This window comes from Furipterus horrens, unplaced genomic scaffold, assembly GCF_987537825.1.
Source record: "Furipterus horrens unplaced genomic scaffold, mFurHor1.1.pri manual_scaffold_8, whole genome shotgun sequence".
In the NCBI taxonomy this organism is placed as follows: Eukaryota; Metazoa; Chordata; class Mammalia; order Chiroptera; family Furipteridae; genus Furipterus; species Furipterus horrens.
The window spans coordinates 11,723,919-12,300,634 of record NW_028327178.1 but is presented as its reverse complement, the minus strand read 5'-3'; the positions used below and the strand labels follow the sequence as shown (position 1 = coordinate 12,300,634).

Here is a 576,716-nt window from a genome sequence, read left to right as displayed (position 1 = left end):
CAAACTTTGAAGACAAAATGGAACAGATAAGGAAGGCACTTAGCCCAGAGGCACAAGATAGACATCTAGCCACCCTAACTGAAAACTCAAATTTAGTTTTAAGAAGACCCATTATTCAGCCCAGGACCAGAAGATCTGAGGAGAACCACGCCAGTGATGAATTCAGATTCCTCTTGAATGAGCTCAGTTAGCTCTCAGGTGGGAGGCAGAGGGTGGGTCAGCTTCACAGGGGGGATCCGCCTGGGAGGAGGCGGGGGCAAGCACATCCTGAAAGGGACATGTTTGAGTGGCTGACAGGTTATTAAGCTTATAGTTAGCACTGAGATTCTCATGAGGAATGCCCTATAGGCTCTTTTCAGTCTTAACTAAAACATAGATTTGTTTATGTTCATTTAAAACCTTTTTACCAGGCAAACAACCAAGCTAGTTAATCACACCCTTATACGGCAGGTAAGTTATCTTGCCTGCACAGATAAAATCTATGTCCTGTATACACACCCAAACTGATACTTTCTATAGTATTAACCATCAGCAGATCTTCCAAAGGGGGTTAGATTTAGATATGATAGTCCCCCCTTATCCGTAGGGGATACGTTCCAAGACCCCCCAGTGGAGGCTGAAATGACAGAGTACTGAACACACAATATATATATATATATTTTTCCCTATACTGTATATACATACTTATGATAAACTTTAGTTTATAAATTGGGCACAGTAAGAGATTAATTAACAATGATAGTTGGCAAAATAGGACAATTATAACAATACACTGTAATAAAATGTGTGATGCCAGGGAAGCATCTCTCACATATCTCACGGCATGGTACTCACCCTTCTTGGGATGCTGTGAGCTGATAGACTTAGGCATCGTGGCATAATATCAAGCTACTAGCATCCTCCTGATGTTCGGGACAAGCATTTCATGTCCAAATTACCAGCACCAAAGCTCTTCGGCTTTTCAGTCATTATTAAGTAAAATGAGGGTGACAGGGACACAAGCACAAGCAACAGTCAATCCGATAACCAAGATGGCTTCTTCATGACAAACAGGCAGCAGACGTCTTCAGGGTAAAGGTGCCAGACAAGGGGACGATTCGCGTTCCAGACTGCGCGAGAGTTCATCACACGACTCAGAAGAGCCATGGAATTTAAAACTTTTGAATTGTTTATTTCTGGGATTTTCCATTTAATATTTTTGGATGGCAGTTGACCAGCAGTAACTGAAACCTTGAAAAACAACATTACAGATGAGGACGGACTACTACAGTCCAAGTCACGGTGGGAAATGCCCCTGTGAAAGTCCTTCTTCTCAAGTAAGTTCTCTTTCAAATAGATATGCCCTCATTTCTCTCCCAGTGGTTGTTCTCAACCCCCACAGGCCTTCGGGTACCCTGAGTCCTAGAATGACCCTTACTAAATCACAGGCCAGCCAAGTAGAGGACTCAAGAAGGTTATCAATATAATTTGATGGAACTCTATGTTCATGACTTCTCCTTAGGACTATTAAGTAATAATGAGAGTAATGTAACAGTAGCTTATATATCATACACTGCATGCACACACAAACGATGGGCTCCCGAGTGAGCCTTATTTTAAAGGAAGGGACCCCTAAAGTTGTGATGTCTTAACTCAAAGGGTCAGAGATCCAACAGCAGGAGATACTTTGTCAGCCTAGCAGGGAAGAAAGTGGGGACAAAGAGAGCCTTACATATCCTTCAAATTATAGAAAAAAGGAAGCCACATTCTTTTCCAATTACTATTTCAACCCTTAGCTCTTTAATTTCAAAGTAGCTCCGTAAAGAACTTCAGGTTCTCTGCAATATTGAATATTTACCACTTGCCTCAAAAAATCACCTCATCTGAGTCACCTTCGAGAGAACAGAGGCAGTTGCAAAGTGTATTTATCAAACAAATGGCTCTAAGACAAACAAAAAATGCTAGCCTGCAATAAGTGTCATCACATTAATAGGTAGATAACATTGCTGTGTTCCCAAACCTGTGGCATTTATACTGACCAAACAAATCTCCAAAAATAATCCCAAACACAGCATCGCTGCTGAAAGACTTCCCTCATAAGCTGCTAAACTCCTGGAAAGCTCAAGTCATCGAGATGGAAGAGGCAACTGGTAAGAGACCCCCCTATGCCTGCCATGTCCTGAGTTGTCTGCCTGAAGCAGCGTGAGGGAGTGACATCCATCAAGCCCGAATTGTCCCACAACCTCCATGACAGCGTGATCTTCACACAGCATCTGTTCCTTCCTGTCAGCAAGCATGGATGATGAACTACCAAGGACAATATAACATCTAATTGCTGCATTTAATATCTGGGGTTAGCTTTGAGGATTCCTCAGTTCAAAGTGGGAAAGGACAATTCTAACAGCCAGCCAGGCCTTGGATAAATTGTGAAAAGAGGGCAGATGGCCTGGCCTTCAACCCTCTTTTTGCTGCCATCTCTCCACCTGCTTCCCTGCCCAGGGACCTTGTGACCTCAACATTATTCTTCCCCAAGTAGCTAAAACATATTCGGCATAGATAATGGTTAAAACAGAAGAGAGTGATAGTTAAGAGCAGAGACAGTGGAGCCAGCAAGCCAAGGTTTAAACCCTGCTCCTCTACCCTCTGCCATGTGACCTTGGGCAACTGATTAAAATCCTCAGTGTCCCAGTTGTCCCAGATTAGAAGGGGGATGATGATAGTAATAGTATCCACCTTGCGCTGTTCGACAGATCAAATGAGCTAACCTTTTTAAACATGTATAGTAAGTGCTCTCTAAGAGCTTGCTAAGTAAGTAGCAACGTGTGTTAACAATAAGAAACACTAAGTTAGCACCTACTATGTGCATTATGGGACACATACACCTGGGTGGAGATGTTCAGGCACCATGAATGCATGCCAGTCATGGAGCTACAGAATGAGCATTTCATTTCCTTTATAGATGGTAACTTCCCTTAGTTCTCATCAGTGTCTTGATCATGGGAATTCATGCATATTCTATTCCTCTGCTGTAGCCCTGGGCATTCACCGCTGTTGTTCTCCCAGGGCTAACCTTGGCCAACTCTTCCCCCAAAGCCAACCAAGAGGATATTTAGTCATCTAGGACTCATGTGGTCCAGAGTTTGCCGGAGCAAGGAGAAGCAGGGTCCAGCAAAGCAGACACACACATTCATAGCTAATCTCCTTTCAAATCTGCCCTCCCCCACACCACTGCCTCTCCGATCACCTCTCCTTGCCTTTCCCCAACATTCTTTCAGCAGCAAATCATTTGAATGAACACTGAGCTGTAAGACAAAACGATGGCATGTCAAAACTCCATAAGGAATCTAGTTTCTTTATATGCAGACTTCAAACTGCCGAAGTGTGTGAAGTCTTGTCTTGTGCTTCAGGCCAGGCTAGGCCTGGTGGAGGACACAGAAGAAGCACAAGACATTATGGCCACCAACCATTCTCCAAGGAGCTCAAGAAGATGCAAGACCAGAGAAACCACATGAAATAGCCTTCAGGGGCTTGGAGAATTCAGTGTAGGTACAATCAATGCAACATTCATGGGGGAAATGGGGTTTAAAATGTAATTTGAAATTCATCTTCAAGATCTGGAGCAAGCAGAAGCCATTAAGAGTTGGGGATAGAATCTAAAATACAGCATCAATCATGGCATGTCTGTGGAACAGCCAGACTAGCCCACCCATAGCGGAGGATGAAAGCAGGGAAGTAGTAAGAAGAAAAGATGGATAGAGGTGGTTGCCACCAGTTTATAAATGGCTTTTGAAAGCTCAGCTAGGGAATCTCGATTTGATTAAGTGCTGAATGAACAAAATATTCTTTTCTGCTAGCTCTCTGAGAAGCTGGATAAATATATTCCCCACCAGGACCTCTGGGAAAAACAATTTCTCTTGCAGTTCCTCCCCTCTTTTCTGCTCTCCCTCCGTTGATCCTACCAGGTCTGATGTCTCACCTGAACTGTTGCAAAAAGCTCTCAACCGGCCCCTCACCCACACCCTCTGCTTACTCCAGCCCATCCCACACCAGCTGTCAGGTCCATCTCCCTAAAGCTCAGCTCTCATCAGAAGCCTGTTCAGTGGCTCTGTACTGCCAGTTCAATATCTCAACTCCTTGTTCCTGAATTCAAGGCCAGCCAACTTCCAGCCTCAACTTCCTGTTGCCATCTTTGATCCTACTTCTTCATACCACAGTCAAGACAGATAAGACAGGGGCAATTTCCCACCTCTACCTGCTTGACTGTGTAGAATGCTCTTCCTGGAATCATCTTCCCAGCTGCAAGACTGAGCAGGAAACAGCTTTCTGAGATCATGGAAGTAGGAACTGTCCATGCAGGCAGTGAGGCTAAGGAAGGCTCCAGGAAGTACCAAGGGGGTATGCTAACAGGTGTGTGTGTGTGTTATGTATTTGCACACGCATGTGTGTAGACAGAGGCACTGAAGCCTAGTGGTTATGGACTCTGAAGGCAAGAAAATTGGATTAACAGTCTGGATCCAGAACACCTTAGCTCTGGGACCTTAGATAAGTTGCTTGCCCATTCTGGGCTTCAGTTTCCAATCTAGAAAGTTAGGTCACTAACAGCACCCTCCTCTTAGGGCTATTGTGAGGACTAAATGAAATGACATAGATAAGGACGTAGCTCAGTGCTAGGGAAACAGCAAATGCTGAATAAGCGCTAGCATTGTTTTAGGCAGAGCTCAGTGAAAGAGAGTTGGAACCAAGCAAGCAAGCTCCTATTTCCAGACATCTCCATATTCATCATTCCTCCTCTCTTTCACTTTCCCAAAGGCAAGCCTCTCCAAGTTCTTCTAGAATCTGCTTCTCTTGCACCTCCAGTCTTCAGCTTTCCATTAGATGTTCCTTTTCACCTGCAAACATCTTATTCCCTGACCCGACATAGCCCAGCACCTTGTTTCTAGGAGTGGAATTCTGGGTGATAAGGGAGGCACAACAACATTTTCAGATATTGCCATAAAGTGGTCCAGAGCAGCGATCCATTTTACATGCCCACCTGACAGTATTGACAAATTCTCATCATTCATCTCTCCGTCCTGGCCCCATCTTAATCCAGCTATAACTCCATTTGTAGCAAACAAGTTTATGGCTTTCTTGCTCTGAGATTTTCAGAACTGGGTTTTCTTTCAAACATCATCTCTCTCCTACAAGGAGACTATAAAGATTTTATTTTATTTTATTTTTTTTCTGCTATTTCATTCTACAAAGGCCTTGAGATAGCTTAGGAAGAGACATGCACCTACATGGAAAAATGCAGGAGAGAAATACGAGTACACAGAGCGAAAACCTGACTGACTTATCAAACTCTCGGTTTAGGAAAGTGTTTTAATTTAATACACATCACTTGGGCCACATGCACCCCTTCCTTCGCTAAAGAGCACCGTTCGGTGAGCAGAAAGCAATCATCTGGTAAGATGTCATCACTCACACAAGAGCAGACATCTAGCCCACGGGCTGGAGGAATGAGTAACGAGGCCACTCTCACTCCGCACAGTAAGCCACTCTCACGTGGGCTTTGGCATAAGTGGCCCTTGTGCTGTCATTAGGAGTCTTCCTCCCCCGGGCTGTTCAGAAGTTTCAGATGAAATTTTTCTGGTGTTTCGAATGAAAGATGATATTTGCTTACCCATCCTAGGAACGCTGTCGAACATGTTGTATTCACAACATGACACAAAGTCTAAAAATCACAGAGAGACTAATTACTGGAGGAAAATTACACCAAAAGACCTATTTCCTCGTGATGAAAATGACAGCCTGGTGCCCCGTTACCTGGGCCGATCGGGCAAATAGCCGGCACAACGCTGTTCTAGCGCGTTGCCTTACAAACCGCGGCAGAGGAGAGGGGCGCTCCAGCCTGTGAGCAGCGCAGCGAGAAATCAAGGTGGCTGTCAGTTAAGCGGGGTCTAATTATAAGTTCTCGTTTCCAGTATTCATGGATGTGACAGACAGTAACCGGGACTTCCTGGTATCTATACACGTGGCCGCTTCAGCAAGTCCTTCTTCTCTCTTTATGCCAATGTCTGAATTATCGTCTGGAAGCTTTGACATCGAGTGCTGACAGCAGGGCCTGCCCGCATCCAAACCAGCAGTGAGGACCACCTTCCTTGTCAGCTACCCAGTACCTAAAGGGTCTGCTCCTCCCCCCATCCAAACCAATTTAAAGAGGTAGAAGTCATCCTTTCCTCCTTAATATGGATTTAAATCACTTCAAGTCACTTCTCTTTCCAGTCACAAAATATTACATTATTCCATTTATATGAAATGTCCAAAATAGGCAAATCTATCCAGACAGAAAGTAGATTAGTGACTGCCTGGGGCAGGGAGGGTCAGAGGGAAATAGGGGTGACAGGTAATGGGCATGGGGGTTTCTTCTGGGATGGTGAAAATATTCTAGAACTTATTGTGGTGATGATGCCACATATCTGTGAATATACCAAAAAGCACTGAATTACACTTTAAATGGGTGCATTAATACGTGACTTACACAAGGAAGGAACCAAAAAAACAGAATGTGTTTATTAATAAACTGTGTATTTATTCTTGCATGTTTAAACTTCAGTCACCTTCAAAGTACTCTCTATTTAATGCAATACACCTATCGAGATGGTTTTCCTACCAGTCAAGACAGTTTTTGAACTCGTGAATTTTGATGTCTTTTAGTGCTTCTGCTGTTTTTTGTCTCACCTCTTCCACATCAGCAAATTCATTTCCCTTTGAGGACTTTTTTCATTTGGGGAAATAAAAAAAACAAAAGTGGCTCAGGGAGAGATCAGATGAATAGGAGGGTGGGGGCCTGGGGTCATGCTATTTTTGGTCAAAAACTGCTGAACACTCAGCGCATTGTGGGCAGGTACACTCCTAAATCACCTATCATGAAATGGAAAAACGCATTGAAAGAATCTTCAAAAAAAATTCACTGAAACTGAATGCAGCCTCTCACAACAACACCAACTGGTACACACTCTAGAAAATAATTCTGGTTTTTCTGGGGTCCCTCCTTGTACGAGGTCTGTTCAGACAGTATCCAGCCATGTACTATGAAAAATAGAGCCGTTTAATGAAAGAGATACAAGATACAAGAAACATTGTACACAGGACAATGACACCTCTCTATCCCCTTCAAAGGAGGCACCTTGGGACCGCACACAGTTCTCCCAGTCACCATCAGCTGCTCCATTGTATTTTCCTGAATTTCATCAATGGTCTGAAATCTCTTCTCTTTCAAAGGTGATTTTAGTTTGGGGAAAAGCCAGAAGTCCTAGGGTGCCAATTGTGGACTGTAGCGGGGGGTTGAGTCACCCGGGTGAGTTGATGTTTCACCAAAAAACTCTGCATGAGACATGATTCATGAGCAGGTGTGTTGTCTTGATGAAACTGCCAATCACCAGTTGCCCATAGCTGCGGCCTACTGAATCATCTGAATAGTCTCCACGGAGGAATTTTCAAGCTTAACACTCAGTCATTTTGAATGCTCTCTTTTTCACTTAAAATAACTGCTTGAGTAATTAACATTCTATTTATTTAAATATGCAATAACTACATATAATAGTCTCAGAAATAAAATCCTAGGTAAAAATTGCAAGTCACATTTAAAAGAATTTTATAGTCCATATTTTTAAAAAATAGGGAGGTTATAACCTATTTAAGAGATTTGTGGTCAAGTTATTGAAAGTAGCCTTTTCAACTTACTTATTTAAAACGAGTTTCTTACATGCACCTCCTCTCTGTGTCTAAGTCAGCTCCTTTTCGAAAGTAGAAAGCCAAACTTTATTTTTAAATGTCTTTTTCTCCTTGTAGATTAAGCAATATTGTTCTCACACATATTTAAATGAATGTTTTCCTATTTTTAACATTTGTTGAATTAAAAATGTTTTAATAATGTTTGTCTTTTTAATAATTATTCAAAGTTATAATAATGAAGTTGGACTTCAGAGTGCAGGCTTAGACGAGGCAGGGGTTTTTGCCTGCTGTGGATGCTATTCATTCAAGCTGACAAAGGGCCTGCACAGGATGACGGTGCACTCGCTCTGTAAAGGGAGGGATGGATGAATGAATGGATGCGCTGTGCTCAGTCTGTGGCAGCCTCAGAATCTCTCCTTGGGCCCCTCTTGGACCACCAGCCCTTGGAATGATGCTTAGATGTGAACTCTGGCCATCTGTTCCCTCTCCTTCTGTCCACCTGATCTTTCTGTTTACAATATGTTAACGTATTTGATGATATTATCTACTTTTGACTAAACACTTACAAATAGACACCAAGGATTACAAATAGGAGAAACTATTCAAAATGAAGCACAGAAAGAAAAAAAGACTGATAAAAACTGAACAGTATGGTTGTCCTTTGAGGAACTGTGAAAGGCCCAGCATACCTAGCGCTCCAGGAAAAACACAGGAAAGTGACAAAAATAAAATAAAATAAAAACTTGAAGAGGCAGATATTTCCAGACTTTCTTTACTCATTAAGCTCTTGGTTTTCCCCTTGACTTTCAAAAGTCACGTTTTACTGCTACCAATGATTCTGAACTCAATTTTTTTTTGTTTCTGGTACTGCTTTTCAGTGTTCTCAGGGGCTTAACCCTAAGAGTAATCCATAGCCAGATTAAATTCCAAACTGAAGTCTCCCATGGCAAACCGAAACTCTACAAATGCAGGCTGAGGGTACCTGCGAACCCAAACCCACTTGCTCTTTTATAAAGTCTGGCTGAGTAACGAATCTGCCAGGATCAGAGACGTTCCAACAACCATCAGGGAAATTTCCCTGTACCAGAGGAGATGCCTAATTAACTTCGAAAAAGATGTCTCATTTGGGCTGTCCACAATCCCCACCAGTTTTCTGACACAGGACCTTCCTTCCCAGACACTGACCCACAAGACTTAAAGGACACATGTGGGGAATCAGCCACAGGATTTCTCCATATTCTGGCTCACATTCTGAAATATCCAGAAGCCCTAATTATAGAAAAGGTGTGTTAATAGGCTATAAGACAAGAATTTCAAAGACGTAAATGAGAATGAGTGAATCAGCATTTTAAGTGCAGAACACCAACATTGTTTGGAACATTTTTCAAAGCAGCCTAACACATTTCTGTTAGTTGGTGGTAATAATATTAATTTACTAAATATCATTTCCAACGCTGTGCCTACTCATTTTTTTAGCATGGTAATGCAACCCAAAATGTTCATTTATTCTGGCAAGGTTGTTTGGTTCAGAGGAGTCTTAAAAGACCTCTAGTCAAAGGAGATCACTTTTTGCTGTAGTTGCTAAATATCACCTATTGACATCTGAAGATAATTCCAAGCTATAAATAAAATAAATTTTTTAAAAGGACACTTAAGGCACCTATGTTTTGAAAAACTATCCTCCCATCCTTTCAATTCCTTGCTCAGAGGAAATGTGAACATGGATATTTTAAGGTCTAAAAACATTGGCCACAGAGCCTGTGCATTTGAAGGGGTAGGGCTCTTTTTATTCTCTGCACTAAACACCTTTTATCATTTTCCTATATCAACTGAATAATATCAAATTCTTATAAGCTTCCCTTGAAAGACAAGAGAGTGGATATATCGTAAATTTTTATATTTCATATTTTATATTTATTACATTTTTATGTGGCCTATAATGCTTTTCAGCTAAATGAATATAAGAAGAAAATCACAGGAAGTCATCAAAAAATATGACTGTTGTTTTATTCTAGCATTTCCTTGCCTAAATGGCTGAAAAAAATATGCTTTTTTAATAAAATTCCCACAAAAGGTGAATAATATGGGAGTCTAAATCTACTTTCCAGACCTGCTTCCCCTGTAATATCTATAATAGAACAATCCTGAATTAGCTGCTACTTTCCATAATTCTTGTCAGCAAAATCTATCAGTAGTTCTAACTCTGATTATACACACTGGTAATGTAATTAAATGTGTTTTAAGCCTATCTCTGATGTCACAGTTTCAAATATAGCCACATAAATTTTAGCTGTGAGTATTTCATACATAATTTATATATACAAATGTGTTTGCATGTGTACCTGGATTAAGTATAATAAATGTAAATTATATAATTTATATCTATATATGTTTAACTGTGTTTAGTTTCAATCAGACAATGGTTTGATATATATTTTTAATGAGGGAAAATCCTACTGCCGTATTAAGATTTTGTGTTTTGCAGACTTCATTTCTTGGTATTTTTTTCATTAAAAAGACAAATGCATTTCAATGTTCTTTTCAGTAAATGTTAGGTTTCCTGTTCCAAAACACCCTTAAGTTTATAAATAAGAGTTAATGAATCCATGAGCCATGGTATTCCATGAGCTTGTGAACAAACACTAAAAAACATCAAATTAGACTTCTTTCCAAGTTGGATTTTCACGTGGTACAGTTTACAAACAAGTTTTGGGGGGAGAGAGATTGGTTTTATTTTCTTTTGTTCTTTTGTTGTTTTAATAAACGAAATTGAAATTCTACCTTTCAAATGACTTAAAGATGAACTGAATTTGTAACACATCACAAAAATGAATTGGGGATTCATTGGGGATGAATTGGGGATTCCTCGGGCTATGGAATCCCCATCCTGCACCTGTTTGCTCTCTGAGAGCATCCTAGATGGGCAGGCGCATGAATGGTACTGAGCAGTGCGCAGTGACACGTGATGCTGCCTTCGCTGATGAAGGAGGCAGCCTTTACGGCATCCATTCTTGAGACCCTGATCAGAAATAGTTCCTGAGAGAAGTAACGCTAACCTTGGACTCTCTCGCGCTGTAAATTGTCTCTTTTGTAATTGTGACAGACACTCCCCCAGGTTCTCTCTTCCATACGACTCCCATGATCACTTTATTCTTTCTCTCTCTGCTGCCAAATAGAGTGGAGTTCCCGGAGTTTTGACACCTTGTAAAGACATTCCAGTGGATTCTAGCACACCCAAACAGATGGTGTGAAAGGAATACAGGGGAAGAAAATAGAGACCCCTGCCAGACTCTCATGTATTCTAGGTAACATCGTGTTCCAGGAGGAGAAAAAAATAAAAAGGAACTGATATCATTGTTACTGCCTGCTTCCTGAGCCAAGCCACCATGCTTCTGCCAAAGATAACAACGTCTTTAAGATGGCTACAAAAACTCCTTGCATTCTGTGAGGTAAAACACGAGACCTACGAGGGAGTATAAAACAATAATCTGTATTATTGTTATACTGTGTTACACTGACACTTACATAAAACAGATTTTTTTTTCCTTAAGTAAGGAATGACATCAGCTCAAAATAACATCTCTACTTCTTTTCCTTGTCTAGTGTGCTGGAAATTTCTACTGAGTTTCCTCTATTAAAGTTATGACATGAGAACAAAGTATATGAAATAAACATTAAGGAACAATTAAATGCTTTTTTTCCCCAGAAACAACCAGATGTTTACACAAAGAAGCCCATGAAGAGACATTAACATCTTTAGCCATTAGGGGAATGCAAATTGAATCACAGTAAGATTCCACTCACTACACACCTATTTGAATGTTTAAAATAAAAAATAATGGCAACACCAAATTCTGGGGAGGATATGGCGAAACTAGATCACTCATGCATTACTGGTGGGAATATAAAATGTAGACAGTTTGGAACTTTGAAAAATGATTGGCAGTTTCTTTAAAAACTAAACTAGCAACTACTATGCACCCAGCAATTATACTCGTAGGCATTTAACACAGAGAAATAAAAACTTAAGTGCACACACACACACACACACACACAAAACCTATACACAAATATTTATAGCAGCTTTGTTAATAATCACCCAAACCTGGAAACAACCAGATGTCCAAACTGTGCCAACTGTGGTTAAACAACAGTGGGGATCCCACATTGTGGAAGGGAAGAGGGGTGGCTGCAGAAGGGCAACCAGGGGTGGGGGGTCTGCATGCTGATGCAAATGTTCTGCCTCTTGACTGTATCAATGTCACTATCCTGGCTGTCATCTCCGTCTATGCTTTTGCAAGATGTTAGCATTGGGGGAAGCTGAGTAACGAGTACCTTGGGTCTCTCTATATTATTTCTTATAACTGCACATGAATCAGTAAGTATCTCAAAATAAAAAGTTTCGAAGTATAACTTCTGTTACAAAAACATCGAATCTATGCAAAGACACAAAAGAAAATATGGATCTTTTGAATAGATAAATTAGAAGAGTGTAGTGATCCAAGCCAATTTCTTTTAGGCCTCTACTTATATAATAGATTATGAGATGTGTGTATGTGTATGTGTGTGTGTGTGTGTGTAACAATAGATTACTTAGATTTAATGTAGAAAGAAGCCACTAGTCTCTCCATGTCTTCATCAACAAATTCAAAAGCTCTAGATCAGAGAAAAAATTATGGATACTCTACCAAGGATATAATGGATGGATGATACAAATAACACTAAAGTAGCAATATGCTCTCGAGATGTGCAAAGATAAAATTATTCAAGTGACATTCCCTGGTCATAAATTAGCTTGTCTAGTAGCCATTCACACTCTTTCATCCATGTCCCTTGGGTTCAACGACATGAATTATTGAATGGCTAACCCAACACGAGGTACAGGATTTAGTTTAGAGCTGGCATGGGACGCACACAGATAAAAAACTCATGACCTTGGCCCCATTGCTTTTCCTGCTTGTCAGTTACATACTCGCATTTCATTTTGAGAGACTGAAAGGTCACATTATAAAAGTAAGATAAACCACATTTTTTTTAAGTCCTTTGGGTCTTATCATGCCCGTATCTAATTTGTCATTTTGTCTTTTCTCCAACTCTGGCTCTGCCCAATTTGCTCATTTCTCTTCCTTCTTACGTTTTCTTTTCCCCGACTTCTCCCTCATCTGAAGTCCTCTCCTGCCTCAATCCTGCTCCTCTCTTCCCACTAACATGCCTTGCCTCTGCTCCAGCTCAATGTGCCCGTTCAGCTCATATTTTCCTTTCTCTGTCTTCCATGTGTCTCTCCTTACTCCACAGTTATATAATCCAGAAGTCAGCCACACGTAGTCCTAGCTAGAAAGGAAATTATTCTGTTCTTAAATAGATGCTTTTAACTCTACAAAATGTCATAAATAGAACTGGGTTTTTGGTTTGTTTTTTTTTTTTCTTTTGAATTGCATACGACATTTCCCTCAGTTCTCCAGAACATCTTTCGACTCTGGCACTTTGACCAGAAAAGGTTGATGAGGACACATATCTTTCCAACTGTTTGCCCTACATCTGTCTCCCTTCTTCTTTCTATAAAACCCCCTTCCTCTTTCTGTCTCACTCATACCTCCCTTGTGTAAAACTTCATGGTATTATGTTTCTTACATAAGTATCATACCACACATTTGGTTAGAATTTTATATATATATACACACACACCAACACCACCATCACCAGCAGGAAAGTTATTTTTAGGTGAAGTCACTAAATGATGATCATCTCATGCTACAATTATTCTAAAGTCTACCTCTCTACCCCAACATATATTCTTCTATGTTCTGCACTCTAATAAACCCCTATAACTTGGGGTACAGGGGGGTGGGAGGAAGGGTCATGTAGGAGCTACAGCCACAGAAATCATGTCATTTCCATTAGAAAAAGGTACTCATGTGTGATTTTATTGCTGCCCCTGACCATCGGCATAAGTCATTGGTGAATAAAACCAGGCCAAAGGAGGAAAAGAAAGAGAACAGTCTCTGGTTTTCTGCACAACCTCTTAGGCATTCAAAGTCCACGAAATCAGTGCTTTCATTGTTTTACTTTGTTTTGTTTTTTACTGAACCATTTTATGGTCACTGTGACAACACACTCCAAACAGGATCGTTTAGAAAACCAAATAACCAATAAATCACTAAAATGTTTTCAATGGAAAAGCTAGACCACCCTTACAATGAAGGCATTTGTGTTCTTCATTCCAGGTCACTTTCCCTGGGGGAAAAAAAAATCGCATTATTTATCATCGTGAAGTTGAAAATCACATGGTTAGATCTTTCCAGTCCTAGGCTCGCCTTTTTTAAAAGTCAGACCTCAGAGTAAGGACTCGGACCACAGGTGGTGGTCACTGGTCGACTGGCAATTATGTGCTTTCTGTGTGATTCCGAGAACCCAATGTGGAAGCAATAAATTACATGGTTAAATGAGAAGTAGTTATAAACTAGCTCAACAATTAAAAATAACTTCAGGATTTGACTTGCAGGCGGGAAATCTAAAAAAAAAAAAATGCCCATAATTGCCTGAGAAATAATATTTAAGACATTTGTTGTTATGTCACAAACCTAATGGCTTAAAACAACAATTCATTATTTCTCACAATTCTGCTGGCTGGCTGAGCTCAGTTGGCAGTTCTTGTACTCCGTGGTGCAGAGAATGAGGTGGCTACAGGGGAGCATTCAGCTGGGAACTCAGCAGGACTTGGGTCATCCACGATGGCTCTGCCTCTTCCAGGACCTCCCTCCTGTGACTTACCATTTAGTAGTGGAGATTAAGTTTATGTATCTAGCAGCTAGAGCATACGACAGATTGAAGCCAAGAGGCTGACAGACCTCTTCAGGGTGAGACCCATAAGTGGCCCCGTGTCACTTTTGTCCCAGTCTGTTGGTCAAAGCAAGTCAAGGCCAGATCAGATCAGAAGGGATGGGGTATCTATTCCACAGCATTTTGGGAGGAGGCACATGCATGTTCCTAGGCAGGAGTTCTGGGCCCCCTCTGGAGATGGTTGACCACAGATGAGCAGGAGGGAACACAGACTACGTCTCTTGCAATAAGTACGCCACTTTTTAAAAAGGGGTGATGATTCTGATAACATTCAGAAATCAATAAAAATAAAAATGCTTGTTTCCTTGCAAACAATTGTATCTACTTTTCCTAAGACTGTTAACAAGAACTTCTTACTGGCCTACCAGTGGGCCCCCAAATTCCTAGTGTTAGAGCCATTCCTTTGAGTTCTGTGGTCTCCAGAAGTCCTGCCTAAAAATGCACAGACCTCTTGCATGTATCTCAGGACAACAACTAATGCCTTCGGGTGAATTCGAGATTAGCAGCTAAATCAGTGAGCGGTCTTTGACCCATGGTGGGACTTCGGCCATTGGAAACACCTTGAAATCACTTTCAAAATGTTGTGTTGTTATGGGCATTTTTCATCAAAGAGGGCAGATACCGTGAAGGTATAGACACAGTATTCCAAGGGTACAGTCCCAAATAAGTGTCCCCGGGGAAAGGCAATGCTAACAGGTCTCTTTGGTGAGTAATTCACAATGTTGTGCTTCATTGTCCTTTAAATACTTACTATCCTTTGCCTTTGTCTCCTCCCCGCACACTACATCTCTGTGTGTGGCAGAAAGGCTCTTCATTTTGTACCTATATGCCCCTGAGGAGAGTCTAGGGTCCTCAATGCACTTCTGATCTAGTTCTCAAGTGATACTCCTCAGGACCCTTCCAGAGCTAACTGAGGCCAAGGAGGGACATGACAGGCGTGAGGGCCCAGGGGACGAGAGGGACCCAGACGTGCCCCATTCAAACAGAGCAACTCTACCTTTGACTCTATCTGATGATACTTAATTTCTGTGAAGAATGAGTTGGGAGGCTAAAAGAAGTTTGAGATTTACTAACAAACCCAATGCTTTTATCTTCCAAGTGATAAAAACAAACAACAACAACAACAAAAAAAAAAAAAAAAACGGTATTTAGTGGGTTTAAATATTTTTCTCAAAATCTGGCATCAGAGCTAACCTAGAACGGTGCTTCGTGTTTCCTGACCTTAGTTCTGTGTTTTCCTATCTACAAATTACCTTCCACCAAGGACAGGCCCTCCACCTTGTTGCAGGCCAGAGAGTGTCCTCTCTCACTTCAGTACATGTTTTCCTCTCAGGCCAGATGGGCCTGCAATCAGGAAACAGCCAGCCGATAAGTCAGGAATGTAGGGGAATTCCAGGGGGAAAGCAGCCTTGGCTGGGCACCAGAATAGGACTTGGTGGGGGTGGTGGGGGCAGCTCTGAAGAACCCACGGAAGAAGCTATCTTCATACTGATCTCATTATTAAGCTGTGAACTGGCCCTGATTCTTCCTACAGCCTTCTTTTTCCACCAGAGAATGAATTTGAAGTAGCAACAAAATGCAATCTTACAATTAATGCAAAAACACACTTCCCCTGATCACTTAATTCCTGAGAGCTAGAAAGTGCATTTCAAAGTCACACACCCTATTCCAAGCCTTCCAAAATGCCTGAAGGAGAGAAATGCTAGACAAACCCCAGTAAAGATATGTGGATAGATTTCTACCCTTGCAATGTTAATGAGCCTTGACCAAGACCACTGTGATTTTAATACATTGTATTGTTTTATTCCTACTGTATTTTTAAATAGAACATCTCAAAACAATTAGATTAATTAAATATCCACGGGGATGCAGGAAATGTTTTTCTTATCACACTTGAGGACTTGACCAGCTCAGCTCCTTAGGTTTTTTTTCCGAACCACTTAATGAAGGATTCTCACTCCATCGGAGCCTTGACAACTACCTCAATCTGTCATTAAGAAGAACATTTCAGTACCTGGAAAAAGTTAAGAATTCTGGAGACTTAAATTTTTACCAAATGTAGCTGTTTTGTTTAGGGGAAAGCCATTCTGCCAACCTCCCTAGCTTATTCTCTATGCCTGCAAAGTGGATCGTGGTCTCGGGGAGTAAAATACAGGTTAGGAAGGTTAGAAAAAGTCACTGAGCAATTTTTATTGTCTACATTTCATCAAGATCCTGAAAGTTGAAAATTTCACCCCATGCTAATAACACAGTATTAGTTACACTTGGCTGCTTTGTTGGAGCCAAACCAACCTCACTTCTGTTCTCTCAACCCTAAATTCTGCGAGAGGCCAGCTTTTTAAGAAAACAAAAGCAGCCATAATCTCTAGTAGAAGCTGGTTGTCAAACCACAGGAGTTCTAGCAAAGACCACATATTATCAGGAGCTCCAAACATTAAAGTCTGCGGCATGACAAGCTCTAAGAAGGAAACTCTTAAAAGAGACTCATTTTTCTCCACGATGTCAGCTGCAGGAATAAACTAGCAATGAACAAGAGGTCGAGAGATGGAAACAAAAAGACCACGCAATCCCTGGTTTCATGGCCAACTCATCTGATGACCCTGGGTGAGACATTTCATTCATCTAACTCTCTCTATGCTGAGACATACTGTTCATCCCCTCTCAAGTGTTGAGTTTGCATAGTTGCATGGGAGATTCTTTCTCCTTTTTGTAGAATCTTGGGGCTGTCAGTGTCCAAGAAAGTCTGCCTCCCCTCTGCTGAAGCAATGCAGCACAGTGGCCAAGAGCATGAACAGCCCCAGACAACATGGTTCCTTTCATACCCTGGCTCTCTCCCTTGCAACTCTGTGACATTGGACAAGCTCCTTGAAATTTCTGCATCTTAGTCAATGTCACATTGACTCACCTCCCTGTCTTGCTCACGACCATCATAAATCTGTGCTCCATCACATACTATTCATCACATTATTAGGGTGGGAATAGAAAGGAAGATGAACTGAATTATTGAAATATACCTGAGCCTTACACATAGAGATAGTTGGTTCAATACCAACAGAGAGGGATACTATGTCTAACACAGCATCGCTGTAATTTCTCAATGATAGGGCTTCATACGAATATAGTATGTGTGTAAAGGAAAATGGGGGAAAAGTTTGAAATTTAGTGATTTCCTGACTAGTTCATCTATTCAGGTTTTCTCTGTCTTTCATCATCTTTGGTTAGGCTATTTACCAATTGTGAAGAGAGAAAACTTATAGAAACCTGGTAGTAATGCAACTGATCCCTGGACAGAGAAATGCGAACATCTGTCCAGTAGAGGTTCAGTAGACATCCCTCTGCCACTGTGGAAGAAGCCGGTTTTGCATCTATTTAAACAAACTTATTTTGGCATTCCTAATGGCCTTCAAATGTATCTGGTCTTTGTATTGTACTTTAAACCACTTATTATACTTTCCTGTCTCTCTCGTTAATTAATGAGTTAAACAGTCTTTGATGTGTCGTTATTTTATATTTGTATAAGAGTCATGGTTTTACCTTAAAAAAAAAAACTTTAACATAAGTAGATAAATATATGTAAAGTCTCATTAAATAAGACTTATTTTAAAAGGGGAAAATTTTTTCAGATTAAAGTATGTCCAAAGAAATACAGTTTCAAATACTTCCAAGTTTATACTAAGAGGTATTATCAAATACAGATAAATATTTAATAATTGATTTATAATGCATATATCACTTTTCTAAATAAAGGGATGCTTTGAGAGTATTTAAACACATTTTAAATTGTTTTTAAAACCTTCTAATCTTGCCCTTGCTGGTGTGGCTCAATGAATTGAATGCCAGTCTGTGAACCAAAAAGTTGTCAGTTCAATTCCCAGTCAGGGCACATGCTTGGGTTGTGGGCCAGGTCCCTAGCTGGGGGCATGTGAGAGGCGAGCAATCAATGTATCTCTCACACATCGATGTTTCCCCCACTCTCTTTCTCCTTCCCTTCCACTCTCTCTAAAATAAATAAATAAAATCTTAAAATCTTCCTCTCATCTTATTTACACTCTTATAAAAGAAAAAATATGTGCTATGTAATGAAAGCCTTCAATACAATTATTCAAAATTACAAAGTAGTGAAACCTTACTTTATGAAATTTCATGTATGTGGATTGATAGAACACTCACTGATTCTTAGAATGCTTTCAGTTTGATAAGACTGAAACATAAGACATCAGATAATACAGCACAGGAATCTTTTCTAAATTGATCTTCTGGGGCAATCAGCCAGCCCCTGCTATTTCGTTGTTTATAGCTTCTATGATTTGAAGGTTTTCTTTGAATTAATCAAAACTTCCCTCCTTGAAACATGCATCTATTGGCCCTCGTTGCAGTTTCAATATAAGTGCAGACACATAACCAGTCTTGAGTCTTCCTTTTCCTCTAATACTATCACTTCTCTGTCATTGGGGGTTCTTTTGGGGACAAAAGCGGTGAAGAAGAATGATCATTAACTAGATTTCCTATATCACCTCAAACAAAGTCAAGATTTAACCATTACATACATTAGGCACTTTGGTTGCTGCTATAAACCATCCAAATCAACCCCACATAAACATAAGAGTCTAAGTCCTCACATAAAGGCTGCAATGTTATTCCTTAACTTTTGTGACTATTTCTATAGATATTCTTTTAAACCCTGAAACTTTGATTAAAACTTAAAAGTATTCCACAGTCAAAACACCTGATTTACTTAAACCAAGACAACTAACAATAAATGGTGTTGCCTTATGCTACTCTATTTATCCTACAATTCTAAGACTGTCATAGAATCTCTTTCTGTGTAGGTATTGGAACATTTTCCCAGTTTGTCAGAGAAGAGTAGCCAACCTATTGTTTCATATTACATTATGATACCAAAATGATCCAAAGGATTCTTTTGTAGGACCCCTTGTCTCAAATCAAGGCATATCAAAAATAATTTATAGTTTCAGCATTGACATCTAACAGTTTCCTAAGTGATTTTTGCTTTCTGTCCACTTTTTTCTTTTAGAGGAGAGACTCTTATGACGAGACATAATGCTCGAAATAGATTCTTTAAGGAAGTGGACAAGCTATGGAAGGTAGGATCTCCTGATGCAGTTGTGCGAGGAGATAGTTCCTGCAGCTTTTACAGATTATTTTGCTAGGGAAGAAGGGAAATATTACCATTTTCCCTATGTCAGATGTAAAAATAAAAAGCAGAGACAAGAAGAATGGGGCCGTAAACTTGATACAATGTACTGCGATAGAGTTTCATCAGATAAGCCACAGAGACAGTTTCGATGATGCTCTTGTCAGAAAACACATGGTATGAGACACTGCATACGTGCCAGATAGCTTCTGCACTTTCAGAAATGTCATTGCTAAAAATGTCTATCCATTTGGAAAATAAGTATGCAATAGATCTGTAAATATTTATTATAAAAGCAATAAGAAAACAGTAAAGAATGAATGCAGCTTCTAACAACACCGTGTAAACTGTTAACAGCAGACCTTTGGAGCGATCAATTCTGTTTTTAGATCAGGGACAAGGGTCCAAAAGTTGCCATAACTGGGGCCATATCAATACATTCCATGCCCACCCTTCTGCCCTAGCCGGTCCACCTAATGAAGGTGCCAAAGGATGAGATGTGAAACATACCGATCTTGTATTTCTGAATCCACATGTGTTGTTTGGTCGATAAACCAAAAGAGCTACTCTTCAGAGCTGAGAATTGGTAAGAAGTTGCTGCTGTTCTTTTTTGCTCTAGGTCCCACGGAAAAGGGCTGGGAGACAGGAGAGAATCTCCCATGCCAGAGAGAATATTCGCACTTCTGCAGGACTTGGGTCTCCCTGAGGCTGTCCAATAAAAGCTCACTTACCCTTTGACAATGGCCTTGCTTTTGCTTGGTGGCCCAGTTCTCTTCAACTGACTGAGGACAAGGTTATGAGTGAGGAGGTAATGGAGGCATGAGGTATAAATGACCTCCTCCTTTTATGTAGGAAAACCAAGTTTCATATTGGTTTACCTTTTCTCAACAACAGTCGTCTGGACACCTGAGCTCCACGCTTCTTGACTTAATCCACAGAATTAGAACATCTGCTCTAAATCGAAGATTTACAGAGAGAATTATACCTACTCCATCTAGAGATTATTTGCCTCTGATGTCATTCTTGATTAGATGATTTTGGAATTTTGATTGCTTCACATTAGATCATTATGATTTCAAAATCCAGCCTGTAAATGTATTCTGTTCATTAAGGGATATAAATATAAAACTTCAACTACATGCTTCTCCTATGCTTAGGTTGTCTTAGATGTCCTCAGGTTCATGGGAAACCAAAAGAAATATCTTCAAGAAAAGGTGAGAAGCTCTTGCATTAGAAATAATTTTCTAAACATCTGGTCTCATATTCAGGAGTTTGATAATCATGGGCCGTTTCTGGTTTTAAATTTAAATAACTTCAAGGTAATGAAGGCTGACTCTTTGAAAAAATATGTAAAAAATGTAAGAATTACTTATGCTCTGTTCAGTAAAAAAAAAAAATTATGATTAGGTAATAAAATTTCTCCAGGTTTTTCTACATGGTGTTGGGTTCTATCTCCAGCTTCCTATTCCAAAGGAAACTATCCATTTTCTGTTCACAATTCCTTGCACTTTAGTGAGAGTTGGAGCTAAGAAGGTGAGAGGGGGGTGGGGTGGATAAAAGGATCTATTTATAGAAAAAGAAACTTCCAAGTTCCTAAATTAAGATTACATATAATATATTTTAAAACAAAAATTCACTATTATTTTACTTTAATCAACTAAACATACTCCAAAAATTTAAGATCCCATGCTTCAGTAAGTTTTATGTGAGTTCTACATGAAATCATGAAATCATGTCATGTCTCCTATTTCAGCTTAAGAAGTACAAGAAAAAAGAATAACAAGATGTGGATCAGAGAGCTGGTGGTGATTTTGCAGGGGCAGGAGAAAGAAACAGCATTAATTTCCCCAACACTGCAGTGCAGCATGAAAACCAGCCTATCTGACACGCAATTATGTGGCATGAGTTACAGTGGTAATTAAGTCTCTAGAACAGCAAGCTACCTTGAGAACCCCCCCAGGATTTCAGGTGGCTGGCTCCCAACTCTGAATCATCTAGTATGTACTTCACTGTGGCTCATTCATCTATATCATTCCATTATTTATCACCATTCTAAGTCCAGGGACCACATTTGGCTCTAAAACACTTTTTTTTTCCTTTGCATGCGTACTAGCCTGTCTTTCTACATCCCGAGTACTTTCTTTAAAAAGAAAGCCCATTTATTGGGTAAAACCAAGTGTCTTTGTCCTTTCTTTGGTTTTATTTTTTTCTCTCTCTCTCTTCCAGTGATCCTGTTTGTCTCACCAGGTCAGTGAGCAAGGTCTACCAGGAAGGTCTCCTCAGTAAGGGTCAGTTACATCTACTCCTCTTCAGTCACCCTGGCACATCCTAAGAGTTGACACACATTGGTCATAGTACTTCTCATTCACTCATTCAACAGATATTTATTGATGCACCAAGAATTGGGGCACTCAGACCAGTTACCTGAGAAAGGAGAGAAGAAAGGAAATGAATGGACGAAACGAGATCCATAAATCAAAAGGGGGATGTGCTTTCACACAGCTCCCATAAAGCCAGGCTGTCCTCAAGCTTCTCAGCACCTGTGTGGCCCCTCCTCAAACTTGACAGCACTGCCCACCCCTCTCAGAGGAGTCATATGTAAAGAGTTAAGCGTGGAAGAGGTGTCGTGTCCTGGAATGGATTAATCTTTTAGTACTTGCCCATTGGGAATAGTAAAGAAGAACAAGGGAAGAAACTCTCACACCACATGCAGGAGAGCAGTGTCTCAGTGCATGATAGGAAGCAGCAAATCAACTGGTCCAGGCTGTGGCTGATGTGACTGTTATTGTCACTCTAGGCCCCATTAACTTACACGAGCAGTTTTGGAGAAGTAATTTCTGCTGCCAGATGGCAGCCCAGAAGTAAGTTTCTTGACAAGAAAGGGAAGTCACCCCCACTTCCTGCCCTGTCACCCACAGTGCAGCCCCCTCACCTCACCTCGCAGGCTGGAGACTAGGTGGTGGGCTCCACACAGTGATTGCATATGACTCATCTCCTGAGCATGACTTGTCTGTAAAGGTTACTCACAGCAGAAGCAGCAGCAGCAGGGGGTAGGTGTCAAAAATGAGCCACGATAATAAGGGACCACTGAAGCAATACCTGCAGTTGGAGGAGCAGTGTTACAGTGACTTGAGGTGATACTCTGTTGAATGTCTCTATCTGCACTTTGGAGAAAGCTGACCCTCACAACAGAATCAATTCTTGGTTTACAGCAAGTTAATCAATAGAGACCACAGACTCATATCTACCCATGACTTTGCCAGTTGTAATGACGCCTGCATCGCTGGTCAAGTAGATAGGGCTCTGGTGCTCTAGGTCCCCTTGGTGCTGCAATCATGAAAGCCCCAAACCTCAAAGCCAGATGAACCCAAATTCATTCAGAATTTCAACACTATCAAGAAGAAATAAAGTAAAAATTAGCAGAACTGATTTAAGGAAGGCATATCACAAAGTAAAACAAAAGCAGGCTGTCATAGCCTTTTGTTGTAAAAAAAAAAAAAAGGCGTGGAGTTGTTCAAATAGACATGAAAAGAAGCGGTAGGCAAATGTCACGAGAAATTTCCTATGAAGTTGCTATGAGCAGATGAGTAGCTCTAGAGGATTATGGGGAATAATTTTCCCAGTAAACAATTCAGGAGCTAATAACAGGAGAGAGGAGCTCCTGTTCTTTAAGTGCTGACTTATGTCAGGCAGTAAGTGACTACACTTGATTAAACATCGTCTTAATTCATCCTTAAAACAGACCTTTTTAGTAAATATTATTATTCCCAGTTCATAGGTAGAAAAATTGGGAGCTGGAAAACGCAGGTGTCGCATATAAGGATGGTGAACATTTGGTGAGCACTGGTCTTTTTTTGGCTCCGCAGAAACCAGAGAGAACCTCTCCCCAGTGATCCCCGATGTTTTTATTAACACATCTGTACCAGAGCCTCTTTCTTCTTCTCATAGGCACACAGGACACGGGAACCTGGCAGGTCTATGCAAAGCTCCAGCCCAGGACTTGCCTTCAGAATGTAAGACACAAAGGTGTCAAGACAGCTGGACATTTATTCCCAGTGGCGGTGGCAGAGTGGAAAGTCTAGTACAAGGCCACAATGAGAATCCACAGCAGAAAGATTAACTAACAATGCACAGGGTGGACAATTTAAGTACCAGGAAGGCAGTATGGGTGATCAGTAGCAGGAACCCTGAGATAGACCTCTCCTCTGAGTTGACATGGTCATGGCAGAAGTTGATGGAGGAGCAGCTGGGGCTCCAATCACACCTTGATGTGTGCATAGGATTTGGAGAGAGAAGATCATTCATGATTGCAGAGAGACCCTAAGAAGATGAGCGTAGTGTGCTCCGGGATCTGCCGGATTCAAACAAAAATGGTGCCAGAAAGGCATGTCGGAGGCATCAGTAGCAGGCTGAAGAGCCGAAGGGTGCTACTGGAACGTGTCTGGCCTGGGGGCGCACAAGCAAAGTCGAGTTTCAGAAGATCGGCCTGGCAGTGTCAGGCAAGATTAATTGGAGAAGGAACAGCACAGTGACAAGGCTTTTAAATGTCTCTTGAAAAGCACTCCTGACCCACGCTCCATTTGGAACGGGAGGCCCAGTTCTGGGTCATCAATGACATGGTAAAGACTTGACGAGGAAGCTGCAACAGCAGCAGGGATAGCTTGAGGGAACCGCCATTAGGCCAGAGACCCAGGAAGAGGCCAGGGGAGAGGAACTCTTCCTCCTTATTCCCAGTGCAGCTTACAACCCCGGCCCCAGACTCAGTGATGGCCCTGTTCAACGGCCCCAAGGCTTCCCACATGCCACCACAGCAGGGACCCAAAGCTCGAATCAAGTCTCAGCTCCCAAACCCAAGCACACATTTGGTCCTCACTAAACACGGCAGCCATCTGTTCAACATGGATCATCTGTCTACCCCTGTATTTCCATTTAGAATTGGCTAAGACAGTTCTAATGTCCCCTCCTCTCACTGAGAGTTAGGGCCTTTAGGATCCAGGAAACTAAACTGACGGCACATTGCAGATATGAAACATTTGTCCGTGGCAGATCTGAGGACTGTACTAGGTGGGCTGATAACCTTGGGGTTGGGTGGCATTTAGGATTTTTTTTTAAGGTAGGCACGTATGAGATGCAACCATTGGAGAAACTGGATAAAATATACATGGAACCTCTCTGTGGTCCTTTACAACATTTCATGAATCAATAATCATATCAAAATTTAAAGTTTTTTAAAAAAATAAGTATGCTTAGGTGTTAAAGAAGTGGGGAGGGAGGGAGGGAGGAAGGCTGGCCAAGAAAAAGGCTTAGAGCAGCAACTTTGAGCTGGTGTGCCACAAGAATTTTTAAACCATGCAATACCTGACTATTCAGTTGAGGGCACTGACTTCTTTTCCTTTTGTCAAATTAAAAAAAGAAAAAATGACAATATCCAATACAACAGTAGCTGTCCTGTATGAATCAATCAAAATTATACCTATTTTTTGTCAGATCAGCAAAAAATATATACTTTTTAGTGTGCCGAAGGATTTCGGTGATTAGTTTATGTGTGCCAGGAGATGAAGAAGGTTGAAAATCGCTGGCTTAGAGGAACAGACCTCCAGGTCAGAGGCCCAAACAAATCTTTCTCAAACTCCCCGAGGTGCCCCTTCTGCCCCGCACCCCCAACCTGTCACTCACCCCACTCTGCCCCCGACTCCCTGGAGCCTGCAGGGCTGTCCTCTGCCCTGGGGGCCCCACGCGCAGGTGCGGAAGGGAACAGCGACAGTGTCTGTCTGCCCCTTGCAGACCTCGGTTGCAGTACAGGGCACAGGGATGCCGCTGAGGGTCGCGGCAGCCCCTCCTCCAGGCTCCTGAGCCGATATGACGGACTTGGCCTCTGAGCCTCGCTGGGCCTGGATGTGTGGGCACAAGGAATGACGGAGCACACACGGAAGCAGAGGGAGAGCTGGGGTCTTTTTGAGAGGTCTGCTCAGCAGGGTCCCGCGATTGAATAATTTCATTTCCTCGGGCCTCTGTTTCCCTGCCAGTACAGTGAAGGGGTTTAATTACTTCGCGGGTACGCAAAGGGCTCCGCCCGCCCCCAGAGCCTTGAGTGCTCCGAGTCCAATACAACTAGGTGCTGGCTGTCATGCCCTCCTAACACCAGAGAGCTAGCTAAGGTGAATGCTATAATTCCAAAGAATTACGGGTCACTGGAGGAGCCCGTATGTTCCCCTACAAGTAAGCAATGAGCCAGCCTAGAGTGGAGTCCCCAACTTGACTCCAAGTCCAAGTCCTGGGGCCCTTCGGATTCCCACTCGGTGCACTCCTTCCCTGACACCATCCCTGATCGTCAAAGCCAGGGTGCTTCCCCTGGGCCTCTTGGCACTGGTCAGGCTCTGTCGTGAAGGCCATTTCCACCTGGGCCTTTCTCCCCAGGTCAAACGCAAACTCCCTGAGAACGAGAGTTATTCCTAACGGTGCATGTGTACCCATGTGGCAGCAGTAGCGGCTCACGAACTGGAAGCTGAATGTTTAAAAATGAGTAAATGAGCAACGCCAGAGAACTCGAACCATAGAGAGACAAAGGGTCACTTACCTGGACCTTTATCTGAAAATCCTCATTTTTGTGCAGAAAATAACGCAGTCTTATCAGAGGAAGGCAAATTTCCAGGTATGCAATCACTCAGAGATGCACATCGCCCTCCACATGAGTCATTTTGCAAAATGAAAGATGAAAGCTGTATGAAATTAACAATTATGGCAAGGCCGGGTCTCTGAGCTATGGATGCATCTGAAACGGCATCTGTCCAACCTCACAGATGAGTTCAGGTCAAGCTTAGGATCAGGGCCTCTGCCTTAGGGGCTGAGCTTAGGTTCAGCTGATCCCATTTAGGAATAAGTGCAATATAAAAAGAATCTCAGTTTTCTGTTTTGTAGAGTATTAAAAGATCACAAGAACAGCTTCTCCTTCTACCCAGAAATCTGACCTGCAGGTGTGCTTATGTAAGTTAAATAAAACCAGACCTCCCCCAAAATTGCTACAAGAATACTGCAAAATGCATTAGAATATCCAAAATTATTCCATTCTGTCTGCATTACCCCTCATTGGGGTAGATAATTGAAAGTTGACTGTCTTGCAAAAGGAAAATGAAGTTTTAAGCAGCATTTGTTGCTACTACCTGTCAGTGCTGATGGTTTGTGAAATCTAAAAGGAACTTCCTCCTTTGTCCTTCCTTGTGTCTCTCCCTGGCTTTCTTCCTTACTAAAGAGGCAAGGCAACCAAAAGCAACATGTGACTCTGAGCTGGATCGTCTTATTATGATGGACATTGTTGGGACAACAGGAAGACATTCAACGAGGTCTAAGGGTCAGATGTTAGTAACGAATCAGGTTTAATTCCCTGATTTTGCTGGCGTATTGTGTAATGTGAGAAAACAGGCCCTGGTTTGTAAAAATTATACACAAAGTATTTGAAAGAGACAGAACACCGAGTTGGCAACTTACTCTCAGGTGGCTTACAATTTTAGAAGTTCTTTGTACTGTTTGTGCAACTTTTGTTAAAGATTAAAATTGTATTTTCAAAATATAGAAGAATTTAAAAGTAATAATTGTAGACATAAGCAGGATCTTAGCTGGAGGCCTGACCTTCATGCAAAGCCATGCCACCTCCTTCCAGTGACCCAGGCACATCTCGCTTCTTTCTCCTTCAGCATTTCATCCCTCCACTTTTTACGCACCCAGGGCTCCCACAAACCACCTCAACACATTTCTCATTCTCTCTCCTGGCTTCTCCCCATCATTCTCCTTGACAGATCCTGGGTGCCAGCAAACTGCTTGCTTCCTGCCTTCTAGACAGCCCTTGGGGACTTCCGCCTTCCCCTCTGCTACTCGCTCTTTGCCTCTGAGCATTCCCTGTCCTTCAAGGCCCATTTCAAGGTCTACCTCCTCTGGGAGCCTCCCTTCCCCTCCCCAGCCCTCCTCTGAATTTGATTTGGCTCTACACACATGTGGTCTTCTATTGCAAAGTTATCTTTCGCTCTAAACATCTTGGCTCTTCCATTTGATGAAAGAATTTTTTTTTAATCTTTTTGCCAGCCCTCATAGCCGGTCAGCCTGAGGGTAGATTTTTAGAGACCAGGCATCATGTCTCACATCTCACAACGGCCACTGGCTCACTACGAAGGGGCTGATTCAGAGAGTTTCCCATCAGCATCACCTCCTTCAAATGATGAATACCCACTGTCATCACTTACGACAGGACATGGACAAACACATGCACACACACCTGCACACACACACACATGCACGCTTCAGCCAGAATGGAAATCAACAGGTATGCTCTTCTTCCCCTTCATGTCTCCCACTGAGCCAATTTGATTCCGCTTGCTCTTCCCTATATTAAGGAAGCTAAGCAACACGTTTCATTAATCCTTCTTTCTGATTCAGGAAAAACTGTGAAGCAGAGGTTTGGGACTCTTTCTGCCTTATATCATTACTCTTTTTTCTTAAAGAATACCCATTCCAATCCATTTTCCTTCAGAAGTTCTCCTCCAAAGAATAAGCTGGTCTACCACCATTTTAGCAGCTGGCTAAGGTACTCTTTGGTAAGTTGACTGGATCCCCATGGGTTTTCATGATAAAAAAAAAACCCTCAAAGGATGGAAAATCTGCAAAACCATCAATGGGGACCATCAAACAAAGGATCAAGTGGCTACTTAAGGCAACTATTTATTCCACTACTCCATTCCTATTCACACAGTATACACCAGAGATGGGGGCCAGTTGAGGGCCAACTAACTAACGGAAAGACAAGAGGAAAAGGAAGAAACGTCAGACAACAGCCTAAGAGTAAGCTTAAAGCTGGGGAGAAAACTTTGTGAATGACTTTAACACTAAACCTTTCATGTTGAGAGAGCCGCTAAAGAAAAGAAAGATTTCACACCTGGGGGCAAGGGGTCTATAATGCAGCCAGTCCAAACTTCAGAAGGTGCATTATTGGGAAAACCAGCAAAGGAGGAGGCAAAGATGAACTATTCAAGCCCAGTCCACAGCAGAGGGGGCCCCCAGGTGGAAATAAAAAGCTCATACGGACACAGCTGCCCCGCTTGGCAAAGAGCCGCATTAGCTTATGCCATCTTCAATATCTATGATGCTAATTCAGGACTGCTCAAGGAAAACCACCACGTTCGGGCCCATCTGTGCTTTCCATCCCAACCCCTAGACTCATATTCTTTGCAAATTTATACACAATTTCCAATACACAGATATTTTCAATGCGGCAGATCCATAAAACAGACTCTTAGCGATGCTCTAAATTTATTTGGTAATATTGAATATGTCAATGTCCAAATGGCAAACGTAATGGCCTGGGATATTATCTGGTCAGATTCTAACATGAATCACTCTAGCATTTGGGGCAGAGCATGAACTCTTGAGCCTCCCATTATATTTCAAAATCATTCATAAAACTGGTCATTTGGCACCCACAGAGAGGGTGCACAGCGTTGCAGAAACATTTTCAGAACTCATTCTGCCCATCGGCTTTTCAAGCCTATATGAGCCTATACGAGTGACACTGAGAACGCTCTCCGGGTCCAGCGCATCCACATTTCCCTCTGCTGGTTCTCACCCTGTTTCTCTCCCCCAAGTGAAAGTAACTACCCATCTACTTCAGACCCATCCAGTCAAGAACGAGTCAATGTCAAACTATCTCATGATTCCAACTGGCACAGAGATGAGTCTTCCCGGACTACAAAGTACCTGCTTTTACATGATCTCATCTGAGCCCTGTCATTAATTACTCTCCCAAGGGTAAAATAAATAAATAAATATTTAATGACCCATATGCAAAGCACTGCGCAGGACAAACACACATTTCCATTCACTTGCTACTCACAAGAACCCAAAAAGCAGCTGTTAAAATCCCCCTTAACACAGACAAGAAAACTGAGACCCAGAGAGGTGAGATGGCTGACATGTCCCGTGGTTGGTAATGGTCAAGTCAGGATGCGCAGCTAGGTCATCAGGCTCCAAAGCCCGCACCTGTCACCCTGGGCCATGTGTGGTCTGCAGATCACATCAAATCTCCGCTTTGCTACGGCGCAGTCTTGCTCAGACCCAGTGGGGCTTTCTCTGGGCCTTTGGTAGAGCAAACGGTAGAAGTTTGGTGATGAGTTCAGCAGCTTCGAAGAACTGTTGGCTAAGTGTTAGTTTAATAATACCATGCCAAATGTTGTGAGCAAGGGGAATGGGGTGGGGCTTGTAAGGGAGAGACTCTCAGGGGACTGAGGCTCAAGTTGGCATAGGTTTTTGAGTGCTCCTGTTCTCCAAGTCATTTCGCTGTTCCTAAGGAGTACCTTTATTGTAAGAAAATATTTCAGACTTCCAAGAACATTGTGTACCAATTAAATAATATTTGTACATTTTATAGACTGAAGACTTAGGTAATATTAACATTGGTAAAGAAGACAGTCATCTTCTGCTTTAAAAAATAAGTTTGAAAACATGATTTAGATAAATGGACCCCTCAAAGATACCCCACAAAACACATTTCATACAGTCAGAATTTGGGTACATGTATTTGTTTGCTAGGGCTGCTTTAATAAAGCACCACAGGCTGGATGGCTTAAACAACAAATGTACTTTCTCACAGTTCTGGAGGCTACAAGTCCAAGATTAAGGTTTGGGTTCTTCTGAGGCCCCTCGGTCTGGTTTGTAGATGGCTGTCTTCTTCCTGTGTCTTCACATGGTCCTCCCTTTGTATGTGTCTGTGTTCAAAGTTCCTCTTCTTCATCTTAACTTCAGTATATTTTCAAAGACCTTTTCTCCAAGTGTAGTCACTTTGTGAAGTACTGGGAGGCAAGACTCCAACCTCTGAATTTTGAGGAGACGCAATTCAGCCCATAACAATAAACATCGGGAATCCCTTGGGAATCCCTGAGCTAGTACTTAAGTTCCCTGCACCCACCACTACATAATGAGAGAACATTCTCCCCTGGCCAGGTCTTGCAGTTGGTTAGAGTATTGTCCCAATACACCAAGGTTGCAGTTTGATCCCCAGTAAGGGCACATACAAGAAGCAGCCAATGAATACATCAATAAATAAGTGAAACAGCAAATCTCTCTCTCTCTCCCTCTCTCTCTCTCTCTCTCTCTCTCTATCTCTCTCTCCCTCCTTTCTCTCTTTCTCTCCCCCTTCCTCTCTCTCACTCTCTCTCTCTCTCTCAAAATCAGTAGAAATAAAAAAATAAAAAGAAGGGAAGGGATATTCTCAGTGGCCAACTAAGAGAAATGAGGCCCTAATAGATAGTTGACTGAACTAGACATGGAACAAACTCATAGAAATTGAGGGGCTGACAAGGACATGCCTGAATCCAAAGCTGTCTGGCCCCAGCTTGCACAAAAATGAGGGAGAACCCCAGGTAGAACAAGGTACCTTCACTGTGCAGTTTTCTTCAAGCAGTGTCTATTTCTGTACACTTTTTAAAATAATGATTTAAATAACTTTTTTAAAAATTGAGTCCAGTTGCGTTTTCCAAAGATGGTCACAACATTACTTCCCATCCTATATACACTTTTGATGATGTGATCTTGGCACTTCTTTCATTGAGAGGCAGGGTCTATGTTCCCTTCCCTTGAATCTCATTGGGGAAGTGATGTAATGTGACCTCAGATTAGGTCTTACATGGCCTGATTCTTTTAGGACACGTGTCTTTGGAGTGTTGAGCCTTCATGTAGCAGTATGACTACCCTGAGGCCACTGGTCCACATGGAGTACCCACGTGGAGGGACCCTGAGACTCTATGAAGAAAGAGTGCTACCCCCGCAGCCATTGCTTTGGCTCCAGTGACATCTAATTGCACCAACATGTAAGACCTGGTGCCAAAACCACTCAGCCAGTCACCTCCAAAATTCATGACCCAGAGATTCCATGAGCATAATAAAATTATTGTTGTTATTTTAAACCACAAGTTTTGGGGGTAAATTGTTACACAGTAATAAATAACGAGAACAGAAATATTCTGGTTAAGTCTTTCTGAGGCTAATTTGACCTTGCTTCTTCCAAAAATTAGTACAAATGAGTAAAATGATCATTTCCTCTTGGCATGACTATAGACTTCCTATTCAGCATCTTCTACATCTGCAAATGACAAGGTCAAATGACCTACTCTTTTTTTTTTTTTTTTTTTTTTAAGTATATTTTATTGATTATGTTGTTACAGTAGTTCCAATTTTTTCCCCTTTACTCCCCTCCACCCAGTATCTCCCTCCCCCAGCATCCCCCCCCAAGTCCGTACCCATGGTTCGTAAAAAATAACTATCCCTCCCTCTCAGATATTAAGACCCTTTGTAATCTTGTAAAGGACAATGGGCGAAGGTCTCAAGCTCCTCTAGCTGCTTCAAGCTGGACATGGTCGTTGTCCTACCTACCCTTGGGTCCAGAAATCCCTAATAATAGTGGGGGTGTGGAGGGGAGGGTGGCCTTCCCACATGGGGAAGGATTGTGCAGACTCCAGGTCAGTTGGCTGTCTCCGGACAACGGCGTGCTTGGTTTAGCAGGTTGGCATCCTTGTTGTGTTCTGGGGGGAACAGATTTGGCAAAAAGGGTTAAAAAGCATCATTCAATCCATAACTACTAGGTGACAAAAGGCAGGGATTAATTTTTCAATGTTCCACATTAGGAGAAAAAAAAAAAAGGGGGGGGGGCTTCTTTGGAGGAAGGTGTGCTAGGCACATCTCGCCTGTCCAAAACCCTTTTGCCCATTATATTTAGTTTGGGCTGAGGGAAATAGTTTATGTTTCCCCCTTCTCAGACCTCTGGGCCCTTTCTGTCCAAGCCATTAGGATAGAAAAGAGAATTCAGTTTTAAAGTGAAGCCCACAGACCACCCTATTCTTCATCAACCCAGCCATTTAGTTCAGCCAAACCGTTGAGTCTCAGGAGGCAGCGCTGCAGAGAGGATTAAGTGAGCCTTTTGCGTACAGACAATCACTGAGGTAATGCGGTCATAGGCTTATGCCCTTTGAAAACAGAAAACACATGTTAATTTATGTAACATAGCCAACAAACAAGTCTCTAAATCTGTAAGACTGTCTTATTGGGAAGACATCCAGTTGCAAGGCACTTGACATTCTACTTGCCTGCAACTTGAATCTCTTTGGTGATATCACAGATGTGGTTTAATTTTCAAGTGAAACCATTTTTTAAGTGAGAAGAAACTTTTAAGACGGTTAGCTGCCCTACTTTACAGTCTGCCACTGATCATTGTGATTTTCCTTGAATAATGATTTTTCTCCCTAAGATTACTCTCCTTGTCTTTAAAGGGGCTACATTAAGTCCATTTTTAATTTATCCTGTTCGTTTGCATAAACATAACAAGAGCAGCAAATGATCACTTATGATCTTTAGTTCTGTTTTGCTGGAACTTACCCAAGGAACATTTAGGGTGGCCCTCAGTCTGCTCTTCAGGGCACAGAAGCTGGGCCACATACCTGGCATTCATCCTTGCCTGTACACACCTGTCCTTTCCAAGTCTTTCTGGTTTTCCATTGTGCCTTAAGGTCCCTTCTAGCCATCTTTCAGGAAAACAACCTTCATTCTTTCCCTGGAGAGATTGCTGTGGACCGCACAACCAACCATGGCAGCAGGCCTTTTATTTCGCGGGCTTTTATTACCTTTGAAAGTCATTCCCAGTCATTCCCATGCCCATTTGCTTGAAATACTTTTTTCCATCCCTTTATTTTCAGTCTGTGTAGATCTTTTGTTCTAAGGTGGGTCTCTTGTAGCCAGCATATATGTGGGTCATTCTTTCTAATCCATTCAGCTACCCTATGTCTTTTAATTGGAGCATTTAATGCATTTACATTTAAGGTTATTACCGATAAGTACTTATTCACTGTCATTTTTCCCCTTTGTACTTGTGTTCTTCTCTGTCTCTCTCTGTTTCTTTATCTTCTTAGAGCAGACCCTTTAGCATCTCTTGCATTGCTGGTTTGGTGGAGATGTATTCTTTTAGCCTTCTTTTGTCTTGGAAGCTCCTTATTTCACCCTCCATTTTGAATGAGAGTTTTGCTGGGTATAGTATTCTAGGTTGTAGACCTTTGTTTTTCATTGCTTGGAATATTTTTTGCCATTCCCTTCTGGCTTGTAGTGTTTCTGCTGAGAAATCTGATGATAGCCTTATTGGAGTACCCTTGTATGTTATTAGTTGTTTTTCTCTTGCTGCTTTTAGGATCCTCTCTTTGTCTTTGAATGTTGCCATTTTAATTATGATGTGTCTTGAGGTGGGCCTGTTGGGGTTCATCTTCATTGGGACCCTCTGTGCTTCCTGGACTTGCGTGACTCTTTCTCTCGTCATGTTAGGGAAGTTTTCTGTCATTAGTTTTTCAAAGAGGTTTTCTATCCCTTGCTCTTCTTCTTCTCCTTCTGGAATTCCTATGATACGGATATTATTACGTTTCATGTTGTCCTGCAGCTGTCTTAGAACCTCTTCAGTCTTGTTCAGTCTTTTTTCATTTTGTTGCATTGTCTGGGAGTTTTTGTGTAGGTTGTCCTCCAGCTCGCTGATCCGATCTTCTGCTTCCTCTAGCCTGCTTTTAATTCCTTCTACTGTGTTCTTCAATTCAGAGATCGTATTCTTCATTTCCTCCTGGCTCTTATTGATAGCTTCTATGTCCTTTTTCATGCTCACGTAATTTTCTGTGAGTTCCTTGTAGTTTTTCTGGAGTTCTTTGAAGTTTCCGCTGAGCTCATTCAGCTTCTCCATAATCCATGTTTTGAATTCCATATCTGATAGTTCGCTCCCCTCTATTTCATTTAGCACTCTTTCTGGGGATTCTACCTTTCCTTTTGATGGGAGGTTGTTTCTCTGTCTCCCCATTTTTTTGACTCCTATTGTTTGTTGGTGCTTCCTAGAATGATCTGCACTTCCTGGATCTGCCTCTGGTGGCGTCAGATCATGTACCAGTCTGGCCCTAGGCAGCCTGTTGGAGACTTCCAGGGATCTACTGCTGTTGTCTGTCTTCTTTGATTGTTAATCTGTTCAATCTGTGATTAGCTGTCAGGCTTAAGGACTGTGGGTGTGGCAGCTTAATTCCCGTCGGCAGGGCTTTTGCTTCCCCTCAGGCTGACGCCACTTGGAGGGGAATGGTCTACCCGCAGTACTGGGGATGAGTCAGCACTGGGACCCAGTCGGCTGCTCCTCCAGCTCTTCCCTCAAAGCCACCGTGCCAAACTCTCCCCAAGTGTCTCCAGTCCTCTCTGCCTTCCCTCTGCTTGAGCCCAGGGTAAGTGGTGGCCAAAATATTTTCGTATGTGATCCACTTAAGAGCTCTTTTTCTCCTGCTGTTTCTCTCCGGCTAGCAAGAAACCCTGTGGCTTTTCGCTTTTCACAGCTGATACTGTTTTACTTTCCACTCTGTTGCTGTAGGCTGGGGGTTTAGACCCTGCCCTTCTCAGGGGGAATCCCCGGCTGCTGAGCTGTTTCTCAGTCCCTTCAGCTGCCACCCATGTGAGCCCAGCCAGCCCTTCCGCGTCTCCGCACTCCCTACCGGTCACGTTGTGATGTAGCGGCCTTTTCTGTCTCTCCGTGGTTATAAGACTTCTTTCCAGCTAGTGTTCGTTGGTTGTTCCAGATGATTTCTCCAAAATTAAGTTGTAAACCCAGACTGGTCCTGGGAGGAGGTTAGTGTAGCTTCCATTTACTTCTCCGCCATCTTGGATCTCCAGAAAAATTTCTTCTATGCCTCCAAATGACCTACTCTTAATATCTGTTATGGACTGAGTTTTGTTCTCCAAAATTTATAGATTAAAACCCCAGTGTAACTATTTGGAGATTGGGTCTTTAAGGATGTAATTAAGATTAAAGAAAGTTGTAGAAGCAGGGCCCTAGTTCAATAAGACTGGTGTCCTTGTAAGATGAGGAAGAGATACCCTGAGTGCAGGGACACAGAGAAAAGGCCATGTGAGGACACAGGAAGAAGGTGGCCACTTGCAAGCCAAAAAGAGAGGCCTCATCAAAAGCTGACCATGCTTGTACCTTGATCTTGAACTTTCAAGTTCCAGAACCGTGAAAAAATTGATATCTGTTGTTTAAGTCACCCAGTCTCTGGTACTTTGTTATGGCAGCCTTAGCAGACTAACACAAGATCTTTCCAAACTTCCTAACTCATTATTTTTCAATGATTCTGTTTCAAATGCAAATAAACCATAATCTATCGTGAATAACGTTTTAGGACTCAATCTGTCTAAACTTATTCAGTGGAAGTACTGATTGAGAACAGATTTCACTTGGGTGAAGCAAGCAGGAAGACAGATACAAGAGAGAGCCAGAACGCAGACTAAGCCGAGGAAACCTGCCCAGGTAAGGGGTGGGGGGGTGGGGGGAACAGGTGGAACATCAAAGGCAGTGCAAGGACACCTGTTTTTAATGTACAATTCACTGGTTTTTAAAATAAATTTATAGAGTCGTGCAACCATCATCACAATCCAATTTAAGAACATTTTCAACATCCCTCGAAAGATCCCCAGTGCAGTGCCCACAACTGAAACACTAAGCCACTAAACTCACACCATAACAGGAGACACTATGGAGCGGGAGACACCGGTTAGAAGCAACTGGGGGCTCTTGTAGACTGCTGGCCAGAGTTTAAACTGGTACCACGACTTTCAAGAGCAGTTTGGCCACATAAAGTTGAAAATGCTGATATCCAGTGACCCAAGAATTCCTCCTCTAGCTATATGTCCTAGAGACCCTGTTACATCTGCACAGAGAATTGCGTACAGAAATATTCATGACAGCACCCACTGTAAAGGAGACATTTGGAAACAACCTAAATGTCTACTAACGTAAATAGATAAACAAGCGGCAGTGTATTCATATGACATGATCCATTTAAACTGCCATTGAATTGAATAAACTCTAACTATAAGAATCAATATGAGCAAACCTCCCATGCGAATGCTGAATAAAAAAAGAAGTTGCCAAATAACATATATAGTAAAACATTATTTGTGTCAAAATTTAAAACCATAGACAATGTAGATTTTTGTATTTAAGTTTTATCCCTTTAAAAAAATATTGTGATGCAAATGTGTTATTGTGATCATGCATAATGATAATATGCTATACTTGTAATATTTCAGGATAATACTGTAAAACATGAAAGGAAAGTGTTCCTTGAAATTACGAAGAAATGCACAAGATTCCTGTTCCATTGAGTTCACCAGTTCATTCTTTAAAAATGTTGTTAGGTCATTGTTCTGTACGGAATGCACAATGTTGGGTCCATTCAGGTGCCTTATCTCCCACATCCATGTTAACCCCCAGGCTCCAGGTTCCCAGGGCTTACTTTTACCTGCCCCTGCACCCCCTACTCTCCCCTGCTCTTCCTTCTGTCCTAGTCAACAGCTGAACGCCTACAGAAGGCAGATGATGTCTTTGTGTTGGAGCAACAGAAAACTAGGACTGCTGGGCTCATAAAAAAATAATTAAGTCTTTAACCATCACTGAAGGTGGCAGACGGGGAAAAACCCAGAGCACTTACCCAGCCTTTTCAGAGACCAGTAATTATAGGGAACTTTAGGCCAGACAGGGACGGATTTATCATCTTTACCACTATGGGCTTCTATCAAGATAGAACATTTTCCAGTCTTGGATTTCCACATCAACATATTCCCAAATTTTCTAAAAGGAAATGTCTCTGATGAGGTCCCTTTTACATGACAAACACAAAATACAGAACTCTTTGTACTGAAATTCAAGATCTGTGTTATATGACCCTTTAATGCTCTGCCTCATGCAACCCAAGCTGGGGCCACACTAAAACACTTGTTTTCCATCTTCTCTCCATCCTCTCCCTGTCTCTTCCTGCTCATCTTTCCCCAGCCTCCTCCCACACCTCAGGGTGTGCAATTCTTCCCCAAAACCAGGAGCAGCTCAAATGTAACCTTCTTCCTCAAATTCTTCCCTGCCAGAAGTCATAGTAAGTCCTGATTGCATTTTGCCTGTACATCTCTCTTGAACCAAAACAGATTTTGCCATATATTACTGAAATTCATTTTACAGTTTTTTCTTTCTGGTTGTAGATTAAAAACAAGGGAAACAATGTCTGAGTTATTTTTAAACCATTCAAATTGCCGAACATATAAGAGATGCTTAATTCATGTTTGTTCAGTGACTGTTTCTATCTTAAAACATGTGCATTTCAGGCTGTTTCTTTTTACTTTAGCAGTTGGTCAGTAGGGAATCGAGATAAACCTTTTGCTTTCTGGTGATCCACATAGACCTGCTTATAGAAATCAGAGAAATTATTAACAGATTCTCCCAACCTGTAACAGTTCTCAACTCTAGGTGCACGTCATAATCACTTGGGGAACTTTGACGAAACACCAATATCCAGACCCCTTCTTGAAGGAGCTGATCTGGGATGAGGCCTGGATATCTGGAATTTTACTGTGCAGACAGGGCTGTGGGCCAGCGCCCTGCTTCGCAACGTGAACACCTGGGGCTGAGGTCTGGGCACCCAGCTTTGAAAGGAAGCCTGAACAATGTAGTAAGCAAAGGGAATGTCAACCCTATTTGCTTCAAAGACCACGAACTGCTTAGGCACTACCTTCCCAGCAGTTTTTATTCAAACGATGGATGAGCTCATTCCAAGCACATCTTATCTGTTTGTGAAAGCACTCACAGGATTCTGTTAAATGCATAGGCAACTTCCACTTTTCCACTTCCCCGTGTCCTGTCAGCAGTTACTGCACGCATTTGAAAGTCATAAAACTCCTTTTCTTAAATAAATAAAATTTTAAAGTTCTATAAACTAGGTATGTACTAAAAGAATATGAGTGCTGGACCATGTAGCCCTAAGCAAACGGGGATACAAAATCATATCCACGGAAAAAGGGTAGAATATGAAATAGTACTAAATACAACCGTATACAAAGTAATGCAAATATTGGGCACTTCGAGTTAATGGAATTTTTTTCATCAACCGGGACACACAATAAAGATTCAGAATTATTTTAATAGTGGTAGATAACTCAGGCTTTTGCTCTAAGGGGTGATTTGCCACCTAATTAGGGCATATTATCATCAGTGTTTACACAACATTCTACAATGAAAAGGTATTCTGTGTTTCTGTGGGAAATGAGTTTCTTTCTCTATTGCTCTATCTTGGTGGTCTCCTGACTGTGGGCTCTTTAGAAGATTTTGGTTCTGTGGTGTTTTTTCCTTCCCCTTGAAAGCACCCATTCTCCCTCCAGTTGACATCACATAATTGAACAACTCTGGAATTAATTCTAGCTGATCTGTCAGCCTGGAAGTTAATTCCTTGCAAACTGAGCATTTTTTGTCAACACACCATGGTGCGGTGACATGCTCTTTGCCTTAAAAATAAGTTCTTTCAGCTTGAAAACAATTTATCTCTCTTTTATCTTTGGAGGAAATAAAGTAGCAACCTGCGTTCTTCACATGATGCAGGGCTTCAGCAAAGTAGGCGTGGTCTAGCTGCATTTTAAAATCCTCTAAGCAACTGAGCTAGGAGCCCTATGATTCTCTCATTGATCAGGGAATGGACCCTTTCTAAGTAAATTAGTGTGACAAGTAAAGTTAAGTATTTGATCACATACTATAATTGGCAAAGGTGTTAAAAGGCATTCCCAACCCTGACAGGAGTATATACTGTTGGTGGGAATGTAAAATGGTGAAACCACAATGGAAAACAGCAGAATTACCAGATGACCCAGCAACCCCACCTCCGCATATATATTCAAAAGAACTGAGAGCAAGATCTGAAAGAGATATTTGCACATCCGATGTTCACAGCAGCGTTAATTGTGATCGCCAGAAGGCGGAAGCAACTCTGGTGTCCATTGACAGGGGAATGAGTCAACGTGGTATGTACATAAACTGGGACACTGCTCAGCCTTAAAAGGGAAGTAAATCCTGACACGTGTTACACAGGATGAACCTGAGGACATCATGCTACCTGAACTAAGCCTGTCACAAAAGGACAAATGCTGTATGATTCCATTTATGTGAGGTCCCAATAGTAGTCACATTCATAGAAGGAGAAAGTAGCGTGGAAGGTGTTGAGGGGGCGGCAAACGGGGCAAACGAGGTGGGAGCAAATGAAGAGTTGTTTAATGAATACAGAGTTTTGGTTTTGCAAGATGAAGAAGTTCTAGAGATTAGTTGTACAACAATGCAAATGTGCATAACACTAATGAACTATATACTTAATTAAAATAGTTAATTTAAGATTGGTAAGTTTTATGTTATGTCTTATTTACCACAAAAAATACATTTTTTAATTTTAAAAGGAGTAGGAGTATGACCTGATACGTTTCTGTGAAGAAAAATTGAGTAAATTTTTATTTATAGACATAAAATATAGACTTATAAATATATAATTTTAATATAATGTACATATTTATAAATATGTGATATATAACTTTGTATGTATTTACAATTTTTTGTATTTATAAATATATAATACCAAAAAATTTTTTTCACAAAATTAGGTGCCTAGGAGGATATTCATTGCAACATTGTTTAACACCGCAAAAGACTGGAATCCACTTGAGATGTCATCTGTGGGTCCTTTAAATAATAAATTCAAAGAATTTACTTACATAACATATCTTTGAAATCATTCTATAATAATTTATATAAACTGTGGTACATCCACAGACTGTTGAAGGAAAAAAGCAGCAGCTCTATATGAATTTATACGGAATGATCCCATTTACATTGTTTGAACCATAAGCAAGGGCAGGTCTTTTTAGAATGCTACAATATTTGGGAGAGAAAGAAGACATAGTTGTGTCTCTGCACATGACATCTTTTTCAAGATGCATGAGAAACTGGTGACAGAGTGCCTGCGGTACAGCAATGAGAGAAACATATACTTCTCACTGTGTGTTTTTATGAAGCTCTTTAATTTTTTGTCATGTATTTTGAATCATGTATCATAATCAATCACAGGGCCCCAAATACCCTAATCCTAAGGAAAGTTTTGCTGTCAAAAGGAGTTACTTCCATCTGCCTTCCTGGCCTCCTAACCCCGTCTTTCAGCTGCATCTTTCGCAGACACAGTCTTGATTTGCCAAGTCTCAGCAGTGTGTCCATCCATGTCATTCCTCTCCAGAAAAAGATGTGTCCTTTTCAGTGGCAACTGGCTTAAATTAAGCACCCAGTAAGGAGCGGCCATGCAAAAGGCTATACTTTTGGGTTAACGATATTATGTTATAATACTTTAACTCTGTATAAAAGGGGTAAAAGAATATACACTAAGTTATAAGTGTTTGTGATGAAAAAAAAATCCTGTGTTTTTAAAATATTGCATTTTGGATGCAGGATAAATATATCTTTGAACGCCACACAGTATGAGAGAGGGCGGGGGGGGTACCAGGCTTCATACTGGTGATATGCATAAATATTACATCCTCTGATATACTTCTAATGTCATGGGAGGAGATTGTTAACAGCCAGACAATTTCTCATGAACACAAACTCCTTCCCATTAAATAATCAGTTAATAAATTAATTTATATATGAGTTAAAGAACAATAAATGGAGGATTAAATATAATTTTCAAAATTACAAGGATTGCTAAAAGAATAAAAATTATAATGGAACCATCGAATACTGGGAAGAAGAAATTAGTAAAAATTAGATAAATTCTCAGTTTTCACCAAGGAATGTCAGTAATATTGTCTAAGATTATGAATCAAGACACAGCTTTGCAAACAGGTGACCTAGACCATGGTTGTGGAGGCAACTGAATGAAACTCAAGGTGGAAGCTGGTGATGGGAAGTGAAGTAAGAGCGTTGCTTTCTATCATGAGTTCTTCTTCACTATTTGATGTAGTATATGCATACCTTGCTTTGGTAAATGTTTTGAAAAAGTCAATAACTCCTTATTGACCAAAAAAATAGTTTATTATAAGCCTACAACTAAATCAAGCATAAGAATATCCCTGAACTTGATAAGAAAAATGAATTTAAAATTTTAAAACCTGAGACATGGGCTCTATCCCTGAGGAGCTTGTTTTCAGAAGGACAACAATATTTGAACACAGGTGAACATGCACACATCTATGTACACAGATGTACGTGTGTGTGACCATACAGAAGAACTGAAATGGGGTGTTGTTTATGGGAAGAGGAGACCCAGAGAGTGGAAGTAGTCCAGGGGACTTCAGCGACCTTGGTCCTGCCGACTCTGGATAGAAAGAGGAGGCAGGAAATGCTTATTCAGTGCAGGGAGTGTGGTGCAAAGTCAGGACTGGGCCTTACGAGTTTGTGGGACAGTGAGAACACAAACCTGGCTGGAGCAGAGAATGGGAGGAAGGAACAGGATTACAGAGGCCTAGGAGGTGCAGACAAGGGGATAGAGAAATCAAAACACTCCCCTTTGCTCCATGACCCCAGTAGTCCGTAGACCCCAGATGGCAGCTCAGAGTTCCTTAATTTACAGAGCTAAATTGCAGGAGTTCTGATTCCAGCAAAGGTGATATTCCCCACCCTTCCTAGAGACAGGTGCATCAGTGTCATCCTGGGCAGAACAATATTTGTTTAAAAAAAAAAAAAGTGGGGGAATGGCAAATGGCAAACAGCTGAGGAGGGTGTGATTAGATGGGCCTGGTTCTGGATGTTGGTTACATGCATAAGGAGTACTGGCAGGGCCAGGAGGCACAGGTTCAAACCCCAGCTCTGCCACTGAATCGCATTTATCACACAAATTTCACTTAACCTCTCTGAGTCACGGTGCTCTCACTCACACAATGGCAGGAATAACGACTTCCTCATTGGAAGGATGGAAGGGTCGCTTGAGAAAACGTGAACACAGCAGCAAGTACACGCCACTGTACGAACTGGAGGGTCCCTTCTCTCGTGCCCATTGCTGCCCAGCATCCACTCACTGGTTTGCTCTCAGTCTTTCTGCTTCACTGGATCCAACTCCACCCCCAACTCCAGGGCAGCCAGTGACCCAGGCCTACATCATTCAGCACATCCCATTCTCCTGGCTACCGTGATTGGCTCAGGGATGAGCATGAGACCCAACTCAGGCCAAGGAAAAGTAGAACCAAGGTTGGTTTTTCTTTTTCTCCCAATTTTACCAGCAGACAGTCATCTGGAAGGATAATGGCCCGGAGGTACAGGCAACAATTATAGCAATGTGTGGAGTTCAAGAACAAACTGATCACAGAAAAGAGTGGAACGAAGAGATGAAAAAACTCACATCTATTACCTAGGCCCTGAACACAGCTGCCCCATGGCCAGACTGCCCCTGGACTTCTATAAGGAAGCCTAAAATTCATGTGTTAAATCCTGTTGGTTGTGTTTTTCTGGCAGTTGCCACTCAATGAGTCCTAACTGATATATCTTCTTTCCACCTCCTGCCCCTCAATAACTACAAGTTACCCAATTTGGGAAAAGAAAAAGAGTTTTTCCTTTTTGTCTTCCCTCTTCCCAGCAATAGAGCAACACACAAACAGCTTGCCAATGGCTCCAATTTCCCTTCCCAAATGAACGCCCCGAGGTTACATTAGAATCAAGTCCTTCTAGAGTCAGAAATAACCACCTGCTTTTCTTTTCCTCGTCTTGGAAGGAGTAGCCACATGTCTCATTCTTTCCTCATCACGTTTTCTCATCCAGCCCTCCCCCTCCGCTCTCCCAGTCAATGAGGGTCCCATATGGACACACTGATTTTAACACCGTCCGTGGTGTGCAGTCTTTTTGCACGGCAGTCTATGGCCTCAGTTGCTACTGCCATACGTTTTCCTCTCCTCCTCCATATTTCAGGGCAGGAAAACGCTTGTTAAACATTTGCTCCCAACACCTACCAGGAGATCTTCTTTCATGAAGGAGGGAGCTCTGTGTGGTGGCGAGATGGTTTCAGTCAACCTTGAGTTTATAAATAGCTAACACTCCAATTGGTTGCGAGTCTGGCAGAACGGGGAACATATGCATGCCCCCCATTTGAGTGGGCCCAGCTTATGTTATGTTGAGCAATTTTTTTTTCTAGAAATGAATAAAAATTAAATTACGACAAAATGCCTTAATTCCCCATTATTCAACTGAGATGCTAGTTTTTATTCGTGTGCTCCATAGTTTTCACCAATATCCCCATCATTTGAAGGCCAATAGCAACTCTCTTTCCATAGAAGGAAGCTGCAAAATATACTTGTGTGCCCTATAATTCGTTAGAACATAGTAAGAGTGTAGTTTGGGTTTGCTTTTCCCCTAAAGCTCTGAAAAAAAAAAAAAAGAAAATGACAAAACATCAAGCAAAATGAATCCTCAGGAAGTGAGGATACTTATACAAATTTATTCTCCCTTTACTTTTCTTAAAAATATCATAAATCCTTTGGATAGTCCAGTCAACCTTGTTGTAATCTCTGGTCATTAGGAACAGAAAGCAGCTGAATAAATGAGAGTCACCAACCCACCTCACCTGATCTGCCAGTTTTAACCTCTTCTAGTGCAAAATACCGTAACTCCTGGGAGTAGCCAAATGGACTCCCGTTGGCTGGTTTTCTCTACCCTCAGCCCCTTTGAGTCCTGAGGAAGTGATGACCTCTGAGAAGCACAGAACAGGAAAGCGAGGGTGAAGGAGCCATGACCACAGGCCCAGAAAACCTGCTGAGTCGCCAAACTGAGAGATTGGTTCCCAGATGAGTGGCCCCGCTGCCCTGCACAGCTGGTCAGCGCAAAGAACACACCCACAGACCAGGGAGAAGGCACCAGCAGGCCAAAACCTTCTTTACCAATAGAGGGGAAATTCACCACAGGGAAGAGAAATTTCTCTTTTAAATCAAAACCAGTTGCTCTCCCTCAAACTCCCAGAGCGCTTTCATAACCACCTGAAAGCTAGCTGTTTTTATCATCATGAAATGCTACACACCGTGAGTCACCCAGCTAGTTAGTGACGGCGCCGAGACGAGACCTCCTGACCTCGCTGTGGTGGGCGCGCCCCATGATCCTGCTGTCCAGGTAAAATGATGTTTTCAGAGGTTCTGCCTTAGGCAGTGTGCTCTGGCCATTCCAATCTCTCTCTTTCACAGGAGCCCTCACTTTTGATTAGAATGAGAAAAGGGAGGGAAATTAATCTCCTGGAAAGAGCACCAGCACAGGAGTCACTGAACTCCATTCAGTCGTGGTTCTGCAAGGCTGGCTGAGTATCGCCTTCTCCTTGCTCTGATTTGCTCAGCCTCAAAATTGGGATTCCACATTCTCTAATCCAGTCACAAGAAGGGCCAAAGGCAAAGCACACAACCTTAGGGAGCATTCACCCCCCAAATTGTATTACTATTATTATTGACATGTAATAAGCACATAACATTGTATTACTTTGCGGTGTGCAGCATAATGATATGACATATGTATACACTGAAAAATAATTACTACAATACCTTTAGTTAACATCCATCACCACCACAGTTACCAGATTTTTTTCACGTGATGAGAACATTTAAGATCCACTCTCTTAGCAACATTTAATTATACCAAACAGCAGTGTTAACTACAGTAACTGTGTTTGACTATAGTCAATAAATCCTCAGGACTTAGTTATCTCATAACTGGAAGCTGGCACTCAAAACCATTCTTGGACTAGTGTTAAACTTACGGTTTTGCAGCTGGAGACTCGAACCAAAGGACCATCTTTATATGGAAGACCATAAAAACAGAGTTCAAATATTAAAGTTTGTAGTATAACTACTCCAGAAAAGTATAACTGTAGGTCCTTGAACTGTCAAGACAAAGCTGTATTTTTGGTTCATAAATTTTAATGCTAAAACCAATCAATGTCCAAGCAGATGATATATTTTCTAGTTATTGTTAACTGGACTTCTGTTTATTTCTGTTCTCACTATGACTCACTTGCTTAATTAAGGCTCCTAGCTCAGAAGTTAGAATATAAATGCAAAATTCATGAAATTGAAATATAGTCAGGTGCTGTACTCACTCTTCAATGTACCTGTTGCCAAATAAAGTAGATTCTCAATTAGCCTTTAAAATGGTCATTTTAAAAGTATATATACTGAGATGCAATTTGTAAATGTGCCCATTGTAAAAACTGGTGACATTCAGTCTTTGGCCATAAGTAAAATTTTAATAAGAAATTAAGATATCAAATCTAAATTATTTCAACCCCATTTTTGAAATAAGCAGACTATAAATAAATGCAGAGAACAGACGAATATAGTAAAACTGATTCTGTTTTGGATGTCCCTCTTTCTGTCAAATGTTGATTTACATCTGTTCCTGACCCTGCACTCTGCAGCCCCCAGTTGATGACCCCTGTCCCCTTCACCTCCGAGGGGTGTGCCACAGTGTCTGATGGTGTGGATTCTGGAATCAAATTGCACAAGTTCAGACTCTGCCTCTGCCTCAGACTGTGTGACCTTAGTCAAGTTCCATAACCCTCCTAAGTTGCTCTTTCCTTACCTATCAAGTGACGATAATAACAGTATATTTCATAGGATCATTGTAAATAAAACTGTGGATCACAGTCTGTGATACAGAAAAAGGACCCAATAAATTCTAATTATGGCGGTGGTGGTGGTTCATGTGTAGACTCCTCCCTGGCATATGTCCCTTCAGCCTCTGTCTGTTCCAATCCCTATGGGGCATTTTTGCCAGACTCTCTCCCTTACAAAGTCCATGTTTCTTAGCCCACTGAGCAGGTGGCTGCAGGGACAAGAGGGAACCCATATGGATCATCTTTGGGCCATCTTGTCTCTCTGAAGACACAGGCAATGAATCCTAGAGGGCCCCGAGCTGCCAGAGGACACTGGGAAAGGAGCTGCCAGCCCTCGGATGGGGCTGGCTTCCCAGCAGGCAGCCCTGCCCGTCACACCAACCTTAGTAACTTGCTCTTAGGAGAAGAGAGCTCCTCAATAGTCGTTTCAGACCCAGATTAGACTATGAGGCTCTCTAAGCAGAACTCTGATCCCAAGTATAGTGCAGCCCCTTCCGGAGTAAGGGTTTTTTTTTTTAATTCTGCTCTCCTACGCTTCTGAAATAAGCCATTTTCCCAAAAGGCAGTGTCATAGATTGAAAGAGCCAAAACACACCAGCAAGTGTGACTGTCTCTTTTTCAGAGATGATGGGACATGGGAAGGAATAAGGTCACTGTGGCGGGGGGGCCTGGGGAAAATCTATGCAGATTGTCCTTTCACACAGACATGTGTCTTCCATGCAGCTTAATGCCCAGGCAGTGAGTGCCTCAACACTGCTCATCACTTCTACAGAATAGTAATTATAGAAAAATTAGCGTATATTCCTCTCTTCAGTTTTCTTGGGGTTTTTTGTTTGTTTGTTTGGTTGGTTGCTTGGTTGGTTTTGTAAATAGATTTACAGGGTCTAGCAGATACTCCAAAGTTATACTTGTCATTTCTTTATTATTGCTTTTTCAGGAAATTCTTAATGTTCTAACACTTAATTTGCCTTGTAAATATGTACATTAAAATATCTTTAAAATAAGCTGTATGTATTTTTGACACAGGAAGATATTCATGCTACATTGCTGAGTGAAGAGTTTACAAAATATGTATCATTTGATGTCATAGTCATTCTTTTTGGCACATTACACAATCCGGAAGACTGACAATTAGCACGTCAATAGTTTTTTATTCCTAAGATGATAAAATTACAAGGCTTTTTGCTTTTTTCTAATAATTTTATGCACATTGTTCAACCATTTATATAATTGAATACATTTTTATTTTGTATTTTAAAATAACCTGAGAAGAATATTCTTCAAGCATGCTTACACTACTTCTCTCTTGTGAATTTCTCCCTAAAGTGTGGCAGTTGAGCTTTGCCCACTAACCAGAAGACCTCTGGAAACTTGCTGATGCCAAGGAACCTGAGATAAGACCCTGTCACTGAGAACACCACCTTCTTTTCAAATCCCTTACAATGAAACCCAGAATTTGTCTGACTTAATCATGCCATGCCTTCTGCCCAGAGGCAGTTACCTGCACTGCTTTTCTCTGAAGAAGAAAAAGATTTTCTGGCTGTAATTGGCAGTGATTTCTTACTTACCCTGCAAGGCCAGGCCCTGCGGGCCCTCTGCTGTTGCTGTCTGCCTCGGCAGAAGGCATCACCCTCCTCTGCACGCGCTTCAAGCCTCTAATGACATATAGGGCACAACCTGCTTGTCTGTCCCCCTCTGTGGGAATGGAAGCCCTGTGAGGACAAGGCCCGGGTATGTGGGTCGAGTTGCTTTGTGTCCGCCCTCCCAGCACGGTGTGCGGCCGTGACCCCACAAAGTACCTGCCAGCGAAATGAAAGCTCCAGATTAATGAGAGAATCCAGCGGGCCCTCCTCAGCACCTCAGAGTGACCTCCTTACCGCTGAGTGGCATCTGGGGTGAAGGAAGGGTCAGGTTATAAGGCTAAAATCACAAACAGTTAAAATCACCTGTGAACATCCCCCAATCTCCCAGGACATTTAAGACACATGGTTGTGAGGCAAATCCACTTTTATAGTACAAGGGTATAAATTTATAATATATATAAGAACATGCAGTATATGATGGAATTCATATGAAAATAGTTGCCCAGCACACTTAAGAGAGAGGGAGAGCAGATCATGTATGGCGGGACTCATGAAAGTTAAATTTGACTCCGCCAACGCATCCCCGTGCCCTGGTAGCCTTTTGAGCCTCGATTACAGCGTGTATCATATTATTTTATAACTGTCTACCTGTGTGTCACCCCATGTGATTTGGTAGAAGGACCATGCTTTCCTTTTTGTCCTTCAAAAAGGTAACTCAGTCAATGTACCTGAAGCTTATTGAGCACTTAATATATGTCAGGCACTGTACTTGGCATTTCCATATTATCTCATGTTCTGCTTCTGACAACCCCAAGAGAACTAGTCTTCTAATTTTACAGCTTGAGTAGTTAACTTACACAGGCGACCCTGGTCGTCTGAGAAAAGCCAGAGTTCAAACACAGGTCTTATCTGCCTCCAAATCCCATTCTTACAACCATGGCACTATTCTGTCTCTCCCTTATAAAGAATGTGGTTTAATGAGCATTTCTTAATTCATAATTACTCAACAGAGAGGCTTGGAGTGGGGACATGGCCAGAAAAATTAATAACTGGGGTGATTGCCTTGACTACAATAAGAAGACATTGAAGTCCAATCAGAATTAGGAATATCAGAACAGATAGTTCAGGAAGAATAGTGAACATGGAGAAGCTGATTGCCCATAGTCCTTTCATGACACACCCAGTAGTTACAACAGCTACTGTAGGCAAAAGCACAGATCCACGTGGATATAAGATACCAGAGTATATTGGGAATCGCTGAATGATGTAGGTATATATTGTGGTCCCACCATAATAAGAAAATAGTAGGTATCATCAATCAAGATCTGTTATTAATGTATTTTATTTTCAGACACGGAAGGACCCAGCCAGGAATTGGGAGTCAGAACCCCAGAGCTCTTTCTGCCTCTAACACAGTTAACTCTGTGACCTTGGGCACATCCCAGAAGCTTGGGTTACCCATCTGTGAACTTGGGATAAATTAAAAGGTGCACAGTGGTTTGTCGGCAGCCATATGGTTCTTTTCTCGTGTGCCTCTCCGATGGTCCTGTCACAGGAACCACGGTCCATGGCGGAGCACAGTGGAAGGCAGCCCAGCTGCCCCAGCCGCAGCTCACCTGCGTGAAATGTATGCAGACGTAATTGAGTTTCCCCAGAATGGGACATGGGCGAGGTGTCTGGCATGTGTGCTGAGCTGACTCAGAGGCAAAGCGTGGTCCGTGTGTGAGCAGGCAAAAGTGAGGACTCATTAAAACAAGGGCTCATATCCTGCATGTACATTTTCCTCGCTTGTTAAGTACATGAGATATATAATGTAGCTCACAGCCTTCAGGGCTCAGGTGTAAGCAAAATTCACAGCTTCATGTATGTCATACTTCGCACTTGGGTAAATTGGCTAAACACAGAAAATGCTCAAAAATAGCTTCTGGATCCACTTGAAAGGCCCTAGAAGTTTGTACTTGCCCGGGGCAGTGACTAGAATACAGAAACCTGCTAAGGGAGGCGGGTTAAGGACTAGCCAGGAGAGGAGAGGAACGCCCCAAGTCCAGGGCCACACACCAAGGCTGCGAGGCCCGTCTGTCTCTCTGCCTCTGGCCCTTTCCCACCTGCAGCCTCTGCTTAACTGTCGGACTCCTTCTCAGCACAGCAGGAAGAGGGAAAAGGAAGAAACTGAAAACCACATTGATCAGTGCTGCTTCTTGTTAGCAGTTGTGAGAAAATATTCAAGAGGGGGGAAAAAAAGAAGTTGAAAGTTCTAAATATATAAGGACTTACAGATGTTGGAGCCCTTAGGTACCGGTGCTGCCCTCGGCACAGTCTGCCCAGACTCCGCCTTGCAAAACGGTAACGGAGGCGATCGGGACCTACGAGCTGTGTGATGGTTTGATGCCAGCTCTTCAAGGCAGCCTGTAAATCAGTTCCCCAGAGTGGCAGGTATTTGAAAACACGTTGACAGTCAAAAATGATTGTGAATGGGAAGCAAGGCCAAGGGAACTGATCTGAACTAGTAATTCTACAGATGTGCTCCTGACTGGTAACGCGACTCAACTCCACATGTGCGGAAGTATCGCTCCCTCATTCGCACAGCTCCGTCATTACTTACTGAGCAAGCACGTCGGGTCGTGTCAGTGTGTACCCACCCCCGACCCCCCCCCCCCCACGCGGCAGCTTCTACTCCCGTCTGGTCAGAGAAATACTTCCGAGGAGTCTAGACACCTGGGGACTTCCTTGGAGACAAAGATGGGGCAGGGAACTCTCTACACCCAAACTAGAAAATGAGATAATAAAACGGAAGCCAGCCGCTTGGATGCAAAGAGTGGTCCAGATGAGCGGACTGAGCAGTCCCCGGGCCACCGCCGGTTCACTGGGGCTTTGAGCAAGTTCAGTCGATTTTCTGCCTTTGCTTCTTTATCTGTAAAACCAGAGGGTTCATTTTACATATTTCATTCTTACTAGTTATTTACCCCACACTTACTAAGAACAAAGTTCTGCACTCGTGGGAGGCATTCTACAAAATGTCTGTGAAAGCACTCAAGAAAGTACATGAAGGCACTGTTACTATTGTTAAATATTTTGACAGTTAATGTTTCCAGAACATTCTAAGAAATCTGAAGATCATAGCAAAGATTTGGTGAAAACCATGGGGAGTTTTCCTGGTATGATGACAGAGGAGACACTGAGGTACCTCAGGTGGGGACACACATCCAGAGAAAGGAGAAAAGGATGACATTTCAGAGGCTGGTAAAGAAACAAAAGCTCAAAATTTCAACAGAAGAGCCTGAGGCAATTTCAACACTTTTCTGCAATTTCATAGAAGCTTCTCAGAGCTGGAAGCAAGTTTAAATTTTCCAATAGTCCATCTCGCTCACTGAATAGACACAGAGACTGAGACTCGCCCAGTGAAGTGGCCGCAGAACCAGGCCAAGAATTTAGTCACGGGTCTTCACTCATGAGCACCACCTACCTGACAGGCAATAAAAGCTTAACACTTTCAGAGAACCGGTTATCATATAGTCATACATTGCTGCGCTATGATTATTGCCTAACCCAAGAAGACAGTTATTTTTAAGTCTAAAAGAGAGACAGAGAACAAATTCTGAAAACTATGAGTAAAGCCGTACAAATCATAGATGACTAAAGAAACGTTTTAAATCACGGAGGCCCCCCAACCAAAAAAATCACTTAGGTAAAAAACAGGAGCTTTCTAGAAAGCTTTTTGGCTGTAGGGAAGAAACACTGGTATTCTTTCTGTTATAAATGCCAATATTGCGATTAAAAACAAAATCAGACAACAAATTGGAGTGCTAGAAGACTAGAATTCAAATTTTCTCATCTGTCACCAGTCATTTTTGACGTACCTTGGGTAAATCTGTCACCGGAGTATAAACTAGAGAAGGAGGGAAGCTGGTCAAATGCTCAGGGTAGCCTAGAAGGACAATCCAGAGGCCTCAGGGAAAATGAGGGGATTGAGGAGCAGAGTGACAGCATCCTGGGCCTTGATAATGACCCCCTTGCCTGCTGGCCTAACAACTAGGAAGAGAGCAGACCCCTCCACATCTTCTTGGAGCTCCTCAGGAGTGACTGTAGGATCTGTGGAGTCCTCCCATGAGAAGGAGCTCAAGCCCAGCCTCCCATGTTCAAATCCCGGCTCTGCCACTTAAGCTGTGTAACTTTAAGCTAATTGCCTGTTTCCTTGGATGGAATGAAGATAGTAATATCGCTTACCTCATACAGTTGAGATTTGGACTTTTTTTTTTCAGTTAATGTGCATAAAGCACTTAGAACAGAAATTGGCTTATGGAAAACAATCAACATTAACTGTCGTTATTAGCTATTTCCTAGTTCTCAGCCTTTCGGCTCCAAACAATGACCAGTTACAGTTCTGACATTGAACTGTAATTGAATATCACAAAAAGGATATAGTCACAGCTAAACTGTACATAGCAGTGAAAGGGAACAATGAATTGCAGGGTTCTCTGTACAAGACTGTAGACTTAGGGGTTGTAACTGGGAGTCCTGACTCCAAAGATAAGCCGCTCCCTTCACACCGTTTCTCCCAGTGTGCGCGTGCTTGGGCCTCATCCTGGGGTCCCTGGGCAGGCTGCTGAGGGGATCTCTTCATCCCTGTGCTCTTAGAGGAACGTGAACAAAACTCTCAATCCCCAGTCACTGGGACCTATTGCCTTTCTTATAAATGCCTGTAATCTCGCGCCCTCTACTTTCTGCTGTTCCACGCCCTCCTTGTGCTGCTGCTGCTGCTACAGCTACTCCAACACCCGTGCTGGAGAAGACGAATCGTGTGTAAGCATCCCAATTAATCCGGCTCAGCCTAAGGAAGAGAATCCTAGACTGAGAGAGAAGGCCTTTTCCTCTGTGATTCTGCTGCGTGTTAACCTCCTTGGACTCCCAAATGCCTGGGGTCATCCATGCACATCAGATACAGGATCCCCTTTCCTTGCCCTCCAAGAACTTACAATCTAGTTTGGGGTATAGATAAGATAAGTAAGCAGGCAAATACAGGGACATGGCCTCAGTGTCCCAGGGGCCTGGGGGAGATTTAGGGATTGGGAAAGTCTTCCAGGAGGAGGTGATTACTAATCTGAGATTGAAAACCGTTAATAGAATTAGCCAGCCCATCATTTTCGGTCCATCTCTTTCTGGGATTTTGCATACCCCAGCCTCCTGGCAAGATATTTGAGCAGAAAAAAGGTGGCTGGAGAGAGTGCCACCAAAAGGGACTTCCACCTGGGGGAGAAGGGCCGCGGGGGCACCCTCCCCCAGTCCCTTTACTTTCCATCATTATTTTTCTCCTTCCCCTGCTAAACCAAAGCAGCAGAATCTCAGAGCTGAGACCAGAGAGGGGGCCCAGGGCGTGTTTCTAACCCATGACCGTCCATTCCACATGCATCAGAGAGACGGAGTGACTTGACAGAAACCGACTTGACCTCATTTGGAAAGCAGTCTGATAAGGCCCAGTTCCCCGTATGGCCACCATGTGGTTACCTGTGCCTCTCGAAGCCAATCGGCCTCCCTGTGGGCCCTCACCAGACACGCCCACATGTCCCACAGGGGCTGCAGATGTGGCCTTCTATTTTAGACCACGCAAGGAAGTGGACTGGGACACATGGCCCTCACACTGCGTGAAACATCACCAGCGCCTCAGCTGCCTCTGCCTCTCGCCTCAGGCTGTCGGTCGGAGTCCTCACAACTCTTGTTTATTTGTTTGTTTTTACGTGTTTCTGGTTTTTTAATTAAATGTAGTGAGGTGACCTTGGTTAATAAGATCATAAACATTTCAAGTGCACAATTCTACAATACATCATCAGTGTACTGCATTGTGTGCCCACCACCCAAAGTCAAATCTCCTTCTGTCACCATGAATTTGACCCCCTTTTACCCTCGACTACCCTCCTTGCCCCCTTCCCTCTGGTAACCACCACACTGTTGTCTGTGTCCATGAGTATTTTCTGTTTGTTTTTCTTGTTTACGCATGTGTTGCTTTCAGTTTGATACCCCACATATAAGTGAAATCATACGGTTCTTGACTTTTTCTGTCTGACTTACTTAGCTTAGCATGATTTCTCAGGCTCCATCCGTGTTGTTGCAAATGGCGGTATTTCATCTTTTCTTATAGCTGAACGGTATTCCACTGTACGCAGTAGTCCCTCGCTATATCACAGTTCACTTATCGCGGCCTCACTGTATCGTGGGATTTTTTTTAGATATTACACTTAATTATTTATCACGGATTTTTCGCTATACAGTGGGATTTTGCGGTACTGTATATGTATGTTGTGAAAGTTACGTAGGTTTAAGAGTGTAGAATAAATGTAAGGTTCCTACTTCGTGGGGCAGGGTCTCGAACGTAATACCCGCGATAAGTGAGGGAATACTGTATGCGGACCATAACTCTCTAAGCACTTCACAGTTTACGAGGGCTGGATGGCTCTTGCTCTCTTAAAGACTGAAAAGCCGGGGGCTTTGAGACCGTGAAGTGCCCTGACAAAGACAGCACAGCAGCTCAGAGACCGTCTGGCCCGGACCCAGCTCCCACTCCCTTCTATCCACGCGAAATACGCAGCTCCCGGCAGACCCAGAGGGTGTGTGCTTCAGTGAGCCCTTTAAAAGGAAGAAACTTTAATAGGCCATAGTTTGTAAAATAAAAGGTGTTCGTCGTCGGCAGCTGTCCATCTCGAGAGACGATGGTGTAGCTTCTTAAGAGTCTATCTGCACCGCCGAGAATGGCTGTGCAGTCCGACTCGGGAGTGACACGGTATCTGTCTCCTCCCGTGTTGAATCGACATCTTGCAATGACGCTGGAGTGTCCTCTCCAGTGAAGCTGAAGCTACAGAGCCTGGGTGGGGTGATATGGAGGGTCTGCTGTTGCCCATGCAGCAGACCCCCCCTCTCTTCGCAGCTGAAGGATCCAAGGGAAAGACGGAGTCAATACAGCTTGGCTTCAGGTGCGCCGCAGGAGTTGCCGGTGTTGACTACAACGTCAAACCGCCTTAGGGACTCCGGCTCCGGATTTTCTGTCGGGGTTTACTCCCTTAGCCTTTCCCCTGAAGAGGTATGCCGCAAGGCAGCGGAGGTTTTTTGGAGTCAGGGTTACACATACACATATTCAATTACGAGAGCACCTCTAATTTTTTTCAAATCCTTGGGAGTTTGAGGGCTAGAGATAGAGAAGATAGCAGAGAAATCGTAGAGTGATAGAGAAAGAGAACATTTAACTTCTGTTTCATTCTCAATGACAGCAGTATCTCTCCCTCCTTCTTGACACATCATTGACACTCAGTAAATACTTGCTGAATGAATACATCCATTACGTATACGCTACATATGGTAGCAGGATTAGTATATGGGTACTTTGGCCAGGCTTGACTATTAGGTAATGTTGACCACCAGAAAAACTGAATGAACTCATGAAATAACTCTTCTGTTTTCCTAGGTCAGTTTCAAAAACAGTATCTGTATATTCGACTCCATACTTTCTTCTCATGTAGTTCAGGCTTGAAAGTACCAGCCGGGCTAGGTGTCCCAGTTGTATAGGACTCAAGAAATCAAATATTTCTTCGTAATTACTAATGTGTTTTTACACAATAGAGGTCATTTTTGGTCTGTAATCAATGCAGAACTTGTTAGATAAACAAAGAGTTATCTCCTGTGCTTTAAGGGTAAGCTAATAAATGAAATGGTTTGTTCTCCCTTGCCGTCAGCATCTGCTCTCCAGCTCTGATCTATATTAAAATCTATTGTATGGATGGAATATGTGTGTGTGTGAACATACAGTTCTTATATTAATTACGGAGACACATGCAAATGCATACAGCATACCTTTGATTCCTGGGATCAGTATCGTACCATATTCTTATGCAGCTATTGAGATGAAACACGCACACTCTCTAAAATTTGTACAGCTTCTCAGTAGGAGAAAGCTCCAGAAGCAGCATGAAAAGTCACACCAGCTGCTGAAGAGGAAGCTGTCTGGGCTTTGAAATACTGCCGCAACCAGGCTAATGTCTCTGATATTACGTCATTAATAAAAATCTATCATCCCAGCCTTGGGCATCTGACTCTCATTTTTTAAATGTGCTTTTAATTTTTGTCCCCAGACTAATCTGCACCTCCCAGGTCTTGCTGAATTCTGGATGGAAAGGAGAGAAGAGACGGGTCACTGGCCCAGAGTCCTGGAACACTTAGCCATTTTGTCTGGTTAAGAACGCAGGCACTGGGGCCACCTAAGGAAAAGACCGGAGTGTTCCGGATTGTAACAAATGATAACACGTTATAGGTCTAAAAAACAAACAAACAGAAAAGCTGCAAAATGTAATCGGACCAGGTTGTGATGTGTGCAGCTCACTTTCATTCACCACTAAAACTCCTCTTGTGTTTAAGAACATTTAAAAATTTTTCTCAGTGATGTTTTCAATTAGAAGCTTTCTCGCATGTGATGCATCAAGGGAAAAACAACACTTCGCGTTCGAAGGAAGGTACTCCCAGAGACAAGTATGATTAATGGGATAATCTTGTAGATCACAAGAGTTAGAAGCAGTTCCTGCCATCCCTGCTCTCCAAGGACTGGGGCGAAGGACTGGGGCGACGCACTCCCTGACAAACAGCTGCACATTCCTCAATCCCGTTATTATCCAACACCAGGCACATGCGCATGTTCAAATTCCTACAAAATCCACATTCGGCAATTTCCAATTGTGCAACTTCAGGTTCAGAAGTTAAAGCCTTTGGACAATCATAAGTTTCACATGATTGTCTAAAGCATCATTAAAGGTTGCTCTGTCAGAAACCAGACAAAAGAGTGCCCCAACTCGCAAAACAGCTTTTATGTGGCACATTGAAAACACAAAGGGCCATCCTGTTATCTGCCAGTCAGTTCCCTAGGGCTTCCCTGAGGGACAAGTGAATGTTTGTATTCCTAGTTTACAGGGAAGAAACAGCCACAGAGGAGTTAAGAGACTCGCCCAGAGCCTGGCAGAGCTGATGGTGGAATTAGGATAAAGAAGGCCAGTTTCCCCATCTCTGATGTCCAGGCTCAGCCCACCAGGCAAGCCATCTCCTCCTAAGACAATTTTGCTCAGCTCTACAATGAGATCGAATGAGGGAAATATAAACGCCCCTACATATAACAGCCAATGCAAACTATTGTGATATTGGTTGAAATTTGATTACAGGCATGCCTTGGAGATATTTTGGGTTTGGTTCCAGACCACTGCAATAAAGCAAATATCACAATAAAAGTGAGTCACATGAATTTTTTGGTTTCCTGTGCATATGAATATTATGCTTACACTGCACTGCAGTCTATTAAGTGTGTAATAGCATTATGTCTAAAAAAAGCAATGTGCACACCTTAATTTGGAAAACGGTCAATTGCTAAAAGATGCTATTCGTTATCTGGGTCTTCTGTGAGTCATAATGTTTTTGCTGATGGAGGGGCTTGCCTCAGTGTTGATGAAAACAAAATAATTGCCAGGTATGCCTGTATAATCATTTTTCTTTTTTCTTTCTATAGTGGAGGTAAAGCCTTCGAAGAATCCTTAGTGAACTTCTAGACCAACAATAATTCCCCCTTCCATTCGTCCCACTCCAGTTTCCACGTTAGGTTCTCTCCCTCATGATTCACATTTGGAGGACACACTAACTAATCTTCCCTTTTCTGACTCGAAGCAAATCTCTTCCTTGTTTAGTATGTTGGATCCTTCAATATTTCTGCAGTTTGCACAGGAGTTTTTAGCTTCTTGACATCCCTCTGCAAACCGTCTCATACGAACAAGACATTAAGTTCACTCTGAATAAAATTATAACTCAGGGGAAGTTTTCACTCCGTGCCCTGCTGCCTCCTGGTCGCACTACTTTCCTCTCAAAATCGGAGCATCCCTCCCCACCTGAAGATCAGCATCTTGCGTCCATTTTTCTAGTAAAACCAGAAAAATATGAAACTGTTCATGAAAGATATAAATAACTGATGACAGCTTAAAGTGCTCATAGGCATTTGCATCTTGCAAGACCCAAAGCTTTCAACTAAGAGAAGATGTTAGTGTGATGAACGTTCAGGTGTGTAACAGGTGGAGGGCGATTGACATGGTGTGGAGTGAAGGAGGCGGTGGGGTGTTCCATAGCGCCCGAGATCATGTATGCCAGTGGTCCTTACACTTGAGTGTTTATTGGCATCATCTGGACAGCTTATTAAACTAGAGCACGCTGGCCCTATCTGCAGAGACGCTGAGTTAGTGGGTGTGGGATGGAGCCCAAGATTTGCATGTTTATCAAACTCCCGAATGATGCTTCTGGTCTGTAACCACCCTGAGTAGCACTGACATCAACACTGTGTGCTCCACGGACACTGGAAGACAGCCCCAGCGAGAGCTGTCCATGATGACAAGAATCAAAGAAATCAAGCTTTTAAAGAAAGGGTTAGTAGCCCAACCTGAGGATGGAAAATGACCTGAGAGAAGCCTGAGGGGTGGAATGGAGATTTTGGCTGTGGCCTTGCTTTGCAATTCTTGCTGACCCAGGCCATCCAGGAAGGGAGATGTGAGAGAGGGGATTCTTTATCAAGGACAGCTTTTCAGGGTGTTTACGGATGTGGATTGTTAGCCGGCACTCTAATTGACCTCAGCTGTCACAATGGCATACAAAGAGATGTGGCTTGGTACCCAGGGATCAACCATCGGGGGCTTATAGATCAATACCCACACCTTGAACTGCTCTTGAGAGCAAATTAAAAGCCAGCACCAACTGCATGGAGTACAGCCCAAGGTGTAAGCAATGATTTGCGAAATGTCTTTAATTTAAAGAGTCAATAGGAATTGTCCCTTGCTTTTTTCTTCCATTCCACCTACCTTGTTTGTGATTTTATTTTTCTTTCAGGCATCACAGGTGTTGTTGAGGGTGAAGGTGCAACACTGACAAATTCAAATCCTGAACTTTTATAAATCTGTACTAATCGGAACCTTTTACCCCGTAGAATTTATACATCAGCTTATGTACTACAGACCGAAGTAGAGAAAACAGTCACTAAAATCCTGCTGGTCTCCAGCACGGGTGTGAGCGATATCACTTGGCATGGATAGTATAAGGAGGCACTAATAATAATGAGAGAGAGAGAATGAATATACAATCTGCTTCCTCATTTCTCCCTCTGTAGAAAAATAAAGAACATGTTGTTTCTACAGTGTATAGTGAAAAAAAATAAAGAAGAAATGTGAGATGAATTTTCAATGTCTATAGTAGGTCCTTTGGTATAAAGTACGTCTAAATTAAATCGTTGTCTCCCATGGAGTTGGAGAGCCCACCATAGGTTCTTTAGGTCAAGAAGAACATAGTTTCTCCCTGCTCCTCTCCCTTCAACAGAAAACTTCCCTAAGGAACTTGAAGGGCAGGCTTGGCTACAACTTCTGTTTAAATACACATGCGGATTTTTGAATGAATATAAACATCTTCATTACATTTTGTTTTCCTCTTTGATTCTAGTTACGTCTGCTGTGGTTTCCAGCTTCTCAATGCCAAGTTGTGGGCAATCATTTTCTAAGTCAGTTAAAGGCCCTTAGGTTAAGCGGTAATTTAGACTATAATAATCTGTGGTGGTTTCCCAATACAATCCTGTAGAAGGGAAGGACACATGCCAGTTTCTCTAAAAGTTGGCTTCTCTTTTTCCAGAGCTCAAGTGCATTTGAGGTGCCACAAACCATAAATATCCCAAAATTATACAATTGAGTAGAAAATTAAATCAATTCTTTTTTTAATATATTGTTCACATTTTGGAAAATGAGTACATTCCCTTTTCTAAGCTGGAAAGGGTATAAAAATGAATTAATACATCAATGTGTTTTGGGTTAGAATGTTTAAGTTTCCTGAGTCTATTTAGATGTACAGATAAGAGTCAAGATCACCATCATCCACTCACTGTTGTAAAAATCCTTAAATGAAACCTTATCTTCCTCACTGACTTCCCTAATCTAATGTTCATTTCTTTTTGGGAGGGGTGAGGGAAGGAGATTGAGAAGACTTAGTCGCCCAGAAATGGTCAAGTAATCGTTTGATAAGCATTCAGGAAACTCAATCCATTTAACCAAACAATTAATTGAGGACCCAATACATGCCCCAAACTATGTTAGGTACTGTGGGAAATTCAAAGCATTAAAAGAGACAAGATGAGCACAAATGCAAATACTGGAGAGTAGTGAAAGATGGCATTCATGCACTGCATTGTGAGGTGTTGATTATAAAGAAGAACATGAGAGTTAACCCTTATAAAAACTCTGGATTTTGTATCTAGTATCCTGGGGTAGAATTCTTCTCTCACTTGGCTGAGAATGAATGGAGAACAGTGTTGCAGGGTAGAAAGGAGGCAGGTCTGGCACCACAGACACTACGTGTGTGGCTTTGTTGGGATTCCTGAACATCTCTAAGCATTAGTCGTTTGACTCATAAAGCAGAGATCGTAATGCCTACCCTCCTAGTGTCGTGAGGATGAAACAACTCAGCTAAAGCCCACAGTGTGGAGCTCATAAGAGAAAGTAAAGGCTGCTCTTCTCATTATTACAACATGATCCAATCCTTCTCATCATTTGGCCCAAATGGCTTTGGACAAAAAGTCATTGACCTCCTCAGGCACTGCTGTGAAGCCAGAAGACGCGAACCTTCAGTGTTCTCGTCTCCTAAATGATCTCTTTGGGACTTCAGAGGCCCAGCCTTCCATGCCCCCATCCCCCTACTCCTTCACATATTTCTCCCTCGGCACTAGATACGGAACTTCTCTTCAGTCTCTTTTGAACATACATTTAGTCCTGGGAAGAAGAATAGCCTCCACGTGAATGTGATGTCTAATTCTTCAGAGTGCTTATACATCTAGTCTTATTTTACTCTTATAGAACCTGGTGAGAGAGTTCAGACCAGCAGCGGTTTTCTCCTCTCTAAAGGAGCGGCAGTCAGGCACAGAGAAGTGACACAATGTGCCTGGTGTCACGAGGTGTGTCCGGATGGCAGCCCGGTGATTTCCACTAAAATGTTGCACCTAGAGCTTATGGCAGTATTTCACAGCTCTACCTGGAAACCTTAAAGTCATAGCCTAATGTGGGCAGGATGTAGTGAGGTGGTTGGTGTGCATTCTTCTCTCAAGAAATATATACTGAGTGCTAATGGGCCGAGCACTCTCCTAGGCTCTAAACATCCCAGTCAACAGAAGAAACAATGAGTTCTAGCCTCGTGAAGTTCGCATTCTGCTGGGGGAAACAGGCAATTAATAAATAACACATTCTGTCCTTAGATATTGAAAAGGAGGAAAATAAAGCCGAGAAGAGGGGTGGAAAGTGGGGGAATTGGTGTTGGTGAGCTTCCGGTGGGACGAGGGGTGTTAGGCTTGCCGATGGGGTGGCCAGGAAGAGGGTGGTCAAGGGCGGCCTTTGAGGGAGACTGAAGGACGGGGTGAGCCGGGCTCTGAGGTCTCTGGGAGAAGAGCACTCTACAGTCCTAGGAATAGCACCACAGAGGCCCCGAGTGGGACTGTTCTGGGAATGATGAGGCAACAGCAGCGCAGCCAGTGTGACTCAACCCAGTGAGCCAAGGTGAAGAAAGGAGTGGGAGACAACCTCGGAGGAATAAGGGGGCTGGCGGGGGCCAGAGCCAGACTGGAGGGGGGAGAGGGGTTGTGAAACACTGTTAGAACTTCGGTGTTGCTCCAGTAAAATGAGAAGCCACTTCAGGGTTTGGAGCATTGGACTGTTAAATAATATGAACAGCTGCCCCATTGAACAAAGACTCCAGGGGGGTGGGGCAGGGTGGAAGGAGGGAGACAGTGAGGAGCCATTACAATAACCCAGGTGCAAGATGATGGTGGCTTAGGTTGTGCCCTCACTTCACATTTATTATCCCACAGTGACCCACAGTTAACTCAGAGAGTGGTGTTGATGAAGTCAAGGCCAAGGAATCTGTGAGTCTCCTGAGCTTCCAGGCCTCTGGAGGTCCTCAGCTGGTTTCTACATTTCAATACTCCTGTAGGAGACAGTTTGGAAGGCTGCTCAGGCTGAAACACTGGGTCTGTTTGCAGGGGGCTGGGGTTGCACGACTCTGGCTCTCTAACACTGCTCAGAAGGTCAGGTTGGTGGTAGCAATGCCTGTCTTTAAGGGCTTTTTTAGTAAGAAAATAAATGTACACTTAGCAAATGGGGTTTGTTTGGTTGACTTAATTCTTCAAAGCATGGGCCCAACGATGGCAACCAGTTAATTACATTCATTCCTTGGTGATAAAATAGAAAAAACCATTGATATGGATGATAGCAATAGACCCTATTTCCATTCCCAGCCAGGCAGCCCTGTTTGTAATTTTCTAGAGGGACAGGTGAAAGGTCAATGCAAACGTCTGTGCATTCAGCACTCACCCGCTGGGATGGAGACAGTGTGGCGGAGGGACAGTGAGCTTCTAGTCACCCTGAGCCTCGGTTTCCTCATCTGTGGAATTAAGAGGTTGGGCTAACTGATTCTTGTGGTCCATCCCAGCTCTAAGTATCTATGATACTGTGGATGATCTTTGTCCGTAGAGAATAGAAAAGAAAGAATTTTATTTAACTTCTGGTCAGGAATCCAGGTAAACAATCCAGCCCTTAACTCTTCTGCACACCTAGAAAATGAGAACATGCATAAATCTTTTTCACGTTGGGCATAAGAAGGAAATTATAAGGCCCTATGATATTTTACCAAACTCTGAGTTTCAAAAGATGTTATAAAACCTGGCAGTTATTGGGTGTATTTGGATAAACTATCAAGTCATGCTGGGGTCTTGGGTGGACTTAAGTCATAGCTCAGCTGTCGTTTGGGGCTCTTTTAAGAGCAAAGAATATGTGGAAATATTTTGCTTTGTTTTTATCAATCCCTGGAGTTCACGTGATACTAACTTCAAAGGCCAGCCATACCCTGGGGTTTATCGTCTTGGCAGAAAATGCAAGTATTAGGAGGTCAAGCAAGGGCCTATTTCCTCCTCTCCAGGCCAGCCAGGACCTTCCATTCCCAGGCTGACTTCTGTCTTTACTTCAGGCTGCAGGCATTGTTCCCTTGCATAATGCAACACATTGAGAGGATTGTCACTTATGTCACTCTCTGATTTACTTTTTAAAGATTGAGTCAAGATCAAGTTTTGGTTAGCAGAAGTTTTGGTGCTCTTAGGAGAGAATGGACAGAATTTAAAAACCACAGTGTGTCCCTAGCCAGGTGGCTCAGTTGGTTGAGTGTTGCCCAGGACAACAAAAGGTCACGGGTTTGATGCCCAGTCAGGGCACATATCTAGGTTGTGAGTTCAATCCCCAGTTGGGGTGCATATGAAAGACAACCTATCTATGTTCCTCTCTCACATCAATGTTTCTCTCCCTCTCTCTTTCCCTTCCTCTCTTTCTAAAATCAATAAACATATTTTTTAAAAAAAGAAAAGAAGCCAGAATCTGGAAGCACCGGTCAAATGGTGCCTTATGAGCAGTTTTTTGCAGACAGAGTCCCGCCAACCAGCACAACCGACACAATTTCCCTCTGGAGCTTCAAGAACTTGGTTTTCCTTGGTTAAATAACCTCAAGTTTCTATTTGTATTTACCTCCACACACGGTCTCAACTCTTTGCTTGCCGCCTTCTCGGTGGCTGAGTAATCGTCATCCCTAAGCGCGGAATCATGGCTCTGAGAACCTTAGAGGCCACGCGGGCCCCCTTCCCACCTCACACAGAGATTCCTTCTGGCCGCTGAGGGTCACTCTGTTGGCGCTTAAAAATGTCCACTGCTTCATAAAGTGCAGTATTTAAAAGGGAGACTGTTTCATTCTCAGGAAATTCTTCCTGACATTGAATCAAATTCTCTTTCTAAAATTCAATCCATCACTTCTCACCCCCAGAATTACTCTGCTTAAGCGATCTCAAATTCAAATTCAAACTCTCGCCGTGTCATCAAGGTCTTCCCCTTTACTGCTCTTTTCAGAGGCGTAATTTTACAACCAGTCCTATGAAGTCCTGCTGACTGCACATCTGAAGAGCCCGGGCCTATTTCGGGAAGAAAGGACGGCTAGGGGATCCTAAACTAACCTTAGTGCAGCTTGGGGACCACACGCAGCATGTGACCTTCTCCCTGGAGTTGTTCCCTGGGCTTTAATGAGTTCATTTCCCAGCATTTGATAAACGATCACATTTTCTAATAGTTTCTAATATCTTACTTAAAATTAATCCGCAATGAATATTTTGACACCAATCCCCAAAGGCAATCGCTTCCTATCCAAATTAACTACAAAATCAGGAAAAACTTGAAAAGGTTCTGTGACAGACTGTGCGCAGGAGACCTGCCCACTCCATTTCACCGGACTCGTCCTGACATCTAGTGGTGGCGTCGGGAAGGGTGGGCAGGGCTCTGAAAACCTCGTCTTAGTTACCACCGGCTCTTTGAATATTTTATTCTGTGAAACTGTAAACCAAATTCATGTTTCAATCCATGATGATGATATCCTCATCTTGACTTTCGGCATTGTTGCTGCTTTATAACTTTTATATCTGAGCTTACTTGGATATCAGTTGAATCTGTTTTCTTCACAGATGCTACAGAAACACACCATCCTCCTTTAGGAAAAAACAAAAGACATTTTGGATAAGCATAGAGAACCACATTTTGATCTGGAAGCATACTGCAACCATGTTTTTGCCTACACGTAGGCATCTTCACGTGTGGTTTCGAGACTGGATTCCTGTGAAACCTGAGTCATTTATAGCTAACCTTGAATGTATTGCTCTTCACAATTAGAAGTAGATAAATTTCACAGGCAGAGAAACTGACAAGTCTTTAAGACTTCACACTTAGTTCTGCAGGAAGAGCTGAAGTTAATTAGAAGTGATTATATATCCACGGCCCGTGTGTGTGTTTGCGTTGGTGCGCACCGACACCACAAAGGCCTTGGGAAGGTTGCATTTTTTTACGTTTTAAAAATAAACATAATCTCCTTCCCATGTGTTGCTATAAGCCCAGTAAATCTAGGAAGCTCAGCAGGATTGAACAAGGTCATTTCTTGTCAGGACTCCAAGGGGGAGCAGGAAGCAACCCTGCGCATCAGATGCTGGCATTCTAATCCTCGCTCAGCACGGCTTCCCGGGCCCGGGGACACGCCGTGCCAGCGCCCACACACTGGCAGGCTGAGGCTTTGATGCCAGCCCGATGGGTATCAGGACTGTGGCTCTCTACCTGCGGTGCCCCTTGTGAAGTGAAAATAGAGTCTCGCCCGTAATAAAGGCAAAATCCCAAGCCAGTTTGCTCATTTCTTGGTTCTGGTAAATAGGAAAGTCATCATGAAAAGGTATATCCAATCACTACCTCAAAATCAAAGAGGCTTTATAGATTCACGCTGCGCTGTGTTGAATTTAAATATATACATTTATTAAAATTTTAATGATCTATTACATATACTTAATTCAAGGTCAAGCCTTTCACCAGTCAGCACATCCAGAAAGTCTGGGTGGGTCGCCAGGTGTTGTCTGCCACAGGCTTATTGCCAGAGTCCTTGAGTGGGCAAGTCTGGCGCCGGAGTCCGCAGGTAGGAGGCCTGGTGCCTGGGTCCACGGGGTTGGTATGAGTCTCTGGTGACGGACATGGGGACTGGGTCTGTGCGGGCGGACTCAGATCCGGGGCCCACAGGAGCCAGCCAGGCCCTGGGAGCACCAGGTCTGGGGTCCGAGTGTCTGGGGCCAGTCCAGTCCGGGGACCTGGATCCTGCTCTCATGAGAGCCTTCCTGAGGCTGGAGTCACAGGGGCTGGGCTGGCTTGGGGTCTTTAGGGGCAGGCCTGGCAGTGGGGCAGCCCAGGAGCCTGGGTCCATGGGAGTTGGCCTTGAGGCTGGGGCTGTGGGGGCTGGGGTGGTGTAGGGCAGGCCGGGAGTCTGGGTCTACGTGAGCCGGTCTATGGTCTACACCCCTGGGGGGCTGGACTGGTGCTGGGTGAGCTAGAGGTCTGAGGCCACAGGGGGCCAGCCTGGTGCTGGGATGGGTCAAAAGCCTGGGTCCCTGGTAGTCAGCCTGGTGTCTGTCCTGGCCAAGAGCCTGGGATCTCAGGTGTTCACCTGAAACCTGGGCTTGCAGGATTCCACGGGGAGTCGGGGACCACATGGATTGCTGGGGCAGCTGGAGCTTGCAGGTACCAGGGTGAGAGAAGAGGGGTCTGGGTTCATAGGAGCCCAACAGAGTCACCTAGAGCCCCAGGAGTTGGCCTAGTGGTGGGGGAGGTAGACTCTGAGGTCCACAGTGCTCACATCACTCTCTCTCCACACTGGGCTACCCAGGCTTGGGGTGGCGGGAAGCAGGTGGCGCGAATCTATCCTTCCTGTTCTCCTCAATGCTTCTTCTCTTATGTCTGTGCTTCAGTCAGGTGCTATAATCCCTCACCTAGAATCCTCGGCCCTTGTGAAGGTATTTTTGAGTGTGGGTGGTTATTCATATTGATTTTGGGGTCTGGTGGGATGAACACTAGAAGTTCCTATGACATCACTCTAGCTTCTGTTAAGAACGCTTACAACTCAACAATAAAAATATGAATGGTTCAATATTTTTACTGAGTGAACAATCTTATACTAAAGACATTTCTTCAATGTACTGGCTAATAAGCACATTAATAGATACTAGACATCATTGGTCATCAGAGAAATGCAAATCAAAACCACAATGAGATATCATTTCAAAGCTACTAGGATAACTAGGATCAACAAGCCATATAATAAATGTTCTGGTGAGTATATGGAGGCATAAGAGCCCTCATGCACTCTGGCAGGGATGTAAAAGGATGCAGCCACTTAGAAAAAGAGTCTAGAACTCCTTCAGTGGTTAAACATAGAATTACCATACGGACCAGCAGTTCCACTCCTAGGTATATACCAAAGAGAAATTAAAATATATATATTTACACAACAACTTGTATATGAATGTTTATAGCAGCATTATTTATAATGGCCAAAGACGGAAACACCCCAAATAACTATCAGTTAACAAATGAAGACATGAATGTATGATAGGCCATTATTGAGCCATAAAAAGATGAAAGCAACTTGAAAAGATGCTAAGTGAAAGAAGCCAGTCACAAAGACCATATGTCATGTGATACTATTTATATGAAATGTCCACACTAGGGAACAGAGACAGAAAATAAATTAGTAGTTATGTAGAAGTGGATAGGAGATTGATAGCTAAATGGAATGGGGTTTCTTTTGGAGGTGATAAAAATGTTCTAAAATTGATTATCATAACAGCTGCACAATTTTGTGACTATACTAAAGACCACGAAAGTATACACTTTTTTAAAGTATATTTTATTGATTATGTTGTTACAGTAGTTCCAATTTTTTTCCCCTTTGCTCCCCTCTGCCCAGCACTCCCCTTCCCTCTAGCAATCCCACCCCCCTTATTTCATGTCCATGGGTCATGCATATGTTCTTTGGCTTCACTCTTTCCTATATTATTCTTAACATCCCCCTGTCTATTTTGTACCAACTGATTATGCTTCTTGGTCCCTGCACCATATCGCCATTTCTCCCCTTACCCCCTCCCAGCTGATAACCCTCCAAATGATCCCCATACCTATGATTCTGTTCCTATTCTGGTTTGCTTAGTTGGATTTTGTTTTTATTTTTTAGATGCAGTTGTTGATAGTTGTGAGTTTGCTGTCATTTTAGTGTTCATAGTTTTGATCTTTTTTTTCTTAAGTCCCTTTGACATTTCATATAATAATGGCTTGGTGATGATGAACTCCTTTAGCTTCACCTTGTCTGGGAAGCACTTCATCTGCCCTTCCATTCCAAATGATAGCCTTGCTGGATACAGTAGTCCTGGTTGCAGGTTGCCTTTCATCACCTTGAATACTGCTTGCCAGTCCCTTCCTGCCTGCAAAGTGTCCTCTGAGAAATCAGCTGATAGTCCTATAGGCACCCCCTGTAGGCAACTTGCTGCCCTGAGGACTCTGTCTTTATTTTTCACCTTTGACATCTCAATCATGATGCGTCCTGGTGTGGTCCCCCTCTGGGTCCACCTCGCCCGGGACCCTCCGTGCTTCCTGGACATGTATGTCCATCTCCTTCGAAAAATTTGGGAAGTTTTCCTCATTTTTTCAATTCTTGCTTCCTCTTTCTGCACTGGCCGACTGTTTTTTTCTTCCTTATGTTCCAAATTATTGATTTGAACCCCGGTTTCCTTCCCTTCACCATTGGTTTTGTGTGGATTTTCCTTTGTTTCACCTAGCATAGCCTTCGCTTCTTCTCTTATGCATTTGCCATCCTCAAGCATATCTGTCAAGCCTGTGAGAATCTTTATCACCAGTGTTTTGACCTGTTTCACCACGTTGTGGCACTGTGTGGGGGGGAGGGGTCTGAGAGGGAACAATGCCACCTGCCCAGCACTCGCCCCTTTTCCAGGCACTTCTCCTACTTCCACACCGACTGGCACCCCTCTAGCTGCTGCCCTGGCTGTCGTTCCCAGAGTGGGTGAGTCTGTGGATGTTCTAGGACCATGAGGGCCCTTTAAACAAGTGGACTCTGCTGAGAGACCGGCAGTTTCTTCCTCCACCCCAACCCCCACTGGTTTGCACAGTCAGAAGCTATGAGACTTGATTTTCCCCGGTGCTGGGACCGTGAGCTTCGAGGTCCGGTGAGGAGCTGATAACACTCCCCAGGTGTCCCTCCTGACTTTAAAATGTGTGACTGGGCTTTCTGCCGGCCTGCCACTGCCACTGCTACTGCTGCCACTGCTGCCACCACCACACCGTGTCCTCTCCACCCCGGCTCTGCCCCTCTACCTGTCTGGATGAGTATTTCTTCTTTATATCTTTGTTTGCTGGGCTTCCATGCAGTTCTGTTTTCTGGAATTTCTGGTTGTCTCTAGTTTTGAGGTAGTTGTATTCCTTCTTAGTTGTGGAAGGAGACGCAGCATGTCTGTCTAAGCCTCCATCTTGGCCTGAAGTCAAAAGTATACACTTTAAATGAATGAATTGTATGGTATGTGAATTACATCACAATAAAACTCTTACTTTTTAATATCTTTAAAAGTTCCTCCTATCCTAATTCATTCTATCATTAGTAACATGTATCTTTCTTATGTGAATATTTGTTTTCTTGCAATATTTTAAAATGTTATTTTTCATGAACATACATTTTATCAACCGAAATGATGGTTAAAATATTGTTAGTATCAAGGGACCTGGCTTTAGACTCATAATTATTTCTTACCATAGACTAAATAATTTCAGGAAGTCTATAAATAAAAGTGACTTTATTAGAAACTTCTACTTTTTGTTAAGACACCCACTGGTGACAACTAAAGATACTATACAAGATTTTTTAAGGCTTCTTGAAAGCATCAAAGAGGTTAGCCAAAAAAACAGGACTACTTTGCCCTGAGGGTATTTGCCAATCCTGGGGAAGAAGCTATAAAGCTTGGAGCCTATCAGGGGGAGGAATAATGAAAATCTATCCCCACAGCTGAGCAGAAACCACCGAAGACATGGTTCTTGGGAGAGAAGAAGGAAAAGGGCATGAAGTAGAAGTAAAGCTACCCCACCCAAAAGAATGCCAATACGCTACACTGAAAACAGACAGACTAGGAATTAAGGCAAAAAAGTATGGTTAGCAATTAAATTCACTGCTTAACTATAAAGGTTCAACTTACTAGAAAGATATAGTTTTAAATCTATGTGTCTAATAACATAACAAAACTAGAAATTAAAATAGAACTTCAAAGAAAAACAAATAAACACACAAACTTAATCTAAGAGACATGTAAACCTTACTCAGCTCACGATTCCAACACCGGGGAAGGGCAGACCCCCATTGTCTCGGACTGGGAAGGCTGGAGGGGGTGGGGGCAGAGGAAGAAGCTCCCAGTCTCTCAGCAGAGAGTAAACAGCAAGAATCCATCTTGGACACCCGCCCCCACACAAAATGTCACAGCGTGGTGAGAAGTGTCACCCGGTAGTGATGAGTGCATGGGGCTCCGCCCCCTATAGCATAGGTGGTGTGACAGCCCTGTCCAGGAAGCAAAGGTAAACACGAAACTGTCAGGATGGCAGAGATCATGATATAGCTCCCAGTCACACAGCTGACCAGCCAGCAAATATGTGATCTAATGGCTCAGCAGATAGGAAATCTTTCTGAGGTACAGTTCAGAGCTTTGGTTATAAGAATGCTTACAGATCTGACAGCAGATCTTAAGACAGAAAAGGAATGAAGGCTAATCCTGCTGAAATGAACAAAAACACATATGAAACAAGTGGTGAGGGAAGGAAAACCAGGGATCAAATCAACAAATCAGAACATAGGGAAGGAACAGTCAACCAGTGCAGAAAGAGAAAATGAAAAGTGAGGAAAATGAGGAGAGGCTCAGAAACCTATGGGACAGCTATACGTGGGCCAACATCTGAATCACAGGGTTACCAGAAGGTGAAGAAGAACAAGAAGTTGAAAAATTATGTGAAAAAATAATGAAGCAGAGCTTCCCTTACTTGGGGAAGGAAATAGACTTACAGGTCCAAGAAGCACAGAGAGTTCCAAAAAAAATGGCCCAGAGAGAACCACACCAAGACATATTAAAATCAAAATGTCAAAAATTAAGGATAAAGAGAGAATCTTAAAAGCAGCAAGACAGAAGAAGAGAATTACGTACAAAGGGGTCCCAATAAGACTATCAGCTGCTTTCTCAAAAGAAACTTCGCAGGCAAGAAGGGACTGGCAAGAAATATTCAAAGTAATGAAAAGCAAAAACCCACAACCACGATTACTTTATCCAGTGAAGCTTTCATTCAGAATAGAAGGGCAGAGAAAGTGCTTCAGGGACAAAGTATAACTGAAGGGGTTCATCAGATCCAAACCACTATTATATGAGATGTTAAAGGGACTTGTATAGGAGAAAGAGGATCAAAACTATGAGCATTAAAATGAAAACTGTATCACAACCACCACCAACAGAAGCTAGGGAATCAAAACAAAGGCAAACTAAGTAGGCAACGAGAGTGGGAAAAGAATTATAGGTATGGGGAACATATTGAGGGAAGGTCAGCTGACAGGGGGAAGGAGGGAAAGGGAGGGAGATGGTACAGGAGTTAAGAAGAATAGTAGGAGAGAGTGGAGTAGACAGGAAAATGTTGAGAAAAACTATATGCACAACCAATGGGCATGGACTAAGGGTGGGGGACAACTGGAGGGAGGGGGTTCACTGGAGGGGAACAAAGGGAAAAGAAATTGGGACAACTGTAACAGCATGATCAATATAGCCTATTTAATAAAAAAAGAAATTAGAGAAACTCAAAGTAGAGTGTTATCAGTCTCACAGTATTAAGGCAGTCAGAATTAAACTTCAGCTCTTCCAAGGGGTGGGGCCTCAGCAAATACATGACTGGACTCATTTTATTGAGTGAACTTATTGGAGAAAGTAATCTGCCCCTCTATTTCTGCCTAGCAGAGGAAATTGTAAACTCACTCTGAAGACAGTATCATCCAGAGCCTTACTAACTCTTCATACACAATGTCTAGTGTGAAGTAAATATTAATAAAATATTATTAGGTATGCCAAGAGATAGGACCAAGTGTTTTTTAAATGAAATTTGAAAAATAGAGACTAGTACCTGAGATTTAGAATCTTTAAAAAAGAATCCAACAGAAATTCTAGGGATGAAAAACATAAATAATGAAATTAATAACATTATAGACTGTTTAACAGAAGATTAGAACACCAGTAGAGCAAATAAGAGAACCAGAAGACATGTCAGTTGAAAATCCATAGACTGTGATGCAGGAAGTAAAAGGATAGAAAATACAGAAGAAATGGTAAAACACTGTGAGAAGGACTGGTATATTGGAATTCAAGTAGAGAGGAAGTGGAATAGAAGCAGTATTTAAAGAGATAATGGCAAATAATTTTTCACAACTGTTAATATATGTGACAAAACTACCACAAATGATGAGAGTAAACAGAACTATAGTGTTTCAGGTTTTCTATATTTGATGTAAGCATAATTTGTTACACCTAACTGATATGTTAAAGATAAACAATGCTTTCTCTAGAAAAAAATTACATGAAATTATGAAATTATGATTAATACATAAGGAGGCAGGTTTAAAAGAACAGAAAAACTAAACACAGATGGGACAACCAGAAAATAAATAAAATGACAGACCTAACTAAATCATATCAATCATTAATTTAAATGTAAATAGAATAATTCTACTTAAAAAGCAGAGATTATCAGACTGGATTTAACTAAATGCTTTCTACAAGACACAGGTTTAAAATACAAAGACACAGACACATTGGATGTTAAAAAAGTTATAAAAGCTATGCCATGCAAACAGAAGAAAGCTGGAGTGACTATATATGCACTTCATACAAAATAAATAAACTTTAAGACATGTGGGATTACAAGAGATATAAAGAGACATTTATGATTTAAGGGTCAATTCATCAGAAAGACAATGTATATGTGTTTAAGTCAAATATACAATCTTAGTTGGAGTTGGCAGCTATTCCCTTAGTAATTAATAATAAACAATAACATTAGTCAGGGTAGAGATCACCTGAGCAATATCATTACTTACTTTGATCTCACTGATATTTATTAAAAATATGAAACTCAACAACTGCAAGGTATTCCTTCTTTTGAGGTGCACATGGAACATTCATCAAGATAGACTATTAAGCTGGTCTTAAAAATTTCAAAAGATTAAATTAAAAAAAAATAATAAAGCAAGTCTCAAAAAAATTCCAAAAGATTGAAGTCTCAGAGTATGTTTTCTTACAGAAATTGAATTATATTAAAAATCAACAAAAATAAGATATCTAGAAATGATACCTATTGTTAAATTTATTCCTAAATATTTTAATCCTGTGATGTTATTGTGAATGAAATTGTTTCCTTAATTTCCCTTTTGAATTATTCACTGCCAAGTGTAGAGAAATACAATTGATCTTTTGACATTGATTTGTATCCTCCAACCTTGCTGAATTCTTTTATTAGTTCCAAGACACCCAGCAGATGTATGAAACCATGAATAGTACCAAAGCCTATTTACCCTGTTTTTTCCTACACATGCATATCTCTGATAAAGTTTAATTTATAAATGAAGCACAGTAAGAGATTAACAATAACTAATAATAGAACAATTATAATATACTGTAGTAAAAGTTATGTGAATGTGGTCTCTCTCAAAATATCCAATTGACAGTACTCATCCTTCTGGTCACAATGTGAGATGAGCGAACCCCTAAGTGATGAGATGAAGTGGTATGAATGACATAGGCATCATGACCTGACATCTGGCTGCTGCTCACCTTCTGACATACGCACGAAGGCTTTGCGGGTTCTCTGTGGCGGGCCCGCATTGCCAGCATCACTACTCTTGCGCTTTGGCGCCATTATTAGGTAAAGTAAGGGTCACTTGAACACACGTACTGCAACATCCCCACCAAGACCACTACTGAGTAACTAACCAAAGGTGAGCGCCAAAAGCGTGGAGACCCCGGACAAAGGGATGAGTCATGCCCTGGGCCCCGCGAGATTTCATCACGGCTACTCAGTGTAGCACCCAACTTAAAGTGTAGGAATTCTTTGTTATCCCACTTAATATTTTGAACCGCAGTTAACTGTGGGTAACTGAAAGGTGGGAAGTGAAACCGTAAATAGGGGGCAACTACTGTACTCGAAAACCCAGAAGAGCAGGTTTTAACAACATATGCAATTCAGTCCTCCTTTTACAAAACTAGAAATCTTTTTACTAAGAAACCTAAGTGACCCCATCAACGATTCTGACAGAGGAATCATCTTTGTGAAATTAGAAACTTTTAAGAGAATAAAAGCAGTCATGAAAGGATGTTCTAGAATGCCACATGGAACAAAATTTATAATTACAAACAAAATACAGAAGAAAAAGCACTGATTATAAGGAAAGACTACAGTCTTTAATGACAACTTCAAAGCAAGCGGTTCATATTCTCTCATATGGAACGTTGCCTTCGATTTCCACGCCTTGTTAATCATCATGTAAAATTGTGTTCAATGTTTGACTGAAAGCTTCTAAATTTCTTTGCCAGAAAGATTTCAGAATGATTCTGTCTGCTGATTCCTCTTTCAACCAGAAGAATATTAATATAATCGATCCTTATCACAAAGGACTATTCTTTCAATTTGAAGGACAACTGCATAGTCCTACCAAGGTCTACTGCTACATTTGGTGATAGCTATTCCCTCTTGAATTCATTTATTTTTTACCAACTCCTGGTTTTTTCTTCTACATTCCTGCTCAATTCCACTCTGCTTTCCAGGCCTCTCTTCTGCTAATTCCTTACTATTAGTGTTCCCAAGTATTTGTGCCTTGGTTCCCTTCTCCCCCTTTACATTCATATACCTATTTCACCTTCCATCACCTAAATGACTCCTAGCTTCCCACGTCTAGGCCTACGCTCGAAAATCAAGGCAATGTATCCAAACCACATTCAACTTCTCCCAATTTGCTGCTTTTCCTAAGAACCGACATTTCTACTTCCAGTTGTGAAACACATGAGTAATGAGTCTCCTTTCTCTGGCTCTCTCTTCCCACAAATGAAGGAGTCCGATCATCTTCTCATGGCAAGAGGGGTTCCATGATACGGTTTCTACTTGCTCTTCCAGCTTCGTCTCCTCCCTAACCTGAAAACCTCTTTTAACTCTCCTTCTATGTACACACCATACACTTTTCCTTTACTACTACTAAATTCTCTTCCTGACTTGCTTACTTGCAAATGCCTACACTCTCTTAGACTTGCCTTAAGTATCTCCTCTTGGAACCTGAAAATTTGTTCAATATTGTGTTTACTGATGATAGAGATCTGAGCAACTTTGGTTTTGTACCATGGACAGATTACTGTTCATAAAGTTAGTTCAGCAAATAAAACAAAGACCAATGTAGTTTGCTAAGTACCAGGACAAAATAACCACAGCATGCATATGGCAGCAGAGAAGGCATACAGTCATTATGTGTACCCTCTATTGGTTTTGTTTGGATTGAGCCTTGCAGATAAGGAATCTGTCATGTGGACAGGTAGGTGGAAGGCATTAGCTATCAGGGTATGTTCTGGTAACTGCTTAGTTCAGTGCAGGCCACAAGAGAAATGGAGAGGGAGGGATCGGATTAGGAAGACCAAAGGAAAGGTAACTAGCAGCCATGGAAGGACACATTAGAGACCATGTGAGAGATAAGGAGACAGAAGTCTAGTGCATTATACTAAGCAAGAAATGATGCACTAAAAAAGTGGCAGCAAGAGGAAAATAGCAGGGTAAAGACGCTAAGTATTTACCCTTGTTTCAGACACAAAATTACACACAATTAATCTTCATAACAAGCCTAAGCAGTAATGGTCCTATATTTACACAAGAAACTCAATCTTCCAAGAATGTCACTTGCTCAAAATGACACAGCTTACAAGTAGGAGGAGCATAGATTCAAACTTCAAATATCCTAGTCCTCAGTAGGATCCTTTAAAAGGCAATGAATTGATTCTTATGGTTAATTTTCTTTAAAAAACGTATCTAAGGTCAGAAATGACCAACTTAAGGATATATACCTTCACAAAACTTAACCTACCAAACTGAATTATATAAATACAAGCAACGTGGGTAAGCCCTAAATTTTTCATTCTTTAAAGCTTACAAAGGACAGGGTTTAAGTTGACTAATTTTACTCAACTCCAATGATTTATTCTTATACAGTATTAAAGATTTATTTTAAACACTAAGGACATGGGAAGATCTGAACTACCTTAGGTTTAAAAAAGAATCGCTTCCTGGCCTTTTGGCTAAGAGGAAGTGTATTTTAGGTTAAAAAAAAAAAAAAAAACCACCAAACACACATACACGTAAACCTCAATTGTATTAATGGCAGCCATACATAAAGACTGAGGTGTACAATAAAGGCACACCCATAAACACTGCAAAATATATAGTATATATCCTCACACCTTGAGACAAGGATGGCAGGTATGTTTCAAGTGACATGTCAATTCCAACAGGTTAAGTGGCTACCTCCAACATGAAACTGGGGAATAATCTGGGCAAAACGGATCATACATGCCTGCCATGGGCTTAAGAGTCTGGTAGCCTGTGTGCTTATCTTGCCCCCAGCTTTTTGCTGGCAAAGATTTTACTGAAGTAATTCTGTTTTACGCAAGATCAAGGGACATGTTTTGTGAGGGATTTTTTGCCCATGTCTGATAAAACAAACAATAAACCTAGTATGAGGTTCCCAGAAAACACTATCTAAATGGATAGGTTCAGTTAAAATAACTAGAGTTACATTTCTCAAATGCTCTTCTTAGTCATCTGGAAAACTCAGTGGTGTAGATGTTACATTGTATTTATGTACCTATGTGTATGTGTATATATGCACATATACTGTTTCAGGAGAAAACATCAGCATTTCAGCTTGGTAATTGAAATAATGTCAACTATGCATGTTTATTTGTAAAACTTCCCATAGTGAAACATGTTACAGTTACCTATAAGCATTCATTTTTCACTATTTACAATTTGAATAATTACGGAATGTTTGCATCATGTAACCAATTGAGTTATAGAAAAGTCACATAAACAATATATATCTGATGCCCAATCCTTTACAAATATGAAATTACTTCCACTGGGTTTTTAAACTGTCAAGTATAAATAGGATGAGGTCAGCAATACTTCAGATGAGGCACTTTAACAATTACTCAAAAAGATCAGGTGTACAGAGTGTAAAACAAAACTCTTAATATTAATCTTATCCTTAATTTCAGACGTGATTAATCTGAGATGGTCTACATTAAGGAGTGTTATAAACTTTTATTTCTTGCCCTTCTGCCTTCACTTGACCCAAGGCAACATAAAAATGAAATACATAAGATACACAGAAATCACCACAGGCCAGTTAATGTGCTTACATACAAAGGAACTAAACATTATCTAATGACATTGGGGTTTCAGAAAGTGACTATTTTAACACAAAAACTGATGTGTAATTGTTTTCATAAACATGTCTAAATACATTGGTCTCCCAAAGGCAAAATGGTATCTCTACCATATTCCTAAACAGAAATACCCTCAAATGTACAATTTAATTAACTGAATTAAAACTATTAAGTCTTAGGTACTCTTTTCGAACACTGAATTTTTAAAACACTTAATTAAAATATTACATTTTAACTTTAAAAATAAAGAAATTAAAACATTAGATTTACCAATATTTCATAGTTTTAAGATTCAAACAAAGTAATAAGGAACACATGTTTTGTTTTGCCAGCCTTTTATGAAAGACCTTTTAAACATATACATTTGGCCAATTTATTTTCAACCTTAAGTCAACTTCTCTGAGTATTTACACTGCATCTTTTGGTAGTTAAAAGAATACTTGGTTAGAAGTTATTAATTCATGTTGCTTCATGAATTCTAAGTTCTGTATTTTCTCTACTGTCGAAATTCAACATACCTCTCAAGTAAGAAAATGACCGACTCCAATTTTTAAAATTTACCCAGAAGGAATTAAAATCTGTGATTTCATTAACTACACATTTGAGGTGAGAACAGTTAAATATTACTAAACTTGTTTTATTTCTGGTAGTTTACAATTTGAGTAATTTTTATAGCCCAGGTACCCAAATGCTGTTTAACAAACATGAGTTTTTACCCATTTGAACATGGTTAGGTGTTGCAATTCATTGATCAAAATCACTAGCTCTGTATGTCTACAAACAAGGGCACACGTACTCCTTAATTCCCTTAATCAGTTTTGCTCCTCTAAAAAAGAGACGCTGGCTTTAGCTTAATATGTTACCTGACACATCCGTTTCTTCTAAAATCAAAAGTTGGCCAATTTTCAAATACATGGAAAAAGAAAATACTTATTTAGAATGAAAAAAATTAAGCTTGGCAAAAGTAGTGACTTTTATTTACAATTGCATGTAACAAGATTACAATAGAAACTAGGGCTATCTTCTGAACAAAAGCAATGATTTATTGGTAATGGCAATGAATGGAATTTTGAGTCTCTGGCGAGAATCAAGCAGTTCTCCAGGAGCTGTAGATCTGATTGCAACGTGGCCTTCCAGTGTCCTTCGTACCTTAGTGACTTTCTCCTTTTTTGCCAACCACCTAGGAAAATAAAAATAACTTTATATGTACATCTTATTGATTCAGAAATATGGGTTATTTTTAAAATAATTATTAAAAAACAATATTAATTGGTAATCATCTTTAAAACCTGGAATTAACTTTTATCCCTGCATTTTTTTGGCATGCAGTATATTTTCATTGTTGAAACACACTGTGGCCCTCCCTCCCCTTCCAGCCTCAAAGAATTAAAAATACACCACATGCAAGCTATTTTTGATTTCCCACACTGTTTTAAGAAAAAGTAATGCAATTTTTCAAAACAAGGTTGACAGTTTAGAGAAGTTAATAAAAAGACGACGCTGTATGAGTGAAACATTTGGCATACTATTTTTAGAAAATTAGAACTCAAATGTCAAACACAATCTAGAATTAAGAGTATGTTAAACTTATGCCTTCATGTTCAAGATGACAGGTTTCTAGATGTTTCTCAATATGTAGACATGTAATAGAAATATTAAAAAATGACTAATTATGCCTACTTTTTATTTTTAAGAAACCCTGGTTTCTATAAATGTACTATTAAAAAATGTTAAAAATAAATCTTGTAAATTTTTAGAAAAATTGTTGATAGAAGGTTTTTTAAATGCACTAGGTGCTATTAATGTGGCAGCATAAAAATCTAAAGAATAAAATTGGTTTCTACCAACAGTTCTAGAAAACAAATTTTCTGCTGGAAGGTTCAAAAACTATGTTCTGAATAACTGAGTTCAAAACTAAAGTTTATTATTAAATAATGTATTCTCAGAGCAGAAATTCCTCTAAAGACACCTACTTGCACGCTATTGAAGATATATGTATTTGTACAGAAAAATGTCTATATACATATGTAAATGTAAATTTCATATTTTAAATTGGTTCTGTTCCATATGACAGTCTCTGAATCAAGCAAAACTCAAAAAGGTCTTCAGTACACATCTGGCCTAAAATAAAACACGGCTGGGTCAACGTCTTTCATGAGAGAAGATGATAAAACCCCTTCCGCTGAATGTCCCGTTACATAATGCTAGACTTGCTTTCCCCACCTCAAGCAAAATAACTTTTATTACTTTAAAAGAACTCCTTACTAATCCAAGTAAGCCATGTGTTACAAAGTCCAAAAAGCCAGAAAAATGCTAAGGAGATCTCTCAGGAGAGGATTATGTGGATAAGAATAAGAAATGCAGGTTTTAATAGCCACAAGAAGCCTTCTTAAGAAAAGAAAGGGAGATGGGACCATTTGTATCACAAATGAATTCCAGCAGGTAAACACTGAAAGCATTATTGATCATAGTATCACTGGGGAACACACAAAACACAGAGCTATTAGATTAAGCAAAAGAAAACGAAAAGAACTAATATTAAAAATTAAAATTTTAGCAGATGTGATGCACGCGAAGACACAGATCTGCATACTGTTTTACAGGTTGATAGCTCTCAACTTGCCAATGTGTATTCTCTGTAAAAAAGAAGAAATTTAACATTCCAATATGGATTTTCTCACCCCAAAGATAAAGCTCTTTTATTCAAGTGTTTTATATTAACACCTCAGACAAATAAAAGTCTAGGTACATCAGAATTAGGTGTCTAAAATATTTCTTCAGTAAAGAGTCCATGTTTCCTCTCTATCAGTACTTTAAACCAGCCTAACATCCAGTCCACAAGTCTTTCAACTGGCCTTGGGCTCGCTGGGGTGGGGAGAGTATAGGGCACACCCACAGTTAGTAAGCAAACGACTCCTGGCGACAGTTTCAATGAGAAAAAAAAATCCACATCTCTCAACTACGGCCCAGTAAATACACCAAACTACTACTACTATAAAAGAGCTTGAGGAAATTGTTTATATTTGGTTTCCAAAATGATTCTATAGTACCTAAAAAGTAAAATTTAAACTTCAGATTGGATTAAGACATTATCCAACAACTAACTAAATCTGAAACCATTTACAACAATGTCAAATTTATTGCAGTATTATTTCTCAAAAGGCAGTACAAAATTAAATATGAGACAGGAGAAAGTTCTTAAGAAGATAAATGTCAGGGGAGCAACACAGTATGGAGATGAAATTAAAGCGTCTAGTTGCAAGCCCAAAACAAAACTGAAAACAAAGAAAAGAGCCAGTGGAGAAGCACGACTGGGTGAGATCTGATGGAGGAGGTGGCTGAGGAAACCCAGGCCACGGTGCGGCCGGTCCAGACGACAGAGGCTGGAGAGGTCCCGCACCAGCAGCGATGAGGACATGGGAAGGGTGAGAGCGGACGGGTGCAAGGTGAGCAGAGAAGCAAGGAGGGGAGTGGAGCGGGGTAAGGTCAATCTTTCTATTGCTTCATTTTTTAAAATCTTCTGGTTTTAGTTCATTTGAGTTGGATTAAAAAAGCTGAAAAATAAACAGACAGAAATATTACAAAAATAGCTGATACGGTGAATGGCCAGTTTAGAAAAGTCTACTTTTATTACCGTGACAGAAAATCTGCTCTGCTTTTCACATGCACCTCATTCCCTAAGAAGCGGAAGCCCCTTCAATTTGGCTCACTTTTTGTACTGATCTTTTATTACTTTTGTAATTAAAATAAAGCAATCCATGTACAGAGCATATTTTAGCAAAGAAAACATCTACTTCCAATTAAGATGGCAAGCTTTTCACGCAACACAGAATCCATTTACAATAGCAAACAGCTTAAGTGTATATTATAATCTGCGCGCCATGCCTGTAAACGCCAAAACAGACAAATGGAAGGTGTGTTTTAGTCCACCAAATCTTAAAAGTTAACCATATAAAGTTGTAACAGCATGCAAGGTGGCCTAAGATTTCTACCCACATCCAAGATTCATTGGTGTTTCCTTAGCGTCTGTCATCTTAGTGACATAAGGGGAAGGTCAATGACATCCTGAAAACTAAAATTATCTAGGAACAACTCACACAATGTAAAAATGTAAACGGGAAATGCCGAATAATTCTATTTTATTCATTAAACCATTTCACATAACTTTACTACAGGGAGGTATCAAAATTTCCTTCTCTGTGCTGATAAAATATGTACCAAATCTATTCTGAAATTTTAAATTCTAATTATTGTGTGTAATCCCTTTAAAATTCAGGCCAACTAAATAAGGGAAAAAAGGGGCACAGCTGACTTGTCCTGGGAGGTTCTTACTCTCCATTCTGCCTAGAGCACCCACTGCTATCTTTTCTCCTCCATCCTTTTCTACTCCTCAAGTTGAATTCAAGACACCCTTCCTTCACAAAATATTCTCATACTTTCCCAGCATCGTTGTGAAATAGGAAGTACCATGAGGCTGGGAAGTAGGAGAATACTTGTGGAGGAAGAGACGCTTGAACTGAGCTTTGAGTCACTTACCTAACTTTCCAGATGTTTATGTATTATTCTTTAAGAATGTTAACTCGCTGTAAACAGGGATCATGACTGCACCTAGCACAGACTAATACAAAGGCAACAAAGACCGTACCACATATCTATTATTTCTTTCACTAGAAACCAAACTCAATGTTTAATAGGCAACTCTATACAAGGACCAAACTGGCCAGCTTCAGTTAAAAATACACTGATCTTACTGCAGGTTTCCTACACTCAAGTTGCTGGCTTAGCACAATATACATTAAAAAAATGAAATTACCTTACTTTTGAGAAATAACCCTATATATAATAGGACACTGAATTACAGAAGCAGAAGAAATCTCACTCAGAAATTATTAAAAGGAAATGTAATAGAATATTAATATTATGTCAGAAAATCACTCAACCAACTAAAATGTATCAAACACTACAGCAAGGGACGAAGGCATCCAGGACACCAAGAAGGGAGCCCACGTTCATTCCAGTATTAAATGATTCTCACAGCAGTTCTCAGTGTGCTCCAGGCTCAAGGAAGGGGTCCCTGAAACCCCTTCAGAAGTCTTCAAGCTAAAAACGATTTTCATAATAACGCTAAGTCGTTATTTGCCTTTGTAACTCTGTCTCCCAAGCGCACACTGGAGCTTTCAAGAGGCCGCAGAGCCTGGGGCAGCAAACCTGACGGAACGCAGAAAGGTGTGAGAGTGAGAGAATTCAGTGAAGCCAGACGGGGGAGAAATCTGAGAAAGTATAAAACAATGCCCTTCCTCTCATTGAACTGGTTTTTGTTTTGGAAAATACATACTTCAATTAAAAATATTATTTGTGTTAACATAAAATAAGTTTATTACTTATAAGTAAATTTTTTTTAATTTCTCAGTTTTAATTTCTCAAATGGTAAGTGTTAGATAAGTAGAGCCACAGAAACAGAAGCTCCCATTGGTCTTCAAGAACATTTAATCGTATAAAACGGTCCTGAGTCCAAAAAGTTTGACAACTACTGCTCGACAGTAATTTTAAATAAGGTTAAAAAGTATTTAAATGAACACAGAGCCAAATTATTAAACAAGCACAAATACTTTCAAGCAAGAATGGTCTAACACGTTTGCTATCCTAAAGACAGTCCAAAAAAAGGTAGGTAGTCAAAAAAGAGAAAAACGAGTCTAGAAGAGGTGGATGGAGAATGTTTAAAACAAAGAGGAAGAGATAGATTCTTGGGTGGACAACCGTTAATGCACATTAGAAAAACTAACGAATGGCAGGCTGGTAAGAAGATGGACAAGATAAACTAGTGGTTACTTAAGAGAAAAAAATGGGAATCCAATACCATAAGCTAAGGTAAGAAGCAGGAACCTAGAGCTGAATTAATGGTATGAGAAAACAATAGGATTTAGAGTAATAGATCTTATGAAAGTATTAGGGAAAATCAAACTATACAAGGCACAGTTCAGGCTAAATCCAATGGTATTTAATTCAAGCAGGCAAAATAACAAAGCAGGCAGCAAAAACGTCTTGGTTGCTCACACATTTTCCCAGTATAGCGTATTTCATATCATAAAAATGTAGATGTTTAATCTCTGCTTCTCCTGACCTGTCATACATATATCAAACATTTAACATGACAGATCTCAATACATGATTGTTCCTACAGCTCCCAAAACTTATTTATACTATGAGACAGGAAGACGATACTTTTAAATGACTGGTTAAAATATCTCTAATCAAGGTTATCAATTTTGTAAATACAATGCAATTTTATAAGGTCATCTAATGTTATGCAATTTTATGAATTTTTCTGTAACTGAATTAAAACTAGATTTTTGGACACCATCAAAAAGAACAACAGTTTTCGGCATGTTCTATGGCTCCAATTTCCCAAACAGAGGTCGAACTGTTAAGCTGGGCGTCTCTTCCGCTAAGCACTGGCAGCTCTAGGGAAACTTCCTCTTTTATAATCTTCTCAAGTTCTAGACTGCCTGCCAGAGGCAGCCACCAGGGACGTGGTGATAACTCCATCTCCTATGCTGCGGTACATTTAATCTGTGTACAGCACCTGGGCTCTGCACTGATGAAGCTCTGGGAGGTAATTTTATGACCTATGGTTGTATATTTTACAAGTCACCCTAAGGTACTGTTACCAATTAGAAATAATTCCATGAATATACAAATGTTCTCATTCCTAATGGTCCCATGTACCTTATAAATTCTTTACAAATCTCAGAATATTTATTTACATATATACACACACACACTCATATATATGTGTATATAAATATCTGTTCACTAAAAATTTATTTGCTGATATCTGTTCTTTCAGCACAAACATGGTTTGAAAGTTTGCATCTCAGTGTAGTAAAATTGAGTCCATTGTTTTTTATTAAAATTATACAAGTCATTTTAAGTGTTTTCATCAGAAATAATGATAATCCAAATCTTAATATCAATAGCTCTTAAAAGCTCACTAATAATAATGACTTCATTTACTAGTTTTCCATTATTCCTAACCACTTTCTATAACCAAACAATTATTTTTACCCTTTTAATTGAATGTCATTCATTAACACACTGAATCAGTAGGACTTTTAATTTTTATTAGAGATTTCTTTTAGTTGGATATCTAAACATGTGATTAGGAGAACTTACTATTGTAGTTTAACCTTAAGATATGATTCTAATATTTATAAAATAATTTCCTTTAAATTATATTTATATTTCCCCTAAAATTTCAACAAACTTACTCGTTTGAAGTCATTCATATTTGTTGCCTGGACTGGAGTACCAATGAAAGTAAAATATGAAATTCTTGTGGTTTCTTCTTCACCTTGATTGGACTGAACAAATATCTACCAAAAAATAATAATTTTTACAGTAATGATTACAATCCTTTCTTTCATACAAATGCTTTCAGTTTTATCAATTTCCTTAGATGACTAATAAACATACTGAGCCTTCCACAATTTATAAGAATGAACCCAAATTCCATTCAGACTAGTAACAAGACTATTAATCCTACGGTTTGCCCTGCTATTCTCATCTAGTCCAGGGAGGTCATGGCCAAACACCCCTATACAAGAGTTCTTGATAATTTAGTGCCATGGTGTGCAGGGTAGTCATAATTAAATTCCTTCAAGCGAAATGTTGAAAGATTATGAATATCGCAATTATAATCAACAGGGTACTGCTGAAATTTTATGAAAATTATAGTTTTCCACTGAGGAATATTTCTGCAGGTATATTCTTTCTGAGACTCATTCATTCAACTTCCTAGCATACTAGAAGAAAAACTAGTATCAGAAACCAGCACGTAAAACTACACTAAGCCCACCACATTGTTTGAAACTTGACTTTTTATACTTCCTATTTAAACCCCCCTCCTCCGCATTTTAAGAGATGGAAGCTTTCTTCACAGGTCCTTTTACAGTACATTGGATTTATTTTTTAATCCGTGCCATATTTTAGAACACAATACTCTAGATGCTATCTACTGAATAGCATGGCCTCTCCCTTGATTTGGACAACAAACTTCTTTCTTCCTCAGGTGGCACACTCAGTCAGATTTTGTGGTGTGTACAGGCAACCACAGATTCACCTCAAACTGAACTGATCAATTAGACTCCAAGCCTATAATTATTAAGTCTAATAATTATAAACCAGCTCTCCGTTTCTTTATTTGTAATGCTCTCTGAATCTAAGCACAACAGTTTTTATATTTGCTGCTTTTAAAATTCATCCACTTACTTTAATTAGACTTTCTGATCAAAACTGTCATTTCAATTTCAATTTTATCAGCAAGAAATGACAGACATGCTTTCTGCATCTCAAATGAAATTTTTATTGAGAGAGGACACAGTACATAAAGATTGGAGCCGACCACAAGGTAACTATGGTTTATGATTCTAATGACAGAGATTACACCAGGGTCTCTAGACTGGGAGAGCTTTCCCAATAAACAATCACCTTCCTCCCATCACTAAATAAAGCAAAAGGTATTATTCTGAACACATGATATAGCATTCTTCTAATTTAGAGAAACCAGAACCATCCCATTAAAACACAGAAATCACATTAGTTTGGCATGACTTGTTCTCAGTGACTATGCCAATTCCCACTTCTTTCTCAAGGTGGTCTACTGTTCTGTTTAAGCCTCCTGGCCCCTCCTCTGAAGGACAGGGCTGGGGGTAGAGAGCAGGTGCTGGGTTTCAACACCAAACTTCATAAAAGCAATTAATAACTGCTAAGCAGCAGCAAACTTCTGAGTGCAAATTAACACAAACTTATCTTTTTAAAGTCATTCTTACTGAGGTGATAATCATTACGTTACTAAAAACTCAGTATTCTAGAAAAGTACGTTGAATTTTACAAATGCTATCACTCATTACCAGGTATGAATAATAAAGCAGTTTAAATATAAATGTTCTAAAACTTTAACAACAATTGCCGAATATATATCAAATAAGGAAAATGACAAATCCACAGATTTAAAAAAAAATCAACTTGTCCTTCTCCTTAGGGCCCACAGATAAATTAAGAAGGAGAAAATTTAATTAGCCCATTATACATTTTTACTCATTTCAAACCAAGTGGACAAGTAACTAACTACTTTAAAGGATCATTTAGCATCATTAAATATAGTGTAAATTGTCAACCACAAACCCATTAAATACATCTTAATGAAATACTACTTACAGTTACACTGTTAACATTCTGAAACTTAACATAACGAAGTGGAATAATGCTATCTTCTTTAATATCATCCTCTGTTAGTTCCAGAGCTTGAGTTGGTTCACTTCTTTCGGCTTCTTCAAAATCCATAGATCGGGGTAGATTGATAAAAATTTTGACGTATTTAGGACCCTGACCTGTAAAATGGTAGAATAAAATAAAATGCTAAAAACCAAGTACATAATATTTTCTTCCTTTTATAATTACATTCACACTATACAAACAGACTCATATATGCACATATCTACATATGTCTTTAGGAATTCTAAGAAAGTCTAAGTATTTTCATGGCCATTTCTTGGCCTGCTAGCACTATGCTCTGGATTTTAGATTAAAACACGTACATACAATATGCACACACAAATACATACTCAAAGTTCTCGCCCTCCATTACAAAAGATGTACTACGTAAATGTACTGCTACTAGTAAGGAGGTACAGGAAAGCAGCAAGGGAGTCTGACAGTGTATACAAGTTAGTAAGTTTCCGAAAAGAAATAACATTTGAGCTGGGTCTTACAACCACCAACGACTGGTACATTTTGTTACTTAGGAGGAACACATTATCAGTGACACCGTTAGCCAAAGGGAGATTACACAAAATGCCAAATTTCATCTTAGGAATTAAAATGTGCTCAGTGGTAAAAATCACATTTATAGAGCATCTTAATCCCTTTAACTTCAGGGTACAATCTAAGACCCATATTTTCTGGCTGATGAAAGAATCCTAAAATATTCACATTGCTTAAATGTGCATTTCTACAGCATTTGTTTTTACAAATACTTTGTATTTTCAAAATAAAGTTTCATTAATGACAATTCATTAATACATAAAAATTTAGAATATAAGAAGGAAATGCTATCTGATCAATAAGGTGTTAGCAGTTTCTTCCCATCAATTAAAAAGCAAAACCAAAAAAACATGTAGTCCTTACTCCCTCCACACTCCTCCCATTCCAGTCCACCTCCCTGCCCCAAAAAACCTCAACTGAAACAGAAAAAAAGGGAGGAGGTGAGGAAAATTCTTTATATAATAAAAAGAGAAATGCCAAGCCTGTACAATCATGTTTATGGCATCATATGTATAAAGAATATGAATCTATTAATAGGGCATGAGCCTTAGCTTTATCATCTGTAACAGGAGGTTGAAGTAAATATCTCCCAGTTCAGATCCTATAAAATGGCTGTTTCAAACCTAGAGTTTTAGAGTAATAATTGAAAGAAAGGATTCACCTGCTTTCAGGTTAAGAGGAAACTTAAAATTCTATAATTAAAAATTTTAGAAACAAATCTCACATTATTTCCCCATTCATTTATATCCTTGCTTTGTTCCAAAAACAATTTCACTCTCAAAATAAGGAATATTTGCATCTACTTAATAAAGAGAGGTAGACCTGCTAACAAGTCTACAGAGCAGAAAGTTAGTTTAGAGAAAAACTGCCCATTACTTACCATTATCTGGCCCTTGAAATTTCATTGAATAAAGCTTAACAGGTTGATTGAATGCCACAGTAATGAGCAGCTATGAAGAAAATAATAGTTTAATTTTAAAAGGGCTCTTGAACACCTTGAATATACACATAGCAACTAAGTAGAATTAATTCAAAGGAAAAGCATTTTAATTCATTTCAGTGAAATATGTAAAGTCAGTAGGTTGAAAGTAACTTGATTAGACTGACATTTGAAAAATACAATTACATATTATTTATATAAGGGAATGACAACCAAAAATGTAATGGACTAATTAGTTATTATTATTATGCATAAGAACCTAAGGTCTTATAAATTGGCTAGCAATTTGCTCTCTAAAAACTCAAGCAAAATTCCCAAATTAAAATAAAATTTAAACTATGTAACCTTAACATATTCCAGGACGGTTTGTCGAGCATGTACCCATGTCACGTGACAATTTGCAGACAATGCACAGATCATGAGGAGAGACTAGCCCTCACATGGACTCTCTATGACCCAAAACTCAAGAGAAGAGGATTCTTAAAGCTCTATAATCACCTCCAAGCCCCCATCCTTAACTTATCTGACTAACTGAATCTGAAGGCCACACAAGGAAACAAACACAGAACAGTATTTTAACGCCTGTCTCTCGGGAACTCTGATTCATTCGCTTACTCTTCTTCCCAGCCAATACTGTGTCTGATGTAGGCACCTATGCTTCTACCCTGGGAGGAAGATTTCCCCAGCAGCAAAGTTTCAGGAAAGCTGTAGCCAGTCCTGCTGACATGCATCACCAAATCATAATCAAAGCACCATTTAGTAGGAACACAGTGTGAAAATATTCTCAAAGCTATACAGTAAGGCAGCTCTGGCTGGAGCAAAAATAATGGGGTTTAGACTTACGGTTTTAGAATCATTGTGGTATGTCTGCCTAAGAAAAACTGTGGACTGTATGCTTTGGTTATATGAGTACTTTTTATATTTAACCTTTAATAGTGTGTCAAAGACACAGCATGACATGTTTAGGAATCCAAACCACAGGTGAAAGGGAGATGGGGGTGAAAGCCAGAAACAGATCAAGTGAGCAAGAATCTGACACCATCTTCCTAAGGCCAGTAAAGAATCCTTTAACTCTTAAGAAAAAAGCACGATCAAATTTATATTTAGAAAAAATACAGCTTCTGCAAACATGTAGAAGATGAACTGGAATGGGCACGAGTCAGTGCAACAGAAAGCCAATGAAGGGCTGAAACATGGCTTCGTGGAGCAGAACTACGCCACTTCCCCCATGACGACAAGGCAGGGAAGCGCAGCAGCGGTGTGCCCCCGGAGTGAGGACTAGACATACAGGGGCTGCTCGCTCTGGGGGAGTAAAATGTACGCGCAGAGGTCAAGAACGAACAGAAGGTGAAGGCTCAGCTCAGCAGTGGGGCCGCCCCACAGGCTCCGCGCTTGTCCCCAGAGCGCCTGGCAGCTCGTGTGGCACAGAGAAAAGGAGGTGGTGGGTACGCACAGTCACAGGGCAGGGGTCTAATAAAATCAACATTTTAAAAAGGACACGAACAAGGGTCATCTAGAAAAGAGACATAAAGCCATGAGGTGGAAACATGATAGAGACCCAAGAGCAGGCATAAATACGTATCATCCCTGTAAGCCTCCCCCTAGACATTCGATTACCTGTTCATCACAATCGGATTCCAGGAAGGTCGTGTCTTTTCGTAAACAGTTGTCAAACCCATGCTCGTCACTTTCATTAAGACACTCACAGCCGGCCTTGTTAATAAAAGGCATTAAGTCCATCTGAAAAAATTAAATTAAGACTTTAAGCAAAGCATTCTGATTTCGTATAAAAATCTTAGTAAAAAAATGTGATTTGCTCTAGATAAGGCAATTTTAGAGTAAATGTCTCTTTTAAAAGTTATTAAAGCTTCAATAATAATCTTTTCATGTGAATTTCTGACCGAGATCTACCACTAATTATTAAAGCCAAATCTAGGCTTAGCCCACTTGATAAGGTATCAGAAACCAAGTCTTTAACACTAAGATTATAAAATATTGACAGATACTTTTTTTTAGTATCAGTCTTTCACAGTGGAAAATATGCAAATTAAAATATCTGTAAGATCCAAAGAGAGCTTAGCTCCCTCTTCTAGTGGCCACAGATTCTTTAAACTCATATCTATGAAGAATTTAGATTAAAAATGACTAGCAAATAAGGATTTAGAATTGTTTTACTATGAAAATTTCCAACACACATAAATAGAATTAATACAGCGCACTACATGCACCCCCCTCCCAGCTACAATAAATATTAATTCACGTCGATGCTTACCTCATCTTTACCCTGCAATCAGTCCCCAACTATTCCCAGTTATTTTCAAGTAAATCTTACTTTTTTCATTTCATTCATCAACATTTCAGTGTATATAATATTTCTAAGCGATAACGCGTTAAAAAAATCTTCACTATCATTATCACAACTAAAATAATCAACAATGTCAAAAAAAAAGTACCATCAAATATCAGTGTTTAAATTTGCTCTGTTGCCTCTCAAATGTTTTATAGTTGAATTGTTAGACACAGAATAAGGATCCAAAAATATACAAAGACTGTGTTTGGTTAACATGTCTCTTAAATCTCTTATTCTAGTCATTCAGCCTACAGATTTCTAATATTCTGAATTTTGCCAATTGCTTCCCTGTGGCAGTATCATTTAACATATTCCTGTGTGTGTTAGCTAATTTTTCTACACTGCCAGCACAACCTGCCAAGGGTTGTGTAACAGTGGTCATCCTTGTCTTGTTTCTGACTTCGGTGGGAATGCCTTTAGTGCTTACTCATTAAAGTTTGATTGAATACTTTATAAAAAATGGGTAATCAATTTTGTCAAATACTTTTTCTGCATATTGTGAGATCACGATTTTTCTCCTTTGGATTGCTGAATTTCGGGTATTAATATTTTATCTATGATATTTTTTACAACAATATTTCTAACTGGAACTGGTTGGTAACTTTATATTTTGGTGCAAACTCTGTCAGATTCAAGGATCAACATTATACATATTTCAAAAAGAAATCTGGAAGTTTTCTCTCTTTCTATATGGTCTTAAGAGTTGATAGAATTCCCCTATGAAGCCATCTTGGCCTTTATGGAAGAGCTCTTTTACTTTTTATTCTAGTAGTTAATTTTGATAAACTTTATTTTCCTAAAAAATATCAATTTCATCTACTGAACAAGGGCAACTGTTAAAGCTAACCAAGTATTGCTGATTGTCTATCAATCTTTATTATATTTTTTTCATCCAAAGATACTAATGCATGTATAAATAGTTCTGAAAGACTAAAGGAAATGTTTTAACATGTCAAATATTTATCAATATGGTAATAATGCATTAGAACAGACACAATTATTCATATAGTAGCCTAAATGTTTTCAAAGCCAAATATTATTTTGTATTACATTAAATGTTACATTACGTGAAATATTAAATATATTATTCAGCAGAACATTTTGTAGATAACTCCAAAAAGGAGGGGTGGGGGAACACTGGAGTACAAAGTTTACTGTTGGTGAATTATGCTGAACTTCATGAATATCTGCCATGAAAGGGGAACTTTTAACAAAATCTTTTAGATGCTTATATTTCCCACCTTACCAATGTGCAGCTTCAATACTATCTCTTGGATTGAGAACCCAAGGATGAAGGCACCATTGCAGTCATCCTTCCAAAACCTTAATGATAGCAATAAACTAAATAGATGAATTATTTTAAATCAATTTTAGATTGATTTATCATGGGCACATGAAACATGTATTACATTCAAATAGTTGCACTAAAGTGCTTTGTCTCTCTGGAACAAATTGGCATTATATTGTATAAACTTTCAACTGACATATTCTAACAATATGAGGTGAGAAATAAATATCACTTCTCTGTGTAACAACCTGCCAATAATGAGGGAAGAGTTATGAGAAAACAATCAAATGAATCCAGATTGAGGGACAGTCTATAAGACACATGGTCTTATAGACCTGACACTGAACAGTAAGATGGCCATTAGCCACATGTGGCAATTTAAATTAATTAAAAGTAGATAAAATTAAAAATCCAGTTCCTCAGTTGCACTAGTCACATAACAAGTGCTCAACACTCAGTGTGCCTAATGGCTACAATATTAGACTGGTGCTGGTTTAAACTTCCAAAAAAATGCACAGAGAAGTTTCTAGACTAAGGAACACTAGAGAGAACAACTTAAATGCAGTGCATGGTCCTTGATTTGACCCTACATGGAGGAAAACGGCTATAAAGCATGTTCTGATGATAACTGAGGAAATTTGCATATAGGCTGTACACTAGAGATACTGTAGCCATGTCAAATTTCTCAGCAGTGATAATGGGATCATGGTGATGTAGAAGAACGTTCCTGTTCTTAGAAGCTACATGTTGAAATACTGAGAGATGAACCATCATGATATCTGTAACTCACTTTTAAATGCTTCTGCAAAAGTTAAAAGTAGATGATATCAAGATGGAGCAAAATATTTAGCACACAGGTGAGGGTGTATGCGTGTTTGCAGTACTACTCTTACAACTGGTTGTGTTTTTTGTTTTGTTTTTGTAGAGAGGGGGAAAATCCAGCACGAGATGCATAAAAACCTTTCCACTCTTCAAGATTTTGGTTAAAGAAAGACCTACTTACTACACAAATTAGGGTCATTCAATGACTGATTTGATTTTGATAAATGACGTATTAGTAGACCAAAACTTATAGTTCTGAGGTTAAAACAATATACTAACAAGCCTCAAGATTCAGAACACATGCAAATGCGAGTTCAATTCCAGACTGCCTCACATTCAAACTTCGGGAGAAGACTTGATCCAGAGGGCATGAGGGGAGCTACTTGAACCTATACTAAGTACACTTAGCAAATTATGGGAGAGAAAAGGTACAATGTTTTAAATTTTCCTAACTTTAATAAACATTTTTAAAAACTAAGTCATTATGCTCACAAAAACACTCTCTTCTGAATAAGAATCTATTATGATTCTTAACCTTTGGGTATCTTTTGCAATATCTCAAACCTCCCTAAAAGAGATACATGTATGTATTTATCTTACTCCGGCTCCAGTTAAATTAATGTTTCAAAACGACAGCATGTATAAAATAACGATACAGCCTCTTAGCCTTAAAACACAGTTTTTATTCCAAGTCATCAAAAATTTTATTTAAAAACTGTCAGTTCATTTTTCTAATGCTCATATTTAAATCTTCTTATGACACAAGTTTTCATGCAGTGTCTCTTACTCCCATTAAGTTTCTATTTGTGCTGTGGGAGCAATGCTTTTTGGAAATACATTACTAGTATTAAAAACTTAATAACCCTGTTAAGATGTAAATAGTTCAAACCTTTTATAATGTCTTGATTGACACCAGATGGGAAAAAACAAAAATGTTTTAATAGCTTTTCACATTGTATTCATAACATCTGCATGAAAACAAAGATTTTTATTTCTTAGACCTTTATTTTTTTCCTGCTTATTTTCCTACCTGAGGTCAAAACACTGATATCATGCAAACACCCTTAGTAATAAAGGGGGGGAAATACAGAGATGTAAACACACAGTTTACAAGTAAAATTATTTCCAAAATCTTCCAAAAGGTGTCACAACTCTGACTTACACAACATGTTTAAATTTTTTAACTAGGTATTACAAATTTCAAGTTATTATTCAATATACAACAGTTCTACTCTACATAAATATTAATTGTGCTTCCCTAACTAAAAATAACTGTCAATACCACATGCAAGTCACTTTCTGAAGACACAAACCCACCACACCTACAAACGCACACAAAGAAACTCGCATTTCCCTGACTATAGGTTCTCCTTATTCAACATGAATTAAAGGACTTGTAGCCCATGACACAGATTTGCTTTAATATACTTGATATACATACTTTCATAAATTAGCTTTGAGTTAACACTTTTTTTAATCGTTTTTTTGATCTGCCAATACAATAACTTCATTTACCAGTTTGCATAAACAAATCAACTATCATAAAATGCTACTTCTAAATTTTACTAACTTCCTGAATAACTCTTAAATATAAAGATAGTACATTGTAACTATTTGTATTAGTTTTCAATTTTAAGTTATTATTTAGAACAATAACTTATTTTTAAAACTAGAAAAAAGCATCCAATACTGGTCATAATTGGTTCTAAAACTAAATCAATAACTAGCATATTACTTTTGGGGGGCAAAAGGTATTTTTAGAAGTCTTAAAATGGCTATTAAAATAGTTCAGAAAGCAGATTTTTAAAAAACGTGATAAAGAAAATTTGCAGGAGAAATTCAGGAAAATAGTTTATGACGGGGCTACGGTTATAATACACACATGCACAAATTCCAATAGTCAGCCAGTGAATTCACTTTTACACTTATTTGAAAGTATTCCAAATTAGTAAAAGATAAAACATGAAAACAGTCAATTTCACTTTAACCAAATAATGGCAAACGGAAGAGATACCATGATTTCACTTTCAAGTCTACGTACATAGCCTTTCGGGATATCTGTGTCTTCATTGCTTCCAGGGTCATTTTCTAAGTGCTGCTTGATCTTTTCTTCTAATCCCACAGCATCTGCTCCTTGATATTGATCAATTCTTACTTTGTTTCGAAAAAACAAAAACGTAGGTGTTGCTGATATATTGTTGGTGGCAGCTGTTCCCTAGAATTGACCAATTAGATAGTATTATGAATTAGAACTAATTTTAAACCACAGTGAATATTCCACCTCTATCTGTAAGGAAGTTAAGTTATCACAAGCATGGATGAAAGACATGTAAAATAAGTTATTCCTAGTTGCTACTTAAGGAAAGGCAGGCCTGTTCTTTAAACTACATTACCTGCTGAGACCCAACTACATTATGCTATTAGCTTTACATCCACAATGAAGAACAGCCCTGTACAGATATTTTTGTCAGTTTTACTGATAAATACTTCATCCAGTAGGACAATTAGCTTCTCATACCGAAACTGCTTTGTAATACTCTATAGCTCTCTCAGAAGTACGTACTGTTTCCCAAATGAGTACTGGTATATGTCAACACAAATCACTGGGGCTAGGAAAAATACACACATGAAATATAGAGGCCCATGTGACCATGAAAATAAGGTAACGCAATTTGCATTGCAATCCTCACCCAGTCTCTTATAATGATCTCGCATCAAACACACTACAACAGCTATCTTTTTAAAGTCTGCTGCAACTCCACAATTATTAAGACTAAGCAGTAAGTGGAAATTAGCTAACACTCACTGATTCATGAGAATTTACAAGGGGAACAGTAAAGTTAATGTGTCACCTTATGTATTCAAATACTATTGACAGGCAATCACTGTATCGTTGAAAGAGAAAAAGCACAGTCTACAGAAAACGTCTTCTCTGAGCCTCGTTCAAAAAAGACGGACCTCAGCAGTGCTGTCCAAAGGAAACATAATGTGAGCTCCCCAGGAATGGAACTTAAAACTTTCTAGTTCCCGTGATAAAAAAAGAGAGAAACAGGAAACACATGGAGCAGGAGGACGGCACAGGAAGACCGCACTTGCCGATGCGGAGAAGTGGGCACTGCAGGTGAGAGCCAGCGCCGCGGGCCGGTGGTGCGCACACCAGCACTGCACATTGAACGCTAGTGTGGGGTTACACTAACCCACTCCCCAGCCGACTAACTGCAAACTACGTAACATTCCAAATCTTTTTCTTTTTCACTTGGAAATACAACAAAGATACAGTTCACACACACACACACACACACACACACACACACACACACACACGGAGTAGCTACAGTGCTGCCCCTTAGTCAGAGCTGAAGATCGTATTTGCAGTACTGGAAGGAGAGGTGCCCCCGGACTTCTACAGAGGAAGATGCAGACCCATCGCACAGCCATTCCAGCTACATAACTAGGATACCACCTACAACTCTGCGGCTCAACAAAAGTAGCCAACAGTTTAAAGTCCCTGATGAATCTGCAGCTTTGTAGACAAGATTAAAAATTGATCAGTACAAATAAAACTACAGTGTGGGGCAAAAGTAGGTGTACAGTTGTCTGTATGCACAATACAATAATTAATAAATAATGATATAATAAACTGTTTCATATACTCACAACTGTACACCTACTTTTGCCCTTCCCTGTATAACCAAGAATTTTCTGCTATAGCTTTCTAATCAGCCAATGCCTCTGTAGTTAGAAGACACAGTTCTAAATTTTCAAAAAATAAAGAAATGTAAAAAAACACAGAACTGCCAGATGACCTATTAGTTTAATAACATAACATTAGTTTTATATCAGAAAGTTATTAATAGAATCAAACTAAAAAGCAATTAATAAGTGAATTATCCTTCTTAACTAATGCAACCATGATGGCATTTATAATCATATCAATATAACATTCTTATTTTCTAATTAATAAATACTATATGCACAGAGATACATAAAAAAAGGATGATATTAATGTTGAAACTCAAATCAACTTGTAAATCATATTTTTTAAAAAGGACTCCTTTCCCTTACCTGACACTGGTGTACATCTACTTCCAAGAAAACTGCCTGCGGATACTTATTACTCATACTGCTGAATGCTGGAGCAATCCTTAAACATGGTCCACACCTGTGAGAAAGGTAAAAGAGATGCTTGGTAAAATAATACCAAAGATTAAACTAATTTATACTCTAAAGAACTTGTCAATTAAAACATAAAACAAAATGAAACAAATTCTGATTATGATGGCTTTAGACTTTCTAGTCCTCACCACTGAACTATTTAGATACACATGCATCAATACCACATTGTCTTTTTTTCTTTTTTAAGAGAGGGAAAGGGACAGGGAGAGAAAAAGAGACACTGATTGTTGTCTACTTATATATGTATTCATTGGCTGACTTTTGTATGTGCCCTGACCAGGGATCAAACACACAACCTTGGTGTACTGGGATGACACCCTAACCAACCGAGCTAACCGTCCAGGGCTAATACAAAAATTGTCTTAATGACTACAGGTTGGTATTATAATTCTAGAAGTCAATAGTGTTAAGTCTTCCAGTGTTGTTCACTGAGACAACTTAAAGATCTAAATAAATAAAAGAATATATTACGCTTATGAATTGAAAAATTTAGCACTTTCCAGATGTCAATTCTCAATTTGGTCTTTACAGTCCACATAAAATCCCAGGTTTTCTTGGAAAAATTTACAAATTTATATTCTGAAACTTACAGGTAAATACCGAGGATAGCCCGAGCTATTTTAAGGTTCAAAGCTGAAGAAATTACATTACCAGATATTAAGAACTATCATAAAGCTTTATAAATTAAGAATATACAACATTAGTACAAGGATAAACTGACCGATGTAAAAAATAAAAACAGAAACAGGCCCACCCCATACACACTAACCTGATTCATGAAAAGGTGACACCAAAGTGCAATGGGGAAGGGATAACAGTGCTTAGTCCCCCAGACATCCACACGGGAAAAAAAATGAACTTTGACCCCTACCTCACACCATACACAAGCACCTGTTCCAGATGGATTACAGATCTAAATGTGAAAGTTAAAATATTAAGGGTGTTAGGAAAAGATACTGAGACCACTTTCAAAACTTTGAAGCAAGCAAAGATGTCTGAAAACACAAAAACCACTAAAGAAAAAAAATAAATCATATAATGATATATTGGAACATACTTGATAAACTGGAAATATTAAGACTTGTTCATCACAATATTACTTAGAGGGTAAAAAGACAACCCCCACACTGATAAAAAAATACATCAAGCATAAACAAAGAACTTAATACCTCTAATATGTAAAAACCCTCCCACAAATCAATAAAACAAGAATGGCACCCAAAAGAAAAATAGATAAATTTCTGAATAGGTACCTGACAAATGAGGTTATCAAAACAGTTAATAAGCATGACAAGATGTCCTATGTCACCAGTCACTAGGGAAACCAAGGAATGCAAATAAAAACTAAACCCACCAAAATAGCTAAAACAAAAAAGCATGAAATACAGTCAAGAATGTGCAGCAACTGTCAGTGACGGCTGGTATAACTCAGCTGGAAAAAAGAGAAACTGGCAGTTTCTGCTAAAGCAAGATCAGTGCCTACCTATGATCATTTCTGGGGTACACATAAACAAAAGAAATGTCTACATATACTTGCCTTATAGCATTCAAAAAAATTTTTTAAAAAGATAGTAGAAACAGTAGCAGCACTTCTTACAGCCCCCAATCTGGGGACAACTTTATCTCCTATCAACAACACAATGAGTAAATTAACTGGAGTTATTCATGTAGTGGAATACTATACAGTGAAAATGACTGATATAAAATCTCTTGCAAAAACACAGGTGAACTTTACAAATAACACAGAGTAAAGACATACACTGTATGACTCCAGGGGCATACAGTTCAAATACAGGCAAAATGAATCAATGGTGGTATAAATCAGTACAATGGTGACAGAATGGGGTCATGTGAGAGAATTCAAGAGGCTAGTAACGTCCTGTGTCCCGAAGCTGATTACGTGGGTGGGTGTGTTCAGTTTGTAACAATTTACTAAATTATATACATTTGGAATGCTGCACTATGTACATTATATCTCAATAAAAAGTTTTTTAAAATGAGAAATAAATCATGACTTTTGCACACAGAAACAAAAGAAAGGCAAATTGTAAGGCACAAAACGTTAAAACTCAACCTGTGACTGTCTCTCCATTCTTAACATTTTAATCAAATCAGCACTTTCATCCTGTGCCACACTTAAGCCTCACATCAAAAAGCTAAGAAAATAACTATGAAGTTCTTAAATATTAAACGTGATGCTTCTGAAAGTAGATTTTTGGATCTAACAATCCCCAAGGAGGCCCTGAGACTAAATGATAAAGAAACAAACATTTACCATTGACTAAACCTATGAGCTGTTTAGCAAATTACTTTTATTAATTTCTTAAACATTATGGGTGGGAGTACAAATCAGTAGATCTTTTTGAAGGGCCAGTTAGTCATTACTTATCAATTTTAAATGAGCACAACCCAAGATTCAACAATCTTACCTCAAAAACTCAATCCTACCTTAACACTTACTCAATTACACAATAATATGTATAAGGAACTTCAATGCAATGGTTGTTGATTGTAAAAAAGAAAAGAAAAGAAACGATCTAAATGGCAATTAAGAGAGAAAGTTTAAAAAGCAGGACACATTCACGCTAAAGGATAAGAATAACCTGTACTGTGTAAAGAAAATTAAGTCTTATGATAAAATATTCTCTATGACCATATTACAAACACAAGTTTAGGTGAAACTTAAAATTATCCATACTTCTGCATCCTTTGCTTTTTAAATGATGAACAAGTATTTTTATTTTAAAATATTAAATAAGTTGTTACAAATGAAGTACAAGGTCTTCAGGCTATCCTGGATATACTCATTCCTGACTAATCTCCCTTCTGTAAAAGTATACACACAAAATAGAGTGCTTATGGGGAACAAGGTTAAAGCAAACAAATTAAACCTACACAGTTTTGTAAAAATATCCCTAACAAAAACAGTAAACTAGTGCTCAGGAAATACTCGGGCAGATAGGCAGGTGGCTCAGACCTAGAGGCTACCTCAGAGGGTATTTAAACTAAACAGAACAAATAAGTGGAAGTGCCCCCTTACAGGTGCTATGAAATCCAGAGGGAAGTGGAGCTCTGAGCCAGGGGGACTGCCATTAAGGCAACACTGAGAATGAACCCCTGTGAGCAACTGAATGGGGTGCTCATGTTTGATTTTACTAACTTGAACTTTCTTAAAATGAACCTGAAAGGGAGCTGGCCTGTGCAGCTGAGGGCTTGCTTTTCTCCTTTCTCCTAAAGGTTCTATTTCTATTTCTGCTCTTCACTATCTGGGAAAAATAGAATATGAATTAACACAACTTCCACATGAAACTGACATCATTGCTCTATTCACCAATCACGTTTGAACTAACTGGTATTAAAGAAACACTTCTTGTAGCTAAACAGATTGTATGAAATAAGGTCTACCTTCCAAATAACTGTTCCCTTCCAAAAATTTAACCTTATCTAGATCTTTTGTTTCATTTTAGTCAGTCAACGGAGATTGGAACTTTAGTCGAAAGTCAAAGTAAGTCACAGAACACAGAAGCACAAACACTATATGGCAGCGTATTTTCACACTATAATAATTCAAGTAAATTGATTGGGTATTTTAAGTAAGATGTTTGCCTTGTTTATCATTAGCACTTAAGAGTAACTTAAATTTCCAGACCTGGCTGCTGTGGCTCAGTGGATTGAGCATCAGCCTGAGAACCAAGGGTCACTGGTTCGATGCCCAGTCAGGGCACATGACTAGGTTGCACGTCAGGTCCCCAGTTGGGGGCACGAGTGAGAGGCAACCACACAGTGATGTTTCTCTCCCTCTCTCCTTTCCCCTCTCTAAAAATAAACAAACTAATTTTTTTTAAAAGTGACTTAAATTTCCATTGTTGGCTGAGCTCATAAACATGTTACCTGACTTCTCTGTATAAAATGAAAAAAAGATAAGATTCTCCAAGGAATTCTCCCATCTCTAAAATATTATGCCCCGAGTATGCCTGAATTTCAGGACTCGACTTTTTTCTCTTGTGCAGACCTTGATTTACAGTCCTTAGTTCACAATCATAGGACCTTTGAACTTGTCATAAGAGACCACAGAACATCTAGTCCAGAGGTTTAAAAAGCTCTTTTTCTACCTCTGAAACTCTTTTTGACTGAAAGCTTAACTGTGAAGCCCAAATGCAAAATGCATATGTAAGAAGGACCTTGGTACGCTTTTTGAGGGAAAGAGAACGCAGCGGGCAACCTGCTAGCTTTCTGCAATACATAGAACCAAACCCACGAAACTAAAACTTTTAAACTGACCTAACACAGCACAATTATTTCCTAAGTGAGAACGGAAGACCAGAAAGTTAAAGGACATGTCCAAGATCAGACACTCTAGTTAATGGCAGGACCACAACTAAAACAGTTAACTCCTAAATTCAATACAAAATCACTTTCTCTGAAAGCACCACATTAGTTTCTTCTAAACATGTAAGTTTTTTGTTTACAGTCATAATATGAATTCTACTTCAGGAACTTGCTGTTCTTCCTTATTTGCTAAAGAAGTCAGTGCTCTACCTCAGTCACATGTATAAACACAATCAGCTAGTAAACAGGTAAGGATAATGTATGGGCTTTCTGAAGACACATTTTGTTTGTTGTTTTGTTTATTTATTTGTAGAGAGAGGGGAAAGGAGAAAGAGAGGGAGAGAAACATCACTGTGTGGTTGCCTCTCACTTGCGTCCCCAACTGGGGACCTGACGTGCAACCTAGTCATGTGCCCTGACTGGGAATCGAACCAGAGACACTGGTCTGGCAAGCCAATGCTCAATTCACTGAGCCACAGCAGCCAGGTGAAGACATATTTTAAAAGTTTTTTTTTTTTTTTCCTGCAGGGTATAACATTAAAATAGATCATTTCTAGATAGATTATATTTACTAATGGGCAGGCATAATCATAGTTGGTCCTATTAATAATACAAAATAGCTAGCATTCATTGAGCACTTATATGTTATACAACTTAACAAAACCCTTAAATTCATTTAGGCTTTATAATTCCTCATTTTAAAGATAAGAACAATTGGAGTACAGTGCTGGAATTTGATCACAAAATCCAATTCTTCTTATTTTTTTTCTTAATCCTCACACAAGGATGTGCTTCTTGATTTCGGAGAGAGGAAGGAAGGTAGGGAGAAGAGGGAGGGGCCGGAGATAGAAAAGAGAGGTGTGGGGGAGGGGGGAGAGGTAAGGAGAGGGAGAGATGGAGAGAAACATCAATTGGTTGCCTCCTATACACTCCCCCAACTGGGGATCTAACCCACAATGCGCCCTTATGAGGAATTGAAAACTTTCAGCATATGGCACGATGATCCAACCATCCGATCCACCTGGCCAGGGACAAGGCCAAAACCCAACTCCTGAATGCTATTCCAAAAATCCAAAACGGTGGCCTACCCAGTGCTTGCTGTTTCTTTCTATGCCAAGATGAAAACTATTTATATGCTTCTGAAAGGAATCCACAGATTAAATACTGTATGATACTATTTTTATAAAGTTCAAATCCAGATAAAACCAATCTGTACTTGCAGGAGGAGCTTGCAAGAGGTTCGGGGTCAGGAGATGATTCTGGAGTGCTGGTGTTGATTACATGTAACCACTTGGAAAATTTATCAAACTATACATTTAAATGATCTGTGTGCATTTCTGTATGCATGCCATACTTCAATTAAGAAGTTTTGCTGAAAAAATTCTCTGCATGTTCTTTAGACTCATCATTCCCCTCGTGACCTTAAAACTACCTACCTCACTCCCTAATATTATCCGTCTCCTTCCTTTGGACTGTTGAGCTTGCTAACTGTGCTATAAGCTACCTTCAGTCCACAGCAATTTTGCTACATATAATTATACAATATACACAAAATGTATTATTTGGACAAGCTACTAAAGCCGTTATAATTCAATATCCTAATACAAATTAACATTCTTCTTGGATGGTAACAATAACACCTCATCAACTACAAAGTAACTCCTGCTTTAAGAAAATTGAATACATAGTAAACACATTACAAAAGTGATTCATTCATGAATTCAGGATAAAAAGTCATTCATACTGAGTTTTATGGGGAAGGAAATGTATATTCTTTTAACATTGGAGCTTAACCATCAATGATAACAAAAATGGCACAGCTAATAACTAACAAAATGTATGTAGGTACATTTTAAAAGTGACAATTTGGAGATACCAGTTATAAAAAGAGGTTACCATAGCATATAATTCACATATATTTTATTCTCTAAACAATATGGTTAGGTTACATGTTATTATTCCCACGAACAGGTAGGGGAAAGAATGCCAGAAATAAGCTGTCCTTCATCATAAGATTAGTCATGCGGGCAGAGCTGTAGCTAAAGCATTCCAGACATTTACTAAAAAATGCCAGGCTCTTCAGTACACTAAATGAACCTGCATGTCCCTTCTGCTTAGGGCAGGAAGATCAAGGACAGCACTTACTCCAGATAGTGCATTCAGCAATGGGACTGAATTTATTTAACCTCTCCATGACTCAACTTCCACATTCGTAGAACGGGGATAATTTCATTATTTTGAACATTGAATGAGTCAATAAAACTGCTTAAACAAGTGAATGTACTTAATGTCACTAAACTTAAAAAGTGATTAAAGTGGTGATTTTTATGTTACATATATTTTACTGCCTATAAACAAATTAAAAAATAACAGCTGCCGAGCCACTGAAGATTCTTAAACAGAAGAGTAACAATCTGTGTAGTGTTTAGTAAAATTAATAGATTTCTCCAAGTTAGTTTAATTGCAAATAACGTCGGGGGTCAAGGTAAATCGAGTGGAGAGCTCTAAGCCTTCTGACAAGGCACCGACAGACACGAGGGAAGGCTGGTAAATACACACGCTCAAATTTTGTTTCTGAATGCCCCGTTCCAACCTGTCCCTCTACACCCGAGCGACACGGGAGATCCACCTGTTCTGCGACCTATAAACCACGTTAAGATTTCCCAAAGCCAGTGAGCATCTTTCCAAGGTCGCTGTCCTTTTAAATCATCAGGTAAAATAACCGAGTCTGTCTGGTCCAATGCAAACATCGGGACACCTATCTACCTGTAATACATACAACGACTGTAATTTTTGGTGATCCCATGGGATCGCGCGCATAGGGAAACCTAAGTGACAGAGCTACTGACCAAACGTGGAACAAAAACGTAAAGAAGTTAAAAAGCACCCTGACCCAACGTGAATTTAAAATGCACTCGCGGAGCCTTTTGACGACGTTCTACACGGATTAGCTGGAGCCCCATCTGACGCTTGCGAAGGCTTTACAAACGTGCGGGCGGTGCAGAGCATCAGAGCGTTCGGCAAACTACGATTTCAAGGTTTCTAAGATGCAAGGGACAGCTGGTTCCCCGGAAAAAAAGGGACAGACCACGCAGGGGCGGATGGAGGACGCTCCCAGACGGGAAAGAATAGAGCTGGGCCACCCCCAAGAGCAGGGCTCGTAGGAGGATTCAAAACGGGCTGGCGGGTATCTCCCGGGCTGAGGGACGCGGCCAGCCCGGCCTCCGTGCCCACGAGAGGCTCCCGCCGTGCACACATGGGGGCTCGGACCCGAGAGCTGAGGCCTAACTGGGCAGCGGCCTGGGGCTGCGGGCAGCGCCAGTCATTCCCGAGCAGGAGGAGCCCGCGGGGCATCGGGAGTGGGAAAGAGGGAAAGGAAAGCACCGACGGGCAGAGGGGGCCCGCAGGGCTCGGGCCCGGCCTCACCCTCGCATGGTGAACTTGACCACGGCGAGTCTGGAGCCCGCGCCGCTCAGCTCCGGCTGGAAATCCGGGTCGCTCCCGACCGGCTTCACTCCCACCATCCTCAGAAAGCCTGGAAGGGAGGCCTCCACGCCACTGGCTTCGAAACTGAAGAAGATGACCTGCGACGGGAAGGCCGAGGCCTGGGCAGCAGAGGTGGCGACCGCAGAGCTTCTGCCTGGGCTCCCAGTGCCGAGTCACGCCAAGGAGCGGAGTGGCGAGGGGGCGGGGACGGGAGGGGGGACGGGACAAGGCGAGGGAAGGTGCGGCGTACGACCCCCAGCAGCCACCGCGCGGCAGGGCCGCAGGCGCCCGCGCAGCGTGACGTCATTTCGGCGCCGGCCGTCTGGGCTCACACCGCCCAATCAGAAACCGCGAACTGTCACTCGACTGAGGAGCCTGTCGTAGGCTTGAGCGGCGCGCAGGCGCAGACTAGGAGCAGTCACAACCTCAGGTGTAGGGCGCGACACAACAGTTCGAGTATTCCTCCGCGGGTGTAAGACCCGGAGCTCCTACTAAGGAGTTTCTTGAGGTGGGAGAGTGAAAAGGGAACTCCTTTTTCTCCAGCGTTCGTGGCTGCTACCCGAGGTCGTAAGCGCTGTCCCCGCGAAGTACTTTGAGGATAGTCTTGTCTCATAATCGAGGCAAGTTGCTACACTAAAGAAAATAGACATTAGGAACAGTCATTTGTGAATCTTGTAATACCTGGGCATTCTCAGGGCAGTTGCCCAGAAAAAAGTTATTTACTTGTCCTTAAGTTGTGTTTAAAAAAAAAAAAAAAAAGACACTGTCCCTCTTTTAGGGACTCTCAACTTCGTGATAGACGCAAACAATAGTTACAGTAATAAGTTTGCAAAGGAAACGGTGGAGAACAATGAAAGAGGACGGCGCAGGGTAGACTCGCTGGGAGATAAACCCCGTGCACTGAACATTGATGAGAAAGGACGGGACAGCCAGATGCTGAGAGGTGACGGGTGTTCCAGGCAGAGGAGCCAGCAGTGCAAATGCATGGGTTCAGAGGGCGAATGAGAACAATAATAGGAGCTGATATTTAACAAAGTATGCGTCAGTTAACATACAAGCTCATTGTGTGTATTAGCTCGTTTACTCCTTACAAGAACCCTGTGAAGTAGATTCTGTTATTACTCCATGTTTAGGCTAATTTTCCCAAATTTACACACCCAATAGACCCTGGCTGGTTTGGCTCAGTGGATTGAGCGTCGGCCTGCGAGCTAAGTGTCGCTGGTTCGATCTTCCAGTCAGGGCACATCAGAGAAGGAAAACTCTGACTCCAAAAAACCTCCGCTGCCTTGCGGCATACCTCTTCAGGGGAAAGGCTAAGGGAGTAAACCCCGACAGAAAATCCAGAGCCGGAGTCCCTAAGGCGGTTCGACGTTGTAGTCAACACCGGCAACTCCTGCGGCGCACCTGAAGCCAAGCTGTATTGACTCCGTCTTTCCCTTGGATCCTTCAGCTGCGAAGAGAGGGGGGGTCTGCTGCATGGGCAACAGCAGACCCTCCATATCACCCTGCCCAGGCTCTGTAGCTTCAGCTTCACTGGAGAGGACACTCCAGCGTCATCGCAAGATGTCGATTCAACACGGGAGGAGACAGATACCGTGTCACTCCCGAGTTGGACTGCACAGCCATTCTCGGCGGTGCAGATAGACTCTTAAGAAGCTACACCATCGTCTCTCGAGACGGACAGCTGCCGACACACCCAATAAGTCAAGCGTTGCTTCAAGTTGAGGCGGTCTAACACCGGTGTGCTCTTTTAAATATTAGGCTAAGTGACAAGGCAAGTGAATTGCTTTTGTATTTAGCTGGGAAGATGAAGTTGAAGAGGAAGGTAGCAATCAGATCATGACTAGTTAAGAATTTTGTATTTTAACATAAAGGCAATGGAGTAATCCCTGCAGGGCAATTTTGTAAGTACTAATGTCTTCAGACAAAACCCTGAGGTAGCAGTAAGGAGGATGGAAGGCAGTGAGACCAGTTTAGGAGGTTCCATCATAATCCTGGGTTAGGAGCAGCTGCAGTGGAAATGAAGAGAAAATGATATGTTTGAGAAATGATTAGAAGGTTAAAGCCACGGGGTTTTAGTGACCAGTTTGGTGAGATGACAGAGGAAAGAATATAGAAAAACATATTTCAGTCTGTGTCTCTTTACTGAGTGAAGGTGCATGTACGACATCCAGGTTAGAGATACAGTGATAGTAGTGAGGATGAGTCTGGAACTAAAGAAAAAGGAGCAGGTTACAGTTATAGATTTGAGAGTTATGAGTTTGGGTAATAATTGAAGCCCAGGAAATATGAAAAGAAGGCTAAGGGTGCTGCACAAACATAAAATAGTTATTTCTAACAGAACCCAGAAACAGCAGAGCCACAGTAATTAACATTCCTTTCTCATGTGATACCAGCACAGTTTAAATGGCTTTAGGGCCAAATAAAGACAAGTTCCAATAGTAAGTTCTGCTACTTACTATTTTGTGGCCACGGACAAGTCACTAACTTCTCTGAACCTCAGCTTTCTTGTCTGTGAGAATTAGTTTGATGATGCCTGCTTCATAGAATTCTGAGGGTTAAATATAATAGTGGGTGATATATATAAAGAATGAGAAAATAAGATGCACACAGAACGATGTTTTGAAGCAATGGCGTATTATTCAGTTAGGCTTGCCTAACAAAACACCACTTCCTGGGTGGCTTGCACAAAAGAAAGTTAATTCTCAGAATTCGTGAGGCTAGAATTCCAAGATTAAGTTGCTTATCCGGGTTGGTTTCTCCTGAGGACTCTCTTTGTTTTGTAGATAGCCTCCTTGTTGTGTCTCACATGGGCTTTTTTCTGTGCATGCATGCACACACATGTGTACATACAACCCATCATACTATTGGTGTCTCTTCTTATATGGACACCAGTTTTATTATATTAGGGCCCCACCCAATGGCATCACTTAATCTTATTTACCTCCTTAAAGGTCTTATCTCCAAATACAGTCACATTAGGATTTAAGGCTTTAAATAAAAAAAACATTAAACACCAGGAAAATCGAAATCTGCAAGATTAATATAGCAAGCTACGGATAAGTATTTGAGAGTTGCCAGCATAAAGGTCATAGTTGATACCACCAAAGTACATGAGTTCATCAGGAAATACACAGCAAAAGCAAGGGATTAGAACAGAAATAAAAGAAACCACAGATAGGGAGTAAAATGCAAACAAAAAAGAGGGTTCACAAAAGAGCAAAGAGGTGTAAGGAAAACCACAAAAGTCAAGAGTCAAAGACCACAATGGTGAGGATTGAGGTATGCCTTTGAATGTAGTAAGGGGTTCATTGGTCATCATCCAAAGAACCAGAGCAATACAGCGAATTAAGATTGGAAGCAGCTCATGGACAGCCACCGCAAGTTCTCCAGGGCTTCTAGTGTGTCAGACACTGTGCTAAATCCTCAGCAGTTAAATGTGATTCCTACATCTTCCTGTCCTTGGGGACTCACTCTTGTGAGAGACGCTCACACAATCCAGAGACACAGGCCAGGAGGCACTTGTCCCTGTTCTGCTGGTGACAAGGCTGACTTTCACAGAAGTGTGTAACTTACCCAATTATGCAGCTGCTTAGCCCTGTCCAGGCTGCACTCAGCATTTTATAGAATCAGACTTTATGAATGTGCATGGATACTTTCATTTATTTTATTTTTTATTTAAATGTTTTGTTGTTTATGCTATTATAGTTGTCCCAATTTTTCCTCCTTTGTCCCCCTCAACCCAGCCCGCCTCCCACTCCCACAGTCAATCCCCTCACCATTGTCCATGTCCATGAGTCAAATGCATGGATACTTTTAGCAGATGTTATTATAGGGTGATGAATTTGGGGTGATTTTTTCCTATGTTTTCTATATTTCTAAATTTCTTCAATAATTATAAATAGTATAGGTAATAATAAAGAAGAAAGAAGGGATACCAAGGGAAAAAATGTCCTACACAAGAATTTTACAAAGAAGATTCAGGTGTCTTCCTTACTCTATTAGTAATAATTTTTAAAAATATATTCATAATTAATTGGTCACTCTGTGTCATTTAGCTAATGCTTAATTTTGTTACATAAAATAAGCTTTTGGTGGATGAAATTTTCCCCAAAAATACGTTATTATTTTTCTTCTAAATTTGTATAAACCATCCTAAACACTTCATTTCCTGGAATTTTTACAAAAATTTTGGGAAGAGGATACAGACCCTAATACCTCTGCAAGGATAACTTGTGATTATTCTTAGAATGGATGGTACACTCTCTCCATTCCTGAGAGTAACATTCAGAAATGCTAAACTGCTGCACATACACTCCCCCACCCCACCCCTCTCTTGGCCATGGCAGGCATCACTGTTCGATGCCATGGTTTCCCAGAGTCATCTAGGCTCAGCCTTAGAATTCTATTCAGCAGCACCCACTACCAGTTAGCACTCAAGATGAGCCTGTCTGCCATCTCACATCCCCTGAAATTCAAACTGTGGTGAGTCCATTAAAATGTGGATTCTCAAGTTCACGCCCAGAGATTCTGATACAGTAGAGCTGGAGGACAGCCCAGAAATCTGAATTTTAACAAGCACCCAGAGTAGCTGATGCAAGGGGTTCATATTTTGAGAAATATTATTTGATGATAACTTGCCTGCTGTTATGTTACATTTACTATGCACTTACGTACAAGGTACTGTACTAATGCTTTGCAACACCACTCCTCCAGGGATATTAAAAGGAGATAAGACACTTCTACAAAGGTTAATTATATGAGTTAAAATGTGGTAAGTGCCATAGCAGAAATATAGAATAGCATCCCCTAGCAGTTCAGAAAAAGGAGAGAAAAGTTTCATCTGGAACGAGCAAAGAATGAGTTATGAAGGAACATATTCTAATATTTAGGCCTAGATAAATATATACAGGAAATGCAGGACTTCTGGCTAAGATGGAGGTGTAGGTAGACATGTTTCGCCATCCTCCACAACAATAGAAGAAACATAACTACCTTAAAATAACCAGAACTACCAGAAAATTGAACTTCATGGAAGTCCAACAAACAAATATATGAAGAAGCAATACTCATCCAGACAGGTAGGAGGGGTGGAGAGGATTTGGTGTGGCGGTGGTGGTGGTGGCAGTAGCAGTGGCAGCAGCTGCGGCAGCAGCAAGGCATTAAGGTAGTGGCTGTGATCAGCTGGTGGAAAGCGCAGTCAAACATTATAAAACTTGGGAGGGACACCTGGGGAGCGATCCCAGCCCCAGAGCAGGCAATGCAGCTCACAGCTCCAGCACCAGGGGAAAATAAAGCCTTATTGCTTCTGACTGTGAAAACCAGTGGGGGTTAGGGTGACGGAAGAAACTACTGGTCTCTCAGCAGTACTCATTCATTTAGAGAACCCCCATGGTCCTAGAACATCTGCAAACGCACCCACTCTGGGAACCACAACCAGGGCAACAGCTAGAGGGGTACCAGTCCCATACGGAAAGTGAGAGAAGTACCTGGAAAGGGGGCGAATGCTGAGCAAGCGGCATTGTTTCCTCTCAGATCCCTCCCCCACATGCAGTGCCACAATGTGGTGAACCGGTAGCCCCGCACTGATGAATACCTAAGGCTGTGCCCCTCACAATGTAACAGGTCCAACAGTTCTACCTAAGACACAGAGGCAGACACAGGAGGCAGTCAAGTGAAGGAGGCAGTGAAGTACAGCCCCAAAGAGGGAACAGATCAAGGTTCCAGTGGGAGAAGTAAATGACGAGGAAATAGCCAACCTAATAGATAAGGAGACAGCCAACCTAACAGATGCAAAGTTCAAAACACTGGTGGTTGCAATGCTCACAGACTTGACAGACAAGAGTAAGCATGACAAACACATAAGGGAGAAAATGAAGGCTAAGCTAAGTGAAACGAGAAAATCCACACAAAACCAATGGTGAAGGGAAGGAAGCAGGGTTCAAATCAACTATTTGAAACATAAGGAAGAAATAAACAGTCAACAAGTACAGAATGAAGAAGCAAGAATTGGAAGGAAAAAAAAGAGGAGAAACTCTGGGGCAACTTTAAAAGTGCCAACATCCAAATCCTAAGGGTGCTAGAAGGAGAAGAGGAAGAGCAAGAAATTGAAAACTTATGTGAAAAAGTAATGAAGGAAAACTTTCGTAATTTGATGAAGGAAATAGACATTCAAGTCCAGGAAGCACAGAGAGTCCCAAACAAGCTAGATCCAGAGGACCACACCAAAACACATAATAATTAAAATGACAAAAGTTCAAGATAAAGAATCTTAAAAGCAGCAAGAGAAAAGAAATGAGTTACCTACAAAGGGATGCCTATAAGACTATCAGCTGATTTCTCAAAAGAGACTTTACAGGCAAAAAGGGACTGGCAAGAAGTATGCAAATTGATGAAAAGTGAGGACCTACAGCCAAGATTAGCTATCCTGCAAAGCTATCATTTAGAATGGAAGGGTAGATAAAGTGCTTCCCAGACAAAGTAAAGTTAACGGCATTCATCATTACCAAGTCATTATTATGTGAAATGTTAAAGGGACTTGATTAAGAAAAAGATCAAAACTATGAACATTAAAGTGACAACAAACTCACAACTATCAACAACTGGATTTAAAAACAAAAACAAACTAAGCAAACAACTAGAACAGGAACAGAATCATAGGTATGGAGATTATTTGGAGGGTTATCAGCTGGGAGGGGGAGAAATGATGTAGGGATTAAGAAGCTCAACAGGAACAAAATAGACAGGGGGGTGTTAAGAATAGTATAGGAAAGGAAGAAGACAAAGAACATAGAGGAATGACCCATGGACATGAACTAAGGTGGGTATTGGGAAAAAAAATTGGGACAACTGTAATAGCATAATCAATAAAATATAATTTTAAAAATTAAAAGAAAAAATTTTAAAATGCGTAAACTTCTTCACAGAAATGACTCCTGACTTTCCTTTTAATCATTGAACTATAATTTATTTCAGACCAACCCATTCTTACCAAGTTCAACCAGTAAATAGGGGAAGGCTTTCTATCTTGACATGTAGCTACCACGTGTTCACTTTGATTTTATAAATAAATATGTTAGAGATATGTCACACATGACTTTTTCTCTTCTATTGTCCTTTGCACATAGTAGGTGCAAAATAAGTATTGGTTGAATAAATGAATGGCTAGGAGGCATAGTGAGTGTGAATCTCAGCCCACAAAATCATGTGTTTAAGAATATTCTTTGTGTTGTGTAACCAATCTCATTTAACTCTAAATTCCCACCCTCCTGCTACATCCAACTAAACAAAAACTTAAACTGATGTCTTCTCTATCTGCCTCAGAAACTGTACCAAGTTTCTGGATTTGGGGTAGGAATGGGGTTTTGGAGTGCACATCTCTGGGTGTCTCTGTCCATCACCCTTTACAAGTGCATCCCTCTCTGCTCCAAGTGACTGCTTTAGGGGATGGGACCCTTTGAGGTGGCCTTGGGACCCACCTGTGTAGATGCACGAGTCTGCCATTTCTTCCTGAGTTTTTACTTCTCCCCTCCACTTCAAGGAGCCAAGACCTCAGGTTCTTCCTTTTCCTTTCACCTCTCTACAAAGGAATCTATTTTTAGTGCAGGGGAGACCCCTCTTACTGTTGTTTATTCAAGGTATTTTGTATGTACCTATAATCCCTTCCCTCAAGGCAGACACTAGAAACTGCAGCCAGAGCTGATTCAGTGAACAGTTATTTTGTTTGGCTCACCCTCGTGTGTGTGTGTGTGTGTGTGTACGCACACACAAATAACTTGTTTAATGGCTCATTTTTACCTTATTTCTGAAGTAGAGAACTTAGAATATTTTATATTATACCTATTTAACTCTGCTAATCAACTGGGTAATTTATTTCTGTTGATTACCTTTGCCTTATACTTAAAGCTTCAAGGGAAAATATGTCATTTGTGTAATATAAGTGTTAAATAGAAAAGAAATCCTGCTTCATAATTTCCAGTATGCTACTGGATTTGAAAACTGAATACCATTCTCCATATTTGTCCCTAGACGGCACGGAATCTTTTTAGTCAAAAGGGTGTGATTTCCCCTTAGATATCAAGCAAGTGCTTTAAATAATGCTGCTAAGTCACCCGATGGGCCACTTATGCCACTAACACATATACTCCTTGGTTTGGGGCAGTAGGCAGTGTCTTGGAGTGGAGGGTTTCCTAGGAAATCGTAGAATGGTCTGTCACTGTCATAAACCTTTTTTTTTCTCCTGGAAAATAGTGAAGAACCTTGCTAACAATTCTAAGAGTCAGGTTTGGGGAGTTCCTGCAGAAATGTAAAATAGTTTATTCTTATTATATTTATATCGCAGGCTCAGAAGTCATTGAACTTCCTAGAGTTTCTATTAAGACAGCTAGATATTTAGACAAGTATTCCCATTGCCTCAGCCTCTGAAATAAAAATCCTTCTTTTATATTATTTTTTTTTTTTTTGAGAGTGTGTTAGGGGCTGGAGTTAACTCTTTGGAACTGAAAAATTACACATAACTGCACATAACTTGTCATTTAATCACTTGTAAAGAGACCTCTCTCTGGCATGGGGTAGTGTAGCAGATATTGTCTAGCTGGCATGTACAGATAACAAAGAAATGGTAAAACTCTTAATAGAGGCTTTCATGGTGTTTCAAGTCCCTCTCTCAGGCATGCTCTGCAGTCAACATACCTGCATATATCATTCCGTCCATTTTTGAGTAATGATATCTGCATACCTGGAATACTTCCGAGGGCCACGAACTGAAGACATTCAGTAACAATAGAATGTATGTTGCTGAATTCTACAATTCTATACAACAAGGAAGAGGTTACGTATGTGATGTTAAAAACGTTTTCCACCAAAATTCCACATATCGGAATGAAAAAGAAAGGCGGAGGACCAGACCCAGTGCCCGTGGTCACCTCTCACACTGTGCCGTGCCTGCGCCGGTTGTGACTGCCTCCCTGCTGGGCTGTGAGCAACCTGACCACAGGGCCCGCTCTTGGCTTGCCTGCATGCCCAGCTCAGCATCGTAGCCAACACTGGATGCTGAATAAATGATGCTTTCCACCTCAGAGAGTTAAATTTAGGACAAGTACAAGAAAGTACAGTACTGTTCCCTGCAAAGGGATGTTAGAGTCCTCAGAGCCGCTGCCCCTTCACCCCAGATTCTGGAGCAAGTGCCGGGCAGCACAGTTTCATCTGTAAATATTTCAGCCTGCACGTCCAGAAGCTAAGGATTCATTTTTTAAAAAAATCTAACCAAAATACCATTGTCACACCTAAAATGTTAACTGCTTTCTTAATATTATCAAATATCCATTCAGTGTTAAAATTCCCAATTCTTCTCCAAATTTATCACTTATTTGAATCAACATAAAGATAAGGTATACACATTGCATTGGTTGATAGGTATGTCTCTTGTCCCTTCTATTAAAACCTTGTTTTAATCTTTACCTCCTTTTTTTTGAATTTGTTATTTGAAAAAATTCAGAATAGCAGAAGGAGGAGGAGAGAAGAAAGTGGAGGAGGAGAAGAAGATAAGAGGAGGAGGAAGAGGGGGAAGAAGGGAGTTCAGTGAGAAGACGGGTGCTCCCTTTCTGGTAATCATCAGCTGGGGGACTCACCAAGGAGAGTGTGCTTTTAACTAACTGTTTTGCTCAGGCATTCGGCAGGGCCTATGCCAAGAATAGGTAACCCAAGCTGGAAAGATGAAGCAACCCTGACAAAGCTAATAGCAGGAGCGATGTACAAACCACCTTCCACGGAGCTGGGGAGTGACTTTTTTCCTGGCCGGGGAAATCTGGGTAGTGCACCTTTGTGTCTTTCACAGTCCACAATTTGTAGCACATGGATCCTCTCCTAAACACAGGTTTAAAGAGCAACTCTTCTAGGACTTCGGCAGTCCTCTCATCTTGACAGGGAACAGAAGAGGGAGGTTAGTGGGACAAACTACAAAGAGAAACTGACCACCTCCTCCTTTACTATCCAAATTTCCCCTTGCCGATCTCAGTAGCTTAGTGAGGGGCCCTCAAACACTCATTTGTGAGCAGCTTGAGCACCCCGATCTTATCACCTTCATTCCTCCCTAGAAAGCATGAATATGGGGCAACTAGAGATATTTCTTCCAAAAAACATCCTGTTACTTAGAAAGAAATGGTTTGATTCAGTAGAAGTCGTGAGAGAAGTAGAAGTCTCAAAACAGCTGACATTCATGTCATGTGAGAAAGTGCAAAGAGAAACTCTTACCTGTAATCACACAAAACCGTACAGAGAACACTTATTAAACCGCTCTTCCGCAACACGATGAAGTGTGAGGGCTCTCAATGCCATTGTGACACCCTCAACCATGACATAACTTTTAGGAGAATGGGGCCACTAAGAAAAAGACAGCATTAGCAAAGTACGAGGCACTGTGGGGGAGCACCGGACCCCACAGATTTACAGTTTAGATGAGATAAAAAATAACTGCACAGATGAAACAATCTGAAAGTGATGGTAATGATGAGGTCATTGTTAGACCACTGGGCAGCATGATAATCTTGCTTTTCTGAGATTTGTAAACTGGAGGCACAATTCTCCCTGCCTTTTGGAGAACTAACTTGGAATTTAGGAAGTCCAGTTGTAGGATAACCCAACTAAATTATAAAGACAGTGATTCTTAAGTTTCTTTAATGCCTATGCCATTAAAATGTAGCATATTGAAATTCCCAACCCTTATCCCATGGGTTGCATTTATGATTCTGTTCTGGTGACAACTACACTTTTTTGGTTAAACCAACAACAGTGACAACTTATCTCCTTGCCAGATTAATATCTGTGGCTGACGCAGGTGAAATCTGCGACTTGCTTCTAACCAATAGAATATGGCACAGGGGATGAGCTGGCACTCCCCTAATGAGTTTATCTCTGTAGCTTTATCTATATGTATCTGTATTATCTATACCTATGACTTCATCTTTCTTATGCTCAGTAGCAAGATTGTCTTTGCTGGCTCTGAAGAAGCTGCCATGTTGTGAGAGAGCCTTCGGTCAGGCCCATGTGGCAAGGCTCCGTGGGTAGCCTGTTGGACCTGGGGTCCATGCCCTCTGTCATACGACTGCAAGACATGAATGAGCCCCAGTGCATCAGGACTCGGATTCTTCCCCAGTCAAGTCTCTAGGTGAGAATGTGGTCTGGCTGACACCTCAGTTGTAGCCTGAGTGATCATGAGCAGAGGCCCCAGTTAAGCTGTGCCTGAACTCCTTTCCCCTAGAAACTGTGGGGCAATAAACGCATGTTGCTTCGAGCCACTAAATTTGTGCTAACTTCTTATGCAGCAATAAAAACAAACGTTGCTATAATGCTGTTAGGGAGAGCATCATTCCATGCATTGGTTAAAAGCCTTCAGTGGCTTTCTATTGCTTTTGGAATAAAGTCTAAAAAAAGCCTATAAGGGCATTCAAGTCCTCTCATAATTGTTAGGTTTCAGGGGCTCAGGGGAGGTAGAGAAGGTCAGCAAATGCTGAACAAGACGGCTTACTGAGTCTGCGACATGGCAGGCTGGGGTCAGGACAGACGCCAGCAGCGACGGGCAGGGCGGAGTGCACCTTTAAGGAGCTCTGAGACTTGGAAGACGTAAGCAGTACAAGATGGGCTGGTTGCCCCCTTGCACAGCCAGCAGGTTGGCAGTTGGACAGTTGCCTTCTCCTGATGGTCACATGAGTCTAGGGCAGCTAGGGGCAGGGGGGGTTGAAGGGACTTTCTGCACATAGCTCAGGTGGGGGAGCAGGAGTTGATTCTGAGAAGAGAGAGGTTGCTAAATTCCTGTCTGAAGATAAGGATACCTTTGAAGGACACAGCATTCACTGGCGCCAGGGCAGCAGATTTACTGGGGGCTAGGCAGTCCCTGACACCAGCAGTCACTATGAGGGCTTGCTAAAACCAGGCCTGGATTCCCAGAACCCAGGTCCTATGCCTAAGAATAGTCTTACCTTGTCCAGGTCAAACTGACAGAGACTGTATCGACCGAAAAGAGAGTTCCAGGGCAAAGACCGACTGCTGAAGGGGTCCCTCATGTAGCAGAAACAGCTAAGTCCTCATATGCGTCCCCCTACTACCTCTACTTCATGTCCCCTGTACCCCTCCTCAGTTTAACTTCCCGTTTATTGTATATACCCATGTTTTACATTTCAGTATTGTTAGGAATAAAGAAGCAAGCCAGTGACTCTCAAACCAGCAGGAGATAATGAACAGATGAATCATGGAAAGGGGGCGAGGAAACGACATTCTGCAGCTCCTCAAACATATCTCTGGGATCAGAAGGAGGAAGATTGTTGTCACCAAACACAGAGGAATGGGAAGATGTAGCTAGATAACTTTGCAAATAAATTGGAGATAGACCTATAACTAGATTACCCTTAGTTAATCACACCCTGAGTTAAGTAGTTAATTATGTTAGATTGTGAACCCGGATTAACCAGTAATGGAGAAATGGGGAAGAGGGAGAGGGGAGCGGGAGCTAATCGCTTTAGGGAGGAGGAGCTAACCAGTTTTCTTTGTCTACTTCATGCGCACATGCTCCAGGTTGGCTGTGGACCCAACTCTGCAGACGCGTGAATAAATGCCTCACTTTGCTGCTGAAGTCCTGTGTCCCGGTGATTTATTATGAACGTTTCTCACAGTATCAGCAACAAAGTTATTTTCATTTCCCAATTCTTCCCATTCCAAATCCTATCCATTTTTCTAAAATCAGATGCGATTATTTCTCCTCACCCCAACCTAGAAGTAATTTATTTCTTTTTTTCTATTACTCTTTATGTGATATGTTTTTCATACTGCACTGTATGTAGCCATACATTTTGGTAGGCATTTGTCATTCTTTTTGGATGCTCAGCATCCAACACACTTTCCAATATTCAGGGAATTCCCTATTTTGTAAGTCTTGGTGTGAAGCAGTCTGCCTTCCTTTATGGAAGCTAACCATGCCAAATTCTTCCTTTCTCAGCATTGCTTTCAGTTAAGTTTCAATAAATACACACATTGAACTGAATGTATTGATTATTTAAATCTTTTAGGATTTTTGTACATTTCCTCCAGTTTAGAGAAATAAATAAGTTACTAAAATAAATATCATCCAACTGAAGTTACAACTCTTAATTTTCAGAAAGTTTGTACAAGTAAATAGATATATGTGTGTACAAAAATGTGTGAATTTTTCTGAACCAAAAGCATTTTATGCACTAATGTTGGAATATTTATGTTAGTCCTACAGTCAGGTGATCGCACACACATACTTGTATATGGACTTTAGCAATAAATTTTGTAAACTTGGTAGAGAGAGCCATCTGAAAGCTTCTCATTAATGTTCCCATTAAGCTTTGTATTCTTAGGAAGGTACTGAAACATAGGAAATGTTCAATGCACAAGAGTCAACTTTATCTAGGAAAGAAATCTTATAGATTTCATTTACAAAGCAACCTAGCTTTAATGTAACCAAAGATTATCCTGTGATAAGCATTCCGTGTTCCTATATTTCCAAAAGGTGCTTATAAATTATAAAGGAGATTATGAACTTGAAATGTACTCATTATTACAACAGATGGAGTGAGTACATTGAACCCAGAAGGCTAGATTTATTTCTTCTATTTAACATCACTTCCCTGCTTCTTCCCCCACCCCCACCCATCCTAACTCATCCGATTGTAAGGCAGTTAGTTAAAAGTAAAAAAAAGAAAGAAAGAAAACATAGAAATTCAGCTCGTATTATAAGACAATTTCAGAATGATTGATTTCAGTCTTCTACTGATTTCAGTGGTCAACATTTTTAGATTTTCTCATTATGGTGACAAGAAGAGCTGGTCTCTACAAATGAACAGATGCAGCAAATAAGAAACATCAGAAGTGTAAAGGATGCCAAATGCCTAGTGAAAGAAAAGGGGGTGTGCCACCCAGGACATTGATGGGTGTGTGATGTGCTGCTGGAGGGGCGGGGGAGGGAAAGTTTGTCATTTTCAGGAATAATAAATTGCACCTTCAATAATAAACTGCTGAATAATTAATTAAAGCCTTTTGTCAAAACCAACACTTCACCTGGCTTTTGTCAAATTAGCAAGGACATTATCCAGTCTGAAGCAGTTGTTTCTGCTTTGTTCTAATACCCTAACCCCCTGCTTCAGGCCTGTGCAACAGCGTTCCGCAGCTCAAGCTGTGGTCCAAAGGACCAGTCGTAATGGGCATGACCTGGAAGCTTGTTAGAAATGGGGAATCTCAGACCCTACTGAATCTACCGAGGTTTCTGAACCTATTGAATCAGAAACTTCGTTTTAACAAGTTCCCCAGCTGATTCGAATACACAGAAACTTTTGAGGATTACAATGTAATTCTTACATGTCCTACAAACCCATTGATGAGATTGTAAAGGAAAAACAAAGCCATGGGATAAAGATATTTTCTATCTTTTTAACGGAACTGACCGTTTCCGACCAGAATGGCACAAGTTTTCCCTTGACGGTCATTCATTCATTCATTCAACAAATACTTGGCAGCTAGGCAACGTAATTAGTGATTAACATTTGTTGAGCTCGTTTAATCTCCAGACATCCACGAGGTCATTATGCCTAGTTTGTATATGGGAAATTGGGGGGGACGCCCAGAAGAAGCAACACATCCTGATGACACTGGCTGTGTTCACGGGAGGAACGCACGGCTCACCCTGCTGCAGTGTCTGCTGCCCACACACAGAGCGTACATTCATTCCCTCTCCTCTGCGGGAATGTTGCACAAGGTCAGACTTCCTCTAGTCAAGCAGCGGAGTTCTTCCTCTGTGTGGCCCTCTGTGGTGGGGCAACCGCTAAGTTTGGGGGTCAGAGGAGAAGGGTAATCAAGTTCCATAGCTAACACTTTCCAGGCTTTCGGATCGAGCCGCGGGGGCATAAGACTAAACTTGCAACGTCGTGGTCAAAAGGACAAACACCTCCACATACCACTTAACGCTCCCCTCCATCTTGGTCCTCCCAGCAACGGCATTCGAGGCGAGAAGAGATCCTAGACCGCACTTCCCATAACTAAAATGGCAGCCCTGGGCTCCTTGCCCACAGTTGACCTCTTCCCCGTTCTGTCTCCATGGCTCCAGCCTAGGTCAGGCGTGCTTGGTAACGTTGAACATTTCCTTCCCCCTTATTTTTTTGCGACAGTTGCAGCGAAAGGCACGGCAGTGGAGGCTGGTGTCAGCTGATTTACCGCAGCGGCGGCGGCGGCGGCGGCGGCGGCGGCAGTACCTTCATCCTGCAGCCCCGGTTGGGAGACGGCGGCTGGGCTAGGGTTTTGATCCCCAAGGTTTCCCCACCCGGATTTTTCCAGCACACACTCTTCTTAGATACGTCCTTGCCTTGTGCTCCTTCGCCGGGGCGTTCACCTGTGGTCCGACAGACAACATCAAGGCAGGAGATGAAGCTGTGACAGGTAGGGAGGGGGCTTTAGAGCCTCCCCAGGGGGATCTCCAGGGCGGGATGTGCCCGGGACGTGAAGGTCATGGGGCTCGGGGTCAAGGGTCGCAGCCCGCTCCCCGGTGGGGGCCCCCGATGTCAGAGCTCCGCGGCTGGAAGCTCGGTGCTGTGCCGCGCCTGCAGGTTCAGGCCCACAGCGAGGCGCTGGATCGCGGGTCTTCGGGGCTCCCTGGCCTGGTAAGTGACATTTGCTTCTGGTGACACTGGCTGTGGGCTTGAGGTGGGACCGCCCTGCTTTCAAGGGCGATCTAAACGGGGCGAGGCGGCGAGTGCTGATGCGTGGGTGGTTATTGACAAGTGTTTTTCGGTGATGTGCTTTTGGGGGGCTACATATGGTCTCTCCTTACCTGTTGGTACTCCTCTTTAGTTTGTCCTTGTCTGAAGTATTGAGATGCCTATTAGAGTTTCATCTTTGAGAAGCCACCTGCCTGTTCTCATCCTTTTGCTCTAGGACTGGGTCTAAGAAGATACTTGCTACTCTCTCTCACATGGGACGCAGCATTCTGAAGCGAAGTTTGGAGTCAGCACTTCCTTGCCTTTGATTCAAAAATTGCGTTTCCAGTTTTGATTCACTTGCTTTGTCAGTTTCTCAAGCGCTAGGCACTTAGGGTTTGCAACAGTGTAGCTACAGTTACATCGCAGGGGGCCGTGGTATTGTTGATGCTGTTGATTTTAGGATTGAGTGAGAGTTGCAGATTGCTTTTGCTGTAACAGTTGGCAGGAGCCAAGAAAGACAAGTCGTGACTTTTGCAGATGTTAATTGCTTAGCGCTTTACGGACAAGATGGCAAAAGTCAGCGGTGTATGAGACTTGACTGAGTTTTTGAAATTTAGTTATACACACAAAAAATTTTCTTGCTTCATGACCAACTTGTGACAGGAGGGGAGTGGAGGGGAGTTTAAAGGTGAAAATAATGTGCCGAAATGCTTTTATTAGTAGGGAGAATTAAAAATTGCCCTGATTTCATCCGGAGTAACAGGTCATGGTCATTTCAAATTGGAAAAATGGAAGTGTAAATAGAAAACGCCTTGTTAATTTCAATTATAGCTTGTGGTGGAGAAATTCATTTGTTTAAATGGCTATCTTCACTTTTAAAATGCTCCAGAGTCCTACTTAACAGCAAAACTAGAGTATACACTTTATTATTGTTTTATTGCCACCTGTAGCTAAATTTTAAAAGATCGTGATAATTAGATAAATCAAAACTGGGCTTTGCCATATTTGAGTATCACCATGGGAACTTAAGTTTTGAGGTACTGAGCCTTGTATCTTACAATTTTATTTTTATCTTGGATGTAAGTTCTATTTTGAAGTGAAGAAAGTGGGGTAGTTTATGTAACAGTTTTAGCGTTGAAAACTTTAAAGGTAGTGAGCTGGTTTGTGCCTTTGTCATGAGAAGAGCAGGATGACATTTAGCTTTAGTGGTGTGTCCTTGTTTTGGACTTCAGGTGAGGAGGATCGTTTTCAATTCAATGATCATCATTGAGCTGTTTAAGGAATGTCTCCTGTTTATTTTTTATTTTTTATTTTAACTCATTGTCTTTTGTTTCCAATTCCCACTTCATTCCCTTGGCTCTTAACCTGTAAGCAACCATTCTAATATGTGTGATGTGTATCCTTCTGTCTGTATGTGTCCTTAATGTATATTGTTTTGGGTGCACACATTTTTAATTTATGGAAGTGATGTCATGCTATATATCTCTCTAAAATTTTTTTTTATTTCCTTACTGTGTTTTAAAGATCTATTTGTGTCTCTGTCTATTGCTTCTAACTGCAGCACAATATTTCATGTCTACTCTCCTATTTGTGGACATCCACATTACCTTCATTTCCCTACCACTGTGGACAGTACAATGATAAACATACCTTTTAGACCTCTATAATGTTTTCTTTGAGATTTATATCCAGCAATGTAATTGCTGGATCGTAGGATATTTATATACGTATTTTACTGAAAGACTTCCAGATTGTGTTCCAGAACATGCTGCAATGATCTATACTTCAGCAGGAAGTTCATGAGAACCTTTGTATTCTTATATCCCCACCAGACTGATAGATAACGAAGTAAAAACTCATTTTAAAATTACATATCAGTACGCCTAATGAGACTGAGCATTTCTTCATATGATTTTATCTTTTATGGGTTTTCCCTTGTATAAAATTGCCCTTTCATCCCCTTCCCCATTTTAGATTTGTTAACCTGCAGAAGTTCATTGTATTTCCTAGATACTAGTCCTTTAAATATTGTAAGTACATCTGTTCCTAGTCTGTCATTTGTCTATAGCTTTTCTCATGATGTCCTTCATTGAACAGAAATCTTCAATTGTGATATAATCAAATTTTTAAAATTCCATTTATATTTTGGGGGTTTTGTTTAAGAAGTTGTTCCCCAACTCTGTCACCAAGTTACTTTCCTATTTTATGTACTAACGTCATAGTGTTCTTTTCAATTTTTAGGTCTTCAGTACATCCAGAGTGTGTTTTTTTACAGTCAAGCACTGTGAAATGATGTTTCAGCCAATGGACCATTTATACAATGGTAGGCCCATAAGATTACAATGCAGCTGGACAATTCCTATTGCTTAACGATGTCCTAGCCATTTTAACATCACAGTGCAAAGCACAGAATGAATTCTTACCATTTTTGTTACAGTTGCCTACAGTGTTTGGTACAGTGACATGTTGTGTAGCTTTGTACCCAGAAGCTGTAGGGGAACAGAATTTGTCACCCCTAAATATGTCTCTTTGACATAAGGATTGTTTTAGGCTGGTTAGTTTTAAGCAACGACAGGGGAGAAGTTCTGAAAACCAAGTATAAGTTACCCCTTGTAAAAGACATTTACATTTGTAAGGGTTTCTCCCTTGCTGAAAGCTGGGCACAACCCTTTACTTAGACACTGTTGTCAGTGCAGAAGACAGTGTTGGTGAACCTGTATAACAGCCTTACCCTCCCTTAGTGTTGTTTCCCTGGTAACTTCTCATAACTGGCTTACCTCCCTCAGCATCTTTTCTGCTGAACATTTTGAAGAGTTGCTCCATGGTCATGAGTCTACCCCATCTATACAGGAGGTATACATGTTATTAAATGTGTGTTTGTTCTTTTCCTGCTAACCTCTCTTTCGGTACAGGGATGTGTCAGTCAAGGACCCAGAAGGATAGAGGGAAATTATTTTTCCTCCCTACAGAACAGTAAACTGTACTGTATAGCCTAGGTGTGAACCATCTGTTGTAAAATGCACTCTATGATGTTCACACAATGATGAGATTGCCTGGGGACTGTCAACGCATGGTCATTGGTGCCAGTTAAATGCCAACAGGTGTCCCAAATTTAGGGTTTGATGAAGAAGGAAACTTAATTCAGTATAAACAGCTCAGCTGTGATACGGCAAAGCTGGGGAACAGTTTAGCAGCGTTACTGCTCAGTTATGAAGCAGCAGGGCCGTGGGGCAGCCCTGGGCAAGGCAGCTCTGCTCTGCTCATGTGTGATCCACCCTGCTCTGCCCTGCTCTGCCTGTTCTGCTCTGTGTTGCTTTGCTCCTTCCGTATGCTATGGTCCCGCAAAGCCTTTATTGGTATTGCAACTCCAGTCTCGGAAACACAGTCTTCAGTCTTTGGTGCAGAAGAAAAGTGCGCTCTCCAAACCGGAGGGGAAGTCCCCGCCCCTGGTCCCTGATGGTCTGTCCTCATGCGAATGAGGATTCCAAATCTTGGCACTTTGGTTGGTCTAAAAAGTACTGTCCTGATTGGTCATAATGAAGCTGCTCTGATTAGTCAGTGAAGATGCTGATGGAGATATAGCTGTACAGCTCTGATCAGACAGTCCCACTGGTTGAAAAACAACTCCAGGAATTCCTTTATAAGGACTAATTGAGATGGCAGGAACACAGTGCAGGCAGGCAGTTCTGCGCAGAAGGCAGGCAGTTCCTGCAGGCTTCTCCCTGGAGTGTAGTTTATGTGAGATGCCTCTGTTTAGAAATGGCTCTTAGGCTCTGCCTTTTTTTTTTTTTCCCCCTTAAATTTGAATCGAGGTAGCCACCAGGAGCCCTTCTCGGTATGTATAATATCTTCTTTCTCGGAGTCCACAGGACGCCTTTCTCAGAATATATCCCTGTTGTTAAGGGGCACATGACTGTACAGGGTGGAGCAAAAGTAGGTTGACAGTTATGAGTACTCAAAACACAGAGTTTATTCTTATATTATTGTTCGTTATTGTGTTCTTTTCCCTACAAACTGTAAACCTACTTTGGCCCCATCCTGCATATGTCACAAGCTACAGATCCAGTTTATTTTCCATATAGCGTGCCAGTTTCCTAGCCTCCTTCTCTCCTTTCCCCATAGATTAGTGTTGCCACACATATTGAATGTTAAGTTCTCGTATACACTCTGAGCACTGTGTTCTGTTCCTTCGGTTTATTTGTTTGTTCTTGCTCTAATGCCGTGCTATTTTAGTACTATGGCTTTGAATTTATTTCCTACATGAATAATTCTTCCTATTTATTTTGTTTAAGCTTTATTTTGAAATGATTATAGAATCACAGGAAGTTCCAAAAATAGTAGAGAGGCCTGGTTTCCCCCAATGGTTACATTTTATATAACTTCACCCAGTTTCCCTCAATGATTACATTTTATACAACTATAGTATCGATACAATAGCAAAATCAAGAAATTGATACTGATACAATGCCTGTATATAGTTCTGTGCCAGTTTTATCACCTGTGTAGATACCTGTAATCACCACTGCCATCAAGACACAAAACTGTTCCATCACCACAAAGATCTTCCCGCTACCCATTTCTGTTACATCCATCTCCCTTGCTCCTACTAATCCGCAGCCTCTGGTCACGAATCAGTTTTTCGTATCTATAATTTTATCGATACAAGAATGCTGTATGACTGGAATTATACAGCAAGTGACTTTTTGATATTGAGATTCATTCAAATTGTTGGCTAAGACAATTTTTGAGATTCTTTCAAATGTTTGCATAATATATATAGTATTCCATTCTATGCATATCTGTATCACAGTTTGTTTAGACATTCACCTTGATATAGGGGCCATTTCCAGCTTCTGGCTATTACAGATAAAGTTCCTCTGGACATTCTTGTACATACTTTTTGTGTAGATAGAAATTGTCACATTTTCTGGCATAAATGCCTACAAATGTGGTTACTGCATTGTATAATAAATGTATGTTTAGTTTTTGAAGAAAATTGTTTTTGCCAAACTGTTGTCTAGAGTGGCCACACCATTTTACATTTCCACCTGCAGTATATGAGAGATTGAATTTCTTTGCATCCTTATCCGCATTTAGTATTATCATTAAAAAAAAAATCTTTAGCTGTTCTAGTAGATGTGGTCATTGTGGCCATAATTTGCATTTCCCAATGGCTGGTTTAATATTGTTATTGGCGTTAAATATTGGTAGGGCAAGTTCTCTCTTCTTTGCCCATTTTCAAAGTTGGCTTGGCTTTTTCAATTTTTTATTCTTTTCTATATATTGTAGAGCTAGAGTTTCTGAAAACAGCACAACTGGAATCTTGATTGAGGATGCATTGAATTTACTGATTTATTTTAGAGAGAATTGACCTCCTTATAATATTAGGTCATCCTGTCCCGTCCATTTATGATTGAACAGAAATTTTTTATAGTTTTAAAAAGTACTCTGTGTTTTTACCATTTTAAAGTGGATTATTGCTGACAGAAGAAAATGTTACTGATGTGTGTGTGTGTGTGTGTGTGTGTGTGTGTGTGTATGTTCTACTAGATAAAGATCAAAATCCATAGTGCAGGTCTTGAAATCATTTTAATGCATGTAGAGTTAGGTTTGGAACTAGGGAGTGTATTCCTGGGTTTATCTGTTACATTTCTCTGTGACACATGTTTTCTTTGTTGGAACAGATCAACTTGATGATTGAAGTATGGGGTCAATAAGGTTTGTAAGTTGTTCCCATTTTTTTCCGTTTCATTGCTGCACTATATAAAGAGTTAGTAATCTTACATGTATGCATGCCATAGATCATAGGCAGAACCAACAGAGAGCTTATGTGTGACTTAATGAAACACTGTTAGCAATAAGTAGATACCTTAGGTTCCTACTTACAGATACGTAACAGTGATGTTCAGTCAAAAATTGAGCCACATATGTGTGGTTCATTTGTCTTGATCTGTATCTGATACTTAAAGCAACTGTAGCTTAGAGCATAAAGATTTTGCTGGAAGAACTCCTATGTCATGACTGCATTCAGAAATTCCTGTCCCAGTGGAATTTATTCTTTTCTATTAAAGAACATATATTCTACATTCACAAAATATTAAATATTTTAACTAAAATTAGACATCTTTTCCAAGCTGTTTTGGTGACATTTAATGAAAATGTTGCTTTATCTTGGCTGATACTTGCTTGGGACATGGGAGCTGTAGAACGATGGGGCAGTGAAACCTTAGGGCACTGGTCAGGCCAGGATGGAGCAACTTTCTGAAGTGCCAAGGCTTCTGTCCTGTAGGCTCTCTTAGAATGGAAAATTACTGTAAGCACATGAGTCCTTAACCACTGTCTCCCATTCAGCCTAGCAATTGTAATTTATGGACTTTCAAGCTCATTGAAGATATTTCGCTAGTGTTTAGCACATATATATTGTTTTTTGTGTTAGTAACTTATATGTCAGTATTAACAGATTGATGGTGTGCTAGTTAACTTCTGTTCTCATACTCAGGTTATTTACTTGACTGTCTTCCCTAAAGGCACTCCTTTTTCCCCCAAATACTTCAAATATTGTACAGACAAATGAAAATCCCTATTAGTGGGAATGAAAAATTTACACAAATAAAATACCACTTTGCTTAGTTCAAGAAAGTCTGTGATGCATTCACAGGCGTTAGTGAGTGTAGCAGTGATCAGTTAAAGTAAACTGAGTCAGCTAATATGCTTCGTAGGGTCCTAAGAGCTCTCTGACAGTACATGTGTCACAGGTAGAATGGAAGAGGCTGGAATATCGGCAACACCTTCAGCTGATGAAAAACAATTAGCATGTTAATAAATTTGATGGAGGAGACATTAATCGTTAACATTGTCATAGGAAAATTGATAAGCAACTCTTCTGTGAAAGACACCGCATGTACGGTCAAGAGGTACTTTGCTAATGGATGCCACTTTTTTAAAAAAGTGAGGCAGATGTACTTTATTCATTACTTCATTCATTTATTCAGTAAATATTTGGGTGCCTCTTATATGGCAGAAGTCCCAGGCCTTGGGAACACAGTATAGGACAAAACGAACATAAGTCATCACCGTCATGGAACTTATGTTATAGTGGAAGAGACAGACAAATAAAAACATGGTATGTGAAATCATTGTAAGCGATCTGGAGAAATGTAATAAAATGCTGTTGGGATGGTGGGTTCTGCAGTGGATCATGGTCAGGAAAAGCCTCGCTAAGAAGATGATGCAGGACTTCCGGCCAAGATGGAGGCTTAGACGGACACGCTAGGTCTCCCTCTACAACTATAGTGGAATACAACTACTTTAAAACAAAGGATAACTAGAAATTCCAGAAAATAAAGCTACACGGAAGCCCAACATATGAAGTTATAAACCAGCGGTGCCATTTGGGCAGGTAAGAGTTAAAGAAGGCAAAGCTGTTTGCGGAGCGGCGGGGCGGGGCGGGGCGGCGAAAAATCCTGGAGGCAGTCAAGCCCCTGGCTTGCGCGACTCCGCAGCATCGCCTTGAACAGTGAGGCCCAGGAGGGCGGGAGGACGGATCCCGGTCTCCTAGCTGAATAACTGTGTGAATCCATCTTGGACCCCCGCCCCCACAGAAAGCACCACAGGGCTGCGAAATAGGTCGCGGGCAGGCAGGCGCCGGCGGTCGCTGATTTGTGACGCGTACCCCCGACAGCCGGCCCAGGAAAACAAAACGCATCTGTCAAAATGAGGCAGACAACTATAGAAATCCCGGTAACACAACTCACCAGGCAGCAGATAGAGAACCTGACAGATGAACAGATAAGAAACCTGTCAGAGGCTCAGTTCTGGGCCATTGTTATCAGGTGGCTTACAGAATTCACAAAAGAGCAGGAAAAAGATATGAAAGAAGCGAAAAACTTTCATAACGAAAGGAACAAAACCACATACGAGACAGATGGTGAGGAATCCAGAGTCCATTTCAACAAACTGGAATATGGAGAAGGAACAAGCAGTCAACCAATGCAGCGAGAGGAAATGGCAAGCAACAATGAGAGGATCAGAAACCTCTGGGACAGCTATAAAAGGCCCAACATAAGAATCATTGGTTTGCCAGAGAATGAGGAAGATGAACTAGAACTTGAAAAATTGAGTGAAAATATAATAAAGGAGAACTTCCCAGACTTGGGGAAGGGAATAGACTTGCAGATCCAGGAAGCAAGGAGAGTTCCCAAGAGACTGGACCCAGGGAGAACCACTCCAAGACACATTATAATCAAAATGTCAAAAATTAAAGATAAAGAGAGAATCTTAAAAGCAGCAAGAGAGAAGAAAAGAATTATGTACAAAGGGGTCCCAATTAGACTATCAGCTGACTTCTCAAGGGAAACCCTACAGACAAGAAGGGACTGGCAAGAAATATTCAAAGTAATGAAAATCCAAAACCTACAACCACGAATACTCTATCCAGCGAAATTGTCATTCAGAATAGAAGGACAGAGAAAGTGTTTCCAGGACAAAATAAAACTGAAAGAGTTCATTAGATCCAAACCACTGTTATATGAGAAGTTAAAGGGACTGGTTTAAAAAACAGAAGCTAGGGAGATGAAACAAAGGCAAACGAAACAGGCAACGAGAATGGAAAAGGAACTGTGGGTAAGGGAAACATAGTGGGGGGAGGCCAACAGGGAGGGGGACTGGGGAGAGGGAGGGAGATGATATAGGAATTGGGGATCATGGTAGGAGGGAATGGAATAGACGGAGAGAGGTTGGGAGGAACTGTAAGCACAACTAATGGACATAATCTAAAAGGGGGGGACAACTGGAGGGAGGGGGCCACCGGGTGGAGGGGAGCGGAGGGAAGGGAAAGGGGCACAAATGTAATATTTTAATCAATAAAACACATTAAATCTGAAAAAAAAAAAAAAAAAAAAAAAAAAGAAGATGATGCAGACACCTGCAGGGGGTGAGGGAGTGTGCAGTGAGGAAGTCTGGGGGACACTGCTCTGCAATGAGACCCTGCCTGGCGTCTTGGAAGGAAACCAAAAATCAGAGTGGATGGAGAAGAAGAGTAAGCAAGGGAGAGGACAGCAGCCTCGTTCACGGGGGGAAGCGGATGCGTGGAGTCCGGCTTCCCCTCTGAGTGGGACACGAAGCCGCAGGGAGAGTCTGAATAAATGTGTGCTTTTATTTTAACAGCATCACTCTTCATGCTACGTTGAAACTATAAGGGGACAGGGTGGACAGGGAGACCAGTTAGGACCTGTCATGCTGTCCCTGGGGGGAGATGCTGGTGGTTTGGGACGGCCTGGCTGTAGGGAGGGTGTTAAGGAGTCGTTGGGTTCAGGATGTAGTGCTTTGAGGGTAGAGCCAGTTGTTTTCTGATGGATGGGGATGTAGAATGTATCTGTGAGAGAAGAATCCAGGAAGATCCTAGAATTTTGGACTGTGGCACTATACAGATGGAGTTGCTGTTGACTGAGATGGGGAAGGTAGTGGGGAGGAGCTGGTTGGGGGAAGAAGACTCACTTTTGAACATGTCAGGTTTGAGGGATTTATTAGCTCTCCAGATGGAGATATTGAATAGAAAGTTGGATATGTGAGTTTGGGGTTCAGAAGAGAGCCCCAAGCCATACATTGGGCAATCGCTGATGTACACATTCACATGTGTAGATGTATGTAAAGCTCTGAGACTTGGTGGGATCACTGAGGGAGGGGTGGCTGCCAACGAAGAGAAGTCCAACATTTAAAGGTTTAAAAAAAAAAAACAGGAAAACTGGAGACTAAAGCCAGGGAAATAGCAGGGAAGTGTGAAGACGTGGAGGCCAAGGGAAGAAGTGTTTTGAGGAAGATGATGTATGAACTCTGCCCAATGCTGCTGGTAGGTCTAGAAAGATGTAGATTAGGATTTAACATTGGGTTTACCAGTGGGGGATAGTTTTTGACAGGCACAGAGTTTTTCTGTAGTCTCTGTGTAAGGCGGGGGGCAGTGCTACAGACGAGGACATTCTGACTTGCAAAGAGGTTACATATTTCCTCAAGGGTGACAGCTAATAAGTGGGGAAGCTGGGATTTTCCCTAAACAGTGTGATTCTCAAAGCTTCATACTTAGCCGGCACACGTGACTTGATGGATTCAGCCTCCACAATGGGAAAGCAGGTTTGTGTCATCTCCTGGGTAGTTTAATTTGTGAACGATGAGGAATTTAAGTGCTCAGTTTAGACTTTCGATGGCAGTGGGAAGGAACGCGGTGGGAATGGTTGGAAATGCAGGAGAGAATAGAGGTGGGTGGTAGGATAAACTTGAAGCTGGTTCTACCAAGTGGGATCTGTTCTCCCTAAAATGTAGAAGCTTAGTGGGCATAATTTGCTTTTAGCTTGATCAGTACCTCTGGAAATTGAGGCAGGTTGGACATGGATAGACCATATGAAGAGTTCAAGCCCTGGCTGCTGTGGCTCAGTGGATTGAGCGTCGGCCTGCAAGCCAAGTGTCGCTGGTTTGATTCCCAGTCAGGGCACATGACTAGGTTGCACGTCAGGTCCCCAGTTGGGGGCGTGAGTGAGAGGCAACCACACAGAGATGTTTCTCTCCCTCTCTTTCTCCTTTCCCCTCTCTTTAAATAAATAAATAAATAAATAATAAACAAACAAATAATTTTTTTAAAAAAAAGAGTTCAGACATTCTAATGGCAGCTGCAGAAATTTTAAACATGATTCATCAAGTCTCAAAATCTATGAATCATTTTAAAAACTGATTCATTTTTTTATCAGATAGCTCTATAGTGCTTCAAAACCTGACTTTCACATGCTCAGGGCTGGCTTAGCAATAAGAAATAAGTGTAGTCTTCTGTTGCCATCTGCTCATTCCACATGTCCTTTTGAAACTGAATACTGGGACTTCCTTTTATGAAGCAACCCTAAAATGTCAAGTTCATTGGGAATAGATTTCTTAACCAACTAAGTAAGAAAGTATTATCTTGTCTATTTAGTGATAAGTTTTGTGTTCAGAAAGTGTGTCCCTCACCACTCTTTGATTCCAAAAACCCTTTGAGGAAGCAGCTCAGTAATTTGTTCAGGACATTTTAGGACCTAGCTTTCTCATTGCATTGTAATAAACGGTTTTCATGATCTGATACAGTTTTTTCCAAGTCTTCAATAAAATGGTAGCAAAACCACAGGCACAAAGAGGATTTGTAATCTTAATGATCACTTCCTTCATCACATTTTACTGTGAATTTGACTTGAATGCACTCTTGTGATAAATGATGTTGGAATGATCTCTGACAGCTTGAATAAACCAGTAAAAACTTTGCTTTCATCTTTCATTGCAACTGTGGCAAGTATATTTAGCTCAGTGGTGTGCAGTCCTTGCTTCCCGTATTCCCCGTTGGTAGGAGGGTAGTGTTTCTCTCCTTCCGTTCATGTGTGGTTTTCCTCAGGAGAGAGAATTTGAGTTTGTTTTTGGCGGCAAGTCTTAGGAGACCTTCCTAAGGCACAGGGCGTAACAGACCAAGACAATATTGACTCTCCTATGAAAATGTCTGTGTTCTGGGATAGAAATACTTTTGCATTTGACAGAAACACAATGTAGAAAAATTAACTTTTATCTGATGCTAGGTTCTTCATATGTAGTCTTAACTGTTTTATAGCTTTTTGAAATCACATGGGACACTCGTATCACATGGGATATCGCAGAACAGGATGGGCTTATCAGAGAATCACTCCATAGGTTATTGATAGTTTAAAGGGGAAAGAATAGTTACGGTGGAATAGCTGGTAGTCACTACCTTAATCAAGTAGCGTAGGACCATGTGACATTAACACGCCTCCTGTAGTGAAGCACAATGAAGTGTACATACATCATCATCTACGAAAGTCTTGCACAGAATGTTTCACTTGAACTGCCTTGAGATCCAACTTCCAGTTTATAGAAAAAACAAGAGGCAGAGGAACAATGTTAATGACATCATTTAAAAAAATAAGACAGCGCACATTCTCCTGGCTGAGCGTGCGCCTGACTCTGCAGACTTGTGAATAAACGCCTCGCTTTGCTGCTCAAAAAAACAAAAAGACAAATCTAAAGTATGGGCCATGCTATAGACAATCTCTTTTTTGCATTTTTTTTTTTAAGTTAATATGAAGAAAAATGAGGTGGGACTATTCTAGAACTAATGACCAAAGACATAATCTAATGTAGTGCATACAATTTGAATATTTTATTTGCTGGTTAAAAAAAGTTATAGAAGACTTTTTTTAGACAATCAGTAATGTGAATATGGACTGGATTATAGATGTTCTTAGAAAATTATACTGTTAATAATGGTGATTATGATAATGATATTTTGTTTTTGAAGGAGAATGTTCTTATTTTTAAGCTCTATATTTTAAAGTATTTAGGGGTGACTTGTAGGTTATTTTCAAATGGTTCAGAGAAAGTTTATAGATGTATATATGTGCATATGTGTGTATATATGTACACACATAAATACATATTGACAAGGGAAATATGACAAGATATTATTTGTAGAGTGATCATTCTACTACTTTTTCAACTTTTTGTATATTTGAAATTTTCCATAATAAGAAATTGAGGAGAATCACAAGGGGAAAGAAAATTTTCATCTTAAGGTTTTTATTAAAAGAGCAATCAAATGAAAAAAAATTCCAAATTAATAAAAAACAGGGATGAAAGACCCTCCCTTGTTTCTTGAGTTTTTCTTAGGGCTTTCTAGGCCTTTGTGTGTGTGTGTATATATATATATATATATATATACAACCTTCATTTGTTACTGGCCCCTAGGAATCCCTTCCTCTCTCATTCTCTTTCTATCCCCTCTCTGACTCTCCCTGCTACAACCCTTCATTCAAATTACATATATATGTGTGTATACATATATATACACACACAAACACACACAAGAATGGTGAGAAAAATAGGAAGAAGATAATTGGGAGAGGATGCTGTACCAGAACCCAAAGAGAGAGGGTTGAGGATTAGCAGATGACCAGCTTTATCGAACTAGCAGCTGGATGAGACTGTAAGGGCTGAATAAGATGGTTGGATTTAGAAACAATAAGTAGCAACTGCCCCTTAATTACAAAGCATCCTCTTTCCGCGGGGCTCCCCTATAAGGCGTTGTTTCTCTCTGCTGCATCGCAGAGTTCTGCCTTGGCACGTCACGTCAGAGAAATTGTTCCGCTCTTCGTGGAGCGGGAGATCTTGAATGTCTTTGGTTAGAGATGTCTGTTTGGGGATAGAACTAGGTTACTGAGACGTTTTGTAATGAGAAAATGGAATCAATGAGTTAAAGACCACAGGTTTCAAAATGTCGACGTAATTTGAATGGAGGGTTGTAGTGGGGAGAGCGGAGAGGGGACAGAAAGGGAGTGAGAGAGGAAGAGATTCCTAGGGGGCCAGTGACAGATGAAGGCGTTTTGGATGAAAATGAGATGCGGACGTGTTTGAAGGCCAAAGGCTGGTACAGTGGAAAGACAGATGATAATGGCAGACAGTGAGAGGATCGCTAAGGGCATAGGATCTTCCAAAGAGTCCAGGAGGAGTTAGATTTAGCAAAAAAAGAAAAGATAGTTCTTCCTCAGAAACATCTTGTTTGGCACACAGTGAGAGCTTACAAAATGCCAGTTGTTATTCTCTGTTTATTCATTCAGTCATGCGCGGGACCACTGTTAAAAGTCCATCACTATTGTAGGTGCTGGTAGCCCCTCCAATCCCAGGGGAATGCAGTTGCTTGATAATGATTAAATAGCGAAGCTGGGGGCTTAGATAGACGATCTATCTGTGTTTACCCGTGAGGAACACAGATTTTAGTGGGATGGACAAGTTTCTAAACAAAGAACTAACTACACACCAAGTGACGTGTTCTGCACCCATATGCAGAAAATGTAGTGAAACATGGTTGCAGGAGCGATGAGTCCTGGGCTTTCGGACAGGGAGCACATGGCAGAGAGGGGCCAGTTCTGGAAAAGATTGTAGGTTAAAGACAGATTCTTGTTCAAATCCAACGTTTTCTGAAAAGTTCATGTTGTATGCATGTGTGCACCTTTAAAAGAAAAGAATCTGGTGACTCAGGGCCATTGTATTTATTCCTTTATTGAACTACCTTTTTGCTTACCATGAAATACCCAAAGGTGGGTGTGGGGGACTTAAGACCAAAGGATTTATCCTGGGAGTTAGGATTCCCATTTAGCCCAGTCTCGTATTTCTCTTAGACTCCCTTTTCAGAGGTAGTCATCATGACTGGTTATTTAAAAAAAAAAAAAAAAAAATTGGAATCATTACAGAATTATTTTAAATATTGTATGTACTCTTATGTGTATAAGTAGAGATGTGTATAGATACACGTATGCCTCCCCTTTTAAGACCCAAAATGGGAGTGTATTTCACACACTGTACTGCACCTTTCTCTCCCACTATATTTTGGAGATGGTTTCATATCTTATGTACAGTGTTCCTTTGTAAGGCTCTGTCATAATTTATCTTACTAATCCCTGACTGGTGAACATAGAAGTTCTTTTCAGATACCCATTAACAATTACAGAAATGTTCAACCGTATAAAAATAAATAATGCAGTGAATATTCTTGTACTGAGAAGAGGCTCAACACTGTTTTTTGTGGTTTAGGTTCCCTGGTGAGCAGACTGTGAGACAGAGCTTGGCACTCAGATTTATGGGGGGTGGCTGGTGCTCTTGGTCGCAACACCCAGGAAAAGGGGAGACCAGAGGCGGGTTTGGCTTGAAGGAGAAGATGAGGTCTGATGTCTCAGTGCAAGTTCAGTTGGCTCTGGGGAAGCTCTGAAGATGGAGTGAATGACCCGTCCAGTGCTATCCTGAATTGATACAAGGAGGCCTGGCTTTTATGTCCCCCGAAATGATCAGTCACTGGATGTGCACTGCCCCACTGGAAGGTGGCAAGCGCTTGGGCAAGACATCTCCCGTTGGCTGGGACAATCCTTCGTGGGGCTGACGACCCAGTGTTCTCAGCAGCTGGGGTAACAAGTCCTTTATTCCCGAGGACAATGTGGACACATACCGTCCGTCACACTTAGGATCCTGTTTCACCTTCATCCCCTCCAATTCTTCTTACCCCCACCCCCTTCAGACCTCCCCCTCCCCCAGGTGCCTCTGAGCCCAGACAGCATATCATTTTATCCATAAATACTGCACTCTGCTTTCCTTTGAGGAATGTGTTCTAGTAAAAGCTTGGTTAACCAGATGGACTGGAGAATGAAGCTTTCTGATAAGTAGAACTTTGTGGTTAATGAAGACAATATAGGGTGGTGAAGAGTATTTCTTCAGTGGGAATGAGGAGGTCTGTGTGTGTCTCTGAGCTCTGAGATCAGTTTACAGTGTCATCTTGAGAGAGCTGCTAATGGGTCTAAATACCCACCAAAATAAAAATCTGTAAGGTGTTAATGAGCTATAACTTTTCTCCATTACTAGATTAAGAAGCCATATTATTTTTTGTCAGTTACAAAAGCCTTTCTTCTACAACTGCTAAAATGTAAAAAACAAAAGGAAACCAGCAGGAGCCAGGCCTGAATTTCACCCACGTTTGCACTGATACAGGGGAGGGATGATCGAAGCTTTGCTGTTTATGTGGGACCTTTTTGTTGAACTCTCTGGTGCCATTTTATGAAATTGTTTTCTGAGTTACAATTTCTCTGAGACCAGGATTATGCCTCTGTTCCTCCTTGCCTCACTTATGCCCTTACTTTCCACCCTCCCAGCCCTCATGCGTGCTTCCTCGGTCTTTCCCTACTACTCTGTTTGGGTCGTGATAGTCAGATTTTATCAGTAAAACACTTGACCCCTTTCCCATTGCTGTCAGGTTGAACCCCAGTTCCTTAAGAAGGCTTACCAAGTCCTTCACATGGTGACCTGCCAGTCTTCTCTTGTCATCCTGCCCTTTGCTCTGAAGGCCAGCCCTGCTAGTTTCGCTGGCCAGAAACATTGGAGATCTCTTACGTCTGGGACCTAGACCATGGGATTGCTTGTGCCTCTTCCTTGGTCAGTTGCTACTCATTCTCACCATTTCTTCCAAGAATCCTTCCTGGACTCATTGAAGCCAAGTTAGGATTTTCACCTTTTATGTCTTTACCTATGATTTATGGTCTTGAGATTTCTGATGCCACGCACTCTGTGGTAATTGTTTGCATGTATGTAAGCTCTACTGGATAGTTCTTGTGTGTGTGTGTGTGTGTGTGTGTGTGTGTGTTTTTTTTTTTAATCTACCATTGTAATGCCATGGTATAGGCCCAGAATGGAAACTTGGGAAATCTGCTCCAAAATGTATGCTAATTATTGTTATTATGAGATCAGAATTTAATTTGAAAGCTATTTTAGTATCAGGGAGGGAATTTGAAGTGTTATTTTTGATGAAGTCATGCAGAACTGAATTGTCATATTTGCAGATAATAGAATTGTGTTTGACAAACATACGTAGTAGTACCTTTCTGATGTGGCAAAAAGTCAATGAAAGATACTAACATCCTGAAAAATCCAACTTTATTAATTATTAAGCGGCAGTGCAGGAAGAAACCAGTAGATGTGGAAGCAGAATGTGAAGTGCAAAGTCTGTGTTTTTCTTTAATGTTTACTGAGTATCTGCCATGCGTTAGGTATTTTACTAGTTGCCTTACACGTTTGGTTTCTCTCAGTCTTTATGGCAGCTTTCTGAAAGGAGGGTGTTATTGTCCGTCTTTTACAGATGGCGAAGCTGAGACGCAGAGGGGTCACCTTTTCAAGATTGCATAGAAGAGCCGGGCCCTGAGTGCAGCTCTTCTGATCGTGAGTTCTCTGTTCTTTAAATGATTATTTTTATTTTTGACTGAAGTTAAAATGCTAAACATGCTACTTTGGCCTTAAATCCCTTTAAGAAGTAACGTTGGACTTAGAATGCACATTTGCACCAGTGATGTTCCATCAAATTGGTACATGAACTTGATGCAGTTCTAATCATGATCACAGCAGGGTTTTCTGCAGAAATTCACAAGCTGATGTTAAAATTTGTGTAGAGATGAAGAGGACCTAGACTATATAAAGGAATCTTGACAATAAGAACTAGCACATTTCTGTGCTGGAAGGAAATACCATTGTGTTCCCCTGGGGTGTAAATTTGTTGCATTCTCTTATAAAGTTGGCAGGATTAGCTTTTATATACTGGACTTGTATAAAATTTAAATGTAAACACATTATACAGTGACCCGCGTGAACCATCTCAGTCAGGTTCATCTTTCACAGGTTGGCTGGCTAAGGATGAATTTTAATCACCTTCTGCCAATGACGTTCTTTACCTTCTGCCAACGGGTGAAGGGTCCTTGGCACAGGAGGACTGCGGGGTGGTTTCCCTGTCCCCTTCGCACCCCAGCCAGGCTCCCCCTCTTGCTTGTCGTGGCCTTAAGCTTTTTCCTTGACTGTGATATCTTCTTCTTCTTCTTACCACTTCACTTATATCATGGAGATTTTTTCTTACACACTTTGGGTTTTTAGTGTATTTGAACATGCAGTAAAAAATGGTATCCATTATATGTGACAAAACTCAAAAAAAAAAACCCCCAAAAATGTGGCCTTGAACAAGTAGAGAGTTTATTTTTCCTGTATGACAAAAAGTTTCGCCTAGAGTTAGAGGGGTTTTTATGGAGACTGAGCCCTCCTATTTTTTGAACTAATGCAGCGTCTCATCAAGGGTGCCTCCTTGTCCAGGGAGAGATGGGAGAGCCAGTGCCCCGATGTCCTCGACAGTCTTCTCTGCCTTCACCCTTTGAACATTCCCCAAACCCAGTCCCCCACAGCCTGCCCCCACCTTTGATTTACTACCCTGTTATCTCGGGGGTTTGAATATCAAGTGTCTTCTGAGACCCAGGAGCGCAAATCCATTTCTCCACATGAGTCCTATAACCAAGACTCTCTGTTCCTTACTCTCTAGCCATGATCTGAAACCTTATTCTCCTGTGGCTTTCAATACCATCTTCCAGTTGGTCACCAAGCCCTTTCGATAGATTCTTATTTATGTAGAAGTTGTTTGTTTCTTCTGTATTTCACGGACACTACCTTAATCCCAGTGGTAAGACGTGTGAATATCAGCTACTGATTGTGATTCCCACTGCAGCTTCATTTGTGTTTATTATCTTTTCAATGTTTCACCTAACAGACACTTTCTGTGTCATGCTTTTTTGTTCTAATATACCAGTCAAGAAATAGCATTGTGTACAGTTTAAGGACCTTTGAGAGGTTATATATATACACATTTCAGAGTCAGGACAGGTTAGTTTTTACAGTCTAGTTTCCTTGGAAATAGAGCAGTGAATTTTGAATTCTGGTCCTCCTTCCCCACAAAGACAAACAGACACACACAGACACAGACACACACAGACACACACACACACACAGAGTAACTCCTTACCTTGGTTAGACAGAACTTCTTACCTTCTTTCTCAGATAAGCAGTTAACTGGGATTCCCTGGAAAAGATGTACGTAGTGCATTTCTTTACCATTAGTTCCTAAGGGAAATTGCTTTGGGAATAAGTAATTAATTTCAGGTTATGTTCTTTTAAAAGGATATATTCCTGTTATGGGTTGAATTGTTTTCCTCTAAAATTAGTATGTTGAAATCCGTACCTCAGAATGTAACCTTGTTTAGGTCTTTATAAAGGTAATCAAGTTAAAATAAGGTCATCAGGTGGATCCTAATCCAGTATGATTGATGTCCTCTTAAAAAGGGGACATGGGAGACAGACATGCACACAGGGAGAATACCAGGTGAGCGGGAGGGGCCTGGAACAGATCCTTTCCCAGCCCCCCGATGGACCCAGCCCTACCCACCTACACCTTGATTTCGGACTTCTGGCCTTGAGAACTGAGAGACATAGATTCTGTTGTTTAAGCCTCTCAGTTTGGAGTCACTGCAGCCCTCGAAAAGCCATCCAGTCCCTCATGACGACCCTGAATTGCCCTTAATGTGCACTCTCAGATTCTGGTTGACCATCAGTTCTTGATTTTTTGTGAAGACGTGGGGATTTGTTTTTTCCTAAAGCTTTGTAATTATTTTAGCTTCTGGAGGAGCTGAGTTAGAGATCGATGTGTTTTCTAATGACGTAAGCTGTACCTTTGCCGTGTTCTGGGCGTTTATTTCCACCTGTTGTCAGGTCTGTGCAATGCCTTACCCTCCCCGGTTTTCTTGAGGTGCCTTGTCACCTGAGTACCAGAATGTTCCTTCCTGTGGCCTCAGAGCAGCCCGTCTCTCTGTAGCACACACAGTCCTTAGCCCTGAGTCTGTGTACTTGCGTTCTCTTTGCACCAGGCGGATGCACGGAGGGTGGGTCCGCAAGTATCTAGAGAAATGGTCCTTTCCAGATCTCACCGCATTGTGTTTGGCGGTGTGAGCTTGTTTCACTGAGAGGCATCTTCTTTGGGTGCTGTCCCCATGGAAACATGAACTTCTTCCAGAGTCTCATTTTGAGAAGATCATTGTTAGATATGTTACTCAGCCAGGAACATGCTGTACCAAGTTTATTAAAATTGATTCAATGCTTTGTTTCATTTTCTCACATCAAATAGAGATATGGAAATAATGTTTAGTGTCATTATAGTTTATGAAATGGTGAACATGATACAAATAGGCTTTTATTAATAGGAACTAAACTTTGGATTTAAAAAATTGTATACCTTTTACTTAGAACAAAAAGATACAGTTTGGGGAGGAAAAATGAATGAAAGCTATGTATTCTGACAAAAAAATAGAAGCTGCGATATACATTGTTTTTATTAAACATTCCAATGTCAACCATAATCTTTTTTTACTTGCTTAATTTTCTAGTGACTATTCTTTTTTAAAAGAGATTTTAGTTTTTATTTTTTTTGTTTAAGAAGTATAGGTAGAAGTTTAAAGAAAAAATGTTTGCTAAAAGCAACTAGCAATGAGACCATGGCTGTCAAACTGGTTTCTTTTTCAGAAAGTGGCTATTTCTTTGAGTATTACTGAAAATATCTTAGGACAGTCTTAGCATTCTAAAGAGTCCATTGTCATACACATATTTTTGTTGTCACTTAAAAATCTTGGGTAGGAAAAATCACTACTGTGACATTTGTTTTGACTGACCACCTGCCAGGCTTTTAGTGACACCCCCTCACAGTGTCTCCTAAGACCTGGCAGTCTCCTGTTTTCTACGGCACCCTCTCTGATAATTCCAGCCTTCAGTTCTTTCTAGTTAGGTTTTTATACTAGAACTAAATTTTTATTATGCAGAAAGGAGTTGAAAGAGAAATTCTTTTTCCCTCAAGTTTCATAAAAGGCGCTCATGACCTTGAGACAATAACAGGTTTGTAGTAAATACGGTTGAATGAGTTCCTCACTGAACATACGCTTTTCAATGTTTAGAACGGTGGGACAACACTGCGTGCTTCTTGGCCTTGGTGTTTATTACTGGTTTGGAGACTTAAAAAGATTTGAGACCTCACTTGCATTGGCAGCAGAGCAGAGTAAGACCAGAGGCTCTGAAGTCAGGCCGCCTGGGTTCTGATGGGAGCTCCGTTACTTCATGGTTCACTTTGTGACTCCTAATGACTCACTGGCTTTATTTGCGAAAAGAAGAGTGACAATAATACTTCCTGCATGATTTTTTGGTGAAGATTAATTGAGATTTCAATTAGACTTTGTATATATGAAAATTAGATGTTATATACTTTTATATATGCATATGTTATATATATATAATGTTCAGGAGAATTCAAGTTGGCTTCATATAAAAATGTATTATATCCATTTGTAATATTTGGCATTATTCTGACAACATTTCCAGGTCTAAACGCACGATGGCAGGAAACAGCCTTGTACTACCCATCGTTCTCTGGGGCCGCAGGGCACCAACACACTGCATCTCAGCAGTACTTCTAACTGATGACGGGGCCACTGTCGTAACCGGCTGCCACGACGGACAGATATGTCTCTGGGATCTCTCCGTGGAACTGGACGTGAGTATTTGAAATGTCTTTTATGCTTTTTAAATATAAGAAACTACGTAGTAGAGAATAACACAAATCCAGAATAATGCTTGGCTTCATAATATATTTTCTGTGAAATACATTTTGACTGAGATTGGTATTATGCAGATTGATTATTTTCATTGTTCATCACAGTTGACTTCTGCTGGCTTTTGGCTATTTTCAGATATAATATCTATCCCAAGTGGCATAATATGTTACATATATAACTTTTCAAAAAATGTTTACCCATATTGCAGGAGGCTTCCAAAAGGATATTAAAAAAATTTTTTTGAGCATTTATATCCTCTAAGATGAATGTCTTAAAGAGAGCAAAACTTTTTATAACATGTAAATTTTGTTGTGTTTATTTTAAAAATCATTGTGTGTTTATTGCCATTCTTTCCTGCTGTGGATGTGAGTGTGCAGTGTGCTCTGCTCCTGGGACGTGTCAGTGGACAGAGAGGAAGACAGGAGCTGGGGACACACCCACACTCGCACCCACACAGGGTTTACTGGGTACCGCCACGACCTCCAGTTCTTCTTCCCTAAAATTGCAGTGTTTATTCTACCCTTCTCTCTCTTTCCATATTTTTAACCTCCCTTCACTGACAGCTCCCCCCAGGAATTGTTCTATAATGGGGGCCAGAGAAGATGGGGTGGTGATCCCAGCTGGCATGGAATGTAGTGGCAAAAAAGTTGACTTTTTAAGTACTTTATTTTTGGTAACAGCCTTATGGAGATAACATTTACACCACACAAGGCACTCGTTGAAAGCGTACACTTAAATGATTTTTAGCCCGTTCACAGAGTTGTACAACCGTGACGATGGTCAGTTTTAGAACATTTTCATTATCTCAGAAACACACTACATGCTCTTCAGCTGTCATTTGCAATCACGCATTTCCCCCTCGGCAACCACTAATCTGGTTTTTATCTTTATAGGTTTTCCTATTCTGAACATTTCATATAAGTGGAATTATGTAATATGTGGAGGGTTTTTTTTTGTGACTAGCTTTTTTCACTTAGTATAATATTTTCAAGGTTTATCCATGTTGTAGCCTTTATCAATACTTCATTTCTTTTAATTGACAAATACATGCCATTGTATTGGTATACGACACTTACTTGTCTTTTTATCAGTTGGTAGACATTTGGGTTGTTTTTCCTTTGGCCATACTGAATCATGCTACCGTGAACCTTTGTGTATGCGTTTTTGTGTGGGCATGTTTTCATTGCTCTTAGGTACACACCTCGGGGTGAAGTTGCCACCTGGAAAAAATGATCCACATACTTGGATAGCATTTAAAGGGTAGCTCGGTCAATATGTTGCCAAGTAGCTGGAAATGAGTGTTGTAGGATGTGATGCCTTCAAGGCTGATAGCAAACTAAATATGGATCAGCAGTGCAGTGATGAGAAAAAAAATAACATCATGTTTTACTGGAACAATTATAAGCAGTTAAGATTTAACTTGTAAGATTTTAGAAACAGTTATTTTATTGCATGGATGTTTATTCAAGTTCAAGTAAGAGGGATAAAAGCGATTGAGGGGGATGTGAGAAGGGGTTGCGGAACTGGGGGAAGCAGCTAAGAGAGAAGTGTATCTCTTGACAGATATTAAAAGAATTAGACTATTTACCCCAGGGAAAAGAAAGCTAAATAAAAGTTGGCTTGGTTATTGTCTTTGATATGTATGGAGGGCCTTCTTCGTATTGTGCTTTTAGCCACTATTCATTCCAACTATTAAGGACCAATAAGAAATGTAACAGTCAGAAGGAAGGTACAAAATGCCTTCTTTAAAGGTCATGGTGTCTCGTCTTCTTCTTTTGCTAGGAAAGGTTTCAAAACTGTAGCTAGAACTTTTGCCAACCGGATCTTGGTCTCCATTTACCTGTGAACAGGGCACTCTGGCCTAACATGGAGGCAGTAAAATGTCGGAGAGGAATTATAGGAGCAGCAGTTTAGTGAGCACCTAGAGAGATGATAAGAGTAAAGGAGGAAACGTATTGATATAGATATTATCTTTTTTATGCAAAATTTGTAAAGCTTCACAACCTGTAAGGTTACTAGATAGTTATGAGACTGGTTCCTATATTCATGAAGCTTTTTTTATATTTGGGGATGTCAGTCTAGATACTCTAAATGTGCTCTTAGATCAGTGAAGCTATTATTTAAAAAATAAGTGAGGTTAAATTATTTTATATGCAGATCCACATTCTTAACCTGACTTCTCAGTATACTCTAGCTTAGAGCTTAAGACCTAGTGCCCTGGTCTGAATCCTGTCTCCACCACCCTGTGTATGATACTGGCCATGCAATGCCATGTCCCCTCTTGGTGTCCCACTGCGGTCTCAGAACTACTTTGTAGGGGGATTGGGAGCATTAAATAGGTGATAGTCACTGTTTGGTTCTTCTTAGTTTTTGATATTCTGAGGAAATTGTATCTTGACAGTTATGTTAATATTTAACTGGATTCCTAAAAAAAGATTAATTTTTTAAAAATTTGGTACTCATATCGACATATTTGTATTTCTAGGTTAATCCTCGAGCCCTGTTATTTGGTCATACGGCTTCAATCACCTGTTTGTCTAAAGCATGTGCTTCGAGTGATAAACAATATATTGTGAGCGCATCTGCAAGTGGGTAAGTATTTCCTTACTCACTGTTTCCTCATAAGTCTTTATTGCAAATATACCAGTGTATTAGTAAGCAGGAAAGTAGGTTTTCTTTTGTATCTTAAACAAATTCTTCAGTTGTTTAAACTGAAAATGTGGTTTTAAAAATGTGCATTTTATCTATATTAATGATTTTTATAATACTTTATTATAATTTATTATGTGTTTGTGCCTTGCTTTTGAGAAACTCAGAATCCCATAAAAGTTGAAGCTGAGCATTAATTAATCCCCATGGCATTGTTACTGAGTTGGTGAACAACTCTGAGAATTTTTAAAAACCTGATGATGCTAGGCTAGCTTAAATTTGGGAGATGAAACCATATCAAAGGTCCTAGTTATACGGATGTGTGTTAATACACTAGCGTAACCACATATATTTCTAAATCTCAGAACGTAACCTGCTTTTGGAGAGAGAGGCCATTGGACAGTAGTCGTGGGGTCCAGAGTGTATGGAAGTTTAAAAACTTTGTTGGTGCTTAGAAAACTATATTTACACACTATGTTATTGGAGAGAGTTGGGGAGCTGGAAGGGAATTATTTAATTTGTCTCCTCCACCCTCCCCCTAATCTTATGAATTTGAAAAGAACCTTGTGTTACTGTTTGGAACAAGAAGAGGCAGCATTGGGTAAAAACATAGTACCTTCTGATCAATTCAAGGATCTCCCATTAGAAAACATAGTCTAAATAGGTTGAGTTTTTCTTGAAACGTTGTTTCATACCATGTGAGGTATGGGAAAAGGCATTTAAGTTGTTATTGTTGTTTTTGAAAGACAAGGCTTTGACATTTTTGGTTTTGAATGTTGTGTCCTTAGTTTGACATGTAAGCTTTTCTGTTTGTGTGCATTCAGTAAAACTTCTGCAATAAATACAGACTCAAAACTGGAATATTGTATTTGACTTGAAAAGGTTTGGGATCTTAACTTTAAGTTTTGCTTATTTTTTGCAGTACTAAATTTTATAGCTATGTTGATAACCATGTCAGTGCTATAAATTCAAAGTTTATTTCTTGTTTTTGTCCTTTGCCCCCCATATGTCACTTGGGGCTCTGCTCTGCTTTGATATTATCCTAACTTTGATGTTGAGGGTGAGGGAGCAACCACTATCTGAATCAGCCCGTATCTGGGATGAAGGCAGAGGAGAGAGAAAGTTCTGGAGGACCTTGCATCAGTTCTGGCCAGAACCACTCACAGTATTGCACCAACCAAAAGGGAGCAGGAAGGGCAATCCTGCCAAGTGCACCTGTGGACAAGGTGGGGGTGGGCAGGTTGGGAAAAAGGTTGGGACGTTGAGTGGGAGGACCAGAATTTTTGATAAATAACAATAATGAGTATATATTCCTTCTTCTGAAATATACAGGTTCTAATGGAAGGTCACTCTTACACCACTGTGACAAAGTGGAACAGTGCTTTTAAAAATCCAATTTAAAGTTAGCTATTATTTTGTTTCACAGAGAGATGTGTCTCTGGGATGTGAGTGACGGCAGATGTATTGAATTCACAAAATTAGCCTGCACACATACTGGCATACAGGTGAGCATCTATTTCTGTAACTGCCTAAGCTAGCACAATTATTACGGGTATTCAATTACAAATGTTTTTTAGACATTGAGATATACTTTTATAGGAACCATGGGGTGAAGCCAACAAGAAGACTAGAATTAGAGTAGTAACAGTCTTGCCGACCCTATGGTCTAGTGGGGAAGGTGTAGTGGAGAAGAACAGAGGGGAAGGAGGTAAAGTCAGTGACGGCCGCTACTGCTCTGCCCTGCCTGGCTCTCCTGTTACGCAGGTGAGAGCCAGTCGAGTAAGTTGTCTGGATCCTAAATAAGGGAATTCTCTCTTGCTGAAGCCTTATGGTTCCATTCATGCTGGACACAAAATGACCCACTTTATGGGTCGTATCCTTTTTATGGCTTATGTCGTTGGTTCTTAGCTACAGTTTTGACTTTCCAGCTCTGTGGTAGAAATGACCATTTCATATGGCTGGCTTTCACAGGAATTTACACCAGAATTTGTAGTTTCTGACTTACCTTCCTAATATTCTTTCTTACTCTTTTGTAATTGTCAGGTTCTTTGTGCTTCTGTTGACTCCTCATTTACTGTGTTGAGTGTTGGGAACATTACAAGTATACAGAAAATATAATTTATGTTCTTCTCAATGGGGCAGGGGAGGGAAGAGAAGAGAACTCACATTTATTGAGCAAATATTATATAAGCATTTCTTATATGGTGTTTCATTTAGCCCTTCTCACATCCTTCTGAATTAAACAGGAGTGTACCATTTTCCATATAAGGAAACTGAGACCCAGACTGACTAAATAAATGACTTGCTCTAGGCTCACACTGGGTCATCCCTGGTGCCAGGATCCCAAATCAGGTTTATCTGACTTGAGGGCTTTGTTCTTTCTGTTACATCATACTGCCTCCCCTGAAACAAACAAATGCAGTCATATGCTGCAGGAAAATCCTCTGCGCCAACCAGATTAGAAAAGTGATGGGAAATGTTTAGTGGGGGAGGCAGTATGAGCGCAATAAATGGAAAAGCCTTTGAGAATTTTCCTTTTCAGTGCTGTTAGGGTGTGTGCTTTTTATTTAAAGGGCGTTTATCATTTCCTTTCTGTCACATGAAGAACCATCAAGGCTTATAGAGAGAAAAGGGGTAATAAAATGATGGAGAGTCATTGACTTTATAGATTACTTTCATTGAAAAATTACATATAAATGTCTTGAACTCATTGGACGTAAGTATTTTGACTGTTGCATAATTTTATGATTTAAACTTCTTTGGTTTACATTTTAGGTGGAATTAACTTTATTTATTCAGCATTTTTTCAGTGCCTACTATTTATCAGACCCTGTAGCAGGCCTTCTGCATTTAAAGTGGCAGCTGTCTCTAAGCAGAAGATGCTTTTGGCAGGCTCACCAGGGTGAGAGCATTGTTTCCTGTGTGGTTCTCACCCTCCCAGGTCCATAAGTGAGTTGCTTTTACATACATAGACATGGTAAACCTTGGTGACTGGTGCTTACCGAAATCACAAGGAAATGCCAATTTATGAGATTATCACGTGGAAGCACCCCTTTTCAATATTTGGAAAACTTGTTTCTCCATTCAGGACACTTTGTTTGCCACTATCCGAGTGTCTAAGAAGCCAAATTAGTGTTCAAACGATAGTTTGGGAGTTGAACTTTAAAGCTAAGGGTGGGAGACATCTAGTCAGGCAGGTGTGATAAATACCCCTGCCCCCAGGAGAGACCTCTTCTCTGGTGACTGCAGTGCACATGTCCCTCCTGGCTGGTGTTGGGTGAACGGTGACAAAATTTGCTTCTCTGCACCCATCCTTTGCTCCTTGACGCATCCTCCCCTTATATGGGTCAAGGTTACCAATGGTCACATTATTAAATGTGAGTGCCTCGCAGTCCCAGGGACCTCCAGGTTGTGGCTGTGTTTTTTGAATCAACCTTCTGAGGTCTAGAGGTGCCCCCTTTGGTAGTCTGCACCTTCTTACATCCTCTCTCAGCGTTTTAGCGGCACTACCTTGCACTGGCTTAATGGGCTCCATGATCTGATCCATGTTCGTGTTTGAGCAGTTGTTCCTCTTACACAGGATACTTCATATTTGAGGAAAGGTTGTATTTCTTTACATACAATGCTGAGCTCTGAGAACAGGCTTCATGGGTGTGGGAGCAGACTGGACCCGGGTTTCTTAGTAATGTCCCCAGTTGTGGACTGGTGCCAGCATCGCTTTTGTGCTCTGTCCAGCATGCCCTCGTGTGATTTGTATAAGGCCTAATCCTTGGGAAGCAGTACTCTGGATGTTAGATGTCTTCACCTTCTAAAAATTCTACAGGGGAATCATTTTAAAGAGAGTCAGCATTTTTTGAAGCTAAGGTCTTTTGATAAGATATTGGCCTTGTTTTGATAATTATTCTTCCTCTGCTTTTTGGCTGATGGAAACCGATCTTATCCTTTGGAGTTGTGCTTGGCATGAGTAACATGTTAATCATGATTGCATTGGTTCTTCTATTTTTCTTCCACAAAGTGTAAATGTGTTCTATGAGAATAGCTAACAAAGCTGTGTCATACTCTAGTCTGAAATAACACACTTAGATTAATCAGAATTTGCTTCTGATTATAATATGTTTGATCATCTTCTAAATTTTGTTTGGTCGTAACTAGTAATTATAATCCTATACCCACCTATTCCCATTCATCTAAAATGTATATTATTTTTTGAGTTGTGAATCTGATTTTATTGAGGTATTTTATCAATTCATTCAACCATCCTGTTTTTGATGCTGTAGGAGGATAAAAAAGGAGAATTATTATGAATTCCCCAAAGTAGTTCCAAGGGAGGATAGGATGTGAGGAAAAAAATAATATTTGTTAGCTATTTTGAAATATTAATGTAACTTGATGTGTGTGTATGTGTATACATAGACGTGTTATATACCGTTTATTACATGTCTGGAAGTATTACTGAAAAAATGGAGCCTCATCATAAGCTTGATGAATGCATGTGAATCAAATATCTTAACTAAAGAACATTTAAAATCTTTTTTCTTATAGTTCTATCAGTTCTCTGTTGGAAGTCAGAGAGAAGGAAGGCTTTTATGCCATGGCCACTATCCTGAAATCCTGGTTGTGGATGCCACCAGCCTTGAGGTGTTATACTCCTTAGTATCAAAGATATCTCCAGACTGGATTAGCTCCATGAGTATTATTCGATCCCACCGAACACAAGGTCAGCACCGTGACTTAATGATTCATTTACTGTGGAGTTCTATAATGTATCACATTGTTAATATATTTGGCTATATTCTCCTATTTAAGAAATAGCTAATAGTTTATGGTCTGTACCTTCATAAAGAAAATCTTTGATTGAATTGAGATTTCAAGTAGTCGGTTATTTCCATTCCATGGAATAGTTCCTAGTTTTTGGCAGTCTGACCGTGTGCCGGTGATTTTCTGAAAGGGAGGACGAAGGTCCTAACCCCTTGCAGGAATGGTGGGAGGAACCATGGTTTCACCTGCGTGTTTCTTGGGCCTGGTTTTGTCACCTGCCTAAGAGCAAAGGAAGTGTTTCCGTTTTCTGTGAAGATAATGAAAAGGGAGGGGCTCGTGCACAGTTACAGTTAATGAAGGTTCCTGGTGTGTTTGGTTGCTCTCTTACCCAAAGCTTGTGAATTTAAGTTTTCTCCCATGTCTTTCTCTTGATCACCATCTGCAGAGGGTGTACTGTGCAGGACAATGTCTAGAAGGCAGGCGAGATAGCTGGGAAAGTGGGTCAGCAAGTGCCTTGAAAAAATAGTGTCTGCTCATCCATGACAAGTAATGAAAAACCATGAATTTTGGAGATAAAATTCTTTGTTAACATAGCCATCAGTAACATTTGAAATTATTAAAAATGCGATTACAAATAAAAAATAATTTCAAGTAGCTGGAAACAGCTTTTTCTTGAATTCTGGTTTTTTGGTCATCTCTATTCTGTTTCAAAATCTGGTTTCTATTATTTGTGAAATACAGAATTATGCTTTTATGCCAACTATAAAACTTACTGTTATTTAATTTAATTAAAGTGAACCATGTTCCATGTTACTATGGTAACTATGCTACTATTTAGAAACAGTGTATTTGTAACCTTGGCTTTCTGTTCCTTCTCGGCTTAGAGGACACGGTGGTAGCCCTGTCAGTGACGGGCATCTTGAAGGTGTGGATTGTTACCTCTGAAATAAGTGGCATGCAGGTGAGACTGGAATTAACTTCTCTGTTTTCCTTATGAAGTCTTAAATTTTAGTAAAGATATGTGCCTTCTTTCCTTAAAGGGGGAGGGAGAAGCTAATTAAGTAGTCTTATTGACACAGTACAGAAGGTCCCCTGGAACGCTGTCTCCGTAAGGGGATGAATTTTTTTCACTTTTGGTGATCGACATTTGCTGTATCAAGGATAGAAATGGAGAGACGTATAGAAAAGGTAGGATCTTCCTCAGTTGCTTCTGTTTAGGTTAAAAGTTAAAAAGTTTGCTCTAGGGGAAAAAAATAAAGCCAAACATCACAGAAGTCTGTAAAGCCAGTTTTGGTCCTCTGTCTCTCTTCTTTGGGCTTGAATTCCTTGTTACTTTTTAATAAGAAAGGCGGATCAATTTTCTGACAATATTGATGATAATCTCTTTAGCTAGGGAATTTTTAGGCACCGAATCGGGGAGAAAATGGATGAATTGATCAGTTGTTTTTAAACTTAAAGACACGTATAGCTACAAAAATTAGGGTTGACTCAAAACGTTTGTCCCCTATTATTGCCAGAGTGATGACCTCTGATTCTCATCAGTATTTTAATCTTGAGTAGCATTGTAGCAAAGCTCTCATGTGCAGATGTGCTTATAATGTACTTTTATTGCTTTTTACTGCCGTGGTTCTCACATGATGAGCAAAAATGACCATTTCAAGTGATGTCTTTATTTCGTTTTCTTTATCATTACACAATAATTTTAATTAACAGCCAAGCCATTCCTAACATTTTGCAAATCTTTCTCTTTTCAGGATACTGAGCCAATATTTGAGGAGGAATCCAAACCAATTTATTGTCAGAATTGCCAAAGCATCTCTTTTTGTGCATTCACACAAAGGTCGCTTTTGGTTGTGTGCTCCAAATATTGGAGGGTAAGATAATTACATAAGTAAAAAGCTGTATTTTCAAGAGGTTGGTTTGCCCTGGTCCGTGTGGCTCAGTTGCTTGGAGCATCGTCCTGTAACCAAAAGGCACACACCTAGGTTGTAGATTCCATCTCCGGTCCAGGCACGTATGGGAAGCAAGCAACTGATGCTTCTCTCCTGCACTGATGTTTCTCTCTCTCTCCCTTCCTCTCTCTTTAATAGCAATGAAAAATAAATTTCCTCTGTTGAGGACTTAAAAAAAAAAAGAAAGATGTTGGTTTATCAGACTTTCAAAGATAATTGTAAGGAAAAGCTTGGTGCAAGAATATTTTAACCATTTGCTATTTATACGTGATTTGATATCATATTTTGAGGCGTTGGGATTTGGCCATATATTATTGTCTTCCTGGTTTATAGTATGCTTCAGTGAATGATTATTATTCTATTTTCTAATTTCTGCTTTTGCTCCTATTTTAGTCATTACCTTGTCAATATATAACATAAGCAGTGGTAGTGTGCTTCCTGCGATCAGCGTATCTTTGTATGTTGTTATTTTTCCCAGTTGCCATTCTGTTCTGACTTCTTGGAGGCAGGAAGGTCTTCCTTCATCACTTCAAAGTTAATGAAGGAGTATATCGTTTCCACATTGCCAGACTTTAATATTTTTATAATAGAGAAAGAGTCAGCATACTTTGCCCTCTTGTACCAAAGCTTTCTGTGTATTATTTAATTCTTAGAACTCAGAGGGAAAGTGTATTAGTTATCTAATGCTGTCTAACACAGATTACCCCAGAACAGCAGTTTAAACCCCAGGCATGTGTCATCATCCATCTAATACATGTATCACCACCCCACTTGTGAGTCAGGAACCTGGGCACTGCTTAGCTGGTTCCCTGGCTCAGGATTTCTCGCGGGCTGCGATCGAGGTGCCGGCTGGGATTGCTGTCTCGTGGCTGGGACGGCTGTCTCATTGTAAGGGTCCCTCGGGGAGGGTCTGCTGCAAAGCTGACTCAGGGAGTGCTTGGCAGGCCTCAGGGCCTCCTGACTCTTGGCCGGACACATTAGTTCCTTGCCCTGTGGGCCTCTCCCTAGGACAGTTCATATGTGGGAGCTGTCTCGTCTCCCCCCCCCCCCCCCCCCAGTGAGCACATAAGATGGTGCACATCTGGGAACTGAGATCTCATCACCTCTGCCACATTCCATTTTTTAGAAGCAGTCCCAAAATCCAGCCCCCACTCAGGACTCAGGGGAGAGGGTTCCACGGGGTGTGAATGCCCAGAGGAGATCAGTGGGGCTTCCTAGGGGCTGCCTCCCACGGAGGAATGGTCACTGTCCCTGTTTTGCAGGTGAGGCAGCTGAGGCTTCAGGAAGATGTGTAACCTGACTGAGGCTCTAAGGTGGTGGTGGGGTTGCTGGATTCCAGTTTGGGGAGTCTGAGTGCACCAGCTCTCATTACTACCGGGCGGTCCTGCCTTAAAGGGGAAGGGCTGCGTAGGAAAAGTACTGACGAGGGCAGCAGTGTCTCGTCCTTATCTTGCCCCTACTACTGTTTCAGAATAAGGTTAGAGCAGAAAAGCTAGCCGCTGCTTAGCTCATAGTGAGCTATAAGCAGTCCTTCCTTTGTCTTAAAATTCAAATAAAAACCGGTGCAAGAGGATTCAGTGAGAAGTACACTTTTTCCCCTGGTACTTCCCTTCCCCTCCCAGAGGTAGTACCTAATACTAGTTTGTGTGTGTGTATTAATTGTAAGCATTTTATAATCATATGAGAACAGCCTTTTGTCAAATGCATACATAAAAGTGAAAAGCCAACCCACAGAGGGAGAGAAAATAGTTACAATATACACGTATGATGAAGGACTCAACTATTATTTATAAAAAACCAGCCCCTGCAAATCAAGATGAAAAATCAGTTGAGTAGGAAAATGGACAGAAAAATTTCATAAGAGGAAAGCCAGATGGCCAATAAGAGTATGGAAAGGTGCTCAGCTTCACTAATCATCAGAGAAATGCGCACAAAACAACACTAAGGGGGAACTACAACCCACCAGAAGGACTTTTTTTGTACATCCCCAGTTGGGGGCGCGAGTGAGAGGCAACCACACAGTGATGTTTCTCTCCCTCTCTTTCTCCTTTCCCCTCTCTCTAAAAATAAATATATAAACAAACAAATACATATTTTTTTTTTAAAGTTTTCAATTTTAATATGGTTAAATTATCATTTTCTATTGTATGGTCTCTAAAACAGTTTGTGACATTGTTCCACAGGGCTCACCACAAGCTGAGATTGGTCTTTTAGAAAATCTTTTCTTTTCTTTCTAATGTTTGTATGATTTTACCTTATATAGCTTTGAATCTTTAATCTGGAATTAATTTTGTATAAACTGTGAGGTGTAAATCCTATTTTACTTTTATCCCAGTTGGAACCTCCCAAGTTCCTGATGGCATTTGTTGACTAATTCATTTTTCCCCTCGCGTGCCTCTGTGCTACTTGAATCTGTTTCCTGACTTGATTTGTCTGTCTGTTTATGTACTAATGCTGTCTTGTTTTATTTTCTCTAGCCTTATCATGTGTTTTACTAGATAACAGGGCAGGAGGGTGGTCTCCCTTTATTATCCTTTCTTGGACTTTTTCTTGGCTATTTGTGTAGTGCTAATGTTATATACTGATGAATATTGATATTATAGCGAGTCATGGTGAATTCAGCTAGGGTTTGTTCTAATTTCAAGGCTCTGCACAAGCAGCTTCATTTTTTTTTTTTTTTCTTTAAAGCAAAACAAAGCAAAGACACTGGGCTATTAAATTACTCATTCCTCTTGGGGAAATTTTCTAGCAATATAGAATGTACCTTTTTTTCAAGTATTGAAAGTGGTAGAAAGGAAAATTCTGCTAAGAATGATAAGACCAGGGTTTTAGTCCTTGTTCTATCACCTGCTAGACACATGACCTTGAGCGGTGATGTAACCCTTATCTGTGTCAGTGTCCTGCCTGTGAAATGGGAGAGTAGTACCTGTCTGTTTGCCTCCTGAGGCGATTCTCAGGGTCATCTGAGAATGTTCTCCCCAGAAGGTCAATAACCTGTGTGGCTGATGAAATTATAGGGACTTTTCTATGTGAGAATTATTAAATAATAAAAGTGAGTCTATAAACTTTTTATTTATAGTATTTTGGAACATGGATGTAAAAAGGTAAAGTAAGGTAATTCCCCTACTAATTAGGAGATATTCTGATGTAAAAGTTAATTGTTAGAAATGTCATTGGACATGGGAGTAAAACAGGAGTCATAACCATGCATTCTGGAGGTGGTTCCCTGTCAGAGTCCTTCTCTAGAGAAAACAGGTGAAGGATTCCTGCTCCTGGGTAGGGGAGCCACCCTGCCGCGCTTGTCATGGATGCTGTCTGATCACACAGCTGGGATCCTACTTGTGTTTCCCTAGTGAAGGTCACTGTGCCCCGAGCTCACTGACAGGATGTCTTTAATTGAGGTAGCAAACTCGAAAGGCCTGAGTTTGCTAAATATATTCTAGAAGTTTGTTTGTTTGTTTGTTTTGAGTTGGAGTGTCGCTGAATCTTGCTTAAATGACACCAACACAGAAGAGACTGTGAATTTCTTTTTCCTTGTAGGTATTTGATGCTGGAGACTATTCCCTGTTGTGTTCAGGTCCTAGTGAAAATGGACAGACGTGGACTGGAGGTGACTTTGTATCAGCTGATAAAGTAATCATTTGGACTGAAAATGGGCAAAGTTATATTTACAAACTACCTGCCAGGTATTCAATAAGTAATAAGTTAGGACTGTAATCATAAGCAAAAGATTCCAAATTTGGGGTTTAACCTGGAACTATGGAAACGTGTCTAGTATAAGTATTTATTATAGGTAAAAAAATAAAAACGCTCGGAGCTTCTTAAGTTAGATAAGTAATTCCAGTTTAACTTCTAAGTATGAAAATTAGGTGGATTTTTATTTGAACCAGGATATTTTAATGATGTTCATTGTCTAATTTAATACTATATTAATTTAACTACAATTATAAATTTCATTTTTTGTTCATGTCAGAAACCTTATCATATGGCCTGACAAAATATGCAATGTCAGTATTTTAACTGAATGTTGTATTTTCCTCATTTTCAGCTGCCTTCCGGCTAGTGATACATTCCGCAGTGATGTGGGGAAAGCAGTTGAAAATTTAATTCCTCCAGTACAACACAGCCTCTTGGATCGAACAGATAAAGAGGTGAAGTTCTTCGACTGTCATTTATAATTGATAGTTACATTGAAAATTTTTCATAACGATATTTTTTGGTGCCTCTCGGTAGCTAATCATTTGAAAGTTTCAGTACAGTTCAAGGCACTGAGTTAGATACTATGAAATACTCTGACACATTCAATTATTTGATATTTGCAGATCTCAAACTTATATTATGCCTATAACATAGCATTCCCCATTCTCTGAGAATACAAATGATCTAATGCTGATTATATAGTGAAATGAGTTTGATGAAGTTTATATTGATGGTGTACATTTATTCTATGCTTTCATGCAGCTATAAACACAGTGACAGTTGTAGCATACCTATAGAAAGGAAAAAATCAAAATGTAATAACGCTCACTAATAACAACTGCAAAAATCAGGTAGTGATTTAAATCATTAGTCTTTGGAAATGAAGAATAAAAGAAAATTTTCTCTATTAAAATCAAAGTTTATTATGATTTCTTAAAACTTGGTTAAAATCAATTAATATTGGTTAATATCAATTTAAAGTTGAAATACAACAGCACTTAGTAGTGGGTTTTCAACTCTTAGTACTGGGTTTTTACTAGTAAGAAAGAAGCTGTTTTGGAAATAAAGTTTCCTTTATATCTGGGTCTCTGCAGCTTTATTCTGAAAATTTTGTTCCATCTTTATGTGGAGAGACAATGAGGTGATGGGAATTATTATTTATCATGAATATTTTGAATATACAGAATTTATACATGTATGCACAGCTAAGATCTTCTATAACCTCTTCTTTGTTCTCTTAACTTAAACTTCTACTTATTGCTCTCCAGCCTAGACAGTCACTTTCATTAGAATTAAGGGGTAATGATTTTATAAAAAATATACACAAAACAAAATGAAATAAATACATTTCAGGTGTCTTTAAATATCAACTCCCCAGTACATTTTAAATTAAAATATATTACTGTGTGCTGTGAGATACTCATTTAATGAAATAGGGACTATTGGTTATTACAGTTGCTGTAGCAACTTCTGCTTGTTTAGCATGTTATTGATTAAAACTTTTACTAATTCTCAGAATTTAAGAAAAGTCAAATAATTGGCTATGTTTTATATATATATGGTTCTATAGGCTAGGGCCAAACATGGTGATTAGGTTGTTACCTCTCCTATGTGCTTGACGGGGCTCAAACCCCTGACCTTTTGGTTTATGGGTGACGCCCCAACCAACTGAGCCACACTGGCCAGGGGGGTTAAGCAGTTTTTATAAAGCAGCAAAAAAGCATATAAATACTAATTCTATAGAAAAACTATAAATAGAATTTTTATTTGTGTGATACTGGATTTGAATATTAATTGGCATGTATATCAATGCTACAAAATTACATTAAAATATTGTTGAATACTCATGCTATAAACATTTTTATTTACCCTGGTACTGAGGCAAACTACTTAACATCCTTAGCTGAAAAAATTTGAATATGTGAACTATTTTGATTAAAAAGATAACTAAAGATATTTGAACAATTTTTTTTTCCAGTTGCTAGTCTGTCCTCCTGTTACTCGGTTCTTCTATGGAGCCAGAGAACACTCCCATAAACTGTTAATTCAGGGAGATTCTTCTGGAAGGTTGAATATATGGAGCATATCAGACACACCTGACAAACAGGAAGGCAAAGAAGGTAATAGTAAATCAGATACAGCAATTTCTTAATTCTTTTAATTTAGTAACCTAAATACTAAGCACTAAATAACAAGTGTCATATGTCATTTTATTCATAGAATTATGGTTGATGACAGTTATCATTCTTTGGTATATTACTGGATCAACCATAAGCACACTTACTTTAATGTGTTTCATTTTTTTTCTAACATGCACAATTTTTTAAAATTTTTTTATCCACAACCAAACCTCCACAGGATTGGAAGTGACAACTTCTGTTAGTCTGCAAGAGGCCTTTGATAAGCTCAATCCTTACCCTGCTGGAATTATAGATCAGCTGAGCGTGATTCCCAACAGTAATGAACCTCTCAAAGTGACCGCAAGTGTGTACATACCCGCACACGGACGACTTGTTTGTGGCCGCGAAGACGGAAGCATCGTCATTGTCCCTGCCACCCAGACGGCCATCGTGCAGCTGCTGCAAGGGGAACATATGCTCCGAAGAGGTAGACGGCAGCCCTTCCAATGTCTAGAGTGTGTAGAGCGCTCAGCAGCTGTGATACTGACAGTGTTGGCGTGCTCGGTTTGTAACGAACACAGGGCAGTGTAGTGGTCAGTGTGCTGTTGAGTTGATAGGGTTCCATGTGCAGATAAGAAAATACTCAGTGCCTATTCTTGAAATAAATATCATTTGATTGTGAATAAAGAAGTTTATACTCTTTGATGTATATTAATAGTTCCATTTATTAATAGTTACCTCTATGGCTTACTAAATAATTACCATTATTGTCATTAACACTGATAATCTTTGAGAACTGTGCAGTCCAGTAGAAATATATATGTATAACAATGTATGTAGTTTTCTAATAGCCACATTGAAAAAGTAAAAATGAAGCAGGTAAAATTAATTTTAGTAATATATTTTATTTAAACCAATATAGCAAAACTAGTTTTGTTTCAGTGAGATATCTAACATTATTACTTTTTGTTCTAAGGCTTTGGAATCTCATGTATATTTTATATTTACAGCACATGTGAGTCTGAAGTAGCCGCATTTTAAGTGCTGAATGGTCTCATGTGGCTGGTAGCTACTGTATTAGGCAGTTTTAGAAGATAATATCAGAAGCCTTTTCTTTAATAAAATTTGTAGTTGTTTTGACAACTCAGGTTTACTTTTATTTGTTGAAACTTTGTTAGACTTTTATTTTCCCATTTTAAATCCAAAACCTCATTCACAGGTTGGCCACCTCACAGAACACTCCGTGGTCATCGGAACAAAGTCACATGTTTGCTATATCCTCATCAGGTCTCAGCTCGCTATGATCAAAGATATCTGGTATCTGGAGGTGTGGATTTTTCGGTCATAATTTGGGACATATTTTCTGGAGAAATGAAACATATCTTCTGTGTCCATGGTGGCGAGATTACTCAGCTCCTAGTTCCACCTGAAAACTGTAGTGTAAGTTGACTCAAAAAAGATTATTTTACTGTGGTAGAGTGAAGCTATGTTGCTCTCGGGCTTCATATAAGTGGTGCCTAGAGTCACTTAAAGGAAATGTGAGAAGAGAATCAACAAAACTCTTAATTTTAAAACTAAATAATGACAACATACAAAGTTTAGGCAACATTATGATTACTTACTGTTGGGCACATGGAAGGAGAAGACGCACACAGTGGTTTTCCTTGTTACTGTATTGGCTCCTAAGCAGCGTGGCTTGTCCTTGAAATGCAGTAGCAGTTTAGAATATGCTTACTGGACGAAGGTTCGCTTTTCTGTTTAAAACAATTTAAATATCCCCCCAAAACATTCTACAGTCTCATTATTTTCAGGTCCATCTGAGCAAAAAGACAGGTAATGTATACTTTGGTAGAGGCAAAAATATTTGTCAGTACCTATAAAGAGGGCTTGTTTGTATTAATAATTATTGTGGCAAGCAAAGGTTTATCAGTCACTGATGATGATTTCAGGAAATTTTGTACAGTCCTCTGTGGAATGTATTGCTGTCTTAGTGACGTGTGTGTCAGTCAGGCCATGATATCAGATATAAAACCCAGTGGTTTTAGACATATGCGACTTGACGAGATCTTAGGATTGATAAATAACAGCCCATAATTAGTTAATCAGGAACTTGCTTGTGTGACAAGGCACCTTTGTGTGCGTATTCACCATCCTAACGCTCACCCACGTGCATGCACACACGCACACAAACACAGACACACCACCTTCCTCCACACATTTCATGCGTATCCTAATCTATTCGGTGTCACAGTTATGGTCTCACTGAATTGAAAAATATTTTACTTGTGTATCTGATGCCGTTTCACAAGGTGTCTTATTTCAAAATCAAAACAGTTTTTCTTGGCCTTTCTGCCTATTTAACTTTCCCAGTAATGTGTTTTATCTGTCTTGTTCCGTCTTTGCTAGATCTTGTTTGATTTGGTACTGGTGGCATTGTAAGAAGGCCTCGTACCAGTGTCTCTTTTTTTTTTCTGCCAGATTTGACAATTTAGGGTCTTAATCATTCGCTTTCTTCTTTTTTATTCCTGTCATTTCCTTTCCTTTCCTTCCACGTTGGTTGTTAGTTTCTTACCTTTTATCACTGTGAAAAATTCCCGTGTATTTATTTGCATGCCTCATTTTATGTCATGTTTTACTGAAATAGGTAATACTTTTGCCCTCATAAGTTATAGCACTGTTACAAGCCTCTCCTAAGCTTTACTATACAGTAGGTATGCATCGTAAAGAAACATGACCATTTTTATCTCTGTCTGCCCTTTTGGTGACCTAATACTTTGATGCCGAAATTTAGTATTTAGATTATTTTATATCAGTTTAGAACAACCATTTTTGATGTGGATGATTTATTAAATGTGAATACAACATTTGGAATATAACGTTAATATATATAATTATGTATATAGTCAAAGGAAAAGTTTGCTTGGAGTGGTTTACGTGAGGTCATGGTTTCTGTTTGAATTACATTAATATATACATATTTTGTCTTCTGTGTTAGTATGGGAACATTTTTTATTTATTTAAAAAAATTTTAAGTGGTATTTAATAAAATGTTGTTGACCAATCACATTTAAAAATAATTTCTGGTGAGTAAACACTACTTAATAGACATATGTGTAACTAAATAGAGAATGGACTCCCTACTAGACTAGAAGGGGGCTAGTGATGCTGCTGGTTGCCCGGAAATATGAAGAAGAGAGGTACTTGGAAAATAACGAATAACCTGTACTTAACAATAGAGATTTTCTTGTTTATAATCGACCTTCAAAAGTACTGATGATGACAAAGAAACTTGCCTTCGCTTTGTGATTATTTAACCAGTAAATAAGGACTCCCTGGTTAATAACCTTTTCGTTTAGCAGGTGGTTTTAGGTACACCAGCTAATGTGTTTAAAGATCAAAGAACCTAACTGATTGAATAAAAAGCTAGAAAGAATTTGGTATTTGCTAAACGTTTAGCAAATGACTCTTGCTGCGATTAGTTAACCATATAATATACGGGTCCTGATGCTTGACTTTGAATTGCCCTGCTCATCCAGTACCTTTTGTTTGTTTGTTTGTTTGTTTGTTTTAGCAGAAAATATTTTTATTTTGAAGTTGTAATCTCTGGTAGTTGGGAGATTATAGAACTGACCAAACATAATGATTAAAGATAAATACTGAAAAGTTTGCCACCTGCCTTTTCGATTAGAATAGAATTTGCTTTTTATCTTAGGTATCTTCAGAAAGAAGTTAGGTTTTGAGATTTTTGCAGTCCTTTTTTTCAGGAAAAGATGTTTTAAAACAGAAATGTTAGTCGTGTTTTAAAAATAACTTATAATTAAGAATGTACAAGATTGATGATTTTTGCTTTCTTATTTTATAGTTATATTTCACGTTTCCCAGAACGTAGAAGGTTGTTAAGGAAAAGTACGAAGCAGCAGCATCGTTTGTCTCCTAGCTTAGGTGGACAGTGAAGAAAACATGAAATCGCCTCTGTCGGGTGGTGGGGACGGTGCGCTGGGGACGGCCCCACTTTGGTGAACTTCTCTATCAGACCTGTGAGATTTGACTTTGTGACAGACGCTGGAGCGTGTCCGTTTGAGATCTCTAGGATTAGGTTATTTGCCTTTTCTGTTTCTTTTTAAGCATGTGGAATATAGAGAAAATTGTAAGTTTAAGGTTGTTGCTTTTTTCCCTTTGGTGGTTTAGGTTCTGGATAAAACAGAATGTACGGTATGAAAGATACATATTCATGTGAAGGACAAGTAATGTGAACCTAACAACTTAAACAGTATTTGAATAAAATACAGTAAAATAAAATATACAAAGTTTTATACCATTTTTGTTTGTCCTTCCAAGTTCATTGTTTTTAAATGAATGGTTTTGACTTTATATATTGCTGTTCAGATATGATAGTTCTTAGGCAATTTTAATAGGATTTACATTTAATTTTTAAATTAGATTTCCACTTCAAATATTCACATAGAAAACTTTAGAAAAATCTTTTAAAAAATAGGCTTGCTAAATTTTAACTGACATTAAATTTTCATCTGCACTTTGAATGTTATTTACTGTGGTTTTTTAAAAATATATTTTATAAATAGGTAATGATGCACATTGTACAAGGTGCAAAAGGTATTAAAAGTTATTAATAAAAAAGCAAGTCTCCCTTTCCCTCTAGTTCTCCAGCCACGCGGTTCTTTTAATCCTGAATGCAGTGTTTTATAATCCCTCAGAGATTTTCTGTACTGTTTTAATAGTACATCAGAACTATAGAACTTTAGTTTAACCTTATTCAAATAACTAATAAATTTAAGCAACACAGTGGTTAGAGAGGGATTTCAATAGCCATCAGACGTGCATTTGGGTGAATTTTCCAAATCTGAACTCTAGGCTGTCGGGAGCCAACCGAGAGCCCCACCTGCCCGGGAAGGCGGGGAAGGCCGCCGCGGGGACGGGCGGCAGGCAGGGGGTTCCGTAGTCACGGATGAGAATGACTTCATCTCCCCCCGCCCCCTTTCAGGCAGGTCGTCCTACCTTCCCTGCTTATTTATTTTCTTTTTTCATTGGCATGGATGTTTGAATTATCAGAGCTTTTTGCTGCTGCTAGAACTTTATTCAGAACAGAATTTTTGGAAAGTGTTTCCAAATAAATTATTTAGTGTCAATAATACATATGTTTCTCTGTGTGAGCATTATAAGCTCCTTAATAGATTAGTTTTAAAAAATGGTTAGTTTTCATTTATACCATCTGCCTAAACACGTAAGGCCACGTCGTTTCCCGAAGTGTCCAGAAGGGGGCAGCACGCGTTTGTGAAACAGGAAGGCCAGTTTTTTAACCTGAATGTTAGTTTGTTCCTTCTTTTGACAGTATTAGATCCTTAGCTCTTACAGACAGAGATATGATATGAATGGCGTATGTGATTATATGTATACAGTGGCTAATGTTCACAGCTGGTAAAAGCAATTAACAAATGAAGTTTTCTTTTTTTTTTTTTTTTTTTTTTTAAGATTTAATGTGTTTTATTGATTAAAATATTACATTTGTGCCACTTTCCCTTCCCTCTGCTCCCCTCCACCCGGTGGCCCCCTCCCTCCAGTTGTCCCCCCCTTTTAGATTATGTCCATTAGTTGTGCTTACAGTTCCTCCCAACCTCTCTCCGTCTATTCCATTCCCTCCTACCATGATCTCCAATTCCTATATCATCTCCCTCCCTCTCCCCACTCCCCCTCCCTGTTGACCTCCCCCCACTATATTTCCCTTACCCACAGTTCCTTTTCCACTCTCGTTGCCTGTTTCGTTTGCCTTTGTTTCATCTCCCTAGCTTCTGTTTTTTAAACCAGTCCCTTTAACTTCTCATATAACAGTGGTTTGGATCTAATGAACTCTTTCAGTTTTATTTTGTCCTGGAAACACTTTCTCTGTCCTTCTATTCTGAATGACAATTTCGCTGGATAGAGTATTCGTGGTTGTAGGTTTTGGATTTTCATTACTTTGAATATTTCTTGCCAGTTCCTTCTTGTCTGTAGGGTTTCCCTTGAGAAGTCAGCTGATAGTCTAATTGGGGCCCCTTTGTACATAATTCTTTTCTTCTCTCTTGCTGCTTTTAAGATTCTCTCTTTATCTTTAATTTTTGACATTTTGATTATAATGTGTCTTGGAGTGGTTCTCCCTGGGTCCAGTCTCTTGGGAACTCTCCTTGCTTCTTGGACCTGCAAGTCTATTCCCTTCCCCAAGTCTGGGAAGTTCTCCTTTATTATATTTTCACTCAATTTTTCAAGTTCTAGTTCATCTTCCTCATTCTCTGGCAAACCAATGATTCTTATGTTGGGCCTTTTATAGCTGTCCCAGAGGTTTCTGATCCTCTCATTGTTGCTTCCCAATTCCTCTCGCTGCATTGGTTGACTGCTAGTTTCTTCTCCATATTCCAGTTTGTTGAAATGGACTCTGGATTCCTCACCATCTGTCTCATATGTGGTTTTGTTCCTTTCGTTATGAAAGTTTTTCGCTTCTTTCATATCTTTTTCCTGCTCTTTTGTGAATTCTGTAAGCCACCTGATAACAATGGCCCAGAACTGAGCCTCTGACAGGTTTCTTATCTGTTCATCTGTCAGGTTCTCTATCTGGTGTCTGGTGAGTTGTGTTACCGGTATTTCTAAAGTTGCCTGCCTCATTTTGACAGATGCGTTTTGTTTTCCTGGGCTGGCTGTCGGGAGCAGGGGGCAGTGCCTGCGTACGCGTCACAAATCAGCGACCGGCAGGCGCGCGACCTATTTCGCAGCCCTGTGGTGCTTTCTGTGGGGGCGGGGGTCCAAGATGGATTCACACAGTTATTCAGCTAGGAGACCGGGATCCGTCCTCCCGCCCCCCTGGGCCTCACTGTTCAAGGCGATGCTGCGGCTGCCCCCCAACGCCGGAGTCGCGCAGGAGTCGCGCAGGAGTCGCGCAGGCCAGGGGCTTGAATGCCTCCAGGATTTTTCGCCGCCCCGCCCCGCCGCTCCGCAAGCAGCTTTGCCTTCTTTAACTCTTACCTGCCCAAATGGCACCGCTGGTTTATAACTTCATATGTTGGGCTTCCGTGTAGCTTTATTTTCTGGAATTTCTAGTTATCCTTTGTTTTGAAGTAGTTGTATTCCACTATAGTTGTAGAGGGAGACCTAGCGTGTCCGTCTAAGCCTCCATCTTGGCCGGAAGTAAAGTTTTCTTTTTAATATACTGTACTTTTCATTCTGAAGAAGCACCTATAGCTTTGCCTGAATTAGCTCTTCTTGAATTTGGACTTTTGTTACTATTTTAACTTAAATATGACATTTAAAAAACAATGTCCATAGTTCCAGCATAGTCTCTGAAGCCAAGCGGAGTAAGTTTTGTAAATGTAAATTAAGCAAACGCAAGAAGCAGACCTGTCATTGATTTTCTACAATATATCGCAGTAGACACAATGTTATGTAATATTCTTTTTTACCCTTAAATGTAATTCTCTTAGATGTTGAGGCCAGATGTTTTTATGCATTCAGTACTATCTTTTTGAAATTAGTTTTTATTTTTAAAATTACAGAATGCATTGTTATATAAATAAGACATTTTCTAAATACGGTCTGGTCATCTTTTTATGTCACTAAGTATATTCCAGTATAAGTTTAATGTTATTCTATAGTTTATTTAATTTTACCAAAATTTTAGAATGTGGGAGGTGAAAATTAGTACAGCTAAGTGTTTCTGTATATCTGGAATAATTTTTTAGGATAAATTCTGAAATATGGAATTGCTATATAAAAGGGCATATTAATTTTTAAAGGCTTTTGACTAGGTATTGACAAATTGCCCTTCAAAAGCTTAAGAATGGGTTTATACAACCACCATTTTAATTTCTCCATTCTCCTGTTTATAATCATTTAGATCTTGCTAATTTTCTGGGCTTGTAAGAAGCTGTGTGCAGAGTATGCATAAGTATATAGTACTCCTTGTCTGAAAGCACAGGTGGGCTCAGTGATACCAATACTATATTGGTTGATCATTCTGATTAGTTTATATTTTATTCTTTATAATTTTATGTTTTCCAGATTTTTACCACTATTATATTGTATTCAAGATAAAAAGAATAAAAATTTCCTGCTCTGGTTATTTTTTATGTGTTCAAATATCTTATTAGACCCTGTCTCTTGTGTAGGAAGCTGAAACTATCAGCGATGCACCAGGAGAGGGTCGCTGAGGGGCCTTTCCACAGCAATGAATTCCTCTGCCGGCCGCGCTGCTGTTGTGCCAGACATTATAGAAATGTAGAAATTCCTCTACTTTGGAAAGGTTCCCTGAGATCATGTCCTTGCTAGTAGCGACGATGACACTGGCATGAAATTTATTTTAGTAATGGTCTGAGAGGACCAGGTGGCAAACTTTGTGAATGAAATGGTTGATTATTTTGACTTTTTATTTTGAGTTGAAAAGATAAAAATGACACAGGACAAGGACAAATCTTTTTTGGAGTCACTCGATCATGAAAGTGATTTCAAAGTGAGTTAAAATTTCTTTTAAAAAGGCAGAAATTACTAGAAAAAATAAATGACCTTTAAGATGCCTATTGAATTAGGGTGCAACATATTTTCTAATAGCCATTGATTTGGCAAATACCTGAGTGCCTGCCATATTCCAGGTACTTTCGAGGACCAGGCATATAATAGTGGATAAGGTATAGTCCCTACCTGATAGGATTTCATCTTAACAAGGGAGCCAGACGAGGAAACCAGCAATTACAGTGCAGCATGATAAACATGATGCCATACTCGTCTGTGTCCTCCCTGATTACAAGGCCTTCAGGGAGGTCCTAGAAGAGGAGCTGAGTAAGCCAGCTTCGGGGGTTTGGCAAGGCTTTCAAGAAGGGTGATGTCTATTTAGATTTATTAGTTTTTAAATGTATTTGAATTTAGATGTATTTTTGTAGGTGTGTATAAAACCATATGTATGTGAGCAGCCTGTGTTTGCAGAGGTACTTAGTATTGTGCGTGTCATGGGGCGTAGTCTGGAGCACTGGAGAAGTTGTTTTGACCGGGACGGGATGGATCTAATACGGCAAACACTGACGGGAATCTGACGTAGTTGTGCATTACTTTGGAAATAATGACCAAGAGATCAGGACAATGCTTTTGTATGTATGTGCTGCAAACCAGCTGTATGCGAGACCATCAGGGCACTGTGTCGACCTTTGCAAAACCTTCGGCAGCAGGACCCCAGAAGATCCAGGGGGCTGTTTGACTCCATTTATTGCTTTTCTTAGGGTATCAGTTGTGGTCTAGACACAACTTTCTTGCCTCACGGTGGACACTGAAGATTAGGGTTCTCTATGTTCTTTGACATAGACTTAAAAGCAGGCCAGCATCCTTTCTAAACAAAAAGGTGGTTTTAGCATATATGTTCTGTTCATTTACTGCTAGGAAAGTGATACACAGTTTCTTTTAGTATCTTCATTTGTAAAAATGAGGAGAGTACTTATTCACCCATTGTTTCCATGAGAAAGGAAGAAAAGGTATTTCATTGTTCTCTCAGAGGTACGTGAATTCAGTATTCATTTCTGGTAAGGATACAGGCGTGATCGGGATAAATAGGTGGAGGCCAAGTGGCAGATTCCAAGTTACGAGGTCAGTTGGATGGTGCCATTCAGGTTCTAAGGGAGGAAGGGGTCAGGAAGTAGAGAGGGCGGGACTGCTGTGCCTGGGGTCCTGATCAGTGCACTCTGCTAAGTGAGGCCCCGTGTGACAGAACGCACTCGTCCCTGAATGTGTGCAGCTCAAGCTTTGGGTGTGGGGTTGGGCAATCATTTTAGACAGTTGACTGGTGTACAGGAAAGGGAAAAAGGGCAACTGTTAAGTTTTGTGAAACCTTAGAATATTTTCAGAGTCTGCAGATTTGGCTGTCTCCGTCTCTCAACTAACAGATTATCTCACTTATTTAAAATAATTTTTTTTAAATAATTTATTTGTTGATTTTTGTTTGTTTATTTATTTTTTAGAGAGAGGGGAAAGGAGAAAGAGAGGGAGAGAAACATCTCTGTGTGGTTGCCTCTCACTCGTGCCTCCAACTGGGGACCTGACATGCAACCTAGTCATGTGCCCTGACTGGGAATCGAACCAGCGACACTTGACTCGCAGGCAGACGCTCTATCCACTGAACCACAGCAGCCAGGGCTAAAATAATGTTTTTTCTCTGATATCTTATCAATCTTACATTACATTCTTCATATTTTAATTTATTGTTTTACTAATAAGGGAGCAGTAAAAGAAGGATGAAATTCTAATGAGCCTATTTCTTTATAGTATTCTTGTGTCTGTAGTGAATGAATGATGTCAAAAATAGTCCCTAAAAGTCTTAATTTTCATAGAGAACATAATTACCCAATTAGATGGTTTATCAGTGTTTTTGTTAAGACCACATGGTCTTATTTTCTAAAATAGCTGTTAAAACAACAGCTCTCTCTCTTTTTAAAGAAGGATGGGCTATAGATTGCTAAAAAGAAAATTTATAATAGTTTTGTGAAAGTGTGGAAATGAAATTAACATTTGTAGACTCTTATTTTCCCTTTACATGGGATATTTTAAAGTGATAAATGATACATGTTAAATGCACATTTGTGTTCCATAGAAAGAGTTCTGGGAAGTACAGATAATGATTAAGAGAATAGTGGGATTGATTTATGAGTGAAAGAAGTTGGTCATTTATAGCTCATCTCATGATGGACATATTTAAAAGGAGAGACAGGAGTTAGTGTTCAAATATTTAAAGAATATTTAGACAAAGAGAAATATTGTTTTGGTCAGTTAAGCAACTGCTTCTGAAACGCTATGAAGGAACAGAATAATTTAGTTTAGCAAACAAATTAGCAAAACCAGAAAAAAAATATAATCTACATTGGGAACTATTGGAACGCATATCATCTCCCCAGAGAGCTGGTGGATGGGATAAGCTAGCTGTCTTTAATTTCTGTAATTCATGGCAGATGCTTAGGAACAGGTTACATAAGAGGTTTCTGGGAATGGTTTAAAATGAAGTCTTGTAAAATGCTAAGGTCAGGCTGGATGACCTAGGTGGCGTATTCCGACTCCATCAGATTCTATGATAGCTTGTGGCATTCTGCGGCTCAGCACTAATGTACACTGCAGGTTATTTACTGGCAACTTCAGCGAGACTTCGTTCGGTTTAGAATCAGAATTCTTTGAAGAAATAATAATTAACTTTGGAATAAACTTGTCTTGCCCCAGTATTTCCCTCCCTTTCATTTTGCTATTTCCATCTAAATAAAATAATAGTTTTTATTTGGTTAAGTATTCTGTTGCTTATTGTCAGCCTTTGCTTTTAATTAGCTTTTGATGTCATGGATGCATATTGCTTTGAGGGCAGAGTTAACAGTGTCTGGAACATGAACTTGGTTAATTTTCACCTATAAAGTACCAGCCCAGTTGATAGGATGCTTAGTCCAGGCTGTTCAAGTTCTGTTCCATAATGGTAAAAAAATTTAAGTGGCATTTATGTGTCAGTTGATGCCAGTGGTTGTTAAAGTGGAATATGTGAGACCGTTAATTGGGGTATAAGAATAAATTATCAGAGCTTTTATTCCTGTCATTTTTTAACATTAAAAAATTTAGCTTCTGAACATCCGCTAGATGGAAGGACATTGGTGCCTCACTGTGTCATACATCAGACGGGCACATGTCACCTGGGGGAAGAATGGGCCTGCCACTGCAAGAGCAGTGTGCTTCTAGTTAAAATGTGTGTGCTTCAGGAGACCGCAGATTATACTGCATAATTCTTAACCCAGGGCAGCGAAGATAACAGTGGAAGATATTTCCAGTGAAAATTAAATCTTTTCATCAGCCACATTATGAGGTTCAAACAATGATCATTTGATCAATCTGGCAGGAAGGCATCCGAAAAAAAAATCATAATTATATAAAATATGTATTTACATCTATAACAATAAAACCTTTTAAGCCCTGGCTGGTGTGGCTCAGTGGATTGAACACCAGCCTGCAAACCAAAGGGTCGCCAGTTCAGTTCCCACTCAGGGCACATGCCTGGGTTGCGGGCCAGGTCCCCAGTTGGGGGCTTCTGAGAGGCAACCACACATGAATGTTTCTCTCCTCTTTCCCCTTCTCATCCCCTCTCCTAAAAATAAATAAAATCTAAAAAAAAAACAAAAAAACTTTAAAAAAGCATATATTGGACTTTGAGGTATTGACTAATGCTAACATGCAGTTGTTAAAGTTGTTAGCAAGACATTTATGAAAATGCTTCATTTCATCTTAAATTTGTTCATTTAAACTTTGAGTCATTCTTTTAAAATTATATATTTTTGTTCATGTTTTATAGTATACATGATATACTATATTAATTTATAAATAAACATAGTGGGAATACATTGCAATGCTTTTTAATGAATGGGTGATAAAAAGTTTGGAGCATAAAGGTTTTTCCAATAATTTAAAGATATGTAGTTCACATTTTTTAGTTGTTTTATTATTTTAAAGTATACAATTTAACTGTCTTACATATTATTTTGTTACAATGCCCTGATGTTAAATAATGTTTTCCAGTTGAATTGAAAGAAAGTGAAATACAATGAAATTAATCAAATTATAGAATCAATCGTTGCCGGAGAAGAAAGTGTTTATTAACCAAGATCTTAAGGTGATAATAATAATAATAATGCCACTCATTTGTGGGGAAGCTGGGTCTAAATCTAAGAGAGATAGGAGTTAAAAGATATTCTTTAAGAAGTGCTTCTTTAAGAATTTTGAGTTCAGATAAGAAACCAAGTTAATTGTGTTTTAGCAAATCTTTTAAGTGCCTTCATTTAACAGATAGCTGAGAATTATTTATCATTACTCTGTCCATTGTTGAATTAAAATTAATACCGAAGTGGTGCTTGAGAATGGTCTTTTTCCATTTTACATTTAAATAGGCTAGACATTTGCTTTGTTTATACCATTAATTTGTTTTCACACAGCCTGCAAAGGTAACCATCAACTCAGAATTAATTAGTGGAATCAAAATTAATGAGCTTTTACTGTACTGGGCCATTTCCACTGTAGGCCAGTTTTCTTCACACGATTTGGACTAGCATTTTCTTGAAAGAAGAAAAATTAGATTTATTTTAATCCATATTTAAAAAGCAGAGAACTATCTTTTCTTGTGAGTTAAGTACCCCTAATAACTGTGCTTTCTTGGGCTTAGTAATATTGATTTTTTTTTGTTTTCAGTTTTGATTATTTTGGCTATTTCCAGACTGTTGCTTATTACAGTAAAGCCAGAGTTAACTCTTCAGATGCTTATGTTCATTTACAAGGACAATGTATCATTTTTATTTTGGATCATGTTTTTGGTAGATCAAGTCATTTGCCAATTTTCATTGTTATTGCACTGTATGAAAGAAGAACAGGACTGTTCTTTAAAACATTTATGTAAATATATGGGTTAGAGAGAATCCATCACGTGGAAACAAAAAGCTAGAATTTTTGGAATAGTAGTTCTTTGTTTCCCTTTAGAAAATTTCATCTGCTTTTTAAAGCAGATCCTATGAACTATTTAATAGTTGGTTTGTGTGTCCTTTATTTTTACTAATAAGAGTGATAACATGATATAAAGCTTTGAAATCTTGCGTTTTCTTGAATTTTTGAAACTGTCCATCCGCACATACGTGGGGAGGGTATAGGTCTGGACAGTGAACTTATGAGTTGATGCAGAAGCTCCATTTCTCATAGGCACGGGGAAGTCTTTTTTGTTTGTTTGTGTAATGTCTGCTGTTATAAACTACAGTGAGAGACACTTGGCACAGAGTGGTTGTCAGTTTTCTGGGATCTCAGCTGTCGCAGTCTACCTGTAGCTGATAATGTGAGGAACACCGAACACAGTAAAGAACATCGGTAAACATTCACCTTTTTTTTTTTAAGGAGAAACAAATTTCACCCTGACTCCTGCCTCATTTTCTCTTCTCTTCGGAGAGGAATGACAAGAGAGCATGTGAGCAATAATAAAATGGCAGTGGACTTGGGGCCAGCAAGTAGGCTGGTTTAGTAGCATGGCTTTAATTAAGAATTATTTTGAAGAAGATTTTGGAGAATTTGTGAGTCGAAGTAGCGGAATAAAAAGTAGTGATGAAGCCCTGGCTGCTGTGGCTCAGTGGATAGAGTGTCGGCCTATGAGCCAAGTGTCGCTGGTTCGATTCCCAGTCAGGGCACATGACTCGGTTGCACATCAGGTCCCCAGTTGGGGGCATGAGTGAGAGGCAACCACACAGTGATGTTGCTCTCCCTCTCTCCTTTCCCCTCTCTCTAAAAATAAATAAATAAACAAGTAAATTATTGAAAAAAAAAAGTAGTGACGGCTATTGTACATACTGTGGCAGATCAGGGCTTGGTTAAAGGACGTGAACAGATGAAAAAGCAATGCTACTTAGGAATTACTCTTTTTAAATTTTCTTATTTTACAATTACAGTGGACGTACAATATATTGATTTCTGGTGTATAACATAGTGATTAGACACTTATATAACTTATGTAGTGATCACTCTGGTAACTTTAGAACTCATGACTATAAGAAATATTCTTTTAGTTAATCATATACAAAGAAAAAGATCACTTACATTTTTTTCTCTAATGAGAGAAAGACATTAAATGACCACTTTTGGGCAGATTAGTGTTGCAAAATTGGAAATAATAGTTAGCCGTTAACGTAGCATATCATCCCTTTTTTGTAAGTTGAATGATGGCTGTATTTGATAAATACAAAGTCAGCACTAATGGCAATCCATAGACATGCAAAGTGTCCATTGTATTATCTCGCGTTAGCGATGCCTGTCTGGTGAAACTCACAAATATTTTATGTAGTGTGAAGTAACTGAAAATAAAGACATATATGACAAAGGTATATATTTTTACCCTGCTTTACTCTAACATTGCCTATATATACATGAATTTGTTATAGTTTGCCACTTTGTTTTGATTTGTTGCTTAATTATAAAGCTACTTTTTGTGTGCCATAGGTCACCCTCCTGTTCCTTAATATGTCTTTTTAAAGAAAGAAATCATATATTTATGTTTTGATCGAATGCTTATTGGAAACATGAACTAAGTAAACTGAACAAATGCTTGTTTAAGAAACTTCTAGATAACGATTTAATAAATATTTTTAACATGATCTTTCTGAACTTAGTTTTAACTTTTGGAAGTAGTAAACGCTTGCTATGTTTATTATAGTATTTAAAATGTTCATAAAACAAAGTACAAATAAAGCTAACGCAGAATAAAAAACTAAAACACCTAATTTTAAGAAAAAAGTAAATAGTTACATCTTAATATCTGTTTTATTAATGTTTTGCTTCATTCAAAAATTGATTTTAGTCTGGCCAGTAGCTCAGTTGGTTAGAGCGTCATCCTGATATGCCAAGGTTGTGGGTTCGATCCCTGGTCAAGGCACATACAAGAATTAAACAGTGAATACATAAATAAGTGGAACAACAAATCAATGTTTCTCTGTGTCTCTAAAAATCAATAATAAAAAAAAGTTAAAAAAATAAAGAATGTGCTTAATAAAAAAAATTCATTTTAGACTGTGTAAAAAATAAACATTATTCAGTAGGATTAAAATAAAGCTAATCATGGTGGGAAAAAAGAGAGAACAAAGTAGATGAGACCAGAGATTCCACTTTCAGAAATATATGTCCAAGATCTTGTGCTGTGATGGGTGGAAAATTGAGACCCGAGTTTCTTGGTAGCTGCAGCATAAGTGGAACCGGTTATAGCAGTTTTCCCCAAAGTGTGTTCTTCAAAAACTAGGTCTGGCCCTGGTCAGTGTGACTCAGCTGGTTGGGTGTCATCCCGCAAACTGAAAGGTCGCTGGTTTGATTCCCGGTCAGGGCACATGCCTAGGTTGCGGTTCTCCCCCAGTTGGGGTGCATGCAAGAGGCAACTGATGGATTGATGCTTCTCTCTCACATCAGTGTTTCTCTCCCTCTCTTCCTCCCTTCCCCTCTCTCTGAAATTGATAAAAAGGGAACAAAAAAATATTAAAAAACTAGGTCTTATAAGATTACCGTCGTCGCATAAACTTGGAGATGAGTGATAGTATGTCCTTCTTGTTCAGATAATTATATTCACATCAGCATGTTAAAGGCTCTTGGAAGGTCTGTGGGTAACAACAATTATAACTTGTGTTTCCCATTGTACATTTGGCCACCGGCTCCCTTTTAAAAGAATCTATTCTCTGTCCACATTTCTCATTTAGTGAGATATACCGGTCAGTGAGCTATTGTTCTTACGCAGAGAACAAGCTGTTTTGCTTAAGGGGAGCGCAGCAGGGTGAGGTCTGAAAGGCTCCCCTTGGGGTGCCATAGCAGAGAGAGTATATATGTAGAGCAGTGGGCCTCATCCTCAGTAGCCACAATATATACAATTACAAGTTTTAAGATGGCTGTTTTCATATGGTTTCACCTTAGTATGAACTAAAAGCATAATTTAATAAGTCACTAAAAAGTTAAGTTTTAAATTGCTTATAAATTATCTCAAAAATTTAAAGACTTTAGTTTTTAATTTTCCAGGTCGTGGGCTGTGTTTTCTGTTGCTAGTGGAAAATCCTTACCATTTTTGTTCAGTTATTTATATTTCATCTTGTTCTAAAAAGGAGTTGAAGGGCCAGCACTAGAGATGAGCAGAAAATACACAGCAGAATATTTAATTGCCTGCTGTGTGTTGGTGAGGCTGTGCACCTGCTGACATTATAGACAGAAGCTGTGAAGCATATCTACAGATAATACAGAATATCGGTGCTTTTCCAGAAACGACTGTGGCAGAGGGACCGTGAGGGTATTGTTTTTGAGCAAAGGAGCAGGGAAGAGCATGGGTCTAAATGACAGTCACAAACAGAAAGAAGAGCCATAGAAAGCAGCCCTGGCCGCTAACAAAGGCAAGTTCATACTGTGGAAAGAGAACGCATAATAACAGATCAATTTTTTCCCCCCTGCTTTGCCTGCTCACATAGCAATCATTTTAGTAAGGTCATCTTTACACTTAACAGCAGATTTTCCAAAGCATCTTTCCTGCCCTTAACCCGGGATTAATTTAGTATATATTTTTTAGTGTTGTGATGATTGAACTGGGTGTTTTGTGTATACACTAAAGGAACATATTTTCAACACAACCAACTGGTGTGGCGGGTTTTCAGGCGTAGTGACCATGTGCGTAATTTTGGTTTCAGTTATTAGGGATAAGACCCATTTCATTCTGAATTGAATCTAAATATAACTAAGGTTTGTTCTTCTTTTCAGGCAAGAGTGCAGCACTGTGTCTGCTCTGTAGCCAGTGACCACTCAGTAGGGCTCCTAAGTCTGCGAGAGAAAAAATGCATTATGCTGGCGTCTCGTCATCTCTTCCCCATTCAAGTGATTAAGTGGAGGCCCTCTGACGACTACCTGGTCGTGGGCTGTTCAGACGGCTCTGTGTACGTCTGGCAAATGGATACGGGTAAGAACAGGGGTTGAGAGAGAGACTCGAACATTAAATGTGCGCATCAGAGTTCCCAGAAATTAAAAATCTTTTATATGTGGAAAAAAAGCCCTGAAATGTGACAAGATGGCTACTTTTATTTTTGATCACTGCTTTTTCTAAGTGTTGTACTATGCTACATACGTGTGGTGGGCTAGTCTTTCAAGGAATGTAATTGAAGACAATATATACTTTAGGACAGACATACAGATAACAAACCAAAAAAAAAAAATACACACACATACACACACCCCAGTGATTCTATATAATTCATGCAGAAAAGCAATACAGGGCAGTAAATTCTCGGAAGTGATTGAAATGAAAGTTTTAAGTTCCAGAGAGAACATTTAAAATTTCCATTTCAAAGATTTTATGTATAGAACGTAATGTAGAACGAATAATGCTTAGCTTAAAAGTATAGGCAATGATATATCATGTTAACATAGAATCTCATTGTTTTCCCTGGGAAATCTTTAAGTATGTAACTAAGTGTGTTTATTAGTTTAAGCTTTTAGAAACGCATTTTAGGCTACTTGTGTAATCATGTGCCAGCGACTAAAACCTCTCTTTACGTCACCAGTTGTACTATATAATATTTCTACTTAATGCTTTTCCTTTACTTCATCTTCATTGTCTGTTTTAAACAGTTATTTCTGAAATTGGAGTATATGCACATTTCTGCCTGCACCGGGGTGCGGTAGGGGTTCTTAAATTTTATTTTGGAACCAATAGCCACACTCTCAGCGATCTTTTCTTTTAAGAGTTCTCATTTTCACAGCCAGTACAAAGGCAGCCTTGACAAGATGAAGAATTCTTGGAGAGTGTCAAACGGCTTTTGCATTTATCTTTTCATTTTGTCAGCTAATAGTATAGGAGATTCATACCCTTTGTCAGATTTTAAAAGCACAAAGGTATTAGAAAAGATGAACCCAGATTGCATTGCTGAGTGGTAAATGTTAACATTTTGGCATATTTCTTCTTGGTCTTATTTCTGTGCATTTTAAAAGTCAGAATTGCTGTCTTACTGCATATGCAGTTTTGTACGCATGAAAAGCTGACTTTTGTATCCTTTTGTTTGCATCCTGTCTGTTCTGCAGCATAGTTTTGTGTCTGCTGATTTGGTTCACCCTACTGACTAACTATACCAAATTTGCCTTTGGCTCTGGAGTTAGACCACTTGGTTAGACCACCACTCACTGGCACTGTTCCTCAGTTTTTTCTGTAAAATGAAGATACGAATAGTTCCTATTTTATAATGTTGCTGGGAGAATAAAATGTCATAATATCTACCTGTTGTGTAGTACACATAAAGTAAGTGCATATGTGTATGCTTGTGTACATGTAAGTTTCTCTGTGTGTACATACATGTGTATTATTAAAGAAACATGCTGCTTAACTTGTTACCTTGTTGACTTGAGAATACGACCTTACTTATATTTAGAAATGTATTCTTTGGGAATTAATATTAAAGAAAGTTCTTATATCAATAATGGCATTCATAAAATGCTCTTTTAAAATACTATAAATATTAATGAACAATTGTTATTAAATACAGAAGTATGATAAACTTGTCTAGGACTTTTAAAAATGAAATAAATATGAGAAAGGAAGATAGTATCTATAACTTTTCTGAATTTTTCAGACGCATGCTTAAATAATGATACTTGAATATTTCAGATACTTAAAATTTTATATTCCTCACTGAAAGACAAAATTACTTTTCCAGTAATTTCTCTAGAAGGATGACAAAGGCCCCTAACTGTAGTCATGCTGGAGGATGTTATTCTTATAATTACTTTAGTGTAATTAAGCCCATTTGAGATTAAACAGTATGTAATATTGAAAACTCAGAATTCTGACCTTCAGGAGGATTTTTTGATAAACTATTAGTCAATATGACTGTTAAATTGAGATAAAAATGGAGAAGCAGAGTTTATCTTGGATATCAACCATAATAGGAAAGTATGCATTCTTTTCCCCTCCTTGCTGTTCAGGCTTTAACTGGCAATATAAATGTCTCTGGGGGGTCAGTTAGACACATCCTGAAGGTATTGACATTATTTATTTATTAAATTTACTTATTTATTAAATAAATAAAAAATGACGCTAAACAAATCAGTTTCAGCTAAAGTTTGATGTATGAAATGTATTTAAACTCCAAGGAGATACTTGATGCCTCTTCTTAGTGCTTTGGGAATGTATTTTTACAAATGAATCCCTACCGCACTGAAACTGCTCGTGCATATTGGATAATTTTCTGTCTGCTATTGAACTGGACTGATGTTTCTAGCTTGTGGACACTTAAAAATGTGTTTCCTTTAATACTTCTATGTAGCATTTTCTTTTCATTCTTTTCCCCTTCAAATGGGTAGTTTTAGCTTCAGTATTTCTTTCCTAATGAAATGAGTTTGAAGCTGGTAATATAAAACTTAATGAGGGAGACAGAGGTCCAGAATCTTTTGTTCTTTTATTGTGTCACCTTTATGAAATGCAAGAGCCATCCACAGGGATGTCCCTGCCACGGAAATTGTTCTTCTGTCACAGGTCTGGGTAGTGAGAAAATGAGTCGAACAGCAGGCAGCAGGGTGTGGCCAGATGAAACTCTGGACTCCCGCTTGGGAACTTACTGAAGGCGGCCCAGTGACCTAGAGTCGGCTGCTTCTACCTGGAGCTGTTCCGTGCTTCAGCCATCAACTCTCATTCTTCACGTTTCCTGTTCCCCATAAGCATGCGTTGTTCTTCCCACGGGCCTCTGCCAAGGTCAAAGTCTTGTCTGTGTGGGAAACAGCAGCATGCTCTAAGTAACGACTGATGTTACGAGATGTTCTTTTGACCTGAACAGCACCGAGGCTCAGTGGCATTCTCATCTGCCCATTTAATCATCTTTACTAGGTAACATAAGGGGTTCTCACATCATAAGCCTATTTCTATAGGGACAGTTATTAGGTGTGTCTGTACAAATGCGGACACCAAGAGTGCTTGCCAAATGTTATTAGAACTTAGTGTATGAAGTCTTGAATTTACTTTGTTCTGTTATCATTTTAAAAAACGTACTCTGTCCCTCCAGGTTTTTGAAAATGTTTCTGTTTTTGCATTTATTTCATAAATATGCATTTGTTTATCTTTTTAAACTAGTATCTAATAACATGTAGCACAGAGTTATGAATTAATGTTATGCGTATGTCTGTTTAAAAAGGCATGCAAAGCATGCATAACCAGAAACATAAAAAAATGGTACTTTTCTAAAATCTTGGTAAAACCAAGTATAATCAGAGATTGTACCCCTTTGGATGATTCACTCTGGGATTTTGAAGGAGGAAGTTGTCAGAGTAGAAATACAGTTGTCTTTACTACCTACATCCCTGCACCCCTTCTGAGCCCTGTGTGCAATTAATGACTAAGTCCTTCCCATTAGGTACCCCTGCCCTTCCTTCTTTCTTTCCAGAGTATCAGTGTTAACTTAGCACAGATATGAAAAACAGAGCCGTATCTTTATTGGTATCTTTGTCTTCTATTTCTTCTTCTAATCCATTCTAACACTGCTGGCAAATCAATTTTAGGAAATAAAACAATAACACTTGGCTTCTGCCACTGTCTTCATGAAAAAAAACAACAACACCCATAATTTTAGTTCACATAGCCTTTAAGACAAGGTCCTCTGCTATGTGGTAACCTCCTACCTTTGTCTTTACCTCCTGTTATTCTTTTACACAGACCGCTTGCTCTGTCTAGTCAAGAAAGATTGGTTCCCTCTCTACCGCTCTCATCTTTTATATCATCTGTATTGTTGCTCATGACTTTTATTCATTTGGAACATTATTGTTTCTATTTGCTTATTTGTTTAGTTTGTTATATTTTAAGGAAATCTGAATAATAAAAACGAAGTCTTGCATATTTACGCATGAAGTTGTCATTCCTGTTGCCTAATATGAAATACTTTTTGTAGTTCAAGTCTATAAATGATGAATTCTTTCAGCTTCTGGATGTTTGAAAAACTATTGCAACTTAATTTTTAAGATTTTTTTTCCTGGATATAGAATTCTAGGTTGACATACTTTTTTCTTTTATACTCTGTGTTTTGTATTATTTTCAGTCAGAAATCTCCCTTATTTTTTTCCCCTTTCTATATGTTGTATCTGTTTTTCTTCTAGTTGCTTTAAATTCTTTCTCTTTATTATTGGTTTTGAGCATTTTGATGATAGTTTTCTTCATCTTTCTTGTGCTTAGAGTTTGTGGTACTTCTTGGATCTGTGAGTCTACACTTTTCAACAAATTGGTAAAGTGATGGCTATTATTTTTTCAAATATGTTTTTGATCCTCCCTTCTCTTTCTTTTTTTCTTTTTTGGAGACTCCACTCGCCTGTCCATTAGACTCCTTGAAATTATTATTTTTTCCCGTATTTCATTTTAAATAGTTTCTGTTCTGTGTCTTACTTGGGGAAGGTCAGTCTTCTGTTCTCTTCAGGCCTTCACCTGATTGGTTGAGGCTCATGCACATAATGGAGGGTAATCTGCTTTCCTCAGAGTCCACCAGTTTAAGTATAATCTCATCTAAAACACCTTCACAGAAAAATTCAGAATAATATCAGCCAAGTTGACACATAAAATTAAATATCACTCTGAGCTTCCTTTTGTTATTGTTGGTTTCATAACAACTTCACAGTATTCCTTTTAGTGGACATATTGTAATTCATGAACCTGTATACTGATGATAGATATTGACCTTTTAAAAAATTTTTAAAATTTACAAATAAGGCAGTCAGTAAATATGTCTATGTATGTGTGTATATATGTATACGTAATGTGTATGCACATATATACACACATATACATATGCATATACATATAGTTACTGATAGCATATATGCAAATCTTTGTTATTATATGGTATGTTTATTTAGTATAAATCTTAGAATTGCTGTGTTAAAGAATGTGAATTTTAAACTTAATCGAAGTTGTCAAGAAGAGAGTTGCTAATTTTTAGTCACACTAAAAATATTTTACTAGTTTCCTCATAGCCTTAAGAATGCTGAATAACTATCGTGGTAAGACATAACTGATATATCGTTGTTGGCTTCCATTTAGATTTCTTTATTAATGAGGGTGATGTCTTTTTGTATGATTACTACCCATTTGTATGTCTTTTCTTATTTGTTCGTGTCCGTTGAACATTATTGAAATGCCATTAGCATATATATACTCTCCTTTTCACACATAAACAAAAAGTTTCAGGTAACAGTTTCTCCTTTGGTTTGCTTTCCAAAATGTATTGGTCAATAAATCAGTAAACTGATTTATGTTAACACTGAAACCACCAAAAATTATTCTGGGAGTACTATTGGAAAGAGGACAGTGAATCAGGAGTTACTTTTTGAAATTGATGTGTCCTCTTTTAGAATAACTCTGGAAGAATTTTGCTTGAAGCAAAATAAAATCCATTATCATTTTATTGTCATCATTAAAATCTTCAAAATATTACATCCAGATTCCTACCATGAGAACCTTCTCTGCCTAATGTGATGCTGCGTACTGTACATAACAAAGTACACAGAAAGGCTGTCTGCTTTCCAGGAAGGACTTTGCACCCTCACTTAGACAAGAAATGCATTGGCGAGAAAGTATGGCCAAATGAAGGAGCTTTGAAGGGGCCACAAGCTGAAGTAGTAGTTACTTTAGCAAACCCACCGGAAAACATTTGATTGGGCATTAAGAATAAGATTCCAGAAAATTTCAGATAGAACAAGAAGTTACAACTTTTCCCCTGTTTTGTGGAAATACCCTAGAGAAAGAAAAGTAGAATAAATTAGAAAGATAGCATAACTTTTCTTTTATTTAAGATTGATATACAGCTTCGAGGGAGGTCAAGTCATAGAATTTGATGTTTACAGTAGAATAATGGTGTGGGTGGACCATCTTGGAAGTAGCCTGGGGGAAGTCTTTAAAATCTTGGCTCTGAACTTGACTTTGTTGGGAAGTTGTGGGGACCTTATGGGAGAGGAAGTGATCAAAGTAATGCTATGTGGGGGACCGTTAGAGTAAGGAGGTACAAGAAAATGTTTCTGGGAGGCACTGTTAACATATTTCTACATAAAAAGCATGTCCTTGCGTTTATTGTCTTAAATCGTTGAAGGTGTTACGGCGCATGTGATATTTGTGAACATATGTCTCTCAGGCGCGCTGGATCGCTGCGTGATGGGGATAACGGCCGTGGAGATACTGAACGCTTGTGATGAAGCCGTTCCTGCTGCCATGGACTCGCTCAGTCATCCCGCTGTCAATCTGAAACAAGCCATGACAAGGCGCAGTCTTGCCGCTCTGAAAAACGTGGCCCATCACAAGCTACAAACCCTCGCCACTAACCTCTTGGCTTCCGAGGCATCTGACAAAGTGAGTTTTGTATGTGGGCTCATGTGCGTGGTCCTTTTTTAACTTTATTTGGTAACATAGCATTGTCATTGTCTTAGGGACTAACTTTGCCAGATGACACCAGTGAAAAACAAGCTTCTGATCATTATTTAAGTTTAGCCATCGTAAATATTACAAGTATTTGGCATTTTGAAAAAGGAAATTATGGTATATTCTTACCATTGAAAATGTTTTAACCTCATTGCCACTGAGTTAAGTGACTTCAATTCCTGAAATTAGAGCAAATGTTTTATAAATAATCTGTCTTTCTGACTTTCTGACAGTCTTCCTTTCGAAAGACTGAGGACTGGCTAATATCTTCATTAGAAAAACATAATAATTTAGGTACACAATTAAGGTGTTTGTAATTGTGGCTTATCAGTTGGTTTTAAAAGTAGGTTCTGCTTTTAGTAAAATTAGGCCTTTCTAAGAATTGAAGAACATGTCTGAGGCTAGGTACGGTGGTGGTGCACCTGTGATTGGCACCTTTACGTCAGACCCAAGCCCACTCTACATTTCTTGCTTGTACATGAAATCAAAGCAACTGTTTCTTTTTCATTTAAAAGAAAATTGTCCTACTTAAAGAACAAACAATCCTAATTCATTAGTTTGTTGCTTATCTAGCCACTATTTGGTTTGTGGTGTTTGTGTCCTGTGTCGTAATTAGAACTAGGTTGTCTCTGGCAACGGATAAATGAAACCTAGAGACAATCCCAGTATTTCATGAGTCACTACCTAAAATTTCTTATTTCCATCTAAGTATTCATTAGAGTTACTAAAGGGTAATAAATACATTTATTTTCATTCTCTCACATTCCTAATTCCTATTTTTTCATGGTTTGACATATGAATAAATAGTGAAGAGGATGAAATTCTCATCTCCAAACCTGAGAATCTTCCCATGAATTAGTGAGTGGTAGTGACTTATGACATATTATAGGCAGCTCCATTGACCCATGTCCTCCAGTAACTGGCAGTAATATTTGGTCATTCTGTTTATTTCCACTGAAGTAAATATTTTATTGGCTTTGTTATATTATATGTCTCATAGATTAGAACTATGCAATCCTTTTGTGCTTTTTCTTCTTGCCTTAATCCCATGCTGTAAAGTTTGAGTAGAAATCACAGCTTAAATGCACTCAGCGTGCCTACAGTTTTTTTCAAGAGATCATGTAAATGACCCTAGGAATTCAGTGTTCATAGCACACTTATGTCCTGTAGAATTTACATTTTGAGAAAATTTATGAAACAATATATTTAAGGGCAAGCATGTATGCTACGTAATTTGCAAATATATTCTTTTTCTTATTGGTATCTCTTAGAAGTAAATTACTTGAAAAATATATAACTGGAAAATTAAAGAAAAACAAGTGGTACGGAAACATTTATGAATGACTTTTGTAAGTGGTCATGGTCCATTATGTGATTTTTACAGTCTTGTTTGTCCCCGTTCTAATAGCGCATTTTATAGCGCAATTAGCGATAAAAGCCCAGATATCAGAGGCACCACACTTATGTATTATAAAATATATTGCTTGTGAACCTCCTCAGCCTTGTAGCAGTGGTAATTGTGGCCTGGTCTACAAGGAAAACAATTATAGGAGGGGGGAAGGCTGAGGAAGCTGAGGCTGCAGGAGGATAATCACTTTATGAAAAATGTCTGTTAGCCGGACCATTAGGGATTTCTCTTAACTATTTTCTCATGTGGAATCGGAGACTTCTTCGGAGGGGAATGCTTAAAGAGCTGTCCTCTGGGTGGCTTTCTGACCTCAGGAGAAATAAAACCCACCCAAAGTAAAAAAATAAATAAATAAATAGAATAAATAAATAAATAAAAAACAAGCAGAAAACTAAGAGCTTCTTAGTGCGGGCCTTACTCTAGAGTATTGGAACTCATTTTTTCATAGGTCTCTCAGTGGGAAGTCAAAGCTCTATAAGGAAGACTCTGCTTTGTCCTTGTTAGGGTAGTGTTAGCAATTGGGCTATTTAGAAGTAACAGATATTTTATATTGCTAATTATGGTTATTATAGTTTTGCAAACAAAAAGAGAGAATTTACTGTCGTTTGACTTTTTCCTTTCACTGGAAGATCAAAAAGATAATAAGTAGAATTGTCCTTTCTTCGTGCATTGAATCTTTGCAAGATGTGTGTCTTTGAACCCCTGTGTGTTTTTCTTAGGACATGTACCTTATTTTCCCTTTCATTATAATAACTTAGGTACTCACCTGACTGTCCCCACTTGAATTCCAGTCTTCTTGCAGACAGTGATAATGACTTATTTATCTCTGTGTTTTCCCCATGACATATGGTAACAGATGTGTACTAAGCACGCATTGAACTGGACGACGTGTATCAGAAAGTGTTACTAGCTTCTGCTTCAGCCTCTTTTCCCGTCTCCTCCATTCCTTCCCAATTGATTGTCTTGACTTGACAGTCAGATCTATCCTTGTTCATGAGCATGAGACGGGGGGCGTTTATTAACAACTTTTGCCCTCTGTTCAGTTTTGCTTTCTCCTCTTTGGTGTTGTGAGCAAGGCTATTCAGGCATACCTCATGCTGCTTCCTTGCCATTTCTGTATCGCCATGTTCCAGCACATCCTAGAGTTACGATGTCCTCTACCCACTGCATGCCAGCAATATCTTTTCTCCCCAGTTGTGACAATCAAAAATGTTTTCTTACATTGCTAAATGCCCCCTGAGGACCCTCTGGTTTAAAACCACTGCTGTGGAGAAAGAAGGTTGAGAAATGATAGGGGGCCCGTATCTTGCATCCTGTCTTTCTTTTTCCTGCCCACTCTTGCTCTAATCCCTCTCCTCTTCGAGGACAGGGAAGCCATTCCCGCCCTGCTCCCCTCTGTCCCCGGTCGCGTGACTGTTCTCTTGCACTCTCTCTGTGCTCACACCTTCCTGTTCAGACCTTCCCTAAGACACCTCATTTTGTATGGAGTGTTTCCTTTTCTCTTTCTGTCTTCCCTATTAGAGAGATTCTGAGCTTCTTGAGGGCAGGAGGTGAGTTTCTCATCTTTTTATTTCCAGAACTTAATATAGTATGTGAAGCACAGCACGTTCCCAAGGAAGTTAGTGCGAAGTTAGTTTGAACCACGTTGTATGATCAGATTGAATGCAAAGCTGAGGACTTAACACAAATAGTAGTGACACAATATTGAATAGTCTTTTTAAAAAACATTTCATCAAAGTTAAAAACTTTTATTCATCAAAGACATCATTGATAAAGTGAAAAAGTGAGCCACAGACTGGCAAAGAAAATTAGCAACCCATAGATCTGATGAATTTGTATCGTGAGTATATGAAAAGCTTCAATAAACCAGTAATTGAAAGATGAACAACCCAATACTTCAAGTTGTCAAAGAACGTAAATTTCCACTTCAGAAAAGAGGATATACAAATGGCCAATAAGCACATGAAAAAACACTCACCATCGTTAGACATCCGGGAAATGCACATTAAATACACAATGAGATGTAATTTCCAACCCACTAGAATAACTGTTGTACAGCCTTAAAAGGATATTTTTGTTTAAGAAGTATTTTGCCTCGTCTGACATTTGTATGCAGGACACAAATATTGTTGTTGAAAATGAAGTGCGAGGCTGCTGGGATGAGGCAGTGGGGGCCATGGGGTAGGCTAGAGTCAGGCCCTGGAAACGTACCAGAGAGGGCGGTTGGAAGCTATTGCATAGGTTGACTAAATAGGGCCTCCCAAATGAGCAAGAGAAGAGTGGAGACATACAAGAGAGTTCCAGAGACCCAAGCCCGGTTGAAGGGAGAGTGGCAGAGCTGTGAACAGAAACGAACAACTCCTAGAACGGACTGTGAGGTCGACTGTAACAGGAGACACCTGCCTCTTCTCTGGGGGGTGTGCGGGGGGGGGGGCAGAAACCTCCAAGGACAGAGTGACTTCATGGTGAGATAGAGTAGGGATGGGACTTTTTTTTTTCTCCTAGATAAATGCTGGAGTGCAGAACATAAATTAGACTGCAGCTCACAGTTTGGAATGCCTGCTCTCCTTAGATTACTTGGAATATGATGTCTTCCTTAGGGCTCACCGAAAATGCATGAGTTAGTTATTATTGTCCTCAAATTTACAAATGACCAGCCTAAAAGACAGTTGGTTTGAATAAGGATTGGCAAACTTTTTATGGAACGCTAGATAGTAAAAATGTAGGCTTTGTAGACCATACAGTCTAGCTCTCCATGATTCATCTCTGCCACTATAGAGTGAAAGCAGCCCTAGAGAAAATTAAGTGAATGAGTGAGACTGGCCTCCAGGAAAACTTTATATTCAGGAATAGGCAGCGGGCTGACAATGGCCACTGGGTCATGGTTGGCTGGCCACTGCGTCAGAAGATGGCATTGTTAGTATGAAGGCCATGGGCACAGTTACCTGTGGAATAGCCTTTGTTCGTTTCGGAAAGCAATTCAGAGGAGTGTCTAAGAGTCTGGGTTCTGGTGACAGGCATGTCTGTGCCCATCTCTGTAACTTGCCTGTGGGTGACCTCGGGTAAGTAACCCCCAGTGGCCTAGGTCCCACACATAACTGAAAACAAATCTTTGTAGAGGAAACAAAAGTTGACAGTAGAACAGAGAGATGAAGTAACAGGAGACCTGGGAGAGAAAAAAGGGCGTTTGGACTGAGTCATTTGGGAAGTCTTGGTGATCACGCAGAGGGCTGCTGTGTCGGTCAGAGCTCAGGGTACCATGAGCTGGGAATGAGTCGGAGATGAAATGGAGGTAGAGTGTGTGGAAGAAGTTTGCTTTTGGAGAAAAAAATAAAAGTAGTAGCTTCGGTGGCTATAGGGAGAAGAGCAGCTTTAATACTTTGTCTAGAAGCTCACTGATATTTTTGTTGGTGGAGGGGTCCCGGGCAGAGTCTGGTGAGGGGGTGTGGTTACCAGCCACTGTTTCCTTATAATCCGTAAGGATGAAAGGGAGGGAGGGAAACGTAACCAAAGTGTTTGCCCTCAGAGAGGAGAGTCTGGTATCTGGGGGTAGAGTCATCTTTTCTGTAATCCTCCATCAGCCCCAGCATAAGCAGTGTGCTGGGTTAGGAGTTAGAAGGTTTGTAAAATGCAAATATCTAGTAAGTCACGGATAGCATGTGCTGGTGTTTGATGAAGGCATACATGATTCTGTTAAGATGAGCTGAGCATATCAGGCAATCTTTGTGACAAGTTTTTTTATAAAGCACTGGTGGCAGACACGGGTTGTTGGTGAAGAGATCTTGGGGGACCCCAGTGGGGTTTTATTAGTGAAGCCAGAAAGCCATTTCTCAGGCCTGGCGAGTGTACTTCTCTGTTCGGCACCTTTTTATCTTGGGCATTGTGTAGCGATCAGAGTCACCTGTTTATATTGAAAAATCACCAGGCTGAGAAATTGAAAAGTGACCCGGATGATTTATCTTTACCTTACCTCTCCGTCGTCTAATTAGTCAAAAGCCTGAAAACACGAACAAGCTTTATTTGCAAAGGTCAGCAGCTTTGTATTCTGTGTAACTCGGTAAGAGAATGGGATTCAGGAGTCAAGCGTAGCCTGATTTGTGTTTTTTGCTTCCAAAATTCACTCTGTAAAAAAAAAATATATATATATACTGATTCAATTGACTTTATGATTCATTGTAAAAAGGGCACAGGCTAAATGACATACGCAGAATACCAGGCCCTGTCTGGTGAACTCTTTTTGGCTGTAGAAAACTCCCTGTGATATGTATGACCTTTGAAGATCCATTCAACTTGCTTAACATTCTACCCAAGAACTTGAGTGAATTTGACTACAAAATATGTAATAATTATATATTTATAAGTATGTGTACATTCAGCGTTTGCTTGTTCTAGACGGTTACTAGGATAAGAGTTTTCTGGTGCATACACTACATGCTGCGTAGTCATTGATGGATAAAGGTAGGGAGTCTGAGTTAAGCTGTCCAGTTGTCAGAAAAAAAAGGAACATATGTCTGTGGCTATAGTAGGAAAATGAACTTTTTTTGCTTTTGTTGTTGTTCGTTTGCTTTTGCAGCCAAGAAGGTAAGGGTTTACTAGTTGAGGAAGTGACTTCAAGGTGAATGGCCTTTTATCGAGAGTCTGTGACGTGATTCCCTTTAACGGGGGAGAATAATCAGAAGCCACTCTGGATGCTGCGTACACACACTCACTGCTCCTGGCATGATATTGCTTCCGGGCCCTCTCAGTCGACAGAGCTCGACTATATATGTATGTTTATATCGTCGTCGGCAGCCGTCCGTCTCGAGAGACGATGGTGTAGCTTCTTAAGAGTCTATCTGCACCGCCGAGAATGGCTGTGCAGTCCAACTCGGGAGTGACACGGTATCTGTCTCCTCCCGTGTTGAATTGACATCTTGTGATGACGCTGGAGTGTCCTCTCCAGTGAAGCTGAAGCTACAGAGCCTGGGCAGGGTGATATGGAGGGTCTGCTGTTGCCCATGCAGCAGACCCCCCCTCTCTTCGCAGCTGAAGGGTCCAAGGGAAAGACGGAGTCAATACAGCTTGGCTTCAGGTGCGCCGCAGGAGTTGCCGGTGTTGACTACAACGTCAAACCGCCTTAGGGACTCCGGCTCCGGATTTTCTGTCGGGGTTTACTCCCTTAGCCTTTCCCCTGAAGAGGTATGCCGCAAGGCAGCGGAGGTTTTTTGGAGTCAGAGTTTTCCTTCTCTGTGTGTTTATATACACACACACATATTAAAGCACAGCTTTGTTTCTCTTTGTATATTTCTAAATATTTTAGTTACCTGGGGTTAGCGCTGTTATGGCTGGTGCCAACAAAACACCACAGCGTGTACGAGCCGCGCCTCTGGACGCAGTATAACTCTGCAGCTTTCAGTATTTCCAGTGTATTTATTTATCTGCTCAATTCCCCCCTTTATGTAAATGATTTTCTGCGCACTCTCAATTTTTTTTTTTTTTTTGATGTGCCAACCAAAAGGCTTGCCTCTTACAAATGGGAAGAAGCTTCACTTCTTTATGATTTAATTTCTTTCCCTCCTTTCCACCTTCTGCTTCTCAAAGGTATTACTGGTTACGTTTCGTCACCCGTGCCTCTCTTAGTTTAGGCTTCCTTGCAGAAGTGATGTTTGATTTCCAGTTCTTTCTGGAGTTCTGTCATTTCACTTCCGATTTTTCTAATCCTCATGTACGTTTTTCTTTCATGTTATTACTTTTAAATGTTTTTTTTTTAGCGTGTTTTGAAGTAGGACATTCATTTTTATCTGCTTTTCAAGCATTTTTAATGGTTTTTATTCTCTTTTTACTTACAATAATTTGACCTCAGTACTTCTTCTTGCTCAGTCTTTTGTGAAGTGATTTTTCTTGGATTCTTTTGAATGATTAATTCAGATATTTCTTCTAACTTCGTAGAGCTTCCTCTTATGTTGTTTCCGTGGCACAAAAATATGGTGGCTTGCTTTCTCAGGTTTCCCGGTACGGTTCCTGTGCCTCCCCCTTTTAATTCTTTTTAAATTATGTGTCAATTTTATTACATTGTTAGCAATTTCCCTCTACTGGGGCCCCCTCTCAGAAGGGAGACCTCCTGCCTCAGTGTTGTGGGTGCCTTGGGACCTCGCGGGGCCAGCCCCTTCAGGCGGTTTTACCAGGGGCCTTGCTCTGACTCACTAGCGAGGTGGGTAAAGCCCCTCTGGGTTCAGCTGCTATTTTCAAATTGCCCCCTATTTTTTCTGATAAGTATCAGTTAGCTGTTTTCTGGTTTTCCTGTTAGACATGTCAGACCTCTCATTACTCTCTTTTCCTTCTTCCTACAGAGACACCTGATACCAGGTTTTTTCACCCACTTGAATTTTGGGATTTGTGGATATCCTTCGTCACCTAGTTTTGTTAAAAAAACGTTTTCAGTGGGTTTTGATTGTGCTATCCAGTTGCTCTGTCTGTTTTATTTTATTTTATTTTATTTATTTATTTAGGAAAAGAAAGTAATGATTTATTTAAAAATACAGTGCAGTGTCACTGTACCGTCATAAGATAAGCACGGGGCTCAGGAAGACCGTTAATGACAATGGACTTGGTCTGGTCCCATAAAATAGAAGGGGTCCTTCAATCCTGCCAGCGTTTCTCAGTGACTATGTAAAACCTTATTTGAAAAACATGTCTAAAAATTGAAACTAAAGGATTTTTCTGGGTGTGAGGCGCAGGGTCTGCTAGACTCCCCCCGACCCCTATTCCCCCCCACCCCGCCCCTGCCCCCAACTCCCCCCCCGCCCCCCACTCCCAACCTGCCACCTGCAGGCCCTTCCTGACCCTCTTTGAGCTCCTTTCCTAGACTTGCTTCCTCTAAGAACCGGGTTCTCAGCCCGAATCTCTCAACATGCAAGGTTCCAGCCCCAGATGTCTCCATGTGACCCCTTTACCCGCTGCATTCTCACGCCCCCCACAGAGCCCTGGCCCCCTCTTGCCCACTGCTGCTCGCAGGAGTGTGGGGCCACAGCCTCCTCTCCAAGCCTTGGTGCCATCGCCCCTTGTCAGCCCACAGGCAGGTGGGCTCCGCAGTCGGAAAACCAGCAGAGCAGGTGGCACGAACCCCCAGCCGCTCTGGAAACATCTGGGGGTGTGTGTGTGTGTTGGAGTAGCCAGGACCTGAGTGTGTGTGTGTGTGCGTGTGCGTGTTTGTATGTGTCATAGGGTCTGGGATGAATGCTTTGTACATTTCCAGCTCAGGTTCACTTTCCACCAACTCTTTCTCCAGTTTGAGGGAAATGAGCTTTAGGTTGCTATGAATATGATACTGATTATTCCATTAACGAATAAAACTAAACTCTCAAAGCTACATATTTAATTGATATTTACTAAATTTTTTGCTGATTACTGGGTTTTTGGTTTCTTCCCTTTTTCAGGACTCTTGAATTAGACACCGTGGGTTTTCCATGGTCATGGCATAACACCGTGAAATAATGACATACGCAAGGGAAGTCCTCTTCCTGAAACCTAACACACCCCATGGCTCTAGCACCTTACTGGCCTTGGGCCTTGCCCAAATAGGTGTTTAATGGATTTATGAATGGAATTCATAGTTCACAGTAAATACAATTCTGGACCAGGAAAAAGTGGTCTTGTTCTAAGATGGTTTTAAATTCAGAACAGTTTTGTTTTTCCTTGGAAATAGATTAACACACCACGTTACCCATTGAAAAATTTAGATAGTTGTGCAATTTATGTGATGTACAGCAAAGGAGAAATTTCTTTTACCATCTCACACAATAAATCAAATGGCAGACTGCTGAGAGAATAGGAACACTGGATAGATGACGCTCCATGACCTTCTCAGCAGCCAGATCTTTCTAGCTCTTGTGTATGAAACTTTCTGTTTCACTCTTATTTGGGAATTTGAAAGCTTTGTGGAGCAGATTTGATAAAAGTATGAAGATTTGTGGCTAAATATGAATATACTAGTATTTTGGGTAAAAGAGCAATTTATTCTATTCTAATGTGCTTTAAAAATTTGTTCTTTATTAGACTACGTGAAATATTTTCACACTTCTTGACTTTTATTACCTCTGTTAAAAAATAATTGAATCAATCGAGTTCACTAAGCGATGGTTGACTACTAGGTACTGTACTTGTTAGGCCCTGGAGAGTCGGAATGAATGACATGCTATTTGCCCTCAGGAAACAGAAACATAAATACAAGGCAGTGCAGTAAGTGAGCCCTGAGAAATGCAGTGTGTATTGCAGAAATCTGGCCTCCCCGCAGGTGATCAGGACGGGCTTCTTAAGGAATGAGTAGAATATAGGAAGGCGATGGATGGAGATTAGTTGCAGTGAAAGTCTAGAAAACTGTAGTCACATACTAACTTAAAATTATAAATATCAAAATATAGAAATAGTGCCTGTAGCATAATTAGCACATGTAACCTTAATAACTCACTTTGTTACTAAATGACCGTATCATTACCATTGGCATTTGCCCTCCAACTTTGAATAGTTTTACAATAATTCCCTCACTTATCGCAGGTATTACGTTCTAGACCACCCCCCCCCCCCCGGCGACAGGTAAAAATCCGCGAAGTAGGAACCTTACATTTGTTTTCATATTTATTTCTATTTTAAGGCTTTATAAACCCTTCCCACACACTTAAAAACCATTCCAAGTCCCTTATTAACCGTTCCCATTCCCTTATTAACCTTTTCCACACTTTTATAAACACTACTTATGTTCTTAAACATATTCTACACTCTTAAACCTACGTAACTTTAACAACATACGTATACAGTACTGCAAAACCCTGCGATATAGCGAAAATCTGCGATAAATAATTAACTATAATATTTTTTAAAACCCCGCAATACAGTGAGGCCTCGATATAGAGAGGGACTACTGTATATCCACAAGGAGGCCCCCTGAGCACCCAGGGCTGCAGACCATACACTGAAAATCACTGACCTATGTAGATGGTGACAGCTTCTAGAATGATGGATGTCACTGCGAGCCAGTGATAATGATTTTGAGCTTTAAAATTTTTTCAGATATGAAACTCATAAGATGATGTATATGACATGGTAGTGCAGGCCCTGATATTAACTTTGGATGGAAATAGATTAATCAGTCAGGCATCTCAGGGAGGCAGTTTATTGCAGTGTTCAAGAAATATATTTGGTTTGTAGTGGCTGTCATCGGAATTCTATACAGTGCCCTCCGTGGACCGGAATAGGCAAAGTATCTCCAGCGGTCCCTCTGGTAATGTCTTCCGCATGCGTCTGTCTTCTGAATTTGTATGAAGATACCTGTTTTTGTCAATCACAGTCACACCTGGCAGCAGTCAGTCCTGGTGAAAGCGCTGTTTTCTAGGGGAGTGGACAGGGTGTAAAGGAAGAGGTAGGCAAAAGAAAGGCACAGACAAAAGGTAGGGACAGATTAGCAATCGGTCAGGGTTTTTGTTTTTCCCAGTGCCCTATAACCTGGTTTCCCGATCTCTTCCACCCCTGTTCCAGTAAACGGAGCACTAGCCATCTGCTGTGCCTTCTATAGAAGGCCCTCGTCTCCCCCTTCACCTGGCTAATTACCCCTCATCTCATGAGCCCTGATTCTATGACCACTGTCTGCAAAGGCTCCTGAATTTTTTAGGTAATGCTGCCACATCTAGCAGAGTCAGTTATAGCATCTCTGGTCCTCTGGCACTTGGCTTATGTTTCTATCCCTTTGCTTATTCTCTTATGTGGAAGCAAGGAGGTGTCTTTGCTTACATGTCTATTTCTCTGTATCAGGAGTTTTTAACTTCAGCACTATTGATACTTGGGGCTGGATAATTCTTTGTTCTGGGGGCTGTCCTGGGCATTGTCACATGTTTGGTGGCATCCCTGGTCTCTCTCATTGGATGTCATGAGCACCATCTCTCAGCTGAGACTAACAAAGATGTATCCAGACATTACCAAATGGCCCTTCGGCCTGTGGGGAACACCACCCCTGGCTGAGAACCACTGCTGATACCGGACTAAGAGCTCCTCAAGGGACCATTGGCACTTCCTCCTTGGATTCGCAGGGCTCAGCAGCACCAAGTGTTCCTGCATCACCATGAACGGCCCAGGGTTGGAGGTTGATTAGTGTGGAGTGACTTTGTCCCCCCTCACCCCCCCCCCCCCACCTCCTGTCTAGAATCACTGCAGTAGGAATGCTGAGAACCTCTTGAATGACAACGTCAGGCAGATCCAGCAGGACTATCCTGAGCATAGACCCTAACTGTGGCTAATGCGATGTGATATTTGTGACTGACAACTCACCCCTTAGCTTCCATTCAGTTTTAGCTTCAACGTGGAGGTGATAAGGTTTTATGAAGTGAAGTGGGTAACATGTTTGAAAATATTTATCACAGTAGGTGGTCCACACACACTAGTTCAGTAGCCTTGGTCGGTTGATTCATTCATTCCTTCAGTACACTGAGTGCGCACGGTAAGCCACACCAGCACACCCTGGCGCTGAGGAGTCCCTGCTCTGATGTGCGTATGAACTAAGGGGAGAGAGCCCGAAGGCAGTGAGCTGACCCAGAGAGTTGCTGGGAAGGCTTTTCTAAAAAGAAAAGGCTTGACATCAGAAAGAAAAGTGGGAAGACTGGCCCAGCCAAGGTGACAGTATATGCAGACGTGGGAGGGGTGGCGACTGGGCATAGTGAGAATGGGAGACGTGGGCTGAGGCCCACAGTGGGGGGGGGGGTGGGGGGGCAGAGGGTCAGAAGCAGGTTAGAGCCCCGTTGAGTGTAAATATTTCTGAAGTTGGAGGTTGCTGGCCACAGTGAGCCAAAGTGGAGCAGAGCAGGTGTCCTTTCTCCTCTTCATTTTGTTACCAAGTTGGCTTCAGGGATGCCTCTCGATTCCATTATTCATTCACAGTGTGTTAAGGGTTTGGGCATTCCCAGGAGCGTAGGTTATAATAGCACCATTTTCTTTTTATTTCATTTAAAAATTTTTTACAATTTCTTCCCTCCAGTTGCTTTAAACTATATTCAAATGTGTTTTTTATGCATTCATTTGTATTATCTCTGGTTTCCCAGAGAAAGGAGTGCCGCTTGTGTTATCTGTTTGCTGTTACAACACCTCTCTGAAGTAGGCAGTCTCTGCTTTCCGGGGAAGAGCGCTGAGCTGGGGCAAGGGGAGGGAGCCGGCTCGTGGGAGGGTCTGCCTGTGAGGCAGGGGGGGGGGGGGGGGGGCGCCTGGCCTCCAGGGCTCTTGGTCTTGCGACTTTGATAGTTTGGCTCTTTGGAAAGAGTTGCAAGTCACTCTTGTGTTTCTGTGTGGAAGCCTTAATATATTAATCACCTAACCGTTTAATATATTAAAGCCATTTGGATATTATTATTCGAACATTATTATCGAGTAAGACATGGCCTATAGAAATCTTTAGAAGATCTTTTCTTTAAAAAAGGCATGTTCTAACCCTGGCTGGTGTCGCTCAGTGGATTGAGTGCCAGTCTGCAAACCAAAAGATCGCAGGTTCGATTCCCAGTCAGGGCACATGCCTAGGTTGCAGGCCAGGTCCCTGGTTGGGGGTATGTGAGAGGCAACCACACATTGATGTTTTTCTCCCCCTCTTTCACCATCCCTTACCCTCTCTCTAAAAATAAATAAATATAATCTTTTAAAAAATGGGACAACTGTAATAGAAAAACAATAAAAAAAGAAATTTTAAAAATCTTAAAAAGGCACAATCTAAGCATTCACATTTAATACTTATAACTTACTTTGGAGTAATTTTTATTTTATTTATGTTATCTGAAGTAAATTATAGTACAATATCGAATATCGAATCTTAAAATCCCTTGGTAGGTTAGCTATCTCTCTTTTTTAAGCTTATTAATATACTAGTTGCCCTGGCTGGTTTAGCTCAGTGGATTGAGCGTCGGCCTGCGAGCTAAGTGTCGCTGGTTCGATCTTCCAGTCAGGGTACATCAGAGAAGGAAAACTCTGACTCCAAAAAACCTCCGCTGCCTTGCGGCATACCTCTTCAGGGGAAAGGCTAAGGGAGTAAACCCCGACAGAAAATCCGGAGCCGGAGTCCCTAAGGCGGTTTGACGTTGTAGTCAACACCGGCAACTCCTGCGGCGCACCTGAAGCCAAGCTGTATCGACTCCGTCTTTCCCTTGGACCCTTCAGCTGCGAAGAGAGGGGGGGTCTGCTGCATGGGCAACAGCAGACCCTCCATATTACCCTGCCCAGGCTCTGTAGCTTCAGCGTCATCGCAAGATGTCGATTCAACACGGGAGGAGACAGATACCATGTCACTCCCGAGTCGGACTGCACAGCCATTCTCGGCGGTGCAGATAGACTCTGAAGAAGCTACACCATCGTCTCTCGAGACGGACGGCTGCCGACGACGAATATACTAGTTAATGATAACACATGAAAGGAAGTGAAATAACATTAACTCTGAGTATATTGTCATTAGTGCCTAATCATAAAATCTTGTCCTGTCCAAATCAAATATTGAAGATAAGTAAATGATCTAATTCCCGCTTAAATGGATTCTCCGTGAAAGAACGCACCTCAGTTATCCTAACCGTCTGTCTGCAGTAACAGCAAGACGACAGCAGAGGGCACCAAACATCCATTTCAGTCCCACATTTTCCTGATCTAGTAGTTTGTGCTTCCCTGCACCCTCCCACCTCTGTTTCTCTTCCTCCTTCCTCTTCTTCTTTTTCCCTAGTACTTAAAGTCATTAACTTTGAAACCATATATTAAAAGTAGTAGATGGAGGGATTTTCCCTTAGCTAATTGTTGTAGAAAAATTTAAAAGTACATTAAGACATCAGTGTGCTTAGTTTGTTGAATTTTTTGTGTTTAACATTATGCATCAGGATTTTAGTTCTTTTAAAGATCTTTACTCAATAAAATATCCTATCCATAATCAAGACTCAAACTGGTTTTTAATTTATTTTTCCTACCAAAATATTCTTAGGTAATAAGCCATTTTTATACCGTATTTAGCAAATTAAAAATTATTTAAATCATACAGTACAAATATGATACCTATATAATTATTTTGTAAAATGTCATATTAATGGTTTTAAATACATATTTTTCTTTTATTCTATTTTCAGATTCAGTATTGATATTTATAGAAGCTTGTGTGTGTGCATGTGTGCTAGATATATAGTATTTCCTAGTCTTATGCTTAGTAGCCTTGATCTCTGGTTTCAAAGCAAATTCGGATTTTTCTAAAAAAAAAAAAGATCTAATCTTCTGCTTTACACTTTAGCGTCAGAATCTGCTGATGTTTAATGCTTACTGGCATAAATCAATGCTGTGTTTAGGTAAGAATCTGAACCATTTGATGTTATACTTATAGATTGGATGTAGTCCTCCTTCAGGAAAAATAATAAATGATTTTATTAGCTAACTTTAAAAGAGTCTCAAACTATGGTGTTCAAAAACAATTCAGAAATAAGTAAGCTTTTCAATCAGGACCATTGATGTAAGTGGTGCAAGAGTAAACTATTGCCAGCATTTTAAATTGAAGTCATTGGGTAAAATGAAATATACTTAAAATATCATTATAACATTAATTTTAGGGGACAGAGCGGCTGGTGTTTCAGCAGATGCGATTTAACCCAGCATATGTTCAATTCTGAAAAAACAATGAATGTTATAGCCAGAATGCATTAACATTTTCCCCTCTGTAGATTGTGAGTTTTTGCTGTTGTTATTATTGATGGGGCTGCTATTTATGGCGTGTCTGTGTGTGTATTTGCTGAAAAACTACCCTTGCTTGAATAAGGAATAATCTCATCATCGTCCTCCTGTCATTTTCCTTGGTTTTCGTTTGAGACAGTTTTACCTACTACCCTTAATATGATTGCCGCAGGTTCACTTTCAGTGATGAGCAAGCAATCCAGTAATTTCTTTTCCTACTGTTGCATTTCTGTTACATTTTAAGTCAAGTTTTTCATGTAGCATTTGAAATGGTTACATCTGCATACTCCCCTATACAGAAAATATAAAGTTATCATTGGTTTAGCATTTACAATGAAAATGTCAAATACATGGCTTACTAGCTTTTTAAGTAAGCATATGTATAGTGTGTCTTGGCAGTGAACCGGCAGCAGGGGTTAGATCAGTGGAGTCAGACCGGACCTTGGTGCAGCAATCTTGGCACTTGAGTTCTGACTAAGAAAGAATGCAGAACCAAGACTGAACCTGCAAGAGAAAGTTTATTTAGAAAGCCACAGAGAGGCTCAGGAAGCAAGTCACAGAGGCAGGCAGGGTCCTCAGAGCTGAAGAAAAAGAGAGAGCGAAGTGGGTGGGGAAAGACCCAGCTGGTTCTTCGCCTTGAGGGTCTTTATCTGGAGGTCTGGGGGGATCCCAGTGGAATATTCGTCAGCTTTCCAGGTGTTGTCCTTTCCGGGCTGTGGCCCTGGCATGGCTTCTCTGGTTTTGCTGCTTTTCTGGGCCTGGAGCTGAAAGACAACTGACGCCCAGATGTATCGGAGGGAAGTTAGAACCTCACTGTCCTGGGGGCTTACTTAGTGCTTCAGGGCTGTTTTCTGGGCCCCCTTGATGTTCCCCCTCTAAGGGGTTCTAACCCGCATGATTAGCAAGATGCCAGAGGAAGAAAGATCAGGGGAGGGTTTGAACCTCAAAACCAGCGATATGCTAGGGGAAGAAGGCTTACCCAGGGGCATGGTCCTTGTTTTCCTAGTTTTGCTCATTTCCTGGCACTCGGGACTTTCCGCCTGGTGACCTTCTGTACCTGGCCGTTGTCCTTGCTCTTCAGGCCTGTCTAACCGCTGACCACATTTGTATTTTGCATTTACCCTTCAGCCTTGCTAGTAAATTTGAGACCATTTCATTTATATATACCTTATGACTTAGCTTTTCTTGTTGACTGTTTTTTTTTTTTCAGTAAGTTTTAAAATTATTGCCTGAGGTACAGAAGATTTATTTTTTTGCCAAACATCTCACACATAATAGGCACTCCACCAATATTTGTCGAATTAAATTTAGTCTTTGTGATAATGAAAAAGTGAGTTTGTGAGCACACACTTCAGATGTTCTTAGTCAAGGTGGCAGAGCAAGCACACAGACATTCCTGTTAAACGCTTTCCAGGGTCAGATAGCCTGTATTGGAAATTGTTAAGAATATATGGTGATTTGAATGAGTGAGTTTGCTGTAGACATGTGTATCTTATGATTAAACCCAGAGCTCTGTGGAGTTTGATAGATGTTTTTATTCACTTTCCTTTAGCTAATCTTAGTGTAACATAGAATATCAAGTATGTTGGCGATCGGCTCACCATCTCCACGCATTTAGCTGAAAGCTTACCCTCGCCACTTGCTGGATATCTATATCTTGTTGTAATAGGACTTAACTTATTAAGTCAGTCAAGTTTACTGTCAGGCATTGCAATCACATGCAGGACTTGGAGATGTCAGAAATTATAGTTCCTGTACAGGACTTGGGGACGAGTCATGTTCTCTCTTTCACTCTCCCTCTATTCTCTTCTCATCTGCTTTTATTGTTGGGTTTTTCCCTTTTTTTTTTTTTTTTACCCTCTCTCTTTCTGACTGTGGGTTGCTATTAGTTCGGTTTTTGCGAGAGTGACACCATCAGTAGCAGGGTGTGAGCGGTGGTGGTGAGAGGAGTCACACACAATCACACCCAGATATCATGGGACGAGACACGAGATAATGCTCCCCTTGCCCGGGCGCGTGGGCGGCTGCTGGCTCACTTCCTGCGGAGCCAGAAACCGGGCAGATCGGGGGTGCTGAGCGGGGCGCACGTGCGGCCGGCTTCAGAGGCGAGTGTGAAAGCCACCTGTGTCCTCGGTCCTGCCTTCTCTTTCTCTTCAAGCCACTCCTGCTGCTTCAATCATTTCTCTACCAACCATGTTTGATTTTATATCCTTTAGTGGAAATGGTCTCTCTTTCTCCTAAAAAAAAAACCAAAAAACTTTGTAGATCTTTACTAGAAAGACAGTAAAGGACTGTGGGCTCTTTTTTTAAAATCTAATGTTATATTACGTATTCCCTCAGACATAGTGTCACCTCCGCCCGCCTCATATTGACAGAAGACGACATTTTATCTTCTGCTGTGACGTAACCAGCCCTGATGCCCAGCAGGGTGCCTCGGCCATAGCAGCACCGTAGTATGTGGCAGCATGAATAACAATGTTCATAGCAATGTTATCTGAGATAGAACTTAGTTATTATAAATATGTAATTTTATGTGTCATTCAATGAAACTAGTGTCAGGAGGTACAAAGCATTAAGGATGCTGTCTGGTGTTACGTGCTCGGTGTTTGAAAAAGCGAATAAAGAGCAGAATGCTGTGAGAAATGAAAAGGGTAACGCCTACGTCCTCAGTCTATTCTGTCGTCTACATTTTCAGTACTGTTGCATACTTTTATCTTCCCTCATCTGGACGGCTGCTGTTTCTTCCCCATTCATATTCATGACTCTGATATCGCTTCCTTTCAGCCGACATTGCTGGTGGATAAACATTTATAAAATTAGTTTTGACCACGTTGGTCGCCTCAGTCAAGTCTTTAGATGGTAGGTCTCAAACTTGACTGCATAAAGTCCCCTGGGATAATCCTCAGACAGATTCTGACCCATCCCCGGAGGTACGGGCCCGCCCAGGAGCCCGTAGTTTAGGGTGCACCCCTGGTGACCTCTGAGGGGAGCACTGTTCTCGCGGCTCCCGAGGCCGCACGATGAAGTTCGGGTGCCCGTGCCCTCAGCGGGCCCTCTGTTGCCTCTGCATCACGGTCACTGTGGTTTCCATCAGCTTCCGTCCTGTGATGTTTCCTGCCTTATCCTTTTACGCACCCTGCTGCTTTTCCGCCGGGAGTGCCCTTTCATGGCTCAAGTTCGCCCTTCTGCGAGGCTCTGCCTGGCCACCCAAAGTGGAGGGGGTCCTTTCCACGCTGTGTCCCTTTTCTAACCTTGCAGTCTTACTTTATTCCTAGCACCAGGCGTACCACTTCGTAATCACTTCTTTATGCATCACCGCTGAACGGTTAGTGCTGAGTTCCGTGACTACAAAAGCCATCTTCCTTATTTTCGTACCTCCCGTGCCTGGCACACAGGTGGCTGTGGTCTGAGTGAGTTAAATACGGGAATGAAACTCGGGAAGTCTTGACTTTCTTTTTTCACTTCGTGTGTTATGTAGTGTAAAGTTATCGCTTATGTCTAAGCTTCTTAGCTATTGTGTAGACATAGTATTTATTTTCTACCTTCCTTTAAGCATCATTCATTCAATTCAGAGCAGAGATTTATACAAAGGAGGCAGAATTAGTGGCAATTCTGGAAATAATTTTTGGAAGAGCAGCCACGTGAGCTACTTCTTGATGCATGGGTGGAAATAGGACTGGAGTGGGGACCGAGAAAGGAGCGTCATGCCAGCGTAAGAGACGCAGAAGTGCGAAGCCCGTAGCCGCGTGGTTCTGGGAAGTGGCTGAATTCGGTTCTAACCACAGGGGTTGTGGCTGGACATGAGTTCGGAGGGATAGGCCGCAAAGTATGTTGGAGGCTGTTCTGTGCTTTATAAGAATTCTTTGCTCTGCAAAGATTTTATCCTTGGGTTACAAAATGCAATTGAAACCTCTTAAACTAGAAAGAAACACAGATGGGAGAATTGATTCAGAAAGAGGTCAGTTAAGGGGGTTTTGTTGTAATTTTACAATAGAAGAATTGATTAGCAATTTAAAATTATTTTATAAAGATTCTTTTATAATGTCCTTTGTTCATTCTGCCAAGTACTCTGATTGTCTTAGGGCTACGTAATGTATGACATAGTTAGTATCCATGCAGCACATGAATATGTAAATGACATGAAGTAACTAATTATGTAAATTAGTAAATTAGTCAAGACATAAATTCATGATGTATAACAGATATAAAATGTTATGGGGACTGGATTTATTGTGGACGAACTTTCTTTGAGAGAATTGGGGTCTTTATAGAAGAGAAGGAAATGGAGTAGAGCAAAGAGGAATATTTTAGGCAAAGGAAAAAATAAAGGAGTTAATGGACGAGGAACCATGGTTATGGCTGGAACCTGTTTGAGCTGGAAAAGTATTTGAAATCAAACTGCAATGGGCCTTCAATGTTGTACTGAAGGTTTTTGCATTTTATCCTAGAGCTTTACTTTCTAATTATGAGAATAATGTATATTGATTATATATAATAAATATAAAGAAAATGAAAATCTTTTATAATTTCATTACAAAATGTAATTAATATTAACATTTCATCTGGTTCTTTCCGATATGCTAATATATATACTTAAGCATTAAGGAAATGAAATCAGAACCATACTGTGTGTGTGTGCATGCACACAACACGTGTAATTTTTATCTCATTTAAAATTGAAATGCTGGCACTTTGCCATGTGGTTAAATGTGCCCAGAAAGCATGATTTGTAGTGATTGCCATATTTATTCTGTTATATGGTTATGCTAAAATTATTTACCTGTTTTCTTATTGTTAGGTTATATAGGTTTTAATTTAAAATAATACATGGTGTTTCACTGAACATCTTTGTACATAAATCCTTGTCTGCATTTCTGATTATTTAGGATAGGATTCTAGAAATAAATGTACTGGATCTAACAATCTTAAGGGCTCACAGTATATTTTGCCAAATTACTCTGCCAAAAGACTGTGATTTAAAGTCACACCTGCAGTGTGTGGCTTTGACTTTCATTGCACTCCTGGCTGAGTATTTCTTAGTGTATACTGTTTGCTAATTTTGGTAAATGGTGTCTTGTGGTTATTTTAACCATTATTCCTTGACAACTAACTTGAGCAGGTTTTTTTCTAAATTTATAGACTGTTTATGTTTCTTATATTGTGAATTGTCCTTGATATTTATGGTATTTTTCCGTTTTATTTTTCCTATTGATTTTAATTAATATTTGTATAGATTATAACTCTTCACAGCCCTATTTCTGGCCTATTTTATTTCCATTTCTTACTTACCTTTCACTGTTTTTGTAGTAGTGAATTTTATATTTAACTATGTTTGAAAGTGTGTTCACCCCTTGAGCTCAGTTACATTGACCTATATTTTGATTTAGTTTTTAATAATTTTGTGCTTTCTATTTGTCTTAACAACCCACGATAAAGTCAGTTCTTTGGCCAGGAGTGACCCGATTAGATGTGCCTTTCACAAAGCAGAGCGTGGCTTTGTGGACTTCAGGTTGGAATGGGGAGAGCCTCCGGACAGTGACGCTCGTTGAGGGGGGAGAAGACAGGGTGTGAACGGGTGACAATGGCAGAGGGGACAGAACTGAAGAGGAGCAGTTCTCAGCCCCTGCTGTGAATGGCGCGGCAGGTTTCATGGGAAGCGGGGGTGGGTTAGGACCTGTGACTCGTGAGGTACTGTGGGACATCCGGGGACAAGCAGTTGGAAATACAGGATTGAACCTTGTTCGGGAGACTCGTCTGACTGGTGATGGGGTGTAGGGAGCTGCCTGCGTATAGGTGGTAGCTCTCATGGGGGGGCGGTGTAGAAGGAGTTCTCAGGGCAACTGACTGAGAAAGCAGGGTGGTCAGAAGTTAGAAGGCTCGCCCAGGAGGGTTTCTCTGGGAAGCTGGAAGGGGTGGCATTTTTATGCTTTTCATTTATACTTGCTCTTTCTTTCACCGAAAACAATGTCAGATACTGCAGAGAGTTTAAGGAGGAGAGGGACTGAAAAGTTTTTATTGGAGTAGTCTACTACTTTCCATAAATATGGCTAATAGGGGCAGTAGAGACAGGAGAGAAATCTATAGAAGAGGGGACATGGTCAAAGGATAATACTTTTGAAAATCTAAGTACACTACTGAGGGAATGGAATCTATGAACAGGAAGAGATGGAAGGAGAAGTAGAAAAAGGAGGGATTTGCCCTGACTGGTGGGCTCATTGGGTTGGGTGTCGTTCTGAAAAGTGAAAGGTCGCTGGTTCAATTCCTGGTCAGGGCACATGCCTGGGTTGCAGGCCAAGTCCATGGTTGGGGGCACGCGGGAGCCAACCCATTGGTGTTTCTCTTGCACATCAATGTTTCTCTCACTATCTTGCTCCCTCCCTTCCCCTCTTTCTAAAAATAAAAATTACCAAATAAATAAATAAATAAAAGAAGGAAAAGGAGACATCTGATGATGCAGCAACCTAAAAGCATGAGAAGCCAATAAATGAATTATTCTCTCAGGTAGAACAATAGTTCATTTTCAGAGATAGAATTTACATATATTATTGAAATAACTTGCAATCTGTTCTATGAGTAAAAAGACTTCTGGCTTCAATAATAAACTATCTCCTTTTTTCAAAATGAATTGATTCTATAATTATTTCAGCATAAATTTCTCATCATATCAGTTCATATCATATGTTTTACGTGCTGCTGATTGGCAAAATTAGTGAGTTACTTTTAATGATATAGATACTTAGCTTAATAAGTGTTTGAATTCCTTTGATTATTTATTGTTCATTAATGAATGTATGAAATTAAACACTTTAAATTATAACCATCTTTTTAAAATATTTGTTGCAGGGAAATTTACCTAAATATTCTCATAACTCCCTGATGGTTCAAGCAATAAAGACAAACCTAACGGACCCGGACGTACATGTGCTCTTCTTTGACGTGGAAGCGTTGATTATTCAACTCCTGACTGAGGAAGCCTCGAGGCCGAACACTGCGCTGGTTTCCCCGGAGAATTTGCAGAAAGCATCTGGCAAGGCAGACAAAGGGGGCTCTTTTCTAACTGGGAAACGAGCAGCAGTTCTCTTCCAACAAGTGAAAGAAACTATCAAAGAGAACATAAAGGAGCATCTCCTTGATGACGAAGAGGAGGATGAGGAGACACTGAGGCAGAGAAGGGAAGAAAGCGATCCCGAGTATCGGGCCAGCAAGTCTAAGCCATTGACCCTGTTAGAATATAATTTGACTATGGACACGGCAAAACTGTTCATGTCCTGCCTTCACGCCTGGGGTCTGAACGATGTTCTCGATGACGTCTGTCTGGACCGCCTTGGCATGCTGAAACCCCACTGCCCAGTATCGTTTGGCCTCCTGTCCAGGGGAGGTCATATGTCACTGATGCTTCCCGGGTATAATCGGGCCGCTGGTAGACTGTCGCACGAGAAAGCAGAAGCAGAAAGGAAGCTTCTAGCAACTGAGGGCGTGGGAAGGGGCACTTACGGAGTGTCTCGAGCCGTCACCACGCAGCATCTCCTGTCCGTCATCTCTTTGGCAAATACCTTGATGAGTATGACCAATGCCACTTTTATTGGGGATCATATGAAGAAGGGCCCTACCAGGTGTGACCATGACAGCTTGATTTTATTCTTAGGTTAAGAAAAGGAACCTGTTTTATTTTTATCACTGTTCATTTCCTTTTGTTTTGTTCTATCCACTTTACATTTCTGTGTCATCTCAACATTTCCACTTTAAATCTGAAAACACAATATGCATGATTTAAGACAGGATAAAATTGTATAGTTTTTTTTCTATAGACAGACATACTGACTAGCTTTTTCTTTTTTAATTTGAAATGAGGGGGTAGGTTATAGTTCAGCTTTAATGAATAAATTACAGACTAGCATTTCAGTAAATATAATCTTAGAATTGTATCTACTTAAAGTTTGCACCAACATTTTTAAAATTTATTTATTTGTTTGTTTGTTTATTTTATTTTTAGAGAGAGGGGAAAGGAGAAAGAGAGGGAGAGGAACATCACCGTGTGTTTGCCTCTCACTTGTGCCCCCAACTGGGGACCTGACGTGCAACCTAGTCATGTGCCCTGACTGGGAATCGAACCAGCGACACTTTGCTCGCAGGCCAACGCTCAATCCATTGAGCCACAGCAGCCAGGGCTGCACCAACATTTAATTCAAAATGTATATTTGGTTAAATGCTTCTCTTCATTGTGACCCATATATATGAATAATACGTATTGAGCGATTGTTTTCAGAATTATGTGAAAAGTATATTCAGAATTTTTCAAAGGGGAAAGAGAAAACAACATTTTTCTTTTTAAGTAGAGAAGAGTACCATTTAAATATTTCTAGAATATTTAACCTGAATTACTACTTCTGATTTTTCACAAGTTATGAAGGCTACTTTTTAAAATTGTGGTTTTGTTATACTTCAGTGCAAGTTGACCATATTAAGATTTTTTAAAATTAACAAATATTTAAGTAGAAAATACCTTGTGTCTGACTCTGTTGTAAGCACTTCCAGATACTATCTTAATAATACTCGTAACCCTATAAGGTAGGTACTTTTATTATATTTTATTACAGATAAGAAAACTGAGACATAGACAGGTTAAGTCACTCGTCAAAGGTCACACAGGTAGTAAGTGGTAGAGCCAGAATTCAAAATGAGACTCTTGGCCTCCAGTGTCCAAGACTTCTTAATGCCTTATTACCTTTTTCAGGTTTTAGGGCTGAATTCTTTTAAATTTAAAATAGTGTTCCATGGATTCATTGCGACCAGTGGTATGGGACGGGCTGTAACCTCAGCATGCTAATATTTATTGGACAACGAAGTACTGATTATGGCATTTATCTGTCACTGCTCGTATGTTAGTGTTCATAAATATTTCTTAAACTAGTGTAAAGCATAAACTGTAGATGTTAGAGTCTTACTTGCGGTTTGCTAATTATTTAATTTACTATTTTAAAATTTGAAATGGAAAATATTAATAGGTACAAAAGAAACAAAAAAATCACCATCTTTTTTGGAACAGTAAATCGAAAATATTCTGTATGTGTTCCTTTTGTAATTCATTTGGAATTAGACAGTATAATAGTTTAAATGGTTCTGGAAATATGAAAACATGAATATATATACACATGTATTTTCTTCTTTTCAAAGGCCACCTAGACCAAGCACCCCAGACCTTTCTAAGGCACGGGGTTCCCCTCCAACTTCCAGGAATATCGTGCAAGGACAAATTAAACAAGGTAAAATGAAATCTTATTATGTAATTGACATGACATTTCAGCTCTAGAAACTGAGGAGGCACAGCTAATGTATAATCATAATATTTTGTTTGTCTCAGATTGTTAAAAGACAGAAAAGTTGTTATAGTCCAGATGTAAATATAGATAATTAAGATGTCAGTTAAAAATAAATCAGATTTATTTAGAAATTGATAAATGAGCATATTTCACATAATTTTATTGTACTGTCTTTGGCCTAATTTTTATGCATTAGGGCCACCTTAACTTGACAAACTAGTGCCTTAATTGTGTGTATCTTGAGTTTAAAAGTTATGTCTATTATTTAATTACATTTAGAAATGTCTAAATTCATATTTCCATACTCTACCTATTCTGCTGTTTGCCAATAGTTCATACATTGTAATCCACAAGTGGAAATCCTTTCTCTCTATTTAAATCATTATGTCTTAACTTTTGTGTATAGCTTTGTTTTTCATTAGGGGAAAAAAGAAGAAAAGTTGAGTTTCTCTTCCTTTATTATCTTTTATACTCATTCTAAGGCTGACAAATGAGCTCACCAGAGAGTTGGGGTGGGGGAGGGTCATCTCCACTTAGCTTTCCTTCCAGCTGAGACATGTGTTTGTCACAGAATGTGGTAGAAAGGGTGTTCTTTTATCCTCAGGGTTTTGGTTTGTTTTTTAAGATTTAAAATTATGTAGTTTTAAACCTCTTTAGGTTTTAAAGAGTCAACGAATAGTTTTACAGGATTTTCTAAGTAAGCAGTTGGCCTCTAACTTCCTATCTACAATTTTTTCCCCTTCCCTGGGACAAGTGCTTTTCTTTCTCTTAGCTGAATGTTTGGTCTGTATTTTAATATCCTTAAACGGTGTGCTTGATTTTCCGTCACAGGCACTGTGGGCCGGCTCCTCGTTATGGAAGACTGGCTCTCACAGTGTCCGCACCACTCCCATCCTTCACCCCAAGTCCACGTGGTCCATCACCTCGCCCGCTTCCCAGTCTTCACATTAAGCTTATATGATTATTTTATCGTTTATATGAAGTTATATATAAAAATTAATAGTTTGGGTTATATAAGTTTTTATACTTGTATACTATTATACATATAGAAAAGTACACAAGACAGATCTGTAGCTCAGTGCTTTTTCAGGCTGAACACCTGTATGACTATGTCCTTGGACAGGAAGCAGCAGGGCCAGTACTCAGGGAGCCTCCTGTCTCCCAGTCGTACCTCCCCTTGACTTTTAGGAAGTTGCTTTGTTTCTTTCCTTTGTAGTTGCGCCCCGAAGTTTAAATCTCTAAACACTAGAGTTCAATTTTTCCCGTGATTTAAATTTTATTTGAATTCAGTCAATCATGGAGAATGTATCTTTTGTATTTGGCTTCTTTTGCGAGATTTATCAATATTGCTGCATTAGACTGTGGCTTGTTCATTTTCATTGTTCATTTTTATTGTGTATAGTGTTCTGTTGAATGATTAGACCACAGTTTATTCATCCATTCATCCTTTCTATAGACACTCGCATTATTTCCAGTGTTTGGTTTTCATAAATAATTCTGCCGTGAACGTTCTTGTATTTGAATCTTAGTGTACATTATAAGCATTTCTGTTGTGTATGTAACTAAACGTGGAATTCCCGCATATATTTATCTTCAGCTTTAGCAGATAATGTTAACATGTTTTCCCGAGTGAGAGATGAATATGCATCCATCAAAATGGCTAAAGTGAAAAAGATGGAAGATATTGTGTCGCTTTTATGATTTGTTAGGTGGGTTTGGAGGGCTGCCCTCTGTCTAAAGCTAATTATTTCCCATTACTAGGGCAAGCCCTTCATGAGTACTGTTTCTGGCCCTTTGGCAGGTTCTTTTCCAGCCTCTAGAAGTTTCCTAACGCACTGGTACTGATCAGCACTCTGCTGAATACTGGAGGGGAGCCTCTGAAGAACGTTGATCTTTGTGGCTCTCTTCTCTCTGGCCTGTGAATTCTGGCTGCCCTCGTTTCCTGAGACTCTCAGCCCTGTCTTCTCAACTCAGAGAGACCACTGAACTCTTCCTCAAGCCCTCCTTCCTGCACCTTTTCCTGGAAAGTCCTCAAGGCCGTGAGCAGGGGCAGCCATAGGGCTTACTGACTATGTCTTCCTGACTCTCAGTCCATCTTGATGTCCTTTGGCTTAGAACCATTATTTTAGGTTTTTGTTCTTTTTTAATGTGGGACTTAAATCTGTGTTACTCCATCTTGGCCAAAAATAGTTGTTCTCTTCACATTTAAAATGTCCTGAATGTCCTGTTACCTTATAAAGTAAACATGCTTTATGTTGTATAGTTTTTAACATTTTTAGAGCATTATTTCAGAGAGAAATGGAAACAGGCCCACACAGTTAGGAGACATGTTTAAAGTACAGATGGTGTAATTAGGGCTCAGCCAGCACCTTTTAACTCTGGACCTAAGTCCACTGAAAATATCTTTCAGATTATACGATACACATCAGTGGCAGGGCATACTTCCCTGCGTTTAGTTAGTTTAAAGCTTCATTTAAAACCCGTTCTAGTTAGAGGGATTATTTGTTGTCTTCATCATTGTCTTCATTATCATCCTTTATAGTTGGTGTTTCTCCTTGGATTACATTTTTCTCCCTCTGTAATCACAGCAGACACAAGCGATCCAGCATAATTTGTGACATCGTCACAGTGCATCACCTACTTGACCACCAGTGTGGTGTGGGATTGGCTCACATGGTCCGGTCTGAGGATTTTAAAGTTGGGATGCTGTATTGTTGCTCCTTTCAGAAAGCGTTGAGTTTTGAGAGCAGTAAAGAAGGCTCTGAGAAGTGAGTCGGTTTCTAAAGCATGTACTTCAAGCAGCAGATTTAGGAATTTCCATTTGGAACAGCAACAGATGCTTGTCTTTAAAGTAAATGAAGGTCCGAGAGCTGTACTGAGTTATGCAGTAAAATACTATAGGATGACACCATGAATCCCACTTTTTGTTTGAATTTTGAAATGAAAATGTTACAAATTTTTGTTAGGTACTTTTTTCTCCAAATGGCTCTTCTGGGGATGTTAGAGAGATTAGTCTGATTTATATTCTTGAGTAGGTTATATGCATCTAGTAGACAGCACATGAACAAAAATAACCAATTTCGGGTAAGAAGTGGTGGGAGATGCAGACAAAGCTCTGAGTTCTCTCAGCGCGGTCCAGCCGTTAGAGGATCATGTATCCTCATCTTCTCCTCTGACTTGGTTTTCTTTGGAGCATTTCCCTCTTTTCTTATGTTTTCTTTTCCTGATTCCCACTGCAGAGCCTTCTGACTCACAATTTGCTTTTCAAGTTGAACTGCAAATGTGAATATGCTCCTTTTCGATGACCGCCCCTTGCATGTCAGCTAATACTTATCCAGCTGCAAAACGATCTCTGTGGAGTAAAGACTTTAGCTGGGGATTGGATCTTTCATAGACATTTGGGTCAGAGAATAAAGAAGATATAATTTAGCTAACATACTCTCTCCTAATCAATATCAGGATATTTTATTGGGAAATAATTTCTTCACAAGAAGTTTATTTTGACTAATAGTTGCTTTATTAATTCCATGTTTGCCTATAATTAACATTTACTGACAGTCATGAACTCTTTTGGTAGAGACAGTTATTATTTATTAGATACTTGATTTTGTAGTTTATAAAATATCTCACTTGAGAAAGGGATCAGAGATGTCAAACACCTACATTTTTATTTCTGGTCCAATAGCCCTAAATCTGCCCACAGCTTTAGGCTTCTTTACATTCTGACATAATGTGCTTCTCTTGATCACTTCAGTCATCTTCTGGTACACATCTTCGGTCTGCGTCTCTGTTGGCTTATCTTGATTGTGGCCACATCTTTGTTAGTAGTTGCATCTTTCGTCAGTGGTAGGTACGGAAGCAAGTCTAAGCAATTTAAGAATATGTTACATTATTTACAATTTTACTTTTCAGAAGTGGATTCAATTTAGGTTGCGTAAAGTTAGAAGAAAGCTGTAGTCATTGTTAAATTATCTGAGGAATCATTAACATAAATTAACCGGTAGTTTCTCACCATTTTTTTGTAAGGTCTAGAGCAAAAACCTTGGAACACATATATCAGGCCAATGGATGGACCTGAGAAACCCCTTAAAATTTTGTTTGAACTTATGTATCTTTTCTTTAAAAAAAAAAAAAAAAAAAAAGGCTTATAACTTTAGTCTGCTTTGGAAGCTCAAAGGACAAGGACACGTATTTGTTTTTCTTTACTTATATATTTTTGGAACAATGGCTGGTACACAGAAGGTGCTCAGTAAATATTTGATGAATGAGTGAATCTATCGATACCTTCTCTTTATGCTCTAGAGTCCATATGGCAATAACTAGGTGCTTAGGCTACAAGGTCTGACAATAGAAATTTCTGCCATCAAGGAGCTGATGGCTAGTGGCGGAGACCCAGAGGAGTGTCGTTTGTGATGTTTTAATTGGTTACTTATTTGCTTTTTCTCTGAGAACCCGAGGGCACCATCTTTGCTTAATCTTTGCGAGTTTTTATATGCTTAGCCCAATACCAGACACATAGTAGACATTTCAATGTTAATTAAATGAAGTAGAAAAATTTAAAAGCCTTCATATGTTTAATTGAAGTTAGTGGGTATTTTTTTTTATTTCTTTTTTTATTGTTGTTTTATTACAGTTGTCCCTTTTATGTTATAATTTTATCTTTCTTTCCCCATGGCTCTTGGGTATTGGTCTTAGCTCATTTATTTATTTTGGATGTTAGTGATGAAAGATATTCTGTGGCTAGAGTGAAGAGGCCAAGGTAACATTGTCATCACTTCTGAACCTTTTCCAATTTTGATGTGATCCAGTGGTGACCTAGAGGTTGTTACACAGCGTTACTGTATTTTTCAGGCATTATCAGCACTTTCATATTTTGCCTTGATGTCTTTCTGTTCATCAGAATGCCATCTCGCGCTGTTAGTTCATTCTGCTTATGGTAGGTCCTTATTCTGTCTGTTGCCTGGAACTTTGTGGTCCCCTGTCGCCCTGAGATGCTCTTCTTCTGCAGTGTTTTAAGAAGATCCTTCCTTCTTCAGCATATTTGATCAATGGTCCCAATTCTTCATGTTGATTTAAAAGATAGCTAGAATGCCTATGCTTCTAAGACATGAAAGTGTAGCATAAAGTTTATAAAAAGTCGGATGTTGTGCTAAGATCTCTGTACTAGGTGGCACATCTGGCATGGCCCACCTCATTCTCCTCCTCTGTCTGCCCCTCTGGAAGTTCCGTGATTCCCATGGAACAGTCTAGATAAAGTGATTGTCATTAAATAATTTTATTCATTTTGTTAGCTTTAAGCTTTGAGAAACTTACTTCTCTAAACATTGCATTTATTTTTCCTGTGTTTTCTAGATTTTCTTCTTTTCCTTCTGAAAAATGTATTAAAAGAGCAGTTTGTGTTCAGTACCAGAAGGCTAATGAAGGCAGTGAGGTTTAGACCAATATGTTGAGAGTACTTGCCACCTAAAATATGTTAACTTTCTGTCCTATACTTATTTTTCATATTACAATGGCAGTAGGAAAAAATGGAGTCCAGAATCAGATTTCAAATAAAGACTGAAATAGACCTGTTCTAAAACAAAAGACCAGGGTAGTTGTAACATTGAGTACTATGTATGCATATATGCCATTTAAAGGGAGGCAGAGCACACGTGTGCACATGTGTGTAGTCACACAGGTTTGCTTGTCTTCACCTTCCATGTGAGAGTGAGCAGTTGAAGAGGCTCATAGCTGTAAATGACTTAAAAGAACTTTCCCAGAATAAGATAATAGAACTGGTGTCTGTTCTTATCACCACTGAAGCTGCGCTGAAGCTTATTACTGATCCTTAATAAGAGAAGCAAATTGATAGTTGATGTGGCAGCTTTTCTGTTTTAAGAGGTTAAATGAGTGCTTATGTTTTATGGTGTCAATCTTTGGTGTTCGGTTCTACACATAACTTCTTCAGCTATATTATTTGTCATTAAATCTTGAGCTTTTTATTTTGGAAGTGGTGTGTTTTTCTTATTTCTATTGCTGATTTTTCTGTATCGGGAAAACATTTTAAAGGCTGTAGTTTCAAAGCTCTAGCGGTGTTTAATTTCAATTATGAAAGTAGTTCTAGATTCTGCAGTTTCATTTTTGATGTAGTTTGAATAAAGTATTTTTTGGTGGTGATGTAGAGGTTTTTAAAGCAGAGTAAATTTGATTCCTTGGTTTTATTACATTTTTTTCTCTTGATTTTTAGTGCCTACGGAATTTATTAAAGTATAAATAGCTTTTTCTCTATGCAATGTCATTTAAACAGGACTCCAAAAATATAATACCCAGCATCTGTTTATTTCTCTCATTAGAAATAGTTACTTGTATTGAACACTATTTTATTGACACGTTATTCTAGTAGCTTTGCTAGTAGTATTTCTAGTTTCCTATAGACTTGTGACTTAGTGAAAACATTATAGTTTAATCCTACTACTTATTCAGCCTCGGTAAAGTAATGATCAGTTAGACCTAAACTTTTATTTACTTATTTTGAATTTCCTCACCCTCTCCTCTAGTATCCTTTCAGAATTAAGGGTAAAATGAGAGAGTTAATAATCTCTTCTGGGTAATAATATTTTCTCCCTTTTTTTAAAAAGTGAAATTATAGAAATGTCCCATTGGAAACGACCAGAGGAACTTTCTCAACAATTTTGGTGGCGTGAAAGCTAAAACCTAAAAATTTACTCCTTGCCACCAAGGCTGACCAACATTTTGCATGAGGAAGTGAATATTGTATAAACTATAATAACTGAATTTATAATTAAAAATGATTTAAAAAGTGGAAAATAAAATTGTTCAATGGAATATAGAAATATTTGGGATTTCTTTGATAAAGATTACTTTATCATGGAATTATTAGATCTTAAGAAATATGAAATTAAGAGCAGCTCTCTTCCTTTTATAAGCATAACATTATTACATAATTATAATTTTATAAGGGTCAAAAAACAGGCCTGTTATAATAAAACGTAATTTCCCATATATTTTATGTGTGCAAGAAATGCTTCTGAGGGTTCATGGAGCTGGAATTTCTGGTTTTTGTTGCTGTCCATGAACTTCCTTTGGTCCCCTTGTTTACCTCACGTGTGTCTGATGGACATTATGATGCGTTCGTGTGGAAATTATGAAAAGTTGTTTTCACGCAACTGCCTGTAGTTACAAAAGAACTTCACTGCATGAAAAGCAAACATATCATTCAGCAGACAATGCTTAATCTGTTCAGGAGCCCAAACCGATTGCTGTTCAATGACAGAAGAAAGGAGAGGGATTAATTTGAAGATGCTTGTGCATGACATATGGTAATTTCTCCATAGGAAGGAAGTGTCAAATGGTGACCTCTAAATCTTAACCTTGACCTCCAGTTGTAGAATGTGTGTGCCAGAAGGTCCTTTTGCCTTTTCATATGATAATTTAAGCTTCAACATTTTCCTGGTAACATAACTTTTGGGAGTGAGGGGGGTTGCATCTCTTTTATAAGGATTATAACATTCACAGTAATTGCTCTTAGAATATAAAGCTTTTGTATCATAAAAATATTCTTTGAACTACAAAGAATGAAGCTATGTTAGGATTCTTCTAACAAAAGTTAACTGTACTATATATGTTCTTTACAATTTGGTTTTTTTCTTTTATTAAGTTTTTATAAATTGAGTGTGGAAAAATGAAATGATCTCAGTGGATATTGGTTTGAGAGATTAAAAAATAATTTGTACGTAACATTAGAAAATTATTAGAAAAAAATTTAATTGATACGAAGACCAACCTAAACCTCTCATTATGTGATACATTTTAGAAATTGAGTTATATTGTTGCTAATTTTTAGTATGTTGACATTTTTTTCATTGTAGCCTTAATTCTTTTAGAACTGTTGTTTTATTAGTTGGTACATCATTCAACTGTCATATTAAATAGATTTTGGTTTTAAGAGGAATTTAAAGTACACTGTGATCGCTATTCAATAAAATATATCATTTCCCCGCTATACTCCTTAACGATCATGCCCGTCTGATTAAAACATCATTTTTCAGTTCTACATTTACACTTTGTTTTTCATTCTTCACTAATACTGAGCTTTTTTTCAGAAACTGCTGTACCTCAATTTTCTCTTTTTTGTTTCTTCTATTTTCCTCTGCAAGTTCCTGCGCCTGTCATTTCTGCTCGGTCTGAGGCTGATCACTCTGGCTCTGACCCCACTTCTACTCCTGCTTTACATACCTGTTTCTTAGTAAATGAAGGTATTCTCTCTCAACTTCCTAACAACTTTTCTTCAACCTATGCTTTATTCTAACTTGACATGTTCTTTTTTATCTAATTTACACATTTATCTGCTTTGTTATGTATGAGATGGTAAAATTCCATTTTCTAACTTTATTTGCTAATGTCAGTGATAAGGGCCAGTTATAAAAATGTAACGTCCCTCCTGTCTAGAATAAATCATGTTTCCTGTAACCTAAAATGCTGTTAAAGAAGTGCAGGATGCTGATCTTTGATGTGAAGCAGGTGTTAAAAGGTGCCCTGGTTTTCACGGTGGTGTTTGCCATATGATCTCTGGTGTTACGGCTGTCAATTTATTTTACGTGTGTCATTACCCCATGAGGGATGCGCTTTGCTCTCTCTACATGCTGTGGGCCCTGGTTAGAGGGAAGTATGACAGTGTCTTCGTTCCCATTCTCATTTGAAATGTTTTCAGGATGATGATTAGCACCAGTGATTATAGGCTGGTAGGAAGTCACCTATTTTATCCTATTTACTACTGATCTTTCTGGCCAAGGCAAAAATTGGTCATTTTAATTTTTAAGATTTAGTTAGGCTTTCATATTATCCTTGTGGAGTTACACTAGTGGAAAGTATTTTTGGATTTCCGATCATGTGAATGGAATCCACAAACCTTTATATCCCTAGGGCCTTCTAGGATTATTTGTACTGCCTGGAAGCTTAACAAAAAGAGAGCCCTTGGTTATATCCACTCTCTTGGTCATGGGCTCAGTTTTCACCAGTTAGTTTAATATAAAGAGGAGGAAATGAATACAATCTCAACTGTGACCCAGAATGAATCTGACTCTTCACTAATAAGCAGTATTTCTCGTCCATTCAAATAGCAAGAGTGGTGCAATATCCATAAAGAACAGAGCCCGTGTTCTAAGTAGTGCTCCTTTGAAAAGAAAACATGAGCTCCTAAAAACAGAACTTATTTTTTTGTTTGGTTCCTCTGTCATAGACCTGTACTAAGATTAATATGTTAAGACTGGATTTTAGCAAAAACAATTAGGGTTGTCTTTGTTAAGCTATTGTGAAAAATAGTAATATTTTAACTCAAAAATAAGCTATGAATTTTGGAGAATGATGAGAATCATCACAGTCAGATTTAGCCCATTTAAAAAAATTAGCTCATAAATCCACCTCATACTTTTATGAGACATTAAAACACTTTAAGAAATCACTAGGTAGTAATTATATTTATTATATGTATGTATATATATATATGTATATATATCCCTCTTGAAAATAATTTGTAATCTAAAAAGTACATACTCATCAACTTCATTAATGTAATTCTATGTTCTCAGCTGAAGAGAATTCCCTTACTGAAAGGATGAATATTTGGGTGGTGGGTGTGGTTGGCCTCCCAATTCCTCTTTTTTTTAACAACCCCGATAATTATTTTGAGGTAGGGTTTTGTTTGTTTTTTTGTTTTGTCTCAGAAGACTACAGTTTCAATTATTTCAAAACCTTGTTTTGCTGAAATTCTATGATCACAGATAACTCATTTTGTAATATGGTAGTAAACAAGTTTCTTTTTGCATTTATTCTTATTTGTCTTTACATGTTACCCCAGGAGATAATGGTAATTATTATGGATTTATAGTAGCTTTATATGTAATTTGGGAAGAATGAGGTATTTATTGTATATATATGTATATATATATATATATATATTTTTTTTTAGACACCTTTATAATAGGGCTGACATGACTATTTGACAATGTCTGGATATTAGTACTTTTAAATATTGTGATTTTCAGTGTTTGTCTTCTTCATATCATCAGGTTCCATATTGTGGATTAGAATTTTCAAAACAATAACTTTCATTCCCATAGATTAGAGTTATGATGCTTAAGATTTTGTAAATTTTGGATGGTGAAGTTTTTATTTTGTGGAATATCTGAATTCATTTTCCTCCCAAAATGAGTGCTATGTTATTTATTTCAGCTATGATTGTGATTAAATATCTCATTTGCTTTCTAAGAAAAAGGATCAATAAGCACCTTAATTAAGGCCCTGTGACAGAGAAGGGAAGTTGTCTCTGTTGACTGTCACGATGGTAGTACACAGGCAGCCAGGTCTTAAGATGGACATGAAGCTGTCTTTGGCTATCAGCGTGAAATGCCTTTTTAACTGAAAGTAGCTTCAAGTCTGTGCTTCCCCACCTCTGAATATATGTTTTATTCTAGGAGGACTATTTAGAAATGTGTTTTCCATGTAGGATTTGTATATACTTCATGCAGAAATCTATTTTTATTTGTTTTAAGATTTTGAGAATCCTTTTATGTACCACTTACATGGTTGAGAGTTGAAATACATTTGATATAAAATTTTGTACAAAAAAAAAGTCTAGTCACAAATTGAAATAATGTATAACAATTTAGCAGACCTGCCATTTTTATATTTCTGGTATACGTACTTACATAAGGAAAATATTTTGAATTAGGAAATGCCAAAATGTTTAAAGTACTTTCACCATGTTCCGTTTTCAAAGGATGGAGTCAGCTGGCTGCCATGCACTGCGTGATGCTGCCGGACCTGCTGGGCTTGGACAAATTCAGGCCTCCGCTCCTGGAGATGCTGGCCCGGCGGTGGCAGGACCGGTGCCTGGAGGTAACGTCGAGGTGATGAGGGTGGGAAACAGACCGTTAAAATCAGTGGACAAGTGTACATTTGAAACAAAATGGTTGATGTTTAATTTTTTTATCACCTATTTATTAATGTAATAGAAAATATGGATTCATGGTTTTTTCACTTTATGTACTAAGCAGCCATGTTTCTGCTTGCATATTTGTTTATTTATTTATTTATTAGCCGGTGAGTATTTGGTAAGAAGTTTCACATACTTTATGGAACTGTTTCTTACTCCTGTACACATGCATTCTCACGCATGCATCCACCCACCTGCCCCCAAATCACACACTCAGGTATCATCTCACCAGTCGAGTTCTACATGAGTAGCCATAGTCCAGGGGAAGGTACCGTGCAATGACAAAAGGAGACGGTCTTTGGAAGAGAAGAGACCTGGATGTAAATATCAATTCTGCCAGTTATTAACTTTGTGACCCTGGGCGATTTCCTTAACCTATTTGAAGCTCATTTGTAAAGTAGATATAATAATACATTCCTCCTGGGATGGCCGTCAGGGTCAAATGAGGTAATGCAAGGAGAGCCGTTAGTGCAGAGGCTGCACGCTGGAGGGGCGCAATAAATGATCGCTATTATTTTGTGTTAATGGACTTACGCTGTATTAGATATCGCTTGGCATATGATATCATCAGGGACGTGGAAACATTTTATAGAGATTTGCCTTGTTATGGCATTTGACCTATATAGCTGTGGCAGTTTATATCATTCAAAAATTTAAATTTATCAAGTATAATTAACATATTTGTCCCTTGTCTTCCTGTCCTCGACTCCAAGTGAAATGGCAGCATACTTGGTTTTACATTGAATAACATTTGAATTTATTTTTAAGTCAGTTATAATTAAAAACAATTTTTATTCAAACTCTTACCAGATGCTGCTGAGTTATCTTTTCAATGATAAATAGCTAATTGGTTGGTACATCACATGACAACTGACTAAGCTTCTGGAACCCCATGCCTGTGGCACTTTTGCCAAAATAAAACAAAACTAAACTAAAACTGCAAATTAAAAGTTGTTATGAAAGAAAGAAAAGGGAGAAAAATCAAAATAAAATTTTTGAAAACTGGTGTCCTTCTGTAGAACTAATGCCATTACATAGGAATACATTCACTTGCTGAAAACAAATTGTTTAAGCATGTCTCAGATATACACCGATGTGTGGATTTATACATGTTTGTGTAAACAATACCTATTTAGCGTATATATATTATAAAGATTCACTTGATAAGGTTACATTTCTTCGGGCTAAAAGAGAACAAATTTAATAGTTCTAACTATGACTTCTAACTTTTTATCTTTTATATAGAAATCTTAAAATTGAAAGTGCAAAATTAAAGGGCAAGAATGTCTTAAAAGCTTCGGAAAATAAAGTTTTAAACCCAAAGCTGGTTGTGTTCAAACATAATTCAGTCTGTTAGTATTAAAATATTTTTCACTGAGATCAGTAATTAAATATCTTTGATTTTGCGGGCATCCAATCTATTCTCCTTTAGTCTTAATTCATTGTTTGGTTGGTCGTTGGAGTCATGTGAAGAAATGTGGTTTGTTTCTTTCCTCTCTGAACTCTCGAGTTCCTAAACAGCTCACCAGCTGATCCGCGCTTTTCACACCGGGGTGTGTGTTCCTTCCAGGTCAGAGAGGCCGCGCAGGCCCTGCTCCTGGCCGAGCTGCGGAGGATCGAGCAGGCGGGCCGGAAGGACACCATCGACTCCTGGGCCCCGTACTTACCGCAGTACATGGACCACGTGATGTCGCGTAAGCGTTCTGTGCTTTTGTCCAAAGCTGCTCCTGCTTATTAGAAAGGAACCAAAGCTCACGCGTGTGCTTGCTCCTCCCTGTCAGCAGCGCTGAGTCATTTACCTTCAGTGAAAACAAGGATCTGCAAGTTCTGCTCGTTCATTTTCCGAGATCCCTTTGGTTTGGAGTTTGCTCAGGGAAAAAAAAAAAAAAAAGGCAAAAGTTATATAAATATCCTGATAGTCACTAATGGACTGACCCCTATAAAATTAACTCCTAAACAAAAAGCCCGCCTTCTTTAACACCAGCACCTGTCTCTGCCCATCGCACTGTGATGCACATGGATGTCAGCTTGTTAGATGTTGATCTGATGAAATGCAACTGCAGATCCAGGCAGGGCACGTGCTTTCCAGGTTGAAGTCGGGATTGTGAATTCTTCAGAAATAATGATCTGGTAGAGTCAGACCAGTGTACTCTTGAAAAAGAGAAAATTAGCGAGGGTTTGATTAATGACATTTTTCAAATAAGTATGATTTGGAAGGATTGGTGGGGAAGGCCTTGGAAAAATTGTTGATGTTTTTGAATATTTTTGCAAAATAAAACCTTCGTAATCATGCTCCTAAGTCAAATGTGCACTGAAGAAAAGTTATATTTGTGCTATCATAATTTTTTCTTTTTGGAAAAAAGTATACTTTATCACAATTCAACATTTGACTCATTGTTTCTTTTCCTAAAGAACAATTCAGAATTAAAATTTTAATATGAGTATAAGAGAAAATAAATCAGTTTTTACTTTTTTTTTTTTTTTTTTTTTAAGATAAAGTCTCAGTGAAACTTTACAAAAACTTTTTGCTGTGGAAATTTGGCCCGGGTTTTAGGTGGATTCATTTTAAATGACCTTTTGCCAGTACTGATTATTCTTATCAATGAAATTCGTTACACATGTCGAGAGAGACAGTACAGGATTATATGAGGAGGAAATGAAAACCAGAATCAGACAGGCTTACAAATGTTATAGCTGGTGTAAGTCTATCAGGTATTTGCCAGTGGTGACTGTAGTGGTTGTTTAATTAGCTATGTGACCTTGGACACTTGACCTTTCTCAGTCTCAGTTTTATCACAGATGGAATGAAGATAGTGAGACTTCATAGGGTTATTCTGTGGGTGGAATGAGTTAATCTTTATTAAGCACATGGAACCAGGCGTAGACCATCATATTTGTTCATTAAACACATTCATAATCTTTAAATGCAAATATATATCACACATATAACCAAACCGTCACAAATTAACAACCCCAATTCAAATTCTTTAATCTGTCTAGGTGAGACTGTTTACTGACAATATTGTTTATTTGCTTACTGGGAATTTTCTTCCATTTTAATAAAAGGAAATTAAGTTAAAAATCCAGGATTTTTAGACATAGACTATGTAAGTTATCAGGTTTAAAGTTCTTATATAAATATTTATAGGTTTAAAATTTTGTCAAAAAATTTTTTAAGTATTAAAATAGAAATATCTCATCAGCTAATTGTAAACTTTATTGAATAAAAGATCCCCTAACTTAAGACCAAACTATATATATAGTACTATACAGTAGATTGAAGTGAAACTATAGAAAATCACTAGATATTCTCTTAAACTGAGATCACGGTTATGGAAATATGGAGAACCATTTTAAAGACATCTTTATTTAGAACGGACTAGTGGAGTGGGAGAATGGATAAACTAGAATAAGTAGCTGGGAGGCTGTTGTGGAAGGGAAGGGGGACCCAGACCTAAATGTATTTTTTTCTTGGAAAGACGAGAATGAGTTAGGTAACATATAAAGGCATGATATGATCACAGATCACTCCATGAAGCGATGACAAACATGTTGTTAGGCGAGGTGTCTGTTAGAGAACAGAGTACACGTGAAATAATGACAATACCTACCAGAAACTGAACCCTTGCCCTGTCAGTCTTTTGCTAAGTTCCTGGTCTGTATTATGTCATTAAACTGTTGCAGTAACCTGTTAAGGAGGCACTATGGTCACTATTACCCTCATTTTTTTCCCCCCAAATGACTTAACTGAGGCCAAGAGAGAGAAGAGCATTTTTCTGAAGATCCTTCCGTTGCTAAGTGACTGTCAGACTACAAAACTCATTATCTTGGCCACTGTTTATTCTGTCTCACTTCCTCCAGCATCCTTAGATTTTAATGGAGTTGGGGGTGGAGGAATGAGTAGTTATTTGGCTCAGCTAATCCTGCTTTCAGTTTCATTTTCAGCCATATTAAATTTAACAACAACAACAAAATGGAGCAGAAAAATAACTGTAAAAAATTGCTCTCAATGGTTTTCATCATTGTTTACATAAATATAAACTAGGTAGTTCTTGGTCAGATTTAAACCTTTCCATTAATGTAAATTAAAGTCCTTGGTATAGTGTCCCAGAGTACTTTATAAATTAACTTGAGTGCTCGCTTACTTAAAATTTTAATGTTGTCACTTCCTGTAATTGTATTTTTTAGCAAGAGAATAAATGCACACATTCTACATGAAACTAAAACATTTCACACTAACAGCTCTTGCTGTAATATATTAATCTATTCTAGAACTTCTACTGACTGAGTGTAAAATTAGTCTTAATTAGCTTTGCTGGGAGTTTTCTATTTGAATAAAAGGATGTCAGGCTGAAGGAGTCGGGACTCCGACCGTATGAAAGGAGGGATGAGGAATGGCCACAAGGGCTGGTGAGCAGATTTGCTGGCCGAAGGGATCGAAAGGTGACGGAGCCAGCTGGCGGACAGCCCACAGCTGCCGTCAGTGTGCGTGTAGGAGAGTCGCTTCTGCCGCTGTCACTGATGCTGGGGGAGATGCTTATTGTCGTGAGGTGCAGCGTGGAGCAATCTTTTAGAAACTTAAAACTTAATTCTAGCATAGGAATCTCCTTAATCACTAAAGTAGGTGAAGTATTAAGCAATATATCTGGTAAATACACCACTCATCAGATATTTTCTTGTAATTTAATCATCCTAAGCCCTTAAAAATATTCAATAATTGCCTAAGCAATATTGGCAGCTGCTAACTTATAGCTGAGCTTGATCTAAGAGTCCCTTTGTTAGTTATCTGGAACTTAGGAAATGCTTTTGCCGAAGAGCAGAATGTCATACTGGGTTGATGGACGGTGATAGCTCTTAGCCTTAGAGATTAGGAGCCTGAGGTTTGAAGGGGGTGGCAACTTTCTCTGACTTCGCAGTCGGTAAGTGACCGAGCTGGGCCTCAGACGACAAGTCAGCTGGTTGCAGTGACTGGGTCCTTCCGGACTTTTAGGTACATCATGCGATTAAAAAGCCTTTTGTAGCTTTGTCTGAGAACATGAGGAAAGCAGTGGGCCAGAAGCCAGCTGCTTTTCCTTAGGACTGTTGAGGACTTTGAAGGAGACACTTTGTCCAGCAGCTAGGACAGTTCACACACGTAGTAAACGATGGCTAGCTGTCCCCTTTCCTTTCCTGTCCTGGATTCTATGGTCTTGTTCTCCTTATTGTCACTGCCTCAGAATTAAACTTTGTTTATATTGCCCAGGGACTCTGGAAGTAGACTAGAAACGACTGGGGAGGAAAGGAACAATAGTACACCTTCACTGAAAAGCCAGATCACAGATTTTCACAAAAACCAAGTCCTAACTGAGCAATATAAGAATTTTGTTTGAGGGAATGGAGCTCTGTCCTGGAACCTGTTAAGAAAATTCTGTCCCTTACAAATACAGTTAGTATGGATGCTTTTAATGTCTAATTTCTGCTGGAAAATTGGAGGATAAGAGCATTGTGATTCTTACTCTAACACTAACAGGACTGGGATGATAAACAGTACATACATTTTTGTAAAGTGACGTATAAATGTTGTAAATATTTTCTGAGTTATCACTGTTTAGCATCTATTTGTAATCACTTTTATGTTATAAAACACTTAAAAATTTTATTGATTATTCTTAATAAGGAAGGATTGATGTTATTTTGTGCTGTCGTATTGTAATTCGGAGGAAGATGAAATGTTTTATGTTTCTCAGATGTATTTTGAAGTGAAGATATTTTGCATAATCCAAGTTTATGTATTTTTTTATTTGTGACATTGTACAAGTAGCATTTTGATAATTGACTTCTTTATGAGGTCAAGCACCTGCTAGTTTATGAAATACACCCACACTTGCCCTTCCTTCCAGGCAGGGACTGCTCTGAGGTGAGTGACGAGGGTCCCTCAGTCCCTTTGGCCTGTGATGCAGAGTGACCTTAGAGGGCATGAGGTCACACGCGTAATTATTTCTTGTGCGTTGTATTCTGCTTGCTCACAGTGGCTCATCTCCTCCTTTAATTTCAGAAACATTAAACACACACCAGTTACTACCATTATATAAATCTAAATCGCTTCTAAAGAGGGTGCTATTGTAATTCCATGCAGTTATGGCCGATGTAGTATTAATTTGCAAATTTATCATCTCAGATATTGATAGAAGGTTGTGTAACACATTGTGTTTAATACGTATTGATGTCATCAGAAAGAACAATCCTTTGTTCTTATCGAGTCCCTGCCTTTTTAGCTTCCTTTTGTGTTAAGGTTACCGGGGTTAGGCTCGTCTTTTTATCCCCTCTGGAAACAGAATAGGATTTCTTTGTTCATTGAAAAGACATTGTAGTCAATGGTTTGGGTTTGACTTTCAACAAGCCACACTGTAGTACCTGGAATTGAAGTCACTTTTCTGATGATTATAAAGTAGTGTTCATTCTGAGCACACATGTGGATGGACCAATATGCAAGAAGGTAAGATGGAACTCTATACTATAGTAGGAAAGTATATTGTAGCCAGTAAAAATAATGTAAATTTTAGTGCATTTTTGGTAGGCATATATTTTCAGGGTTTGCTGGTAGAGAGAGGATGGGAAAAGGATAGGGAGAGGGTTTGATAAATACATTTAAGTTAGTCCCTCTCCCCTCCCAAAAGGCCTTAAACTGCATAGCAGTTTTTCCTCTTTTCTTTTTATATATGCCTCAGCCATTTGAAACGCTCTTAATAGTCTTCTTAGGAATGATTTTTCCAGATAGCTGAGGGTTTAAAAGTCGCTAGATACTGAGAATTTTAAAATGTTTAACCTTTTTTGTTGTAATATTTCAAAACGCCTCAGTAGCAAGGGTTGTTGTTTTGGCCTGTGATGCACAATTATACCACCACTTACTTATTGACTGGCACGGACCTGTTTATCGGAAGGAAAAGTACCCAGGTGAAGATGCCTCTTGCATTCATATTCGGTTTTTAAAAATAATGTTTGTTTCTCCTCTTTCTATTGTCTGGTAATTGTCACCAAGGTCTGCGCGTGGGCTGTTTTCTCTCACCCCTAGTACCTCTGCCCTGTTTTCTAACTTGCTGCTTCCAGTGTCTGGGAGTGTGGGAGCCAGGTAACCAAACTTATGGGAGTTAACTATAAAGTAAGAGTAAATTGGCTAAGAATAAGGCCTCTCTAATAATAATAAAAAAAAAAATCCCTAAGCGTTCCTGGAAGCACTTAGCGATGTCTCTATCGGCTCCTCACATTCTGTTTACTTGACTATTTTCTCAGATCTTTTGTTGCATTCTGGGTGTAGCTTTCTTTCTGGTTAAAAATATTTTAATTAAAATTGGGAAAAGAAAGGGAAAATCATCTGGTTGCTCAGGAAGAACCGATAATTCTACAATACCCCTTTTGCAGTGAATGCCTGTTATGTGAATTAGCTGGAATGGAAAGGGGAGGTTTCCTCAGAAGTATGTGTAAGAGTTGTCTTACAGTGTTCACCGGTCCCGTTGGAAATGTTAGTGCGCTGTGGTTAGAAAGGGAAAGTTAAATTAGGACCAAGTGCTCTGCATAAAAAGCACCTCCTGTTCTGTGTTGAGTTTTTACACTGGGAGGCTGCAAGGATTTGTCTGGAGACCCGACTATTCTGCAAAGCACACTGTATCTGTATTGTATCTGTTTGCCGTGTTTCATTGGGACCTGAGGGATTTGTTCCTCTTTTTTCTTCGAGAATGTCAGAGCTGTTGAGCTTAATTTTAAGCACTCTAGACTGATCATGTATTTAACAGCATTAAACTATTCTTCTTATCTATGCTTGGCTACTAACCTAATGGGATAACAATGAAATTTCTTCTTCATCAGTCCGACCCATCTAAACACAAATCCTTTAGTTCCACATGCCTTGAGTTCTTGGAAGTGATATTTAATAGTCTTGTAATTTTTCTTATATCCTTTGTATGCATCTTAGAAACGAGAAGTAGTCAATTAAAAACGAAAGCATTACTAGACCCATTGATTAGACTTTCTAAGTAATAAACAGAAAAGTCCCTTATCAAGTAATGCTGCAGGTGAGGAACTCACTCTGCAGGATTAAGTTAACTTCCTGCTGCTGGGAAAAGGGGTCCATGTACCAGGCACTGAAACAATATACCAGCAGCCTGGTTTCGGGTTTTCAGTAGGAGCCTGTGACAGGGCTCCACCAGGTGGGACAAAGCATCCCTTGCTCCTAGAATAACTGGGCGGGATTGGGAGTCCATCACGTGGGAGCTCCTTGCCTGCTTCTTTCTCTCACTTCACTTAGGGAACCCCGGCTCTCAGCTAGCATTTGGCCAAGCCCCCAGCGCGGAAAGGATCTGAAATAAGTTCTTTTTCTCGTGTCTCTTTCTTTTTCTCTTTCACACCCTCCCTGTCTTCCCCCACTTCAGTGCAGGAATGTGTTACCTCTTCTGGAGGTGAAGTTGGTGGCAAGGCTCCTAGGAGGAATGGACGCCTTTCTGTGAGGTGTTTGTGACCTCCTGCTTTAAGAAGTTGAAGTTACTTAAGGCGATGGAGTCTAGTTTATAAAAGAAAAACTCATTCCACCCATGACACTTTTTTTTTAATGGTGTTCAAATATCAGTAGAAATTCCTGATACACTTTTAGTGGAGGTTCTAGAGGCCTTTGCTGTGGTAAATGACCTAATATTAGTTGCTATGAGGACTATGATATTGATTTCTGCCATCTGTCTCCTGCCGAGTTGCTGAAGAACAAAAATTTATAAGGCTAATGGAAATAAAGTACTTTACAAAACAGTGCACACGAGTACCGAAACGTGTCTTTGTGAGCTCTTAAATACAAATTTTCTTCATTCTAGTCCTCATTATTCCAGTTCAGGTACTCAAGAGTCCTGTCCAACTTGCTGTTATGGAGCAGAAAGCTGATGGATAATCTTATGATGTTTTAAATCTTAGACACTGCATATGCATGAATGAATCCAATTTTCATTAAAAGTGAGACATTTATAATTTGATACCATATTTCTGAGTTTATTATCTCTTTCTATTGACTGGATATTATATGTAATTGCATTGTTTTAATATTTCAGTTTGAAGCCTTGTAATGTGCATGTGATCTTAGAGTCTGGAAGGAAAACAGAAATTTAAAGCTATTGCAAGAAAATTATATAAACCTGTATCTTATCTGTAGTATTTTGATTATAATAGTTAATGGTGGATTTTGTTCTAGTGTTTTTTATAATCTGGGATTAAAGTGATCAAATTATACTAAAATGTCTTCCTTTAATTCATTCTTCCTTCCTCTTCATGATTTTTGGAGGAAGTATGGTATTTTATATTTTTCCTTAGTAATATTATCCTAATGACTTATTACATCTCCTATCTATTTTTATTAAGCAGACTTTGATACAGATAAGTATTTGAAATGTGTTTTAATATTTATAAATGGTTTCATTGTGCATGACATTTTCAGACTTGGTTAATATTTTAGCACTGCTGGTCCACAAACATAAAGAAAAAAATTTGTTTTATTGGTTTGAGCACCCGAATTGACCCCAGCAAGATTGAGATTGATCTGGTTTCTTTCAGCCTGTTAAATGCCAATCCAGTCATCTGTAACGGTACTTAGTACTTTTGTAATTTTTCTGTATGTATTTTCTGTGTTTGTTCTATAAATCTTACCCATGACTTGAAAAAACTTTCCTTGCTTGATTTAGAGATGAAAGAAAACAACCACAACCACCTATTTTATGCCTGTCATTTAAAAAATTGTGTCTACAGTTAATGTCAGTGCTGTAATCACAGTTCTTTTCTGTAATTCTTATGAAAGGACCTTACATTTTACTAGGAAAAGATGGCAAGACACACAATGTAATGTGTGCTTGCACTAAAGAACACTCAGCTTTGGGGATGGAAATGGAAGAGGAGGGATAGTTCTTTCTTTCATTTGTATGTTATTTCTATTGTTTTTTTTTTTTTTTTTAGAGGAAGGATAGTTCTTAATACATAAACATTTCCACTGATTTTGAAGACATATAATGAAATTCAATCCCTCTGATAACTAAACATTATTAAATAAGTTCTGGCATGGCTTGTGGTTACAAAGACATAAATTGCAGATTTTGAAATACTTTTTCAGGCATGAAGTGAAGAAGGCTTTTTTTTTTTTTTTTACTGTCTACAAGGGGGTAGCTAGCAGGTCTTAAACCCAGGTTTTGCTTTGTTTTGATTTTTGCTTTTTTTCCCCTAAGGCAAGGGTGAGGCTTCAAAACATGTGCTGTCAATGACAGAGGAACTAAACTGAAAGTGAATCTCTGAATTCTGGGTGATGGGTTGAAGATCGGACATTTGTAGTCTTTCAAGTGTCATGATGCTTTTTCTAAAATATTCACGTAGAGTTTAAAGTGACCGCATAGTCTCAGATGTGACCTATTATTTTAAGGTTGTCCTGTATAGAAGTTAGATGGGTACTTGGGGCCGGAAGCCTTTCCCATTCCATTTCCTCACTGTTCATGCTCGTGGAGAAGAGATTCAAGCATAATGGTTCTTAAAAGGAAGGGTGAGAAGCAGGAAGGATGAGTTCAGAATGTGATTCTCCTAAATGTTACTCCCTTCTCAACCAAGGGGCTATATTCATTCATTTTATAGTTTCCCAATCAGATCACAATAACCAGGGAGAAAGATACTCTTTTTTTCAAAGGATTTTTCTGTGATGGATAAACAACTGGTTAAATTAAGCTTGGTTGGAAGTCCAGAGGAAAATGGGGTATCAGAAGGTCTGGCAGCCTGTTCTGCTTCAGCATGCATCCGCAGTTGAGTAGATGGTATTTTTCAAATAAAATTAAATTACCTAGTTTATTGTCTGTAAGTCAGTATTTTCTGTTTCTTTTAAGAAAAACAGTTTTCTTAATACATGCATTATATAACTGGTATCGTAGACTTTGCTTGCCAATAAGAGTATATAAAACAGATAGGTACATGGGGCAAATGCTAAAACTTCATTTATGAATGCTCTCCATATTTGCCTGTAAAGTTGCTTTCATAAATAAAAAAAGATTAAAAAGAGCTAAGTGAATGTCCTCATCAATCTATGTATTATAGCATATTTTTAATCTTTGCTTCCTCCTTTCCCTCCCTCATTCAGCAGCTATTTATTAAGTGCTACACTTAGCTATGGGCACTGGAAGTGAAATGGTGGGCGGTTTACTCCTGTTCCCTGTCTTCATGGAGCTTTCTTTCTCTTAAGGAAGGCGGGTGACCAAATGAGCAATAGAACAGTGTGGTAAGAGCAATACTGTACCCACCGTACAGAACAATGGAAGTGTCAGCAGAGCCAAAGGCAAAGAGGCGTAACATGGAAAATAATCATGGTATTTAGAAATGCCCAGGGCTTAATGTCAAAGAGATGTATTCAGAGGGAAAGACTAAAGCAATATTTTTTAAAAGATTAAAGCAGTTTTAGCTCTATAAATCTATTTTAATTTTACACAAATTTAGAACTTCTATTTTTTCAGTGTGAGTAAGGATAAATAGAACAGGACAACATTGCTTCAGTTAAATATTGAGATCACATATTTGTATTCCTTATGTAAAATTTGAGTTCTACCTATTTATTTATCTGAATTGTGATTTTTAATACACATTAGAAATACACAAATAAAAATTATTACACTGTTGCTGGCAATATGTTAGGTGCTGTGGAGGTCATAAAAGAGCTAAGAACACTGAGGTATAATATAGTTGTACATATATTTCATATAACATTTAATGAAACATTAATATATAAAGCATTTCTTAGAACAGAGCTTGGTACATACGTACATACCAACGATATATTTTTTTACATATTGGTCTCTATTATTTTATTTGCCTCACCATTATTATCTTAAGTAAAGAGTATTAGAACAGACTGGGTAAGCCAGCCTGATAAAATACTATTTATGCTGAAAGAATTAACATATTTTAAGATGTGTGGTGAAACACTCTAAGAGAAATTAATGGTGGGGGTGGAGTGTTTGCAATATCAGATCATGGATTCCATGGTGTCAAGTAGATCAGCATCAAAAAAAGTAAAAAAAAAAAAAAGTAGATCAGCGTCATTCATTTAACCTCTTTGAAGCGCAGTCCTTCATGGTTCGCATTCTCTGCAAGAGTAAGTCTTCTCAGTCCGTACTCCCTTTCCTGGGACTTCCCACCCCTCACCTACCCACAGCCACCAGACTCGTGGACAGATCTTTGAGTTCTAATCTAAGAGTGGCTGCCTAATTTAAAAACCTATTTTTATTTTTATTTGTGGGATTTGGTTAAAAAAAAAATAGAAGTTTAAATTCTGTGCACATTGTAGCATCCACTGTCCCAGTACTCCTCTGACTCCTTCTTCGTTCTTTTTATAACTTTGATGGCAAGTTAATTCTTTAAAAGCTCTGCCAGAGGCAATGATTGGTGCTCCCTTAGTTAATTCAACTTTCCATCCTCCTCTAAATCATTGGTTAGATATGAATAGTCTTTAAAATGAATTGTGAGATTTAATCAGTGTAATGTGGAGTAATGATAGGCTTCTATGGATGCATTATGCTCATTACAGTGTATGAACATTTCTATCTTAGGCAGTTCGATGCCATTTTGTCATGTTTGCAGGCCGAAGTAAATATATTTCATGCACCTGCTTACTTAGTTTCCTTTGAGGTTTGCCATTTTAATTTTTTCTTCATATACGTATGAATATTTATATTTTGAGATGTCATCTGTGGTTCCTGATAATACTGCAGCCAGGCGCTCTTACTAAAAATGAATCTATGTACTAAGTACCGCATTGAGATCTTCTTCTTGGGGCCAAGGTCCCGGATTTTATTTTTGGTCCCCAACTGACCGGCATTGAGCCCCTAGCAGGCAATTGATGAAAAAATAGACCTTTCGTAATCCTAATTTGTTGCTCACATTATTTCAGCATTGGCCATAGGAAACTCTTTTAAATGGGCTCCAGTGTCATCCTGACAGCATCCCATCTTGTTTACATGCTTTCTTGTTTCCCGCCACAGAACGTGCTCCCCACTCCTCTTGTATTTCCCCAGCCTCAGTCCTAGAATCAGCTTCTTTCCAAGGTGCCCTGGTTCCCTCTGACGGAGATACTAGAAATTAAGATCTGGATGCTAGGTGTGCTTATGTTACTGGCATTTTGCGATTTCTAGGCCCTCTCTCTGGACAGACTAAGAAATACATATGAAGTCTGTCCAGAAAAAGTTGAGCCGTTTTTAATATAACAAGAATGCTTTGTGCAGCATCGATGTGACCTGGCAGCCAAGGAGAGTGGACTGGAATGCGCATGTGTGAACAATGATGACTTCACTGTACTAGTCCGTAAGAGTGGTAGATGCCGTTGAGTGAGCACGTGTAGTAAGACCCTCCCATTCAAAATAACTGAGTGAGTAGAGCCAACGAATCTGCATCAGATTTTGCAGTAAGCGTCAACATTCCTCTGTGGAAACTATTTAAGATTCAGAATGAGGCCACAACTATGGGCAACTGGTGATTGGCAGCTTCATCCTGCAGTACACCCGCTCATGCATCATGTCTTGTGTGCAGTGTTTTGGTGAAACGTTAACTTACCCAGGTGACTCAGCCCCCTACAGCCCAGATTTGGCACCCTGTGACTTCTGGCTTTTCCTAAAACTAAAATCACCTTTGCAAGGGAAGGGATTTCAGACCATTGATGAGCCAGAAAATATGACGAGGCAGCTGATGGCAACTGGGAGAACTGTGTGAGGTCCCAAGGTGCTTACTTTGAAGGGGACTGAGATCATTGGCCTATGTACAATGTTTCTTGTATCTTGTATCGTTTTCAATAAATGTCTCTATTTTTTATATTTCATGGTTGGATACCTCTGGACAGGCCTCATATATGCATACTTACCCATGGACTCCCTATATATCTGTCATTATTTCTGTATCTCTCCATTTATGTTAAAATAGAAATGAATTCATACTGATATCTCTCATTTTGACCCTCCAGCACAGGATTTCTCTTTTGCTTATTTGTAATTTTTTACTATGATGAGTATAGGGAACCTGACTCATTATCTGTAGTAGTTGTACTTGTTTTATTTTTTTAAACCTTTTAGCTATAAACAGTAATTTAAAATTGCTAACCTGTATCTCTGTGGAAAATCAGTTTACCAACTAGAATACAGTATTTGTGTACAGTTCTTATAGTCTTTAGCTTTATAATAAGCAGTGTTTTGGCCTTTTTTTTCCCCGTATATATTAGCCAACTCCTTTTTCCTTTACACCCTTCACTGAGGTTATGGCGTACATTAATGATGTAGTTATATTCACTTGCCATGGTCTGCAGCTCATCCTGGCTTCCCTGGCATTCTGGTGAATTCATTTTTTAAAGAATTGGCAAGCAGTAAAGTTTACCCTTTTGGTATATAGGCCTATGGATTTTGACACACGAATAGAGTCAGGTATCCAGCCTCACAGTACCATACAGAACATTTACAACACCTTAGAAAGTTACTGTTGTAGCTTCTTTATAATCAATCCCACCCCTACCCCATCAATATTTGGCAACCACTGATCTGTTTTCCATCCTTATAGTTTTGCCTTTTCCAAAATTCTGCATAAATGGAGTCATGCAGCATGTAGCTTTTTTGGGTTTGGCTTCTTTCACTTAGCAAAATATATTTAAGTTTCATCCATATTGTTGTATGAATCAATAGTTCCTTCTTTTTTGTTGCTAAATGGTGGTCTTTATGTGGCTGCCCCACGGTTTGTTTATGCATTCGCCTGTTTAAGGACAATTGGATTGTTTCTAGGTTTTAGTGCTTTTGAATAAGCTATAATAACTATTCATGTCTAGGATTTTGCATGAATATAAGAATTAAATTCACTTGGGCAAATACCTAGGACTTTAATTGCTTGGTCATATGGTTAAGTATGAATGTAATTACAAAAAACAAAATCTGCCAAGTTGTTTTCCAAAGTAACTAACATTTCACCTTTCTACCAGCAATGATTGTGTGTTTAGGTCTTTTGCCCAACTTTTTTTTTTCTATTGTGTTGCTCTTTTTATTATTATTGTTGGGTCTTAAGAGTTTTTTATATACATATACTGGATACAAGTTCTTTAACATATATGTAATATTCAAATGTTTTCTTTTAGTCTGTGGCTTGTCTTTTATTCTCTTGGCAGCCACTTATAGAACAAAATTTTTAAATTTTGATTTAGTCCCAATTTATCTGTGTTTTTCTTTTATGGCTCGTTCTTTTGGTCTTGGCAAACCCCATGGTTCTGTGTATTTTCTCCTAGTCTCTTCTAGAAGTGTTTTACATTATCTTATGATGTGCCCTTTCCATTCATTTTATCTATAAGTGACATTCTTGATTGTTTATCCTTTTTCACATGTACCGTATCTTCCAGGCCATTAACTTACTATCTCTACTTAACATATCTTAGGAGTTTTGCCTATAGTCTTCCCAGCTACTTGTGTATTTAATACCTATACTTAACACTTCTTATAGGTTTCATCCATCCAAATGTTTTTCTTATCCGTAGAAGAACTTAATATTCTCAGATAATGAAGTCAAAGCACAACATAATATTTATCTGTGAAGAAATAGTTGGAATATCACAAATACTTTATAATGTAATCTTATAGCATATTTCTGCCAATTAAATGTGTCATCTACTAGGATGATATTAAAACAAGATTTCTTTGTCTTAATTTTCAAATCAATTATTCATTGTGTTAAGAGATTCTAAAGTCAAAAGCTTTCCTACTTCTTTGTGTGTGTTTGTAGATATTTGAAAATAACATAATCGGCCATAACAAGTCATCATAAGATATACTGATTCTTTGAAATGTAAATATTTGCTGTTTTGGGCTTAAAGAGACTTATATATAAGCAGATGGTATAAGATGTCTGGAAATGTAGCTCTAACAGATGAGAAGCGATGTGTAATAAAAGTTTTAAAAAGACAAATAGGTTCATAAAATAGTATGAAAGTTGAATACTGTATACTGAGGGAAATAAAGTACTTCTAAGGAAAAATAAGCCACAATTGATAATAATAAAAACAATGGTAATAATATTAGTGATACTAATAATGCTATTTATTTATTTATCTATCCTAGGTACTCTGCTAAACTGTACCCCTTGATTTCATCATTGAATTTAAGAGACAATGTACCACTGTCCTTTATTTTGCATTCATTGGGTTGTGTACAGGGATCCAAGGCAGTTGGACTGGGTTGCCGGAAGTACCACCTTCCATTGGGTGCCTCTCTGGGACTGTCTGCTAGTATCGACCAAACTCTCTGCCTTCATAATGGTCTTCAAACAACTGCTTCTGGTCTGCACGGATTGAATTCCTGGACTATTCTGATGATGAAAAAGAGAACCTACAGGGTTGTTCTTTCTTATCCTAAAATCTCCAGGTATTAACTCATTTATTGTCATTGCATAGCCACCAAACCCCGACAGTCTTGTGGTTTCATTAACCACACGTTGACCTGTTCTCTCCACCTACCATGCCGGAGTCTTAAACAATAAAGACGCGTTGCTTTCCTACTTCATGTTCTCTGTTAGTACCTGTTTCACATTGCCTGTACGGCTCTGACCTTAAATCCTTAAATATCCTGTTAGCCTCATCATCTCTCCTCACACTTCTTCTGCTACCCAGTTCTGTAGTTACATCAGGGTCCTTTCACATAGTGTCCTGTCTTCCTGGAATTTCCTCCCCTTACTGTTATTCCATGGTAAGTTCTCACACGTACTTGAAGACCCATCTCAGCTATTTCCTCCCCTGAAGTTGTTTCAGACATGTGTTCTCATCCTCACGCCATCCCAGGCAGAGCTCATTGATTTTTCTTCAGATGGACAGTCGTCGTCGGCAGCCGTCCGTCTCAAGAGACGATGGTGTAGCTTCTTAAGAGTCTATCTGCACCGCCGAGAATGGCTGTGCAGTCCAACTCGGGAGTGACACGGTATCTGTCTCCTCCCGTGTTGAATCGACATCTTGCGATGACGCTGGAGTGTCCTCTCCAGTGAAGCTGAAGCTACAGAGCCTGGGCAGGGTGATATGGAGGGTCTGCTGTTGCCCATGCAGCAGACCCCCCCTCTCTTCGCAGCTGAAGGGTCCAAGGGAAAGACGGAGTCAATACAGCTTGGCTTCAGGTGCGCCGCAGGAGTTGCCGGTGTTGACTACAACGTCAAACCGCCTTAGGGACTCCGGCTCCGGATTTTCTGTCGGGGTTTACTCCCTTAGCCTTTCCCCTGAAGAGGTATGCCACAAGGCAGCGGAGGTTTTTTGGAGTCAGAGTTTTCCTTCTCTGATAGATGGACAGTATACTTGCACATATGCACTTAAAAATCTATACGTGTATTTTCCACGTGGCTATTTCTGCAGCATGAAGTCCTTTATGCTCCTTAACTTTTTAGCGCCTTTACCTAGAACAACAATCACTGACAAGAAAGTTGGTGGATGGCTCTTACCATCAGAGCTCCCCCTCTTCTGAATGTTTTATATGAAAACAGCTTTTGGTTTTCTTCCCATTTATACTGTATATATTTAAAGTCAAGACGAGTGGTTTTTAAACAGTTTTTAAAAAATGCTCTCCTTTCTTCAACTGAAAACGTCTAAACAATTTTATATGTGTGCATGTGTGCGCACACACATGTAAAAGGGCAAAGATGGAAAGCTTGAAGGTCTTTCTTTTCCTTCTGGCACTTCTAGGGAACTCATAAGGCTCCAGGTAGTACAGTTTCAAAGTCACTGGCCTTTTTGTTACGTCTGTTTTTGAGTCCTCCACAGTCATTCCGCACAGAGAGATCTTTCTAAAACACAAAACACTATTTCTCATGCTTACATTCTGTTAATGAGTCCCCGTGGCCTCTTTTCACACGTGAGCTTCTTGTGGGTTAGGCTCTGTCCTTTCCCCCTTTCTGTCTCCAGCACCTGGTATGGGCGTGGTTCCTAGCGGCTGAGTGCTCCACCAGTGTTCGGATCCTGAGGGAACTTGATGTGGTTACCTGTCTTCGCCATTCTCATGGCTTTGCTGTATTCCCATTGGCAACGCTAGCCTCCTTCTTACTCCGATCTTCCTCTCCTTATTTAAAGCTGGGCTTCACTTCAGCAGCCTCCACCATTTCTGCCTGTATGATGTCTAAAGTTCCTTGCTATTATAAAGAACAGTATGCTCATCGGACTGTGTTTATTTACTGTGCTGCTTTTGTTAGCACTTGTTGGTGGAACCCCTCTCTGGGCAATCCTAGCGAAGCAAAACGAAGATCCATAAGGGTTTCAAAGATACTGTGTTATCCAAAAGAACGCACTTGGCTCAGTTCTGAAATATATAATTCTGCTTTTAATTTGGGTTTCTAAGTCAGCCAGAGGTTGTCATTTTAAGTTCATGCTTTAGTACCGCTATGTGTCAAGACAAATTTGCCTTTGTTTCTCAACACGTTGCAGGCTGAACAGTAAATCTTTGTTTTATTGTGTCTTCTGAAACCAAAATTGGTGTCGAGGCAGCTCAGAGCTTGCAAATCAAAAAAGAAATCTTTGAAAAAGTACATGCAATGAATTAAAAGTATTAGGTGTGATTTTGACTGTGGATCTTTTCAGGTTCTTGTTGGGAAAGAGGAATAATAGTAAAGCTTTATACTCATATTTTTACATTAATCGTCTGTTGATACATTACACTTCCTGTCTTTTCTATTCCTTGTGAATGCTTCAGGAAAAATGTTTCTTTTATTGTTTTCAGAATTGTTTATAATTACATCTTATGTGATGGCAGTTTCCTTAAAACAATCCAAGTGCTGTTTAGGAAAAATATATTTTGTTTCTTTAAAAATAACTATCAAAGCATGTTACTGAATGATTATTATATTTTTATTCAGGTTTGAAGACGTTTTGCTTATTTTAACTATATTTTTCATTTCTCTAATTGGTTTTTAGCCTTTAATAAACTAACTTATTTTTGATAAATGGAAAATATCTCTATTTAGAATAAGGGATGAATACCTACCACATTTCTTACAAGAAGACTTTTCTCTGAGACATCTGTCTGTTATATTTTTTTATTTTTGATTCTGTTGCCAAAGAAAAAGTGGATACTGTGTCTTTAATGGAAAGCAAAGGTTATCTTTCTCTGGCCTTTGTGTGCTGTGTGGATGGGGCAGCCAGACAGGCAATGTGCGCAGGGAGACGAGGGAACCGGCTGTGGATCGATACAAGCGGTGTGAAATGAATTAATGCGAGGCGGGCCGTCTGTCTGTCAGAAGGAGTGCGGGGGGCGGGGGGCGGTGTGGTCAGTGACTGCAGAGATCTGCTTCCAATAAATCCAAGCCTTCTGTCTGAAAATAAACTCCACTCTCTGTTGTTAAATTTTACTTTATTCAAAGTAAATGTTCATTTCAAATTATTGCCTCCTGCTTATTTAACTTGGACCGCAGGAAAACCGCAGTTGTGAGAAGGTGACGAAATAAAAATGCCTGCTATTCTTTTGATTCATTTTTTGAACTCACTGGGAATCTATATTATTGTGGAGTGAGGAATATAATTTTTGTTAATATTTATAAATATTCTGGTATATATTTTGCTTTCTGAGTCATAACCCTCTTGTTTATTGCTTCCATCTAGTCTTTAATGAAATAATAAAATTACAATGAACTCAACTGGTTTTATATTCCAGTATTGGTTACAGTGCTATATTTTAAATGTTACTCTATTAAAATCTAGTATATAATCTTTGATTATTAAGTTAATCACATGACACTGAAGTCTTCTGAGTTCATATTATTTGTCATTACTCAGATATTATTAACCAGCAGGAGAAAAATGATTATAAAGGCAATTTACAAGCTTTTGAAAGATAAATTTTAGAATAATATATCTGATTTTACTGGTGGGGAGAGATAAGTATAGTTTTATTACATTGATTTTGAAAAATATATTTCCATATTTTCGTTAAAAATTTTTTGTGAGTAAAAATGTTGCATGCAAGTGGGAAAGTTTATATATATATGAGGTCTGTTCAGAAAAAATCCAACCATTGTTAATATAATGAGAATGGTTTGCATGATATCGATGTAACCTGGCAGCCAAGGAGAGTGGACTGGAATGCTCATGTGTAAACAATGACAACTTCACTGTACTAGTCAGTGGGGGTGGTAGATGCAGTTGAGTGAGCCTGTGTACTGTGTGGCTGTCACATTCAAAGTGACTGAGCGAGCACAGCAATGAATCTGCATCAGATTTTGTGTTAAGTGTGAACATTCCTCTGCGGAAACTATTTGGATGATTCAGGAGGTCACAGCTCTGGGCAACTGGTGATTGGCAGCTTCATCACAGCAATGTGCCTGCTCATGCATCACGTCTCATGCAGAGTTTTTTGGTGAAACATCAGATCCCTAAGGTGACTCAGCCCCCCTACAGCCCAGATTTGGCACCCTACGACTTCTTGCTTTTCCCAAAACTAAAATCACCTTTGAAAGGGGAGAGATTTCAGACTGTTAATGAGATTCAGGAAAATACAACAGAGCAGCTGATGGTGACTGGGAGAACTGTGTGAGATCGCAAGGTGCCCACTTTGAAGGGGACTGAGACGTCATTGTCCTGTGTACAATGTTTCTTATCTTGTATCTTGTATCTTCAGTAAATGCCTCTTTTTCACGATACGTGGCTGGATACCTTTTGGACAGACCTTGTGTATGTATATATCTCTCACAGGGAATAGTAGTCTAAGTATTTAGAAACCTAGATGGCATGAACATCTTGTAATAGTCTTTTCTGTCCTCCATTTTTTACTTCTGCTACTAACCACAGCCCCACCACCACCCCTACTTTCTCTCTCTGCTTTGTCCAAACCCAGTTTCTATTCCATTCCATTTTTTCCCTTGTTTTTTATCCTGATTCACACTGTGGAACCCATCTATAGACACTTTTTGTCTAGCACAAGGTACTTTTAATTTTTTTTTAATTTTATATTGTAAAATCTGTATTAGGGGACTAAGTGGTTTTTAAAATATCTCACATCTTTCCCTTATTTTTGTATGTTTTTTATTGTGTCTCTTTATCTCTGTATCATCTCTTATTGTACCTTTTTATTATATATCTTTCCCCAAAGCATACTTATTATTTTCTAGCATATTTAATAAGAGAATTTGTGTCATGGGATTGAAGGTGTTCAGTTCTATTCAAGGTGTATTTATTGAACCTTTATGAGGTGTTCATCACTGCCAAATATCATGGGGGTACTCAGAAAGTAAATGAGTCTCAGAGTTAATAGCATAGTTCGACAACTAAGTATGCTTACATCAAGTACATAAGGAAATAGAAAAGCACCGCCAGATTATGAATTGATGTTTATAATCTTGATTATCAAAATTATAAATATGTAAGAAAATGGAGTTCCATATAAATGTTTTCTAAGTGGACTCTTCTTCATATTTCTCAGGAATATTTTGTCATCTTATTGACAGTAGATAGTGATGAAGTGACTTTTATACTTCAAAAAGTTTAGTTTTTTTATACCAGGAAGAAAGGAAAACAATTTATTCTGCTCTTCGTGTTTCATGGCAAATAGTATTGTATTCTGCCATAATTCTCAAAATCCTCAGTTTTCTTTAGTGACAGTGATATGTAGTACTTTTGATGTATCTTTTTTTTAAGTTAGATTTATTGAAGTATAATTTATATAACTTACTGAGTATATAGTAAAATTCAGTCTTTTTTGCATTCAATTTTATGAGTTTTAAACAAATGTGGATGGTCATGTTCTCACTCCCACAATCAAGATGTAGGATATTTTCTTGGAAAATAATTTGCTCAGACAACTTCATAGTCAATTCCCTTCCTTCACCTTTAGCCGCTGGCAACCACTGATTTCATTTCTGTCCTATCGTTTTGCCTTTTACAAATATCCGCCTTTTAGTTAAGATAGGAATAGCTAAGTTATGGCTGGAAATTTTTTAAAAATGTTATTGCTTCTTCTTTTGCAGATAATAATTAGAAGGATTAAGTCATTTTTGTTCATATTTTACCATAACTTTATGATCTTAAAGTTCTAAAGGAAAAGTTTCTATCATGTCCTTAAAACAAACTATTAAAATCCATTTTAAATGATCGATACCATTTGGATTTAAGAGTTGATTGTAATAATTTGGTCTTTCCGTTCTCAGTATTTCTTACATTTGTATCTTCCAACAAATGTTAGGAATCTTGGATTACTTTCTGTTACCATCAAACACCCAGTTTTACTGAAGTTGGGATATTTAGCTGATCCTTTAAAAATGAAGTATATATTATTTTGAAGTAACCAAGTCTGTCTTTTTAAATTTATTGGTGACATAATAACCCAGAAATTTTTATTGTGAGGACTAACAGAATGAGTTACAAATATGGTCAAATTCAAGAGTATAGTTGAATTTTTTTTTAATGGAACATTACTTCTTCCTGACACAGAAAATGTTCACAGCGAATTTTGTTTTCTTATTGCATAAGTGTTCTGTGTGGCTCTTTTTCTCCTGGTTTCCTTCAGCTACAGAAAAGGTATCGAGAGCATACAAAAGTGGTGTGAATTTCTTGATTAATCTGGAATGTTAGAAAAAGAAAGTTTTTAAAACAGCTTCATTAAGATAAAATTCATATGCCCTTAAAATATACAATTCATTAGTTTTTAGAATATTCACAGAGTTGTACAACTACCACCACCATCAACTTCAGGACACTTCCATCACCCCAAAATATTGTATCACTCCTCTTTCCACCGGTCCTCACAGCCATGTGCAACCACAAATGTTCTGTCTGCAGCTTTGCTGATTCTGCACACTTTAACACATGGTGCTTCATGACCGGCTTCTTTCACTTAGTACTTCATATCCTTGTATTGCTGATTAGTATTCCGTTATATGAATGTATAATTATCTGTTCTTCAATAAATTGTGATATAGTCATATATTCATTCATCACTTAGTGCACATTGACCTATTTTGAACTCTCTGGCTTTTCTGAATAATGCTGCTCTGAACACTCAAGTATAAGTCTGTGTGGACGGACATATGTTTTCATTCCCTGGGAGTGGAATTGCTGGTAACTCTATGTTTAACCTTTAGAGGAACTGCCAGACTGTTTACTGTTGAGTTTTGAGAGTGCCTTATATAGTCTAGGTACTAGTCTCTTGTTGGATATGTGATTTGTAAGTCTTTTCTCTCAGTCTGTAGCTTGTCTTTGTATTTTTTTAAAAGAGTCTTTTGTAGAACGTAAGATTTTAATTTCGATGAAGTCTACGTTACCAAGTTTTTCTTTTATGGATTGTGTTTTTGGAGTCAACTCTAGGCTTAGATTGCACAGATTTTTTTTGTTGTTAAAAGTTTTATACTTTGATCTACATTTAAGTTCATGATTCATTTTAAGTTATTTTTCTTTTTTTCTTTTTTTTTCTTTTTTTCCCATCACCATTTAGTCCCCTTATAATTTTAATTTTACAGGAAAGGAAAATAATACTACTAATAAATGAGTGTTGCTATCTAAACTGTTCCTTACTATCTTTCATCTGTTTCTGTAGTCATTTAAAAAATTATCAAGTGTTAGGCAAGAAATGAGATTAAGAGATTTCAGAGGTTTATATTTTGATTTAATCTGAAATAATGATCTTTGATTTTGTATTTAAGCAATCAGTCTTTATTTAGGAATGTGGCATTTACCTTCTCATCTCCTTCTTTTGATTATTTTACTGAGAGCCATTTCTAATTAATTTAATACTAATTTTCTAGTAATCCCCCTTCTTTATTTTAAAATTTTATCTTGAAAACCCCACAACAGAATGATCCTGCAAAAGGAGGGCTTGGTCATTTTGAATTTATCAGGGACCACTGATGGAGTGCTGTTCCTTTTCCTTGGAACTGCCTATTGCTAGGTATAGTTCTGGACCATTCCTGGCGGTTCATGACTAAGGTTCTTTCTTTCTTAGTGCCTTTCATAGGCCTGAGGCAGCAAGGTTGAATATCACATAGACATATTTAAGTTAGTACACCTTGGAAAAAAAAGAAATCCTTGAATGTTTATAGCTTTTGGTTTTTTAAATATTTTGACGGATACTGTATATGCAGTTATTGAAGTACTTATGAAGAAGACTTGATTGTAAGGGTCAGTTCCTAGAGTAACTTCCGATAGTGAAATTTTTATATGCTATGATTGAGCAATACCTGTTGGTAACCAAATGAAAAATACTGAGACACCCTACTATCCATTACCTAATTAGAAATAATGTGGTAGATGTAAATTGACGTCAAAATATGCCATCAGTGGTGGGAAGATAGGTAAGTATGGAAAAGACATCTGTATGAACTGTAAAGTTCTCAGGTGATAATTATCTGACCTCATGTCTAACTCCGTCATAGACAGAGATGTTAGTTCTTTTGCATTTCAGGTCTCTTGCATTGACCCAGAGCGCAAATCCCTCTTTTGCTATCATTCTTCTTCACTTTCTAGGAATTTTTTAATCTTTCTATCATAATTATGTCTAAGTCAGCTAAAGTAACTGTAGCAAGAACCTTGAAAGAAATCAAGTAAAAATGTAATTTACTTCAGCACTGTTCTGTTTTTCCCAGATCTTAGTGAAAAAAGTCATAGTTTTCATCCATATGTCTATACGCACATATATAAAGAGAGCTCACATAAATGTTTGGTTTATTACTTTGTGTCTCTTCCTAATTTTGGTGAATATCCAGGGTGGAGCAAAAGTAGGTTTACAGTTGTATGTGAAACAGTTTATTCTTGTATTATTATTTATTAATTATTGTATTTTCCATACGAACAACTGTAAGCTTTTGCCTGCCTGTATTTTTAAAAATGTATTGCATTTGCATCCAAGAAGGTAGAAAGTTTTAAGAGTTTTAATCTATCTCTCTTTTAGTTCTTAAAAACTGAGCCTGTGTTTTCTGCTTGTTTTAGCTGGGGTCTCAGCGGAAGCCATGCAGACAGTCACCCCTGCTCCTGATACCACCTCGGGGGCCGAGGCCAAAGTCCAAGAGGAAGAGCATGACCTTGTAGATGACGACATCACAACTGGTAAGGAGACTTCTTGCATGTAATCTGGATGAGCCTTGCCCAGTACTGGGAAATGCTTTTCTGCCCTTTACAGTGGGACTAAGTATGTTGATGGAAAGGGCAGAAATTTGTATTGATGGAGTATCTGGTTTTATAAGATCCTGTAGTGTCCTTCTTGATCTTGAAGTGCAGTCCAGGTTTGCTCATTGTTGCTGTAACAATGAACCTGCTAGCTGTGCATTTGATTTTCTGGGGACCTTCTAATTCAGAGGCTAGGGTTATTTGTAAAGCCTTGGGACATGTAGAGGAATACACCTATTATGTTATGAAAGGCTTTGCAATTATAGGGTAAACTGAAACTATTGAAGTTGTAATAGCAATATAGGCTACATAAGGAAACTCACAGATACTCTTTTTTTACCTACACTATAGAAATAAATGAGTTATTTACATTGCTTGGGTAGTGAACATTCTTATCTGTCTTATTTATCATATACAGGCATAAAGTAAAATTTACAAAAGCCATGCGCCACATGTTTTCAGCCTATCTTTTTATAGATTTAAGCAGTTCCAATTACTAGATCTCCAAATACATTCAGCTCCATTTCTTTTAATGAACAGAGGATAAAAACAATCTATTATAGATATTTCTATTGGTATTAAGAATGATAAACTTTTGTTTTTGATGTGGGTGTTTAAAATGTAAAATCTGACGATACCTGTCTATAATTTTCATGAAGCAACAAATATTAATAGTAATCAAAACTTTTAAAAGAAGCGTGTCCAGAAAGTATCAGTAAAATTTTCGCCAAAACTTAATTAAAGGGAGAAAAGAAACAACAGGGAGGTTTATTGTTTGTTTGTTTGTTTTCTTGCTAAAGCTCTGTGTGGCAGGTTCTTTACTGTTAGCACCTGGATGCCTTTAAAATGGTTTCACTGGGAAGAGGCTGAGGGTGGCTGATGACTACCCTTGAAATTTACAAAGACTGTATTAATTTTAAAAAACCCAGTTTGTGTTGCTGCTGCAGATAAGGAGTTGACTAAGTTGGGAGCATCTGGTTTTCAGTAAGAAATGAAATGATAGTGGTTCTTATTGTTACTTTTTGATTCTTTTTCATGTTATTAGTTCACTGATATTTTTTTAATCATCTACTTTAAATATAAATTATTTCAGGAACTTTCAACTTTTCTGAAAGCCATTTGTACTTCCTGCATATGGAATTTGTTTCAGTAGCTACTAAAGGAAATTATTTCATTTGCAAGTTTTTTAAACTAGTCTTTATTTTATTCCATTTTCATTGCTTTTTTAAAAGGCTGTTATAGATGTTTTTGTTACATTTTAATTTCCTATAAGTTTTAAAGGCCTTCTGTCCATAAAAAATAGTGGTTTAATTCATGGGGGAAAAGAAGTTATCTTTGCAATAATAGAATAACTCAATTTGCATTCTGGAATAAAATGTAAATGTTTGGGCCCTCAAGCATTAGTAAATCAGTGCATTGAAATTTTGAATTATGCACTACCAAAATCATAAGACTGCATTCATTATAGCACATGGCTGTGTTTTTATTTAGTTGTTAAAAAAATCAAGTAGCTTAAAAATGAAAATCTAATTTTGGAGAGTCAATGAATGCTTCATAAAGTGTATTTTGATCTGTATGAAGTTCAGTTAAGCGTATGTGACAAACGGCTTTTATCAGTTGATTTATTCATTTCATGCCATGGGTACTAGAAGCGAGGATGTTCAGTATCCAAAGAATTTAAACAACTGAAAAAAAAATGCTTCCTTAAAATGTTGTCAAAGCAGCTAGCATGCTGCCGTCTGTGGATCGTTCAGGTTACCTTTGGATTGTGTGACTTGATTAAGATGTGGTATAGATTTTCATGACGGTTTAGAAGAAAACCATATTTCTTTTTATTGACTAGAATCCTATATAAATTGCATTATGAAAAATAGGGTAGGTGCATTGAGAGAAACCTGTTCGAAGCATAATAATCTTATTTTGAGATAACCAGCATTGTAGGGCACAAATACAAACGGGAGAACTGATCAGGTTAACCATTCCCTTTGAAAAATCTGATCTTTTTTTCCAGTTATTTAAAAGGAATTGTTCTAGTAATATCTCCTCATAAAATAAATAGTAATTATATCATGACAGAGATATTTGCCTGTACTTTGAGTGGATTCTCATTTGGAGACTATAATTAGGCTAATGTGCAGTGTTGTATTAATTTTATACTTGTTGTAATCTGGAACTTAATTTTGTAATTAACTCAGTTAAACAACTGACCGAGATAGCAATTAAAATATGAAGTAATATAAGGTGTTTTGCTATAGAAAGAATAGTCATTTTTGAAGTCTTTCTTTTGGGTGAGACTTGAATGAGGTATGAATGTTGTTTTATGATACTTGACTCTGAGCCTGGCAGTCTTTGTTAGTGTTTGCCTTATAAAAATGAAGAACCGTGAAAAAACTGTGATCAATTGGAACTAATTAAATTTATTTGAAATGAAGAGTCTTCACTGGAAGAGAACAGCTGGAAAAACGGGGAAGAAAAAATTGAGTCTTGATTGAGACAATTTAAACCTCCTTGCTGTCATTTAAAAAATATGCTGGAGCTCCTTTCTGTATCCCTTTTTTTAAAGCTAGTATCTATTGATCGGCTTTACACAGCAATGCCACGCTGTGCCTTGGTCAACATGTACATTTGCTTTACTTAGCGTTCTGTCTTAAGGGTCATCACATTTTGTCCCTCAACCACATGTTTTAAATTACATATCAAAGCTCTATTAGCTGTTTTTGCAGATTAATATTGTTTCTAATGTAGAAAGGCATTAAAAGCATTTCATTTTTTGTATTTTGTAGCATGCATGGTAATGTATTCTCTTTTTCAATGAAATTGCTTCAGGTTTTGCAATTCTCTGTATATAAAATCTGTATTAACAGCAATAATAGTATTTTTTTCAAGTCACATGACTGGCATTAAGACCGTTTCTAGATTATTTATAATTTCAAAGTTACAAGAATATTCCTCTAACCCTGTGGGTTTTCTCATATGTATACTTTTATTTTTAGTATTGTAATTTAAATGTTTATGTAGCTATATCATCAATGTTTTTAAATAATATGTGCTTATTTCCATTACAACATTAATAGGTCATAATTATAATAATAGAATAAATCTCACTAAAAACTGACATGCATAGAAAAATTTAGATCTATCATAATCTATTTTTTAAGGTCGATCTTTCAGGTGACTTTGTTAATTATCTTTATGTAGTTTGCATCATGGGAAAGGATGGCATTCTGTGTGAGGACGAAGCTGTTGCAGTTTAAAATGACCTCACCTAATTGCAGTTTAAAAGTTTAGAAAGTTTTCATCCGCAAACCTTCATGGATATATTTAAGGAAGTCACTGTATTTTTCTGAGGGCCATAGTTCGGTGTCCTGCCTCTTGTTCAGTATTGCAAGGATACACACTGACCATTTAAGAGTGTAAAGGGTCAGGAGCCACTAACATTGTCAGAGAGACAACTTGGTTGACAGATTCGACTGCTTACAACAAGTGAGGCAATGATATATGAATCCAGATGCATCTGTTCTATTTTTTGTAAAATTTAAATTTAATTTATTTAAAAAAAAAAACAAAAAGATGTAAGTGCTATGGATAAAAGAAAAAATAGAGAAAGGTAAGAGAAATGGAAAGTTACATCCATGAACAACTTATAATATCCAAGCACTTTATATTTAACTCTTACGTTTCTTGGAAGTGGAGACCCGTATGTTTCCAGCTATACAGATGAGGAAACAAGCTCAGAGAGGTCATTTTTATAAAGCCACATACTTAACCAGCCATGGATCTGGGACTTAAAATGAGTCCCGCCTGATTCCACAGCTTCTGTGTGGTCTTCAGACCACGCAGCCTGCCTCACCTTCGCAAAGCCGTGGAACTTTGGCAGATTCTTCTGAAATGAGAGGTGATGCCCGAGTCTACCTTTACTGTTTATAACATCAGGATAAGCCTGGTATTTGCTGGATATCCTGTCTTATTGTTTAAAATGCAAACTTGTCATTCAACTCTAGGCCACAAGATTATCTTCTTAAAAGAATAAAAAGAACCACATATTTGTTCTTTAAATTTCAGCCATTATTTTGGACTACTGTGATATAAGACTGTAAACATAAGTAGTGTTTATTACTTAAGCTATTTTATCACATATATATGTATAAAATGAAGTATTTATTGTTCTGTCTAGCTTTTTGAAGTCATCAGTATAAAACAGACACCTTACCATACATTCATAAAGTCAACATCTTTAGTATATTAAGATAGAACCAACAAGTATCTCTAGCCTGAAACTAAACATTGATTTGTGCATTTTACCATTTTCTAAAAGTTCTGTTCATAAAATGTTTATACATTTATTTTGGCTGAAAGATAGAAAATTTATTCTGTTTAAGTATATATGAGTTCCAAAGTGCAAAATTTATGGCATTATGCATTCAGAAATCAGAAGTACTTTCTAAGCATAGAACCAGAGGCCTTATAGTTAGGAAACTAGAGTAAGACTCCCACCTTGCGCCTTATCCCTTTCTCATTCTTTAATTTATAATTAACAGTCTAAACATTAGTACTACATCTATGTGAATTTTAAATTATTTGATCTGAATTGTAATTACTTCCCTTGCATTTGAGTTCAGAATATTAGCTACTACAAAATATAAATTTACTATATTAAGGTTTTTAGATAATTATAAATTACTAACGCTGTAAATTTACCATGTAGTTTTCATGAACACATATTAAGGAAAATAGTTGTGGGTTTATAGTTTTCTAAGTGAAATACGTCACTCCAAATAATTTTGCTTTTCTATACTTTTTTTTGTTGTTAATTTAGAGGAAGAAAATGTGAATTAAAATATTTTTTGTTTAGTGTTTAACACTTGGCTCTCCTTGTATGTTGGCAGGCTTTTAAGAAGAATATTTCTCCGTATGGTATTTGAGGGTTTCTGACAGGAATATTAAGATACAGCCAAATTATAGCTTTTAGTCATTCATATTTTCCTCATATTTCCCTCTGGGTTACTGACTTTCCTTTTCTTTGATTTTGACTACCACTTACGTGTTCATTACCATCAACTCTGTTTCGGTAACCTAGGCTTTCTTCTGCACATCAGGTTAAAGTGCCCTGCCTCAGTGTCCTGTAGATACCTGAATATCGAGTCCAGAATAAGCTCACGTTGCTCCCTAAAACTCGTCTCCTTTCGTAGGTATGTCTCATTTAAAGACGTCACTAAGGGGAGGATACCACTAACCATCCAGCATCCCAAACTAGCTGCCAAGGAAAAGTCCTGGCTTTCCCTCCCGATGATTTTTCTGTTCTCCGTTTTCACAGAGAGTACCTAAGTCCAGACTTCCAGTTTTTTCTACTTCGGGCTATCCTGCAGCCATCTCCCTGTCTCCATTCTCTTGCTCTCCTTCGGCTCACATTTACATCACCGTGAGAGTTTCGAAGCCAGCTCATCACCCTTCATCCTCACTAACTGCTGCTTAGTGGCTTCCCATTGATTATGGCGCCACATCCAAACACCTTAGCCAGGTGTCTCGGGCCCTTCCGAGACTCTAGCTTCACCAGCTAAGCAATACCCAACTTGCCCCCAGAGTCCCCTGCCATCTTATCTCATATTTTGCATGTGCCCCTCCATCCAGCTGGTATACTCTCGTTTCTCTTACCGATGTGGCCCAGTTCTCAGGGGTCCCTTCAGATCCAGCTTCAGTGTCACCATCTTCCCAAATCCCTCAGACCCCTCTTACGTGAGCTCTCCCAGTCTGCTGTGTGCACTTCTGCTGTTATCCTCTGTGATGCTGTTAAGTTTCACTTGCCCTCTCCGAGTCATGTGTGGGCGTGTGGCTTCCACCTCCTGGTTATTTCTAGCTCTAAACTAGTCGTCGGCAGCCGTCCGTCTCGAGAGACGATGGTGTAGCTTCTTAAGAGTCTATCTGCACTGCCGAGAATGGTTGTGTAGTCCGACTCGGGAGTGACACGGTATCTGTCTCCTCCCGTGTTGAATCGACATCTTGCGATGACGCTGGAGTGTCCTCTCCAGTGAAGCTGAAGCTACAGAGCCTGGGCAGGGTGATATGGAGGGTCTGCTGTTGCCCATGCAGCAGACCCCCCCTCTCTTCGCAGCTGAAGGATCCAAGGGAAAGACGGAGTCAATACAGCTTGGCTTCAGGTGCGCCGCAGGAGTTGCTGGTATTGACTACAATGTCAAACCGCCTTAGGGACTCCGGCTCCGGATTTTCTGTCGGGGTTTACTCCCTTAGCCTTTCCCCTGAAGAGGTATGCCGCAAGGCAGCGGAGGTTTTTTGGAGTCAGAGTTTTCCTTCTCTGATGTGCCCTGACTGGAAGATCGAACCAGCGACACTTAGCTCGCAGGCCGACGCTCAATCCACTGAGCCAAACCAGCCAGGGCTCTAAACTAGTACCCTGGTACATAGTGTCTTCTCAGGGAATGCTTATTGAATAAATGATTGACTTATCGAATCCATAACATAACTCATGTTTCAAATAGCACTCATTATATAATACATCCTGTAAATACACATATGTATTTATTTAGTTTTATGTATTTATTATATATTTTCTATTCCTATATAACATATGTATGTGTGTGTATATGCATATGTGCGTGTGTGTGTGTGTGTGTGTGTGTGTGTGTGTATCCTTAACAGCCCCCCTTCTTCTTTGCATTTAATGGCTCAAAAAGCATTTGCAACAGATCAGTGAGGGAATGTAGACTCATTTCCCGATAAACTGTCTCTTGATGTTGTGAAAATGAGACTTGGAACAGGTCTACAGCATGGTTAGGCCTACTGAATTTGTAACTGTTGATTCCCATTTAAAAGTTTATCTTTTTCTCTTGGAAAATAATATGTCTTCAAAACTAGGGAAAAGCCCAGGCTGGTGTGGCTCAGTGGATTGAGTGCCAGCCTGCAAATCAAAGGGTCGCCGGTTTGATTCCCAGTCAAGGCACATGCCTAGGTTGCAGGCCAGGTCCCCAGTAGGAGGTGTACAAGAGGCAACCACACACTGATGTTTCTCTCCCTTTCTTTCTCCCTTCCTTCCCCTCTCTGTGAAAATAAATAAGTAAAAAAAAAAAAAAAAAATAGGGAAAGATGTGGTCCATAGGATTTAAATGAGAAAAGACATGGAAAAATACCTGGGACAAATGTGTTTTGTAACCTACATGTTAATTAGAGGGGATGAGCTCATGTGGGATGTGCAAGCAGAGGAACAAACTCTCAGAACTCTTGGAGGGTCAGCACCCTGTCTGTGGTCCATGAGGACCCAGATGGTGGAGATGTGCCGATGGATGATGGTCACAGTTCTTGTCAGTCTGTGAACCCCTATTCTGGTTGCTTTTTATCCTTGCTTTTCTTCCTTCTTTGTGCATCTCTCCCAAAGAAAACCCCAAATCTTGTGGTTTCCCTGGAGCTGGAGGTACCAGGATATCTGTTCCCCAAGAGATACCTCTGGGGTTTGGTGGCCCACTGCAGGAGCCGCAAGGTGGCTTGTGTGGGAGGTGGAAAGAGCAGAAGGGTGGAGATGCCCAAAGGAAGGAGCGAAATGCAGAGTTTTTCCAGGAGGCTTGACATTTCAACCCCACTGAAGGATGAGAGTGTGTGATGGTGTCCTTGTGGTTGGTGGCATTCCTCTGGGTGTCTGCAGTCAGTTACTTAACACTAAGAAAACTTGCTTTTTGTCATCTATTGAAAATTACAAGTTGCACACTCCAATTTAATGTGTTCAGGCTTACTTTTAAATGCGTGGCCTTTAAAGAAAAAGTACAAAGGAAAAAGAGGCAAGGGCAAGGACAAAGAATGGCTAATAAATACCATTTGAATGTTCAGTTTCTCTTTTAAAATGTTTAGACTTTTACAAATGGGAAATCTACTTAATATCAATGTATTTTGGCCAGGAAAGTGCTTGTTTATTTAAATGACTTAAATATAGTGAAGTATCAGAGGTGCCATAACATAGATTAATGAACTGTCGCCTGGGCGCCACGTCTTTCTTAATGAGGTTTTCCAATAATCGCACTTTTATTTTTTTACGTGTGTTATGTGTGTGTGTGTATATATATATATATATATTCTGTTTGCATATAACACTTCTGCAAGAGGTTGGCCACATAAGCAGTCATTAACATTGTCTGAGCCACCTCATCTAAAAGAACACATTTAAAAATCAGGGACTTAATAACTAGCATGAGGACTCACTAGCATTTATTGAGAATCTAATGTGTGTCAGGCTGTGTCCCCGACCCGTTGGAACCCTCACAACAACCAACTGTCATAAAGCCTCCTTCTTACTGCCATTTGACAAGAGGGGAAAATGAGGCCCAGAGTGGCTAAGTCCCCTTGCACATCGAGGCCACAGACTGGAGGAAGTGGCGGAGTCCGCGTTTGAATCCAGGTCATCTGCCTTCCGACCTGTGCTCTCCAATGGAAGTAACTTGTCCAAAACCATGCGATTTTTAAAATCTTGTAAGAAAATAAAGAAACAAATATATTCATTGGACAAGTCGTTTTCTCTTTGGATAATACAGAACCTTTTATTTTAGTATTTAGTATAATTGAATTTTTTAATGTAGTACAAGGAAATATTTACAACGTGAAGAAAGTACTTCCTATTTTCTCTAAAAATACAGGTAATTAATATGGGAAGAAAATTGCATGTCTTTTCTAGTTAAAATTAGAATTATTATATGTGTTTATAAATTTACACACATTAGTGCACCAGCACATATACAATACTGGACCATAAAGGCCTACTAAGGTTTGGTTTTCATATTTTATATATATATAGTTGATAAATTTAGACTAAGTAGGAAAAAGAGAAATACTGAGATAAGAATATAGAGGCAGTTGAAAAAAAAATAAACTTTCATGTGAGTGGATAACCTTCAGGATGAACTTAAAGTTTGGCCTTCTGTGAACTGTGTAATAATACCTCACAATAAAAACAGATTGCATGAGATTGTGGCACACTATTGTATATCTGTATATTACATGAATTGCCTGTATAATTGATAACAAACCTATATGACCCAAAGTTGTAATTCACAAAAGTAATGACAACAATGTCTCATAATTCACAGACTTTATGTCATACCTGTGAATGATTACTTTTACTGTGCAAACCATGTTAAAGGGGAAAAATAGGTTTTAAAACGGATGTGGGGTTTTGAAGAGTTCTTCCTGATAATTTGTAGTTACTTTTAATACACGAAGGGAGATAATCAAATTGACTAGCATGCTTGAATAATTTCCCCATGATTTCATGGATTAAAATTAATTGTCAAACACAAAAGTTTTCTTTTTATTCTTAATTTGAAATTTTTAATCACAAATGAAAGTTAACATTTACTTGAGGTGAAGACAATCATGGACCTGAATGTATTTTCTCCTCACGTGATGCAGCAGAAAGAGGTGTTCTCCCTCATAAATAAGATAAAAATCAAGTAAGAATACTAACCCACCTTTTTTATTTTTTATTTTTGATAACTATTAAATAAAGATGAGTGACCTAAATGAAGTAAATCTAATTTAAAAGGATTCGGAGAAACTGAGTCAGCTACTTTCTCTTCGTCCGTTTTTGTATACTGTTCTCAATGCCTTTGGTACCACCTAAAAGAAGTGGAAGGAATGTTTCATTTAATTCAATAAAAACACTAATATGCACCTTGTGTTCTTCTGTCAGCCCCTTCCAGGGAAGATCGGACAAAGCAAGCATTTAGTTGAGACGACGAGGTCTGACTTTAGAAAGACATGGTATAATCCCCACATAGCTGTGCACACGCACATGCATGACATACATGTACGTATGACAGACTTGGGTAGATGAGAGACTCCCGAGAACTGGACATTAGTTAAGAGTAGGAATTATGAATGAGATAAGCCTGCATTTGGGGCAGAGGTGGACAGACATGGGGAAATAGGAAAGGCTTTCCTGTAAAACGTTTAGTTTAGAGACTTCCGAATAGAGATTCTGGAGGGTGAGAAGAATGGCCGGGCTGGAGCCGAGGGCCTGGCTAATCCCATCCGGCAACATGGGTCTCTTGATTTTGTTACCATCCATCACCAAAAATGGTTCTGATGTTTTGGTGCAAGATGGATACGATTTGTCATAAAATGACATTTATACTCTGCTGTGGTTTTCACTGCATACAATACACTACAGAAAGGATCACTTTCCTGCTCATGGAAAGCTATTTCTCATGATGAATTTGGATTCTTTTTTAGAATTTCGTTTGACCTCACTTTATTGCCATTACCTGCCCAAGTTATCTTCGCTAACGCCTCACTCACTGTTTTCTCATCATGAATTTATCAACTGGCTTTGAGGTTAGGGAAGAGAACTTCTGAAAAACAGGAAGCGGTCTGTAAAGAAAATTCCAGCAACGCAGCCCAAGGTTCAGAAGGACCACAAATAAGAGTGTCAGTATCGCTGTGCCACCTCCAAGTCACCTTGTATCTTTGGTACTTGTGATGCTAAGGTGTGTGACTCAATTACATTCTTTTTCACGTGGAAGTTCTTGCATATTCCAGTAAATAAATGATCTTTTGGAGGGCCTGGCTTGATGTCACAGCCTACGTGTCACTGTTTGATGTACAGAAAGCAGGATTCACTCTCGGGAGCACAGTGGCATTTATCTGGCCGATGTCTGCCCCTGCAGAAGCGTGGTCTTTAGCGAAGCCAAACAGACCTGGGACATCCCTGTAAGGTTCACAACACACTTGTTGAACGTCATTGAACTTGGGGGAATTGGCCAGGAAAAAAGTAGGGGAGGGAAAAGCTTTCCAAGCTAGAGTCAAGGCTTGGAAGGGAGAGAGCAAGAAGTGACGTAACATTTGGGGGAAGTGTAGGTGGATCACTATGAATGTGTATAGAGCAGGGTGGGGACAGGCTGATAAGAGACGATGCTGAAGAGGGGGCCAGATGACGACAGGCTTTGTATGTCTGGCTCAGCTGCTTTGTGCTCCTTTGGGGGACAGTCAGAAACCACTGAAGACTTTTTAAGCCAGGGACAGGGATAATTTGATTTGCCATTAGATAAAAAACACACTGGCAGTAGGTGCCGAATTACTGGGCTCACTACAAGTGGGGGGCACTCAGTTAAGGAGGGCAGGGGAGCAGTGAGGAGGGTGTTGCAGTGCAGCTGGTGAGGCCTGAGCCAAGGTTGTGCAGCTGCAGCTCAGCAGAAGGCTGCCCAAGATGACTGAGGGCTAAATACTACTCTGCATTTTCCTGGAGTGGGATTTGTTTAATTATATTTAAAACATTCTAATTATTTGTGGTACTCTATGTTTACAACTAAAATAAGCTATCTGTTGCCTAATGTTTAACAAAACATTCCTATATGAATGTTTAGATTTACAAATATCAATTCAAGTAAAATGATTTATGTTGTTGTATTAAGTGCTTTATTATGAATTTAGTGTAGAGAATATTAGTGCCATTCATGAACCATATAACATCACCCCATTTTTGCTATATTATCATAAAGTTGGAAAAACCTAATTCATAATCTAGTAGCTAGACTCTCGACTAGTCTTTCTATCCAGTGCAAGGAATTGCTCCGAATACAAAACTTCACATAAAGATCATCCGAACTCTGTTTGCACACTGCATTACTTTTCTATTGCTACATAATAAATTTCCACATATGTTGCAGTTTGAAATAATGGTTTAGCTGTGTCCTCTGCTCTGGGTCTCACAAAGCTGCAGTCAGGGTGTTAGCCAGAGCTGGGAATCATCTGAGGCTTGGGGCCCTCTGCCCAGCTCACATGCTCTTTGGCTGAATGCAGTTCCTTGCGGTTGTAGGACTGAGCTCCTCAGCTTCTCAAGGCCACCACAGTTCCCTGCCATGTGGCCCTCTCAGTAGGAGTTTCCCACCTTAGCAACTGCTTCTTCAAGGTCACCAGGGGAGTCGTTCCTGCATGCTCACTGTCACCTAATCGAGAGAGTGCTGTGCAATGTAACCTGCTCATGGGAGCAGCATCCCATCACTTCACTGTGTTCTGTTGGTTAGAAGCAAGTCCCACACTCAAGGGAAGGGGATGATGCAGGGTACCACTCACTGGGGGTCACCTTTAGGATTCTCTCACTGCACACACCCGTGCAATTTTGGGCCTCGCTGTTGGCACCATCATCTTCCATTTGTTTGCTTGGTGTGTGTATGTTTGAGAGAAAAAGAGAGACAATTTCCCCCATGTCCTCCCTTTGTCCTTAACTTCTCATATGATGTAATTTCTAGACCCATCCCTCTTCAGTCATCTGGACACACTCCGGTTTGACAGTGATGTTCCTCTGAACTTGCTCCCAGAACTGGCCAGGCTACCACAAGCAGACCAGCACAAGTATTATGGGACTGTTGCTTTCCTTTATCTGGTTCCATAATTCTAAAATTAAGTTGTTTTTCTTTAGGAAGCACCCCACATTTCTGACTGCTACTAAATATGAAATCATCTAAACTTTATTTCGACAAGAAGGGCCGTTAATTCAAGTCTTTCCAGTGTAGAAGCAGGAGTTGATATTTGTCCTTTTTGATTTTTGTCTTGTTGACTTCAGCCCATCATTCAGACTAGGGATTTTTCTTGGCTGTCCAGTGGATTCGTTGTTCCTTCAGCGTCAGGTGCTCCATGAAGGTCATGAACAAGGCTTCTAAGTGTCATATGCTCACCAGTTCGTTGTGGGGCAGGTCCCAACGAGACTCCTGCAGCACATGGCCAGGGAGCTATTTCACCTCGTTCCCAGCATTTACATTACCGTGCAGGTTCGGTTTTTCAACTAAATACAAACCAGCCCTTTTGCGTGTCGCCCGGCTCCCATAGCCATCTCTTGTTCATGAAAACGCTCCAAGGGGCTTCTTCAGATGTCTTGCTGAAGTCGGAATACATTGCATGTATGGACAGTATAGGGAAAGATAATGACTTTTACGTTTGTGGTATTGAGTCAAACCTACAAGCATTGAAAGGGGTTTTAAATCATTCTTGAAATGCATTGAGTTGCAGTCATACTGGAAATGTGTAATGTTTTAATTAGCAAACAACAGCAGAGATTATCTTCAGGGTTTTCAGGGGTCACCTTAAGCATTATTGACTGAGTGATTGTCATGTGGTAGAGCAGATATGTCCATATGCTCATGAGTGTCAAAAAGTTATATAGCTATATCTCAACAATATATGTGCATTTCTGTTTCTGACTTTGCATACGTTGTGATTTTTATGGCAAATACGTATTGATGAAGTATTTATAAGGATGTGCAAATGCTTGATTTGCTTGATTTAAAACTTATGTCTTGTGGTACAATGGTTTAGCAAAAGATATAGTGAAGCAGGTATGTCTAAGATTATTTATGCATTCCATTATTTTTAACTATATCACTTTAAGAGAACTTAGTTTGGGATAGAAAAATACAAATCTAAGCCCCTCTGGTATTAATATTTTGCTTCTTTTTGATATTGAGCTATTTGCAGTTGACCACATGATTCGTGAAATATGTAAAGGACTTTACATGTTTATAAATATACTTTATACTTTTTGAAAATAATTTCTTTAAATATGAGGTATATTTTTTAAAGCTTCATGAGTTTAATTTTAAAGAAAATAAGAAAATGTGGAGACTAATGGAAAGATTGGGGTAGTCATATACAAAGTAGTCAAATAGCCAGCCTACTTACAACATTTCATTAACTGGCTAAAGCCAAATTTAACAGATTTTTCCTTATTCTCTTCCAACTGGAGTTGGTTCTTTTTGAAGTAAAAGCAACAGGTGCAGTAACAGTACTTTCCTCTCATCTCTGGCCAGGATTCACCTAAATTTTGGTGAAGGGTGAAAATGTAGAACAAATGACACCATCTGCCACTCCTAACCCACTGGCCCCTAAGCCACTGCTGGGGGACAATGCTGGGGCCCCGGGAGTCAGCCCTGGGCGCGCTCCTGCTGGGCCTCGTGGCGCAGGGTTCCCGCACGTCCTGTCAGCACACATCTTGGGATGCAGTTCCTTCCCCCTGACTGTCGTGCAGAGATCAAAGAAGCTTTTAAATTCCGTTTAATTACTCCTTGAGAAACCATCCACCATATCCTGCAACGGCTATTGTATAAAATACAACCACAGAAGTATGTACTTTTTTTAAAAAATCCAAAATAGACTTAATCTCTTCAAATGCTAAATATGAACGTATTAATTCTTTCTTGCATCTCTTAATCTCTTTCTCCTAAATTATAAGTAAAAGTAGATAATATGAACAGAAAGGATTATTTTGTTTTAGATAATTTATGCTTTTTAATAATTTTCATTTCTTGGAAAGATGCCTTTCAAATAAAACTTCTAAGAAGGTGGTAGAGCCCAGTTGACAGTGGGAATTTTTATACCAATGTGTAACTTTAAATTAGAATAAACTGATACTATTTTCCTGAGACTACTTTTATTAGAATTTTAATAGGTTTGTATTTTTTATATAGTTATTCTTTTATGAAATTTTAGAGTTTACCAAAAAAATCGCTAAGCATCTTATAGTCAAAGGTGACTGACTACTCAGAGTTGTGACTGATAAACATCTGTCACACAACAAATTTGCATAAGTAACTTGTGCTTTGTCAGGCTTATGAGTTGACATCTGTTTGAATGACAGATGTCACTGCAGTTAAATGTAATTTAACTTGGGGATGCTAATCTAAAAGAGGCACACATTTTAATCATTTGCATTTAAAAACAAATGTGGCTATTGCCATTGATATAATTGGCTCCTTCCTTGGTGGAGAAGCATGAACACACAACGCTAAACACTCTTTGGATTAAGCTTTTTAGGGGTATGACCTGTAAAGGGATCTCAAAATTAGTCATTGTGACCATTTCATGAGCCATTGTGACCAGTCAGAAAAGAAGACTATCGATTAGCAATGGCTGACATTTCAAAATGGCCGTGTAGAAAAATGTTATTGGATTTATTAACGTTTCTCATCAACTGTAATCACCAAGAAATTTAAGTAAAAATGTCACAAGCTGGCTCTGTTTAACAGTTTGCTATTGTAAAATTTTAAACAAGTTTTATAACCTCTAACTTTGATTAGTGTATTAAAAAATGCCAGTTTATCAAATCATGAATAGTGGACTTATGAAAAAACATATGGGGAAAAATAAGTGAAAATATAGCTTGAGAATTAGGTTTATATATTGAAAGATTTTGATTTTTACTGAGGTGAAATTCATGAAAGATAAATTTAACCATATGAGAGTGAGCTCTTTGATTTGTTTTAAAAATAGACATTAAGAGCTGACATACTTCTGTTGTATGGCAGATATGGCTGCATATCAATGTAAAATGAAGAAGCTAGAACATTTCTATTCAGGAAAACTGCTAAGAGATATTTAAGAATTTGCATCTTAACCAGCATATTTATTTAATAATTTTGATCTTAGGGCACACCCAGCATTGTGAACATCAAAAACGTCTCCATTAGCAAAAGGCTTTTTTTTTTTTTTTAAAGCATACGCTGTATGCTTTCATTATGTAAAGTTTTCTTTTTTAATTTATCTTAACAAGGTTACTTTATTTTATTTTTATCTGTTTTTAGAGAGAGGGGAAAGGAGAAAGAGAAGGAGAGAAACATCACTGTGTGGTTGCCTCTCACGCGCGCGCCCCCAACTGAGGACCTGACGTGCAACCTAGTCATGTGCCCTGACTGGGAATCGAACCAGTGACCCTTGGTTCTCAGGCTGACGCTCAATCCACTGAGCCACAGCAGCCAGGGCTCTAGCAAAAAGCTTTTTTAAAAAACGGTTGCACTGATTACTTATGATAGCGAGGAGAGAAGCTGTGCGCCGTTTCTACAGGGCATGGAGTCAAAGGACGACAGGGATCGTCCTGAGTCAGGAACAAAGGAGAGAGAAGCGAACGGTTGTCAAAAGAGAGTAATCAATGATATTTCATTAGAGGGTTCCTCCAGAGAAATGAAGAATTCTAAAATGGAAAAATAAGGGAGAACAATAGCAAATAGTGAGTGAACCAAATGATCAAGAGATATGAAAGAAAGAAAGAAAAGAAAGGAGAAAGAATTTTTATAAATCAGCGCTCCAGACATTGACCTATGGAAGGTCCTGGCTTTAGTTCCTGTTCTTGCTAGTCATCTTCAGAGGAAAAACTTGTTGTAAGGCTGCACGCACCATTTCTGCCTCCACATAATAACCAGACATGTCCCTCAGCACTTGAACTTCATGACTTGACTACCCGACATTCTCTGGGTTTTGTTCAGGGGCTCAGGCGTTGAGGAAGACCACAGCCAAAGGAAACCGGGGCATTACTTCATGCTTTGGAGTTAGTTTCTGCTTTCATCACCATGATGAGTGTGGAGTCCTGCCATATAATGGTATCAGAAAAACCTAGTTCATTCCTGAACAGGGCAGAAAGGGAATTTTTGTCCTCGTTTTGATAGTTAGAGCTGCTGAATAGAAGTGTATTGTGTCTGAATGCATCACTGTGTGTCTCTGTAAGGCATGCGTTACCAGACCCTACCTGTGTGGATAAATAGCACCAGCGTGACCTCTTAGAATTATAAGCAGGGTGTTGCTTTTTTTGGTTTTGGGAGCAGCAGACAAAGCTTAACCCACACTTAAACTAAAGACAGCTTATTAGTTTTAAAGATTTCAATAGAACTGGATTTTGCCAATAATCTTGTTATTTTGTTGTGTTTTCACAACTCCAAATGTAGAGAACTATACTGATTTGATCATAGAATAATAATTGCTATTTATTATTTCTCCTGTTAGAAACTAGATGCTTTTTCTTATCTCTTTAACTCTAAAATTTATACATATATGTGTGTATATATACGTTGTCTGTATCTACACCTATATCTGTATCTGTGTTGTCTACATTTTCGAGATAAGGAAACTCAAGCTCAGAGAGGTTAAGTTTGTATCTCAAGGTCACTCAGGTGGATGCAGAAAGGCTGGAATTCAAACAGTGTGATAACACAAAAGCTTGGACTGTCAGCAATTTTCTGAAATTTCTAAGACTCACTCTGTGGAGGTATCAGTGTGCCAGAGTCAGAGCAGGTGGTCCTTTGTGTGTCTTTACTGAAGAAATCCACTTCCATTTTTGTAAAGATTCTTTAACTTCCAAAGTATCTTTTTACTTAAAGAAGAAGAATCCACATTTTACTTAAGTAGACGTCTTCTTGTTTGTTTATATTTCTAGGCTATCATCTTCCAGTTACCAAGACTTTTCTATATTGATACCTATAACGTATAAAAAGTATTGAATAGCCTTCTGTTCATCCTAAAATTTCTTAAGTAAAACAACAATACTTTGAAACAAGATTTTATTGCCATTTTACTGTCTTCCCTTACTCTGCCCCTGGTGCATTTTTGAGAAGTAGAGATTATTAGCTGAGACCACAGCTATTCTATAATTTTTGCTTACGGCCGCCTTTCCCCCTTATATAATTCATTTTATGACCTAGAAGGAGAAAGTTACTCATAGGAGGGAGATGTCTGCTTTTATTCCTTCCTAATAGCTGGCACTGAGGACCCTTTTAGAATATGTCAATTTCCCCCCCGTAGGAGTGAGACTTAAGTTCTGTAGGTAGTATTGGGCCTCTGATACTAAACTCCTTTATTGGTTCATTAGCAAACATTCCAGAGCAATTACCTTTCTTTGAGGCAATATATAGGGCTTCTTAGTTCTTTTATGCTACGCAGAAAGGAAAGCACTATGTAATGATTTTTGATTTCGTATTTTTCCCTCAGAACCCAGAACTCTTAGTGGACCAGGAGCACACTGACAGCAGTAAACTTAATGCACACATTCTGATACACGTACTTACATAAAAACATATTGACAGCCCAAACTCTTAGGTACACACCCAGACACATACATGTGCATGTGTACTCATATGTATGTACATGTACATGTGTGTGCATCCTGAGACACCCTAGAATACCTCCTTAGGGGTATAAAGTATAGAAGACATACAAAGTAGCAAGTCACAAAAAAGTCTTTAATGCTAGTGTGAAGTGTTGTCACTAAGCAGTGTGGCCGCACAGAGGACAGGCCAGCTCAGACCTGACATTTCAGTGGCCACTTAAAAGGCTGTGTCAAGAGTCGTTGGAAGGAGAAAGTAGGAAAGGGGACTCTCCCTCTGAAACTCTGTATGACTCCTTTTCCGTCTCCTAAAGTTTCGAAGTAATTGGGTTTTTCCCAGAGTCCTCTGCTCAGACCTCTGTCTCCTTTTCCTTGGTAAGCTCAGCCAGTCCCACAGCGCTATTTTTCACCTGCCCGGGAATCATTTCCAGCGTTCTCTCTCCAACTGCTTCTCTCTGTTGAGCTCCAGGCTTTTATTTTCACCTATTTGCTAGAATTCACTGGGATATCATTAAGGTACTTTAAACTCCGTTATATATAAACTGAACTGTTTTGTATTAATGGCATCATTTGCGTAGATTTGAAACCTTGGTATTCGGTTTGACTCTACTTCTTTTGCCTCTTAGCACTGTTAAACAGAGACACGAACAGTTTTTAGTGCTGTGTGGTTTCCATTCCATGGCCACTACCCTAGTTTATAGCTTTCGTGTCTGTCTGCCATATCTCAGACTCTTTTTAAGTGTAGAGTTACCAGATTGACCTCCCTAATAATCACCATGTGATTCAAAAAATTTCACTGGCTTTTCAATTGCTTTTAGAATATAACTTAACCCCCTTGGCCTGGTGTTCAAGACCTCTGTATTCTAAAACTACTTCACACTCTGGGCTTAGCTTCTGTTTATATTGCTTTCATGATCTTTGTATTTTGGGTCCCGGCAAACCGGTTCCTGCTTCCTGTGTGTGACTGGAACTGTTCTGCTTGCGTGCGGTATTTATTATTTCAGCAAATACTTACTAAGCCTTTATGTACCAGGCATTGCTCTAGGCCCTTGAACAATGTCCATAAACAAAATGACTAAAATTTCAATTCCTGTCCTCATGGAGCTTGCATTCTGGCAGGGAGAGGAGGTGGGAGGCCCAATAAACATGAAAGTAATATATTTTATAGTATGTATGAGGTGGGAGGTACCCAGGAGAAAACGAGCAGGGTAAAGTGGGGAGTAAGAGGGAGCCGGGGCACGGTGTGGGGGCAAGAATGGGATGATTGAAAGGCCTCTACTTCTACCATATGTCTTATTCCTCAGACGCAGCCCCATTTCTTCTTGTCACATCCAGGTGTGTTGGGGGACTGGGGACTTGTCTCAAATGGCACCTCCTCTGTGAGGCCTGCCTTCTCCGGAGAGTCATGACTTGTTTGTCGTTGCCCTTGCTAGAAGGCATGGGAATTGCTTTCTTCCCTGGGTTTCCGTTACTTGTTAGTTTCTCTTTTCTCTCCCAGTAAGAGGTGGGATCCATGCAGAAAGGGTTCATTACCGCCGAGTCTGTCTGGGGTCTCACCCTGGGCCCACAACCTGGCCGCATCACCCGCCCTCGGGGAGACGTGGGCACTTCCTTCTCCCCTCACTGGCCCTCCGCTTCCTTATCTCCCAGGCTTCTGTCTACAGGTGTCAGTTTTCTGCCTCATTTGCTCTGCCCATCTCCTGTATTTTGTAATTCGTAGTTGTTGGTGTGTGTGCTTTCCTTCCCCAAATGACAGGTGCACGAAGGTGGACATGCTGTCTGTCTGGCTCCCTGTGTCCCCTCCCACTCTAAGCGAGTGGTGTTTGTCTGAGTTATGTGGAAGGGTTGCGACACTGTTTCCTAAATACGGATGTGAGATTTGCAAAGATAGGAGATGCACAGTGAGCATTTGGGACCATTGACCACAAAGAAGTCTTCTGTTAATATTTCTTAATAATGGTGAAGAAAAAGAACACCCCTTCATCACATGGTTTCTGCCATGTTTTATTTGGGAGAATAAACATCCAATCTTTTTCCTTTCCCTGTTTTCCTTAGAACTCAGATAGGCTTTTTTTTGTTTTGTTTTTTTACTTTAATGTCTTTAGCATTTTTTACTTTAATTTCATTAGCCTCAATTCTTGTAAAGAGTAACCAGTAAATGATTAAAAGATATTTTGTGAGTATAAAGGCAAAAAAAAAAAAAAGAAAGAAAGAAAAGAAAGAAAGGGAACTTGCAGTAATGGATGGGAGAAGCGAGAGGGAGAAAAGGTTTCCCCAGTCCTTCACTGAGCTTCAGCCCTGCATGTGTGACCGTTCCTGGAATGTGGTCAGTACCGATTCCCACGCCCATTGTCTCTGCTGCCCGGAAGTGCAGAGCTACGGGTCCAGGCTTCCGAGAATATGTGACTGTCCTCGAGGGAATACTAAAATTAACCGAGTTCTATCCAAATCCTGATAAACCGTTAATACTTAATAACCATTAACCTGTCTATGATTTCCCTATGTAAATTACCTGTGAGTGTACAGCGCAATACATTTACTGCTGAAGGACTAACATGTAAACAAGAGCCGTGGCTCATTCCAGCCAAAGCAAAGGGTCCCGTTTTACCATCCTTGTATTTGACCTATGTTTCCATCTGTTTATAAAATCTGAGCATCTCCCCCACCTCCGCCTAATGCTTCAATGCTCTCTTCTAATAAAAAAATCAATATACACATCCAGCACTCATGAGTAACCCTATAATAATAAGCAGTATATGCAATTGAAAAAAATAATTTCAGGAAAAAACTGATTAGGATTGTGGTTAACCAGTCTTTTTTTTTTTTTTAATAGATGTTATTCAGTATTTGGAATATAATAATCCTAATTTGTTTATGCCATTTTCTTGACTTGTCCTTAATCTTCGTTAAAATAATCTTTATTAGAATATGTTTGGTGCTCTTTCTCTTCACACAGTTAAAGACACAGTTAACCTAAGGAATTTTAAATTAAATTGTCTTAAATCTCTAATAATTCAATTTTATAGTTCTTTCCTGGCACTCTATTTGCTGAAAAAGTATAATGTGAACATTTGTAAAGGAGTATTTGCATTCTAAATTGTCAATGTGATATCAAATAATACATGAAAATATTGTGTGGTAGCAAGTATATCTTTAAAATGTTATACTTTTATTGTCCTAGAAATGAAAAAAATTGCTGTCTTTACTCTTTACGCTCACCACTTTGTGTTGCTAACTTGACAAAATTTTTACATTAAAAAATAAAATATGCTTTAGAAATATGAATCCGTTATACCTTTTTGCAAACACATCATTTTATGCAAAATAGGCAATGTGCAATTCAAATTACTCTTTTACTAATCTTTGATGGTAGCACTTTGATAAATAAATAGATCATCTAAGATTCAATAGGCCAATTGCAGCATATAATAGCTATTCAGAGGCAATTAAACTGCCTTTTTTCATGCCCGCATGTGAGCCGCCCTTTCACAACCTTCAACTTGATTCGTGGTGATTCAAAATTAACTTAAAAGTCTTGTTTGCTGACAGCTTAAAGCTTAATTGACTGAAAGCCAAATAGAGTGTGTTCTGTATTCAGCACTAAGGCTATTGATAAAGCCATGTGTAAATGGCGCATGGTGAAAGACGGCGATTGGGCCTCCCGTTCTTGTATTGGTTCGCAACTTAGCATTGCTGCACAGTCAGGAGTGCTTTGTCAAGTCTTTTATCACACTGGGCTAACTCCGGAGCTCCTCCAGCGCCGGGCAGTCGAGTATTGAGCTTCTGCAATACAGTGGGGCCTGCTAGAATTCTGTTACTTACCTGGGGTTCCGTTTTTTTAAATATAGTATTGGCCTTTCGTTTCTGAACAGGGCTGTTGGTAGTATATTTCAAGAACCTACTGATTTTCTGTTTTTGTCTCTAAGGAAAAGCAGAGTGTTTAGGTTTGAGGATTTTGAAGAGTATCTTAAGAAAAATAAGCCTCATGATACTGATTTCGCTCCCTTAGGAAAATGAAATCTAGCCATTTTAAACATTTACTTAGGATCAGGAGTTCATGTTTAATAGCTTTAAGTGTCATATAATTATCGTATTACTAACGATTACACTGTTAGAGTCTTTCAATATTTTTACAAAAAAATAATTCAGTGATTATTGTACCATATAGATATGTGCATTTCTTTTTAAAATTGATGCCTGAGGAGTAAATTAAATGGATTATTAATATATGTTGGTGTATTTTTATAAAATGTCAGTTATGCTTTTTTCCAAATAAGCCTAAGTAGTTCCAGTTGTATAGAAAGAAGATAATTTGCATATAATTGTTTATTAGCAATGAGTAATTCAGAAGTAAAGCTAAAACAATTTTTCAGAAGCTCTTCACTGTTGTCAGCTATTATGTTTATATATTTCAGATGTGTAGGCTTTATTTTATAATGTGAATATTTTTGTCTCATATTGATTTAATAACATAAAAATGTAAGTTCACCACGTAAGGTGTTTTGAAGATATTTCATAAATTATGGTTATGTTGTGTGTTTGACTCTTTGGATTAATTCTATCTGCAGTGACATTGAAATATGATTGTCATGAACTCTCTTCTATTTTAGATTCACTGTTGCGTATTCACTACATTATTTTGAATCTTTTTTTCACTTAATGTTTATTATTAATTAAATATTTAAAATGTAATAAAGCTTAAACTCCCTGTCGTATGTCCTTATATTTTATTGTTTAGGACATTCAAATGAAAAGTATATAATAAAATCCTTAATATTAATGAAAATATTTTTTCATTATTGTGTGTTTCAGGTTATATAATGGCACTGAAAATATATTCTGCATTTTAAATATTTTCTTACAAAAATGCCTTTTATTTTAGTATCTTCTATTTTCTTTTTATTTTAGCATAAGACCTAGAATTGGATATTGCTATCTCTTATTGATATTCTGGTAACCATGGCTATCTAATTTTCCTGCCTTCCAATTGATTTCCAATAAGAACTTAGTCTATTCATAAAGAATCAGGATAAGGTGCAACTTAGTTTCAAAATGACTATAATTTAAAATAGTGTGTTACTCCTATATACTTTCCAATAAAATAGTAATCATGCTTCAAAATGTAAAATCCAGAAAAGTACCGCTTTTATTGAAGTTTCACCTATCTCTGGTGAGATTTGAGAGGCAAGAATGAATTGCTTTTATTGATCATGTTTGTGTATTAACAGTTAATCTAACATATCCTTAAAGGCATGAATTATTTGAAAACAAATTTTGTTTCTTTTTCAAAATGTAGTTGTTTACTATATACAAAACAATTGTATTGTTAGGGAGGGCAAATATAATCCCTTTTCTTATTTTTACCTCTTAAAAATGGCTAAAATTAATTGTTAAGTCAGCTTTGTTTTAAAGTAATTAAACAATTATAACGATAAAATGCAAAACTTAAAATTTAGGAACGATGGTATAAATACTGATTTCACAGTGAGTAAGAGATTATCAGTTAGAGATTCTTGGTACAGATTCTGAAAGGGACAAAAACACTTTGTCAGGTTTTGCTGACTTTGTTAGCACTGTTTTATAGATTAATAATCTATTAAAGGGTTTACATGTTCCAAGGATGATGAGGTCAAAGTAAAATTCAGTGGTATAACTTTTGTTAATTATACATTTTTGAAAACATATTACATTTTCTAGCAAGTTATTATAATTGCAAAACTTTGTTCTTATTTAGTCATAGAAACTTTTTAAATTTTTTGAGAGTCAAGGCTTTTCTAGGAAAGTGGGCATTTATGTTCACAATATTCTTGCTAACTTTGGATATTACCCTTCTCTTATCTGCAGATTATACTTTTACATAAGTAGATGAGCTTCAGTTTTACTATCTTTCTCAAAGTTTTCTGAATAAGTTTCTCCTTTTTGTATAGACTTAGCCTGTCACCTTTGTTTTTAGTTAACTATTAGATTGTTCAATATAACTATTAATGTACTTTAGCAAGTGAAAAGGAATGGCCATTTTGTGTTCTATAGTATATTGAAAGTGCTCTCAAGGCAGTATCTATTGGAAAATTGGACCATTAAAAATTATATGTGATGAGATTTGGTTTTATATGGCCTTTAATTTCTAATCCTTGAACTGTTTTATAAATTAAAATATGGTATTATGATATTACATTTACCAAACTCTCCATGTAATATTGTGCTTGTTCATATCTTAGCAATTGAGACTTGAAGTTAGAGTATTTGATAGAAAAAATGGGAAATTCAATGGAATTGGCTGATAATTAGGATACTTGAGAGTTTCTATTATAGTTTCTATTTATATAATATGTATTTGGCATTTTAAGGTACCTAATAGTTAAAAGGATACTTTTATTTTGTATTTAGTTATCTAAATACTCCTGGGAAAAATATCAGACATCATCCAATTAAATAAAATGTTCATATAATATCATGACTCTCATTTAGGTTGAACTCTATATTAAAATTCAAAGTAATAAGTTATAAAACTATAGATGAGATAATTAATATCTGGTCATATACTTTTTTTATTTGAGCTTTTAAAGACGAAGAACGAATTAATGTCTTTTAGAAATGACATTTTCATTAATATCTTGAAATCGAGAGGATTAGTGTAATAGCATACAAGAATTAACTTCTTGTAAATACAATTACCTTTACCATCAAATTCATGCATATGATCCAGTAAGTTACTAAATGCAGGTCATTCTATATTATTTACTTAATCTTTCAGGTAATAGAAAGAAGATTAATATATCTTAATTTTCTCTCTATCTCATGATATCTAAAATAAAACAGGGTCCATTATAGTTGATACTCAGCAACTGAGATGATCATATATTGATAGTGAGATATGAATAGTATTGATAAAAGAAGCATTATTTTAAAATACATACAGGATCAAAGCCAAGATTACTTACTGATGAATTCTCTATTGTGGGTAACTTAATTTTATTTGGCTTATAGGTAATGGTGAATTATATATGACGCTAAATGGTAGGAAAGACATCAGATTTTGTTTGGATAGATCAGACAGGAAGGAGTTGATTGTAAATAATTCTGTGCGTCGAGCCATGTTGTCCAAAAGAGGCTGATCATTATGTCGATGTCCTCTTTACTCATCATTTGTATAAACTGCCCGCTACTTTAGTGGTAAATAGGTATTAATATTTTGGAGTATTTTTGATAAGACAGTTCATGGTTAACCAGAGTGGTTGAAACATCCCTAAGTGCTAATGAGTACTTACTTGGTAGTCTATACTAATGCCTTAGTGGATGCTGAACAAGTTTAGATGTTAAGCTTTTTAGGAAGAGTGAATGATGGCTAATGATTATTTAATGACAGATCTCTGGACTGAAAGGCATTTAGCACTCAAAGTATACTGCAAAGCCTATTTCTCAAAGCTTCAGACAGGTTTATTTGGTCTCACCTTGAATAGAACAGTGCTGTATTGATTTCATTGGTGTGGATTTAAACACACTATCAGCTTAGAATAGCACCAGTATGCAGTAGAAAATGATTCTCTTAACCCTTATGGTGACTCTAAGCTTTTCTTTGATATTATGACGTGAACTTCAGAAATGATCGTGAGTGTATTTGCAATATTTGGAGTTCAGAATGTGAGTATGGAAAATATTTGTGCTTGTGAACTTATGGTAACCCTTAACTTAACAGGGAGGTTTATGTAGAAGGAAACTAAAACTTAAAGTTATATTTTTAATTAGTGTTTTCCTCCATGTGTCGTATTTGAAGAAATATTTCATCTGTGGAGGTTGTTGATGTTTCTGTGGGTAATATGCGACTTTTATTACCCTGTTGAATAATACATTATTTTAGTAGTCTCTGAATGATATTAATGTTTATGGTTCAGTACTTTGTATTTTTAAGTATGTTTAAATGTTCTGTATATATCGTGTATAAAATACAGTTTAATCCAGTTACTTTATATAGTTGATAGACTATATCACCCAATTTTTACATTTGTTATAGATAGCCCCAGCAGCAAATGTATATAACATTATTAGATACTATAGACCAAAACTTATTTTAAGACTTTTTTCTAATTATAAATTTTGTTTGCATGTAATTTTTTAAGAAACATTTTAAGTCATGCAGCATTCGACGATATCTAATATAGATTTATGCTGCATCAGAGTCAGATCCGCTAGTTTCTGCGCAACAAGCACTGATTTATAAGCCAGTGAAGATTCTAGAAATCAGTCTGGAATGATGTTGCCACGAGTACCCACTCTCTTGATGCCTTTCACCTTGTCACATGAACACTTAACCTACTTAACCCTCCTTATCTGGGAAATACAGGGATTGGATTGGTTAGCAGAGCTCTGATTCCCTTTTCTCTCAAATTCTAAAATCCACCCCCCCACCCACCCCCCACACACACTAACAGTCGTCTAACCTCGGGCTAGGAGATGTTTTCTTATACCTGTTTTTGTAGGAGAATTTGGAGAGTGATGGAAGTGGGCCTATAATTATGTCATTACAACAAAGACAGTGATAGTATAGTAGGTATGTGAAGCATCATAAGTAAGCAGATGGAATTTGTATGGATATATTTTTTGATTATTTAAAGGAGGGACTTCAAGTTTTCCTGTTGTTTTTTAAATTGAGAACCTTTTACCTTTGACATATTTTGAGAGGATTTTTTTTTTAACCATAAGTAAATATTGATGTAAATTGGAGTATTTTATAGAAATTAAAAACATTGGATAAAGGATTACAGAAATAGAATTTTTTTCTTTTGCCAATACGAGAAACAGTTTTACTTGAAAAAAATGGTGAGCAGTGGTAACTTCTTGGTCTGCGCCGTTTTCGTCTGCCTGTGTGGGACCTCCCGTTAATGGGCGCTGCTGGCGCTGGTGGGCGGTGGCGGTGGGCGTTCTCAGCACGTTTCAGCTGCTCCTGCTGTTAGGTTCCTTTTTCTCCTGCCATTGCCTCCGAGCAGTTCAGTGTATAAGTGCCATCCCGAATGTATGTGTTTGTGCAACGTCAGTACGTGTATTTGCTGGGTTTTTACATAGCAAGTCTCTGTCTTAATAAAAGATGAATTAGAGATTATAAAGCTCTCTTTTCACAGCTCCCGAGTCACTGAACGACATAAGCTAATCAGGCAGAATTTTGAAAAATGGGATGCGCTATCACGTAGGAGAAACTGATTTTTTATTTAAAAAAAGTCTTGTGAAATAGCATGCGATCTTACAAACCCGAGTATCTGACTACATACATATATAGGTTAAAACATTAATTTTTTCTCTTCGTGTTCACTCAGGAGTTGTAGCTTCTCTAAATCCATAGTCATAACAAATCTATGACCCTGGATATCCAGGATCTCTGGGCATGTGTGCTTGGCCTTTTCTGCTTAAACGTTGTAAGGACTGTGCAATAATTCAAGGCCCGCTTGATTCGTACAAGATGTGCAAATCAGATCCAAACTATAAATGGAATTAATTCATTAATAAGAAATCATGTAACATATTTACATGAAAGAGAATATTAGCAAATGCTAATATCTGTATATGCTTATAGTAAAACATAGCAAAAGAAATCACATAAACAGAAAAAAAGGTCTGTGAAAAAATTGCCAAATAATAACTAACATCAATTTCATAGTTATCTTCTTCATAAAATGAGGAAATGTAAATTAATCTTAAAATCTATAATAATTTTAAAGGCACATATAATTCTCTTGACATGTAGCTTAAAATGATGGAAGCATAAACATATAAAGAGCTCAGCTGTCCGTAGCAATTCACGCGTTCTTGTTCTTCAGGCTCGCTGAAGCTGCTTAGAAATCTCTGAAAAGCAGGCTAACGTGTCATTTACACACATACATCTTCCTTAGGCTATTGATGGGTTGCTTTTTCTATAGATTGTGGGCTAATAATGAGTACATTGAGGCCATGGTTTATTTTGTCAATGACTTTTAGACTTTTAGCATGAATTTTTAGTTTATTTTTGCTTATTGGATCACTTCTTTTCCAGAGCTTTGCTTTCCTGATGATTTATTAATGTGATTAGTAAATTAAAAGTCAGTCATCTTTGACCTTTTTATTTCTCCTTTAAATTTCTTTACTTAGTTTTTCTTATTTCTTTCTCTTATTTTATCTCTCCTTTAAATTTAAAAATATTTTCCTTTAAGTTTTTTTACTTATTCAGTTCTTATTCAGTACTATATATTAATCTATATCAGGTTTTAATAACTTACAAGGTGCTTTTTAAAAAGATAAAATCTTATTTTTTTTGCTAATGGTGGACTGGGTTATAAAAATCCTTATATAAAACTTTGCTTTGGGCTTAACCTCTACAGCTTTTCCTCTATCTGTTATCACTTCAAAGGCCTTCCCATTAATTTCCAAGATATGATGTTGCCCCTGCCTATGCGCCATTATTTTCACTTATAGTGAAGAAAGTCAAAGTGAAAATAATCATTTTTCTACTCTAAACATGCCTTTGATTTTATATTTCAGTAAAATTGTATGTTGTTTTTGTTTTTACAGCACGGTGGTTAGACAATCATATACTTTACAAAGTGTTTCCCCATATTTCCAGTACCCACCTGGCACCGTACACAGTTATTACATATCATTGACTCTGTTCCCTCTGCTGTACTTTACATCCCTGGGACTGTTTTGTAACCACTGATCTGTACTTTCTAATCTCTTCAAGGTGATCATTTTTCAAAATCAGAGATAACATTCTGAAGTAATCTGAGAAAAATTAAAGCAAGAAATCCTTTAGAAGTTGTAATTTACTGCAAACAAATTTTTTAATACTTTTACTTATGTCATTCTTTTATTATTGTGACCAAATGTAGAGCTGTTCAGAAAAGTGAATACTACAAATACTTTGAAATGAACAGATGTACTTGTTAACTTCTCAAAAATAGAACAAGGCATTTATCACTCTTGATCTTGTTTTACGTTATTGAGTTGATAGAATTACCTAGGTGAAAATATTTTTTAAGTAAATGCAAGAAATGACTTGTCATTTTGTGGATAAAAATGACTTCCTATGTAACAGTTTATTTCTCATTGTGCAGTAATGCACAGGTATAAAATATTCATAGGAGATATTCTAGCAGTCTACCAAATGCTACGTCTCATGTGTTCTGTTTGATCTTTAAAAAACATGTCACCGTGTCTACTTTAGTATTTTTATTTTAAGTAAATCTCATTGCACAACTTGTCTTTTTCTGAACATTAACTATATGAGAAAGATGGTAAAAATGATGTTATGTTTTCAAATTTATATAATTTTGCAAGCCTCTAACCACTATTTTTGAAATATTTCTTTCCTCCTGAAAAAGGCTAATAATGGTCTTCTTAATGTTACAATTCATAGTTTTTAAAACTTGACATGTATCTCAGATTCAGTGTTGAAAGGTAAAGTGAATCAAGAATTGAATGTTATAGTAGTTAATAACTACAGGATTTCCAGTTATAAAGATGTCTTAGATATTTGTAATTTTTAAAATTTCAATTTTCTCCCAACCTGAGAATGTTTGCAGTAAAAGTAAAGGAAAAAATGAACTTTTTGATGTTTAGGTAGAGAATAAGGGAAAAAATAAGGTAATGCAGATTGTGAAAAGTGGGTGTAGAACTTATCCGTGTGAGGAGTAAGAAGTTGTTACAAGAACTACTTGAAAAACCTATAAGTTGTTCTCAGAGTTTAAGATTTTAACTATCAGATAATCATATAACCCCGAGATAGTGATAGTACTAAATTTCCTTTGAAAAAGAAAATCATTAGGAGTGTTCATTTATTTTGCTCCTGTTCAAGTTGATGTGCTTTGTCCAATGCACACACCCATATAAGATATATATGTGCAAAGGCATTATTTTAAAACAGCTTAGTCGGCAGCGGTAGCAAGCTACGTGCATTTGCAGGACCTGCTGTTTTCCAGCAGGGGGCTGTGGAGCTCACATACAAATTAACAGCATGTTTGTTTACTTTAACTTCCTAGTGGGGGTAATGGTACAACAACAACAAAGCCAGCACAGCCTCAGAGATTTGGGGAGCAGCTTCCACGCGCTGGGTCGGTAGAGTAAGGAGAGCACAGCAGGTGTGTCACAAAGCAGCAGTGCAATGGAGGAAGCCCCTCTGTGGTGACAGTAGATTCTGGAAGTATCCTACATACACACACTAGCTTTGGTAATAATGGGAAAGTTTGGAAAGACATGTTGAAGTGCTCCACGAGTGTCATATTTAATCAGTTCATCTTTATTTTTTTCCTCCCCAGGAGGGCGAGAGGAACATTCGGAAAATGTGCATGTTTTATTTTATTTACTTGGGGTGAACAGGTAGAAATTTGCAGGGCCATAGAACCATCTGCAGTTTTATTTCTTTCCATTTAATGTATTTGCCATATTTTGTAAAACTTGCAGGATTGGCAGTGCTCTAAGTTTGACAACGGTGAAAATAATATCTAATATTCCTATAAAAGCACTTCACTTAAAAGGAGGAGCTTATACACATTTACAATGGCATAGACCCACAGATTCCTCTAGTGAGATAAGAAACCCAGATTCACCCCCAAGGAAAGTGAGGTCCTCGAGTCCTTTTCCACACACTGGATTGCCACCCACCTATGCCTTTTTGTGTGCCATTTAACACATTTATCTTGGAAGAATTTAACTAAGAACTGGGATGAACTGGATAACTAAAATTTAATTAGTAGACTACTATACTGTTTTAAAACCAAATTGTCCTAAAAAATGAATTAATATTTTAAGTTTTTTGCTTATTTTTAAATATAACAAAGTTTATTTGGAAAACCACTACTACATATCTGGTAAAACTTGACACTTTTATAACATTGTACTTTATCACTCTTAAGCCACCTTAATAATGGCAAGTAGGTATGGAAAATGTTCCGGCCAAACATATGTGGAAACAATTCACACATGAAAACTCCACTAAGGGCCAACATTGTTTTCATTATGATTTTAAAACAGATAACACATTTAAAAATCTCAAAAATATAGTTCTAGCTCGCTTCGGTTAATGCCTTGGTACCCTAAGAGTATTATATACTTATGTGTGCATATAATTATATATATACATAATGGATTTATGTATAAGCATACGTAAAGTTGACATATTTGATTTGTACCACATAATGATTATTTTAAAAGCATATCTTAAAAATAAATTGTTAATATTCCATTAGGCTACCAGGTACATCAATTTAGACAGTAGTCAGGAGGAAGTTGAAATTATTCTGATTAAAATAAGCATCTAAAAAACAATTAGAACAGAACTCATTTTATTGAAGATCTACTTTCTTTTAGATACTTCTGTTTATGTCCAGAAATATATCAAAATATATTTCCATTTGACATATTTCACTATCATGTACTATTTATCTTTAAAATACAGTCATATATGTTTTTAATACTCAGTATTTGCTGATAATGCCACATCACATTATGTCTTTGGGGCTGAAAAAAGTGAAATAGATAAAAATGAAAATTAGGAAGAATGTTTTACTAGTCTGAAAATAGAAATCTTTTATAGTCTTATTGACTAACATTTATAGAACTGAATGATATATATGCTAAGACTCTTGTGACTGTATGCAAACATTGTAAATAGTAAATCATATTTAATTCTGAATATTCTCTTGTCCTCAAGATTGCCAATATTAACAAAGTTCACTTTGCTAAATTTACTTTTGTTCTTAAATAATTAATCAAAACCTATTATTAGCAAATATACTTTACTCCAAATCAAACCATTGTAAAGAACCACAATAGAAATTATTTTATAGCTTATTCTAAATTATTATTTTAAATAGTCTCTACCTGTTGCCCTTTAGTTTTCTGCTGTAAGATCTTCCAACTTTTATCCAACCATTCATACAAAGTCTCACAGTTACTTAATAATATATAAAATTATGCCTTATTCAATACAAATTGCATTTTTTGCTCTGCTAGTCAGTGCATATAGTCAAAGAAATTTATTTTTCTATACGTATAATTCCAAAACACATTATTAAATAATGAAAGAATAAAGAAAAACATTTAAAACTTTATTTTTATTTATCGTGAATAAAATCCAGAAAAACATTTCTGATTTTCCAAAGGGAATATGAAAATTTATATCAAAATCAGAAAATATTTGTATCTTTGCAAATGTTACTTGGACTATCATGTGCCAAAAATTTCTAGCATAAAATTGGTGTGCTAAAACCAATCTGAATGTAATATTTTGGTTTAAGGAAACCCTAATGATGTATTTATGATATATTTTTATTTTATTTTTTTTATTTTGGTTTTTCAATGATATATTTTTAAATGCTGTATATAGTTATAATTTGATGTAAATTGATTGAATTACCACATCATTTTATTTTAGCTAAAATTTTAAATATTATATATGTCAACTATCAAAAGCATTATAATGTTCAATCCTAAACAAAGAATCAAATTTTCAAAAACAATTTTTCCAGGTTAAATCATACAGTTCTTAAAGTATATTCTCAGAATAGTAAATTGTTGGTCTCTTCTTATATAAGGTTTTAACACCTAATACAATAACCGAGCTCCATCAATATATGGCTAATAGCAGATATAAAGTATCTGCCAGTAGTCCATCTCTCATAAAAACTCCTTTAGCATTAATTCAAATCCATTGATTCCTATTCCAGTTAAAACTGAAGAACTTAATATGTCTTTTAATCCTTTATTGTAAGCTAGGATAAAATTAATTTTACCCTGGAACTGCACAAAGCCAATTAACATGATCTTTAGAGTTATTTAGTAAAGTGCTTCAAATTGTTAAATTTATCTTGACCTCTTGGTTGCACTCTCTGACTGCTTTTTAAATGAAGTAATCAATATCTCACAGCCATTTAAAGAGCTTAAACTTCTCAAATATTTTACCTGTGTCCTAGTTAAGCTGTAAGTAGTGTTTACTCCTGTTCATGTAAATCTAGAGTCAATTATGCTAAATCTGAAGACAGTTAACATACTTTTGAGGAATACGGCATGAATATAAAGGTTGTTTGAATAAAATCAAAGGCTCATATTTTGTTTTCAGTAACCCAATGATGAGTCAACCTGTTTTCACACAGAACAAGTATTCTGTATGCAACTCAAACTGTAGAAGAACATTTATGTGCTTTACCGTGGTGCGGAGCCTCTGTTTTCCACACAGGGCTAGTTGAAGGTATTAATTTTCCCACCGTGATGGGGTGATCAACCGTCCTGTCAAGAAAATGGATCTCCATGTCACCCTTTAGCATGATTAAATGGAGGCATGTCTCTGTGAAAAAATACCAAATTTCATGAGACAAATGAAACTGGAGAAAGGTCTACTTTTCCACAATTGTTTTACTTTTAATATCTCAAAATGTTGCATTTGGTTGTCAGTTTATTTATAGGAAAACGTTACAGCTAATTGCAGATTTCTTATATTATTTAAGAGAAAACAGAGCAAAGCCAAGAATTTAAAATATTTCCAAACCTGAAAAGTCAAAGAGTCAGGAACTGCTGTGTTGTTGGTAGAACAGAAGTAGAGGTGGGCATCTGTGCCTCTATGTTCTCTAATCACTGTGTCTCTTTTAGGGGGCCTTTTCTTGCTCTTACTTGCCTAGTTGTTAACAAAGAACTATCTTTTCTAACCTGAGTACTGATAAAAATTACATACCATCAAATTTCAGCATCAGTAGTTTTCCTAGCCGGTCGTTCTTATGAACCTGTGCATGTGCCAGACTTTAAATTACACCAAGCGATGTACTTGACAGCTAATTAAGATTTCATATATTGGTCACTTAGCAGAGGGCACCTGTTATGACTCTCTCTATTAGCTTAAGAATACAGTTTACAAATGGCTCTCTTAAAGTCCGTTATTAAAACTTCCCTAAAGTCTTAATTCTTTCCTGAGGTGTGGGAGTTGAGACAAGATTGAGGTAATTAAACAAAAGGAACCTAGCGAAGGTGGGGGACGGGAGTGGAGGCGGCGCTCGCCACATGCCCCTGTTGTTTAATTTCCTACTGGAAGCAGCCCATGTGTGCTTCTGCGCGCCCTCCCCTTTCAAGCCGCGGCCGTTGCAGAGGCTGAACGGCTGGGGTCAATGCCTTGCCTATTGATCAGTATCCCTGCAGTCCCTTGCTCCAGCAGCTGCTTCATTGGCTTCTTTCAGGGCCTGCTTCAGTACATTAGAATAGAAATCCATAACCAGAGCTGTGCTCATCCAAGCAGGGGAAGAAACTAAATTAAATGGTATAAAACAATCTTGGATCAGGAGTTGGTGCCAATTCATCTTGATCTAAGATGTCACACCGGGCTCTCTGTCTGAGCACCTGGGCTAGAGGCAGCCATAGTGAAAATAGATGGAGCTGCGATCATTCATTTGTCAGCTAAGGAGCAAGGCAGCGGTTAGCAATTCCCTTCTGCAGAGGTCAGCTGACAGAACAATCAGAGCAACTGCAGAATAGAGCTTTCCTTTGAACTATTGTTATGGAGCGTGCTCGTGCTGAGATGTGGGGGGAGGGGAGCCTCGCGGGCTTCCTGTTTCAAGAAGACTATGCAAAGAGTAAAACATATACCCCACGAATCTAGATGCAGTTGCACGGAGTTCTTACCCCTCACCCTTGTTCTCGTAGGTAAATAAAGCGGGTTTTAAATGTTTATGTTGAGATACAGATTATCAAACTGTTAAATGTCACTTCGCCTCGAATTAGGGGCCATTTTCATCCCAAACACACAGGCAGTGATTATTGATTTTTTTTCTTCTTGGTATGGGAAAGCTTTTAGAATTTTCCTTCTCTTTGGTTACTATAAACTATCACAAATCAGTGTTATACTTGAATCTATAATCATATGTACATACTTACACTAACATTTCTTCTCTTTAAAAAAAAAAAACTAGGAAAAAAAATCCATGAAGAGATAGATGAGTACTAGGGAATCAGATTAGAAACAATTTATTATGTTACTTAATTTTTTTATGATAATGTAAGTTCCTTTTATTTTATTTTATTTATTGAATTTATTGGGGCGACATTGGTTAATAAAACATTTTAATTCAGGTTTATTATAAGAAACTTTGTTACAAAATATGTCTTACCTTGGAAATTGTGAAGGAATTTTACATTGGAAGAGCACCATTATAAAGCAGCCCTCATGTGATTTGAAATCTACTATACGAAATTAAATTAGAAAAATGAGTAATGACTAGCATTTTATATGAAAGAAGTATGATATTTTTAGAGATGAATCTATTTCCTCTCTGGATTTTTGTCTTTCTATACACTGCTTGAAAACGAATGGCAAATATCCAGGGCTAACTTTTTTCCAACAGTAAATTGTGGCTCTGACTGGTGTGGCTCAGTGGATTGGCCATTGTCTCACAAACTGAAGGGTTGCTGGTTCGGTTCCCCGTCAGGGCGCGTGCCTGGGTTGGGACTTGTTCCCCCGGGTGGGGGCGTGTGAGAGGCAAGGGATCGATGTTTCTCTCCCTCTCTTTCTCCCTCTCTTCTTCTCTCTAAAAATAAAGAAATAGATAAAATCTTTAAAAAACACAATAAAGTGTGGCATGGCCGAAGCCAAGAAGCTATAGCTGTGACAACCAATCTTTTCTGTACTCCATTGCATCAAACTCTTCTTGGAATCCAAATAAGCAGTAACTACTCTTTGATGTTATTATCTTAGTGGTCTAGATAAATCCCCATTTTTCAGTAAGTACTTTGATACCCCTTTCTTACTCAATTATTCCTCTCTACCTCTTAACTTCTTTATAACATCTTCCCATTTCCATTGCTTAAGGCCTTGCTCACGTTCTGCTGGGCTGTGCAGCACAGGTAAATCCATGGAATTTCAAGCGTACACTTAAAAGCTTTGCTCTCTAGGTGTTTTTTTTTTTAATTCAGCTTCTGGAAAAGCCTGCCTTTCTTGCAAGGATTTGTTCTGTTTTACCTTTGTTTTAGTTAACTAAGATTTTTTTTAAAATTCAGGGCAGAATGTCTGAAAGCTTTTTTTTCTCAATAACTTATTTGTTTGTTTATTTATTTATTTATTTATTTATTTTCAGAGAGAGGGGAAAGGAGAAAGAGAGGGAGAGAAACATCACTGTGTGGTTGCCTCTCACTCACACCCCCAACTGGGGACCTGACGTGCAACCTAGTCATGTGCCTGGACTGGGAATCGAACCAGCGACACTTGGTTCGCAGGCAGACGCTCAATCTGCTGAGCCACACCAGCCAGGGTTTTGAAATCTTTCTACAGTGCTACCATTAACCACCCAGACCTCACCATGGATCTGGGAGCTGTTCACATCTCTGCATCTCCTGTTCCATATCCCAGCACCAAACCAACCTCGTATGTCCATTCAATTTGTGCAGTACCTCCTAATGGATCACCTCACTCCCAGCATTCTTCCTACGCTCTCAGAGTGGTTTCCTGGAACCCTAAATCTAATTATGTTACCTTGTGACTTACACCCTGTCTTGAGTATCTTCCAGTTATTCAAAGGATAAAAATTGAAATGTGAATAAAGCCAACAGAGCCATCTATGACCTGGCCCTTTCCTGCCTCTCCCCTCATTTTCTACCGTTCTCCTCTTGACTCATAGAGTTCCAGCCCAATTAGCTCTCCTTGAAATAGAAATGTAAGTTCATACTTGCTTTAGGTTCTTAAACATTCTGTTCTCTCAGTCCATAAAGTTCTCATTGATTTTGTAGCTTTACATTTCTGATTTCTGCTTAGAAGCCTTTAAAGTCAATAAGGACAGAGACTTTGCTTTTCTCATCCCAGTTAATTCATATTAACTCATTAATTCATGTTAGCACAGCGCCATGTACTCTGGACGTTCAGGTTTTACATGGTGAAGGGCTGCCTGGTGGAATGAACGACCTTCTACCATCGCCGGGGCCGCCTGTTTCCCACTCGGTCATTGCAGGAGCCGTCTTTTGGTCCACTTGCCTCGTCTTCCCTCACCATCCACCTTCTTTACTGCTAGTCTCCTGACCTTTCTAACAATGAATGAATCTGACATCACTTCTTTATCCAGGATTGTTCGGTGGCTTTTTAATCGAAGGTTAAAGTCTTCAGCTCGCCATACAAAGGCCGCCCATGGTTTGGTGCCGCCCGCCCCCTAGCCACCCTCTTGTTATTCAGCTGCCTTACCTCCAGGGGTGTAGAGAGAGAAAGCAGAAGGACAGGAGAAAAATTAAAACAGAACATCTAAAAATATTCAGAAACTGTGCTGCTAATTACATGATTGGCATACTGAACTCTGAGGGCTACCCCCTCCCCTTTTTTTGTATTGATTTAATTAATGTATTGAGCAATGTACTGAAAAAGGCCAGAAAAGCTGGATGGATTAATATTAGAAAGAGCAGAGAGCTGGCTCCAATCAAGCCAGCTCTAGAAGTTCACTTTTTAAATCCCTCTGTACCAAATATATAGCTATAATGAATAAAATAAGCAAACAGAAAATCAAAGAGGTGTAACCAGGCTCAGAAAAGATAGATACCTCTGTGGACAGGGATTGGAATGGCGAGGCAAGAATTTGGGCTGAAACCATTAGCTGCTTCTAGAAGCAGGCTTTTGGCTCCTGTGAGCAGAGAGGACTTAAAATACGCCGTTAGTAGAACTTAAAGCCAGGAGCTGCGCTGTGGCTTCCTCAGTTCTTGGAAGGACATTGAAAAGATGTGAGTACATTGTTACTTGGTTAAAATCGAGGTTGTATTATTAAAGGAGAAAAGGAAAAAGGGACATTAACTGTGTGATTGGCAATGTTTACCATAACAAAATAATGAAACCGGGTTGGGTTCAATGTGGTAACCTAAAAACAAAACAAAAAGAGAGAATAGAGATGAAACCTATAGGAAGTGGAAAAACAACAGCAGAAATTAGTGAAATAGAAAGCAGTAAAATAATAAGATCAAAACCAAAGTGTTTTTTAATCTGATAAAGTATACATTTCTAGCAAAACCGTGATTAAGAAAAGCGTGAAAAATAATAATAGAGAAGGCACAAATAAACTATTTAAAGGGATTATAGGAACTTACATAATTGAGAGGATGTTTGTGGGGAGAGAGAAAGGAGAGAGAGAAACATCAATCTCTTGTTCCATTTATTTATGCATTCATTGGTCGATTCATATATGTGCCATGACTGGGGATTGAACCCGCAACCTTGGCATATCAGGACAACACTCTAACCAACTGCACACCCGGCCAGAGTAACAGAGTTTTTAAATTATAGAGAATAGTGAAAATAACTTCACACCAATAAATTAAAAAACCTGGATGAAATAGGTATTTATTTTTAAATTGTAAGTTGTCAGAAGTGACTCAGCAAGAAACAAAATTAAATAGTAACTATTACAAAAAATGAATTTATAATTAAAAATATTCCCTTTTTTACCCTGTTCCTCCTCTATACCTTCATCCCCTGCCCTCTGATTCTGGAGGGGAAACTCCTGAGACACAGGTACTTCTTCAAATGCTTGCTTGCGTGTTCTGATCCATCTTGTACTGCCCATCCCTTCTAGTCCCTAGAAAACCCCTTCTTACCCTTTAAGTCTTAAATTCAGCGTTTCTTCCTTTGTGAACGGATTCTCCATTTTTCATGTACTAGTGAGCTTCTTGAGAACCTGGACTATTTATTTTTATGTCTGCAATTCCCTGGCCCCAAAATAGCTGTTCAATAAATGTTTGTCATATTAATATTATACATGAATTGATGAGCGATCTTTTGTAAAAAGAAACATTGAGGTGAATTTTATATTTTATAAAACCCATCCTTTCAAAATGTAGAACTCAGTGATTCTTAGTATATTTGCAGTTACGCAGATATAAACATAATCTGATTTTATAACATTTTTGTCATCTCAAAAACCTAGTACTCATTAACAATCATTAACCATTTCACTCCTGTCCCACCTGTAGGCAATCGCTGATCTACTTTCTATCTCTGTAGATTTCCCTATTCTGGATATTTTATGTAAACAGAATCATACAATGTGTGGCTTACGAGCCTTTTCCTTAGAATAATCTTTTTAAAGTCATTCACATTGGTTTTTATTACTGAATAATATCTTATGGAATGGATATACCACATTTTGTTTATCCATTCATCCACTGGTGGACATTTGAGTTGTTTTCTTGGCTATTATGAATAATGCTGCTGTGAACATTCAGGTACAAGTTGTTCTATGTAAGTTGTTTTCATTTCTCTTGGGTAGATACCAGGAGTGCAGTTGTTGGGCCATATGGTAACTATGTTTAACTTTTGGAGGAACTGCCAAACTACTCTCCAAAGTAGTTATACCATTTTCCGTTACCACCAGCGCTCAGCAGTGTTGTCTGTTGTCTGTCCTGTTCATCACAACCACCCCAGTGGGTATGAAGTGGTGTCTCACTGTGCTTTTGATTTACATTGCCCTAATGACCAGTGATGTTAAGCATCTTTTAATGTGCATATTGGCCATTCATACATCTTTGAAGAATTATCTATTCAAATTCTTTGCCCGTTTTAAAAGTTGGATTTTCTTTATTATTCAGTTTTAAGATGTACTATGGATCTAATCCCTTATTAGATATATGATTGACAGTATTTTCTCTCAGGCTGTGGGTTGTCTTTACTTTCTTGATATTGTCATTTGAACTGTAAATATTTTTAATATTGATGAAGTCCAGTTAAAAAATATTTTAAAATTACTTGCGCTTTTGGTATTATATCTAAGAAATCGTTGCCTGACTGAAGATCATGCAGATAAGCATCTGTTTGCTTCTGCAAGTTCTTCAGTTTTAGCTCTTATATGTAGGGCTGTGATCCACTCTGAGTTGAATGTTTTGCAAGGTGAGAGGTCGAAGTCCAAGCACATTCCCTTGTATGGGGACAACCAGATGTCCCAGTGTCGGTTTTTGAAAAGACTGTTCTTTCCTGAGTGAGCAATCTTAAGTGTTTTTCTAATCACATGTCTATTCTGTATTGATGTTCTTTTAATTTATATTCTCATGTTTTGATTTTCAGGTTGCTTATCAACTGCCCCACAAATGAAAAAAATTTCCACATCTTATGAGGAAAGAAGGAAACAAGCTACTGCTATTGTTTTACTGGGAGTCATAGGAGCTGAGTTTGGTGCTGAAATTGAACCTCCTAAACTGTTGACCAGACCTCGAAGCTCTAGTCAAATTCCTGAGGGATTCGGTTTGACTAGTGGTGGATCCAACTACTCATTGGCCAGACATACGTGTAAGTTTTAAAATCCCTAATGCTGATGTGTTCCTTCTCAATGCATATTATTTGTTAACAAAATCCAAGAATATTGAACATATCCCGAGTTTCAACTCAAATAGTACACTTAAATCAAGGTACAAAGTAGTCGTCTGTTTGGCATGTTACCCTGTGTCATGGTTACCCGAACTTCTTTTTAAAAGTGAAAATGTGGTTTTTTAAATGCTTGTCCTAAAATAACACATTTCTGAGATTGGTGTTTTCACAGTTTGGTCAAGATTTTAGCCAAAACTTGTGAAAGCTAGCTTTAAGTTAAAACTTTTAACTTATAAAATAATTTCTGAAAAACTATACCACTTGTCCAGAACGTGATTTGAAAAGTCAGAGGTGGAGGTGAACCACCAATTTTTTCTTTAAAAAAATTTGTATATTTTGAAGAGTATGAATGAGGATTTGTGAATTACCTCTAATTTTAAAAATATTCCAATACCAGTTTTAAAATGATGAAAATTTACAGTCAGAGCTCGGAGGGCTTGTGCCATGTTGCTTTGGTTCTGTAGTCGGTATGTTAATAATAGGTAAGGGTATTTTATAACGATGTCTTTTGGTACTTGTGTGTCGGAACTCCTTTACATAAGGTCAGAATGTTTCTACCATATTGCCAGATCATTTATAACATTGTGTTATCTTAAGGACCAAACATAATCCTACTGAATATTGATACATGACAAGATACTCTTTGTAGAACAAATTGCAATGTGTTCTCTTGGGTTTTTTGGCTAAAAGCAAGGGGAAAAAATATACTATGTTACTTTGGTAACTCTAATAGCAGAAAACTTCATTGGATCATTGTCACATATTTTTTACTGTGAAACCGAGCTATATTAGAGGCTTTTCTTCTTCTTCTTATTATTATTATTATTACTATTTTCTAGAGAGGCTTTTATTATTAAAGTCCTGTTATAGACTTAGCGCTCTTTATATGCATTAACTCACTCAGTCCTCATAATCACCTTTTAAAGTGGGGATCTCAATTATCTCCGTTTTACAGGATGAGGCTAGTGGGGCACAGAGAGGGCCCAGAAAGGTGGGTCAACCTGGCCGAGTTCATCCCTCTAGGAAATGGCAGTTTTTGGCCGAGCACAGTCTGTTCGTTCCAAAGCTCATGCTTTTGACCATGATGCAAACTGCCTCTGTTCAGTGGTTCCGAGTGGAAAAGGACTTAATGACTAGCCTGTGTTATCACTTTATGATTTAAAAAGCACTTCTTTTCTGTCCCCTCATTTGACCTTCAAAATAGAAACTAACTTCTTCAAAGTGACTCAGCCAATAAGTAGTACAACTTGAATTTGAACACAAGCCCCTTGTGATCAGAAAACCCCTGCCATTTCCATTTTCCACCGGGCTTGTCCCTCTGCCTCTGCCACGCTGGCCCGCTCCTCGGGCTCCTACCTCTCAGCTGCACACGCTCCCTACTGTCCGTTCATGAGACCTGCTCAACTTTCCCCACCCTAGGAAGGGCTCCTCAATTAGGCCCGCCTCTCCGTGTCACTCTGGACAGTCTAGGACCTACAGATGGAGTTCCCTATTCACCATCTTGGCATTAGAAAGTGAGAGGTTTGTGAAACTTGAACATGTTTATTTAGTCTGATGGCTTTCAGACTTCTGCTCACCCTTTCTCTGTGAGTATCAAGAAATTTCTAATCCCTTGCACATTTGTACGTAGACAGCTAAAACTTTTTAAGTTTAAACATTTGTAAATGACAGAATGTGGGGGATAGTGTGATTATTGACATTTAAAATTAAGCTATTGTTCTTTTTAATATAATCAACAGAAAGTTTACCATAACTATTTGATATCCATTATTATCCATTTTTTAAAAATACATGACAAACTTTCCTTTAGTAGTCAGAAATCTTACATCTGATTGTTTTTCTCGAAGAGAGATAATTTCTACGCTGCCAGTTTTAGGGAAGGTGGTCGTTTGCTTATTTAGCATCCAGAAATTAATTCCTTTAAACTAACTGTCTTAAAACTATTTGTGTTTTCTTGAAATGTCTTAAGATGTTCCCATTTGAAGGGAGTTACTTATTTTGATGACCACTGATTTAGTCCAACATATTTTATGTAATTTCTCAATAACATTCTTTTGTATTTTGTATTTTCCTGCAAGGACAGTGAATATAAATGCTTTTCTCTGGAATTTTCCCATAGCTAAGTGCAAGTATCTGTATATAAATACAGAAACATCATAAATTAATGAATTGGTGAGTGATTCCACCCACACCATTGGCTGGTTGCTAGGCAGATTAGTTTCTACCACATTGTCTTAGTTACCTTGGCCAGTACTGTTATCCCTTTTCTTACCACAATTTATCTTTATATAAAATTCTGATATTCGTGTGCTTGCTTCTGAATGTCTTTTCTTTTAACTACATTAATTTTATCTGCAAATTATAACTACTGTGACTAGAAAAGGAGGAAACAATTTAGGAGAAAAGGGGGAATTAAAATGCTATGGCAAAGTAGAAATAGATTTTTGAAAGAAGCCTTGGGAATTGATGAAAGAATCGCAACGTCTTAGTACTAACGCCTGTCTCAGACATGAGGGAAATCCTGAGCCAAGCTGAGCTATGGGAGGGGCTTTTGCATGGTGCCCCCTCAGATCTCCCCAGCAGGGCTGATAAAATATCCCCAAACACTTTCAGTACTTAAGTGTTGTAGAACCAAATTTATTCTTTGAGCATTTTGGGTAAAAGACTAGATGTGGTAATGCATCTTAGCAAATTATATTTATGATTATTACACTGAACCAAAAGACAGAGAGATTCTAAGAGGTTTCTGCCAAGCAAGAAATAGTACGTAAAAGTGAATGATATAGTTGGTACCTGTTAGAATCAATTTAAAATGTGTAAAAATGACTTTGATATTTTCCTATTTTATTTTAATAATTATAAAATATTATAGAGGTAATCATAGTTTGCTTTTAACTTCCCTTTCATTACACTGTTTTTTCCTTAAAGATCTTATATTCCTTGGTGGTAAACTTGCCTGCCGCAGGGATTTTTCAAGGCCTTTCTTATTTGGATTGAAACATTTTTTATTAAATTTATAACTATCAGTTTAAATCTTGCTCTCCTGATTGGAACAAGTCTAAATATTTTGTGTCTTCCTTGGGCTCTTTTCAATCAGTTATGTGTAAAACTAACCAGTTACAATGTTACCCTGCTAGAAAGGGCTGTGTGTGATACCATGTTGTTTGTTTATGTAGCATTTAGGATAGATTGGTACCATTAAATATTTAGTCTTTATGATGTTCTATTGAATGAGATAATTATTATTATCCTCGTTTTGAGATAAGGCCATTAAGTTACAATATTTGATGAGCTTTAATTGCTAATGTAGTTGGAGGTATAGATAATAAATTATAACTTCCTCATAAAGCCATTCTGTGAAAACTCTTAATCTAGTCAAATCCCAGTTACCCACACTGATGGGAGGGAAGAGTGATACTGATGCGTAATCCAGAAGTTGCCTTTAGTTTAAAAATACATTTTATACATAGATTTGAACATATGTGTATCTTTTCTGGGTGTTACACTTTACATAAAATGTCAGAATCACGTGTTGAAGACAAAGCTGAAGGACTCCGGCAGTTAAGAGGCCTAGACTAGACCACTCTATTACCTTGTACCCTCGGTACGCGAGTGTCCCTCTGGGTCACAGTTCCCTCTGATATACAATAAAAGGCCGGAACTATTCTCTTTTTACAGCTCTTTTGTCTAGTTCATCTCTGCTTCTGCAGTGAAATAAAAAGCATCCCAGGAAATTCACCTGCTTCATAACCTTCCCATTTTCCTCTCCACGTAGGGATGGATGCTCTCTGGTTTCATTCACATCGGCCCAACTTCAGCAGAGATTCTTCATTTTTATTTGGAGCCACAAAATAAGGCATTTGTAGACTATTTTTAGGGTATTAATTTATAATATAACCTTATAGGGCCTTTGGTCCATTCTTTCATTTGGTCTCTTCTGCCCAGTTTATAATTGTGGAATTATGCTGGCACATCTGTAGTAAATCCCATTTTGATCTCTCATTAGCTTTTTGACTCTGGGCAGGTGTCATAAGTCTTTTCCCTGGGCGGCAGATGCGGAGACAGATTTGTATGCAGGCGTATTCTGGGATCAATACCTTGAGGGAGCGAAAGAAGCAGGACTGGGCAGGGGAGAAGCTGAATTGCATTTCAATCGCCTAGAAAGCTTCAGCCCACCTCAGGGATCTCTGGCGCCGGGATGGCCCTTCAGACTAGTCCTGAATGAGGACCGAGGGCTTGGCCTTGATGTCCTCGAGTCAGTCAGTCACTGGAATCAAGTCCTTGGTGCCCTGAGAAGGGGTGTGATCTTGAGTGAGGCAGCTCTCTTCAGTGTGAGGCAGACCCAAAGGGGACTCGGCTGAGATTTATCAGCCACTAGCACCCCCCCTGAGCGTGGGGAGTGAGTTCTTCAGTCGAGGAGGGGAGGAGACGGGCAGCCTCGCCAGCTTCCTTCCGTTCAGCATGTTACAATTTATGTGTGCCAGCAGAAGTGGAAAGGGGGACTGCCGTTGGCTTAGCATGCTTTTTATTCCAACTTCATACATATCTCTTATTGCCCTGCAAGACAGATATTTTGTCCACACCTATCGTGATACAGGGCACATTAATAGCTAGTTACTGAGCACTTACTCTGTGCCAGGCATTTTGCTATGTACTTCGCCTGTATGATCTTATGTAATCTTCTAATTCTATCAGATACTATTACTATTCCCATTTATCAGATGAGAAAACTGGAGCTTTGCCCATACTCACTAGAGCTATGAAATCGGATTAAATTTAGACAGTAAATTGAGGGCACAGGTTAAATGTTTTTAAGGTCATACTGCTAAAAAGTATCAAGCATGGACTTGAACACCCATCTTCCAGCTCTAAATCAGTGTATTTTCACCATTTCACACGGTCTTCTTGTGTTACAAACAAGAAAGATTCAGAAGCGGTGCTGAACGAATAGGGGTCAAGTCAGCAAGTACAAGGTCACCTTTGGACATCTATTGAGTCATTCCTTTAGGGATGTGCTGGTGTGTGGAGATACAAATGTGTGCCAAGTCCACATCTCTGTCCTTGTGAAATGGCTTGTATCTGTGGTGTGAAGTATTTAGATGAGAGAAAATGAATTTTTCCCCACAGTGAGCCTTTAGAAATATTATAATGTCAGGGTTCTTCTGAATCTAGCCGAGGTGTATGGCCTCAATGATATTAATGGACAATGCTCTCTTTATATGCATTTATGTTTCTGTTTATGGAAAAGGATCCACAGATTCCATTCAATTCTCAGTAAGTCATCATTAAAATAAAAATGGATAAAGAACTCCAAGGGTTTGTTAGAATAAATTGCTTATCTATTACTATGATTTCTAAAAACTATACTAGTTATGTCTCTCTTTATTAGTTCAATTATACCATCAAATGAAAGTCTCAGTTAGATGTTTCCTAAGGAATATTTTAATTCTTTGAAAAGTTGTATTTGGAGTTTTATGTGGCACTTTTTGGACTTCATTTTGCTGTCGTCTGCTGTTGTGAAAAGGATCCTCCAAATGCTCTGCACACTTCCTAACCATGCGTATTTTATTTAATGGATATGTTAATATTGTTTGAGGGTGATTTCACGATGAATTTATTTCCTAAATTTTAAGGTAAGAAAGTGAAACCAAATCTCAAATGTTTTATCAGCAAGATTAGGACAAAGTCGCTGAACTGCAATTAGTAGCAAAACTAACGGTAGTCACAAGATTTTTTTTTTTTAAGTACCAACAATATGGAGGAAAGCATCTTTCTCTTTGCAAGGATAAGCAATGACAAAGAGTGTATATTTTCACAGCTTTACAAATAAGTCATCGGATTGTGTGGCTGAGCTGCTGCTGTGGCCGTAGAGATTGCCTTTCTCTTTGCTTTGCCTTATTTTTCTAACCTGGGTGTTGTGGCGCCGGGAGGTAGCCCTGCCTTCCAAAATCTCTGGCTTCTTCCTCCACCGTCCACCTCATTCATTCATTCTTCTCACTGCACTGGCCCAGCTTCCGTCTCTTCAGCTCCACTGCCCACTTGTAACTTTGGAAATCACTCTGGAAATCAGCCGCTTGCAGGTGCCACTTGACCTGCATTGCCATTGCAGCTTCTGGGTTTAGAACTGTAGTTCTTCACTCTGGCCTGGCACTAAGATCTTCTGTAGAGTGCTTTAAAAATACGTGAGCATTACCCTATAGTTCGTATTCAGAAAGTAGTGGGTGGTGTATAGGCATCTGTGTTATTTTTAAGGATTCATATGCAATTTTCATTTGTAGCCAGAGTAGAGAAACCCAGTATAATATGGAATCCTTCCAATATTTTAATTAAGTATTGTATGGTAGTTCCTGCCATTCAACTACCTTAATGTAAAAACTGTATTTTTCTCTGTATTTTAAAATGGAAGGGATAATGGGAACTAATCAGAGTGAATAAGTAACATTTATATTACTCTCAGAGATAGTTCTTTACGTAGCTCAACCTTTTTCCTGGAATTTCATTACAGTCAAGCCTCAGTTCTCGAACACCTGCCACCTCGAACAATTCGTTTCTCGACCAAGTCGTTCAAGGAAAAAAATGTCTTGGTTGTCGAACAAAGCTTCAGTTCTCAACCTGACAGCCTTTCAGGCTGATACTTGTATGACCAGTCACATGTCCCTCAGGCAGCAAACAGCGGGGGGACAGTGTGCAAGTATGAGTGTGATTCGGTTCCAATGTGTTCTGGACTGCGTGGGCTTCAGTCCTGACATCACCACAAAGTGACTGTGTGACCTCAATGTTTGGTGGCTCAGTTTCCTTAATTACAATAAAAATGGGAATAAGGATAACACCTACCTCATAGAATTATTGTGAGGATTAAGTAAATCAGTGTGAATAAAACATTTAGAAAGTGCGTGACATACAAGTGTTTGTTGAATGTTAGTAGTTGTTATTGTTACTAGAAATGTCTATAGAAGAATTTAGAATGGAAATAGCTCTTTTTAAAGCACTGTTATCTAATAAGAGATTTATATATTTATGTTACTTTAAAAAATATTCCTAAGAACCTTAGGAGGCAGGTATTGCTATTAATAATTTATATGTGAGTGAACTGATATAAAAATTAAGTAACTTCCTTAAGATTATCTGTCCTGTGAGAGATTTGGATCCAGATGCACTTTCCCCCCAAAGCCCAGGACATTCTTTTCTCTGACACATACTCATTCCCACTGTTTGCGGTAAAGTACATTAGTTCCTACAGAATTTATGTAAAAGTGTACGAAAACACCAAGTTTTTTGTAATCATTTATTTGTAACTGGATGAACTTCTGTATGTTTCTTACCTTGTTTCTCATCTTAACCAAATCGACATGCAAAGCTCAGATCAAATGGAAATTTTTACTCTTGTTTTTTACTTGTAAATAATTTATGTTGTAGAACAGCTTTATCATTTTTAACAGAGGTCTGACACTTGCATTATAGACCCTGTTTGGTGATGTAATCCCATCCTTGTTCTCCAAAAATAACTTTAATTTGTAATCATTTTTTTTTGTTGTTGTTAATTCACTACACTTACGGGTTTTAGGTTCCTCTCGTCCATAAAACAAGCAAATTGGACAAGGTTATTTCTAAGGCCACTTCCATCTAAAATTGCAAGGTTCTCTGCAATTATTAATGTGATTTATCCTTATCCTAACTATAGAATGCTTGTGTTTATTGCTGCCCCTTGAACCTGCTTATCTTATTTGCTTGCTCTACACCAGTTGTTCTGGCTGCCTTGGTAGGTAGGTTCCAGTAGTCCACAGCTATGCCATATGTTTGAAGCTGAGCGTCTTTAAATATGTTCCTGCTGTCCCTCCTTATAGACCCCTCATCCCAGCTTCCTAGGCTACAGTTGTTTCTCCATAATGTATTTTGTACATTATTCAGCTTCATGGACTTGTGTTACGTTGAGTTTAGCTCAGTAGCTAAATATAATATCTGTGGTTGTTTGCAATCTGTATCTTATAGAAATCTAGTATGAAGTCATTATACCAATCTTTTTTGGTCTAGAATATGATGAAACATTGGTATAAGACCCTGCCATCCATCTAATGTATGTACCTTGATTCTGTTTTCAATTTTAGTTCAATTTTTAATTTTCTTGATTTCTTGTTACTAGGCTGCCTGAGTGTAGTAGATTCAGTGACAAATTTTAGCATTGTATTACCAGTGGCAAATCCCAAACGCCCCTCCACCACCTTTTTTTCCATAGGACATTCCTGTTTTTAATTAAAAATATATATATATATTGTACTTATTTTTATGGAGAGGGGAAGGGAAGGAAAAAGAGAGGAAGAGAAACATCAGTGTGCTAGAGATACAACAATTGGTTGCTTCCTGCACGCTCCCAACTGGGCACCTGACCTGCAACCCAGGCATGTGCCCTGACTGGGAATCAAACCTGCGGCACCATAGTTATTACAGTATTGACTGTATTCGCTGTGCTGTACCATGTGTCTTAATGTATGTGTGCTCCAGGGTCACTCTGATTAACACATTTAATTCTGTAAGTTCAGAAAATTTTATATCACAAGGAAACAATAGAGAACATCTAGTCCAATTTCTTGAGAAAGCTGCAGAACCTTTGATGGTTCTCTTAGAGTCTTTCAGTAAGAGGTGAACTAAAATGTTTTGTGAACTTGGTTGTAGATTCCCTGACATGGGAATTCCCTTCCTTAGAAAACACAATTTTCAAAACTCTGTTGCAAGAGTATCTAAGTCTTTATTATTGTTATTATTATTATTATTATTATTATTATTATTATTTTAATCTCTTTACACTTCGGTCTCTTGATCACGCAGTAAGTGCTAGTGGACTTCTCAGTGCTAGCCAATACAAGTGAAAGCTTCGAGCCCAAGTTCACTAGAGGACCTGAATGCTTGTATGAAAGCAATGAATGTAGAGCTCTATCCATATACTTTCAGCTTTCAGATTATTTTCTGTAGTGCCCTGGAGCTCCGTACAGACGGCTCAGGGACTGCCGAGCATTTAACACTTCTTCCAGTGCAGAAGTCCTGCCTTTGGAGGGTTTTAGAACTTGGAGTTTTGGCATCACATTTTATCTGCAAAGAGAAACTGCCAAAGACAGAGCTATATTCTCAAAACAAAACCCCCAAAATCTGGAAGCCAGAAATTATTCAGCCTTCAAAAACTCAATGACATTGACATTCTTGGCTTTCCCATGTAAGCCTGCCCTACTCGTGGCCTCCCCCTCACAGCTGAGGATCATTCTTTCTTTCTTTCCAGGCTCTTAAGAGATATTCCTTATTTCTCACACAATATCTGATCCATCAGGAAATCTTACTGCTCTCAAAATATATTAAAAAAATCAGGTACCTCTTTTCACCTTTACTATTCTCACCCTGGCTGGCTACCTTCATTTCTCACTGAGTTACTGCCAAGCCATCCAGCTTCTACTGTTCTCTCTCTTATAGTGTTTTTTTTTGTTTTTTTTTTTAACATACTAGCCATGGTAGTGATGCTTTTAAAACCTAAGGTAGATCATATCACACAGGGGTATCCAGATGATTAATCAGGAAGATAAGTACTCAAAGATCAGTAGTTTTTCTGTATGCTAGGGAACAAAATAGAAAATATAGAAATCATTTTTTGAAAGACCCCTTAAACATATACATATATATACACACACACAGAAATTTGGTTGTTCCAGCAACACTTGTTGAAAGCAGTTTTCTATTTTGCCCCCACTAAATTGCTTGTTTTGAAAATCAGTTGATCCTAGATGTTTGGGTCTATTTCTGGACCCTCTCCTCTCTTCCATTAATCTGTATGTCCATTCACTAAGGCCACACTGTCTTTATGACATTAACTTTAGAGTGAGTACTGACACTCAGTAGCATAAGTCCTCCAACTTAGTTCTTCTGTTAAAATTGCTTTGACGATTCTAGGTTATTTGTAGTTTGATTTAAAAATTGGAATCTGCTTGTCAATTTGTCTTTATTAAAAAGAAGCCTGATGGAATTTTGATTGGAATTGCCTTGAATCTATAGATGAATTTAGGGAAAATTGATGTCCTAACAATATTGAGCCTTCCAATTTGTGAATTACACTATTTATTTAGATTTCTTTAATTTCTCTCAGCAATATCCTGTGGTCAATTTCAAAAGTTCTCACAGAGCCTTATGGTGTCTCAAATAAGAGGAGGCAGAGAATGACTCAGGAAAAATATTTTAAAAAGAATGGCTAAAACTTTCCCAACTTGAGTGAAAAACATAAATTTACAGATTCAAAAAGTTCAGCAAAGCCCAAAAGGTTAAACTTTAAGAAAATCATGTCCTTGAAGCATAATTTGTATAGTTTGTTACCAGTTTTTACTATTAAAGATGTAGTATTACAGTTGCCACCTCTGTGTGTTTGTGTTTATGTCTTTATGTATCTTTTGTTGAGTCACTTTCTAGAAGTAAATTCCCATGTCAAAGTTTATCTGTATTTTAAATTTAGATAGCTGTAACAGAGTGTTCTCTTATCAAGTTGTACCAGTTGCTCCTCTGCTCTCTGCTTCTCTCTACATCTTTAATATGTGGATGTTAATAATATTTTTTCACCTGCCAATATGATCAGTGAAAAATGATATCTGTTCTCTTTAATTTGCATTTTAACTCCTTAGGTAAGTTTTTCTTGTGTTTACCAGCTTTTAATTCTTCTCTGAATTACCTATTTGTGTTTATTGTTATTTTTTATTGAGGTGTAATTGACATATATTAGTTTCAGATGCACAACATAATGATTTGCTTCTTATATATATTGCAGAACAATCACCACAATGAGTCTAGTTAACATCTGTCACCATAGTTACAAACTTTTTATTTTTTTTCCCTGTGATGAAAGCTTTTAAGATCTATTCTCTTAACTTTCAAACATGCAATACAGTATTACTAACCTATAGGCACCATGCTGTACATTATATTCTCATGACTTCTTTATTTTATAAATTTGTATTTTTAACTTGCTTCATCCATTTTGCCCACTGCCCGTGTGGTGATTTTTCTGTATCAAGTTCTTTCCTTTTGTATTATCAGTGCTTTTTAAACAGAGGGAAATATGTTACAAATATTTTTTGAATGTATTGTTTATTTTTTATTTTCTGGTTCTTTGCCATAGAGCGAGGTATAAATGTTGCAGAGTCAGATATTCAGTCTTTACATTTATGCTGTTGAGTCAAAAAAATTAGGCACACAAATGTGTACATTTTTATTTATTCCATTTTATAGTAAATAGTATCTGTTCAAGGGTCTAAAATAACAGCAACCAAAGCACTAAAAGTGGTTTTCCTGGTTACAGATAAGAAAATGGAGCAGGTTAGAATGAATCTTGAAGTATAAGGTTTTCCATATGCACACAGATAGGTGAAGCAATATAGATATGTGTGTTAACTACCAAAAGAGGTAAGAGACTCCCAGGGGTTCAGAAGTAACAAAAGATCAGCTACTTGTCCAGGGTGAGGCCAGTGGATCACAGAGGAATAAGGACTGGGTAGGCCCTCCTCCAAGATGAGACCTCTTCAACACCCAGCCCCTGGGTGATGAGAAAACCTGCTGAAGGGCAAGGGCCTGCTGTTGCCTGTGAGTAGCGTGGAGCTAGTCCTGAAGCTCTGGAGGGAGGGGAGCTGATGCAGCCCCCTGTAACTGGAGGGCACACGATGGTCCAGGCTGGTCTACAGAGGCAATCTGCCATTTCCCCAGGGCTGGGCAAGCCAGAGCCACTTGCAGGGAAGTGTCCTTCCCCTTACAGGATCACTCTGTTGACCTCCGTGGACAAAGCTTCACGTTCTGCCAGCTGGCAAAAGAGATGTTTACAGAGTCCAACTGTACTGTTACAAAGCAAGGGGGAAATGGTACATTTGGAGCTCAGATACTATAAATTGATAACTGGCCTAGAAGAAATATGTCATTATAATTCTAAGATACAATCTAGTGAGTTAGAACTTTCAAATCATTAAAATTTCATTCTCTGCTAGGTCCTTTATAATGAGCCGATTATATTCTCCATGAATATTTTTTGAATTGAGTTATCATAGCATTATTTTATGTTTTGAAAGACTAACCAAGAAACCACTCTCTATTTTTGTTCCTTCTGCGAAGTATCCTTACCAGAGTTGTATAGATCTCTAGGCAGGGTAGCGTGTGGCTACCGAAAGGAGTGGGTTTAAAACGAAACTGCACCAGGCCTCAAAAAACTGAACTCTGCCTGTGTGTGGTCAGCGGACTCACCCACTTTGCATTTACAGGTAGACAAGTGATGGTTGGCAGCTATTGTCCCAAATTTGAATTCCAAAGGCCTAGTAATGTCCCATCACTTCCCTGCTACTTCACAGGGATGTTAGTGATAAAGAATAATTAATGATTTGCTAACAAGATCAGATCTTTGATTATAATGTACAATAGCTGTACAAATTCTATATTTAACTTTTATTTGCCTTTTAATTGCTATGGATTTCTGGGTCTGCTACTAGCTACGTTATCAGACTGAAGAGATAGTTCCTGTAATCCCTTATCCTCAGTGCCAGCAGACATTTTCTCAAAAATAGAAAAGGCAGCCCAGTTCCGTGAGTTGGTGTAAGACGTTGCAGGCCCTCCATTTTAGCTGCAGTTGTCAGTCACTGGGACAACATTCTGGGAGTTAGGCAAGGATGAAAATGGCAAGCAGAGGACTTCCCAGTGTCTCCTCGTGAATGGTGTAAAGGGGGAACGCTACTGGAAGGTGGAGGACTCTCAATTTTTAAGCTCTAGAAGAGAATTTCAGGCCAAGTGAAAGTAATGTATTAAGGCTGAGCTCCCTGGAAATTCTACTGGATCTGACTGACCATGACTTTACAGAGCCAGCTGCTCAGCATGTCTCCAGTGTCGGTCCTGTGACCTCCCAGAGCTTCCTGTAGCAGCTGAAGTGGGGCAGGACAGTCCGCTTCTGGGAAGAGAAGAGTTCTGGACAGCAGCTCCGTCCTAAATAGAATATTGATGTGGTCGCTCCGAAAGTAGAGCAATATTATATAGTTATAGGCAGTATGTCATTCAAGCTGTTCTCCTTGCCCAGAAGTCATTATGCTGAACCTATAGGTTGTCAATCAAGTTAATTTTGGTAACTGCAAAGTAGATTGTGCCTTTGTGGATGTGTGTGTGTGTGTGTGTGTGTGTGTGTATAAATTTATTTATTTATTTATTTATTTATTTATTTATATAATATGCGTATTCAATGGATTTAAAAGATTAAAAAGTTAGTCTTTATATTTAGTGCCTCCCTTAAGTCACACACACATATATATATAGTCACCTGAGTGCACGTAAATGGAAGTCCCTTGTGACTCTTCTGAAATGCATGTGGTAGAGCACTATGATATATCAAGGGATAGCTTGCACATGACATTGCATTCTTGAAAGTCAAAGTGGTCAAATATAGGAAGACCTCAGAGATATTATGGGTTCACTGCCGGACCACCGCAATAAAGTGGGTTATAATCTTTGTGTTGGTGGAGGAGCTTGCCTGCCTTCAGTTTTGTAAAGAACACGTCTGTAAAGCACAGTAAAGCTAAGCGCAGTGAAGCGAGGTATGCCTGTTGTAGCCATTTCACATGGTTCAACCTAATATTACAGTATGGGCTGGGCCACGACTTGAAAGAGCACTGAGTCATTAAACAAATTCTGTAAGCCAGAACCCAAGTTAACCACAACCAGACAAGAGGCAGGAATGACGTTAAGGAACGTGAAGCTAATGAGTGACATGACTCAGCCCTATACTGCGGTGGCAGGTGTGAGGTGTGCCCCTCTACACTGCGTGGGCAGAAAAAAGATTTTGGTCAACAGATGTTTCACTCTTAATATAATCTCTAAGATTATATACATCTTTGCAGATCACTTCTTTGACATTTGCTTATGTGGTTGCTTTCCGGGTATACCTAACACAGCAGAGTTTTCTTTCTAAACTCTCTGCTGCCTAACTTTTGAATATCAACATGACTGTCCCGGTAGTATTGTATATTTGTGTCTAGGATGGCACTTTGGTTTTATACTTAATGACTACCTCGACTGCAAAGATGATATTAGAAAGTACCTCATTCACCTTTGAGATTGTGCATTTTCTATTGGGCTACTTTTATATACTGATATTTTCTAAAAAGGTGGGTTACTGAGGTCTTTGAATCCTATGAGTGAAATTGTAATTAGTGTGATATTATTTTTAATAACCTTAATTCTTGTGGTAAGATATACTTGTTCTTTTGAGAGTTGAGCTATGGATGGTGAGTATCTATTAATAACATAGCAGCCAGTTGACATATTTGTTTTTCCATTTTTAATAGAAGTTGATTTTAGGTTGTTCAGTCAACCTCAAGTGCCGTCTCACTGGTGATAAGCCGTCTTTTTTTTTCCATATTATTCAGACATGAGTTTATTTAAATAGTTTGATTGGGACCTAGACTGATTTCACCTTGCCATGGCTCACAATAGATTTCATTTACACTGAACCATGCTTAGTAATAATTCACAGCTTTCTGTTTAAAGTACAGTAGTGTAATGTTTATAAACTTAATGGGTTGATAAATTTGTACAACTCTTATATCTTGAATATGAAAATGCAAAGACTAAGTTTTAATATGTATATATATATTTTAAACCTCAGCTATTGATGAAGCTATTCATTAGAAGTGTTTTTGCACTTAATCGATTCCAAACTTGATCACATTAGCCTAACTTTGGGGGGTACTGATGTGTTTTGTGGATTTTTGAATCCAAAATATGGAGATAATTTCACATGGGACAGTATGATGTTTAAACTACATGACTGTGTGGAAAGTAGAGATTAGTAGTTATTCCTGCCTTCTACATGCAGAAATCAAGAATAGAAATGTAGTTCATTCCTAGCAGACAGAAATAACCCAGTATGCAGAGTCTTTTGCTCCCAATTCCGATTATGATGTCACTATGAAAGTTCATGTTTGAATGTAGTATCTTACTGAGGAAACGTCACTTTCAAATATACTTTTCTTTAGCTTCTTCCCTCAAAATGCCAGAATCTTTGTGGGATGGTCATCTTCAGATGAACTACAAAACTTTCCCATTTCTTCGATATTTTTTCTTTTCTTTTTTTTTGTAGAACAGTGAGAAAATTGGAAAGGAGGAAGTAGGTTGAAGTAAATATTAGGGCAAATAGTCAAATGCAGGAAATTGATATGAAGTTTTGTAGAAGCAGAACGAGAAAACATATAGATAGTCTCGTGGATATTAAAGGATAAGTACGGCTTGGAGTGAAAGCAAAGTTTGAGGGAAAGAAAACTAAAGTTCAGATTAAACCTGAAATCTAAGAAATACTTTATCCAAAACAATTAAGCCTCCTACGTATTTCTTTGAATGCTATGAACAAGATGTGCTCCAGAAATTCCGGGACCGATAGTTGGAGTGACCAGCAAAGCTTGGTAAATAAAGTGGAACTAAACCAAGATCTTGAAGGATAAATTATGGACAGTGGAATATGAATCAAATCCATTTGTTCATTCCACAAACATTTTTAACGCTTCCTCAGTGCCAGACAACGAGCCAAGCACGGGGGGATGTGGTTGTAGTCACGACAGTTATGATGATGGTCATTCTAAACCTCATTTATTTTGGAGGCTTCATGTTACCATGGAAAAAATGCTGGTTTTTGAAAGAGGAGCTTTGGTTTCTGGACCTTTAATTTAGAGGAAGCTCCATAACCTCACTAAGCCTTCATTTTCTGATCCATCATAATGAGAAGGTTGGATCATTCCAGCTCTTGACTTTTATAAAATATGATGCATGAAGATATTTTGCTCTATAGTTTTTGCTATAAATATGGATGGTTTGGTATGTGAGACTAAAATTGCTTTTTTACCCTAATAGGAGCCATGAAGCTTTCTTGTTAGTGGGAGTGGGTGAAGGTATTTTCTCTTTTTCCTGCATGTGTAATATAGTTGTATAAACAAACATTTAAACTAGCATAATTAGATTTTATTCATGAACCAAAACAGGTCTGATCTTAAGTGTATTTACTGGCTTAGAACAGAATTGATCTTGCTTTCACATTTGATTCACCCGCTGCAGATTTTGAGAGCAAGAAAAATAGCGTTGCTAGCTCACTTTAGGCCAGAGTTAACAGGAGGAGTGCTGGAAAACCAGAGTTACAGTATTGTTTGCCTTTCTTTGTCTTCACTTTATATTATAATGTATGTGGATCATTCAAATGACAATTTGGGCCATCCTTGAAGAGCTGTGCCATTAGGGTTTTCAGTCTTCGTTCGCGTTACAATGACTCAGCCATTACTTGATTGTCGTGAATTCAGTTTACAGTTCCTGAGGTCACCAGAGAAAAACAACTTGATATCCTTCAACAGAAACATTAAACATAAATTTTCTTTGCATATATCATCGTATGTCTGGAACATGACATAGCCTATCGCTTTTAAATAAGTGTTATACGTAATATAATGGACAGAAGCAAGGGTTTCAATTAGTCAGGCATTGCTAATAGTATAATCTAGAATAACTTATTTGAGGTGTCTGAGACGCGGTCGTCCTCATCTTCAAATTCGAAACTAACACCGTATTCCCCACAGGACTATTTTTAGAATTAAATAAAATACCCCATGTAAAGCCCCAGAGCACTACCTGCCACCTACCAGACAGTCAGCAAATAAAATTTTCCTTTCTTCCCTCTTTCCGTCCCTTTCATTTTACCGTTTTTTCCTTACAGTTTGTTAAAATGCTGTATATTATAGATAGATAGATAGATAGATAGATAGATAGATATTTAGATAGATAGATAGATAGATAGATAGATATAGATAGATAGATAGATAGATAGATAGATAGATAGATACTTTTTTTTTTTAAAGACTGGAGTCCTAGTAGTTTTCCACTAGGACAAAAGTCCATTTTTTAATTTTTAGTATAATATACAAATAAATACCTGTGATTGAAGAAAATAAGGAACAAGTTCTGTGTAATTTTATACAGGGGTATGGAGAGAGGAGACCATGTCAAGAGCTTCCTCCCTGTGAGGCGAAGTGCATGTTATATCATGTAATAGTCCTGTCAGCTCAAGAAATAGGTCCCTTCCCCTTCTCATTGTATCCCATTGATGGGGATACATTAGCCAGTTTCAGTTACCAAAGGTCAAACTCTTACCAAGTTGGAGGTTTGGGATTAGAATCCAGATCTTCATAGCTCTCTGGTACTCTCATGGATTTTCACGCACAGGAGAGAGGAGGGCAACTTTTGCTGCCTAAGGAGAAGGGACAGGGGCAGGGTGTGGCATGAATCACCCAGAGGACTTTCTCAAATCATACTCACGAACTCTGCTTCCGACCTGTCATAGTAAGACATGGCTTGGTAATACGTCATATTCTTCAAGTGTGTTGGGGTAGAAAAAAAGATTGAATATATTGTTCTGTGATTTACTGCTTAGATATGAAGTTACATAAATAATTATATCAAATTAAATCCATACATGGATGTGAAGTCTTAAAAAATATTTTGATGATCTTATTTTTTATTACTTCTATGCAGTTTAGAAGTATTTGGACATTTTTATATGATCTGTGTATAACATAAGAAACACTGTAATATGCCGGTATATTTTTTTCAGGTTATACTTAGCTCTCAGTGACAATAGAGTAACAGAAGAAAAGTATTTCTTATTTTGGTTTGCAGCATTACTTCTCTTCTTAGAAATGAAAACTGGTTTATAGTGCTTTTCCATCTAAATTTGATTATATAAAAGAATTAACTAATGAAAATTAAGTCACACATAGGTGTTTCGCAAATTTAGTAAAAAGAAGCTATATTGAAGGAAAATAAAAAATATATTAGAACTGTACACTAGACAATAAGGTGTGAAGCAGCTAATTGCTTCCTGTCCCTTTCAAAATTACTCAGCCTGAAAAAAGATAGCACATATTGATTTACTGTATAGTAAATGTCCTGTGTCTCTCCTGTAACACCTAGACACACACACACCGCCCATGCACAGCAGTGGCAAGAACTTTATATTTGACCTTTGTCCATCAAACTTGCATAAGAACCAAAGTAGACCAGGACACTGTCTTCCTTTGTAGAAGAAAATAGAATAAAGCTATTAAAATGTGCAAAATGAATGTCAGTCTAGTGTTTTCTTGAATTCATGATGTATTTGCTTTTAAGCTCAAAAGAAAAACAAGGTTTTCAAATAAAAAATAAACATTTTCTGATCATGTAGCAGCAATTAACATATATGCATATATTATTATCAATTAACATATTTATATGCATATACAGTACTGGAAGCAATGTCAAAACTTCCCTTACATTTGGTAATTTGGGGGGAAGTTGTTATAAACATGCAAATTTAAATTGTGCTCTTTGATGTGGTCTTTTTGCTCTAGTGCAGGAATGATCTGCTAATCTAGAGAATAGGCGTTTTATTCACACATGTTGTGTTTTAACTTATAGATTCTGTCCTGCCATTTGTGGTTTTTCTATAAGCATCTGATGTGTTTTTCAACATAGACTTCACAATGCTCATTTGGTTTGTCCTAAAGCCAAACCAGTAAAATTAGTGAGAAGTTTAAAAAAGCATGTCCTCTAGAGCAAGTTTCTCTGAAGGATAATTTGTAAATAGTGTATGTTTCAAAAGTGTAATACCATGTGCATATTTTTTGTCTTAATGAATATAAATTCTTAACTGTGATTTTAATTGTGATCTTGGTCGCTTTTATAACTCAGATAGTCGGGAATTCATTATATTATAGGATCTGACTCTTTATGTTGAAAGAACCAGAGCATCCCTATTTGTAGAAGAGAGAGAATTTTGTAGTGGGAATGACATGTCCTTTGTCACATTGTATGTTACTTACTATATTGCTATGTATGTGCTTGTTAAAAAATACATACACCCTCAAATAATTCTTTGGAAATATCTTTGCCCTCTCTTTGTTTGACAAGAACATTGATTCCCAGAAGAGCTCTGTTTCAGCTTTTCATGGAGCTCTGTTGACGGCTCTCTGGTAAGCGCAGCCGCGCTCCTTTGATCCCAGAATTCTGAATGCAGGCTGAGCTGCTCCTCGGAGCGGCTGTTGGCTGGCGAGTCCCATTAACAGAGCCACCGCTCCTGGGCTGGATAATGGACTCAGAGGTTAAGAGCAGAGGAGCTCAACAGCTCCAATCAGCAGGGCTTTTGCAGGGCTAATTACCTCTTTACTGCGCTGACTCTAATGTGACATGTTTATTGCCTTAACTAACAACTCATTAGCTTAGTTGATGTTTTTGTCAATATTAATTCGTTCATTTAAGCCAAGTCAAAGCTTAAACAAAGATGTCCAGACTGAGAAACAGGCAGCAGAGTGACTTTTGTTTGCTCATCTTTTTTTTTTCCCTCCTTACTCAACTTCAATAAAATAAGTGCGCAGGAAGGGAACATGTAGAGTGCTTGTGTTGAGGATGTTGGTATTTGTCTGTCTTCCTGTATATAAAACAATTTTGGATTTATTCTTGTATATAAAACAATTTTGGATTTATTTCTCCTGTGGTTCATGTAGTCTGCATGTCACAACTTACTATTTAGTGTCTATGAAGGACAAGTAAAATACTTCTAGTCTCAGACTACGTATCTGTAAAGGTTTAACATGCCGCAGCGCCTCGTTCCAGCTGAATGTCTTCATGTGGTTATTAGAAAAGAGATCAAGTAATTTTTCATATGATTTTAATCTCCGCTAGACTACCTGGGAATTACTTTACAATTTATCTTGTAATGATCACTAACTTACCTAGTCTGTGTGAATTATTTAAAAAGAAGGGGCAATTATTAAGTTATCCAGACACATTTATTTTTTGCCATACGGGTGGTTAACATTAAAGATGTTATATCTTGGAGAATGTTATTGTTTCGATTTCATATATTTAAAAAAATAATTAAAATTCAGAAACTCTTGAACAGTGCAAATACATAAAATAACTGAGTGCAAGCGAGCCTTTGATCAAGCGGTAAGTCAGTTACTTTGGAGAGGTGCATCTGCATCCTCAGAACCCATAATCCACTTGGCAAGGCCTCTCACAGCATGCTTCCTGGTGCGCAGAAAGGGCTAAGAGGCGTGCTCCTGACCACAGGCGGGTGAAACTGTGGGGTTAGGGGAGTATCATCCTCCACAACGCCAGTTTCTTGCTTTGAAGGCCAGAGACTCGCTCTGGTTGGCTGGTTCCCAGAGGTGATTGGGCCCAGAGAAGGCTGATCGAAGCTATGCATAGAACATCGAATACTACTTCATTAATTTTTAGTGAGAAATATAGGATCTATCAGAGACACTCATTTATTTCATTTCTCATTCTGTATCTATAGGAGGTTACATGGACGCTACATTTAACCGTAGTAATTAGAAATCTAAGTGTAATTGTATACATCCTGTAATAATATTCTGACTGTGTTTACCTTCCCTTCTTTCTTTGGCTACCATTCTTTCCTGATTGTTCCAGTCAGGCTTTTCTGCCTTTCCCTCTACCGAAACCGTTCAGTAAGGTTTCCAGTGCCTGAAGCATTGCCAGCCCCATAAGCAAGTCTCAGCCCTGGTCCCTGTGTCTAGATAGCATATAATTCCAGCTATGTGGGAACTTGAAACTTGAAACTTGGCTTCACTTGCCTTCTGTGGCATTGTCCTCCCCTCTGCCTTCCACCTGGTGAGCCACTGCTACTCACTCTTGATACTCCTCTTCTCTCCAACCTGTGGAAGTTCTTCTGTACCCGTGCTCATTCTCGAGGTATAGCAACGAGCCCCATGGCTTCAGAACTCTCTGTACATGGATGACTTGCCAAGTTTTCCTTCCAGCACATGTTTCTACACCAACTCCAGACTCATTCGTCCGATGGCTTGTCTGAAGCCCGGGTTCATATGTTTGGTATGTATCTCACATCCGCCACATCCAACACTAAAATCAGGATTGCCTCTCCCAGTCCAAAATCAAACCAACCAACAAAACCCTCCTCTCCTCTTGGTTCTCATGTTAGTAAATGTCGCTACCATTGACCTGGTCGCTCATGCCCAGGTTCTCAGAATCAGTTGTACGTACTTCTCTTTCTGCCATGCGTCCACATCTGACCCCCAAATAAATCCTATCTGCTGTATCTTCAAAAAAAAGGTTTTTAAAAATTAAGAATTTATAGTTCTCACTACTACCAGCACTACTGTTTTAGTCCCGGTCATTGTTATCTCTTGCCTGAGGCTCTGTAAGAGCCTCCCCATTGGCCTCCTGCATGTGCATCCCAGCTGCTACTGAGCCACACTGGTCAGGGCTGTTCATTTGGTTTTTATGTCCCAACTAGAATGTAAGCTTCATGAGAGCAGACTTTGTTATCCTGCACTTAAGACAGTACTTGGTACACAGTCTTCACTTGGAAATATCAAATGAATAAAAGCATCACGCAGCCCACAGGTGCTGCAGCTAGAATTTAGATGCTCATAGTCTCTGGTCTCCTCTGCCACTCCTCCACTCACGTAGTCCAATAATCCTGTACCTTCTGGGGCAGGATTTAGAAGTGTTTGGACCACTCAACGAAAGATTCCACCGATGGATGCCTTCTCTTCTTTTTACTTCTTTGACATCATGAACTTCCTCTGTTATTTTATTTCTTTACTGCTGACCCCTGGACTGTCAAACAATCAGCATATTTTACCTTCCATAGATAGAAAAAGAACTCTATACATTAAATAATAGTCTCTTGTTTATAGGAAGGTAAAACTATCTCCTATTTTAGTCTCCCGTCCAAAATACTTAAACTGCCCAAAGCAAGATGAGATCAAATTTCACTCTGTGTCACAACTTAGTTAATTTATAACTCAGCGTAGGACAGAAAAAAAAGTAGTTTGAATCAAGACACTTTGGAATTTTATACTCAGTATCTTTATCAAACTAATTTCCTAATTTTCCAAGGTTATTTTATGCTTCTTATTAAAAGAAATAATGACTTGCTTTTTATACCATGCAGAATGTTAAAAGTTTAAAAGCAGTTTCTAATAACTGCATTAATTTTGGAATTAATGCATCTAGTTGTAGAAATGTTTGTTAGTTATCCTCTACCCATGAATAATGCATATTACATTGGAATTCGTTTTGATCAAATCAAGTGCCTGTATGAAGCAAAGAAATGGAATTCTAGACAGCAAGCATTCTGCCACCCTGTTCTTTGATGGACATTAGCAAATAGGAGAAGGCTTTATTCACTTGGTTATACTTTGAAATAAGTGGCCAATCATTATTAATTCATTTTGCACTCATTGTAATGGCATAAATCATCATAAATTCGTTTAGTTTAAAGTGCATGTAATATGTTCTCCCACAGGAATTTCTTTGTAATTGAGCTATTAATTAATGTATTTTTTAAATATGACCTTTTTTCCCTTCTCTACTAGTTAGAGCCAAGGATGGTCAGCGGCCATTTCTTCATTCATAATTTTCTTTTACGTCTGAGGAACAAGTTTGTCTTAACCAAAGCCCAAGAAAATGATTACATATTTTACCTATCAGTAGTTCAACAATAATCACTGTCATAATTGTCGCTGATCTCTGAGGGCTCTCTGGTGATTCCTCTGAAATGCTAAGATTTTGTAATATTTCTTGTAAGAAATTTCATTCTCCATTGATAAGTGTGGTTTGACTCTGACTTCTGTTTAAATTTCTAATTTTTAAAATTCCTCCCCATGGCCCCTGTAAGCATTGGCTGCCATATAATCCAAGTTTCTGCCCTTCAGTGAGGAGGCCCTCTGCACTCCAGGTGCCCCGTGCCCCTCCCCCCCAACGCACGTTCCCCACTTTTCTCCTTCAGCCTCTGCATTAAGGCGCCTCTTTCCTTCTTCATCCAGGCTGTACCGGCTGCTAGAGGGTTTATGACAAACTGCTGGCGAGAGAAATCGCCTGTGGGCTGACCAGGGAGTCCTGCGAGGTCTTCATGCTGCAAGGGGAGCATTATGGGAGGGAAAACTCAAGCCAAAAAAAAAAAAAGAAGTAAAAATTACAGTTGGATGGCTGGAGAAAAATGTCACTGATTTTATACAACTTTTTAAGTGAAACTTTCTTATTTAGTGCTGTTTTTTACACTGATAGAAACTGGGCAAAAAAATAATACCTGATTCATGTTCATATCATGAACATATCGTATTAGTGAGGATCTGTGCATATATAGAAATAAAGGTCTGAATTAGTTTTAAAAGTGTTCTGTTAGTGTATATAACTGGCAGTGGACTCTGAGTGTATGTGTTTTCAGTAAGTAAAAGAAGTCTAAAAACTGTTATTTATTATCAAATGAACGATACTGAAAATAATACCTGATACTTACAGAAATATATTACTATAGTTCTTTATAGTGAACAGTGTTTTCATGTCATAGGCATTTAAGAAATGTAGAATGTGTCCATAAAGTGAGTCTTTGCTTTGTGATAAGGATAAATACTCCAGGAAACAAATTCATTATTACCTAAGTGATAGCATTGTGTGTGTGTTAGTGTAATGGCTTATACTAGTTAGTTACACTAGGTTAGTTATATTAACCTTTTTAAAAAGCTGGTCATTATAACCAGCCAGATACTACAGCATTTTTTTTAATTGATGTTTTTTATTGGTCAATTTATGATTCGAGAGTATTCATCTTGACAAAGCAAAGCGACAAGTAAGTCACAGTATAATACTATCCGTTTTTAGACCGCTGCTTATATAGGCTTTATTTTATTGTCTCTGTCTTAGTCCTCTTCTCATCTTCTGCATTTTGCTGTTACAGCAAAGAGTAAATATTTTCTTGTAGCTTTGCTCTTTTTGTAGTATTTTTTTTTTAAAAAACAGCAAGATTGAAGTTGGAACACACACACGATGAAGTAGCCCTAAAATATGAGGCATTGTTATCATTCTTGACTGTATGACAGCACAATTAGTCTCTCAGCTGCCAGGAGGTCTCCGTTAATTGTGATTTATCCAGTGCTGGATTTTAGTGCGCTCTGCTTTTTAAAGCGTTTTGTTTTTATTTGTTTTCCAGTGTCCTGAGGCTGTCTGCATTTTGGTAGTTCATTTGGACATTTGCCTAGACATGCGGGGTGGTGGTGATGAAGTGCTTGCTACTCGCTGAATTCCCGCTACAAAGCTGCCTCGGTATCTGTAGTGCTCAGCTCCCTCACAGTTAACCAAGACCAATTATTTGGCAACTTGACCTTGACTATGGTCCCAGGTTGACTTGAATAATGCTGCATTTCGTCCTGTAGCAAGCTGAGTCAGGAGGAGCCTCTTGGCAGTTTCAGTTCAGAATCAGTGACCAGAAGAACTTAGTTGTGATACTTACAGTGGGAGAAGATACCCTTGTCGTTCCTTGGAACAGTAACTGTATGACAAATAGCAATTGTTCCCAAGATTTTCAATATCATGGGCCAGTAAAATTTCCAAAAATAAAATTGAAGGGTATTTATCGGTGTTTTTAAGTTTTTAATTTGCTGAGTACAAATATTAAAAAAAAAAAATAATAACACTCTCTTCATCATTTTAGAAAAAAAAATCCTTTTATTCACCAAAAAAGTAGTAAGAACATAACCTTAGAATAAGCACTCCCATAAGCGGCATAAATTTAGCTTTATGATAAGGACCTATGATTACGTTGTTTATACTTTTACCATTTCACCATAGAGCCATGGAAACATTCTCATGAGCAAAGTATGTGGCAGACTCTTGGAAATTTCTGATCTGTGTATAATTTTGTTGACTGTGCTGAGTATATATATAATATAAAGTAATTTTTAGTATTTGCCAAAGCAACCATATAACTTAAGTACTTAATGAATATAAGGCACTGTGCTAAGCCTATGACAAAGATAAAAATATTTTCAAAAATGTTCATATGTTTCAGGGAACTTACTCAATTGGCAGGTGTGAAAAGGCAGTAATATAAAATAATAGTAAATGAATAAAATTAGCTTTAGATGATAGGATAAATTCCAAAAGATGCTATATTGTTGTTCGTTAATTACTATATTAATAGTAGGAATCTCATTCTAAGGTACACAGATGTGGCAGAAATGCCTAGCTGCCCACCTGTGCTGTACCATTCTCCCCATCCCTGTGAACACAAACTCAGTGCTGTTGAAGTGGCTGTGGATCCAGCTAACAAACTACATTCCCCTCCTGCCTTGAAACTAGGGCGGTTATAATGTGATATGATTCTAGTCAATGAAATGTAATCAGACTTCAAAAGGGGGCTGACTTACCTGGCACATGTTCTTTTGCCCTTCCTCCTTCTACTTCATTCTGCCCGGAAGCTGGGTGTGCAACGAACATGTTTGTGACCACAATGCAGCTAAGGCACAGCCAAGACAATTGGAACTTGGTATGGCCAGCCTGAGCTGTCGAGCCAACCGTCTCATTGTGTGAGAAAACACAAAACATATAATTTAGTTGATCTTCTGTGTTGCAGAGACACTAGTAACTGCAGCTTAAATTATTTTGTAATTTAGAGGAGGAGGAGATTGATCATGAAGGATAGTTTTGTATCTGTGGTTGGGCAGCGTGCCATGAATAAAACCCTGCTGTCAAGTGCACTGGTGGTTGCGAGTGGACTGGGCCGCAGAGGCTGGATGGGTCCCCCAGCCCGCAGCTAGCCACCTGCCTTCCATGCTTCTCAGTTATCTCTTCCAAAACATAGGAATAGGCCACATTTTTCTAAAGTCCCTTCAATTAGGAAATTAACCTATGATTCTAATTAATCCACTTGGTTGGGGATGAGCGGACCACAATAAGGCAATAGGGCTTGCCCCTTTCTAGTCACAAGGCAGCCCAAGTATTGATTTTCTAAAATGAAAATCTGATCATACCCCTTTCTTGATTAAAACTTTCCAGTGGTTCCCCATTGTGACCAGAATAAAGAAACCCTTCGCATGGCACATACAACCCTTTGTGATCAGGCTCAAAGAACCTGTCCTGCCTCATGTCTTCCTGTTATATTTTACCCCCTTGCCCATCGCCGAAACCCCCCCCCCCCCACCATCCAGATTTCCTGCCATGTCGCACTCTGTGTAATCCCTCAGTCCTGCTGTGTTCTTGCTCACTTCCTGGTCCTTGGTCATGCTATCCTCTGTCCTTGGGGTGTCTTCATTCCGTACTCCGCCTCCTTGAGTGGCTAACTCCTACGTATTCTTTAGGTTTTGGTATAGAGCTCACCTGTCCCTGGAAGCCTTCTCATACCCCTAAGATGGGGTTAGGTACCTCTGATAAGTTCTGTCTTGATAACTTGTGCTTCTAAATGTAACACTGTTCATAATATATTCAAATTACCTGGTTGCACTCCTGTCTCCTGAGCTAGAATGAATTTCCTCGAGGGGGAGAACTCTGCGCCCTTGTTTCCTCAGCACTTAGGGCAATGTAAGAATACTCTGGGAACAGTTACTGCATGAAATCTCTGGATGGATAGACTGGGACCAAATTGTGGAAAGCCTTGAATGAATGTCAGGCCAGTTTGTTGAACTTTTTAATGCTGCCAGTGGAGAGGTTTTATGAAGGAATTAATTATGATGGCAGATGATAGCATGGTTGTCCACCTTGCTTACTCTGTGAGGCACTGTTCAGTAATGGGGCACTTACATAAAATAAGTGAATTTGTCTTTCTGTACAAAATCAGATTCCATCCTATATAGGTTAAAATGCAACCTTCCTTGGGTACCAGAAACTTAAGAAAATTCTGACAAAGTTCACATTCATAAAATTCTAGTCACGAGACCTTTTCTGTCAATAGGGACAGTACTATCATTATCTTAATTTTAGCTTTTTCATCACCTTGGTCCCTTGTGCAGAACCCCTTCATTGTATGGAATTATAAGTTGAGAAAAGCATAGATTTATCTATCACTTTTTATTATCATACAAACTACACTCACGGACTCTTATCTTGGCTTTGCAGTGCCCTTCACTTCTCTTCACCCCCATTTCAATCCATTCTCATTTAACAACCAGCTATAGTATAAGTGGTTTTCTTTGTTGAATGCAGTAAAGTTTGTCATGTTCTTAATTTTGAAGACAGTCCAGTTCAGCGTGTTTTTCACAATAAGCCCTGACTGCCATTATTTTTTTCTATTTGTTTGTTTATTTATTTATTTTTAGAGAGAGGGGAAAGGAGAAAGAAAGGGAGAGAAACATCACTGCGTGGTACCCTCGCACTCATGCTCCCCAACTGGGGACCTGACGTGCAACCTAGTCACGTGCCCTGAATGGGAATCAAACCAGCGACACTTGGTTCGCAGGCCAACACTCAATCCACTGAGCCACAGCAGCCAGGGCTGACTGCCATTATTAACTGAGAAATTCATTTCACATTTAGGCACTTCATGAGAAATAGGTAGTATTATCCCCATTTTACAGCCAAGGGAACTGAGGATCCCTGAGTACCTTCCTAAGCCTGCCACCTAATAAGCTATGAAGCTGTGGTTAATTCTCTGTCTTAAATCTGAAACGTGTGCTCCCCTGTCCAGTATGCTATCCTGTTCTATGGTTTATAAACTGTTTTGTCTCTTTCCCTCAAACAAACAAGCAAACAAAAACCCATGTCTACGTTGCAGTTTGCGCTTCACAATCCTTCGTTTTTCTTTTTCAAATGTCAGGATGCCTTTTGAAGTAGATGGGCTTTTGCACCTTAGTCACATGAGTTCCAACCGTCAGCATTATCTTCAACATTAAGCAGTGCGTGTTAATTAAAATCTCGATCATTTCAACACCATTAAACGTCACACGGAGCTGTTTTTTAATTTCACTAACTTTCATGAAGAATTTAACGTACACCTGGCCCCATACTCAATCAGAACACCATGTGGAGGGACCTACATGCTTAGGAGGGGACGCTTGTTCCAGCTGCATATTCTGCCTTCCCCACCCCTCACTCTGTGGGTGAACATTGTCTATAAGGAGATGTGTCACTGGTGGGAAGTGTATGACATATGAACTCGGTTAGACACAGAAGGAAGGTGAGAAATACCGTATTACATCATTTGAAGGCATCTCCATTTTGCAGAATGCTAAGTTAAGGAGAAACGTTGGAAGTTTATTGTGTATGCTTATATGTAATTTTTATGTAATTAAAACACTTCAGAATATGGTGTAAAATATTGTAACCTATGTAAATTATCCCCCTAAAGTATGTGGCTAATCATACTGTAAAGTTGAGATCTCTTGTAATCTTACTGTTCAGACCTTTTTTCAGTAAAAAAATAAATAAAAGAAATCCAAAACAGCTTGTATTTGGAAAATATGCTTCAGAGAAAGTATCACAGAAGTAAAATTACTTGATCGCTCTGCCTCTTATTTTGTAATTGTAGGCAAAGCACTGACATTTCTTCTGCTCCAGCCGCCGAGCCCCAAACTCCCTCCGCACAGCACCATCCGAAGAACAGCGATTGATCTGATTGGACGCGGGTTCACGGTCTGGGAGCCTTACATGGACGTGTCTGCTGTCCTGATGGGGCTGCTGGAACTGTGTGCCGACGCTGAGAAACAGCTGGCCAAGTATGTGCTCAGTCCTAGTTAATTTAATTGGTTTGGGTTTTCTTTTTATTGTCATCGCTCTTTATAAATTGTATATTTTTAACAGAAAAATAAGCAAATATACCAATGGATGAAATTTTGGATATGGACAATGAAAGGGGAGTATATTCCTGTAATTTTAACAACATTGGGATTTAACATTGAGCCAGTGATTGATCAGTAACAGTTTTAAAATTGTTTATTGTGATTATTCGCTAATAATGGGGTAAACATATCATAATTTAAGGAAAATGATATATACATATATATACTTGCCCAAAATGTTTTACTTATAGAATACGTGACCAAATAGTTTGGGGAATTACTTCTTTGCACTCATTTTAATTGTTAAATCGGCTTTATTGAGGTTTTATTCGCACACAGTAGAAGACCAGGCTTAGGAGGCTGCAGGGACCCAGGGAGGCAATGATGAGGGCGCTGGAACAGGAAGACGAGCGGAAGGAATTGCTCAAGTGAAATAAATGGAAGTGTTTGGTAACCAGTGGCTAGGAGTTGGGGGCCACGGGAGGTTAGTGTTGACTTGAGAACTCAGCCTCCTGATTCCCGGAGGAAGTTTACTGTTTTGTTTTGTTTTGTTTTTTGATGGTATAATACACAAAACACTAAATTTCCCACTATAATCAGCTTAAAGTGTATAATTCTGCGTCATTAAGTGCATTCACAAGGTTATGCAACCACCCCTGCTCTCAGGCTCCCAGAGGCAGTAGCCCCACGTGGAAGCTCTGTACCCACTGAGCAGTCAGTCCCCATCCTCCCCCGACACACCAGCCCCTGGCAATCACTGATGCTTCCCTTCTCTATGGATTTGCCTATTCTGAATATTTCATCTAAGTGGAATTATGCACTATGTGGCCTTTTGTGCCTGGCTTCTTTCACGTCTCACGCTGTAGCATGTGTCAGTACTTTTCGTAGTTGGACACTATTCCGTTCATGTTCGCCTGTTTATCTGTTGATGGACACTTGGGTTGTTTCCGTCTTTTGGCTGTTGTGAGCAGTGCTGCTCCGAACATGTGTACCCAGGCATTTGTTTGAATACCCATTTTTACTTCTCATGGGTGAACATCTGAAAGTGGAATGGAGTCCTGTGGTAGTTCTAGGTTTAATGTATTATTGAGGAACCACTGTTTTCCACAGGGGCTGCACCATTTTACATTCCTGCAGGTAATGTACAAGAGCTCATTTTCTCCACATCCTCACCAACACTTATTTTCTGGTTGTGAGCGTGAATTCCCAGTGGTAGGAATTCTTGAACTGGCCCACGATGTCTCTCTTGATGGAAATGTGATCACCTCTTTGATTTTTTCAATAAATGGAATTTCTTTCTTAGAATTATTATTCTTTAACAAAAACACTAGAGTTCTTTGCCCACAGTTCTCTCTGTTCAGTGCGCTTTGTGCTGTAGCCTTTCTGACGGCTGCTCTGTGCTCAGAAATGGCCACCAAAGAGACAAGGGAAGGCTAGACTTGAAGGCTTGGCTTTGCCTACAGACTGGACACTCCCAACCCCAAAATCCCAAGATTTATTGGTAGGAGGAAGGTATTTATCCCAAACATAGGCAGCGGTCCTCACTTCTCATCTCGTACCTTCATGCGCCTAAACTTCCCCTCGGTGTCTCCCCAGCTCCCTGCCCTTCAGCACGCTACTTCATCTCAGTTCAGTCCATAAGTGGGCTAATGAAAGTACCTACCTCGTAAGGTCGCTGCGTGATGCGTATATCTGCAAAGGGCTGAGAAGAGTTATCAGCACACAGTAAGAGATTAGGTGGATGTTACCTATATGGTGGCCGTACGCTGGTGGCACCATAGTCATTGTCCTAGTGTTCAACAGATCAACAGCTGCCCATCCTGGTAGCCAGGAGAGTTTATGAATATCGAGAGTCAGGGGATTAGATAGACTTTAAGGATCAGAAGGGAATATAAGCCCCTGAGCTCGCAGCAGTAGTAAGAGGCCACTGGTCTTTGGGTAAAACCCCAGATCATATTTCTGACCCTTGCCCCCCCATTGGCTGCAGGTGCCATGGACACCCTCCAAAGGGTCTGGTGCTGGCTTCTGTGACCACAGCTCCCTGGTGTCCCGAGGAGCCTTTAATATGTCTTTATTTTCTATCATTTTACTTTGACCTAATATTTTAGATTATTTTAAAATATGATCTAAATACAATTTCAACGGTATCCACTCCTGTTTTGTTGCCTGGGAAGAGAAGTGATGGGTTTTTATTCTCGGTTTAGTATGTCATATTTTGTTTTTAATTAAAAAGTTTACATGAGGCTCATATCAGCAAACATACAGATGCACTTGTGTTTCATCTAAATACACGTAGGATGTCTGCAGATCCAAGTGCTGTAGTTCTTCAGTAGGTAACTTACACCTTGCTATTATATCCTTTCCCGTCACGAAGGTTAGTACGGCTTTTTATACACTGCTCTGAATAAATGAATGTATCAGCATTTAGCCTTGGGGAGTCCCATGTAATTTTCATCATGATAAATTGCATAATAAGCAAGAAAGTGTTTGCTTATTAATCTATAACAAGATTTAGATTGAAAATGGCCTGTTCTACCCATGACAGAAGGACTGGGCTGGGGAGAAAGGGGGCTGCAGTGTGGGCAGGGTCATGTGCGTGCCCCGTGCGCACGGTACCCTCCCCGGCTGCCCCTGTGTTCCTGATTCCCGTGCACACTGAGTACGGTGCCAGCTGCCAGCTCTGGGCTGGGGTGTTGAGCTTGCTTTATGAAGAAGCTTACACTTTTTGAAATTTAAGTTCATGTTTGTTGCAAAGGAAAACACACAGGTTATGAGTGTTTCCCATCTTCATTCCCATTTTTGTGAGTTTATGAGGGATGGGAACTTGGGGAAGGACCTGCTACCTAGTGTGCGGAATGCATCTTATAGCCAAGTTTCTTCCTTCTTTCCTGTCCCACATAGTGACATCCTCCAGCAGAGATGACTCCTGGAAAGTCTCCTGCAGAAGCTATGTATGGCTGAAAATTAATAGGGTGTATTCCAGAATTAATGATGCCTTCCTTTTAGATATATGACTTAGAATTTTACAGCTTTGCAACCAAAATCTCACCAGGCATTTTCTAATGTTTTCAAATGTTTTGCCAAATTTTAAACTATGTTTATTAACTAAGCATTTCTTGAGTAGCTAATGTGTGGAAGGGACAGTGTTAGATGTTACATGTAGTTATAAAGTTGCAGAAAACAAAGATCCTGTCTCCGAGGCTCTTACAGTCTTCCAGGAAAGGTAAGACCCACCTGGGTAGAGCATGATGCGAAGGGAGGAGAAGAAAGGGTCTGTGTGTATTTGGAGCACGAGGAGAGACGGGTAGCTGGGTAATCGGAAAGGGTACAAGGAGGAGCTCCACGTGGCCCTTTTGTTTGGATGCTTAGGAGGAGAGAAGGGCAAGGACAGGACAGAGATGGAACAGCACAGGTGGGCCCCAAAGATGCTGGATACCAGAAGTACAATAAATGTTGCTTTCCACGAATTTTAATCATCAATTCCTCACAGAACTTAAACTGTGGGATGCTCCCTTCTCAACTCTAGATGACTGCCTTCCTGGTTACCGCTGGGAATAGATTTAGCTCAAAGAGAACATTGGTTTTACTTTTTACTTTATAAAAAGGTACTGGTGAGGTTTTCTCCATGCTTTTAGCACCTGCCACATACCCAACAGTATGCAGAGGAACGGAGGTATGGAGTGCCGTCCTCTTATGGACTATTGGCCCCCTGTGAGCTTCAGTGCTGCACACACCACCCGTGTTCCCATCTAAATATAGGGAGGGCTCAAGAAATAGGCATTATAATCTCCAGTTGGAAGATGAAAAGTGTGAATCTTATTTCTCATAAAAATGGTGAAATGCTCAATCAAAATGATGAGGTTCGAACCCAGGTCTTACTCCCAAAGCCACGCTCCTCCCACTCTGATGCCTTGCGTTCAAAACCTAACACCCACAGAGCCGCAGACCACCCGAGTGGTAAGTTTAAGGCAACCTAATAAGAGGCTGTAGAAGTGGTCAACTCAGAATTTTCAGTGTACTTTCAGATTTTTAAAATATATTTACTGAAATCATTTTCACGGAGAATTGTGTGCCGTCTAGAAGTTAAAAGCCAGTTTAAATATCAAGCAAGCTTCTTGACTGCTTTTGCTATGTATTACGTGTTTACTTTTACTTACTCGTAACTGTCACGTGATTTACATGCAGTAAACATTTAATAATGTCATAGAATTTTAGAGATGACAGTCTTCTTCAGCAACATCTTATCCAGTGTCCTCAATATACTAGTAAGTAAAAACAAGGTTTCGAGAAATGAAACAACGTGTCTGAGGTCACAGCGGTACCATAAGAGCTCAACCATCACCTACATCTCCCAACTCGCATGTTGCTGCGCCCATACCATATGATTACGCCACCCTTTCTATGACGACTGACCTACAGGCAGAATCAGACGTGAGGGATTGTTCACATGGTGAACTGTTTAATTCAAAATGGAGGCTGCACTTCATTGAAATCATAGGTGGAGTCATCCTCAGCTAGTTGAGGGAAAAACAGAAAAATGTAGCCTTATGTTTTTTACAGATCCATAGCCCACAACTTTATTAGACCAGTATGGTTATGTACATATTGATAAAATGTTAGCAACAGCAGAAAAATCCTACTTTAAAAAGAAACGGAAAAATTCTTGTGCATTTGGAAGGCTAGGCTTGCATGGATGAGTGCTGTGGTCTGTGATCTGATTCATTTCCCTAGTTCGTGTCGCAGGCGCCTTACGCTGAGAGGGGACAGCAGAGCCGTGCTGGCGCCAGCTTGAAGGTGGCCAGTCCCTCCTCGTGCCCTTCCATGGCTGAAGGACCTTAACAGTTACACAGACCACTGCTCTTCTGGAACACTCAGTTTGCCAAACGCGAAGGGAGGAACAGGCACCCTCTGGAAGCTGTACATCCTTTTATAACACAGATAAGCACTACATGTTAGAAAGACTCTCTTTCAACTACATAGAGTTGGAGGAAGAGAGTGGCGTTCGAACTCTTTATCAAGTGCCAGCTGGGAGTAGAGAACAGAACACGTCGTATAAACACTGAGGTGCTTTAAAGTTCTCTATTTAAACTATTCGTCCTGTTCACGTGACACTTAATTTTAATAGAAAAATTATAGCCATTGAACTCAATCACGGTGGCATAGTTTCATTCATTGTGAAGGTATATAACACGGAGGACATAGGTCGAGAAGATACGCTCTTGTTGGAGGAATTGCCATCTTGAGTTTAGAAAATTAATGTCACCTACGAGTTATCAAAGTAAGGTCCCATATGGCAGAGAAGAATCAAATATTCCTGATTATATTAAAGACAGTTGTCAGCACAGCTGTCTTACCAGGAAGGGGTAGGCAGGGATTCCCAGATGTTACGTAATTAAGTATGCATTTTCAAAATAGTTTTAGCGTTTGTTTTCTGTGGGGAGTGTTTTCAGTGCCCTGCTACTGTTGTTGGTTCTAGTCAGCCCGGGCAGCCATAGCAAAATGCCATGGACTTGATGACTTAAGAAAACGGTATTTCGCACAGTTCTTGAGGCTTGTGAGTCTAAGATTAAGGTGCCAGCAAGGCGGTCTTCATTCTGAGGCCTCTTCTCTCGGCCTCTAGGTGACCGCCATGGTGCTGTGACCTCACATAAGAACTTTGTGCTCATGACTGGGGAGAGAGAGGCCCCAGTGAGCTCTCTGGTGTCTCTTATAGGCCATAATCTATCATGAGGGCCCCACCCTCAGGGCCTCATTTACCCCCAGTTACCTCCCCAAAGCTCATCTCCAAATACCATCACAATGGGGGTTCCACAATGTGAAATTTAAGGGGGACACAAGCGTTTAGTCCATAGCACTGTTGACCACGATTGGTGGACTGTCCAATGAAAGTTTTAAGTATTTCTCCTCCTGAATATTTCCTTACAGCGTGCCTTGATTTGACAGATGGGGAAGTCTGACAATTATAGACAGTGACATTTAACCGAATTGGTCTTACATGTAAGTTTTAAAATGCTTTTACCGCAATGGAATGAGGATTAGAACAGGATTAATGAGCAGTCATGTAAGGAATGAGCTCAGCCTGAGTGGGCCATTTTTCTATTCATGTTTTTATTTCTAATATCTATCATCTCTAGTATTTCAGATTGCTTGTGTATACCAAAATGCTGAGTAAAACAGAGAGTCTCATATCATATTCTTTTAGCGTAAAGACTAAAACCAATGGCCCAACCTATAAACCTGTATGAGAAATGATACATACAACAGCCAGAGAAGCAGAATCAGATGAAAAGAGTGAGTCCTGTGTCTACATACAGATTCCAGAATAAGGCAGGCACCCCTTTAATTTCAAACCTCTGATAATATGATCCTTCTCCATCTAGAGTCCCACGCACAGGACACTCGACTTTAACGATAACTACATGCAGAATTAGACTGTGTCTGTTGGGACAACCAGATCAATTACTTTGACTTTCACTGCCTGGTCAATTCAGTCAAATAACTGGCTTAACTGATTTTTTTTTTCCTGCTGAATTTGCCAGGAAACTTCATTTAGTGCATAACTATTGAGCTACCACTTCGTTCCAGGCCTGTACTAGGCGCTCTGGGGGGAGACACAGGATTAGAAGGCGTGGTCCCCAGTCTGTACCATTTTCACAACACAGAACTAATTCATACTGCCTGGCAGAGGGGAGTCAAGGCCAAGGGCCCAGAATACACAGGCATGGGCGGTAGTCGTTTCTGATTCAGTGGAAGGTAACTGAGTGCTGTAGCGATTGCAGAATACCATGCAGGTTCCATAGAACTGAACAGAGGGGAGGGAAAGGGCTAGGGGAGAAGCATTGGGAAAATATGACAATAGAAATAGGAAGCGAATTTTAGGGACCAACTTTGAAATTAGCCTGCCTCAGGAGCCTTGATGTTAAAAAGACTGAGTTATAAATTAGTGAAACGAGATACGGAGGGTCAGAGTCTCACGCCAAGCAGCTTAAGGATTTTCTTAGAAGCAGTAGGGGCCACTGGGCGTTTTTAAGCAGGATAACCATGAGATAAAGTTGGTGCTTTCGGAAGGTGGCCCTGGTGGCGGCACACTGAACAGACCATAGAGGAGAGAGATGAGGGTTCTTTTCTTCCCCTGTGCCTTGGCGACCCCCTTCTGTTACCATGCTCACCACCCTCCCGCTTTTACACTGTGCATGCCTGAAGGTCACCGCAGCGCCCTGACCTCAGAACAATGGCCCTGTCTGCGTGGTGCAGCCCTGTGCCCGGAGTGCCAGATGCTGCTGGTGGGAGTCACTCAGATGCACACATCAGCGCCTCTGCAGCCTGTCAGCCATTCCAGCTGCCTCTGAACCCAAAGGGCAGTATGTACTTACAATTGTATGTCTTCGGCTAGCTTCCCTCCCCATTTTTCTATAACTTCTCTTCTGGAGCCCACCACCCGTCACCAAACCTGACCACAGTTGCTGTCTGTGACGGCTTTATATCTACACCAGTTGATAACCTTGCACCTTGTATCTTTATTCAAACCACTCTTGAAACCGAATAAAACAGAGCTGAAGTCCAAGTACTACAGCACACCACTAGAAACTTCTCTCAGGGACACAATCTAGCCATGCTTCCAGCCACTGAGTTCAGCCATGTTCCCAGTTCATGAATTCAATGAACGGTATATAATATCATCAATTCTTCTCCCAACATTTCTCCAAAGGTCCACTCTTATGAAAGCCACTCACTCCTACCTGGGCTCCTCATAGAACTTTTCGGGATCTGATTTCTCCTTGGCATGTTCGTGTCCCTCACCCTGTAGGGATGTTTGGGGACAGACAGGAGGCAACACGCAGTAAAAGCACCGGAGCCTGACTTCGAAGCTAGCCCTTGAGTTCCACGTCCAGTTTCTTCCCTCTGTATCCTTCCAGGTACGGGACAGGCTGCCCGGGGCATAGACTCTCCTTTCCCGGGCTCACTACGTGGCAGGGACGCTGCTCAGAGATCTTGTCCAACTCCGGTATTCTCTGGTTTTTGCTTATCTTATGAAATTTGATTTAGGTTTGTTCAGAATTATTCAACTAACATAGGATTGTGGTTAGTTTCAGCCTGTGAGTATCATCAACACCTATTCACTCGCATTGATGGCAAAAGGAGATATCGTAGAGCATCTGAGAAGTTTAATGAGCATTTGAGTGTCTTCAAACTTGACTTAAAATATGATCCGCGCTTTATAATTATTAAGCAGTCTAGCCCCAGCACTACCCACATGGTGAACGTTTCTTTTCCTGAATCCTCAATATTAAAGTTTAATCCAGGGAAGAAACTCGTGAAGCCGCCCCACCTCGTTTTCCTGCTCAGCATCTCTTTCCAGCCCCTCCTGGGACCCCTGGCATCTGATCTGCAAGGGTCTGCAAGGCAGTGGCACGCCCTCCAGCGCGTGCCTTCTGTTAATTGTGCGACGTGTGTGTTTTTCCTCTCTGGCTCGAATCTTTCTCTTTCATGGTAAACATCCAAGGAAGACTCACCATCCTCTCTCCTCTGAGTTTCTGCTTTGACAGTTATATTCTCAAAGATTTAAGCAGCATAACAGTCACAAGAAATTGAAAGCAGACGTTTCCAATGTACTTTCTTTTAACGACAATGACAGTGCCTACATAATGCATCTTCATTTTCAACTAAAACTCAGAATAATGATTCTTCGATAAGTTATAGAAGCACCTGTAAACTTTTTTGAGAATTTTTAGGAAACATAATCCAGGTTACAGGTGAAGCACTTGGACTTAATTAGAGCAGGACAGAGCTTCTTATGATTTCATATGGATATTTAAATACAAAAGTTACTTAACTAGGGGGAGAAACTACGATTGGGTCTCTTGCTTACTAACAAAATACATCTTGTATACAATTGATGTGTGGAAGACATGCTGCATTTTAATTAAAAGTCAGTACTTTTCATAATAGTCTTATATTAAGGAAGCTTAGAAACAGGAAAATATCATTTGTATGTTTTAGGAATGGCAAAGGAATATAAATAACATCACTACCCTATTAGGACATTCTCACAGTTTGGAAGGATTTATTTTATCATGTATGTATTCTTATGCATAGCCTGGACAATGCCAGGCTACATATCAGTTGCTATAATTTTTTCATGAATAGTAAGTAACTATTGGCAGAGCATACTGATTAGTGGGTTGGTTCTAAGTATTAAGTGTGGGACTAAACTAGCAGTACTAAGTATATTTTAAACTAAAAATAGTATACAAGCTCAAAATAATTTTGCCATTCTTGGTTCTTGTGATAATTTTATGGACAGGAGTGAATTTTGCTCCCTTTCAGATATGCGACCTTAAATATAGCCTGTTAATGCAGCGTTATAAGCAAATAAACTTTGACTATTTTTAGGAAACAAAATGGAGAAGGCCCAGCAAAATATTTGTTCTTGCCTTATTCTGAGCTTTGTGATATGTATTCAGTACTAGTTCTTGATAATTTGTTAACAAGGCGTTTGTAACACTTTGGACAGATGCACATACTGTTTTCAATCTTCACGGTTAATTATTCGATTTTGTATTTGATGCCAGAACACTCTGACTCCTAATCACTGCTCATTGTTGCAAGTCCATTATATTCTAACTGTTTGAGTGCTCCCATTGACCTTGAACTGACATTATAAGCTGTGTCTAATCTTTTCAGTCTGTATTTCTAATGCTCCTTTTCTTTTTTTCTTTTTTCTGATCCCTGTTTAGCATCACAATGGGGCTGCCTCTGAGCCCAGCAGCTGACTCCGCCCGCTCGGCCAGGCATGCCCTGTCGCTCATCGCCACGGCCAGACCACCCGCCTTCATCACCACGATTGCCAAGGAGGTGAGCGGAACTTCAGCGCTCCACCTTCTCCTTTAGAGGAATTAGTTGGTATTGTGAGCAGAGGAGACGCATCCACAAATAATTCTTCCATCTTGTTCTCTAACAATGCAAGTTAATAATTTCGTACTGAAATGAATCCATTGTACCTGTGCAGGCCCACCGAATTCCACGGCAGTGCCTTCATTACTTTGTGCTTCTCTGTTCATTTCTATTCTAGAAGTTAATTCACTTGTAAATACGTCACAATAATTTTTCAGTCTGATATAGCAGGCTTATTCAAATTAGAACACAGGGTGGGGCAAAAGTAGGTTTACAGTTGTGAGTACTTGAAACAGTTTATTCTTGTATTACTATTCATTAAAAATTGTATTATTTTTCGTATGAACAACTGTAAACCTATAAGATATGCTCTCAAATAGTAACAGTAAATGATGTTTATATGGCACTTTGTCTCAGAATTCTGGGCGCTTTATAATCAAGTTGGCCCTCCCCTCCCCCTGTATATTAAAGGTCTTCACATTTTACAAATGTATCTACCTATAATCAAAACCAAACTTCTTATTTAGCACTGGCTCTCCAACTGTAAACAGAAATGTAAAAGTCATAAACTTGCTAATTGTTTTTCCTATTACATGTCACAGCTAAAGACTTGAATGCCAATTGATTCCCGCATTCTTAGTGCTCTAACTAATTGCCCACGTCTAACTGAAAACCTAGCAGAGAACAATGAACCAATTATAGGATCTTTCCTATAGGTCTTACTAGCGGGAGATACAGGAAAGGATGATAAGCTCCTAAATATTTTTGAAAGTTTATTCCATTTCAGCCTAAATAACATACAGCCTTGGTGTCCGTGGGGTATGGGCTCTGTCTGACTTGTTTTTCTGTTACCTCTGATGAATTTTTAAAATACTAAATAAATGCCTCTGAGTCTGCCCTGATAACCTGAAACCTACCGGGCCTGGGTCTGCCCCGGAGCCATCCTTAATGGGCATGCAGCCAATATTTGTGACATGAAGGCAGCTAGAAGGGAGGAAGGGAGGGACTAACAGCAGGTTGTACACGTTTGTATCAGGCCATGGGACTTGGAACTAATAGCGAAAATAAATCTGTAGACTTAAGGGTGTGTGTTTTTTTCTAGTAGTGCAGAGTTAAAGTGAGTTTCCACTCTATTTAAAACATATATACATGTATGTATGTGCTTACATATTTTATAGATATTATATATTTATATAAAGTCTGTATACATATAAATGAGCAGACTTATTAGCCGTGGAGTTTCTTTTTACCAGTTTTTCCCATCAGTGGGAAGCCTTACTTCAGTCTGACCACGCATACAGGTCCTATAAATGCCAGGCACTAAACTATCTCTTTAAAGAAAGTTAACAAATATCTGTTTTGTGTTTTGTAACTTAATTTGCACCATTTACATATGTATTTTTAAATGAACCATTAGAATGGCCACGCTTTGGATTTATCCTACTCCAGCATTTGATTAGAAAGGTAATTTTTTAAAAATTTTAATGTAATAGTCCATTTATTACCTTTTAAAAACAAGTTTTCCACTTCACTTAGAGTTTTTGAGCAAAATACTGAAGTATTTCTCACTCAGCCCCTGCCCGCTCCCCCAGGCTAGTCCAGGGCCAGGCCAGGGCGCATTAATGCTCTTTCTCCGCAGCCCATGTCAGACTTAACGATTTGTATTTGCATTTCCCGACTTGATTATAAAGCACCTAGAATTCTGCCCGAGACAAAGTGCCATATAAACATCATTTACTATGATTACTTGAGAGCAAGGATCGTATCTTCTATTTGCTGAATCTCTTAACTGCGCTCCACCTCAGTGCCAAATATGCCAGCTTCCCAAACCTTCCGTCTGTCCTTTGGAATGAAATGTCATGCTAATAATATTGGATTAAAGTCTCATGCACCCAGGAACTTGCAAAACTTAATTAGACAAGGCTTAACTGAGCTTATATTGTACTAAATGCCTTCTCTTGCAATCGGAAGCGTTTCCTGACTCATCCCAGGGGATGTCTGCTTGTCGGTCCTTTCCGTTTTCTGTTGCACTCGGTGACGAGCAAGCCGCTGGCTTGGGATGCGAAACCCGCCCGTGCGCGCACCCCGCCTGCATCACGGACTATTCCCACAGGTGCACAGACACACCGCTCTGGCCGCGAACACCCAGTCCCAGCAGAACGTGCACACGACGGCGCTCGCTCGAGCTAAAGGGGAAGTTCTGAGAGTTATCGAAATTCTGATTGAGAAGATGCCCACGGACGTCGTAGACCTTCTGGTGGAGGTAAGAACGTCCTGTTTTACGCGACGAATCCACAGCCCACATAACGCAGGGGAGTAACATAAGTCTCTCAAAGAAAGGAGGTAACGAAAATGAACTTCTGCGCCGTTTCTGGAGACCTTATTTAAATGTCTTCAAAAGTCAAAGGGATTGCTCTGTCCGTTTGTCATTCGCATGGAATTAATTGGTCGACATTAGAGTACTTTTTAAAGGTCATGTTCTCTTTGACGTCTTTCATTATAAATAAAATAAAACATACAGTGTGCTTGAATAAAAGTTGCTACACTGGACATAATTATGAATAGCCTTTACAGGACGTAAGTAATTTCTTTTATTTATTGCTCTGTCTTATAAATGTTTTTCACAGATAAAGGAAGAGCCTGTAGTATAAAGTAAATATACCGTAGTTTTAAAGTAAATATTAAGATTAAACTGTTCAGGATTTCCATGGGCAAGTGAGGCCCAAGTTAATAATTAAGTATTTGAAATTAATTTTAGATCTGTATCTTTTCTCTATAGGTTATGGACATCATTATGTACTGCCTTGAAGGATCTCTGGTTAAAAAGAAAGGCCTTCAAGAATGTTTTCCAGCCATCTGCAGGTAAAGAAGGCTCTGTTATTGAAATAAATAATTTTCAATAACAATTTTAAAAAATTTAAATGTGGTTAATAGTCTTGCTGAGTTCAAAATCAAGTTATTAATTTATACCTGCTTACTTTCTAAAACCATTCAGGCAGCCTGTAATCAAAGCATAGCGTGAAGAGGTTTCTCAAAACTTAAAAAATGAGGAAGAAATGACATCTCTTGAGTATGTCTGTATTCTTGTGTCTGTTACTCAAATTAACATTTACGTTACAGAAAGGAGAGTAAGAAGCTTCTGACTTGAGAAAGTGTACTTTGCAGTCAATAGAAACCTTTATTCTACATTTTTTGTTGGTAAATTTTATTTTTAACATAAAAGGCCAGCATCTGCATATTGTAGATGTTTTTGCCTATGCGAAAGCAAAAAAAGAGGCCAAGAGCAGTTAAAACTTTTATAAACAATGTTGCATATATTAACTATATGATTTTTATATTGTATAGCTTATAATTGTTATGAAATGAAGATTTTTTTTTAATTTCAAAATGTAGTAACATGTCTGTTTTCCTTTTTCAAGTAGCATTGGTTCTGAAAATGTTTAGAGCTTGAGGTGCATTTTGTTAAAAATTCTTCAACTCCCAAGTAGTCAGTAAAAATAGTGTTTAAATCTGTTGAAGATAATTATTTTGGTGAAAGAGACCAATCAGTTGGTCGTAGTTACCTAACGTTTTTCTTTTTACGACACGGTCAGTGATATCCTTGCTTGTTTTCGCTCAGTTCTGTGAGTGCCTTGTAGTGGAAAGCTCTGTATTAGACTGTGAGTCCCCTGAGGGTGGTGAGTTACACTGCTCAGCCTCCTGTCCCGTGTGCTGAATTCATTATACTCCGTGAGCATTGCCGCATGTTTCTATATTTACAATAGGTTTTATGTTTTAGTCTCTTTCTGATCTACACCACCCAGAAGTTAGAACACAAAGACATGTAAGAAAAAGACTATGTTGTGTTACACATGTGCACAGATGCATGTTTTCTTGTGATATAGATTAGGCATGTTAGAATACTGTCATTTTTTAACATCATGCCACGTTAAATTCTGGTTTATGTTCTTTTTGTTAAAAAAAAATGGTCTTTATCAAGTTTTTCATGCAGGTAATTGATGTTAAGAATTAATGTAGCTGTGATAGTCCCAGCCAGCTCTTGCCTAAGGAAATCTCTAACTGGAAATGGGCCTTTTGCCTGACACTTAGTGGAGATGAGGAGGCGTTTTCATCAGGACTGATCTTACTGTATGTTAGCAAAGCAGTTCTTCCAACACCAGTCCCTGCTCTGTGCATGAGCCTCCTGAAGCAAAGGTGGGGAAGCTGCTCCGCCTTTGAAGGGCTGTCTCGTCCCTTTGCTGGAAGACGGCCTCCTCCCAAGCAGCATCCTCCGTTCCTTTGGTCACTTCGTTTGCTGCATGTCTACTTCTGTCTCCTAATGTTTAATCACTGGAGAGGAGGGATCCTGCTTCAGTGCCAAGGAAGCAGCTATCTAAACTGAATGCTTAATACCAGTGTTTTTTCTGATTGACAGAAAGCAATTGTTTTTTTTGTTTATTCATTTAATAACGTTTATTGAACACCTACTGTGTATCAGGGACTAGCTAGGCCCTGGGGACATAATAATAAATGGGATGATATCCCGAAGATGCACAGAGTCTAATAGGGTTGGTGATTATAAAAAGAAATAGTTCCAGGGTGTGGTGTTATATGCTGCAGTAGAATTACATGCCAGGGACAGGGCTAGAAAGTGTCACAAAGGAGAAGGAACACTAATACTATATCTGTGAAAATGCTTTAATAAAAGTGGCCGCCAAGTGGAGGGAAGGGTTCTCCACGCTCAAGGGGCTAGGTGTTGGCAGTAGAAGAGGTGATGAATTTGGGAAACACTTTACAGAAGAGCTGATGAGGTAGGCTTTGCAGATAAACAGGCAGGTCCCCTTGGATTGCACGGAGAACCAGACTAGCAGATATGTAGAGGCACAAAAGGAAACAATGAGTTTGGTAAGTGCTGTGTTGTTGCGGCTAGAATATAGGTTGAGGATGGAAGTCTAGTATGAAGAAATTAGGCCATTATTCTCTAAGCAATGGGAAGTCCGCAGAGTTTAAGCAAACATGTGTAATTCTTTTCCCAGAACATAGTTTATAAGACCTAACTTCATGAAACATCAGGTTTATAAAAAAGTTGTTGACTACCTCTTATTAAATTGGCAGATATTATTTGAACCATGAATGTATAAGCCACATAGGCCTAATTATGTAAGAGTCAGCCCATACAAATAGAAAGATTATTAGCAATGTAAGGTTGTAACTTATGCCAAATTATGGATTGACATCTGTCAGTTGTTGATGGGACCTCAGAAGTTTTGCAGGTCAATGCCACCCTACCTATTGGCTGATTAGTACTGGGTGGATAAATGAACAACAACAAAAATATCAACAGAAGTTTAAATTATTTTATTGAAAATCTCCATGTCCTCACCATTGTATTGGATGAGGTGCCTTACAGCACTTGCGAACTCTCTACTTACAGATAAATGCCTTTCACTAAATACGTAATTCAAAAATCGATGACGTGACATTTGTTTCTAAAATCTTTATATAACTTGCCCTGGCTGGCATGGTTCAGTTGGTTGGAGTGTTGTCCCATGGACCGAGGGATAGTAGGTTCAATTCCCAGTCAGGGCACATACCCAGGTCTTCGGGTTTGATCCCCAGTCAGGGCATCTATCAAAGGCAACTGATCAATGTTCCTCTCTCGCATCAACGTTTCTCTCTCCCTCTCCCTGACTTCCAAGTCTCTTTCTAAAAACGATTTTTTAAAAATGTCCTCAGATGAGAAAAAAATCTTTATATAACTTTGCTTTTTTGTTGTTTTTTGTTTTTTCCTTTCCTTTCTCATCTTTTACCCTTTTTAAAAAGATGTCATGGGTTTTAGAAATTAATTAATATATATTTGAAAGTATTTTCTATGTAGAGAAAGTACAGGATGATGTCATTTTCATATATGTAAAACAATTTGGTTTACTCTTCAAAATATTATATAGTTTTTAGTCCAGTTAAAAGGTGATCTTCACATCTAAAGTTGGATTAATTCAATTAATACAAGATCTAACATAGTATACTAAAGTCATTGAATATTTAAAAATTGAAATATTCTGCCTTGTTTGGGTTATGCATCAAATTAACTGTTTTCTGTGAATGCCAAGATGAAGTAGCACCAGGGAATGCTGGGTGATTCTGAGTTTGGTTTTTCTCAGGCTTTATCTTATTTTGTTTTGTTTTTACCTTGACCAGTGACCTTGTGAGTCTCATATACATCTGGGTTTTGAGCTTTCAGCTCAGAATTTTAAAACTTTTAAGGTGGTAATCTCTCTAAGATTTTCTTTATTGTTGGCATTTTATCGCTTATTTCTCAGATTGCATATTAAAATAAAATTGCCATTTTTATTGTTACTATGAAAGTCTTCAGTTTTAGTTTAGGCTTATCTCTGTATTGCTGTAGACCAATAGTCAGTTTTATTAATCAGGTGTGTTTGTTTATTCACTTATTTATTTATGTTTATTTATTATATAATGGCTTAATACATAATTTAGTAAGTGGTGACTATTCACTCAGTTACAGTGTTAACTGAACTTGTTTGTTCTCTGACATCTCTGCTTGAATCATATTTAACATTTAAGCTACAAATTGTAGATTTAATGAAAGGATTGATACAAAAACGTTTGCTTTTTCTAATTTTGTTCAGAAAATAGCTTTTCTGTTCATTATTAAAACTTTGTGCGATATCTTCTACTTAAAAGTAGAAATGGGTTAGAACACATGCCCATAAAATTTGATAGACATTTTCTTCTCATCAGTGACCAAAACTCACTTGCTGAGTCATGTTAGAACATGAGGTGATAGCAATACACAAGTAATAAAATAATGTAATCCCCTTTTTAAAATTAATATAACACTTTACAAATTACCAAGTGCTTTCAAACCCATTAATCCTCAAAAGAAATCTTTAAGGAAGCATTATATAAATTTAAATTTTGGGAGAATTAGATTGTGATACCTATTAGTCAAATGACAATAAAGTTGTAACTTCAAGATAAAAACCAGACCTTAATCATAGTTCATTGCTTTTGCCATCCGGTTTTTAACTTATGTATAAATTTACTTATCTCTTTACACATCCAGAGTTTGACAAAAGCAGATTTATAGTTGTGAGTATGCAAATCACAATTTATTTTGTTATTATTTATTATTGTATTATTTCCCATATGAACAACTGTAAACCCACTTTTACCCACCCCTGTATGTATGTATATATATACACACACACACACACCACCCACTGACCTTGTTCCATAAAAAAAAATCTCAGACAGCTTTGTAAGTTAATATAAAATGTAAAAATAGCAAGGAAATTGAGGCAAAGGGAAATAATAGTAGGAAAGAAAGACAAGGCCAAGGTGAGTTTAGAAATTCTATGTATTTGCCAAAGGTGAGCCATACATTTCTCTAAACTTCTTAGCAGCCAGTGAGCCAAGAGGGGCAGCCCATCAATATCTAAGTCCCATTGTTCATATGCTAGAAATGGCATAGCTGTTCAAGAGGAACGTAACTAAAACTGCGATCAACAAGGAGCTGAGAGTCCTCGGAGAGCAGGCTGAACGTACGTCCGTAATTTACCGACCGCGCAGTTTAAGAGATTTTGCACCTCTTAAGTGTGGTGGGAAGCAGCTCACAGACCTAACTATTGAACAAAGGACATTCAGTGCTTATTAATTGAGAGAACCGAGAACACAGAGAAGAAGGTGAAATTTAGGAACAGGTACTGAGAGCTCACTCCCTGTGAAGAACAGTGGTCTCTAAGTGTAGTTCCCGGACTGGCCTCAACAAAATTACCTGCCTTCCAGGCTCCCCCCGACAGCCATCCCTTCAGCATAGAGTGACGCCCGGGCAGCCGCACTTCATGGGTTCCCGGGTGAGTCTTGAGAACTAGTACTCTAATAATCCAAAATCCAGAGAAACGAAACCCAACCCCTATTCTTTGTGATCATGCTCTGTTCTGAAAAACCTTAGACCCTTGAATGCTTGTTTATTTATATATTAAATAACTCAGTTCCAAAAAAAAAGGCCCATGAAGAGTCAGTCACTCCGTGGGCTCCTGCTTCCCAGGGATGCACCGTTAGTTTTTAAAGACTTGCCCTTAGTCTCACAGAAGGCCCGCTGAAGACTGTAACTTCGGACTGTTCATTCATCGACTTTCAGCTAAAACTCCGTTGGAAAAGACAGAACACTTAGAATCTAGTTAAGTGGACACATGGTCCATTTATTCCTCTACGTATTCCCGTTTAGGTCCCCAGGTTGCACTCCACGGCCACAGGGCTGCGCGTTTGGGCCCCGTCCGCGGGGCCCTTTGGCACTGCCTGCCCCAGGTGCGGCGCCTCCCCCGACAGTGTCCTGAGAAGGTGGCCCGTGCGTTTTCTGTGGATGGTGCTGCTGTCAGATGCTGTGTAGGGGCCCTTCTTTGAAGACTCAGTAACGACGATTTTTTAAAATCACAATGAGAGGCAATTTTTTGTTTGTTTTCTTAAGGAACTTGTGTGAGTTTTTGTTTCTGTTTTCCATATAACCAGTATTATTAAATTAAAGAATTTTGTTTTGGCCATTAGGCAGCTCAAAGCCAAATTTCCTGCCTAATTATAGTAAATTAGGGCTTACACTCCACACTCTCTTTACCTCGTTTTCATACCTCAGACTTCTCTTCCTCTTCCTTTTGCTGTATTATGTTCTGTAAGTGCCTCTAGGCCCTTTACATAACGTGCATGTGTGTGTATGTATGGATGGACATCATATGTCTGTGTGAAATATACACACATTTTAAATTTTATTTCATATGCCATGGAAACACAAATAATCATTGTTCACATAACATGAATTATCATTATTTCCTAAAGATTAAAAAAAAGGTTCTTTGTATTAACTGAAATATTTTAGATCTCCCCAGAGTCATTTATGTATCTATAGATAATTTTCTGTAATATAGTTAGTAAAAAGATGTAAAACACATAATTTTAACTGCTGTATAAAGTTTATAGTCATAGATTTAAGTATTTCCTAATGACTCACATTTTAGTTCTAGGGCTATTATTAATATTATAGTGGCATCCATTAATAATACAAGAAAATTACTTAGATTTTAGTACCCTTGAGAGAACACAGCACCCGCATCCTTCAAAACACAATTGTACAAAAATAGTTTTGCCAGATAATTCACCACTATGCCAAATAGGCTACATTAATATATGGGAATTAAACTGCATTCGTTTTAGAACATGATGTAATAGCTACAAGACTGTTGCAACGGTGAGTTAATTTTATATTTATCAATAAGCAGAGTAAGAAGTACAATAAGGTAACATTTAAGAAACAAATTCCTTAGATTTCCTCCCAACCCATTGGACTTAGCTTTGCCTTTGTCAGTCTCTTAGATGATCTTCAAAACAGGCATCATCCAGCACTGTCCATATATTATTCTTAGAGGCAGGCGTCCAAAGGGTTCTGAGTAATTTACATTTAATTGCCTGGACTATAAATAATGCAGCAGCCTCAGTTAAAAATACCCTGGACACTAAGAAAGTAGAATTAACAACTTTCAAGTCTTGGGAAGATAAACATCACTGAAGTTTCCTCTGAATTCATTGTAAAAATTTATTTACTAGTGGCTGTGGTATTGAACTTCAACATCCTTGTGAAGTCCCTCAGAGCAGACCAGCCGACACTGAGCCCGTCATGTTTGACTCAGTGTGATGAATTACTTCTCTGTGCTCACCCTATAAACTCTGACTCAGGTTACACTACTGTGGTTGGCGCCATCGCATAAGATAGGAAAATGCAGAGATGCACAGATGTTGCTGAATTAAGAGAAGCAGCATAGAGCACACGCGTGTGCTATACACTTGTTGTGCCATGAACGCTTGAAGGGTTTGTCATTCATTTTTGCAAAAATACTCTTCACTGTAGCCCTGGCTGGTCTGGCTCAGTGGATTGAGCGTCGGTCTGCGAGCTAAGTGTCGCTGGTTCGATCTTCCAGTCAGGGCACATCAGAGAAGGAAAACTCTGACTCCAAAAAACCTCCGCTGCCTTGCGGCATACCTCTTCAGGGGAAAGGCTAAGGGAGTAAACCCCGACAGAAAATCCGGAGCCGGAGTCCCTAAGGCGGTTTGACGTTGTAGTCAACACCGGCAACTCCTGCGGCGCACCTGAAGCCAAGCTGTATCGACTCCGTCTTTCCCTTGGACCCTTCAGCTGCGAAGAGAGGGGGGGTCTGCTGCATGGGCAACAGCAGACCCTCCATATCACCCTGCCCAGGCTCTGTAGCTTCAGCTTCACTGGAGAGGACACTCCAGCGTCATCGCAAGATGTCGATTCAACACGGGAGGAGACAGATACCGTGTCACTCCCGAGTCGGACTGCACAGTCATTCTCGGCGGTGCAGATAGGCTCTTAAGAAGCTACACCATCGTCTCTCGAGACGGACGGCTGCCGACGACTCTTCACTGTTCACAGGCTAGCAAACTTTAAGCTCCTGTAAGCTACTGACTCTCAAAGCTCAATTAGGAAGGAAGACACAGTACCTCTGAAAATGTAATGTGATTACGATGTAATTTAAAATTTTAAGGCTATTTATTATGTTCTGGGGGACTAGCAGTGAAATAATGCGTAACAAATAAAGGATTAGGGATTCTTTAATGAAATTGTAAAGTGATGGGAAAATCTGATTGTATTTGGAGATAAAGAGATTTCAGGATTTTTTCACAGCAAAAGTCAGATATGCCTCTAAATGCAATTTTTAGTCACTTACGACGCCTCGGTTATGCAGATTATAAGTCGCCTGAACAAAGGGGTTCTGCATCCCTTTCTTTTGCAGTGTCTGTAGCAACTAGTAGAGAGTTGCACCTGGCCAGAGGCTCTGTGTCCCAGAATTCCCATGTAGCTCCTTATTTCATGTATCTTTGCCCTCTTTAAGTTAAGGCAACTTATTTGATGTATAACTAAAAGTAACTTAATTTTTATGCCTTCTAAAGATTTGTCAAATAAATCCACAGATTCAAAAAAAAAAACCTTTTGTTGGGCTCTGTCCCAATTTTTAGTTTAGAAACTGAACACAATGCAGGCACTCAATAACTGGGGTTGAGTAATGAGACCCGCCATGCCGCTTCATGGGTTTAGTCCTTAATTTCTGCGTAATAAATGGCAGCAGTTATTTCATGTAAGCAGTGACCTGGCTGCATGAGTTTTATACAATTATGAGTTGTAGAGTTTTGAACCTGAAAAGGACCTCACGTTATGGATTACCCACCCCTGTCCTTCATTTTACAAACACACAAATCCAGAACATCGTTGGGCTGACAATCAGGGCAAGGGCGAGGCACGGCTTTGCTGAACGGGCCTCACCCCTGCTCTGTGTTCTGCAGGGGTGAGTGTGCACCCACTCAGCGGCAGGCACGTGTCGGGGGCCGCACAGAGCAGTGCCATCTCACCAGAGGACAGGATGACTGCTGTGTTCCAGGCCCAGGCCTCTTCCTTGAGGCGTCCTTCATCCCATCCTCTGTCCCTTCCTCTTGGACTTGGCACTTTAGAGAAGCCTTCTTTCACTTCTGTCCTGAACTGCCCTCTGTGGCCTCTCTTAGTCAGGGTGGAAGTGTGGTCTGTTCTCTCTCATTTAAAACCGCTTCCTCCCTGCGCATCCCTTCTACCTGCTGTCCAGTCTCTCATTTTTCCTGCTTCAGGAAAAGGAGTCTGCCCTCTGGCCATTTGGTCACCTCCTGTGCCCTCCTGAGCTACTGTAATCTGATCTTCGCCCCTATTATTTTGCTAATAGTTCTCCCTCTGGTTACAACAACTTGATCTCCAAATGCTTTTCAGACTTCAGTGTTATGGTTCTCAAACTTTTGGGTCTCAGAACCGGTTCAAAACTGAAGATCCTACAGAGTTGTTTTTTTGTTTTTTTAATTCATAAAGGTTGTCTCTAGAGATTTTTAATGTATTAGAAATTAAAACTGAGATTTTTAAAATATGTATTGATTTATTTCAAATAACAGTAAACTCAGTTCATGTTGATATAAAAATGTCTTTATGAAAAATAACTACTTGCCAAAACAAAAGAGAATACTGAGAAAAACAGCATTGTTTAACATTTTTGCAGATGTCTTTAATATCTGGCTTAATAGAAGACAGGTGGATTTTCCATATCTGCATATGTCTTTAATCTGTTCCATATGTTGTTTTATAGTTTAATTGTATGGTGAAAATCTGGTCTCACATAGATATGTAATTGAAAAGGGAGGATTGTTTCAATAGGTTTTTAAGATAATTTTTCATCTTCTTTGGTAGTTCACCGAAACTCAACACGTGATCATTTTTTAAAGGTTAGTTGCAATGTGTAATCTTCAATCTTGATGAACTTTTCATACTGTTGTATTCAGTCCATTGGTGTATCTCGGACTTTAAGTGGGTCTTTTACCCATGTGTGATTTTGTAGCTTTTTCTTAGGCCTTAAAGTTGGCTTGGTGCTAGACGGAGTGATAAATCAGAGAAATGTCCTGACATGATGATAAAAGGATGCCCAGGACACGTGGAAGAGGCCTAGGCGATGTAATGGGAGAGACAGAAACAGAGGGACCTGGCATTTGTGCACAGGAGGAAAAAGGAGCCCTGGGGATGTGTTAGCTGAATTTTTAAAAATGAGTAGTTTTTTATCATGCAGACAAATCCTTCTGACTCCAACCTCTGAGCTATTTCCATATGCAAAATTGGTGGTGATTGAATGAAATATATTAAATGCAATTGTGACTGTTGAATCAGTGATCACTTTGCAAAAATTATAGTGTGTATTATATTGTCTATTTCACTGCCAAGAATGAAGATATTCTCAAACAACCTATGCATAGGCCTGAGCAATATATTTTACGGCTCAACTACTTGGGTTTCTTAGTAAAACTAAGCAAGACAGTAGTAGTAGTAGTAGTGGTAGTAGTACTAGTAGTAGTAGTAGTACTAGTAGTAGTAGTAAAGACTTAAGTTAAAGGACTTAGGATATAAATTTTTCTAATGTACTATAAATGGAGAAATCACTGAATTTTTGGTGCAAAAATGGGAAATTACTGAATATTAGTGGTATTAACATTGAAGTTTCAAGTGTTTTATATGATTTTGCTAGATTTAATTGATTATGTCTCAATGGACTTTCTTGGGAACTTCTTAGCATGATTTTACATAGAAAATGTAGTTTATACTAAAATACTATTATTCACTTGTATCCTCTATACATAATTATTGCTTACCAGTAGTTGGTTCCATTAAGAGCTACTAGAACTGTGACATACCATACAGCCTTTACAAAGATGAAGTTCAGCCCATTTCTGCTGACATGGAAAGGTACCAGTGAGAGAAATTTAAAGAGATACAAGCAAAGTTTCAGAAGAGTATGTAAAAAATTATTTTTGAAGTAGAATATTATATGTAAGGATGGATACTTATGCATGTACATGTGTACAGATGAAGAGGTAAAAAACCTAGTGATACCCACCCTGCAGTGATTCTCATGGTTACCCGGTGTAGTGGAGGGGATTAGCGGTAAAAGTATCTTTCCTTTCGTAACTGGTTATTTTTCTATATTCTTTGTGTTACCCTTTTACTTAGCGTGTGTGTTCCTTTAATAATAAATGTCGTCGTCGTCGTCGTCGGCAGCCGTCCGTCTCGAGAGACGATGGTGTAGCTTCCCAAGAGTCTATCTGCACCGCCGAGAATGGCTGTGCAGTCCGACCCGGGAGTGACACGGTATCTGTCTCCTCCCGTGTTGAAGCTACAGAGCCTGGGCAGGGTGATATGGAGGGTCTGCTGTTGCCCATGCAGCAGACCCCCCCTCTCTTCGCAGCTGAAGGATCCAAGGGAAAGACGGAGTCAATACAGCTTGGCTTCAGGTGCGCCGCAGGAGTTGCCGGTGTTGACTACAACGTCAAACCGCCTTAGGGACTCCGGCTCCGGATTTTCTGTCGGGGTTTACTCCCTTAGCCTTTCCCCTGAAGAGGTATGCCGCAAGGCAGCGGAGGTTTTTTGGAGTCAGAGTTTTCCTTCTCTGAATAATAAATGTATAGTAGAATAATTCAGATGAAAAATACAAAGTAATCATTGGGAAAACATTAAAGCTTTAAATAAGTAAAATATTAAAAATCCAAGGTAAAATAAATACTTAAACTTTTTTACTGAATGGAAAGAATCTAGGCAGAAGAGTTAAAAGTCTGTTTTCAGAGATAGTTTCTTTTCTTAAACTTTGTTATTATGTAGACAGACTGATTGATTCTGCTTTTCAAGTAAAAAGCTGAATCAGCTCGGTTCACCCTAAATGGGCACTTAAAATCCAGTAAGGAAATGACACTGTCTACTTTAGAACAGCGCATGAGCTCATTTTTTAAAAAACTTCTCCCAACCTGTGGTTTGTTCTTATCCCAGATGGTGATAACAATAATGGGATATAAAACAGCCTTGGGCCTAACTTCCAGTAACGTTCTCAAATCAGTTACCACTTTACAGTATACTTTTTATACTAAATAATTTCACATGTTACTCTTGTACTCATGTGAGTAGAAACCCCCCAGAAAACTCCCCCACAGTAGCTGTCTTTCAATATTAAAAATATAAAACTCCAAAGCTTCCAGGAGTATTTCATTTTACTATATAACAGAAAGAATATTTACTTTTTAGACTGATTGAAATGATATAGAGAAAAGTTTCAACCCCAAATCCATATTTCTTGCATCAGCAACTTTAAGCTGACACTAAAATAATTTGCATTTGTTATCAGGTTATATTCGTAAATCACTAGTATTTAAGAAATAATCAAGTTTAAAATATTTTGGGGTATTCACTTTATTTAATTAGCATGTTATTAGTTAGCATTTATTTGTCCTCAGGAAATAGCCAATTAACTACATTTTATTTATTTCTTCTATTGATGTATTCAGAGGCACAAAAGATTTTGGAGGCGGTGATGATACTATGACAGCTGCTAAAGTTCACAAGAACTTAGCGCAGAACGTGTATGTTATGTGCCAGGCTCATTTAGTCCTCACAACAATCTGAATTGGTACTGTTGTTCCCACTTCACACAAGAGGAAACTGAGGCATAGGCAAGTTAAGTCACTTGCCCAAGGTCACATGGTTAAGTGGCAGAGCCAGGCGACACAGGACCTGTTTTTCAGCCATCGTCCAACACACCCTCGATATGTACAGTGTTTTTCCTCGCAGAAGTGCTGCTCCCCGTATACCTAAGATGTGTTTCCAGTTCTCTTACAAACACACCAACTACAGTGTGCCTACAGCAAGTTTCTGTTGTTGTTGTTTTTAAGAAGGAAAGGACTGTAACTCACCTATTAAGTACTCACAAGTGTTACTCAGGAAATAGCCACAGACTATCTACGTTGTGCAAAGCGCTTAATGGGAGGTCGTGACTCCCAGATGGCCTTTGCCAGTGTCCTTCACCATCCAGAATGAGAGCTCTTTCTTTCCACGTTGTCCTTTTGAGCTGGTGCCTTCCCCTGGAATGAAGCACCTTTAGAAAACATTTTCCCACCCTCTGCTGCTCACATCCCGAAAAGCTAACACACTTCCTCGGGAGCCAACGCCTTCGCCAAAGCCACCGGTGTTCCTCCTGTGGAGCACCTGAGCGGCAGGGAGGCCTGACGTCTGCGTGCGTGTGTTCACACACGTTCCAGATGGTGCCGCCTCCTTTCCCACGGCTCCTCCTTGATTGTCACTGTGGCATCTCTGAGGGCTGTTGACCCATGTCCCCAAAGCCAAAGCTCTGGCTTCTCACATGGCGGCCCTCAGCAGAGCTCTTTGGTATCGCATAGTGGCCAGCAGGGGGCGCATGGTGGGTCCTGTCACTGGCACCTTGTGGTCAGTGACTTGTGCATCACTCCATTGCAGAGGCCTACCTTCTTTCCTGCACAACAGGTTGCCCGTGTTTCAGGCTCACACCTTTCCGTGGGGTGTTGGGAACACGTCACGGGCATCGAGGAGACGCACGGTGAATAAAGACGTGCACTGTGTTGATTAAATTTTAAATACTTTCTGTTTACATTAATAAACCTGAATGCATATCCTGCAGAGTATAACGAAATGAATCCATCTGAAAAGTTACTTTATGCAAATTATAACAAAAATTGATACCATTTTTTTCTTTGTATCGGCAAAAAGAAAAAGTGGAAAATTTGATAATACCAAGTGGGGGCGCTCTTTGACTTCAGTGGGGATTGGAGGTATTAGGGCATTGCCTATCAAAATTTAAATGTGTGTCTGCTTTAATTCAGGGTCTTGCTTTGGGCGATGTAGCCTATAAAAATGCCCCCTCGGTATGGAAAGATCCATGTATAATCTAAATTAAATGTCTATGAAAAAGGGAGTAGTGAAATAACAAAATGGAATCAAATATACACTGACATGGGAGGGTGTTCCTGGAAGCACAGGGGGAAGAAAAGTAAGCTGCAGAATAATATGTGTAATATCATTCCTTTTTTGAAATAAAAGTTAGAAAATGCTATAGAAAGGTGAAGGAGGGCGGATGAGAGAGAAGACTTACTTTTTACCAGATGCCTGTTGGTGGTGGTTGAGTCTTTTACAAGCACATAGTGCCTTAATACCTTTTTAATAAAAAGAATCAAAAGTTTGTGAACCATTTTAAATCAGCATCAAGAAATTTTAAAAGCAGCTCAAGAATTGCTTCTGATACTAAGTCACTTATGCAAATACATGTACAAGTGCTTAGGACAGTGCCTGATACAGGGTCAGTGCTCAGGAAAGATTAGCTACCTGTAGTGGTAGAGTTGTAAATAGTTATAAATTGTAAATACTTAGAATTCATGCATCCTATTCCATACGTCCTTAGGTGCTAGACGGTTTCGTGTTAAGCCAGAGGTTAATTTTGGATTAGCTGAAGAGTGTTGCTTGTTGCATTTTAATGCTCACGAATATGACATACAGTAGTAGGTCACCGTCCTGAGACCATTGCAGATTACCAAAGTCACAGTTAAGAAAGTGCTTTCACAGGTTTCTTTCTCCCAAATCATATTTCTGTTGAGCGTTGCATGTTTCCTTTAACTATATTTTTCCAAAATAACTTTTTAATTTCACACAAATTTTCTCTTTATTTGAGGGCTATTTTTAATAAAGATTCTAAAAGGTCATCAATTCAAGGGAGAGTATAAATAGAAAGTACCAGAGTTATTTAGAGACTCGGGAATGGGGTGCCTGGCAACCTGTCCCGCAAAGTGACCTGCGTCAGGCTCCTGCGCCAGAGTGGACTCAGCACACATTTGTGTTGCGCATCATAACCCACCCCGTGGTGCGTTTCCTTCTGAAGAGCTGAGGTCACAAATCTGGCTTCGGAGCACTAAAATAACCTAGTCTAGTCCTTAATAATGACTGACAAGTGAATATTTCTTTTAGTGACATTTTATCTGATAATATTGTGCTCATTGAAATTTGTATGTGGTGATATAAATATCTGGCAAATTCTTAGAATAATTTTTACTCCCAGGACCACATTTATACCAAAAATATATATACTTTATTGTATTGATCATTATTTGGACTACATTTACCCTTTTGAGTTTCAGCCTCAATAATACCCTCTAGCTCCCTAAAATTGAATTAACTAGTTTCCATTATGCAACTGCCAGTCTCATGCTACATACCCTGGCTTCAGAGGCCTTTGCTTTTTGTAAATCTGAAATTGCTTATCTCAATTGAAAATACATTTTTAGAAGGGTTACAGGGAAGTCAACTTTTGCACAGTTTTGTTTTCTTTGTTGTTCATATCTATTATTCACTGGTCTTAAAATTTGATATGCTTATACACAAGTCATTGAATGATAAGTGTAGTGTTTTGAATTAAACTTGAATGCTCTATCCTGCTTGCTTGGGTCATATTTATATACTCACACATTGAAACAGAAGGGAAAGTCTCAGTGGAGGGAAACAAGCAATAAACAAAAAAAAAATATTGTTTAATATCTCAGAGATGATAGGTATTTTAATAAAGGAAAACAGGGTGTTGGATTAGTGTAATAGAGGAAGGGCTGCTGTATTAAGTAGGATGGCCCACAAGGGCTCCCTTTTATCAAGATAACGTGGGAACAGAGGCCTGAATGAAGTGAGGGCCTGAGCCAAGGAGATATGGGGAAGATGAGATTTTCAAGCAGAGGGAGCAGCAAATGTCAAACTTCCAACATGGGAACACTCTCGGCAGAGTCAGGGAAACACAAGGAGATCAGCATGCCTAGTGCAGAGTGTGCCGAGGGGAGAGGAGACCGTCTGAGACGTGGTAGGGCCGTATCAGGTAGGGTTTCGAAGGATGACTGTGAGCATGAGAGAGAGGTGGTTGATTTATGGTTGAAAAGGATCCCTCTGGGTGCATGTAGGCATTAATGAAAACGTGGAGATCAATGACTTTACAATTTCTGGGTGAACGAAATCTTAAAGTCAAATGCATTTCGCAACGTTGCTCAATTCCATGTTATTCTTCTTTCACACACGTGAGTAGTAATGTTCTCTCTGACTTCACAGAGCTTCCTGTGGTGGGCTGAGTAGGGAAGAACCATGTTCTCACTTGAAGGCAACAAAAGGATTCTTGCCAGGCTGTTGCCCAAGAAATGCTGCCCAAGTGGCATGTGGTCAGTGCAGCACACGGGAGACTGAGATCCCATTTCCAGAAGGCTCAGCACACATGAACCCCTTTTCTGAACACCCCCTCTCCAGTTTTGGAGGAATTCAAGACTTTTCTGTAGGATCAGGGCAAGACTAGTTTAGTCTTAAAAACTGTAATGGATCCTCTTCAATCCACTGATAATTTGGGGGTGGGACTAAGTAAGGCACAGCTCACCATCCTTAACCTTGACAGTCTCCCAGAGGAGAAGAGGGTTCCGGGAACCCTCAGCAGAGACAGGCCCACTGCAGCCAATCCCCAGAGTGGATGCTTGTGAAGTAACTGCATATGAAATAGACTTAACTCTGTTTTGTTAAAAGAGACACTGTTAACGAAATAAACAATTTAGCAAGATATCCAACATTAAAAACATGCCATAAGCCCTTCCCTGTTCCAAATGCTTTAAGATACTGTTTAGAAGTATTAGTCTAGTAATAGATTGCAAAGAATGGAAAATGCAGACCTGTAAGAGATGGTCTATCCGGGCAGACTCAAGATTGGATCTTTGTTCTCCCATGAATAATGGTGTTTACAGGTGATATAAAAGGATGAGGTTGATGTCCAGAACATAGAAAATGGTCAATGGAACAAAAACTTTTTAGATACTAGTTTAACTAAGTAAAATGTTGTCAACATAAATGGATTTTACCAGTGGTGGTTTTGAAAGAGGGTTATTTTGAGGGATAATTACATTCACATTTTGCAAAAGGATTTTGGCAACAAAGCTATTAATATCTGTGCAAAGCTTAATAACAGATTTTTTTTTAATAGCTCTGGAAATTTTATTTTCCTGTGGCAGTTAAACTGCACAGAATAAATGTTTGTTAAAACCATTGTTAGATGTTATAGCCCATGTTACTTGAAGGATATAAATTATGTGTGCTTATGGGTGTATAGATATAGATGTAGATATTGACATAGTGATGCTCAATACTTAGACCACTGTAATTATTAAAAGGCAAAATAGTAGACATTGTTTAAAGGCAATCATTTTTATTTTTGAGTATAAGAACTTGAGAATTTGAGTGCTGATTTCTATCTTCTGTAGTGAGGTACATAAGATGCTTAACAGGAAAAGCTTTGAGAAACATTTTACTAACCACTAAATGGGGGGCAGCTTTATGTGTCAGGAGCCTTCAGTCCCCTCCCTCCCCTCGAACTGGTATACAAGATGACATGGCACATGTGCACCCAGCAAATCCCAGCAGGGCGTCCTAAAGTAGTGTCTTCCATGTGACTAAAAATGAAGCATTAATCTTCCACTAAAGAGGAAGGAGGCACATCAATGGGCAAAAGTAATGTTGAATCCACTACCTAGTAATAACTAACAAAAAGTTTAAAAACAATAGTTTCCCAGATTTGTGAAATATGTACGAATGTCATAATGTCTAATAACACCAAAATGGCTCTGTCAGAAGGTCCCTGGTTTCAAAATGCTCACATTCAAACATCTCGTCTTCGTCCCTCTCAGCCTCTCTTACCAGAATTTTAGAAACATGGGCCCATGCCCTGGTGGTTTCTTACTTTATATCTGTCTCTACAAGGCATTCGAGGATGGTATTTCTTTCTCTCCATCTGTTTTACCTCCCCATCCTGTGTTTTAAAAAATAATAACAGGAAAGTTACTGGAGTTTTCTGGTAGTATGGAACCAAAGATAAAAAGGGCAAGGAGTGTGTAGACTTGATACAATATTCTCGTAAGTATTTAGGGTAGGCCACTGTCATTCTGGCAACTCACACTGAGACAGCAGGACTAGGTAACGGAAGGTATATTCAAAACTCTTTGGGGATATGAAATCATACCTTATTTATGCTTCTAATAATTTCTATTCTTACCTTCCCAGGCCCTTGCCATATGGCCATGAAATCATTATGACAAAGCATAGATCAGGAATTTACATACTTAATCCAGTCATGAAAATTAACCTAGAAAAATAAAATATAATAACCTCTTATAACCTTCAACCATCTTCCCTAAGTCCTTTTTTTATAGAATGCAAATAAGCACCAAATATGCTTATTTATGCTACCTATAGTCACACCTGCCATTTAGGTGAACTGATAAATGTGGAAAATGTAGGGAATTTTCCAGATAGCTTTTTTCTGGTGGATAACTTTCTGACTTCATTCTAAATTATTGATGTGAACTTAAGCATAACATTTATGTAGCTTTTATATGATTGTTCTGCTAGAGAGCATGTTTTATTCTTTAATGCTATAATAAACCACGAGAACTTAATTAGGTTGAATATGTAAGCCTTTTCATTTTTTCCATTTCTGTTCAAATAGAAATATTTGCATAATAATCACTGTAGCAAAACTCAGTTTTCATATTTAATTAGTTTTGTATTTGACCCTTATTTCTTGTTTCAAAATTCAAGAGTATGTGTTATTATGAAGTTATTTTCCATTGAAAATAATTATTAACAGGCCTAAGTGGCCTAATGCATCATTTTCCTTCAGTTGATTTTAAGAATTACTAAAAGGAAACATTTTTGAAAAATCTCAATATAGTAACTATAAACATGCATATTTTAAAATATATCAAAGCTGGCTTTAATCCTTGAAAGGTGCTGCTCTCTGCTTCCACGTGCAAGTCATCTAACCTGTTTTTGTTTGTTTTCATTAAAACATTCAATTCAGGTTCTACATGGTCAGCTATTATGAGCGGAATCACAGGATAGCAGTTGGAGCTCGCAATGGTTCTGTGGCCCTTTACGACATCCGGACTGGAAAATGTCAGGTAAATAAATCACTGGCTTCCTCTCCATAAAGTGGGTGATTAATGGAAAGGAACGACAGGCTAGCGCTTCACCAGCTGACATGCTGAGCTGCTGGGACATTATGGATGATGCTAAAGGGATCTTGGTTTCATGAAGGACTCAAAAAATACAGAGTCTCCCGGCTTTCTTCAGTGGGAGCGAAGCTACCACTGTTATATGAGTTCCTAACGGAGCCCAGAGCAAGGTGGCTCTGCTCCCAAACCACTGGGCAATATATTTCCTCTTCTTTAAACAAAGTTTTCAGATTTTATTAATTATTTTTGCCATGTGTTTTCTGAAAGAAAAAGTTTGATGGTCCATGATGATAGGTCATGGCTAAGTAAAATTTTTCTGACTAGCTAAAATAAGATGTTTAGCAAAGCTGGAGAAACAAACTCACGGTATCCTTTAGTGTGACTCTATAAAAAGGAAACCTTTCGTCTATTTAAAATCCAGCATTACTTTATATACTTTTTTAACTCTTCATGCTTTTGTAACACTTGATGCTCCGAAGAGTCTTGATCTTGCTCTTGATCACTCGATCCTCAAAACGGACCAATTGGGTAAGACAGGGCACATCTAGCCCACGTCAGTTGTATCGAGGCTCTGAGACTTTACATTCTTTCTCCAGAGTCACCCTCTTACTTAATGGCAAAACCAGGGCTAGGCTCTGCTCTGCTCCTGCTGAATTCATCATGCCCATCGATAAGTAGTTCTAAGTTACAATTCTTATGTTTCATTGTAGCATTTATCAGTGCTGATATATTCAACCATATTAGGAGTTTTATTGAACTGTGTTAGATTGATACAGTCAACTGTTTTAGGAATTTCCAGAAGTGTGAAGAAATTCATAAGGAAGTAGCTAAAATTAACTAATTAATTATTCAAAAGCTTCCCTGGAGGCTTTCCATGACACAGTTCTCACAGATGGTAACAGGCACTGAGGCGTAAAAGCTTCAGGGGCCAGACAAGTTTGGAGGATAGGCGTGAATGATTCTCTTCGCAGGCTTTCTCGGAGTCTCTAATGTGCAAATGTGCATTTCCTGGGAGGCATAGAGCTGGCACCATCGGCCACACTTATGTAACTGTTAAATTTTGTTTGTGTTTTCTTAGGACATGTCGTCCTCATTGGTGACCATGTTTTTTTTACTTTGAACCAATTTCACTTTAAGCAATGAAACCACCCTGAGTACTTGCTTAAAAATTATATTACATGTTGTTTATAATATTCTCTCAGAGAAGGAAAACTCTGACTCCAAAAAACCTCCGCTGCCTTGCGGCATACCTCTTCAGGGGAAAGGCTAGGGGAGTAAACCCCGACAGAAAATCCGGAGCCGGAGTCCCTAAGGCGGTTTGACGTTGTAGTCAACACCGGCAACTCCTGCGGCGCACCTGAAGCCAAGCTGTATTGACTCCGTCTTTCCCTTGGACCCTTCAGCTGCGAAGAGAGGGGGGATCTGCTGCATGGGCAACAGCAGACCCTCCATATCACCCTGCCCAGGCTCTGTAGCTTCAGCTCCACTGGAGAGGACACTCCAGCGTCATCGCAAGATGTCGATTCAACACGGGAGGAGACAGATACCGTGTCACTCCCGAGTTGGACTGCACAGCCATTCTCGGCGGTGCAGATAGACTCTTAAGAAGCTACACCATCGTCTCTCGAGACGGACGGCTGCCGACGATAATATTCTCTCCTATGAGGGGCAGATGCATGAAATAGCATTTTCAGAATTTCTTTTGGTAAGACAGTTTTTTTAAATTGTAGTATATCATCACTAGCAGACTTGAGAGAAATAAGCCACAAGCATCTGAGAGGTACAGAAGAAAACTAGAACTAGGGGACCTTTTCAAGCTTCTTTACAATGGAGGTGTGGAAGTCACAGAGGACTGTGTCATTGGACAAGACATGGCTGCCACCAGCAGAGGAAAAAGTGAGGCCCTGGGAGCAGAGGAGCGAGAGGAGCAGCTAAGGGCAAACTCTCCTAATCATGCATTTCCTGTAGTTTCCTTCATCCTAAGTGGTCTCAGTGAAGACCTTAGTAAAATCAAAAACCATCAGTAATTTGAATATCTTATCTTTTTAATTAAGTTACTTGAGGTGCACTTAACTATTCTTTCTTTTTTTCATTTTTAAATTATATTTTATTGATTATGCTATTACAGTCGTCCCAGTTTGTCCCCCTTTGCCCCCCTCCACCCAGCACCCCCACTCTCCCAGCCCCGCTGATTGCTTCACTTATGGATTGTCTGTGGCCACTGTCTCACTACAGTGGCAGAACTGGGTTGTGACTAGCAGAGACCATATATGGTCTCCAAAGCCTAAAATGTTACTATATGGCCCTTTACAGAAAAAGCTTGCTGATCCTTGACATAGACAATCGAGGGGGTAGAGGTTACTAATTTAACTGGAAAATGATCTACAACAGTATAGTGTAATATATTGGAGAAGAATAATTCAAAAGTCGTGTGGCTTGAATTTCATCGTTACCACTTACTGATTTCATAACCTTGGAGAAGTTTCTTAACTTCTGAGCTGAAGTTTCCTCGCTGCAAAACGGGGATAGAAAAAGTGTCTCATTGTGAGAAGTAAGTAAGATGGTTTATGTAAAATGGTTAGTGCTGGGCCCACCTAGTAGTTAATATTCAGTAAATGTTGGTTAATAACGTATTAAAACGATCTTGGAAATATATTACATTGCAATTACATTACATTAATTTTAGAGCATTTTAAAGATAAAACGTGAGCCATCGGGGCGTTTATGGACTCTGACGGCTTTGAATTCGCAGCGCTCTTCAGCCAGGAGCGCTTTGGTGGTGGTGAGCAGCTCTGCCTTGGGCCATGTGCAGATTTCTGTGGGAAGGCGGCTCTGGCCTGTGCTGTTAAGCTGAATCTCTGCTGATTATGGAAATGAGAAACTTTGATGCAGTTCAGTAGTTAAAATCCTGCTGTGCTGCTGCCTGCGTTTCCACCTGGCAACTGCTAGCAATTGCAGAATATGCCTGACTTGAATTTTGCTTAATTAAAAAAACACAAACAAAAACAAAGTAGCTCCCTAGGAAGTGCTTAAATTTCGTGGGTAGGCAGTGTTCTTGATAAGCAGGCTAAATCAGTTCCATGAAGCCTGAGAGCTACAGGTACGAGTGTGGCTAAATCAGCGATGGAAATCCTCCCTCTGTGGTTGGGCAGACTAGATACTCGGTCTCGCCGACTTTCCGATCCTTTCCGAATGCGTTCTGTGTGAAAACAACTGCTGGCTGGGGGCGGGGTTCTCTCAGGCCCCTGTTGCTCGTTTTCCTTACGAAGCTCAAGCTCAAAGCTCGCCATCTGATCCACTTCGGTAAATGCACTTACTTACTTGCTTTTGGCCTAGTGTGTGTAATGCTACAAAAGAGGCAGCGAAGTCCAAGAGAGGACGTATGGCTGCCGACTTACCTAAACGGTAAATTATTAAAAGAAGTTTATTACTGAAAATTTAAGTAAGTTCCTTAAAGAATGCGTTTTTAAAGCCCCGTCTTTTCTAGTTCCTCGTGCATAATAAACTCACAGTAAAACACACGTTGATCAGATGAAACACGCTGAGTCTTTGGAGTAAAACGCATAAGAAAACAAAGTATGCCTTAATTGTATCAAAAATGTATTTGTCATTTGGGTATAGTTATAGTCTGGTACGTCAAAAACACCTCATCCCAGTGTTGTTTCTCTGAGAGGGATGATAGGAAAACTGCAGAAACGGCGTAGAGGGCTTGTTTCTCACGAGTCATGAAAGATGCGCCTATATTTCTGTAGCAGACCATGACCAGGCCTGCCCGAGGCCAGATAATGAAGATGGAAGTGGAAGTGACGCTTGATTGTGTACGTGGAGCTGTGGCCTCTAAGGTCCAGCTGCAATCCCGTAAAGAACAGGAGGAAAACTCTGGAATGCTGACCTGTGCCCCAGCCCACAGCCTGATGCGAGAAGAAGCAGTGGGCCCAAAGGCCGAGCTTCCCTGGCCTTACAGAGTCCTTACTCCGTGTGGGATGGATGAACTTCAGAGGCGCCTTCGTGAGGAAAGAAGGAGGCCACAGGCCACCTGGTCCACCTACCTCCTTCCCTTCTCACGTGAATGTCCTCTGTCCCGCTTCTTCACTGGCTCGGTGCTACTGAACTCTGACCAAACCCATTTGCTCCGGTCTTTGAACCTTGATTTATCCTATCACCGTCCAGCTTGGCTCACCTTCGTTTTCCAACCAACAAGATTTTTCTGACTGGTCCAGCCACATTGTCATATTCAAGCATCTGCCAGGCATCTAACTGAACCAATGGGAAAACCAGAAAAACCACAACTGCCTTAAAGTGAATACGGAATATGAGGAGATAGCCTTGTTTTCCCATCAAGCTCGTCTTCCCTCATTCCCATTTGTCCTCAACTGCAGATGTGGAGAAGGAGACTTACTAGCTTATGGGGAACACTCGTTGTCGCAGCGGAGACAGAGAAAAGCAGACAGATAAAGGATACATTTTGCAGTAGAGCCAGCAGGTCCTGATCATTGCTCAAATGTAGGGTTCAGGCTGTGGGGAGGTCAGGGGCAGCCAGAGGTGAGAGAAAGAAGAATTCAAGGGTGACTCATAGGTTTGAGTCATGAGCAACTAGATAGATTGTAGTGTCACTAATGATGGAGCAGGGATGGTGTCAAGACTTAGGTAATGGTCACATACAATCTGAAGGGCTCTTTCATCTGTTTGAATGACTACAAAATAATCTAATACGCAGATGTAGACAAGTGCATTAATCAATCCTCTGTCCATTAACATTTAAGCCCGTCCCCCCAATTCCTCACTATTATAAATAGTACTACATGGAATAGCCTTGTTTATGTAACTTTTGTAACTATCTGATTTCTTTTTAGAATAAATTCTTGAATGTGCATTGCTAGGACAAAAGATCTGTGCCTTGACCACCAGAATGTTCTGAAGTTAGTTTCCCACGGTTTATGGGCATTAGTTTCTTCACACCCTTCCTACTATTTCTGTGAATAACAGAATGGCTCTTGAACCACAATTATTCTCATTAAAAAAAAGTGAAACCCCACCGTTATTCTGTTTTGTCTCCTGTAGTTGTCATTTTAGACAATAGAGTGTGCATTCATTTATTCATGAGTCATCACTTACTTACAAAAATACTGAAAATTTTTAAAAATTATGATGGCTCTTTTTTGCACCAGACACTGTATTATATGCAAGTGATCAAAAAATAAATATGAAATGTTCCTACCCTATAGGAATTTATCATCTGGCATAGAAGACAGGTGTAAAGCCATGGTTGAAATACTGTGATCATGCCTTCTTGAGGGCTGTGGGAGAACACAGGAGGAGCACTAACCCAGACCTGATTGGGGTCTAGGGAGAGTGGGTGGAGGGTATCGCTAAAGGAGAGGACACCTGAACTGAGCCCGTAACCATTAAGAATTAGGCAGAGAACGGGAAGAACCAGAGACATTGTCCCAGGCAGAAGGTCCAACATCTGCAAAGCCCGAAGGAATAAGAAAGCATAGAGGAAGCACGTTATCAAAAACTGAAAGACGTTTTCCTAGTATATGTGAACATTCATGTTACAGCAGTTTTCAAGTTAGCATTATACTGGGAATTACACAAATCTTACATGAAAAACAGTGATTCCAATATATACGTGGAGACACCTCTTATCTTAATAAATGCTAAGCCAGTAATGTAGATTTTGTAAGTAAAAGCGACATAGTGTTAGCAAGTGTTAAAGAAATTACTGAATGCTGGCGTTTTCCATAAATAATATTTTTTAGGAAAAGCAGGGCTTAGCAAGACATGAAAGTGCTTTCAGCATGGAATTTAAAGCCTTCTAATGAAAATAAACCAGTGTAATTTCCTATAATGCATTTAATTCTGGCAAGCACTCTGAGGCTACTATGTATCAGAAGAGCTAATATTCAAGACTCAACAGAAATGTCAGTAAACACACCTATCCACATAGAAGTTTGGCAGACAATGTGCCCTTCTCTCTAAAAATAACAACGATTTTACTTCCAGTTAGAGGAGCAGTGGACCTCGGGGATCTAGGTAGGGGACAGTAAGATTGATGTCATTTTAAGGCAGAGTTTTGCAGCTTGGGGCGCAGTTTTCAGCGAGCAGAATTCTATGACGCTTATACATCAAGGGCACTTAGGCGCTGATGGCAAAAATTGCAGTGAGAATTGACTGCAGTACTTAGTCAGACAGTGACATTTGAGGTATTTTCTTCCTGCTCTTTTCAGCAGCTGGTTTTGTGGCAGGTGCTTCCTATGACATTCTGAAGCCACCACCAGAAATGCAGCATCAGGGCTGATAATCAGATGAATGGCTGCGGAAGACCATGGCTTCCTGACACTGTGCTGAAGAATTACCTAACAAGCGCCCCGTTTTAAAAGTGAAATGCTATTTAGAGAAGAACCTCTAGGAAGAGAAACAGATATCTGGAACAATGCTTGAAATTAGACCATCATTTATTCTGAAAGTTTAAAAAAAAATTGAACAATATTTTAAACTGATAGTGTAGGAGGATTATTCTTCTGTTTCTCTACCCCATCACTCATTGAGTATTTTTTATATGCATGTTATACTTGAATGGCAGCATTCAAGACTTTTATGCCAAGAAAAAAAGTTAAATTCTATAATTGAAAATACATGAAGTAGAGAATTCTAGCATTTACAAACACAACAGTTATTCCAAGCATTTCCACATCCCGGCAAAAGCATTAGATGGACTAAAATTTATTATGATTCCCAAAATTCACACTTTATCTACATTCTCAATGCCATTCCATTTCCTTCCTACCTATTCTCTTTTTCTTCTCCACACATAAAAAATGGAAGTATAAATGTCTAAATACATATATTTCACATGTATCTAGTCCATAAATTTAGAAAATAGTAAGTAGGAGAATCATAGTGTGTGGAATTTATTCTGGATTCACTGGCTTGTATTCTGTCCATTCACTCTTGGTGTATCGTCGGCAGCCGTCCGTCTCGAGAGACGATGGTGTAGCTTCTTAAGAGTCTATCTGCACCGCCGAGAATGGCTGTGCAGTCCGACTCGGGAGTGACACGGTATCTGTCTCCTCCCGTGTTGAATCGACATCTTGCGATGACGCTGGAGTGTCCTCTCCAGTGGAGCTGAAGCTACAGAGCCCGGGCAGGGTGATATGGAGGGTCTGCTGTTGCCCATGCAGCAAACCCCCCCTCTCTTCGCAGCTGAAGGGTCCAAGGGAAAGACGGAGTCAATACAGCTTGGCTTCAGGTGCGCCGCAGGAGTTGCCGGTGTTGACAACAACGTCAAACCGCCTTAGGGACTCCGGCTCCGGATTTTCTGTCGGGGTTTACTCCCTTAGCCTTTCCCCTGAAGAGGTATGCCGCAAGGCAGCGGAGGTTTTTTGGAGTCAGAGTTTTCATTCTCTGATGTGCCCCGACTGGAGGATCGAACCAGCGACACTTAGCTCGCAGGCCGACGCTCAATCCAGTGAGCCAAACCAGCCAGGGTGTCTTGGTGTATAAGGCACTTAGAATAAGGTCAGGCATCTAGCAATCATTCAGTAAAAACGAATCTTAAGTGCTCTAAAACATGTATACTTAAGACATGAATCTGTGGTTCATGATAGGTTCTAAAAAGATGTTGATGGTGATTGAGAGGACATTATTGTCAAAATTTTGTAATCCTACCTCCAGGAGAACTTGGGACGGAGCTCAGGTCTGGTGGGGGAGGGGCAGATACAAGGGTACCCTAAAAGCCCCGGGATGTAGCACAGTCAGCCCCAAAAGTTGCTCAGTTACTCAAAAATGTTGGTCAAGTGTAGAATCATGCAACATAACATATCTTAACTATTTTACCTTAAAATTACCTTTATAGAATTTAAATTCTATCTCTTGATGTGAGACCAAGGCCTTTTCTTTCTATAATTAGTCCACATTTTTCTCTCTAAACTACACTAGTTTCTGTTTGTAATTAAGTAGATTGAGAAATTAAAGATATCTACAAAGCAGTCTCAGAGTATTAGCCTAGACGTTTATGCTTTTCCCAGTTTTTTACAGTTGTCTGACACCTAATTTCATGGACATATATAAAGCTGTCTTCCCAGTCTTCATTTAAACTTGTACGTGGCATTTAACTGAGCTATACGTGTGCCTGGCACAACCAGCACAGCTTTGGCCAGCTCCCGGTCACAGAGCTCAGTGGGGAGCAATGGCGAGGGGTCTGAGAAGCGCTAGCATCAGCTTTCGGTGGCCTCAGTCAGGATATTTTACAGAGAGACTAGAGAAGGTTGGTTGTTCACAGTCAGAGTCAGTAAAGTAGGAGTCCTGTTAAGAGAGATTCTGGTACCAGACCTTCAATGCATAGAGCCCCGGGGTATTTACAGGGCTCCAAGAAATGCAGAAGGGAGTGGCTGCGTGTGTGTGCAGGTACTCACAGTCTAGGAGGGATGAAAAGATGCAACAGGCAAGTGCAATAAAGTGTGTCCTTCTGCACTAGAATGTGACAGCCCCCCAAAAGGAAGGGCTGAGTCCCCTGAAGGCAGGAGACAGGAACAAGAAGGGGCTCCTAATGAAGGTGACATTTGAGCTGAGCTGTGACTAGGTGTTCGTAGGCCCACCTGGAGGAAGAAAACTTCTCAGAGAGAGTATGGAGCAGCCACAAAAGCACAGACACGTTGTTTAGCTTAAAGTGAATCCCAGGGACTGTTAGGTTTTGCTGTGCTGGGAGCAGAGGCTGCAGAGGAGTGTGGAAGTGTGGGAGAGGGAAGAGAGATAAAGCCTCTCTCCTTAGGACTGAGGCGGAAGTAAGCCTTTCCCGGATGGATTACTTCTTAGTTTGTCCGCAGTGACAAACTCAGATGTCTAAAGAGACCAAGCAGAGCGCTTAAATTAATAAAACAGGTAAGATCTCCTCATAAAACAAGGTAAGAGTTACTTTCAGTTTTCCATTTTTGATAGCACCATCCAAGAAATACACACCTGTCTTTTTAACACTACTTTCTATTAAACAGCGGCGTAAGCCTTTAATAAAACGCCAGCTGATATTCTGCGTGAGGCAGGGGCAGGAGCGGGCGGGCTGGGGACCCTGGCAGACGAGAGAGCACTGCTCCACATCAGGGCATCAGCCCTGTCTCAGATCAAAGCGGTGCCACATGCCGCTGTGGACCCAGTATTGCCCAATCTCCTGATTTTCCAGGGTAAGCTGAGAATCCGAGTTCTTATGTAAAAACCTCCCGATTTCTCACTGCTAGCGACCGGTGTTAAAAGTGTTTCAAGGACGTAAGTCAGCACTATACTGACTGCATTCGGTACGTTCAGAGAAACCATTTGAAGAGTTGTAAGCAGTGGAGCAACAGGATTGGGCATTCCATTTTGGGAGGTCAGGGCTGCAGAGGATGAACTGAATGACGCAAGTTTGCTCCTTGAGGCTTCGGTAACAATCCAGGCAACAGCTGGTCGGGGCTTGATTGGTTTCGGTGGGAACTGGGTGAAGACAAGGAGCAGGAAGCATGATATAGGGCAGGTGGATTATGGTAAGCTTTTAAAGTACAGTATTTTAAATATATACGCTAAAATATAGATTGATACCATAATGAAAACCTAAAAGCAACATTCAATGAAAAAAACAAAAAGGAAAAGATGGGCTATGTATGAACTGATAGGGAAAACGGACACGTACAGGGAAACATTTACATTAGGCCCAGAGAGAAATCTTAAAAATAATTACTGAATTGTTGGAAAGATTTGGAAGTTAGGATATTTTATGTACAACGTAATGAGAATTAAAGAATTTATTGTTTTCTATAATAAAATAACTAGAGATAGGGTGGCGTGAGCAGCTCAGAGGTATCCTTGGGCTCCCATCTTTCCATCTCTCTGTTCCACGGAATTCCATGTGCTGGGCTCTCACGTGGGACCACCTCAGGGCGCAGGATGGCTGCCCCCGAGCCAGCAACCTATGCAGACGATACCTACCATCCAGAGGTTCAAAGGAGAAGCTTTCCAAGCAAATACACCCTCCGAGAAAGCCTGTTCTCATATCTCAAACGACCACACTTGAAGCCAGAGTAGGTGCTTAGAAGCAATTTGCATTTATTCCTTTGACTTTATTTAAGCAATTCTGCTCTTCTCCCAAGTTACATCTTAATCTAGAATATCCATTAATGCAGAAGAGCCATTAAAAACACAGCTTACTTTCAAAGGAATGACAAGAACAAGGAAACATCTATGTCATGGCCACCACACCAAATTCAGTGCTTCTGTCTTGCACAATCTGAGAGCGGCCCTTTGTCATAGTGAGAAAGCCAGCTCCTTTAAGCCTCCGGAATGTCTCTGGCCGAACATCCCAGCATAAGGCATTGTTACTGTGTTGTTATAATTTAGGTAAATGTGTGGTCAGAGATGAATTAAAACTTATAGTTGTAAATTTACAAGGACACAGCTATAACTCACACAGATTTATTACTTGTAGACACATATATCAAGCCTCTGGAATTACTGCTTCTACTGTAGACAGGGGTTAAAGAAAAAGGTAACAGCTTACATGCCATTATACAGATACAGCTGCTTGTCATTCATTGGTAGTGGTATGAATACAGAATACAGCCGGTGGCCTGCCCTTCACCCAACACAGTCTAATCAGCAACTTTCAGCAAGGATGCTGAAGGAAAGACCACCAAGTAAGCAGTCAGAATATTTAGTCTCAGCCTGAGTTACTCACTTTACTTTCCTTCTCTGAGCCTAAGTTTACTGGGCATAAGACTGTTATCACAAACCTGCTCATATCACCCCAATACACTCTGCATGGTTTTTGTCATTCATTAATTTGTTCATTCAGTGCCTACTGAAAGAAATAATGTAGTCCAACATTTTTTTTGCAAAAAGAAAGCAAAGTGAGACCAGAAAGATGAGATGCTTTACAGAAGGTTGTGGGAGGGTTTTTGAAAACTGCAAAATGCATATAAGGGCAGATAATTATTAACTGTAATACAAAGCCAGTATCTCTTGTATGTATATATATTTAGTTCTCCATAGGTGTTTCTGTCTAGGCGTTCCCTTTATATAAATTTTCTGGGCATTGTCATTCAGCACAGTTCTTTCCAGACCAGGTGGCATATCAGAATCATGTAGGATATTTCAAATTAGATCTCCTACCTCAGACCTTCTGAATCAGAATCTCTGAGACAGGGACCCAGGTAGCCACATTTTTTAGGTTGCTCCCAGGTCATTTTAATGCAGACTAGAGTTGGGAAACACTGGGTTTACTGAATAAAATCACGGGTTACATAAAAAACAAATAGTATGTGAATTATTATGAATTAACATTTTAAGTCCTGTATGGTCTATAAAGTTAAATAATTTAAAAATAAAGAGAAATAACTTGCATTAGATCTAGAATAATAAAGACTGAAATAGAGCCTTAGGATGAGTGGAATTGGATTTGAGTAGGGGGTATTACCATTGAAGAGGCAGTGTAACAACGTTAATTAAAGAAAGGTTTAAAGGAGAAAAACCCATCATAACCCCCACAGAGATTTTGTCTATACATTACCTATTTGCACGTATAACTATTTACAGATATTTGCAGTCACAGTCTACATATTTCTGTATTTGCTTTCAAACATATATAAAATAATAAAATTTTAGTTTATGAGGTTTTAGTTACTATTTTTCATGCAGAAAATTTTCACACTGCCCTGAGCTGAGGCCAGGATCCCTAGATTTTCATAACGCACTCGAGAACTTTCCTGTTAGGTTATGCCAACCCACCCCGACAGAGCTTTAAGCAGCTACTTTTGGGTACGCTTGCTTATAGCCTCCCCTTTTCTCCACAGTCCCCTCTCTGATGACTTTTCTAGTCTTCAAATTACAACAGGAGGGAGCCCCTTCCAGATAAAATCACTAACAGAAAATGGGCTTACCGAAGTGATCAGTATCTGTTAACCCCTTATAGCTTTGTCCTTCATCAGGAGTTTTCTCCAGCTGCTCAGTTACAACACACAATTCAGGATTTCTCTGTTTCTGAATATCTCTCGCAGTATGGTAGGAGCTTTTCTCTTGCTGCAGCATCCATTCAAATAATTTATTAATTTAACAAATATTGAGTATTTACTGTATGCCAGCCTACTATGTTAGTGCTACACACAAGTGAAATGATGGATTTCTTCTTAAGGATCATGAGAAAACCAACGCTTCCTCCCAAGACTTAACTGGAAGAACATTTTTAGCTTTTCACTGGACTTACAACGTGCTTTTCCAAGTTGTGAATCCAGTGAAATTCCTAGGATATGAGCCTCTTCCGTATTTAGGGAAGCTAGGCATTTGTTTTGTCAATACGTCCTTAATAATATGCTAAAAGAAATTATACACCAAGGAGACTGCATAGCAGAGGGGCAGGAGACGGGACTGGGGAGATGGGCTGGTGCTAGGGCACAGGGGCCCTCGCATCACGTTGAGGGTTGATATTCTTCAAAATGCAGTGGGGAAGTAGCAAGGTCTCTAGCAAGTGATTTGATCTGATTTAACTGTTAGGTGGGGAATGGGTTGAAGGAAGACCGAAGTGAAGATGGGAGGACCAGTTACAAGGCTGTTCTAGAAGCATCCCGCGCTAGCGTGACAACATTCTAGACTGGCACAGGGACAGTGAAGATAAAAATGGACTGATTTGAGATGAATTTGAAGATAAAATTCAACTCCTGCCACATTTGTTATGTTAATTGAGAAGGAGGGATCAAATATAACTTCCAGGTTTTTGGTTTTAGCAGCAGAATACATGGGACATATTGGAAGAGGAGCAGATTCGTGGATTAAAAGGTGGTAGAAAATTAATCACTTGGTTTTTTATAACTTTGAGATGCCTAGAGAACATTCATGTGGGATTGTCATATATAGTATGTAGCTGCATGCATGGCTCTAGAGATAAACATGTAGACATGATTGGTATGTGATGTATTCAGAGCAGATGAGTATAGGGTGAGAAGGAAAGGGGGCTGAGAGAAAGCCCTAGAAGTTCAACATCTCGAGATGAGATGGAAGAGATGCAGCTGGCGGAACGATGGAAGTGGATGGGTTGAGGGCAGGAAGAAAATCAGAAGACTGCATTGTCTTAGACACCCCCAAAAAAGAGATGCTCTCATGGAGGCAGTGCTGCTGAAAGATCAAGTAAGATAAACAGGGGGAGCAGCCCGTCAGATTTGGCAACAGAAGGTCGTCGTGACTCTGAAACAGCTGTCTCGGCAGTGGACTGCTCTTCCAGGGAGCATGGCTGGAAAAACTGTAAAGAAAAAAAAAAAAAAAAAAAAGAGGCAACTAGGAGTAAATGTGGCCTCAAGAGAGTGTTGCATTTCAAGATATGTATATTTCAACGTGCTGCGGAATACTTGGCCACCGAGGGAGAACTCCTGACCCACCGTTTACCAAAGTAACCCAGTCTGCAGTAGGAAAAGGTCCAAAACAGATGTGAGTGGTATTGTTTTGGGCTGGCCGTGAAGAAGATACTCCCGCATGTTGTCTGTATACTGACATGATAACACCATTCTTCTAAATCACTTTAATATTAACTAATCCAAACCCAAACAATTCAAGTGGCGTGAGGTCTATGCTAATGAGAGTAATGAAAGGACCATGAAGACAGACCTTTAAAATCGCAGACTAAGATGAAAAGCGGCACCATTCTACCTGACTTCAACAAGGTCATTTGTCCAGGGGTTTCAAACACATTTATTTCTTTAAAATTTGATGATTACAAAGAACTCAGCTTCTGAGTGTTCTTAAAGGAAATTACTCAGCCGTCCTATACTTCTAGAATTAAAGGGCAAATCTTTTTTGCCAAGAATGGAGCATTGTTTGGATATACATTTATCAAATGTAGTTATATTTGATACAGCTATATCATGGCCAAAATATCCTTTTCATGTTAGCAAGAAAGAGGTGTCAGTTTCAGTGAGCACAGTTTTTTAAAGCCTTTCTCTTACTTTTCTCTAAACAAGAAAGAGGTGAGTTCCATTTGCATTTCTGAATTTCCACCAGGGAAAAGCTAGTGGCCTCACGGGCTTGCGGTATTTTCTTAGGGCTTCACCGTCTCACTGCAGAAAGAGCTCCACTCTGAGTTTTCACCTTTTCCATAAAGGAAATAGTTGTTTACGACAGCCTTTGTCTGGCTTTGGCATTGATTTTAAATCACCTGGATTGATCATGTGGTTATGGGACTTTAAAAATCCCACCAAACACCGAAGCCTCTGAACACAATTAGAATTGAGGGGTTTTTAATCTGCTGGCATTATATCCATAGAAGTACATTTTAAATTATCTTTAACTTATGCTCGTGTTTGGTGGGGGGTGGGGGGGAAGCGCTACCCTAATTAGTGTGTCGTGTCTGGCATCTTGCAGGTGCTCTCTCTGAGCACGCAGAAATGTTCCCAGTTTTCAAATCGAGGAAGCATCTGAAATCTATGTCCGTCTTGGAGTGTTTCACGGCCTGGGCAGTGGCTTCAGCCAATGAGAGGAAAGGATGCAAATGAACCAGCTGTCAGGTCACACACTTCTCAGTCTCAGGACAACGGCAGGACTTAGGCAAGCTGATCCCAACCCGATCTGACAAAGGGGTGGAAGGGCTAAAATTAAATAGGTCAACGCAGATTTTTTAATAATAGGAGGATGTGAAGGGACCACGAGGGATCCCATAGGAAAACGGCTTTTGAAAGACTGCTGATATTCCTGCTTTTTGTTTCAAATTTCCCATCCTCAGTGGCGTCTGAGGCTGAGTCATCTGCTTTGATGATGAAGCAGCTCCTATTTTTCACTAATTATGCTTTAAATCATTTCTATAAGATTCATGTTTTAATGAAGTAAATATCAAGATTCAAACTACTTTAAGAAACTGACTTAAAGGCCGGTATTTTTCTAGGCTCGCTCCAGTACATAAATTTTGTTATCATGATGACTAGATAATGTAATATAACTTTTCAAAAAATGGAAACCTGCTATTAACCATATTGTACTAGTCATAAAGGTAGAGTGCAGAATAGACTATTTGTGCAGAGTTTCTCTCCTCGAGACTAAGTTTACTTATATCAGACTTCAGTAATTACACACACACACACACACACACACACAGTAAAGTCCCTGTCATTTTCCTAATAGGAAAAGATAGTAAGCATCAACAAAATAATTATTTTTGAATTCATATTCTTTCCAGTTAAAAAAACATGTGTCCTCACAATAACAATAATTGTGGAGGAATCTTACGTTAGTGAGTTACTAAACAATACAGTACTGTTCTTCTCAAAACCTACAAATTATTGTCAGAGAATAAAAGAAAAAAGGAGAACAGAAAGTCCTTGTCAATAGGCTGAACAAATAAGTAACTCGTTTAAAGTGCCATTAAAATCCTGTCAGAGACCAGTGCTTTGTTTCCTAAATTCACTTACAGGGCATTTTATACAATTGTAGTGTCTTTTTTTTTTTCAAATATTCTTTTGATATTATAACAAAAAGAACATATTACAGTCCTTCTTCTAACAGTTACGTTGGAGGAATGTTTACAGTATTTCCCACTTGAGCTAGTGCACATGTTAATGCCTTTAGATGTTATTTTATCTACTTGGGAAAATAAGCGATAAACCTTAAAATGTTTTTTTACTATTCCTTTTTTCTGGCAGCACATTTTCTTCATGTTTCAAGAAAGACAGCTTTACATAGTAACTTAGAAATAGCACCTAATGAATAACAGAATGATGGATGTGATGAATCACCTTTTTCTTGAGAAAGAATAAATCAACATATTTCTACCCATAACTTTTTACTGAAAAATGTGAAATATTGGCATCATATTTTAAACAAAGTGTCAGAGACAAAAACTATTAACAAAATGTTGCCCTTCTAACCAGTAGAATGTACTAAAATGTTACATTCCTTCTTTGGGAACAATTAAAAATAATTCAAATATAACTTACAATTTTCTAAATGTAGTATGGTTTTAGTCATTGCTTAGCCCTCTAATGATAAGTAAGCATGCACATGATCAGCCTGTGCATTATCAAAATTAGATCCCAAAGGGAAGAAAATAAAATGTCCTGATACATAATTTTTTACTCACAAAAATTGTGGTTATATTTAAGTACTTCCCTCCTAATCCCTATTTAGGAGGCTTTTTTTTTTCCTTGCTCTGATTTCATTTTTAGCCGGACTTTGTAATGAATCCTGCTTGGATGTTGGGGGAGGCCTTCTTGAAGGGTGAATTTGTGATTATATTAAAGGCTAGTTGATTGTTAGCTACACAGCAAGTTTGCTTTCTTTCCATTTGGGGGTGTTTTTCCTAGAGTGGCCCTATTGTGGAGAGAGGAGCAGGGCAGCGTCCTTCCCCGGCTGTATTGATTTGCCCTTCAGCGGTGTGCAGTGCAGAGAGGACCTCGGGCCTCGGTGTTGATTATCTACACAGTGTCTCTGGGAGCATTATTGACCCATTGCTGCTGACTGCCTGTGGCTCTTGATTTTTCACACCGCCTCCATGACACTCATAATAAAACATACTCTCCTATTGCTACCCAGCTCTGCGAGCCCACTGATTCAGCCTCAGACCACCACCATGTTTCTGGAGCACATTTATCGTATGTGGGGTAAATGTTGTAGCAATTTCAGCAGTCTTCCCTGCATAGTTTTAATAGCTACCTCTACAGTAAGATTCCACACACACTGTTGTGTTTTCATTCTCGTTAAAAAGCCAGTCCTGCCTTTGCATATACTGTTAACATGAAATTGTGCATTAGGATTATAAACTAATTTTAAAACATTGGAAAAATAAAAAGAATATTCTGTATTACCATTAGGTGTCACATGTTGCTGTAATACTCATTTTCAAAACTAAATATTGAAATGTCACAAAGATTATGCTATGACTTGTTACTAAAGTGAATAATGGATTTTTAAGTTTTTGATTGTATTTGATTAATATGTTTTTACTTTGCTATGTCTTCCATTATACATTTTAACTTCTGATAGAGTATCGAGTTATAGGAAATTATAGAAAACCTTTCTTCTCAGTTATTTTGGAAGGATTTTTTCAATTTAACTGTGATTAGTAGAAAACGGATTTCTTTGAACATATATCTTTATTTTTTGTATTGGAGGTTTTACATATTTTAATATCAGATTATTTTAACTTTTATTTCCTCTATAGTTCCCAGTCCAAAATTAGCATTAATAGTTTCTTTGTGCCCTAAGTGTTGATTTGTGGTGTAGCGCTGCAGAAAGAGCTCAGAGATCCTGAGAAATACGCTATGGCTTTGTTTGTACAGAGATGGCAGAAGTGTCTGGACATTTTTATAGAAAAGATTAGCCAAAGCAAGAGTTGCAGGTTCGGTTAGTTTTGTTAGTTACTTCTCACTGAAGTTGTCTTAAGAGTATTTTCAGTAGTCAGTACAAACAAATTTCTTTAACAAACCTGTTTTCAAAAAATTCAGATTGGGGAATTACAATAAAGCTAATTTCTACTTATTAGTATATGTCCGACTTCATGAATTCCTTGAACTAGGGTCTGTTTCAAAAATACTGGCTGTGACACCGATGACACAGGGTGTTCAAATTATTAGTAGCTCACCGCAGGAAGACGTTAATGGTTTGACGGCTGTATCAGTGAGCTTTGCCATGTAACTTTTCAGCACTCTGAAATCAGAATTTATTTGTGTTAGTTGGCGGATTTAGTGTTTGTGTCTTGTTCTATCAAATCTTAGTAGGTAGGCTTTATGTTTCAAGGATGCATGGTTTTCTAAATGTGTGTTTTTTAAAATATTAAACTGTCATAAAATAAGAATTTTTTAATGGAACTTTGTAGCCAGTACTGCTTGTGGCTGGGGTGGGGGGGAGGGGTATACAGCGCAGCCCCACAGATTTGTACAAAACCCCAGGCAATGAAACTGTCTCTAATGTGAGCCTAGTTGTTTCTCAGCTGATCTCCTTTGGTTTTTGTCCACGTGATGTAATGAGAACCCAGTGACAGAACAGTGAGGAAAAGGTCCCACTCTTCATCCCTCCAAAGCAAGTGTTAATTCTGTGCATTTCTGCATGCCACGGGTCACGGCGTTTTAGGAAAGGGTGCGAGAACAGGTGCAGGAAGGCCTCTGTGACTCTCAAGCAGAGCCTTTCCCCAACCTCAGTACACAGGCTGAGGCCACACGTCCTTCACCTCTGGGGAAAATACCAGGATGCAGACACTTGACCCATTGTTATGCCAGCACTGATGGGTTTCAGAGCCACACACAGTATGTCAGGTCTGAATTCTCTGTGGAAGAGTCAGGTGCCAAATTCACCATAAACCAGGCCCACGGCGGTTTCGAGCCCTCCCACGTGACGGTTGTTGATGACATGAGGTTTGTATGGCACTTGAGCCTAAATATGTCAGTGTGCCTTTGGGCATTCAGGACCACTTTCAAGTGTGTAAGGCTTCCTCTGACCGAGTCCTGGTTATCAGGTATTGCAGAGGTTAAGCCTTATCATCTCCACCAAAAAAAAAAAAAATGAAAAAAGGTGAGGTTTCATCAAAAACTTCCATCCTCACAACCTTGCGACCACAATTTGATGATGATTATTGATTATTTCACAGCCTTTCACTCCTGCTCTGCGGCTGTGGCCAGCCCTCATATACAGATAGGGCTGCAGTCCGGCTAAAATAAGACTCCATCTTGATAGCGGGCTGAGATGAGATACTGTTATTTGATAAAGATAATGGATGTTTCACAGTGAATTGGAAAGCAGCTTCATGTGCACTGCACGTGGGGCTATATGCCACCACACACATGGCGGTTGTTTATAAAAATAGAACAAAAGCACTAAGTTAAATATTCAAACATGGCTGTGAAGAGCGTTTGGTGCTATGTTGTTTCATGTTTGAGTATTTTAAGTTCTATGGAAAAAATAGGAAGGGGTTTATCCCGTTATTTTTCCTTTTCGGTTTCACGTTAGTTTGTTAAAATCTTATGTGGCGTGGGTGTTATTGATCAGCTCCCTTGCAGACTCACTACCTAAATTCTGTGATTGGATTGTGATGAATTACTGGTGTGTATAAACTGGGTATCGTAGGTCAGAGTTAAATTTCATGTTATCATTAATCTCTGCAACGTTTTACATACTATATGAAAACACAATTTAAATTATTGATTATAAGCATCATACCTCATGGCCAATGCAATTCAGATAATCTGTGAATGCAGGTTGGGATTCTTCTCATTTATTATTAACAGATTTCTCTAAAAATAATATGTAACTCATGTATGTGTTTGTTCATGATTCCTTCAGCCACCGGGTTTAAGTTGATTAAGGTATCATTCATCTTAGGTACGGTTCATCCGATTTCTTTTAGTCTTATCACCTTCGTAACCCCTAATTAAGCAATAAGGCTTGACAGGGAGTATGGTTATCATGAGATAATGACACTCCAAGTGTGTTATGAGGCACAAGGTTCAGCTGAGTGCTTCTAAACCTCTAGGGGTGTGATTATCTCATGATAAACATGCCACATTGCCGCTCATTGATATCACTGTTGCATACACATGCTACTGGAGTTAGTGTGAAATTGACATTCCCTCATCCACCTTCTTACCCAACCAAGTTGTTGATTTCATAAAGCTATTGATTCAGATCTCAGACTTAGAAGCCAAAATTGGAACCCATAAGCTGTTATTTTATTGTCTAAATAGCATCAGTTGACTTACCATGTACATCTTTGGACAAGATATAGATTTACATTTTTTACGGTAAAGTTTCCATTAGAAGAAAGGCCTCATGGAAAGCAAATATATTTTTTGTTGTCAGAATTTTGCAGCAGGTGGTGGACTCCACTTCAATGAACAGGAAAAGGTCAGGCGTTCTTGTCAACCCAGAAAAATCATGCACGTGCTTACACAGAACGACATGATTCAGTAGTTGAAAATTTTGTGGGAAGTATTCATTGAACTTCGCGTTTGGGAAATACATTTAGTTTATCACTTGTCTCTGTCACCGTTAAAAACCGATCAATACAGGGGGAGGAGAAAATACTTTTTTTTTTTTTTTTTTTTTTTTTTTGAACGAAAGGAGTATATTATCCGGGGGGGACACTGCAGGGGCCGCGGGTGCGCGGCCGCCGCGGGGCCGGGCGCGGCCGGGCCCGGCTTCACTCCGAGTCGCTGCTGTCGGAGCTCGAGCCGCTGGAGGTGCTGCTCCCGGACTCGGAGGAGCTGCTGCTGCTGAGCCGGGAAGGCCCTCCGGGGGCCGCCGCGCCCGATTTCTCTTTCCTGACGGGCTTCCTGCCGCTCAGCTGGCCGCTGACGTCCTGCAGCCGCTTCTCCAGCTCCTTCTTCTTCTCCTGGGCCAGCTCCTCCTTCGACTTGGCCGCCTGCTTCTTCCCGCTCGTCGGGAGCGGCTTCCGTTGCTTCTTCTGCAAACAGGACCTGACGTATCTCTCGAGCTCCCGCAGGGTGGTGGGCTTCAGGGTCTCGAAGTCGATCTCGATCTCGTCCGGGTTCGACTCCCTGAGCGAGGGCTCCCGGGACTGGATGATGTGCACCACCCGGCCCAGCTTCTCCCCGGGCAGCCGGTTGATGTCCAGGCTCAGCTGCCGCTTCTCGTCATAGCTCATGGGCAGGCCCTCCTCCTCCTCCTCCGAGTCGTAGGAGGCCGACGCCTGCTTGCCGCCCTTCTTCGGCTGTCTGCTGGCCGCAGCCGTGCTGTTGGTCTGCTTGGTGGGCGCCTTCTTCTGCTGGGCCTGCTTGCCGGGCGGGGCGGCCTTGGCCTTCTTCTCGTCCTCGGACCTGGCCTTGTGCCGCTCCTTGTCCTTGTCCTTGTCCTTCTTTCTCTTCTCCTTCTTCTCCTTCTTTCTCTTTGGCTTGTTCACGGGGGCCTGAGACAGGGCGGCCAGCTGCTCATGCACGGCCTTCAGCTGCTCCTGCAGCTCCGCCAGCCGGGTGGCCCGCTCCTCCTCCGAGTCCGAGCTGCCCGAGTCGGAGGAGCTCTCCTCGCTGCTGCGGCTGCTCTCTGTGCCCTTGCTCACGGCCGGGGCCGCGGGGGCGGGCGCCGCGGGCGCCTCTGCCGGCTCGTCCGGCATCTTGGCAAACCGCATCTCAAACACGTCCTGCAGCTTCCGGGCCATGGCCACCACCTCGTGGTCAGGAGGGTTGTACTTGTAACAGTTGGAGAACATCAGCCGGATGTCGGCCGCAAAGCCCTGGGCGTCCGGGTACTCCCGGCTGTCCATCTTCTTCTTGACAGTGCTGAGGTCCATCGGGTGCTTGATGATGTCGTGGTAGTCATGCAGCTCCAGGGCCTCGGCGTCCACCGGCTTGTAGAAGGGCCAGGCGTAGGCCGCGTGCTTCTTGGACAGCAGCTCCTTGAGGATGCTGTCACAGTGCCGCAGGTGCTCCGACAGCTTGCACTTCTTGCCCGCATGCTGTGGCACCTCGCCATCCTCCAGGTCCTTCTTGGGCGGCTTGATGGGCCGGCCCCCGCTCTCCCGCCGCGCCACCACCTTGGCCTGCTTGGGTTCCGACATCGGCAGGGGCGACTCACCACGGCTGGCAGTGATGGCGGATGTTGTGGGTGTGGTCGTGTCCGCTTTCCGCTTCACACCCTTTTTCTTGACAACGGGAGGCGTGGGAGGGACCACGGGGATGACGGGGGTCACAGGCGGAGGGGGGGCGGCCGCCGGGGGCACAGGGACAGATGTGACGTTTGCGGTGATAGTTGGCACAGGGGTGGCAGCAATGACCGGCGTCTGGGAGACAGTGGGGGGGACGTTCTGAAAGGGGGGTGCTGGGGAGACAGAGGACACAGCCGCCACGTGCTGGGTGCCTGCGCTCTGGGTTCCCGCAGCCGGCTTCCGGCCTTTGCCCTTTGGAGCGGGGGGTAATAGCTCAACTTCCTCCTGAGGCATCTGGGCCACTTTCTGCAGAAAAATTTTCTCTAAGGCCTGGGCCATTAGCACTATGTCATTTGTGGGCTTGTTGTAAATATAACAGTTTGTAAACATGGTGTTGAAGTCTTGCATACATTCACTTGCGCTCCAATAGTAGTTGTTTTCTAGTCTCTTCTTAATAGTCCCCATATCCATCGGGTTTTTTATTATTTTATGATAATCGGGCAGGTTCAGCTTGACGGCGTCCACAGGCTGGTAGAAGGGCCAGGCGAACTGGTGCTTCCACAGCGTCTTCACCACCACGTTCTGCATGTACTGCAGCTGGTTGGTCTTGCGGCCGGGCTTGGAGGGGTTGGAGACCTCCGGCGGGGGCGGGTTCCCGGGGCCCGGGGCCCCCGGCATCCCCGCGGGGCCGGCCGTCGCCACGCTGGACATCCTCCAGGGCTCACTCACTGGCCGTCACAGCAGCGGCTCGGGGAGGCCCTCGCTTCCTCCGTGCGGCCCGCAGAGGCGCGGCATCCCATTTCCAGGTCCGACCAGGCAGCACCCTGGGCTCCAGCAGAGGCGGGGCAGAGGCCTAGGGACGTTGAAGGAGAGTCTGTGGCCGCGGCTTTGAGGCGAGAACCGAGGGAGCAGCGGCCGGGGTCCCGGGCCGAAAATACTTTTGTAACTATATTTTAACTCAAATTTCTTGTGAATTGATAATATTCCAGGGAAGAATACATTTTATATTCTTGTATAAGCTCTAATTTGGTATAGGATGTGTGTGTGTTTTGTAAAAATAACTTGAATACTTTCATGGCTAACTTTTAAGTATTTTTAGTATGAAATTAAATTAAGCATGTCTTCTAAACCTAAAATATTTACTAGAACTGTCTGTAATGAAGTAAATGTTCAGTATCTACGTTTTCCAATATGATAAGCACTAGCCACAGATGGCTAATGAGACAGCACTTTCAACTTTATTTCATTTTAATCAATTTGAATTTAAATAGCTGCATTTGGCTAATGGCTAACATTGGTCGTAGCATAGTTCTAAAGGGGGAGAAAAAAAAAGGATCTGCCTGAAACTTCATCTTTCTTGAGCTCCTCTTGCACAATTACTGAGAAATGAACAGCTTTGTGGCTTAATAGAGTATTTTCCAAGTAATTAGTCTGTTAGCAATTTTCAGCCGGTGTATCACGGCACATTGGTGTGTGCCAGAATTTTAAAACATGCAACCCCTGACTGTTAGTCAGGGGGACTGACCTCTTCTCCTTTCTGTTGTCAAATAAAATTTTTTTTGAAAAATGGCAACAGCCAACACAATAGCCATCCAGTGTGAATGAATCAAAGTTATACCTATTTCTTTTTTGTCATATTGGCAAAAAATATGTATTTTTTGGCATGCCTCAGTCTTTTAGGTATTAGTTTATGCATGCCATGAGATGAAAAAGGTTGAAAATCCCTGGACTAGTGAGAAAGGAACCTTCTGGGCTTTTTACATATGTCAGTCAGAGGATCAGAGGGGCTGATCTGTGGACCAAAAGCGCATTTAGAAATCCTTTTGTTTTTCTAGCCCCTAGTGAGAACCCCCACATCCCAGCACCTTACATTTAATTTTAAACAGGTTACTTTTTTTTATGTGGTAGGGAGTTATTTTAAAATAAAAGATTCTACAGCTAAGATCATTTGATCTCAAACATTTCTTTCAAAATAGTGTAAGAAGGGGGAAAGAAAATGGGCCTGTGGATGAAGCCAAATTAACCATGAATTGGTAATTATTGAGGCTGGGTGGAGGGTACATAGAGATTCACTCTGCTATTTTCTCTGCTTTTGTATGTGTTGAAAATTTCTAAAATATTTTTAAGTGCAAATAAATGTAAATATTGAGCTAATATAAATATTACTATCACAACCAATAATACCTATGAGGTAAAATTTACTTATATTACAGTTATTTTACTTTAAACTCCTACCTATTTCCCCATCCCCATCTGTCACCAGGTTCCCCGGCAGTCTCTGTGCTTAGGCCATGCTAGCTCTTTATTATTATTATTATTATTATTATTATTAATTTTACTATTTCCTTTTCTCTCTCTCTTACACCCCCGGACCTTTGCACATGCGATCTTCTCATCTATGGCCTTTCTTTTTCTACCCCACATGTCTTATCTTCCTCTTTCACCTCAATTAACTACTCTCCTTACTTGTTTCTAAACCCGACTATCATTCACCATTTACTAGCTCACTAGTGCGCCAAGCTGTGCTCATACTGTTGGGGACTAGACCAATGCTCATTCAGTTCAGGGCCATCCAGAGGTCTGGTGGTTTCACCTCCTGTTCTCTGGAGATTAGACTCAAGGCACATGCCCTTCTCAGCGTTGGATACAACAAAGGAGGGTCATACCACCTCTCACTTGCTGCCCTCGTCCTCCTCCTTTGTTTCATAAATAGTGCAGGGGAAACGGGTCCAATGAGATCTGGGTTAATCTTGAGGGAGGTGAAGGATGGTGGTACAGGAGAGTGTGTCTGCTCTCCTGGGAGACAGGTGAGAACTCTAAAACTTAAGGTTTCGCATGCACCAAACAAAAAAAGTTAGTGGACCACCCCGGGCCTGCGGGCAGTCTGTAGATGTGGAGGGAAACATGAGTGGGTTTAGAACGAGAAAGAAAAAGAAGTGTATTTCTGATGAATTCTTAGTATATTATACTTCTATTTAAAATATGGTTTATTAACCATAGCCCAAGATATTTAAAATGTGAATCCCAATACCCTGACTTAAAATGTGGTCCCAGAAATCTCTAAGAGGAACAAAATATTAGTGGAGAGAGAGGATCCACCTTTTTCCATTCAATTTCTTCTTATAAGATCATGTGTAATTTATAAAATGTTCAGACTATTATTGCCTTTCAAAAAGTACCTTGTATTATTGTTTGTATTATAGATATATTTTCAGAGTTTTAACATTCTTCATTTCTTCTTCAAGTCAATCAATCACATTAACCAATTAAAATTGAAGACATGAGGCCTGCACAGTGTAAAGAAACCTCAAGCCCATGCTGTTTAATTTCATAAAGCATTTATAATGAAAAAGAATAACTCAGCTAGTCAAATAGCAACTTCCTTTTTCCTTACCTTTCTTGATTAAAGCAGCTGGTCTTCTGAAATCACCCTTTCAGCCTAAGAGTCTATTTCAACTAGACATGTGTCCATCGCAAGATGCATTACGGTGAATGCTTTAGAGGTGGGAAGGTGGGGTGCCTGCCTTCACTGAGGAACTAGCAAGAGTACACAGCATTTCAGCATTTTGTAAATTAAAGTCTGTCTGTGGGGAGAAACTGTAGACTGTCTTTATAAAGATGAAGTTGTCTATGCGGAATGTTTCTTAAAGTAAGGTTTCTCAAAAATAATAGAACCAGTATCAAGACAAATATGGGATTGTGAGGCCTTTCACACAGATTATTCCCAAAAGATCGAAGTTTCTTTTGCTAATTTAGAATTAAAATGGAAGCTTGAGTAGGTCCAAAAGTAGAAAACAATACATATCTAACAACAGAGCATACTAACTAATATAGCACTCTGATAAGATCTCACTTAACTAGGGGTATAAATTAGAAGATTTCTGGTTAGGGCCATGTGGAGCATGTGACGGCAATGGAGAACTGTTCTGAGTAACAGGTAGTAATTTTGAAGGGCAATGTAATTAATGCAAACACAGTAAGAAGAAGGCATGTGGACCAGACTTTTCCTGCTTGCATCGTCCTCCCCACGCCTGCTCTGTGTCTTCTCAAGGCCGATGTAACCTGTCCCCTAATGCTTTACAGAACTAGGAGTTCAGGGATAGGATGGTAAAGGGAAGCTGTAGCATGCACTTGTGTAAATTTCTCATTAAGAGGCACACCTCACCTCTGAGTAGTTATTTGCCCTTCATTTGGAGCATGAAAAAGAGAAAGGATAATGGCCTACTCTTCCCTAAAAGTATATACTTCCCCTACACAAATCTTTATTGTAATAATGTGGCAGGCAGTTGACTACATATGAAATCTATTTTTACATATGCGACAAATAAGTTGAAGATAATAGAGCACTTTGGTGAGAAAAATAGGAGGCACTTCGCAGGCTACTACACTGACCTCTGAAAAGGGGGAGGTAGAGTGATTTTGGAAAGACTGAAATTGTTTAAGTGTTTGTCTGAAAGCCTAAGAAACTATCTGATAGCAAAAATTTGGAATTCAGAAAAGAAAACGTTTTCTCAACTTTCTACCAAATAACTTAGTTCTTATCAAAGAACAATTTGACATATGGATGCCAAGGTTGACATAGTAATCAATTTAATTTTTTCTTTTATTTTCTTTTGGAATGATGCCATTTGCTATAATGAGATGGGGCTGCCTGGAAAAATAGAAAACTTGCTGACCGCTCTGTGAAGCCACATATTGTGATTTTAAAGTTTTATTATCGTAAAAAGTGTGACGTCTTGTCTGGGGTAAAGGCTCTTAAAAAATTGAATTTGTATCAGAAGAAATGCAGAAATGTATCTAATTTACCTCCGTCTCCCTGGATAGGCATTTTCAGCTTTTAACTCTGTAAATGCTCCACATTAAGTGTGTGAGCAAAGCACTTTGGTTCGAGCTGTCAAAGGAGCCTCTGTCTAGGGAAGACGGTGGGATTGTGGTGGGGGTGGGGGCTGTTTTTTTTCTCCTCACCCTAATTTATAGGAAACCCTTTCACAGGAATGGTATTTTCCTGTAAAGAGATCCGTCATCTCCCAGGATAATCTGCAGATTACTGGACACATACTTGGCAGTGATGAGGCAGATAAATTGCTGTCCATCCATTGGATGGCACTCGCTTAGGGGAACAGACTCTTCCTTGCTAGTATGTCATTTATTCCCATTTTTGTTTATTAAAATGGAACCAGAGTGAGTGCCCATCCATTATGACAAAGGGGCAGTTTTCTCTGCAGCCTCCATGTGTTTCTGGAGGCTCTGTTGAAGTACAAGTCCCTGGGCACTTAAGACTTTCCTGAGTTCCTTCTTTTTCAACTCCTCTGCTAATTTTTGATGACAGAGGTCGTTTCTCATCTTCTTAAGGATAGGAATTTATTCAGTGTGTCCTGTTTCATGTTTTCTGTCCTAAACTTTTCCCTGAAGAATTCAATTGTAAACTCTCGTGACACTTCCTGAGTATGTTTGCACTTGCAAGAGCATTATTTAATAGACTGCGATTTTAAACTGAGGAGCATAGTAAAGGTTCTCGGCCTCCTGTATTAGCAGATTGTCTGTGAGCCGTACGTTGCAGTGATGATAAAAAATCCCTTTGCATGCCACTCTAGCACACATGGAATCTCTCAAATCGCATCATGGCACACTTCATGCCGGCACCCATCCACAAAGTTCTGGGCTTCAGGACTGTAAGGAAGGCTCTTACCAGACTGACCACATGCTAGACAGTGTTACATTTCTAGGAGGTCACTAGTAATTTATTAATTTATTCAACATACATGTCAGGAAGCAGTGATACATTACTCAGATGAATTAAACTCCCGACGTATTAGAATTTAAATTGCTAAAACAACTTAGTTTTTTTAGCTGCATGTCAAATATTTGGTCTGTTGGAATAATATAAGCTAGAGTGTGAGAGACAAAGCCACTTTCTTTTGAAATTCAGACTTTGAGGTTTTCTGAGCCTAGACTGATGCTAAGGATGTTGAGTTCTGAAGGCGGTGAAGGTGCGCTCAGTATCTGCCTGCAGGTGCAGGATGAGCGAGGCTCACGGAGGACCTGGAGAAGGCTACCTTTGGTCAAAGCCTGCCAGTTTCCTTAGCGACACACGTTTTACTCGAGCTCAGTGGCGGTTTCCTCTTCAAAGTGGTTACTCTCTGGCAAAGACGAATTTAAGGACATAACATTTGTGACTTTTTGAAGCATGGTGTAAGTGATTAGGGAATGTGTAGCATTTATTTCGTTGGGGGGAAGTTGGCTGGTGGCCAGCACTGCATCCTGCTGGGACTACATCTCCCACACGCACGAGTGTGCCCCAAGCCTGACTCATTCCGGCCACAGTGGGCACGGCTGGGATGCTGGGAAATTCCCGGTGTGTGGTGTCTTTATTTCCGAACCACGCATAGTTCTTCCTGGACTCTTAGATTTGCTCCTCTTTCTGCCCCCACCTCCAGCTGCCCACCACAAACTCTTCAGGTGTAGTCTTCTATGCCAGAAGGTGTGAAGAGTTATTTCACTTGAGAGGTCATGGAGGCTTCCCATTTCTGACGGCCCCCACCCCTCCCTCCTTTCTGTGCTCAGCTCCCAGCTTCGGTCACAGCGTCAGCTCTGTGAGCTGTGTAATGGGTACCCAGCTGTGATTCCTTTCCCAGGCCGTTATCACGGAGCTGGACCCAGGTCGGCAGTGAGAGGGTGTTCTGTCCAGTAAGCCCCCCTGGGAGAAACCCAGACCTACCAGGGACAGATGCACTCATGGAGGCAGGGCCGCAGGCTGCTGCTGAGGCTGACTGACCTCAGATCAAAGGCCAGAGCAGTAAGTGGGGAGGGCTGCGACCAGGGATTGGAGCATCAGTATCTCCCACTGTTTGAAGTGAGTCCAAAAGTGTTTAATACGAAGCCGGCTGTGAATCCTTCCCACTCACATTCATTCTTCCATGTTTCCCCCACCCCGCTCCCCGAAAGCAGAGCGTTCCTATGAAACCTTTTGTAAGCCAGAATGGTGTAAAGGGACGCAGCAGTGACCATTCATTTATATGGAAAAAATTTTGAGCGTTCCCGGATCTAAAAGTCAACACATGTACTACGTCTTTATTTTGTTCACCACAGTCGAAACATTGAATTACTTTCTGTTTTACACTAAGTGTAACGCCCTAACCAGCCGTCTTAGACTTCTGATACCTTAGGACACATCTTGCTAACGAATGCACAGAATAAATCGATGTAAAGCACAGATGCTCACAGCACAGTTCAAAGCCACGGCGGCTCGAAGCTAAGAGGCTGGTGCAGTTCTGGCGACGGGCCTGGGCAGGGCCGCCCTACTGCTCGGGGTGCGCTGCCTCCATCAGGGCTCCCCGCAAAAGCCTCTTTCGATTTCTCCCAGTTTGCAAAATCCAGTCCAAATGTAGGTCTTTCTTAAAAGCAAAGTGGTGTAAAGCAAACTCTGGGAAAGCGAGAGTATGTGTGATGTGCTTTGTAACATGAATTGGTTGAGAATCTGTTTCTGCTCTTAAGGAGCTGATAGTCAGGTGTGCACACTGCGTGAGGGCTCATCACTACTCTTTTCTTTATTTCTTTTTTATTTTTTAGGTGATCCTAACTAAAAGGAAAGATTAGATATCTTTGTGCCATGTCCTTAGAGACAGAAGAAATAAGGCTTCTCTTAGGTCCTGGAGATTTAAACAGGCTTTTAAAAAAATACCTCACAAATTACTGAAAGCATGTAAAATTAAATTTTCAGAAAGAAAGTTAAACTGCTATGATGACCAGACATACCAGAGAGATTAAGTTCTTTAATCAGGAAATGCAAAATGTATAGCCATTTTGACCAATAAATGCAACCAAAAAAATGTAAGCTAAGAAATAAATGAAATGAAGCTGAGTCGGTGGATTGGGAAATCACGTAGAATTAGGTGTTGCCTGGTGAAAATGTTATTTTCCCTCCAACTTTGGGGCAGTTGGTCCAGTAGGGAGGGTTACCCCCAAGGGAGTTACAAACACCCAGAACTATTCAAGAGGGGAACAGGGGAAACTGCTTCATTTCTTCCTTCTGCCCTGTCAACCAGCACCTAACGGGGCTTTTTGGGTCTGGGGCTTCTACAAGCCACAGGCTGTTCTCTATTCCTTTCAGCCTGCCATGGGCCCAGAAGCATTTAAACTTTTTAAAGCTCTTTTCGTATTTCACTTGAGACGTGGAAAAGAGCGTGTGATGTTCTTTAAAAACTACCTGCAAATAGTCTGAAAAAGAAAAGAAAAGAAAAGAAAGAAAGAAACTGGATGTTTCCCATACCTAATATAGAAGGAATCACAGTCTCTTAACCAGTTTCATATGAGTTTTATATTAGTGAAAGCTATGCTGTGTAAATCTTTAATTGCCTGAGCATTTTATAATTAATGTGACTTTCATGAGACCTTAAAAAAATCAGATTAAAAACAAATGTGGATTAAACAATGAATTGTTCAGAGGAGAGGAAGCAATTACTTTTCACAAACAACAGATATCCTTCTCTATGGTCTCTGGCAGAGCGTTTTCAAGTATGACTTGATCAATAACCTCACAGTAGTGGCAGAAATACAAAAGAATAAATGTTTATCACACTTGTAAACATCTGAGGCAAAGCTGAAGTATTTGCTGGAAAGACACCACACATTCTTGAATTTCCCCCTGGGTCAGATCGGGGTGGGCAGGGAAAGGGCATTTTTATTAAATCTCTAAGGTTGGGTATTCGCGACTGAAGTTAAACTAACTGCATTTTTGTTATAAATACCTGTGTGTTTCTCGGTAGAGTGAAATAAGGAGTTAGCTCAGTCGTCCAAAGGGGGTTTCGTTTCTATGTAGACAGATAACCCAGATCTTAGCAACCAAAGAGAGCTAGGAGAAACTTGCTTATTTGTAGTTTCTTCCAAACCTAACCAAGCCTTTGAAAATCATTCCACTCATTATAAAAAGTATTTCTTACTTAATTCCTCTTGGGATATTTTGGGCACATGCACTGATCTCTAGATTCCAGCGTTTTCAAAAGAAAAGACAAATAAATTTCTTAGATTATATGCAGATGAGCAGGTAGATTCTGGCAAACGGGGATGTACATACAGCGTTTACAGCAAGAGCTGAGGTTGCTGGGAAGGTGATCAGCCTTCCTCACTTTCAGTTTGTTCTTTCCTTTAGTCATGGGCCCGCTAATAAATAGTGTGTGTCTGTGTGTGTGAGTGTGTGTGTGTGTGTGTGTGTGTGTGTGTGTGTGTGTGTGTGTGTGTTCCTCCTGATTCTAGTTTAGAGAAGCCAATTTTTTCTGATAAACTTTATAAAAAGGATGAAGAGCAGGGGACTGAGTCACCTCCCTATCACATGTTGTTGTCTTTACGTCCTCTGGGAAAATAAAACATTTAGTCATGGTGAGTCTTCTGATACCTGGGCAAGAGAGTGCCAAGATCACAGGGTGGTTCTGAAAAGAATAATTCGGTATCCAAAACCTCACTGTTGGAGCAATGAAGACCCCCGTTTCCCGGGCTTTTGTGTGCCCTTTTGTTCCCTGGACCTGTGCGAGGCGGGGTAAACTGTGGGTCTCTGGGGGGGCTGTGCATGGCCCTGGGACCCTTTACTGGGTCTTGGGAGGCAAAGGCTAAGTGCTGCCTGCTCTGGACATGGGTATTTGACATTGAACTGCTAGGCATCATGCGGGTGTTTTATGGGTTCTATGTAATAAAATTGGGTCGGAGTAGGCTCTCTTCAACACATGAAGTATTCTGTATGTGGGACAAAGTGGTCTGTCTACAGGGAAAGAGCTGGGATTCTATCAGCGTGTTTGAAGCCTTTGTGGCCTTTAGTGGCTTTGAATGAATCCTTTAACGTCCATACTTCTTTGCTATGCTGTTTGCTTTTATAACCCCATGTGTATAGGGTTTATTAAGGAACAATGATTCGAAGCTGGGGTGTCCCTTTCAATGAGTTAATCATCAAATAGTACAATAACTGTGAGAAACCTTTGTAAAATGTTATGATGAAATGTGAGTCACTAAAAAATAAAAGTTACTAAGTTGTGCACTTAGAAAATCATCTTTTTATCCAACGAATAGTATTTTGTGGGTTTGAATGTGATTTAAATAGCTACTTACACAAAGTGAGAAAATATCTTTTAAAAATGTAGAAATAATGAATATTTGAGAACTTGCAGGCCTATTCTTGGTTGTTCCAAGTTCTTGACAGACCAGTGTAGCACTTAATAGCTGAGGAAAATAAGCTTTTAGCACCAGTATCCCAACCTAGTAGCAGTATGAGTAATGTGTCATATAGAAGATGTAATAATTTATCACCTGATTTCCAATGTCTGGGGATGGCTTCTGCATGAAGAAGTCATGGTAACAAGAATATTAGAGTCTTATAAAATGCAGGATGAAAATGTTTACAGAGAATGTCAGTGAAATAAAATCCTGAGTGTACAGTCCTTTAGTTTAATGTGAGACTTCACAGCAAATAATAGTGGAGTTCTAAGTCTCTCTATGGTCTTTAACACCCATCTTTGTCTTGTGTGTGTTAGAAAAAAATCAGTGAAGGATTTAGGATTGGCAGAATGTTTCTGAATACAGAAACATAGACAAGTTAAATTCACTGGATAGGTAGAAATAATAGAGATAAATATTATAGGAGATAATATATATGAAATGGCGATAGTGGGTTATATTATTGAACCTCACTCGGGCAAAAAGAGTAATCCACAGAACTCTTTTAAACCACCTGCTGGAGATAACTAACATCATGGTAGTGGAAAGTGGCAATTGTTTTCAGCCTTTCTCCATGAGGTCCGTCTGTTAGTCTGGGACCTCTAAGTCCTTGAAAAATATCTTGAAAAAAGAATTCAGGAAAAGAAAATCTGTTCAGAAAAATGTAGGCCAGGAGAAAAAAATCTTAACAATAAAGGTTTTCTTTGTGTTGACAGCCGACAAAAGATAGAGATACATTATGGCAGAGAAAACAATCAAGGAAAAATAGCCAAGACTAGAGAAGAGAATTTAGTGCTTTTGCATTATGGTCTCACACAGTAGATTCAACAGCACGGAGGGACACAAGGTAAGATGGCAAGAAAAACAGAGACGTGCAGATAGGGCAGGAGAACTCCAGATGCCCTTCTGAGAGCACAAACAACTCCCTGGCCTTGCCAAGGCAGCCCTCCGGCCACTGTGAGCTTCTCCTGCAGTGGCACTGGGGACAGAGGTCCCTGGAAGAGCCCTGTGGCTGGCTGGCAGATCACAGTTTCCTGTGCTTGGGAGCAGTCTTGGACAGGAGAACTGGGAGTATCCACATGCTTATGGGGTCAAGGTCAGGCGATACGGTATGGAAACATTTAGGGAGAATGTCGGTGAGTTAAACTCCTCATGGTATAGTCCTTTAGTTCATAAAGTAGTTAGAAAGTGACTTACTAGGGTTTTGTATTTAATTAACTAGAATTACACTCATATTTCTAGAAGCCTGTCACAAACCAGAATGTATTCAGTAGCAAGAAGAAGGCTGCATGAGCAGCGCTCCAGCTCCCTTCATACCCGACTTCACTGATGCTGCATTATTTAATTTCCTGTTTTTCTTAATTAATACAGTGTGACTTAAGGATGCAAGAAAACACTGATTTTTTTCTTCCTTTATTGAGTGTTATTTTTGTTTTCCATGCCACTTTGCTGGGCGTTGTTTTAATTATTGGTATCATTTTCTATAGACAGATTTATTTTTTCTAATAGGCCCCGGTCATTCTGTTTTCCAGCGGTTTTGTAAACTTCCTTTCAGTGAGCTGGAACAGCGGCTCCTTAACTGTGTCACGCAGACGGCTACCGGGAAGCAGAAGTCCTTTTAGAACTATGTACAGCAACGCAAGTCTAGGGTGTGGATTAGTGTCTTCTTATAGCCGATTGTTCTTCTGGAAAAGGTTCAAGAGTTTTCCTCATGGAAAAGACTGTTCATCTCAGTACTGTGCCACTTATTAAGTATAAATCTTCATAAGTTTCTGGGATAGAATCTTTAATGTGGGGAAGTTTTTATTCAAAGATTCTAGAAATTCTAAAGTACTTTTCTAAATCTTTACCTTTTGAATTGAATATACATATTTGCGGACAATAACAGATGTAGATTTAGGTTCAGGGCTTTAAAACAAAGATGTTAAGACTGGTTTGGACCAGCCATCCTGAATCAATAGCCAGTATTATAAATTGAACAAAAATGTATGGCTTATATTTAAAAGGAAGAAATGTCTCTTGGGGCATACACAGACCTACTACGGAGTGATGAACAAGAATTCAAGGAAAAGAGCTCTTCTAGTGGATTTACAGGAAAGGTATCCTTACTGAGAAATGGCAGGTTGTGGTTAAGGTCCCCCGAGGGAAATTGGGGGAGCATTCTCCACTGAGACCTGATGAAAAACTAGGAAATGCATTCCGGGGAACAGCCGCAGCCTCTTCACATGGCCGCCGCTCGCCACTTCCGGGCAGTAGCAACAAAAGCATCAGTTATTACGTAACTCCCTCCCTCCTAATACATCAATTTTGTTGTATTTACGTGTTTATAACTGTTTTAATGAGGTATAATTTACATATAATAAATTCACTCATGGTAAGTGCACAGTTTGATGCGTGGTAGCAAATGCGTGTGGGCTTGTCGCCCCCACCGCAGTCAAACAAGAGAACACCCATCACCCCCAGAAGCATCCTTCTCCCTTCTCCTCACTCCCTGGCAACTGCTGGTCTCTCTGTCACTGTGGTTTTTTTGCCTTACTGAAAATTTCATATAAGTGGAACGTGTGGTTTTTTTGTGTCTGGCTTATTTCATTTGGCATTAGGTTTATGTTCCTCCACCTGACCATACTTTGACTCTGTTTCCTTCCTCATCGCTGATATTGAACTTCTAGAAACATTATCCCAAATCCGAACCCTAGATAGAAAATTGGGCCCATTTACACTGGAACAGAAAATGTTTTGCCACATTAAATAAAGAAAAACCAGAAACACAAATAGTTATTGGAGCTTATTTTCTATACCTTGTTATTCGTTGGGATTTTTATTTCCTTTGCCCCACCCCCCATGTGCTTTCTAGTATCTGCAATTTTTTTTAATTAAAAGAAAAAAATTGTTTTTGCCTTCAACATTTTGTGATATTTTCACATCTCTTTATAATACCCTGAGGTGTCTTAAATAATGACTAGAAATCAGTGAGTCAGAAAATCCTTATATGAATAAATAAATATCACTTCCACCTATATGTGAGTGTCCTATGATTTTCTTCACAGATATGAATATAGTATAGGACAAGTAAATTATCTAAGTGAATGTACCTTTTTTTGGCCCCTAGAAAAATGTAAACTGCATTGAGATTAATTATCATAACGACATAGAACAAGAGTTACTCTGTGCTCAGATTTTAGCTGGATCCTTCTTTTAAAAGCATCCAAGAATGTTTTCTAAACTGTGCACCTAAATTGAGTGTTTATCTGCATTCCACACCTCAAATTATTTTATAATAAAAAGAGATTGACTAGGATATAAGCAAAAAGTATCCTATGTTTCTGAAACATTTCTTCCCACAAAGGTAGCAGACTAAGAGAGTGTGGTCACTTGTGGACGGTCACCGTCAGTGATGTGATAGTTAGAATATGTAATCGTGCCTTCTACAAACTTGTGCAGAATGTCCTGGGACACCTGAGTGGCTGCAGCTGTCACCTCATTTCTTCTTGATTAAGTTTGGTCAAGAAAGAAGCTGCTTCATTTTCCAGTTGCCATTTGCCCAGGAAGTAAAAGCAAATTGTAGTGAGGGAATCAGAGCAGGAGACCCCTCCTAACAAATGAGAGGCGTATATTGACTGGCTGCCAGCATGCCGTTTCAGTGATAAATGTATTTTTATACACTGCTGTTCAAGGTCATTCACCGTTGGTCTTGAGAGTGCAGCCATCAAAAATCACGCAGTTTGCATTCAAAACAATTCTAATAATCAGCATCAAGATGCCTTTCTAGAAAAAATGTCAGTCTTTAATTTTATACAACATTTAGATAAATAAACATCTTTATATTTTTACTGTGGTTTTTCTTTCTTGCTGTTGTTGAAAATTGACCTGAAATCAAAGAAAGCATCACTTTTTGTGATCGTTGTGAGGCATATTTATGCATATTTATTGTAGTGTTCACAGAGGGCAAACCTGAATATGAATACACCTCAGTAAGTAGCCCTTCTTTGTCTTGTGGTTCTTCAGGGTTGGTTTGTGTGTGTGTGTGTTTTTTTTAATTTAAAGAATTTATGATCTAAGAATTCTGAGACAAAACTATTTTCATTTTAAGACTTCACCGCATTTGAAATAATTTTTATTAAAAATACTCAAAAGAACATTTGCTTTAAGATCTGCTCAAATCCAAAGAATAGGTTTTCACTAACTTTGAACATATTAGTTACATTTTAATAAGTACTCTGTAATTATTTGGAGAGAAAAATTGTCAAATTATTCACCATTTTTCATTGAAAACGGAGCCACATTTATCTAAATATAAGATGACAAAACCATGTTGTTATCCAATTTTTTAATCTCCATTGGTAGCAAGAAGGTTTGGATGTGAATCTAATATTAAATAACTATATTTTTAAAGTTAAATTATTTAGAAAATGTGATGATATGGATTGCGCAATGTCATTCAGTAAATACTTTCTAAAATATTGTTGGATTTCAAAGTCTTCCCACAGGGTGCATTCACAGTTCACGGGTGTTCACTGAAAGTCACAGGGCCCTGCACAGTCTGTCCTCAGTCCAGTTCTCCATCCACTGTTAGCTGTGCACTTCGTCCCTTGCGCCATAAATCCTCGTCACTTGGAAGGCTCTCTAGGTTTTATTTTCTTATTTGTTTGTTTGTTTGTTTATTTATTTTTAGAGAGGGGAAAGGAGAAAGAGAGGGAGAGAAACATCACTGTGTGGTTGCCTCTCACTTGTGCCCCCAACTGGGGACCTGATGTGCAACCTAGTTATGTGCCCTGACTGGGAATCGAACCAGTGACACTTGGTTCACAGGCCAACGCTCAGTCCACTGATCCACACCAGCCAGGGTTCTCTAGGTTTTCTGATGAGATCTACTGTCTCTTTCCTTCAGGCCTTTGATTCTGTGACACCTTCTGCACGGAATCCTCTTTCAGTCTTGACTGTAGCTTGGAACTTCAGGTGAATCTAGTGTGTAGGGGTTCAAGACAGGTAACTTCATACTTCTCTCTGACATCTCACATAACACTCCTGCTGGCCCAGTCACAGACGTGTAACCCCCGCATATCGAAAGATGTTAGCACTTGTGAGTTTCTGGTATCTGCTGTAGCTGCTGCCTAGTGTCTGACTTGGACCTTGAAATGCTTTCCCCCATAAAAATTGTTATAGATAGTGCTTAGGATATTGAACTGGCTCTATAAATCCTGAAACATTAAGAATTCTGTAGGCTTCTGAAAGCTGGCCTAGAAATCTGACTGCTGTTCATGGCATTGCTGCCATGGATAAATGTCTTCAAAGTTCCAAACAACTGAATTCCAAACAAATTTGAAGACCTCTTGCGTGATGCCTGCCTATTTGGAAACAACCAGATCGCGTGTGGAAGAGCATGGAGGGTCACAGTCTGTCGTGACTACATAGAACTACAAATAGAATGAGTCCTTATTTCTTATATTTAATATAAAATTAATCATCAAGAATTAAAAAAAAATTTAGAAAACAAAAAACAGCTCTTAGAAAATCAATCTTTTTAACCTTGTGGGCATCTTTTGCTTTTCTGTGGGCTCTGATCTGGGGCTTTGGCTTTTTCCTAGGTAGAACGCGAAGTATGAACCAGGGTTCTCATTCAGTTTTAAACTTTCCAAAGATCCAAAAAGGGTATGTTCTGTTCTAACTCATACATCAGCCTTGAGTGAAGATTTGCTGTGGTTTTAGGAGTACCCTTAGGTTTACTGGTTGCTTGCTTTGTAAGTTTAAGTTCCTTATTAATGCAGTTGTAGGACTGACACTTGAGTAATCATAAATTTTAAATCTGTAAGTGCAAAAAGTTTACAATGCTGCAGCAACGATCTTAATGTACTAAATGTTAATCTCAAATGACTGCTAAATGAAAACATTTGCCGTAAAACTGGCATCATAATATTATAAAACATTATGTTTCCTCGGGTACAGTATTTCCTTTTGAAAGAACCCTCCCCTTTCAAAGAACATACCTGTCTTCTATTATTTGACGAAAATGGTTAGTGAGTCTCTTCATTTCCAAGCTATATAACTAATATGTATTAAATGATTTTTTTTTAACGAAGCAGATTTGGGGGGGAGCATGCATTTACTGTATTATGCACACTTTTAATTTTAACATTTACAATGATCTGACAACCAAGAGTCACATCTCTGAACAAATAAAATATTTTTATAAAAGATTAAAATAGTGCAGAAGAATACCAAATTGCTCCTACTAGAAAAAAACTGGTAAACTTTATTTTTCAAGACACACTCATAGAAAGTCTGAAAGGATATATGCCAAACGGTTTATGGTGGTTCTTCTAAGGCAAAGAGTTCGATGATTAAGAATAGTTGGTACTTTAAAAAGTGGTGGGATTATAGGTAATTTTTAGTTTCCTTTTTTGTGTTATTCTCTACGGTTAGAAAAAAAAATCCCTCCAACATAAAAATCATGCTTCTGTTAAAAATCACTTTTGCTGCCCTTACTGGTGTGGCTTAGTTGATCAGGCATCAACCTGCAAAGCAAAAGGTCACCGGTTTGATTCCCGATCAGGGCACGTGCCTGGTTTGCCAGTTCGGTCCCCAGCCGGGCACAGACGAACAGGGCGCATAGGAGAGGCAACCGATTGACATTTTCCTCTCGCATCAATGTTTCTCTCCCTCTCTTTCTCCCTCCCTTCCTCTCTCTCCAAAAATAAATATATATAAAAGAACTAAATTTTAAAAAATAAATAAAATTAAAAAATCACTTTGCTAGTGCGAAGTTTATATATATACTCTATTAGGCCTTCAGAAATGTGTACATGCTGCCTTTTTTTTTTTTTTAATGATTTTATTTATTTACTTTTAGAGAGAGGGGAAGGAAGGGAGAATGAGAGGGAGAGGAATCAGCAATGTGCAAGAGATACATGGATTGGTTGCCTCTCACACACCCCCAACTGGGGACCTGGCCCGCAGCCCAAGCTTGTGCCCTGACTGGGAATCAAACCAGCGATCTTTCAGTTCTCAGGCAGGTGCTCAGGCACTCAATCCACAGAGCCGTACCAGCCAGGGCCAACCTGCCTTTTTTATATACTTACTCCTAAAACAAAGACACTATTTTAAACGAATGGAAGGCTTTTGCTCAAAGGTGAATAAAATTAGTATACATAGCATTAAGTATACTTTTAATATTATCTGTAGTAAGGCACAGAATATTATTTTAAAACACACATCTGTGGGTTACATATGTGATAGCAATTATAACCACATAACTAACAAACTGCATTGTGAGTTATAAACAAACAAAGTTTCAAACAATTCATATTTTCTTGGAAAGAACATAAATTAAAACATCAAGGCCGTCTGTGTCCCTCACGGATGGTAGTTATTTGATAGCTTGTCAGTGCTTGTGTGGGCCAGTGGTATTGATTTCCATGTGTTACCAAAACATCTCCCATTGACAAGTATTAATTGCTTATTAAGTGCTAAAGAGTTTGATGGTCCAAATATTGAATTGTATAATGAATTGGCCTTTTAGTTTTGCTTATCATTAGGCAATATGATTGCATTAAAGATACTGAGGTTTCAACCAGCATATCTCCCACTCTTAAGAATATCAAATAGATATTCCTGCAGAGTTTAATCTCAGCAATAGGCTATTGCATTCATTTTCCTTCAGATTTAAGTGAGTTCTGTTTAACCAAACCTTAGGGAATGCTCGTTTAAATGTGCATTGTATGACTTCAGTTAGTAGTACGCAGTATATCCTGCATGGATTCAAGTTTATGAATCTAGTGAATCATTGAAATCTCTATCAGAACAAAATTGGAAATTGTGATCATTAATATGAGTTCTTATAAATTATTCATTTGGTTGAAATATTTCTGCTTTTGTTTTTGAAAAGGATATATATCAGAATTACCTACCAAATACATATGTGTGTGTGTGTGTGTGTGTGGTAACACAATCACAAATATAAACAAGTTTCATTTTAATTTCTATTTGTTGTCTCCCCTACCTTTTCATGATATATCTTTTTTGTCTTGTTATAATTACATTCAGAGAACTCTTGTGTATTATATAGAGACCTCCCTGAAGCATTAAAATTTGTGCATAACTGTTGAAATTTAAGCAGAGTTAAAATTACAGATATTAGAACGTCATTTTTGGCCACTGACTAGTATCAATAGTTTGGAACTATAAATTTAATTCTAATTCAAATATATGTTTATGACACTAGAAATTTGACTTTTTCATAATTTACTTCCTTACCCCAAATTAAATAATTACTACTTGACATAGGGTTATTATTTAAAAGATAAAATATTACCAAACTTCAAAACAATTTTGTTAGGTATTAAGTACAGTGATCCATCACAAAGTTCCCTAAAAAGTGATCTGTACATTGGAGACAACATTGAAATCTTTCACTTAAAAATAAAAATATTAGCTAAAACCCAGGATTTCAAATCTTTAATTTATAAAATAGACCCCAGTCTTCTTTCACGTGTGGTGTCCTCTGTGTTTTTACTCTCATCCTTCTGGGCTTTCACTCGAACTCGCAACCACTGAGCCACCCAACAGATGCCCGTGGACTCCTGTGTGCCAGGAACAGTGCCGAGTGCAGGACCCACGCCTCCCACGTCCGTCTGTGTGCAAAGAACTCCCAGATCTCTCTCTCCTTCGTCAGCCTCTTCCTGAGCTCCAAGTTCTTCTTTCTCACTTTCTGACATACAGGGCGGGGCAAAGAGTAGCTTTACCGTTGTGAGTACTTGAAACCCAGAGTTTATTCTTGTTTTATTTATTAATTATTGTGTTATTTTCCATACAAACAACTGCCAACCTCCTTTTGCCCCGCCCTGTATTTCTAACTACATGCGCATGTGCTCCACCTTAATACCTGCTCATCCCCAGCTAAGCTCATTATTTCCCATGAACCCCCCGTTACCCCTAAGAACACTTTTGTCCCCTCATGCCTCCCCTCTCCTGTTAACAGCATCACCGCTTGCCAGCTTCCCTCTTTCCTGTCCTTACCCAGTTCCTCATTCAACTCCTCATTTATCTGCAACATCCACCTCCCGCGAGTCCTTTTTATTTATTTCTGTTTTTGAGGTCTTCTTTCCTCCTTCCTCTACCAGAATTTTCTTAAAGCAAGTCTTAATCTGACCATTCTCGAATTTAAAAAACTCTCTATTGACTGTGAACTAAGTCCAAATTTCTTGGCACAACAAAAATCCTGGCTATCACAACCGTTTGGCCTCATCTCCAAACCCCGGCTCTGCCCCGCCCCCTCTGTCCCCAGCGCTCCCACTGGCAGAGCGATGGGAACGCTTGCCCTTTGCCTGGGACTCTGTCACACCTTCACTGTCGCGTGAATGCTGACACTCGTCCGTCTGTTTAGATCTGGGCCTTTCACTTCTTGTCCTTCTGGGCAACTCCTGCTCATCCTTCCAAGCTCCGCTCAAATACCACCTTCTCTCTGTACCTCGTCCTGACTCCTCCTACCCCTGTGCAGAAATGACTGCTCGTTCATCTGTGGCACCTTGTACACATCGTCATTATGCCATTTTTTACCCTGCACAGTAGGCAGTGTCGCTACTGACAACCTGTTTCTCTCCCCTCCTAGACTCGCTGTCAGGAGCCCTCTCTCGTCTTTGTACTCTGATAGCTAACACCGGGCCTCGAACATAACTCCCAATAAACATTTTGAAGTACATTTGTGCTAAAAAACATTTAATTGCATGAAGTAGGCAAAACAGATATTATCCTCATTGTACAGACAAGCAAATTATGTTTCAGAAAGTTTTGCTCATTCATAAAACAGCCACAAACCAATTTTAATCCTCTAGATAAACGTGGGATAATCTAAGAATAAGTCAGAGGACTGACAAGTAGTATTAGTGTTATTTTGCCACAGTAATTATAGAATATTTGCAAATGCAATTTCTATATGGAAAAAATTGCTATATTATTATATTGTTTTATACTGTTTATTATAAAAAACCTTTTGAATATTACATGTAAGTTAGGGTAATTTTATAACTTATGACTTGGCGTTTCCTGACTTAAGAAATGAATCTTGTAATATAGAATAACATTAATTAGGCTATGTTTCATACTAATCTGATTTTCTGTTTTAATAAGTTAAAAAGCTATAAAAGTGTAAAATTCCAGCATCTGTATTATGTATTAGTATATATGTGCTATTGTTCTCCCAAATATAAAGGCACCAAAAGGTACAGTAACATACTGGTTAATATATGCATGAGTTTTGAAAATGTGTGCCATTCCTTAATTGTCTTTAACAGTTTCAGTCATTCCTCCTCTTGGACTGGCGAAAATGTTAAGTCCTTCTGAAATGTGATTTTGAAAAATACAGGTTGTATGTAGCTTTCATATAACCTAGATAGGACAGTTTTGTGTCACCAGGCACTGTACCAGGCAAAACAGAGTTGAGAGGGAACATGGGTGATGGCCCTGTCCTGCTATGCTCACCAAAAGCCATCTTCTGTAAACCTCAACCCAAATCCGAACCCTCGGCAGGGCCGAGTCCCATCAGTTACTGTGGACAGGTGGTGCGGGGGTCACGAGGAGGGACCTGCGCTGCTTCCGGAAGGGGCAGAGCAGGACAAGACAGACAGTTTCTGTTCCTGAGGAACTCCAGGAGGAAGCTGCTGGGATTTACGTCTGTGGCACATATTCCTTTCACCAGGACCTTCTACTGTCTTCTTTGAAAAAGTATATAGCCATTTTACGTTAGTCCAATTCTTAAGAATCCTTTGAATATTTACAGCAAAAGTTCCGTAGTCTAAGAATACAAAAGCAAAAAATGTGTTCACTTTCAGACTTCTTGCATGGGTTGAATAGTTTTATATTAGAAGTACTGATGAAAAAACATTTAGCTTTGAGCCTGCCGAAATCTGAATGAAGCATTTTAACTTTTTAAGGATATGAGTTATAATTTAATAACTGTTTTACAATTTTTCATACAGCAATATGAATATTTCATAACAATTTATTCACTATCTTTTCAGATAAAACTGAACCATATTTATCTAAATCACATTAGCATTCAGTGTTAGACTATCCATGAATTTAGTCATATATTTAATGTGATTAATTATTCTTAAGTGTTGGATTATATGAAAAATGTTACAATTTGAATTATGACTTAACTAATGTTTTTTCTTATGTTGTCATTATTAAACTTGGGACTCTCACAGAAGTAATATACTATTATAATTTTATTAGCCAAAAATTGTTGATAATCATGTCTTTAAATAATTGGAAGTTTGCAGTGTTTGGAATTTTTGGCAAACATAATTTTCAAAGTATAATTCAATAAAATCGATCAGTTTAACATGCAAAGAAAGGGCTTAGACATTAATAGTGAGACTTACAGAAAATTTATCCTTTGAATCTGAAAAGGTTCATTAGTTGAATAGAGGGGAAAGATTTCTAAAAGCAGTGTATATATTTAACAGGTTGCACTTACGATTACTATAACAGTTTAACATTGGAAAACAAGTATTGATTTAAATGTTTAGTCTCTTACTTGTTCATTCATAGACCTTTTTAAAATTAATTTTAGTAATTTAAAATTGATATTAGTGAAAAATAAAAGCCTCAATATGATAAAATCTGAAATGATTCCTGATGCCTAAATTGCAACAGTGAAACCATCTTGAGCATTTGTGCTCATTCTTACTATTCCTGGATACGGGTGTTATATGTGTGCACATGCACGCTAGCGTATAATCTTCCACAAAAGAATTTCAAAGATTATTGCTTGTTCCTAAGGATTGCCAGTATGTAGATACTGGAAAGCTCCTTTAATTCGTCACTGTCCGTTTATCCCCAGATGACATCTCAGTAACTTTCAGTAACTGAAAATAGGGAGTAAATGCTGCAGCTATTTTTAAGAAATAGAGTCTTTTTATTTGAGGTCTTATATAGTATAATAAAACTTAAGCTAGCTCACTTTATTATATTTATCCTTAAATCTATTTTCCATTAAGATGTTAAAATGATACCAAATCTACTTGTCTTTCACCCAGAATGTGTGTTCTTTTCAATTAGATAGTGATAGAAAATAACTCAATTTATCGACTAGTTCCAATACCCCTTGGGTTGAAAAATGCCCTATCGGGTTGACTCTATAACATAGAGTTGGCATCATGTGAATAAAAGACATCACCTCGGCCCTCCATCAAGAAAAGAAATTACAGAGATAAACAACCCATCTTCAACCCTCAAATCTCTATTCAAAATCATTGTACAGTTGCCAAGGGCAGCACGCAGTCCTATGTGCTCACCCCGTAGGACAGTTCAGCCGGTAAGGCAGGCCGGGCTCGCTTCTGTCTCTAGAGTTTTAGGGGGACATTTACCATCTGCTTTCATTTTGGTCGATACTGTTAGTTTCTGTGTGCTGTGTCCCAAGTGAGAAAGAGCCTGGCCCCTAATTTTATAATTATCCTTTCCTCAACAAGAACGGACTTATGGTGCCGGGAGGTAGGTGTTGTGTTGCCTCTTGGGGGCACACACGAGCCAATGCAAGGGTGAAAACCTTCAGGACCCAGGGCCAGGGGGAGAGAGACAGACAGATGGACAGATAGACACTGCTGATGAGACAGACGGGCCGTCTTCCTCTTTCCCAGCCGACAGAGGAGGACAGGGCAGCTTCTGATCTTTAAACCTCTGTTTTGAGGGGTTTAAACTGCTGCATCTGGGTCGAGGAAAAGTTTTTCTTTCCCTCCCGCCGCCACAGTGGGCTGGGGAACGCTTCCTCTGCGCCTGCGGCACCAACCACGCTCGGGGTGTCTCACTGCTTGTGCCCTGCGCTTCACCTGGTGGTGGTGTCTGCTCCCCCAAAGGGGGGTCGCCGCTAGGAAAGCAGAGGCATTTGAAGGTCTTCCGTGTTACCTCTGCTTTTCTCTCCAGGGCTCACCCCCTCTTCCTAGGCACTCACCTCTCTGAATGTCTGGGCCACCTGCCACCTACTGCCCACCCCGGCACACAGACAGACACGGCGTTCCGGCTCGCCCCAAACTCCGGGCTTGGACACGTTTGTCCCCCCTCCGTCGGAGCACATTAGCCAAAGCATGAGTGTATTTTTAGAAATTTCAGGGACCATGGGCAGCCAACTGGGGACATATTTTCAGCTCAGCAGACACGTCAGACCCCTCCTCCCCGCAAGGGCAACTGCCTATCTTAACCCCAGAGCAGACTCGCTGCTCCCGGGAAGGCCCGCAGCCACGGCAGCCGCCTTCTGGCTCAGCCCCTGCACACCGGGTCCTTTTGTTTTCACTTTGTTTTAGCAAATGTTATACGAAATACATGGGTCTTTATAAATCTTCCCCTGTGATGGGACATTTATGATAGCCAGATTTTGCCTACTTTTGGAAATTTTCACAATTATTGTTAAAAGTAGGAAAATGGCCCTGACTGGTGTGGTTCTGTGGGTTAGGCATCGTCCTGCAGACCAAAAGGTCACCAGTTCAATTCCCAGCTGGGGCGTATGCCTGGGTTGTGGGGCAGGTTCCCGGTTGGAAGCATACAAGAGGCAGCTGACGGGATGTTTCTCTCTCAAATCGGTGTTTCTGTCCCTCTCTGTCACCTTTTCTCCCCTCTCTCTAAAAATAAATAAATCTCTTTTTTTTTAAGTATGAAAGTGTGCCCTGGCTGTGTGACTTAGCGGACTGAGTGCCAGCCTGAGAACCAAAGGGTTGCAAGTTCGATTCCCAGTCAGGGCACATGCCTGGGTTGCGGGCCAGGTTCCCAGTTGGGGGCGTGTGAGAGGCAACCACACATTGATGTGTCTCTCTCTCTCCCTCTCTCTTAAAGTAAATAAATAAAATCTTTTTTTTTAAAGTAGGAAAGTGTTTCATTTGGTTGGGTTTTTTTTCCTCCCTTTTTAAAAAAGTGATAAGCCCTGCAAATAAATATAAAATATTGTCTTCAATCTTGTTCAAGTTTTTAAAGTGGGTGTAATAGAGCCATACATTTGGGGTCTAATTCTCAAATTTGTCCTTTGGAAACAATAACAAGAACTCCAGCAAAAGACAGACCATGTGCAGAGCAATTTTAAAGAGAATATTCTAGACAGTCATAGCTTCTACTGACACTGACCAAATCATTTTAGAAAGGCATGCTCTCTCCTCTGTACAACAGGGTTAACTACAGTTGCAGAGCACATGGAAAGGGCCTGTTACAAACAGTAGGGCAAGTGCAAGTGTGGCTCAGTATTAACCCTGCCGCTCAGTTCCTTTTCTTTCCTAGGAGAAAGGGCAGTGGGTGGTGAGCAATTCAGCACTCCGTCTCCTGCTAGGGCTAATTGCTTGATTTTCTTTTCCTGTTCATAGCACTTCTTGAATTAGATTAATTTCTTTATATTCCATCTCTGTCTATTCAAGACAGCAATTTCTTTGACTAAAAATATAACAAAACATAATACTCATTCGCATATAAAAAGTAGACCAACCCTCCTTTTATGTCAAAACCTGTTATTCTGGAAAATATTCTTTCCAGTGTGGCATTTAAGATCCCAACGGTTGGGTTTGCCCCATCACAAAGCGCTCACAGGTTCCCGGTGATTCCCCAGGCAGCTGCACGTCTAATACCAGAATAGAGGTTCAAGTCAGTTCTGGGGGCGTGTGCACAGATCTTAGAAGTTCAGAGATTTTGAACAGAAGACAACAATGGCAACATTTCCATTACACTGCGGGCTGAAGCACCTCTTAGGCGAAGATTGTAATGAACTCACCAGATGCACCAAATCATTTAAAAGAGCGAGCGTCTCTGGGCTTCCGTAAGTGGTGCTTGCTTTCTTATAAGACAACAGGTCTGTCAGCCGACACTGCAGCCAGTGCTCAGCAGTGTTGCTGTGTTGCTTCAAAAGGGCCCCGTGGGGTACCCAGCAGCATGGTATGACATGTGCGCGTACGTGCGTGTGTTAATGTGTTTTGATCTAAAGTGTAGTCCCCCTTTGTCTAAAACAGACTTTGAAGAAACTAGCAAATGAAGCTCGGTATCTAACAGGACCTTAACCACCACAAAAGGAAAACAGGACAATGATTAGTGGAATGAGTAGGAAGTATTTATCAGTGGACACATAGAATGAGCATAAATTCAGTTCTGGGTTTCCTGGCAGTGAAGTGAGCACGTGTTAGATTATGTAATTATTGTCACACGATAAAAGAAGGCAACAGAAGTGATCTGGAAAGAAACATTTTCCTGGCAGAAAATTTGAAGATGAACTTAATTCATAGGGTCTTCTGTCAGACCTTACGAAGAGTGTCTTCAACTGAGAAAGAAGTATTCACATTGATGTTTTAAATACCAACTCTCTACAAGAGATGAAGATGTAATATGAAGTATTTCATGAAGACCTTTCAGAAGGAGCCCGTGTGTCTAGTTTTCTGCCTTCAGGATGGGGCTAATTTAGGTAGTCCCTCAGAGAGGCACTGCAGTGTGACCCATTGGGTTGGTATATCTTCTGGCCCTGCCTGTTTCTAGCCCACCCACTGTTGCATTCTCTTCTTGTCTGAGTACATTCTGATTGCTGATCAAGGAGGGATGCTAATCTGAAGGAGGCATGCTTAGCATTCTGTTTTGAGATTTGGGGGCCCAGACTCCAAAAGGAGAATCAATCTACCTCTACACAGAGTTGGGCTTTGGGGGACTTGCAAGAAGGGCCAACTTTTCTTAGAGGAGATTTTAATCTGTTCACACTTTTAGATGCATACTGGGACCCCAGAGCATGGGAGGAACTATGTGAATCAAGTATTTTTAATGGAAGGGTTGCATTAAATGCCACGGGGGACCAGGCAGGAAATAGGGGAGCCAGGCGGCAGGTCTTAGGTGCACGGGCCCTCTCTTGTGTCAGGGCTGGCCTGGTGAAATGGCTGAGGGGCCACCTTCGCTCAGCTCTAACTGTCACCACGTGTGAACTACAGCCCAGGACTGCCAGAGCGTCTGGTTTCAGGAAATCTAGAGATCTTAATTTTAAATGATATCTGGTGAATTAGAATACAGACTCAGAAAACATTTTTAAAAAACATTTTTCAGGCCAAACCAAATATATACCTATAATCAATTTGGCTTAAGGCTCTTCAGTTTGCAACCTCTGTTATAAAGCAAGGCATGACTAATCAACTGTTTTAACCATAAAATAGCCTCAGATTGGCCCAGATTTGTAGCATAACTGGATCTTGATTTTAAAAAACAATTCATGCTGTTTTCCCCGTGAACTCATTAAACTGACCTAGTAAGTGGTGATGGCCATTTTTCCCTTTTAATTGGTTGCATTTTTTTCCCACACTTACAATAATTTTCATTCTAATGTAGATAGTGTTGAGCTGGTTTCCTGCAGTAATTATTCAGCGTGCTCATGCTGTGCTTAGGTTAGCATCACATTCGTGGGCTAGTACCATGGACAGTTACCACATCTGTTTAATAAAATTCCACAGTCTGCTACCTGTTTCTGGACCACCTAGTATCTTAGTGGGTCCTGATTCTGGCATGTATGGTTAGGGATTATTTTGGTGTGTGTTTTTCATTAAATGGTGTACTCAAGTAATTGAGTTACGTGATTGTTTACATTGGTCTGGTCCTTTTTTTCCAGTTTTATTGAGATACAGTTGACATGTAACATTGTGGGGTTTTAAGGTGATGATTTGTATACTTGCATGTTGCAGAAAAGATTACCACCTTGGCATTTAGCTGATACCTCCATCTCCTCACATACCCATTTCCTTTTAGTGGTGAGAACATTTAAGATCTACTTTCTTAGCTACTTTCAAGTATATATGTCTGGTCATCTTTGAGTGGGAGGGGGTAATACCAATATTAATAGTATTTATTGAAGCCTTATTCTGTGCTGTGCATTGGGCAGAGTGCCGCAGATATATTAACTTGTATAATTTTCACAATGCACTTTGAAGCAGTATTATCAGTATCATTATCATCATCATTCTCACTTTATAGACACGGGTACACTGAGGTTAAGTAACTTAAATAACTTGCCTGAGGTCCCACAATCAGTAAGTTGTGGCGACAAAGCAGCCAGGCAGCCAGACTCCAAGCAGGGTTCTCTCACCTGCCCCAAAGCCCAGGGCTATGCCAAGGGAGTATTGTTTCTCTCTTGGAAAGCAGGTATTATTTTGGATCCCACGGTGCCTTGAAAGCCTAATGAAAGTAAAGAACAGAATCCAAAGACCACTGAGGAGCATGCTTGCATCCCCCCGCCCCATCCCCCTTCCTCCTTGTAATCACTGAGAAACGAATTATGGGAAGAGTCTTACAGAAACTTACAGGAGGTGTGGGGCTGAATCACATGGAGAGCCTGATGCTTTCACACTGAGGTTCAGGGTTCACAATTCTACAGCAAAAAACAGCTGATGGAAACAAACCTTCCTGGTATTGTCTTGGTTTAAGAGAACACATTTCTCCGTTCCTTTCTAGACAAAGTGGGGAGACCAACCTAAGAGCTTGAGAGTAGACGAAATATTGGTTAATTTAGTGGAGGTATGGTCTCTAAGAGTTGAGTGTAGGGACATTAATACGATATCAATGTAATATACTAATTTGCTTAGTATTTCAGTGTTTTCAGTATCTATTAATACCATTAAATTTTAGTGTCATTTTTTATTAGTAAAGGCCTTTTATCAAAGATCTAGTCTAAATACAAGTTTCTTTATTTTATTCATCGTTAAATCGATGGGAGCTATTTGGCAAAGGTTCAAAATTATCCCTGTTAACTTGTTTTTAATAGTATTTGATTTATATGTGTGGTCAAACCTACAACACATGCATATATGTGTGTTTACTAATTGCAACCATATGCATTTGAACACAGTGTTATTGGTGGGAAATGAAGCATAAAACATGAAAAATGTATAATTAGTAAGGGGTTTAAATGATAGTTTTTAACTCCTTCCAGAGCAGGCAGGTTACGATACAGCTTTGGTTGTTTTTCACTACCGATGAGTGAGGCTCTGGATAGATTTGGTGATCGGTTTTCCTTACCTTCCTAATTAATTGTAAAATCCTTCCCTCTCGTGGACATACATGAATTAACATATTGGTTTTCCCATCAACATTTGCTTTTCCTTGGGCTCACGCTGTCCTCCTAACGTGGAGACACATAGTCTCCTCAGAGAGAGATTGCCACCCTTGGGTAGACTGGTGGGAGAACTTCAGCTGCCTTTCTGGTTTCTCTAGCCTGATCTTATAAATAAGAGTAAGGCTCTAACAGCATCTAATAACCATGCCTTTTTTTTTCAAAATTGAATGCATTTGCATAGCAGGTGTCATAGTTCTGTGGAATGTGCACAATTAATGACTCTGAATTTTATTTTAGACGATCCATGGACACAAGGGACCGATCACGGCAGTGGCCTTTGCTCCTGATGGACGCTATCTGGCCACCTACTCCAACACTGACAGCCACATCTCCTTCTGGCAGGTAAGCACAGAGGCGACAGGGTCGTGATGTACACGGCGTGTTCTGCTAGGAAAGGCTTCCTGTTGCGCCTGCCCACCCCTCTCCCTTCTTCCAACAAATACCAAGTATTTATTGCTTGCTGATTGTGTGCCAGCTGCTGCCAGGTACTGAGGGTTCGTTTAGCCACCTGGAAAGAGGGGGTCTGCTCTCACGGAGCTTCCCGTCTCAGGGAGGCACAGTGATCCCAATTCGGGGAAGCCTGGGCACAGGTGGTGGGGTGGCTTCGTGGAGGAAGTGACGTCTGAGCTGAGCCTTGCCGACGCGGAGGAAGGGTAGGAGGAGTAGGTATTTGAGGAGACGGCGCTGCGGTCAGAGGTCAGCAGGGCGTGATGGGTGTGACACCTGGCCTGGAAGAACTGGGCCACACTCAGCTGGTCACTAACGCCAGGTGTGCAGACAGCTCTCAGGGCACAGGACAGAGGGGAAGGGCAGCCCGTGTTAGCTTCTCCTCCCCTCTATCATGTTCTGTCAGTTTTGTGCGCTTCCGAATCGCCCACATTGCGCTCTCCATTCCCGAACCATCCGAACACTTTATAATACCCGAGTGTCACTGGCTGGCATGAGAATGCCTGTGTCTGATGCTCATTTTCTGATTGAAATGAACATTAACTTGGAATAACTAATTTTTACAACAGAACTTGGTCCACCATCAGTGATTAATCTCTGTCCAATCTTCTTTTTAACAACGTTATTCCTAATAATTACAAAATTTTAAACATTACCAACTTCCTTCCAAAAAAGTTCATTTAAAATTTTGTTGTTACCTCTACTTTCCTAGGATACAAGTATGTTTTATGAGATTCAATTTAATGCTTTGAAAGCTAAGAAAATAAATAAAGCTTAAAGAAGACCAGCACAGCTTGATAATGGTTTTCTAAAAATCAGTAGCTAATAAAAATGCAAAATAGATACAATAAATTGCTTAATTAACAACATTCTATTGAAGCATGACAACCTCCAAGTCTGTCACAGATCTTTTCTAACACTTTGTCTAGTTTAGCTTTCCGGTTTATTATCTCAGTATCCTTCCTCCCAGAACATAACTCAGCGTCTTCATTGGCTCCCATTGCACCCTTGCCTCAGGGGCCTCACCCACTCGTCACTTGTCCTGGTGGGTAACACAGGACTCGTGCGTCACACGGTTGAAATCCATAGCCCAGGTCCCTTCCGTGTCCATAAGTGGGGCTCTTGGAACAACGGTTCTTTAAAGAGTTTACCTAGCAGATGTTTTCTCCGCCCATGCCTCACACGGTGGTCTCTTTTACACCAGCTGCACTTAGATACGAGCTTTTCCTCACTGCCTGCTCCCTGGAAATCCACGAGAAGTGCTTATGTAAAGCTCCATCCGTTCAGCCTTTATCCCATGTCCAAGTGCCAGGTGCTGGCCTGTACTTGAGGGACACCGAGTCAGTGAGTCACCGGTCCCTGCCTCCAGGGAGCTTGTGTTCTGACCGGGCTTTCTTCTTTGGAAAACAATGAAACAAATCTGTTTTGTCCAACTTTACTTCCCACCAAAATGTAATTCCTTATGTAGAGGAATTGGAAACTTTCTCCAGTATTTTCCTGAATTTCTATTTGGTAAAACTTTTCCCCTGTATCTAGATGTTTAAGGTTCTATTCGGATATGTTCATCCTTGAATATGCCTCTACTTTCACCGGGGCTCCTGCCCAGCTCATTGATGGGATTATGGTTAGCATCCTTTCCTACCCTACAGATCAAGACCGTCCATTAAGTGATAGCTCTTTGAGGTACCTTTCCGTCCTCCAGTTCTCTCAGATGCCGGCTGCTGTCTTCTAGGCTTTGCTAAATGCACTGAAACCTGTCTGCCAGTACATGTGGCTTCGTGCACAGTTTTCTCAGCCCGCACACCCATTTACTGCGGGGGCAGCCTGGTGTTACCTGTACACGTGCATGTCCCGCAGACGCAGCACCAAAGCAGCTCAGGCAACTCCCAAGTCTTTGTTGCCTCTACACCCAACGAGAGAATTGGAAATGCAGCCCATTTTGCACACGCTTAAATGCTACCCAGATTGGTCTTGAAATTTAAGTACAAGGCACAGAAACATTATTTCGGCCTTATCCTGAAAATACGATAAAATCTCTTCCAGAAGTATAGTGAGTTTTTCTTTGAATTAAAGAGAGTCCAGAAAACAGTGTTGGATTTACCACTGCTCTCCCCAAATGGATTTGCTGATTTATTTAGATACATATTGTTTAGTTCTAATGATGTATGATAACAGTTTTATATTATTCCAGTAAATGCACTGTAATATATTTGGAAAACTTGACAAAGTCATATTAATATAGAACCTTACAAAAGCCATCAGCTATTAAAATCTTTGCTGAGAAATGAGTGTTAATGAGAAATATTGGTTGGATAATTACTCAAGTGAGACTTAGTAAAAGGTTTGTGTGCAGCATTACTTACCCTGAAAAGAACATTAAACATTTCCTGTTTTGATGAATTATATCTGTATGTGTTTGTTTGTACGTGTTCAGAAAATAAGCTTCACAGAACTGGTTTTGTGAAGCATTATTTTTATTTTTATTTTTGAAATGTAAACACTTTTTTTTATCATTTATGCTATTACAGTTGTCCCAATTTTCTCGCTTTGCCCCCCTCCCCCCAGCCCACAGTCAGTGCCCACATCATTGTTCATGTCCATGTCCATGTCCATGTCCATGGGTGATGTATATATGTTCGTTGACTAATCCCTTCCCCTTCTTTCAACCAGTCCCTGCCTCCCCCACTCCCACGACAGGTGAACCATTATTTTTAAAGGGATGGGAAAAGACATACATTTTAGTTAGTTTACATACCCAGCTATAGAATGATGTAATTTGTTAATCTTTCAAGTCTTTTGAGTCTCCAAACATATTTCTATAATGTAAATATTTCACTTCAATGTATCCATCGACATTTGATCAAGGGGAGCTTAGTAGTGAAATAGAACCATAATTCTCTCACCTGAATTTTCCCACTCCTCTCTAACAAATACATATCCTCTTTCATAAATGCTAATAATAAATTAGATAGATATTGGTTTCATTTACTTTAGTACATCATACGATAGAATAGTATCCAGCCATTTTAAAAGGATGATGTAAATCTATAGTCATTAACATGAAAAGATTGTCCTCAACATTTTGTTGAATGAAAAAAGTAGATTGTGAAACTGCCTTTTAATATGAATCTGTTTATGTAAAATTCTTTAGCTTCTCCTTGCAAGGTCTGAAAGGTGTGTACCAAATCGTTAGCGATTATCTCTGAGAAGTGAGATTTCAGGAGCGTTTTTGCTTTCTTCCTTTATACTTGTCTTTGTTAGTTGAATTTTCCACAGTGTGTATTTACCTTTGTAATCAAGGAAAAAATTAATGTTACCAAATATTACAACTCCAGGGAGTTTTCATCCACTCAAGGCTCAGATTGCCCTTACTTTAGCACAGTTTATAGGCGGTCACTGGTCAAAAAACAAACCAACCAACATTAATATTGAGTGACAAAACGGTGAATTGTCCTGCTGAGAATTCTTTGACTGAGTTTGTTGGAAAAATTATTACTCACCCTTAGTACCTCAGACTCATGTCTAATTTGAAGAGGTCATAGGAAAGGATGGTCTGAGGAGCCAGAAATTATAGTTTACAGGAAGGTTGTCATCATTTCAACTGTATGCAGCCTTCACGGTTGTAAAGCTAGGCCTAGTCCTTCCTGTTCGGAAGCAGGGAGGCTGCTGGCCCTACCAAAGGCATTTACCAGTTGATTTGTCAATCGCTTGAGAGATGACTCAGCTTGTAAGGGGAACCCAGATATAATAATAGACTTCTAAAAAGTCTTTTCATCCTAAAATTCCAATAAGATATTCTCTCCCTGCCCCCCTTTAGCCCTCATGCCTAACTTTGAAGAGAAGAATTAAAAATAAGGAAGTGTTTGAGCATATGGAATACCCTGAGCATTTTAAACCACCAACAGAAATCAAGCTTCATACATATTTTCATAGAAAATCCATAAAGAATGAAAAATACTTTGTGGTTACTTATCAACTGAGAAATTGGATTTTTTAAAAGCACAGTATGCTTGTTGATGCCAGTTAATTTTAACCAGCAATTTTCTGGATCATTTGGATATGTTCTATAAGAGGAGTAAATTATTGTGTACTGTTACTTTTTGTACAAGTGAGAGCTATAAAATCAAGCTCACCATCATTATTTATATTGAAACTCTTTGAGAACCTCCAGAAAGCAGTAAGGCATTAATTTTTTATCTTTTATGGGGTTGGGAAGAAGGAAGGAAGGAAGCAAGGGAAGAGGCTTTGGAGGATGACAGAAGGTGCTGCCCAGCTCTGAATAGGAAATGAACTTCAACAGAAAGAGTTAACGATAACTATACATTTGGTTTTAAAATGTGACCTCGTACACTAGTGATTTTTTTTCACCTCTGTGTTGTGTTCAGCACTATTATTAATGCAGTAAAATCAGTAACATTAGTCATCTTAAAAGGGTTATTACTCAAGATGATTTAAATTGTGAAAATGTCAGTGGAGCCTGCACGCATCCTGCAGGAGACGCCATGATTTACGCGCTGTGACACCATCCTGCTGCCGAGAAAGGCCAGGAAAGGGACGGCTTACGTTTTGCACTGATCCAGATGCAGAGCATGATATCAGCAATAACACACCTGCAGTGTCCGAGGATGTGCCAGGGTTTCAAGCGCCAGCCAGTTGTGTGCCTTGGGTCATGATCTGCATGCTTCACACAAATCCCCAGAGTCTTGCTCATCTAGGTGGCGGGTCTAGTGCAGAGAACAACTGGGAATGAAAATGAGTGCACAAAATCGTTCCTGATTTTCCGTGTGGCTACCATGCGATTTGCAATACCAGAAAAGACACGTGTGGGGAAAATGTTCCGTAGCATTTGGCATCTGAAGGACTCAGCAAACTCAGTCACTTGGACAGTAGTTGACTAAGAGAGCTGACCTGAATGCCTAGCTGTTCAGGAGCCATAATGTCCTTGACATTTCTCACTTATGTGAATGGACAAAAGAACCTCAAGTTCAAATCAAATCCGGACGAGCTGCCACAGAGTAGGAAACACCAACTAATAAAAAGGTATTGCCAATAGGTCATTAAAGTATATTCTCCTTAGCACAGCAGCAAAACAGTGTTGAGATGTAGTTGATTCTTGTTTTGCCCTTTAAAATAAACTAGAGCTTTCCAGAGACTGAATTTTTTTTAACGCAGGCGAGAAGGGCAGGTATTGGTAGGTGGAGGTAGGGAATGGGGTTAAATTTTGAGCTTTGATCCAGTAACCCCTCACTCGGTCTACTGCTTAACTTTGCTTCGTTTTCCTGAACTGATTATAGGTCCCCAAACTTGCTTTGTGGGCTCACCTTTTCAACACAGTTAAAAACAAAAAGGTCTGCGGTTGAAAGTACTCCTAATTTCTCAATATTGTCTGACTGAGCCATTTTATTAACATGTACAGTGTAGCTTCCTTCTTTTTTTTTTAATGAAAAGAAACTTTAAAGACTGTTAGCTGAACTACTTTATAGTCTACCACTGAGCATTGTGATTTTCCTTGAATCACGACTTTTCTCCCTAAGATTACCCTTCTTGTCATTAAAGGGACTGCATTAGGTCCATTTTTAATTTATCCTGTCCACTTGCATAAACACAACAAGAGCAGCAAGTGATCACTTATGGTCTTCAGTTCTGCTTTGCTGGAACTTACGCAAGGAACATTTAGGGTGACCTTCAGTCTGCCCTTCAGGGCACAGAAGCTGAGCCTCATACCTGGCATTCAGCCTTGCCTGTAAACACCTGTCTTTTCCAAGCTGTAGCTTCCTTCTTAAAGCCTGGACTTCCCTGCTGTCAAGGTCCACCCACAAAGTAAAATTTTTCTGGATTGATGTTTTTACCCTCACAGCATCAGAACAGTTTCAAAAAGGACCCTTCGGAGGGTAACAGTAAGCTCCCAGGGGAGCGTGAGCAGGCGTGCGGAGGGGAAAGGGGCCGGCACTGGGTGTCGCTTGAACCACGGCGCGGCGGGGAAAGGAAGCCAGCCTGATCTCACTGACCCATGTGCTCTCCTGTCCCTGTGCCCCCCCAGATGAACACCTCGCTGCTGGGGAGCATCGGCATGCTGAACTCGGCGCCTCAGCTGCGCTGCGTTAAGACCTACCAGGTGCCCCCCGTGCAGCCTGCCTCTCCCGGCCCCCACAACGCCCTCAGGCTGGCCCGGCTCATCTGGACGTCCAACCGCAACGTCATCCTGATGGCACACGACGGGAAGGAGCACCGCTTCCTGGTCTGAGGCCGGCGTCGGTTGCCCGCTGGCACCTCGGCGCTTTCTGTTCTCTGCGCCGAGATTCCTCTGTCCTGGCGCTGGGGCAAGCCACTCCCCGGCGCCCGCCTGCCCGCCCGGGGTCACCCAGGGGCGCAGCTAGGTCTGCGTCACTTCTGCATGGCCCAGGACTGACGCCTGCTTGTGCCACCTCCTGATTCCGAGGCATGCACACATCGCTCTGCAGGCTGTGGCGCTTCTGTCACTAGGTCACTTTCCGTGCCCGAGAGGGAGGGACAGCCGGCGGTGCCGGGAACACGTCCGTGGCTCGGTGCACCGAGCCCGCAAATCAATCAGCGCTGTGATTGCAGCGTCCTCCTCGGCCTGACCCCCTTGCTGAAGTGCTGCTCCAACCCCGTCATTCTGACTTGAGTTTTGGGGTCACGTGGCAGTCCTAATTATCAAAATTATTTTCCTTTGGATTTCCTAAAACACACTATTGTTTACCAAAACGATTCTGTTTACATGGGTTTTTTCCTTCAGCTGATTGTTAGGAAATTGCTCAATCGATTTCCTAGGGTTTAGCCACTACCTTCTTTATCAATAATACCTAACTGATTTGAGATTAATGAGAAAATACACAAAAACCTTTTTTTCTTTGTGGAGAATGCAGTTTCCCAGAGACCTAGCATTCTAAAATGCTCTTGTCCTGCTTAATGATAGTGTATTTAGTAGTTTAAACATAAAATCATCTCTACAGATGATCTAGTTAATATAATTATTCAGTCACTATAACTAATCTCTTAAATGAACTTTTATGACAAAAAAGAAGTCTGGAAGCATAACATATACCTAAAAAGCAGACACTCGTGCCTGTCGCTACAGATCTTTTCGAGAAAGAGCTTCCCCTTCCTTCCAGAAACTTTAACAGACATGCAGTTCCCGTGCATACGACTGGTGTCAGTTACCACATTATAGTTACAATTCAGCCTTCCGACTACTCCTGGTCAGTTAAAGAAAAACTAAGACAGCATTTCTTGTAAACGGGTACCCTAGCAATGAGTAACCGTGGCCCAGAGTTCAGGAGCCACGTAAACACATGAGGCTCGGTCAGCCTGAGCAAACACCGCTCTGGGAGTGCACGTCGCCCTGTGAAGTCACCTCAACCGGGTCGCTTTCTGCTCATGTCCAACTCTGCTGGTTCTTGCTCATAGTAATGGGGGGAAAAATCCTTAAAGTCATATTTTATTTGCATTGCCCCTAACAGACCTTGATCTGTGTATATAGTTGGGGATTTGGTGGGTTGGTTAGTTGGGTAAAATGGTTTATTCATGCAAAAATAGAAAATGAGTTATGAAATCAGAGAAAATATGTGAAGTTTACAGAGGAACCAAAATGATAATGGGAGCATTTAATTTAAAAAGTGTAGCTGTCAGGGTTTATGTAATATACAAAAGAGTACGATCACAGTCTGGGAACAAATACACCTGTAATGTTATTGAAGCCAGTTTTTAGAGACCGTGTTAAGAAACTAAGTCCACTAGAACACCTCTTTCCTATTGATATGAAGTATGTTGTTTCCACTGAATGGAAAACCTGTGCTTTCCCCTGGTTGTAGACTTTGGATGTCCTTTCGCAAGTGAATTTATGAAACATGCATGTGCATTGTACTTACACAGATTATATATGTAGTTTCCAGGAAGAAACAAAGAACTATACAGTGTAGACTTTATTTGTTTGCGAAACGTACTGCTGTGTTCGCTGTAGATAGAGAAAACTGAGGTAAACAGAAGGGGCACTTGGTTTCCCCAGAGGCCTCCCAAGTCCTGGAGAGACCCAGCACATGTTTGCTTCATGAACTTGAATGGGGATTAATGATTCTGGACTACTCAGCTGTTTTGGAATGATGAAGTGGGAGTATACCTTAGAGATTTTTTTTAAAACAAAATGTTCAGAGCACCCAGAGAGAGGTATGTGACTATAGGGCTGGCCACCATATGTGCATGGAGGGATGGCGCACGCCACGGAGATTTATAACAACACCGAGAGGCCCACGGGAGCGACACACCTGCAGAGTGGGCATAGCCAGCCTGTCACACATTGTCTGCACAGTAGACAGTTATTGGCCAGTAGAATATTCCGATTATAAAGCTCCGCAGTGGATGTTATTTGAGGGTTAGACAGATATCTCTAACTGCTAAACTAATATGTGCATTCTTGTTAACACACGTCTTCCCTTGGCTATTCTGATGCCCACCCAGCATCGCCCAGCTTAGACTTCTCGTCACTGAGCTGAACTTTATATTGCCATTCCAGTGTTTGCTTTTAGTGGTTTATTAATATCATTGGCACTGTATTTGGACCTGTCCTTGTAAATGTAGAGGCATACGTGGCTTCACTGACAATTTACAAGCAAACGATGACGTGACGTGACACCTGTATGAAAAGATAACAATTGAACTCACTGTGTACAGTGAGTGAATTAAAATGTCTGCCTCTCAAGACATCTCTTGTTGACTCCACTTAATAGGCTCTATGTGTGCTGAATGTTCCTCTGTACATACGTGTGTTAAATAAAACTGAATTGTACTGAAGATTGTTTTTCCCATTAAAAACATTATTCACTCTTAAACACTGTCAATTGAAATCCATATACTTTCTCCCTGCCCCCACTCCCTTTGGTACCAAATTAAGTCTTCTATTTCCATCTAATTATTCATCTCCTTGGAGAGCTAGCTTCGGGGAAAGGCAAACTTGTTCACAAAGGTCAGTAGAACAATAAGGAAGGAAGTCTCTCTCCTGCACTGCCAACCTGTGAGAACCAGAAACACTCCTACCAGAAACTCAACAGCATCCTCCGTGGCCTGGGCAAAGGAATTGCATGTATGCTGCTTTAATCGCCTCCCTAAATTGCTCCTAAATAGACTGTTTATTGTACCAACTTATATCTTGTCAGATGTGATGACATGGGTTAGGTCCCTGGGGTCGGGGGCTGGGCTGAGATCATGAAATTCATTTCATTTAATACTCAATTGGAGTTGAATTTGAATCCTTGAAATAAAGGGTGGAATTGGTTTTCAAAAAAAGCAAGAGTAACAGAAGTCATGGTTCACGGAGGGGTTATATGTGTAAGGGGTGACTGTACTTCTTTAATTTTCAGAGAAGAATATAGAACATCTTGAAATGAGTCAACCATCATGGAGCAGTATAATTTCCTTTAAGAAATTGGTAAACATTAGGGAGTTGGCTGCAGCCTTCGTGGCCCTATTCTAACGCCCAGTGTCCATCCCAGAAATTGTGTTAACATCTCCTGATGACTTCAGTGTGTCCTTATAGGGAAACGGGCAGCCCCGGTTCTACGTGATGGGTGATCACATAAACTGATCAAATGTGGAAAGGGCATGACATTAATAGGAAGGTAAAGCCAAGCAGTGCTGGGTGAACTTTCACCTTTCACCCCTCCGGCTGACTGACAGAGCTGAGTGTTGAAGAAAATCAATACTTTGGAGCCAGGAGGGAAATATTTCCAACCTCTAACTAGAGAATTGTTTTGACAAGGCCAAGATAATCCAAGCTGCACAGGAGCAGAGAAAAGAAGACTCATTTTTAAAGCTTGACACTTCAAGGTGTTTTTGTACAATGGTTTAGAGATCGTCAATACATACAAATACCAAAGGTCAAAAAGAAAAGCCAGAAGAATTTCAAAAATTAGATGTTCCGTTCTTTTGGTTGTTTACAAACTAAAAAGACCACAGAGAAGCTGTGCTCGTAATTGCTGTTTAAAGGAACCGAGCTCACAGCTGCGCTTTCAGGTTACTGTCCCTCCAGAATGAAACATAAAATTGTGTAGAGCAGCCCTGTGAATAGCAAATGCCTAAAAAGACAGTTAGACTTCTTGTTTCTGTACTTTTTTGTTGTTGTCTTGGTTACATTGTTTTGTGCTAACATCTGGAATCTTGTTTTCTGATTCATGTCCGCAAACCTTAGACCCTCCTTCACATTCGAGTCAATCATTTGCATGAGAAAGTTCATGCACCTTTGGGACTTGAATTGCTTCCAGTTTCCCCAGTCCCTTTCAGCAAATTACTTACGCAGCTGCCCTAATTAATGCTTCTCTTACGTGAGGGGCTTCTGCATCTGTAGGAAATAGTTGAGCAGTTCATGGCACTCTTACCCGCAACATGAGAGTCATTCATTCTGTGGACAGGATACGGACTCTTGTCTTTTCTACAGAGAAGAAATCCCTCGAATGGTGCCCATGTGCTGGACAAAGGAATTCTGAGGAGGTCAAGTATCTAAAGTAACCTCTGTTTTCTTGTCAGGCTCACTGTGAGCATGTGCAAACTATAGGATGATTAAAATAACAGTGAAAAGATAGCCTTCATTTATATACCCTCTTTTCTCATTAAAAAATTCCACTCTAATGTATTCTGAGAAGATAGATCTGGCTGGAGAGTATTAGTTTTACCTTTTGCAAACGGGGACCACAGCCCGCCAAGATTCCTCAGTATTCTGCGATTCCCAGAGAAGGCCAGAAATCTAGCACATGCCTGAGATTATGCCTGTAAAAAATATATACATCTATTAAAATTGAACAAGACTCTGGGAAAGTATTATAGAATAGGTTTCATGGAATCACCAAAGCAAAGGAAACTGGATGTGTAGTTTCTGTTGCCAACATCTTGTTTTGGCTAATGTCAAAATGACTTGGCACTTTGATTTACCCAAATGTGAACTGTGTTGTCTAAAATTTGCCCGACCCATGGCACTTCAAGTTTTAGTTAAAATTTATGAACCATTCAAAGATGCTATAAAGAAGCATCATTTTTCTTCAGACTGCAAGCATGTATTGCATCTCAGCAAATGTTCTATATTCTATCTCTGTTTTTCTTCTGATGAGATCATAATCCAGCAAAGGACTACAGCCCTCCCTGTGTAATGAGCGCTCAAAGCAAAGATGGGCCAAGAGAACATATGAGTGAGTGATTGATTCTGATAGGGTAGCGTCAAGCTAACCTTCACAGAGAGAAAGCATTTTGGCTGGGTCTTGAAGAATATAGAAATTAATTAGGAGGATGGAGATGTTACATGGTAGAAATTGGGGGGAGTCCAAATTATTATCTAATCTGCACGGAGACAAACTAATTCAAACGTACAACCTCAGGGGCATGGGTGGGCACTACGAGAATCCAGGCAGCTCTTGCTTGAAGCTCTCGCTACAACCGTAGGAAGCAAGACTCCTGGGGTGAATGACATTTTAGATCTGGAAGGCAAAGAAACATAAAAGAAAAAAGGTTAGAGTAAAGGCAATAATAAAAGATTTATCTGACTTTTACTGGTTTTCCAGATTTCATTTTCTTTTTTAAAAAGTTATCTTTGCTTTAAAAATAAAGTATGTGTCTTCCATATCCCATATTTTCATGTGTGGACAACAGGATGCATTGGGTGCCTGCTATGAGCATTGCCTGGACTCCTGCCCCATGACCCCCACCCTGGGACCGAAGCATCTCTTCCCCCGGTGGCTGTGAGGACTGGCATCAAATAGCTCTGCTGAGTTCTTCCCTGGAGATTGCTCCACAGCCAGAGAGCTTGTCTGACCCAAGGTCATCCTCCTTTTCCTGGGGGTGACCGCACTCGGTGATGGTCAGGGCGGAGGTATAAAAGCCCTTTGAAGGGTGCCGCATCTCTAGAATCTCCTTGGGGTTGGCCGAAGCCTTCCCTGAAGCCCATCACAGTCTGCCCAGCCCTCCTCCTTTCACCCCCCTACAGTGTGGAACCTAAGAACACTTCTCATAAACTTCCTGTATGCGGATCTCTTGCTCATAATCTGCATCCCCCAGGACCAAACCTATGACAACTGGTACCAGGAATGGTCCAAGGAAAGTGGGCTTTGGGGTCTGGGTCACCCACTGAGTTACTGGCAGTGAGGATCCATATCATTGGTGGTAGGTGATCATGGGTGGCCGCTGCCATCCTGGGGCCGTGCACTGTTAACTTTCACTGGTGTTAAATTTTATTTGACAGGGAATTTAGGATGGCACACTGATGGAGGGGGTTGCACGTGGCAGGTATTTGAGGAGTAAGGGAAAATAGAAATTATAGGGACAATGGATTTGGATGGCTGTTCCTGGGCACACTGGAAAAAGACAGTGAAAAGCTGAGGGCGATGGTTCGCTGATTAAAGGCTGATTGTGGGAGCCTGAGAGTCCTTGGCAGCTTCTAAGGGGAGCTCCATCTCCTGCAGCCGCTGGTACGCTGTGAATCGGGCCCAGGACCTGTTTTGTGAAGAGAACTCCAGAAGAGGCTGAACTCTGAGCCTCTGAAGGTCTCCTACCCCAACGTCAGAGCCCTGATTGAGATGGATGGGGACCATCGGGTTGATGCATTTGAACAATCTTGAATCCCCAGGTTCTGGGGATCTCTCCGCGGCATGCCTAAGTGACCCACCCCTTTGCTTGAGGACAACGCAGAGGCCTCTCCCTTGCAAAACAACACTGCCCCCCACCTCCTCTCACAGCCAGTAGACCATTTAGCTAGGGTTAGATCACAGCAGACCCCAGCTATGGAAGTGCTGGGCCTGCCAAGAACTAGATCCCAAAGGGGTTAGGCCCAGCTAACATGCACCTGCAGGAACTGGGTGAGGCATGGGACTGGATTCTGGGGGTATTGGGTCACGGGGAGACAGACTATAAATGAGACGAAGGGGAGTTTACTGATATGGGATTTAACGCCCTGGCCAGGACCCAGCGACAAAGAACTGCTCAGCTTGGAAAAAAAACAACAGCTGATGCGCAGTCAAGAAGAAATGCCTGAGCCGCCACTGCAGATGGTGGAAGAAAGAGCCAAAAGGCTCAGCGTGGGGGGACCGCTGGAGCAGACAAGCTGTGTGAGGCCAGAAACCCACCACATGACTGCTCGGCACACAAGGCCAGAGGACATTCTGTCCCCCAAGCCACATGGTCCACACTGGTGAGCAGGCCCCTGCAGCTCTGCAGGCCGGGGCTGAGGGTGGGCGGAGCCATTACAGGACTGGGCCGTGATAACAAGGGGGGGTGACAGGATCCTTAAATACTGGAGACCTGATGGGTGCAAATTTCACGATAAGCAGCAAGTTTCAGGGGTACCCAGAGGGGCCTGACAGCAACAGTTTTTGGAAATGAATGAAACATGTCATTCATCCCAACAAAGAAGGTTCAGGTCCATCCAACCCACAGAAGTCAAGAATGGATACCAGGAAGCTGAGCACAGCGGCCCCCGCAAAAGTCAGAAATCCCTTGCCGAGCTTGTCGACCTGAAGGGCGTGGTTATCAAGTTCATACGCCTCATGGGTGAGGACCCGGGTCAGTCAGAGAGTAAGCAGCCAAAGTTAGCAGAGATTCTCGCACAGAAGGGAAACCAGCGTGGACAGTGTGTATCAGTGGTGGCTTTGAGAACAACTGCCACATCAGGGTTGCGGCTTGTCCCACTTTGTCCCATTGGTATTTCCCTGTTAAGGGCCCTAGGAGGTGACTGTACTGGATGCTGGGGAACCAGGTACTGGGTGGGTGGCAGTTCACCTCTCTCTCCATTGAGTCTTTCTCCAGGAATTGCCTGGGCAGAAAAGAGTCACATTTCTCAAGGTACCACCCTCCTTCCCAAAGGCGGCTGCAGCCACTGACTGGCCACCCCCCTGATCTCCATCTGGGACATGGCCACAGGGCCAGCCCAGCCTCACTGATGACCCCTCGGATGCAGCCCAGCACAGCCCAGCTGCCCACTGTGCCCAGGAGCATTCTGGTGCACCTCCCTCCCCACAGCAAATCCCAGGCTCAGAGGCTCCTTCCCAGAAAACGAACCTGCCTGGCTTCCGTCTGCTTCTGCCTTGGCCAAGTACTTCAGTCTCCTTGGGCCCCCGCTTCCTCATCATCTGTCAGGTGGGAATCATAATCACACACCTACCTCTTGCACTTGTTATGAGGTTTAAAAGAGACGAGAGTTGATAAATGTGGGGCACTTAGAACGGGATCTGGCACATAGTCAATTTTCAATAAATGCCAACCGTTATCATCATCCTAAGGTATAAATATGAGATTTTTCAGGTCTTCTTCATTTCCTGCTCCTGTGTCACAAGGAAATATGCTTTTCCAGTCATTCTTTTCCTGTGTTTTAGTCCTTTCGTCAACCCAGATCAAAGGGTTCACGTTTAAAAAGTGAGGAGGAAGGAAGAAGGGAACTGACGTTTCTGAGTCTATTTTGTGCCAGACACTATATAGCTGCATTCATTATTCTGCTTCATTCTTCACTCAAAAAGCCGTGAATGATTATCTCTCCCTTTCACAGATGAAAAACTTGCAGGTCACTTAAGATAAATGGCCAGGGTCGCAGAGCCAACAGAGGGCATTCCGAGTATGTACCTCCCAGACTCTGCTTCCAGGGCCTCACGTGACAAGAGGGGCGGAGCCCACCATCCTCTTCTAGAAGCTGAAGAAACTGGTAGAACAGAAAATGGTTGGGGTTCATTTCAGCCTTTAAGGACATTTTTTTCCCTTTAGGTTTATGAGCATTGTGCCAAATTTTTAAAAGACAGGAATCATGTTGCTTCTCCGTTGGGAACATGGGAGTAATATGATTATTTTACCATGAAATGCTTGAGTCGCAAGGTGTGAGCTTTAAAATGTGCTGCACTCCAGGGAGTGATTTTGTTGTAACTCAGAGGACCAGCGTTTCCTCTTATGAAATGGGCATCTCCAGGGAAATAGAATTTTATACACAGAAATGGGCCCTCGCTTTCATTGATTACTTGGTAGCATTTGGTGTGGCTGGCCCATCTCGCATGACCTGCTCTCCCTCCCTGCCTTCCCAGGGCTGCGTCTCCCTGACCATTTCTCCCGGTTACTTTGGTTGGGATTCCTTCTTCCTTAGGACACTCTTCGCCAGGGAGGCATTTGCTAACAAGTTGAGAGTCATCAACATATAGAAAACATACTCTAGAAATGTAACATTTTAGAAAATGGCATCAAAAATCAAACCTGGAGGACTTGAACTCCCATCTGTAGACAGAAGAAGCACAAAACTTACTCCACTTGGCCAGCACTGACCAGAGAGGACCCCTGCCTGGACAGAGGCAGCTGTCATCTTTACCATCATGTATTGGGTTTTCATAGCCTGAGCTCCCCTCTCCATGATGATCTCATTCCAGCAAACACTAGAATTTTCTAGAGCAAACCAGAACACACCACCATACACACATCCCTTAGCCTCAGGTTTGACAGAAGAGCACATAGGGGGCCCTGACTCCGTGATGCACGACTCCCCTGACTCCGTGATGCATGACTCTTAGGTCTCTTTCCTCTTCGAGAGTCCAGACATGCTTTGCCTGTCCCTTTATTGCTAAAATATCTGTTCTTGCAGCACCCACTTTCTTTCCACCCCCTCACATTTCCAAACTTTTAGAGAAAGGGGTGGATGAGGCTTTCTGAAGTATTAACAAAGTGCAATTCCCCATTTATTTTAGCTCTAAATTTTATAACAGTAGGAGCAGAAGTGAATTAAATAGCCCTAACTATCTGATACAGGGAGGGCCAATGTCCTATCCTTATATTCTGAATGGAATATATCACCTGAATCCAAATAAAAGAATTTGGAGGGAGGAGTAACATTTATTGAGTCTCGCTGTTAGGCGTTTGATGTAAACAATTTCATTTGAGACTCTCAAAATTCCTATGAGTTAGTCTACATTCTATAGGTTAGATAATTGATACACTGACTAGTGATGTAATGGGCCTAGAGTCACATGGCTGGTTTGAGGGGGAGCTAGGATTCAAGTCCGAAGAGCTCTCTCCCCCATCGCTAGATGGTACCTTCAAGGCCAGTTGTGTAGTAGCCGGAGGGACATGCTTCATTCTAATTGTGACCTTAATAAAAACCAAGGACCTCAAAATTCAATCTTCGTTTCTATATTCCACAATGCGCCATTGAATGTTTATTATTTTCCACACATTTCTAGTGAACGCTGAATTAATACAGCCCAGGCACTCACAGCGCTTATGCATCTCAAAAGCTATCTGACTAATGTCGTGTATTTTGTGAAGCCTATTATACATATTGTGAGCATGTGCACACACCACACACGCGCGCGCATGCACACGCACACAGCCCCTTCCTTCTGGTGGTCTAACTTAGAGCGATTCTCAATGCTTGTGCTTAGCCAGCGTCCCCCATGGAGACACGGGCACTGGTTTCTGGGGGCTCTGCCCTGGTCGATGAGGTCTCTGTCTGCTTTCTTAAATCCTTGGGGCTGTGCTTCCCTGGATCCTTGCTGCCTGAGCCCCATCGATTCCTACCTTTTTTTCTTTTCTTTTCCACTTCCAGCCTTTGTCTCCAGAGCCTTCATTTCCAGTGATACACAGAGGAGGAAAGAAATAAATATCTGGCTCTGGGAATGTGTCCTCTGACTCACAGTAATGAGACTGGTGGAGCGTTAAGACAAACACTCATTTGAATATATATATATATATATATTCTGGTAAATTCAATTGAAAATTAAATTCATTTACTCAGTTGGGCAGTATTTTTTGAGCATCTACCATGTGCCAGGCAGTGAAGTAGGTGTTAGAATTCTGGTGGTGAATGAAACATTTGTGATGTCTGTCCTTCTAGGGCCTCCATTCTAGTGGGGAGGGACAGGGGCCACAGGGATGGGAGGACAAACCAACCACAAATCATAATACTGGCTGAAACCTAATAACGCAGGGATGGGGGGCAAGGTCAACCGCAGATCCTCAGAGAGAAGGAGCTAATACCTGAATAGCAGTTGGGACAGCGAAGACCTTTTAGCAAAGGAGAGGGCACCTGTGACAACCCTGAGGTGGAGAGGTGTGGGACTGATAGTGAGCAGCTGGTGCCCTGATTGTGTGGAGTCATGGAGGCCATGGTCATGCGTGTTTAAGGGGATTCAAAAGCCATTGAAAAGTTTTAAGTGGGGAAGTGCGATATGGTCGAGCTGGAAAACACCCAGCTGCCTTGCGGAGAGCGGGTTGGGGTGGGCTGGAAGGCGTGGCAAGCTGAACAAGGCGTGTCCCCTGCAAGGTGTTCCTAGGCAGGCACTGGCCAGGGCTGCGGTCTTCTCTGAGCCCTGTAGGGGCAGAATTCCGTTCCTTCTGGTTGTAGGACTGAGGGCCTCAAGTTCTTGCTGGATGTCACTGGAGGACCTCACTGGCTGTTATCTTTGCCATGTGGGGTTTCCCAGCACAGCCACCTGACCCAGATGCTGGCACTATGGTGGGATCTGGAGGGAGGAGTAGGAGTTGCCCAGGGTGGGAGGACATTCAGGCAAAAGGGAGACTGTGAGTAAAGGCATGGAGGTGTGAGGAGGGGATGGTGTTTTCAGGGATCGGCCTACATAACCAATCGATAACCGGAGAGCCATTAACCCTCTCTTCCCTGATAATCAGCCTGGATCCCATCCTGTTCTTCCCACCACATGATGGTGTACTCAGGGTGGAGTCTCCCCTCAGTGCTGGGGATTGAAAAGTCAGTAATGCAAATTCAGCCCTGACCGGTGTAGCTCAGTTGGTTGGGTCCCAATATTTTCCCCTTTGCTCCCCTCTGCCAAGTACCCTCCTTCCCTCCAGCAATCCCACCCCTCTTAGTTCATGTTCATGGGTTGTGCATATAAGTTCTTTGGCTTCACCCTTTCCTATATTATTCTTAACTTCCCCCTGTCTATTATGCCAACCAATTATGCTGCTTAATCCCTGCACCATTTCTCCCCCTTCCCCTTCCAAGCTGATAACCCTGCAAATGATCCCCACACCTATGATTCTGTTCCTATTCTGGTTGTTTGCTTCGTTTGTTTTTGTTTTTATTTTTTAGATTCTGTTGTTGATAGTTGTGAGTTTGTTGCCATTTTAATGTTCATAGTTTTGATCTTCCTTTTTCTAAATAAGTCACTTTAACATTTCATATATTAATGGCTTGGTAATGATGAACTCCTTTAGCTTTACCTTGTCTGGGAAGCACTTTATCTGCCCTTCCATTCTAAATGATAGCTTTGCTTGATAGAGTAGTCTTGGTTGTAGGTTCTTGCTTTTCATCACATTGAATACTTCTTACCAGTCCCTTCTTGCCTGCAAAGTTTCTCTTGAGAAATCAGCTAATAGTCCTATAGGCAACCCTTTGTAGGTATTTCTCTGCCTTTCTCTTGCTGCTTTTAAGATTCTCTCTTTATCTTGAACCTTTGGCATTTTAATTATGATGTGTCTTGGTGTGGTTCTCTTTGGGTCTAGCTTCTTTGGGACCGTCTGTGCTTCCTGGACTTGTATGTCTATTTCCTTCGCCAAATTTGTGAAGTTTTCCTTCATTATTTTTTCAGGTAAGTGTTCAATTTCTTGCTCTTCCTCTTCTCCTTCTGACACCCCTATGATTCAGATGTTGGCAATTTTGAAGTTATCCCAGAGGTTCCTAAGCATCTTCTCATTTTTTTCAATTCTTGTTTTCTCATTCTGTACTGGTTGACTGTTTTTTCTTCCTTATATTCCAAATAATTGGTTTGAACCCTGGTTTCCTTCTCTTCACCATTGGTTTTGTGTGGATTTTTCTTCGTTTCATTTAGCATAGCCTTCACTTCTTGCCTTATGCATCTGCTGTACTTAAGCATATCTGTCAAGCCTTCGAGCATCTTTATCACCAGTGTTTTGAACTCTACATATTTAGGTTGGCTATCTCCTCATTGGTTAGTTCTCCCACTGGAACCTTGATCCATTCCCCCTTTTGGGCCATACTTCTCTGTCTCCTCATCTTGACAGGCTCCTGTGTTTGTTTGCCTCTGTGTCTTAGGTAGAGCTGTCGCACCTGTTACGTTGTAAGGGATGAACCCTTAGGTATTCGTCAGAACGGGGTGACCCATTTCACCATGTGTGGCACTGTGTATGGGGGGGGGAGAGGTCTGAGAGGGAACAGTGCTGCTTGCTCATCACTCTCCCCTTTTCCGGCAGTTTTCCCACTTCTGTATGGGACTGGCACCTCTCTAGCTGTTGCCCTGGCCGTTGTTCCCAGAGTGGGTGAGTCTGCGGACATTCTAGAACTGTGGGGGCCCTTTAAACAAGTGGATTCTGCTGAGAAACCAGCAGTTTCTTGGTCTGCCCCAACCCCCACTGGTTTGCACAGTCAGAAGCAATAAGGCTTTATTGTCCCCAGTGCTGGAACCATAAGCTGTTCGGTCTGGTCTGGTGCTAGGAGTGCTCCCAGGTGTCCCTCTCAACTTTTTAAAATGTTTGACTGCGCTTTCCACCAGCCTGACACTGCCACCGCTGATGCCGCTGCTGCCCCCACCACACCGCGTCCTCTCTGTCCCAGATCCACCCCTCCTGCCTGTCTGGATGAGTATTTCTTCTTCATATCTTTGTTTGCCGGACTTCCATGCAGCTTAATTTTCTGGGACTTCTGGTTGTCTCTAATTTTAAGGTAGTTGTATTCCTTCTTTGTTGTGGAGGGAGATGCAGCGTGTCTGTCTAGTCCTCCATCTTGACTGGAAGTCTCTCTCTCTCTCTTTATTTCATTATTATTTCTAGGAGGTGTTAATGCTTTTTTTATTGATTTTTTTTTTAAAAGAGAGAAAGAAGAAAGAAAGGAGGGAGAAAGTGGGAGGACCATTGATTTGTTGTTCTACTTATTTAGGCATTCATTGGTATATGCCCTGACCAGAGATCAAACCCACAACCTTGGTGTATAAGGATGATGCTCTAACCAACTGAGCTAGCCAGCCAGAGCTTTCATTTCTACCATTCTCTCCCCCAGGGGAGCCTTCCACAGTGAATTCCTATCCACATAATCCCACATAATAGCCTTGCTATGACAGGGATATGACATTCAGTGTGCACCATTTGGATCTGCAGTACTTTGATTAGGAGCATAAGCCCTAGGAGTGAGAGTCACCTACACAAACTGTATTCAGGTGACCTTCCAAATCCCGCCATCCCACACTCCAACCTGCTGGGAGAGTGGTAGTCTGAACTGCTTCCAATATATTGATTAAAATCTTGGCCAAACAATATAAAGCTACAGTCTCACACTGGATCTATTTCTTGAAGAAAAAGGCCAAGCCTGCTTGCCAGCTCAGAAATGCACTTAAAACCATACTCATTGTGTGATTCACTTCCCAGTACTTATATTTCTTGCTTTTTATAAAGCACAGTGTTGGAAAACAAAGGGGAGCTGGGTACAAAATAGTAGCATCTACATCCTTCATGCTGAAAACCTGCTGAAAATGATTTTGCTGCTCTGGTAGCAGCTTTCAGAAATGTTATCTCATTCGTGGTAATGTCTTAAATTAAGCTGACTTGTCCCTGTTTGACGATGGGGAAAGGGGCTCCGTTCTGGTGTCGTGCTAGGTTCTCAGTGAGCCCTGCTGAGGGATGAAAAGCATAAGTGAAGGAAGGAGCAGACAGCTAGTTAATGGTGTTCTTACCTATACAGTTTGGTTAGCTATGGGGCAGGAGCCTGGGGTTGCCCCTAACTCACTGTCTTACAGCAGAAGCTGAACCAGAGCAGGTGGCCTCTGCCCAACCTTGACCCACATGCAAAAGAGAAACAAATCCTTTGGTAGTGCAAGAAGTGACCAGAGAAAGCACCATCAACAGGGCACAGGAAAGGGTAAAAGTCCTCTGAGCAAACAGCCTTGACCCACAGTGACCCCTACAGACAACTCAGGCAGGGAAAATTCAGTTGATTGAATACAAAACAGTATCGTAACCCTTCTCTGTTCAACTGACTGTTCAACTGTGATGGGTGGGCGAACTGCATGTGGAATGTGTAGTCACATAGACTGACTTAGCAGACTTCAAAGCAAAAATTCATTCAGAAGCAAAAGGCAGGGTGTTTCTTTCAGGTGCGTGACCTGGCGCGCAGCCTCCTGAGGTAAACTGAGGCATGGAAGGATTGGGAGCTGTTAACATGGCCATAAACCTCCCCATGCAGCCAGGCCCCTGGATCTCCATATCTTGTCCGTGGTGGGAATAGGGGGAGAATTTCCCAGACAGTTTGGGTAAATCTCAAGTTGACCAATGAGCTAGAGGAGGGGTCAAAAACTACAGCCCGTGGACTGAATCCATGCCTCCAGGGCTGTCACGGCGCTCCAGTGAGGAATAGTTTTTAATAGACAATGTTCTCAATCAATTTGATGACGGGCTCACTGACTTTGAACCCCAGTTAAGTAAAATACATCCCTCCCCCCCCAAAAAAAAATTCCAGCTTTTTTCATTAGCAGACCTATATCACAAAAACATTATATTCAATGATTATTGTATTTTGAATGTCGTCACTAAAAACAAAAGTTGTGGAACTCCAAGACAGGCCAGTGGCGATAATAACACTGACCTTGGGCCTGTTGTGAGGATTCAGTGAAACATTTGTAAATGACCTAGTCCAAGGCCTGGCACACAGTAGGTGCTCAAGCAACGTTGCTCGTGGTCATGTCCACACACTTGTCCATTATCAGCGCGGACAGCAGTGTCTCAGCTCTTACGGGGGGACACACGTGAGTCCACCTCACACTGCCAGGGCCCACCAGAGGAGAAGGCCTTTAAGAAATGGCAGGATGGTTCGGTTCTGTTACCTGCTATAATTTTTGTGTTTGGAAATTCGTGAAGAATTCATTTTGATGAAGCCCAAAAGCATGCACCATGAAAAACAATTAGCATTAATAGTGTAAAAGAAGGAGATCAATAAATAGATTCATTTTTAAACTGTAATAGTTTATTTGCTTCCTGGCTTTTGGGAAATACTGCATCTTCGGGCGACACGCTGACCATTAAACAGCCCCGCGGCGATGATTTGTGGAAGGAGGTTCGTGCACAGGGCTCGCAGATCCCGCTCTCGGGTCCACAGCCCCAGCAGCCAACCAGCAACAAGGGAAAGGAAAGCAGCATCCCTTTTCAGCAGACAATGCAACTGGACAAAGTGTTCATTGGGCATTTTTCATCCTTACGTGCTTCCCACGGGCATCAGTGCAGATGGTAAAAATTAAGGGAAGCAACGCGCCAGAGACAGGGAGGAAAAGCCTGGCATTCGTCAGCAAGGAGGGGGGAGAAGGAAGGAAGAAGCATTTGGGGATGAGCGGGTGAGGCTCTGAGATGCTCCTGGGTCTGCATGGAAGCAGCCTGGCTCTGGAAGGATATCTGGGTGAAGAATCAGGTCATTCTGGGCTCAGGAAGGAGGGAGAGAACCAACGAAATGAGAATCCTTAAGCTAGGAGGGGCAGAAGTGCCAGCGTGAGGGTCACTCCCTCGCCACTCATTGCTACCTCCCTGCTTTGCCAACTGCTACCATCACCCTGGGCCAGATACAAATGAAAGACAACGGACTTTCACTCCAGCACCTCAGAAGCCTGAACGGCCATCGGAGCTGAGGAGGCGAGGGTTTGCTTACTGACAAGGGGCAGGGGGACTGGAAGCAAGACCACAGCCCTGCCTGTTTGCATCCCCCTGTCGGGTGTCATGAGGGGTAGCTATGTGGGGACAAAAGTGTCGGTTCTCTGCCTGGGAGGACAGCGGCACAGGATAGCCTGTGATGCCGGAAGGCCACTGCCCAGCTGCTGGGCTGAGCTGGCAGCGTGGCGGAGCACTGGCCCTGGGGCTGGGGGCCAGCACAGATTACATTTTAAGGTGATAGTCATCTTCGACCTTTGGGACCTCCAAGGCCACTGGTCATCCATCTTAGAGCCGCTGACCAGCAACCTCTGGGCTATTTTTATGGCCAGCAAACATTGCCCATTGATTGAATTGATTGAAATCTGCATGTGGTTCATGGGGAAGGACAGGGCCTCACAGCTTCATTTTCTGTTACTGTTTTCAACCCTCTTCTCCCTTCTCCCATGCCCAGCACTGAGGTGTGCCTGCCAGCAGGGCACACACAGGTGCGCGTGCACACACTCACACAAACACCGCATTCTTTGCCAGCATGTTCCTGGCGCAGAGATCACTTCCTGTCAGAAGTTGAAATGACCCTCAAATGAATTCCATTGAGAAACACAGAGGTACATGTAGTTCAAGGAGAACACACACACACACACACACACACACACACACAAACCTATAAAAATATATAATAGGAGCTTGAAAGATAAAAACACACATATCTGGAATAAAAAGAAACATGACTGGTGATTTTGCAACATGTCCACTTGGCTAAACTGAACAGTGTTTCTCACAATCCTTTAACCTGTGGGTTTAGGGTGAAATCTGTCTAAGATACATGGGATGGAAGGAAAGCAGTAGCCAGCATCCAGAGATGGCCCAGGAGTGAGGGTCCTCCTCCTGCAGGCAGGCCTCCAGGGTAGCAGCCAGGACTTAGGCCTGGAGAGGGGACGCTGGTGCTACTCTAGCCTGTTCTTTGTGGGTTCCCATTGTCCCTTTTCTCCCTTACTTCACATGCACTGACTTTCTTTTTATGTATTTGTTATTTTTTTAATTTAATCCTTATTGTTTTGTTGTTGTTGTTGTTGTTTTTTCCATTACTATTTAGTCCCCTTATAACCTCCTCCCTGCCATGGCCTGACTTTCAATCCTTCTCCCTGGTCCTGGGACTTCAGGCAGAAGAGACAGTTTTACCAGCTCCCACAGCAGCACACGGTCAGGTTCCTGCAGTGGATTCTTTTCTCCACAACGTTCCTGTGCTTCTGCCTCTTGCATGGAGTCCTGGTCAAACGCAGGGAAGAGGTTTAAACGCACAAGGCCTCTGCTCCAGGGCAGTGACCATCAGCGGTCACATCTTACACCTGAGTCTGACCATGTTGGCCTTTGGGCTGGGGCCAGGGAAAGTGCCACCTAGGCCAGGTGTGTGCAAACGCAGCCCTGAGGCTGAGCGGGAGAGGTGGGGGTCGCGGGATCTGATCATCCCTCCTGCCCACAGGACCATTTCAACGTCCCCTCCCCCACACCCACACAAGGAACGATTCCGCTGGGTGCCTCATTTCTTTTCTGACTCAGAACCCACTGGGGCGACAAGGGCGAGTAAAGGAAGGGACCCAAGTGAGGTGGAGGGAGGGAGGAATCAATCCCAAGCCATTGAATAGAAGCCGGACCATCTGCTGCCGCGAGGCGCTGGGCTCTCAGCCGCACCCCTCCCAGCCTCCCTCCCCTGTCTCCGACTTCCTCACCGGTGGGGGTGGAGGGGGTGCGGTTGGCGGGTACAGCTTCGGCGAGCTCTGCATCCCCCGGGAGTCAGCTGCTCTGCCTGCAGAAGCGCACCCCAGGGGGTCCTGGCTGCTGGACCCGCCTCGCGGGCCCCACAGGGCTCAGCAAACGTCTGCTGAGAACGTCAGCAAACAGAAATAGACCCTCCAACGGGACGTCAACAAGCAGAAGCTGCCGTTTTTGCCCCGGCAGGCAGTGACCCTTCCTTAGGAACCCTTCAGTTCTTAACTGGAAGGAAGAAATCCCTGATTTCCCTTCTTCCTGTCCCAGCCCACCCCCCTCAGGAAACAGAGCGTCTTCCCGCAGCACCCCACCTGCCGGGGGGCGGCGTGGCCTGGGGAGCCCTTTCTGGACCCGATGAGTTGAGTGGTTGGGAGGCTCCTGCACCCTGGGGTCGGGACCGAGGCGGCTTGGGTGAGTCTCTGTAGTGATCATGTGAGGAGACACCAGGGCTTCAAACCAGGTTCGGTGGGCAGCGCTTTGGGTTTAAGCCTTTGCCCTAACGGCAGGTTGAAAACAGGCTGTCTGGGATGAGCTCCTGGAAAGAGTTTCAGGGGAATTTCATCTGCGGGAAATGGGGTAGATTGGCAGCCAGGAGCCGGGCCTCCTGACCCTGAGCAGGGACCCCAAGGAGGGCAGAGGGCCCCAGCATCTGCTCAGAGTGTTGGGGTGCGGTGCTTCCCTGAGCTGCTCCGCCCCAGGGCTGCACAGGTCACCTCTTGGTTCCCCCCGGATCGTAGCCGGCTGCCTCTGAGGTGCCCAGGGGATCAGGAGCAACACCAGAGATCCCAGGAGTCGGGCTGGTTCCAATCTTTTTCTAGTGATCATGATCTCTCTGCTCCCTCAGCTTTCCCTTCTGGAAAATGGATAGTACACCCTGCACGTGGAAGAAATATCCAAGCTCACGTGGCAAAGACCTGCCTCTCCCTGCTTGTGTTGCAGGGTTTCCCAGCTGCTGAAAAGTTGACGATTTGGGTGGGTAACTCATTGCTCTGGGGTGGTCTTGTGCCACCATGTGAAATATGTAGCAGCATCCTTGGCCCTTCTTAATTGTGACAACCAAAAATGTCTCCAGACATTGCTGAGTGTCCTCAGAGGGACAAAATGGCCCAGTTGAGGGCTGTTGATGTGCAGACATAAGCCCAGGCAGATTCCAGGGAACAGACTGCAGCTGCAGCACTGCCTTCACAATTACTTCCTCTGCAAGTTGTGTGGGGGTCGGGGGCCTTGGACAAGCCTTTTGGCTTTTCTGTGCCTATCTGTGCTCTCACCTGTAAAAAGGGGAGAAGAATATACCCACCAAAAGGCTCATAGAGTCATGGGGTGATCGCAATGTGACAGTATTTGTAAGTCAAGTGTTATTGGAATGAAAGGCATTATCACCATTGAAATGGTGGCTGCGGAGGACAGGAATTTTGTCTGGTTCACTGTCTAGCCCTGAGTCAGAGCCAGGTGCAGGGGGAGCTCAGGAAACGGACCCTGAGTGAGGGAGTGAATATTCCAGGCCCCGCCATGGGGGCTGCTGAGCTGGGTTGGCCCTGCACCCTCAACAATACGAGTCGATAAGATTGATCCTTCTTTGACTCTTTGACCCCCGCAGCAGGGCTGTCACTGGGAGGCTGGTCTCACACTTGAGTGCACGACTCTGTGGGAGGCTTGTCAGACACCCAGATCCCCGACCATACTATGGGGCAATGCCATGCGGTGGGCTTGTGAGGCCCATTTGTATGGGTTCCCCTTGTAAGCCAGTTCAGTGCATTGCCACCCACCACATGACCACACTCCAGGGAGGGGAGAGCTTTGGTCTGGGAGTCCCTGTTAGAGCAGCTAGCAGCTTGGGAGCTGGTCTTCCAGCTATGGCTGGGTGTGAGCAGACCTCTTCAGCAGGCTCAGCCACCTGCACACTCCGAAGGGGATCATGGGAACCAGTGTGGAGACCATGCAGCCCTTGCCCCAGACCCAGAGCCAGGTTTCCGGCACCTGGCTGCTGTGGGGCTTTCCCATGACCAAAATTTGCTTTCTAATTGACTTGACTTTATTTTGTTGGTTTGGAGAAAACAGCTGACGGATGCACCTGAGGGCAGGAGCATGGACTCTGCTTTTGAAGGCCAGAGAGAGAGGGTGTTGAGTGTGAGACCCTGAGAAACAATCTGGGTCCTGGTCGCCTCCCAGGCTCTGTTGTCACTGTCCTGATCCTCTTTGCAAAGCAGGCTTTCTTTGGGAGTAATAAGTCCTCAATAAATCCTGGGTTTAAAAAAATTTTTTTTTTCATTTATTTATTTTTTTATTATTGTTTTTCAATTACAGTTGTCCCATTTTTCCCCCATTGCTCCCCCCCAGCCCACCCCTTCTCCCACAGTCATATCCCACCCCGTTGCCCATGTCTGAGTCATTTATACATGTTCTTGGACTAGACTCTTCCCTTACTTATCCCCTTTCTCTCCCTCCCCTAAATTCTGGTTTTAAATGAAGCTGAATTCTGGAAATGTGTAAGCAATATCAAGCTGCCGCCTGAGCCCCAGTTGTACAGAACATCCTCACTGCAGCTTTCCACCTGTTGAGAAGCCACCCCAGACAGACTCAGAAAGGTCCCGAAGCATCCCCAAGGCTCCTAGTTCTGCTTCCTAAGCAGAAACCCACCAGCTCTGGGAAAACAGCAGTGAGAACCTCAGCTTAAGATTCTACCCACTGTTTTCTTTTGCTGACAAAAAGCCCTCGTTAAGCTAATGGAGTTCTTAATAGCTTCATTTGCATCTCTTTTGCCCCAAGACTTACCCAGAGCACAGAAACAACTGGCTGAAGCTCCCAGTAGCGGCAAGGTGAGCCCCCATCCCCATCCCAACCTTGACACAGGACATCCAAGCTGCCTGCAAGCTTGCGGGAGATGAGTGGATGGGTGGAAACTTCTCATGGAATCCAAAAAGCCATTCCGTGAAGGCTCTGAGCCCCTCGTGTGGGCCCAGGTGCAGAGGCACCATCTCTGTCCCCACTTGGGAATTTCCTCCTTGGCCAACACCCTTTTCGGCATGAAACTGCTCCATTTACAGAGACGAACTGCTTTTTGTCCTAACGTTCTACTTGATCATGCTTTTACCCATCAGCGATATTTCTAGGCATTCCTGAAGCTTTACAAAGTACCTTGCGTAGAAAAGAGGGTTCTTGGATGCGGTGGACAGTTGCTCTGGCCACTGATTCCTGTCGCCTACGTGGTGAAATGGAAGGGGTTAGCAGTGTGGCTCTGGTCCTTGTACGTGGGGGGGTGTGTGGGGGGGTGGGGTGGGGTAGGATTCCAGTGAGGAAGTTCTTCCTGCTTCTGACCCAGCCTCGGTCTCTCTGTGGTTCACCTAAACAGTGCAAAGGGCAGCAGCCCAGCCCCAGGTCAGGACACCTAGCTCCGTGCCATACACCTGACACCTCAACCTGGGTGTTGGGATCAGGAGGTGTTACCTGAAGGGACAGAGACTGAAATGGAGGCAGGTTCACAGGCGCTCAGCCCTGGAGGTGGGATGTAGTCAGCAGGGCTGGCATCAGGAAGTACATTAGACCCAGGACGGGACCAACTGAATCTGTATCGGAAGGCTGACTGACCAAGCACAGCCAGACATGCCCAGGTGGGGCAGGGGGCCCTCGTGGGTGGCATGCCGGCCATGGGGCCCTGGGGAGTGAGCACTCACTTCCGGCCCCTCTCAGGTAGGAGTGGCACCCTGCTCCTGCCTGCCCGAGGAGAGCGAATTGAGGCTCGAAAACAGAGAAAGCACCTTGGTTGAAGCTCAGAAAACCTAAAGCAGATGACATCTCCTAAATTCAACCTCAGGGAGGCAGAGCTATGAAGGATCCTAGGAAACATCTCATTCGACCTCATAAACCAAGGCCCATGGAGACCAGTATCTTAATCACCACAGCACAGCTGGCGAGGGGCCCTTGCCCCCCTGGGTTCTCAGCTCTGTCAACCCAGGTGCCCACTTTACGTTTCAAATATCTTTTAATGACCTCTTAACAATCACGATATTAAGATTGTAGATAATAGCCCTGGCCTGGTGGCTCAGTTCACTGGAGGATCAGCCTATGCACCGAAAGGTTGAGGGTTTGATTCCCGGTCAGGGCACATATGTAGGTTTCAGGTTAGATTGGGATGCATATGAGAGGAAACCAATTGATATTTCCCTCTTCCTCTCTCTCTCCCTTCCTCCCTAAAATCCATGAGCATATCCTCAGGTGAGGATTTTTAAAAAAGATTATAGATAATATAACTTCTCTATATACATAATAAAAAAATCAATATAATGCCCTACATGTAAGATAAGGGAGAAATAAAAGGGAAGTGATTCATAAGGAAGTCGTTCGATCAGTAAATACTCAGGCACAGCTGCACCCAGACAATCACCATGAATGTCACAGCTACACATGTAGATGGATAGATGTTGTATTGGTGACTTAAATACCTTACATGTTGTTGCTATTGATTACGTGATTTTCTGAGATGGTTGACATTTCTTGGCAAAGTTGTATCGAAGACAAAATACAATCTCACCTCCTTAGAAAATTTTTAACCCAAATTCTCTAGAGAGCAGTATGAGGCCAGGGTGCTGTGGGGATGCCTGCTGCAGGAGGTCCTGCCTCAGGGTAGCAAGAGGGAGGGAAGAGGTGAGGACGGCAGGGAGGGGTGGAAGCACCCAAGATGCTGCCCTCCTGGGTGACCCACCTCTCAGGCACACTGCCAGGTGAATCCTCCAAGCTATGAAGGGAAGTTGGACTAGCCAGAGGGAGAAACCACACCGTAGAACATCCCGCTGGGAGAGGGAAGGGAGCAGAAACCCTCCTGCCCACTGGCTGTTCTGCCCTTTTGGGTGATACCATCTGGTCCCTGAATCAACTGCACCCTCTTGAGTGTGGCCTTTGATCTGGCTCTAGACGTAGCAGGATTCTCAGGGACTGGGGACATCGGGACCGGCTGACCTCGGCTGGTGGCACCCTGACGCCTTGCAGAAGGGCAGGTGGAAAAGGACACCCCCTGAGAGCCCGGGAGGCAGGTGCAGCCAAGAGGTGGCAGGAGGTGAGTATCTGCCTCTGACAAAACGCAGTGCGTGTGTTCCTGGGAGAGTCGGTGTCAATTAAACCTTTAAAAAAGTGTTTGTGTTTATGTATCCTTTAGAAAGAGTTATGTGTCAGGCTCAGATCATTATGAAGTCACTTTTCAGCCTGCTCATGTTTGTGGAGCATTGGAAAGTCACACAGAACACAGGACAATTATTTGTGGGGGACCATCCCTCAGATTATAGGGCAATGATAACTGCTGTTTGTAAGGCCCGGGCATTGTTCGCGGGGCTTTGCACAGATTGACCCACTGAATGTGCTCAACAACCTTCGGAGGAGGTATGATTTCTGTAGAGAGAAAACCGGAGCCTGAGTTCCCCCCACACCAGGCGAGTGTAGACTCAGGTGAGGAAGCCAGGGCTCTGGATGTGCAGATCCCACTGGGCTCCAGCCCTCACTGCTGTCTGCTTGTAGTGTTGCCCACCAACCAAGTAACAATCAAAGCACTCTCCAAAGGTCACCCCTCCCCCACAGTCCCTGCTGTGAGCTCCAGGAGCACTAACCCCGAAGGATCAGTAACAGGGAGGGGTGGGCAGAGCCCTGGCAGGCGGGGATCAGTGGAAGAAGAAGGAAGAAACGCTGGGAACATCCTTGTGAAACCCATTTTGTTTTACTTCTCTGTGCAAGACAGCCTGGGCCTTTGGTCAAAGTGGTGGCTGAAGGTTTCCAGCTGTCATCACCCGGCGTCTGGAGGGGCACGAGAAGAAATAAAAAACAGAGAAACCCCAAACCCTAAGCAAACCAACCTTCTGTGTTTGCATTCTTACAGCTCGGTTGTTGCTCCTTGTGCTAAAGCCGGCTGATATGTCACCAGCCCCTGGTGGCCAGTTGGATCGCATCTGAGCCTCAGCTCCGGGGGAGGCTTTGAAACACCCGCAGCTGCCAGAAACGCCCAGGGACTGTGGCCTGCGCAGCCCGAGGAGCGGCTTCTCCCCGCAGAGCTGCTGACAGGCATCTGCACTGGGAAATCTTGCTTCCAGCCTTCTAGCCGGTGGTCTCCGATCTGCCCAGGCCCCAGGCCCCAGGCCCCAGGCCCCAGCAACCAGGTCAGTGGGGGTGGGGGTGGGGGTGGGAGAATCTCCCATGAGCGCTGGAATTCCAACAGCTGACTCTGGCCTCTGGGGGATGGAGAGGAGCCCAGCTTTGTTCTGGGGCCAAAGCTGCCTTTTGTTTTCTCCACCAGCCCAGCTGACATCAGAGATTGTCACCTTCTCAGTCCTGCGGTAAATAAAACGAGAATAATGATCATGGCTAACCCTCACCTGGCACCTCCTACACCTGGATACTGTTCTAAGCACTCTATGTATATCAGCCCTGCCACCAACGCAGTGAGCTGTGCGCTTTCATCCTGGTACCCCCATTTCTCAGATGGGACAACTAAGGCAGGGTGAGTTTCAGTGACTTGCCCAGAGGCATGCCACCCAGTAAGTAGCTCCCGGGCATGTGGTTCTGATCTTTGCGTCTCCTGCCTCTCTGCAGCCGTCCACCATGACATGCAGCCCCGGGGCTCTGCTCCTGCTGGCAGGAGCAGGGGACACCCAATCGGGCAGTGGTGGCCCAAGATCAAGGGTCACAGTCCCTCCTGAGATGCGCTGCCCATTGGGGATGTGGTCTCCATGCTGCCTGGGGCAGACATTGCAGCTGACTGGCCCCCCTGCCCGCTTTCCCGCTCTCTCACCTGCTCAGACCAGACTGGGTCTCAGGACTCAGGAGATTTCAGAGGAGGCTGCACGTGTGTGATTCACGTCATCACCCCGTTGACTCCCCCTCCTGCCCCACTCTGGACCTCTGCACCGCGGGATCTTCCCCCTGCACCTCTTTGCTTTCTACCTGAAGGGGCCCAGGAACCTGTTCCTCGTCCTTCTCTGGGCTCCGAGCCTTCACGATGCTCCAACTGTGTTGCCCTGGCCCTGGAACGAAGATCTTCCTGGCCTGGAATTTCCTAGACACTCACCATACAAGGTGGGAGGTGAGGCAGTGATGTGTGTAACTAAAAACAGTATTGGTGCTCTTGTTGAAATGAGCTGCTATTTAATTTCATGCCAACTCATGGAATACATTAGAACACGGGGAAAAAAATAAAGAGAAAAAAAAGAGAGAAGGGAAGTAAAAACAATAAAAGGCGGGTTTCCTTTAGGATCAGATAGGTCCCTTTTATTTGTATCTGACATGCTGGAATAAAAGGAATTCCAGCCCAGTTGGTGAACCCTGAGCCCCGCTTTCCTGCTCACAGGTCCTGGGGACCCCAGTTGTGCAAGGATCCCTCGGGAGTCAGCTCAGGCCCAGGCTGAGCGGGGTGTCGCACAGGTGTGGCCCGCCCCACTCTGCTCCCAGACCCCGCAGTTCAGGAGCCGGACCGCCCAGCAGGCCCTTTGTCGTCCCAGACCCAGTGTGCCCTCTGCAGTGGGCACCATGGAGCAGAGGTCCCGCGCCCAGCGGGCCCTTTGTCGTCCCAGACCCAGTGTACCCTCTGCAGTGGGCACCATGGAGCAGAGGTCTCGCGCCCAGCGGGCCCTTTGTCGTCCCAGACCCAGTGTGCCCTCTGCAGTGGGCACCGTGGGGCAGAGGCCCCGTGCCCAGCGGGCCCTTTGTCGTCCCAGAGCCAGTGTGCCCTCTGCAGTGGGCACCATGGAGCAGAGGTCCCGCGCCCAGCGGGCCCTTTGTCGTCCCAGACCCAGTGTGCCCTCTGCAGTGGGCACCATGGAGCAGAGGTCCCGCGCCCAGCGGGCCCTTTGTCGTCCCAGACCCAGTGTGCCCTCTGCAGCGGGCACCGTGGGGCAGAGGCCCCGCGCCCAGCGGGCCCTTTGTCGTCCCAGAGCCAGTGTGCCCTCTGCAGCGGGCACCATGGAGCAAAGGCCCCGCGCCCAGCGGGCCCTTTGTCGTCCCAGACCCAGTGTGCCCTCTGCAGCGGGCACCGTGGGGCAGAGGTCCCGCGCCCAGCGGGCCCTTTGTCATCCCAGACCCAGTGTGCCCTCTGCAGCGGGCACCGTGGGGCCCGGCCGCGGGGCCTCCGCCCCAGCGCGAGGATTACAGGACTGGCCTGGCGGCGGCAGATGGTAGCGCTTAGAGCTAAACGGCGCTCGGGTGCTTTGAACATCTTGAAAAGATTTCCTTAGAAGTTAAACTTCGCTTGGGAGCGACAATATGGTTCAGTCTGTGGCTTTGAAAAGGCCTCGGGGTGGGGTGAGGGGGTGGCTGTTTCATGTTCCCCGGCCTCAGTTTGGTTCCTGTTCCCGGAGCTTTGTGTCGCCTGTGTCCTGTGGCCACAGCGGCTCCTGAAGTTCGGCTCCATTGTTTGGGGGTCGCCCTAGCACAGTTGCAGGCGCTGCCTGCAAGGCCAGGCTGGCGGTAAGGGGCTGTCCCTTGAAGGCACATTTGGATGCTCCAGGCGCTGGTGGACAGACCCGCATCCTCAGGGTCCCCGTGTCTGCTGGCCAGGGCTGTGTCTTTCTGTTGTCACCACATCAAACCACTGTCAGCACGCTGAGTATCTAAACAGCGCTTTGGGTCCCCAATCTTTTGGCACCAGCCAGGACCAATATTCCGCTTCTTGAGTCCTGGAGCTCATGGCTAATTGCACCAGAATAATACTCGCTAAATCCCCGCCTAATCTTGTCGTATTTAATGAATCCTTTGAGGGACAAAGAGTTTGATCATCTCTGTGCTCAGATAACACCTCCCCCTAACCCCACGATATTCCTGTCTTCAGTGTGGTCTCTCTAAGCTCCTCCTGGAAAGACCCAACCTTTTCCCCAAGGAAGTCACCCAAGAGCACCTTCTGCAGGGAGAGAGGACTTGAAATTAGCAGAACAGAATTGTGATCCCCGGCCAGGCTGGCCACCGCGGCTCCCAGGAGCTCCAGCAGCCAGGAGCAGGCTCCATTGACCATTCATGAGATGTCAGGTGGGCTGCAGATGGGAGCTCGGCGTTATTGATTTTTACTGGTCTGCTAAAATTGAAAGGGAAAAGCCCTCCTTAAAAGCTCGCGGTTAAGCTTTGTTTCCTAAATGATGATTCCAGGGCTCTGCGTTTGTCAAAGGCAAATTTAAAATATCAGGGCTGGTGGAGATATAATAAAAAGAAATCTCCTTACGGCCATTAACTTCGGGGAGGAGGGGATCTCTGCTCAGGTTTGGGGGCCCCGGGGGAGGGGGAAGACTCGCAGGGTAGGGAGGGGGAGGCCGAGTGAAAGATAAACCCGCAGCTCCTCCCTCCGCAGCAGCTCCTTTTAAATATTGGATGTAGATATAAAGAAAGGAGTTTGAACTGCTTTTAGCGGCACCAGGTCCCTGGTGAAGCAGTGACAGGGGATGGAGTCAGGGAGCCTTCTGGGAATTAAGGGCACTGACTTGGAAAATGGGGAAAGTTTGGGGCCAGGCAGATGTGCTCCTTGGGAAAGAGGCGGTAGCAAGGAGGCCAGATGCCCCCCGGTGACTCATTTAGAGGCTTTCTCTGTTGTTCATCTTTCCAGGCAGGCTCCCCATCCCAACAATGGGGGCTGCCCCCTTCCTAGCACACTAAGGGCACAGTCACGTCTGCAGAAGGGTCTGAAGTTCTATTCCGCCTGCTGGCGCCAGTGCGGTGCCTGGGGCCATGCTTGCTGGCTCTGGCTGGGTCATTTTCCTCCAAATCTTTGGACCCAGCACAGCCTCCCAGGAAGATTCCCTGTGAGTCCACCAAAGGGTGTGTGCTTGTGAGGTGGCCTCCTGGAAATGACAGTCCTGCTGGTGACTGTGCCAGTAAATCCTCCCAAATGTGGCGTACATGCAGGGGTGTACGTGCGTGTGCACACACATGCATGTGTGTGCACAATACATACTTGCACTGTGCTTGTGTGCATATGTGTGCGCGTGTGTATACATGCATGTATGACATGTGTGTGCGTGTGCTTGAAGGTCTTTATCTGCCTGTCAGATTGAGGCAGGGACACTGTGTGGCTGCTGCAGACTTCCTTCCAAACTGCACAGTGGCACTGCAGCAGTGCAGAAAATATATTGATTGATTGATTGATCTTTTTGAAATTTAAAGAGCAAGGAGCTGGGAGCTGTGGGACTGGGGATCTAACCAATGGGTCGATCAGCAAACACCCACGGAGCACCGGCCAGTGCTGAGATGGGCACTGTGGGGCTCCACAGTCTCAAGCCCCCACCTCCCTGCCCCAGGCTTACAAAATCTGTGCATTATCAGCAGGTCCCATCGAGAGGTGGGACTCTGGGTCCTGAAGTCACCACACCTTAGGGGTCAACAGGGCTCTGGGACCTCTTGCCCAACCCCCTTCCCTTGGGGGTACAAAAGAAGAGGCTCCCGAGTTGAAGTCCCCTGGCGTCCTGAACTCCAGTGTGTGATCGTTGACCAGTGGGGAAGCTCTGACTCTCCTGAAAGATCACATGGGCCCAGGGGAAGTTCAGGCTGCCCACCTTCAGGATTTCTCTTCGACCAGATGGGCAGGGCGAGACCACACAGATGCCAGGAAGCTCAGCGAAGGCTGGCAACCTCCCCAAGCCCAGGGCAGTGGGATGGGGGGACGACCACATTACAGTGAAGACACAACAGTCAACTCGGGTTCCGGCAAGAACTAATCTCCACGTGCTCTTCACTCGCCACCAGCTTTATTCTCAGAACAACATCATGAAGTGGGTCCCATTATTATGCGTGGTTTACCCGTGAGAACACGAAAGCTCAGGGAAGTGGCGTGACTCGTCTGGGGACACACAGGTAGTGAGCGGTGCTGGGACACGTACACAAGTACCAACTCCAGGAGTCAAGATGTAAAAAACTCAGCAACGTAAGCTGGGATTATAAGTACTGCAAAAAGCGGGGGTCATTGCAACATCAATGGAGACAAAGTCCATACCAGCACCCCCTTTTTAAGCCAAGATGGGGCCCATACACGTTGAGGGACAAACTCTGTTACATTAGGGGTGGGCGCCCTCCTGCCAAACTGCACAGCCATGTGGTAACGAGAGCTGTAGTTAAGTCTCTGCTCTAACAGACTAAAACAGAATGCTGAATTATTACAGCCTTGTGGTTTGGAGGAAACCCTCTCTCCCCAACCCCAAGAAAGGCAAACAGCTTTTGAAATAACTATTTTTTCCACTTTAGAAATTTAAATAGTGAATTAAGATTCTAATTGCCTGTCATATGCCTTGCACACAATTTCAAGGTGATGATCATATTCCTTTCTTCTCTGGTAAGGAGATCTGCTCTTAGTCAGGGATGGCCACCTCTCAGCAGGAGGGTCAGTCGGAGAGACCCAAACAACACCATGCCTGCACTCGTGTGTGTGTGTGTGTGTGTATGTGTGTGTGTGTGTGTGTGTAGTGTTGCCCCCAATTCGAGCATTTGAAGAAGCATAACATCGAGATTTGGTTTGATGTTGGGCAGGCTGTCGGTGGCAATGTCTTCAGGAATAATGGCATTTGGCTACATATAAAGAAATATCCATAGAGAGAGCAAAAGGGAGAACTTAGCTGGTCCTTTAGCAAGCTGAGGAGTTTGACTCAGACTCCATGTTGAGGAATGAATTATGGAGGTGCTAGAAATTTCCAGGGAAATATCTCATACACCCACCTCTATCTACCCCCTGTCCCCTTAAATTAGGCCTTTTGGTCCGTCCCTGCCTGTATCTAAGGAAACCAGGGCCTGGCAGAAAGAACACTTTGGTTCTAGTCTCCACTAAGAGGATGGGCACCCAGCAAGGATTTAGCTCAGAAGGGACCCTGGTGACCAGGGTACAGAGGTTCGCTTCTCAGAGCTGCTGTGGCTGAGTGACAGCTGGCAGGCTGGCAGTGTCACCAGGAGACAGAGGAGGACCTGGCACTATGGATAGGTTTTTATACCTTTCATGAACACTTCCAATTACGGGCATTCATCCTGAGGCTTTGTGAAGCAATCGGGGTCACAGCGATTGGTGTTCGTCCATTGGTTTACATGTGTGCACCCTGTAGCTGGCGTCTGGATAGATCACGTACCTGGCGGGGTTGCTTTTGCTCCTCAGAACACTTTTGGGGATGTGGGAGAACTAGAATGTCATAGGGAGAGCAGTCGCCCCTTTCCCAGGGGTCTGGGGTAGGTGGGAAGTGGGCACCTGGCTTATCTCCCTGTCCTGGCCTCATTCTCCACAGGCTTTCTCAGCCATTTGGGGCTGGGGAGCAGTTTATTGTGGGGTTGTCCTGAGCCTTGTAAGATGGTTAGCAGCACCACTAGATGACGGGAGCAACCCTTAGCCCAACTGAGACACACTAAAACATCTCAAGATATTGCCAAGTGTCCCTCAAAGGCAAAATCACCCCGATTGAGAACCACTGGCTCCGGATAAGCAGAGACTCGAACAGACCCGGACTTGCCACAGGCCTTTAGCTAGAATTTCGGGTTCCTAGGTACATGAAGGTACACGGGGGTTGGGAAGGAGGGTAATGCTGGGCAGAATGACCTGCTAGGAAGAAAAAATTCTCCACAGAACAATATAAAATTGGCCAACCGTTCTATAACCCTCACAGTGGCCCAGCACTTAACTTCTATTATCTAATTTAATTTCTACACTAAACCTATGAGAAGGGGACTCTCATTTTCTCCTTCAGCAGATGAGGAAACTGTGCCCAAAGCCAAAAAGCTACTTAGAAGCAAAATTGGGATTTGAACCCAAGCCGACCAGGCCCCTTCTACAGTACCTTGCCACTGGCTTGTTTCCGAGCCTGGGGAAATCAGGCCCACAGAGCTCCTGGTTCCCACATCGGCCCTCGGGGGTCCTTTTATTACATCTCCTGCAGCTGTGCCCACAGCCAGGGGAGCTGCTGGCCAACCTCTCTGCATAACAATGCTCAGAAAAAGAAAAAAGAAAGGCAGAGTACCTAAGGTCAAGGGTGCTGCTTGGCAATGACCCCATCCAGGCAGCGGTTCCTCCTTGGGGGCTTGCCAATCCCTCAGTGAGAGGTGTGGGTGGGGCTTCATCAAAAGATGCCAGGCCAGAGTCTTGTATTTAACCTCCCCCACTGGAGGGTAGGGGGAGCATGGTGTTTACTAAACAGGCTGCTACAGGGAAGAGTCAGGGCCCCTGGGGAGCTGGCTAGCTGGAAGGGCAGGGGTCAAGAAGCAGGGTCAAAGGGCTGGGGCCCTGAGGAAAACGGGAGATTAAACATCCTCCTTTTCAAATCGGGAGGTCTGGATAATTAATTGGTGCCCGAAAGGGAAGAAAGGGAAAGCCTTTGCTGATTGTTCCGGGCAGTGGCCATTCAAGTCCCGCCCCTCGTGCTCCCTGCCCAGAGCCTTTTCGGCAACACCCCAGCCGCAGCCACACCAGCCCACGGCCGAGTGGTCAGTGGTTTGGCCTGAGGGTGGCCTTTGCCAGTGGCTGTTTTAGTGGACATTCCCCTCCTGTGAGGGTGGGGATGAGGGAGGAGGGCCAGCCCTGGGGCCAAACCTCCCTGGCTGACATCAGCCCATTTGGAGCCTGGCGGGAGGAAGCAAGCAAGGGGACACTTCCTTCAACATGGTCTGGGTTCATCTGAGGGTCGCCTGTTCCCACCTTCAGAATCAGAAATGTCCCCAAAGGCATTCTGGCCTCAGGCTGATGGGTGAGGGCCAGGTGACTTTTTGTGCCACAGCACGTCCTAGGGAGACATAGAGATTTGAATACTGGAGTCTTCAAAAATTCCCCTGCCCTGGCTGGGTGGCTCAGTTGCTTGGAGCATTTTCCCACGCACCAGACAGCTGTGGTTTTGATTCCCGGTCAGGGCACACGCCTGGGTTGCGGGTCCAGTCCCCGGCTGGGGCGCATATGGGAGGCAACCTATTGGTGTTTCTCTCTCACATGGATGTTTCTCTCTCTCTCCCTTCCTCTCTCTAAAATCAATAATAATAAAAAGTTCCTCTCCCCTCCCCTCCCCACTAAGTTCCAGGAGTGTGAGCACAAACCAGGACCAACCCCACAGACACTCACTCCCACTCACAGAGCCCCCGCCCGATGTTACGGTCCCATCTTACTGGAGAGAAGACCGAGGCTCCTCGTGGAGTTACTGGTGGAGCTGACGTTCAAGCCCGGGCTCCTGGCTGCACAGTGTCTCTCCCTCTTCGGGGAGGGGAGCGGGGAGAGGCATCACCTCCACCCTGCAGGACGGAGCTGGGTGGTGATTGTGGGGCAGGGGAGGGGAGGGCAGAGGGCCCCCTGTTCCACTGGCAGACCTGCCAGGCCCGAAGCTGCCCTTCTGGGTAGGACTCCCCGGGTCAAAGGCCAGCTGTGCAGAGTCAGGATGCTGTTGGGAAGCCCTGAGAAGCTGGGACACAATCGAGCCATGGGGATTGGGCACGGAGGGGTGACCCCGACCAGAGGCCAGAGAGCCCGGGGGACAAGACTCAGCTTTGCTGGAGGAAGCAGGTGGAGCAGAGGCCAAGGGAGCCCGGATGCAGGGGTGGGGCCAGGGCATCCTGAGAGGCCACAAGTGCCCTAGAAATGAAGCGAAAGGGCTCTTAGGCTCCCCGTTCCCCGGCCTGAAACAGGCACTCCTGGAGCTGCCTTTGTGCGCGGGGGCCCAGCTGTGAAGAACACTTAAGGAATCCAGTTTGCTAAAATTCTATAAATCATTACTTGGTCTTCTCCCCACCCGCTCCAAAATCACTCGTGTACTGAAATAGTTAGGGGGCTGTGTGTGTCTGTGCGAGGAGGAAGAAGAGAAGAAGGGCGAGGTGGTCGGCACCTGTCCATGCTGCTGTCCCCTGCACGCTGCAGCCCTGGGCAAGGGTCTGAGGAGAGCAGCTTTGTGCTGAGGGTCAGTCTGGCCTGTGGACTGAGGTGAGCAGGGGCGGGTGGCCCTTTGTGGACTCAGACTTCCACAGGAACAGTTTGGACCCGGTTCCTCTGCCCTCGTCAGGCACTTTCCAGAATTTTCCACCAGCTTCCCTCACTCCCCTGTGCACACACACCTTGCCCGTGACAGGGCAGACCCCGCGGCCCCAGCTGAGGTCCGTGGGCAAGGCTTGATTGAGTTGTAGTTGTTGGTCTGTGTGATGCCTCTTGTCCCCAAGTGCCCATCTCAGTGGCTGAGGTGCTACGTTACCTCGCAGGCCTGGGTGCTTGGGGAGGTCACAGGGCAACACGCAAAATGAAAATGCATAGTTTTTAAACCTTTATGAATTGAGCATGTTAACCTAGAAAATGGAACTGGAGTTACTAACGGACGATTGGACCAGCCCATCCATCCTCCATCCTCCAGGCTCCTTCCTGGCTGAGGATACTCAGCCCCCTCTCAGACGCATGAAGACAGCTGCAGACCAGGGGGAAGGATTCACACCAACCCTGCCAGGAGGGAGTCCCGGTGGGTTTGGAGGAGGCGTTCCGGCCTCATGGAGGGGCTAGGACTGGCCCCAGGCTAGATCCAGACCCAAGCATGAAAATACCTCCTCTGATAGAAAGGGCGGTGATGTCCCCATCAAACACTTGCACTTGATGCTATAGCTGAACTACTGGGGAGAGGGGCGTCCATTCCTGGGTCCCGACTGGCCCCAGCCATCATCTGTGAGAGGGTATACTGCCCCCTCAGGGTCTGCAAGCTTGCCGTCCCCTCTGCCACCCCCAGGAGCCGTCACCTTTTCTAACCACTCCATTTCCTGTGGCCCCTGCCCCAGCCGGCTCTCCCTGTGCCGGGCCTGCTCTCTGCTGTCCGCGGCAGCCGTCACAAGCAGACATAGTGTGTATTTTACTTATTGTTGGTTTAATTCCTCTCTCCTTAGGATGCAGGCTCCAAGAAGGCAGGAGTTATGGTCTGTGTAGTCCAGTATTTTTTCCCCAATTCCCTGACAAAGTGCCTGGAACGTAGCCTGGACTAATACATATTTGTTGAATGAATGAGTAGACGTCTCAGCTGTGTGAGGCTGGTCCTCAGTTTAACCCACCTCCAGGAGGGACAGGTCCCCCTTCCTGGTGCTCCCTGTGACAGCTTAGCTTCCTCCCTCGGAGACCTGTCTTCATCCTCCTGTTTCAGGTGCACCATACATAGTTCACTACCTGCTCTCACCTGTTTCCTCTTCTCCTCCTGGCCCAAGGCCACTAACTAAAGAGACCTGCTTCCTCTAGCACCGGGCCACGAAGAGCTGATTCTGACTATACTGTCCTAGAGCCGACTTCCGCAGCTCAGAGAAGGCAATGAACGCCTTCTAAGTAACCACTGGCCTTTTGGGCTTTGCTCCTTTTTCTTTTTGTTAAAAAAAGAAATGGCTGCCATGGTACCTCATTTCAATAACACCCTTTTCAATAGATCAAACTCCCTGGTTCCATCTCTTCTGCTCCTCTCCCCAGTTTTATTGATGTATAATTGACGTCAGCATTATGTTAGTTTAAGGTATGTGGTGTCATAATGATTTCACACCTGTATCTTCTGTAAAATGATTATCACAAGAAGTTAACATACATCACCTCACACAATTTTTTTTTCTTGTAATGAGAACTGTTAAGGTCTACACTTAGCAACTTTCAAATATATAACAAATCTGGCCTCTGTCTCTGTGAGTTTGGGATTTTTTTTAATTCCACATATAAGTGAGACCATACATTGGTCTGTCCCTGTCTTCTTTCACTTGGCATAATGCCTTCAAGGTCCATCCACGTTGTTGTAAATTGCAGGATTTCCTTTTTTTGTGGCTGAATAATACTCTGTTGTAGACAGGGTGGGGCAAATGTAGGCTTGCTGATGTTCATATAGAAAGTAACACAATAGATAATAAATACTAATGCAAGAATACACTGCTTCCTATACTCACAATCGCCAACCCACTTTTGCCCCACCCTGTACACACAACATCTCTTTTATCCATTCACTCATCCGGGGGCACTTTGGTGGTTTCCACGTCTTGGCCCTTCTGTCTTTCTCATGCACCCAAACCTAGGATGAGCTCCTTGATCTGCTGGCATCTGTGTCGCTCAAGTCTCACAGGAGGGCCAATTGGCACCACTATGAATTTACAAACTCCAGTCCCAGATGAGCCCGCAATGCCCCCAGCACCCCTACGACGCCTTTCCAGCCGACTCACTTTTTCATCCTCCAGAGTTTCTTGTTGGGGACCCTGCCATGCCCTTCCACCTGGAAGCCTCTTCTACACTTGCCCCCCGCCCCCCACTCCTGCAAGTGTTTCTCAAGGAAACCGAAGTAATGCTCAGGCTCAGGAAGCTCCTGCATGAAAATGTATTCAACCTGCGGCTCCTAGTCCGCTGGCCTGTGGGCCACAGACGGCTTCCAGTATGTCAGGCTCCTTTCAGGTCCGCCTTGTCGGGGACGAAGGGAGAATAGGAGAGATGAGTACAGGATGTGCGATGTAATCAAGGCAGAGGTGTCTTCTCAGCAGATGATTTCCCTAAGTTGTTAGTCATACAAAAACCCCTGTAGAATCTGCTTCCTCATAAGACTTTGTGTGGTCTTGAGCTACTTAGCATTTCAAAACCCACCAGAAGGACTTTCCACCAATGCTATCAGATTTCTGGACTTTTGTGTGAGAGTCGCCCCATCAGCAGACCTAAATGAATTAAAAATTAAATATGGAACATTACTCCTTCCTGACACAAAACATATTCACGGGCGTTTTGCTTCCTTATTGTATAAACGTTGGGTGTGGCTCTTTCTCTTCTCCTTCAGCTTCATGGCAGACAAGGTATGACGAGGGCACACAGCAACACGGATGCCTTGATCTGGAATGTTAGAAAAGAAAACAAAAACCCCCAAACAGCTGCATTGAGATGTAATTCATGCATCCAACAATTTATTCATTTCGAGCGTGCAATTCAATGACTTCCCGTGTATTTACAGTTGGGCATCCATCACAAATGTCAATCTTGGAATATTTTCATTATTCCAAAAACAACCCCCATATTTCTTCGTCATCACTCCCCAGTCTCCCCATCTCCTCCAGCCCTAGGAAACCACTAATCTACTTTCTGTCTCCATAGATATATCTATTCCGGGTACTTTATGTAAGCAGAACTATAGAGTATGTGGTGCTTTTGACCGGTCTCTTTCATTTAGCATGTTATTTTTAAGGCTCATCCATGTTGTAGAATGGGTCAGTAATTATATTCTTTTTATTAATGGATAATATGCCCTTGTATGGAGATAGGGCACTTAAAAAAAATTAGTTTAAAAGCCTAAGCATGCGACTTAAGAGGAATGGGAGAGAATAACCAGGGAAGAAAAGAAACCGACAGGCATTTTAATGCTAACCTGAAGTCCTCCAGCTGTGGGCTGACCTGAAAGGATTACCGCCTTAAGAAGGAAATTATGGTAAATTTTTAAAAAGCACTTGGATCAGTCTTGTTGAAAATATCAGGGTAAGGGTATGTAAGAAAGAACCACAGAGCTTTTTGAATAGCATGTTTTATACATATGTTCAATGTTGTTTATTTATTTGGAGAGGAAAGCAGGCAAAGTACATGTTTCCATGCTGTTCAGTAATGTCCTGAGGACCTTGGGGCTGAGCACAATGTGACTCCACCAGCCCTCAGGAGAAGCATGCCCCCGTGTAGAAGGGAGAGGTCTCTGGGGGTCTGAGACCACGAATCTGAAGATATAAAGAGGGCAGATCCGCAGTCTTCACGCAGAGGCAGCCGCTCCTGCCGTCTGCACACTGCTGGTGTACTGCTGGCTGACATCCGGGTCCTCCAGCCACACAGTATGTCTGTGCCCGTCAGGGGACCGTGTTTTTAGGCTCAGCCCAGAGCCCAGAGATGAGAGACTCAGAGCAGTAATGATGCGTTCAGCTGCCCTGGAGCTTTTGCTAAATATTATACTCTTGTTTGTTTGCAACAAGGGCCTCAATCTGAGCTCCCTCACCTGCCCTGCAGGCAGGGTGACTGCTCCACCCTTTAACACTGGGCTCAGCCATGTGACTTGCCTTGGCCAGTGCAATGTCAGCAGACACATGAGCAAGCCCGTCTGGATGAGCCCAGCCAAGATCAGCTGACAACCAGCCAACCTGACCTATGAGGAATGAGCAGTGCAGCAGAGCCACATAGCTGGCCCTTAGTGGGCCCCTGACACTTGGATGTGAGCAAGTGTTACTGCTGCAGGCTTTGTGGTGGCTTGCTACTGGCATATGGTGGCAATAGATGACCGATATAAAACCTTCAAAAATCATTTTTTTTAATTAATTAATTTTTTTTTTTTACTTCTGGCCAAGATGAAACCCTAAACAGACACATCACATCTCCCTCCCCTACTAAGAAGAAATACTACTATCTCAAAATGAGAGACAACCGGAAGTTCCAGAAAATTGAGCTGCATGGAAGTCCAACAAAGATATAAAGAAGAAATACTCATCCAGACAGGCAGGAGGGGCAGAGCTGGGATGGAGAAGATGCAATGTGGTGGTGGCAGCAGCTGCCGCAGCAGCAGGCCAGTGGAATGCGTCGTCACATGTTTTAAAAAGGCAAGAGGGACACCTGGAAACTGCTCCCAGCACCACACCAGACTGCAGAGCTCACAGTCCCAGCACTGGGGAAAATCAAGCCTCATTGCTTCTGACTGTGCAAATCAGTGGGGGTTGGGGCAGAGGAAGAAACTGCCAGTTTCTCAGTAGAGTCTGCTTGTTTAAAGGGCCCCCACAGTCCTAGAACATCTGAAGACCCACACACTCTGGGAATGATGGCAAGGGCAGCAGCTAGAGAGGTGCCAGTCCCGTATGGGAAGTGGAAGAAGTGCCTGGAAAAGGGGCGAGTGCTGAGCAAGCAGCATTGTTCCCTCTCAGACCCCTCCCCCACATACAGCTCCAAAACATGGTGAAACGGGTTGCCCATACTGACGAATACCTAAGGCTCTGCCCCTTACAATGTAACAGGTGCGAGAGCTCTACCTAAGACACAGAGGCAAACAAACACAGGAGCCTGTCAAGATGAGGAGACAGAGAAGTATGGCCCAAAAGGAGGTTCCAGTGGGAGAACTAAGCAACGAGGAGATAGTCAACATAACAAACAAGGAGATAGACAACCTAACAGGCACAGAGTTCAAAGCACTGGTGATAAAGATGCTCACAGGCTTGACAGATATACTTAAGTATGGCAAATGCATAAGGGAAGAAGTAAAGGCTATGCTAAATGAAATAAAGAAAAATCCACACAAAACCAATGATGAAGGGAAGGAGACTGGGGTTCAACTCAATGATTTGGAACATATGGAAGAAAAAAAACAGTAAACCAGTGCAGAATGAGGAAGCAAGAATTGAAAAAAAATGAGGAGAGGCTTAGGAACCTCTGGGTCAATGTTAAATGTGCCAATGTCTGAATCATAGGGGTGCCAGAAGGAGAAGAGGAAGAGCAAGAAGTTGAAAGCTTATGTGAGAAAGTAATGAAGGAAAACTTCCCAAATTTGGTGACAGAAATAGTCATACAAGTCCAGGAAGCACAGAGGGTCCCAAACAAGCTAGAGCCAAGGAGGACCACACCAAGACACATCGTAATGAAAATTCCAAAGGTTAAAGATAAAGAGAGAATCTTAAAAGTAGCAAGAGAAAAGCAGAGAGTTACTGTTACAGAACCCCTGGGCTGCTCCAACTGAAAACAAACCCACGGGCTCTTTAGTTAGGGGTCCGATTGCCGGCCGCCAGAATTACAACTCTTAATACTTCAGTTGAGTGAAAAGAAAATTGTTTAACAGTTACACATATCCTTGCCTCCCCCCTACCAAACCTAGCCGGTTTTAGAAAGGTCAGAAACACCGTTTCCCTACTCCCCAAACACAGTTCAGCTTTATCAGCGGCTGCCAATCATTCAATCTGATTGGGGAGGTCCTTTCTGTGCTGTGGTGCCTTTCAGCTCTCAATACAAAACCACCAGGATTCTCAGCCTCCTTGCAAACTGTCTTCTTTCTGTAAACTGCGTGGATCTCCTCTCCTTCTCCAGAGCACCCCTACGAACACCCACCAGCGAGGGAGACAGCCCCAGAGCGCGCCCTCCCCCTAAAGTGTTCGCAGCTGCCTATATATCCCTGACTGCATCCTCTGACGCAGTGGGTGTTGCCAACAGTTCTGACCATTCACAGAACCCCACGTAGGCTCTGTGTGCTTTCCATATCGTCCCCTGGTTCAAGGCTCCTCCCATCCACCTGAGGCCTTGGAAGCATCCAAGCAATTTTGCATAATGAAAGACACCAGCCACCAGCCTCAAGCATGTGGAGGCATTCTGAAAGCTGCTTCCTTCTCCCCATCCCCCAGCCGCAAACTCCGGGGATTTTTGGACTCCCCTGTTTCTGTAACATTACCTTCAAAGCGCCCTGGCTGGTTTAGCTCAGTGGATTGAGCGTCGGCCTGCGAGCTAAGTGTCGCTGGTTCGATCTTCCAGTCAGGGTACATCAGAGAAGGAAAACTCTGACTCCAAAAAACCTCCGCTGCCTTGCGGCATACCTCTTCAGGGGAAAGGCTAAGGGAGTAAACCCCGACAGAAAATCCAGAGCCGGAGTCCCTAAGGCGGTTTGACGTTGTAGTCAACACCGGCAACTCCTGCGGTGCACCTGAAGCCAAGCTGTATTGACTCCGTCTTTCCCTTGGACCCTTCAGCTGCGAAGAGAGGGGGGGTCTGCTGCATGGGCAGCAGCAGACCCTCCATGTCACCCTGCCCAGGCTCTGTAGCTTCAGCGTCATCGCAGGATGTCGATTCAACACGGGAGGAGACAGATGCGGTGTCGCTCCCGAGTCGGACTGCACAGCCATTCTCGGCGGTGCAGATAGACTCTTAAGAAGCTACACCATCGTCTCTCGAGACGGACGGCTGCCGACCTTCAAAGCGGTGCCTATAAGACTATCAGCTGATTTCTCAAAAGAAACTCTGCAGGCAAGAAGGGACTGGCAAGAAGTATTCAATGTGATGAAAAGCAAGGACCTACAACCAAGATTACTCTACCCAGCAAAGCTATCATTTAGAATGGAAGGGCAGATGAAGTGCTTCCCAGACAAGGTAAAGCTAAAGGAGTTCATCATCACCAAGCCATTATTAAATGAATTGTCAAACGGACTTACTTCAGAAAAAGAAGATCAAAAGTATGAACATTAAAATGACAACAAACTCACAACTGTCAACAACTGAATCTAAAAATTAAAATTAAATCCAACTAAAAAAAATTATTTATTTTTAGAGAGCGGGGAAGAGAGGGAGAGAAACAATGATGTGAGAGAGAAGCATTAATCAGTTGCCTCTTACACATGTCCCCACGGTATGTGTTCCAACCCGGGACCAAACCCGAAACTCAGCTCTGTGCCCTGACTGGGAATCGAACCAGAGACCTCTGGCTTTGTGGGACGACACCTAACCAACTGAGCCACATCTGTCAGAGCCACAAAACCATTTTTAGATTCACTGATTAACTCCTGTTTTTCCTAATTAATGGAACTTCCACATTCTCCTTGCTTCATGCATGTCATCCCTGGGTTTCGGGTTTTCTCAGACCTCACCTGATGTCCTAGCTCCTCACACGTTCCTCCACATGTCCTTTTCTGGCTCTTCCCTCCTGTTTTATATTCCAGGGAGTCATTATGCTCATTGTTCCCCCCAACCTCTCATTCCTTCATTATACAGCGTGAACAAGAAAATGAAAACACAGAACTCTGGTGAACTGAGGTTCAGCTGAAAGACTGAGACCTAGAATGAATGAATGAACTAGGAAAAGGAAAACATCGATTGCTTAACATTTTCATCAGCTTCACGTACATCACAGAATGCCCTCACACTGTGGCAGGACAATTATTAACTTGTCTTAACTACACCAGGAGAACTTTTCAGTGAGCACTTTCGTTGCGGGGTATTAATGTGAGCTGCACAGGCTGGCGCAGGTCGGAGGGGAACAAAGGGGTTGAGGGGAGAGAGTGTGGCTTCCTGATGCAACCAGCTTGTCAGGTGGGTTTTTGTTTGTTTGTTTTTCATTTTGTTTGTTTGTTTGTTTGTTGAAAATGAAATAGTAAGTACCTGGGATCTGCACTCCACCGGGGATCTGGAATAAGGAATGTAAGTCCTGATGGCTGCCTCAAATGACATAAACTGTTTCTAGGAAAAGTTTTGGTCTGTGTTCAGAAAAGGAGGACAGAAACAAGAGGCTGAATGCTGTACACAGAAAATGAAAGATGGGGAAGGAAGTGGTTGTCATAGAGATGTGAGGAAAAAGGAAAACTGAGAACAGCCATCAGAGCCTTTGATTCTGAAGAAGAGGCGCATTGATCTTTTGCCATCTGGTCAGCCTCACTCTGCCTCCTTGAGACGTCTTGCCTGGTGGAGGCTGGCGGAAACCAGCACAGTGGAGAAATGCTGAACTGGGGCTCAGAAGTTTCTGTTAGCCTCAGTGCTGCGCACACATGTGACGCTAAGAGCTGTGGAGAGCTGTGCTGCCCCGTCCAGGCAGGGGAGCAGAGGCTATTGGGAGAGAGAAATAGAGAGGGAGGTGGCAGGTGCAGGCAAGAGGGCTGTCTGCAGGAGGCAGCGTGCGGGCTGGAGGGTTCTGGGTTCTGGCCCTGGTTCAGTGCTCTGATCCAGCCCCCCCAGGGAAAGAGCAGAGGCCCTCTCCCTCTATGGCTTGAAGAGATACCCTGGCTGGTTTGGCTCAGTGGATTGAGCGTCGGCCTGCGAGCTAAGTGTCGCTGGTTCGATCTTCCAGTCAGGGCACATCAGAGAAGGAAAACTCTGACTTCAAAAAACCTCCGCTGCCTTGCGGCATACCTCTTCAGGGGAAAGGCTAAGGGAGTAAACCCTGACAGAAAATCCGGAGCCGGAGTCCCTAAGGCGGTTTGACGTTGTAGTCAACACCGGCAACTCCTGCGGCGCACCTGAAGCCAAGCTGTATTGACTCCGTCTTTCCCTTGGATCCTTCAGCTGCGAAGAGACGGGGGTCTGCTGCATGGGCAACAGCAGACCCTCCATATCACCCTGCCCAGGCTCTGTAGCTTCAGCTTCACTGGAGAGGACACTCCAGCGTCATCGTAAGATGTCGATTCAACACAGGAGGAGACAGATACCGTGTCACTCCCGAGCCGGACTGCACAGCCATTCTCGGCGGTGCAGATAGACTCTTAAGAAGCTACACCATCGTCTCTCGAGACGGACGGCTGCCGCCGACGACGGCCGACCCCTCTGCCATGCTTACGCCAGTTTTGAGTTGTTTCCTGACACAACTAAAAAAGCCTTAATTAAGACAAATCACAGCCCAAAAATGGGAACAGGGAACTAATCCGTAGCCTAGTTATTTATTTCCCTCTCTCCTTAGGTTCTTTGTCGTATGTCTTCAGCTCCTATTTTGGTGCCCGATTCACTGAGATCCCTTTCTCCCCAGGGCTAATTCTTTCAACTTTTCCATTACTCCTTGATCCTTTCTGTCCTTTTCTGATTTGCTACGTACCTTTGTGTGTCAGATGGCAACAGTGTACCAGCTGCTGGTGGAGCTTTCTGGCTGTTGAATGGGCAGTATGACTCAGAAGGGGATTCTGTTGTTTGGGAAGACGGAAAATATCATGGTGAATTATTAAAAATTAAATGAGTCAAGCAGTCCATTTAGGAAGGAGCGTGGGGCTGATGGGCGCTGACCCAGGCAGCGACGGGAAAAGTTGAAGTGTAGAATGTTTAATTCTTACAACTGAAGGAGTTAGGGGAGCTGAGATCACTCACAGAGTTTGGCCGAGTAGAGTTCAGATTTGGGTGAAGGCTCAACTACCCATGTCCCACGCCAATTGCCCCTGCAATGAGGTTCTAATCTCATGATCGAGATCCTCTGAGGAAACTCACATGCAAATAAAGTGAAGGGTAATGAGAGTAATGAGAAGCAAAGCAGCTGTGGTCCTGCTAGTTCTGCCCTGGAGGAAAGGCTGGAGAAATGGGGGCAGGGATCACATGGGGCCAAGACAAGGAAGGGAGGCCTGTGAGAGGCAAAAGGGTTAAAACCCACATGCTGGCGAGACAGACCAGAAACACACAAACACATAAACAAGAGAAATAGCTGCTAGTTAAGCTCCTCCAGGAGAATTTCAATAGGGCAAAGAGATTGTGCCAGGGTGGCTGTTTGAGATTAGGTGGGTGAGGCAGCTGAATTTGTTCAATAAAATTGGTTTGACAATAGAAATGGCATTTCTCGGTCTTTAACTGTCTCATGACCGAGGTTGAAAGCCACTGCAGCAGTGACCAGAGAAACGCAAGACCAAGTGCAGTTGCGTCTCAGGACCAGACCACAGTGGGGCGGGGATCAGAAAGCGTATAGGAGGTGCTTCCGGACCATGGAACAGTGGAAATTCAATGGCTTTCTCTGAAGACTGCTTGTCTAAAGTATTGGTTACTTAAGCAGACCAAGCTGGGGTGCCACTCTGCCTCATTACCGAATCTAAGCTCTTCTTGCTTCACAACGGGGCAGCGAAGCCATCTGAGCTTAGGTGGGGGCTGGAGCGCCAAGCAACAAGCAGCAGCAAAGTGCTCGGTGGCATTACCAGCTACGGAAGCGGCGACTCATGGGAGGGAGTGTGGGCATAGATGCGACAATGGCCTTGTCTTAGGAGACACGGGATAGTGTCCGGTGGTCCTAGACCAGGGGGTAGAATATGCAAAATGCTTCTTACTATTTTCTCTCCCGTGACGCCTCTGCGAATGACCAGGTGCTCCCAGGGACTGCTCATAGGACCGCCCTGTCCTCCGCCAGCTCCCCGGCCCCACTGTGTCCCTAGGTGTGTTTCTCTCTCCCGAAGCCCCAGTGCCGTTTCCTGGCCATCTTGATAGGGAGCCCAAGCTAACAATTTCATTCAGGGAAGTGCGGAAGTTCTCGATGACAGTCCGGGACCAGGCGTCTGCCTTTGCAAAGGCAGTTCAAGGAGAGCTGGATGGCTGGCCACCCCGTTGTCAGTAGAGACCCTGAGACAAGAGCAGTGCAAGTGCCCTCCCCCCACCTAAAGGCTTACATCACGCTTTACAACCCCACTGTGCTCTGGAGGGCACAGGAGTGCAGTGCCACATGTCCCAGGAAAGGCACATTACTGTCTAGAGCAGGCCTGGGAAGAAGGGGAAGAAGGAAAACCTAGGTTTCCCTGGAGCAAACCAACAATGTTCAGACCAGCCACACACACACACACACACACACACACACACACACACACACACACACATTCTCTCTCTCTCTCTCTCTCTCTCTCTCTCTCTCAACCAGGCAGAATATGAATTAGATGTTTACACAAAGTTGCCACAGAGACTGTCCCCAAGAAAGGGGGCCTATCATGCCCCTTGTATACCTGTGGCAGGGAGCACAGCCACTTGGAGGGGAAGGAGATGCCGCTAAATGTTGATAATGAGAAAATTGGAGAGAAGAAAACACAGCTGCTCCAGGATGTGATTGGCAGAGGAGGGAGGGGGTGGAGGAAAGGAGAAGAAGGAGGGGGGATGGGAAGGAGGGGGAGGGGGGAAGCATGGAAGGGAGGGAGGTGGGGAAGAGGAGAAAGGGCAGACAGACTGGGAGAGAAGGCGTGAGGGAGGGAGGGAGAGGGAATGCAGAAGTTGCTCAGGTGCCGGGGCTCTGTCTTACGCTCACCTGCCCCAAGGAAAGGGCATGGGAGAGGTGGGAGCCTGGGCGTCTGCCTTCAGAGCTCTCATCCCTGGGAGGAGCCCACTGTCTCCCATTCCGCCCCCTGTCTTCTCCACCCAGTGCTGTGTTCTATTGATCGCTCTGGCCTTTGCCAAAGCCTCGGCTTTTCTCAAACTCCAGTCCCCAGGGAGCCCTGGGCTTTGCCTCCCTCCTGCTGCAGCCACCTCCCCCGGGCCTGCCCCTGCCAGCCCAGCTTCCTCTAGCTGGGTACCCCACAGCTCCCAACACTTCCCTGGCTTCCCCAGCCCTCAGGTTCAAGCCCTCCAGAGCTCTGGCTGCCCAGATCTCTGACTCTTCCCCTACCCATCCCCACCCAGGGCCTTGGCAGGTAGGGCTACACCAGGTGTGGTCTCCTCTTGGAGGTTCTGTCTCCATCCGTTCTCATTCCACCAGAGGTCCTGGGATCTTAAGGACAAGGCCTTTCGCAAGGGTCCCTAGATCTTTGCTCTCTAAGCACCTGGTGAATGACTTACAAGAAGGGCTCCTTATCTTCCTGATATTCAAAATGAGAAAGTAAGGTATGTGGCCCGAAGGGTATAGGCCAGAAGTCAGAGGCTGGGGCTCTCACACAGGCTCTTCCAACAACTGGTTGGGTGGCTTTGGGCAGCCTTGTTGTGAGATGAGGGGGCCAGAACTCCACGCTCCTTCTGGCCCCAATGCCTGTGATCCAGGAGCGCATCGGGGCCCCAGCAAGCTAGCTGAGTAAGGTCCAATTCTGATGTCGGCTCACCTGCTGCATTTCCTGGAGAAACCAATCATCCACTCTCTGTATTTCCTCTGTCATCATTAACTTGAGTGCTAGGGAGCATTAAAAGTTGAGACACTCAGCTATGAGCATCTCTTTTTAAAAGTGCGAGGTGACATTGTATACACAGATAAGGCACACTGGGGCAAAGTGGCAGAGGTGGGTGGTGACTCCCACCGAACTGGACAAAGGCAAAGTTTTTGGGTAGATATAAAGCCCTGTGCTACTTGGAGCAATGGCACCTGTGGGAGGGATCCTCATGCCACCTCTCTGACCCTCTCTGAAGAATTTCTGAGGGTTGCCCAGAGCAGGGTGCACTTCAGGATGGCTGTTGACAAGCACATGTGTGGGGAAAAAACTAGAGTCTGAATAATCCTTGGTGCTCTGATATGTGCTGAAAGATGTCAGGCTTCATTCAGTTAGAGGCGAAATCTGAGACTTTGGTTTCCTGCAGAGAGCAAAGGAAGAAGGCAGAAATATCGAGGCTAAGAAGTCAGACAGAGGGAAACAAGAGAGGGTGATTCATGATGGGGGAAGACAGCCTGGGAGCAGTGATAAGAGAAAGAACAAAACCAGACACACTGGCTTGTAAAGAAAAATGATCTTGCAAGATAGCATGACTCATGGGTGGACACATGCTTCGTCCTGGGCAAATCCTTCTGGGCCTGGTTTGTCCTGAATGAGACCCCCTGCTTCTAGGGGAAAAGCTCACCACGTGGCTGAACTGCTTGGGACATTGTAACAACACATAAGTAAGCTCCCGAGGAGCTGGCCCTTCCCCCAGTTTATTTTATACTTAGCCAGGGCTTCTAGCTTTGCACCTGATAGAGTTAATGGCCAGAGACATTCTCTGGAGGGGCTGACAAGGTCTGGGCGTGGTCCAGAAGCTAACCTGTGAAACGGTGAAGCCAGTCTTTGTTTCCTGGCTGACTCCTCCATTTTTCCTCCATATTTTTATGACTGTCTCCTCCACTTTTCATGTTTCCAATAATACCTCCCACATACTTACTTTCAACCCTCCCTCCCTCCGTACCCCCTCCCCCCCCCTCTCTCCTTGTGACTATCTCCCTTTTATAATGTGAAGTTTTAGGGACTTCCTGTGTTATCCTTGCCAAGAAATCAAATTGCTAATAGCAACATTTTTGACACCAGCTGGAAAATATTTGGCCAGTGGACCTTCCCCAAAGCCCTACACTCTTGCAATATCAAAACAAACAAACAAACAAACAAACAAAAAAAAACTACAACACTTCTCCTAGCTCTCAGTTTTTTACCTTCCATTTTCCCTAAGACTCAGATGTGTGCGCGCGCAGTTAGAGCCCAGAGTGTGGACTTCCAATTGGGGTTCAATGGACAAGTATCAGACTGGCTGCAAACACATTTCCGGATCCACATTCAAAGATTTTGATTAAGGAGGAATGGGGTGGGTTTGAGAATCTGAACACTTTTAAAGCCCCTAGTGAGATAGTATGAGTCAAGGGTGGACACACTTCGACCTGTGGCCCAATCCTTCTGGGTGGATTTGGGGCCTGAATCTGATGCCCAAGCAGGTTTGGAAAGAACCAATGTACTACCCAGTAGCAGTACTTGAAAAATCAGTGAGTTGCTACAAGTATTTGGTTTTATGAGAGTCTTTTTTTGTCTTTGAGTATAATTGATTAAGAGTTATATCAAGAGAGCCCTAGTAGTATGGTTCATTCCTCCAATATGGTTATCTTACCATCTTGACTAAAGTTGGTTGGCCGCAAGAGAAAGATGTTATTTCATCAGTGACAATGACTTTCTTTTTTGAAATTCTTGGATTTGGGTCTAAAAGTGTTCCATCGTTTTTACCACTGTGTCTATAGGGTTCAAAGCTTGAAATATGTTTTGTTCTCTGCTCTATGGAGAGGTGACATTATAAGGAGAGGGAAGAATGTAACTGATACCCGAGTGAAGCAGATATCAAAAACATAGGAGCACCTGAATACGTAAAGCAAATCTTGATGGACATAAAGGGAGAGATCAATAAAAATACAGTCATAGTCAGGGATTTTAATACCCCATTGATTCCAATGGATAGATCTTCCAGGCAGAAAATCAACAAGGAGACAGTGGCCTTAAATGATACACTAGATCAGATGGATTTAATTGACATCTTCAGGGTACTTTACCCCAAAACAGCAGAATATACATATTTTTCATGTGCACATGGAGCTTTTTTTAGGATAGACCACATGTTAGGACACAAAACGAATCTTAATAAATTTAAGAAGACTGAAATTATATCAAACATTTCTCTGACCACAATGTTATGAAATTAGAAATCAGTCACAAGAAGAACACTGAAAAACACACAAAAGCATGGAAGCTAAATAATATGTTATTAAACAATGAATGGGTTAACAAAGAAATCAAGGAAGAAATCAAAAGATACCTTGAAACAAATGAAAATGAGGACTCAACAATCCAAAATCTGTGGGACACTGGGAAAGCAATCCTAAGAGGGAAATTCATAACATTATAGGCCTATCTAAAAACAAAAAACAAACAACAAAAAGATATCAAAGATAGCAGTCTTGATATCTTGTCATATTCCTGGTAACCACTCTTCCAGAATCCCAGATAAATTCTTGTCCTTTTAGGGTATTTTTGGTCTGTGAAGTGACCTAAATTTTCTCCAAATAAATGCCTCATTTTTTGTGTGGACTTGCTCTCTGTCATTTATAAGCAAAATATAGTCTCAACTATTAATATTGCCACAATATTAGGATAGCTTTTTAATTAAAAACCTTTGGGAATAAAATTAGTATTAACAAAACTGGAATTTTATCTGTGATTGCAAAATGCACCTCAACAGAACTCATGAACCTTGAATATCACTCTTCAGATCCAGAGCTGAGAAGGTCTTGTCACAGGACACACTGAGGCCACTTGCCTGAGCCACATGCCCTTAAGTCAATGTGATGTACCCACACCCCACCCATCCACATACCATGAGGACAAAATTCCAACTTTTTAAGACAGTATCAATCTCATGTTAATCCTAATATATTCCTGCTTTAAAAAAAGCCACTTTTGAGACCAGAAGGGACTCGGGGAGTTCGGCAGGCCTTGAGCTGAGGTCTCCGGAATTCGCTCTGCAGCTGACTCGGCCCCGCCCCCCAGGTGCGGTCCTCGCAGTTTTCTTGCGGGGCTTACGGGGCATCGCCACTGCTTCTTGGCGGGTTTGGTCCCGTATGATCAGTGGCCACTGCTGGACCCCCGGGCCTGGCCGCAGACCCAATAGAGAAGCCTGGTGGTGGTTGTCGTTAAAGAAGCCTCCTGGGGGTGTTGCCCACGTGGCTAGAGTGGGCGAGCTGCGCCCCTTAGGGCCCCCAGACAGCCTCCAGCTGAACAGCTGCAGCACCAGAGCACCTCAGGGGAAATGCAAACCCTGCGGTGTAGGAGCCCCTCGCGCCTGTTCCTGGGGAGATCCCCGCCGTGGTGTGCACAGGACGCAGCCAAGGGAGTGCTGGGGGTCACAGCAGAGAGTGGGGGCCCCCAGGGCTGGGAGAGCCAAAGGAACTCGGCCTTATCGCCAGGGCAGGGGGCGGGATCTCCGGAGAGGTTGTGGGGGGTGGAGGGGTGGAGAAGGGTGGGCCAGTCTGGGAGCTGTTCAGGACTCTGGTGTCAGGGGCACCCTCGGCCGCTTCACACCCCAGGGAGAGACACTGTTCCTCAGCACTGCACAGGCCTCCTCAGGGCTTCCTGGGTGCTTCCTTGCATCAACTAGGGTGAGCCCCAGGATGTAAAACGTCCATCCTCTTCCACTGACCTGTCCTCAGCTGAAAGGGACCTACTCTCACCAAGAGGCACTGTCTGGTTCCATGAATGGGTGGTGATGGTTCCCACACGGCCCCACTCGGTGCTGCCTCAAGCATTCTCCCCAGGAAGAATTGGGTCCCTTTAAAGGGAACTCTGCATTTTATTTTATTTTATTTTTTAAATGTGTTTTATTGATTATAATGTTACAGATGTCCCAATTTCCCTTCCCTCTGCTCCCCTCCACCCGGTGGCCCCCCTCCCTCCAGTTGTCCCCCCCTTTTAGACCATGTCCATTAGTTGTGCGTATAGTTCTTCTCAACCTCTCTCTGTCTATTCCATTCCCTCCTACCATGATCCTCAATTCCTATATCATCTCCCTCCCTCTCCCCGTTCCCCCTACCTGCTGACCTCCCCCCAATATGCTCCCCATACCTATAGTTCTTTTTCCACTCTCGTTGCCTCTTTAGTTTGCCTTTGTTTCAATTCCCTAGCTTCTGTTGTTTCTTGTGATGCAGTTTTCATTTTAGATTTCATAGTTTTGATCCTCCTTTTTCTAAACCAGTCCCTTTAACATCTCATATAACAGTGGTTTGGATCTAATGAACTCTTTCAGTTTTGTTTTGTCCTGGAAACACTTTCTCTGCCCTTCTATTCTGAATGACAATTTCTCTGGATAGAGTTTTCGTGGTTGTAGGTTTTTGCTTTTCATTACTTTGAATATTTCTTGCCAGTCCCTTCTTGCCTGCAGGGTCTCACTTGAGAAGTCAGCTGATAGTCTAATTGGGACCCCTTTGTACATGATTCTTTTCTTCTCTCTTGCTGCTTTTAAGATTCTCTCTTTATCTTTAACTTTTGACATTTTGATTATAATGTGTCTTGGAGTGGTTCTCCCCGGGTCCAGTTTTTTTGGAACTCTCTGTGCTTCCTGGACCTGTAAGTCTATTTCCTTCCCCAAGTTTGGGAAGTTCTGCTTTATTATATTTTCACTTAATTTTTCAATTTCTAGTTCATCTTCTTCACCTTCTGGCAAACCAATGATTCTTATGTTGGGCCTTTTATAGCTGTCCCAGAGGTTTCTGATCCTCTCATCCTTGCTTCCCGTTTCCTCTCTCTGCACTGGTTGACTGTTTGTTCCTTCTCTATGTTCCGGTTTGTTGATTTGAACTCTGGATTTTTTTCCTCACCATCTGTCTCGTATGTGGTTTTGTTCCTTTCATTATTAGTGTTTTTCGATTCTTTCTCATCTTTTTCCAGATCTTGTTAATTCTGTAAGCCACCTGATAACAATGGCCCTGAACTGAGCCTCTGACAGGTTTCTTATTTGTTCATCTGTCAGATTCCTCATCTGTTGCCTGGTGAGCTGCGCCACCGGGATTTCTATAGTTGTCTGCCTCATTTTGACAGATGCGTTTTGTTTTCTTGGGCCGGCTATAGGGAGCAGTGCCTGTGTACTCATCACAACCCAGTGACCGATGCCGATCTACAACCTTTTTCGCCGCACTGTGGTGCTTTGTCGTCACAACCCAGCGACCGGCGCCGTTCCACAACCTATTTCGCAGCCCTGTGTCGCTTTGTGTGGGGGCGGGGGTCCAAGATGGATTCCCGCAGTTATTCCGCTAGGAGACCAGGGTCCGTCCTCCCGCCCTCTGGGCCTCACTGTTCAAGGCGATGTGGTGGCTGCTTTCCCCAGCGTTGGGGTTGCAAGCTGCTGGGGTTTGACTGCAGCCGGGATCGTCCTCCCTGCCGCTGGGATTGCTCTCCCTGCTGCTGTCCCTGGTGCGACCGCAAACAGCACCGCCCCTTTTCGCTCTTTCTACCTGCCCAAAGGGCGCCGCTGGTTTATAACTCCATACGTTGGGCTTCCGTGTAGTTTTATTTTCTGGAATTTCTAGTTATCCTTTGTTCTGAAGTAGTTGTATTCCTCTCTAGTTGCAGAGGGAGGCCGAGCGTGTCCGTCTAAGCCTCCATCTTGGCTGGGAGTCGGGAACTCTGCATTTTAAATGACCTTTGTCATCCCAGGCTGTTTCCTGTCATGACCCAGAAGGGAAAAAAAAAAAAAAAACAAAACACTTCTTATAATGTCTCTGCATGTATGTCATTCTCTTGGCTTTACACTCAAGTCTCAATGGAGGGCTTTAGCGCAGAGACACTTCCTCCCAGATGTTTTTGCTCTGAACCATCTTGAACATGTCACGCCCTGGGTGAGACCTAAGCTGGGTAACCTGAGGTGCGATATTAGGCCAAGGCCAATGGTGTCATGGAGCCAGCTTGCACTAGCTCATGCGAGCTGGCCATTCATATCTCCTCCCACTTTCATATTCAATGACATCTGCGGGTAATTTGAAGCCAGCCATTATAGGAATACTGTTTATGTCATGGAAGTAAAAAACTATAAATTGTGTGTTTCCCCTGGAGAAAAATTTTCAATATTTGTTAAACATTTACCATCATATCACCAACTACCACCCACTGGACTTTACAGCTCTTCCCTGAGGAGTCTTTAAAAAGGAGAACAATTTTGATATGTCTGGTTAAGTACATATAAATATTTATAATTTATAATTATAATTTTGCTTAATTTTGTTTGGCCAAATAGTCTACCAAAATAATCATATGTGTTATGGAGAATCCATAACTGCATTCCCTACCCAGGCTATATAGTCGCTGCTGTTCCGAATATCAGGACCACGGACAGCCGACAGCAAAGCTATAAAGTGGCCGAGATTAAAGGAACCAAAAATATCTCCAGTTAAGGGTCTGCACTTGTCAGTGGATTGAAAATGAGAAGACAGTGAGGAATCTAGAATGAAGGAAGAAGTAAATGAATATCAACTTATATCCAGGGCTTTTGTTGGTGATGCACCCAGGATCCAAGTGTCAGCATAAAAGCAGAGACCAGAAGCCATGGATGTGAGCAGACATGAGAGCACCGACCTTATACAATAGCTCATGAAGGCAATTAATAAGCGATCATGTGAAAACTGAATGTTTCATGGTAGGATGTATGGCCAAAATATAAAATAAGTGGTCAGGAAACAGCTGAATCATGGGAAGTGGGAGGATAAGTACGAGAAAAGATAATAAATAAGAGATGGTAGCAGCAAGGCGGTCTGTATACTAGACAGAGTGTGATGGACAGAGTATGGGATGGTTCTTGCCCTGGCTTTGCCATTAACATGCTGAGTGACCTTGGTCAGATTACTTGACCTCCCTAAAATCTGGTTTTCTCTTCTGTGAAATGAGAACATAAAAGTATTTGATCTCTGACATTTCCCCTAGCTCTATGACTTTGTGGAGAATTTGTCCAAGTCAAAAAACCTCTTATATGTTTTCTTAGGAATTTGAGTAGAATCTGATAAGGGGAATCTTTTGACTAGAGTAGAAATTTAAAAGGTCCATCGAGATTTTGGCTTTTACATTTTATTGAGACAATACATTAGGATAAACTTTTGATGAAAAAAAAGAAAAAAAACCCACCAACATACCAAAGAGACTCAGACTTCTAGCTCATGACTGTCCCCAAATGACTATTTGCCCAATTAATTAAAGCTGGGACACACTGTGATTTTACTTTCTACCCACTTAATGCATTGTCATGCTCCAGAAATCAGCTCTACTTTTACAGTTATTTGGGATCAGGTATTACTTAAGTACCAATTTTTAATCTTCACTGTTAATCCACCTGTGCCCCGCAACACACACACACCCTAGTGAGAAGTTCAGAAAAGTTCTTAAGAGAAATATCCTCAGAGATGACAATAGAGATTAATGAACCATGAGTCAAGGAAACCGGTCAATTATTTATCAGAACAAATGAAAAATGAAGCTAAGTTTTAGACAACTCCACCTGTTTATATTGCCGAGGTTCATAAAAAGCATCTCAGTAAGATAGAAATGTATACAGAATTCAACTCTTCCTTTTAAGAGTTATTGTATTGCCTATGAGTGACAGGTTAGAACCAAATACCACGTTTTGTCACACTTGGAAAACAGGGACAGGTGATTGATCTGTCATGAGAAGATCATGCATTGGTATATACTCTAACTGCTATTCTGAAACACAAGCAGACATTTAAGGAGTTTCTGTGAAGGCACCAAGGGCACCATCTGTAGCACAGAGATCTATAGAAAGAACAACTTCAGTCCAACTGTGCCCAAGAAAAGGGACATGTGTCTGCAGAACATCATCCCAGGTCACTGTTGTTGCCTATCTGCTTATAGAAACAAAATCTTATACCAACACGTTCAGATTTGTCCTCAAATGCTTGTATTATTTAAAGTTGACTGCCTTGGGCATACAGAAATCTAAGTGTAACATAAAAATCAATGTCATTGCCTATAGCTGGGATCATTGTTCTCCAATCTCCCCCCTATTAAAGGCTATATTCATTCAGCATCATAAGATTATGTTGGACCCAACTCTTATTACAAAACCACAAATAAGAAATGTTTCTTTTTCAGATACACACACACATACACACACAAATATATATATAGTTCAACATAATCTGATCTTTTAAATCATTGAAAATTTTCACCTTGGTAGACCTTGAAGAAATCTAGAAAGACCATTTGCTCCAGCTGGTAAGTTGGTGACATGAGCAGATAAATGTCTTTTGGAGGAACTGTGTTTACCTGAGATAGTGTTACCAAACAGCAATTGGGGTTCTGCTGTCGCTGCCACCCTCTAGGCAAAATTCCAGAGGCAAAGATTCGGTGATAAACAAAGAGTCTTTATTCAAAAGCAGTTACTTAAAAGTCCATCAAGTCACAGCTTTAATTACTTAAGCCTACCTAATTAAAGCTAAACTTTAACACCCGAGTTCTCCTATCATTCCCCTCTTAGTTTCTGTCGGGTTAGTTTACAAACTAAAACAATATAATGCACAAAAGATACACAATTCTGGAAGGATGGCAGGCTTCTGCCTCAGAGCCTGTTCCCTCTAGAATACCCAAAGAATTACCTTGCTACCCTCTATCAGGCCAGCTCAATCCTATACTATGCCTGGAGTTCCTTCCCATCCAAAATACTATCTTTTGGGAAATGCAGGCAGCTGCATCATGAAGAAGAGCCTGAGAACCACAGCCAGAGCCAGAGCCAGAGCCTGAGAGAACCAGCTCAGGAGCCAGAAAAGCTCAGGAACCAAAGAGCCCGCCCTCTTTTTATTTCCATTGGCTCTGGAGGCTCCAGCTTCTCAGCCAATCCCATCCTTGACTGTTTTCCATGGCCTCTGCAAACTCCTCCTATGGCCCCTCCTACTTCTCCCCAGTGATCTTAATCAGATCAATAGGTGTAAAAATTTGCATATGATAAAAATAGTTAACGAGTGGGTGGCCTCAGCAGTCACAGAGTGTGGCCATTCAGCAAAGGCTGAGGCTGCTCTACCCTCACTGCACTTGGCACTGCGTGGGCGGGGCTCGCAGAGCTCACAGGTTGGTGGGAGAGATTGGAAGGTAAACAAGTAACTAAAGCAGACTGGGAGCCTGGCTGTTGCGTCAGAGGTTATGCCATCCCCTAGAGGCCCTAGACACACAAACTTTCAGGGCACTGTCAGGGCAGTGCAATTGTCACTGAGAAGAAAAAAAAATTGAAAGGTTGTCAGAGAGTGCTCTGGAATAACCAGATTTGACATGAAGAAAAACACGCGAAGGTCTTCCTTCATTTCTAGGATTTCATAGTTTTTGGTTCACTTTCAGATCATGACGCTGTAACTGCCCCCCACAGCTGCTAGTGCAATACATATAAGGGCCCTGCTCAAAAGCCACCTCCAGAAGATGTCCCTGGCTATCCCAGTCCAGCTGCCAGCACGGGTGTAGCCTCCCTCCACCACTATGGCACCTCAGAGACGGCCATCTTTATTTGTCTTCTCTCTCTCATTGACTAGCGCCTCATTATTTCCTCGGTCTCCATCCTGTCTCTTCCATGAGTTTATAAAGGCAAAGAACACATGTCCTAATTTTTCTGAATTATCCTATGTCACTTAGCAGAGTACTGTGTACCCAGGAGATGTCTGATCGATGCAGACACGGTGCGCTCTTCATCCTGGAAGCCGACACAGACGAGCACACACGGTTATTGTGAAATCAGTGCCGGTGGTTGTCCCTACCACTCTTTTCTCTTCGGCGTCCTGGCTTTCATGATCAGACCAGAATGTCCTTCACCGCCAGTTCTTCCATTAAGCCTTCTGGATTTAGCTGACTCACTAACCAAGGTTCTTGTGCCAGTAAGTCACTTTAAAAACCTCTTAAACTTTGGAAAAGTTCATCATATGATTGCCATGGTTATGAAAGGGAGCTGACAATAAATAGCATGTGACAGGAGGTCATGAATTGTCCGTGACCATGAAATGTGACTTTCGCAAAGGGCTATTCTGAGGAGCTGCAGAAGAGGGAGGGGCAAATTAACAAGATGTTGTCGGTGCTGAAGAATAAGCCTCTGTGTATAGTAGTGACACCATGTTTAAGACTGTCAATTGGAGCAGGGCTTTTCAGTGATTTGTATGATGAAGAAGAGTCATGAATCAAAAGCTGTCATCATGAGAAGACTCAGTGCTGCTCTAAGAGCACACTAGTCACCTGCGTTAATAGGATGCACACCACCTGGTCAGGCAGCGAATGAACTGGCTGTGAGTCAAGCTGTCATATTCTAGGACAATTGCATTGATTAGTGTCTGCGTTCTCGTTGGGTTTCTAACGTGCATGGAAACTAACAAGTGGTGCTTGCCCATGTCTTCGTCCTGCGAGGGAGTTACCACCGCATTCCACAGTCCTCTGGGTACCTTCAGCACTCGGTGTGGAATGAGGCTGTAAGCTTCGGCTGGGGGCTAAGTGCAAACCTGTGTGATCAGATAGCCCCATGAGCTGGTTTACATTCTGGCTTCACTGACTCCAGCAATCTGAGGCGCGCTGTTAACTACTTTGCAACCAGCTCCATGGGAAAAAAAAAAAAAGAACAGAAAAGCTCACTTAGTAGCATTTCTTGATTTTCACAGTGTAAATACTCCCATCAGTGCAGATTTCAGGCTACGAACGTGATGTCATTGAACGTGGAGTTGGGAAGATGTGTACAGTCGGCTCTGCCAGTAACCCTGATGCATACCCAGGCCTAGCTGTCCTTGTAAAGTGGGGACAGAAACAGCAACTTGGTTCCCTGGTCATTGTGAGGTGAGAAGGAGAGGACATACAAGTGTTTCAGGTGCCAGGCACTAAGTTACGGCCTGTGTGGCCTCTTTAAGTAGGCTGATCTTGTTATACTTTATGTCTTAACAGGGACACACCTTTGAGATAAAAGGGATGTTATTAATCATTTTAATTATTATTAATAATTGCTAGGACAATGGGCACATTTAAAGCGTACCAGGGTAATGCGATCACCCTCCTGTAAAGCAAAGTGTGAACTTAGTAAACAGCACCATCTCTCTGAAGCCCCCTCTGTATTCTCCATCCCTGGGCTTGGTCTTTTGTCCATCAGAATGAATGCAGCTGCAGCCAGCCCTGCAGGGCAAGGGCTGTTTAGCTCATAAACCTATAGGTTTGCAGGCTTACTGCTCCCTTCGAGGCATATTTTCAAGCACTGCAAATGTTCCTTCCTGTCCAAGAAAGTGTATCAGCAGCTAAATGCTTCTCCTGTTGTCTAAGCCCACAGGTCCTGTTCTACTCATTAAAAAAAAGAAGAAGAAAGTATATAAGATTCTATAGGAGTAAAGCAAAATCCAGCAAATAATCCCCTACTTACACCACGCCAACTTTGCTTCTAGTCCTTGCTTAAGAGCATGTAGACGTGATTATTGATGGCGTTGTAATCTGTGTGCAAACTACTGGGTGTTCTGCTTGTTTCCACTTAACATTATTTCACACACTCATTTCCATATATCGACACAATGCACATGCTTATCATTTTTTATGGCAACATAGTACTCCATCATGTTGACACGCTCTGGTTTTACATCCTGTTTTCTAAAGATAAATGTCCCGGCCTCATGCAAACTGGTTGTCACGGCTGCAGGCCAGCAGGGAGAGCTTTGGCTCCCATTGTGGGAGGAACAGGGAGCACAGGGCAGGAATCAGGGTTTCTCAGTAACAGGTGTTTTCAGTTTTGGAACCAAATCTCTAACTGGTCACTGTGACGTGTAGACATGGGACACTGAGAAAATGGCACAATTTTTTTTCATGGTAAAGTTCAATGTTAGTACTTGTCTGTCCTCTACTCTTATACCCTCAGCTCCTCTAAGGTCTCAGACACCAAAGAGGCTACACATCAGTAACCGGGTTCAACAAAGAGGCGGCATTGGGTGACTTCTAAGTCATGCCTGAGAATTAAAATACCTGGGCATTTTAATTAAGCAGCAGCAGGATAGAGGCTGCCAACTCTTCCGGGGCTTGTGAGAGACATCTAGCTGTCCAGTGGTTCCTCCAAGGCCACAGCAGTTGAAGGTAGGGAATTCCTCCCCGGAGCTACATGCCCTTGGGCTGGGGGCTTGGCCTAGGGCCCTGGCATAGGAGCCACTCCTTCTGCATTTAGAGCCAAGGCCCAGACTAGGCTATTGCTTTGAATGAGTGTTGCTTTGGATCCCAGAGAAGATCAATAAACAGTATAAGGGAAGAGAGGGATAGTTAAGCACAAACTTCGGCCCTTGAACCTTTAAGCCGAGTTAATTAAATTTGATGATCTTGTTGGGGTTAAAATCTCATCTTTCCTGTAAGGAACTTGCACACTGAGGGGTTTGAGAGGGGAGGCTTGACTTCCCTCCCGTGGGGTTCACAAGGTGCCATCCTCTGTTTTAAGCACTTTAGGCATGTAACTCACAAAATCTTCACGATTGTATGAGGGACATGCTATTATTATCCCCATTTTATCAACGGGGGAACTGAGGCACAGAGAGGTCTAAGGAACTTGCTGACACCACAAGGACAGTATATGGGATTTGAACCCAGGTGGTTTGGCTCCAAGATCTTAGTCTTAAAACTACCACAGTCTTCTGATGAAATTCTAATCCTTTCATCCAGGAGTGGGCCTGGCCTTCCTCTGGGCTTGGCCCCCTTCTGCCCCAGGCCAGACCAGGCCATCTTCAGCCTTAGAGGAAGAACCCCAGACAGGATGGGCTGATTTCATCCATCTAAGTCTTGTGGGCTGAGCAACAGAAAACACGGCTAAAACGATTAACCCCAATTCTGCCTCTAATTTCCTTCCTAAATAGATTTTTGCCTTTGCTGATGAAATCTGTCTCAATTTGGGGCTAAGTGAGCAGGTAGGGGATTCTGGACTGATTTAGTACCAGAAGGTCTCACATGTTTGAAAAAAAAAATTACACCAAGGGATTATACTCTTCAAACATGGCGGGGGGAACCACAGCTTCTGTTCCGGTTTATCCATCCACCCATCCATCCATTTTTCTACCTATCTATCTATGTACCTACCTTCCCATCATTTTTCGATCTAACCATCATGTTTGTAGAAGGTTGACAACAGCAGAGCTGAGGCCACGCATCAGGAGGCTGCCTGGCGTGTCACCCCGCCACAGCCCTTTATGACCATCATAAAATGTCTGTGGAGTCCAACAGCTGATTTTCCAGGGCTTTTTTTCTACTGTCTGAGGATCAGAAAAAAATCTATCCGCTAGAGAAATTAAGCCATTTTTCTTCAGGGGAGAGAAATGGAGTAGCAGTCTTTCCACATTAAAATGCTACAGTGGATTCCAGATGAATGAAAAATTGGTCTGCATAGTAATGAGACTCGAGAGAGATTCAGAAGGTTTGTGACTGGCCTCTGACAGAGGTGTGGGTGGGATAGTACATCAAGCCTAGAGTCAGGCAAGCGGGGCTCTCGGGGGCTTCCACTCTTGAGGGCCAGTGCTAGGACCTCACCCTCTTTCTTCTCCCTGCAGTTTATTTTTCCAAAAGGTAGCTGTCCAGGCAGTTTTATTAGAGAGGCGCAATTACTTGGCTCCTCTTCCAGTGACCGCCCTTTGTTCCCTCTGGTGCCATGAACCAGATGTCTGACAAAATCCCCACTGCCCCTCGCAACTCACACAGGCCTAGTCTGTCAGCAAGAGGGGTTCAGCCTTCAGAGGGCATGGGACCTGTCACAGAGGAGGGATGTCAACCAGCTTCAGGCAATTACCCCAAATACGATCCAGGTATAATGTTATGACCAGCTGGAAACCTAATCATGGCCAATCTAGAGACCTTAACAAATAGGAGCAGCCGCTGCGATGACAGTCAGCAGGTTAAGGGGAAGCCACAAATGCAAGAGAATTCACTTAGTAAGGACGCCAATGCAGACCCTCGCCCTAGCTGCAGATCAGTGTCCTGTCCCGAGCGCTTGCGGCAACACACGGCCTTCCTGATTGGTCCTGGAGGTTCTAGCTCAAAAGGGCCATTTCTCCCCTGGAGGATTCTAGGGGACAGAGCCTATTTTGTCTCGTCACTGCCTTTCCAGGATGCATCTTCTGCCTACAGCCAGTTCTCACTTCGGAGAAGGGCTGCCCCATCGTGGTTGGGCGGTTGGGGGAGAACAGACCTGGCCACCTGATGCAAATCCTACCTGCCGGGAAGGTGGTGAAAGGTACCATGGCTCTGGGGGTCAGTCTCGTCATTGATAAGGTGGGGTGGCAGTGCCCATCCTGCAGGTGCCCTGGAAATGGTGACTCCTGTGTGATTACTATTTGTCTGTCTGGCATGAGAGGAGGGGCCCTGAAGCCCCGCTATTCCTAGCATTGCCTGATCGACAACATCTGCAGTCCTACCATCATTTCATTTATTTATGTCTACTTTCATTTCGGAGAGGTTTATGTGCTCTTCTCCCTGCGGTCCTCTTGAAAGGCGAGTATTTGTGGGAAAGGTAACACATCAGACCTGCCATTTTCGCATTTTCCCACAAAGCGCCCAAATGGGGGGTGGGGGGAGCGGGCTGATGATGGCAAGTGTGTGGACGGAGCCATACAGTGTAGCAAGTGCGAAAATTCTTGGAGTTTTTTCCCCTTAAAAGTTCATGCCAACGTTGAGGTCTACTCTGTTATATAAGCATGCTCCCAGTAATTTATTTAGAAAAACTACAAATTAGATGCTGTGGGAAGAGGAGCAGTGGTCACTCTCCGGTGTGGTCATGGTTCCCGACACTGGTCCCCAGACCTGCTGCAGCAAGATCATGGGGGACCTTAAATACTACAGTGACCCAGACCCAGGCTGGACACTGACGGCACGACCCAGCCCTGGCCGCCTGAGACCAGGCTGGCATGAGAAGGTCACAAAGCTGCCGCGGGTCCTAACAGCACTTGCAGAGGCTGTGGGCCATTGTTTCTGTGTTGGGAAGGGCACAGAATCCATTGTCTCTCAGAAGACAGGCTCAGGCAGGTTCTCTAGACTCTGAGTCCAGGACAGAACTTCCCGATGACCTTAGCCGAGGCTCTCCTGTGATGTTCCCTCACATCCGTGACCTCCAGGGGGTCAGCGACCCTGTGTGCTGGCTGCCCCTCCCAGGGGCAGCCTCAGGGGAGATGGCGCACACACGCGGGCCAGGACTGCCCACTTCAGGTTTTCCAGTTAGCTGGCCAGGCAGCCCCAGGCCTGGATTCTGCTGAGGCAGGTGAACCGCTGGGACCTGACCTCTGCCCTCTGTCCCTCTGCAGGGCCAGTTGTCAAGGAGATGACAGGATTGAATTCCGAGCTCAGGGAGCCAATCTTGTCTGTCTAATTTTATCTTCACTCTCTTCCTCCTGACTTCCCTTCCTCCATCTCTTGCTGCTTTTTCTTTTCAAATTTCATGCAGCCATGAAAAGAATGGTGGCCATTTTCTAAATGGTGACCAAATCATTCTTTTACTAAAGTGGAACCTTTTGCTGGCTTTTAGGAGATCTCTTCTGTAGGCTTTATTTTACATATAGTACACACCGTGTTGCCTTAAATCACTGACAGCACCCAGCACTTACAAACTCAGATGTTAACATCGCCACATTCTAGGAAGACTTTATTACCTCCAATTGCTTGATGCAAAAAATGGAAATGAAAAGGCAGGACCCATAGCTAATCAGTGACTCAGCGGGGCCTAACCCTCAGGTCCCCAACCCTCAGTTCCGAACCAGCCAGGACTCAGGATGGGATGTGTAATCGTCCCTGAGCTCCCGAGGCATGCAGGGCACCTCTAGGGACAGGGACCCGCAGTGGGACAGCTGCAAACTCATTTCCAAGCCTGGTTCAAATGACGCCAAAGCCGACACAGGTGACTCTCAGCTTGTGGGATGTGATGTCGTCTGTACACTTTGTCAAACGCTGTCAACTATTCAGGACAAATCTGGAAATGGTTCTTGTTTCTCCTTTCAACACCCACATGCTCCTGCTCACTTTAGGACAATAAATTATGTGACACGTCTAAAATTCCACTCATCAGGGGACCTTAGAAGTTAACGTAGAAACTTGCAGAGATGAAGTAAAATGAGGACCAAACTCAGTGGGCTGGACTTACCCTCTTCCTTTTGGAGGGTGATGAGGGGTCAAGTCCACATAAACAGGTTCCTTTCCTGTTCATCTGGTACCTATAAAACATCTTTTAGAATCACCCCCCGCCTTTATCCCTTACCATTCCACAGCCCAGAAGTATTTTGTCTTATTTCAACTTTTAGTAAAGAACGATCAGGTGGAGAGCGCCCCATGGCACCAGTACCTGGGTAAGGCCAACCCTGAGGATGCCCGGCCCAGCTAAGGGGATGTCCACCTTCCTCTTGGTCTCCACTCGAACTCTCTGGTGGCAACTCCCCTCTCTGGGCTTCATCCCAGGTCTCCATCCCTGAGGTCCCGCCTCCTGCTCCCAACGTGCTCAGGATCATCACCCACATGTGTACTGCCCACCAAATGTCTTCCCCCCACCCGCGGAGACTTTCCCACGCTTCATCTCCAGTTATTTTAAAGAACACAAATAAACTTTTTTGTAGGGTGATCCTATGTCCTGGTTTGCCTGTGACCGTCACAGTATGATTTTGACAGCATGGTGAAATGCATGTTCCTGCAATTACCATATCCCATGTGGACACAAAATGGCTTGATCTCCTAATTCCTGGGCTCTTGAAACAGGACACCTTCATTCATGTTACCTATATGTAAGTGCCCACACATACAAAGTCATAGCAGGCCATGCAAAAGGGGATGGAGCCACTGGGTGGCGGGCCTCTCAGGTGGCTTGCCTCACTGAGTTACAGGTTCCTTTATCCTGGTTCCTCAAGCTTATCCTGGAGTCTGGCACACACTAAAGCAGTGATTCTCAGAACCCATCAACATTCTTCAAAAGGATTGAAAACTCCAAAGAGCTTTTGTTTATGTTGAGTATATCTAACATACTGAATACATTAGAAATTAAAACTAAGGGCAATTTAAACTGTCTTAATTTATTTAAAATAAATAATAAACAGATTAAATGCCCTGGATTGTGGAAGTGTATAGAGAGGGCTTTGCTTCTGCCATCTGTGAGTGTCTTTATAAGAACTCCTTAGCTCAGAGCTCTGGCACCTGTGGGGAGTTTTTATTTGGAATTCCCCTGTGAGGTGCACAGTCTTGGGATTCCTGCTCCTCAGTGGAGACACTGTTTCCTCTGGTGCCCCAGCAGGTGACACCTACCTTTGCCATTTCCCTGAGCCACCAGAGAGGGTTTTCCAGTCCTCTTGGAGGTTTTTCGGAGGATGCAGCTCTACCAAGGCCCTGTTTGGAGGCAGGGTCTCAGGTCTGGGCCCCACACCACGTGGGTCACAGGAGCCCATATCCAGAAAGGAACTCTATCCTCCTGGCTCTGCAGGGCTCCTTGGCTCCATTTTATAATCTTGTTATGTCTCTGGCTTCCAGTAAGTTTTCTTTCTTTCTGTCCAACTTGGCTATAAATTTAAATCAGTTTTTCATTCTATTTTATTCAGGACTTCTGTGTGTTTGGAGCAGGAGGGGGTCCATGTCAGCTCTGACTGCTATGCTGCAGGAGTAGAAACCATCTCTTGATTACTGGTTGTCTCGGTGCCTTAAATCTCCCTCGCCTCCAGTATTGCACTTTGGAGCCCATTCTAAAGCCAGACTTTCTGAGTTCAAATCTTGGGTCCACCACTTGGTGAATGTGGATGTGGGGAAAGTTAACTAACCTGTTTTCTTCTCTGTACAATGAGGACAAGTGTAATACTGATCTCCTTGGCTTGTTAGAAAGATTAAATAAGTTTGTTTTGGCAAAGTGCTTAGAATAGTGTCTGGAACTAAGTGCCCTATGAGTATTAACTATTATTATTTTTGGTTTAAAGTCTTTATTGTTAAGTTGCTTGTAGTAAAAGAATCAACTCTTCGAAAATATATTCCATCAGGTTATTGCTATATATCCACCCCCACTGTGTTTAGTTCATTCAGTTCTTACCTGGTGTCATTTTGGAGAAGAGACACCAGAACTGGAGTCTGAGTAGGTAAGATTTGGTAGGGATGGCTGTTCTGGGAGGCAGCCCCAGAAGGAGTGATCTTGCCAGCATGAGAAACTGTATTTCTTTGGTAATGATTTATAAATTAAACAAAAGCAGGCATTTTTGATTTTGACTTTCTCCTGTGATTTTTACCAGAGTGTACGTCTGGGTCACTTTCACATTTATTTTTTACTGAAGAAAATATTATTTCCTGGCAGACTGGGAAAACATTTGCAACTATTTCTGGAGAACGCTAAGTAGCTGATGAGTGTCTCCTCCTGACATGGTGAAATAAGTGCTCTGTCACTGAGGCAACACTCCCGGGGCTTCACTGCAACGCAGCCAGACATGTCAGCCCACAGAGCTGTTTGCTGCAGGTGGGCACTCACTCTATAATGCCAGGAGGTCTTGGCTTGGGCCCTGGGTCAACTTTGAGGAATAAGAATAATTGGATACGCGAACTTCTGTTCCATGCTCGGTGGAAAATGAATATGAGCCAAGGTGAACGTCCCTCCAATGATAGGTGCTCATTGAGCACCTACTATGTGCCAGATATAAGCACTCAGAAGACAGTCACTGTTTCCAATTTCTTAGACATTCACAGGCAAACACACACACACATACACACACATACTTTGCAACGGGCAGCATGCCACACACACTATTGTGTGCCTTGATTTTTCACTTAACATCATTTCTTGTAGTTTGCTTCGCATTAGTATATCTGCTTCAGTACAGCTGCTTCATTTTTTTTTTTTTTTTAGAGAAAGAGAGGGGAAGGGAGGGAGAAAGTGGGAGAGAAACATCAATGTGTTGTTGCCTCTCAAACACCCCCAACTGGGGACCTGGTCCACAACCTAGGCATTTGCCTTGACTGGAAATAGAACCAGTGACCTTTTGGTTCACAGTCTGGCACTCAGTCCACTGAGCCACACCAACCTGGGCTGCATCCTTTTAATAACTACATAATATTCCACCACATGGACACACCATAATTTATGTGAATGATCCCATTTATGGGGAGTTAGGTAGTTTCCAATCATTAAAAGATGCTGCACTGTATAACCTTGTACACATGTTTCACAGACATAGAATATATCAGCAAGATAGCTTTCTGCTAGAGTGGAATTACTGGGGAACCATTAAAAAACAAACAAACACAGTGCATCCTTCCTAAAGATAACGACATGCTAGTAAATGAACTAATGGGATGTGTATCAGGCAGCAGTGGCCTGGAGGTAGTTTAGTTCAGTCAGATAAATCGCCGGCTAACCTCGGGCAGGTCTTGTAACCTCTTTGAAACTTAGTTTCTTCATCTGTAAAATGGATCATTGTCAAGGAGGATGGAGAAATATCCACAAATCTGCGCACCTTTTTAAAGCAGGTACTGTTCTGAGCCACAGCGGGCAGGTCCCGCGCCACTCCCAGCCTTCTCCTTGCGGAGCTACGTGAGGGGTCAGCACGCTCCGTTCCTTGCATCCATTTTGCAGGTATAAGTGGTGCCTTGAAGAGCTGAGCAGGCCAGCCTGGACTCTTGTCCCAGCTGAGTGACACTGCAAAGTTCTTTTCTCTTGTAGGACCTCACTCCATTGCTGAGTCAATGAACCCAGGGTGAGATTTTAGGATTCCAAAAATGGGTAAATACCCATTTTCCTTCTTCTTTTTTCAATACAGGGACCCTTTGCAGGATAACCATGGCTTTGCCATCTTCATTTTCCAAACAAGCTTCCTTCCTTCCTATGGCCAGTGTTTGCTCAGAAGAGTGGGCTGACTGGGCAGCCCCAGGTAGAGACTGGCCAGTGCAGGAAGATCAGGCTAAATTCCCATAGCCAGCAGGGCCACTGCTGAAATCATCTCCTAGGGTTCTGTCTGTGGTGTTCTTGGGACAGGTAATTATTTATCACCCAAAGTAAGCCCTGTTTCCCAAGGGTCAGTTATTCAGGAAACACTGACCCGTTTTCTGGGTGCTAGTGTAAGACCTGAGCACCCCGGAGCGGCTCCATGGACTGGAGACCTTCAGTCTTCCCGTGATTGGCACCAGTGACCAGTGGCCAAACGAGGACTCGGTTAATGACAGCCTAGTGTCGGTTAGGTAAACATAACCTTAAATAATAAACTTTGCTTATAGTTTCTCTTTATACATATTTTAGTTCGAGTTCAGGCTTGAGTCTTAAGGGATTATTAGGGGAGGGGTGGGGTGTGTGTGCAGAGAGAGAGACAGGGTCTGAGCAAGGAGATCTGACTGGCTGAGATTGGACCAAGTTCAGAAACGTGAATGAACAGAATTTGCTATTGACTCACCGAGGAGAAGAAGTCCCACCTTTCACCTGAATCATACCCGTCCTTGAACTGATTCATCATCATGGACATGCCCCAGTTGTCATTGATGTTCAGATGAAGGGAAATCTCCACACCCATCAAATTCTAGACCGGGGCAGGAGCCACACAGGCTCCTTGCACCAAGGCCTCCTTCTGCCCTCGGCTGCCTGTGGCAGAGGCCCCCCCTCACTCTAGCACGTTTTCTTCGTTAACTGCTTTCTGACATCTTCCTGGCTGCAGCCATCAGGAAAATGGTCTTCCTTTCCTAAGGAAGCCTTCCCCTCCCCCTTCAGGCCAGGGCCTTTCCCAGGCCCATGCCGTGGACACGCGTACTGCTCATCTTTGGCAAGAACACAAGCGTGACCGTTTCCTCCCTTCCACGTGTCTGTCCTTGCAGACCAAAAGGCACCTGCATGAATGGGCACCCCGGTCACAAGGGCCATGCCATCGGGAGCCTGCTGTGCCAATTTCTTCTCGGTCCTGCTGAGCAGGATGTGTCTGGTGCCTCTGGGCACATCATGTGTGTGCAGGAGCAGGCCGATCAGCCGGAGAAGCCTTTGGCTGCCAGTGTCCTTGGGCCACTGCCCGCTGTCCCCTTTGCTTTCCTGCAGACACAAAGCGGGTGCCCCCAGGGGCAGCTGTCAGCCACAGCAGCCACAACACCACACCAGGGTCTGGTTTTCTCGAGGAGACTCGGCCCACTCAGTGCTGCGGCCTGGGGAGGGCTTCCGGGGGCCAGGCGGTGCCCTCCCCTTTGTCCCTCATTCCAGCTCTGTCCGTCTGCCTTTTCCTGACTTTGTTCTTTGTTGTGAAGGTCCCGAGCAGAGGAGCAGGGCCGCTGTGTGCAAGGGATGTCGTTTTGACCCCTCAGATCCTGAAAAATCAATAATCCTTTTGAGTCTCTGGGAGGAGTGTTTTATAGACTCCCTTCCGAGCGGCCCCGATCTGTAAAAGCTGATGTTAGCGGGTGCCCCTTCTCATACTCACACATTTTTTCTTTTTTTACAAAATATTTCCAGAACCTCACCTTTCTCTACAATTGAGAGTCTACTGCACATATCTGCTTTGTGACTGCCTGTCTTATCTGTCCGTTTTGGAAGGGAAAACTCCTCATTTGCATACCTGGAGGCGCTGGGGATGACAAAGGTCAACAGCTGATGTGGCTGCCTTCAGTGGAATGGGAGAGGGAGGGAGGGCAGCCACCCTACCTGCAAAAGGAAGAGCTGGGCCACGGGCTTGCCACCAAGGTAGAGGAAAATATGCCAGCTGGAGCACGCCGGTCCCCTGCGACCAGGCCCCGCGTTCACAGAGAGAAGGCACCGAGGGATTATTGTCCCTGGCCTTTACTTCACCAGGGAGACACAAACAACCTGCACTTCCTTGCCAAATTCCAGACAGAGAAGAGGCTTCAGGTATCACATAGTCTGGACGTGGCAAACGGGCAGCCGGAAGTGTCCCCGTGGTGGACACATTTTTTTCTAACTCACTCCATGATTTTGTTTCTTTATTTTAAGTTGAGTCGGTTGTCAATGTTGACAAATCAGGAGATTTCAAATAAAAACAAAATCTGAGAGATTGTCTTGAACAATTGGGAGCTCTGGCAACTGCGGGCCCCATTCCTGAATGGGAACAACAGGAAAGCCCCTTGTACTTCCAGAGGCTGCAGTCACTACTCGGCCCCTTTGTTTAGTGCTGAGAGCATGTGGCTGTGTGGCCCCTCACCTGAATTCAACCCTTACCCCCTTTTTCTAAATGAGGAAAAAGGGACCTAGAGGGTGGGGTGACTTCGCAAGGCCTCACAGGGACTGACAGGCAGACCCCCCTGTCAGTTAGTGTGCCAGGAGCCGTTCTGGGTACTTTCTTGCAGTTGAAGCATTCCGATAAAGTTAAAGGGAAAAAAGGAAACATAACAGCAAATTACCCTGACCTTCCAAGAAAAGGCAGGCAGCAGTCTACAGTGGAGAGAGCATTGGGTTGGGATTCAGATGGGCCCAGATTCCAATTCTGGTGCTTAGTACTTAAGGGCTGTGATGTGGAGACACCCCACAATGGGCCAGGCAGAAGAAACATCTTGTTTTCACTATGTAGCCGTGTGACCTTGTTCAGGTTTCTAACTCCTCTGATCTGCACAGTAAGAAAATTGATACCCCGGGGGTGGTTGTGAGGGTTGGCACGAATCCAGCGAAGTCTTTTCTGACACGCCATGCCTGGTCATCAGGCTCTGTGCCATCAACCCCAAGAGATGTGACAGGTCCTTCCTGTATGCCCTTTGTCCCTATAGACCTCTATTCCTGCACCCGTCACAAGACTACATTTACCCCAGTAGAATGCAAATCCAGACACAGGAGACCTGTACCTGTTTTATGACTCTGGCACCTGACACTTTGTGACTGTTTTTTGAAAGCCCCTAACACAGAGGCTGTGAATTTTAATAACTAGCGTACTGGAATGATTGCATCTGAGTCTACTCCACCCCCTTAGCAGACCAGTAAGGCCACCATCACTTAAAGCTGGTCCAGAATTTGATGCTTGGACTTGGTTTGGGGCCACCTTGGAACCACCCAAGAAAACCTGTCTCTCTCGTCTGTTATTATGTCAAAATTTCTATCCAAACAACACTTCTCACCTTCTTTCATCAGAATTCTTATTTCTGAGTCTATCAACATCAAGGATGTCATAGTTCTCTGAACCTGTAAAATGTTCCATACATTTACATTGTTGTCATCATGTGGCCAACCAGCCATGGCCAAATCTGCTTTCAGGGATGAAAAGTTGCCACCATTGAGAATTACCCAAAAGAATATTCAACAGCAGTGAAAGAAATGCCAGAAGAGATATCAATACACTGTGAACAATGGGAATGTCATTAGAATAAGAAAGTACTTTCAGGGAAAGTCTTTTCATTTAAATGAATGAAAAATAATCGATTTCAATGCTCTATAGTTGCCCTGTGCCTGGGGGAACGTGGGAAGGATGGAGATGGCCAAGGAAGTAACAACACAGTGTCCAGAAATAGTAAGACCCGAGGTGGATTACACTCCTTTCACTCTCCCACCGTTACCTGACTTCTCTGCTCAGGATGGTCTTGCTTTTGCTCCAAAATAATTGATGCAAATGCCTCCTCCTACTCAACCTTTCCCAGAGGTGGTGGGAGTGGTTATCTGGGCAAAGCCGAGGTCCTGAATACTGCAAAGAGGACCCAGGAAGAGAGCTGACTGTCTAGCTGAGGAGCTCAGGCAGGAGAGAACAGCATGACTCAGCGAAGTGCTCCGGCCAGGGGAAAGGTTAACTTCCATTGATGTGTCTCAGGAAGGTGTCATGGAAGCAAGCGTTTCCGCTGGGCCGCGAAATCCTGGGAGCCCAGGGCACGTGTGGACGGAGCAGAGGGGGAGGACAAGGAGGTCACCCAAGCCGAGGGAGCAGGGCTAATTACTTATTAATTAAATGGCTTACCTACAAGATGTACACAGCAAAGATGTGATTTGTGGATGATCTTGCGTCTCCTCTTCCCTCCCAGGGTGGAAAGAGCACTGTGAGCTCTAATGTGGTGCTACTCATTTCCCATGAACCTTAGGAGGCCATTCGGTCCCGCTGCACCTCAGTCTGCACGCCTGTTAAAGAGGGGCGAGCGCTTCACTTCTGTACCTCACTGGGTTGTTCTGAAGATAGAATGATATAATGCATGTGAAAAAGTATTCATTTATCCATTTATTCTTTTATTCAACCATCCATCCATCATCCATCCACCCATCCACCCACTCACCCACCCACCCACCCATTTATCTAAATAACCACATATTGAGCCCCTAAGGCTTCCATCAAAAGCACAGAGGCACAGGCATGGCTGTGGATTCCAATCAGAGTCGCAGCTATAACCAGTCCTATCAGGAGAGAGAGCTAGCTAGACAATAATGACTACAGACATTTGAGCATTAGCTTTGGAAATGCTCTCTTGGCCCCTAAACTGCTGGCAGTTCTATCTGTTCTCTCTTTTCATTAACTGTTAAAAGGATTAAATCTTGATACCAACAGAGAGGCATCTCCTGGGAGCAAGTCGGCCAGGATCAGGAGTGCACACCCCGAAGCTGGCCGCTGCGTTTGCCTGTCTGAGCAGTGCCCGTCGCCCCCCTGAGCCCCGGAAGAGGTCTGTCTGCACTGCACCTTATTTCTGCAAACCCCAGCACTCTGCTTGAAAACGGGGTGCTTGGCTTTTCTCTTCTCTGGGCAAAATGGAGGAACAAAGGGGCAAGTGGGAAGGTACACTTCTTGACATGAGTCATTTCTGGTAGGGTATGTCCAGCACCCTAAAATTCAGCTTAACTTCTTTGAGGAACCTTCCAGAATGAAAGCCTCCCAGCTTCCCTCTTCTTGGTTGATATTGGTCAAAAGGCTAATTGCTTTGCCTGAGTTCACCCCCCTGTGCTTATTCCCTGGGTTCTCGGGGAAGGCCAGTTGCTAGGCGCCCCTGAAGGAAGATTAGGAAGAGGTGAAAAGGTAAGGTCTGGGCCGTATTTACTCTCCCACGGCAGCCTGAGTGACCAGGAGAACGAGTGAGGAGGCTGCAGATAAGGTTAATCAACACAGCATACTCTTCAGAGGGACACGATGACCATTCTATTAAACCCCGAGGCTGTTTGGATAAAGGGAAAAATCATGCGGCGTTTTTCGCTGCCAAATTCCCCCGGAAAATCAGGCTTTTCCAGAAGATGGTTCAACATTCTCTGTAAACACAATTAGTCTGGAGTCCCTGCCACACGGTAGTAAAGATGCCTTCACAAAAGCAGGAACAAGATGAAGCGATTACATTAGCAGAGCAAATATATGTATGATAAAGTTTTATGAGTTCTCCTTCCAAGAAAGGGTCTGTGCAAAAACAATCTTTTATTATCTTTGTTCCAAGGCTCAGGGAGACGTGGGCTCCCTTATTCAACTTCGCATTTTGTATCCATGTTCATCTATTCATGGCTTATCTGAGGCCAAACATCATCACGTGACTGATATCATTTAGTCCTGAACCTTCAAATATTTTGTTTTATACCATCTACCCTTCTCTTCTAGGTGGTAGGTCAAAATTTCTCTCATGATATAGCAAAACCTTATTGTAGCAAAGCGAACATTGAAATGTTAATATAATGTGATTTCTTGTTGAGATTATGGGATTTCTCTCTGTGGGACTTTGACAGTCATTTCATTGACTCTCAGGGAGCTGGACGAAGGCAGATAGCCTAAACAATGCTCTGGGCACTAGCTACCTTCTCCATAAGCACAACCCTTCAGTAAAACAAGAGCTTCTGTCCGGGACAGACAGACTGACAAAGACAGACAGACAAAAGTAGTGTCACGCTGTTCTCATTCTGTAGCTAATGCAATGAATGCAAGCTAGGTAGAAGAAAAAGTGTCCCAACATCCAGAGGGTGAAAATGAAGTTATGGAACCCACAGAGCAGTACAGTCACCACTGGTCTTCCAGAGAGCAGAAGAAAACATCTCAAAGGAAGAGTTTTTGTTGTTTTATTTTGCCGAGTGACAACACAGAGTATGAAGTGCTGGGACAGGGATGGTTTTAGGTCTCCCAGGCTTTGGTACTGATAACTGGGAGGGAAGCATACCGGTGAGAATGCCATTGCTCTTCACTTCTAAATGGTGTGAACTAGTTCCCAAAGGCTCATTGCACTGAAATATCATGGAAATCCTGCCTACCTGTATTAGTTATTGCTGCACAACAAAGAATCCTTCGTGGCTTAAAACAAGAATTAACACTCATTATCTCACACAGTTATTATGGTTCAGAAATTCAGGAACAGTTTTGCTGGGTGGTTCTGGCTTACGGTCTCTCATGAGGTCAAATGACAGTTGGGACTGTAGTCACCTGAAGGCTTGACCGGGGCCGGTGGGTCTGTCTGCTAGGTGGCACATCCCCTAACCAGAGAGCCAGCTGTTGGGGAGGCGCCTCGCTTCTCCGCCACGTGGACTTCCTCCACAGCTCAGTTTCAGTTCTCAGGACATGGCAGCTGACTTTCCCCAGAGTCAATGATCCAAGAGACTGCAAGGCAAAAGCTACAATGTCTTTTATGACCTAGCCTTAGAAGTCACACTTCCATCACTTTTGCAAAATCCTGTTGATTACATAAGTCAGACTATATGGGAACGCACCTCACCAAAGTGTGAACATCAGAGGTAAGAATCACTGGAGCTCATCCTGGAGGTATTCAGATACTAACTTATCTGAATCTTCACCCTGTCTCCTACCAAACGTAGCCATATTTTCCAAACATTGTTCTGTGGTTTTCCTCAAGATGTTGGTAGGCATTTGGCAAAAACCACCACCTACCCCAGCTTCACCCACCACCGCACATATACACAATACCACCACCACTACCAACAACAACCTTCTACAATGAAAAGCAACATGTCAAATCTACATTTGAAGATTCATAATTCACTCGGCATCATAAAAGCTCTGAAGAGCACACTAGTAAGGAGAGTGCTCAACTTTGACCCAGCATTTCTTCAACTCACAGGAGTGGTGCAGACTGATTATTGGCTTGTAGAGTTAAAGGAAATGCTACAGCGCAGCCAGTCTGAAGCCTCATATCACAGCTAAAGAAACAGAGCCCTGCAGAGGGTCAGCATGTCGCCAAGATTCCACAGGTCGTCGGAAATGAAACCAGGCCCCTGGGGCTGGCCCTGGGCTGCTTTCCCATATGTGAATTTTAATAATCTGTTAATACAAAATGTTCCCAATAACACAGGGGCCCGAAGCATGCTGTTGAATTGATGCGACTGCGCTCTATCTACAGATCCTTATTCTAACAAGTATCATATGGGCCAACTATGTCATCATAATTGGTTGTTAGGGCAGCTACCTTCAGACGATGGTGTTAGAGCCTTAAAGTTGCCAAGCCCAAAGGAAACCTAGTCTTTTATTTATTTTTTAATATTTTCTAATTGACCTATTTATTTATTTGTTTATTTGTTTTGTTTTGTTTGTTTGCTTATTTAGAGAGAGGGGAAAGGAGAAAGAGAGGGAGAGAAACATCACTGTGCGGTTGCCTCTCACTCACGCCCCCAACTTGGGACCTGACTGGGAATCGAACCAGCTACACTTGGCTTGCAGGTCGACGCTCAATCCACTGAGGAAACCTAGTCTTATGTGTTATTATGATGGCATTAGGTTTTTTCTTACATCAACTTTATCAAGGTATAATTTACATACAATAAAAATACAGATTTTAATTGTACAGCTTGATGGTGAAAAAGGTACATACACATCCAGGTACCCACTCACTACCACCATCAAGAATGAGAACATTTCCGTTGCCCCAGAAAGTCCCCTTGTGTGTCTTTGTAAGCAATCACCCCCCTGCCTGCCCCCAATCCAGCAAACATGGATCGGATTTGAGGTTAAGGTTTAAGTCAGCAGACGCTGCAATAATTCTGACTCACTGCTTGGTGCCCTGGGGGAAAGAGAAAGTGGGGCCCTCTGCGGTCTGCTCCAGAGACAGACCTGGGATGCAGCTGAGTTCCACTGGCCCCTGATATGTCAGTTAGGGCCAGAATGTCAACTGGATGAGGCTGGAGATGACCAGAGGCCAATATGGTCAGGGAGGCTTGCGGATCTTAGCCAGGTCTGTGGAAAATGGCAGGGTATGGGGAGGAGGAGGGCGGGCAGCCTGGCAGGTGAGAGGGTGGTGGGCGGAATGACCTTTCAAGGACCCAAGGAGGAGGCTCTTCTGGAGGGGGACACAGGGCTTCTGCTCAGCAGCTGTGGGAGACAGTGAAGTCTGGGAGAGTAGGGTCAGGCTGTTTCCATAATTATTGCAGAACAGAGCATATGTTGCCTTCACATACATTATTTACTAAATAAATGCAGGCTTTAAAAAAATGTCGGACTGTGATCCCGCTGCCCCTTTGCTTTCGAAAATGGCCTTGGTGCCTCTCAGCCCTTGGCCAGCTCTCCTGGGCTTTGGGGCATCCTGGAGTGTGAACGGTTGCCAAGCCTCTAATGACAGGGGCCCATTAGAGCATGTGGCTGGATTCCTGGAACCACCGGTTAGATTAAGAAATGGAGCTGGAGAATTAGCTTGATGTGCGCTCTGCCAGTGAGGGACCCGGGTCCCCGCGGTGGCTGCTCCCTGGAGGGTGAAGCAGATGGGAAGGATGTGTCTAGGTCATTAACACAGACAGCACCGCTGCCACCAGCAGAGAGTCTCTGGGCGCTGCTCCACCATCCAGGAACCCCTGTGGCCATCGGGGCACATGCCCTCAGCAGCAAACGCATGACGAAATAAGGAAAAGGAGGAGTGAGGACAGGCATGTGAAGCCATGAGTGCTTACCTGATGGCAGGTAGTGGGACTGGAGGGGAGAATCAATGCCGTCCTTGCCCTCAGGGAGGGAAGCGGGGGAGGAAAAGTGATAAGGCCCCCAAACCCATATTGAAGACCTGACTCCTCATCCCTCACAATGTGGCCTTATTTGGAGAGAGTCTTTACAGATGTCACCAAGTTAAATGAGGTCTTTAGGGCAGGCGCTGATGGAATATGACTGTGTTCTTTTAAGAAGGTAAATTTGGATACAAGGACCCTCACAGAGGAAAGGCACAGGGACAAGTTGGCCACCTCCAGGGTCCTTAGAAGGAATCAACCCTGCCGACACCTAGATTCTAGACGTCCAGCCTCCAGAACGTGAGATAATCGATTTCTGTTGTTTAAGCCTCCCAGGCACCCAGTCCCAGGACACTGAATGCCGTCCCTGCTGAAAAGCATGGAAGGGTCCCCTCCAGCAGAATGAGGGGCCAGAGAAAGCGCCTGCACCAGAGTGGCTAGGCTGAGACCTACATAACAGAGAGGGGCTAGCCAGTGGGAAGGAGAGGGGGAGTCGTGGAGTGCGGAGGGAGGAAGGGACACTGGGCAGCCAGGGGAGCCTTTGGGAACGGTATGTCTGCAGGACTGGGAGCCCTGAGGGGTCACGGAGAAAGAGGCCAAAGAAGACATCACGTGCTGAGCTCAGGAAGCAGGTGCGAGTGGTCAGAGGAAGGCCGATTGCCCCACATGGGTCTCTGGAGATTATATTCCCTGAAATGTCCCTGATGCTACTGGCAACTCCCTCCCCACATTCACACCTCAGATACAAGGTTGTAAACCCCGGTCAGGTCGCTGACCTTGTCTATACATTTACCATTGTAGATCAGGGACGGTTTTTTTTTTTTTTTTTTCTGGCTGTCGTGATTGATTTATGGGGCTTTCTGGGATCAGGTTAATTGTCAACAATAACGTGTGCTCCCACCGCAAGGCTGGGCATGGCGTTATCAGCACACCGCGTCACCCACAGTTCCCTGGCTGAGAGCTCCGGATGATGCCGTCCTGTGTGGGCTTGCGTCTGGCTCTGCAGGGCCACTGGGCTCCCCCACCCCCAGACAAGGCGCCATGACTGATTGCCTGTCATCATAATCAGCTTGACATGGAGCCAGCAAACTTCCAAAATCAGGTTAGGGCTGGGACTTTGGGTTTTGGTTCATTAATGTCCAACAACAGAGAGGCTCTCTGAATGGAAATAAGCCAAAATATCTGGCCTTAAAATTCCTTTACAGGAGCCTATTAGAATGGGGATCCAACTGGGCATTGATTGGTTAAACAAAGTTAGCATCTCAGGTGCTGGAAAGACAATACTTGCTTTGCAAGTGGGTAGAAGAAGGCTGTTAGAACGAAGAGTTTGGCCCACAGTTTTGTTTCTTAGGAAGGTCTCATGAGGATGAGCGATGAACTTTCTCAGGGCCAATTCCTGTGCAGTGGATCCTGTTTCATCATCCAGAGAAAGGCAGGGTCTATTCTCCAACATTTTGTAGGCTGTCGAGAGGGGAATAAATCTGAGAATGCCTTTAAGTACTGGGTTTCAATTGCTTTCTTTCTTCCCTGGGCAGATATACGGGCTTGTGGTATGATTTAGTGCCTGAGCCCAAGGGACTGGTATGCTTCTGCAGGATGGAGACAGGACTTTGCAATTATTTTTGTGTTTTTTGCCGAGGACAAGGCTCAGTTCCCAGTAGGGGGACATTCAGGGCTGCTGACTCTTCTTGGGAGGGAAGTGAGAGACCTGGCTACTGCTGGCTGGCTCCCTTATTGCTTCTGGGCTTGGGGAGAGGGCCAGTGTAATAATAATGGCAACAGTAATGATAATAATAATAGTAAGAAGAATTGCTATTGTGATACAAGGGGGTCTGCTAACCATTTACACTTTCTTGCCTCTTGGTTCCAAATAATTAAGGAGCTAACTGGGATTAAAGGGTCAGTGGTGTTACCAGAAGCACAGGGCTCCCTGGATAGCAGGTTCTTCCACTTGGCTCTCCAGTCTGAACTTACACACCCAGCTACAGGCCCCCCAAAGAGAGGCAGACCTCCCTTGAGGATGGTGGTGGGCGAGGGAGGAGAGCAGCAAGCTGCAGATGAAGCCAGGCAGGTCTAAGTGAGAACTAGCAAGACGCGTCTATGTTCCACTCAGGGACCTGGCTCCTGGCAGGTGTGGCCCAGTGGGTTCGAGCTCACAGAGCAGAGAAATCACTCTTTTTCTGGCTGGAGCATCGCATGACAGGGTTAGGACAGGAACTAGAAGTGTTTGTTTCAGTATTTCTCTCTTCTGTCTGGGGTCAGAAGCACGTTGTGGTTGAGAGCTCCTCCTATGTGCCATGTATTCTGATCAGCATGTTACCTGTATGATTAAGGAGTTTTTCCTTTCTGACAAAGGCCCGGAAGCCAAGGGCTTGTCAGTTTTCCTGAACAGTCACTGGTTTCCCCAAGCCGAGTTTTGGGCTAGCACAGTGCTGTCACCCTGCACAATGGTCAGGGACCACGACTGGCCATGGGCTGGGTCTGCTCTGGGTACTTGGGAGCTTCACAGGGAAAGGAGTTCTCCGAACTTCTCAGAAGCAGCAGCACCGTGGGCAGATGAAGCTGCTAACTATAAGGAGGATTGAAGCCTGGGTGGCGGGGGTGAGCCCTTGTGGAGAGATCCAGCTTGGAGGACAGCCAGTCCGGACCGAGATCAAGTCCCGCTTGCTGTTCAGACACTTGGCTCCTGTGCCGGAGCTTGAGCGAGACACACTTCTGGCTCCCCAGTCAAGTGAGGCCACACACCTGTGTCCCTTTTCCAGCCGGGTTCCTGTTGCATACAATCAAAAAAGCTCTGGCTGATGCACCTGTAGATCTTTCCAATGGAATGGACAGCCATCAGGCAGTTTATTGTGGATGTAAGGTAAGGAAACACACACCTAGTGAGAGAAGAGGGTCCTCAGAGGGTGAGTGATCAACAATAGCCCACTCCCACCTCCGGGTTGCACCAGAGCCCCGGAAGCTGCCACCGTATTCACTCTTGAATTTAGGGTTAAAGGCCCTAGTTAACTACAGTAGTGATGATATCTGACCAGTCCAGCATCAGTCACTTGCTGGGGGTGGGAGGATGGGGCCTCTGAAGGGAGATGTGCTGAAGGCATTTTGTTATGTAAGGGGCCTTGGAAAGGTGAAGGCTGTGTGGCTGGGGGACTGGGAGAGGGCAGAACACACACTACTGGGGCGGACACTGAAGGTGCAGGCAGAGCTGAAAGTGGAGAGCACCAAAGGTTCTGTGGGGGGAGATGTCACGGGAAGTGCGGCGAAGACAAAGTCCCCCTGAGTCCTGACTGTGCCACGGGCCGCCCGACCCTTCGGCACATTGGAGTACATACCACGGAATCCACAGAACCCACGGAAATCAATACTGATTAAGAAATTACGGTGTGCCGCAGGTGGACTCCAGTGTGATTGTGGGGTGGGTGGGAGATGAGCATGCGCGGTCTGTGCGGGGCACACCTGTGTGACTGTGGGTGTCGGCAGATGCACTTGGGGAGATGGGTATGATCTGAGATGAGCCTGCGTGCTACCATGTGCACGTGGGAGTGTGTGTAATGGTGGGGTGGGGCTCAGAACCAGGCGGGGGCTCGGCCTGGCTAACAGGCAGCTGTCAGCCAAGGGGCACTTCCAGTTGTAATTGAGAAATGGCAGTGTGCTCTCCCTCCCAGAGTGGGATGATAGTAATTAATTGTTCATTGATCCCCGCAGGTCAGCTAGAGGTCAGTGAAGTTACTCCGGTGGCCTTCCAGTTGGCCAGGCAGCCAGGGGCCGTGGTTTGAGACCTCAGTGGGAACTGTCCTGTGCCCTAAACCCTGACGAAAGGTGATGGGATAATTATGGTAACCTAATGTCTATGATTACAAATAATACACTAGTGAGCCATTCAGGAGACCCATGCCAGCGCACTGACTAAGACCTGGTGGGGGGAGGAGGAGACGTGTCTGACAGGGGACATTTTTCAGCACGGAGCAGACTGCTGCAATCTGACTGTTATTATCGTCACTATCAGAGCTTAAGTAAGCATCCACCTGAGTATGAGGCTGCGCCTGGGGACCCACATAGATCTCACCTCTGATCCGCAGAGTCGACCGGCACCTCACTATCTGCAGGGCACGCACAGAATGAACGGACAAGGCCAGATCGGGGCAGGTCTCAGCTCCTCTGCAAAGCCTTCGGTCACCTGCCATGCTCGCCCAGCCTCCACTGTTCTCCAGCACCTCTCACCGGCGCAGGGTCTTCATTCACCAAATGTGAGCAGAAGTCCTCCTTCAGGCCAGGCACTGTGCTTGGAGCTCACGCTCCATCTCTGTTCCCACGGAGCTTGGGGAGGTCCTAATTCATCTTCCTTGTCCGGTCTCCTCTTTCCAGCTAGACTGTGAGCTTTTGGAAGGCTAGAACCATGTTGGGTATACAGCAAATGTTTATCGAGTGTTCCATTGGGCCAGGCAGATAGTAAGCTCCATAATGCTCAGCACACGGCCACACAGGCACTAGACCTTGATAAATATTGATTGATTAAAAAAAACATGCAACCTAGTTGCATTGATCATGGGAGTGGTGAGGGGTGGGGGGTGGGGTGTTCCTGTCGTATAACTTTGGTAGGTTCACGATTTCCTCTCAGATGAGATTAAGGTATTGTCCTTTCCAGTTAGCTGCGTCTTGGAAGCGGTGGGGTGAGATCTTGGTGAAGCCTGCAATTGTGTGAATTTCCTTGGTGAAATATACTAACTGAGTTATGCGGGAGCCCGCAGAATGTTTCAGAGGCATAACCATTTCAACTCAGGGGAGAGGGAATGTTGTAATGAAATCGGGCATCTGCTTTTCCTTGGAAATGCTGTCTTCTCCATGTGTGCCTGTGCTTGTCCAACAGGCAATGCTCTGCAGCTCTTAGAGGTGACCCAGTTCTCTCACTGAAACAACCCTCCAGGTGACTGATGCCTGCCCTAGGACCACCAACCACCGCCAGATGCAAAGGACACCTTTGACACACAGCGTGGCACCTAAAGGATGCCTTTTGGAACACCTTGAAACTTGGTGTTTCGCAGGCTACGATCCAGGCTCGATGGTTTCCTCCCACCTCTTTGGCTGATTCTCTAGGGCCCCCTCCTGGGCTCCCCAGGTGGCCCTTCATCTCGGCTAAGTTCCCCATTACAATCGCCACCTGTATTCCCTTCCTTAGGCAGAAGTCTCCACCTGAACACCCATAAGCACCTCAAACTCAGTAAATAAAAATGGGATGCATTAGCCACATCTGTCTCCCCCAAACTCTTCTCCATTCAGTAGAGGGCACCTTCACCCATGGTACCCAAGTCAGAAACCTGAGCGGCACCCTGAGCCTCTCCTATCCCTCACACCACTCACCCAGTCGGTCCCCAAGCCCTGGGATGAGCCTGTCGCCCGAGTATCTTTTGTATCACTATTACCTTCTGCACCCGTCGGGCCCCCTACATGACTCAGGCCTCACCATCTCCTAAGTAACTCAGCTCCCTTCCTTCTCTCTTGCCTACTTCCCGTTCCTTCCCCACCCCACTAGTAAATATCTGTTAAGAAATTCAGATTATGTCTCTGCCCCCTTGAAATTCCCCAGAGTTTTCAGAGACCTCCAGATCACTTGTCATGGTTTATGAAGCCCATGATCATTGAGCCCCTGGTTGCCTCTGCTGCCCCAAACATGGCCATTGCCATGTGACGATCATGCCACATGACTATCATTGTCCTGTACATGCCATCCATATTCCCTCCATGCCCAGTGCAGCAAATGCCCTCAATTACTTGAGGAAGTCGTACCCTCCTTGAAGACCCGGAATCTGGGGAGCCACCCACCACACTCTCCCCCATTTCTGCAGCCAGGCAGAGTGACTGTCTCCTTGCTCTGTGCTCCCCTAAGTCCCAAAAGGTCTGTCAACACTTATAATGAGAGCTCCTACGTAGGAGGCACTTGATAAATAAATGGCAGGCGATGCACTAAACACTTCACTTCACATCTCCGGTTCGTCCTCACAATCTAATGAAGTAATCCCGCCTTTATTTCCATTTTACAAATGTAGAAACGGATGCTCAGGGACCCCCCCCCCCCCACGTGGCAGGTCTGGGTCTGAGCCCTCACTGGGTGCCCTGTCCCCACAGGCCTCGGTGCCACAGGGAGCTGTCTCTGCTTAGAGCGCTGTCCCTCCCAATTACATGTGAGCTTCCCCTAGGACAGAAATTTGCTTTGTTCAATTTTATTTTATTTTTTTCTTAACGCCAGTACCTGTCACATCACAACGCCTCAACAATTGGTAAAAAGAAACTACTTCTGGGTCCATCTTTTCCAGGTGTATTCAATTTCTCAGATTGTGCCTTTTACAGTCTAAAATGAGGGGAAAAAATCATTTTGCATTGGGTATGTTCATGCCCAAGCAAGACAGAGCCTTCTTACCTCTCTATTTATCTATCTACAGTGATTTTTCAAAATGTAGACAGAGTCTTGAAGGCAGAAGGCTGGACAGAAACCTTGTCATCCAGAAAATGTCCTTCGTCTCCCAGGTACCAGGCTCTTTTTAAAATTAGCTTCTCAGTATGAACCACTCAGCTCTTTAAAGTTTAATGTCCCAGCCATTTTAATTGTTTCGTTAAAAGTACAAAAGAGCAGCTGGGCCACATCGGTACTAATCACTTGCCAACTTTGCTTTTTACAAAAACAGCTAAGCTCTTTCTGAGATTTAAAATCGCTCCATCTGAGACCCCGGCTTGGCACCTACCTTTGCACACACATAAAAGGAGCCTAATTTCTCCTTTTAGGAAATGTGTTGGGAAGCAGATTTTGGTTCTGCTCTTCTTTTTAAAATAATCTAACAAAGTGTAATCTATTTTTTAAGTTTTTCTACATTTCCCTCTACAATGCCCCTTTGTCCTTCTCTACTTAAATCGTCCTTGGTGTTGGCAGATGAAATACAGGCTAATCAGTAATTCAAATTTCAGATAAACAACAAATACTCTCTTCGTAGATGACCCATGCACTATTTGGGGTATACTTATATTAAAGAATTATTGGTAGTTTATTCGAAAATTCAAATTTACCAGTGCCCTGTGTTTTGTGCATGAGTGTACATGCCTTGTGCTTGTATTTGCTAAATCTGGCAACCCTAGCCTGGGAGCTTCCTGTTTCCATCAAATGGAAAACATGAACGTACACGATGAACAATTCTGAAAATATATAAGCAAACAAATACATCATATTAACATTGTGCCTGGAGATAGCTCATTGTGTGTGGGCACACTGGCTGGCCCCTGATGAACAACTCCTGTCTTGCCATCCGGAAGGATAAATGAAGCCCTGAACAGTCATTATCAATGAACTCCAAGTGTTCGTTGAAAATGCATATTTTTAGGGGACTTGGAACCTAAAGGGGAAGGCAGCACAGTCCCTGTCCTGGGGTCACATTCTAGCTTTCACAAAGCAAGAAAGAAAATGATTTGTTTTAGTGTGTCCCTGATGAGAAGTGAAGAGGGCTTTAGAGGACTAGCCAGGTCGAAGGAGCCAGTGAGGAAGGTCGAGAGGGAAGGGTCCGGGCAGGGTGAGGGGAGAGAGGGAGGGAGGGAGAGATCCTTTGTAATTCTAGGAGCCCCCTCCCTCCCCCACTCCCGCCGGCTGCGGTGGGCACTGGCACTGGGCGGAGTCAGCGCCTGTCACAGGCACGCCCCCTGGGGCACTATTTGGCCCAGGGTCTGAAATTGATTCTTTCTGGGTTTCAGGGCAGCGTCAGCAGGCCAGAGCTGCTGCTGTCACTTCCCCGACTTTTATAGACTCTGACAGCCAGGAAAGCTTCCTGTCTTTTGTCTTTTGTCTTCTGTTTGTGGTCAGCCTCTAATCCACGTGGGGAATAGCAGGAAGGGGCCTGCGGAGGAGGGCCTGCTCCCGGGCTGTGTGCGGGGAGGACTATCCATCCCAGGAGGAAGTGGGGAGGTCTTGCTGCCCCAGGATACCCCTTGATTTACATGCAGGCTCTGGGATCTCCTTGGGAAGAAAATCTTTCTGGGCCCACCCCCTGGGATCACCCAGGGTGCGCGTGGGATCCTGGGGTGGGAGGCAGAGGGAATTGCAGGGCAGGGGTGCTGCCCCCAGCCCCAGGCACTTGCAGCCTGTTTGGGGAATAGAGTTTCTAAAATAGACAGGCAAGTGCAAAAGGAGAGCCACAGATGTCAGCACATGTGGCTTCAGAGCAAGGGTCTTTGGAGGAAGAGCGACTGGAGCAGGATTTTGAAAGAAAGCTGGGAACAGATACGGAAGCCACTCTCATTTGCATGGCTCCCCCCGCAGGAGACAGGTGCCGCTGGAGCGGAGGGCTTCTGGACCTTGAGCGAACGTCAGCAACACGGGGAGGGCTGGGCCACCCCCCGCCCCGCCAACCCCGAGTTTCTGGTGCAGTGGGTCTGGGGTCAGGCCTGAGCGCCCGCATTTCTAACCCGACCCCAGGGCTGCTGGGGCTGCTGGGGCTGCCGGTCCAGGGACCACATTTTGAGAACCACTGTGGCTGGTACTGCCCAGAAGGACCGGAACTGCTTCCCTTCTAAATCTGTTCTGTCCCCACTTCCTGGAACGGGCTATTTTCTGACTCCTATTAAACATAAAGGGTGACATTGGTTAATTGCCTATTTTTGTTCTGTTTTGTTTGGCAGGAGGGGTGGAGGAGGAAGAAAGCTCTCCCTGGTGTCTTCTCTCCATCTGCTCAATGGAACTTCAGTTACCATTTCTTGGGTGCTGCTCCCACCGCACCCCAATTTGCAACCCCCCCCCAAGTTCACAGATAATTACAAGTATCCAGCAGGTCTAAATCCTTCATGTTAGCCTTTCCTGTTCGTTGCCCTGCAGTGAGGGGACCACTGGCAGGAGGAAAAACACCAGATTTGGGCAGTGTTCCTAATGAAGTGCACCCCCACCAGCCCCGGGAGACTTCCGGTCACCAGACTCCAGGTAGAAAGAACAAGAAAAAAATAAAAAAGGCTTGAATCAGGGTTGATGCCCCAGACCTGCCATCACTGTGGATGGCCACGAGGGAAGAGGCCGGCAGTGACTGAGAAACGGAAGTGTTCCCAGGAGGACTTCAGGGAACGGGTAGGGTTCTCACCCCGGGGAGGCAGGCACCTGTGCTGCTGGCTACAGAGCACATGGAAAGGAGGGACTTTCTCACAGATGTTAACTTCTTGCTGCTTCCTCTAATGTTTTTTTCAGTCATGGTCATAAAAACCATTAGTCCGTGTATTGCCCTGAACACTTTATAAAGGTGCTAAGAGTCGGGGAGGAGAGGCTGACGGCCACAGGCGCTCTGTTTTGGACAAGGTGCAAGAGGGGGTTTCCCCACCTTCCTCAGCAAGACCGTTGAGCTGGAGCTTCCTTGCACGGTCTGGAAACCACCAGCTGAGGCTGCAGGTGGGCTGACCCCGTGTAGATAAGAAAGGACCAAGAAGATAGCAGGGTTGTTTGTAGCGGAGTGAGGAAAGAGATGGGAAGGCCTCTGAGATGAGCCAGGAGTGCCATCAACCCCGGTGGCCAGGCTACTTGGAAGGCTGGCGACCTTGGAGGCTAGGCCTGGGGTCAGTTAACCCACCTGTTAGGTCACATTCAAGGCCTTCCCAAGGCAAGACAGGGCAGTGGGCTTCCAAGCCCTGGGCCCCATTCTTAACACTGAGATGTCCAGTGGCAGCTTAGATCTGCTGGCCCTCAGCTTCCACCAAGATTCCTCTCTGGCTAGTCCCCTCTTCCTAGCTCCTCCCTGCTCCCCTACTGCACCCCCCACTGCCTGGAAAGCCAGGGGACTTCCTGGGGTCTGGTGGAGTCAGCAGCAGGACTCAGGTGGTTCCAGGAGAGCCCTGTTTGCTTTAGGACGAAAACCGATTATTTCTATGTTTCTGGATCTTGTCACTGTTGCAGGCTCTCCTTCTGTATTTCCGTTCCGGACTGTGGATGGAACACAGATGGGATGCAAATGGCAGGAAGCCACTGCCATCCCCAAAGTGGGAAGAGCCCTGGCAGGGGTTGGAGACCGGAACTCCGGTCACGGCCATTCACACAGCCCTGTGGGTGACCTTAGGAGGCTTGCTAGGCCTGTCTCCTTGTGACCTGGAAGGGTCAGGGGAGCCCTCGGGTGCTCTCCAGAGCACACACTGATTCCTAAGCTGTTTCACTGGTTCCCAACACTGAACAGGGGAGAGCATTGGGTTGGAATGGTGGAGCTTTCAACCCGAGACTCTGCTGGTTGGGTTTTAAACCCGTTGGCTGGGTTTGAATGGCTGGACGCCCTTCTGGAAGACCTGGAGACGGAGGCCTAAGGTGGGACCAGGAAGCCCTGGGGCTGTGGGGGAAGTCAGGGCTGACTAGTCAGAGGAGTCAGCCCCTGTCTCCTCCCTGTGGTTGCCACCGAGGCCCTGGATGTGAGAGACATCATCTACCCCACAAAATGCATTGATTCAGAAATACTTTATGTTCCTAGTTTTTCTGAGTCAGCACACGAAGTTGATAACTGAGCGTCCGGACAACAACACTGAGTGGATAAATAATCCCAGGCGAATATATATTTGGTTAGCCTGTATAGTTTTCTATGGATAAATACAGGATTTCCTTTTTTCCTTTCTCAAGCATTGAAACTAGGTCATGAATTCTGGCCTCTGCACATGTGCAGGGCCTGGGAAGCTCACGTGGGAGGATGACTTTCTAGACGAGAAGCAGGCAGAGGGCCCCAGAGCAGTGTGTGGACTCGCCACGCGGGACCAGATCTCTGCAGCTTCCAACCATCTCGAAGCTTCCTGTCCCTCTGCCAGCACAGGGCTGCGCCAGGCGGCCAGCTCACAGGCAGCCCTCCCCACGTAGGCTCTTCCCACCTCAGCCTGTGCCTTAGCACGCAGCTCATCTCCCCAGATCCCTGACACAGGCTAATTGCTTGTAACAAAACTTGGCCTTAGAAATGTCAGGCATAATGGGAAGGGGGAAGAAGAGGAAGAAAGGAATCAAAAATAACAAGAGAAATTTGGCAGAAGCCACCATGGATGGTGTGGCCTCCGGGGCTCCCAGGCCAGCCAGGTTCATTAACTGATCTGGATTTAGAAGGTCACCACCTTGCCCAGCAGTTGCTGCAGCCCGGAGGCCCCCAAGTAGCAGCTGTCATGAGAACACCTTGGAAAGGGCAGGGGAGCGTCAGCGGGCCCCACAGCACTGCAGAGGGCTCGGAGGCCTGGCTGGGCTCTGCCCTCTTCCAAATGCCAAAGCAGAAACATTTATGAAGCCAGTTCCTTCCAGGATGCTGGGCCCCTCGCTGACAGGAGGCAGGCTTCTTGGGAGGCCACGGGGCACCCTCCTGACCACTTGCCTCCTGCTGCAGTTGCTCTGGGTGGGGCGGAGCTGGAAGCTAAGACATGGGAAGCATGGCCTCGAGTTTGCCCTCAAGAAACCCTATTTTCAGTATTTTATGAATTTATGTTTTTAGAGCCCTTGTTTTCAGTCCCTCAAACACTAATAACAATGGGGTTTGGCTTCAAGAGCGTTTGCAGTTCTCAGCAGGAAGGTCTAGCCAAGGGCGCTGCCCCAGGAACATCATGCTGGGCCTCCTGCCAGCTGTGGGGTCTCCCTTGGCTCTTCTGTGCCTCCTAAAGCAGCCCCGCTACCCCACCTCCTTGACTCCAGCTCCATTTGGCCCTATGCACTCTATGGGTCCCCACGTGGCGTCAACGTGTGTAGGGTTTCTGGTCCTCCCTGTCCAAATGTCAGAATCAGTCATTTATGAGGTCAGCTCCTTGCCTGTCTGATGAGGTTACCCTGTGTGTTCAGAGGCAGATCCGGCCGCACAGCCAAACCCACAGAGCTTGCATTCTGGGGTCCCACACAGACAGTGTGGAGGTTAAAAGTCAGAAGGCCTGGGGTCCCTTTCTACCTCTGCACCTTCCAGCTGTGCCACCTTGGGCAAGTCACTTCACCACTCGATACCTCAGTATCCTCACCTATAAAGCAGCGAGTATGGTACCCACCTCCGTGGGGTTATTGTACTTGGAACCATGCCTGGCAGGTAGTAAATCTGAGAGGCATTTATTAGTATTACACGTTGTTCATCTGCTCTGCTGTCTGAAATCTTCACACTCCTGCTATTAAGGGCAGCTCCCCCTTCCCTAAAAGCCCACTATGAGGAGGGCATCTGGTTGAACAGCCTCACCCAATGCGGATTATTGATCACCCACTCCATAGTGTTAGGTGCCGTGTGTACAAAAATGGACAAGTCCGATGCCATTTGGAAGCCCAACATTTGCTCCTACCGACGGAAGCAGTGTTTTACACTCAGGGTGTCGCGAGCTTGGGCCTCGGTTTCCGTGTTTGTGAAATGGGGATAACAATACCCTCTACCTCAGCAAGTTTTTTGGTGAGAATTAAATGAACACCTGGGACAAATGAGGATTCAGTGACACTCAGTTGTGGTCATGACTTTCCACTTGCTGCTCTGCCCAACACCCTGTGATTTCCCACGAACCACTAACTGCATCTGGCAGGCGGTGGGGGTAGGGAGTTATTGCTTTGGGGGAGGAATGCGCAGGAAGTATCAGCTATTAGCTCACAAGTGGGGAAGAATCCTGTGTCCTAGGGTCTATCCAGTACCCCTGGGAAGTGGCTCAGGCCTCGTTTGTGCTCTTTGGGGCTCACCCTGCACCTCTCCTGGGCCAGGAGTCGCGGGGCTGAGTGAAGGGAGGGTCAGCTCTTTCTGCTCGCCTCTGGTCCCACACCTGGCCGCTGCCACCCAACTCTCTCCCTGTGAGAATAACCTGGGAGCCAAGCCCTGGGAAGTGAACTAGTTGCCCTGAACGCCTCATTCATTGAGTGCCTACTTTGTGATCCACCTGGCCAGGTGCTGGGACTCTAGACTGCTTAAGACAGAGGCTCAAAGTCTCCTCCTGGCCTCAAGGCCCCTTCTCATCCCTGCCCCCTCCACCCCAGGTAAATGCCAACTGCCCGCTGGCCTCAGCTCTTCACCTTGCTGTTCTTTAGCTTGAACCCTCCTTCCCCAAGACATACACACGTGACTCTCCCTGACTTCCTGCAGGTCACGCTCCAATCTTATCTCCTCAGGGAAGCCTTCTCTGATTTTACTGTTTAACCCACCAGTCTCTACACCTTTTCCCTGCCTTTTGGTCCTCATTGAACTTGTCCTACTGACATTATCTAGGTGTTCACAGAGTTTTATTTTTCCTGTCTCTCCCAGACTTGGATATATATCAAGTGTTCTTAACTTTGCTGTGTTCCATGACCCCATTGCCTATCTGGTGAAACCTACAGATCCTGTTTCAGAATAAAGTTATAAATGCATAAGATGCAATACACAGTATTACAAAGGAAACCAGCTCTACTGAAATGTGGTTATCAAAATACATAGCCCACAGATTTATGACACAAGGATCTATGTGTTTTTCAATTAGCACATAAAATAACAGTATCTAAAGTGGTCTACCAACTCCTTAATTTTTAAGAAATATAATTTCTAATAAATATTTTCAGATATCTACAATAACTGCAATATGATATGAAAATATTTATTTTAATTGGTGACTTAATACTAGTGTTACTGTTAATACGAGAGTTGGTTGTTGCCTAATTCATAATCTAAGGATATGGTAAGTTCAAGTTACTTTTGTGAAAATAAAGGTGCATATTTTCCCCCATCTGCATTCCCAGCTTCCTTGAGTTCTCAGCCTCTGGTTAAGCTCTTACGGTCACAGATACTGTTTTTGCCCCTAGTAGCACCAAAAACCATGCTTGGCACATTGATGTCTTGAATAAAAATAAATAAAGGTCTGTTACAATCTAGTAGTTAAAGGGTTAAAGTTCATTCCCTAGTCTTTCCCATCCATTTCAATAATAAAATGATAGCAACAGCCAGTGTTTGGTGATCATTTGCTATGTGCTGGGTACTGTTTTATAAACATTATCTCATTTAATTCTCCCAACAACTCTGAGATATGTACTATTAATACCTCCTTTCTATGGTTATGGAAACTGAGTCAAGGACAATTTAAGCAACCTGTTCAAGGCCATACAGCTGGTGTAAGAGCCCAGCCGTCTGAGTCAGAGCCTGTGTTCTTAAGCTATTAAGGTAGGCTTCCTCTGGTTCCCCTCAGTTCCAAAGGTCCGGCCTCGTCCCTTGCATTGGCTCAGGCTTAGCTCCCTTTCACCATGTCTTTCTGGGAAACCTTTGGTGCCATCTATGGATCTCAACCACCCTCTGCTTCATCCAACCACCTCAAAGCCAAGGACCACCCTTTCCTCTACTCTCCACACCTCAATATCCCTTGCCCACTGGACACCTCTCCCTGATGTTCTTCAAGTCCCTTTGTGCCAGTAGAAGGGTCATCGTCTTGGTGAGGACTTTCCTGACCCTCTCCAGGTAGATCGACCCACCTGGTGTCTCCATTGCTCCCTTACCACCACCCCGGTGATACTGTGTTGACCAATTGATCTACAGGCCGGCCACCCCTCACCATTCTGGCAGCTCCTTGAGGACCCAGTGCTATTTTTAGTTTGTCTCTAAATTCCTTGGACTTAGAACAATGTCCGACACAGTGGGCACTCCATGGATGCTTTTGAATGGATGAACAAAAGAAGACATAAGTGAATAAATTATACGGACCAACCCCACCTAATACTTTGGCTACTGTGTTTATTATTATTTACATGTCACCAAGTACCTAGTACCACTACATGATTCAAGGAAAATGGATTCTGAAGACACAGGGACAGGGTGCCTCTTTATTTCAAACTTGAAGTCTGTCTTAGCAATAAAAATATGTATATAACTAGATATCGTCGGCAGCCGTCCGTCTCGAGAGACGATGGTGTAGCTTCTTAAGAGTCTATCTGCACCGCCGAGAATGGCTGTGCAGTCCGACTCGGGAGTGACACGGTATCTGTCTCCTCCCGTGTTGAATCGACATCTTGCGATGACACTGGAGTGTCCTCTCCAGTGAAGCTGAAGCTACAGAGCCTGGGCAGGGTGATATGGAGGGTCTGCTGTTGCCCATGCAGCAGACCCCCCCCTCTCTTCGCAGCTGAAGGGTCCAAGGGAAAGACGGAGTCAATACAGCTTGGCTTCAGGTGCGCCGCAGGAGTTGCCGGTGTTGACTACAACGTCAAACCGCCTTAGGGACTCCGGCTCCGGATTTCCTGTCGGGGTTTACTCCCTTAGCCTTTCCCCTGAAGAGGTATGCCGCAAGGCAGCGGAGGTTTTTTGGAGTCAGAGTTTTCCTTCTCTGAATAACTAGATAACAACAGGGTAAAATAGGTATTTGTTTTGGTTCTTCAAATCAATTCAAACCCTGTTAATACTTAATTTAATTCATTGGCTTTTTTTTTCTAGAACATTAACAGATATGTTATTAAGCTATGGGGTCATCCATAATTGGTCATCTCTTCGTGAATTAAATTTTAAAAAGGAAAGTAAGATCAAAGAATAATCAGATTTCCTATTTATGCAGGGCAACTGAGTTAAATTATATTTACTTTCTAAAAATAGATTATTTTCTAAAGAATCAAACATTTATTTTTATCTCAAGCAATCTCAATACATCTTATGTAGAGTTAACAAATAAATTCCAGGTAATAGTATTACATATTTAATAAATTTAGCATGCATTGAATGATGTTTGAGTGCCAAGCATCCGGCAAGTTCTAGAGGCAAACAAAGATGGATTGAACGGAGCCGCTTCCCCAGAAAGGAGCTTGTGAACAACAGAAGAGTGTGAATGAAGGCGACTATGGAACTCACACTTCAAAACACCAAATTGAAGCTTTGAGGCATTTTGAAGTCTTGGCCCAGTGACATAGTTAACAGCGAAGAGGCCTGTTGGGTCTGAAGACAAGGAGTATGTAGGGTAAAAGTCTACATTAAGCTGCGTTTCCCTTACTAATTTGCCATAGTGATAGGCAGCTAGAATGTGTCCCTATGAGCAGTTGTCATGAACAGCACTGTGTTGAGTATTCTTGCCCTATGAGAGTTCTCAGGCATATGTACCCAGGATTGCTGGATCACCAGAATGGCTCTCTGTCCTGATAGCACTTAAGGTTGGGGTATAAGCTAATGGTTCTCAGCTGGAAATGATTTTGCTCCCCCCTCCCCCCACCACCCCATGGGACATTTGGCAATGTCTGAAGACATTCTGATTGTCCTGACTGGGAAAGGCATGTGATTGGCATCTTATGGGTAGAGGCCAAGGGTACTGTACATCCTACAGTGCATAAGACAGCTCCCGATCAAAGAATTATTTGTCCCCAAATGTAAATATGCTGAAGTTGAGAAACCCTAGTCTAGGCATGTTAATCTGCAGTCCATAAACCTGTTCAATGATTCATTGATGGAATTGAATGATTTCATAAACCTCCTGAAAATGTATGCCAAAGTGTATGTGTGTGTGTGTGTGTGTGTGTGTGTGTGTGTGTGGTATACAGTATTCAACTGCATTGTCCCCCACCCCATAATTCATGTCCACCCAGAACCTCAGAACGTGATTTTTATCTGAAAACAAAGTCTTTGCAGATGTAATTAGTTTGGAAACAAAGTTTTCAGATATAATTAGCAAAGGATCTTGAGAAAAAAAATCATCCTGGATTTAGGGTGGGCCCTAACTTCAATGACTAGTGTCCTTATTAGAAGAGAGGAGGACACACAGAGACCCACAGTGAAGAAGACCATGTGAAGATGGACAGAAGGAGACATGGGACTCGTGTTGCTACAAGCCAAGGAATGCCAGGAGCTATCAAGAGATGGAAGAGGGTGCTCCCCTAGAGCCTCGGGAGGGAGCACAGCTCTGCTGGCACCTTGATTTCAGACTTCTAGCCTCTAGAACTGTGAGAGAGCAAATTTCTGTTGTCAGCCAGCAGGTATGTGGTAATTAGTCACGGCAGCCCTAGGAAACTACTGAAAGATATATGTATTTTTTACTGAGAAAAGGATTTACTTTTTGCCTGCCTGACATTTTCTCTTTTCTTTTGGAAACAGCACCCCAATTTCCTTCGTGTTTGCTCAGTCCCAGTGGTTCAGAGTGGTGTTGACCGGCCCGCAGTCATGTGACCAGGCCCAACCAATCAGCCAAGTGATGGCTCAGGATTGGGCACGTGGCTGTGGTCAAGTTCCACAAATTTCCATGGACCCCTCTCAGCTGGAGCTGCCATGCTGATAGATGAGGCTGCCTCTGGCCTCTGCTAGCAGCTGTCTTTGCCAACACATAGAGGAAGCCTGCTGAGACCAAAGTCAATGCAGAGGGCCACACAGCCTCTTCTCATTACATAGAGAGACACAATGTCCCAATGATTTCATTGAAGACCTGGGATCAGTTGGTTCTTGAAGATTCATCTCTTAAACTTTCTGTCATGTAACCACTGAGGTTCCCCCACAGCCTCGCACTTTATTGTTTGGTTGATCGATCAGTCTGTTTAAGCCAGCATGATTTGGGTATCTGTCAACTCAAAGTAACTGAAAGAGTCTGAAAATAGAATCCTTAGTTTTCATTGAAATTGCAATAAAGAGAATATACCCCTATATGTTGAGGAACCCCTAACTTCTTATATTATTTTTAGAAAGATTTAGAATTCTGTGTTTAAAAGGATCATTATACAGCCATAGTAACAAGACATTCTCAAACCCAAGGATAAGGTCTTCTTGCTTTATTGAATTTTGGGTTTCAAAAAGTTTTAACAACTTTATAGAATCATGGAATATTAGAACTGAAAATGATATCAGAGGTTATCCTGACTTTTTGCAGATAAAAGCATGGAAGAAGAAAATTATGGAGTGGCAATCTAAATGATTAGAAATACAACTTATATCTAGGGTCCTCTAAGCACTTTTTATGGCACACCTAAAATAAAGTCTATTCAGAAAGAAATATTTCAACTTCTTTGGAATGTGTCTAATATTTACAGAAAGATGATCTCGTAAATGATATACTCATATATCCAACTACGAAGTGAAGAGGAATATAAAAAACCCAGTTGGTTGGGTTTCTGAGATGTCTGACTTCTCCTTGGTTTGTAACTCCTCCAATGCACTCAGAAATCCCTCAGTAAACAAGGCCCACGCTTGCCTTCCTGTCTGCCCTGATCACCACCCTCTGAGAGGTTCCTTGCAAACATCTTTTAGAAAAAAATGAAGACTTCTGGCCAAGATGGAAGACTAGGCAGACATGCTGCGTCTCCCTCCACAACAAAGAAGGAAAACAACTACCTCGAAACTGGAGACAACCAGAAGTTCCAGAAAATCGAGCTGTATGCAAGTGCAACAAACAAAGATATAAAGAAGAAATACTCATCCAGACAGGTAGGAGGGGTGGAGCTGGGACAGAGAGGACGTGGTGTGGTGGCAGCAGCAGCAGCGGCAGCATCAGGCTGGCGTAAAGGGCGGTCAAACATTTTAAAAAGTCAGAAGGGACACCTGGGTTGTGCTCCCAGTACCAGACCAAACAACACAGCTTACGGTTCCAGTGCTGGGGACAATAAAGCCTCATTGCTTCTGACTGTGCAAACCAGTGGGGGTTGGGGCAGAGGAAGAAACTGCCGACCTCTTGGCAGAGTCCGCTTGTTTAAAGGGCCCCCACAGTCCTAAAATGTCCGCAGACCCACCCACTCTGGGCAACAGCTAGAGGGGCTCCAGGCCCATATGGAAGTGGGAGAAGTGCCTGGAAAAGGGGCGAGTGCTGAGCAAGCATCATTGTTCCCTCTCAGACCCCTCCCCCAACACAGTGCCACAACGTGGTGAAACAGGTAGCCCTATACTGATGAATGCCTAAGGCTCCACCCCTTACAACGTAACAGGTGCAAGAGCTCTACCTGAGATACAAAGGCAAACAAACACAGGAGCCTGTCAAGATGAGGAGACAGAGAAGTATGGCCCAAAAGGGGGAATGGATCAAGGTTCTAGTGGGAGAACTAAGCAATGAGGAGATAGCCAACCTAAGAGATGAAGAGTTCAAAACACTGGTGATAAAGATGTTCATAGACTTGACAGATATGCTCAAGTATGGCAAACGCATAAGGGAAGAAGTAAAGGCTATGCTAAATGAAATGAAGGAAAATCCACACAAAACCAGTGGTGAAGAGAAGGAAACTAGAGTTCAAATCAATGATTAGGAATGTAAGGAAGAAAAAAATAGTATAGAATGAAGAAACAAGAATTGAAAAGAAAATGAGGAGAGGCTTAGGAACCTCTGGGACAACTTTAAACATGACAACATCTGACTTATAGGGGTGCCAGAAGGAGAAGAAGAAGAGCAAGAAATCAAAAGCTTATGTGGAAAAATGAAGAAAAACTTGCCAAATTTGGCAAAGGAAATAGACATACAAGTCCAGGAAGCACAGAGAGTCCTAAACAAGCTAGACCCAAAGAGGACCACACCAAGACACACCATAATTAAAATGCCAAAGGTGAAAGATAAAGAGACTCTTAAAAGCAGCAAGAGAAAAGCAGAGAGTTACCTACAAAGGGTTGCCTATAAGACTATCAGCTGATTTCTCAAAAGAAACTTTGCAGGCAAGAAGGGACTGGCAAGAAATATTGAATGTGATGAAAAGCAAGGACCCACAGCCAAGATTACTCTATCCAGCAAAGCTATCATTTAGAATGGAAGGGCAGATCAAGTGCTTCCCAGACAAGGTCAAGCTAAACAAGTTCATCATCACTAAGCCATTATTATATGAGATGTCAAAGGGACTTACTTAGGAAAAAGAAGATCAAAATTATGAACATTAAAATGACAACAAACTCACAACTATCAACAACTGAATCTAAAAAATGAAAACAAAACAAACTAAGCAAACAACCAGAACAGGAACAGAAACATAGGTGTGGGGATCATTTGCAGGGTTATCAGCTGGGAGGAGGAAGGGGGAGAAATGGGGAAATGGTGTAGGGACTAAGAAGCATAATTGATTGGTACAAAATAGACAGGGGGAAGTTAAGAATAATATAGGAAAGGGTGAAGCCAAAGAACTTACATACAAGACCCACGGACATGAACTAAGCTGGGTGGGATGGCTGGAGGGACGGTGGGTACTGGAAAGAGGGGAGTAAAGGGAAAAGAAATTGGGACTACTGTAACAACATAATCCGTGAAATATACTTTAAAAAATAAAAAATAAATGAAAACAATGAAGTTTGGATGTTTATCATAGTTAAGCATAGAACTAGTCCTGTGGATTTGGGGATCCCATCTCCAGGCTGATCCACTTGGTGTTGGTGCTATGGGAGATGCTTCATTTTCATCCCTCACTTCACACACCTACATGAGGTCCTGGCAAGGGTTCCTCATCTTGTGCTCCTGGTATAGGCATGATGGAGAGACCGCTCTGACCTTCCTGACCCCCTTAGCACTGAGAGATGGACGTGGCAGCATCCTTCTCATCTGCTGGAATGAGGAAATAAGACGCTCTGGCGAAGCGCCTCCACCCCTTCTTGCCCACCCTTCCTTAACCTGGGGATTTTTGATGCACTCTTGATCTGACCTTGGAGAAGATACTACAGCAACAGCAGCTGTAGTATCTTTATTCCCCCCTAATTCTTCTGAACAATGATCTTTAGATTCTGTGTGAGCCACTGCGTGATTGTGTTCTCGTGCTGGGCAGACCTGAGGGAGGGGATGGCAGTATAACGAAGCCTGTATCCCAATAGTCGAGTGAACCTCCACAGCCCCTGTAGGAACTCAGGAGGATTTCTGAAATTGACCTAGATCTGCAGCCAAGCTAAATAAGCCCCACAAGGTCATGGATTTTCGATGGTGTGACAGAATCTCAATGCAGTATTAACCATTGAAGAACAAAGACAAGTTTTGTAGGGGAGTTTCCTTGCACCCACATGCTCTACCTCTCCTAATGCTGATGTGGAGACATGAAATCAGAGGTCCTTAGCTGGTGATATCACTCAGCCTCTTTATCTTCTGTGCAATGAACTTAAGACTAGAAAGGTAAAGGGAATCCTCCAATATGACAAAACTAATTGCAAAGGCGGGTTCAAGCCAGGCATCCTGACTGGTGGTCTTAAAACAAGGCCCCCAAATTCTTTGACACTCCTCCCATTAAGAGGGAGTCTACATCCCCTCTCCTTGAATCTGGGCCCTGTGATTGACCAAGAGAATATGGTGTATGTGATGCTATAGCAGTTTTCTAATCCAGGGCTTTAAGAAACTAGCAGCTTCTCCTTCTGTCTCTTGGAATCCAGCCACCATGCTGTGAGGAAGCCTGAGCAGCCCACGGAGAGGCCCACACAGAGAGGAACTGAGGTGCCTGGCTCCCTGCCCCAGCTGGTGGCCAGTACCAATCCACCAGCCGTGGGAGTTGGCCACCCCAGAAGTGGATCCTTCAGCCTCACTCACTGCAGCCCCAACCAGTGCCGCACTGAGCAGAGGTGTGCCTTCCCTGCGAAGTTCTGCTCGAATTGCAGATTGATGGGCTAAATAAATGTTTGCTTTTAGGTATTCAGTGCTTTTAAGCCACTAAATTTTGGGGTGGATATTACACAACAACAATGACTCCCTAATACTTCCTATTACACCATCAACCAGCCTCTCTTTTGGGTTTTCACACTTAGCCAGATACAAGAACATCCTGGGTAGCTTGTTAAAAATGCAAATCGCCTATTTCAGTAGATCTGGTGTGAGTCTGAGTTCTTGCATTTTTAACGCTTGTCCCAGTCGTCCAAGAATATTGTACAGTCATCAGTTAATTAGATTATATTTACTCCAATGAAAGAGCGAGCTCACTGGCCAAAATGCTTTTGGAAAATTAGAGCTGTCCTTCTGATTTTACTTCTCTCCCAGCCTCATTATTTTTCAGCTTGAATAAGACCAGTAGTCAGTATTCTATAAAGAGGGACAAAATATTACTGTAATCCATTTAATCCTATGAGGTACAACTTCAAGGATCTGAATCATTTAAATTCTGCATATTCAGAGCTTCCAGCCCTGTGTGCACCCAGCTGCCCAACATTTACTCGGGACAGCATGTCCTAGTGGCGAGAGCACATGCCCTTGAAGCAGAAGAACCTAACTTCAAAACCCAGGGGCCCTTTATAAGGTGTGGGAGTTTTAGTCAATTACTTCCCCTTTCTAGGTCTCAGTTTACTCATCTGTAAAATGGTAATAATCATATTACTCAGCTCATAGAATTGCTGTGAGGATCAGTTGACTAAATACACTTCAGGTGCTCAGCACAATGCCTGGCACATAGTAAGTGATCAATAAATGTTTTGTATTACAGCTTATCCAACGAAAGGTAAAGCAAGGAGACATTATATATACTGTTCAGTGCCTGAGCCTAAAGATGGGGAAATGGATGAAATCAGTGGTAACGTCATCCTGATGTGAACCAGGGTCAAATCCCTGGGGCACATTTTAAAGACTCAGATTCCCAAGCTCCAATCTCACACGTTCTGATTCAGTAGATGGGTACAGGTCCTAGAATTTGTGCAAATAATTCTGAGCCATCAGGTTTGGGACCCAGTAGAACACTCAGGGTTCTTGCTCTGGAACATGATGAATACCTTATCCACTAAAATAATTTGCAAGATGTTGCTTCATTCCAGCAGATTTTCAGGCATTTTATGCACCACATGCAAAATGAGGCTACCATGTTCCTTAAACCTGAATGACACAGGTCATTGAGGGTGTGTCCTGCAAAGATGCTGGGACTTCAGCATGTCCCAGGCATGGCCTCAGGGTGAGAGCAGTCCCTGGGCACCTCTGCTTCCCTGCCCTCCCCCAAGCTCCGCATTGGCCACCTCTACACCTGACCCAGCTCTCTGCCCACAGGATGGAAGTAGATGTCACTCCTGGAGATTTTAATTAATCGTCTTCCTTTTTTTTTTTTTTTTTTCATTTTGGGTCAGACTCTTAAGTGTCTATCATGCTGATAGCACTCTAGGGAGTCTTTTGTTCTGAATAGGTGAAAAATTGTACCCACAAAAAGAGTTCCCCCTCCGATCAATTCTCTCTAACAACTTTATTGATTAGCTGCAGGAACATTTTTCATTTATTAATTATGAAGACAATGTTTCAGAGAATTCTTAAAGTTAACATTGTAATTTTTTAAATACTGATTTAACACTGACTGCCCTGCCTCCACCTGTTTACCAGGACACAGAGTCCTAACGCAGGTATTTGGGGTTCTGGCGAAGGAAGCTATTAAATTGCCTGTGAGCTTGGGCAGTGGTCTGGATCTTCATTTGGGGCTGATTAATTGATTACTTGGGGGAAAAAACATGGCTTGCCTTGTCCTTTTCAATAATGTGCTAGTATCAAAATATCATCCCATTATGATGTCCAGACTAGTGATGGTTAATTAATTAATTGCCTCCAGTTAAAAACAACGTTCGACCAAGGTAAATCTTTCATTTATTAAAATCAATTTTGATAATGGCTTTGCAAAGGGATTGGGGGTAGAGTCAGGAGTCTTGACTGGCTCCTCCTCCCTCTCTGCCCCTTCCTGGCCTCCCCCCTCCTCCTCCCCCCAATTCCTCCTTCCCCAGCCCGCTCTCTTCCCCTTCCTCCTGCGCAGTCCAGCTCCCCGCTGAGCTGTCTGCAGCACGTGCCTGTTGGAGCCCCGTTCAGCAGAGCAGGCGCGGTGGCTCCCTGGGCCACGGATACTCTCTCTCTCTCTGAAGGTTGAAGGCAGGATTCCGCTCCCCCTGAGCTACGCAGCAGAAAGCCATCTATGGCAGACATCCTCGCCGGCTTGATTCCCAAGGCTCCCTGAGGAGTTAGGCTGGGCTGCGTGGAAGTGAGGGAACTGCCAGGAAATCAGGTTGCTGCCCCCCAGCACCCTTTCCCTATCACACTGGTTCTAGACTCCAGGCTCGCGGCAGGTAACCTAATCTTGGAGCAAGAAGGAAGGCATCCGGTTATCCCACTTCATCCCACAAGCACGCAGAGTCGGGGCTAGAAGAACCAGCTGCTGTGCTGGGTAAAAACTCGCACCGGGCCACCCCTGCCCTCGGGATGATTGCAGTCTACAGAAGTAGCCTGAAACCTTACAGTTCCAGCACAGCTAAGGGACATTCAGAAGGAAAGCTGGAGGTGAGGAGACCCCCCCACCTCACCTCAAGTACTTAAGAGGAAAAATGGGTTTGATCCCAAGGTAAAGATGATAGAAGCACATATTTCTCATTAGGAATTGGAAAGGGTGCAGATGAGGATTATTGACTGTGAATGGCCCTGTGAAAGTGAAAAGGGGGTGAGACACAAAACAGAAAGCAACCCCCTGCTGACTGCTCAGGGAGCTGTGGGCAGAGGCCGAGGTGCTTGGAAGTCAGGGAGTGGAATGGGGTGGGGTGGACCGCCCCCGCGGAAGGAGCCTGGGCTCCCAGAGGGCTACACCGAACACCAGAATCTCTAAGCCACGTCATGTGCTTGGTGCAGGAAGTTTCAAAGGAAAGGGTCCAGATGTGAGGAGGCTGGCGCGGGATTACAGGGCCATGGGGCCCATCGGGGTTCTCTAGCAAGAACAACCTCGCTAGTGGCGGGAAGAGCTCAGCAGTGGGGGATGACGAAGGATACAGGGAGCTCGTGACCTGCTGAAACGGGGTGATGTCTCCAGGTAAACTGCATGCCAGGCTCCTAGGAGAATTTGCCAATGTGACCTTAGTACTACTTTCTGTTGTTAAGAAATTAAGGACTGAGGTATGAAAATAGGTTGTTGAAAGTCCTCATTTTCAAGTAAAAAGAAAGGGTAGATTCTAAAAACCTGCACCTTGAATGCACCTCTCCCGATACACATGCATAGTTCCTGGTAAAATTACAGAGCAGATTATTAAAAGGAAGATTGGGGGTTCTTAGAAACGAATCCAGATGTTCTTAGTGGTTACCACAGATCTGTGAATGACAAGCCAGACCGACTGCATTTCCTTTCTGACAGGCGTACAGGTGTATCCCAAGTACGACACAATACGCTCGAGGGCCGTCTTGATTCTAACAATGTACCTGAGCTGGTCTTGCTGGGCATTCTTATGGGCAAATTTGTAAACTCTGGGTCAAATTCATGCCCTTTATTTGAGTTCCTAAAATAAGGATTCTTACCAAAAATATCTTGATTACCAATTCAAAGGGGGAATTTCACTTAGAATTCTGTTCCTAACCCTACCTTGTTCCACGTTTTTCTAGAAGCAATGAAGGCAGGCACAAAAGACATGCTTATCAGATTTTCAAATATGACTCATGTCTGGGAGGGATAGTTAACACAGCGAAAGAACAAATCAATATCCAAAGTTATTCTTTTAGGTTGGTTTATGGAACTAAACCAAGAGTGTAACAGGAATGAACACAAAGTCTGAGTTTAGGTTGAAAACATCAATAGCGAAGGCACGACATCAGGTAAGTATGACTTGGCAGCAGCAGACGTGAATAAGGAGATTGGAGGGTCACGTGACCAGCAAATCAAGGTAAAGCAACAGCACAATGTGACTGTGGAGAAACCTGGTGTAGTACTAGGCTCCGTTTCAGGTTGGGGACCCCTAGGAGCAGAACCCAAGATAACGATACCAGTACAAGTAACTAATTTGGGACATGACCCCACACCTCTTTCTGTGGGGGTGGGGGACGTGGGACAGGAAGGAGCCAGAGAAGGTGAGTACCACACCAGTCGCCATGCGGTGACAGGAGCTTGAGGCCGGTGGGGATGCAGAGGGGTGGAGAGCAGGCATGTCAGGTCACCCAGCAGAGGGATGAGAGCTCCCCTGGGGCATGTCCATTCCTCAGCACTTCTACTGGGCACAGTCCACGTGGGCTCCGGTGGCCAGAGAGAGCCCTTAGGGAAGAAGTCAGGTCGGCATGTGCTAAGACAGCAAGGCTCGAGGGGAGAAGACTGAATTATGGGCGCCATATTAGAGAGGGACTTGGGAAAAAGGAGTGTTTCTCAGAGCAGGGGCCCAAGATTAAGGAAGTTTGAGAACCATGGCATCTAAAGATGGAACTAGAAGTCCCAGTTTGGACTTAGGGGTGGAGGATATCTACTTGGCTTCTCATCCTGGCTGTCTAATGGACATCTTCAACTTCACATGTCCAAGTGGGAATTCAACTTCTCCTAAAATAGAACATTATGTTTGAAATAATTGTGCACAAATACAGAAAATACAATAAGACCCCGAACTCCTGCCAAAATAAATAAATAAATATGGAGATACTCTTGTTCTAGAGGGTTGGTAGGGCAGAGGAACTCAATAACTATGGAAGACCGACAACCAAATGCCACTGCTTAGTGTGTGTGTGTGTTTATGTGTCTGTGTGCATATGAAAGTGCCCTTAAAAATGCCCTAAAATTTGATGTTAAAGCAATTTATTGAAAGAATATACAAAATTTGGACAAATTCTTAACCTGAGACTATAAAAGAGCAAGGGATTCTTTTTCAAAAAACTAAAGCAACACCATCAATGAACAAGTAACAGATTATTTACTAGTTATGTAAGCATAATTATATGAATAACCTTATGCACAAATATAAACACATACCCACACAGAGATAAAGATGGATTTAACTGTTGACTGTTCACTCACACATGTATACATACACAGCACATTATAGCCAGGTATGACACCACTGTGGTTTTGATGTTAATACCAACTCCTCCCATAAACAGAATGTTAGGCTGGAGAACTCAGTATGTAGCAATACGGAATAATCTTCCAGATACATTTTCCTTAAGCAGCATCTCTCACTGGCCCTGTGTTTTGTTTGGTTTCAGGGCTGAGTGGACCCTACTTTTCCTTTTGTTGCCCCGGGATCCTGGTCAGGCTACCTACTAACCATGTAGCCTTGAAAAACATAATCCTTTTAATTTCTCAGGATTCTAGTTTCCCTCAAAAGCCTTTGTCTCAGGTTTGCTGGGGAGAACAAGTGGGACTAGGAATGAGCTTGTAGGATTTAGAATTTGATTTTCTTTTGAGTCGGCCCAGGGAAAAGAGAAGCCAGGATGTCCCTCCAGCTGGTGTAGAAAGCTTTTATTCTTTCTTTCACTTACTGTTACTCCAGGCAGGGGACAAATACTTATTCCCATGATCCTTGCTTCCCTGAGGGGCTCGTCAGGGATGCTGTGACCTGGACCAGTTGTGATGGACACGGACAAACGGGACAAAGGCAGGAGAGCACTGGGGAGAAACAAAGGAAGGATCGCATCCGACCCCTGGGCCTGTGAAGCCCTGGCAGGGGCACCCTGGGAATCCCACGGCAGCATCCAGCAGGGGAGCTGTCAGCTCTCATCCAGGCTTTTCTGAAACCTCCCGTGACAGTCAGGGCTTCACAGCAAATTGAATAAGCAGGAAGACACATGTAAATAGCAGACCCAGGAAAGGTCTTCCAGAAATTAGGGAGAGCAGATAGGATGCAAAAAGGACACCTAAATGTCTAGCCTTCCCAAGAACAAATTCAAGTAGACTATCTATCTATAACAGGAGAATTTGTTACTCTACAAACCTAAAAAATTGAAGTTAATATTTGAGGCAAGATAAAAAGAATTAGAGTTGACCATGATGATGTAAAGATTCTAACAAGAGTTTCATCGTTTTTTGTTGCTATCAGCATTTTCTAGAGAATGAGGTGCAAACAGGATAGTATGATTTTGTCCTCCTTTCTTGCCAAGTGGCTACCTTGCAGGGGGCTGGCATTCCTAGCAGCTCAGCACGCCAGGCTTTGGGGGCTGCTGGGGAAAGAGTGACGATATCTTATACCTGGACAAGACTTCGCTGATTATGAAGTACTTTCATGTTAATAACCTTAGCTGAGCCCAACACCATTATGAGAAATGTATTATGAGGAAACTTGGGTTCTGCAAAGTGAGGGGTTGTTGTCATGACCAGTTAGAAAGGGTGGCCTGGGACAGCAGTTATTTTTAATCCTCGCTGCAGGATATGTTTATTGATTTGGGAGGTGGGGGGTGGGGGGGATCGATCAGTTTCCTCCTGCATGTGCCCTGACCAGGAATGTCACCCACAACCTTTTGGTGCACAGGGTGACACCAACCAACTGAGGCCCCCGGCCAGGGCCAGAACACCAGCTTTTCAGGTGTGTTATTTCTTCCACATCATGAGCCATGTCACCTTACCTCCAGGGGCCAGCCTCCTTTCCTCAGGTCTCTCGCCCTCGTCCTGCCTTGAGGCAGGAACTTTCCTCCCAGATCATGTGACTTGCGCTAGGTCCTCAGTTTCAATGTGGCAGGTCACCTGAAAGAGGTGAACAATTGGGTTTGGTTGAAGGAGACAAAGGAGAAGCTGGATACACAGAGATGACCATTGAGGCCAGTTAGCACAGGAAAGGACACTCAAGAATGTTAATCTGGACAGGAACCATAGTCCCAGGGTGCGGAGAGCAAGTCCATGCAGGAAGGGAAAACACTGCCACCTACTATGACGTGGAAGCCTGCAGAGGCTGCAGTGGGCTCTGGCAGTGAACACCTGTTTAGGTGAGCCTGAGTGGACAGACCAGACCCATTGAACGGCCCCTGGAGCCACCAGCCCCAGGAAATGAGGAACCCACGTTAGAGACTTGGGACATAAATGAGCAGAGGACTGGGCTCTGTCACCCAGGGTACCGGGGATCAGAAGTCTGACTCAGAAAAGGTGGGAAGTGGGAGTTAAGAAACAAAATACAACTTTTGACCACTCCCGTGAATTTTATTCTGCAGATATTCTCATGCGTGTGGGAAATGACATACATGCAAGAATGTTCACTGTGACATTGTCCTAGCTAAAGGGTGGAAACAACCTAAATGTTCATCAAGAGGATGGTTAAAATAAATGATGGCACATCAAGGCCAAGGAGATTAAGCTGCAGGATCTAAAACTATATTCAAGACAAACGTTTCTCCAAATAAGAAGAGCAAAACAGCCTGCACAGTGAGCACCATTCGTATTTCTATACGTACAACATGGCTGGGGGTCGCTCTGGGCATGAGACCCGGGTGCCCGGGTAACAGGGCGGGAAGGAGACCTTTCTCAATACACCCTTTTGAACTCTGGAGATTTGTACTATGCGTATGTATGACTTGCTAAAAAATAAAGTCCAGTTTGGAAGGGTTAGATGACAGGAATCCAGAACCCAAACCCAGAGAAAAAGAGTTTCCAAAGACAGGAGCTCAGGCAGAGGCAGGAGAGTGAGGTGGGGGCCCAAAGTTGGGCCAGGGAGGTTGGGGTGGGGTGGCTTGGCCCCAAACAGGGACACCTGACAGAGTGAGAAGCGAGAAGAGAGACAGGTGACCGGGCAGCTCTCCAAGTACCCTCCTACCATGGAGCCTCAGTGAAGGGAATTCTCAGGTCACTCAGTCTTGTGGTTCCAAACTTTTGGTGTATGGGTTCACTGTGTCAGAACCAACCAGAACCCTTGTTAACAAACTTCAGATTCGTGACCCCATCTCCCTTGTTAACAAAATTCAGATGTGGTCCCATCCCAAGCCCCTGAGTCTGGGGCGGGGCTTGGCACTCCTGCAGATTCTATGTTTAGCCAGGTTGGGATCCACTGAGGTTGGCCACCATCTGTCTCATCACTGAAAGGAATTTCTAAGAAAGATGATGCTATGGGTTAGGGAGTAAGCAATGTAGTTCAACACACACTGCAGAGAACACAGGCAAGGAGTCACACAAACGGTGCTTAAATCCCAGGTCTGAGTGCAACAGCTAAGTCCTTGGAAATGACTTAATATTGTTAGGCTTCAATCTCCTCCTGTTTCATGGATTTAATAATGCCTAGCCTGTGGGCTTAAACTTTAAATAAGATGATGCATATATACATTGACCAGCTGTTACTATGATTGCTGTCCTGCTGTTGTTGCAACCTCACAGGAAGGGAAGGCCCGTGCTAAGGCACAAAGGACTACCATGACAGGAAGAGTCAGAATGAACTGATCGCCTTCTGCAGCGTCACTGAAGTCCGGCTAAAGTCAACCCATCAGGGGAGCTGTAGCAAGAAGGGGACCCGGCACTGCAGTGCCTTCTGCAAAGGTCATAATCCCATGACTGCCCGCGCCACTTAGAGCTCCATCCTGGTGAACATTTAGTGCTTAATTGCCCTCAAAATACACCATGTCGTGCTTGTAGTGGGACTATCTTAGGCTTATGCAATGAGCCACGCTAGAGGGAGAGACAGACGGGTTCTGGATCTCAAGGCTCAGGGCGCTCCCCACCTCTGGTCGTATCCAGCTGGGCTCCTACTCAGATCGCCTTCCTAGGATTACAGAAAGGAAGCTTGAGATGTTCATCTGATCTCTGTCCCTCAGCACCTGTAACTCCGTGAATGGCGACAGAAGCACATTCCCAGCACATTGAATGCGTTAGAGCTCTGGGAGTCCTTCCAGCTTCCCATTACGCCTGACTAGTAGGGGTCCGAAAGGGACCTGAACGTCTGGGGGCTTTGAGAAGCTTGTCTTGGCCCCTCTTTTTCAGGCAGGAGGAAATTTGACCTAGAAGTTAGGCTACAAGCACAAATTTCTTCAGATTTGGAACTTCCTGGAGAGACGTTGTGCAGCGTGTGGTAGTTTGGTTGAAAATGTAGATTTTCTCCTACTTTTATTGAGGAATAATTGATACACACACACACACACACACACATATATATATATATGCGTATATCACTGTATAAATGTAAGATGTACAGCAGGATGATTTGATTTACATATATAGTGAAATGACTGTCACAATGGGTTCAGTTAACAGCCATCTTCTCATATATATACAATTTTAAAAAGGAAAAAAATCCTTCTGTGATAGGAACTCACAGGATTTAGTCTCTTCAGAACTTCCCTATAGCAGTGTTAGACACAGTCACCATGTTGTGCATTACATACCTAGTACTTATAAGTCTCTACATTTTGACTACCTTCCTCCAATTGCCCTTCCGCTCATTTCCACTTCCGGTAACCATAAGTCTAATCCCTTTTTCCATGAGTTTTTTTTTTATAGATTCCACGTAGAAGTGAGAGCATACAGTATCCATCTTTCTCTGCCGGACTTATTTCACTTAGCATAATGCCTCTAAGTCCATCTATCTTGCTGAAAATGGTAGGATTTTCTCATTTTTTATGGCTGAAGAGTATTCCATTATGTATATATATATATTTATATATATATTTATATATCTACCAAAACGTCTTTTTTGGTTCAGAAAAAGCTCAGCTGAGTGGTAGAAAAAGAGTAAGAAGGAGAGCCCCTGAGATAGCTGGCTTTGCTGAGAACGCCCCCACAGAGAGCCCAAGGCCGCCAGCAGAGCAAGGCTTTGTAGGGGTCCCCCGTTCACGTGAGAAGTGCCTACTGAACATACGGGCATTGCACCTCATGGCGCACCATGGGAAGTTCCTTCCTGAAGGCAATGGACCATAAGTCAGCAATTTCTGTTCAGTTGCTGGTTTTGTTAACTAGTTTGGTGACTTCAGGCAAGTCATCTCATTTCTCTGGAAATGAAATTGTTGGGGCAGGTCGGAGCGAGTAAATATGCAGCAGGAATTCCAGTCTTGCACCTACGGGGGACACCAATCATTGATGACCACGCACTCCATGACCAATAATTCCATCCTTGCACCTATGGCGGACACTGATCATTGACTACTATGCTACCCATAACCAGTCTACCTGCACAGCAGCCTCAGGACCCATGACCCAGCTCTCCAGGCAGATCCTACCAGTTGGTTGGAGCTGGCCTCCAGAGCACCATCTTGGAACATGGAGGAGAGGTCCGGGAGACTGAGGGCTGGTGGTGAAGGTGAGAGATGAGCGGGAAGAGAAACCAGGAAAGCAAGGGTAAGTGGAGGCCCAGAGTCAGAAAGCAGGCAGAGGACAAGCAGCAGATACCAGCAACAAGGACAGCTCTGCAGAGGGGTGCTGGTCTCCCACTCAGACAGAACACTGACTGCCTGCTTCCTTGGGGGATGAGAGCCTGCAGGAGGTGGGGCTGGGGAGGTAAGTGCCCACCTTGCCTAAATGGGGAACTGAGCCAGGGACAGGGGAAGGCTCTGGCTGCAGCGATCAGGGATGGTGGTCTCAACTGCTCTGTGCTAGCTCATTTTCAAACCTCTTCATAGGAGTACACTAGATTTCAATCAAAGTATAAGACATTTTTTTGTGTGTCATTAAATAATGCTACTTTGGTGCCTTTCACGTGGACCTCGAGTGGCTCTAGCACCATGGGGTACAATTGGGCGTTACTCATTGAGAGAAATAGGCAAGACACATAGCGTAACGTCAGGTTGATGGCAAAGAAGGGAGTATTCACCGGAGCAACTGAAAGCTTGGCCTGGAGAGGGTATAAGAGAGCTCAGTCGGGGCCCAAGAATTCCGACCAGTGGGAAATGGCGACTCACTCAATAACGTTCACAGCCACTTACACAGGCACAGAAGTGACGGGGCCACCTGTGCTGCACTAATTGCCAGCTGGTCAGTGTTACTCTGAGTCTTTGAATCACTTCCATTGTGCTGCCAACAACCTCAGGGTTCAAGAGCGTCACAGGAACACAGGGAGATCGACAACTGTTGGAACGAGATGATACAGCCAGTGCTCTGGGGGTGAGGGGAAGACAGACACTCAACAACGGACTCGGCCCCACCCGTGCTGGGCTGCCTGAAAATACAGACCAGCAAACTCAGTGGTTCTCAACCTTGGCTGCACATGTCAGTCCCCTCGGCAGTTTTATACCTTTTGTTTTGCGGGTCCCCACCCTCAGAAGTTCTGGTTTAATTGGTCTGGGTTGGAGTTTTAAAAGCTCCCTGGGTGATTATAACGTATAGCGAAGTGGAGGGCCACTGATCCAGCTGTGGGTCATTGACTCATTCAGGGGCGAGGGGGGGGAGGGTGGACAGAATTCAGTTTCACCTTAATGCCTGTTGCAAATGACTCAGATTGAGGAGCGTGGGGAAACCCCGCTGCTTTAGGAAGGAGTTATTAGCAATAGCTGTTGATGTGGAAAGAAGCCTCAGAGAACTTCGGTAAAGAAGGGATTTCCCCGTGTCGGCGGGTTGGTGCCTGCTGGAGGGCTCTCTGTTTTCCCAGTAAAGGAGCAAGAAGACACCGAAGGAGGAGAAATGCAGCAGAGTTGTGTGTGTGAGGGGGAGGGTGGGGAGGGGAAAACACTGAGAAGAAATAAAGCTGAGAAGAGTTTTAGGCTTTGGTCGGAGTTTCTTGGTTCCTTCACGGGGAAAGAGTACAATTAACCACACATGTAGGGGCTGATGTGAAAAAGAGATCTGCAAAGCAATGCACGGTTAGCCTCTTGGGGTGATGGGTGTGTGTGTGTGTGTGTGTGAGTGAGAGAGAGAGAGAGAGAGAGAGAGAGAGAGAGAGAGAGGATGCACAGAAAATACCTTCTATACTAAAATACTTGCACAATAAATCAGGGCAAGAACTGCCAAATTCTAACGGTACATTAGAAGCAATTTACTTCTTCTCGATTTGTTTCCTTACAGGACAGTAACCAGAGATCTGGATGGGTGCTCAACTCTAGGATCCTAAGTAGAAGTGGGTCATGAAAAAGAAAGAAAAGACCCAGACAGAACCTTTAAAAAGCAGATTTCTATAAAATGCAGGAACTCCTAAAAAGTTTCTTACTACTTAATGGAGAGGGTAAATCAAGTAGAAAAGGAAATACGGGAGGGTGGGGGGGGCAAGTGCCCTTCAAACCCTAAGCTCAGGGGACTCAGGAAAAACCCTGGGTCAGAGAAAGGACGGGCAGAGCAGCAAGATGGGGCTCTGTTCAGGGACCTCGATGTGGGGGAGGTGGGGCCAATGCAGGAGGGAGAGGAGAGGAGAGGAGAGCCAGGAGGGGAGAACACACCACCGAGGAACGAAGAAGTGGCCAGACCAAAAAGGCACAGGGGCAGAAAGGCCAGGCAGGCTTTTATGAAATTTTACCAGAAACAGTCTTCCTTTACATTAGACAAAAGGAAAACCCAGAAAAATACCATTCCCTCTGGACAGAGAGGGCAAGCAGGTAACAGGAGGATTCAAAATAGCAGAGGTTTTAATGTGTATTTTTACTTCTGTCTTCACCAAAAGATGCTGCATTTTGCTCTCAGGTCGGTGGGTTCCACCCAGAGAGCAACCACAAGCAGACGATTTGTCTCGTGTGGGAGCAGTTCCCAATAAGTCTCAGGATTTCTGATCTCCTTCCAGCCCCACCGCGGCTGGTGAGCACAGGCTTCTTCTTTAAAATTCTTTTGTCTGTAACTCTTGGGTTTGTTTTCCAGGCATGGAGTCCCACCCTGTGTGACATGGCTGGGGCCCGGGTACCCGAAATAGAGCAGATCGTCCTTTGCAAAACCCTGCCTTAAACAAAACCCACAGGGACTCATGACACTCGACTGAATGGACGCGGGGAATCGGCAGTGACCACTGGGGAGGGATCAGCAATTATTCTGAGCATCTCCCAGAGAAGGGGCGTTACCTGGGGACCATCACAAAGAACTAACACGATGCCCATCTTTAAAGAAGCAGAAAAAGACGATGCTATTCCTTAGAGCCCGATAAGCGTCACCTGACTTCTAGGGAACATACTAGAACAAATCATCAAGCAATCAATGTGCAGTCGGCCAGAAGGGGGCAAGGCCGGGGGAGCCCACGGACGTAGCCGGGTAGAGAGTGAATCAAGTCGAACCAATTTAATTTCCTTCTATGATAGACTGACAGGCCATGTAGATAAGGCAGAAGCAATAGATGTAATCGACCTGAGACCTCAGCAAGGCGTTTGCTTCTGCCCCACGTGACAGGCTCAGTGACAGGCCGGCTTGCCATGGTTCAGGCCAGGGGTCAGCCACCCCGAGCTCTTACATAAGATGGCAGGAGATCCAGTCCTGCCATGTTCTTCTCAGCCCTGCTGCATTCCCGCAGTGAGTTGAGAGTCATTGTCACACAGTTTTATTTGACAAGCATTTGTTTTGTGGCTCCTACATTTGTACATCATGGCACTTAATAAATGATTGTTAAATGAATGAAAGGATACTTAGGCATAAGAGCTGCCACCTTAGGGGGCTGGAACAAAGAGACTGGTTTAACCCCAATCCACCTCCTCCATTACAAATGGGCAACCAGAAAATACTCAGCTATTTGCCACCCCCCCTGCCTGGCATTCACTCAAAGTACCAGAATCCAGTTTTGTATTCACACCACACTGAGATTGGGTCTGTGCAGAGTTGAAACCAGAACCTGCCTCCCAATGTTTACTATTTTCTCAGAATTGAGAAAGGGAGAAAGAGGGAGAGAGAGAGAGAGAGAACGCAGTCCAGAAGGGAATAGATACTCTTCAGATTACACATCTTTATCTGCAGCCTGGATGACAGAATTTTAATAATGCAAACTACCCATGGGTCATATAACACACTGGACTACGTTAAACAAGGCACAGAAAACAGGCTAGTACAATGCGGACCAAGAAACAAAACTCAGGAATGAACCTGAACTACTCAGACGCAACATTGGTCTTTGTGAAGACTGTAGGTCAGGCTGGAGTTAAATGGGACTTAAACGTAGGTTTTAATAGACCGTAAGGTGGCGGAAGAAGCCATGTGGATTCAGCGAATGGCATCAAGTGCATGCCATCTAGCCAGGAAGCACACTTCCTTCAGTGTTCCATGGGGCAGACTTGATGGGATTGCCATTTCTTTGGAAGGATGAGGAGAAACGGGAATGAGAGCAGAAAAAAGTGACTGAAGTGATTAAAGAGGCAGGGAAATAACTGAGATGCAAGAGAAATGGCTAAAACAGTGACACTAAAGAGAAGGCCACCAGGTATGACAACTGTCGTCAAGGATCTGAGATGGATAAGTGAGGCATGGAAGATTACTCTCCAGCTCTACTCTGGGGAAGGAAGAAGAAATGGAAGATTTTCTATTCAAAAGTTTGGTTAAAAAAAAAAAAAAGAAGACACGTACACACTTTAAAATGAAAGAATGCTAAAAGACATATCACAAAATAGCAGACCCCAGACCCAACTCCTTATCTCCAAGTTCTGCTCCATGGCCAGCCATTAAAAAAATATATGTTAGCTGTTTTCGGCTATTTACCTTCAAATAATATGCTTTTGCTGTATTTCTTGCTTGTTACTGATTTTTATATGGCCTGTTGATTTTTACTATGGGAGAAGAGAATTTAGCTCTCACTTGCTGCCCCCTTGCCACATTCCCATCCTCCCAGTACAGTTACATCACAATTTTTAGCGAAGTCAATAACTGGGTTGTGCATTGTTACGATTATGTAGTTACTGCTGACTGCTAAGCCAAGTAGCATCCTGTAGTTGTACTTCCTTTTTGTGCCTTATCTTGGATTCCATAGCTCTTTCCAAACTCACCGAAAGAGCTGGAAATCTTCTCCCTTTATCACTTCCCATTTGGGAAAACAGAACATGGCGTGGTCTTCCTCCCGAAGACACCATTCCTGGAGCCTCGCCTTCTTACTCCAGATGGATGGGTTGTTCACTGGGCCTGCTGTCCCGCTGTCATTCTGGGGCACCCTTCTCATTACCCGTTGATGTCCTTTCACCTCTATATTAGTTTCCTAGGGCTTCCATAGCAAAGGACCATAGCTGAGTGGCATAAACACAGACATTTATTGTCTCAAAGTTCCAGAGGCTGGAAGTCCAAAGTCCAAGCACTGGCAGGGCCACATTCCTTTTGAAAGAATGAGGGACGGATGTGTTCCAGGCCTCATCATAATTTCTGGTAGTTTCTGATGGGTGGCAGCATAACTCCAGTCTTCACATGGTGCTCTTTTTATAAGGACACCAGTCATGTTGGATTAGGGGCCCACCCTACTCCAGTGTGACCACATGTTAACCAGCTACATCTGCAATGCCTCTATCTCCAAATGACATTTATGATGTCAACATGAGTTGACAGGGCATTGCTGATGTGGGAGACAGAAGTGTTGAGAAAGAGACAAGGAGGCCACCCAGAGGCTGGTAAGAGCAGGAAGCCACTAGCACCCTAGGGCTGGAGAGGCAGTGGGAGGAGAGCTTGTACCAGAATCCAGAGCCAGGCCATCGGCTGTGGCCACTTAGTGAAACCTGGGTCCAAGATGGGAAGGCTGCTCAGCAGGCACCAACACTGCTGGGGACATTCCTGAGGCAGAGTGAGATGGGGAGATGGGAGACATGCCCTCGCTGCTCCCTGCTCCACCTCTCAAAGATGACCGTGCCTCTGTGATAGTTTTATGTCAATTTGTCTAGGCTCCAGTATCCAGGTATTTATTCAGTCACTAATCTGGATGTTGCTATGATGATTTTTAGAACGGCTAACATCTGTAATCAGTGGGCTTTAAGTAAAGCAGGTTACCCTTGATAGTGTGGGTGGGCCTTGCCCAATCAGTTGAAGGCCTTAAGAGCAAACACTGAGGTTTCTTGGAGAAGAAGAAATTCTACCCTAAGACTGCAGCATCAACTCCTGCTGGAGTTTCCAGCCTTACCAGCCTGCCTTAGAAAGTTTAGATCTGCCATCCCAGCCCCCATAATCCCATGAATCAGTTTCTTGAAATAAATCTATCAATAATCTACCTATCCACTATCTATATCATATCTCATATCATATCATATCTATCATCTCCTATTGGTCCTGTCTTTCCAGAGAACCCTGCCTAATGCAGCTTCCTATTGGCCAAAACTACATAGAAACCAGCTAGCAAAGGGGCCTGGGAAATGTAGTTCCTTGTGATTCCCTGCAGAATAGGGGAAGGCTGGGAAATGAATGCAGTTAGCACAGTCACTTACCTGGAATGACCTCCAGAGCTCTTCTGTTTCATATTTTCCTCAAACATTTCCCTCTTCTACATTTCCCAGGTATTTGCAAAGAGCAGCCAGTGTTTCTGGAGTACTTACCGTGCACCATACCTTGTGCTAAGTACTGTCCATGTGTGTTTTCTCATTTAATTCCCTTGACTAACCAAAGAGGCAGGTACTATTATTATCCCTGTTGTGTGGATGGAGAAACTGAGAGAAGGCACTCAGTGTTTAAGTAACGTGCTGAGGTCACACGGCCAGTCGGCGGTGGGGCTGGGGTGGCATCGCGGACTCCTGGCTCCTCCCTTTCAGACATCAAAGGAGTCTAGTTAACAGACTGTCCATCTGGGAATCCCACAGCTCTGGGTTTGACTGCGCGGTCTGTTATATACTATCTGTGATCTTGCTCAGATTTCGTTTGCTCATCTACAAAAGGAGGCTATCAGACAGAGTTGAAAGGATCAGATGAGATCATGTCTGTCCAAGTGCTGTACCCCGAGGGTGGAACGCGAACCCAAGCTTCTCCTCACTCACCTTTCTGTCCTTTTCTCTCCCAAAAGGACTTACTGTAGATCATTCCCTTTTCGCTTCACTGCACACTGCTCCTATTTTCATTTTCTTTCACCCACTTTATGTGAACTTGTTTTGCCCAGTGTGACACCCAGGCACAGTGGTGGGGGCGGGAGTGGGGGTGCCTTGGACAGGTCACCATCAGCCAGTCCCAGGGCTGGAGGGAAACAACGCACGCTTTGCCGTGTCTGGTGCCCTGGCTGTGCAGACGCAGGCCGGGAGCTTCCCAAAGCAGGAAGCCTTTTACAGAAGCACTGAATTTGCTTCCAGCAGGCTCTTCCTGGCACCTTTCATTGAAAAAGGGTTTGTTTCTACCTCCTCCTAGCCCTGGAAACCTGTGTTCACAGCTGCTTTTTTTGTACACAGTGCATGGATCATGCAATAAAACATGGCCTTTTGGTTTCTTTTCTCCACGTATTGATTACTGTTCTGAATTTTCCATTCCAGCTTTGTCCTGCTATGATTTATTTTTAAATAGAAGGCAGGTCGTTCTTCCTCAAGCTTCTCTTCGTTTCTTTTGTTGTTTTTCATTTTTACCTACCTACTAAGAAGAGAAAAATGGTCATAGGATCCTAGAATATTAGAAAAACAATCCAAGCCTGTATTTCTCAAGTTGGGGAACACATTCCTTTGGCGGTGTGTGTGTGTGTGTGTGTGTGTGTGTGGCCATGTAGCAGAGGAACGTTTTTAAAATACAAAGGAAGCATGGAACAGCTTTCTGGAGTAGTATTTTACTCAAAGATTCAGCAGAGAATATCTTTATATTAAAACAAACGAAGGTTTATTATGGAGTTGATTGCAAAATCCACATGAATATTTAGGTCAAAAACAGACTTTCAGCTCAAGGACCTCATGGAGAAGACAGGGTGAGTCCTGCACACCAAGCGGTGACCCCTCCAGCTCTCAGGATTCCGAGGGGGCTTCAGAAAGGCACCCCCAGAATCGGAAAGGCTCGCAGAAAGGCCGTCTTTAATAACATTTGGGGAAACCTCCCCCAAATTAAAAGGCAAGGTTCCCACCCAATGTGTTATTTCTGCCACACTTTTAAAGATGAATGAACAGCCCAGGACCAGTCGAGTCTTGGGTATGGGCGGTCAGCCCTCAGTTCCAGCTCTGCCTCCGTTCAGGCTGTCTTCCTACACTCTAGAACCCAGCAAGCTAAAATCTGTGTTTCCCAGAATGTCTTCCAGCTAGGGTATGAGAAGATATTTGATTCCACCAATAAAAAGCACTTGGGAAGATGGAAGGGAGGTAGAGGCCACCTTCCTGATGCTTCGGGCACACCTCTGGCTTTGTGGGCGGTGCGTGTTGAGGCCTCATGAGCTGTGGCAGCTTCCTGGTCCTCAGGTTGCATCTCTGGCAAACTGTTCTTGATTTTAATTCTTCCTGTGGTAGCCTCCTGACTCCGTTTCTCCGAATGGGGCAAAGTAGTAGCTCCCTTGGGAGGCCAGCTCCGAAACCTTCACCAATGCACTGTTAGGTGGACTGTGGCAAAGACTGCTAAATTTTTACTAATATCTAGTCTTTTTTTACTAATATCTAGTCCAGTGTGAGCTTCATCTTGACCTTGACAGCATCAGAGCGGTCCTTCTGGTTAGACAGGGTCCTTGCCCAGCTTCTCTCAAATTGCATCCTGTGCCTTAGGACCATGCAGATTAGTTTTGGGATGGATTTAGACAAGTGAGGAAGACAGAGGCACAATGAGGACTTGTCCCATGGCCGTGCTCATAGCTGCTTAGTCAGAGCAATGCCCAGTGGGGCGAGGGGATACCTTCACGATGCCGACCTCCTGAAGGCGGAGCAGGGCAACAGCCCCGACCCTAGGGGATTCTGTTTACCCATGAGCGTTGGCATCTGCTTCTCTAGCATCAAAAGGGGCATCACCCAAACCTGCCTGCACAGTGGGCGGCACAGCACATGCGTGCACAGCCCATTTTCTGACCAAGACCAGGGCTGCTGCTGGCAAAGTGTCAGGGAATGAGGTGTGTAAGTGGCAAGTCTCCCAGCGCCCTGAGGTTCTGCACTAGAAGTCTCTGAAGACACTGGGGCTCCATAGCGAGGAAGCGTCAGGAGCTGAGGAGCCAACTCCCCACCCCCCAAACACCCTGTCCCCTTCCCTGCTTAACTTTTCTCCCAACCACTTAGCAATATCTAAAGTACTGTGCATTTTGATTATTTATTTGCTTACCGTCTCTGCCCACTCAAGAGTATAAGCTCCAGGAAGGAAGGCAGTCTTGTCTCTTTGCTCACTCCTTTCCATGTAGTGCACAGAGATAGCAGTGCCCGGCTCAGAGGAGGCGCCTGAAAGACATTAAATGGGGAGACACTGCTGTCCCAAAGAATATGCTTATAGGACCTGCGTCCTCTTAGCCCAGACACCGGGCATGCCATTCTTCCAGAGTTCCCCCACAGCGGCCCAGAGTGGTAGAAAACGGAGAAACAGCCCCAATTCCACATTGCAGAGGGGCGGGTACACCCAAGGCTGAAACTGAAAGCAGAGGGGGACTGTGTGAGTCACATGCCTACAGATGACAGATGGAACCCCTTGCCATCTTCCCCACTAGTTAATCAGAGCGAAACGCTGCCCGACAGCAGATACCTCTTCCTGCTCTTCCTTGTCCCCAGGGAACACCATTTGCGCTCTGCTCCCTTTCTGCTCTCTCGGACACCATCCCTTCTCCAGAGTTAATGAAGGGAAGACGTGGAGGGAGGGACTGAAGCCAGCTCATCCTTCCAGGCCCCTTGCTTCCCATACCCTGCAGGGCATTGCCCTGTGTGACCAACCAAGCCTGGAGACTCAGCAGTGACAGTCCCAGCAGGCACTGGGACCCCAGTACTCCCCCGCTTCTGGCTGAATGGAGTCTTCTTTTTCCTCTTCCAGCTCAGCACACACCTCTGACTGCCTCTGTTCACACCAGTGATCAATGGCTCCAGCCCAAAGCCATGGACTCCTCACTGCAACGTTTTTACCCTCCAAGGTCTACATCAAGTCCGCTTCTCTACTGACTCCAGCGCTCATAGGTGGACCCTTCTTGGAAGAGGCAAAAGCCACCTAACTATGGTGCTGCTGTTTTCTTGTGTGTTTTTTTCTCTCCCCATCCAGACTCTCAAGCCCTCTGTACACCCCATTTCTGCCCACCCCAACCCCTGGCCCAGCTGTGGAACATGGTGTGTGAACAACACATAATGTTTCGTTGCTTCATGGACCTCACCTGGGGGAAAGCCATTTCCTCCCAGTTTCCAGACAGTAAGATAACAGAATTAAAGACACAATAAATACTTGTAGTTTAGCCAAGGCTATCAGCCATCTGTACTCCTTTTAATCATCATAAAAGTAACACATGCTTGTTTTGGAAATTTGGAACATTCAGAAAATAACTTTTAAGAGTCATATGCATTCTGGTATATTTCCTGCCAGTGCAAATATGCACATGTTTTCAAGGAAATTGGAATTATAAGAGTTTTGTTTTTTTTTCAAATTGGAATATGAGTATATTTCTTTATTAAGATGCTTACAAAAGTAATATAGTTTTTGATCCTTCTTTTCCCTATGTTATTTTATAGGAATTTTTTCATGTTAAATAGTTTTCATATTGTTAAATACCTTTCAAAAACATAATTTTCCACAGCTGCAAAATAGGCACACCATATGGATGTGCCTTGCTGCATTGCCCTATTATTGGGCATTCCAGACATTTCCTGCTCCCCATCGCCCGCCTGCAGGCCTGTGCTCCACCATTCAGCCCCATGATGTGTCCGTACAGAACATTCTCAGACCCTGACTTACGTTGACTAGCCTTCCACCAAGCTCTCAACCTCTCTGTTCCTCTTCTTATTCTCAGTCTTCCAAAAGGAACAGCCAGTCCTCAGGGCTGTCTCTGCCACCACTCACCCCCTGCCACCACTCACCCCCTGCCATGGGCCCCCACTGTGGCCAGACTCAGCCCGATGCTTTAAGCGGTCAGCCTTCCCAAAGGTTCCAAGCACCCAGGGCTGGTGCCTGTTTCTCAGTCTTATCTCCCTTGCCTGCTTTGCCTCGATGGGACCTGTGATGACACCCTTCTTCCTGAACCCTTCCCCTCTCAGGGCCTCCTCCGGGAGAAACACAGTCTTAGAGTGCTGAGCCGACTGGAATGAAGAGAATATCCGGCCTCCCAAGAAAGACATCCAAGTTCAGAAGCCCAAGAGAGGATTCAACCAATCTTTGGTTCCTTCTGTATTGAGGTGATGAGTCAGATTTTGGCTGGGTTTCTAGGCCCTTCAACGAGGGCTAATTGATGAATGCTGTACTAAGGTGGAAGGAACAGGGTCTGAATCACCTGGAACAATCTCCTTCAGGGCATAGAGCAGAAAGGCACATTTAACTCACAAACAAGCACCGAGTACCATATTTCTCTTAAAGGAGCAGCTGCCCAAGGCTGTAAATACCAGCTGTTTTCCTCCTTTGCCATGAGTGCTTGTCTCCTAATCTTGCCCGCTGTCGCCTGCCACAGCCTTTAGTCTGGAGTTCTCTGTCTTCTTGGAAAAATCCAATAGAGCAGCTGGAGAGGTGAATGTTGGGGGAGGGTGCCATTAAGTTCCTTTTGAGATTTGGGGAGACAAAGTTGACTCCCCTTCCAATATTCCCATCAGAGAGGGCACCTGGAACCCAGTCTCGTTTTTGCTACTGAGTAGGATTTAGAAGGCAGGCTATGCTTTCTAACCCGGTGGTTCTGCTCCTTGGCTTCATATTCGTAACATCTGGGGAAACGTACAAAGCTCCCAACACCGAGCCCTACCCCCCACCAGGCCGTCATATCAGAATAGCTGCAGTGGAACCCAGGTGTCTGGGTTTTTTAGAAATTCCAGGTGATTCCTACGTGCCCAGATGTAGAAAATATAAAATCACTCATAATACACAGTTCTGGCTGTGCCGAAGCTGGCAGTGAAGTCCAGGAAACAAGATATGCCAACATCAAAGTGAAAAGAGTAATGAAAGAATTAAGTAGCAACTCAAGATATTATACTGCAACTGTTTGTCACATGTACACCTACTGAGGGGGTTCAGAAGAGAGAGCAGTTATGGGGGTGATCCCAGGAAGCTTTACCTACGAGCAGACCTTAAGGAAAAATCTGGGTGGCAGAGGGAGAGAAGAGGGGAGAGAATGAAGATAGGACGTCTCCAGGTAGGTGGAGGGACCCACACTCAAGTTTCCACGCTGAGCTTCATGGTTCTAAGTCCTGCACTTCTAGAACACACTGGGCATCTCATTTGTACTTCCTGACTGAGAAGCCAAAGGGTTTATTGGAAAGAAGGCTACACTGTGAGTTGGGACATTGGACAAGGATGGGCAAACCTCATTCTCTCTGGCCCTCGGTCTCGGTTGAATAAGAGGCAGGAAGTAAAAGAACTTTAATGCTCTCTTCCCATCTGAGATTCTGTAGTTCAGGTCCCACAGCCATGAGATGTAGACTCTGCTTTTAAAATAAATCTTATTAAGATATAATTTATATCCAGTAAGTGCACCTATGGTGAGTGTACATTTTGTAGCATTTTATTGAATTCACGGGGGTGACGTTGGTTGATAAAATTACACAGGCTTCAGGTGTACAATTCCACAATATATCATCTGTATATTGTATTGTGTGTTATTGTACTGTGTGTTTATCACCCCAAGTCAGGTTTCCTCCCAATGCTATTTATCCCCCCTTTATCTTCTACCTCCCTCCATGCCCCCCTTTGTTCTGGCAATCACTGTACTATTGTCTGTGTCCATGAGTTTTTCTTCCTCTCTTTTATTTTTTTTTGCTTAATCCCGTCACCCTTCTCTCCCAGCCCCCAGCCCCCTCCCCTCTGACAGCCGTCAGTCTGTTCTCTGTATCCATGAGTCTGTCTCCATTTTGTTTGTCAGTTTATTTTGTTTATTAGATTCCACATATGAGTGAAGTCATATGGTACTTGTCTTTCTCTGACTGGCTTATTTCACTTAGCATGATGTTCTCCAGGTCCATCCATGCTGTCACAAAAGGTAAAATTCCCTCATTTTTCATGGCTGAGTAGTATTCCATTGAATAAATGTACCACAGCCTCTTTTTACCCACTTATCTACTGATGGGCACTTGGGCTGGTTCCAAATCTTGGCTATTGTAAACAATGTTGCAATGAACATAGAAGTGCATATATTCTTTCCATTAGTGTTTCGGGTGTCCTTGGATATATTTTCAGAGTGGAACTGCTGAGTCATAAGGAAGTTCCATTTTTAAGTTTTTGAGGTACCTCCATGCTGCTTCCCATATTGGCTGTACACCTATGCAATCCCATCATAACCAAGATAGAGGGCCATTTCCATCACGCCCCAAATTTCCTCTTTGCCTCTTCCTAGTCAACTGCCACTTCCCCCCACTCCAGTTCCAGGTAACCCGTGATCCACTTTCTGTCACAACAGAGTAGATTTTCTTTTTCCGGAGTTTAAGAAATGTAATCACATAGTCTTTTGCATCTGGCTTCTTTCATTCAGCATAATCTTTTGAAATTCATCCATGAGTATATATTAGTAGTTCATTTCTTTTTAATGCTGAAGAGCATTCCATTGAATGGATATATCACAATTTCTTTATATATTCATCTGTTAATCTGAGTTGCTCCCAGTTTTTGGCTATTATGAATAAAATTGCTATAAGCTTTGATGTATAAGTTTATGTGTGAACATATATTTTCACTTTTCTTGGGCAAATATCTAAGATAAAATTGTGTGTACGGCTGCATGGCAAGTATTGTATACACTTAACTTTATAAGAAGATGGGAAATCTTTCCAAAGTAGCTGTACCATTTTGCATTCTCGCCACTAATATAATAGGTGTTCCATTTGCTCTACATTGTTGTCAACACTTGGTATTGTCAGTCTTTTTAATTTAGCCACAGAGGGTCTGCTTTGACCTTAGATTTGAAATTATGCCTACACAGCGAGGGCCCTGAGGGTATCTCAGTGAGACCCCTGAGTTATGCTGTTTGGGCCCCTAGGATAGGTTTGGCCTTGTAAAATATAGATGTCTCAGCATTCTTACAGGTCCAGACACACTGGTCAGTTTCACTAGAGGTTAGTTTCGGGATGAGCCTGGGAAATCGACTCAACCTTCACCATCCACAGTGGATACAGCTTTAAGTTCCTTTGCAGGGTTTCACAGGCCCAGAACCCACTGCCTCCCTGGGCTCTCTAAGAGGGCTCCTGACACATTTTTAATGAAGAGAGACTGCCTTTGGGGAGCAAGGTTCTTTTCTTCCCGCTTGTGCCAACCCCTTCCTTTTACAGCACGCTTTAATGAGGGAGGATGAAGAGAGAAAATGAGTGCCAGATGTATCTGAAATGAGTCTGAACAATAATTACTTTCTGCAGTGAAATTACAGAATTCTCCATTCAGTATGCTTTAGAAAGGGCTGGCAGGAGAGAAATATGTGTTCCTGAAAGCACAACTAAACGAACTCTTTTCAAAGTTCTAGCATAAAAAAGATGTCAAAAACTCCTCAAGAAAGCCGAAGCTTAACATGTGCCTTCCATTTTGTAAAAGGAAATGCAGGAATTGAACCTCAGTGAAAGAAGGTGAACCATCAGCCCTACGAGCAATGGATTTCTCCCACACTATAGGCTCTAAAACAGCAAGGGGAGATGGTGTGGTCCACCCCAGCTCCTCAGCCTCAGGGGAACTGAGCTGGAGGAATGGTGGTCAGACACTTCTCCAGAATCCAGAGACAGGCGCACGCTGGTTGGGTCGTTGGGTAGTTCCCTCCTCCCCCGCCCGTCCACAGCTGGTCTCTGACTAACGCCAAAGAGTGGGAGGGAACCTGAGCTCAATGTCTGTTCTTGAAGGGTGACTACCTGGCAGGACAGTGCTGCTGACTGTCCCACCGAGGGGTCCAGAGGCTCCCCTGAGGAGGATGGCCTCTGCCTGAAGAGTCCAGTATTTTCTCATAGAAGTCCAGTATATGAGTCACCATCTTCAAAGGAGTGGGGCCACCTCCGCCACATGCAAGGGCAGCAGACAGCACCTTGATGGGCCATTCACACAGTCCATCTCAAATTGCTAACGACAGTCATTTTTCTGTCATTTCTTACTTACTTACTTACTATCACAGCCCTCCAATGAAATGAGGAACTCTATAGAAAATGCAAGTTTCAGAACACCAGATATAGAGAAAACATTTTATAAGGGGCAGTCAACTGTGAATGCACTCCCTGTTCACAATGACAGGTCAAAACTTCCACACCCTCCCATAAGGTTCACTTCATATTTTTCCTTGTGAAAAAACTGAAGGGTTGTAAATGTCAATATCTTGGTTGTTACATTGCACTACAGTTTGGCAAGATGCAAAAACTACTTCGGAAGTAGGTAAAAGGTACATGGGATCCCTCCATATTATTTCTTAAGGCCGCATTCGGATCTGAAATTATCTTAAAATCCAAAGTTTGATTTTTTTTTTTTTAAGTGGAAAAACATAAGATACTAAAGAGATACCATAATGTATGGATTTGGTCTGAGTTGCAGGGAGACCAAAGTGAAATTGGGAATGATCACGTGATTACGGAGGCTGAGAAGTCCTGAGGCTGTAGTCTATAGTCCTAAGAACCGAAAGAATCATGGCCTAAGTTCACGTCTGAGTCCTAAGGCAGGAGCCCCAGCTTGAAGACAGGCAGAGAGCGAGTTTTCTCTTGTTTAGCTTTTTGTTCTAGTCAGCCCTCCAACCCACTGCATGAGACCCATTCACACTAGGGAGAGGGACCTGCTTTGCACAGGCTACTGATTCAAATGTTAATCTCTTCCAGAAACACCCTCACAGATACACCCAGAATAATGCTCAGCCAAATATCTAGGCACCCCATGGCCCAGTCAAGTTGACATAAAATTAACCACTACAAAGTTACTTCACCTCTCTGTGCCTCAGCTTCCTCACCTGTAAAATGGGCATTATGACAGTGCCTTCCTCACCCGGTCGGGGAGATGTTCAAGAGACAGACTGTATAAAATACTTAGAACATTGCTTGGAATACAGTAAGTGCCCCAGTCCTGGGGAGGGAGAAGTAGGAAAAGACAAGGAGAAATTAGACAAGGGCTTCCTGGCTAACTGGACTCCAGGGCCCCTCCGCTCCGTCTTTCTCTCTTTCTTCTGCAATTTTGATACAGACATTTGAAAAGGTTGATTCTCCAGAGTGACACCTCCTTCACATCCCCTTTGCAGCAGACCCTCTTATCAAGAGTCTTATTGTTCCATCCAGGATTGCTGATCATGAGGACAGAGAGAGAGTGCTGGGTGGGTCTCAGGGACTTGATGGTCTGCTGCCCTGATATTTGATGTGTGGGAACAGAATGAGGACCTCCCACACCTTAGTTGCTCTTGACAAAGCACAAGAAGCCCCAAGGCATTGCCCACATGCTGTCCCAGCTCCCTGTGCTGCTGCGCTTACTCAAATGACCATGGCTGAAAATATCTCCGTGGAAACAGGCAAGCAGTTGATGTCACAAGCTGGGATCATGCCTTACGGTGCAAGCTCAAGGAGGCAAGAAGAGGTGGCGGCAGAAATGGTTTATGGGAAAAAAGTCTCCCCTTTACACACAAATATCTAAAAACTATTAATTTTGGGGCAGCAGCAAGGAAGAAATACATGAAAGGAAAATTGATTTCTATTTAAATGGTATGTTTTCATCACCTTTCTTCAGAGCCTAAGCATTCATCTTTGAGTACCTGTGCTAATTGATTTCAAATGCAATTCAACGCAATCGCTGTAGAATAATAAATCTCAGGGCAAAGAGATTAAGGGGGAACTTGAGTGGAACAGGAGGGATATCTAACCTGTGGCGTTTAAAAGGTGTGGCTGTGTCATGCTGGGGTGAGTTCCACAACAGTCCCCTGCTGATGAGGTGGGACATTGCCAGCAGCGGGGGCTGCTCCGTTGTTTGTAAAAAATGGGCAATGCTTTGAACTTGAAATCCTCCTACCAGTCCTGGAAGTGTCCCTTTCTAGTCCACTGCAGTGGCTCTGGTGGCACTCTGTAAAGGCAGACACTCTTGTGCCCGCTCTGCCATTCTTCCTTACAGTGTCTGTTGCCTTCTTTCCCAAAGGGCCCTGGTGGGCATGCTCTTCCTGGTGCGCCTTGTTTGTACGGCCCTCTCTTCTTAGATTTGTGCTCATTCTTCCCCAAAGGGCTGTCGCTTTGGGAGGTGAGTGACTAAGCTTGCCCCTAAAAGGTATGACACAGTCCGGCTAGAGACCGAGTAGTCTACCAGAGCTGGAGACAAACCTTAAAATGATGTGGTCCAGCCTCCATGGCTTCCCACAGAGGGCAAAGTAGACCGTCTGGGCTTCACCCAGGTGATCCCCTATGGGTGCCTGCCCTCCGGTGCTAGAGATTTGCACTTGCTCACCCCCAGGAGAGGCAAGGGCTGAGGGCTTGAGCACTGGGATGCAAGACTGGACAGGAAGAAAAGGAGTCAAGGAGGGCTCCTGCTTACTCAGTGTCCATATGGCAGCTTTAATGCTGCTTTCATGAGCAAGAATCTAGCCGGTAAGAAGGAGAACCACTAATCTGTCAAAACACCTGTGCAAAGGAGCTGAACAGTCACAAAGTGATGCACCCCCTCCCGAAAATAATTCACGGGAGATCAGCCCAATCTCTGAGCAGTGGGTCAGCAGGTGGCCCCCTGGAACGTAAGAGCAGGTGGTGTGGCGAACTTGGAAGAAGGAGCCAGAGCAGAGCTGCGACTGGAGAGCTGCACCCACCTGGACAACAGCTGCGCCCTGGTGGGCTGGTGCAGTGGGTAGCTCGTAGGTTGGTGCAGGGCGTGACACCCCCCCGCATCCGTGCAAATCGCTGTAACTCCCCACTTGCCATTCCCCAAACTCTGCTGTGGCAGAACTGAACTCTCTCCAAGGGGGTTTCTCCTAGTGACTGAGGTCAGGAGTTCATTTCCAAGAATGGACAGCCCCGCCCACGAAGTATCTACGTAAGCTGAAAGCAACATCTAGGCAAAGTCAAAATACAGAGCCATTTCAGTCAGTCGGCACAAAGGTAATTAATCCGAATTTCCAACACATGGACAAATTATCCCAAGACGGACTAAATGATAAATGATCTGCATTTCAGTACTTATAGAAGTACACTTAAATTTAAAAGAGCTGCTTCGGTTATACAACATAAAATGAGCTGTGTCCTTTCATTCCCCATATCTCTACTTCCACGCTCATTTATTCATTCATTCATTCAGTCAGTCAGTCAGTCTCTGCCCTCATGCAGCTTACTGTTCAGTGGGAGAAGACAGACATTAAACAGCCGAGCATTTCTTCCACAGTGGCGGGATATGATAAGAGGGATTTAAAGCGACCGGCTAAGCAGAGTCAAGCTTTCATTTCCCCAGTTTGCCCATCTCCCACCTGCCCACCCCCATTGGGCTATTGATGTCTGACCTAAACTCACATGTTGTGATATCGGTCGGTCACAACGCTGACAAAGGCAAAGGAAGCCCCCTCTGGCTCCTGCTGAGTGTTCCTCCCATCCCACCCAGGGCCGCTGCAGCCAGTTCCTGAATCACGTTTACGGCTGGGGCTGGGAGGAGGCAGCCGCAGCAAAGGCACCCCATGGCAGGAGGGAGATGAATAAAATTTCTCCTGGGCCCATTGAGCTCCCCTCAGAGCAATTTAATAGTCAGGGACGTAGGGAAGCAGCGGGGAGAAGCGCTTCCTCACTGCTGTTTAACTCGCTTCTGCAGGGCAAGGGCGTCCCTAAGCCAACGGACTCACTGAAGCCACGCTCCTTGCTGACTGTCCCTGGGTGACAACCCCCTGACTCTGTAGCCCCAAAACAGAGAAAAGGGAGGCAGGAAGTAATTTGGAATAGGAAGGAGCAGGCATTAACAAGCTGGACTTAAAATACCCATTAGGTGATGAAGGGCATTAGGCCAGCATTATTTCTGCAGTGCTCCCCTGAAAGCCGGGAGGGAGGCCGAGGCTCCGCAGCCAATTTCTCCCTCCAGCTGGGGCAGAACCGCACAAGGATTCGTCTTTTTGTCGTTGCTGTTGCTCTTCCATTACAGTTGTCTCAATTTTCTCCCACTGCTCTTCCCTGCCTCGCCCCCCCCCCCCACAGTCCACCCCCCACCCCCATGTCCATGTCCATGAGTCTTTTATACCTGTTCCTTGACTAGACCCTTCCTCTACTGCCCCCCTTAGCCCCCTCCCTCCCCTGCTCTGGTTACTGTCAGTCTGCTCCTTGTTTCCATGACTTTCTATTTTGCTCGCTTGTTTTGTTCATTAGGTTCCTCTTATAGGGGAGACCATATGGTATTTGTCTTTCCCAGCCCAGTTTATTTCACGTAGCGTAACACTCGCCAGCTCCATCCACGCTGTCATGAAAGGCAGGCGTTCCTTCTTTCTCTCTGCTGCGTAGTACTCCACTGTGCAAATGTACCACAGTGTTTGATCCACTCATCCACTGATGGGCACTTAGGCTGTTTCCAGCACTTGGCTGTTGTAAACAGTGCTGCTATGAACGTAAGTGTGCATAGGTTCTTTTGAACTAGTGTTTCAGGATTCTTAGGGTATAATCCCAGCAGTGGAATCACTGGATCAAAAGGCAGTTCCATCTTTAGTTTTTGAGGAAACGCCACACTGTTCTCCACAGTGGCTGCACCAGTCTGCATCCCCACCAGCAGCGCACTAGGGTTCCCTCTTCTCCACATCCTTGCCAGCACTTGTTCGTTGATTTGTTTATGATGCCCATTCCAACCAGCATGAGGTAGTATCTCATTGTGGTTTTAATTTGCATCTCTCTGATAATTAGTGATTTTGAGCATCTTTTCATATGCCTACCGGCCATTTGTATGTCTTCTTCGGAGAAGCAACTGTTCAGGTCCTCTGCCCATTTTTTAGTTGGATTATTTGTCTTCCTAGAGTTGAATCATATGAGTTCTTTATATATTTTGGGGATCAAACCCTTGGCCAAGGTATCCTTGGCAAATATGTTTTCCCATACAGTTGGTTCCGTTTTCATTTTAATGATTTTTTTTTAGCTCAGTGGAACTTTTTAATTTGATGTAGTCTCATTTCTTTATTCTCTCTTTTATTTCCCTTGCCCTAGATGATACATTAGCTAAAATATTGCTGCGTGGAACATCTGAAATTTTCTTGCCTATGTTTTCCTCTAGGGCTTTTATGGTATCACAGCTTGTGTTTACAACTTTTATCCATCTTGAGTTTATTTTGAGTGTATGCTGTAAGTTGGTGGTCTAGTTTCTCTCTTATCCTTCCTTTCCTTCCTTCCTTCCTTCCTTCCCTCCCTCCCTCCCTCCCTTCTTCCTTCCTTCCTTCCTTCCTTCCTTCCTTCCTTCCTTCCTTCCTTCCTCCCTCCCTCCCTCCCTCCCTCCCTCCCTCCCTCCCTCCCTCCCTCCCTCCCTCTCTTTCTTCTTCTTTCTTTCTTTCTTTCTTTCTTTCTCTTTCTTTCTTTCTTTCTTTCTTTCTTTCTTTCTTTCTTTCTTTCTTTTTCTTTCTTCTTTCTTTCCTCTTTTCCTTTCTTTCTTTCTTTCTTTCTTTCTTTCTTTCTTTCTTTCTTTCTTTCTTCTTTCTTTCTGTCCCTGTCCGGTTCTCCCAACTCCATTCATTGAACAGGCACAATGACTCATCTTCCACCTCACAAGAGCCAACAGGCACTGAGGGACTGTTTGTTGACTTTACTCTGCACTGGGCAAAAGTACATCTTCTCATCATGAAGAAAACCATCGTTTTCCCCTGCCAAGGGTGAGTTCTGTCTCTTCGTTCTTTTGCTCCCGGTTCTGTACCGGGAGGGGGACAGAACTCTGGGCCTGTCTCTGGTGTTGCCAGTTCAAAATTCCATCATGCTATTCTCCTGGTGGGAAAATCCTCCACCTTGGTGGTGGCATCCCATAATTTAATAAACCCAAGAGAGCAAGTTTTGGGGAGTTCTCCATGATTATCTGAGTGCAGGGATAAACCTAGACCAAATGTCACTGAGTTCAACAGAGGCAGCTCTTGGTCACCACCCAGGGCCACTCAGAGGAACAGCCCACCAGTGTCTCCTCGTTTGAGCAGCATCTGTGAATGGCCAGGACTGGACCTCACAGAGAGTGAAGAAGAGGACTTTGACCTTGTTTCTAAGGGGCCCAGCTCCCCTGGTCTGAGTAATGGGCCCTCCTCATTTCTCCTGCCCCTTGCTGAGGCCCCCACCATCTGCCCAAAGTTTCCCACCACACCCACAGGGAGCCTGATCTTGGATCTCTTTCTCTCACACTCCACCAGGTGAACATCCAGGGTGAAACCAGAATTTTAACTGCAATCCACACCTTGAACTGAAGAAAGGAAGCTCTAGCTATGGTGAAACTTTCAAACGTGAGGGGACATCTTTGGAGATCTGGGCCTTCTGGTGCTACTGGAACCACAGCACATAGCTGACCAGCTGTGTGTAGGTGGCCGGGAGGATTCTGATGTGTGTTAGATGATGCTGTGGTTGAAATCTGCTGAGCTCCCTACCCCTTGCCCCAGTGTAGCAAGATGGGAGTGACAGTGCTGGCAGCCAATGTAGATAAAACTTCAGAATGGTGCCAGCTCATTGTAGGATCTCTCAGCCTAAAACTTGTTGTAGGTTCACAAGGCCCTACGCTGAACTCTCTTCAGTAAGTACAACTTTATTTGCACACAGCTCTCCTGCCCCTCCAAGTTGCCCTTCCCTGGGTCTTCCACTGGTCTTTGTGGGCTCCAGACCCTTTGCACTCTGGACCTCTAGGCTTGCTTCAGATTGTCACATAGATGGCCAAGTGTCCCCAACCATGCTAAAGGGAGTCCTTTTGAGTGACAGGAAACTCAAGGAGCTGGTGTCTTCAACTCATTCATCTGGGGAGGAGATAGTTCCTAGTTTTAAGGGATGAGTAGTAATCCAAGTGGTCCATGTGGTCCAATGCAAAGACACCGGCAGGTATTTACTGGGCATCTATTAGATGCTAGGCCTGGGATGACAGTAAATAAACAAGCTGAACTAGTCCCTGCCCTCCTGGAACAATTAGTCTAGGGGATGATAGGGGAGGCAGTTGGGGAGTGGGACACCCTAACACAGTGTGATAAGAACATGAGCAGGAGAAGCAGAGGGTGCATGTGGCACAGTGGGCTCCTAAGCTCTTGATGGAGGTCAGGAATGGAGATCAGGGAGAAAGCAATGTTTGAGCTAAAATTCAGAGGATGAGCTGGACTTAGCAGGCAAAGTGGATGGGAGAGAAGGGAAGGACAGAAGAGGACTGTAGGCAGAAGGAAAAGCATGTGCCCAGGAACGAGGCAAGAGAGAGCTGGGCTTAGCATGAGGAACTGGAAAAAGTTTAGCTGGAACTAGGATGATGGGTGATGGAGGAAGTGGGAAGAGATGAGTCTGGAGAAATCACAGGGGTACAGGTCACAAAGAGCTTTGCAAGCCCAGTTCAGGGTTTGGGCTTCATCTCTCTCGAGGCACTGAGAGCTCACTGGAAAGGTTTAAGATGAGAAAGGAGTGGATCGGATCTGTGTTTGAGAAAGGTCTTCCTGGCTGCAATAAGGAGAGGAGGTGAGCAGAAGGTGGGGCTGGCATCAGGGAGAGTGGGTCAAGGCAACTGCGGAGCCCAGACTTCAGATGTTCAGCGAGTATCGGTGGGGCTGGAGCTAAGGAAGGGGAAAGTCACCGAGTAGGACAAATCCTCCAGGAACAGTCCAATTTATAAATCTCGCTAAAAGGGTGGCTCTCACTAAATACAACCCATTTCCTGGAATAGGGGACTCATGAGGAGGAAATCAATCTGGAATGAGAAAGTCTCCCAACTGCAAGCCTAGATCTAGATGCTAGTGTATCCATGTGCTCTGTGCCACATCAGTCCCCAAACTCCTTATCATTGGCTGATAGGCCATACCCTCCTCTGTGTCCCCAGCATCTGGCACATAATTGGTGGTAAAAAAAAAAAATGCATGCATGAGTGAACGCATGAATGCATTAATAAATGAAAATAAGACACAGTCTCTAACTTCAAAGTTCTTAGAGTCTTATTGCAAGACAAGATTATCCTACATCAAACAATTAAAGAGCAGTGCACGATAGAACATAATTAAGTTCTAAATCATCTGGTTCAGGCTGTAAGTGCTGGAGTTTCAGAGAAGGGAAAGATCAATGTGGGCTGCAGGAGTTAAGGATGGCTTAAATATAATTCCCCGACATTACAGGACCCGGGAAACAACATTGCCGGTCTTAAAACTGAAGAGAGATGAAAGCCGACACAGAGAGCCTTATTTACCCAGCATTGTACAGCAGACCACCGTGATATTGAGAGACTGAATTAATCGCATTGGCCTTGGGGGTTAATGTTGTTCAAGTGGATTTATTCCTGCACAATTAATAATGGGCTCTGACATAATTAATTCTCACTGTATTCTTTTATTGAAGTTTTTTTTTTATTAAGGTGAAATTCACATGACACAAAATTAACCATGTTAAAGTGTACAATTCAGTGGCATTTAGGACAGTCACACTGTTCTGTGACTACCTCCTCTATCTAGACCCATTTTCATCACCCCCAAAGATAACCCTGTTTATTGTCTTCTTGAACGAGCAAAGCCGTAATGGTACTGAAAAGAGCCCTGATATACAGGACTGGAGTTGTCACCTGCGGTCTTTGATCAAGTTGCTCAAATTTGACCCAGATCAAGTCACTGATGACTTCTAGGCCTCATTCCAATCATTTGTAAAAAGGGGAATTTGATTAAGATGATAACCAAGGTCTCTTCTAGCTTTATAACACAGTAATGCTAAGGACAGTTGTCTTTCACATTTAAAGATGATTGGCATAAAAATACTGGTGGACTATAATATGCAAAAAATGTCATAGTGCACATGCATACGTGCGTGTGTATGTGTGTATTAAAGGGGCAAAGATGGGAGGAGGTGGGGAGAAGCCAAGGCTAAGATAGACCCAGAATGAGGCATCCGTAAAGAGAGGGGTTTGGGCAGGATTATCTAGCTAGCTATCCTGTTTTTGTTCAATTGCATATTTTTGGATTTAAGCCCTTGGTAGATTGTGGTTGAATTCAGCAGCTGGAATGGCTTGTTCCAGAACTGCGTTTGTATCCTGAACAATTTTGTATACTCCTGATGCTAAACATTTCTTTCTCTTTCTTCCTGCCTTACATCTTTAATTACCCCTTTTCTTTATCAATATCTCCTTGCACATCTCATGGAAATAAACTGTTCTGTGGTCTCCAAATAATTTCAAACTTTTACAGAGAGACCTTATAGTCCAGGAAAAGGCACAGAATCTGAGAACTCACAGAGCAAGAAAGGGGTGATCACATGCTAGATGCCCCACATGCATGGGCAGTCTCCCAAAACTCAATTGTTATTTGGAAGGAGTCTATTGCCAAAACCTGATCTTTTGTGAAGTATCTGTTTAACTATCTTGTCCATTTTACCATTAGATTTTCTGTCCTTTTCTATTGTTTTGCGAGAATATTTCTATATACTCTAGATGTGAGCCCTTTGTCATTTGTAAGTTTGCAAATATTTCAGCCGTGGCTTACCTCGTCGGCAGCCGTCCGTCTCGAGAGACGATGGTGTAGCTTCTTAAGAGTCTATCTGCACCGCCGAGAATGGCTGTGCAGTCCGACTCGGGAGTGACACGGTATCTGTCTCCTCCCTGTTAAATCGACATCTTGCGATGACGCTGGAGTGTCCTCTCCAGTGAAGCTGAAGCTACAGAGCCTGGGCAGGGTGATATGGAGGGTCTGCTCTTGCCCATGCCCATCCGTCTCGAGAGGCGATGGTGTAGCTTCTTAAAAGTCTATCTGAACCGCCGAGAATGGCTGTGCAGTCCGACTCGGGAGTGACACGGTATCTGTCTCCTCCCGTGTTGAATCGACATCTTACGATGACGCTGGAGTGTCCTCTCCAGTGAAGCGAAGCTACAGAGCCTGGGCAGGGTGATATGGAGGGTCTGCTGTTGCCCATGCTTACCTAGCCACTCTTAAAGCTGACTTTCAGTGAGCAGAAGTTCTAAATTTTAATACAGTCCAATTTATTAAGCTTTTGTTTTATGGATAGTATTCTTTGTATCCTGTTTAAGACATATTTGCCTACCTTAAAATCATGAAGATATTTTTCTTTATTATCTTCTGGAAACGTTTTGGTTTCACATTTAGGCCCATGATGCATTTGAAATTAATTTTTTTGCTTATTGTCAACATTTATGTTTTTCCTCATATGGCTATCCTGCACCAGATATGTTAACACACACACACACACACACACACAACCCCCTTATACTTTCCTTTCCACTGGTCCGCAATGCCATCTTTGTAAAAATCGCAGTGTCTACATGTGTGTTTGTTTCTGAACTTCCTATTCTGTTGCTTTGGCCAGTTTGTCCTTTTGCTACTTCCAAACTGTCTTAATGACTATAGCTTTTTAAGTCTGGATATCTAGTAATAAAAGTTTCTCTCTTGCATTTTTCTTCTTTAAGTGTTCAATCCCTACAAGGATGGTATATACGGTACTTCTAGGCATTAGCTCTGTGGGTTCCCACTCTAACATAGGTGGGGCTTAACAACCCCTCTTCCTTGCTATGCCCCCAGATTTTATCTCCAGACTTATAAGTTCTACTCAGCTTCTCGGACTGTGTCTCTTGAAATAAGGGTACTTCTATGGTCAAACTCGCCCCTGAGTGCCAGGCTCATCTCTCTAAGCATCCTCTTCAGCTGGATCTTGTCAGCATGACTCTGTAATGCCTAGTTAGCCTTCCACTACCTTCAAACTGATAAATAACTTGTGGGCTACATCCAACTTCTCTAGTTCTTGGTGACAGATTTAGTCTGAATTACCCAGTCTGCCATGACTGATGACAAAACTTCTTATCCTCCTTAATATTTAAGTATGTTTGAAAATGTTCATAAGAAAATAATTTCTTAATACAAAAAGATTGATCTCAAATCCACATGACTTTGGGTCACTACCTAACTTCTGGATCATTAGACACTAATGACTGCTCGCTAGTGAGGTGCTGAACAAATGTCTGATGCTGGCAGCCGTCCAGATCCAAGATGCCTGCATTCACAGGTGCCACTAACACAGAGGCAGGGTTGGAGCCACACCTGAAGACGGTGACAACTGGACCAGGTCTCGTTATATGGCAGAGACCATCTAAGAGCTTAAATCTATCATCTTATTTAACTCTCTATTAATATTTGGCTTTTAATGTCAGTGCTCCCATTTTACAGGTGAGTATACTGAGGCACAGCCAGGTGAATTTACCTGCCCGGGATCACACAAATGAATGCCAGTGCTAGGTTTTAAACCCCAGCAGGTTGGCCTCAGCAACCAGGCTCTTAACCATTGTGTTCTACTCTTTCTCCTTAATGAGCCAAGTTTAAAAACCTGCTTCTAACTTAGGCTTTTACATTTAGCTTATAAATCTCGTTACTCTATGTTTAAGTCTAACAAATTTTAACAACCTCTTTAAGGAAGACTTTGATTCATGGGTGATTCCATTTATAAACTTGGTTAATTAAATTCCTTTAAACATTTAAAACTGCAGTTATAAATTTAGTACGTTCTACTTCCTTTTAAAGTACCTCATTTGACTGATTTAACAAACAAAAACCTCCCAGCTACTTACATTCTTACGATTCTAATAAATTAAACTTATGAGTTTGGTGAACCCTAAGTTCTCCTAGATGTTTTAGCCCTGTGTGTTAATTTCATAAGATTTCCATTTAATATAACCAGTCTAAGGAATCAGTTTTCATATTTTAAACTATGATGGCAAGCCTGAACTGTTACTACAGAAGACAAATTCTCTTAAACATTACACTTAAGGTACCAAATATGCATAGAATTCCCTAATACAAAAGCACCAATTTGATTATTTTTAATAATATGTATATATAGTTTTTAATTGTTTGTTTGTTTATTTATTTTTAGAGAGAGGGGAAAGGAGAAAGAGAGGGAGAGAAACATCACTGTGTGGTTGCCTCTCATTCGCGCCTCCAACTGGGGACCTGACGTGCAACCTAGTCATGTGTCCTGACTGGGAATTATTTATATTTTTAATTTTGAAAACCCCTAGGTTAAAATATGCTTGCACTTGGAAACAATTTTGTCATGCTAAACAAATTGGGGGGTTACCTTCCCAGGGCTTTTTTCCTCTCAATTGGCTGAGGTTCCCTAAACAACCAGAATTATGAATCATTTTGACCAGATTCTTGTCTGCAACCCCAGCATCCAGGCTGAAGCCATGTTCACGGTCACTACTCATGGTTTTCAAAACTCAAGGAAGGGAGGGGTCATAAAGTTCTCATTCTCCCCAGGTTATGATTTTAGCTAATTCTTAAGTCATACGGTGTCTATAACTTCTCCTCAGGTAACCAACTGCATACTTGACTGAATTCAATAATCTATTTGCCACTTCATTCCATTCTGATTTATTTTTTATTCTTCCTCTCTGTGAGAGTTATGCAACTTGTATGGATATTAATGTAATAACTGATTAAATCCTGCACGTCTCCGATGGCTGTGTCTGACTCAAATTACAACTTCTACCAGCAAGGTTTACACACGTACACCCAACACCCACCCACACACCCTAAGATATTTTTAAACCCCCGTAGAGTCCTATACAGAAACAAAATATTGGTCAACTTGAGTATCCAGGAGAAGCATAAATCTAAGCATTTGCTTAAGGGAGCTGTAAGAGGGATAAATACGAATATTTGCATAATTTAAATGTGAAGCCGCTTTCTAAATAAACATGGGTTTGATCAAAGATTTGAAATGAAACTCCAGACTAGTCTGGGAATTGCAGCTCAGCTGACGGCACAATCCCCTCCCAGGGCCCTCTCTCAGGAAAACGTTTCTTTTTATGTTAAGAGACCTTGAAAGACAATATGAGGGAGTCAGAAGTTCATTTTCTCTCCTCCGGCCCCAACATGTAAGCCCCTTGTACCCGCATTATCATAAAGCCCTGCTAATTGCTTGAACATGTTCACTTACCCTGCAACCCGCTGGTTTTACCTGCCTGTATTTAAAGGATTGAAGGGGTGACAGGGAACAGCGAGGGACAGGGGTTGGGTCTGTGGAGGCAGAGTCAGGGCTCCGGTCTGCTTGGAGGAGTGAAGTGGCTTTTATTGTATTGCTGCTGTCGAATCTCCTCTCCTCCGTCCTCCCGGAGCTCACCTCACCCCTAGCTCTCTCTCAGACATTCTCTGTTCCTCCCTCCCCCTTTCTGCTCCCTCACTTACCCTCCCTCAATCCAGGGATTGTAACCTTGGTAGATCAACACCCCCCACCACCACCTCCACATCTTATTGCTGTTGCTACAGTCAGACGCAGGAGCGGGGGATGCAGTATTGATAATCACAGCTGGGACTGCATAAGCAAAATAAAGCCAGCAAAATAAGACCTAGTGGACAGTCAGAGACCATGGAAAAGCCATCGATTGTTGCTGTGGCTTCTTTCCATACAGCAGAATGAGCGCGAAAGAGCTGAACTCTGGGTAATTTCTAGCAAACAATGTGCTGTAGAGCGTTATTTGTAGGTCCTGAAAATCGAAGTGGAACCCCCAGCTCCCCGTGGAACATGCTTCGTTAGTGTGGAACAAAGAGCTGGCTGCTGGCTGAGGACAGCATTTCCCGTTCTGCAGCACACGGTGGGGAGGGCTGGCGGCAGGCGCAGTGGGAGCTCGGGAGGCTGTGCTGATCAGAGTGGGCTTGGGGACAGAGTGGGGCCACCCCACTTCTTGGTGCAGGGCCCGCCCTTTCTGAGGTCAAAGACGCCAGCCCCAACTCTCACCAGCTGTGCAAGCTCCCACAGCTGTTCATCCCAGCGTCCCAGTTTCCCTCCTGCTTCCATCCCAGGGTTCTGTGAGGACCGAGTGCGGCGCAGGGATGTAAAAGCGTCTACTTCATATGCATCTGTAGGATTTTAAAGACATGCCTAGTGTCCTGAGTGGCAGAAGTCTACATCGGGGACCAGCACAGCCAGGCCCCAGAGGAAGCCAGCGGTGCCCTCCACTGTGGTTATGGGGGAGTTTGATGAAGGGGCACCCTACAAAGTACAGGCAGGGTCAGGGAAACCAGCGACGGACGGCAGACACTGGGGTTCACACAGCGGAGAAAGCAGGCTTCGGGGCTTGGGAAGCCCTGCAGCTACAGCTGTGGAAGACGGCTGCCCCAGAAAAGCTGTTGCCTTTGTTAGAACTCAGCCACTCCAAAGGGTGGCCCATGCAAGAAAAACATGGGGGTGGGGTAGCAAACACCCTGACTTCACTCGCATCCAGCCTCTGATCTCAGGAGAGAATGGCACTGGCCTGGCCCAGCTGGAGACCAGACCTCCCAGGGCCAGAGCGGGAGAAGGAGGGTAAAGAGTGGTTCTGGAAATGTCCCGTATGGTGCCCTGCTCTGTGCCCCCAAACACCCGGTGACTTATCCACTCACAAGTCATTTGTCCACATTAGATTCCTTGGAACTGGGGGCTCTACTGGCTCCAATGGATTCAACAAAAAAGAAGTCATAGGACGTTAGTGGCTGGAGCTGTTTGACCAGCAACCATGTCAGAGCAGGAATCTCTATAATTCTCTTGGCCTTTCTTTTATGTCTGTCACCTCGTGGTGACAAGATCCAAGCATCTCCTCATTCTAACCTCAGTGCCTAGCATGGTCCCTAGAACACAGGGGACTGAATGAAGGAATGATGGCCCGACCACCAACGAGAGATGGTCGAGAGAGGGATGCTTCTCAACATGTATGTTTTTCTAAAAAAGCGAACCAGCGATGCTTAGAGTATATGCATAAAGCAGTGTGGTGCAGATCTCAGTCAGAGGCGTCAGGGCCTCTGCCTCCACAGGAAGCCACATGCTCCCTGAAGCCTTCGTACCCCAGACCATACAAGGCAGCCCCCCTCCGTCAGCCCTCCCGGCAGTCAGCCTCAGCGGGCAGGCGCAAAGGCGAACTTACCCAGTTCGGCAGCTTTTCCACTGCACTTGGGCATCTGCCTGCCAGACTGGGCCAGAAGCTATTGAAAATGGAAATGCACCCGCAGCGATTCTCCTGGCAGACTCCGAGGTGCCTCCTCCAGCTTCTGCTGGTGGGCGCAGGTGGGAGGGGGACGGGCGAGGTTTGTCCCAAACACCTCCTCTGTGCCAGGTGAACCCAGAGAACACAAGCAAACCTGCGCCTTGCACAGCAAGGGAGGGAAACTGAACCGGCTTCTGCCTGAGACCCCGTGCTCTGCTGGCCAAGGATTTCCAGGAAACTCAAACCCGCCGGGCTGGCACCCCTGGAAAGCAAGGGAGCCTAGAGAAGTGGGCAGAGGTGGCCTGGCAATAATCAAGGTCAGCCCCAAGCAGAGGGTGTCAAGTGGCTCTCGTTATAGTTATGACAGTACAAGCACAGGAAAAGCCGGTGGCAGTCAGCCCTGGGGTTTATTAGTGATCAACCCCTCTGGCAGGCAGGAAAAAGTGTCCAGAAAATTAAATGACCGGCATATCTGACCTAAGAAAAGGGAACGGTGTAAGACCACTGCGTCTCCCCTACAGGCCTGGGGTGCCTCCTAACGCCTCGCACGGTTTTGCTTGGTTTGAACTTAAATGTTGCCGTTAGTATATTAGTTTATGAGGGTTTCATTGATTATCATAAGATAAATAATGTCACTTTGAAAAACATTTTTCTCTCTTTCATCATTTTAAATAAAGGGGATGATACATCAAATGGCAAAAACTCTCCTCAGGTTTGGGTTCTTTCTGGGCCCATATATTTTGCAAAATAGATTTTTCAACTCACTGGAAAGAGCCCCAGAATCAGAAAGAAAAATGTAAGGGTTCCCTCTGCTCCTTGTGCCAATTTCCTTGAAGTTGAACATCCATCTCGCCTGGCCTGATGCGGGCTAATTGCCAAATTGGGTTGCTGTCTCCTCTACTTTCCTACTTATTTATCTTCTTGGATGGTCTCCAGACCAGACTCATAAAGGGCCACAAAGGGGTTGAAATGGGTTTTTTCCCTGGGCCATTCAGGGGGGGAGAGGGGAAAGCAGAGCCATGACTACCATTAGCTTCCATAAACACCCCTCTCTGCCACTGGGCCCACCTGGCAGGGGTGCTCCCATCGGTGGCCAGTTGCCTGCTTGGCTTCTGCACATAGTTCACCCGTCCCTCACTGAGGTTTGGCCAAACCTCAGCCTACTGGGGTGGGGGCAGGGGGAAGTAACCTTTTCCCAGCTGCCTTAAAGTATCATTTCTTATTTGAGTCATTTCCTAAATGCCTGTCAGCCATTTCGAAGATAAATTTGGGGGAAATGGCTTTTATTCCGATTGTGTAAAATGCCCTAAAGGCAAAGACTTCAGCTTATATCAGCTCTTTGTACCCCACACTCAGGATCAGGCATGGCTTCCGGAGGCAGATACGCAGTGGGCGTCAGTGGCCTGAACTTGGGCTCCGGGCTCCGCCCCACACCTGCCACTGACTAAATGTGTAGAAGCCGCAAGTGACTCATGCTCCTCACTCTGCGGGGAAAGGATGTGAGGACCAAATAAAACCATTATTTCCTTAGTCGCAAAAAATTTTAGAAAACAGGACTTGGGGTTGAGTAAGCAGCAACCAGCCCCTCATGACCTTGGGGTGCAGGAAAAACTCCCAGGTAGGGGCACCCGGCTTCTTCCAAGTGCAGGACTCATGTCCACAGCGAAGGTGTGAACACTCGGGAGAGTCTTAAATGAAAGTTCTGGAAACACCACGTTCACGGTGTCACTTCCCCGCTCCAAAGCAGCCCACGGTTCTGAGTACGTTCCAAACGCTCAGGTTCCATGTTCAAGGTCCTCCCACGCGGCATCTCTCCTACAGCCCGAGTCCTCCTTTCCATCGCCCGGTCTGCTCCTGTCACCAGAGACAGCTCCGTTCCCCACTCCTCTCCCTGGGACACCTTCCTCCGGGGGTCCAGATTGCCCCTCCACCCCACACCAGATGGCCCCGTCTGGGGCTCAGCACCTATCACCACCCGTCACTAGGAAAAATCACGCACCGCCCCCGTTTGCGGGCGTTTTAAGCTGTTATTTAACACTGGGATTAAAATTTAACTTTTTCTGAGTTTCTACCTCGTTTTTGAAAGTAGGTTGGGAACTCTTCAGGGGGCAGGAAGTGTGTCTAATTCATCTTTGTCTCCTCTGGCAGACAGTAGGTGTTCAATCAATGTGCACTGAGTGATCAATATGAAAACCATTCCCTCTCTAGAAATTTGCTCAGATCCAAAAAAACACACAGAGCAGAAAACAGTCTTATTCAGTGACCTAGTTGAGAGCCCTCATGGAGTGGGAAAGAACCCTGTGCCTCCATTTATCCACCTCCCCAATGCCTAAAATGGCTCTAAGTAATGCCTTATGTGTAATACTGTGTGCTCACAGAACCAGAAAGGTAAAACTACCTGCAGGGTCTTTGTGCTCTGTCCCTCCTCCTTTCTCCCCCCCCCCTTCTCGTTCCCCTCTTTCACCTACCCCAACACAGCTGATCACTCACAACTGATGTACTCAGTAACAATTGCTAAAATGTCTCAGGTGCCTAAGATGCTGGAACGGGGCTCACCGCCTCCCATGTGCTACTCCACCTGCCCATGATGGCTCTATTTCCTACTTTAAAGGTCCTGCAAACAGCAGTGAAGTCCTTGCCCAGAGTCAAGCAGTGGACACATGACTTGCCACTCCCCCCACTTCGGTCTTATTCTGAAGCCCCTATTTTTAAAGTACTGCGAATTACAAGATACACTCCTCCTCTTGGTGGGGCATGCGCAGCACAGACTACATGGACCTGCATTGTCTTCATCGCCACAGAGACCAGGAGCCAGGATGCAATTCTGCATTGTGGTCATCCCAGAGAAGACAGGGAAATCAAAGGCACCTGACGGACACTCAGGAACAGGTCAACCGATTCATTTCGGGGGTACCCCTCATTAGTGCCACACCGTAAGGGGGAGGGGCGTGCTCATGTGATGTTGGAGAAAACTCATGACTGACCCACAGAGCATACATAACACTCATCCACTCACTGCTCCATACGGCAAGCGCTTATAGAGTGTCCACTATATTCCAGGCACTGCCCTAGGACCACCTGGTAGAAAACAAATCATTGGCCTCAAGGAGCTCACTGCCTAGCGAGCAAGCAGACACTCAGACACACAATCAGAGCGCAATCAAGGAGTGAGCGATGTCAGCGGAAGGCTGCAGGAGGGAGAAGCCAACAGTGCAGGGAGGTCGGGGGCGGGGGCTATCCTGAGGCCTCTGGGTCCTGTTTTCTAGCCTCCCAGATTTTCACGCATGTTCACATTTGACCCCCAGGAGCCTTCCTACTCCCCCACCTTCTTTCTTCCATGACACTGACAGACTTCACCCCGCCCTCTGGAGGAGAAGGGAGGATTGATGGACAGCTGTTCAGCTGGGAAGCTCTGGGAGCTGCCAGGAGACGTGACAGCAGCTCATGAGGTGTGGGAGGGCGGAGGTGAGAGGTGGAGGAGGGGTGGGGGTGGAGAGCACATGGAATAGGGCACTTACATGGGAGCACCTGAGATCTCTCCCTCTCTGTCTCTCTCCCTCTCTGTCTCTCTCCCTCTCTGTCTCTCTGTCTCTCTGTCTCTCTCCCTCTCTGTCTCTCTCCCTCTCTGTCTCTCTGTCTCTCTGTCTCTCTGTCTCTCTCCCTCTCTGTCTCTCTCCCTCTCTGTCTCTCTCCCTCTCTGTCTCTCTGTCTCTCTGTCTCTCTCCCTCTCTGTCTCTCTGGAGCAACATGGACTCCCTGGCCACTGCTGGAAACAAACAAAAAAGAAAACAAATATATTAATACACACACACAAATATAGTCTATACATATACACACATATATACATAATGTATAAGGGTGGCAAAAGTAGGTTTACAGTTATAATACAAGTAAATAATTTTAATAAATAATAATACACAGACTCTGTTTTACATACTCACAACTGTAAACCTACCTTTGCCATATGTCTGTGTATATACACATATCATAGATACACACATACACACATATATATATGCACATATACGTATCAGAGCCTCCCTCTTCTCCAGTAAGTTCAGTGCCCTTTATCCTGCCCTTCTGTCTGGGCACACCCCAAACTGGTCAAAACCCCGACTGGAGGCGGGTTGGAATCTTATCAGGCCTTACACCATCCGGAACCCAGCAGTGGGCTCACCTCCTCCCTGGTCTGGGAAGCCATTACGGGAGAAGATGATTCAGCACAGCCAAGCTCGTGATGATGGAGGGCAGGACGGAGCAATCAGAGCACTCATACATATGTGATGAATGAGAACCCTGAATGAGTGAATGAATGAACCTTTACTGAGGTCCTACTAGGTGCCAAGGCCTGGGCCAGGAATGTTTGAGAGCATTACTTACGTAATCCTCACGCTAACCTGACAAGGTAAGATTTTATCTTTATTTCAAAGGCAAATATTTTGAGGGTCAGAGTGGGAAGGGTTCTCGTCCAATATAACACGAGAACGCCAGGGGGTGGCCAAACTGAAATTTAGGGGATTCTCCACTGTTCTGTGGCGGAGACCAGACCGCGCGCTACGCTGGGTGGTAGCAGACACAGAGGAGAATGTAAAACAACACAAGACATACTTTTATACTTGAGGAGCTCACTGATGCTGGAGAGGGATCAGGGGCCCTTCAGATCCAGTGGAAGCAGAGGGCATGTACGCCCACCCCTAGAGGCGCCAGCGACGAGGCATGTCACCGGGACGTAGGGAGGAGGGCTCAGGCCCTGCCTGAGAAACGCTGCGTAGGGAGCACAGAGCTCTGAGCCCAGGAGAACATGGTGGTTTCTTAACGAGGACCAGGCCAGTCTGCCGCGGGTCTAGGCAGGACGGTCTGTGCAGGAGCAAAAGAGCAAGCAAGCCCAGAACCAGGCCCACGGGTGAAAATGACTGACTGTGATCAAGGCAGCATTTCAAGTTAGCGGCACAGGATGCCTGCCTCAGTAACTAGTTTGGGGACAACGGGCTAGCCATTTGCTGAAACAAAAAGCTATATATTGGCTTTATCCAATATGCAAAAATAAATTCCCAAAGAATTAAAGATTTACATGAAAATAATTCTAAAAAAACTAGGACAAAATGTAGGTGAATAGTTTATCTTGGGGGGGGGGAACTTTTCTAATTGTATTTGCAAAGGAAGTGGTCACAAATAAAAGAATAGGTAGACTCAGCTCCATAAAAATTATGTCTAATATGTCAGATTAAAGACCACAATAATCTAAATGACACACAATAAGCTTGGGAAAACATTTGAAATATATATACAGGAGACAGATGTTAGTATTCTTGTATAGAGGATGCACTTATAATTAATTTAAAAAGAAGCTTCCATTAAAAAAAAAACTTGGCAAAGAATATGAACGGCCTAATTCCCAAATAAGAAATGCAAATGACTAACAGGCCTAATAAAAAAATGTTGAAGCTCATAAACTATTTTAAAGACAAATTAAAACCTTAAATAGGAAAAGTGAATGTTTTTTGCACTTTTTTTCATTTTATTTTATCTTTTTAAAAAATCCTCACCGGAGGATATTTTATTATTGGTTTTAGAGAAGGAATAAGGGGAGGGAGGGAGGGAGGGGGAGAGAGAGAGAGTGAGAGAGAAAGTGAGAGAGAGGGAGAAACATTGACGTGAGAGAGAAACATTGATTAGCTGCCTCTCAAATGCACGCAACTGGGGATCCAACCTGCAACCTAACCATGTGCCCTGACCAGGAATCGAACCCCCAACCTTTTGCTGTACAGGACAATGCTCCAACCAACTGAGCCACTCAGCCAGGGATCTTTTTATTTTTTTTGGGGGGGGGGAAGCAAATATATTTATATGGTCCCCAAATCAAAACCCAAAGAATACAGAAGAGAGTCTTCCTCCCACCTTTGTCCCCCATCGGGCTGGGGCTCATCACACCCCAAACAGGAAATGACTGCAATGAATATCTTCTGTATCCTTCTAGTATAACATCGTCGGCAGCCGTCCATCTCGAGAGACGATGGTGTAGCTTCTTAAGAGTCCATCTGCACCGCCGAGAATGGCTGTGCAGTCCGACTCGGGAGTGACACGGTATCTGTCTCCTCCTGTGTTGAATCGACATCTTGCGATGACGCTGGAGTGTCCTCTCCAGTGGAGCTGAAGCTACAGAGCCTGGGAAAGGTGATATGGAGGGTCTGCTGTTGCCCATGCAGCAGACCCCCCCTCTCTTCGCAGCTGAAGGGTCCAAGGGAAAGACGGAGTCAATACAGCTTGGCTTCAGGTGCGCCGCAGGAGTTGCCGGTGTTGACTACAACGTCAAACCGCCTTAGGGACTCCGGCTCCGGATTTTCTGTCGGGGTTTACTCCCTTAGCCTTTCCCCTGAAGAGGTATGCCGCAAGGCAGCGGAGGTTTTTTGGAATCAGAGTTTTCCTTCTCTGATGTGCCCTGACTGGAAGATCGAACCAGCGACACTTAGCTCGCAGGCCGACGCTCAATCCACTGAGCCAAACCAGCCAGGGTACACAGTCGGTTGCCTTTCTCACACCCCCAACTGGGGATCTGGCCTGTAACCCAGGAATGTGCCCTGACTGGAATCGAACAGGTAACCTTTTGGTTTGCAGGCCGTTGCTCAATCCACTGAGCCATGCCAGCCAGGGTTAGTATAACATATATATCAAGGAAATACCAGTATGCATTATCGGTTATCTTCTTTCCTTTTAAATAAAATACAGCATTTTATTTTTTTATTAAATTTGTTGCGGTGACTTGGTTCATAGGGTCATGTAGGTCTCAGGTGTACGTTTCCATGACACACGGTCTGGATACTGCATTGTGTGCCCATCGTCCAAAGTCAAATTATCCTCCCTCACCATATATTTGGTCCTCTTTAGCCTTTACTGTCCCTGCACCCCCTTCCCTCTGGTAAGCGTTTTATATACATAGTTTCACAATAGCTTTTCCTTCTTAGCAATATACATTAGACAACTTTTCATACGGATACATTAAGAACTTCCCTATCATTAGTTTTTTTGTTGTTGTATAGATGTACAATAATTTATTTAGATGGTTTCCAGTCTCTTCTCTTACACAACGCTACAATGAATAACAATGAACATACGTCATTTCTCAAACATGCCAGGGTATCTGTGGAATGAATTCCAAGAAGGGAAATCACTGGGACCAAGGATATATGCATTTTTAATTCTGAAAGATGCTGCCAAATGGCCTTCTCCAAGGGTTTTATCAATTTACACACACACACACCCCAAATGTATGAGTGTGCCTGTTACTCCACAGCCTTGCCATCAAAGCATGTTATCAAGCTTCTGGAACTTACCAAATGGATGAGTAAAAAGTGAAATCTCAGGGTGATTTCAATGGGCATTTATCCTATTATAAGTGAGTCTGGGCGTCTTTCCATATATTAAACAACCATTTTTACTTCCTCTCTATGAAATGTATGTTTATGTTATTCAAATTATTTCCAATTTTTTCTTTATAGGAGAATATGTAGGAAGTATAAGAGCATAAGGACCCAGACACAGACTATAAATAGGGCTAAAAATTGATTAAAAAACACTTTTTACCGGGGTCAGTTAGCAACATATATCAAAATCCTTCAAATGTGAATATTCTCTGACTAGAAACTCCATCTGCAGGAAGTCATCATAAGAAGCTCATCACAGACGTGAAAGATATGCATGTGTAAGGATGTTCTGCAAAGTATTGTTCCTGTCAATAAACATGGCTGGCCGGAAGGACGAGCAGAGGGTCACATGGAAATCCCGCAGGTACAACCCACCAGCGATTTTCACAGCTGTCACCAACAGGCCTGTCCCCGCACCCAAGGTAAGGTAGCCAAGATGTATTTCTAAAGAGACAATAGTCTCGGCACCTTGCCCTCGAAGCTTGGAACGGGGAGAAAGGGCAATTCTTGAATGCTCTGAAAACTTGAAGCTGGGACACTGACACTGAATGGCTGTCACTTGGCACCAGAGAGAATAACAATGGTGGCTGAGTTCTGCACATTCGGTCCTGCTTGTCTCCCAAGACGACACAAACCCTGGTCACCTGCCCAGATGGTTTGGCTGCCCTGGGCAGCTTCTTATAAGACTTGAAAGGAAGAAAGACCCCATAGCACAGAACCCACAGCCTAGCCTTTGTGCTTCCTTGAGGAACGCTCTGCTCCACACGTGAGAAGGCAGGACAGGGACTCAAAAGCTACCTGATTGTCTGTGCAGCTGTAGATGTTGTGAAGTATGCAGTTTTATTTACTGCTCAGGCATCTGGTAAACCAAGGCCAGTGTTTCCACTAAGGGCAGCTGTCAGGAAAAAACATCAGTGGGCCACAGCTTTGCGTCCTGAGGACGAAACCCTTCCCTGGCCCGCCTTCCATGGGGAGCAGCTCAGTTGGGCTTCCAGGCCACGGAACATGGAGTGGTGGGCATCACCCCTCATCTCCTGTAACAAAGAGAGTGCAGGCAGGCCCGGCAGTTGTATGACAAACTGTCTCATATTTTTAAATGAAAAAAATGATACTTCATCTTTCTAATGACAGAGAACTTGGAGATGGCTTACAGTAATATATGCCTTTTTTAATACATGGCTCGTCATCTCTGGGCAATGGCAATATGAAGGATGGAGCAGCAGACAAAAGGTTAATAGAGCACTGGGCCTTTTTTAATTGAAAAAATGACTGAGGGACCCCACAGCAGAATGAGTGGTAATAGTATTACAGACTGTAAGTACCGTTCCGAAGACTTACTATTCATCTGGGGGTAGAGCAAGAGACATGAAACCATGTCACCAAGCCCCAACATGAACGGAAGTCCATTCCCAAGGAGGTTAATAAGCAACACATAGTATTTTTCAAAAAGATATATATATTTTAAAATATACTTCTCTCTATTGTTCTCAGTTTACTGCTACCTCTAAGAAATAAAAACACCATGAGTTGGCCCAATTTAAATCAATTCTTCTTTGTCAAAGTGTAGGACTAAAACTTAATCAGATATTCCAAAACTAGTCCTCATTCTGGGCAAAGTTAATTTTTTTTACTCAGGAAATAGGAAAAAAAAAAAAAAAGTTTAACTTCCAAGGGGCACTCTCTGAAAGAATCCAGTGTAAAACCGAAGTAATTTTTGATGGCTAAGGGATAAAGAAATGAGATAATGGGTGAGGACGTACTTTGAGGGTATAAATATGTAACTATGAGCTTCTCCTTCAACCTGACCTTCATAGAACTGCATTAGTTCATGTTCATGTTAGGGCTTTCAATCTCCCAGGGAAACGTGAAATCTGCGGCCTTTTGAATCATGTGGTATGCAAGGGTGAGCCCAGGAATGGGGGAATATGAGATGAATCAGCACAAAGTAAATAAGGATCTACCATTTAACCTTGAGCTTCCCGTGCACTTCACAACCACATACAATGGGCCTATTCAGAGGAAGACCTGCGAAGTTGAGCAGGCAATGGGAGGGTTAGCCAAGGAGCTGAGAATGGCACACAAAGGGGCCTGTCACAAAACTGTCCCCAACTCAGGAGAGGCCGGTCCCCTCAGGCCCACCATGCTCCTGTACCCCTCCTGGCTGATTCCCCGTGTCCCTGTACCAAGGTGAGGAGAAATGGAGTCATTAAGGTCAACGAATATTGGGCATCTCTCTCTACATGGGGCCCCATCTAAGACATTGCTGCAGAGGGCGTAAGGACAAGGAGGCAGCGGTCTACCCAGCAACCACGACACAACCATGGTGACCCTTCTGGGTCTTTGCAGGCCCCAAAGAAGCAGTTTTCTGGCCTGAGCTACTAGAACATGTGCTCTTAGCAATTCCCTTGCCCACAAACAGGAACACTTCTAAGGGACGCTCCTGCTTCTTAGAAGCCAAGTGGGCATTTATTTATACTCCCATTAACTCCAAATCTGTTAAGAGCTCTGCTGGTTCTGCAGGTGGCACGGGGCAGCTAGCAATGACCACTGCCACCAAGTACAGCCTTCAACGAGGCTCCTTTGCAATGTTCCAGTGGATCTCATGGGACACACAGCTGCTCTGCTGCCATTGCAACTTTTTAAATGGAATTAGCACAATATTCAAAGACAAAGTAAAATCCAGTTGCTTTTCTATTCCAAGACAATGATAGGGCTTTTACACTCCCGTCTTTTGAGACCTTGAGTATCTCCAAAAGGTACATGGGTGTGAGCGGAAGGCATTTCAGCCGAGACGTTAAAACATCGCCTTCTGTCCCCTGAAACCCTCCACTGTCTGGAATAGACAGGAATGGGGAGTAGACAGTCTGACATCTGCATGGACGTTTTGGGGCCGGCTGACGAGGGGTTAATTGGGGCTAATTTGAAATGCACACACTAGAAACATTTTCCCTGGAGAACCCATAACAGCTTCTTTGCTTCCCTTGCTGAGCAATGACGGCTCCCACCAGCTCATTGCCAGTTGCTCCGGGGATCTCAGAGAAATGATATGTACATGGGCCCAACAGAAAACATAAAAATAATAAATGAAACTAATAATGCAAAAAGGGTTTGGGAAATAAGGAGTCTGTTCTGACCTGAGCGGTGCTGGAAGCCTAGGGGGAAGCAGGCTGGAATATTAAATGAAAGATGTAAATTGTGAAAATTGGAGCTGTAAATTTCCCTTTGGACAAAGAGGGAACCCACAGTTCCGTGCAGAGGGAGCTGAGCTTACAGGGGCTGCTTTCCAGTCAGGCTCAGTCCCAGGAGAGCAGCCCCCCTCCTGTCCCCAACGAGGCTGGGGCTCAGGAGCAGGGAGGTGTGGGGAGGGAAAGCGGGACACGTGGACAGGACTTGCAACCAACCTTGTTAAACGGAACGTGCTGTTTCTGTGGAGGCCGCGGGTCGGGGCTGATGGCAGCACAGGGCAGCCACTCTTTGTCACACCTGCCTTTCTCGGAAGATGCCCCCTCGCCCCTGAGATGGCCAGCCAGGGAAATAATGCCACAGCGGTCAAGCGGGACATCTTGACAAGGATGAACAGGAAAAAACTAATGAGACAAACCCGCTCGAATTTGACCGAAATGTATTTCCAAGTGAGTGTGAGGCCACAGGATGGAAACGCAAAAATATTCAGTTTTGCTCTAAAAAGAAGGAACGAAGAGAGACATGGTGGAAGGACCACCTCCCCCTTGCTGTTTATTTCTGTGTGGAGGAGTTTCTGATCTTTGCCACAGTGCTGACTTCCCTTCATTTGGTTGGTCATTTTCAACTCAAGGCTCGTTGGGACTATTCAGCCATTCTCAAGGCTGCGGCAATCCAGAGAAGGCAAACCTCACCAAATCCCACCAAATTCCATCCTTTCTCTGAAGTGACACCCCTTGCCTGGAGTTGTGGGGCCAATTGCAGAGGCCCATGGCCTCTGTGCAGCACGGTCCCTCGGCGCTGCGCCCCACCTTCGGTCACTCTGAGATGCAAAAACAAGAGCCCTCCAGGACTGACAATGCTCCTGTGGCACGTTATGCCTGTTAAACCACACGCCAAAGTGCATGTCAGCAGCATGTGACACACAGACCCAAGGACCCGTCCTTCCGCTCACTCAGTACAGAGTCTTCATTTATTAACTGATTACTCATTCAGTAAATCTCTCCTGGGCACCAAGCAGGTACTAGGTGCTGGGCCTATAGTGAGCGGAACAGATGGGACGGATGCCCTGAGCACGTGGGGAGGTAGGAGGCGATGTCATTCCTGCCCTCCAGAGGGCTCCGTCCAGTTGGGGAGACTACGCCTGGGCTGCGCAACGGAAGGAAAGTTCCAAGGCAATGCACCCCCATTCTGCACGGCTTGACTGAGATAAGCCAGAGGGGCCAGAGCTCTGTCTTCCGGCTCCAAGTCCACGACTCCGTGTGGCTGCAGAGTGTAAGGAAGCGCTTTTCAGATGCTTTCTGCTGGGGCGCTGGACACTGCAGGGAGGCCTTGCCCCACACCTCCGCTGTGCCCTCCCGCCCAAGTGCAGCCCAGTGATTCCCCACCGACCAGCCGGAAGAGTCCCTATATCATTGTCACCATGCCAATTCAGCATAAGACAGATGCCTTCATGTCCAAGGTTCCTGTAAGGGAGTACCACCAACTGGGTGGCTTAGCACAGCAGAAATGTATTCCGCCACCGCTCTGAAGGCTGAAAGCTCAAAGTAAAGGTATCAGCAGGACCGTGCTCCCTCTGAGACTCGAGCAGAATCCTTCCTTGCCTCTTACAGCTTCTGATGGTGGCCGTCAATCCTTGGCATTCCTTAGCTTGCAGACACTCCAATCGTTGCCTCTGTTACCATATGATGCTCCCCCTGCATGTCTCTGTCCAAATTCCCCTCTTCTTACAAGGACACCAGTCCTACTGGAGTAAGGGTCCACCCTACTACAGTATAACGTCATCTTACCTTAACTAATTACATCTGCAGTGACCCTATTTCCAGATAGTGCACATTCTGAGGTACCAGGGTTAGGACATCAAAAGCTCTTTTTTGGAGGAACACAATTCAAGTCAAAACACCAGACCACACCAATAAGTTCACCAAAGGTCCCTCAAGGAAGCTTCTAGAACTGTTGTGCTGTGAGGGAGGGCAGAAACAGGCTTTGTGCCCTATCCTCCACTGTGACCACTGTGCACCAGAAGATGCTTTCAGCCCTGGCTGGTGTGGCTCAGTGAATTGGGCACCAGCCTGAGAACCAGAGGGTCACAGTTTGATTCCCAGTCAGGGCACACGCCTGGGTTGCAGGCCAGGTCCCCAGTTGAGGGTGTGTGAGAGGCAACCACACATGGATGTTTCTCTCCCTCTCTTCTCCCTCCCATCTCCTCTAAAAATAAATAAATAAAGTCTTTAAAAAAATTTTTTTAAAGATAAAAAACGAAGGTGCCTTCAATCAATATTTATTGAATGATTCTTCTCAATCTCCTGCTACCCTCACCCCAAACATCACCGTATCTGATTTTAAAAGCAGAGAATCACATGGCTGGTAGTCTTTCCAAAGCACAGCGGAGTTTCATAAAATCCCCACTTGTTTTCTCCTCCAATATTAATTGCACACACACGCGTTCTTTGAAAGACTCTGTGAAAGGGTGGTGAAGGTAAACTAAGGGAAGGGTTCACGCTTGGCACGCCACCATTTTTAACTCCTGCCGCTCTTCTCTAGGAGGTCAGCTGACATTCAGCTGAGGTGTGCATGTGACCCACGCAGCTCTCAAGGACACGACTGTGAAAGCCGTTTCCTCAGCCGGTGGGTGAGCCTGGCCCCCACGTGTGTGGCCCTCTCCGTGTCAGTGTCTGTGTCTGCACTGCCCAAAATGGTGGCCCCCAGCCACATGTGGCTATTTGAGTCTTAATTTAATTAAAGTGAAATACAATTAGAAATTGAGTTCTTCGGTCGCACTGGCCACGTTTCAAGCCTCGATAACATTTGACGTCCGCAGCTGCCCTGTTGGCCGGCACAGGCATAGATTTCCGTCACTGCAGCGAGTTCTGCTGGACGGCAGGAGTCGATGCAGCACCTCCCGGGAAGGGGCAGGAAGGGTGTCGCTTTGCGAAAACAAAATGGCTGTTCCCATAAGAAAGCAGGTGCGTGAACAGAGGTGCCGAGTGAAAATAGCTCTTGAATAGAAAGTCCAAGTTGTATGGAAGCAGTTATCCGCAGTGATGGATGAAAGTGGCGATTTGGGCATCTGCGAAGGGCCCGGGCACATCCCTTGTGAATGTCACAGATCCACTGCGGAGCCACGTGACCTGCGGAAATGGGTAAGTGCCAGGCAGGGTACGTATGCCAAGCTGAGAGGTGGGAACTTCTGGCTATAGGGTCAGGAAAACGCTTATGAAGAAGTGGCACCTGAGAGGGATCTGGAAGGTTCGGAGGGGTTCAGAGCTGCAGAGCTGAGGGGCAAGGATAGTAAACAGGGGGAACCACGAGAGAAGCCCTTGCTAAACTTCCTCGATGCAAAGCAACAGGGGACAGTGGCGTTTCCCGCCTCAGAGTTCCAGAAACTATAGCAACTGCATGTAAATCTGTACTCACAGTACAAATGATTTATGTTGATGCATATGTCAGGCACAAAAGCCTACACGGTTAATATCACAGGATAAGATACTATGAAAGTGTGGAGAGGGAGAGCTGCCTCGGTGATCCACATTTTCAGGTGCTATTCACAGTCCTCGGGTCGGCTACTTCTTTCCCAAAGCCTGTAGGGATTAGAGAGTGGGAGACTCCCCTTCTCCGGTCGTTGCCCACCTCGGGAGCCAACTGCACACCCTCACTCAGCCAGCTAACAGGATAATACTAGCGTTTACCAAAGCAGCCATTCACTGCGCACACTAACAGAAGCCATGCACCAGGCTAAACTTGTTGGCATTGAAAGTGAAGTTTCCATGGCCACCAGCCCCGCCTTGAAGCCCAAGACCTTCCTGAAGATTTCTGTGCCCACCAGTGACAGCTGCAGGCACCTCTCCCTCAGCCCCTCATTGTCCCTGCTGTCTCTGGGCCCCGTGCTATCTGGACCCAAGGCTCCTACCCCTTCACCTGCGTCCATTAGGGATCCGGCCTCACCAAGCTTTTCTCGAAGGTTCCCTAGAAGAATTGGGAGTATGGTCATTTGGAAGGGTACTGTGCACACCGCTTCCATTTTAGTTGCCCTTCCTTCTCCCACCCCCGCCTGTGAAATCCCTTTGCCCCACCACCACCAGTTCTCACTTCCTCTCCCTCTTGGGGCAAAGCAGCTTCTGCTTTCTTCTGAAGCCAAGACCAGTCGATACCCAGGTCCTGGGGGCTCAACCCCAAGTGAGCTAATCAAGGGATTCTTTCCACACCAGAGGCTCTTCCTTGACCAGCTCCGAAGAGAATAAAACATTCTCCATCTCAATTCCCATTGAGTCTCTCACATAATCTTCTCTGGAGCCCTGTGGGTTGACATAATTAACACTCTCATTTTGTAAATGAGGAAACTGAGGCTCAGAGAGGCTACGTGGTGCAATGGAGGTTGTGTAGCAGGAAAGTGGAGGACCAGTTTACTAACACAGGTCTGTCTGGTCCCCAAGCCCTCGGCCTGACTCCCCCCCCCACTGCTGGAGCTGACCCAGTCAGAACCTTACCCCTCTGGCTGCCCCCAGGGCAATGGGGAAACACCAATCAAAAGACAGTGGAGTTTACAAAAGCTCTTTCCAAGCTGTTTAAAATGACTGGGAAAATAGAACCCTCTGGAAGACATGTAAGATGCAGCTTGACAAGAATTCTAATGAGCCGACAGGCTCTGCCTGCACGTCTGGACTGTATCTATAGCGGGTCAGGATGAGGGATTTATTCCGTCAATGAATCAGAGAATAACTATTGTTATTATTTAGCATTGATTAATTGTTCCACCGGCCCTCTAGGTCTCTCCACACAGTTCTCAGATAATCATTAAGCTTCCAGGGCTGCCTGGGCTTTGGCATTCTGGGAAAAGAGCTGCATTGTGAGCCCCGTAAGGAGGAGCCGGGTCTCAGAGTGGTCTGGCAAGGGGACTGCCTAAGAGGGATGGCTCAGCCCAGAAGAGGTTGCTCCATGGCCCCTGGCCCCATCCAAGCTCCCAGGTGGTCATGGGCAGTGACGGAAGCAGAGGGACAGAAATCACAGCCCTCCACCTCCTCACCGAGAGAATAAAGCAGGCTCCGTGTATTCTCCAGGTTGAGGACTTTGGGAAACGCATACATATTGCGCGATTACTAATAAGGAAGGGGTTGCTCTTCAGGGGTAATTACAGCAGCCAACGCCCCAGCAGCGTTTGCACGGGCCTGATTAAATGTAACATTGTAAAGGGAGCCGAGCAGTGAATTTTCATCCTGACATCCAATAACACTCCCTGACCCTTTGGATATTGTCCTCCCCAGAGGTCAAAAATATGAATAAATTATGGTTCTGACAACCTTGACACTGAGTAGAAGGGGGAATGAAAAGCTCTCTGGCAGAAAAAAACCTGGCTTCACATTTGTGATCACAGAGAATAAAGGAAAATCCATACCCTAATTTTGCTAAATTTAAGCTTGATGGGAAGAACAGAGAATAACCTTTGACGTGATGTTTATTCAGGAGGAAAGGGGCTCTCGGAACTCAGGGCCAACATACATCCTCCATCATTCAACGTGAGGTGGGAGTTACTGGTTACCGGTTTCCACAGACAATGTTTATGGATAAGAAAAGACCAACCCTGGATAACGCCATCCAAAGGGGCTGGCTCTGAAACAATACTGTTAAACAGTTAAGCAGTGGTTCTTCCAGTCAGGTCAAGGGTACATCCAGAGTGTGGGGCCGTCCATCACATGCGAGGAGCCGCATATACAGACACCACGAACCAAGGCGATCAGCCTGAGACCTGCGAGGCTGGGGGTCTGTAACAGCTGGCAAAGGAAGTGTGTCTCCTGTTTTAGTTCTGTCAGTGGACGAGGAAGGAGGGCAAATCAAGGCCCGGAGAAGGAAAGTGAATTATTCAGGTGGCCTTGGGCAGGGGCTGTCTTTGGGATGAAGGGTAGGGGTCAATGGACAGAGACCACCCATTCATCCCTCGAAACCTGAAGCCCATCTGCCTCGAGTTCAAAGACCCAGCACGTGGGACATAAAGCCTTCCCGATCTGTCATTTAAGCAGCAGTGAACATGTCCAGGCAGGAGCCCTACATCACTGCAAAGTGTGGACTGGGGTAGGAGAGGGAAGAGCAAAAATCCCTTTGTCCTTGGACATGGCGACCTTGATTTGATTGTGTCGTCGGCAGCACAGGAACCACTCAGCAGCCAACATGGGCGCCTTTGTCTCCCGAGTCCAGAAGGGACCACGCGCCCATGCACAGACCCCAGAACACTATGACCCTGCTCCCAGCTGTGTGTGGTCCCGTTGGCATTTCCGTTTCACAGAACAATGAGTAGATTTCATTGCGGAGCACAAGAGACTTGACAACTCGCCCTGTGGCTTTGCTCATTCCTTCCCTTTAAAATACTTCCTCTAGATGCTTCCAAGCAGTAGAGGGCAGTGGTTAAGCATCCAGACTGTGGAGTCCGACTGCCTCCGTCCCAAACCTCCTTCCCTTCTCCCTGGGTGGAGCGGACACCCTGGTGTGCAGCCAGATGTGCCTGTCAGGACCAGGGCATCCCTTCCGGGGCGCGGGGAGCAGTGCCCGGCCAGGCCATAGTGCAGCCCGCGGCCAGAGGGAAAATCAATCCTACTGATCCTGTTTTATGTGAAACTGAGAGGTGTCTGCTCATCTCAGAGGCTTGCGTTCTTGGTAATTATTCGTAATTTTGCATTAAAATGCTATCTTTGGTGTTGGCTGTGGATTGGCACCCCCTTACATTTTGCACCTGGGGGGAGTGCCTCACTCTTCTCACCCCAGTCCTGGCTCTGGCAGGAGTGTTAGCTACTGATGGCTCTGAGGAATCGGAGGAAGCTGCCTTACCCAGTTTATGGTCCTCAGATGGGGTGTGTGCCCACCCTCCAATGACTGGTCCTCCCCACAATGACTGGTCAATGAGGAGGTTCAAAGATGTGACCCTCAGACTCAAACTTGAATAATTCCTGACAGCCACCCAGCTCCGGAGCTCCCCATGGGACCGACTGTATTGTTCCCTAGGGCTGCTCTGACAAAGGGCTCCAATCAGTGCCGCTTAGAACGACAGAGGTATATTGCCTCACAGTTCCAAAGGCCGAAAGTCTGAAATCAAGGTATTAAAAGGACCGTTCGCCTTCTCAAGGTGACAGAAAAGCATCTATCCAGGCCCCCTCCTAGCTTCGATAGTTCCTTGACGAGCGGCAGCAGAACTCCAGTCTTTACGTGGTGCTCTCTTTATAAGGACAGCACCCATATTGGGTTAGGGGCTCACCCTACGCCAGTGTGACTTCATCTTAAGTAACTACATCACCAGCAACCCTATTTCCAAAGAAAATCCCACTCTGAGATAATGGGAGTTAGAACTTCAATGTATGAATTTTGGGGGAGACACAATTCAACCCATAACTTGGGCTGAACTGCACTCCCTCTGCCCAGTCCTGTCCCTCCGTCACCCTCACGGGCTAACCCAGGGCAGCTTCCCACTTCCGGTCAGCTGTTGCACTCCGAGTTAATCTGGGTCAAAGCTTCAACCGCATCCTCCCCCTCTCCCAGTATTTTGGACTTGGACAGGGGGGTGTCACAGTCATTTACTCCTTCCCCGCTTAATTAAGCCCCCTGAGCTGCCCTTTCCTGCTGTTCCCCTTGACCTTCTGGGCCGCATCTTTGATGCACAAGAACAGAGAGGAGCAGCTCACACATACCCGAGCTGTTGTGGACTTCTCTTTATTGACACTGACTGGCCACTCACAGCCTGGGTCACAGGCCTGATGTAGGCATATGTGGGGGTTGTCGAGGGAGCTCTGGGGCAAGGGCAGTAGGGCCCTGACCTGGGCACCCGCCCCAGCCAGCTTCTGCCTCTTGGCTGCGAATCAAGAACTAAAGCCTCGCTGCCTCCCATCGGGTCTGGTTGGCCCCCACAGCCGTGACCTGTGCCTCACCAAACCGCGGGAGCACCAGGAGCTGTATGACTGCTCCCTCCCTCTGCCTGCCAGGCCTTCTTTCTCTACCTCTTCTCCCTCCTCAGTTGGATACAGAGAATGTCAGCCACCCTGCTGCTGCTCCCCTTCCCACAGATATGCCCAGCCTCCATAAGGGATCCTGTTAAAGCCCCTCCCGCTGGAATCTGGGGGCCTCTGGTTCATACTCCCTCTGGGGAGGAGGGAATCACAGCATCTCCAATGGCCCAGCTCCCCACCAGCCTCTTCCTTTCATTGCTCAGCTGTTTCCCATTGAGCGAGGGAGGACTCGTGGGGAGAGGGCTCTGGGCTGGGAGCTGGGTGGCAGCAATCACTAAGCCATCTGTGGAGGGGCCATTGGAGCACCTTGATCCCCAGTTGTTTAGAATCTTTATCTTTACCAGTGGATCCTGGTTGCTGATTCTGATGCCACGGAAAATATCACTCAACATCCTGTTCCCAGGATTCTCTAAGGGATCTGAGAGATCCCTGCCCTTGGGGACAGTCACTGGGGCAATATGTCTGCAACCAAGTCTCTCTCTGTGAGGACAGGCTGCCATTGTTGTCACTGTGGTCATCACACTGAGCAGGGAAGTTACCTACACTTCTACCAGCCTGAGGGACATGTTTCCCCAGCTCCTTAGCATGGCTTCCATAAGAAGACCTTGGCTAATGACTTCCAAGAGCACCACACACAGCACAGGCTCTATTTTCTGCACATTCCACGCATTTTCTGAATCTAAAACGCTGCTTCCAAGTGGCCAGTACTTACCCATCTGCCTGCCCAGCTACTGCCTGGGATCCTCCTCAGTGAAAAACCCAAGAAAACATCAGACCCCATTATTGCATCGCAGGTGCCATCGTAACCCCAGTCTAGAAACCCCCAAGGCACCAGACACTCCCTGCACCCTCTCTGCCTCCCACTCCCCAGTGTACCAGTGTCCATTTTCTGCTGTCAGGGAAGTGCATGTTGATGCAATTTCCTCTGGAGGCAGATTTTGGGTGAAACAAGGGAAGACCAAGTGCATTCAGTAGGACCACCCCTGGGGTCCCGAAGCTCAAAGGGAAGGCTCTGGTCACACAAGCAGGATGTCATGCCACTGAGGCAAGGCAGCCTGACACAGCAGGAACCCAGCGCTAGGTGTGGTCCACCTGTGAGCCCGGGGCGAGTTACTGTCTGTCTCAGCGCTTCCCTGTCTCCATCTATAAAACGGGCATTCATCGATTTCATTCGCACTTGCTGAGCCCCTTCTATGTGCCCACGGTCTCTGCCTTGCGGTGCTGACAGCCTGCTGGAGGTCTTGGGCGGTGAGTATGGAGCTGGATGAGTGTTCGGGGTTTCTGGGGAGAAATAAGCAGGTGACAGGGCACTCCCGGGGTTTATCGAGCGTATAAGACAGGGCTCAGCAAAGGGTGCCCTTTGGGTTTGTGCAGCTGTTTTTGTCATAACACACACATTTGGAGGCACTGCTTGGATGCATGTACCTACTAACTCACATGCCGTGAATCTGGAAGAGAAAGTGGATTAACATTTTATCTCGGGATTCCTTAGGAAAACCCTCCATAGAAATCAAGAAAACGAATCTGCCCTTGAGGTCAGCCCCCAAGCCCCACCTTCTGCCTCCGGGCTTGATTCTTGAGGCCTGTTCTGGGTTTGGTGTCATCGTCACACACCTCCCTGTCCCTGCTCCCTCCGCAAGCTAAGTGCTTGGTCAGTGGCTTTCTCTCCTCAGCACCTGATCTGACATTAGCCTAAGATTAGAAATGCTGAGTTTCCTAGGGACTTAGTCCCGGAGCTGATCTTTGGAGAAAATACTGCCCCCCGAGCTCCTTCTAAAGGTGTTCTCTCTGCCTGTGGGTAGGTGGTTCTCCCCGACTTTTCCCGTAACTCTAAAGCCCAAGAGGAGAAAACTCGGGAGTCAGTTTCAGGCTGGGCCTTTAAATAGGTAGTTCTCTCTGGGGGAAAAAGTGAGTTTGAATCAAGAACATTCTCTATTCTAGGGGAAAAGAGATCCCTCCAAACCCCACCCCAGCCTTAACCCATCAGTCCTCAAACTTGGGGTAGCAGGAGACACAAACACTGCCCCCCCACCTTTGGCCCAGTGGCAAATTTCAGACAATTAGGATTGGATTTTGAAGTCAGTTAAGCCTGGACTCAATGACTAAAGGTGAGCTCTGCCATATACTAGATGCATGATCTTAAGGGAGGATCTGAATCCCTCTGAGTTTCAGGGGCCATCGTTTCTACAATGGAGACATTGCGTTTGCAGTTTTATCAGGGTTGGATTCCAAAGTCAGTGCCTGAAGAAGAAACCACTATAGGTCTGAGCTTCCCTTGAAAACCCCTAAACCAGCCACAGTTCAGTACCATAGCCTCCCATTTCCTTCCTAGAGATCAACATAGGCATCTCTCACTATGCAAATCAGGGTCTCCTCAGTTCATCAAAGGAGGCTGTGGCTGGTCTGTCTTTGGGGGCCAGATTCTGTGAAAAACAGCTGCCTAAAAATAGTATAATTACATTTTTGACAGTGAGATGCTCACACTATGGAAGATACTCAGGAACCAAATCTAATAAGGGAAAGAAACAAGTGTATGTCTCCTGTCCCACCTTTCTTCCACACAGGCCACATTCCCATGGAAGCATGATGGCCTCGTCCTTCTGCTTCATCTCTGCCTCTCCCTCTGTGTGTGTGAGTACAATTTGTTACGGGTTGATTCGCGTCCCTCCAAAGAAATATATATGTTGAAGTCCTAACTCCCTGTCCCTTATTTAGACATAGGGTCTTTACGGAGGCAATCAAGTTAAAATGAAGCCATTAGATGAGCTCTAACCCAGTACGACTGGTGATCTTATAAAAACATTAAATTTGGACATAGAAAGGCACGCAGAGGGGTGGTGATGTGAAGGCACAGGGAGAAGGGGGTCGCCATCGACAAGCTCAGGGACACCCGAGACTACCAGAAGCTGGGAGAGAGGCCTCAACCACAGGCTGACACCCGTTGACCTCCTTTGCTTATTATATGGAAGCCAGAAGAAAATCAAAAGGACAAAATTCTGTGTCTTGATATTGAAACCTACCCCCTTCCCATCTGGTAACTGCAATTGCTGTGCTTCTCTGGTTGGTGGCGTCTGTAGGGAAAAGTTGTTTTTCTGCCGACTTGTATCTTTTTCCAAAAAGAAAATGTGGAGTCTACTATATTCTGAAAAGTGTTCAGCTAGGTGAGGCCACAGCATTGGAACCCCTTCCCCTGAGATCGTGTTCACACCCAGCCCCAAATCACCCCCATATTCTTTTCCTAATATTGCTGCTTCTATATAAGGACCTCAGCGGAGTCAGCTACATCATCAGCTGGGCCAACGCCAAGGGCGAGGAAGTTAATCCCTGCCCCCCATGGCTGGCTTCCAACCCACCACAGATGGGAAACCCCAAAAGACTTGCAACTTCTGCACTGGGGCGTGCTCAAGATCTGGAATGGGAGTAAAGGACAGGCCCGGGCTGAACTGCCTGGCAAAGACACTGTGGCACTGCCAGTCCAGGACAGGAACAGCCACCACCAACCACAAGATGCTGAAGGGCACACACCTGGTCCCCACCCTCCCTGTTTCTGGGCTCAGGCCACACCTCAGGGCAGCAGCAGAGAGGCATTGACCACCTAACACTCAGGCAGAGGGTGGCTGTGATGGAGAAGCGGGGAAAGGAAAGGAGAGGACGGGCAGGGCACTGGGGAATAGACACCTGAGAACCTTTCTGAAGACGGCAAGGAGGAACAGGAGGTGGCGCTGTGCTTAACTGAGGCTCTAAAGCCCCCGACACACATGCCATTATATTATACCATAGAACTTCACTTAGAAAACACAAATTCAGAAACAAAATGAGTAAGAATTGCAAGACTCAGCAACCTCACACCCTCAAATCCCAAGCAGGAGGCCTTTCTAAATGCAGGGCCCTGGATGACTATAGCGCTGCATGCCCAGGAAGCCAACACTGGGCCAAAGCGTCCACTGTTCCAAACAAAGGCCAGACTAACTCACTGCTTGTGAGTTTTGGAGCAGAGGCTGAGAGGGAAGGCGTGAGTTTTAAAGGTGGGCCAGGCCTCAGCTCTCCCACTGGTCCTCTTGTGCCCTGGGTGATCTGCAGATGGAGAGGGGGGCATTTCATGATGGCTGGCCCCTTAGCAAGGGCTCAGTGAGTGGTGGCTGTCCCTCAGAGTGGTGGCTTTCCAACAATAATGCTTCAAAGCCAGATTCAATCCTATAAGGAGCTCCTGTGAATCTAGCAGGCACCCAGGAAAAGCAGAGGGGAGGAATCTAGGCAGACACAGAAGAAAGAATGCCTGGAGCTCATCTTCTAAGGGGCTGGGGTACAGCAAGAGAACGTCATGCTTCCATCCCGTGAGCAGGGGAGTCATAAAGCTGGGCTTATCACCAGTCTAAAGGACACTTCATTTGCGTCTCTAAAAGTGGAAAAAGTAAACATCCCAGTGGGGGTGGGGGCTGAGACAATGAGAAATCAGTCATTTGGGGGAAATTATGCCTGTTGTCTGTAAGTTTAAATATTCATTTGAATATAACCACATGCTTTGGAATACAGTGCTTGGAGGTAATTACGGAGATGGATTTTGCAGTTTGTCACACACTGCAATTAAGGGGTAGGACTTTGCCAACACCTTAAGCCTATTAGGAGATCCATATGAAGTGGGCACGTTTTCCGCAACATGGCATCACATTGTGGCGCTCACCCACACCACAGCGCCTTTTAACCACGCAGTGCCAGGCATACCAGCTCTGGTCACATGCCGCAGGAACCAGGTAATAATGAGGGGCCAGAGCAACTGCCCAGCCTGCCCCCCTTTGACTCTGTGGCACTTCAATATATCACCATTGTGGCCCTTGTCACCTCTGACAGTAAATATGATTTTAGCTGTCAGGCAGCTGACAGAAAACAAAGCGTAATTTACTGCTAAATCCAGCCTGCAGAAGCGCACACCTGGCTCCTAGAGGACTGAGCTGCAGGATTTCGCTGGACCAGCCGAGAGTGGTGACACGCCCTCCCTGGCCACGTGCTTGCTCTTGGAGGAAGGAAGGGGGTGTGGGGGTATAGCGACTGGTTCTCACAACTGTAAGTTCTGAAATACACTTTGAGGATTTTATTACTAGTAATACTTTCTGCCATGATTAAACTGATAGCAATAAATTGCCTACTGAAGCAGGAACCTTTTTTGGTAATTCCAAAGAAAAATGATATTCTGTCACTGCCTGTTTTGCAGATGAGTCTTCTAAAGTGACATAGGGGAATGTTCCTGTGCCCTTGGAGAAGGACACAATTTGAAAGTCCCAAATTCTCCACTGGCTGCTTGGAGTAGCGGGCATAGAAGGGGGTTGGGAAAAAAGATCTGGGAAAGAATTGAAACTCAGAAATGTCAGATCTGTTTTCAGACTTAGCAAGAGGCTCTCAGAACTGAACAAGTGAGTGTGCTAACAGGTGAGCTTGCACGTGTCCTAAAGGAGACAAGTTTGCATCAGAAATAACTGGAATGGGCCAAACAGATTAGGCGACGGGAAATCCAAACTGCTGATGAAAATGGAAAATGTTGCCCTGTGGATTCTTTTAAAGGGTGCTCATCAGAGGCACCGGTGCTCTAGGAAGTGAAAACAGATGCAACCAGACCTTTGTGTCCCATCCGACCCTGACCATAGACCAAAAGACTGCCCCTTCTCTGCTGAAACTAGCAGTCCGTGGAGCTCCCTGCTGTCAGCTGCAGCCACCACATCTACACTTGTCCTAGCCACTCATACGTGTCCCTGCCCAGCAGCACGGACCGTGAGAGCGCCAGGAGCCTCAGGGTTCACCCAGCCAGTGGTCCTCAGATGGCACCTGTGGGGGAGTTAAATCTGCACGCTCTCAAGCCCCACCCAGCCTTGCAAAGCTTGGGAGTAGGGCGCAGAAGTCACATTTTTTACAAGTACTAAATGATCTTAATGGACCATACTTGGAGAATGTTCATCCAGCAGGATCCTTTGAAATACAAATGAGAAAAGTAAGGCTTCAAAAAGTGTGATGACTTACCCAAGGCCCCAGAACTGGCCAGGGATTAAAAACCCAGAAGAACTCTATCATTCTGGCCCAAAGGAGCAATAATATCAACTGAGGTCAGTGAGTTCAGCGGTGCTCAGGCCTCTGCCTAGTCGCCTGTGTGCCACTCTCTCCCCCCGCTTCCCACAGTCCTTTGTGCCAAGATGGAACAAAATCCAAGCGAGAGTAGAACCTGGGGCAAGAATTCTCCAAATGAACATTAGGAGCACTTTTGACCCTTAAAATATCTGTGTTCATTGATGTTCTCGGTCCCGCTCACTCTCCTTCTCCTGTCTATTTCACAAAGGGTTTGAGACACTGAAATATGTTGTATTTGTGGGTTTTGGAATGAGCCAACGGCTCAGAGTAGACAAACCACCATGTGGCGAAGTAAATTTCAACATTCAAATGGAAAGTGGAATTTTACCCCAAATTAACATGGTGTGTAATTAATATCCGTACTTCTGTAAATCTCTATTTATGACTGGGAAGTGCCATAAGCTTTACCTCACAAAAGACCATTTACACATATCCGTTTAGGGTTGAAAAATAATCTCTCAAGATTATCAGAGGAATCCAAGGTGGAGGTGATTTCCTCCCTCATGTGCTTGAACTTGAGGAGACTTTCAACATAATGGTTGACATATAAAAGACATTCATAATAATTACTTAGGCACTCATGACAGTTTGGACAATAAGAAGCCTGGTTCCAAAGTTCCTTGACCAGCAGTGTTTGCTGTGACTAAGGGCCATGTAGACAGCAGCCATCGACTTTGCCTGACCTTTGCACTTGTAATAAAAATGCAATAAAGTAATTGGTTAAAATAGAGACGTGTCTGATAAAGAGTATTTGCTTTTGAAAGTAACTGGCTAAAATAGGAGCATATCTGATAAATGAGTTTATGGGGGTGCAGAAGACTGGGCCTCACTAATTAGCCGAGGCTTTGTTTCCTACGGAGCTTCCTTCTCCATAGAGAAAAGCAATGGAACTGGGAAAATGCTCTGTAGCGCTGACCAGCAGCATGTGCACTCCTCAAATAACAGAGAGTTGTTGAATTGCTCCAACGCTTGTTCTAAAATTCCCTTACATCACACCACTGGAAGATATAACCTTCGATGGCACATTTAGTCACGACACTGTAGTTCCCATCAGGACACCAGTAGACTTGGAGCTTTTTTGCCATTCAACAGAAGACACTGTTCCTCTAGCCTCTTTATCTACACCAGAGTTGAAAATCTGTAAGTGCTTGATCAATCTTAGGTCCCTTTTAAAAAGTTCCAATTTTTAATTAAATTGTTATTTCTTAATAATTAAATATATAAAGGCCAACATTCCATGTAATTATGAGCCCACCAGAATACATTATATATATCTCAATGGCCATGAGAATGACAAGGACAAGAGTGTCATAAATAAGCATGCACTGATTGCTCACCTTTTTGTGGCCCCTAATAGCAAGTAGTGAGCCTGGAAGGCAGCCCTGCTAGTTCTGGGCACTGGAGAAGGTAGAGAAATTCACTGGTAGCAAGGAATTGACACTCCCTGAGCTTCTCCTGGCTTTGCCCTAGTGACTGACTTTAATGGGGGTACTTGAGGTTACCACCTTCTCCCACTGGGATGAACTATCTCTTCTCTAGAGGTTCCCAACCTTTGGCCAATTTGGGGTGGGGGACCAAAGATAGTGGAACAATCTGTGGCGACTTAATCTTTTGGCAAAAGTGCTGTCTCTTTCCAGAACTCAGCAAGAGGAGAGAGAATAGTCCCAAGTTCTGGTGTCACCTGCCCTGGCACCCAAGCCTGGGAACATCAGATGAGGGTCACAGACAAGATCAGGCCTCACCTTCATAATCAGTTGGTACTTATGGGGTGTCTGCATAGATACAACACTCTCCTGGGAAGAACCATATCACCCAGACAAATCCTCTTCAATGCCTGGGATTTCCCAATTCAACCACATCATGCTCTATCTTTCCCTCACAATTAGAAACAAAAACTTATTTTTATTTCTTATTTTTTAAAATAATTTATTTAGTTAGTTAGTTACTTATTTTTAGAGCAAGGGGAAGGGAGAAAGAGAGGGAGAGAAACATCACTGTGTGGTTGCCTTTCACTCGTGCCCCCAACTGGGGACCTGACATGAAACCTAGTCATGTGCCCCGACTGGGAATCGAACCAGTGACACTGGTTCGCAGGCTGACACTCGATCCACGGAGCCACAGCAACCAGGGCTAAAAACTTATTTTTTTAAGACTTGCTAATTTAGAGAGGAATCTCAATTAACCAGAACCCACCTAATTAGAATATCTGACTAAGTGAATATTCCTCCCAGAATAAAAATGTTTTAATAATTGTAATGGCGAGGATTTGCAATGTACTTATCATATAGCAGGCACCGTACTAAGCACTTCACAGTTAAGCCGCATGGTACACTATTTGAGACAGGTTCTGCTATTAACACAGTTTTACAGATGACAAGTCTGGGCCTCAGAGAAGTCACGGCCTCTAGGTCTGCAGGACAGCAGAGCGAGCGCTGACAGTCAGAGCAGAGCTTCTCAAGTCCCAGACGACCCTCAGTTAGTAAGATTCCATCCTGGTCACAAGACTGCACTTTGTAAAACCTAAAGATCTAGAAGCTTAGGGAATTTTTGAAAACATCAAATGTTCAAACAAAATGAACGGAAGGGTGAAACTTCAGCTAACCCAGAAATTAAATTAATTCGTGTACTCCATTCATTCCCCGGGGCTCTTTGTCACCTCCACAGCCCGCCCTCATTCATCCCTCAGAGGACAAACGTGCTCCCAACAATACCAAGTGACTGCCAGCAGAAATGCTCCCATTTGGGGCACTGGAAGAGTCGGGATGCAGGTGTCAAAACAGAACCCCCCAGACTCACACTCCAGTCCCCAGAGTTATCTGAACATCGCGCTGATACCAATCTGGCTGGAAAGGAAGTCTCAAAAATTACTTTAATTGACTCCCAAATGGTTAAGACTGTGTTCTATTGTCTCCACCGCTAGGCTTTAGAAGAAATGGTCTGGCCACCTCGGGGCCTCTTCCTGCATCACCAAGCCCTGAAAAGGTATTGTAACTATTTTATAAGGAGAATAACTGGGGCCATGAGGATTGGTAGAGTTGTCGTGCTAAAAGAGAAAAAGTCATCCTCTCGTCCTGCCCCACCGAACACGGAAACACACTAACAGTGTCCATCAACATTGGGTCATGGTGCTGTGCAATATTAAGACACACTTACCATGGCCCAGCATCTATTCTAAGTCCTCCACCCCTACTACCTAATCTCACCCTCATAACAACCTCATGAGCTAAACTCTATTATCAGCCCATATTGTAGACAGAGACACTGAGGCACGAAGAGGTTAAGTAACTCACCTCCAGATACTAGCTGATAAAGGATTCAGCCTCAGGGAGACTGATTCTAGAACCGAGGATGACATTCGGGGCTTAATAAAGGAATATCGATTTGATTAACTGCGAGACTACTGTGCTGTGGGTGGTTAGTGACTCTTGCACCAAAAGTAAACATTAAGTCTATAAAAGACAAACATTTGACCAGCTCTCTGATAAGGCTGGAATGTCCAGTGGCAAAAACACAAGGCCAATCTGTTCTGGGGGAAATGAAGGAAAACGAGAAGAAGGAGCCACTGGAGGCCAGAACACAGCTCAAAATCTTGACAGGTGTCCCAGGGACCCGGCTGGCATCCCACTCCTGATCAGACAAGTTCCTGGACTACCCCTGGCCTGGGGAAAGTCCACAGGCTCTCTGTAAATGTCCTCTGAGGACAGAGCATAGCTTTTCTCCCACCTCCTGGACACATATGAAGGCAGAAAATTTGGAGACCAGAAAAATCCCTATTCACTCATGTTTTTTCCCTATAGATGACAGGATTCAAATGTGGAAAAGGCATCCCATAAAGAGTTTGCTTTCCTAAAGGTCTCACTGATTAATAGGCAAATTAAATAATTGTAGTTTCTGGGTCATGTTCCACTGGGGACCGGAAACCCACTCCTCCAAACCCCGCCTTAGATGTCCCCAGGCTGCCCAACGCCCTCCTGAGACGCCCTTCCTCCCACAGCACACTTTGCGCCAGCTCCCCATGTTTCAGGCTCTGGAATTAATCAAGGCTTCTCGTTACATGCAGCGTTAACCATATTCTTCTTGTCTACAGTCGGACAGAGGGAGGACGGGCTGCCCCTTGGGTGGGGTCTCCAAAGTCTACCCTCCAATTCCAGAGCTTTGAGGAAGCTTGTTTGGTTTGCTATCCCCTGCCTCCCCCTTTTACTTTCCTCCATTGGAAATGTGATCAAAGGAGCTAAGCATTTGGAGTCGACATTTTAATTAAATGTCAATTTCCCAAATTTGCACAAATGGTTAAAACCAAAAGGCAACACATGCATTAAAGATTCACATACTCTACCCAAAAGGTTAATTCCAAGTGGATCCCCTAAGAGAAACGTTATATCCAAGAGCTGAAGGAGCAGCAATGACAGGGACTATATATTCTGGGTGACGTGCCCAATTCAAAGATTTTTCAATAGAGATTTCTAGGTCTCTGAACACCTCTGTTATTTTCTCAGTAGCCCACCTCCGCCATTGCCAATTCTCTGATTTCTTCTCCCCGAGTCTAGTTAATAACCGAGGATGAAGGCACAAAGGCTACAAGTGACTTCTACATGATTCCAGCTCAACCTGGGGAAAAAAAGAACTAAGTCAGCCAGGCTCCGGATTTGCCCCTGAACCACACTTACCAATTTGGTTGATACCACTGACTAAATTAAATGCTCTCACACTGAAATGACCAGCTCCAGCACCAAGCAGGGCATGAAGAGTGTGTTAAGCATCGTTCTTGTTGGCAGCTAGGTTAGGTCCACAGATAAATTTTCAGGCCTTCAAATGAAACAGTCTTAGCTGTAAAATGTTTAACTGGGCCACTCAAAACCATGTCCCTCGGTGACTGCCTCGAGTCTGTGAGCCTTTCGACAGCCTGACTGTTCCACTAACCTATTTATTTCAGTTTTCAGCTCCTTTTGCAGCCAGGAAGGAGGAAGGCATCTGTGACAGTAGCCTCATAACCCTAAACTCTCTTTTAGGGAGCAGTACTAATCAAAATGCAATTTCAGTTTTGTTAATCTATTCACAGAAACAGAAGTCAGCTCATTAGGGAGTCAGTGGAAAGCCACAAGGAAAGCAAGCAGATTCTTCTTTCCCAGCCTCCCCGCCCCCCTCCCCGTTTTGGGCCACTCTCTCTGGGATCCTCCAGGCTCTAAACGAGCCACACAAAGGCACCCAGAGGTTTCCTGGAATGCAGAAGCAGGTGGAAAGGCTAAATTAAGGCTCACCTCAAGGTGCAGACACAATGACAGTTTAAGTTCAAAGTGCTTCCCCGCCCAGGCAGTTGCTCAGGTGGCAGTAATTGAGGGCAGGGAGAAAAGTGACAGGTGCTATGCACACCAGCCTTACAAGAACAAGCTCAGAGTTTGGGGATCTTCAGAGCAGGTGAACATCGCTCATCCTCTTCAGCAAAGCACAAGGCGCTGCTGCCTGCTCAGGATGTAAGGCAAGCCGGTAGCAAACCGGGCGGTGGGGTTCAGAGCAGAACACTGGGTGCAGACCCAGACTCCCTTCCTCTGACCCACAATACTCTACAGGTCGATTTGGGTGAACAATTTCCCTTCCCCTGTGCCCAACATCCTTAGCCATCAAAGGTTGTTGCCATCCCTGGGCACTGGGACAAGGTTGGGAGAGGATCACCAAGGCCATCCCTTTGACACCCACAACCCACCCGGCCTGGGATGTGCTTCTTTGGAATTATGCTCCTGATTAAATCTGAGCCAAAGAAAAGCCATGAACCTAACCTTTGCTCATCAAGGAAAAGTATACTCCGAGGCTGACCAAGACCAAGAGCAGAGTCACTCTTCACCTTCTTCCTTAAGGAGGAAAACAATTGTGCTGCTCACATGGTCCCCCTCATCTCGACAGAAGGCCTTGAAGAGGAAGAACCACACAGCTAGAAAGGCATGGTCCCTAACTTATGCCCCTGCACCTCCTTCCCATCTCTTTCCAACTAAAGAGATGGTGCTATTGGCCCATTAGGTGTCCTTGCCTGATTCAAGAAAGTTAATTTCATTGAAATAGACTCCGCCTGTACAATCCAAACTATTAGCAGGCTTTTGTGAGATTTGATCCTGGGAAGTCAGTGACTGCTCCGTCCCAGGAACTCGCCGCTGACACGCTGCATTGCGCCTGTCAGATATTTCCCTTCTATGTTGGGCGTATGAATCAAATCGGATCATTATCTGTACCCTTTCTTGCTCTTCACAGCTTTGAAGCTCCCTGAGGGGGAGAAGAATCTGCAGTTTCCGTGGTGGGTAGCTGGCCCTGTGGACCTTGGCAAGTTGCCTTGTAAGAATTTGAATGGAATGAGCCTGTAGAGAGAGAAGGGACCAGAAGGGATGATTTCTAAAGCCCTGTCTAGTTCAGCATTCCCTAATTCCATGATGTTTTTGCAAGGAATGGACTTTTAAAGCCTCCCAAGGATTTAGGACCTAGGCATTCAGATACTTCTTAGGAACTGGATTTAGAACCAAGAAACCAGACTTCCAAACCTGGCCAATGAGAGGAAGAATCATTGACAGGCAGCAATATCTTTGAGAATAATTGGAAGCAATTATCATGTAACTTCTGATTCTTCAGGGACCCAGTCCACCAGCACTAAGACTTTTTAAAAGAAATGTTAGCCTATTTTGCTGTTTAATATGAAATGGGAAGGAAAAACCGGTGTCATGGTCCACGTCCTTCTACTACAAATTAGCAGGTACCCTTTGCTCAAAATATCCAAGGCTTTTGTTGTGGAGCCAAAATTGATCAAAGGTTACTGCAACCTAAAAACAAAAGAAAGGGAGAGAGAATTCTCCAGTTGCACGGTTGCTAAGCAACCACAGTCAGCTCTGGTAACTGGGTCTGGGGGTCTTTGCTTTCATTTGCTGCTGACTTTCACTCCATATATAATATATACCAGCATGTTTATTCTCCTGTAAATGCCCAGCAAATAAAAAGCGATGAAGCCCTTTCACTGAAATTATTCATGTGCTCAAAGCTTTTATCCACCTCACTGGTGTGATTGACAATATCATACCAGCAAGCTTCCTGAATTAGTTCTTGTTCTGCTATTGTACTCCTGGGCTTTCTTTCTTTAATAAAAGAAAGAGAGCTACAGTTTTATTTAAGCTTTCTATAGTCTGGCATTACAGCTCCTCAGTACCAATGATTAAGATGTCGTGTCTATTCCAGGCACGTTTTCCCTTCTAGTTGCTATCAACTGGCTAGAGAAACTACCCTTCACATGATTTTTTCCCCCTTAAAAACTTTGGTTTATCTTTAGAACTAATCTGTTGGAGAGATTTGAATGAGCTATTGGTCCATTCTGAGAGCCTTTAAAGAAATCCAAACAGTGTATATACGTTACCCTTAGGCCTGCTTCTCAAAGTGTGTAGCAAGGATCACTTCCGGGGCCAGGCCTGGCAATCTGCGTTTTATCCAGCACCATTTCCCTCTCCGCACCAGGTAACTGGGATGCACACTAGAGTTTGAGCACTACTGCCCGGAAGGAGTTGGACGTTTTCATTTACACAAGTTAATCTATCAATCCTGAGCAAACCTGAATTTTGAAATGAGAGATGGAAGGTCTCTCTCTGGGCAAAGGCTTCAGGTCCCTCAGAAATGACCGATTCCATAATTAACGGCTGTGGGCACTGGCAAACGGGCTGGTGGCTCTGTCGCTAGACAAAAATGGCAGTCCATCAGACCGAAGTCTTCATGGCAAAGGTGGTTGCAAATGCAGAGCTGAAAGGGTCCAGAAGCAGAGACAGGAGAACCTTCCTAGTCAAAGCCATTCCCCTCCTTTTTTAAAACTAAAGATTTTAGCTTGGCACTGAAGATTAGTCCCCAAAAGTGTGTGTAGCAGGTACAAACTTCATAAGTCTCAGTCACAAACTCACAGGTTTTCCTGTAACACGATTTCATGTATTTATCAATATCTCATTTCTACTTGATGGCCAGAAACTCAATCTGATTAATTTCAGGAAAACTGTCAAATTCAGTGATGACAACTATTTCAGGTTTAAATCTCAGCTGCGTTCAGGACTTCCTGCTCTCCCTCCTGCCTTCCTGCAGCTGACCCCAAGCTCCAGTGCAGGAGGGGACAGACAGGGCTTGTGCCATGTCGCTGTGACCCAGGTGTGGATGGGAACGACTTCTTTTCAGCCTTGGTCTAGCTCCATCCTCTGCTTCTATGCAGCCAAGTCAAGGGTGTTCTTCTCACCCTCCCTGGTTCTGGCCACAAGGAGGCCCCTGGAGGCTGGCCAGCTGTCATCCAGCTGTCACCCGGCCACCGAAAACCAGAGGCTGCTCTGGCCTCCCTGCCAGAGAGCACCTCATCCCACCACCAGCTCCATCTACCGCTGTCCCACTCTGAAGCCTATGAGCCTTTGGCTTCGCCTAAAAATGAGTCATACAAGTCCTCTCGAACTTCAGATTTCCAAATTTAAAAGGGGGTTCCAAGGAGAGGGAAGGGTCACTTCCCTACCCTGAACCTAACACCCTCTCTCATCAATTTCTTCTTCCTTCCTCCAACCTAGGAGGTTCTGCCTCCTTTATCTGGGTGAAGATTGGGGAGATATAAGGTTGATATCAGAACCTGAGCCCCTATAAGTTTAAAACCTAAAGGAGAATGGGGATGAGGGGGTGAGTGAGGAGTAAGTTAAAAACCGCAGGAACAACAACCCACAAAAAATAACACCTCATATCTCATCACATCATCTCTGAGTCCTCGGCACTACATTTGTGGCACAAAAGAAAATATACAATGTGAATGAAAACACTTTTAAGTTTACTATGACTTGGTTAAATATCCAGTAAAGTGCCTCTGCAGCCAAATTCAGTCTTTCTATCTTGCTGTCAAATTGGAGCAATCCTCAAGACTTTAGCAACAGTCTCCTAACTGACAGGCCTAGTCAGGACCACCATAATTACATGGGGCAGAGCTCTACCTCCAAGTGACTTAAGCTACAGAGGGGACTTGCTGACCTGTGTAACGGAGACTTGCAGGGGTTTCAGGCACAGCTGGGTCCAGGACCACAGGTGTGGGCTCAGCTTCTCCACCTCATGGCTCTTCGTGCTGTTGCCTGCAGTCACTCTGCCTGCTGCGCTACAAAAGACAGTTCTTACCCAATTTACCACATCTTCCATCTTGTCCAGCATTCGGGTTATTTGTACATCAGTTTTCTCCAGCGGATTGCTATCACCAGCTCAGTGCTGGTGGCCACTCAATATTAGTGAAAAGAAACACAAAGACTAAGCAGAAAGGCATTTCACTGCTATCTGCCCTTCAACCTGCCCTCACCTTGGCCTTTCCGCAGAGTTGAGCCAGGCCACCACGTGACACACACATAATTATAATACACTTCTGAACACGTCTAGTTAAATACATGTGGATGCCATCATCAGATGCCCCACTTCCAACCATGCTGTCCCGTAACTCGGTGGCAAAGCTCTATGCGACCAAAGGTGGAGCAGGGTTTCTCCTTTGTCCCAGAATTCTAGCTACAATCCCAGGCTGAGGACAACATTCTTAGCTCAGAAATGCACAGGAGGTAGGGTCCTTCTTCCAAGGCTGACTGTGAGGTGCTATTGTAAAGCCAGCCCTACCATCCCAATCACTCTGAAAGGCGCATTGCACTATAAAAAGAGGTCATGGGCATTTGGGCAAGGGTATCATTTCTAAGCTACTCCCTGGGGAAGGAAAATAGAGTGCTCCCCCTCCCTGATCCAGAGGGGCAGCTACGTGAGATTTCCTTATAAAACTTGGGGTCTCTGCCAGACTGATGGTTGCCAGGGGAGAGGGAGGTTCCAGGGCTGAGTGACAAGGGTGAAGGAATTAAGAAGGACAAACTGGTAATCACAAAATAGTCACAGGGATGTGAGGTGCAGCATGGGGGATACAGTCAGTAATATTGCAGTAACTGTATGGTGCCAGGTGGGTACTGGAAATATTGAGGACACTGCTTTGTAAAGTATATGATTGTGTAACCACTATGCTGTATGCCTGAACCTAATACAAAATGATACTGAATGTCAACCATAAAAAAAAAAAAAAAAAAAGAATTTAGGACTTCCGGCCAAGATGGAGGCCTAGACAGACACGCTGCATCTCCCTCCACAACTAAGAAGGAATACAACTACCTCAAAACTAGAAACAACCAGAAGTTCCAGAAAATCAAAATACATGGAAGTCCAACAAAGAAATATATAAAGAAGAAATACTCATCCAGACAGGTAGGAGGGGCGGAGCCTGGGTGGAAAGGACGCAGCGGCGGCAGCGGTGGCAGCAGTGGCAGGCCAGCAGAAAGCACAGTTACAGGTTTTAAAAAGTCAAGAGGGACACCTGGGGAACGTTCCCAGATCCTGACCGGACCTCACAGTTCACAGTCCAAGCCCCAGGGAAAATCAAGCCTCATTGCTTCTGACTGTGCAGACCAGTGGTGGTTGGGGTAGAGGCAGAAACTGCCAGTCTCAGCAGAGTCCGCTTGTTTAAAGGGCCCCCACGGTCCTAGAATGTCTGTAGACCCACCCACTCTGGGAACGACGGCCAGGGAAGCAGCTACAGGGGTGCCAGTCCAGTGCGGAAGTGGGAGGGATGCCTGGAAAAGGGGCACGTGCTGGGCAGGCGGCATTGTTCCCTCTCAGACCCCTCCCCCACATACAGCGCCACAACGTGGTGAAACAGGTCGCCCTGTACTGACGAATCCCTAAGGCTCCACCCCTTACAACGTAACAGCAGCAACAGCTCTACGTGGGATGCAGAGTTAAACAAACACAGGAGCCTGTCAGAATGAGGAGACAGAAGTATGGCCCAAAAGGAGGAATGGATCAAGATTCCAGTGGGAGAACTAAGTGACAAGGAGATAGTTAACCTCACAGATGAAAAGATAGACAACCTAACAGATGCAGAATTCAAAACACTGGTGATAAAGATGCTCACAGGCTTGACAGATATGCTTGAGTAGGGCAAACACATAAGAGAAGAAGTGAAGGCTATGCTAAGTGAAATGAAGGATAATCCACACAAAACCAATGGTGAAGGGAAGGAAACCGGGGTTCAAATCAATGATTTGGAACATAAGGAAGAAAAATCAGTCAACCAGTGCAGAATGAGGAAGCAAGAATTGAAAAAAAATGAGGAAAACTTCCCAAATTTTGTGAAGGAGATGGACATACAGGTCTGGCAAGCACGGAGGGTCCCAGGCAAGCTGGACCCAGAGGGGACCACACCAGGACGCATCATGACTGAGATGCCAAAGGTGAAAGATAAAGAGAGAATCCTGGGGACAGCAAGAGAGAGGCGGAGAGTTGTCTACAGGGGGGTGCCTATAGGACTATCAGCTGATTTCTCAGAGGACACTTTGCAGGCAGGAAGGGACTGGCAAGAAGTATTCAATGTGATGAAAGGCAACCTGCAACCAGGACTACTCTATCCAGCAAGGCTATCATTTGGAATGGAAGGGCAGATGAAGTGCTTCCCAGACAAGGTAAAGCTAAAGGAGTTCATCACCACCAAGCCATTATTATATGAAGTGTCAAAAGGACTTACTTAAGAAAAAGAAGATCAAAACTATGAACACTAAAATGACAACAAACTCACAACTATCAACAACTGAATCTAAAAAATAAAAACAAAATCCAACTAAGCAAACCAGAAGAGGAACAGAATCAGAGGTATGGGGATCATTTGGAGGGTTATCAGCTAGGAGGGGGAAGGCGGAGAAATGGGGAAATGGTGCAGGGACTAAGAAGCATAATTGGTTGATACAAAATAGACGGGGAAATTAAGAATAATATAGGAAAGGGTGAAGCCAAAGAACTTATATGCATGACTCATGGACATGAACTAAGGGGGGTGGGATTGCTGGAGGAAAAGTGGGTACTGGGCAGAGGGAAGCAAAGGGGAAAAAAATTGGAACTACTGTAACAACATAATCAATAAAATATACAGAATCAACTGCAACTCAGACATCCTGTGTCCTGGATCAGCAAGTACTCCTCCCAGTGGAACATGGAACTCTCTCTGCCCCTGCAGCCAGTGCAGACATGCAGTCAGTGTAGACATGCAGCCAGTGCAGACATGCAGCTCATGTAGACATGCAGCTGGTACAGATATGCAGCTGGTGCAGACATGCATCCAATGGAGACATGCAGCTGGTGCAGACATGCAGCCGGTGCAAACATGCAATGAATGCAGACATGCAGCCAGTGTAGACATGCAGTAAATGCAGACATGTATCCAATGCAGACATGCAGCTGGTGCAGACATGCAGCCAGTGCAGACATGCAGCTGGTGCAGACATGTAGCCATTGTACAGGCTGGCACATGACTGGTTGGTAGTGAACCATCATTTTCCCATCACTACTGCTCCTTCAACCAAAATCTGGTGAATTTTAATATAAAACTAATATTTCCATAGGCAGGGTCAGCGGCCCATACAATCACAACAACTTACATCTAAGAAACGTCTACTTTGTTCCAGGCTCTGAGCCCATCACATCAATTACCTCTAATCTTTTTCAACCCTGAGAAGTAGACATCATGACCTGCCCTTCATAAATGAAGAAACCAAGGCTCAGAGAGGTTCAGCAACATCCCTAAGCACTCCCAGCTAGGAAGTAGTAGTAGTAGGTTGCTCTATTTCAAAGTCAATACTCTAAAACCTCCTGGGGTTGCATGGTTGCCTGGAGGAGGCCACCGTTCAAATAAAAACCAGTGCAGCTAAAGGTAACGGAACACAGACAACAGGGGAGAGGAAGGCCTGGAGGGGAAGGACGCTGGACAGATGCATTGTGAGGGCGGCCAGAAGGCTGACGGAAGGTGTGGGCATTAGGCCCGGCCTGAATAAGGCTCCATGATGGAACATGGATCCCCGGCGTTAGCAAGGGAGCATCTGAAATGAGGACGTGGCTGGGGATAGCCCAGGAAGGAACAGAAGCAAGAACTGCCACTCATTCAGGTTTGCCCTCGGCCAGCCTTCTTCCCCAGCATCACCCTTTGGACAAGTTCAATGGCACGGTATTCTCCTTTTACTCCTAAAAGGCTCTAGGAGCCACTGGTTGAGAAGTAAAACAAATCCTCTTCCGGACTGAGTCACCATGAGCAGCGACCCTGAAGAAAGCCTTGAATGCTTTGCAAGCATCTAGTGGTTTAAAAAATCGCTGCATTCACATGCAGCCCCCTCACGTGGTCAGCTTTTATGTGGAATTAATTATTTTTCCTTTTCTTCCATTGAAAAAGCTTTCAACCAGAGAGAATCCTAATTAATTTGAGGCAAGAATAATTTTTCTACCTCTTGCTGCTTCCACTCTGTGATTAAAAGGAGTAATTTCAAAGTGGACATCTTCAAACCTTGCATGTACTATTGAGTGGTTCTGCTAAATATCTTTTAGATGTGCTGTTCGTGTTATTTTGACAAGAGCTGGTGATGGTGTTAATTTCTGATAGAATATCATAGAATGTTTGGGTCACTTTATGACTAATAGACACTTCTGCATAGAAAAGGCTTCCAGAACCTTCATTAGTCAGATTTCATTAAGCTGTCTGTGATATTGCTCATAGCCTCTCCACTTCTGTGTATGCTCTCCTCGCAGTTTGCCTTGGATGCCTGGCTTCACATACATGTATTTTATCTTTCTAAATGAACTGTGTCTTCAGAGAAGGGCCAAACTTTTTCCTTAACATCATTGGGTGCATTGTCTTGATGAAAAGTACCAACTATATTTTGCCAGCTTGAATAGAAAAGAAAGATCATTTAATTTTATTAAAAGCCAAGTATGGACCTGGCTGGTGTGACTCAGTGGACTGAGCGCTGGCCTGCGAATGAAAGGGTCACCGGTTTGATTCCCAGTCAGGGCAAATGCCTGGGTTGCGGGCCATGTCTCCATTTGAGGGTGCGTGAGAGGCAACCACACATTGATGTTTCTCTCCCTCTCTTTCTCCTTCCTTTTCCCTCTCTCTAAAAATAAATAAATAAAATCTCTTTAAAAAAGAAATTTTATAATGAAGATTGTTACTTAATTCACAGTTAAACAACAATGCATTTAAAAAAATTAAAATTGAAAGTCATGTATGTTTCATGGCCTGGATAAGAGACTGGCACTAGAAATGGAAAGCCATTCTGACCCCAAGCTGGGCATGCAGGATCTGTCTGATTCCAGTCTGGGTATCACTGGCAGTTAGATGGTTATGAAAACCAAGGGTGTGAATGAAATTGATTAGGAAGGGAGTATAATGTGAGGCACAAAGGAGAAGCTGGATAGTTCTTGAATAAGAGCATTTAGAATGATCCCCAAATGGGATCAGAAGAACACCTAAGACAAAGAGAAATCGTACAACAGCCTATGGCATGGTAGAAAGTGTGCTCCAGTGCAGGTAAACTTTGTTCAGTGCTGCTGAGGAGTTAAGAGAAGGAAAGGTATCTGTCACAGTGGGCTCTGGGGTGACTTTAGTAAGAAACGTTACTGTGCATGATGGGGGTGAAGCCAGGAGCGGGTAAGGTATGACTGCAGGTAAAGAACTGGAGACAGGAAATGTGCACAAGACTTTCAAGAAGTTTATTTACATAGAGGAGGAAAGAACAAGTGTGATCATGAAGTGGGGACACAGGATCTGGGGAGGTTTCTTGCCCATTTTTGTAATTATTCCATCACAGAAATGGAAAAGCTCAAGATACGTGATTATAGAGAGCATCCTCTTTATTTTATTTTTTTAAGTGTATTTTATTCATTACGTTGTTACAGTAGTCCCAATTTTCCCCCTTTGCTCCCCTCTGCCCAGTACCCCCCTTCCGCAGCAATCCCACCCCCCTTAGTTCATGTTCATGGGTCGTGCATATGAGTTCTTTGGCTTCACCCTTTCCTATATTATTCTTAACTTCCCCCTGTCTATTTTGTATCAACCGATTATGCTTCTTAATCCCTGCACCATTTTCCCATTTCTCCCCCTTCCCCCTCCTAGCTAATAACCCTCCAAATGATCCCCATACCTATGATTCTGTTGCTATTCTGGTTTGCTTAGTTGGATTTTGTTTTTATTTTTTAGATTCAGTTGTTGATAGTTGTGAGTTTGTTGTCAATTTCGTGTTCATAGTTTTGATCTTTTTCTTAAGTAAGTCTCTTTGACATTTCATACAATAATGGCTTGGTGATAATGAACTCTTAGCTTTACCTTGTCTGGGAAGCACTTCATTTTCCCTTCCATTCTAAATAACAGCTTTGCTGGATAGAGTAATCTTGGTTGTAGGTTCTTGCTTTTCATCACATTGAATACTTCTTGCCAGTGCCTTCTTGCCTGCAAAGTTTTTTCTGAGAAATCAGCTGTTAGTTGTATAGGCATCCCTTTGTAGGTAACTCTCTGCTTCTCTCTTGCTGCTTTTAAGATTCTCTCTTTATCTTAAACTTCTGGCATTTTAATTATGATGTGTCTTGGTGTGGTCCTCTTTGGGTCTAGATTGTTTGGGACTCTCTGTGCTTCCTGGACTTGTATGTCTATTTCCTTCACCAATTTGGGAAGTTTTCCTTCATTATTTTTTCACAGAAGCTTTTGATTCCTTGCTCTTCCTCTTTTCCTTCTGGCACCCCTATGGTTCCGATGTTGGCACGTTTAAAGTTATGCCAGAGGTTCCTAAGCCTCTCCTCATTTTTTTCAATTCTTGTTTCCTCATTCTGTACTGCTGGACTGTTTTTTTCTTCCTTATGTTCCAAATCATTGATTTGAACCCTAGTTTCCTCCCCTGCACCATTGGTTTTGTGTGGATTTTCGTTTGTTTCACTTAGCATAGGCTTCACTTCTTCCCTTATGCATTTGCCATACTTAAGCATTTCTGTCAAGTCTGTGAGCATCTTTGCCACCAGTGTTTTGAACTCTGCGTCTGTTAGGTTGGCTATCTCCTCATTTGTTAGGTTGGCTATCTCCTTGTCACTTAGTTCTCCCACTGGAAACTTGATCTGTTCCCCCTTTTGGGCCATACTTCTCTGTCTTCTCATTTCGACAGGCTCCTGTGTTTGTTTACTTCTGTGTCTTAGCTAGAGCTGTCACTCCTGTTACGTTGTAAGGGGCGGATCCTTAGGGATTCGTCAGTACAGGGCGGCCCGTTTCACCACGTTGTGGCGCTGTGTGTGGGGGAGGTGTCTGAGAGGGAACAATGCCACTTGCCCAGCACTCGCCCCTTTTCCAGGCACTTCTCCTACTTTTGTATGGGACTGCTGCCTCTCTAGCTGTTGCCCTGGCTGTGGTTCCTAGAGTTGATGGGTCTGCAGACGTTCTAGGACTGTGGGGACCCTTTAAACAAGCGGACTCTGCTGAGAGACTAGCAGTTTCTGCCTCTGCCCCAACTCCCACTGGTCTGCTCAGTCAGAAGCAATGAGGCTTGATGTTCCCTGGCACTGGGACCGTGAGCTGTGCTAGCTGGTCAGGAGCTGGAAACGCTCCCGAGGTGTCCCTTCCCACTTTTTAAAATGTGTAACTGTGCTTTCCGCTGGCCTGCTGCTGCCGCCGTCACTGCCGCCACCACCACTGCTGCCACTGCCACTACACCGCATCCTTTCCACCCCGGCTCTGCCCCACCTATGTGTCTGGATGAGTATTTCTTCTTTAAATCTTTGTTTTTTGGACTTCCATGAAGCTTGATTTTCTAGAATTTATGGTTGTCTCTAGTTTTGAGATAGTTGTATTCCTTCTTAGTTGTGGAGGGAGACACAGCATGTCTGTCTAGGCCTCCATCTTGGCCGGAAGTCAGAAAGCATGCTCTTTAAATGTGTACACTCCTCTACCACCCCCACATATATATATAAGCCATGTACACATCAGTGTTTAGTCTTCCCAGCAGGAAAAGTCTCTGGATAAAAATGTAAAATCCAAAGCTATTCCTTCGACACCAGCATATCACCCCGGCATCATCATTAGACACCAATCACATAACAACATTCACAAGCCCTCTCCTAAAGCACAGGGGTCTCCTTCCATAAGCAATGGCAACCCCCCGAGACTCCCCCAACGTTTATATGGCCTTTGCCCCTGGAAATCTCGAAGTACTATGTTCCACCAGGCTTCTAAATCATGTGTGTTTTGTCTCTTAGAAAAAGACTCCACAGTCCTCTGGTGCATTTTGAAGCAGTAGTTTGTACCATCTATTTTAGGTCAGACAGACAGGCCTCAGGGAATTGCAACTTGCCATTGACAATGGCCCCATGGAAGGTCAGCCTCTCCCCACAAGACAAATGAGCTGCTTCATTTTCCCCTCAAGTGGTGACATTGGATTCATCCCTGACTCACAGAGAATTTTAGCTTGAAAAGCTTGCTAGGTTACTTTGCCACACCACTGTCATGCCTGCCATTTTAAAGATGAGGAAAACTGAGATCCAGAAGGGTAAGGGACCAAGCCAAGTGCACCCAGCTAGACCTAAAACCAAGACTTTGCACCCTCAGGTCAGCATGCTTGTGTCTGCATCACGTGTCAGCGTGTGTCATGGACAGGCCTGGGTGCATCTCAGCAGCTTCGCAGAAGGAGGAAAGACCTCCTTTTCTTAACAAACCTGACCATCTCCCTTCAGACCCCTCCCCCACCAAGGACTCTACGCCTGCTGACTTACTCCCTCTGGGAAGAGTCCTAGGAAACTGGTTCCTGAGCTATAAATATTGAATCGCATGATATTTTTTTCTCAGAGCTGAGGTGTGGCTAACGCTATGTTTAACCTGAAAGAAAAGTTTCACTTTCAGGCCCATCAAAGTCAGGCGCTTTCTCTTGCCCCAACCTTAATGAGCCTACAGAGTCCTCCGCTCCCCCCCCACAAAAAAAAGTCTTCACAGGGGAAACTACTGAGGCATGAGCGGTTACTTCGGATCGCCATGGAAACCCCCCAAATTGCCTGCCACATCTCCTGCTGTCACAGGGGGAAGGGCTGCCTCATCTTCTTACCCCATTTTCCCCACAGATGGGAGGCCAGCAGCTTTTCCTGACTGCCTGGCAAGCAAAGTCCATGCCTTCCACATTGGCCCCGACTTGGTCCCTTCATCCCCTTTCATACTTTCCCTGCAATCTATTTTTCACAATCTGGAAGATTTTAGTAGATTAATTTTTCTTCTAAACCCAACTTCCCAAAGGCCTTAGCCTTCTGTTCCCTGTCGTGGTCCCAGTGACCTCCATCTCAAAGTCCTGAAGTTCATTCTTGCTGATTAGACAAAGTCATGTTACTTGTGCCCTTTGGGACCTTTGCCTCCTCCCCACCTTCCATCCCCACTTTGCTGGCTATTCTCCCTTAAATCTCTGAAACTTGATGGTCACTATCACATTAACTGAAACTATTCTTCATGGCCGAATTCCACGTGTTTTGTCTAACCACCCTGCTCTCGTTTCTTCACAGCATTTGACACATTTGACAACTCCTCTTTTTACATACTTCTTGAGGATCTCTCTTCCTACTTTCTTGGCATTCTCTGTAAACTTCCTCCTCTGTCTTCTACAGTCTGAGCACTTCAACCTCAACACTGAAAACCAGACTCAGGGTCTTCCTTTCAAACTTGCTTTCCTGTGTCTTGAATATCATTGCCATCTCTCAGCCTGATGCTGAGAGATACCAAGGAGTATCTCTGACTCCTCTCTATTCTCAGCCCACACCTTCAATTAGTCCCTAAATACTATTAATTCTCCCTTCCAAATATCTCCCAGATATATGCTATCCCCTTAGTTATCACTCCATTCCCTCTTTTCTGACTGATCTTCCCCATCACTGATGAATCCTTGAAACACCCACCAAGCCTCACCAAGAGTGACTCCCACCTCCCACATGAAACTGAAGTCCTTGTTCTAAATTTAAAACCCTTAAACTTGATGGTCCTTTCTGCTTGAGTTCCCGTTACTCTACAGCATGAATTCTGTGTTGCAGGCAAACCCTTCTTGATATATTTCTACCTTCATGCATATGAACACGATTTGCCTGTTTCCATTGCCAACAGGTTGATGGTGCTATTCTCTGCCTTGGAATACCTTCCCCTCCCCTCCACTCTGCCCCACTTCCTCCCCCGTGCACCTCATGAACTCTAATTCTTCTTGCTCTCAACGCTGATATGTCTTATATAAGTACATAGTGCTAATTATTTTATGATGGGTGTACCTATTCAACTCAACAAATATTAGACTTATTCTGAGCAGGTCACTAAGATAGAGAACATTAAATGTGGGGAGAGGATACCAAGATTGTTTGTTTTTAATGGTTTGGTCT

At 42.2% G+C, this 576,716-nt stretch overlaps 3 protein-coding genes across 6 annotated transcripts; 1 reads left to right on the top strand and 2 right to left on the bottom strand.

Moving 5' to 3' along the window:
- Positions 1-76,568: 76,568 nt before the first annotated feature.
- On the bottom strand, positions 76,569-104,156 carry TXNL1 (thioredoxin like 1). Of its 4 annotated transcripts, none has more exons than XM_090285463.1 (9): positions 103,867-104,156; positions 96,001-96,097; positions 93,977-94,150; positions 89,093-89,215; positions 87,416-87,485; positions 85,930-86,102; positions 83,982-84,086; positions 79,307-79,349; positions 76,569-77,893 (listed from the first exon to the last, which is right to left on the bottom strand). In XM_090285463.1, the coding sequence occupies exons 1-8, from the start codon at positions 103,962-103,964 to the stop codon at positions 79,311-79,313; spliced, it is 879 nt and encodes a 292-aa protein (XP_090141589.1). In that variant the 5' UTR covers positions 103,965-104,156; the 3' UTR covers positions 76,569-77,893; positions 79,307-79,310. The 4 variants fall into 4 exon arrangements, with proteins under 4 accessions (XP_090141589.1, XP_090141591.1, XP_090141590.1 ...); XM_090285465.1 differs by lacking the exon at positions 79,307-79,349 and adding an exon at positions 82,768-82,834 and having other exon boundaries at positions 103,867-104,155; XM_090285466.1 differs by lacking the exons at positions 76,569-77,893; positions 79,307-79,349 and adding exons at positions 79,862-80,267; positions 82,768-82,834 and having other exon boundaries at positions 103,867-104,155.
- A 15,008-nt stretch (positions 104,157-119,164) lies between these two features.
- WDR7 (WD repeat domain 7) lies at positions 119,165-399,598 on the top strand. Its single transcript, XM_090285462.1, has 29 exons — positions 119,165-119,370; positions 136,324-136,403; positions 140,415-140,586; positions 143,133-143,239; positions 144,723-144,801; positions 147,839-148,013; positions 148,939-149,015; positions 149,809-149,928; positions 153,547-153,692; positions 154,055-154,157; positions 155,684-155,825; positions 156,064-156,312; positions 157,045-157,265; positions 173,115-173,310; positions 179,504-179,718; positions 201,737-202,506; positions 204,068-204,156; positions 212,370-212,468; positions 214,991-215,109; positions 216,777-216,900; positions 240,135-240,251; positions 280,190-280,411; positions 308,835-309,021; positions 318,822-318,939; positions 321,092-321,241; positions 321,758-321,840; positions 340,263-340,362; positions 390,543-390,647; positions 396,793-399,598. The coding sequence occupies exons 3-29, from the start codon at positions 140,428-140,430 to the stop codon at positions 396,994-396,996; spliced, it is 4,476 nt and encodes a 1,491-aa protein (XP_090141588.1). The 5' UTR covers positions 119,165-119,370; positions 136,324-136,403; positions 140,415-140,427; the 3' UTR covers positions 396,997-399,598.
- LOC150002528 (bromodomain-containing protein 3) lies at positions 360,513-362,823 on the bottom strand. The gene has a single exon (XM_090285461.1). The coding sequence runs from the start codon at positions 362,714-362,716 to the stop codon at positions 360,545-360,547; it is 2,172 nt and encodes a 723-aa protein (XP_090141587.1). The 5' UTR covers positions 362,717-362,823; the 3' UTR covers positions 360,513-360,544.
- Positions 399,599-576,716: the final 177,118 nt, after the last annotated feature.

What these genes read in the sequence shown, in the direction of transcription:
- WDR7 (XM_090285462.1), top strand. Translation starts at nt 140,428, where the DNA reads ATGGCAGGAAACAGCCTTGTACTACCCATCGTTCTCTGGGGCCGCAGG. An exon ending in GCAAGGACAAATTAAACAAG is followed by an intron (nt 204,157 to 212,369) that starts GTAAAATGAAAT and finishes TTCCTCTGCAAG; the next exon opens with TTCCTGCGCCTGTCATTTCT. An exon ending in TCCGGACTGGAAAATGTCAG is followed by an intron (nt 340,363 to 390,542) that starts GTAAATAAATCA and finishes ATTTTATTTTAG; the next exon opens with ACGATCCATGGACACAAGGG.
- LOC150002528 (XM_090285461.1), bottom strand. Translation starts at nt 362,716, where the DNA reads ATGTCCAGCGTGGCGACGGCCGGCCCCGCGGGGATGCCGGGGGCCCCG.
- TXNL1 (XM_090285463.1), bottom strand. Translation starts at nt 103,964, where the DNA reads ATGGTGGGAGTGAAGCCGGTCGGGAGCGACCCGGATTTCCAGCCGGAG. An exon ending in GTCAAGTTCACCATGCGAGG is followed by an intron (nt 96,098 to 103,866) that starts GTGAGGCCGGGC and finishes CCTTTCTCACAG; the next exon opens with GTGTGGACCATGTTTAAGGA. An exon ending in CAGATATCCCGAAAGGCTAT is followed by an intron (nt 89,216 to 93,976) that starts GTACGTAGACTT and finishes TAATTTTTTCAG; the next exon opens with ATGGACTTAATGCCTTTTAT.